The sequence below is a fragment of the Bufo gargarizans genome, chromosome 2, assembly GCF_014858855.1.
Source record: "Bufo gargarizans isolate SCDJY-AF-19 chromosome 2, ASM1485885v1, whole genome shotgun sequence".
Lineage (NCBI taxonomy): Eukaryota > Metazoa > Chordata > Amphibia > Anura > Bufonidae > Bufo > Bufo gargarizans.
The window spans coordinates 629,565,087-630,141,802 of record NC_058081.1 but is presented as its reverse complement, the minus strand read 5'-3'; the positions used below and the strand labels follow the sequence as shown (position 1 = coordinate 630,141,802).

At 43.8% G+C, this 576,716-nt stretch overlaps 9 protein-coding genes across 13 annotated transcripts in view; 4 read left to right on the top strand and 5 right to left on the bottom strand.

Moving 5' to 3' along the window:
• LOC122928889 (intelectin-1-like) overlaps nucleotides 1-29,981 on the bottom strand; it is a 33,585-nt gene extending 3,604 nt beyond the window's left edge. Inside the window, exons 1-6 of the mRNA XM_044282185.1 lie at nucleotides 29,879-29,981; nucleotides 19,705-19,863; nucleotides 19,105-19,352; nucleotides 18,396-18,554; nucleotides 18,085-18,205; nucleotides 16,801-16,904 (exon numbers count right to left, since the gene is read on the bottom strand). Coding sequence (XP_044138120.1) covers nucleotides 16,801-16,904; nucleotides 18,085-18,205; nucleotides 18,396-18,554; nucleotides 19,105-19,352; nucleotides 19,705-19,863; nucleotides 29,879-29,981 — 894 coding nt within the window. The remainder of the gene's footprint in view (nucleotides 1-16,800; nucleotides 16,905-18,084; nucleotides 18,206-18,395; nucleotides 18,555-19,104; nucleotides 19,353-19,704; nucleotides 19,864-29,878) is intronic.
• RNF207 (ring finger protein 207) overlaps nucleotides 1-95,970 on the top strand; it is a 183,890-nt gene extending 87,920 nt beyond the window's left edge. Inside the window, 13 exon segments of the mRNA XM_044282148.1 lie at nucleotides 35,376-35,412; nucleotides 35,415-35,500; nucleotides 42,127-42,173; nucleotides 45,202-45,274; nucleotides 57,649-57,717; nucleotides 57,837-57,905; nucleotides 58,144-58,265; nucleotides 84,777-84,960; nucleotides 88,362-88,547; nucleotides 88,660-88,711; nucleotides 93,576-93,693; nucleotides 94,567-94,647; nucleotides 95,619-95,970. Coding sequence (XP_044138083.1) covers nucleotides 35,376-35,412; nucleotides 35,415-35,500; nucleotides 42,127-42,173; nucleotides 45,202-45,274; nucleotides 57,649-57,717; nucleotides 57,837-57,905; nucleotides 58,144-58,265; nucleotides 84,777-84,960; nucleotides 88,362-88,547; nucleotides 88,660-88,711; nucleotides 93,576-93,693; nucleotides 94,567-94,647; nucleotides 95,619-95,748 — 1,254 coding nt within the window. The 3' untranslated portion in view covers nucleotides 95,749-95,970.
• Nucleotides 95,971-104,770: 8,800 nt separating this feature from the next.
• Nucleotides 104,771-113,962, bottom strand: ICMT (isoprenylcysteine carboxyl methyltransferase). The gene is made up of 5 exons (XM_044282146.1): nucleotides 113,734-113,962; nucleotides 112,420-112,508; nucleotides 108,815-108,984; nucleotides 107,600-107,817; nucleotides 104,771-106,382 (listed from the first exon to the last, which is right to left on the bottom strand). Exons 1-5 carry the CDS (start codon nucleotides 113,944-113,946, stop codon nucleotides 106,200-106,202), a joined length of 873 nt encoding a protein of 290 aa, XP_044138081.1. The 5' UTR covers nucleotides 113,947-113,962; the 3' UTR covers nucleotides 104,771-106,199.
• A 33,560-nt stretch (nucleotides 113,963-147,522) lies between these two features.
• LOC122928866 (transcription factor HES-1-A-like) lies at nucleotides 147,523-152,636 on the top strand. The gene is made up of 4 exons (XM_044282147.1): nucleotides 147,523-147,570; nucleotides 149,030-149,125; nucleotides 151,397-151,481; nucleotides 152,017-152,636. The coding sequence occupies exons 2-4, from the start codon at nucleotides 149,030-149,032 to the stop codon at nucleotides 152,478-152,480; spliced, it is 645 nt and encodes a 214-aa protein (XP_044138082.1). The 5' UTR covers nucleotides 147,523-147,570; the 3' UTR covers nucleotides 152,481-152,636.
• Nucleotides 152,637-179,447: 26,811 nt separating this feature from the next.
• Nucleotides 179,448-180,884, top strand: HES3 (hes family bHLH transcription factor 3). The gene is made up of 4 exons (XM_044277601.1): nucleotides 179,448-179,492; nucleotides 179,590-179,685; nucleotides 179,807-179,888; nucleotides 180,472-180,884. The coding sequence occupies exons 1-4, from the start codon at nucleotides 179,448-179,450 to the stop codon at nucleotides 180,882-180,884; spliced, it is 636 nt and encodes a 211-aa protein (XP_044133536.1).
• Nucleotides 180,885-222,850: 41,966 nt separating this feature from the next.
• GPR153 (G protein-coupled receptor 153) lies at nucleotides 222,851-296,313 on the bottom strand. The gene is made up of 6 exons (XM_044282145.1): nucleotides 295,952-296,313; nucleotides 256,888-257,393; nucleotides 250,544-250,973; nucleotides 232,139-232,328; nucleotides 231,214-231,398; nucleotides 222,851-225,332 (listed from the first exon to the last, which is right to left on the bottom strand). The coding sequence occupies exons 2-6, from the start codon at nucleotides 257,262-257,264 to the stop codon at nucleotides 224,556-224,558; spliced, it is 1,959 nt and encodes a 652-aa protein (XP_044138080.1). The 5' UTR covers nucleotides 257,265-257,393; nucleotides 295,952-296,313; the 3' UTR covers nucleotides 222,851-224,555.
• Nucleotides 296,314-331,420: 35,107 nt separating this feature from the next.
• Nucleotides 331,421-563,145, bottom strand: ACOT7 (acyl-CoA thioesterase 7). Of its 5 annotated transcripts, none has more exons than XM_044282138.1 (10): nucleotides 563,033-563,145; nucleotides 525,863-525,975; nucleotides 521,209-521,326; nucleotides 513,510-513,666; nucleotides 470,744-470,835; nucleotides 454,003-454,117; nucleotides 431,936-432,022; nucleotides 385,650-385,766; nucleotides 368,024-368,208; nucleotides 331,421-332,524 (listed from the first exon to the last, which is right to left on the bottom strand). In XM_044282138.1, the coding sequence occupies exons 2-10, from the start codon at nucleotides 525,913-525,915 to the stop codon at nucleotides 332,420-332,422; spliced, it is 1,029 nt and encodes a 342-aa protein (XP_044138073.1). In that variant the 5' UTR covers nucleotides 525,916-525,975; nucleotides 563,033-563,145; the 3' UTR covers nucleotides 331,421-332,419. The 5 variants fall into 5 exon arrangements, with proteins under 5 accessions (XP_044138073.1, XP_044138074.1, XP_044138077.1 ...); XM_044282139.1 differs by lacking the exon at nucleotides 563,033-563,145 and adding an exon at nucleotides 556,649-556,667; XM_044282142.1 differs by lacking the exon at nucleotides 431,936-432,022.
• On the bottom strand, nucleotides 450,760-451,446 carry LOC122928863 (39S ribosomal protein L21, mitochondrial-like). The gene is given in 2 exon segments (XM_044282144.1): nucleotides 450,760-450,933; nucleotides 450,935-451,446. Coding segments are annotated over 2 exon segments (606 nt in total). The 5' UTR covers nucleotides 451,406-451,446; the 3' UTR covers nucleotides 450,760-450,798.
• LOC122928862 (speriolin-like protein) lies at nucleotides 555,602-576,129 on the top strand. Its single transcript, XM_044282143.1, has 7 exons — nucleotides 555,602-555,661; nucleotides 571,873-572,121; nucleotides 572,923-572,961; nucleotides 573,614-573,652; nucleotides 574,163-574,207; nucleotides 575,276-575,418; nucleotides 575,646-576,129. Exons 2-7 carry the CDS (start codon nucleotides 571,890-571,892, stop codon nucleotides 575,976-575,978), a joined length of 831 nt encoding a protein of 276 aa, XP_044138078.1. The 5' UTR covers nucleotides 555,602-555,661; nucleotides 571,873-571,889; the 3' UTR covers nucleotides 575,979-576,129.
• Nucleotides 576,130-576,716: the final 587 nt, after the last annotated feature.

Below are 576,716 nucleotides of genomic sequence, written 5' to 3'. Positions count from 1 at the left end.
TTTGTTTCAATACTGTACTGAGCGAGCACTCCGTACAGTATTAGAATGTATTGGCTCAGATGAGCCGAAGTTATTACTTCGCGAAGTCTCGCTAGACTTCGCATAATAACTTCAGAAGTTAATTTATACTGTAAAAAAACATTTCCCGAACTCGGGTTCGGTTCCAAGGTACTACTCGCTCCGTACAGTATTGAAACAAAGTTTTATGCGATTCGACTTCGGATGTTTCATCTGAAGTCGATTCGCTCATCCCTAGTTATCACCATATTCTGACCCCTACAACTTTTTTGTAGTTACGGTATGTGTACGGGGCTGTGTAAGAGCTCATTTTCTACGGGGCTATCTGTACTTTTCAGTGATACAAATTTGAAGATTGTACGACTTTTTGATCACTTTTTATAAAAAAAAAAAATGATTGGGGAGTTGAAATGACAGAAATCGGCAAATTGGCTGTTTTTATATTTTTCTCCGTTATGCCATTTGCCGTATGCCATTAATATTATTATATTTTAATTGTATGGGCATTTTTGCATGTGGCAATGCCCATGATGTTTATTTTTCATATTGGGCAAGTATTTTTATTTTAAGGAAAATGGGGCGATTTGAAATTTAATAATTTTTTTTATATTTATAAAAACTTTTTTTAACTTTTCTTTTTGCTTTTTAAAAAAGTAAAAAGAAAAGTTAAAAAAAGTTTTTATAAATATAAAAAAATATAAAATAACTGGATATAGGATAACTGTCGTATTAATTTTTTGGGAGTATTGGATTGTGGTGATTAATATCACCTTGGTGGCCCTATTTCAACTTTTCACTGTGTATTCAATTACCCCTTAATTCCACATTTTTGTTCCCTGTACTGCCTATTTTTACCTGTGCTTAAAATTGGGTTGCTAGGCATGGTCCGTCTATCTGTTGATAGACGGAGCAAGCAGTGTGCAGGCTCACATTACTGACAGCCAGGGACTGTAAGTAAATGATTAAAGCCAGGTCCTCCCCAGCAGCTGATAACAGTGCCTGGGCTGTGTGCACTTCTCCCTGTCCCTTCGCTTGGCAGATGCTCCCTCACTCAGCAGAGCTGGAGAATGCAGCGCAGACCAGGGAAGGGAGATCTGCCATCTGCTCAGTGTATAAATAAAAACAACATGTGGTAAGTGGACCCCTTTGTGCTGCAGGAGATTAACCCTTTAGGGGGGAGGGCTCTGGGTATTGACACTTTTGGGGGGCTATTGTTACTGGCTAGTGCATGTGAGGAGTTCAATGCATTGTGGGTAGTGAGGGTAGGCGGGATTAGCCTCAGGGTGAGGGCAGTGGCGGCCATCTTAACTGAATAGTGAAAATGCAGTTTTATGCAGACTGGTTGCTAAGGGCTGAATCTTATTAAATATGGGGTCAGTCAGTCTAATAGTAACTGATTCTGGAATATCATGTTATTAGTAACTACATATATGAAAATTGAAATTAGGGTCTAAATGTGACAGTTATCCTTTAAGTCACTCTGAGTGACTATAACTGGCAATCATTTGTGTTCATTGATGGCTATATAGCCATCATTGAACACTTTTCCATATTTTTCGCTTTATAAGACGCACCTGATGATAAGACGCACCTAGGTTTTTGAGGAGGAAAATAAGAAAAAAATAATTTTGAACCAAAAGGTGTGCTTTTGGTGAGTTTTGAACTAATGGTGGTCTGTGGATGACACTATGATAGGTGATCTGTGGATGAGACTTATGGGGGGATCTGTGGCTGATGCATTGTTATGGGGGATCTAGGTATCACACACTGATATGGGGAGATCTGTGGATGACACTATTATGGGGGGATCTGTGGATGACACTGTTATGGGGGATCTGTGGATGACACTGTTATGGGGGGATCTGTGGATGACACACATATAGCATCTTATGCTGGTCCCCTCATGGCCCTATATGTCACAGTATTACGTTATTAATGTGTCCCCTCATGTCCCTGTGTGAATAGTGACCCCATTACACCGGGACCCGCTCACAGCAGTCTTTACATGTAAAGTCTATTTATTTAATGCTCAAGCAGTGGCTCTAGTTTGTTAAACTAGCGTAATCGTCTGTAGTAGTCCTCACTATCAAAGCGGCACTCATTCAGTCACGCTCCTGCTCCGCCAGCTTCATTAATGAAGTGGGAGGAGCATGACTGAGTTAGTGACGTTACGCTGACGGCCAGCCCACCGCTTTGATAGTGAGTACTACTACAGACGATTACGCTAGTTTAAGAAACCAGAGCCACTGCTTGAGTATTAAATAAATAGACTTTACATGTAAAGACTGCTGTGAGCGGGAACGGTGTAATGGAGTACAGTAACTGCACCAGGCCCCGCCGCCAGTGCAACAGCAGTTTATGGCCTCCTGCTTGAGGCTTCCGTCTATTAGATCAATGTAACAAGTTCCCCAATCTCAGCCGGGGAACACTGTTACCGAAGCGGAAGCGCGCGGCTTCCGCTTCCGGACTGCTCAGATGCTGTGGTCATATTTGAACACTGCATCTGAAAGGGAAATTGTATGCGATCAGCCTTATAGCTGATCGCGTACATGTGTTGCGGGTCTCTGCTATTTAAAATAGCAGAAACCGGGCAGCTATGGCGCCCACTGCACATGCGAGCGGGAGCCATATTTAGAGACCGGTGAAGGTCCTTAAGGGGTTAAAGGATCAATAAACAAAGAAAATGCACAAAATAGTTTATTCACCACTTCCTTCCTTTGTCTCCACCATGTCTTTAATCCTATTTTGTCTCATATTACACTAAAAACTGTGAAATACAGTGCTGCCCATAATTATTCATACCCCTGGCAAATTTTTACTTAAAGTTACTTTTATTCAACCAGCAAGTAATTTTTTGACGGGAAATGACCTAGGTGTCTCCCAAAAGATAATAAGACAATGTACAAGAGGCATTATTGTGGAAAAAAAAAACAATTTCTCAGCTTTTATTTACATTTGAGCAAAAAATACAAGATGTTCCGCCCTCTGGAAAATCTCAGAGGACGTGGTCGGAAACCAAAAGTGACACCTGTGCTGGCCAGGAGGATAGTTAGAGAGGTTAAAAAGAATCCAAGGATCACCACCAAGGCCATCCTGGTGAATCTGGGATCTGCTCGTCGCAATGTCTCAAGGAAGACAATCCAATGGACACTGCACACTGCTGGGTTCCACTTCTCCAGATAAGGCACACTAAAGCTCGCTTGGCCTTTGCAAAAGCTCATCTGGACAAAGAAGAAGACTTCTGGTCTTCTGTGTTATGGTCAGATGAAACAAAAATTGAATTGTTTGGTCACAATGATGTTTCCTTCATTTGGCGTAAAAAAGGAGAAGCCTTCAACCCAAAGAACACCATCCCCACTGTCAAACATGGTGGTGGGAACCTAATGCTTTGGGGGTATTTTTCAGCCAATTGTCTACAAATGCTTGCAGTCTAGGGAATAAGATCAATGAACTTGAGGCTATAATGGCATCTGAGAATATAGATGTAGTGGCTGTTACTGAGACGTGGTTCAAGGGGAGTAATGACTGGGATACATCAATACCAGGGTCCTCTCTATACAGGAAAGACAGAGTAGGCAAGAAGGGGGAGAGGTGGCCCTGTATGTGAAATATAGTATAAAATCTAATTTGATACAAGTTAGCGAGAACAATTTGGAGTCAGTTTGGGTTACCTTGCAGCTTGATAATCATAAGGTAACTCGTGTAGGTGTGATATATAGACCACCTAGCCAAGTCAAAGAATTAGATGATCTACTAGTTGAGGAAATAGCTAAAATGACATTGAAGGGGGAAGTTATCATTATGGGAGACTTCAATCTTCCTGATGTAAACTGGAAAACCAAAATAGCTAGTTCTGCCAGGAGTACAGATATTCTAAATTCCCTACTGGGATTATCTCTACAGCAAGTAGTGGAGGAGCCAACACGGAAGGAGGCCATTTTAGATTTAGTATTCACAAATGGGAATTTGGTATCTGATATTACTGTAGGGGAAAGCTTGGGATCTAGTGATCACCAGTTAGTGTGGTTTACTATAGGTACAGTGACTGAGTCACACCACACAAAAACAAAAGTTTTAGATTTTAGAAAAACAGACTTTTCTAAAATTAGATTAGTGGTCCACGAGTGCCTATCAGACTGGAACAGTTTCATTGGAGTCCAGGAGAAATGGGACTACTTAAAAGTGGCACTATTGAAGGCAACAGAAAATTGCATTAGGCTTGTCAGTAAAAGCAAAAAAAGGAAGAGACCACTGTGGTACTCAGCAGAAGTGGCCAAAATTATTAAAAACAAAAAGATAGCATTTAGGAATTATAAAAACAAACAAAATGAGGATGACAGACAAATTTCTAAGATTAGGCAGAGAGAGGCCAAACAAGTTATAAGAGCTTCTAAAGCACAGGCAGAAGAGAAATTAGCTCAGTCAGGGAAAAAAGGCGATAAGGCATTCTTCAGATACATAAATGAAAAAAGGAAACTAAAACAAGGAATTACCAAATTAAAAACTAAAGGAAGGTATATGGAAGAAGATAAAGAATTAGCTGACTGCCTCAATGAATACTTCTGTTCAGTTTTTACAAAGGAAAATGAAGGAGAAGGACCTCAGTTAGGAAAGAAGACTAATGAATCTTTTGACGCATGTGTCTTTACAGAGGAAGAGGTTCTAAGTCAACTGTCTAAAATTAATACAAATAAGTCACAGGGGCCTGATGGGATACACCCAAAGCTATTAAAAGAGCTCAGTGGTGAACTAGCAAAACCATTAACAGATTTATTTAACCAATCACTGGCAACAGGAGTCGTCCCAGAAGATTGGAAATTAGCAAATGTTGTGCCCATTCACAAGAAAGGTAGTAAGGAGGAATCGGGCAACTATAGGCCAGTAAGCCTGACATCAATAGTGGAGAAATTAATGGAAACCATACTTAAGGAGAGGATTGTGGACCATCTAAAATCCCATGGATTGAAAGATGAAAAACAGCATGGGTTTACTTCAGGGAGATCATGTCAAACTAATCTTATTGATTTTTTTGATTGGGTGACTAAAAAAGTAGATGGAGGAGGTGCAGTAGACATCTCTTATCTAGACTTTAGTAAGGCTTTTGATACTGTCCCACATAGAAGGCTTATCAATAAAGTGCAGTTATTGGGCCTGGACTCCCATATTGTTGAATGGATTAGGCAGTGGCTGAGGGACAGACAACAGACGGTTGTAGTCAATGGAGTATATTCAGACCAAGGTCTTGTTACCAGTGGGGTACCTCAGGGATCTGTTCTGGGACCCATATTGTTTAATATCTTTATCAGCGAAATTGCAGAAGGCCTCAATGGTATGGTGTGTCTTTTTGCTGATGATACAAAGATTTGTAACAGGGTTGATGTTCCTGGAGGGATACACCAAATGGAAAAGGACTTAGGAAAACTAGAGGAATGGTCAAAAATCTGGCAACTAAAATTTAATGTTGTCATTAATGAGGCTACAAGTGATTACCTGTATCAAGTGGCGATCTGTGGATAAGGTTCCAAGTGGTTAATTCTGCTTTAGATGGCGATCCTTACAGAGATGTTCTTCCTGTTGTTGGATCCGGATAGGTTCAGGCTCAACCTCGAGTGTGGGTGGCGCTCCGGCCGGTAGCTAATCCACTCACACGAGGGAACCCCAGTTGAAGTCCGGGAACTTCGGCGTGTGACGTCACCGCACTGTGTATGGAAGCCTACAGGGGACACAATTAATCCGACGCGTTTCTGAGCCAAAACGGGCTCCTTCGTCAGGGATAGTAAGGTGTGTCTCTCCTGCAGATAAATAGGCTACCGTTCCCATGACAACCACTGGTTTGTTTGGATCAGGAATATTTAACCCTATCTGTACTGTTTTGTATTTAGATTTAATTTAATCAAATGCAAACAGTTCAATCTCTTGATTAAGGCCATATGGGGCCAGGCTGTTTAATTTAAAGATCCATTTGCTTTCTTTTCTGGACATCTCCTTTATGTAATTGCCACCTCTCTTGTTAATGGGTACTTTTTCAATCCCTCCAAAGGTGGATCCATTAAATTTGCTTGCATGATACTGTGTATAATGGCGGGATAGCGGATGACCCTCAAATTTTTTGTGTATGTTTCTCACATGTTCTCCAATTCTTATTTTGAGTAGTCTCTTTGTCCTACCCACATATATTTTCTGGCACGGGCATTTTATATAATATATTAAACCTGCCGTATTGCAAGTCATGTAATGGTTGAGTTTGAAGGTAGACTCTTTTGTCTTAATTTCTGTAATTGGGCCTTTAATGGATTTATTACTCAGTCTGCAGTTTGCGCATAATTTACACGGAAAAAATCCCTTTTTCAGGCTGCATTTATTTGTAGGTAGTTTTTTTGTTGTTGTAGTGGCAGAGGGTGCCACCATATTCAGGAGGTTGGGTGTCTTCTTGAATATAAATTTTGGGAGCCCTGTCATCATTTCTCCAATTTGTTTGTCTTGTCTTAATATTTCCCAATGCCTTTTTATGATTTTTTTGAAGGTAGATGCACCTTCGCTATAGTTGCTGATAATAGGGATGTCGATTATATGTGGGTTATTTTCATTTGTTGTTTTCTCAACCGGTTTGTTCTGCAGAAGTGCGCATTGATCCAAATTATTGATTTGCTCTGTGATAGGTGTCAATTTTCTTATATCATACCCCTTGTCTATAAATTTTTTATTAAATTTCATTACTTCGACTTTGTAATCCTCCACGTCAGTGCAATTTCTCCTAGCACGTATGTATTGACTGCGTGGGATATTGTTGAGCCAGGTGGGTAGGTGGCAACTATTCAAGGGTATGAAGCTGTTCGTGTCAGTTGGTTTATGATAAGTTTTTGTTAAAATTGAGCCATTTGAGATGGATATGGTCAGGTCCAGAAAGTTAATCTCGGTCCTGCTCCAGGTAGGACTAAAATTCAGATAAAAGTCATTTTTATTTAGATTCGTTAAAAATTGTTCTAATAAAAGTTCATCTCCCTTCCATATAAAAATCACGTCGTCTATAAAACGTTTCCATAGGACCAGATTCGCACCGATCCCGCCCGAGGTCTGGTAGGTTAGCTCCTCCCACTGACCCATATACAGGTTTGCGAAACTCGGTGCGAATCTGGTCCCCATCGCGGTCCCCCACGTCTGCAGATAAAAGTCGGATCCATACTTAAAATAGTTATGCTTCAAAATAAAAGTGATGCAGTCACCGATAAAACTAATTTGGTTCTCTGGCATCAACCCACCTTTCTTCAGAAAGTGTTCTGTTGCTTTTCTTCCTTTTTCGTATTCGATGACTGTATAAAGTGAGGTAACGATATGTGACTGTACACTAGACAATATCTCCACCTATGAAAACAGCTCAGAGGAGAATAACCCTCAGGAACAAGTACTAATTATCCCAACCAAACCCCTCCCCCTACAAAGGGTGCATACACGAAGACAAATTGATAATGACAATGAGATTGACACCCATAAAAATGGCTGCATTATAATGGAAAATAGATTTGAAATCCTACCCATTGATGACGATACAAACATTGAAGCAACCAATGAGACCCTGCAGGCCCAAATTATAACCAGGGACATACAAACACATGAAAAACCACCTGATTCACACATAGAGGAGGAACAAAGGGAAAAGATCACATGCAATAGGAGAAGAAGTAACGCACATACCACCACTAATGAAGCCACTACCAAAAAGGATGACAATAAGAAGACAATAAAGAAAACTGTGAATAAGGATTTTTTTCACGCGAAGGCACCGGCAAAAAGAAAAAAACCCAAAGAGGACGAAGGGGGAAAGGATTGACAAGAAAAACACAATTACAGGACCTAAAAGGGCAAAATATCTGCAACCTAAGTTCATACACACTAAATAAGGATGAAATTAAATTACTGGACAAAGGTCTGAAATTTGCCCCATCATCAAAATTCTGCCCGTTCAATGCCTTCATTGGCATAAGAAAATTTACTCGTGAACTAGCTCTCAAAAAATACTTTTTAAAAAACACATTCTTGAAAAAAGATGTAACCCCAAAAGAGAATACTCACCTGAAAAATAATATTAAAAATAAAAATAAAAATACAAATAAACATAACAAGGAAAAATCACCACCTAAAACTAGAGTGGACAATGGGGATACCAAACAGAACAAACATAAAAAACAAACAGCTACTAATAATGACAAAGACGATAGCAATGAATATGCAGACCACACTAACCAGGAACCAATATACACCAACCGTTTTATTCACACGACACTAAAACAAAAGTCCAACTTTAACCCTATCGGTGAATATTCTGATGCCATACGTACCTTCCAAACCCTAGTGACCCGGGACTTGCGTAAAATCAATCCACACAGAAGGAGAGGCCCAGGGAATCTATCTAAGGGCGAACTAAAGGCCATAGAAACACTACAATCCAACAATGGAATAATCATTAAACCTGCTGACAAGGGGGGTAGCATAGTAATACTGGAACAAGAAGACTATCATCGAGAATGTGTACGCCTATTATCTGATATAAAAACATATAAGAAACTCCAAATGAATCCGACAGACTCCTATAAGACAAAACTGAATATTCTAGTGAAAAATGCCAGACTAAATGGCATTCTAACAGCAGAGGAAGCCACGTACATCAATAACCAGAACCCTAGGATCCCAATATTTTATTACCTGCCAAAGATCCATAAGAGTAACATCAACCCACCTGGAAGGCCCATAATCTCAGGAATCGATGGACTAACATCTAATTTATCGAAATATGTAGACGTTTTACTACAACCCTATGTACAAAAATTACCGGCTTACCTTAAAGACACTAAACACATCTTACAGATCTTGAAGGACATTGAATGGAAAGATGATTACATTTTAGGAACCCTGGACGTTACCTCACTTTATACAGTCATCGAATACGAAAAAGGAAGAAAAGCAACAGAACACTTTCTGAAGAAAGGTGGGTTGATGCCAGAGAACCAAATTAGTTTTATCGGTGACTGCATCACTTTTATTTTGAAGCATAACTATTTTAAGTATGGATCCGACTTTTATCTGCAGACGTGGGGGACCGCGATGGGGACCAGATTCGCACCGAGTTTCGCAAACCTGTATATGGGTCAGTGGGAGGAGCTAACCTACCAGACCTCGGGCGGGATCGGTGCGAATCTGGTCCTATGGAAACGTTTTATAGACGACGTGATTTTTATATGGAAGGGAGATGAACTTTTATTAGAACAATTTTTAACGAATCTAAATAAAAATGACTTTTATCTGAATTTTAGTCCTACCTGGAGCAGGACCGAGATTAACTTTCTGGACCTGACCATATCCATCTCAAATGGCTCAATTTTAACAAAAACTTATCATAAACCAACTGACACGAACAGCTTCATACCCTTGAATAGTTGCCACCTACCCACCTGGCTCAACAATATCCCACGCAGTCAATACATACGTGCTAGGAGAAATTGCACTGACGTGGAGGATTACAAAGTCGAAGTAATGAAATTTAATAAAAAATTTATAGACAAGGGGTATGATATAAGAAAATTGACACCTATCACAGAGCAAATCAATAATTTGGATCAATGCGCACTTCTGCAGAACAAACCGGTTGAGAAAACAACAAATGAAAATAACCCACATATAATCGACATCCCTATTATCAGCAACTATAGCGAAGGTGCATCTACCTTCAAAAAAATCATAAAAAGGCATTGGGAAATATTAAGACAAGACAAACAAATTGGAGAAATGATGACAGGGCTCCCAAAATTTATATTCAAGAAGATGCCCAACCTCCTGAATATGGTGGCACCCTCTGCCACTACAACAACAAAAAAACTACCTACAAATAAATGCAGCCTGAAAAAGGGATTTTTTCCGTGTAAATTATGCGCAAACTGCAGACTGAGTAATAAATCCATTAAAGGCCCAATTACAGAAATTAAGACAAAAGAGTCTACCTTCAAACTCAACCATTACATGACTTGCAATACGGCAGGTTTAATATATTATATAAAATGCCCGTGCCAGAAAATATATGTGGGTAGGACAAAGAGACTACTCAAAATAAGAATTGGAGAACATGTGAGAAACATACACAAAAAATTTGAGGGTCATCCGCTATCCCGCCATTATACACAGTATCATGCAAGCAAATTTAATGGATCCACCTTTGGAGGGATTGAAAAAGTACCCATTAACAAGAGAGGTGGCAATTACATAAAGGAGATGTCCAGAAAAGAAAGCAAATGGATCTTTAAATTAAACAGCCTGGCCCCATATGGCCTTAATCAAGAGATTGAACTGTTTGCATTTGATTAAATTAAATCTAAATACAAAACAGTACAGATAGGGTTAAATATTCCTGATCCAAACAAACCAGTGGTTGTCATGGGAACGGTAGCCTATTTATCTGCAGGAGAGACACACCTTACTATCCCTGACGAAGGAGCCCGTTTTGGCTCAGAAACGCGTCGGATTAATTGTGTCCCCTGTAGGCTTCCATACACAGTGCGGTGACGTCACACGCCGAAGTTCCCGGACTTCAACTGGGGTTCCCTCGTGTGAGTGGATTAGCTACCGGCCGGAGCGCCACCCACACTCGAGGTTGAGCCTGAACCTATCCGGATCCAACAACAGGAAGAACATCTCTGTAAGGATCGCCATCTAAAGCAGAATTAACCACTTGGAACCTTATCCACAGATCGCCACTTGATACAGGTAATCACTTGTAGCCTCATTAATGACAACGCTTACTTGTTACATAGATTACCATCTGAAGCAGGTCAGCGACGCTTCTCTGACATACAAACCAAATCACCCCCAACCCATATAGGCATCCAGATCTGCGCTAGTCCCTACTCTGACTTCATATCCTGAAATCAGACCTTGATGATATTTTGAACCTAACAGTCACAGCAGCAGACTGTGGCAGGGACTTTAGCTGCGATCATCTGACGGATACCGAGTCCTGGTAGTGTTTGGGAGCGCGGGTGGGCTATTATATATATAAAATTTAATGTTGATAAGTGCAAGATAATGCACCTGGGACGTAAAAACCCAAGTCCTAACCTCAGTATCTGGGGAAAGGGATTTAGGGATCATTATTTCAGAAGACTTAAAGGTAGGCAGACAATGTCACAGAGCAGCAGGAAATGCTAGCAGAATGCTTGGGTGTAAAGCAAGAGGAATTACCAGTAGAAAGAGGGAGGTGCTCATGCCTCTCTACAGAGCACTAGTGAGACCTCATTTGGAGTATTGTGCTCAGTACTGGAGACCATATCTCCAGAAGGATATTGATACTTTGGAGAGAGTTCAGAGAAGAGCTACTAAACTGGTACATGGATTGCAGGATAAAACTTACCAGGAAAGATTAAAGGAACTTAACATGTATAGCTTGGAAGAAAGACGAGACAGAGGGGATATGATAGAAACTTTTAAATACATAAAGGGAATCAACAAGGTAAAAGAGGATATTTAAAAGAAGAAAAACTGCTAGAAGAGGACATAGTTTTAAATTAGAGGGGCAAAGGTTTAAAAGTAATATAAGGAAGTATTACTTTACTGAGAGAGTAGTGGATGCATGGAATAGCCTTCCTGCAGAAGTGGCAGCTGCAAATACAGTTAAGGAGTTTAAGCATGCATGGGATAGGCATAAGGCCATCCTTCATATAAGATAGGGCCAGGGGCTATCCATAGTATTTAGTATATTGGGCAGACTAGATGGGCCAAATGGTTCTTATCTGCCGACACATTCTATGTTTCTATGTAATGGACCAGGGAACCTAATCACAGTAAACGGCACCATGAAAAAAGAGCGATACATGAGGATTCTCAACGACATCAGACAGTCTGCAGAGAAACTTGACCTTGGGCACCAGTGGACATTTCTGCATGACAATGACCCAAAACATACAGCAAAAGTGGTGAAGAAATGGTTAGCAGACAACAACATTAATGTTTTGGAGTGGCCCAGCCAGAGTCCAGACTTGAATCCAATTGAGAATCTGTGGAGAGAGCTAAAGATCAGGGTGATGGCAAGAAGACCCTCCAACCTGAAAGATTTGGAGCTCATTGCTAAAGATGAATGGGCAAAAATACCTGTGGAGACATGCAAAAAGCTGGTCTGCAATTATAGGAAGCGTTTGATTGCTGTAATAGCCAATAAAGACTTTTCTATTGATTATTGAGAAGGGTATGAATAATTTGGGACTGGACACTTTTTGCTTAAATGTAAATAAAAGTTGAGAAATGTTTTTTTTCCACAATAATGCCTCTTGTACATCGTCTTATTATCTTTTGGGAGACACCTATGTCATTTCCCTTACTTGCTGGTTGAATAATAGTAACTTTAAGTCAAAATTTGCCAGGGGTATGAATAATTATGGGCAGCACTTTATATAAAGAAATCTTCACTCTGTGTTCCAGCAGGTTATCTATGCCCTCCTCCTCCTCACAGTCCTGATAAGCTATAAGACAAGTGGTTGCCTCCTCGTTGTGTCCTGTCCTGTAGGACAAAAAGATTGTTAATCCGCGCCTTCTTGGCTAAGTGCCACGCTCTTATTCAGTCTCCAGTAGAAGATGGAGCAGATTGGAAGCAGATTAACCCCTGTTCTGTCACCTCTTCTGAGGTGTCTATTATAGTGAAAATGTGAATTCCTCATGAACTAAGAATTCTGGAGCATCTTTTCTCATACCTGTGCATTGTGCTGTTCCTCTGTTGTTCCTTCTTAAAGGGGTTGTCTCACTTCCGCAAATAGCATTTATTATGCAGAGGAAGTTAATACAAATCACTTACTAATGTACTGTTATTGTCCATATTGCTTCCTTTGCAGGCTGGATTCATATGTGGATTCACATATTACGCTGCTCGTTTCCATGGTTACGACCACCTTGCAATCCATCATTGGTGGTTGTGATTGAACACTAGAGGAAAAAGAACTAGCCTATGCGAGCTCCCATGGTCCCGGACACTCAATAGGCCAGCTCTCTTTCCTATAGTGTGCAAGCACAACCACCACTGATTGATTACGGGATAGTCATAACTATGGAACCGAGCAGTGTATTGTGATGGAAAAATTTATCAAACCAGCAAAGGAAGCAATATGGATAATCACAATACATTAGTATTAACTCGTTCTACATAATAAATGCTATATGCTGAACTGAGACAACCCCCTTTAATATGAATGAATAAATTAAAAACTGAGTGTTACCATTCGTTTGTCAAATGTTTTTGTCCCTACACGGCCTAGATCACTGCAGAAAATGCACCAAAATGATACGCAACTGACAATACTAGCTAATTCCTCAAGCCGATGTTAAAAGCTGAGAACTTTGCCAATATCTTCCAGTCAGGAACATATCGGAGCCCCTCATGCACCACTGGGGATTGGCATTGTCTGTGGACCGCATGCGGAGGAATTGCTCCGCCGGTTATAGACACGCTACAGTGTCTGGGTTTGGAGCATTTCCACCCGTTTAGGCCACTTTTTTCAGTGAACTTTTGTCTTTATGTGTATGGAATGTGCCACTTCATTTTGCTGGTAACGTTCTTTTGCACCTGGCAGCTTCTGTGTCACATGGTCTGTTGTGGGTGCGGCCTCTGTGTCACATGGTCTGTTGTAGGTGCGGCTCACAGCTTTATCCTACCTCACAGCGCATTGGTGACACCACTATGGAGGCCTGTGAGAGTCTGGCTGTGAGTTGGTTTCTAGCCCTGTTCAGACCCTGTTCACACACCACGGGCAGTTTAGTGGTAGGACCCCATGCTTGCTGAGACACCGTGATGTGGTGAATGAGGGGCTCCGATATGTTCCTGACTGGAAGATATTGGCAAAGTTCTCAGCTTTTAACATCGGCTTAAGGCAGTGGTGGGCAAACTTTTTTGTCAACTGAGCCAAATATCGCCAAAGCCACGATTGAAATTTCTTTCAAGAGCCACATTTTTTAAACCTAAAATATTGCGTCAACAGTACCAGTGAGGACTATTAGGGCTCATGCACGCGACCGTGTGCCCGCCGTTGCCATGTTGCAGGCCGCATACGGCGGGTCCGCAATACACGGGCACTGGCCGTGTGCAGCCCGCATCATGGACCCATTCACTTCAGCATGCGCTACTTTTTTTTTTTTTACATACTTTTATATGTACTTTCTTTTATTTGGATATTGATTATTATTTAATTTTATCTTTATCATTTTTTACTTTTATTAAACTTGTCTGCAGACATTACTTTTGCTGTTTAAACACATGCCAAGTAAATGCTGATGCCAAATAATTGAGTCACCTGTAGAAGGAGGTAGAAGGAGGTACACTGACTCTGAAAGGAGGTAGAAGGAGGTACACTGACTCTGACTTGTAGCCTGCAGCGGTGTTCTGTCTCTGGCAGATTTCACTGCCCGGGAAGTTTTCAATACCCCTCGTCACGTCCTCCTCCTTCTGACGTCTACTCTGGAAGGAGGTGCGTACTGCCGGCCCTACTGTGATGCGCGTGCGCTAATACTAGTTATCTTGCCTGTGGGACGCATTTGCGTTCCACAAAGCAAGAGAGGGTGTGTTTACACGCCCTCTCTTGCTTTGTGGAACGCAAATGCGTCCCACAGGCAAGATTCGATTCCTCTGTAGTGCAGGATGGGTCGCCGTGGGAGCCCGCACCAAAGAGCCCCATTGAAGGGTCTAAAGAGCCGCTTGTGGCGGAAGAATTGCTCCCCAGTTATAGACACGCTACAGTATTTGGGTTTGGAGTATTTCCACCCATTTAGGCCACTTTTTCAGTACGTTTTTTTCCCTACACGGCCTAGCACTGATTGGAAATTATCAGACTGTGTAGTGAAAGAGTCTCAAATGTAAAAACCCAGGTGTCAATTTATTTATACATTTCTAGGTAGAATAACAAAGGAACATCGCAATGGAGCTTTCTAAGAGAGGATTCCCCAGAATTGTGTTAAATTAGATCCTGTCTTGGTGACCACCACTTTAGTATGCGTGCAGTCAGGTCCATAAATATTGGCACATCGACACAATTAGAACATTTTTGGCTCTATATACCACCACATTGGATTTGAAATAAAACAAACAAGATGTGCTTTAACTGCAGACCAAATCAGGTGAACGGTGTAGGAATTACAGCAGTTTGCATATTTGCCTCCCACTTGTTAAGGGACCAAAAGTAATGGGACGGAATAATGATCATAAATCAAACTTTCACTTTTTAATACTTGGTTGCAAATCCTTTGCAGTCAATTATAGCCTTAAGTCTGGAATGCATAGACATCACCAGACGCTGGTGATGCTCTGCTAGGCCTCTACTGCAACTGTCTTCAGTTCCTGCTTGTTCTTGGGGCATTTTCCCTTCAGTTTTGTCTTCAGCAAGTGAAATGCATGCTCAATCGGATTCAGGTCAGGTGATTGACTTGGCCATTGCATAACATTCCACTTCTTTCCCTTAAAAAACTCTTTGGTTGCTTTTGCAGTATGCTTTGGGTCATTGTCCATCTGCACTGTGAAGTGTCGTCCAATGAGTTCTGAAGCATTTGGCTGAATATGAGCAGATAATATTGCCCGAAACACTTCAGAATTCATCCTGCTGCTTTTGTCAGTACTGACATCATCGACATCATAAATAAATACAAAAGAACCAGTTCCATTGGCAGCCATACATGCCCATGCCATGACACTACCACCACCATGCTTCACTGATGAGGTGGTATGCTTAGGATCATGAGCAGTTCCTTTCCTTCTCCATACTCTTCTCTTCTCATCACTCTGGTGCGTTGATCTTGGACTCATCTGTCCATAGGATGTTGTTCCAGAATTGTTAAGGTTTTTTTAGATGTTGTTTGGCAAACTCTAATCTGGCCTTCCTGTTTTTGAGGCTCACCAATGGTTTACATCTTGTGGTGAACCCTCTGTATTCACTGATGAAGTCTTTTCTTGATTGTTGACTTTGACAAACATACACCTACCTCCTGGAGAGTGTTCTTGATCTGGCCATGTTAAGGGGTTGACAGCAACAGATTCCAAATGCAAATAGCACACTTGAAATGAACTCTGGACCTTTTATCTGCTCATTGTAATTGGGATAATGAGGGAATAACACACACCTGGCCATAAAACAGCTGAGAAGCCAATTGTCCCATTACTTTTGGTCCCTTAACAAGTGGGAGGCACATATGCAAACTGTTGTAATTCCTACACTGTTCACCTGATTTGGATGTAAATACCCTCACATTAAAGCTGACAGTCTGCAGTTAAAGCAGTTAAAGCAGTTAAAGCAAATGGTGTATAGAGCCAAACATGTTAGAATTGTGTCAATGTCCCAATATTTATGTACCTGACTGTAGTTTACGTGTTTAGGTGGTCACAGGCAGTTCTATCAGCCTTACAAAATACCCTCTCTTATCCTCATGGCCAGGCTTTATGTTCCTCATCTCAGGCAACTTGACATAGGAGCAGGCTGCACAGAAAACCATATATCTTGGGGCTATACACAATGTAGACAACAAGGTAGGGTTGTAATTTATGCATTATCTGTGTATTAGGAGAGACGCCTGGGCGAAAGAGATTTATGAGGAGTTTGTATGCCTTTGATGCCCATAGCAGCCAATCAGAGGGCAGCTTTCATTCCTTATAGCACTCTTGAAAATTGAAAGCTGCCCTGTGATTGGTTGCTAAGGGTAACAATGACAGTCTCCCAAATATGCTCCATTTGTGGTTTACATTTATAGTTATCACTAGAGAATAATACATACATGTTCCGGGTTACAGCCGGTCACCTTCATTCCTGGGCACAAAGCCAGCGCTGCCTTCTCATTGTTAAATACCCGAAACTGGATAAAACCCGTAATAAATTCAGCTGTGAAAACGGCAGAAGAGAAAGGAAAGGAGTCTCATGAAATGATCTTGTCTGTCCACACATTAAACATTTGGGGTCATTCATCAAACTGGTGTAAAGTAGAACTGGCTTAGTTGCCCATAGCCCATTCCAATAGAGCTGTCAAAAATGATAGGTGGAATCTGATTGGTTGCTATGGGAAACTAAGCCAGTTCTACTTTACACCAGTTTGATAAATAACCCCAATTGTGCTTTGAAGTGTCAAACATACAGGAAGATTGGCACAGACCACATGGCATGACCTAGATGGGGTAGCTCCGGCCATCTCTGGGATGTCATGTATTCCAGTATTCTGGTGGTACATGAAATACCTGCTGATAGCTATTTCTCCCATATCCACTCTAAACATACATGCATCTTGAACTTCTACATGCCAGATCCATCTCTCCCCCACATCTGCTGTCAGGGAAAAATCAGGAGGACATTATATGGGAGCTGCTGTAAGAGGTGTGGGAGAACCCAGAGCCATGGTAATCATCTTATCTCTGGAGTAGCTTCTAAAGGTGCCCATACACCCAAAGGTGCCCATACACCCAACAATGGTTTGGCCGAAAGTTCTCTCTCCTGACTCACTCATAAACATACACGTATGTATTTTCATTGAGGAGAAATGGGAAAGCCACAGCCAGACACTTCTAGGGTTGGCTTATTGCCTGGAAGAAATAAAGGATCAGGTGAAAAAATGCAGATTGCCCCATCCTGTTTACTGACATCATCTGTCGGGGGAGCGTCAGCACCCCATATCAGATTGTCAGACGGTCCTGCTGAAGATGGCAAGTTTGGCCAGCAATACACTGATGTATTTAGGGGTTGTCCAGATAGAGCGACCTCTTACCTCACCCTTACATGCATTTGAAATGTATTAGTTGGCCTATTAGATCTGGGACTGCATAACTTTACATCTTACTACTCCCCCTGCTGGTTCAGTTTCTTCCCAGAAGCAGTTCTTGTGGTAGATTTTTTGGAATATATTTTTTATACCAGACATTGTGCAGTAGTCTTCATGCACAAGAACTGCACAACATAATATTATTACTTGGGTGAGACAGTCTGCATAACGTTGGTGGCTTACAAGGGGATTGTGAATGGAGTATATTAGATAGCATTAACATTACCTTATGTAGGTGACCGTTTTCCTTACCTCTACCAAATGGTGAGTAGTAGTTAGCTGCTGTTACAGCACTTCCAAAGTCATATACAACAGGAACGTCAGGACCATTATTAGTTAGGCAGCTGCCAGCATTGAACATCACTGGGTATTTCTGATTAGAGAAATTAGGTATGGACAAGTTTGGAATCAGTTATGATAAGCTATAGCAAAGCATCCCCCCCCCCCCCCATGTGTTATCTGCTAGAGTATGTAGAGATAATCATGAAGGGTAATCATATTTGACATCTACAGCAAAGATATGTCCTGTGTTCCATCAGTAATGAGGATGGTGTCCATATTACCTTGTATAGCTGAAAGAGGTTTCCACCTTCTCCAGGAAGGAAGCCAGTCTCAGTGTGGTATCTCAGAAGAGCTGAATCTTTCCATCGAGACAATGGAGTGTCATTGGGGATGTGCCAAATGCTCAGGTCCTCAGCCCTTATGTCATAATATCCTGCATTCTTAATAAGATCACATAAACTAACACACAGTAGGGTTAGACACTTAAATTGGTCCAGATGCCTGACCGACAGGACATCTGAGGTCAGCTAAGCAAATCACGTCTAGTCTATGGGTGTCAGTAACATTCAGTCAATCAGTCTGCACCCAAGGAACAAAAGTTGGTGCTTTTTCCAACTTACTGGACATAAAATAAGCTTGGGTGAACCTGTGAGTAGATCAGACATGTATCCCTTACACTGCAAGTGACATCGACATGCTGGGTGGTGTGACCGCCAATCTCAGCTTGGTGGCCCATAGTAGTGCAAGTCTCCCCATTGTGAATTATAGAATAAAAATGCATACTTAAGCAGTTTTGTAGGCATCACCGGCCCATCTTGCCAGCTCCTGGAACGATGCAAGATGGGTCAAGTTGTGATTAGCCAATTTATGTTTAGATATTGGGTCAAATTGTACATATGAAAAACTCAGGGAAGAAGAAACTAATCTTCCCAAGAGACATGCTTCCCAACTGTAGGCTATAGACTGTATAGAATGTAGATTTTTCTTTACCTTGTAATCATCACTGGTTGCACCTCCAGGAGAACCAAAAGTGGCATAGTTTGCCCAGTTGCCATCTCCTTGTGGGCTTTCAGGCCGATTTCCCTGTTGGCTTGACCAGCGATCCCCCACAGTACACCTTCCATACACATCATTCTCATGGACACTAGCAACTAAGGTCCAGCCTCCACCGTGGGTTGTCATATCACAGAAGGTCTGGTAGGATTCACCAACAGTAGTCGTCAAGGTATAAATCCCATCTGTCATAACAAAGGCATCTTAGATACATTACATTAATAATGAATTAAGAAACACTGGTAATATCAGTCACACATATGTATCTGGAGGTTCTCCGCACAGGAGATGATGTGAGTAATGATCTTGAGGTAACTTCCTGTAGGTTAATTCAACAACTATTGGAAATGACTGATAGCAGCAAACATTACATTATACTCATCTGGATTTGATTTAATGGCTCCTTAAATAGGTCCGTGATATCTGCTACAAGTAATTCTAGCAGGCACCTTGCACTGGTTAGGAAGTGATACCTGAGAATCTGTAACACTATATATGACCATGATACAGTGGTTGTAATCACATCTAAGGAGTCACCTGTTGCATTTGGTTCAAAGACCTTGATCTCCTTGCAGCTTCTGTAACCGTGGATATAAGGCACCATGATGGGGTCGGGTATAGGGGGTTCAGTGTCATCAGTCCAGCAAGCCAGTAGGTTCAGGATGTTCTCCTTCTTCTTGGAAATCAGACAGTTTTCTAATCACATAATAATTATCTTTATTTACATAGCCCCAACATATTCTCAAGAACTTTATAATCATATAAATACAGACAAAATTAGACAATATAGAGTAACCAACTAATTAAGGGGGATGTCCAGCAGTATTACAAAAATAATAAAAATGGAAACCATACTTACACTGCTGCCATTCTGACACTTATGGGACCCTGCTGTTCTGCACTTCCTGGCCCGGTTTGACACCCTAGAAATGCCTGAATGTCAAGCTTGACCCAGGAAGTAGATAGCAGCAGGGACCGGTAAGCAATGAAACAACGGTAGCTGGGACTGGTGAGGGTACGAATGGCTTCTTTCTATTTTGAACCCACTGTGGACCATATATAACAGATATAATACCGCTCGGCCACCACTTAGTAATTCAAACTAGAGACATGAGGACCTTGATCCAGACAGCATTTATACATATATAGTATATACAGTATAGCAGGATAATACACATAAAGCTGCATGAGCATATTTGCCAATAGTCCCGAATTTGCAGGGACTGTCCCTAATTTTCACTAATAGTCCCTGCAAGGCCAGGCTGTCCTGGGCTGAATATGAGTGTGGCTTGTGTAAGCCCCACCCATAATTGTGTGGTCCCGTATGGTTTGGGATCATTCCTGGGGGTAGGGTCTACTTGTCCTTAATTTACCAACTGCAATGTTGTTAAGCAGGGATGCCCAACGTGCGACCCTCCAGCTGTTGTAAAACTCAAATAAAGTGGCCATGGGAGGAAATGCTCAAAACCCCCAAACACTGTAGCGTGTTTATAACCGGGGGAGCAATTCCTCCGCATGTGATCCATTGATAACTGCAATCCCCAGCAAAAATGCATACAATGGAGGATGTCGTCAGCGGACCACATACACCACAATGGCATCCTACACAAGATGGGGTAATGTGTGGATGCAAATATAAAAATACATAAATCACTGCGAAAGGTGCACCACAATGATATGCAACTGGCAACACTGGCGAACCCCTCAAGCTCATGTTAAGAACTGAGACTTTAGCCAATGTATTCCAGGCAGGAACACATCGGAGCCCTTTGGCACCACCGTCAAGGTATCTCAGCGTGGCATGGGTTCCTACCACTAATCTACCTACGGAGTGTGAACAACGGTCTGAGAGGTGCTAAGATACAACTTACAGCCAAACTCCCACATACCTCCATAGTGAGATCACTCATGTAAGTTGTATCTTAGCACCTCTCAGACCGTTGTTCACACGCCGTAGGTAGCTTAGTGGTAGGAACCCATGCCACGCTGAGATACCTTGACGGTGGTGCAGAGGGGCTCCGATGTGTTCCTGACTGGAATACATTGGCTAAAGTCTCAGTTCTTAATATCAGCTTGAGGGGTTAGCCAGTGTTGTCAGTTGCATATCATTGTGATGCACCTTTCGCAGTATTTATATAAAACTACAACTCCCAGCATGTCTTCCTACAGCTATTACAGCATGCTGGGAGTTGGAGTTTTGCCGAAGCTGGAGGGCCACAGGTTTAGCATCCCTGTTGTTAAGTATGCACCAGCCATTGGCCTGACAGTATGTAGGTCTTTAGTGTGCAAGGAATTTGGGGGGATAATTTTAAAAGATGTTTTCAGGTTCTGAGGAAAAGTGTAGAAGGGGTAAGAGGAGAGGAGTGTGATTAGGGAACGTGATAGACCACGCCTAAAATTGTGGATTTTGGAATCTGATGGTTCAAGGTGGCGTTATCCCAAAAATTTGAGACAACACGAGAAAAGTCTTGGAAATGGAAGTGGGATGTTACATTGTCAGGGTAGAAGACAGTAATGAGGAAGGAAATATAGGAGGGTGCAGCACAATGGAGAAGGTTGCGGGTGAGAGTGATAAGTTTACATTGAGTTGATGGACAGCCAATGCATTCCCTGGAACCACTTAGAGGCATTGGTATTGCGGTATGACAGAAAGATGAAATAACTGTTATTAGAGTATTGTGTAGGCTACATGCACATTGCTCCACCTAGTTTTGCACTCCGTCCTGCCACAGACAAGAACAAGTGTAAGAGAGACAGGATACCTTCTAAGGCCAGGGGACTATTTCATACAGAGGCATAGCCTGGAGCTCCTGAGGCCCAATGCAAAATCTTTAGAAGGGTCTCCCACCTGTCTTGTGCCATTAATTTATAACCTGTCTTCTGTCTCACCCTCCCCCAGACAGTAGGGCCCAGATGTAACTCTTACCATTGCACTGTCTATAGCTACAGTATATGCCCGACTTCATAGACAGATAAAAAATAGGTACAACCCTACCCATCAGGGTTGCCAAACAGAATTTTCTACACTTATCACAAAATCACAGGCAGCTAACATTTCTACTGACAAATTGGAAAACTATAATGAATAATAAAGATGATAAGCAATATATGTCTATAGCTCAATAACACCTCATCGCCAGCATTTACTGTGAGCTGTAAAATGATGATAATTACAACCAACCAATAATCTAGTCAAGTACCACCTGCCTCAAAAAAGCACAGACTTTTACAGACTGTCTGGAACTTTCTGGACGGTTAGCAACCCTGCTGCCCACATGAACCACCAGTATGCCCCCAGAGTCCCCCTAGATGAGTGTATACAACAGTAACATACAGACGTGGACAAAATTGTTGGTACCCTTTGGTCAATGAAAGAAAAAGTCACAATGGTCACAGAAATAACTTTAATCTGACAAAAGTAATAATAAATTAAAATTCTATAAATGTTAACCAATGAAAGTCAGACATTGTTTTTCAACCATGCTTCAACAGAATTATGTAAAAAAATAAACTCATGAAACAGGCATGGACAAAAATGATGGTACCCCTAACTTAATATTTTGTTGCGCAACCTTTTGAGGCAATCACTGCAATCAAACGCTTCCTGTAACTGTCAATGAGACATCTGCACCTCTCAGCAGGTATTTTGGCCCACTCCTCATGAGCAAACTGCTCCAGTTGTGTCCGGTTTGAAGGGTGCCTTTTCCAGACTGCATGTTTCAGCTCCTTCCAAAGATGCTCAATAGGATTGAGGTCAGGGCTCATAGAAGGCCACTTTAGAATAGTCCAATTTTTTCCTCTTAGCCATTCTTGGGTGTTTTTAGCGGTGTGTTTTGGGTCATTGTCCTGTTGCAAGACCCATGACCTGCGACTGAGACCAAGCTTTCTGACACTGGCTAGTACATTTCTCTCTAGAATTCCTTGATAGTCTTGAGATTTCATTGTACCCTGCACAGATTCAAGACACCCTGTGCCAGACGCAGCAAAGCAGCCCCAGAACATAACAGAGCCTCCTCCATGTTTCACAGTAGGGACAGTGTTCTTTTCTTGATATGCTTCATTTTTTCGTCTGTGAACATACAGCTGATGTGCCTTGGCAAAAACTTCGATTTTTGTCTCATCTGTCCACAGGACATTCTCCCAGAAGCTTTGTGGCTTGTCAACATGTAGTTTGGCATATTCCAGTCTTGCTTTTTTATGATTCGTTTTCAACAATGGTGTCCTCCTTGGTCGTCTCCCATGTAGTCCACTTTGGCTCAAACAACGACGGATGGTGCGATCTGACACTGATGTTCCTTGAGCATGAAGTTCACCTTGAATCTCTTTAGAAGTCTTTCTAGGCTCTTTTGTTACCATTCGGATTATCCGTCTCTTAGATTTGTCATCAATTTTCCTCCTGCGGCCACGTCCAGGGAGGTTGGCTACAGTCCCATGGATCTTAAACTTATGAATAATATGTGCAACTGTACTCACAGGAACATCTAGTTGCTTGGAGATGGTCTTATAGCCTTTACCTTTAACATGCTTGTCTATAATTTTCTTTCTGATCTCTTGAGACAGCTCTTTCCTTTGCTTCCTCTGGTCCATGTCGAGTGTGGTACACACCATATCACCAAACAACACAGTGATTACCTGGAGCCATATATATAGGCCCAATGGCTGATTACAAGGTTGTAGACACCTGTGATGCTAATTAGTGGACACACCTTGAATTAACATGTCCCTTTGGTCACATTATGTTCTGTGTTTTCTAGGGGTACCATCATTTTTGTCCATGCCTGTTTCATGAGTTTATTTTTTTACATAATTCTGTTGAAGCATGGTTGAAAAACAATGTCTGACTTTCATTGGTTAACATTTATAGAATTTTAATTTATTATTACTTTTGTCAGATTAAAGTTATTTCTGTGACCATTGTGACTTTTTCTTTCATTGACCAAAGGGTACCAACAATTTTGTCCACGTCTGTATAGGAAACATAGAACAATTCTGGCAAAAAAAAGACTGCATGGTTAATCTGGTCTGCCCTTGGCCAAAAAGTTTCCATAAGTGCCAGCCAGAGTCCCCCTAAGTGTAAAGAGTAACTAAACCTCCCCACTCAGCTAATCCTGGCATAGTTCATGGTTACAGGGTATGTGGTATGCCAGGAGTTAGGCAGGAGCAGTAATAAGCCCTCCTGCCCGTACTCCGTACACCGCTGAGCAGTCAGCGGTGTACAGAAATGTAAATTTTAAGCGCACAGTAAATGGTGCGTTTTAGGGAGGGAAAGTGGATAAAAAAAATAAAAAAAAAGCATTAGAAAAGTATATTAGAAAAAGTGCTACTATGGCATTAGGGAAATCTTATTAACATTTTATTCAAAGGTTTAGTTACTCTTTAAGCCACCCTTTCCTCAAGTTCCAGCTACAGCACTGGAAAAAAGTCAGTAACAGGACGCCGGCTACAGTAATCCTAGAACTTCTCACACCCTTCCATACTGTGTGACAAGATGTTGCTTGAAGCTCAAAGATGCTTTGGGAGAAAGTAGTCAACATGATTCCACCTCATTTTTATGGACCAGTCATGATCTGATTTCTACCTAACCAAATTAGGCCAGGGATATTTGGCAACTTGTGGCTGTTCGACATTAAAGGGGTTGTCCAGGATCTTTCTATTGATGGCCTATATAATATCTGTTCTGCTGGGATCTGACACCCCTGCTAATCAACTGTTTTGGGGTAGCTGTGGAGCCGTAAGTTTCCCCCAGAACTAAACAGCTAAAGTGAATGGGAACAGTACTGTCTACTACACAATGGATGGGGCAGAGGTACTCTGAAACAACTGATTGATGGGGCTGCGGGGTATTGGACACGTGGCAATCAGATATTAATGGCCTACCCTGAGGAGAGGTCATCCTGGATATCATGCTGCCAGTCCCACCTAATGAAAGCGAATGTGGTCCTGCAGAAATCCAACAGGGTTGCCCTCTGCTATATGTTGGGTTGCTGTTATGGCACCTTCCAGGTCGCAATGAAATCACATTCACTATCATTAATTGTGAGGTTGTAGCACAACATTCTTATGTCGCACAACTGCAAATCGTCATGTAACCCTAGTCTACATCCACCAAGAGGGTCTCCTTTTTACAGCGTTCTGTCCCCCTCTTATGTCATCTGTCCCACTTTTGTGCTTACTAAGGCCAATTAATGCAAGATAGATTTATAGTTATATAGTTCCTAGAAGCAATCACAACAATCATTCACTGTGATGCTACTCACCACATGATGTGCATGTTGAAATGTCAGTTTGCCCAGCCACCAGGGGGAGCAACAGCAGAAAGTGCAGGAACATTTTGATGTGAGCTATGAAGAAGCATTTTGTTGTTAACATAGGAATGAAACCAAATGGCAATCTTTACAGTAATGCACTACCATAAAGATGATCATATTAATATGTTTGTTTATTTTAACCCTTTAAACAGTTATTCTAATATTTTGAAGGGGTTGTCCAGGAATTAAAAAAATGAAACTACTTAAATATTATTTTAAAATAAATATATTCACAAATACCTTTCATTATTTAGAATGGTTTGTTTTGTCTAGGGAGCAATCATTAGGAGAAATAAAATGGCCGCCGTCCTATTAGTACACAGAAAACCTGTCCTAATTACACAGGAGGAGGGGTTACTTTACCACAGTGAGCCATAGTGCTGCCTCATCCCTTTCTCTGCTTTGCTTGTCAGGAATCATGATCCTGAATACAGGTAAATCTCTGTGGGAATGGAGATGATGAGGAGACATGAGAGGAGGGTGAGGTGTAGCTAATGAGCAGCAGCACTTGTATACAGTCTCCATTACCACAGCCTGTCCTGTCCGTCCTCTCTGTACTTCATGTCTCCTCATGAGCTAAATTCCACAGAGATTCAGCTAAAGTTCTTATCATCTGTATTCAGGATCATAATCCCTGAAGTAGAGAGGAGGAGGAGGCAGCTCTTCACCTCAGTGTTGTAAAGTAACTTGTCCTCCTGTGTGATCAGGACAGGTTTTGTGTGAACTAATGGGACAGCGGCCATTTTGTTTCCCCAGATGATTGCTCCCCAGACAAAACGAACCATTATAACTAATGTAAGGTATTTGAGAATAAATATATATTAAAGTAATAGTTTTCATTTTCTTAATTCCCGGAGAACCCCTTTAAAGTGATCATATTGCTAGGATATGTCATCATTTTATTATTGGTGGGGGCATTGCCGTACCCCTTTATCCATCATGTCCTAGTGATATGCCATCATTTTTATCAGATGGTAATAACCTATAATAAACCATAATGTAATGAAAAGTTATGCAACTAATGTATTTAAATTTCTTACCAAGATATTTACTTGCTGTCAGTGAATAGAAGCTCTCTTGTTTACTTTCCAATTCTAAAATCCTATCCTGCTGTAATCCTGCCTGCATAGCTGTGAGTTTGTTACAATGGGTCCCTCCAGGTAAGAGCTATCAACCTGCCATAGGAAAAATATGTGTGCCTTTTGTGTGTTGCTGAAAGTATTGCCTACATGAATACACTGTAACAAACTCTCAGCTGTGAACAAATAGCACTCCAAATAGTACGACTCACTAACAGCAAGCAGTTTATCCCCTTTAAGTTGCTACTACACACTACTACTATACCAGGGGCAAAGATTTATTTTGATGTTCTAGTCCATAGTCTAAATTCCCTGGCCAAAGCAGAGTGGTTTGTTGGAGGCCCCCCTGACACCCATGTTCACCCTGATCCCCCTATGATATGGCTGTGACTTACCTTGTGGAGTACACGTGCTATATATCCGTTACAGAGTCCTCGTATGTGGAGTTGGGGGTGACAAAATTCTTGATTGGGGTCCCCTGATCTGTCAGCAACCAGGGGATAAGTCATCCAGCGTCCTACACGCTCCCTATCCACTCTCCTCACAACTCGACTCCTCTGCTCGGCTGTCAGTCAATGTTTAATTGAATAGTCCTAATTCCGTGTGTGTCTCTCATAATGACCTGCAGTGTAGGAAAAGTGTCACCTTCTGCTAAGTGACCTCCACTTCAATCTCATGAAGCGAGAGTGCTGAGACGGATTGCATCTTTACTAGTCCAGGGATCATACGAAGATGGCGGATTTATGACCGTCACTATGGACTGGTATTGGTAATGTTTCATGAGTGCATATCTCTCCATGAATGGGGCCCACCATATCTCTACACCTAAGGACATATATGATTTGTACGGCTAGGGGGGGATGTGCTCCTTCCGGTAGATGACTGAGACCCCCCACTTATCACTTTATTTTCCTCACATCTTCCCCTGTTACTTGCAGCCAATGGCTCCTGAACATAATCTCATGGCTAGACAGGTTGATGCCTACCACAAGATAAGCAAGCACTGAAATACTCTGTACTGCTGAGGAAATCTGCTTCTTGTACTTTCAGTGTGCATCCTCCAACTTACACACCTGACTATCCTGATGATTACCATTCTCTTCCTCCTTTGTCGCAAATATATATGTCCTCACTAATATGAATGGGCAGGTCACTGTCCTCTCCAAAATCAGCATGTTCTTCACCTGAAATAACTGGTGCTGTTGTAGATCTTGTTCTTTCCTCTATCTTATCTCCTGTTTGTCTTTATTTCCTTAATTATTTATTAATACTGCCCGATCACTAATCTCGAGTGGACAGGTCACTTTCTCCTGCAAAATCAGCATTCTCCTGACTTAAAATAATCTGTACAGCTGTGGACTTTGACTTCTAAATCTGTGAACTCCCATTTCTCTTGATTTCCATCATGATTTCATAACACTGAACCCATCATGAACATAATCCAAAGAGTGGAAGGGTCACTACCTCTTACAAAATCAGCCCCCTTCTCCTCTGCTGCTGCTGGGAATAGTCATGATCATATTGGAAACACACAGACTATATTAAGAAACTGCAATGGATAATATCAGGTGTCTGACCCGATGAGTACGAAGTAATATATGCACTTATTGCATTCTTCTTCTTCTAGGATGGCGATATGATGTATTTCTGCAACACCTGTAATCAACCTCTGTGTGTCAAGTGCAAAGATGAGACCCATAAAGCTAAAATGTTCTCCTGCCATGAGATTGTGCCCCTAAGTAAACAAGCTAAGGATATTCACAAGAAATGTGGTAAGTCACTTACATGTCATACAAGCACTTAAAATTACATTAAAGGCCTTGGCTGCTTTCTTCCAGAAACAGCGCCACACCTGTTTATGGGTTATGTCTGGTACTGCAGTGAACCTCAGTAGAAGTGACTGGGAGTGCGATGTGGCGGCACACACAGCTTGCGGATAGGTGTGCTGGTGTTGGAAGAAAGCAGCCATCCTGGAAAGCCCCTTTTAATGTTCATGTTACATGATATGAACAGCTGCCTAAGTAGCAAACAAGTTATCAGATGTCATGGTAAGGGGGTCAAGAGAGAAGCAAACCCCAGGGCTCCCAATCATTTTGATATGCAGCCCCGTCTCTTCTATGTATACGACCACTGGTAAGGGGGGATAGGATAGTGTAGGAACCCCATAAAACATCTGTCCATTCAGTGGCTAACCTTCATTGGTCATGCTCACGCTTTCTGAAGGACTTTAGTCAGGCTGAGCACAATTTTGGTTCCTGCATTGATAAATGATAATAGTTCTCTTCCATCGAGTGGTCTTGTGCAGAGTGCTCAGTGGCCCAAAATCATTAGACGGAGCCGTTCATTTCTGATATCTGTTACTGATTATATATAGTTTCTAATTATATCATTCTAATTATCCAAACATTCACACAGCCTTACACGAGGAACCCTACATCATGTTTTCTACAGAGAACAAATCTATGCTTTGCATCAACTGCTTCCGTGATATGCAAGTGTAAGTGATCATTCTATCTATCTATCTATCTATCTAAAAGCAAGTATAATGGCATGGAGGTTTACTAACATCATGTTTGTGAGATTGATCTGAGGAAATTCAGTGATTTTTTGATGTGGACTACAATGGCTTTGAATTAATCATGCATTCAGTTTAGGGTAACTTACATGGAAGCTTATATCTACCAGTGTATCTACTATTCAGGAGCCCGTAAGGGGTTGTTCACTTGGAGCAACCCTTTTGGTCCAGACCTACATTATGCTGCTGAATCAGTTGCAAAAGTGGATGGCATTCAGGAATAAAATCCCAAAACTTTATGACTAGGTGAGGATCCACACATTTTTTTGCTTATCTTTATATGCCCCTGAACATAAAAAAGAAGGCTCACCTGTCCGCGGTCCCATCGCTGCTCCGTTCCCAGCCACTTGCAGTCTCTGCAGGTCCTGGAAGCAGTTGGGTCCTATGACCACTGTGGGCAATCACAGGCCTCAGTAGTCACTGAGGCTTGGATGCTATGTCAAAGAAATGATGTATCATTCAAGTCTCTGTGACTGCTGAAGCCTCTAATTGGCTGCAGTGGTCACTGGACCCTGCCACTTCCTGGTCCTGCAGGGATTAGAGGGATGGGAATGATTTCTTGCAGTACTCCTCCCGCCCTCAAGTCACAATGTGGTTTAGGCTTCCTGATATAACGAAATACTACTAGGCAACACATTTACGTCGTATCCCTGCATGGTCTTACCTCCTGGCATTCTCTAGGTGGATGGAAATTGAGAAGCTATGGTTGGCCCCTATTCACCCTAATGCCCTTTTGTGGTCACCATTACCGGCCAATTGTGCTACCCAATTGTTGGGTCCTATGTCACTAACATACAATGTCTGGAAAAGTTGCAAGCAGAAATTCCCGTTGGTATCTGATAAATCCTCCATTACCTTGTTTTTATTTAATCCTGTGTTCCCGTTAGGGTTACAATACACATCTTTTAAGCCGTGGTTTTCCAACAAATTATTCAGATTTGCTGATATAGTGGAATATAGGACCCTTGAGGTTATACCGTTTGAATTGCTTCAGGAAAAATACAATCTACCTGAGTCCTCTAGATGGCAGCATATACAAATTCAACACCTGCTTAGAACCCTATTTCATGATACGAAGGTATCTACTCCGACAATGTTTGAACGACTTTGTAAACTCTCGACCTCCACCAGGGGTCTTATATCAGGCATATAGGTTCTTCTCTCAACTCCGGAATCCCCACGGGTTATGCGTATATGTCTAAATGGGAGAGATACTTGGAGAAGGAAATACCACCGAGTGATTGGCAGCTTATATGGCGTAGAGCAGCATTGTCGTCCACTTGTGTGACTTCTTCAATAAAAAGACAATTATACAAAACAAAAAGAGGGATGGGAATGGAGCAGCAGCGGGACAGTGGACAGGTGAGTCTTCCTTTTTTTGTGTTCAGGGGCACAGGTCTAGACCAAAGGAATTGTTGGCTCCATAACTAGACAACCCCTTTAATAGATGGGGTTTTCTGTTCAGAATCCTCTTCACTTGTCCAGAATAAAGTGCAGTCACAAAGAGTGTCTCTGTTTGAATGGACACAAGTGTGATGCTTTTTATCTCTTGGGGTGGCTCTGCTGAGAAATTAATCACTTTGTGCCAGGTTCTCCCATATCTTACAGCTGACTGCTGAGAGTTCCAGCAAGGGCACAACTTGTGATCAGCTAATTGTCAAAAGACCCTTCTAGCAAGTAGTGAAAGGCATTGTGTACACCTTTGGGGCAATGTTTTTAATTATTGCATTGTACTAATTTTGAGCTAAAAATCATGTTTTAAATTGGTCTTTATTACAAATATGGAGTTCTTTTTTCTGTACATAGATAAGATGCTCTAGTAGCAGCCTCTGGAGTTTCTCTTTTCCGTCAGTTGGGGAGCTGACGGGCTCCTTATCTCTGCTCTCTGACATTATAAACACTCATTATAGCAAAGTTCTGATTTTACTGATAAGAATGTGGCTTAAATAAGTGTTTATGACCTCTTAGTAAATTAGAGATAAGGGTTATTAAATGACCATCACAAAGTGAAAGTAAATAGTATGATTCACACAGCTAGACAAACAATTAACCCTTTGTGACAGAATGGCTCAATATTTTTTAATAAAGACCAAGTGAAAAAATGATTTTTAGCCCAAAATTAATTAAAATGCAATCATTAAAAAAATTGCTTCTGAAGGTGTACATATCCTTTAAATAAGCAAAGACAGGCGCTAGTCTAAGAGCCATGCAACTTTTTTGTCCAAAAAAAAGAGGAAAAGACAGTGAATAAATGCCAGGCTCTCCAGTCATGGGAGCCCATACTATATTTTGTTATGAGGCCCATCTATTTATTGTTCCTGTCTCCATAGGTTGTGGTTCCGACCATAATAAATTTCATAGTGTGTTTATGGGTTTTCAACAGGGAAAGTCGAGCTCACTGCATTGACATTGAAACAGCTTACATACAAGGATGCGAGAAGCTGGATGACGCTGTTATGGTAAGTGAAAGCTGTAACGTCTCTTAGCAGACATGTGGATTTTCTAAACTGCAGTATCTTTGGTGCTGTCCAGACTGTGGTGCGGAATCTAAGGAACCTGTCTGTTCTTCACCCTTAACTACTGCAAAAAGATATGGGCTTGTCACGTTAGATCCTCAGGTAGCGGTCCCCAGAATAGTCATAGATTGGGTCATTGCCAAAAGATTGGTCAAGATGAAACAGGCCAGAAGACAAGATGTGAGCAAAGTCAGCAATAGAGCCAATGGTCAGAGCCAGGAGTAGAACAACAGATACCAAATGAACAATACCAGGGGCGAGGCACAGGCAATATTCAGGAACAAGGCAGAAGACAACACCATGTCAGTCAGCCCTATAAGGAACAAGAGCCAGTAAAGAGAAGGAACCACAATTACCAGGCAAGGAATACATCCCCGCAATGTGCCCTGTTCTCTGTTGCGTCCTTGCTGATTTGGGTCAAGAATGAAGACATCCCTGGAGCAGGAGCATCTGAGAAGGAGGAAGTGTACAGTGTACAGGAGGAGGAAGGAAGAAGGGTACAGTTGCCTAGTAAGGTAGAACTGGGAAAGGTAAGTTACTATGCTTTAGAGGGTGTGGATGCAGCAGCTGCTTCTAGGTTTTCCTATTGGTCCTCAGGGCTACAAAATAATGACAGTATTATAAGTTTCGTGTGCTAGAACTTTGGCTGGTTTCACATGGCTTTTTAGCATCTGTTTTATTGGTGCAAAACCAAGAAATCATCCCCCACCAATATTACATGGGGGACCTGAGAGTTGCATTCTTAAGTCAAATCTTAAAATGCAGTTCATATTACAGCTGTGTAAAATCATGTCATACAATGGCATGTACAGTGTCTTAAAAAAGTGTTCATACCCCTTGAACTTTTCCACATTTTTTCACATTACACCCACAACCTTTTTTTTTACTTTTTATTTATAAACTTCATGCATATAAAGAGAAAATCTCACATTTCACATACATCCACAAATATAAATGTATTTTATTGAGATTTTATGTCATAGACTAACACAAAGTAGCAAGTGGGTGTAATCTGAAAAAATATGGAAAACTTTAAGGGGTATGAATTCTTTTTTAAGGCCTTGTGTGTGTATGTATGTATGTATGTATGTGTGTGTATATATATATATATATATATATATATATATAAACTGCAAGAAAATTTAGACTAGCACATCCATGGTCACAGGTGCACATCCAGACAGCAAACAAAAATGTATGGCAGCACACCATTACACATACAAACAATAGAACTAGGGATTATAGATTATTCTGGATTACAGTGGTACTATATTTACTATACATGAAAAATGTAAAGTCTTTGTGCACATTTTTGATCAAACGTGTGTCGGGCCCATCTACCGGCATCAAGGTGGCTTCTGCAGATGGATACCTGACACTAACAGAACTGCCTCTCCCGGGCCTAACCTAATGCTACAATGTTCAGGTTGGTGTAGGAACAAGATATATTTATCTGCGGAAGCCACCTTGATGCCAGTAGATGGGCCCGACACATGTTTGATGAAAAATGTGTGCTAAGAGCTTCCATTTTTTTATGTATAGTAGGTATAGTACCACTTTAATCCAGAATAATCTCTAATCCTTAGTTCTATTGTTTGCATGTGTAATGGTGTGCTGGCATATGTTTTTGTTTGATATATATACATATATATATATATATATATATATATACATACATACATATATATACATACATACAATACAGACCAAAAGTTTGGACACACCTTCTTATTCAATTAGCTTTCTTTTTTCATGACTATGAAAATTGTACATTCACACTGAAGGCATCAAAACTATGAATTAACACATGTGGAATTATATACATAACAAAAAAGTGTGAAACAACTGAAAATATGTCATATTCTAGGTTCTTCAAAGTAGCCACCTTTTGCTTTGATTACTGCTTTGCACACTCTTGGCATTCTCTTGATGAGCTTCAAGAGGTAGTCACCTGAAATGGTCTTCCAACAGTCTTGAAGGAGTTCCCAGAGATGCTTAGCACTTGTTGGCCCTTTTGCCTTTACTCTGCGGTCCAGCTCACCCCAAACCATCTCGATTGGGTTCAGGTCCGGTGACTGTGGAGGCCAGGTCATCTGGCGCAGCACCCCATCACTCTCCTTCATGGTCAAATAGCCCTTACACAGCCTGAAGGTGTGTTTGGGGTCATTGTCCTGTTGAAAAATAAATGATGGTCCAACTAAACGCAAACCGGATGGAATAGCATGCCGCTACAAGATGCTGTGGTAGCCATGCTGGTTCAGTATGCCTTCAATTTTGAATAAATCCCCAACAGTGTCACCAGCAAAGCACCCCCACACCATCACACCTCCTCCTCCATGCTTCACAGTGGGAACCAGGCATGTAGAGTCCATCCGTTCACCTTTCTGCGTCGCACAAAGACACGGTGGTTGGAACCAAAGATCTCAAATTTGGACTCATCAGACCAAAGCACAGATTTCCACTGGTCTAATGTCCATTCCTTGTGTTCTTTAGCCCAAACAAGTCTCTTCTGCTTGTTGCCTGTCCTTAGCAGTGGTTTCCTAGTAGATATTCTACCATGAAGGCCTGATTCACACAGTCTCCTCTTAACAGTTGTTCTAGAGATGTGTCTGCTGCTAGAACTCTGTGTCGCATTGACCTGGTCTCTAATCTGAGCCGCTGTTAACCTGCGATTTCTGAGGCTGGTGACTCGGATGAACTTATCCTCCGCAGCAGAGGTGACGCTTGGTCTTCCTTTCCTGGGGCGGTCCGCATGTGAGCCAGTTTCTTTGTAGCGCTTGATGGTTTTTGTGACTACACTTGGGGACACTTTCAAAGTTTTCCCAATTTTTCGGACTGACTGACCTTCATTTCTTAAAGTAATGATGGCCATTCGTTTTTCTTTACTTAGCTGCATTTTTCTTGCCATAATACAAATTCTAACAGTCTATTCAGTAGGACTATCAGCTGTGTATCCACCTGACTTCTCCACAACGCAACTGATGGTCCCAACCCCATTTATAAGGCAAGAAATCCGACTTATTAAACCTGACAGGGCACACCTGTGAAGTGAAAACCATTTCAGGTGACTACCTCTTGAAGCTCATCAAGAGAATGCCAAGAGTGTGCAAAGCAGTAATCAAAGCAAAAGGTGGCTACTTTGTTTCACACTTTTTTGCTATGTATATAATTTCACATGTGTTAATTCATAGTTTTGATGCCTTCAGTGTGAATCTACAATTTTCATAGTCATGAAAATAAAGAAAACTCTTTGAATGAGAAGGTGTGTTCAAACTTTTGGTCTGTACTGTATATATACACAGGGTCCCCACCTACCATGTGCCATTTATAATACTGTTGTCTTCTTAAGTAGGTCTGGGTAATGCTGATACCTCTGCTCAATCAGGTTTGACAGTGTAAGTGTATGTAGGGATACCACCTATTGACAAGGGGAATGATAGCAACACATCATCTATTTATTAATACATTTCCAGGAGGAATAAAAGAGGAAGGGGGCATTGCAAAGTTCTTGTTATTTTTGACAAGTATTTATTAAAACGGGTTGACTGATCCTCTATAAAGGCCTATAAGGTGACACAGACCCACACGGTGACAGAACACAACCCACCATGCAATGTCGGTATTTCACCTGTGCAGTAGAGGTCTCAAGTATTGATCTATTATCTAGTGTCATTCATCCATTGTATACATGCCCAGTCTATATATTTACAGTCTTAGATCTTTAATACAGACTGTAAAGGAGCTGCAGACATCAACCAGAGAGGCAATTTCCTACTGAAGGCCATGATTGAAGAGGTCCGGAACAGCGCAGATGAAGAGGAGACGTCAATCAATAGTCTTTTCAGCAGCATGCAGGTATACCGGGAATGAACACAGCAGGGATCTCCAACAGGAGTAGTAGTACTTGAGCACTAGAGCAACGCATTGCCCTCTAGGGCCCTATCGCGTCCCAGGTTTAGTTGAAAATGCTGAGTGGTGTAGTGCGGCCTATATGTCTCTTTATGTGTCACAGTTTTCCTACCTGGATACAGCGGGACACTAGGCTTTGGCTCCGTAGCATTGAAAAGGGGAATAATTGAGGGATGAAGGAAAAATAACTTGAGTCCAGACTTTGAGATGAAATTCAACGGCAGCTTTCTTTGAATAAACGTTCAACCAAACGATTTTCAAGCTTTGTCTTGGCTCCAGCAGGCTTTAGCATAAACTGTCAGGCAAACTCAATAACTCTGCTTTCTCTCTTTCTCTGCTGTACTGACAAGATTGCTTACATACTTGGTTTTCTTCCTCTGTGCTGCACTAAACTCTGCTTAAGTCTGGTTTCTGTACGTTAGGTCTGTTCTGGTATCCTTGAATGGGGTGCCATTAAATGTTATTCCCCTCCTGACACTCAGTAAAACTTATCTTCAGCCAAAGAACTATTCCTCTTGCTGATTGGTGACCAAAGAACGATTTCTAAAAATCTGCTTCCATGGTTAGCAGAGCTTAGGCTGCTCTGGCTGCCACACCTTACTCCTGTCCAGACTAGCTTAGAACTTGCAGTAGAACTAACTGGAAACTGTTGCCCTTCCCTGCTGGAAGGAAGCAGGACTGGCCCACTTATGCCCAGAGGGGGCAGAATGGAATGGTAAGTTCCATTCTCTCTAAGTATAGCTCTGCCATTTACACTCCCACCTGCTGGTGAACCAGGCATTTAACATGATAAACAGTTGCATAATAATCATATCAATGCACAATGTTAAAGTACCTGGAAATAAATAGAAAAAAAAACTAAATGTAGCAGCACAACGGAAAACAGGGGTAAATACTGTTCCTAAGGGTCCATTCACACGTCCGTTGTTTCTTTCCAGATCTGTTCCGTTTTTTGCAGAACAGATCCGGACCAGTTGCGTACCCATTCATTTTCAATGGGTCCTGAAAAAAATGTGTGCTGTCCGTTTTCGTTGTTCCGTTCCGCATGTCCAAAAAAATATAAAACTTGTCCTATTATTATCCGCAAAATCGGATCCTGGTACAATGCAAAGTCAATGGATCCGCAGAAAACTGATGAATTATGGAAACATTTTCAGGAACAACGGATCCACAAAAAACGGACCGAAATTCGAGATATAGAAAAATACTGACGTGTAAATGGACCCTTATTGTGGTGGTGCCTGCCGTGTCAGAATTCAGTCTTGTACTCCCTCAACTTTAGATGCAATTGTAAAAAAACACAGCACTCCCCAGTCTTGATTTCCTCAAAGATTTATTCACCAACACTTTGAGACGATTCGACCTGTGTGGTCTTTATCAAGACCACAGAGGTCGAAACGTCGCAAAGTGTTGGTGAATAAACCTTTGAGGAAATCAAGACTGGAGAGTGCTGTGGTTTTTTACAATTGCATGGAAATAAATAGAAGCATGACATTGGTGTTAGCAATAAAAGACAGTAGCGGAGTGAAAGAATAGTAATACCACTCCGGGGTGTTACATATCCCCTTACTTAAAACCAACCCACCCTCGGCTTGTGCTTAGGATATGCTCCAGGGTTCCCTTAATAAGTTAAGTGCTGCTTTAGACTACTTTCCTGTCACTGTATAGCAATGGCCATAGGTCTCTGCCTGTTTGAGTAGGGTGTCCGTTTCCTGTTTCTCTCTCTGTAACACCAGAGAACCAAAAGACTGCACCAAGCGATAATTTACTCCACGACCTGGCCAGATTCGCATATGGAGTGTAGGGGTGTCATGTACTGTAATCCCTCCACGATGCAATGAAAAGCCCACAACTAGGAGGGTGGCTTTATCCTGTAATCCCTTCCAGCACCAAGGTCTAATCATGCTTTACACTTTGATGACTAAACTGGTAGCTTTTCACACATTTTTCTAAGACAGTCCACAGTGACACCTAGAAACATATTTTTGGCAGCAGGGTTACCCTTTAATATAGTGGTACTGCTTGTGACTTTACCACTTGGTCCTCCCTGTGTAGCAGCAGCACATGAACCCAAGATACAGGACATACTGGCTCCTTCCCCTCCCAAATCTCTGGAGAGAAAAAAGTTAAGGGCATATGCAAATATGGACTTTTGCAGGATATTCTAATTTTTCGAGTTTCACCTGTAGGCTTTCTGAACTAACACAAGGCAAAGTGGGACCATTAGTATTAGGCATCCTCAGAGGCAGTCCATATCAGTAAAGAAGCAAGAAAGCTAACTATCTAGCTAACAGTGCAAAGTCCAGAGTCCATTCAAAGTGCAAAATAGGTCACATTGCTGTACCCATAAAAAGAGTTCATACAATGGGCTAAAGTGCTTGAGCATTGCAGAACAGTAAAAACGTTAGTGCAAAAAAAGTCCAAAGATATGGAAGGCTCCCGAAACCATGGATGGTAAGCTTTAAAAAACACAGGCAGGGCTCCCACTATTGATCACATGAGGTAGAACAATATTATAAATTACAGCAATTTTTGTGAGAACCTTTAAGGCAGGTGGGGTTCTCACTTATCCTGAGAAGGGAGAAAAAGGGTATTTAGCACTGATGGGCGCAACTTGAAGGCACTTTTTGCAGATGGGCGGAGACCTAACGAACCATGACCCTCTGAGTGAGGACCAAACGGCCACAAAAACTGAAAATGGACAAAAAGTTCTCACCTTTCAAGCTAAGTCCAAGATGTGGCTCCGGTAGTCCATGATTTTTTCCTTACTTTAGTTGACAGAAGGGCTGCTCCTTAGAGGAAGAACTTGAAATCCTCTTCACTGCTGGAGCTGCTGAAGCTCAACAGGGGTTGCTCCTGCCCTTTGTAGGCAAGTGGTGCTGCAGTGGTGGAGCTCCACTGCCCTCTAGTAAAGGAATATGGTTGTGACCGGCTGGTAATGCTGGTGATAGCTGCGGCCACTTCTTGTTTTAAAGGTGCTGGAACCTCCTGCCGGGGCAGGGGAACTCAGCATCTCCGGCTTCAGGGGCTGCTGCTATTAAGGCTCTGCTGGTTTTGTTGGGAACCGAGGACTCCGTGCTGATGCTGACGGCATCTTCCAGGGCAGCTGATAGTTGACCACCGTGGAGTTGTACGAGAACGTGGTGGTTACTTGGTATTCCAGCTTGAAGATAGGTTGAGGCAGTAGGCCAGCAGCAGTAGCTCCGGCTGGGGGTGAGGCTTTTCTTGAAAACGGAGGACTCCCTCCGCGGTCTCTTGTAGGCAGCGTACTCGTGCTTGGGCTGCTGGATCCTCCGGCCAGCGTTCGTATACTGGAATGGGGACTAGGGGCTTGTCCAGCAGGGTCACACCAGTGGCGAACCGTCCCATTGTGGAACCCATGGAGGTATACTCTACGCGGTCCCCTGCATACAAACTATGGCGGGCCTGGGGAATATAGGGAAGCTTTACAGATTGGCTTCCCACAAACAGCTCCTCTCCGCTCTCGTCGTCCTCCAGCAAGCTGCTCTCTCTCTCTCCACTGAAAACCAGATGACTGTGCCCAGGCGTCACTCCAATTTCGGATCCCCCGGCCACGGGTGGTCCAGGACTTGTATCCCCCACTCTTCCACACGGCTTTCTTGTAATCCCACGTTGTCCGAGGGTGGGCCATGACTTCTGATGGGATCATCGGGTTGAACCTTGCTGAGGGTAGGACAATTCTGGGCGGCAGAGTGGACACTCCTGCCACCTCTGCCGCATCAGCCGGCATAGCGGACACCTCGGCTTCTTCTTCCAATGCCCGCTTCACTTGGGAAATGTGGATCTCAGCAAGGGTAGCCTGTACCTCAGGCTTGTCTCCCCACACCATCTCTACCCAGTTTGGTCGGAGCGCCATCTTGCTTCCTCCTTGCTGACTTAAACTGGCTGGTCCAGGGGGCGAATCCTTGTGGGCAGAGTCACTGTTTCCCGTGTTGGGCTGGGTGGATTTCTGTTTTCCCACTCTGGCTGGGCAAAAATAAAATACGCCATCACTGGTAAAGATTGTGGATTAACCCCTCTGTGGCTGGCGTGCACTCTGCAGCTTAGGCTGCTCTGGCTGACATAGGCGTGCCACACCTTACTCCTGTCCAGACTAGCTTAGAACTCGCACTAGAACTAACTGGAAACTGCTGCCCCTCCCTGCTGGTAGGAAGCAGGACTGGCCCACTTCTGCCCAGAGGGGGGAGAATGGAATGGTGAGTTTTCTCTATAGCTCTGCCATTGACACTGCCACCTGACGGTGAACCAAGCATATAACAAGTGATAATCAGTTGCATAATAATCATATCAATGCACAATGGTGAAGGACCTGCAAATAAATACAAGCATGACATTGGTGTTAGCAGTAAAAGACAGGAGCGGAGTGAAAGAATAGTAATACCACTCTTGGGTGTTATACTAGTCACACATATTAAAAAGTGTTTGCACACAACAGTGGTACTAACCAATACATCCGTAGAATTGCTACTGACACTGCATGATTGCATCAGGAGCAAGGGAAGTGATTTACCTAGCAGTCCTACATCTGTATGTAACCAAACCAACTTTTTTTATTTGGTGTTTCCTGAATTGAATTATATTACTTAATTTTGTGTACAAAATCACACATATCCGCCAGCAAAGAAGAAAGAGATTCATTTAGCCCATCACCATAAAGTGACCTAAATAATATTTATCTGTTTATCTAATATCTATTTATAATATTTATCGTCTGTCTCCTATCTATCTATCTATCTATCTAAAATAAAGCGATTGGGGCGGCACTGCAGTGTATCAGTATCAACGGAGTGCCAGCGGCTGTGAAGGCGATCCCCCTTCAGATAAATAGTATAAGAAATTCCACGGCACCTCCAAAGCATAAAATCAGAATAGACTTTTATTCACCATTCTGGTGAATAAAAGTCTTTTCTGATTTTACGCCTTGGAGGTGCCGTGAAATTTAATTTCTTATACTATCTATCTATCTATCAGGGCCGGCGTTAGGGGAGGGGGGGGGGCAAACTGGGCAATTGCCCAGGGCCCCAATCCTCTAAGGGGCCCCCTCCTCCAGATTGCAGAAGGTTGAACAGTGGGGACTTTTCCAGCTTAGGAGTCCCTGCTATATGGAGTCAGTGTTATGAACATGAAAAGTTATTCCCAAGCATTATTCTTAGGGACACCCTGTGTATATAAATCTAATTTAGACTCTATTTTAGGGGATTTGAACTCACAACCATCTACATTAAAGGCAAGAACCTTAACCAGTGGGCTATATAGCTCAATGCTAATTGCCATTGCTGTATAATACAAGAAAAACTTCTATGCGGTTTTTAACACAAGAGAAACTTCTATGAGGTTTTTCAGCAATGCTTTAGCATTCAGATTTTATAGCCTAGTGGTTAAGGTTCTTTCCTTTAATGTATGAAGGTTGTTGGTTCAAATCCCCACAGACGCTTTTTAAAAATAGAGGCTAAATAACACTTAAATACACAGGGTGTCCCCAACAGTGAAACATTTGATTTTATTGAGAGCAAAATGTAAAATATGATCAAATAACACCCGTATTAACCCACACAAACCTTTTTAACTTGTGTAACCAGTATTTTTTGTTGCAAAAGGTGGCAACCCAGCTCGGGACCTCTATAGGTCCGCTCACTGCAGCAAGCTAAGCCTCATCAGGACTCACTTCGTAAACATTTTTTTTTTCTTTTCATCGTGATATTCTGACCCTCATAACTTTTTATAGTTATGGCCACGGATATGTGTGGGGGCTGATTTTTTGCAGTACGATCTGTCGTTTTTGACAATACCATTTTGGGTTGTGTATAACTTAATCGCTTTTTATTAAATATTCTTGGGAGATAAAGTGATGAAAAAAATGTAAATCGTCCTTTTTAAAAAAAAATTCTGTTACGCCATTCACCAACTTTTTTAAATATATTTTAATAGTATGGGCGTTTTTGCATGCGGCGATGCCCATAATGCTATTTTTTCTAGTTTTTATTTATTTTGGGGAATGGGTGTTATTTTAATTTTAATGTTTTGTTAAGTCCCCGAAGTAGACCACAACTTACAATCATCAGATGTAAATTGCTCCATTATTTTTTATAGAAATCACTATATCACAGTTTAGTCCTGCCACCTAGAGGCCTGAACTGGGATATACTAACAATGAACCTGAAAGCCTAGTACAGGCTGCGGCTCATTTTTAGAACAGGGTGCTTTGCCTGATCTCCGCTGGGGGAAAGCGCGCCTGAAGAGGAATCCCTCTCTTCCGGTTTTTAACACTCTCAGATGCTGTGAGTAAGGGCAACTCATTGCTGTGAGGGGAGGGGGCATGTGGCGTATTCTGGGGCCATGAGGGTGAAGAACTGTGTGAGGCGCTTTATGGGGTGCAAATCTGTGAGGGAGGGACGGAATCGACAGAATGTAACTTTGTTGTTAGTACATTATTACAAGATTTTGCCCAGGGCCACATTTTGTCTAAAACCGGCCTGAACATGACAGAACCTGTTGACTTCTCTTGACATTTCTAGTGTCTTTCAGTCTTTTGACCCTTTGAATCTTCACAGGAAAAGCTGGCAGAACGCAAGAAGATCCTTCTGAAAGCTGTTCAGTGGTGAGAACTGTCTGATGGTGTCTGCTGAAGTTAGGAGAGATATTATATTTCCAGAGCTCACCACATAACTCCACATTGGTCCGCACAAGCCTTTACGGTATTCTCTATCACATTGTACAGGTGAAACTCGAAAAAATTAGAATATGGTGCAGAAGTTCATTTATTTCAGTAATGCAACCTAATATATGAGATAGACTCATTACATGGAAAGCGAGATATTTCAAGCCTTTATTTGGTATAATTTGGATGATTATGGCTTACAGCTTATGAAACCCCAAAGTCACAATTTTAAGGTACCCTTTGCTCAGGGGGTATGGATTAATTAGCTGACTAGTGTGACACTTTGAGCCTAGAATATTGAACCTTTTCACAATATTCTAATTTTAAACTGCATTAATGCAATTCCTTTTAATTTGCATTAGTGAAATAAATGGACTTTTGCACGATATTCTAATTTTTCGAGTTTCACCTGTACATACATGGCATTTTCTGGGCAGGGTCCATCTATAAGAATAAATGAGAAGACAAGCTGTTGTATTAGTCCCGCTTCACTTTGTGTAGGGGGATTTCACAGCAGCTTGCAACAATATTTTTCTGACAAAATGACAGACATTAAAGGGGTTCTGCACTTTCAATTTACTGATGATCTATCCTCTGGATAGATCATCAGCTTCTGATCGGCGGGGGTCCGACACCCGGGACCCCCGCCGATCAGCTGTTTGAGAAGGCAGCGGCGCTCCAGCAGCGCCGCGGCCTTCTCACTGTTTACCGCCGGGCCGCCCGCCCACTGACGTCACGACTTGTATCAACTAGCGTGGGCGCGGCTAAGCTCTGTTCACTTGAATGGAGCTTAGCCGCGCCCACTCTAGTTGATACAAGTCGTGACGTCAGTGGGCGGGCGGCCCGGCGGTAAACAGTGAGAAGGCCGCGGTGCTGCTGGAGCGCCGCTGCCTTCTCAAACAGCTGATCAGCGGGGGTCCCGGGTGTCGGACCCCCGCCGATCATCAGTTAATTGAAAGTGCAGAACCCCTTTAAGACAATGGACCTAATTTGTAGGTCAGTAGGTTGCACTAAGATCTGTCAAACAACCAATCCACCACTGATACAAATGTGAACAGAGCCACTAGAGGTCGGCCACACCAGCGGACATTGGTGAGATTAGCACACTATTTAATGTGTATAGTACAGGGAGAAAGAGCTGGAATGTCGGATTTCAACATTTCCAATCCTTTGTTGTCACTGGTGATAAGTCAGTGCCAGAGGTCTTTTCTACTGAGAACACATGCATGCTTGGCTGATCTGAGCGTACAGCTGTATGGGAAGTCGGGAGGAATAGCTGTAGGCCGAATGTGCCGTCTCCTGACTGGTATTTTAGGTGTCTACAGCTTTAGGCCTCTTTCACACGACCATATGTATTTTGCTGTATTTTGCAGCGGATCCGTTGTTTCGTTGTTTGTTTCTGTTTCCGTCCTGTATTTCCGCAAAAACATCTCTGTATGGTTTCCGTATGCGATCGCAAACGGAAATAGAAAATTTGTAATCATTACTTGTAATGTACTGTAATGTGTTTAAACAGTAAACACATGGGCAAAGTGGGCATGGATCTGCAAAATACGGATGTGTTCCATATGCATTCCGTATTTTTTGCGGACCCATTGACTTGAATTTAGTGACGGAATGTTATTTGCGGACAATAATAGGACAAGTTCTATATTTTAGCAGAACAGATATACGGAAACGTAATGCAAACGTACATTCCGTTTTGTTTTTGTGGAGCCATTAAAATAAATGGTTCCGCATACCAACTGCAAACCGCAAAAACAGAACGGAAACAGAAAAAAAATATGTTCGTGTGAAAGAGGCCTTAGGGCTCATTCACACGATCGTGGTTTGGTTCTGCATCAGAGCCGCGTTTTTTGCGGCTTGGGTGCAGACCCATTCACTTCAATGGGGTCGCAAAAGATGCGGACAGCACTCCATCCGTTGCTCCAGGCCCCTTTCACACTGGCGAGTTTTCGGCACTGAATCCGGACCCATTCATTTCTATGGGGCTGTGCACATGAGCAATGTTTTTTACACATTACTTGTGCGTTGCATGAAAATCACAGCATGTTCTATATTGTGCATTTTTCACGCAACGCAGGCCCCATAGAAGTGAATGGGACTGTAGAAAAAAATAAATTAAATTAAACTCACCTCATCCACTTGTTTGCGCGGCCCGGCTCGTCTTCTTTCTTCTTCTTTGATGACCTGGGAGGAAAAGGACCTTTGGTGACGTCACTGCGCTCATCACATGGTCAGTCACATGGTCTATCACATGGTCTATCACCATGGTGATGGACCATGTGATGAGCGCAGTGACATCACCAAAGGTCCTTTTCCTCCCAGGTCATCAAAGAAGAAGAAAGAAGACGAACCGGGCAGTGCGAACAAGTGGATGAGGTGAGTTTAATTTTTTTCATTTATTTTTTTAACCCCTCCATCCCTAATTTACTTAGCACTCTGTATTAAGAATGCTATTACAGTATTTTCCCTTATAACCATGTTATAAGGGAAGATATAAAAATCTATAGAATACCTAACCCAAACCCGAGCTTCTGTGAAGAAGTCGGGATTTGGGTCTGGGAACCACATTCAGTTTTTTCTCATGCGCGTGCAAAATGCATTGCACTCGCTCGAAAAATAACCTGAATAACGCAACGCAATTGCATACAAAACTCACCCCACTCGCAGGCAAAATCACACGATTTTCCCGCGACGCATCCGCATCCTATCCGGCCCGCACACGCGACGCCCTTGTGAAAGAGGCCTAAGGCAAAATGGACAAGAATAGTAATTTCTATAAAGGGTCATCCGTTCCGTTCTGCAAATTGCGGAAGGCACATGGACGGCATCCGTGTTTTGCGGATCCGCAATTTGCTGGCCGCAAAACACGGCACGGTCGTGTGAACAAGCCCTTCTACTGTAGTGATTCCAGTAGGAAGATCTGTTGTGTGTTAATCTCTCATCTCCTTTTTCCTGTTTGAAGCCAATATGAAGAGAAGGAGAAGGCCTTTAAAGATCAACTCTCTCACCTCGCCTCCCTTCTACCTACCTTACAAGTAAGAGACCACTTATGATATCTGTTTCGCTGGGTTCATATAATGTTTGTGCCAGAGGCGTACATAGGAATCACTGGGCCCCATAGCAAAAATCTGAATTGGGCCCCTTAACCCCGCCCACTACCCACCATGGCCCTTCCCACTTCCTGACTTTGCTCCTCCCATGCCACACCCCCATTAAATAAATTTATACATGACCTACAGAAACTGTTAGGGGTTTCCTGGGGGTGACCTGTCACATGGGATATCTGCTGCAGCCTGCAGGTCTCCTTATTTGGGGTGCCATGTTAGGCTACTTTCACACTTGCGTTCGGGTCTCCGCTTGTGAGTTCCGTTTGAAGGCTCTCACAAGCGGCACCGAACGGATCCGTCCAGCCCTAATGCATTCTGAGTGGATGCGGATCCGCTCAGAATGCATCAGTATGGCTCCGTCTGTCCTCCGCTCAGCAGGCGGACACTTGAACGCTGCTTGCAGCGTTCGGGTGTCCGCCTGGCCGTGCGGAGGCAAACGGATCCGTCCAGACTTACAATGTAAGTCAATGGGGACGGATCCGTTTGAAGTTGACACAGTGTGGCTCAATTTTCAAACGGATCCGTCCCCCATTGACTTTCAATGTAAAGTCAAAACGGATCCGTTTGCACTATCATGAACAAAAAAAATAAATTTTTTTTTTTTTTTGTTCATGTTAATGCAAACGGATCCGTTCTGAACGGATCTAAGCGTTTGCATTATAGGTGCGGATCCATCTGTGCAGACACCAGACGGATCCGCTCTGAACGCAAGTGTGAAAGTAGCCTTAAAGGGAATCTGTCACTAGCAATTTACCCCCAATTTTTTTTTCATGAATCCATGTTTAACAGAGTACCTGTTTTCCATCTGTCTTGTTCTTTTGATTGTGAGTCTTGTCATGTCTTCAAAAAATCGATTCTTATGATATGTAAATGAAGCTGTAAGGAGCCCAGAGGGGCGTTATTCTTTCTCCACGGTGCCCAGGAACGCCCCTCTGAAGTGCCGTGCCCGGCTAAGTTTGAAAACGAATAACGCCTCCAAGTTCATCTAAATCGCCTCCCAGAGGCGCGGCTAAGTGCTCAACACCCCCCTCCTCAGTGCCGCGCTCTGCGGCAAACACCCCAATCCTCCTCTCGCCGGCATCCCAAATCCCACGCAGGCGCAGTGCCGTCAGTCATCTTATCATAGCGCAGGCAATCGCCGGCACTGCGCCTGCGCGAGATTTGGGATGCCAGCGAGAGGAGGATCGGATTTGGGAGGCGATTTAGATGAACTTGGAGGCGTTATTAGTTTTCAAATTTAGCCGGGCACGGCACTTCAGAGGGGCATTCCTGGGCACAGTGGAGAAAGAATAACGCCCCTCTGGGCTCCTTACAGCGTCATTTACATATCATAAGAATCGATTTTTTGAAGAAATGACAAGACTCACAATCAAAAGAACAAGACAGATGGAAAAAAGGTACTCATGGATCCATGTTTAATAAAGTACCTTTTTTCCATCTGTGTTCTTCTTTTCCATGTCAGTCTTGTCCTTTCTTCTAAAAATCGATTCTTGCTGTAAGGACTGGAGCCCAGAGGGGCGTTTTTCTTTCTCCACGGTGCCCAGGAACGGTGCCCCTCTGATTAGTGCCGTGCCCGCCTAAATATGAAAACTACTAACGCCTCCATCATTTAGCTGAATCGCCTCCCAGAGGCGCGGCTAAGTCCTCAACACCCGCCCCCCTCCTCAGCGCCGCGCTCTGCAAACACCCGATCCTCCTCTCGTCGGCGTCCCAAATCCCGCGCAGGCGCAGTGCCGGCGATTGCCTGCGCCTGCGCTCTGATAATACGGCTGAGGGCAACAGCTTCAACATCGTCACTGGGCTCGGCGCATGCCCAGTGACGATGTTGAAGCTGTTGCCCTCAGCCGTATTATCAGAGCGCAGGCGCAGGCAATCGCCGTCACTGCGCCTGTGCGGGATTTGGGACGCCGACGAGAGGAGGATCGGGTGTTTCAGAGCGCAGCGCTGAGGAGGGGGGCGGGTGTTGAGGACTTAGCCGCGCCTCTGGGAGGCGATTCAGCTAAACATGGGGGGGGGGCCCTGGGGAGAAAAGCAGCCGCATAGCCGGCTGCAGGTCATCAGTGGGCGGGGCCTTATCTGCGCTACGGGCCCCCCAGTGCCGCGGGCCCCATAGCAGTGGCGTGGTCTGCCTCTATGGGCGGTACGCCACTGGTTTGTGCCTTACGTTTAACGTATACATTGGGAAAAATGGATGTAAAAGCGTGGTACACTACACTTTTCCATCATGCAGAGTCCAGAAAAAAAAAAATATATATATAATATATATATATATGTAGTAACATATACTTTTTTTTTTAACCTGTTTAGGACATAGGGCGTTATGCCCTGATGTCCTGGTTCTTAACCCCTTTAGGACACAGCCTTATTTCACCTTAAGGACCAGGCCATTTTTTGCAAATCTGACCAGTGTCACTTTAAGTGGTAATAACTTTAAAACGCTTCGACGTATCCAGGCCATTCTGAGATTGTTTTTTCGTCGCAAGAATACATTTAAAATATAGATACAATTTCAAAATTTTACTTTTTTGGTAGATTTTCCATTTTAATGATTTTTTTTTTTCCAGTAACAAAGCAAGGGATGACAGCCAAACAAAACTCAATATTTATGGCTCTGATTCTGTAGTTTACAAAAACACCCCATATGTGGTCGTAAACCACTGTACGGGCACACAAGGAAAGGAATGCCGTACGGTTTTTGGAAGGCAGATTTTGCTGGACAGTTTTTTTTACACCATGTCCCATTTGAAGCCCCCCTGATGCACCCCTAGAGTAGACTCTAAAAAGTGACCCCATTTTAGAAACTACGGGATAGAGTGGGAGTTTTGTTGGTACTATTTTAGGGTACATATGATTTTTGGTTGCTCTATATTACACTTTTTGTGAGGCAAGGTAACAAGAAATAGCTGTTTTTGCACCGTTTTTATTTTTTGTTAAAATTGAAAGTGCAGAACCCCTTTAATGTCTGTAATTTTGTCAGAAAAATATTGTTGCAAGCTGCTGTGAAATCCCCCTACAACATTCATCTGACAGGTTAGATCATGTGGTATTTTTATAGACCAGGTTGTCACAGTCGCGGCGATACCTAATATGTATACTTTTTTATTTATTTATGTAAGTTTTACACAAAAAAAAAATCATGTTTTAGTGTTTCCATAGTCTAAGAGCCATAGTTTTTTCAGTTTTTGGGCGATTATCTTGGGTAGGGTATGATTTTTGCTGGATGAGATGACGGTTTGATTTGCACTATTTTGAGGTGCGTGTGACTTTTTGATCGCTTGCTATTACACTTTTTGTGATGTAAGGTGACAAAAAATGGCTTTTTTTAAACCGTTTTCTTTTTTTTTTTTTTACGGTATTCACCTGAGGGGTCAGGTCATGTGATATCTTTATAGGGCAAGTTATTACGGATGCGGCGATAATTAATATGTATACTTTTTTTATTTATGTAAGTTTTGCACAATGATATCATTTTTGAAACCAAAAAAATCATGTTTTAGTGTTTCCATAGTCTGAGAGCCATAGTTTTTTCAGTTTTTTGGGCGATTATCTTGGGTAGAGTATGATTTTTGTGGGATGAGATGACGGTTTGATTAGCATTATTTTGGGGTGCATATGACTTTTTGATCGCTTGCTATTACACTTTTTGTGATGTAAGGTGACAAAAAATGGTTTATTTAGCACAGTTTTTATTTTTTATTTTTTACAGTGTTCATCTGAGGGGTTAGGTCATGTGATATTTTTATAGAGCCGGTGGATACGGATGCGGCGATACCTAATATGTATACTTTTTTTTTATTTATGTAGGTTTTACACAATAACAGCTTTTTTAAAACAAAAAAAATTATGTTTTAGTGTCTCCATATTCTGAGCCATAGTTTTTTTATTTTTTGTGATTATCTCAGGTAGGGGCTTATGTTTTGCGGCATGAGGTGACGGTTAGATTGGTACTATTTTAGTGGGCATACACCTTTTTGATCTCTTGCTGTTTTACTTTTTATGATGTAAGGTGACAAAGAAATTGTTTATTTAGAACATTTTTTTTATTTATTTTTACGGTGTTCATCTGAGGGGTTAGGTAATGTAAATATGTTTATAGATACGGACGTGGCGATACCTAATATGTCTACTCTCCCCCCCCCCCCCCCTATTTTTTACCAATTTTATTTGGAGGAAATTACATTTTTGTTTATTTTTACTTGAAACTTGTAACTTTTGGCGGATAAAACTTTTTTTTTTGTCCCACTTTGGGACTTCAACTTTTGGGGGTCTAATCCTTTACAGTGCATTCCAATACTTCTGTATTGGAATGCATTGGCTGTATGAGTAATACAGTGTGTATTACTCATACAGCTTTCGGCCTGTAAGATCCAAGGGGCTGGATCTCACAGTCTCGTCACCGGAAGGCAGCGCGATGCCTTCCTTAGGCATCGCGCTGCCTTCCATGCCATCGGGTCCCCCATACAGCCCTGTACGTCATACCTGTACGTCATATGTACAGTACCTGTACGTCATATGTCCTTAAGTACCGAGACAACATGCCGTACCGGTACTTCATGTGTTCTGAAGAGGTTAAAGGGAACCTGGATTTTGGGTATAGAGCTGAGGACATGGGTTGCTAGACGGCTGCTAGCACATCCACAATACCCAGTCCCCATAGCTCTGTGTGCTTTTATTGTGTAAAAAAAAAACGATTTGATACATATGCAAATTAACCTGAGATGAGTACTGTCCCTTACTCATCTCAGGTTAATTTGCAGATATATCAAATCGTTTTTTTACACAATAAAAGCACAGAGAGCTATGGGGACTGGGTATTGTGGATGTGCTAGCGGCCATCTAGCAACCCATATCCTCAGCTCTATACACAAAATCCTGGTGACAGGTTCCCTTTAAGGACACAGGGCGTACCTGTACGTCCTATGTATTTCTGATCACCGTCGCACGACGGGCGGTGATCGGAACTGGGTGCCTGCTTAAATCATTGAGCAGGAACCCGGGGACAATGCGGGGGGGGGGGGGGGCCGTGACCCCCCCCCCCCATCCCCGTGTCGGTGATCGACGCAAACCGCAGGTCAATTCTGACCTGCGGTTTGCGGCTTTTACATGTTGCGGCGGGTGGCGGTGCCATCGGGTCCCCGTAGGGCTGTAGGGGGGACCCGATGGCATGGAAGGCAGTGCGAGGCCTTCCTTAGGCATCGGCGCTGCCTTTCTGTGACGAGCCAGCCTGTGAGATCCAGCTCCCTGGATCTCACAGGCTGGAAGCTGTGAGTAATACACACTGTATTACTCATACAGCTAATGCATTCCAATACAGAAGTATTAGAATGCATTGTAAAGGGGATTAGACCCCCAAAAGTTGAAGTCCCAAAGTGGGACAACAAATAAAGTGAAAAAAAAAGTTGAAAAATAAAGTTTTCCCCCCAAATAATTAAAAGTTTCAAGTAAAAAAATAAAAATATGTAATTTCCCCCAAATAAAGTTAAAAAAAATGTTAAAAATAGGGAAAATAAAATAATTTGACATATTAGGTATTGCCGCGTCCGTATCGACCAGCTCTATAAACATATCACATGACCTAACCCCTCAGATGAACACTGTAAATAAAAACTGCTGAATAAAAAATTTTGTCACCTTACATCATAAAAAGTACAACAGTAAGCGATCAAAAAGGCGTATGCCCACCAAAATAGTACCAATCTAACCGTCACCTTATCCCGCAAAAAATGCGCCCCTACCTAAGACAATTGCCCAAACAATAAAAAAACTATGGCTCAGAATATGAAGACACTCAAACATCATTTTTATTTGTTTTAAAAAAGCTGTTATTGTGTAAAACTTAAGTAAATTTAAAAAAGTATACATATTAGGTATCGCCGTGTGTTCAGTGGTACCTGTGGTCTGCTGGTGTTTGGTTCTCAGCTGAGTTCATGTTGCTGCAATAGCTACTGGAAAGTTAAGTGTTTCCTTTCCCTTTTGCATTTTGTTTTGGTTTATCTGTGTGTTGTTTTTCCCCTGCCTTTTGTTGTAGGCAGGTAGTCTCAGTCCTGTCACCATCGCCAGGGTCTTATAGGGTGAGTTAGGACTCTAGGTACTTCTGCGTATGAACTCCCCTACCTTTGGGGTCTGTTCATACTGATAGCCAGTCAGGACTGTGACTAGGGATTTGACTAGAAGGGGTCCTTCTTTCTTCCCTAGCTTGCAGGCCTTGTTCCTTGTTTCCTCTCCTTCTTCGTCCTGTGTGGTTTCTCCCTCCCACACACGGGTGTGACATTATAAACCTCCAAACCGTCATTTTTTTGTTAATTCGAGTGCAGCCATGGACTCGATTGCTGCACTGGCAGAACAGCTACAGGGTCTGTCTTTGGAAGTAGCTGATTTCCACACGACCGTCTCTCAGATCCAGAGACCACAGGCTGTTGGTCCTGGTGGTGGTGGTTACCTGACCTGTCTGGAGCCTAAAGTTGCTCTCCCGGACAGATTCTCTGGGGAACGTGATCATTTCATTTTATTTAGAGAGGTGTGTAAACTATATTTTAGGCTACGTCCACAGTCGGTGTGGTGGTTTCTTTGCTTAAGGGGGATGCGCAGTCATGGGCTTTTTCTCTGCTGACCGGATCGCAGTCCCTCCGGTCAGTGGACGAATTTTTCAAAGCCTTGGGTCTGATCTATGATTACCCTTATCGGACCTCCCTGGCCGAAACCAAGATGTGTGGCCTTTGTCAGGGAGATCGTTCTGTGGAAATGTATTGCTCGGAGTTTAGGAAGTGGGCTACGTATACTGAGTGGAACGATCCGGCTCTCCGTAGCCAGTTTTGCCAGGGGTTATCTGAGCAGCTGAAGGACACTTTGGCCTTTCATGAAACTCCTGTGTCTCTGGAGACACTCCTGTGTCTCTTGCTATATGCATGGATAGATGCCTGAGAGAGATCTAGGGGCCCCTATTCTCGGGATGTTCTATCACATGATGTAGTTTCCTCCTCTGACACTTTGGGTGAAGATACTCCTGGGTTTATGTTTGGTGACGAACCCATGCAATTAGGGGGAGCTACTCCTGGATCTGCTTTTAAGCGTATTAGTCGTAGGAAGGGAGTGTGTTTTTTCTGCGGACAAAAGGGACATTTTATCGATGTACAGTATGTCCATGCATTCAGCGTCAAAAAGAAAAAAAAAGAGGGACGTCTAATTCCCATCTGTCTCTTGGAGGGGTGAGTCAGAGAGCATGCATTTGTCTTTGACTGGTAGTACCCGATTTCTCTTGACTGCTGAGGTGGCGCTAGAGTCAAAGACTATGGGGATTGAGGTGTTTATTAACAGCGTGGCAGGGGTGAACCTGATTGATGCTCAGTTTGTTTGTATGCACGGTTTGTCACCAAGTGCATTAGAGAAAAACATTTCCATTTTTGCTAATTATTCTGCACCTTTAGCTCAGAAGTGTTTGTCTCAAGTTGTGCATGATATCAGATTAAGAGTGGGTGACTTTCATCAGGAATTTATCTTGTGCTTTATGTTGGAGGGTCTCCATGCTCCGGTAGTTCTGGGTTTACCGTGGTTAAGCAAGCACAATCCAACCATTGATTGGCAAACTAAACGGATTCTGGATTGCGCAGACAATTGTCTGAATACATCTTTTGTTATTTATAACTACTAAGACGTTGCCTTCTTTTATATCTGATTTTGCTGATGTATTTTCTGAGAGTGGATGTCAGGATTTGCCTCCGCATCGGGAATATGATTGTCCTATCAACCTTATTCCTGGGGCTAAGTTACCCAAGTCTAGGCTGTATAACCTTTCTGGACCTGAAAGACTGGCCATGAGAGAATAATTTGCTGAGAGTTTGGCTAAGGGACACATAAGATCTTCCAAGTCTCCAGTGGCAGCAGGGTTCTTTATTGTAAAAAAAAAAAAAAAAAAAGACAGAGGTCTTCAGCTATGTCTGGATTTCAATGAACTCAATCGGATTACTATCCGGGATCCTTACCCCCTTCCTTTGATTTCTGATTTGTTTAACCAGAATGTTGGTGCCAAGGTGTTCTCTAAGTTGGACTTAAGGGGGGCATATAATCAGGTCAGGATCAAGGAAGGGGATGAATGGAAGACGGTTTTTAATACTCAAGTGGGTCACTTTGAGAACCTGGTCATGCCTTTCGGGTTGACCAATGCTTTTGCGGTTTTCCAGCATTTTGTGAATAACATTTTTCATCACCTTGTGGGGAGGTTTGTAGTAGTATATTTAGATGACATACTAATTTATTCTCCAGACGTGGAGACACATCAGGATTACGTTTGACAGGTGTTGTAGATCCTTAGGGATAATAAGTTGTACACAAAATTAGAGAAATGTGGTTTTGCTGTACACGAGGTGCAATTTTTGGGCTACCTGCTGTCATCTTCAGGTTTTCGAATGGATCCAGAGAAAGTCTTATGTGGTTTTCACCAACTATTACCAAAAATGTATTCAGAACTATTCGACAGTGGTAAAACCCCTAACTGACATGACTAAGAAAGGGACGGATGTCTCAGTGTGGTCTGATTCGGCGTTGCAAGCCTTTTTTGCGGTTACGGAGTGCTTTGCTTCTTCCCCTATATTGGTGCAGCCGGATGTTTTTCAACCTTTCATTGTAAAAGTGGATGTGTCCAAAGTGGGGGTAGGAGCAATTTTATCGCAGGGCTCGTCGCCAGGTAAATGGCATCCATGTGCCTTTTTCTCTAAAAACCTCTTTGCCGCAGAGAGAAATTACGATGTGGGTAACAGAGAGCTACTGGCCATTAAGTTGGCTTTTGAGGAATGGCGTAATTGGTTGGAAGAGGCGATTCATCCAAACACTGTGTTCACTGATCACGGATTGTCACGGATGGTGTAACAGAAAACAAGAAGTTACAAATAAGGATCCGACTGGCTTGATCCGAAACTAAGGAACAAAAGGGTGACCCCTATTTAAGTCCTGAAACTCTCCCTGTCTTCTCAGCCCATGCAAAGATCTCTATGATAGAAAATTGCATGCCCTCGTGTCTCGACTGTATGACACCTGAATACCCTATAATAGTGAGGGGACACGACCACCGGCTCCCTACACTTAATACGGAGGGAGTCAGGGTCACCTAGGATCAAGCACACAGGAAAACACAAATCAATGAACAGACTTATCTGTAGAAGGATCAGTTGTAGCATCCAGCATGTGCACACTCCAGGAAGTTGTATAAACCGCAAAGTGATGCAGTATGGGAAGGGATTTAAAGGGATGCAATCAGTGCTACTACATGACAGCTGAGAGAGGCTAACAAGATGACAAAACGAAAGCAAAACAAAAGAACCTCAAGCAGGAGGTTCTGAAGAACGTCTGTCAGAGCTTCTCAGATGTCTGGTGGTGACACAGATCTGCCTAATTCGTCAGGAAAGTTATTCTGGTGGTAGTTGATCATTTTAGTAAAATGGTGAATTTCATTGCATTATCTGGCCTACCTAGTGCCAAAACACTTGCACAAGTGTTTGTTGACAACATTGTCAAACTTCATGGCATTCCTTCTGACGTGGTCTCGGATCGGGGGACTCAGTTTGTGTCCAGATTCTGGAAGGCGCTCTGTACTCGGCTGGGGGTACAACTGACTTTTTCTTCGGCTTTTCATCCTCAGTCGAACGGACAGACGGAGCGCACTAATCATAGTCTAGAGAATTCCTTAAGATGTTTTGTCTCTGAGAACCAGGAGGAGCGGTCCTCGTTTTTGTCTCTGTCAAAGTTTGCCCTAAATAATCGTAGACAGGAGTCCACTGGGAAGTTGCGTTTTTTGGGGCATATGGGTTTCACCCGCAGTTTGGCACATTTTCTGATTCAGATACTTCTGGTATCCCTGAGGAAGAACATTTTTCATTGTCATTATCATCCATGTGGCGGAGAATTCAAAATAACTTGATGAATATGGGCAGCAAGTATAAACGTGTGGCTGACAGGAAAAGTATGAATGGTCTGGACCTAGGAGTGGGTGATTTTGTGTGGCTGTCGACAAAAAATATTAAGTTGAAGGTACCTTTTTGGAAGTTGGGTACAAGATTTATTGGTCCATATAAGATCAGTGCCATTATTAATCCTGTAGCTTTTAATTTAGAACTTCCTCGTGCTCTGAAAATACAAAATGTTTTTCATAAATATTTTTTGAAGAGATATGTGCAACCCTTGGAGCCGTCTTCCTTGCCACCCGCTCCTGTCATGGTGGACATTAGTTTGTAATTCCAGATTGCCAAGATTATTGATTCTCGAGACCTTCGTAGATCTCTTCAGTATCTTCTTCACTGGAAGAGTTATGAACCAGAGGAAAGGATGTGGGTACTGGCATCTGACATGAATGCCAGTCGTTTGGTGAAAGCTTTTCACAGGTCTCACCCAGATAAGGTCGGTTCTGGGTGCTCGGAGGTCACCCGTAAAAGGGGGGGGGGGGTACTGTCACGGACGTACCGAGACATACTGATGTCCCAGCGATAGTGGGTGACAGAAGATCTGTGAGACTGGCAACATGTGCTTTGATCTGACAGGTTTCCTTATGGATCAATTCTCCCACAATGCTATAGCTTCATTGGTATCTGTGGTCTGCTGGTGTTTGGTTCTCAGCTGAGTTCCTTTTGCTGCCATAGCTACTGGAAAGTTAAGTGTTTCCTTTCCCTTTTGCATTTTGTTTTGGTTTATCTATGTGTTGTTTTTCCCCTGCCCTTTGTTGTAGGCCTGAGAGAGACTCCTGGTCATCCTTCCTTTCTTGAGGAACAGGTAGTCTGAGTCCTGTCACGATCGGCAGGGTCTTATAGGGTGAGTTAGGACTCTAGGTACTCCTCATCTACCTTTGGGGTCTGTTCATACTGATATCCAGTCAGGACTGTGACTAGGGATTTGACTAGGAGGTGTCCTTCTTTCTGTTCATACGGAAGGCAGAACTGATGCGTGAAAAAAAAAAACGATCATGTACACAGACCCATTGAATGAATGGTTCAGGATTCTGTGCGAGTGCTATGCGTTCACGTCACTCATTTCACCCGCGTGGAAAATCCGCTCGTGTGAAAGGGGCCCATTTATTTCAATGGGTCTGTGTACATGAGCGTTTTTTTTCACGCATCAGTTCTGCCTTGCGTTAAATACGCAGCATGTTCTAAATTCTGCGTTTTTCACACAGTCCCTGGCCCCATAGAAGTGAATTGGGCTTCAGTGAAAAACACATTGCATCCGGATGCAGTCCAGGTGCAATGCGTTTTTCACTGATGGTCACTAAGAGATGTTGTTTGTAAACCTTCAGGTTTTTTTCCAAGGGCGTGAAAAACGTATCAAAACAGATTGAACTCGCTCGGAAAAAACTGAATGCAATCGCAGACAAAACTGACTGAACGCATCCGGAGCCAATCCATATCGTCTGTGTGAAAGAGCCCTAAAGGTTTAACAAAGTTTCTAAAATGATGTAAATTATGGTTGGTTTTTTATTATGTAAGCCCCTCAAAGTCACTTGAAAATTGGTCCTTAAAAAAATTGATTTTGGAAGTTTTCTTGAAATTTAGAAAAATTGCTTCTAAAATTGGTGAAACATCCTAAAAAATTAAAATGACATTTACAAAATGATGCCAACATAGACATATAGAGAATGTTAATTAATAATTATTTCATGAGGTATCACTATCTGTCTTAAAAGCAGAGAAATTCAGATTTTGAGAATTGCTAAATCTGTTACATGTTCATTAATTATTTTTTTTTATAAATAAAAACAAAACATATTGAAGAGAATTTACTACAAATAATTGTCTTCTTGCAAATCGAGTTATTGCAATATCAAGGTAACGTTGACAGAAAACAAGGGATTTGAAGTCATGTCCCCAATGTCATATTTCAAAAAATTATAAATAAAGTGTGCTATGTTTTTACTAAAAGCACTGATTTTTTTCAGGATTTATTTGAATAGATAAGAGTCTTATATTATGGTATGTGAATTTTGGGGGAAATCGGTTAACATCTAAGTTGTTTTATGTACGTTAAGCCACATTAAGCTCCCCAAAAAACAAGCTTAATGTCACTCATTTGCCTTGTGGGTAGCCAAAATCCATGAAACTTCCAGGAAAGATTTGGGAAGCTGAGATTTTAGGTTGTGCAAAGTTTCAAGGCAATTGATTGAGGTTTAGGCACATTATGGTACATTAAGCTACATTAAGCCATTTTCACATTAAATATTTTAGGATGTCCCGATAAGATTTATTTTTGTTTCAGGGGTCCAGGGAGGGGACTCTGTTTTTCCAGGCAGGGGTACTTCTTTAAACATTTCTTTTTGTCTGTGTTAGGTCCATCTGGTCACATGTTCTGCGTTCCTCAGCTCAGCTAACAAGGCCGACTTCTTGGACCTTGGCTATGTAAGTTATAGCATGAGTACACATGTATACAGTATATACATAAACTGAAGAGGGAATCAGACTGTCATATCACGTCACTGTACTTGCCTCTAGAACTAATCCCATATACATCTTCACAGCAACTAATGGAACGTCTGCAGAAAATTGTGAAACTTCCACATCGTTTGCGGCCATCACAGAGCAGCAAGGTGGGTTAACTTGTCCAGACTGTATAGTGCATTCCATTGAATCAGCTGAGAGAAGCATTGCATCTGTACAGGATTTCAGCCTCTGGATGTAAATGAAAAGCATGTTCCCATTCACTGACAGCAAGCAGTGATCTTTTAAATAGTTGGAAACTGTAAAATAAAGTATATTAGAGAGCTGCAGAACTTTACATTATACAATGTTGGAAATTGCAGTAAACGCCCCGGGTTTGAATTGCAGATCAATACAGACTATGCAGCTGAGTTTGCTCGTTGTCTGGAGCCCCTGCTAATGTTCAACCTTCGGCGTGCCGGCAGTGTGAACGGCACGTGCTGTGCACCAGGACATGGAAACGGATGCATGTAAGTGTTTATCTGGTTGAAAATAAAACAATTCTCGTGAGTCACAGATATATGTGGACAATTTCAAGATCTTCAGTACTGAAGGTATTACTAATGAATTTGTGTTTGTCAGAGAAGATATTTTACTGCACGCAAAAGACTTCCTGTGCAAAGAAGAACATTGCAGTCAACCTCTTTCAAGGCACATGCGCAAGATTTTGTCCTGGCTTGTAATGACGTTTCCTGTCCTCGGGAACGCCAATCAAGCCAGAATGGGCAGGATTTGAGCATAAAGGCCCTGATTTATAAAGTTCGGCGTTTGCTGCGTAGGTCTTGATAGAACCTGCACTGCAGGAGGAGGCATATAATTTATGATGAGGCGCAGACCACATCCTAAATGACATGCCTTCTCCGGCAGTCTGTGCACCAAACAGATTGTCACAGTTAATTAGTGAGGATGAAAATAAGTTCCTAAGTTCTCAGCAACTTTCTATGCCCTAGGAAAAGTGCATTCAAATATTAGACCCGTACTGGGGAGACCCATAGCATTGGGGAGTGATAACCTGACACAGAATCCAAGTCTCTATGTAGATAAAATATTATCCCCCTTTGTGAAAACATGACCGTAATTTTTACAAGATACAAGAGATTACAGTCACCAAGGATTCTTTACTTGCTAGCTTAGGGTACTTTCACACTAGCGTTATTCTTTTCCGGCACTGAGTTCCGTCAAAAGGGCTCAATGCCGCAAAAGAACTGATTAGGTAATCCTAATGCATTCTGAATGGATAGAAATCCGTTCAGTTTGCATCAGTATGCCTTCCGTTCAGTCACTGTCAGGTGTTTTGGCCGGACATAATACCGCACCATGCTGCAGTATTATGTCCGTCCAAAATGCCTGATCAGTCGCCGGAATGCCGGATCCGGCATTAATTCCCATTGACTTGTATTAGTGCCGGATCCGGCATTGCAAAACAACTGAAGGACGGATCCTTCAGTAAAACTGTGAAAAAGACTGCAAGACGGATCTGTCCATCCGCATGACAAGCGGAGAGACGGATCCGTTCTTGCAATGCATTTGTAGACGGATCCGCACCCGGATCCGTCTACAAATGCTGTCAGTTGTCACACTGATCGGCGGATCCGGCAGGCAGCTCCGACGACGGAACTGCCTGCCGGATCACAGTAACGCTAGTGTGAAAATAGCCTAAGACATTAAGGGGGGTTATTTATTATGACTGGTGTTTTAGACGCCGGTCTTAGTAAGTCCCTGCACTGGCGGTGGATCTGCCAAAGTTATGGCCAATGCCACTTAGACCTGGTGTGAGCGTGGAAAAGTTGCACATTGCAGCACAAATAAACTTTGCGCCAGAAATACGTCTAATTTAGGCATATTTCTGCCGACCCCCTGTAGGGGTGGATTGGCCATAGACCACACAGGGATATTTCCCAGTGGGCCGATGCCTAGGAGGGCCACCCAAGCCCTGCTCACGGCCGCCAGCCAGGTTTATAATGATCTGATTCTCTCTTGGACACCTGGCCAGCAGCCACCATCCTGAACTCAACTGTATCAACGTGTTTTGTGTTGCTCTGTGCTATTTGGTTCAGCTGCGGCAGTATACTGCTCAGCACTATGGTATTGCTGGCCCTGCCTAATTATGTTGCCCCACCTTCTGTCAATTTGGACCCGCCTGCAACATGGGGGCACTTTTACCTTTATTTTCAGGGCCACTTTTAGTTCCCAGTCCACCCCTGACCCCCTGAATATCTATACAGTAACATCCAATGCAAATTGGGGATTAAGGAGATGAGATATTTTTTGAATACAAGGGGGATTCACTTTCATGAACACAATGAATTTGTTGTGACTTTATTGCAGTTTGTGTTAACTCTTTTGGGGTCTTTATATACACAATGTACTTTTTGGAGGGAAGGGGATGAGGCACTATTCACAGATTTTGCTAGCATTCTTAACACTAATGAGATTGGGTAATAACAGGTAAGGATAAGGTGGGATTTAAAAAAGAGAAATTAACTTCTTGGACCTTAAAGGGTTTGTGCCACTGATATAAATATATGCCTCCCAAGTGTCCCTCTTTTGGAGGGACAGTCCCTCTTTTTGACCCAAGTCCCTCTGTCTCACTTCGATCCTTAAATGTCCCTCTTTTTGACCTGGGGAATAAATGCATAAATGTGCATCAATAAATTTACTAAATTGCTCCTTACTAAAGTGTCTCTATGGTTTCTACCTGTATATTAGACCATAAATTCATTATTTTGTGCAAGTTGGACCTTAGAATATTTTTTAATCTGATGATTTATGTGCTAATATTTAAATGGATATTGAAGCGCAAAAAAAATTGTCCCAGGGGCTCCACATGCTGTAAAAAAATAAAGGAACTTACACTCACCTAACCGATCCCCTGGTACCGCAGTTGTCACAGAGTCAGTAATTATGCTTTGGGCGGAGTTAGAGGCGTGGCCTACTATGAAAAAAACTGCCTCGATATGTGCCACACATATTGTCCCTCTTTGCAATTTTCAAAAGTTGGGAGGTATGTAAATGTATCCCACCCAACAGGTATTGCTGTTATATTCTAAGCCGTGTACCGGGGTGGGCTCCCCAGGATACAGTGAAGTCACGAATGAGGAAAGCAACCCCAACACCAGCTTTTGCCAAAACAGAATTTTACTTAAATGTGGCAATAAACACAACCACAAATGCGGAGAACATACAATCAATTTACATACACCCAACCTGAAGGCCGAGACCATTGTGCTGCACAGCACGGCGCCCTCCAATGGATGCAGGAGGAAATAGCCACACCTTACCTGTTATTACCCTAAAAAGAACAAGAACCACTGTATGGGGGTGTGTTACGGGCTAGCCTGCGGTGCAGCACAACAGCTTACAATCTTACACAGATGTACAGTATTCCCCCTCCCATACCTGGTCCTGTAGCACGTGCCTGAGTATTCCTCCTGAGCTAGAAAACGCCAGCCTGGCTTGAGTTTGTGAGAATTTTGATCATCTCCCCAATGTGAAATCTCGCTTTAAGTTATGAAGTCATTGAAATGAACAGGAGTAACACTTGTGGCCTGACGCAAACAGAAATCCTAACTAACTAACTACAGGCCTGGTCTCAGTCTCTAGGCGCCAACACTGTGGTGAGGTGCGTGCACGATCTTACTGACCCGAGTCTGCTTTGCATCCGTTGGTGACGATGAACAGAACAAACGTCTCATTAACAAGCATACGGTACCACAGTGTATGTTGCTTTGTTCCTCTGCTGTCATCAGCATTCCTGGCCGCAATCTTCCTTCCTCTGAAGAGGATCAGGGTCTTGGACACGATCAGCTTCACTTAGCTGCAGCTCTGGTATCTGAGGGATGCTCTCACACCTGTATGCCGTCAGATTCTCTGCTCACACAGTTCCTTAGTTTCACCTCCCTCTAAGATGGCTGCTCTGTGTGAAACTCCACCTCTCATATATATGGAGATATATGTGCAGTCTGTAGCTGTGTTTAGGAAACAGCGGCATCTTGTGGCCAAACAGCAGAATGTCAGTCCAGAACATTTTATTTAATCTACACAAACAGTGTTCAGACAAGGAGAGCTGTTTCCCCATCTCACATGATCACTTTCTCCATATACTACCATTTATCAAAACTGCCTTTTTTTATTTATTATTAGCCTACCATTGTACCCTGTGGCAAATCAGTTTTGATTTTCAGTTGCTGTTACGTCCTGCATCGAAGCCTTATAATGTACATAGGAAGCCTCATTGGTAAGAACGAGACGCCAAGAACGAGAACGTCAAGACGCATATCACTGCCATAAAGCATAATGGGACAGCAGTGACATGACAAACCAGGAAGTAAGATTCAAACATGGAAAACTGCAAATGAGGTAAATAAAAAAAGCAATCCAAGGAGAAATAGGAGCTAGAGTAATTGGTGAAAATGGCACAACCCCTTTCAAATCTCACTGGATTTTTGTGGCCATGTCCACACCAACAGATCCAGAAAACCTACCTCCACAAACAGCATCCTCCACCGGAATAGCTATAATCCATTCCATTTGGTCAATGCTTGCGATCCAAAAGAAATTGTAGTAAGGTGGAACATGTTACGAGATAATATGATGTTTTAGACACAGAGGCTACCCTAAGGCCCCTTTTATAAAAAGCGTATTGGAGGCCGGTCTGTTCAAAAAATGGGGGAGAAAACTACAAATATCGGTGTCAGCTGGGGATGTTTTGATGGGGTGGATGAGAGAATGTAAGGCAGTCCCCTGCGAAAAGTGGAGAGAATCACACTTCCACCTCATACATTCAGCAATCTATGCATTTAATGTTCCAAGACGGTCAAGTGTGAAGGGTTATCTGACAGCTTGCCCGAAATGTGGATTTGAAGGGGCAGATCTGCCGCACTGTGTATGGTTCTGTACGTATGTCCAGACCTTCTGGAAGGCAGTCGCTAAATGGGTCAAAGATACGTGGGGAGACGTGGGGAGACACTCTAGCCCACAATCCTGAGACGCTACTCTTTCATTTATTTGATGAGGCCTCCAGACCCAGACTGATAGTCGACGTTGCCTTATTGATATCCCTTCATGGTCTTTTAAACAATTGGCTAAAGCCAGATACTCCCCAAATTAGTGATTTGATTTCCCAGATGTCTCATTTTATGTACATTGACAAACTTGACACGGAACAACAGAAGGAGAAAAAAACAAAAAGCTTCTTCCGCAAGTGGCAAATCTTCATTGAAAAAAATATCCCACGGGGGGATATCACTGAGCTAATGTCATCTTTTAAATACACAGAGTGGTACTCAAAGGCGTTATTGACAGGGAGCTTAGGGAAGTTAGAAGTAAGAACTCAGGGGTCCTGTGCAGTGACAGTACTCACGTGAATATATACATCTGATTTTGTAGTCGGGAGGGGAGGAGTGGGAGCAGACATCCTTTTGGGAGGGGTGGGAGGGTTAGGGAGGGAAAGGGCTTTATTTTGTTTTGCAATATGTATTGTACTGTTTATGCCAAATGTATTGTACCTGATCGATGTTTTTGGTATATACTTGAAAATTTAATGAATCTTATTTCCACCTTTTTGTAAATGTACAAAAGAAATGATATCTAAGATGATGCATTATGAATAAAAATGTTATACAAAAAAAAAGCGTATAAAAGGGCCATAAAAACTGAGAGACGATCATTTATGGGGTATAGGCTGGTACCCACGGATGGGGAGAGAACTACTGTATAAGATGTACTAGAACATTTCGCAAACACAATAGAGAATTGTTACGCATATTGAAGAAACACTGTCCAGGGACAGACTGGGAACTTAAAGTGGCCCTGGAAAAAAAAATCTAAGCGTGGCCCTATGTTGTAGGAGAGTTCAAATTGACAGAAGGTAGGTCAACATAGCTAGATATGGCCAGCATAAGTAGGTGGGAACAGCAATATTGTAGTGCAGCACAAAATACTGCCCCAACAGAACCAAATACCAAAGTGGAGCAGAAAATACTGCCACCTTCACCACAGTATTCAACTGTATCACTGTCCTGAAGATGGCGATACAGTTGAATTCAGAAGGGCACCTGCAGCTGTCGGGTCAGATGCATCAGTACCTGAAACTCCTACATTAATGCTGAGAGTCCTGTGAGTGTCAACCTATCAGGAAATTTCCCTGTAGGGCAGTGGTGGCAAACCCATGGCATGGGTGCCAGAGGCAGCACTCGGAGCCCTTTCTGTGGGTACCTGCACCCTGGAAAAAGTCTATGGTGTACCAATATGACTTAGACTTTTCCTGCCAATCATCAGCGCAGGCGCACTATGAACAGCACAGGCAGCGCATTGAATGCAGGCAGGCTATTATAGCTAAGTGATAAAGTACATGGGAGATATACTATACTGGACTGTAGTATTCAGGTCAAATTGCCGTGTTGGCACTTTGCGATAAATGAGTTTTGGGTTGCAGTTTGGGCACTCAGTTTGTAAAAGCTTCACCATCACTGCTGTAGGGTCTATAGCCAATCCACCCCTGACACTGCTGTTGCACAGTCATCCTCCAGCTGATTCTCAGAAAGAGACTTGGTTACATACGGGGGTTGTATGGGGCACATATGCATTGTGAATGCAAGTTATGCTCACCCCTTTCTTCACCATCATTCCTTCCTGCCTCTGCTTATTTACAAACTGCAGCGGGGACTTGCCGGTATATGGCATATTACCACTGCAGCCAATCACCTGTCAGTGGTCTAATGCTGAGGACAGTGATTGGCTGCAGTGGTCACATGCCATACCCTGGCACGTCATTGTGCACATCAATGACACTGTACTTGCCTGTTATATTCCTGTCGTCTGTTTACATGGCCACAGAAATGATGTCAGAAAGTCCAGTCCGTCACAGGCATCACCACTGCAGCAATAGAAGCAAAGCGCTCAGACTAGAGTAGTGGAGATGTAACAGCTGAGAATTGCGGAGATTGCGGTGATTTTTTTCCCCACATGCTGCTGACATATTTTATTTTTAACTACTGGACAACCCCTTTAATTCTGGGGTGATTGTGATTCAAGGGCATTATGTTTAAGACATTTTGCGGGCATTTTCTCTAAAAAGGGACAGAGCATATGTCCATAAGAACCTTAGGCTGTCTGTGATTTTTTGTTAAGTTGTCCAGAAAGGTTGGCAAACCTACCTATTTATCCTATTATTGGGGCTGCAATATAACTAAAATGAGTGATCTGTAACTAGGGTTCTTTCATCATTATATATTATGCAGCATTTATTTTGGAGTTGGCTGATGATGATGATATGATTTCTAGAAGAATGGTCACACCTACTAGCATGGTAGTATGGATGGATATGCCTAATTTAGGGGATATGATATGTCTTCACCTAGTATGTGTTATTGGGTCCATATGACTACATAGGGAGACATTTATGAAATCTGGTATGCTAGTTTTCTGATGTTAAAAAGTTTTTGTTCAAAATTGTGCAACTCCTGCACCAAGCCATGCCACTTTCACGTGTGGGATTAAGGCCATGTTTGCAGATCACTTCTCATTTATCATCTGCGACATTCACAAAAGTTGCAAAATTGTTACAACTCCAGGCCAGGCAAGCCCCGGACGTAATTTAAAAGATAAAGGCTTATACCAAATCATACTTGCGCCAAATTCATTACTACCATGCACCATTTCATAAATTAGGTGCACCAGCACAAACCAAAGACTTAAAACTGACAAAAAACACTGCAAATGAAAAATGTCCCCCCTAATCTATATCTCTGTCTGTTGGTCTTGTTTAAAGGGGTTGTCCAGGCTTTTACTATTGATGACCTTTCCTGGCAGCCCACCCCATTAGCTGTATGAAGAGACGGCATGCGCAGTGGGCACGTGCCGTTCCCGTTTCTCTTCCTGTCCACTGCTGCTGTCTATGGCAAAGACCATAGACAGCACAGCAGCAGTGGTCAGGAAGAGAGTAGGGACACGACACATGCACACGCCGATCTGATATTGATGACCTATCCTGAGGATAGATCATCAATAGTAAAAGCCTGGGCAACCCCTTTAATAGTAGTGTGGACAGAGTATACTGTAGCAGCAGGGGCGTAGCTAGAAATGACTGGGCCCCATAGCAACATTTTTTTATGGGCCCCCCTCTCCCGGATCTCCCACCCCCACATTCCTCTCAGACCCCCACCCCTTCCAGAGTGCCCACCCAAACATCCTTCCAGGACCTCCCACCCCAACATCCCCACACCCCTCCTAGACCTCCCACCCTAAATCTTCCACCGGCAGTCCCCAAATATAATGGTCCAGACATCAAGTGTCCTGCTCCCCCCCTTCTGCCTATATAATGGTCCAGACCTCCAGGTTCATGCTTCCCCCTACTCCCCATATAATGGTCCAGAGCTACAGGATCCTGCTTCCCCCTACTCCCCATATATAATGGTCTAGACCCCCAGGATCCTGCTTCCCCCTACTCCAAATATATAATGGTCCAGACCTCCAGGGTCCTGCTCCTCCCTATATAATGGTCCAGACCTCCAGGGTCCTGCTTCCCCCTCCTCCCTAAATATAATGGTCCAGACCTCCAGGGTCCTGCTCCCCCCTATATAATGGTCCAGACTTCCAGGATCCTGCTCCCTCCTTCTCTTTAAATATAATGGTCCAGACCTTGAGGGTCCTGCTCCCCCCTTCTTAAATATAATGGTCCAGACCTCCAGGGTCCTGATCCCCCCGTTCTCCTTAAATATAATGGTCCAGACCTCCAGGATCCTGCTTCCCCCTACTCCCAATATATAATGGTCCAGACCTCCAGGGTCCTGCTCCCCCCTCCTCCCTATATAATGGTCCAGACCGCCAGGGTCCTGCTCCCCCCTAAATAGAATGGTCCAGACCTCCAGTGTCCTGTTCCCCCCTATATAATGGTCCAGACCTCCAGGATCCTGCTCCCCTCTTCTCCTTAAATATAATTGTCCAGACCTCCAGGGTCCTGCTCCCCCTCCTCCCCAGATATAATGGTCCAGACCTTGGGGATCCCACTCCCCCTCCTCCCCAGATATAATGGTCCAGACCTCCAGTGTCCTTTCCCCCCCCTATATAATGGTCCAGACCTCCAGGGTCCTGCTCCCCCCTTACCCTTAAATGTACTGGTCTAGACCTCCAGGGTCCTGCTCCCCCCCTTCTCCTTAAATGTACTGGTCCAGACCACCCGGGTGCTGCTCCCCCCTCCTCCCCAGATATAATGGTCCAGGACTCCAGAGTAAGTTTTACCAGTCCCAGAGTTAGCCAGCCCTCACCTCACAGCCACTTGAACGTCTGCGCGCCCACACTCCAGCAGTGCTGCCAGGCCCAGCAGCACGCAGCTTCGCTGTACGCTCTGCCTCCTCCACTTCCGGCCAGTTGGACTGCCGCCCAGACTGGGAGCGGGACCACTCCATCTCCTCATTGCAGGTATGCCTCTCTGCCTCCGGCTGCGCCCTATCGCACCGCCCACAGCCTGCAGGCCCTGCAGATAGCGCTTTCTCTGTCTGTCCTGGAGGGGCCTGCGACCCCTGTAGCTACACCACATGAATTTAAAAAAAAAAAAATCCTTAGCCATGGCTCGGGCCCCCAGTGGCGTTGGGCCCCATAGCCATTGCTATGGCTGCTATGGTGATCCCTACGCCCATGTGTAGCAGCATGAGTTGGGCCACCTTCAGAACAGCAAGTTCTGCACATTGGACTCGCAGTGTAAGTATGCAGCAGCTCCCATCCTGACCTCCCAGCACTGACGGGAGTCCCATAGCATTATATTGATTTATGATGCTATGTAACCCTTATAGTTCTGCAATGTATTGGATAACATTGACATAATGTTGTCAGTGTTATCCAAAATATTCCAGAACTGTAAGGGTTTCATAGCTTCATAAATCAATATAATGCTATGAGACCCCGTCAGTGCTGGGAGATCAGGACGGGAGCTGCCGTATACTCACACTGCGAGTCCAATGCAAGGAACTTGCTTGTCTGAAAGAAGCCTTATAAATATACTTACCAGAAGGCTAGATAAGCTGTGGACATTATATCAAACAGGCAATGGGAACTTATGAGAATACTACATTAAAGGTTATGTACATCTTTGGGGGCATTTTTTATGATTGCATCCTTTTTATTTTGGGCTAAAAATCTTTTTTTAATTGGTCTTCATTAAAAATCTTTAGCCATTTCTGAGATACAGGGGGTTTAAAATCAGTTAATTTGAAAACTGTCACTTTGTGCTTTCTTTGAATCTCGTCATCTGATGGCTCATGTGTAGCTCTTATCTTTGATCTCCTGGCCTCATAAATACTTATTTTAGCCATATTCTTATCAGTTTATTAAGAAGTTAGCTATAATGAGTCTTTATGCCGTCAGAAGATCAAAAGAGCTACACATGAGCTGTCAGATGAAGGGAATCAAAGAAACCACAAACTGACAGCTTGAAAGTAGACAGATTTTTAACCCCTGTATCTCAGAAACGTCTGAACATTTTTAGCCCAAAATTAGTCAAATAAAATCATAAAAAAATTGCCTCAAAGGTGTCCATAGCCTTTAAGCCTACAGCAGTTGCATGTGTCTCAAAGATCCTTATTAGAGGATTAGATGAGTTGTTTTCACTATAGCAAAGACGCAGTATGATTTAACACCTCCAGTTTTCAAGAGCCATGTCACGTTTGAAGAGGTACCGAGGTACCCCTACTGTGGAAACCCCTAAAATGTGACCCCATTTTGGAAACTACACCCCTCATGTAGTGAGGTGTAGTGAATGCTTTGATCCCACAGGCATTTCATAGAATTTAGAAACACATGGACGTGAAAATAAAAAATTAATTTCTTTCAACTAAAATGTTTGTTTAGCTCCAGGTTTTTTATTTTCACAAGGGTTAATAAGAAAAAAAGCACCCCACAATTTGTTCCCCATTTTTTCCTGAATATGGCAATACCCCATACGTGTTGTATGTATGGGCACACGGCAGGTCTCAGAAGAGAAGGTGCACCATATGGCTTTTGGAGGGCAGATTTCACTGGAATAATTTTTGCAATTTTGAACTAAAACAATACATCAACTGTAATACCAGCTTTGTTGTTTATTGTATTACCTGCTCTATTTGTTGCCTTCAATATGTGGATTGGTGCAATCAAGAAAAGGATTGAAAGTTACACAAACAGTTTGAAAGTTAGAATCTGCAGACATCTATCCGACATTCCGCATGCTGGGACAAGGAATGTTTCAGCCGTCAGTCTTCATTATGCGGTTGTCCACCAAGGTAACACTGCAGGTTTCCATGTTCAGGATTTGGAAAGAGTTAATCCACCTGTCAGGGGTGGAGACCATAAGCGCAAGCTTCTGAACAGGGAAACTTACTGGATCTTTTGCATGGGCTCCCGTGTCCCACAAGGTTTGAATCGTAAGCATGATTTAATTTAGCATTATTGATTCTTTTCATTATATCTGTATTCGTATTTGTTTTGATGAGTTATACATTTTTTAAAGGTGTGTTTCTATATCAATGTGGTATCTCCAACTTTTTAATGTGATGTCAATGGGGGGTGTTCTGTTTGCTGATCCCTATTATCTGTGATTAGTAATTTCAGCTATACAGGTCCTTCTAAAAAAATTAGCATATTGTGATAAAGTTCATTATTTTCTGTAATGTACTGATAAACATTAGACTTTCATATATTTTAGATTCATTACACACCAACTGAAGTAGTTCAAGCCTTTTATTGTTTTAATATTGATGATTTTGGCATACAGCTCATGAAAACCCAAAATTCCTATCTAAAAAAATTAGCATATCATGAAAAGGTTCTCTAAACGAGCTATTAACCTAATCATCTGAATCAACTAAATAACTCTAAACACCTGCAAAAGATTCCTGAGGCTTTTAAAAACTCCCAGCCTGGTTCATTACTCAAAACCGCAATCACGGGTAAGACTGCCGACCTGACTGCTGTCCAGAAGGCCATCATTGACACCCTCAAGCAAGAGGGTAAGACACAGAAAGAAATTTCTGAACGAATAGGCTGTTCCCAGAGTGCTGTATCAAGGCACCTCAGTGGGAAGTCTGTGGGAAGAAAAAAGTGTGGCAGAAAACGCTGCACAACGAGAAGAGGTGACCGGACCCTGAGGAAGATTGTGGAGAAGGACCGATTCCAGACCTTGGGGGACCTGCGGAAGCAGTGGACAGAGCCACCGTGTACAGGCGTGTGCAGGAAATGGGCTACAGGTGCCGCATTCCCCAGGTCAAGCCACTTTTGAACCAGAAACAGCGGCAGAAGTGCCTGACCTGGGCTACAGAGAGCACTGGACTGTTGCTCAGTGGTCCAAAGTACTTTTTTCGGATGAAAGCAAATTTTGCATGTCATTCGGAAATCAAGGTGCCAGAGTCTGGAGGAAGACTGGGGAGAGGGAAATGCCAAAATGCCTGAAGTCCAGTGTCAAGTACCCACAGTCAGTGATGGTCTGGGATGCCATGTCAGCTGCTGGTGTTGGTCCACTGTGTTTTATCAAGGGCAGGGTCAATGCAGCTAGCTATCAGGAGATTTTGGAGCACTTCATGCTTCCATCTGCTGAAAAGCTTTATGGAGATGAAGATTTCATTTTTCAGCACGACCTGGCACCTGCTCACAGTGCCAAAACCACTGGTAAATGGTTTACTGACCATGGTATTACTGTGCTCAATTGGCCTGCCAACTCTCCTGACCTGAACCCCATAGAGAATCTGTGGGATGTTGGGAAGAGAAAGTTGAGAGACGCAAGACCCAACACTCTGGATGAGCTTAAGGCTGCTATCGAAGCATCCTGGGCCTCCATAACACCTCAGCAGTGCCACAGGCTGATTGCCTCCATGCCACGCCGCATTGAAGCAGTCATTTCTGCAAAAGGATTCCCGACCAAGTATTGAGTGCATAACTGAACATAATTATTTGAAGGTTGACTTTTTTTGTATTAAAAACACTTTTCTTTTATTGGTCGGATGAAATATGCTAATTTTTTTAGATAGGAAATTTGGGTTTTCATGAGCTGTATGCCAAAATCATCAATATTAAAACAATAAAAGGCTTGAACTACTTCAGTTGGTGTGTAATGAATCTAAAATATATGAAAGTCTAATGTTTATCAGTACATTACAGAAAATAATGAACTTTATCACAATATACAAATTTTTTGAGAAGGACCTGTATAAGCCCTAGCTTTAGTGCTTGCAACCTGTTATGAGTAAGGATCGATATTAGCAGATCAGAAACGCGTAGACCGGGTTGACATGTTGGATTTCAATACATTTTTGGAATAAAGTACGTCACTTTTTGGAAGTTGGACTCCCTATGTTTTTTTCTTCTACATAATAATTACAGAAAAGCCATAAATGTGGACGTCAGCTGCTGTTTTGGTACACTGCAGGGTTCAGGAAAGAACTCCATTTGGCTTTTGCTGAACAGATTTTGATGGATTCGGTTATGGGCGACATGTTATTGAACAGCCCCTGGGGACCAATACAGACATTTTCTGACAACCATTTTCCTCTGAATGGAGCTGTCAGGACTTTTTTTTGCGGGATAAGTTGCCATAATTGCTTCTATTTTGTGGTACATACCACTGTTTAATCACTTTTTATTTTGCTTTTAGTGAAGCAGGATAAAGAAATGGCAGCAATTCTGCTATTTTTGTTTCTTGTATTGCGACAAATATCGTGTGGGAAATATGACACATTGGGGGACATTTATCAATGCTTTTACATCAAAATTGTGGCATTAAAAAGTCGCACTTTATGGCGCACAACATCTGTGCACCATAATTTCCGACTTTTTGAGGTTTATAAAAGTGTTGAGAAAATGGGTGTGGCTTAGAGAAAGAGGTGTAAAATAACATATCATCGGCGTAGAGTGCTATTTTTTCCTCAATGGCGCCATATTGGAATTTAGTCACTTGTGGGTCGAGACTAAAGACTTTGCTGTGGCCGGGGAATGGGGATTGCTGAAACTGAAAGGGCCGGGGGGACTGACTGTAATAACTAGGGTAGAGGGAAATTAGGTACTACTAACTGGTCTGTGCTGCCGGGGATTGCTGAAAGGGGTTAATAAATACTGTGAATGGGGGACTGCTGAGAGGGGTTAATAACTATTGTGAAAGGCCCTTCACAGTAGTTATTAACCCCTTTCAGCAGTCCCCATTCATAGTATTTATTAACCCCTCGGGGGACTGCTGAAAGGGGTTAATAAATACTGTGTGACAGAGTACACCCCCTGGCCCCTCCAGGACACCCCTGGCTCCTCCACAAGTTCTTCTCTTTCCTCTCCCCGTCCCCCCCATAACAGTCATCCACTGATGCCCATAACAGTGTCATCCCCACAGATGCCCCAAATGTCTCCAAAACTGTTAAATAATAAAGTTATATGTGGTTAAATGTCACCTATTTGTTTGTAATTTTTAAAATCTGTAAATTGGAAAGACAAATGTGACTGTTTTTAAATAAGAATTCCCAGCTAAGACAATTACCCATCAGAGGGAGGATATTTACGGGCGGTATGTATAAATCAATTTTATCACAGAGTACCGCCTATTATAAAACGTAGCCTTTATTGTATTTCGTATAAAAAACAACCCCACAAAAAACACAAAAAGAACAGTGCATATAGAGAAATAGCATTAGATACAATGTGAGCCAGGTGTACCTGAGTCCTCCAAGATACTGGAGGAGACTGTTCTTTAGGTAGGGTTGTGGCATTCAATTTGGGACCTGTCCCTAATGCTGACCCTTTTCTTGATAATCCCTGCCTAAAGAATGGAATGGCCGCCCCGATAGGGGCAATCCCGTATTCAGGAACCTCCTGTATGCCCTGGGATGGCTCTGAAGACAGGTGACACAGGCAGAACCATATAGTATGCCCAATATTGATGTATTGTGGCCTATTCTAGGTACAAAAAAAATAATAAATGCTCAGTACACTTAGTTGTTATAATAGATATTAAATAAATGCTGAGTACACAATGTAGTTCTTCTAGATATAAAAATAATGATGCTCAGTACAGCCACAGCCACCCCTACATCACGCTGTGCCCCCCCCCCAACTAAAATGCCCCCCCCCCAACTGAGTGGCTGCAGCTGGGCACAACAGGGAGATGAGCGATTCCATTGCGCTCATCTCCATAGTTATCTGCCTGTGCTGTGGTAGGGGAGGGAGAGGCGTGTCTCTTCCCCTGATAGGCTGCAGGCATTAGGCCAGCAGCCTATCAGAGGCCGGCGCAGGTGGCGCGATGACGTCATCGCGCCGCCTGAGCCATACAGCGCGGGACACAGGCCGGAAGAGGCCCGCATCGCATCGCTGACATGGAGGTAAGTATAAGTGTTTTTTTTTTTTTTTACAACAGTTTTACAGGCACATTAGGGGGGCTCTTGTTACTGGCACATTGGGGGGGGGCTTATTACTGGCACATGGGGGGGCTTATTACTGGCACATGATGGGGGGCTTATTACTAGCACATGATGAGGGCATATTACTACCACATGATGGGGGGCTTATTACTGGCACATGATGGGGGGTGATTATTACTGGCACATGATGGGGGGCTTATTACTGGCACATGATGGGGGGCTTTTTACTGGCACATGATGGGGGCTTATTACTGGCACATGATGGGGGTTTATTACTGGCACATGATGGGGGGCTTATTACTGGCACATGATGGGGGGCTTATTACTGGCACATGATGGGGGGCTTATTACTGGCACATGATGGGGGGCTTATTACTGGCACATGATGGGGGGCTTATTACTGGCACATGATGGGGGGATTATTACTGGCACATGATGGGGGGATTATTACTGGCACATGATGGGGGCTTATTACTGGCACATGTTGGGGGCTCTTGTTACTGGCACATGATGGGGGCTCTTGTTACTGGCACATGATGGGGGCTCTTGTTACTGGCACATGATGGGGGGCTCTTGTTACTGGAATGTGATGGGGTGCTGGGCTCTTATTGGGGGCACGTTATTGGGGGCACTTATTACTGGCACATTATTGGGGGCACTTATTACTGGCACGTTATTGGGGGCACTTATTACTGGCACGTTATTGGGGGCACTTATCACTGGCACATTATTGGTGGGCACTATGGGGGCATCTATTGAGGCCACAAAGAAGGGGTATTTTATATAGGGGGCACTGTACAGTAGCATTTTATACTGGGACACATTATGGTGGGTACTATGGGGAAGGGGGGAGAGGAGTACTATGGAGTCATCTACGGGGGGCACTAAGAAGGGGAATTTTATACTTGCAAATTATGGGGGACACTGAGGGCATCTACTGGGGCACGATATATGGGGCATTTTATACTAGTACATTATGGGGCACTAGGAGGAAGGGGGAGAGGAGCACTATGGGGGCATTTACTGGGGGCACTATATAGGGGTATTTTATACTGGCACATTATGGGGACATTAGCTCAACTGGAGGCATTACAAGGAGGTATTTTTTGCATTGTCACATTATAAAGCCTCATGCACACGACCGTTGTGTGCATCCTTGGCCGTTGTGCCGTTTTCAGTTTTTTTTCGCGGACCCATTGTCTTTTGGAAAATCGGAAAATGCACCGTTTTGCAGCCGAGACCGTGATCTGTGTATCCTGTCCGTCAAAAAAATAGGACCTGTCCTATTTTTTTGACGGACAACGGTTCACGAACCTATTCAAGTCAATGGGTCCGTGAAAGAACACGGATGCACACAAGATTGGCATCCGTGTCCGTGATCTGTGGCCGTAGGTCACTTTCATACAGACGGATCCGAAGATCCGTCTGCATAAAAGCTTTTTCAGAGCTGAGTTTTCACTTCGTGAAAACTCAGATCCGACAGTATATTCTAACACAGAGGCGTTCCCATGGTGATGGGGACGCTTCTTGTTAGAATATACAACGAACTGTGTACATGACTGCCCCCTGCTGCCTGGCAGCACCCGATCTCTTACAGGGGGCTGTGATCCGTACAATTAACCCCTCAGGTGCTGAAGGGGTTAATTGTGCGTATCATAGCCCCCTGTAAGAGATCCGGGGCTGCCAGGCAGCAGGGGGCAGACCACCCTCCCTCCCGTTTAAATTTCATTGGTGGCCAGTGTGGTCCCCCCTTCCCCGGCCCCCCTCCCTCCCTCTATTGTAATAATAGCATTGGTGGCACAGTGTGCGGCCCCCCCTCCCTCCCTCTATTGCATTAACATTGGTGGCAGTGTGCGCCCCCCCCGGCCCCCCCCTTCCTCCCTCTATTGTTTTAATACATTGGTGGCAGTGTGCGCCCACCCCGCTTCCCCCTTCCTCCCTCTATTGTTTTAATACATTGGTGGCAGTGTGTGCCCCCCCTTCCTCCCTCAATTTTTTTTATACATTGGTGGCAGTGTGCACCCCCCCGCCTCCCCCTTCCTCTCTCTATTTGTTTTAATACATTGGTGGCAGTGTGCGCCACCCCCTTCCTCCCTCTATTGTTTTAATACATTGGTGGCAGTGTGCGGCCTCCCCTCTCCCCCCCGATCATTGGTGGCAGCGGAGTTCCGATCGGAGTCCCAGTTTAATCGCTGGGGCTCCGATCGGTAACCATTGCAACCAGGATGCTACTGCGGTACTGGTTGCCATGGTTACTTAGCAATAGTAGAAGCATCATACTTACCTGCTGGCTGCTGCGATGTCTGTGTCCGGCCGGGAGCTCCTCCTACTGGTAAGTGACAGGTCTGTGCGGCGCATTGCTGTCACTTACCAATAGGAGGAGCTCCCGGCCGGACACATATATATATATATACCCCCTTAACAGTGACCCTCCACAGAACCCGCCCCTTTAACAGTAATTTTCACAGTACCCGCTGCATTAACAGTGACCTCCACAGCGGCCCGCTCCCTTAACAGTGATCTCCACTGTTCACTGCCACTTTAACAGAGACCTCCACAGCATCCGTTCTTTAACAGTGACTTCCACAGAACCCCGCTGTCTTAACAGTGACCTTTACAGCGTCCCGCCCCCTTAACACAGACCTCCAAAGTGCCCTGCCCCCTTAACAGTGACCTTCACAGCTGCTGCCCCTTTAACAGTGACTTCCAAAGTACCCCGCTGCCTTGAGAGCAACCTCTACAGTGACCTGCCCCCTTTACAGTGACCTCCACAGTGTCCTACCCCCTTAACAGTAACCTCCACAGTGCCCGCCCCTTTAACAATGACTTCCACAGTACCCCGCTGCCTTAACAATGACCTTCACAGCGCCCACCTCTTTAACAGTGACTTCCACAGCAGCTGCCCCTTTATTAGTGACCTCCACAGAACCCTGTCTCCTTAAAGGGGTTCTCCGGGAATTAAGAAAATGAAAATACTTAAATATTACTTTGTTATAAATATATTCTCATATACCTTTCATTAGTTATAATGGCTTGTTTTGTCTGGGAAGCAATCATTGGGGGAAACAAAACAAAACAAAAGGGCCGCCATTCCATTAGTTAATACAAAACCTGTCCTAATCACACAGGAGGACAAGTTACTTTACAACACTGAAGTAAATAGCTGCCTCATCCACCTCTCTGCTCTGCTTGTCAGGGATTATAATCCCGAATACAGATTATAAGAACTTTAGCTGAATATCTGGGGAATTTAGTGTTGCTGTGGTAATGGAGACTGCATACAAGTACTGCTGCTCATTAGCCACACCTCACCCAACTCTTATTTCACCTAATGATTGCTCCCTAGACAAAACAAGCCATTCTAAGTAATGAAAAGTATTTGTGAATATATTTATTATAAAATAATATTTAAGTATTTTCATTTTTGTAATTCCTGGAGAACCCCTTTAACAGTGATTTCCACAATAACCCGCCCCCTTAACAGTGACTTCCACAGAGCTCTGTTTCCTTTAAATGCTACCTCCACAACATCCCGCCTCCTTAACACTGACCTCTACAGCACCCTGCCCCAGTGGTGTATCTTGGTTTTGTGCTGCCCTAGGCGAGACTAAACTCGGGCACCCCCCTAATATAAATTTGACCCACCCCTTCCTTGTTAAAAAACAATGTGCAGCTAGAGTTAGTACAGTATTAATCCCTCCCTAATTCTCCCCCCTCTAACCACCCAACGGGTCCCAATCCCCTTACCCCATAAAACAACTAAGTAATTTATTTTTTGTGAATTACTGTAATTTAAGTACTTACAGTTTTTGATGACAGCAGGCTCAGGGATCAGTGCATTGGTGGCCGGGGCCTGGCCTCAGTGTTCACGGTGACCGTGTGCAGGATCCGCTCTGCCCTTGGAGGAGATAAGGCTCACCCTAGCGTTGCCGGCCCGTGACTCCACCTCCGTGTGACGTCACGACGGCAACGTGAGGATGCAAAAGGCAGGGGAGGTCGGGAGGAAGTCAGGAGGGGGAGGAAGTAAGTTTTTCAACTCCTTCACTATGCGGCGCCGGCGTTGCCGCTCGCATAATGAAGGATCGGACAAGGGGCAAAAAATATATTTAGCATATTGTGTAACTATCACTTAGCAAACAAGGCATTTTGCCGCCCCCTTTTCAAGTGCCGCCCTAGGCAAATGCCTTGTTTGCCTTGTGATAGATACACCCCTGCCCTGCCCTTTAACACTGACCTCCGTTGTGGACCGTCCCCTTAACTGTGACCTCCACAACAGACTGCCTCCTTAACTCTGACCTCCACAGCAGCATGCCCCTTAACTGTGACCTCCACAACAGACTGCCTCCTTAACTCTGACCTCCACAGCAGCATGCCCCTTAACTGTGACCTCCGCAGCACTCTGCTCCCTTAACAGTGTCATCCACAGCACCCTGCCCCTTTAAAGCTGACATACAACAGTGGACATGTGAATGGATCCTAAGAGAAATATACAGGTGAAACTCGAAAAATTAGAATATCGTGCAAAAGTCCATTTATTTCAGTAATGCAAATTAAAAGGAATTGCATTAATGCAGCTTAAAGGGAACCTGTTACCAGTTTTATGGTGTCCTAAGTAAGGGCAACATAAATAAGTGACTGATTCGCTTAGCAAAATGCTGGGTCACTGTCTTTAATTGACCCAGTCAATCTGCCAACATCTTGTATTGAAAAGCTCCAGCTGATAATGATGAGTCCTGACTCTCCCCACCCACCGGCTGCTGAATGACAGTTTGTTTCCATAGGAATCAGCAGCAGGTGGGCAGGGGAGTGGCTATAGCTCTGAATTAAATATATGCTGGACTCAATGACATCACGCTGGACTCAAATCAGCTCATTAGCATGCAGCATCTTTGTGTGTATATTATGAGGTAACCATCTGTCACACCAGTAAGTGAATACATCTAAGGTACTTTTTAGTAGTTAATGATTGTATATAATTAGTTAGATTATAATCAAATATCCACAGGTTCCCTTCAAAATTAGAAAACTCAGAAAAACTGTAAGCCATAATCATCCAAAAAATTGTGACTTTGGGGGTTTCATAAGCTGTAAGCCATAATCATCCAAACTATAACAAATAAAGGCTTGAAATATCTCGCTTTGCATGTAATGAGTCTCTTTCATATATTAGTTTCCCTTTTAAGTCGCATTACTGAAATAAATGAACTTTGCACGATATTCTAATTTTTCAAGTTTCACCTGTATAATCAAAATCATATTAACTCACACATAAGCTGTCTTATACTAAGAATTTCCTTCCTTGTCTACAGCAACCAATCAGAGCCCATATTAATGACCTGTAGCAAAATAGAAGCTGAGCTGTCATTGGTTGCCTTATGCAACCTGATGAATATCCAGGCTAACTGCCACAACAGCCAACAGACAATGGTTCCTGTAGTTTGGCAATTAGGTTACTAAGTGTATTTTTGGGCAAATAATTGGAAAGTGCGGGGTGAAAATTTCCACTCAAAACATAATCTATGACCTTCCTCCGAGTCACAGGAGGCGGCCGTGTGCGGATTCCTTTAGCAGCCATACATACACTTAGCTTTATATATTAGATATATAGATATGTGTGTGTGTGTGTGTGTGTGTGTGTGTGTATATATAAAAAGTCTACACACCCCTGTTAAAATATCAGGTTTCTGTGATGTAAAAAAATGAGACAAAGATAAATCATTTCAGAACTTTTTCCACCTTTAATGTGACCCATAAACTGTACAACTCAATTAAAAAACAAACTGAAATATTTTAGGTGGAGGGAAGAAAAAATATAAAAATAAAATAATATGGTTGCATAAGTGTGCACACCCTTAAACTAATGCTTTGTTGAAGCACCTTTTGATTTTATTACTGCACTCAGTCTTTTTGGGTATGAGTCTATCAGCATGGCACATGCTCCCTGGACAAAACGAGCCATTATAACTAATTAAAGGTATTCGGAAATGTATTTATAATAAAGTAATATTTAAGTATTTTCATTTTCTTAATTCCTAGAGAACCCCTTTAAGCACAGGGACTATTATTTGGACAATAATATTAGGAAAGTTTTACTCTCCACGGCTCATTCAAAAAGAAAGACGGACCCTCATGCATGTTTTAGCCAGGGGCCTCTTCCGATTTTCATCTTATTCTGGAGATGATTCATATCTGGACTTTTTAAACATTTTCTCTGCTGTGATTATTCTCTACTTTGTGTTTCTTACATTTGCTTCTTGGCCATTAACTAATCTTGTTCTTGTCACTAAGACTGGAAACAGCTGTATGGATTAATGACCAGCAGGCAGCCTGGTTGTGACAAGGTTAGCTCTGCGTGAAGTGATATTTCCTGGAATAATGGACATAGAATACAAGAGTAACTGCATAGAGAGAAGTCAGTGGCACAGAATTGTAGGGCTCAGCTATTCTAAGCAGTTACTCCAGTGTCACAACTAACAGAATTACTATAGTTGTATTCGTGTCCATAGTAGAGGGCAGTGTTATAATTTAATATTCTTGTACATAGGAGGCAGTATTATAGTAGTTATATTCTGGTACATAGAGGGCAGTATTATCAGGGCCGTCCCCGGGTTCATGTGGGCCCTTGGGTGATAAAGTCTCAGTGGGCCCCCTTACACAGTGACAAAATCTCTGAATACAGATAATATAGTAGATGTCCCCTGCAGTCCTATGTAACAGCACAGATAACACAGTGGTAGCTATGTGAGTACAGAAAATGTAGTAGTGTTACCTGCAGTCCTATATAAAACCACAGATAACACTAGTGCTGATAATGTGGTAGTGTCACCTGCAGTCCTATGTAAAACCACAGGTAACACTAGTGCTGATAATGTGGTAGTGTTATAATTGTAATTTTGTAGTGGCTCACCCACCTCACAACATGTACCAAGTGCACTGCTCACTTTCAACGGCAACACCCAATGCCGGTACAGAAAATATGTAGCAAAAACAACAGACTGGAAGGCCACTCAAAATATCCAGACGTAGTGTGAAATAAAAGGATACCATTTTTTTATTAAAAGAGTAAAAAATGGTTCAGATCAGGACTAACTAGTAACAGAGAGTCATGATCCCATACATATAGATAACCTTATATTAGTAAAAACTCATATTAAGTTAACGTGTGGCAGTGAATAACAAGAGAGGCCAGTCCATAGCGTTAACTTAATATGAGTTTTTACTAATATAAGGTTATCTATATGTATGGGATCATGACTCTCTGTTACTAGTCAGTCCTGATCTGAACCACTTTTTACTCTTTTAATAAAATTTTGTTATCCTTTTATTCCATACTACGTCTGGATATTTTAAGTGCCCTTTCAATGTGGTAGTGTTACCTGCAGTCCTATGCAAAACCACAGATAACACTAGTGCTGATAATGTGGTAGTGTTAGGCTACTTTCACACTAGCGTTCGGGTGTCCGCTTGTGAGTTCAGTTTGAAGGGGCTCACAAGCGGCCCCGAACGCTTCCGTCCAGCACTAATGCATTCTGAGTGGACGCGGATCCGCTCAGAATGCATCAGTCTGGCGGCATTCAGCCTCCGCTCCGCTCAGCAGGCGGACACCTGAACGCTGCTTGCAGCGTTCGGGTGTCCGCCTGGCCGTGCGGAGGCAAGCGGATCCGTCCAGACTTACAATGTAAGTCAATGGGGACGGATCCGTTTGAAGATGACAATATGGCTCAATCTTCAAACGGATCCGTCCCCCATTGACTTTCAATGTAAAGTCTGGACGGATCCGTTCAGGCTACTTTCACACTTAGAATTTTTTTTAACAATATAATGCAGACGGATCCGTTCTGAACTGAGCCACCGTCTGCATTATATGAGCGGATCCGTCTCAGACGGATCCGCTCTGAACGCAAGTGTGAAAGTAGCCTTACCTGCAGTCCTGTGTAAAACCACAGATAACACTAGTGCTGATAATATTGTAGTGTTACCTGCAGTCCTATGCAAAAACACAGATAACATTAGTGCTGATAATGTGGTAGTGTCACCTGCGGTCCTATGTAAAACCACAGATAACACTAGTGCTAATAATGTGGTAGTGTTACCTGCAGTCATATGTAAAACCACAGATAACACTAGTATAGATCATGTGGTAGTATTACCTGCAGTCCTATGTAAAACCAGAGATAACACTAGTGTAGATCATGTGGTAGTGTTACCTACGTCCTTAGTGTGCCTCCCTGTACCTCTCCCACGGGACTCCATGCTGGCAGCACTGCCTCCTCTTCCTTCTTCTTCTTCTTGCCCTGCACAGAATGTCCTGATACAGCTGCGTCAAGACATAGGAACACTGTGGGCATGGTGATGGTGACACACACACAGGGACAGATACACACACACACACACACACGGATGTTCAAATACACACAGGAACAGTCAAATACACACGGATAGATACACACACACACAGGGATGGTCAAATACACATAGGGATGGACAGAGACACACACACGGACAGACACACACACAGGGACAGATACACACACACACAGAGATGTTCAAATACACACAGGAACAGTCAAATACACACACACGGATAGATACACACACACACACACACACACAGGGACGGTCAAATACACATAGGGTTTGGACAATGACACACACATGGACAGACACACACACAGGGACAGACACACACACAGGGACACATTTTTTCATCTGCATGGTTTGTCTTACATATCATCAGAAGTGGACTAAGAACTTAAAGTGGCCCTGGAAAAAAAACCTAAAAGTGGCCCCATGTTGTAGGCAAATCCAAATCCACACCTGATTATTGTGACCCCCGTGAGGTAGCATTTACTTCTTGTACAGAGAATATTCTAAGAGGTAGCAGTCTGGTGATTCCCCTTAAAGGGGTTAAAAGGTGAAGACCAGGGGATGCAATTGTATAAGCCCCCAAGCCAGATCTGTTGAAGTGACACAGTGGATCCACATCTACTTTGTAACAGTAATTGTTACAGGGGCGATATTATAGTGCTCAGGTTTTCTGCAGACAGCTTACTCTGAATAGCCTAGATGGGATATCCATACAAGTCCGTATTTAAAAATGACACTGTCTTATTTTAAAATGTATTACATTTTTTACTTTACACTTTTGCTTTTGGTAGATGACCATTAGCATTTTTTTTATCTACATTGTGCTCACGCATTCCACAGTCAGTGGGTCACATGCCCCCTTTGTGTTTGCATCTGGGTGATTAGCGGCATGCCGGGGTCACTGACAAACTTTCGAGCACATGCTCTGGCCGGCACTATTTATATCAGAATTTCAGGGAACTCTCAGAGCTCAAATCTTTAGCACCGTCTATATACAGGTCCTTCTCAAAAAATTAGCATATTGTGATAAAGTTCATAATTTTCTGTAATGTACTGATAAACATTAGACTTTCATATATTTTAGATTCATTACACACCAACTGAAGTAGTTCAAGCCTTTTATTGTTTTAATATTGATGATTTTGGCATACAGCTCATGAAAACCCAAATTTCCTATCTCAAAAAATTAGCATATCATGAAAAGGTTCTCTAAACGAGCTATTAACCTAATCATCTGAATCAACTAATTAACTCTAAACACCTGCAAAAGATTCCCGAGGCTTTTAAAAACTCCCAGCCTGGTTCATTACTCAAAACCGCAATCATGGGTAAGACTGCCGACCTGACTGCTGTCCAGAAGGCCATCATTGACACCCTCAAGAAAGAGGGTAAGACACAGAAAGAAATTTCTGAACGAATAGGCTGTTCCCAGAGTGCTGTATCAAGGCACCTCAGTGGGAAGTCTGTGGGAAGGAAAAAGTGTGGCAGAAAACGCTGCACAACGAGAAGAGGTGACCGGACCCTGAGGAAGATTGTGGAGAAGAACCGATTCCAGACCTTGGGGGACCTGCGGAAGCAGTGGACTGAGTCTGGAGTAGAAACATCCAGAGCCACCGTGTACAGGCGTGTGCAGGAAATGGGCTACAGGTGCCGCATTCCCTAGGTCAAGCCACTTTTGAACCAGAAACAGCGGCAGAAGCGCCTGACCTGGGCTACAGAGAAGCAGCACTGGACTGTTGCATGTCATTCGGAAATCAAGGTGCCAGAGTCTGGAGGAAGACTGGGGAGAGGGAAATGCCAAAATGCCTGAAGTCCAGTGTCAAGTACCCACAGTCAGAAATGGTCTGGGGTGCCATGTCAGCTGCTGGTGTTGGTCCACTGTGTTTTATCAAGGGCAGGGTCAATGCAGCTAGCTATCAGGAGATTTTGGAGCACTTCATTCTTCCATCTGCTGAAAAGCTTTATGGAGATGAAGATTTCATTTTTCAGCACGACCTGGCACCTGCTCACAGTGCCAAAACCACTGGTAAATGGTTTACTGACCATGGTATTGCTGTGCTCAATTGGCCTGCCAACTCTCCTGACCTGAACCCCATAGAGAATCTGTGGGATATTGGGAAGAGAAAGTTGAGAGACGCAAGACCCAACACTCTGGATGAGCTTAAGGCCGCTATCGAAGCATCCTGGGCCTCCATAACACCTCAGCAGTGCCACAGGGTGATTGCCTCCATGCCACGCCGCATTGAAGCAGTCATTTCTGCAAAAGGATTCCCGACCAAGTATTGAGTGCATAACTGAACAGAATTATTTGAAGGTTGACTTTTTTTGTATTAAAAACACTTTTCTTTTATTGGTCGGATGAAATATGCTAATTTTTTGAGATAGGAAATTTGGGTTTTCATGAGCTGTATGCCAAAATCATCAATATTAAAACAATAAAAGGCTTGAACTACTTCAGTTGGTGTGTAATGAATCTAAAATATATGAAAGTCTAATGTTTATCAGTACATTACAGAAAATTATGAACTTTATCACAATATGCTAATTTTTTGAGAAGGACCTGTATATATATATTTAGGTCTGTGAATGTCACATTAGGCTCAAGCATCTTATGCAAAGCGCAGATGGAAGGTGGAAGCTAAGAGGGGACGCATTGGCTACATGTAGTTGCGCTAGCTCCAAGGCTGGATATACGCAAAGCACAGCCAAAGTCAACCAGTACAGGTAATTGGGGTTTTAATGGGTTAACTCAGACATGTGGAGTGCGATTGTTCCAATGTGCATCAGAGACCTCAGGTAGGAGGGCACTGGTGCTATAAAGGGACCATTTTGGTTACAGAACTCATACAGATTAAGCATCGGGGCCCACAATTTCAAGTTGGCCCCTGACTAGGTGCACATGGAAAATCTTAAATCTCTCTAAGCAATTGTAGCCACAGGTTTTATGTGAGAATCGATATAAATCTTGGGAATTGCTTATGGTACCGATGTGGTCTAGTTGGATAGATTTCACCCCAATGATGATTTCTCAAATCTGGTAGTTTAGCTGAACATTTAGTGTCCTTTATAGTACATCTATGACACCATCCCAATGGATATTTTATGGTTTGTATGGGATAATGATGTCCTACTAATATGCGTTAACATTTTTCTAATTATTATTTCAAACTGTAACTAATATACGGTATATGCATATATAAATCACTTGTACACGTGTAACTATATTGTGTCTTCTTTTTGGATTTCCAGCAGTCAGTGCTCCAAGGCTATAATAATGCCTGGATGTACATCCTCCTGTGACAAAATATCCATCACTGGCACAATTGTTCGTAAACCTACCATGCATCGATATATCAGCACCAAAGTCCTGCTGGCAGAAGGAGAGGACAACCCATTTACTAAACATTGCCGTAGTTTTGAAGACATGTACAGGGTAGGTGATAGACCCATTCTGTTTATAACATACCGATTGCCTTTATACTTCGCTTTGACGCTATATGATTACCATTGCCTACTTACCAATATATTAAACCCTTCTCCATTCCAATCAAATGGCACTTAAAGTGGTTTTCCAGGCTCCTGATATCTGATCGGTGAGGGCCCGACACTCCCTACCTGCAGCTGTTCTCTACAGCCTCTAGCACTGGAACTAGCTCTTGAATGGAGCAGGAAGCAGACAGCTCCATTTAAAAGTGTAGTGGTCCTGCTGGAGTTCAGTTCCCACTGAAATGAATGGGATCTGAGCTGCAGTAACCTGGCACGGCCACTACACTTTGCCGTGCTTCCTGTTCCATTCGCAGTGCTAGTTCCAAGGCTGGAGGCTGCAGGAAAAGCTAATCAACGGGGTGCGGGCTGTCGGACCCACAATGATCAGATATTGATCACCTATACAGAAAAAAAACCTTTAACCCTTAAGGACGAAGCTCAGTTTTTCAAATCCAACGTGTCACTTTACTTTGGAATGCTTTTACTTATCTAAGCAATTCTGAGATTTTTTTCTCATGACACATGAGTGACAAATTTAATTATATAATTTTTTTTATTTATTAAAAATCCCAAATTTTGTACTTTAAGTTAGTGACAAATTTAATTATATATTTTTTTTATTTATTAAAAATCCCAAATTTAGTAAAATTTTTCTAAATTAGTAAATTTCTAAATCTCAATTTCTCTATTTTTAAAACAGATAGTTATAGCTCACAAAATACTTAATATTTACTATATATCCATCTTATGTTGGCATCATTGTTCAGTGGTACTATTTATTTTTATTTTTTTGAGATGTTAAAGTTTAGCAGCAGTTTTACACATTCTCAAGAAAATCTCCAGATCCTTTTTTTTGTGATTAATTTGTGACCAACTCTGAAGTGGCTTTAGGAGGCCTATACATTAAAACCTCCCATAAATCACCCCATTTTAAGAAACACAGCCCTCAAAGTATTCAAAATTGCATTTAGGAAGTTTGTTAACCCTTTTGGTGGTTTACAGGAATTCATGCAAAATGGAAGTGAAATTTCATTTTTTGCAGATTTTCTATTTTAATCAACACAACAGATGATAAAATAGAACTAATACCCTACATTTATTCCCCTGATTCTACAGTTTTTAGAATTTATTCTATATCTGGTCCTAGAGTGCTAATTGACTAAAATGCCGACCTCAGAATTGAAGGAGCACCTTGTGGATTTTGTGGCCCCCATTTATTTAGTAAATTTTACAGACACAATTTCAGGTTAGAGAGGCCTTGAGGTGCTAAGACATAAGACACAGTCCCAAAAAGCCCAATTTTGGAAACTATATCGCTCAAGGAATTAATATAGGGATGCAGTGAGCATTTTGACCTCAAAGGTGTTTCACAGAATGTATCAGAATAGGTGCATGAAAATCAATAATATATAGTTTTAGCTCAAAATTTTTCTTTTTTTACAAGGGTTAACAGGAGAAAAAGCACCCCAAAAATCATTGTGCCATTTCTCCTGAGCACATCAATACCTCATATGTGGTATCACCTGCTGTCCTGTTTAGGTACACAGCAAGGCTCAGAAGAGTAGGAGCACCATTTGGCTTTAAGAAACCCAGATTTTACTAGAATAGGTTTGGGTGCCATGTCAACACCCTTAGGTACCAGTACAATAGAAATCCCAAGAAATAACCCCATTTTTGAAACTACACTCCCAAGGAATCCAGCTAGTGATAGTTGTGACCCCATAGGTATTTCATAGACTTTACATTGAAACGTGAAAATGAAAAGCTAAAATTGTTTCCAATAGTATGTGGCTTTAGCCCCCAAATTTTCCATTGTTGAAAGGGTTAAAAGGAGAAAAAGCACCAAATAACCTGTTAGGCAATTTCGCCTTAGTATGGAAATATCCAAAATGTGGTCATAAATTGCTGTTTGGGGACACAGCAGGGCTCAGATGGGAATGAGCAGCATCAGGATTTTGTAACATGGAATTTGCTGAAATGGTTTTTAAAAGCCATAACATTTTTACGTTTTTTATTGACTAAGCTTTCTGAAGGTTCATTTTTGCGGGACAAGCTGACGCTTTTTGTACCACTTTGGGGCACATGACTTTTTGACTTTTTATCTATTTTTTGGGGGAGGTGAGGTGGACAAAAAAAATGTATTTATGTCAGTGTTTTTTTTTTTTTTTTTATGGGGTTCACCATGTGGTATATCTGATGTGTCAACTATGTTCTGCAAGTTGATACGGTTATGACAGTACTAATATATATTTTTTTAATTAAAAATATATAATATTTTGCTTCGCTATATACTAACTTCCATAACATTTTTATTTTTCTGTCAATGTAGTTGTGTGAGGGCTTGTTTCCTGTGGGACTAGCTGTAGTTTTTATTGGTACCATTTTGGAGTACATATGACTTTTAGTGTTCATCATGCAGTATATATATTATAACATTTTTCTGTGGGTTGAAATATGGTGATAGCAAAGTTATGTAGGTTTTGTCATGTTTTACGACTTTTGCATGATAAAATTACATATTTTCATTGCCATTTATTCACATCCATAACATTTTTATTTTTCCATCAACCTAGCTGTGTGAGGGCTTGTTTTTTTGTGGGATGAGCTGTAGTTTTTATTGGTACTATTTGTGCAGATATGGCTTTTTAATGGCATTGTATTTAATTTTTGGGGAGGTGAAGTGGGTAAAAATTGGAATTACATCAGTGTTTTTTTTTTTATGGGATTCACCATGCAGTATACACAATAACTTTAATCTGAAAGTGACATGATTGTGGTGTTACAAATTTATGTAGTTTTTCATGTTTTACTACTTTTGCATCATACTAACACATAACATTTTTATTTTTAAGTCCATATAGCTGCGTGGGGGCTTGTTTTTGTGGGAAAAACTTTCTTTTTTGTACCATTTTGGGGAACATAAAACTTTTAGATTGCTGTTTATTTCATTTTTTGGATGCAACACCGACCAAAAAAATACATACGGTTATGTGCATGATGCCTAACGCTGGGTTCACACCTGAGCGTACCCGATAAGCGCTGTTTACAAGCGTGCTTATCGGGCGTTTACATACGAGCGAGGTGAAACAAGCAAACGCCCATTGTCGCGCGTTTCCGCTAGTCTATGTGCGGGAACGCGCGACAATACGCCCCAAAGAAGCTCATGTACTTCTTGGGGCGTAGGGCGTTTTACAGCGAGTTCGTACGCGATATAAAGCGCTCAGGTGATAACCATGCCCATAGAGAATCATTGGTTTTTGTCTGTTGAGCATTTTACAGCGCATAGGAACGCGCTGTAAAACGCTCAGGTGTGAACCCAGCGTTAATCAGATGTAATTTTGCCTTTAGACAATCCAGCTGGAGATCCAGAACCTGAAGGACCAGGTCCAGGACCTGCATCGGGACCTCACTAAACACCATTCCCTTATTAAGACTGACACAATGAGTGATATCATACAGAAATCTCTGCAGGTGGATGTTCAGATTGCCTCTGAATACTCATCTGTAGAAATGATGAGGACGGCATTCGAAGAGGTGAGTACATGACTGCGCCGGTTCCACCACATGCTCTATGATAGCCACATGCCCTAATATAGCCCTAAAACACTGTAGGTACTATATGAAATATTTCTGTTCTTTGTTCTAGATATGGGAGGAAACATATCAGAGGGTTGCAAATGAGCAGGAAATTTATGAAGGTAAGATTGTGCCCCTTGTTGGATGAAAAGATACATATATACTCAATCAGCATATCCCAGCCTCAGAGTTTATTCACATGTTACGGGCATGTTGGCGTCTGCATTTTTTTCATGGTCTTGCGTCCTTGATTTTGTTATGATTTTAAAAAATGCAGCAAAAAAATTAGTGTCGCTAGGATATGTTAACTTATGCAGGGCCGTCTTTACCAATGGGCAAAAGGGGCAGCTGCCCCGGGCCCAGTTGCTCCTGGGGGGCCCAAGGCAGCTGCCTCTTGAGCCCTGCTAGCCACTGCCCCGGGTGTCAGGCTGTCAGCTCTACCAGGAGTCCAGGCATCATGATCGTATTGTGTTAAAGTTGTGATTTAGGACCTTAATGACATCATCACCATGTGACCAGTAACCTAGCAATTGCTGGTCACATGGCTATGAGGTCATCACAGGTCCTGTGGAGTGTTGCAAAAGTTAACTGTGGAGCTTTTTTGTGTGAAGATTACATCAGAAAAAGGTGACACTCAGGGGCTGTTATGTTAATATACTGTAAACTACTGTATAGTGGGGGGGGGGGGGGGCGCCTGTATACTGTGGGGGGCTGTATACTGTGTGGGGGCTGTATACTGTGTGGTGGGCTGTATACTGTGTGGGACTGTATACTGTGTGGTGGCTGTATACTGTGTGGTGGCTGTATACTGTGGGGGGCTGTATACTGTGGGGGGCTGTATACTGTGTGGTGGCTGTATACTGTGTGGTGGCTGTATACTGTGGGGGCTGTATACTGTGTGGTAGGCTGTATACTGTGTGGTGAGCCGTATACGGTGTGGTGGGCTGTATACGGTATGGTGGGCTGTATATTGTGGGGGGGGCTGTATACTGTGGGGGGGGGCTGTATACTGTGGGGGGGGGCTGTATACTGTGGGGGGCCTGTATAGTGTGGGGGGCCTGTATACTGTGGGGGGGCCTGTATAGTGTGGGGGGGCCTGTATAGTGGGGGGGGGGCTATACTGCTGTACTGTATACTGTGGGGGTCTGTATAATGTATACTGAGGGTGCGGTATAGTGTGGAGTGCTATACTGCATAGTGTGGGGGGCTGTATCGTGTATTGTTTGGGGTGCTGTATACTGTGAGGTGTTGTATACTGTGGGGTGCTGTATACTGTGGGCTGCTATACTGCTCTACTATATACTGTGGGCTACTATATACTGTGGGGTACTGTATAGTGTGGGGTGCTATACTGCATACTGTGTGGTGCTGTATACTATAGGGTGCTATACTACATACTGTGGGGTGCTGGGGTGCACTGTAACAGTAGGGTGAGCCGAGCCCTGGTCTCCTTCCTGCAGAGCGGTGCCCACTTCCAGCCTGAGCCCAGAACACTGATTCTGAGCCGCTGGAGTCTTCAGAACTAGAAGTATTTACAGTAATTCACTGTACTCTACCAGATGTGTGGATTTTTTGTGTGTGTGTTGTGGTGGAGGGCGTGATTGCCTGCTAAGGTGTGGGAAGGTGGGATCCAGGGGGCCCAAGTAAATTTTTGCCCGGGGTCCAATCAATATTAAAGACGGCCCTGAACTTATGTATATATATATATATATATATATATATATATATATATATATATAGCGCTTAAAGTGTCTTTAAACGAAAACAAAAAAAACTTTATTAGCAAATCCTTTTAAAGCCATAGATGGCTGGCTAACTTACAATGATAATTGTGAACTACAATGGGGGAATAAATCATCAGGTTAAAAAACCGTATCCACGGTATAATTACTACAACCTGGTGATATAACACTAGGTCCCCCAGCACTTGGTAGGGTAGCGGTGTAAAGTCCTAATATTAAGGGCTCATTCAGATGGCCGTATGCTATCCGCAAAAATGCAGATCCGTTTTTTTGCGGATTAGATGCTGACCCATTCACTTCTATGCGGCCCTTTTCTATTCCACAGCTCTGCAAAACAAATGAAACATGTCCTATACTTGTCTGTGAAAATAAGGACATGGCCCCATTGAAGTCTATGGGTCCACAAATTTTTTTTACGGACATGCTGAACTGTCGGCAAAAAAACGGATCTGCATTTTTGCGGACAGCATACGGCCGTCTGAATAAGGTCTAAGTCTGTATTCTCTCCCTTATACAATAGCCTATCGCCCCCCTGAGCTTAGCCTGCAGCCCACCGGGGAAGGACTCTGACCTAGGGAGGTTGCAGTTGCTGACTATATGAAAATACCTCCGTCTGCTACCTGAGACAACTGGCTACATGTGCTGATTCCCTATTTAGCGTCCCTACTCGACGCGTTTCTTAAGCTGGACATGCCAGCCTTTCATCAGGAGTCTGTAACACGGGAACAGGACAAACAAACATACATAGATGCTGCACGCTACTGATAATGAACGTGCAGCGATGCGTAGCCTCCGGCACTATGATGGCCATTGCGTGGCCGCCGCTTGCCACTAGTTAAAAAGAGATATCCACGCCTGCCCATGGGTGTAGCTACATGACAGTCCGTTTAATTGGACAAGGGGGCGTTAAACACACCTCTCCTCCTTTCACTCGATACGGCGCTAGGTCCCGGGGATGGTAGAAAGTAAGTGTAACAGTGAGTATACTGCGGCCATAACTGGTCATTACAAGGAGACATCATAATGAATTAAGTGGCCCGATATCCATAGAGGTAATAGTAGAGAGATGTTCATTTAGCGCAACTGTTGCCACGGGATCGCCATCTGTTGCGCTAATATGTAATATGTTATTCTAATGTGCGATAGTAACTGCATTATAAATATATTCAAGGGTGCCCGCATACAAATGAATCATACAAGTACTGGTTAGTAAAACCACTTTGGCAGCATCTATAACCAGTATAGGGGTACGTAGCATATAGAGCCCTGGCATCGTGATCTCAACAAACCAATGTCAGGTGTAGATTATATCACTGGGAAATAGGTGGCATATTCAGTAGCTGTAGGGGATGGAGGTATGAAGACCAGTCATGGTGTGAGAACCTGCCCACCGGACCAGCGTGGACAATGGTAAGGGGGGACAGTAAGGACTACACTATCATATGAAACACGTATATGATATGAATTCATTAAGACCTTGTGGTTTCACAGTCTGAAGTTTAAACATCCATTCTGCCTCATTTCGTAGAAAGAGGTCATCAGTATCGCCTCCTCTTGTGGATCCCTTGATGTGTTCAATCCCCTGAAAGCTGATACAATTCTCTTCCCCTGCATGGTGTATTGCCACATGTTGTGCCACTGGAGTGTCGTCTCCTTTGGTGATATTGGAGGGGTGTTCCCCTATTCTCCTTCTGAATTCCCTCTTTGTTTTTCCCACATATTGCTTAAGGCAGATGCAGGTCGCCACATATACCACGCCTACAGTTTTACAATTAATGAAAGATCTTATCCTGTAGTTGCGTCCTGTCACTGTGCTGGTCACTGTGTCGCCTTTATGTCCCGCATCTGAACGTGCCACATGGTCTTTGTGGGAGCCAGGTTTCCTTTATAAGGGTTTTGAATGCACCGTTGACCAGTTAAATTGCCTCCTCTCTGGTATGTGAGCGGTTATTCTCCCACCAATTCTCCCACATCCGAATCAGATCTAAAAATTGACCATTAATCCTGCAAAATAGCACATACTTCTCGATGTGCTGTATCAAAAGTGCCAATAATCCTCACTTTCCTGTCCTCAGTCTCCGTCTCCTTAGGATATAGTAGACTTTCCCTTTTGCAACCAGCAGCATGCTGGTACGCTTTTTTTGAGGGAGGACTGGGGGCATCCCCTCTGCGTAAACCTCCTTTGAAGGTCTCCTGCCGCCATTTTAAAGTCTGCCCACTCTGAGCAGTTTCTATGGGCCCTAAGGTATTGTCCTTTCGGGATCCTGTACTTAAATGGTGTAGGGTGTCCACTGTTCCATTGCATAAGGGCGTTTAGTGGCCGTAGATTTTCGATCCATTTTGGTCACCAGCTTTCTAGATTGGTCTATGGTGATCGACAAGTCCAGAAATGTAAGATGAGTATCGCTAATCTCATGTGTGAAGAATAAACCCATCTCATTGACAATCAATGTGGAGACAAAGTGTTCAAAGTGTACCTCTCCACAGGATGAACACATCATCTATGAACCTCATCCACAATAAAATAGACGAGGTCCATCTTTCTATCCTTTCACCAAAGACAATCTCCCTTTCCCACCAGCCCATGTAGAGATTGGCAAAAGTCGCGGCACATGGAGTCCCCATTGCCACTCCCCTGAGCTGGTGGTAGATGGTATGGTCAAAGGAGAAGATGTTTTGTTTAAGGATAAATTGTAGCAGTTCAGCCAAAAGTGATCTGATGGTTTCACACCCTTTTTCCTGAGGGATGGAGCTGTATAGAGCTTCAACATCGAGTTTTGCTAATAGCGTGCCCTCCTCACACTGTATGTCATTGAGGCGTCTCAAAACGTCCATAGAGTCACGTACGTAGGATGGTAGCCTGACTACAAATGGCCGCAAATCCTATGCACGTACGTACTGATTCCTTCTGTTAAGCTCCCAATTCCTTCGCTAGAATATGCCGTCAGATGCAGGTTCTACCTCCAGGACCCGCTCCTATCTCTAGAACGGGGCCCCCAAAGTGCATTATTGCGAACCCTCCATTCATTTCTATGGGAGTTTTGTCTATTTCCAGCAGTCCCATAGAAGTGAAAGGAGAGCACACCACGCATGCACCTTGCAAGTGTTTTTATTGTGCAAAAGTAGTAAAACACAAAAGTGATGTCTTGCCTAAAGAAAATGTCGATAAAAATGCCACAAAACACTGTATTTGAATTCAGACTAAAGGTTTGATCTTTAACCAATGTTCTGCTTGTAATGACAGCTCAACTACATGACCTTCAGCTCCTAAAGCAAGAAAACAGCTACTTAACCACAATTGCCAAGCAGATTGCACCATATGTACGATCCATTGCCAAGGTTAAAGAGCGCTTAGAGCCCAGGTATAAATGCAGCGTCATAAAAGTAATGTCGGACAACTGCCTTTTCCACTGATCTTGATAATAAAGTCTTCACCATAGACGTGGACCTGGCCTCTGTCAATTCCACAGACTTTAAATTGAGTGCGTATCTGTGACCATCGATCCATTCAAAGAGTTACTCTTGACTGGTCCCACAGTGATCCCAGGCTTATCACCTAACCCAGGGATCAGCAACCTGCGGCTCTCCAGCTGTTGTGAAACTACAATTCCCAGCATGCTCCATTCATTTCTATGAGAGTTCTTAGAAGAGCAGAGCAAGTATGCATACTGGGAGTTGTAGTTTCACAACAGCTGGAGAGCCGGAGGTTGCCTACCCCTGACCTAACCTGTGGATAGGCGCTGATTATGGGGAAAACCTCTAAGTCTGTGCTATTAAACTTTGAGCGTTTTCCAGATGATGGTCAATGAGGCATCTGCATGTCCTCTTATTTGCCAAAAGTGGACTTCCCCTTTAAATAGAGCCTGTCAACTCTTTAGTTTTAGTTACTACTTGCATTCTCCATGCACTAGTTCTACAGCATCTATTCTTATGAATATGTGCTGTGCCATTCCTATGTTATTACTGGTAGAACTGGGTATCCCTGCACAGTTCCACACTGTCCAATTAGTGCTGCCAGTATCAGACTGTGCAGGGACACCCCCCAACGGGTAACACCAACTTGTACCTTTATTTATAAACATCTAGCAGGAATGATAGAGGAATGGCACAACACAGTGATAGGAATAGATGCTCCAGAATTGTTACTGCAACAGACATGTCAACTGTTCTGCTCTAGGCAGGTGGCTCGTTTTTCTCTACAATAGATTGATATCCATGTGATTTATGCCACCTAGACTGAAAGAGCCGAAAGAACAGACGGATGATGTATCAGAGAAAATATTTGAGGAGTCTTCATGGCTAGAACTCCACATCAGGTAAAAATTATACATTTATATCTACCCTGTATGTCTCCATCATTTAAAGCAGGGTGGGGCCATTTGGATATTTGTTACATTGTTCGCGGGCCTTACAAAATTCTCAACTTAAAAATTTGACTGCTATATTTAATCAGAAAGCAATGCATTCCACTGACAGCTTCAGTTTGGGGCTCACTAACAGCCCCATGGGAACATTGGAAGGAATTGGGTTACTCTGTCCTCCAGGCATTGTGCTTGGAAAGAAGATCTGGAATAAGTCAGACAGATAACCAAGCAACGTGGTCATTTTACTAGAATGCTAGATATGGCTTTACTCCAACTAGTCAATTAAGTCCATTTCCCATATCACAAGGCGAGACTGGAATGTGATGCTGATGGACTCTCCAGACAGAATGGTGAGGGCTGTAAATGAAGGGCCACACAAAGCTCTATTTCAAATGCTACCATTTAAAATTTGTACTCAACTAAGGTTCTGTTCACGAATTACTATTATATATTATGTACGGGGAAAGGTCCATTGCTTCCTGGGCCTCCACTGGTCTTCTGGTCTCACTTGACACATAGGAAATGACCACTCAGCCAATCAATGGCAAGGAAGTTCACTGCTGCGTCCACTGATTGGCTGATCAGTCATTTCCTGTGTGTCAAGAGGAACCAGGAAGTAGACACCTATCAGGGAAGTGTTGAAACAGGAGCGGTGAGAGTTTGGTGAGGATTGTTTTTTTTATATTTTTTGCCATTCTGACTTTTTTTCTCTATAAAAAACTATTTCATTTTTGACTGGTTCTTGATCAACATAACTCCACTGAAGTTGTGAAGGACAAAAAAAAACAAAAAACCAGAGGCAAGTAACTGAAGTAGGTTTACTACAGCTACAGACATTGAAATAATGCTTCTAGGATATATATATATTTTTTTGCTAGATAACTCCTAAACTTCTTGAATTCGTTTATAATTTTTCCTCCTAGGACCGACGGTCCTGAAGAGCAACAAGAAAAACCACTGGAGCTGAAAATGTGTGAAGACGCGTTGTTAAAAAGTAAAGAATACTACAGGCTAAAGCAGAACACGCCAAACAGCAAAGGGTTAAGCACATGAAGAGTAAAGCATGCAAGAAGTTGACCATGAGATGTATGTATGTATGGATAGTCATTCAAGGGTTAAAAGGGACATCTAGAGCTTACTTATCTGAGCACTAAATGCATTCTGCAATTGTTAAAATCAAGATCTAACACCCCACCCCCACCCAAATTTGGGAACTCTGGGACGCAGACTGCCAGCTGATGCATGTCCACATAGCACCAAGCTTTTTGTATGTAACATAACCAGTATGGACCTGTGTGGATATAGAAATTCAGCTAGTTTCCAGATTATCTAATATTCTGGATTACTGGACAGTCATAGAACAGTATATAAAGTAAAGGTAAAGAACTTCAAGGACAATGTAAGATAATATGGTCTTGAAATAGTTTATCCCTGATCAATCCTCTGGTCAATAGTGTTGAGCGTGAAAATCGCCAATTTGAGAATATTTAGAATATAATGCTATATATTCGTATTCGCGAATAGTGTTGATTGCAAATATTCTAATCTCGAATATCGGCACTTAGCAACATCCCTAGCAACCAGTAGGAAAGTTGCCTACCACTTAGTGTTAGTCGCGAATATTCTAATCGCAAAGTTTTTATCGCGAATATATTACATTGCCGATTTTTATAATCAAGTATGGAGATCACGAATTCTCGAATTTATGGCGAATATTCGGGCAAAAATTCGCAAAACATCACGAATTCGAATATTGCCTATGCCACTCATCACTACTGGTCAATATGATTATGCAGATTTGTTCTGGAACAAATGTAAACTATCAGAATGTCTGGGGTATCAAATGCCGCACCGTCTGCTTTTACATGTGGTTTTTAGTGGTGTTCTTCTGCCCTTTTGCATTTTTAGTCACCTTCCTTGAACTTGTGGTTTTTGCAGTGTTTTATGTGGCAAAATCATCAGCTCCAGATGTTAGCTTAACGTCTATGGGAAATATGAAATGCAGGACACACATTTCTTTTTGCTCCTCGCATTGCCTCTATGGTTTCTTTTAAAAAAACGCAGCATGCTGGAGCTCTTGGCGTTTTCACATCACCATCTCTATAGAGTCAAAATGCCACAAAGGAAACACTAGTGGTAAGACACACTGACCCTGGTTTACCAGTCTGATAGATGGTGGAAGCTTAGGCAGGAGGTCTAGACCTGCATCATTTATCACAGGAGCTCAGGGTGGACGATAAATCTGCAGCCAGGATAGACACTTTCCTCGGACTCTACACCAACTATTGGTTGTCTTACATTGAGACAGATTTATACACCAGAATTGTGGCACAAGGCCGGAGCTTGGCCGCGCGACATTTTGGTGCATCTTAGGCCCCATGCCCCTTGTTGAGCATGTCCGAAAAAGTATACAAACCCTAAGTTATGCCAAATTGCTCCAAGTTTCACTACTTTTCAGACAGATTTTTGGCTCAGGCACATTAGTAAATCGGAGCAACTGTGCGCAAAAAATGCCACCACAATGTGCCAAAAATTGCAGGTGGAAAAAAAACTGCTTGCACTTATTCTGGTGTATTTATTATTATTTTTTTAACAAGGGTGAGGTTCAGGCCCATCTATAGTGCTTTTTTACTGTTGCTCTTACAGAATCCATATGTTTTGTACTGTATGTGGTGTATAGAGTTCTACAAGGATAAGCACGGCAGTGAGCTCAATACTCACAAGACAGCTCCTACCTGTGCCTGCTCTGCTCAAAGTTCTGCATAGCATATCAGTGCAGGAGACCCTACACCAATGTGTTATGCCAGGCTTGAGTGGAGTGGGCACAGGCAGGAGCTATGCATAGCACATCAATACCAGAGACCCTACTCCAATGTGTTATGCCAGGCTTTAGTGGAGTGGAGCAGGCACAGGCAGGAGCTATGCATAGCACATCAATGCCAGAGACCCTACTTTAATCTGCTATGCCATGCTTTAGTGGAGTGGAACGGGCACAGGCCCTGCACTGCACAGCACAACAATGCAGGAGACCGTACATCAATATGCTATTCCAGGCTTTAGTGGAATGGTCACAGGTAGGGAACCCTACACCAATGTGCTATGCCAGGCTTTAGTGGAGTGGGAGCAGAAATGGGACCCCACATCAATGTCCTATGCCCAGCTTTAGTGGACTGGGCGCAGGCAGGAGACCCTACACCAATGTGCTATGCCAGGCTTTAATAGAGTTGGCGCAGGCAGAAGCTCTGCATAGCACATTGCTGCTCCTGCCTGCATAGCACATGGGTGCAGGATACTTAACTTATGGATCTGTTATGTACAAAAGAAAACTAAGCTGAGCACAGATTTACTAACATAGTGATAGTTTATTGCATGGTAGAGATTTGGGGTTCCGCCTGCTCTTACAAGTTAGTTGATATACTTTTCTATGGCCATCTGATAATCCAGAATATTTGCTAGTCCCACATACACCTGTTAATGTTAGATAAAAGGACTTTTCCCTGTAATTATTTATGATGTGACAATGCCTCTATGTGTGATTTGTTCTGCACCTCTGATAGAAATGTAAAGCTTTGGACACACGGATTGTGTAACTTCACTTTGCTCCTATTTTGTACATCATGGTAGAACATAGAAAGGACCTGCTTATTCCCTATTCACAGGACAGGGATATGTATCTGATCAGCTGGGCCTCTGCAGCTCAGGAAAATGGAGGCCCGTGTCCCCCATAAGAATGGAGCAGCAGACAGAAATACAAGCACTTGGCTATCTTTAGCAGCCCCATGCAGCTGAATGGAGCAGCAACGCACATGCGTGTCTGACACTCCATTTAAATGGGGGAACACATGCACCCTTTCTCATGATTGGTGGACACCCCAGCTGTAAAACCCACATTGGCCAGACATTTCGTTGTTGTAAGGTCCATTTATTGGGAATGAATGTTCTTCTAAAAGCTTGTTCAAGATAAGCAGCCTGAGTAAAGGTGCCACCGATCGCCCCTTGAACAAGCACTCATTCACTGGGTGAAGGAATTGTTCTTGTGCACACAGAAATCATCTTGCCCACAGATTTACTAATGTGCCTGTGGCTACAATCTGTCTAAATAGTGGCACAATTTAGTGCAGCTAGAATTTCAACACTTTACTTTCCCGAAAAGGATGTGGCTCTGCAGGAAAGAGGGTTTCGCCTAAGATGTGACATTTAGTGCCAAAAGTGTGCCACAATACGGTCTCAAGGTAAGCCAATAGTTGGTACAGAGTTAGGCCGAATGCACGCGGCCGTGTTCCGCAGCCGTGAGCAGTCCGTGGTAACACGGCTTGGATTCCTGCTGAGAGCAGGAGCGCACGGCGTCATTGGTTGCTATGACGCTGTGCGCTTCGTGCCGCCGATGCACTACAGTAATACACTGGTATGATCTATACGAGTGTATTACTGTAGTGCAGCGGCGGCACGAAGCGCACAGCGTCATAGCAACCAATGACGCTGTGCGCTCCTGCTCTCAGCAGGAATCCAAGCCGTGTTACCACGGACCGCTCGCGGCTGCGGAACAGTGGCCGTGTGCATTCGGCCTTAGGCTACTTTCACATCAGCGGTTTTCATTCAGGTGATGAGATTCGGCACAGGATCTTAAAATCGGGAAAAAAACGCTTCTGTTTCATTTAATACATCCCGATGCATGCATTTCCAGCACAATTGACATATTGATTTTCATGTCAGATCTGGTTTGTTCAGTTTCCCAGACTGGACACAAAACCGCTGAAAGCTGCGGTTTTGTGTCCGGTCAAAATAAAAAACCTGAACAAACTGGAACGAAATGCATCCTGTTCTGGATTGTTATGTATTTTTTTTCATTGACAATAAATAGGGGACAAAACGGAAGCGTTTTGCCACCGTTTTGAAATCCCCTGCCGGATCTCAAAACCGGAATGCAAAAACTATATTTGAAATTAGCCCTTAGACAAAAGTGTCATCCAGCCTGTGCCTTTACACCTCCTAGAGCAGTGATGACTACCCTCGGGCACTCCAGCTATGGTGAAACTACGACTCCCAGCATGCTCCATTCATTTCTAAAACAGCCAAGCAAGTGTGCATCTTCGGAGTTGTAGTTTTACCACAATTGGAGTACCGGAGGTTAGTCATCACAGTTCTATAGTAATAGCTCGTCCCCATACAGGGGGCAGATTTACTATGTAAAACATATGGTTGTGTGCATGAGGTCTTACATCTCATGCACAGGAACGTGCGTGGCCCATGCCTGTATTGCGGTACAGAGCGAAGACACAGAACTGAAGCACTAAGAAGCGCTTCCGTGGGGTTTAGGTCCATGCCTCCGCACTGCAAAAAAATGTAACATGTTATTTTTGCGGTGCAGACTGAATGTTGCGGATTCGCATCCACAAACAGCAGGCACACGGCTGGTGCCCGTGCGTTGCGGAACACCATTTGTGGTCCGCAGCAGGTGGCGTGCACACATTCGGGTGCATGAGCCCTTAGGGTTCATTCACACAACGGATGACATCCATGTGACGTCAGTGTTGCATCCATTTTTATTTATTTTTGCAGATCCATTGTTACAATGCCTGTTTTTGTCTGCAAAGAATAGGACATGTTCTATCTTTTTGCAGGGTTATGGAATGGACATTCAGATGTGGACAGCATAGTGTGCTGTCTGCACTTTTTGCAGACCCATTGAAATTAATAGGTCTGCATCCTATCCGCAAAAGATGTGGATCGGATGCGGACTAAAAATATGTTACACGTGAATCGGGCCCGTAGAGGAAAGCTCAGTTCCTGGTCTATATTGAAGAACCCTCCACCCATATGCTGATTAGGCAAGCTAGGAGTTATACTTCCACAAGAGCCAGCGATCACTGGATTCTGATCGTACCAACCAATTAACCCATTTCCAGGCATCTTTTAACACAATCAAGAAGTGGTTAGTTTCTGTACCCCACAATAGACTCTGAAATACTCTGTGCTAGTGGTGGAGAAGTAAAACATATAAACATGGCTTGGATCGAGTAGAAATGTGTAAAGTGATATAATTTATTTTACGGTCGGTATAATGTTACTATTTACACATGCAGAATGGCTATTAGTACAACATATACATTTATTATATACAGACAAACTAAAATATTTTACCGCTGAGTAATCACGGGCTGAAGATCCAGGGCCCAAGTCCGACAGTAAAAGTGAACTTATTCAGAAAAAACTGAAATCAAAACTATACATGAGCAGCGATTCCAGAGAACTGTGTTAAAAAAAAAAAAATCCTTAAAAAGTATTCGGAGATTTGATTGTCTGCAGAAAAGCACATGGGAGGGGGCCGTACTGCAGGCCGGGCAAGGAACCGACCATTACTCGGTTATTTCTGACTGAATTCCCTCTTAAAGTGAAATCTATGGTAATTCTGAAAATACTTGCGTTACTTATCTTATACAGAACCAAGTTAGGCTACATGCACACGACCGTATGTGTTTTGCGGTCCGCAAAAAAAAACAAAAAACAAAAAAAACACGGATGACGTTCCGTATGGCATCCGTTTTTTTCTTGCTGCGGATCCGTTTTTTTTGCGGATCAATTGTAATAATGCCTATCCTTGTCCGCGAACTAGAAAAAAAAAATAGTACATGCACAATTTTTTTTGCGGAGCAACGGAACGGACGTACTGATGCGGACAGCACACTGTGTTGAAATGAATGGGTCCGCACCCTATCCGCAAAAAAAAAAAAACTGATCGGACACGTAAACAAAATATGGTTGTGTGCATGAGGCCCTACTGGTTTGGTTCTCCATTCACAGCCAAAGTTAAATTGAAAATTGTGCTGATTTCCTGTTACCACAAAGCATGCCGTTCCAGGCGCTCAAGTGGAAGTTACAGCAGTCTGTTTCTGGGGACAACCAGCAGAATTTTTCGAAAAAAACTGCTCTGGATGGGAATGGAGAAGACCATAAAAAAAAAAAACTTTAATTCTGAGCAAAATCAGTTCAGCAAAGGATCTGCAATCAGTCAGTTTTATAATGAGGTATAGATAGACACTATGAAATGTTAAAAATGGACTTACACTTTTAGTAATGTCCAAGGTAGTTAATAAAATCATATAAATGACAGATTGGACTCCAATGTGTATCTTTCATGGCAGAAATTAGAGGCCGAATTAGCAGCTTGTGCTGCAACTGATCCACATTGGAATTAGTCTTGTTAACCATGGTCATTGAATGAGGCTAAGGCCTCGTTCACACTTCAGTGTTTAGTCAGTGATTTCCATCAGTGATTTGTGAGCCAAAACCAGGTACAACTCTAAACACAGAACAGGAGCAGATCTTTACCTTCTACCTCATGTCTGTGGAGGCTCCACTTCTGGTTTTGGCTCACAAATCACTGACCAAACACTGAAGTGTGAACGAGGCCTAAGGCCTCTTGCACATGGCCGTTGTGTGCCCGTGGCCGTAGTGCGCCCACATACGGCGGGTCCGCAATACATGAGCACCGGCTCGTGTGCACTCCACATCACGGATGCGGACCCATTCACGGAGATGCGGAATGGAAGCACGGATCGGAACCACTTCAGAGTGCTTCCGTGGTGTTTTTGTCCGTGCCTCCGCACTGCAAAAAAAAATAGAACTTGTTCTATTTTTTTTTTGCGGTGCGGAACGGATCACGGACCAATTCAAGTTGAATGGGTCTCGATCCGTTCCGGCCACCGCACAGACGTTGCCCGTGCATTAAATGCACGGAACAGACCCACAACGGCCGTGTGCAAGAGGCCTAATCCTCGCGTTTCTACTCTGCCATGCTGCTTACCCTTCCACTGCGCGGTCAGAAACTGCTGTACATGTAAACATGGGTAAGGAAACTCCATTCACACGCATAAGCTGTGGATTTCACATGGCATAACCACCGATATACGTGGTCATAAAGGGGCCCCTTTCACACTAGTGAGTTTTCCGCGTGGGTGCAATGCCTGACATGAACGCACCTGCACTGAATCCTCACCCATTAATTTCAATGGGTCTGTGTACATGAGCGTTTTTTCATGCATCTCTTCTGCGTTGCGTGAAAATCGCAGCATGTTCTATATTCTGCGTTTTTCACGCAGCCCTGGACCCATAGAAGTGAATGGGGCTGCGTGACCACAATTGCAGACAAAACTGACTGAACTTGCTTGCAAAATGGTGCGAGTTTCACTGAACGCATCCGGAGCCAATCCGTCTGGACACGATGGGTCATAGCAGTGCTACAGCATAGCCACCCCTTATACCCGACAGCAACTGTGAAGCTGCTAAACTGATGGGACCACTCATGTGTATTAGGGTTAGGGTGCTGGCATATAGGTACATGTAATCCTATCTGTTCACAGTGCTCCGTGTCCTACCATGCAGTAGGACTTGACATAACTGGACTACAGGACAGCCATGCCAGAATGTCCTTACCACAGCAGTAGAGGAAAGTTACCATAATTGTATTCATGCGCCAGGATGTGACCTGCATCACCCATGCCCATCTCAGGGTACAGCTTATAACCATAGCACATGTTTTGGAAAGTTGCTCTTAATTAATCTACTCATTAGTTTCACAATCTGTCCTCTCATGTATGTGAACGCTGCAATGCCACTGGGGTCATTATATGGGCGCATGTTAGCATCCACATCACAGCCACAATACCCAGAATATTCTTTCCAGTCCGCAAAAAATACAGATGACATCCGTGTTCATTCCATACTTTGCGGAGCAGAACAGCTGGCCCCTAATAGAACAGTACTATCCTTGTCAGACTGTCCGTTATGAGGACAATAATAAGCAATGTCCTATTTTTTTGCGGAACGGACATATGGAAACTGAACGCACACAGAGTAATTTTCCGTTTTTTTTGCAGACCCATTGAAATGAGTGGTTCCGCAAAAAAAATAAAAAATGGAATGGACATGGAAAGAAAATACGTTCGTGTGCATGAGCCCTAATACAAATAACTTGCACCAGAAAAAAGGTAAAATTCTACATCAGACCCTGTGGCTGCTTAGACATGTAATGCAGCGGTCACTCTTTGGTCTCTGTACCCACCCACACGTGGTTATGCCAGGCTATGGTCATTACAGGGGAAAAGAAAAAGACAAAAAACCTGATCATTACCAGTAATGTTAGCAGAATCACCAAAAAGGCAACTTTTGTAGAGGGCCATGTACCAGGAGATGTTACCAGTTCTGATTAATACTGTTCGGCAGTTTGCATGGCGAGGATACATACAAGAGGAACTGAGCTGGATGAGGCAAATCAAATGACAGTTGCACCCACAAGGATGCATTAAAGGGGTGTCCCAAAATTCATCATCACATCCACAGGATAGGTGCCTGACTGATGGTGATTCATCTCTATGGTATTGATGGAGATTAGCATTACACACGGCTTCTGGTCAGCAGTCCAACAGATGAATGATGTGGCCGTGCACATGCAGCTCCTCCATTTTAGTGAGTAGTGGGAGATCCAGACCCTTTCACCTATCCTGTGCACAGGGGATATGTTTGAAGGGCATCTGTCAGCAGATTTGTACCTATGACACCGGCTGACCTGTTACATGTGCGCCTGGCAGCTGAAGGACATCTGTGTTGGTCCCATGTTCATATGTGCCCGCATTGCTGAGAAAAATTATGATTTAATATATGCAAATGAGCCCCTAGGAGCAACGGGGGCGTTACCATTACTCCTAGAGGCTCTGCTCTCTCTGGAACCGACAGGGCCCTGACTTCCTCCTTAGGTCTCATGCTGCACCATGCACTTTAGTGTGCGGCGCAGGTGCAGTACAGAAGAAAACTGTTGGCAAGTATCTTTCCTGTACTGCACCTGTGCCAAATACTGTAGTGCAGCGTGAGACGTTAGGACCAGGCGTGTTTACATTTACACTGCCTGTCACCGTCAGTCAAAGTGCAGAGGGTGCAGTAGTTGCAGAGAGAGCAGAGCCTCTAGGTGTAATGACAACGCCCCTGTTGCTCCTAGAGGCTCATTTGCAGATATTAAAACATTTTCTCATCAATGCGGACACATATGAACATGGGACCAACACAGATGCCTTCAGCTGCCAAGCGCACATGTAACAGGTCAGCCGGTGTCATAGGTACAAATCTGCTGACAGATGCCCTTTAAAAGGGGTTTTCCAGGCTCCTCCTGGTATTCATTAAGTATTTTCAGGATAAGTCATCAATATCCAGTCCGTGCAGGGTTGTGCTGCAGTAACTACACTCCGCTTCTACCTCCAGTGCTGAACGCTGATCGGTATGGGTGCAGAGTCAGACCCTGACTTGGTGGATACCGATGACCTATCCTTAGGATATTTCATCAATGTCAGGCGCCTAGAAAACCCTGTGTGGTCAATAACATTTTTATTGCAGAGGTGTCCTGCTCTTTCCACATCCCTCGGTGGCTACGTCCTGTGCTGCAGCACCCTGCGCACAAATCTGTCAAGCTTTATAGGAAATCAAATTAATCACTGCAATATCTTACACCCAATCAGCAGCAGGTGCTGAGAGCAGAGAACTGCAGACGGGCCCCTATTAGAGTGGCGGGTGCCTGCACAGCCTAGCAGCTGGGGGGGGGGGGGGGAGAGACTGTTTTTGCAAAACTTAGAAGGGGTCCCAGCGCTAAATCAGCATTGCTGTCCCTTCATTCTCAGGATTGGTGGGAGACCCAGAAATTGGGCCCCTACCACAGAGTGATGGTATAGCCTAGGGAATAACCCTTTACCTACCATTTACATTATTATTTCCCTGCACAATGGTATTCCCATTCACTCACGGCAAGTACACCAGCACCATTCACTTGAATGAAGCGGCGTCGATGTTCCCTGCACATTAGATGGCCAGAAGCATAGCTGTGCAGGGAGTAATCAGAAAGGGTGTGTGATCTTTGCGGGGGAAGGGTCTATGATCTAAATCCAATCCAAATGTGTTATTATGCAATAATTGAACACAACCTGTTTTTCTCTTGGAGAAGAGTTACACCAGGTCTACGCTTGCTTCAGGTCTGAGGAATGTATATAGACAGTGCACAGAATTGGCCACTAGAAGTGAAGAGCCATGTGTGCATCGTGTCGGCCACGTCCCCGGACTGAGGCGTGTTCACGTGTGCCTGTAGAGCTGACGTGTAACGTCCATGCATATGAATGATCTAGATAGAAGAAGGTGTTTCATCCATACAGACCAATGTCCTTTAAATATTTATATAAAAATGTTCTGTAAAAAAAAAAAAGTTGTTACCCCTCCCTGTATTATATAGGATTCCAGAAAGGACTATTCAGACCAATAAAGTTCGAACCCCCCAGTCCCAAAAAAAATAAATCTACTCCATGTGGACTGAATCTTCATAGCCCTTAATGAATCCTCACGATTTAAAGAAAAGGACTGTAAGTTCGGCTTCTAATCGTTCTCCGCCTCATGTGCTGGTCTCTAGGATAGAAGCTGCCACGTGAATCCTCAGTGCAGGTAAGTGCATCACCATGTGCTGTACCGCCACCTTATGGCTCCACCTTGACTCCGCCTATAAACGGCAAGCCTGTGGGAACATTCCTCTTATAATCTACGTACTCCTGCCCAAAGAAGTGAATTAGTGAAAATTCCTCCTCCTCGACTCGCTCACGAAAAAACCTCCAGGATGCCAGAGTGTAGCCAAATAGGCAGACTGGATTACACAGCAGAACCTGCAAAATGCAAGAGAATTGTAGATAAAAACTAAAATATATACGTTACTGGTTATATTCTTGTACTTTGGAGGCAGTATTATAGTGGTTATATTCTTGTACATGAAAGGCTATACTAGTTATATTATCATACACAAGTATTTTAGTTTGTGTCCCTAGGGTAGTATTGTGCAACCTGCATTTATCATTGTCTTTACCGTATAACTAAGCAATAATTACTGTAACATTAATGTTCTTAATAGCTGTAAGGGAAATTACAGGTTACAGGAAACCATTGTATTATTAGATGTAAATGCAGAAGTTTCATTCCTAGACATCAATAAAACAATACATAGGTAGAGTGGTCCGGAAACGCTGACACTGAACTAGCTGTAGTAAAGAAAAGGTGCACTCTTGACGGTCACCAGATAATAAGCTCGTCACATGCTGCCTGGCTGCTGGGACTCCCAGAGATCACTTGTAATCTGGGGGGGAACCTGGCAGCAAGTGTGCAATTGCCCTGCAGAGCCTCCATGGGATAAATGAAGCATTACACAGCTCCCATAGAAACGAAGGGGCTGTCTTTGTAATGCAGGGGTTCAACAACCTCCGGCACTTCAGCTGCTGTGAAATTACAACTCCCAGCATACATGCCTGGCTTGGCTGCACGTGTAACTCCTATAGAAGTTAATAGAGCATCCTGGGAGTTGTAGTTTCAGAAAAGCTGGCGTGCCGGAGGTTGCTGAACCCTGGTGTAATGCATGAACACCCTTTCAAGACGCTCCCTGACAATGGTTTAGCCTACAGCAATCTTATGTGTATCAGGGCTCATTCATACAACCATATATTTGAGACTGCATGCCTTCCGCAATCTTGCGAAACAGATATGGACCCATTCATTTCAATGGGGCTGCAAAAGATGTTGACAGCACACCGTGTGTGGTCAGCATCTGTACTTCCGCTCCGTGGCTCTGCAAAAAAGATAGAATATTTCCTATTCTTGTCCACAAATCATTAGGCTGGCCATTCTGTTCCGCAAAATGCACAAGGTCAGTATCCGTGTTTTGCAATTTTCAGACTAAAAAACACATACAGTCATGTCAATGAGCCCTTAGTCAGCATTCCATAGTGACCAAATGTGATATTATACAAATCTTTAATCCAAAACAACCCGTATTTCCCTTAGAGAAGAGGCACAGGCTGGAGTAACACATCAGGGGTTAACAACAAGCTTTTACCTGGGTCCCAATGCTCCAGTAGAACCAGCCTACATAGGACGGGTGCCTGAACCAGGCGTAAACACCACTGGTCACCAGAGTGTGCGTTTCAGATTTCTCATTTTGTACAATGTGATTGAAATTGGATCCGGCTGTGAGCATAGCAGATTTCCTCAGGGCCTCCCCGAAGAGAACCATGAACAGCCCGATGACGCTCAGCCACGTGATCTGCTTCATTTCTGCAAAACAGGATAGAGGAGAGCCGTCAGGATAGAGAAGAGCACCGACAAACCACGGGACTGAGGGCCGATTACTTCTGTGGGGATTTGTCATGTCGTGTTGCATTTAAAGGATATTTAGATTTTTTTTAATGCTCCAGTGTACATGAAATATAAAAATGGAGCATCTTTACAGCTACTCCTAAAGGCTATGGACACCTTTGAGGACATTTGTTTTAGTAGTACTGCATTTTATTTATTTTGGGCTAAACATAATTTTTGGTCTTTAAAATGTTCTAAGTTTGTCGACTCCACGGCCAATCCGGCAGATCTGTTCTGTATCGGTACTTTCCTAACTGCCTATAAACATTCATTTTCGTTAAATTCTTATTAAAATTATTATTTAAGTTAAAAGGGGTATTCCAGTTATGGCAAATTATCCCTCACTAGTAGGACCCTCACCAATATAATAGTTATCCCCCTATCTTGCAGATATGGGATAACTGGAATACCCCTTTATAGGAGTATTTATGATTTGTCATGAGTTCAGAGATAAGGGCTACCAATCTTGTTGTCAGAGCAGCTCCAATAGTCACTGAAGAGAAGCACCAGTCTGCAGATGCACTGAAAGTGAAAGCTGTAGAGGACAAACTGTTGAAATTTTTATTAAACTCTAGCGCAAAGTACAATGCAATCATATAAAAAAAAAGTCCCGTAGCCTTTGATTATAGAGAACATGTCAGCTAGGGAGGCTCATCTCCGTGCAGGCATCAGATGCGACGCTGGTGCCGGGGAGCGAGGAAAGTACAATTTGTATGCGGGGTCGGGGGAGACATTATAGGTCTTGGATAACCCCTTTAAATGAACCAAATAGGACAGCTGACTGGCTATCGCTTAGTGTATGCAGCTCACATGCAGAACTATGATCACAGACTGCACAACAGTGCCAGTAGTTCGCCGACAGACCTAACAACCTATGACTCTGCAGGTCAGTTCCCAACCTAACAAGGACACTAACCTGGATAAATGGTTTGCTCTATAGCGAATTCTACCCAGGAGGAGATGGCGGCCAGTGTATATTCCAGACTGTGGTTCAGCAGGAAGGAGTCCAGAGACAGGCTTCTAGGGTTGTTCATCGCAGTTATTAAATATTCGGAGTAGTGGAAGAATGAGAGCGAGCACATGTACCTGGAAACGAGAGACAGGCAGAGGGCGAGAAATCAGAAAAATGTCAGCTTTAAAACTATTTAAAAAAAAAAAAAAAGTGCCTGGCAAAGGGGCTAATTTATACATTGGTCTTAAAGGGGTCCTATACTGTTAACTATTCCTGGCAGGTCTCTAGGAAAAGTCAAATGTGTGTTCAGTGGCGTCTCACATAGAAATGTGTCCCTTTGGCTTTTAGCACAGGGGTCTCTGGGCATATTACTTGCCTACTGATTGTTAGCGGTGTAGCCAACTTTGGCAAGGAGATCCATAAGCTAAAAGGTAAAGCGAGAAGGCACTCAAGAAAATAAAAATGTTTAGGGCCACTTTTAGTTATTGATGGGGTCCCAGCTCAGACCCTCCATTATTATGATCTGAAATGTCAGGATATTTTCAAACTGTAGGGTCGCTTAAGTGTAAATTAAAAGGGGACATGTCACTAGATTTGGGGCTCTAAAACACTAGCATGTCCTTAAAGTTGTTTTTTTTTGGGATTTAGTCCCTTTTTAATGAGCCCCCATAGCTTCTCATACTTAGGCCAGACACAGACGAGCGAGTACAATGGGAGAAAATTGCTGATCTAAAAGGCATTACAATGATTTATAAGGCTGTGTGTCCCTGCGAGACCTGGAACGTGCTAAATTACACTAACAGCATTATGTCAGTGTAATTCAGTAGATTTCAGGTCTCACAGGGACACACAGCCTTATAAATCATTGTAATGCCATGCAATCCTGTTGGAGTTTCTCACACTTAACTCGCTCATCTGTGTCTGAAGTTAAAGGGGTTGTCTCACTTTAGCAAATGGCACAAAAGTAATACAAGCCACTTACTAATGTATGGCGATTGTCCATACTGCCTCCTTTGCTGGCTGGATTCATTTTTCCATCTCATTATACACTGCTCAGACCCAGGGGTTATGACCACCCTGCAATTCAGCAGTGCACACTATAGGAGGAGGCGCTGGCCGGGACTGTGGGAGTGCGCATAGGTTGCTGCTTTTTCCTGTTTTAGTGTGCAGGCACGTCCACCGCCGCTGGCTCATAGGGTGGTCATAACCCCTGGATACAAGCAACGTATAATGTAATGGCAAAGGAGGCAATACGGACAATCACAATACATTAATATTATTTTTCTCTACATGATAAATGCCATTTGTTGAAGTGACAACGACTAATACCGACCTGCTCCCCACTGCTCCTGTCCAGCAATGTTCTGGCCGTGGTACAGATGGGGTCACGTGTGCTGCTACAGCCAATGACAGGGCTCAGGTTTGACGTGTCCCAAAGCGGAACGCCACTGCTGGGGACACATCACTGCTGAGGCTAGTCATTGGGTGTAACGGCACACGTGAACCCATCTGTAACCCAGCTGAAAGTAAACAAGCTGGGGACCAGAAGATTTGGCGCATGGAGCTAGTGGGCTGGGCCGGAGTAGCTGGGGGATATAATTCTTTTATTAAGTACCACATCCCAGGGGGCTAATTAAAAAGGGACCGAATCCTGGGAAACCCCTTCATACAGCTGGGTTTTATCTTTGTAACCAGCCCTGGACATTTTAGTAAAATAATTCTTCTATTACCCAAGATAATTCCGCCACCGGTGGGTGCATGTGAAGCTAAGAACCGTACACCTTGCCTCATTGCGCATGTAACACGCACTGTACTGTCCTCGGATTCATCTGCACTGCCGGCACCCGAGGCTCTCAGACTTTTTTTTATATCTTCTATGTTAATATACAGTAGACTGAAGTTACAGATCTAGAGCTTGAGGCTGCACTACTGAGAGATTCTAATCACATCACGTTCCCTTCTGACATCTGTCAGCACATTTGGTGACTTCATGTGGATCCAAACCCCCAAATACATCAATGTCTACACATGGCTGCCACTCTCCAGGCCAGGTATTTGAGTCCACATACAGCCTCTATAATGCTGCTGCTGCTGCTCCTGACAGACACTTGAAGCGGAGATGTCATCGGCATCTGTCAGCAGTTCAGGCTTAAGGCCTGTTTCAAGAGATTAGGTCTTTAGACCAGAAGTTATTAGGAAGTTTTTTTCCCCCAAAATATTTGTGGTTTAGGGCTCATTCAGACGGCTGTATGCTATCCGCAAAAATGCGGATCCGTTTTTTTTGCAGATTAGATGCTGACCCATTCACTTCTATGGGGCGCCTTTTCTATTCCACAGTTCTGCAAAACAAATTAAACATGTCCTATACTTGTCCGCGAAAATCAGGACATGGCCCCATTGAAGTCTATAGGTCCAGAAAAATAGGGATAGCATTCAGTATTATTGCAGACAGCATACGGCCGTCTGAATGAGCCCTTACTTTAAAGGGACACTGACAGGCCCGATAAACATATTTAGTTATTCCTATGCCGTCATAGATCTATTAAAGTGTATTCCAATGATATAAGAGTACCCCCTGTCCGCATTTTAAACCATGTAAAAACAACTTTATAATCATCTGTCAATCACCTTCCTTTATGCCCAAGGGGCGTTTTTACTCCTACCTTTGTGCCCAGCCGCGCCTCAACTGTCGCTTCCTAGCACCGCCCAGCTCATTATTATTCACTGCGCTGGGCGGCTCTTACAGTCCCCGATCCTCCCGAGCCGTCGCAGGCGCAGCAGGAGACGCTGGCATTGAATAAGGGACGCAGGCGCACTGCGAGTGAGGGTGCCGGGCAATTTATCCGGCGCACGCGCAGAAGGTACAAGTGAGTTCAATGCAGCAGGAGACCCTGGCATTGAACTGACTTGTACCTTCTGCGCCGGATAACTTGCCCGGCTCCCTCACTCGCAGTGCGCCTGCGGCCCTTATTCAATGCCAGCGTCTCCTGCTGCGCCTGCTCGGGAGGATCGGGGACTGTAAAAGCTGCCCAGCGCAGTGAATAAAAGTGAGCTGGGCGGCGCTAGGAAGCGACTGTTTGAATAGCTTCATGCATTCCCCATGTAATAACAATTCTGGAGCATCTATTCTTATGACTATGTATCATTCCTGTATTATTTGTACTAGAAGTTATAAATGAATTGCTATTAGCCTTCAGTAAGGGTACAGAGGGGGGGTAACCAGTTGGGAAGAGGAGGGGGGGGGGTGTATCTGCACAGACTGACAATAGCAGCTCTGATTGGATAGAGTCAGTCTGTGCAGGGACACCCCCCCAACTGGTTACCTCCCCTCTGTACCCTTACTGCAGACTGCTAGCAATTCATTTATAACTTCTAGTAGGAATAATAAAGTAATGGCACAACATGGAGCCATAACTATTCTGGAGAATCTATTCTTATTACATGGGGAATGCATGAAGCTGTTAAAACAGGCATGTCAGGAGCAGTGACAGGTCTTCTTTAGAGGCCTATACTCGGCATCCTGCTCTCAGCCTGAATGACAAGGTAAGTGATCGATCGTTATTACTTACCACCCAAAGTGCCTCCATGGTGACTGTGTGATGCTCACCAATAAGCCACAACCAAACGCAAAGCCTAAGAAGGCAGCTCGGATGGCGACCTGCGGGCACAGATAACAGTAGTGATGTCAGATGATGTGATCACAAGTGACATGCTCCCGACCCCCACTGCTCTGCTGTCAGCTCATCTTAATTTGATCGCTGGAATCCTCTTAGCTGAAATCTCCTCGGTGCTGACCTGAACACTAAAAAGCCAGCACTTAGAGGGGATGTCCAGATGGCTGTATGTTCTATTACGGCAAACACAGGACATCATAGAGCAGGAGGAGGGGGTGTTAAACCCTCTACAAGTCAGAGCAGAAATACGCTGAAGGCCCTGGAGGATTCACCACCACCATGCAATACATTCTCAGGGCTCATGCAAACGACCACAATTGGTCCGGGAAACGCGGTCCATGGGTCGTCTACATCTCCCGGGTCAACCGCAGATCCCCTGATGAACAGACTGCCTCACAGTAATATCTGATTGTGGGGCTACTGTACTGTACTCATGATGTCAGCACCGTACATCAGAGACCCATGTAATACAGTCAGGGGAGCGGAGGTCGGCCTGGGAGACGCGGCCGACACACGGACAGTGTTTCCCAGGCTGATCACACGTTATTAGCTCTTACTCATTGATTTTAATGGGAGATTCAAATAGCTGAACCCGGAAAGGCGGAGGACCTCGGTGGGCTACCCCTAGACCAGCTGAGCTCCCACAATGCACTGCTCTCTTGGAAGGGAAACAAAATATCAAATTATTAAAAACCAAGATGAAGAGCAAAGGATCATTCAAACCCTGTATGAAGATTTAAAGGATTTGCCCACCGAGGACCATCCTCTGATTCTGGGAAAGAAGGGTTAACCGACAACGTGGCTGCCATTACAGCTTTTATAAGAGGTTGTCACCCAAACTGCCGCCTAGATCTGTAGCGTATATAGCCCCCCCTTACATAGAGAGATAGATTCAGGAGTCTGGTGACTACCAGTAAACATGTTGAAAAGAGGAAGATGATGACTCAGGTGCCCCCATTTTCTTGATTTGCTTTCATCCATCAGAAAAGTATCACTTATCCTGCAAATAAGTGATAGGTTTCAATTGTGGGTCGACTCCTTTCAGCTTTGCAAAAAGTGGAGATGCCCTTTAAGTCCCATAACGGTGGCTGTGATAGAAAGTAATGCTCTGCCTTTAGGAGTAGCTGTCTGCACAGGGGTAGTGACTGAGTCTACAGGCCCAGAGGGCCACCCTCCACGTGCCCTGCCTCCCTCCCGTCCATGCTGTACCTGGTAGAGATGAGCCCGGTAGAGCAGCAGTAGGATCCCGTTCACAAGGGCTACAAACACGAGCAGCGTGATCCTCCCCGGCGGGCCGCCCAGCAAAGTCTCCCCCGGCTCCGTGTACCTGCTGGTGATGAACGGCAGCCAGATGACCGATACCCCGAGCAAGAAACTCAGCAAACTCACTCTGCCCTCCACTATCAGCCCATTGCCGGCCATCTTGGAGGAGGCAGAGAGGAACCCGGCCGCGCACTTCCGGTCCGCTCTCTAGCTTAGAAGACGCGAACGAGGAGGTGATCGGACAGAGGGAGCGACACCTGCTGGTTGGATTTTGGTAGTGCAGCGCTGTGCTATTCTACAGGATATGTTGCGGTGAATGATTTTCCAGCCCAATAAAAACTAATAAAATGCAAAAAAAAAAAAGGACCAGTTTACTGTCATTGAATGGGAACTTAGAGAGGTGTAACTTGAAACTCCCGTACTACTGATGTCTTACTCTGTGTGATCCTTACATGACACAGGACAGTTTCTTTCTAGTCAGTAACAGTAAGCGGAGGTATTGAAAATGTAGGAATAAGCATATTTATAGAAGGTATGAATATGACTTTTGCCTGTGACTGATTTTTGGCAGATTCCAATGTTTTGTGGACGCTGCTTATCTCTGGCGCTGCTTATCTCACGTGAAATAACATCAGGATATTCCATCAGGAATATCCAAAGGAGCTGTAGGAAATGGCGGGAGATTGTCAGTGATAAAGTATCTTAGGAGGAGGTTTACCTGCAGGATGAAAGTCAGAAGTGGAAATATAAAGAAAGGATTTATACTTCTCTTTCCTGCCGGATCCGCTTCTGGTTTTGGCTGAAAATCCTGCTGGAAGATCTACCTAAAAACCTTCTACAGAAACCTCTGTGTGGCCTTATCTTGAAGCTACCTGCACATCTGAGCTTTTGCTGGATCCGGGAGGGTTCAGTAAAAACGCATCCGTTCGAATAATACAACCGTCTGCATCCATTCAGAATCCGGCTGTATTATCTCCAAAATGAACGAGACGGCACTAAAACCATTGTAAGTCAATGGGCGCCAGATCCGTTTTTTTCTTGTATGAAAATACTATGTCTTGATCAGTATCCCATGATGCACACAAAAACTCTGCTTGCAGCGGTTTTATGTCCGCCATCGGAACGCACCAAAGTGGAACGCAATGCATTCTGGTGCACATCTTTCCGGTTTGTTCAGTTTTGTCTCCATTAACAATGTATGGGGACAAAACTAATGCGTTTCGCTCCGGTTTTGAAACCCTCCGCCGGATTTCAATAGCAGAAAGGAAAAACGCAGATGTGAAAGTAACCTTAGGCTCAGTGGCGTAGCTAGAAATTACTGGGTCCCACATCAAATTTTTGAATGGGGCTCCCCTCCCCCAGTAATTTTTTCGCAACCCCTTCCTTTCATGCCGCCCCCATTGCTGTGGCTAGTAAAGATCGCTCTCTCAGACCAGGCCGGCAGCTCTTCCATCCGTTTTATACACTATACTGCCACTTTATAGAATTTCAGTGTGTAATACTGTTGAGGGGGCCCTGACCAAATCCTTTAGTCCTCCTCCTCCTGGATGGGCCCCTTTTGGGGCAGGGCCCCAAAGCTGCAGCCTCCCCTGCTTCCCCTATAGTTACGCCCCTGCTTAGGCTTCTTTCACACAGGCAGGGCTCAGTAAAAACGCTTCCGTTACTGATAATACAACCATCTGCATCCGTTATGAACGGATCCGGTTGTATTATCTTTAACATACCCAAGACGGATCCGTCATGAACTCCATTGTATGAAATTCAATGGGGGACAGATCCGTTTTCTATTGTGTCAGATTGTGTCAGAGAAAACGGACCTGTCCGCATTGACTTGCATTGTGGGTCATGACGAATTCGTTTTGCTCCGCATCCCAGGATGGAAAGCGAACTGCAGCATGTTGTGGTTTGCTGTCCAGTACAAGAACGGAACGGAATGCATTTTGGAGCACTCCGTTCTGTTCAGTTACGTTTTGTCCCCATTGACAATGAATGGGTACAAAATGGAAGCGTTATTTTTCCGGTATTGAGACCCTATGACGGATCTCAATACAGTAAAATATTAACGCTAGTGTGAAAGTAGCCTTAGCTGGAAAATGTTCTTTCTTATGCAATTACACTTAATGATCAATGCAGGGACGGTTTTAGACAAAATGTGTCTCTGGCCAAAATGAAAAGTGAGGCTCTGAATCTTGTAATAATGTACTAACAACAGGAGTGGAGATCGGGGAAAGCCCCCTGTTCTAATAATGAGCGGCATCCTGTACTAGGCTTCCAGGCTCATTATTAGTATATCCCAGTTCAGGCCACTAGATGGCAGCACTGAACTGACTGTGATATAGTGATTTGTATACAGGATAATGGAGCGATTTCCATTAGGGCTCATGCACACAAATGTATTTTCTTTCCGAGTCTGTTCCCTTTTTCAATGGGTCCGCAAAAAAAAACGGAAGTTACTCTGTGAATTCCATTTCCATATGTCCGTATTTCCGTTCCGCAAAAAATAGAACATGTCCTATTATTATCCGCATTACGGACAAGGATAGTACTGTTCTAATAGGGGCCAGCTGTTCCATTCCGCACACGGACGTCATCCGCATTTTTTGCGGACCGCAAAATACATACGGTCATGTGCATGAGGCCTTATCTCTTATAATCTCTTACATATATAAAAATGAATTTCTGTCTGTCTGTCTAGACGTCTGTTTGGACGTTCTTTATGCGCGACCAAACGACTGGACCGATCTTCACCAAATTTGGCACACAGGTACATCAGGTGTCCGGGCAGGTTTTAGACCCAGCTCTCTAGGACTTACCGTTCCTGAGATATTCCCCAAAAATGACCTGTATCAGCCAAAAGAAGCCAGCAAGCCTTTCACTTAAATCTGAACTGCCATTTACACAGTCACATGTCCCTTATCAGCCAATGGAAGCTCACAGGTCCTACTCCAGGTTGCCATAACAACTGATCACAGGTTTTAGCAGTTCGCAGGCCCCTAAATATTCAGTCATATGACGTATGACGGCACAACTACACTGCTACATGCATGGAGGCAGGGGCCACTATTAAACGGACGGCCGCTGTGGAGTTCACTGTTAAAGGGGCGGGCACTGTGGAAGTCACTGTTAAAAGGGCGGGTACTGTCAGGGCCGTCTTTAATATTGATTGTACCCTGGGCAAAAATTTACTTGGGCCCCCTGGATCCCGCCTTCCCACACCTTAGCAGGCAATCACGCCCTCCACCACAACACACACACAAAAAATCCAGTGATCGACTGTAAATACTTCCAGTTCTGAAGACTCCAGCGGCTCAGGATCAGTGCTCTGTGCAGCTGGGCTCAGGCTGGAAGTGGGCACCGCTCTGCAGGAAGGAGACCAGGGCTCGGCTCACCCTAGTGTTACAGTGCACCCCAGCACCCCACAGTATGCAGTATAGCACCCTATAGTATACAGCACCACACAGTATGCAGTATAGCACCCCACACTATACAGTACCCCACAGTATATAGTAGAGCAGTATAGCAGCCCACAGTATACAGCACCCCACAGTATACAACACCTCACAGTATACAACACCACAAACAATACACGATACAGCCCCCCACACTATGCAGTATAGCACTCCACACTATACCACACCCTCAGTATACATTATACAGACCCCCACAGTATACAGTACAGCAGTATAGCCCCCCCACTATACAGGCCCCCCCACAGTATACAGGCCCCCCACACTATACAGGCCCCCCACACTATACAGCCCCCCCCACAGTATACAGCCCCCCCACAGTATACAGCCCCCCCCCACAATATACAGCCCACCATACCGTATACAGCCCACCACACCGTATACAGCTCACCACACAGTATACAGCCTACCACACAGTATACAGCCCCCCACAGTATACAGCCACCACACAGTATACAGTCCCACACAGTATACAGCCCCCCACAGTATACAGCCCCCCACAGTATACAGCCACCACACAGTATACAGCCACCACACAGTATACAGTCCCACACAGTATACAGCCCACCACACAGTATACAGCCCACCACACAGTATACAGTCCCACACAGTATACAGCCCACCACACAGTATACAGCCCCCACACAGTATACAGCCCCCACACAGTATACAGCCCCCCACAGTATACAGGCTCCCCCCCCCACTATACAGTAGTTTACAGTATATTAACATAACAGCCCCTGAGTGTCACCTTTTTCTGATGTAATCTTCACACAAAAAAGCTCCACAGTTAACTTTTGCAACACTCCACAGGACCTGTGATGACCTCATAGCCATGTGACCAGCAATTGCTAGGTTACTGGTCACATGGTGATGATGTCATTAAGGCCCTAAATCACAACTTTAACACAGTACGATCATGATGCCTGGACTCCTGGTAGAGCTGACAGCCTGACACCCGGGGCAGTGGCTAGCAGGGATCAAGAGGCAGCTGCCTTGGGCCCCCCAGGAGCAACTGGGCCCGGGGCAGCTGCCCCTTTTGCCCCTTGGTAAAGACGGCCCTGGGTACTGTGGAGGTCATTGTTAAAGTGGCGGCCACTATCAAGTTCACTGTTAAAGGGGTGGTCAATGCTAAAGGGGGAGGCACTGTGGAGGTCACTGTTAAAGGGGCGGGGACTGTGAGGATCACTGTTAAAGGGCCACCACTATCAAAGGGACGGACAATGTGGAGGTCACTGTTAAAGGGGCAGGCACTGTGGAGGTCACTGTTACTGGGGCGGAAACTGTGGAGGTGACTGTTAAAGGGGCAGGCATGGTGGAGGTCACTGTTAAAGGGACAAGCACTGTGCAGGTCACTGTTAAAGGGGCGGGAATTGTGGAGGTCACTGTTAAAGGGGCGGGCACTGTGAAGGTCACTATTAAAGGGGCGGGCACGGTGGAGGTCACTGTTAAAGGGGTGGTCAATGTTAAAGGGGCAGACACTATGTAGGTCACTGTTAAATGGATAGGCAATGTGGAGGTCACTGTTAAAGGGGTGGGCACTGTAGAGGTCCCTGTTAAAGGGGCGGGCACTTTGGAGGTCACTGTTAAAGGGGCAGGCAGTGCAGAGGTCACTGTTAAAGGGGCGGGCACTGTGGAAGTTTCTGTTAAAAGGGCGGATACTGTGGAGGTCACTGTTAAAGGAGCAGCATCTACGAAGGTTGCTGTTAAAGGGGTGGTCAATGTTAAAAGGGCGGGCACTGTGGAGGTCACTGTTAAAGGGGTGGGCACTGTGGAGGTCACTGTTAAAGGGAAAGACACTGTGGAGGTCACTGTTAAATGGATAGGCAATGTGGAGGTCACTGGTAAAGGGGCGGGCACTGTAGAGGTCACTGTTAAAGGGGCGGGCACTTTGGAGGTCACTGTTAAAGGGGCAGGCAGTGCAGAGGTCACTGTTAAAGGGGCGGGCACTGTGGAAGTTACTGTTAAAAGGGCGGATACTGTGGAGGTCACTGTTAAAGGGGCGGCATCTACGAAGGTCTCTGTTAAAGGGGTGGTCAATTTTAAAAAGGCGGGCACTGTGGAGGTCACTGTGGAAGTTACTGTTAAAGGGGCGGGCACTGTGGAAGTCACTGTTAAAGGGGTGGGCACTGTGGAAGTCATTGTTAAAGGGGCGGGCACTGTTATAGGGGTGGGCATTGATAAGGTCACTGTTAAAGGGGCGAGCACTGTGGAGGTCACTGTTAAAGGGGCGAAAACTGTGGAGGTCACTGATAAAGAGGCGGGCACTGTTAAAGGGCAGGCACTGTGCAGGTCACTGTTAAAGATAAGGTCACTTAAAGGGGCAGGCACTGTGGATGTCATTATTAAAGGGGTGGGCACTGTGGAGATCAATGTTAAAGGGGCGGCCATTGTGGATGTCAATGTTAAAGGGGCGGGCACTGTGGAGGTCACTGTTAAAGGGGTGGGCACTGTGGAAGTCACTGTTAAAGGGGCAGGTACTGTGGAGGTCACTGTTAAAGGGGCGGCCACTATGAAGGTCACTGTTAAAGGGGTAGTAAATTTTCAAGGGGCAGGCAGTGCGGAGGTCACTGTTAAATGGGCGGGCACTGTGGAAGTCACTGTTAAAGAGGCGGGTACTGTGGAGGTCACCGTTAAAAGGGCGGCCACTATGAAGGTCACTGTTAAAGGGGTGGTCAATGTTAAAGGGGCGGGCACTGTCGAGATCACTGTTAAAGGGGCGGGCACTGTGGAAGTTACTGGTATAGGGGCGGGCATTGTGGAAGTTACTAATAAAGGGGTGGGCACTGTGAAGGTCACTGTCAAAGGGGTGGTCAATGTTAAAGGGGCGGGCACTTTGGAGGTCATTGTTAAAGGGGTAGGCACTGTTAAAGGGGTGGGCATTGTGGAGGTCACTGTTAAAGGGGCAGAAACTGTGGAGGTAACTGTTATAGGGGCGGGCACTGTTAAAGGGGCGTGCACTGTGGAGGTCACTGTTAAAGGGGCAGGCACTGTGCAGGTCACTGTTAAAGATGCAGTCACTGTTAAAGGGGCAGGCACTGTGGAGATCAATGTTAAAGGGTGTCCATTGTGGGTCAATGTTAAAGGGGTGGGCACTGTGGAAGTCACAGTTAAAGGGGCGGGCACTGTGAAGGTCACTGTTAAAGGGGAAGCCACTATGAAGGTCACTGTTAAAGGGGTAGTCAATGTTAAAGGGGCGGTAATTGTGGAGGTCACTGTTAAAGGGTAGGGCACTGTTAAAGAGGCAGGCACTGTGGAGATCACTCTTAAAGGGGCGGGCACTGTGGAGGTCACTGTAAAATAAGCGGACACTGTGGAGGTCACTGTTAAAGGGGCGGTCACTGTTAAAGGGGCGGGCACTGTGGAGGTCGCTGTTAAAGGGGCGAGCACTGTCGAGGTCATTGTTAAAGGGGCGGGTACTGTAGAGGTCACTATTATCGGGGAAACTGTTTATATCTTTTTACAACAAACAGAAACATAAAATGAAATAGATGAAATATACCCGTGCAAAGCCAGGTCCTTCTGCTAGTCTCTTATATATATAAAAATGAGTTTCTGTCTGTCTGTTCTTTATGCGCGACCAAACGACTGGACCGATCTTCACCAAATTTGGCACACAGGTACATCAGGTGTCTGGGTAGGTTTCTCAGATCTCTAGGACATACAGTTTCTGAGATATTTCCAAAAAATGACCTGCATTAGCCAATACAAGCCTGCAAGTCTTTCTCTTCAAATCCCAACTCCCATACACACGGTCACTCACATGACCCTTATCAGCCAATAGAAGCTTGCCGGTCCTACTCCAGGTTTCCATAACAACTGATCACAGGTTTTAGTAGTTTGCAGGTCCTTAAATATTCAGTCATATGACGTGTATCAGCCAATATAAGTTCATATTTAATTTACCAGGTTTTCATAACAACACAGCCATAAATAGACTGTACCTGTACTAGACTGCCCTACTGGATGTCAGCATTCGTATAAGGATTAGATACACAGCTCAGCAGACAGTATCATACTGCAGCTCCAATGCAGCATGTCTGGGGGTCTTTTTTAGCATCTAACGCATGTTGCAGATCCTAAGGCCTCTTTTCACACAGATGATACGGATTGGCTCCGGATGCGTTCAGTGAAACTCGCACCATTTTGCAAGCAAGTTCAGTCAGTTTTGTCTGCAATTGTGGTCACGCAGCCCCATTCACTTCTATGGGGCCAGGGCTGCGTGAAAAACACAGAATATAGAACATGCTGCGATTTTCACGCAACGCAGAAGAGATGCATGAAAAAAACGCTCATGTACACAGACCCATTGAAATTAGTGGGTCAGGATTCAGTGCAGGTGCAATGCGTTCATGTCAGGCATTGCACCCACGCGGAAAACTCACTAGTGTGAAAGGGGCCCCTTTATGACCACGTATATCGGTGGTTATGCCATGTGAAATCCACAGCTTATGCATGTGAATGGAGTTTCCTTACCCATGTTTACATGTACAGCAGTTTCTGACAGCGCAGTGGAAGGGTAAGCAGCATGGCAGAGTAGAAACGCGAGGATTAGGCCTCTTACACACGGCCGTTGTGGGTCTGTTCCGTGCATTGGGGACCGCAATTTGTGGTCCCCAATGCACGGGCAACGTCTGTGCGGTGGCCGGAACGGATCGAGACCCATTCAACTTGAATTGGTCCGTGATCAGTCCGCACCGCAAAAAAAAAGTTCTATTTTTTTTGCAGTGCGGAGGCACGGACAAAAAACACCACGGAAGCACTCTGTAGTGCTTCCGTGGGGCTCCGATCCGTGCTTCCATTCCGCATCGCCGTGAATGGCTCCGCATCCGTGATGCGGAGTGCACACGAGCCGGTGCTCATGTATTGCGGACCCGCCGTATGTGGGCCGCACTACGGCCACGGGCACACAACGGCCATGTGCAAGAGGCCTTAGCCTCATTCAATGACCATGGTTAACAAAACAAATTCCAATGTGGATCAGTTGCAGCACAAGCTGCTAATTCGGCCTCTAATTTCTGCCATGAAAGATACACATTGGAGTCCAATCTGTCATTTATATGATTTTATTAACAACCTTGGACATTACTAAAAGTGTAAGTCCGTTTTTAACATTTCATAGTTTCTATCTATACCTCATTATAAAACTGACTTATTGCAGATCCTTTTGCTGAACTGATTTTGCTCAGAATTTAAGTTTTTATGGTCTTCTCTATTCCCATCCAGAGCAGGTTTTTTCGAAAAATTCTGCTGCTTGTCCCCAGAAACAGACTGCTGTAACAGGAAATCAGCACAATTTTCAATTTAACTTTGGCTGTGAATGGAGAACCACACCAGTAAGGCCTCATGCACACAACCGTATTTTGTTTCCGTGTCCGATCCGTTTTCTTTTTGCGGATAGGATGCGGACCCATTCATTTCAATCAGTACGTCCGTTCCGTTGCTCCGCAAAAAAAATAGTGCATGTCCTATTTTTTTTCTAGTTTGCGGACAAGGATAGGCATTATTACAATGGATCCGCAAAAAAAAACGGATCCGCAAAAAAAAAAAAAAAAAACGGATGCCATACGGAACGTCATCCTTCTTCTTTTTTTTTTTTTTCTTTGCGGACCGCAAAACACATACGGTCGTGTGCATGTAGCCTAACTCGGTTCTGTATAAGATAAGTAACGCAAGTATTTTCAGAATTACCATAGATTTCACTTTAAGAGGGAATTCAGTCAGAAATAACCGAGTAATGGTCGGTACCTTGCCCGGCCTGCAGTATGGCCCCCTCCCATGTGCTTTTCTGCAGACAATCAAATCTCCGAATACTTTTTAAGGATTTTTATTTTTTAACACAGTTCTCTGGAATCGCTGCTCATGTATAGTTTTGATTTCATTTTTTTCTGAATAAGTTCACTTTTACTGTCGGACTTGGGCCCTGGATCTTCAGCCCGTGATTACACAGCCCTAAAGCGTGAGAAGAAGTCTGGGATCCAAATCTCTAAAAATGCCCTCCTAAAAGGAATTTGGGCACCTTTGCGCATCTAGGCTGCAAAAAAGTGTGACACATCTGGTATCGCCGTACTCAGGAGAAGTTGGGCAATGTGTTTTGGGGTGTCATTTTACATATACCCTTGCTGGGTGAGAGAAATATCTTGGTCAAATGCCAACTTTGTATAAAAAAATTGGAAAAGTTGTCTTTTGCCAAGATATTTCTCTCACCCAGCATGGGTATATGTAAAATGACACCCCAAAACACATTGCCCAACTTCTCCTGAGTACGGCGATACCAGATGTGTGACACTTTTTTGCAGCCAAGGTGGGCAAAGGGGCACATATTCCAAAGTGCACCTTTCGGATTTCGCAGGCCATTTTTTACACATTTTGATTGCAAGGTACTTCTCACACATTTGGGCCCCTAAATTGCCAGGGCAGTATAACTACCCCACAAGTGACCCCATTTTGGAAAGAAGACACCCCAAGGTATTCCGTGAGGGGCATGGCGAGTTCCTAGAATTTTTTATTTTTTGTTGCAAGTTATTGGAATATGAGACTTTGTAAGAAAAAAATAAAATAAAAAAAAATCATCATTTTCCGCTAACTTGTGACAAAAAATAAAAAGTTCTATGAACTCACTATGCCCATCAGCGAATACCTTAGGGTGTCTACTTTCCGAAATGGGGTCATTTGTGGGTTTTTTTCTACTGTTTTGGCATTGTAGAACCTCAGGAAACATGACAGGTGCTCAGAAAGTCAGAGCTGCTTCAAAAAGCGGAAATTCACATTTTTGTACCATAGTTTGTAAACGCTATAACTTTTACCCAAACCATTTTTTTTTTTTTGCCCAAACATTTTTCTTTTATCAAAGACATGTAGAACAATAAATTTAGCGAAAAATTTATATATGGATGTCGTTTTTTTTGCAAAATTTTACAGCTGAAAGTGAAAAAAGTAATTTTTTTGCAAAAAAACGTTAAATTTCGATTAATAACAAAAAAAGTAAAAATGTCAGCAGCAATGAAATACCACCAAATGAAAGCTCTATTAGTGAGAAGAAAAGGAGGTAAAATTCATTTGGGTGGTAAGTTGCATGACCGAGCAATAAACGGTGAAAGTAGTGTAGTGCAGAAGTGTAAAAAGTGCTCTGGTCATGAAGGGGGTTTCAGCTAGCGGGGCTGAAGTGGTTAAGTGCTGAACATTTATCTGTTATTTTCTGTTTGCTGGATCCCAGGTGACCCTGACTCCCTCCGTGTCTGGTGTAGGGAGCCGGTGGTCGTGTCCCCTCACTATTGTAGGGTGTTCAGGGGTTATATAGTCGAGGTACGGGGATATGCAACCTTCCACCTTTCGGATCTTTGCATAGGCTGAGCAGCCAGGGAAAGTCTCAGGTCTTGGCAGGGGTCTCCCTTTTGGTTCCTTAGCTTTGGATCCACTCAGTCATATATGCATGTTGCTTTGTCTTGTTTCCTGTACACCGTCCGTGACATCAGCAGACAGTATCACATAGGATATGATTAGATACACAGCTCAGCAGACAGTATTACGCAGGATATGATTAGATACATAGTTCAGCGGACAGTATCACACATGACAGGATTAGATACATAGCTCAGCAGGCAGTATCACTCAGGATTGGATATTAGATACACAGCTCAGCAGACAGTAGCACACAGGATAGGATTAGATACACAGCTCAGCAGACAGTAGCACACAGGATAGGATTAGATACACAGCTCAGCAGACAGTAGCACACAGGATAGGATTAGATACACAGCTCAGCAGACAGTATCATAAAATATATGATTAGATACACAGCTCAGCAGACAGTATCACAGAGGATAGGATTAGATACACAGCTCAGCAGACAGTATCACAGAGGATATGATTAGATACACAGCTCAGCAGACAGTATCACAAAATATATGATTAGATACACAACTCAGCAGACAGTATCACAAAAGATATGATTAGATACACAGCTCAGCAGACAGTAGCACACAGGATAGGATTAGATACACAGCTCAGCAGACAGTATCATAAAATATATGATTAGATACACAGCTCAGCAGACAGTATCACAGAGGATAGGATTAGATACACAGCTCAGCAGACAGTATCACAGAGGATAGCATTAGATACACAGCACAACAGACAGTATCACACAGGATAGGATTAGATACATAAGCTCAGCAGACAGTATCACTCAGGATAGGATTAGATACACAGCTCATCAGACAGTATTACACAGGATATGATTAGATACATGGCTCAGCGGACAGTATCACACATGAAAGGATTAGATACATAGATCAGCAGACAGTATCACACATGACAGGATTAGATACATAGATCAGCAGGCAGTATCACTCAAGATTGGATATTAGATACGCAGCTTAGCAGACAGTATCACAAAGGATAGGATTAGATACACAGCTCAGCAGACAGTATTGTCTCTGCAGAGTTTCACAGATTTTTTTTAGGTTCCTCACTTTACTATCATCCTCTCCTTCCTGGTGTCTTAACAACTCATCCTGCTGCCCCCCAATACTGTGCTAGAGCCAAACAGATAGTCCCCCCATTCCCCATAATATTATTCCCCTTGTATGTTATAATGGCCCTCTCTGTATTATGAATATAATGTCCCCCTCTTCCCTCTTTATTAATAATATAATGTCCCTCTCTTTATTATTAACCCCTTAAGGACTCGGCCCAATTTCACCCTAAGGACCAGGCCATTATTTGCAAATCTGACCAGTGTCACTTTAAGTGCTGATAACTTTAAAACGGTTTGACTCTTTTTTTCATCACATATTGTACTTCATGACACTGGTAAAATTAAGTAAAAAAAATCATTTTTATTTATAAAAAAAATACAAAATTTACCCAAATTTTTTTTTAAATAGCAAATTTCCAAGTTTCAATTTCTCTGCTTCTATAATACATAGTAATACCTGCAAAAATAGTTATTACTTTACATTCCCCATATGTTTACTTCATGTTTGGATCATTTTGGGAATGATATTTTATTTTTTGGGGATGTTACAAGGCTTAGAAGTTTAGAAGCAAATCTTGAAATGTTTCAGAAATTTTCAAAAACCCAATTTTTAGGGACCAGTTCAGGTCTGAAGTCACTTTGCAAGGCTTACATAATAAAAACCACCAAAAAATGACCCCATTCTATAAACTACACCCCTCAAGGTATTCAAAACTGATTTTACAAACGTCGTTAACCCTTTAGGTGTTCCACAAGAAATGATGAAAAATAGAGATACAATTTCAAAATTTCACTTTTTTGGCAGATTTGCCATTTTAATATTTTTTTTACTTTTACAAAGCAAGGGTTAACAGCCAAACAAAACTCAATATTTATGGCCCTGATTCTGTCGTTTACAGAAACACCCCATATGTGGTCGTAAACTGCTGTACGAGCACATGGCAGGGCGCAGAAGGAAAGGAATGCCATGCGGTTTTTGGAAGGCAGATTTTGCTGGACTGTTTTTTTTTTGACACTATGTCCCATTTGAAGCCCCCCTGATGCACCCCTAGAGTAGAAACTCCATAAAAGTGGCCCCATTTTAGAAACTACGGGATAGGGTGGCAGTATTGTTGGTACTAGTTTAGGGTACATATGATTTTTGGTTGCTCTATATTACACTTTTTGTGAGGCAAGATAACAAAAAATAGCTGTTTTGGCACCGTTTTTATTTTGTTATTTACAAAATTTATCTGACAGGTTAGATCATGTGATATTTTTATAGACCAGGTTGTCACGGATGCGGCGATACCTAATATGTATTTTGGGGTGCGTGTGACTTTTTGATCGCTTGCTATTACCCTTTTTGTGATGTAAGTTGACAAAAAATTGTTTATTTAGCACAGTTTTTATTTTAAATTTTTTACGGTGTTCATCTTATTTATTTATGTACGTTTTTTCACAATGATTTCATTTTTGAAGCGTTTCAGTGTTTCCATAGTCTGAGAGCCATCATTTTTTCAGTTTTTGGGCGATTACCTTGGGTAGGGTATGATTTTTGCGGGATGAGATGACGGTTTTATTGGCACCATTTTGGGGTGCGTATAAACTTTTGATCGCTAGCTATTACACTTTATGTGATGTAAGGTGACAAAAAAATGGTTTATTTAGCACAGTTTTTATTGAATTTTTTTTACGGTGTTCATCTGAGGGGTTAGGTCAATATGGACGCGGCGATACCTAATATATATACTTTTTATTTATGTAAGTTTTACACAATAATATCATTTTTGAAACAAAAAACAAATATTGTTTTAGTGTCTCCATATTCTGAGAGCCATAGTTTTTTCAGTTTTTGGGCGATTATCTTAGGTAGGGTCTCATTTTTTGTGGGATGAGATGATGGTTTTATTGGCACTATTTGGGGTGCATATGACTTTTTGATCGCTTGCTATTACACTTTTTGTGATGTAAGGTGTTTATTTTTACTTGAAACTTTTATTTTTTTGGGGGGGGGGACTTTATTTTTTAAACTTTTTGAACTTTTGGGGGTCTAATCCTTTACAATGCATTCAAATACTTCTGTATTGGAATGCATTGGCTGTATGAGTAATACTGTGTGTATTACTCATACAGCTTCCGGGGCCTGTGAGATCCAGGGGGCTGGACTTAATTTTTGTCAATATATCTATATCTATTATTTGTACTAGTGTAAGTAGATAGTCGGAATCTAAGTAAACATTTTAACACTTTAATATCCATAGAATTAACCCTTTAGCAGTGAGCCAGCAGGTCACTGCACATGCTTTTCAGGCAGTGTCGTAGCTAGAAATGACTGGGCCCCACAGCATATTTTTGAATGGGGCCCCCCTCCCCCAGTAATTTTTTTGCAACCCCTTCCTTTCATGCCACCCCCATTCCTGTGGCTAGTAAAGATCGCTCTCTCAGACAAGGCCCGGCAGCTGTTCCATCCGTTTTATACACTATACTGTCACTTTATATAATTTTATTGTGTAATACTGTTGAGGGGACCCTGACAAAATCTTTAAGTCCTCCTCCTCCTGGATGGGCCCCTTTTGGGTCATGGCCCCAAAGCAGCATCTTCCCCTGCTTCCCCTATAGCTTACGCACCTGTCTTCAGGGTCTTCAGCTGCTCCCATGGCTAGCCCGATCACTAGATCTCTTATCTATCTAGCTTTCTCAAAGCAGCATCTTCCCCTGCTTCCCCTATAGCTTACGCACCTGTCTTCAGGGTCTTCAGCTGCTCCCATGGCTAGCCCGATCACTAGATCTCTTATCTATCTAGCTTTCTATCTAGTGATTGAGCTCAGACTGACAAAGTATAATCTGCCTGTGGTGCTTGGTCAATGATCACACAACCAAGGTAGTGCACCCCAAGGTGGCACACCCTTTATGCAGCAGGGTATATGATGCAGGGTATATTATGCAGCAGGGTATATGATGACGCAGGGGAACATTATTACTGGGTGGCATCTCCCTTACTGGGATACAGGCTGCCACTCTGCCATGATAATGATCATACAGATGCTGGATATCCTTCTATGGTATGTCAGTCTAAGCTCTTTCTACTAGGACCTTCAGCCATGGAGGTTGTAGGCTGCTGTGCATGGGAGATCTGTCACCCCATACAGTCTCAGACATTCTCAATGGGGGAGAGATCTGGTCATTGAGCTGGTTAGGGGAGCTGCTGGAGACCCTGACAAGCATATGCAGTCACCTGCTGGTTCACTGCTAAAGGGTTAATGCTGTGGTTCAATGTTAAAGTTATTAAAATGTTTACTTTATGAGATGTTGACTCTAAACTTACACTGGTACAAAATGCTAATGTGACTTTACTGTGCGATATTTATTACAAAATGATGAATGTGGCTAGGAAATAGTTAACTTGCAGTTCTTAGTTACAGTTGCTGGGTAGGGGGCTGGACCCATTTTCCACTGGTTAGAGAACCTACTAGTAAGCAAACCAGAGTGAGGACCTGTTTTTGGCGTGTGCTCCTGCCAAGTAGGCCAAAAGTATCCTTCTCCATGAAAACACCATCCCTGTGAGGGAAAGCTGCCAGAAAAGCAACTTTGCTAAGAACCAACCACTGAGGGAAAGAAGCAATGAATTATTGTAGAAGTTGAGGACCTCTAACATCAAGGGCACTGAGCCTCCACCAGACAGGAGACCCCAAAGTCCAGGGTGTGCCCTGAGGTGAAGAAGGCTTGCGCCACTCTTATCACTGCACACACAGCCTGGAAGAGTGCTCAAGCAAGGAATAACCACCGTGAGGATTGCAACCACCCTCATTGCCACTGCCACTACTCCCATCCTCTCTACCTCCCCATGCATTTCCTGCAGGCCGATGCACTGCACATGATGTGTACTGCGGGCAGTGTGTGGGCGGGTGTTATCTTCTTGGGACACCATGTCTCATAGCTGAGTCTACAAAGACTAGGACTGGTTCCATGATGCCCTGGAGATAACAAAAGCTGGTCAATGTTACCTCCTCAAATACCAGATGGGGACAGACCCCCACACCATGGCACATTGTTGGTCCTGTGTGTCTCCACACTAAGTATTATGGCAGCAGGTGCTCTCTAGCCCTCCTGAGAACTGCATATCAATGGCAAACGATAGTGTTCAGTGATGAAAGCAGGATCTGCCTTGGTACTAATGATGGCAACATCAGTGCTTGCAGGAGCACTGGAAAGCACATCATCTGGTATTCATGGAAGGAACATTGACCAGCCTACCTTATGTCCAGAACATCATGGAACTAGTCCTGCTAACTTTTCTGACTCAGGAGATGTGGTGTTCCAACAAAATAATGCCACCCACACACTGCCTGCACTACACAACATGCTCTTCAGGAAATCCATCTGCTTCTCTGGCCAGCTCCATCACCAGATCTCTCCCCCATCAAGTGGCTGGTACTGGATGGGGTAACGGATCTCCCATGCACAGCAGCCAACAACTACCTTGGATTAACTATGAGTCCAAGTTGTATGAGTTTGAATGACTAGAAACATAGGCACATAGAATGTGTCGGCAGATAAGAACCATTTGGCCCATCTAGTCTGCCCAATATACTGAATACTATGAGTAGCCCATGGCCCTATCTTATATAAAGGAAGGCCTTATACCTATCCAATGCATGCTTAAACTCCTTCACTACAGGAGGATATCCAGCATCTGCTTAACCATTGCCATACCAAAGTGGCAGCTTGTAAGGGGAGATGCCACCCAGTATTAAGGTTACCCTGCCTGAGCATATACCCTTTGCAGAACCCAAAATAAATGGCACACCATCTTGGTTGTGTGACCACTGACCATGCACTTCTAGAACTCTATACTTTGTCAATCTCAGTCCAGTCGCATTGGTTTCCAGGTGTTTTTTTTTTTTTTCATTTTCCATTTGTGTATATTTTTCAGATAAACGCATCAATCTATCTACACACGTGGAGTACATTGTTGGTACTCTTCTGTTAAATAAAGAAAAACCCACAATGGTCACTGAAATAACTCGAAATTGACAAAAGTAATAATAAATAAAAATTTACTGAAAATCAACTAATTAAAATCAGATACTTTGAATTGTGGTTCAACAGAATGATTTTAAAAAACAAACTAATGGACATCATGATCCCCACCATATGAGCTGGTTATGAGTATGATGGACCATGTACGATTGTGTCCCTACCTGTTATCATTTAAATACTTCCTCCAGGCCTACTTGGAGCATTTTTATATATTGGATGTATAATTTACTATATATTTGTTTTTGGGGGATTTTTCTGCTTTTCATCAGTTTAGTAAAGGTTACATTTTAATTGAGGGATCTGTTTGAGGTGATTCAATGGCCTGGACAAAAACGTAATATTGTGCTGCACAACCTTTTGAAGCAATCACTGCAATCAAACAATTTCAGTAACTCTCAATGAGACTTCTGCCCCTGTGGCCCACTCTTCATGCGCAAACGGCCCCAGCTGTCTCAGTTTTTAAGGGTGGTTTCTCCAAACTGCATGTTTTAGCTACTTTCACAGATGTTTAATAGGATTTAGATCAGGGCTCATAGAAGGCCACTTCAGAATAGTCCAATGCTTTGCTCGTAGCCATTCTTGGATGTTTTTAGCTGTGTGTTTTGGGTCATTATCCTGTTGGAGGACCCATGACCTGCAACTGGGACCAAGCTTTCTGACACAGCGCAGCACATTTCACTCCATAATGCCTTGATAGTCCTGATATTTCATTGTTCCCTGCACAGATTCAAGAACACCCTGTGCCAGATGCAGCAACGCAGCCCAAAAACATAACCAAGCCTCCTCCATGTTTCATAGTAGGCATAATGTTCTTTTCTTCGTATGCTTCATTTTTGTATCTGTGAACATAGAGCTGATGTGACTTGCCAAAAATCTCCAGTTTTGTCTCATCTATCCAAATTGTGGTGGGCTTGTCAATTAGCATTTTGGCAAATTCCAGTCTCGCTGATTTGCTTTCAACAGTGGTTTCCTCCTCTGTCCTCATCCATTAAATCCACTTTGGCTAAGACATTAAGGGATGGTGTCATCTGACACTGGTGTACCTTGACCTTGTAGTTCACCTCTAATCTCTTTGGAAGTTGTTCTGGGATCCTTGGTTACCATTTGTATTATCTGTCTCTTCAGTTTGTCATCAATTTTCCTCTTGCAGCCATGTTCAGGGAGGTTGGCTACAGTCCTGTATACCTTAAACTTTTGAATAATATGTGCAACTGTAGTAACAGGAACATCAAGCTATTTCAAGACGGTCTTATAGCCTTTACCTTTACCATGCTTACATATAACTTTCTTTCTAATTTCCTGAGACAACTCTCTCCTAAGCTTTCTTTGGTCCGTGTTCAGTGTGGTACTGACACCAAACAGCACAGTGACTACTTTACTTTTCACCCTTTAAATAGGCGGGCTGATTACAAGTTTGAAGACACCAGGCCAGTTTCATTAGTTTATTTTTTTTATTATTCTGTTGAACCACAATTCAAAAGCAATGTCTGATTTTCATTAGCTGATTTTCAGTACATTTTTATTAATTATTACTTTTGTCAGTATTGTTATTTCAGTGACCATTGTGTGTTTTTCGTTCTTTAACGGAAGGGAACCAACTATTTTGTCCACATGTCTATCTATCTATTATATGTGATGACCTCAGGTACATGTAACAAGCTGTGGCGGCGTCCATCCCTCACAGATACTTCTACAGAAGCCTCCATTTTGCAGATGGCTGGTATTTGTTTTGAAGCAAAGTTGAGTAGATCTTAGTGTCTTAAAGAATTCTAGGTTACTCCCACAAGACAATGCCCCTTAAACCCACACTTGTCTTTGATTGAGGAGGGAAGGAAGCTGAGTATAGTGTGGGAAGCATCTGAAGGAAGAAGGATGAAAGAGGTGGTGGTGCTCATGTATGGAGGGGGTGTAAAGTTCTGGACTGACTGACAGGTCAGGAGGCCATGGGAGACCATGGAAGACAAAACTCCAAAAAGAGCCAACAAAAGAAATCACCTCCTAAAAATGCTTTTTAAGTGTAAATTTGTGGAACAAATAATAAATAGTTTACATTGAGGCAGAAGGAAGACAACGACTGCCTTTGAGACAACTTTTACATGTGTTTATGTTAATCTAATTCTCATTAATATCCGGATACAACACATATGATGTCACAGCCGAAGAATTATCTCTATACATGATACTCTGCAGACCGAGCAGCACAATAGAATTTCCTAACTATAGGACCCCTACCAAACATGGGAACAGGGATCAACAAGCTTGCTTGGTATCTATCTATCTATCTATCTAGCTATGTATCTATCTCTATTGATCTATCTCATATCTGTTTATGTCATACAGCCCCCCAAACCACTCAGTAGTTATGCTACCTTAGTGCCTCCTTCACAGTAGCATGCCCTTTTAGTGCCCATACACAGGAGAATACCCCATTAATGCCCACTTCACAGTCGTTATGCCCCCTTCAAAGTAGTTATACCACTTTAGTACCCCCACACAGAAGATTGCCTTGTTAGTCCCCACACAGAAGATTGCCCCATTATTTCCTCCACAGTCTAGTCTATCTTTATCTGTTTATAAATCTGGTATCAATATATCTATCCATCCATCAATCCATCTATATCTATCTGCTTGATATATCCATTCACCATAGAGCATCCGTTCTTTTGCCTATAATCTAATAGCAGGAAGTTTACCCAACATAGAGAAAAGTCATATGATTTTTATGAGACCATTGGTGGGAGAGGAAATGGCATCTCACTGCTTCTGTTTGCCATCAGACTGTCATAGTGGCTACCTCTAGGGGGAGCTCACGGCATAGAGTTATATGGCTCCTTTTGAGGCTAATTCTATCTATATACAGTTAGCTCCCTCTAGTGGGGGTTGCCTGTAGCCGAATATATATCATTTACCAAGTCAATCTCCTGAACAGATTTAATTCTTTGGACCCCAAACTGAAACTTTGAACATTAATTTTAAAAGGGTTGTCTATTTTTTCACCAAATTCTTACATTGAAATACAATAATTATATGAGTAATACTCACCTTACATATTACCCTCCACTCCTTTGCTGACACTCCCCAGGTCCTCTGCGGGTCTCTACACACTGCACACTGTGACATGTGAGCTAATCACTTGTTGAAGCGATGGTGTCTGCTGCAGCCAGTGATTGCCTCAGTGGTGTCTGCTGCAGCCAGTGATTGCCTCAGTGGTGTCTGCTGCAGCCAGTGATTGCCTCAGTGGTATCTGCTGCAGCCAGTGATTGCCTCAGTGGTGTCTGCTGCAGCCAGTGATTGCCTCAGTGGTGTCTGCTGCAGCCACTGATTGCCTCAGTGGTGTCTGCTGCAGCCAGTGATTGCCTCAGTGGTGTCTGCTGCAGCCAGTGATTGCCTCAGTGGTGTCTGCTGCAGCCAGTGATTGCCTCAGTGGTGTCTACTGCAGCCAGTAATGGCCTCAGTGGTGTCTGCTGCAGCCAGTAATGGCCTCAGTGGTTTCTGCTGCAGCCAGTGATTGCCTCTAGCGATTACATGTAGCAGGTGTTTACTCAGCATGTCATTACTGGAGGCTGGCGAGCAGACATCTGCAGGGTCCTGAAAAATGGCGGCACACCTGAAGCAGGTAAAGTGAGTATTACTAAGTTTCTGATGTTATGTTCTTTTATAATGTAAACTTTTGGTAAAAATTTCAAGGGGCTGCACAACCCATTTGATAAGGATAGTTTGGTATGGCGCCATTTTTGAGTTTTTGTGCTGCTTATGTAATCCTCCACTGTAGCTCTTGTTTTCCCTTCATGAAACAGGAAGATTTGGATGAACTTGGCTTTATTTTCTGGACTAATAGTCTTCACTGGTCTGAAGCTATTGTTTCACCGTAATAGGTTCAAAGATGATCACTCTGACTGCTAAATTCAGGTTGGACTGGAGACATTGGGGGCCATTTACAAAGCTCACCATGTCACTTTTTGCCATAACTTTTTAAAGTTTTTTAAGCAGTTTTTAACTTTTTTGCACAGTGGCGGGAGCATGTTGGGGGCCAGGTCAGCATATTTACTTACAGTTATGCCAGTATTAAGTATAAAAGTAGTCGAAAAACTCAGGGAATGAAGTCGTTTTTCACAACAGTCGCACACAGCAGGAGGGTGCGCCTATATTATGACTTGCCAACACCTTGTCTTAAATTAAGCGCATCCTCTGCCAGCGCAAAGGGTAAACAAAAACCAGTCTTTGTCTTGAATAATAGTTTATATTTGCCCATTATAATCTCCTGTAATGGGAACTCACGCCTCCGTGTAGGTCCCTCGATGGCCCATAACGGCCTCAGAATGGTGTCCTAATCCCTGATCGTTCCTCCAAAGGGGTTACATTTTTCACTTGATGCCTTTAAAAGTTCTGAGGAGGTTATCCCAAGTACAATAGGCAGATCTGTCTTATGGCCGATGTCACTTGTGTCCAGGGATAATGGCAGAATAATGGAATGATCTAACGTTCACATGAAAACTATTCTCAATGCAGCTGTGGCAAAACCAGCCGCCAAGCGAAAGGCTTCTGGAGAGAACAATGTGCTGGGGATTTGTGGTGTGAACAAGGATTGAAGCGTGGAAATCGGCCAGACCGCCTCCTTCTCCACGCTCCCCTAAGAGATTCGACACACTCTCCTACAATAGGGGCAGCAGCTCCTGGGAACAGGTCCCTCACAGAATAAATCAGGACTCCCAACAGTCACAGCTGCACGAGAAGTTTCTACAGGGAAGTTTTTGTCTGTCTGTGACCATAGTGATCAAAATGCATCTATATGTAACATATATCCAATAATCCGCCATCCTTGGGACCACTGAGGTGCTAGATTGTCAGACACATTTACATCCACATACTGTAGATATACATATCCTGTATATAAATGGACACATATAGACGCAAATATATAAACACATAAAAATAAATGTGCGTGTATATGCTTTTAGTACATACATACACACTGACATATACATTCACACACAGGTACAAATAAGTACATGTACACAGGGGTGCACCTAGCCTTTCTGCTGCCTGAGACCAAAACTGAGATGGCGCCCCTCCCTCCTCAATGCCAATTTTGTTAACCTAATTCCTTACCTTCAGCCCATGGGCCATCAGCTGCCCCTCTCTTGCCCGTACCTGGTGCTGCCTGAGGCGATCGCCTCATCTGGCCTCATTGGGGGTGCACCCCTGCATGTACATATAAATGCATACAAACTGACACATTCAAATTAAAGGGGTTTTCAAGGTTCAGGATATTGATGGCCTTAAATATCAGGTTGGGGGTTCAGCCGATGATTTGAAGGAGTCGCAGTGCATGAGGTAGCGTAGCGGTGGTGCAGGATATTACAGCTTCTGCCCATTCAAGTAAATGGAACCAAACTGCAACATCCTGCGCCGCCGCTACTACGTAGATGGTGTGCGGGTGGAAAGATCTAAGCGGATTGGAGAGGTGTCCTGAAGATATGCCATCAATATTCTGAACCCAGAAAATCCTTTAAATACGCAAAAATACATACATGCACACACAGGGTCAGGTTTACATGTTGTATATGCACAAATACAAGTATATAGACACACACACAAATACTGTATTTACGTGCATACTACATAGACACAAATATACACACACAAAAATAGATACATATGTACAGTACATACACACAAACATATACTGTACATGCACACCAATATAAAACTGTATAATATATTTTATGGCTGTGCACCGGAATGGGCTGATGCTTTTTCTATATGCATTTTCAACCCTCTCAATGTTGGATAAAAGTCCACCAGCGTGTATATATGTAGTATATAGAGATGTATGCTGGGTCACTGTATTCTGCCCTCATACACTGACATAAAGTCACTCAGCTATCCCCCAGCGTGTATATATGTAGTATATAGAGGTGTATGCTGGGTCACTGTATTCTGCCCTCATACACTGACATAAAGTCACTCAGCTATCCCCCAGCGTGTATATATGTAGTATATAGAGATGTATGCTGGGTCACTGTATTCTGCCCTCATACACTGACATAAAGTCCCCCAGCGTGTATATATGTAGTATATAGAGATGTATGCTGGGTCACTGTATTCTGCCCTCATACACTGACATAAAGTCCCCCAGCGTGTATATACGTAGTATATAGAGATGTATGCTGGGTCACTGTATTCTGCCCTCATACACTGACATAAAGTCACTCAGCTATCCCCCAGCGTGTATATATGTAGTATATAGAGGTGTATGCTGGGTCACTGTATTCTGCCCTCATACACTGACATAAAGTCACCCAGCTATCCCCCAGCGTGTATATATGTAGTATATAGAGATGTATGCTGGGTCACTGTATTCTGCCCTCATACACTGACATAAAGTCCCCCAGCGTGTATATATGTAGTATATAGAGATGTATGCTGGGTCACTGTATTCTGCCCTCATACACTGACATAAAGTCCCCCAGCGTGTATATACGTAGTATATAGAGATGTATGCTGGGTCACTGTATTCTGCCCTCATACACTGACATAAAGTCCCCCAGCGTGTATATATGTAGTATATAGAGATGTATGCTGGGTCACTGTATTCTGCCCTCATACACTGACATAAAGCCCCCCAGCGTGTATATATGTAGTATATAGAGATGTATGCTGGGTCCCAGTATTCTGCCCTCATACACTGACATAAAGTCCCCCAGCGTGTATATATGTAGTATATAGAGATGTATGCTGGGTCACTGTATTCTGCCCTCATACACTGACATAAAGTCCCCCAGCGTGTATATATGTAGTATATAGAGATGTATGCTGGGTCACTGTATTCTGCCCTCATACACTGACATAAAGTCCCCCAGCGTGTATATATGTAGTATATAGAGATGTATGCTGGGTCACTGTATTCTGCCCTCATACACTGACATAAAGTCCCCCAGCGTGTATATATGTAGTATATAGAGATGTATGCTGGGTCACTGTATTCTGCCCTCATACACTGACATAAAGTCCCCCAGTGTGTATATATTTCCTACACTCCCATTGTTGTATACAGGACTCCCCGGTCTATATAAAGTGTATGTTGGGTCCCAGTATTCTGCCCTCATACACCGACATAATGTCACTCCACCAGTGTCTGCACATTTTCTGCACTGAGGCTCAGTCTGTATAATAGACCATGGCCGCTTAGTTGTGATGAAGCTATTCGGCAGTAATTATAGGCAGGAGGACAATGTACCATGAAGCTTCGGGCTAAAGATGGGTGGCTGCGGGAATTAGAGGCAGAAAATTGGGATTTTGTGAGTACTTGGATCATGGAGGGAAGAAAACATTAACCAAGAAAGGAGGGCTGAATGGCCGGGCTGGGGGGAGTCTACTGCCTCTTTCTTGAGCCCACCCAAACCATGACCTCGCACATTAGCTGCAATTTTACGGAGGATTTTAAGATAATCCACATTTCTTAAAATGTACATTTTAAGGTCATGGCCCAGATTAGAAAAAGTGCATTATTTCAGCCCTAATAGAAACTTCTAAGCACCGCTGGGCAGGACTGTCTTATTAAAGGGGCGGGAGCCCTAGGCCCACCATGAAAGGGCCACCATCAGAGAACCTTATTTCCTCCTATAAAACACCTTTAAAACATTAGTAGATACAGGTCCCGAGTAGCTATAGGTGGTGCAGGGATAGCAGTCACCATTATTATAAATGGCAGGTGGGAGGTTTGGCACAGATTGTGCGTTGCGGCCACTGCCATGGAGCTTCAATGTTCCTCCTCTTTTCACCAAGCTTTCCTGAGCAGCAGTTTTGAAGTAATTATGAGTTGTATAGGACTCTGGGAAAGTTGGGTGTCAACCCGGTTGTGTTATATATATATGTCTGTTTCTGGGAAAGCTGGACAGCCATAGATGTAGCTACAGATTCCTGGAGAGAACGGAACCACAGGGACAAAACTATACAGCTATTGCACCCAACCCTGTAGCATGAGGAGGTCCAAAGTGCCCCCTGGCCAATATGAGAAGACCTGTAAATGACACATGATATTTGGGTGCCTTGTAACATATACTGGAGCCCAGGACCTTCAAGGTGCCAACCCAGATTTACCAGAATTGTGTTTGAAACAATTCAGGAGAGGTTAAGGACCCTCGGAGAGCTGGATGACAATCCTGCAGGAGTTCTGTTGATGGCCCTATAGATGGTCACCCAGCTTTCCCAGGCACTGATATAACTAAGAAATAGCTGAATTGGAGTTTTAATAACTTGGCAAATAAAGACAAAGATGTGACACGTTAAATGGATCACCAAGCGTGTACTGGTGGGGTGGGGCAGGACAGGGACTGGAATCCTCCATTCTAGTGATGGGTGGAGTCATAACTTTTAATGGCGGATAAAATGCATTGGTCCATTTCACCCAGAATCACTAGATTGGCAATTTTTATCGATTTTGGTGCTGACATTTTAGATCCATTTAAAAGTCTAAGGCGGTCATTTATTATCTGATTTACACCAGTTGTTGGCGTATTTATTTGCAACCCAAGACTGGCGTTTAATTGGCTGGCCTTAATAAATGTCCCCTAAATGGCTATACAAGATGATTGGGTTTCATGTTAGTCTTTCCACAATAGGAAATAATTTAGGCATCTGGCCAGCAGAGGGCACTACCGAATATATGACTTATGCTGCACTCGAACAATAGGGGAATGCATCCAAAGAATTCACGGGACTTTGTGGGTCTTTTCTGTTTACTTGCTCCCTAGCTAGCCAAAGGACATGTTAACTGTGTGAATAAAGTTGTCTGACAATCCCTCTCATCCTCTGGTAAGTCATCAGGATAGTCAGACAGGGCGAAGGATCAGATCAGTGCTGCCATGGGTATGCAAAACTTCTAAAGAATGGAGCAGAGTCCCTCCAACACCAAGGGGGAAATTTATCAACCCCTTTATACCAGAAAACTGGCATCAAAAAGTTGTAGCATCTTTTGGGGGGCTTTCAGTCCCGCTTACCACTTAAAAAAAAGAAAGAAAAGTAAAATGGCAGTCTTACATAAATGTCCCCCTAAGTTGTTTGCTGCTGTTTTAGAGTAGATATCAAATGTTAACCACTTGCCGACCACCCGTTGACTATATACGTCCAGTCAGTCAGCAGATATCTCTTCATGAACGTCTATGCAGAGACCTCAGTTGCATGCTAATAGTGCAGCTGCCGGAGCCCGCTGTCAGTGACAGCCATGCTCCCCATAGAGAAGGAAGGGATGGTTTTTATCATCCCTGCCTTCACCATCAATCTGTATACACCGATCAACGAGCACTGTGCATAGAGGTCAGGAAGCGGCTGCTCCTGTCCCAGAATGGGGAGGTCAGGTCAGACAGCAAAGGGTCAAATCCAGAAATCAGACGGGTCATTACACGGGCTGACAAACCTAGAACAGCACACCTTTGCAGGACACTGGCCCTTTAAGAGCTGGAAGAAGCGCGTGGGAACCCTATAGGCAGTGATGGTAAAAAGCCCCATGCAAGGAGGAGCAGCCAGGCTGCTGTAGCGGTTGAGTCTGTGGGGAAGAGGTTGAGGAAGGCCGGTGGGTCAGGGATTGGGGAAGCATGGGACCAGAACAACACCCCTGTCCATCAGGGAGAGCAGAGTGGTTGCAGACACAGGCCAATGTCATTGGTCTCTAACATGGCTCTATCTCTCATTCCTAGTCCTCAGCATGCCTCCCCCTCATTCCTGATCCGCATTACTTGCCTCTCCTATGGCTCTATCTCTCATTCCTAGTCCTGAGCATGCCTCCCCCTTATTCCTGATCCGCATTACTTGCCCCTCTTATGGCTCTATCTCTCATTCCTAGTCCTCAGCATGACTTCCCACTAATTTCTGGTCCCAGCAGAAAGTCTCCTCTCACTCCTGGTCCCCAGAATGGCTCCACTTCTCATAACTAGTCCTCAATATTGTTCCCCCTCACATTCCTGGTCCCCATAACGTCACCCCCACCCCCATTACACACACCAGTATGGCCCAACCTTTCAACCTGGTCCCTAGTATGTTTTGAGGTCTGATATGGGGGTCTGGTCTCAGGATCTGATATGGGGGTTTTATCTAAAAGTTTTTTTTATGAACATTGATTTTTATTAAGTATTATAATAACATATTCATGAAAATGAAATATTTGACAGATGCATTACATGGACATGCATAGAAATGTAACAACGGATTCATAACGCAATTAGAAAAAAAAAAAGGGTAGGGTGAAAGGGGGAAGGGAGGGGGTGGTATATAAGGTATTCCGCAATGAATTATACAGAAAAGGTCAATATATACAGCAAGTTATATGGAAGAATCTAATGCCTTATAAAAGAGTCAATAGAAATGTTACAAAAAGTGCTCTGAAGCCAAGTTTCCCATCTATGAAGAAAGGGATGTTTCTTGTTATTTGACGAGGCCCACATACCCTCAAACCAACAATTGTCATCTATCTCTTTAGTAAGTCTGTTTTTCCAACATGAAGCAATTTTATTACGAGTTGCAAAAATACTATGGATGATAATGGATCTATGATTAGTAGGGAAGATGTTGATGCCTATAGACAATGAAGCTAATTCTGGGGATGGAGTTATAGTATAGTTGCAAATCTTTGACAGAATTTTGAAGATGTTTCCAAATTTGATTAACAGGTTGACAATTCCACCATAAAGGAATATAAGACCCTATACTAGACTGGCATCTCCAGCATATGGGTGACATATCAGGGAAAATTTAGTTTAATGATGCGGTATGGCAGACCTTGCAGGGGAATTATGCGTGAGGTCACGGTGTGAGCAATAGGTGGGCCGAGGTACATACAGTTCTGGTTACTCACGGTTATGTCGTCCCTGGGCAGGCTCGCATAAGTGAAGAGGAGAACTGCACAAGGATTCTCTGGGGCACACTCTGGTGTAAGGGACACTGGCCAGATGGTGGTTTGAGGTGCCCTTGGTGGTATGTATTAATGTGCCAGTGGCAAGGTCGCCAGTACCAAGGTCGCCAGTACCTTTTTGTATGGAGGTACAACTATTTACTGTAGTGTTAATTGAGGAACTTGAGTCTGAGGCACGCAGGGTGAAACTCAAAAGGGAACTTTACTGAAGATGACTTTTGATAACAGTACATCCAAAGTAGTAAAACAGTCTCTTGCTACAAAGATACACCACAAAGGGAAATTGTGGCCTTACTGATAGTGGACTTCAGGAATGGTCCTGGTGATCCTGGTTCAGGCTGGTGAAGTTGCCAAAGGCTGGTAAATCCTTCACGGTGGAGTCCAAAGGTCCTCAGGCACTAATAAGATGTGTCCAATAACCCTTTGGGGGGGTCTCCTTTCGGTAATGTATTGTGATTGATTAAAGCACTTCAGCTCTGGGCTGAGGTATGGCCGAGGGATAAAGACAACAGACTGCATACACTGCTAGGCTGTGCTCAGCTGCCACTCTAGTCTCAACAGGAAGTTGTCTGGAAACTAGACTGAAACTAGACTCTCCTGGCTAGGCCTGAGCTGAACTATATATATGGGAGGTATTATCTCCCCCTAGTGGTAAGCTCAATGTAAATGAATGCTAATACACCCGTTAGCAGGGATTATGCATAAGGACACAATGCAGTATACAAACAGGCTATATAAGGCATTAAAAGTACAATACAACAACTTTGCAGTACCCACGAGGGTAGTGGGACGCTGCAATGATACAGGGGTTTTATACCATCTATAAAGTATTTTTCTTGCGTTTTCCAGATGTCCAGCTCACCTTGACAATTTGGAAGTCCCTGTAAAAGCTTCATGCCTTTGGGTTTCAGATAAAGTTTTATTTAAATCTGAGTGCCACATGTCAATAATATGGGAGAGGGGATCTGAAGAAGATGTTTTCAGGATTTGGTATCCTTTAGTGATGCCTCTATCAGCAATTAATGTTGCTGATAACCAGTCGTACATATTTGATGTGTTAATATTTTAAATATACACTTTTGGAGATTGTAGTAAATGTCTCAATTGCAAATATTTGTAAGTCTCTATTGGGGATGGAGAATTTATGTTTTAAATATGCAAAATCAACAAAGCTGTTATTGAGCCATATTTGCAAAATATTAGAGACACCTAATTCCACCCGATTGTGGATAGAGAAATTCGGAGTTGCCAGCTCACAGATTGTTAGTGGTGAAGAAAAAAGAGAAGCAGGGATAATCTTCTCTGATCTAGTAAGAGGATTCCATATATTGTCCATAGCTTGGATACAAATTAAGGGGATTGATAGTTTGACGCCAAATACACTCTGAGCAGTGAGGTGGTGGAAGATAGAGAATTTACCCAAGAACGTTATCTCTACGATTACCCATTTTTTCGTTGTGTCGTTCGATTGAAGACTTCAGTATTGGTCTAGGATTGTAGCCTTGTAATAGTGAATTAGGGATGGAAGATTAAGTCCACCTTTCGTCAAATGTTTGTATAAAATAGAGGCTTTAACCCTATATATATATAGGGTATATATATATATATTGGGTATATATATTGTCGGGTATATAAAGCAAATGCTTTATATAAATATAAAAAAAATAATTATCGGGTCAAAAGAAAAATTATGCAAACTATATTGACCCGTTAGATGGACATAAACATCTCAAAGAGTTCAATCAAGAACCTGATTATTTTGTGCAATCAGTAAGACAGGGTACAAGCGTCTATGCAAAAATATAAATGGTTTATTATACAATAGGTTAAAATACAAACGAAAATGAATCAACATAAATTTCAATAATATACAATGATATGCAGTACCCAGAATTCACCACTATATACCACCAAAACACTACTCAACCAACACAAGAATATTATGCAATACAGCTTTAAATTTTGTGAGAAATATACAATCAATGGATTATGCGGAAAACTCAATCAAGAAGATGACAGATACGAGCCCTGAAAGGGTTAGATAAAAAGACAGATGAGTACACTGATGCACTAGGCTCTGAGTAGAGAGCCATTACTGCAGAAAGGAAGAAACCAGAGAATCCAAATTTCTTCAAGGTTTCCTCAACATAACCCCAATGAATTCTGTCCAACGAGTTCTCGCATCCAAAGAAAGAAGCAGGGAGGCGTCCGACTATTTTAGGCATGCGCGGAAGAGGAGACAGGCAGGCATCGGGGACTAGCGCATGCGCGATTCAGTTACAGGATCGCGCTTGAGTCTGCGAGATAGACGGGATCGCGCTGCGAATGAGGACGACTGCGCAAGCGCAGCCTGTACAAGCGCGGTCCCGGCGACTGAGCCGGGTGTCAATTAGAGTGCATAGAGGCGGGGTTAGGGCAGGGGAGTTACAGCCTGAAGTGAGAGAAGGGCTACCCCCTTGACTTCTATCGTGACTTGTGGAGCAGGAAAAAATTACTTTATAAGGCGATTTTTTTTCAAGGATAAACATGCCTAAAAAGCGGGACAAGGCTGTATAATAAAACACTGAAGATGATCTATAAGGTACTTTTGATAGTTTATAAAGTGAAATGCAGGTGAAAGGTTCGCTTTAACGTAGATTTTAGGTCGGAGTTAAGTAACGATATTGGTCTAAAATTGGATGGGGTGTCTATGGGCTTGCCTGGTTTAGGAAGGGTGATAACCAGGGCTCTCTAAGCATATCTTGTGGAATATCGCCTTGGGTTGCAAATAAATGAATATTGTAACAAGGTAGGGGTCTTATTGGTCTTGAGCATATGAATGGTTTTGTTTATTTTTTTGCTTTGTTGGGGGGGATAAAGAGGGGAGGGAAATTCCGTTTAGGAATTTTAATGAGGGATGAAGTGGGTTGAATGGAATCTTTGGAGTTGTCTAGATTGTAGATCTTCAGCGTATTATTTAGCAAATTCTTCAGATATCAATTTAGATTAAGGATTTTTGCTTTATTTTTGTCGTACAGAAAAGGGATTTTAATTTTGGCATCCTTTTTTTTAAAATCCTATTAGCTAACATTTTAGAGGCTTTGTTACTCTGCCAATACTGGTCCCCTCTTTTTCTTAAATGTAATTCATATTTATTGTGTAAGTGAAGGTATAGTAGGTGTCTTGCTGATTTTAGTTTGTTTCCTATTGAGGGGTTGAGGCATTTTTTATATTGTCTATCTAAATCTTGAATGGAAGTGAGTAAGGAATTTATGGCCTCTTGTCTAATTTTATTTTGGGTTGCTGCATGCTTTAGAAAATGTTCTCTAATAAATGCTTTATGAGCATTCCAAAGAGAGGAATCTAGAACTGATCAGACCAAGTAATATTCATTATATCAGATGTAATAACCCTTTGAAGTAGCCATACGTTTTTTTTCTCCCAGGCTGTGAGCTGTGAGCTGCGATTGGCCAGCGCTGCAGCCTAGGAGAAGGAGACGCCCACAGGACAAGGGCAGACACCGCCTCCTATAACTTAGAGAGTGAACATACCGCAGGGCATAACGGGAGAACAGAGCGGCGCCCGAGGATAATAGTAAGTGCAGTGAGACCCCCGGGCGCCGCTCTACATGTCAGCATACTTAGTTCACATTGTTTTTCCAGGTGAAAGGTCCTCTTTAAAAAAGAACCGAAAAACAGCAAGCAGTGGTCTAACAGGGACCCGGGGTCCAAACATTACTTCGTAGGACAATAATTTGAGGAGGTGATTAGATAGATCAATTGGATCAGGGATAGACGGACTTAAGTTCACGGGTGGTGTCATAGTGTGAATACTTTAGAGTAGAAAAAATGTAAGTTCCAGGGAGTATGTCTTGTATGGATTCATGGTGGAGAGGATCCTACTCTTGTCCATTCCTGGGAGAGCGATGCTGGTTTCTTCCTTGGAGGTGAATCTGAAGGGGTCTTTTCTTTTAGTTTGTCTCCTTCTTGTTGTAAAGTTAGGTTCCACTTATGAATTGCATCAGCGGTTTCAGAAGGAGAGTTCATTATATAAGTAGAGTTGTGATATTGAATAATGAGCTTAACAGGATAACCCCATTTGTAGGGTATGTTGTTTTGTCTGAGAATTTTTGTATATTGGGTGTATTCTCTTCTTTTTGCAAGAGTGACTGGGGATAAATCTGTGTAAAGAGCTACACTTTGAAATCTCTCTGGAATGTCTTTTTTATGTTGAGCCGCTTTCATTACTTCTTCTTTTAGGTGAAAGAAATGTATTCTCGCTAGTACGTCTCTAGGAATTGAGGCTGGAAGAAACTTAGGCTTATGCACGCTATGTATTCTGTCGATTATTAGCTCAGAGTTAGGAGTATCTGGTAAGTTTGCTACAATTAGGTCAGAAACTAATTCCTTGAGTTGGTTATCATGGATCAATTCTGGAATATTTCTGAATCTTATATTGTTTCGCCTGGAGCGATCCTCGATATCAGAGATTTTTAGTTTAATTACAGCTAGCTCATCCTCTATCACATTATATCAGATGTAATAACCCTTTGAAGTAGCCATACGTTTTTTTTTGTGTATTATGAGCAGCCACAAATTCCATTTTATCTTCCAGGTGAGCAGTGCGCTCCCCAATAGATATCAAATCTGAGTGAATGGTAGCTATAGTCTCTCTGAAGTCCCTTTGGATGGATTCTTTCAAATCTTCAAACATGTTTTGCAGTGTAGAAATAGAGATATTTTCATTACTGAGCTCTTTATGTGACCCAGCTTTAGTTAAGGCAGATAAAGTACTTTCTGAACTCACCAGCTCCTTGCTGTGCCTTTTATTTTGCAGGCTTTCAGGTGACTGCTTTGCAGGAGAGGTGGTGGAGCTTGCAGGCGAGCGAGGAGAATCCTCTGAGAGGTGGGAAGCTTCGCCATCTTGTGACTGCCCTGACACAGGAGGAAAGAAGGTGGTCATTTTCTTGGGGCTAGCGATCTTCTTCCTGCCCCTAGTCATCATCAGGTAGGACCTGGGGTATTCAGGAGGGCAGAGGAGGATATTTTTACTTATAAATTTACCCCCTGGAGGCACGCTGGGAGCCGCTTCTATTCACAAGACAGGAGCTGCGCTCTCACACGTCCGGCGATCCCGGCATCCAGCCACGCCCCCTGATATTTTTTGTACTGGTGCACATCATAAAGGAGTATTTTTTATACTGCCACACATTATTAGGGGGTACTTTTGTACTGGCACACATTATTAGGGAGTATTTTTGTACTGGCACACATTATAATGGAGTACTTTTGTACTGGCACACATTATTAGGGAGTATTTTTGTACTGGCACACATTATAATGGAGTACTTTTGTACTGGCACACATTATTAGGGGGAGATTTTCTACTGGCACACATAATAAGTAGAAGTATTACTACTGGGGGACTATGGGGACATGATTACTAGTATGGGCACAATAGGGGTATTATTACTATTACTGTTAACACTATGCACTCAGGCAGATAATAATTACTATTGGTGAGACTTTGGGAGCACTGTTACTGACGGGGGCACCCTGGCACAGTATCAGCTTAGCACAATTATTTTTGAGGGACATTATGCTTACATTAGTAGTGTCAGGGACCCTATTTGCTGGGTGCAGTTACTGTATTTTTTAAGTGCACTGCGTGGCAATAATTATTGAAGTGGGCACTATCTGTGTGGTGCTATTATTTTCAGGAGGATTATCTGTTTCTGCAGTATAGTATTGGGGAGCACAGGGGGACAGTATTGGGGTGTTGAGAAGGTGGAAGAATGATGGAAAAGTAGGAATCAAAGATGTCTGTCAAACTCTGCAGAGACGAGAGATGGCTGAAAGAAATCATCATGGCGGTCTGGTCTGAATAGAGAACATCTACATCAGAGGAGACATCACTGGATGTAATAGGTATGTAGTGCTGTATTACCCTGTATGTTTGTAGTGCTGTATGTAATGTTTTCCAAGTTTCTCTGTTTCCAAGTAGGGCTATAGGGAAGTGGTTAGGTTGACAATTTGGCATGGGGGGGGGGGGGGGGGTTGCTGTTTAAATTTTTACCTCTGGCAGCAGAAGATCTAGGTGCACCCGAGCCCCTGCACCAGGGCCCATGAGCCTGCTTTACAGGCTTCCTTCTGCAGCACTTGTGTGAGCTGTTTAGTACATCTTAGGCTGCACTCTTTGACGTTCTCCCTGATGTCCCCTGCCAGAATCCGGCTCCTGATTAATCCAGTTCATTGATGCAAGGCAGCCCATACCTGTGTCCTGACATTTTTTACAGAGTATGGAAGTCCAACATGTGGTCTTTCCCATGGAAAAAGTTGCTAAAAAGTGGTCTTTGGTTGGATAGGGAGTGGTTGGTTTATAGAGCACCAGTTTCCATAGAGCATTAGGTAGGAAAACTGGTCACAGAAAAATGTGTCTGAAAAGGGAGGGGGTCTTCTGAAATGGATGGTCTTCTAGGGAGGTTTCACTGTATTATATTAGCAAAATTTCTTAGGTCACAAGATATTGTAGCACAGACCTTAATGTTTAGGCACTGAGTCAGCCAGGCATCTATAGAATTACATAGTCCCAGTTCTTACTACTGCCTCCTTTCCCTCGGTGGCTCTCTAAACTGATTTGAATGCTAGAGATCCACTTTAATGGTTTAAGAATTTTGTCCACCAGATTTGATCTCATATAAAAAATTGTAATGATATAAATTGAGGGTCACAAAATATATTAGTTTGGCTGACAGCTGTCTCTCCTGACCTCCCCATACACACGCACAGTCGGGTTGGGGAGAGGGAAAAAGAGGTCGAAAGATACATCTGGTGGCTGCTTTTCTTCCCAAGAACAAAAAAAATTGGGTATGTTGAAATCCAAATGCTCGATCCTTATCTCACTCTATATCCACCTTCAGGTAGATGGTTGGCTGGTTCCACCGAAATGAGTGGATTTGACCAACATGCCTCAAACATGTATGGTCACCTTTGCACAAACTGTACATGAGGTTTAGGGCATTTTGCCTTGTGCATTATATATGTATTCACTTTACTAGTTCATTATTGGATGTACAGGACAATTATACTGTATTGTAGTCCAGGAGCTCAGTCCTCATTGTACAGTAATGCGAGTTTCTGCATGATTGGAACAGAGACTTTTCTTTTGCAAAAAGTGTCATTGAAATGCAAAGAGAGCCTAGGACTATAGATAAAGTGGAGGGAACCGGAACTGCTTAGAAACAGTAGGACTAATCCATTAGTGGAGTGGATATAACATAGGTGATGCTGGCACTCGACAAGGTAGGATATATGCTGCTGCACTATGTAGTACCAAAATATGACCTGGTGAGCAGGAGGGTGGATATGATGCTGTCCTTCTTTGTAGATGTCCAAGCCTCTTACGGAGAAGAAAAGAAGAGCCAGAATTAACAATTCTTTGGAACAACTGAAAACCTTACTAGAAAAGCATTACAGCTATAATGTAAGTAATGGAGTGACCGTTATAGGGTATCTATGCATTATTAAACATTGTGTGGAGATAAGCAGCTCCAGTTCTGGTCATTAATCTGCATTGTGTTATAGTAGTATGTTCTGTATCTGGATCATTGTGTTATGATGCAATGTAATAATGTACGATCGCAGCCCTACATCCTGTATAACAGGGATTAGCAACCTCCGACACTCCAGCGGTTCAGAAACGACAGTACCCAGAATTCTCCTTTAAATTCTATGGTGGTTACAAGAACAGCCAAGTAAATGTGCATGCTGGAAGTGGTAGTTTCACAGCAGCTGGAGTGCCAGAGGTTGCTGATCCCTGGTGTATAAGATAACCTAGGGATGATAGACCTTCATTGTGCTAGGATAATGTTCTAGATCTGTTTGCACAGCCAAAACTGTAATATAAGATATTCTAACTCTGAATTATTGACCCACTGTATAGTGTTACATAAAATGTTCTATTCTGGATAATTGCATGATATTACAGTGGTATAACTTTGGATATCAGCCTGGCATTCTGAACCTATGTAATAGGGATCAGTGAACCTATAATAACACGTTCTAGCTCTTGATGAATTGAGAACTTACCTATACTGTGTTATAATGTATTGTTCTAGCTCTGGATCATTTATAATACAGTAGAAAAAAAAATGTGGGGGGTTCAGCCAGCACAACCCTGTATGCAGGTGCACATTGCTATGGCGAAATACAGATAAAAACGTAAAAACACAAATGCAATCGCACTCTGCAACCAGCACTCTGTCCTGCCTCTATGCTGGATGTTGAATGAGGCATTAGTGTACATTTTGGCCAAAGCGTAATAAGCCACTCACCACGTCAAGGTTGCCTCCATGAGTGGTCCCTAACACTAGTTCCTACCTGTTATGGGCCATGACAGCCACACAAAGTCCAGGGAGCGCAGGCACAGCATGCACGCCAAGGACATCCTGCTTTTAACCCCGTCCGGTGCCATCACAGCTTTAATCGGATCCAGGGATGCAAGTACCAACATGCATGCTGAACCTACTATATACTTCTCCTGGAACCAAATGGCTACTGGTAGGCGCTATGAAAGCAGACTCAGTTTTATACTGACTTTAAAACCAGCCTCCAGGGCAGACTAACTGGTCAGGTGTGCATGACTGCATGGAGATCGCCACGCCGCCAATATATACTACAAAGAAAAAAAATGCGGGGGGTTCAATCAGCACAACCCTGTATGCAGGTGCACATTGCTATGGCGAAATACAGATACAAACGCAAAAACACAAATGCAATCGCACTCTGCAACCAGCACTCTGCCCTGCCTCTATGCTGGATGTTGAATGATGTTGGCCAAAATGTACACTAATGCCTCATTCAACATCCAGCATAGAGGCAGAGCAGAGTGCTGGTTGCAGAGTGCGATTGCATTTGTGTTTTTGCGTTTGTATCTGTATTTCGCCATAGCAATCTGCACCTGCATACAGGGTTGTGCTGACTGAACCCCCCACATTTTTTTCTTTGTAGTATATATTGGAGACGTGGCGATCTCCATGCAGTCATGCACACCTGACCAGTTAGTCAGCCCTGGAGGCTGGTTTTTAAGTCAGTATAAAACTGAGTCTGCTTTTATAGCGCCTACCAGTAGCCATTTGGCTCCAGGAGAAGTATATAGTGGGCTCAGCATGCATGTTGGTACTTGCATCCCTGGATAAGATGAAAGCTGTAATGGCACCGGACGGGCTTAAAAGCAGAGTGTGCTTGGCGTGCATGCTGTGCCTGCGCTCCCTGGACTTTGTGTGGCTGCCATGGCCCATAACAGGTAGGAACTAGTGTTAGGGACCACTCATCGAGGCGACCTTGACGTGGTGAGTGGCTTATTACGCTTTGGCCAAAATGTACACCTCATTCAACATCCAGCATAGAGGCAGGGCAGAGTGCTGGTTGCAGAGTGCGATTGCATTTATAATACAGTACCTACATTGACCTACATTGTGGTAATATAATCTATAGAATGGGGATCACTGTGCTATCTCATAGCTCATGCTGTCTTCTTTTGTATGGGAGTTCTGAGAACAGATGAAGAAGTGCGAATGTTGGAAGTTGTTGTTTCACAACAGCTAAAAAATGCTGAGGTTGCTGAACCTTGCTCTAGTTCTTCCTTTTTCAAACTTGCAATAAATCTGGAAAATTCAGCTGTATGATAATAATGTTTGATACTATAGCTCTGGATTATTCACCAGCAATTGACAAGGTTTGTGTTTCTGTCCAGGTGAGGAAGAGGAAGTTGGAGAAAGCAGATATCTTGGAGCTGACTGTGAAACACATCGAGAACCTGCTCAGTATGAGACAAGAAGGTAAGTTACCGTAATATTCTGCAAGAACGAGGAAGTGAGGAGAGATCTGGAGATAGAGGCTGTTGGAAAGAGAGTGAAATTGCATATAAACCTGAGATTTTTATCTATAGTCCTATTGCCAGTCTTGTGTCGGTGACTACTTTCCATTTTCATTCCATGAAGCCAGCTATTGAGGAAACTTTTGATGTATCTAAAACTATTTTTCTCATCTGATATAAGCAGTGTCCGATGTGTCTGGTGACCACTTATCCCAAAATGGGAGAAGGAAGCTGTCCAGGTTTGTCATGTCTGTGGCCAACTTAATATTTAGGATGGAAATAGACTTCTTCAAAGAAACTATTCAACATATTAGATTTTTATTTGAATTCTATCATCTGGGTACATTGGGATGAATTAGGAAGATGAAATCTAATACTCAAGGCAGCATTGATGATATGTCATGACTTGTTATCAGGGCAGCAGTATCTGTTGTCTTGCAAGTGACCTGCCTTTACTAGTCAGTCCAATGATGTGCTAATTAACTTACTCATTGCAGAAATGGCTCCAGTGGATCAAGAAGGGATCATTGAGTATAAAGAAGGATTCAAAGGCTGTCTGAACAAACTCAGTTTCTATCTAATGAGAACAAAGACTTCACAAGAGAAACTTGGACTGATGCTTGTAGATCACCTCAATGTCCTTGATGCTCAGGCTTATGATGGCCACATTCAAAATGTCCAAGTCCCAACTAGTCTTACATTACCAAAGAAGTCAATAGCATTACACCCAAGTCATTATGGGGTGGAAAATAGCATGAGCTACTTGGAATCTAGAAACATTGAAAGGGAAGAATTATCAGGAAACAGAACCTTAAATGAAGAAGCATTGATAAAAGGACAACAGATCTTAACCCAAGGTATACATGGAACAAGTTCTACTTCTTCTTCTTCGTGTCCAAACAACCTGTACCCACCAAACTCATGTCAGCAACCAACAAATGCATGCTGGAGACCCTGGTGATATGACAGCCTAAATACAGTATATTGCTTATGTGACTTCACATTGTCCATGGGGTGGTTTCCTAATGAAGTTCATGAAAGGTGGATAGGTTGTAAATTTATGAATGTATATAATATTGTGTGTAAATAAACATAATAATAATCATAATGAACTAATAAATTGCAATAAATGTCATTATACTTTTTGTCTTCCTCTACATTAGCATGACGACGTAGTTTGGTTGTCCTGGACAACAGGGCAAGCCTTAGGTTGTACCCCTAATAGTTTGTCATATAGTGGCCAAATAATACAATCCTACAGAATCCAAATAATGCATAGTAACATGGTTTGTAAGGCTGAAAAAAGACATCCATCCAGTTCAGGCTACTTTCACATCTGCATTTTAGTTTGATCCAGCAAGGATCCGCAAAAATGCTTCCGTTAGAATAATACAACTGGCTGCATCCGTTTTGACTGGATCCGGTTGTGTTATCTTTAAAATGGCCAATTCAGCACTAAAACCATTGTAAGTCAATGGGCGCCGGATTAGTTTTCTTTTGTGTCTGACATTGTGTTTCATGCCGGATCTGTCTTGTCTGCATCCCATGCAGCATTTTTCTGTCAGGTATGGCAAGACAACCAAATGGAACAGAATACATTCTGGTGCATTTTTTTCCGTTCAGTTCAGTTTTATCCCCATTGGCAATGAATGTGGACAAAACTGAAGCATTTTCCTCTGTTATTGAGATCCTATGATGTATCTCTACTGGAAAGGAAAAACACTGATGTGAAAGTAGCCTCAGCCTGTTATCCTGCAGAGTTGATCCAGAGGAAGGCAAAAAAACTCATGGGCTAGAAGCCCATTTTCCTAATTTTGGAAGACTCCAATCAGGAAATTAGAATAACTCCCTGGATCAACAACCTCTTCAGAAATCTAATAACTATAACCTGCAGGAATACATCCAGACCCCTCTTGAACTCTTTTAGTGACTTCACCATCACAACCTCCTCAGGCCTCTGGTAGGGCCTATCTTCCATGAGAGCAAAAGGATCAGGCATGTTGAACCCCAACTGCTTGATCTTTATTTCTACCAACACTTCCTGTTAGTGGAGCATTGGAAGGCCTCCACACACATTTGATGGTTGACCAGTTTCATCAGAATGGGCTGCTTTGGCCAACATTCATCTAATATTTCCCCATAAAAATAAGGAGATGCTAAAAAGGAGCAACCATTGACCCTTCATGCTTATGCAGAAACCTAAGATCTTCTCTGGAACATGTTGCAACTGGACAGTCCCTTCTCCAGTGAGGATCTCTTGAAGATCACTTCGGATTTGACAGCTGATCTGATGGGACAATTTCATCAAATAGCACAAATAAATAACAATCTGCCAAATCGCTCATTTTCTGCACAGGAATGGTCTATTTGTTATGGAATATATTAATATAATGGACACTTGCTTGTCACTTTTTTGTCGGTTGTCCGGGAGACAACCCCCAGTATGCATTCTATGATTGAAGCTATTTGCAGCAAAAACATGTGTAAAGGTGGCACTCTTTGTGTTGATACATGGAGAGCATTGTTAAATGAGAAGAAAGGTAAACTTACTGATGACAAAATAGTAAGTGCAGTGGAGGTGTGGCTTGACTGCAGCAAAGAATTTGAACGGACGGGGGGAGAACAGACATATAATGAAAAGACAGGAAGATATTACTGTATGCCTGGTAACTTACCCGGGCCCAGGCAGCCACCACCTTATAATAATAGTGTCATCAAGAAGAAGGGGGGGTGGACCTGTGCCGCATGTGGGCAACAAAATCCTCCCTCCCGTGTTATGTGCCTCGCATGTGGTGCTCCACGCCCACATAGCCACATTCCTGTAGCACCCCGGCACCTCCTCCCCACAGCTCTGCATGAGACACCGTCATTTTCCAGCCGACGTCCACAACTGGACTGTTAACCCCCGGTAACCCAGATCCCTCCGCCCTGCCTGTAAGCCCACAAATTCAAGCATTCTATCCCATGATGAATCCTGATGACACATTCAGTCTGCCACCGCAGGTTGTTCAAGTGATGGTCGGAAAGAAGAAGGAGGATGGGGAAGAGGATTATGGGGATTAGAACCCAGCAGAACCCCCCGTACATATAACTTTCCCCTCTCCTGCAGATATGAGCACTCCTAAATGGCAGTCAGACTTGACCGAGGAGGAGCGGTGGATACAGTATGAGTTACAGGAGATAAAATAACAGATAAAGAATGTGGCAGGAGAACAGTCTGAATTTTTGAGATATGCAAATAAGACCATTTTATCCAAAGAAATATCCAGGGGACCACCTAGATATGTGTCATTCACACCAAATCAGCTGTATTCAATTGTCAGTCAGTTGCCGGGCCCCGAGACCCACCCTATGCCGTTTTACCATAAATTATATCAAATATAGAAGACATATGGGTGCACGTGGTCATAAATTATATCAAATATAGAAGACATATGGGTGCACGTGGTCAGATCTACAAAGTATAGTAGAGAACAAAACTGGAGAATACTCAGGCCTCATTCTGGAGAAACTCAAGAAGCCAGAAGGCAGATATGATGACCGTACCTCGGGAGCGGGGTATGACTTCATGACATGAATAGAAAAATGAGGGAAGGACAAGTTATCTGACCAGTCATCTATGCTGCAAGGCATGACTCAGGACAGGACTGAATCAGTGGAAAAATTTGGGCAGGGAGTGAAACAAAATTATAGGGACATGGGGTTCAGCGTGAACGAACCCATACACATGAGGCTTCTATCACGTTCCTTTGTTGAGGGCAGGGCCGTCTTTACCAAGGGGCAAAAGGGGCAGCTGCACCGGGCCCAGTTGCTCCTGGGGGACCCAAGGCAGCTGCCTCTTGAGCCCTGCTAGCTACTGCCCCGGGTGTCAAGCTGTCAGCTACACAGGGGGTGCTGCCATGCCATGCCTGCCGACACTGAGTCCAGGCATCATGATCGTACTGTGTTAAAGTTGTGATCTAGGACCTTAATGACATCATCACCATGTGACCAGTAACCTAGCAATTACTGGTCACATGGCTATGAGGTCATCACAGGTCCTATCAGGAGTGTTGCAGAAGTTAACTGTGGAGCTTTTTTGTGTGAAGATTACATCAGAAAAAGGTGACAGGGGCTGTTATGTTAATATACTGTAAACTACTGTATAGTGGGGTGCTGTATACTGTGTGGGGGCCTGTATACTGTGGGGGGATGTATACTGTGTGGGGGCCTGTATACTGTGGGTGGCTGTATACTGTGTGGTGGGCTGTATACTGTGTAGGGGGCTGTAGACTATGTGTGGGCCTGTATACTGTGTGGGGGCCTGTATGCTGTGTGGGGGGGGCTGTATAGTGTGGGGGGCCTGTATAGTGTGGGGGCTGTATACTGTGTGGGGGCCTGTATACTGTGTGTGGGGGCTGTATACTGTGGGGGGCCTGTATAGTGTGGGGGGGCCTGTATAGTGTGCGGGGGGGGGGGGGCCTGTATAGTGTGGGGGGCTATACTGCTGTACTGTACACTGTGGGGGTCTGTATACTGTATACTGTGGGTTCGGTATAGTGTGGAGTGCTATACTGCTGTACTGTATAGTGTGGGGGGCTGTATCGTGTATAGTTTGGGGTGCTGTATACAGTGAGGTGTTGTATACTATGGGGTGCTGTATACTGTGGGCTGCTATACTGCTCTACTATATACTGTGGGGTACTGTATAGTGTGGGGTTCTAAACTGCATACTGTGTGGTGCTGTATACTATAGGGTGCTATACTCCATACTGTGGGGTGCACTGTAACACTAGGGTGAGCCGAGCCCTGGTCTCCTTCCTGCAGAGCGGTGCCCACTTCCAGCCCAGAGCACTGATCCTGAGCCGCTGGAGTCTTCAGAACTGGAAGTATTTACAGTCATTCACTGTACTCTACCAGATGTGTGGATTTTTTGTGTGTGTGTTGTGGTGGAGGGCGTGATTGCCTGCTAAGGTGTGGGAAGGCGGGATCCAGGGGGCCCAAGTAAATTTTTGCCCAGGGTCCAATCAATATTAAAGACGGCCCTGGTTGAGGGTCTGAGACTGGACATTAACAAAGCACCAACCACATGTCGCCCCGAGTGGAAGGCTTTACCCATAGACATACTTGAACAAGTTGCCAAAGGACTTGAAGGGAACAACAATAGAACCAGGGTGGCTGTGATTGCCGCCATGTCAGGGGAGGAGAGTGGGGACCGCCCCCCCCCCACACACACACGTACTTACTATGGGTGTGGAAAACCAGGACATATAAAAAGGAACTGTGGTAGTCGACACCTCTGGCCCTCCTATCAGCAATATCGTCAGCAACAGCAGCAGAAAGCATGCCACCGCCCCATCCACCAACCAATAGGACACTGGCAAGCCAGTGTCAGGAGGGGATAACACCTACATGGCGGTTCACACCCCTCCCGCTGGTCCCACCACTCAAGTGACACTCGATGTAGTGGGAGAAAGATTGTCATTTCTTGTAGACACTGGTTCAGCCCGCAGTGTCCTCTGTGAAACTGCCGCCCTCCCATCCCGGCTGACGAACATTCAACTACCGTGTTCGGGGTTAGAGGGGGTTGTGCAACACAACCCGATCACAAAATCCCTTTGCAACACCTCACCACAGCTGCGCTTACCCAGCGGCATCATGACCCAGTTAGTTGTTAGCCCAACTTGTCCCTTTAATCTTCTGGGGGCGGATTTCCTCCAGAAAATAAGGGCCAACATACAATTTCAGCAAGATGGAACAGTACTCCTTGGGACAACCCTGTGCCCCGAGTAAAGTTGCCTGCTAATGGCCCTCAGAACAATCAGTGACGACATTGTAATTCCACCAAACAAAGATATGTTGAACACCATATTACCACATATCCCAGAATGCCTTTGGGCTAAGGGGCCCCAAGACATAGGACGCCTGAATGTCCCTCCCGTCTCGTTGCTCCTAAAAGACCCTAACGTGCTGCCTTACAAGGCCCAATACCCGCTGTCAATGCAACAGCAGAATGCAATTACGCAGCAGCATGGGCGTAGGGATCACCATAGCAGCCATAGCAATGGCTATGGGGCCCTACGCCACTGGGGGCCCGGGCTGCCTGCTGAGGATTATTATAATTTTTTTAATTCATGTGGTATAGCTACAGGGGTCGCAGGCCTGTAGGTTGTGGACAGTGCGATAGGGGGAGGCTGGAAGCAGAGAGGCGTACCTGCAGTGAGGAGAGGGAGTAGTCCCTCTCCCAGTCTGGGCGGCAGTCCTACTGGGCGGAAGTGGAAGAGGTACAGCAAAGCTGCGTGCTGCTGGCTGCTGGGCCTGGCAGCACTGCTGGAGTGTGGGCGCGCAGAAGTTCAAGTGGCTGTGAGGTGAGAGCTGGCTGACTCTGGGACCGGTAAAATTTACTCTGGAGTCCTGGACCATTATATCTAGGGAGGAGGGGGGAGCAGGACCCTGGAGGTCTGAACCAGTACATTTAAGGAGAAGGGGGGAGCAGGACCTGGAGGTATGGTCTGGACCATTTTATAGGGGGGAACACGACACTGGACCATTATATCTTGGGAGGAGGGGGAGCAGGACCCTGGAGGTCTGGACCATTATATTTAGGGGGAAGCAGGACCCTGGAGGTCTAGACCAATTTATTGAGGGGGGAGCCGCAGGGTCTCCAAGGTCTAAACCATTAAATTGTGGGGGGGAGCAGGACACTTGATGTCTGGACCATTATATCTGGGGACTGGTGGTGGGAGATTTAGGATGGGTGTGGGGGTGGGAGGTCTTGGAGAAGTATGGGGGTGCTGGGGTGGGAGGTACTGGAGGGGTGTTTGGGTGGGAGCTCTGGAAGGGGTGGGAGGTCTGAGAGGTATGTGGGGGTGGGAGATCCGGGAGGGGGGCCCATACATTTTTTTGCTATGGGGCCCAGTCATTTGTAGCTACGCCCCTGGAGCCCACCTTTGAAGATACTATGGCCGCCGAGACAGGATTTTCTGACACCAACCTGTGGTTAGAATTGATGGAATGCAATGCTGACACACACAATAAGACAAACTGTTACATATGCGGGGGGGGGGGGGGGGGGGCACACCCACACCTAGGCACAGTGCTGTTGTAGAAATATTAATATTAGAAATCTGCTCGAATCAGGCTTTGTGTAAGGAAAGGCAAATCCCTCAACCGCAGTCAAACAAAGGTGTTACCATCTTGAGTTCTCCTGAGCAAGTGCCCCTCCACAGTCTACTCACCTTTTATTTAGTCACAGTAACAATAGAAAGGGGCTGGCCAGTCACCCGACCACTTACTTCATGCAACAAAGATACAGGAAGTGATGACACAGGAAGATGAGATAGTTCAGGTACTTGTCAAAGGACAGGGGAGGGCATCAACGTGGCTGGACAGTGCAATGCACATACCCCATCCCTGCATAAGGAACGATGGGTCATGTCTATTGTCTGATCAGCCAGGTGCCCGCGCATCCCCCATCACTGTCAGCATGGATCCCATTCAATACTGCTCAAAGTGACCAGTATCTAGTGAAGATCATTCTACTGGTTCTTATAGGTTTGAGATTATCTGCGAGACATTGCTACGGCTATTGTCAGTATACGGTACGAGTATACCGACAAGGCAGATATGCATGTCTTAAAAGCAGATATGTATCCAGAAAGGGATAGCGAAGCCTCAGCAGAGGTATAATATGTATCTCTCGTTATGCAGACTTTACTTCTCTAATGTGTATAGACATTTAAAGGGAAGAAGCCGAGTGCATTGCACTTAGTGCTCACAAACCGGCAAACGCCCCTCTTCACACAGAGAACACGTCTCCAGGACCATGAGAAGGTTTTCATACTGACGGTTTTACCACTGGTCCCGATTCTACCCAAGTACCCTCTGCTAGAGCGTTCTTCAGTTAAATCTGACACAGGGAGACAGATGACAATCTAAAAAATACACACACATCCTAAGATAAAATGTCCGCATAATAAAATTTCTGCAACAGTGCCCTTGCATCTGCCTCCTGAGACTGAAAGCTGCTTCCTTAGCCTATACACCAACACTAGCGTGAATGACTCTGCCTGTCAAAAGTGGAAGAGAAAATACCCCCTGGTAGTAAAAAACCCCAAACCAGGTGAAGGCATAACCATATACCCCGGTAACTACACCTGTTACTTTAACCCTGGCAGTCAGAGATTCTTGGGCAACTTCACAGAGGGGTACTGCTCATCCTACAGCAACCTGTCCACTGAAACACAGAATCAGAGGGTATCTTTGGGGGACATCTATTGGATCTGTGGAGATGGAAAAATAAGAACTAGGTTAGAAGGCAATTGGTCCGGTGAATGCGCCCTAGCGAAAGCCATAATGCCCCTTCACATACTAGAAGATGACCCCACAGTTAGAGGGTATACTTAAAAAAACTATTTAGGGAGGTCAAAAAGGAAGTCCTCCCCACAGGGGAGCTTTGACCCACATGTGTATAAAGATGCAATAGGAGTCCCAAGGGGGGTCCCCAACGAGTTTAGGGCCAGAGATCAGGTGGCAATAAACAAGCTTACTAACCTCTCAGAGGAATTAAAATGTAACTCAGGGATAACAGACCCATGGGATGAGTACTTTGGATGGTTCAAAAATTGGAAATCCTTCCTCACCCAGATAGGTATGGTGATAGTCTTGATGCTAGTATTAATGTCAGTAGTGTTATGTTGCATTGTACCCTGTGTCCAAAAAATATGTGAAAACATTGTGACTTTAACCACTGAACAGCCCATCATACGGCTATATGGTGAAGAAGAAATGGAAACCAAAGAATTCAATACAAGTTCCCCGACCAATTACGGTCGTACTGAGATAGGGAAAGATGAATCCCAGGGTACTATCATAAGTCCGATTAATCTGGAGTCTACCCAAAAGGGGTAGGTTGTCCCCACTGTGGGTGAAGAGGTTTGTGAATGGTATTCCCAGGGGTTCACTAGGCAGGGAAAGTTCTACAATCAAGAATCCAAGGGGGGACTGTTATGGAATATAATGTCCGAGAGACAACCCCCAGTGTGCATTCTATGATTTAAACTATTTGCAGCAAAATCTGGAAACTGTCAGGAATTCCCTTCAATGGTGGGTGCTCGAAGAAGACATGCGTCATTCAATTCCAATGGAGAGGTCTATGGCACACCAAAGATTCAGAGCACACGTTACCCATGGAAGGTCGCAGATCCCTTGATAAAGGTCGTCGAAACATTGGGACTACTTTCATGGCCTGCTACATTTGTATATACTCTGGATTAAACTAAACACAAAATGATGTAAAACTGCACGATACGTATTAAAGCATCACTTGAAAAGAATCTTTGGTGTGCCATAGATCTCTCCATTGGAATCCCTCAGATATAGACGTAGAGGCAGTGGTGCTTCAGCTGTTGACCAGGGGGTGAATGTCTAGGCAGAGAAGGCCTTGCACGATCCTGACACACTAATTGATCATCTTTTCACACCATTACTGACCATTACTAATTCAGATTTTTTTTTCCGGTGAATTTCCCTGGTCTCACAAGCAGAACCGTATACACCATATGTTGCACAATGCCAGTCGGCTCCATATCTAATTGACTGTTGTAGGAGCTGACACCGGTTAATCAGGACTCTGTGTTACAGAGAGGACACTCGGGTAAAATAATAGGACAGACCCCACAGGCGCTGAGTATTGCAGAGCATGGATTAAGGCATGGTTTTTATTCACTCTGATTGTAACTGGTGGCGATTGCTGCAAGGAAATGAGTTTGGCCATCATACCCATCATCATAGGAATGAAGGGACACGATGCAAAATCACTGCATGTAGACACTGAATTCAACTGCAACAAACCCTCTGCTGTGAGAAGCAGCCTCTACTGCAGCAGCTGAAATATTTCATTCTAATCAGTGTGGGACTGGGGTGCCTAGAGCCCACCAGTAGAATTAGCTCTGGGGGCTCACCATACAGTTACATGGCAATACTGGAATATAATATTGGGGGTGGGCATTGGGCAATGAAAAAAAGTTTTTTTTTTTTGTCATTGCATCAAAGGACCTTGACTTTTTTATTTTATTTAATGGCTTGTTTTTTTGCAGGTTTTGCACTATTTGGGGTTACATGTAAATCATTGATTGTTATATATTTTTTTACATTGTGGGGGGGGGGGGCAACTGAGTAAAAAAATTGTATATAATTTTTATTGTTGAATCTCTTTATTATTGCAAAGAAGGACAAAGCAAGTAAACATAGCGTTATAGGCAATGTAAACAAAAAAAGCCCCTATAGTACACATAGAAGCTTCAGTGAGAATACTAATACGCGTTACAACATAATCCTCTAGTCAAGGTACAACTTGAAGAAGGAGGAGGGCCGTCTCGAGTACCATGTAGTGCAAAAATAATAATAATAATAAAAAATAGTGTATCGTTTTAAATTATTTTAATGCCATGCACCATGAGGAATTTATAGCAAAAATACTACATTATCTATATTATCCTGTGACATCTGAGGGGTTAAATGGCCCGGTCATTAGAGTGAGATGTCGTCAGGTCCTGTGCCCACACCATCATCATGCTTTGCAGGAACGACAAATGTCACAAGCTGGGAAGGGGTTAAGAAGGGAATGCAACATTGCTGTAAAGAAAACCACACTCTCAGCAGGTACTGAACATCAGCATCTATCACGGCATGCTGAGAGTTGTAATTCCCAACAGAAGGAAGGAAAGGGGAAAACAGTCACATGAGTGGTCTTGGCTGCCTGGCTGCCTTCTCCTCACCTTCCTGCACTCTCAGCCCTGCAGTGATCCTTTGTCGCTGAGCTGCCATCATTCAGAATGTACAATGCATTCAGAAAGTCTCCAACCGATCAGAGAGTGACGATAGGCCATCAATTATGAAATTCTGGACAACCCTTTTAAGCATTTGCCTGTAAACAAGAATGCTTTCATTCACTGGCAGTAAGCAGAGAAATTGAAATGATGAGGAATAAAAACACTAAATACATTAAGAAGTTGCACAACTCCTTATTATACAATGATTAATAGGCTTATCCTATGATTAATGTAAATAATAAAAAATTAAAACCAGACATCATATAGTACATGACAATATCTTTCTATCAAAACTAGAACCAGCCCTGTACCTCACATGGATCCAGAGATCTCCCCATTCATTGCTTTGCTAGATATATATCAAACGGGCAGCTCAGGGGAGTGTCTTTTCTGCTGCAGCTTAGGGGAGTGTCTTTTCTGCTGCAGCTAAGGGGGCGTGTCCATGCTCTCTCTATCACAGCTCATGGGAGTGTCTTTTCTGCTGCAACTAAGGGGGCGTGTTCATGCTCTCCCTATCACAGCTCAGGGGAGTGTCTTTTCTGCTGCAGCTAAGGGGGCGTGTTCATGCTCTCCCTATCACAGCTCAGGGGAGTGTCTTTTCTGCTGCAGCTAAGGGGGCGTGTTCATGCTCTCCCTATCACAGCTCAGGGGAGTGTCTTTTCTGCTGCAGCCAAGGGGGCGTGTTCATGCTCTCCCTATCACAGCTCAGGGGAGTGTCTTTTCTGCTGCAGCTCTCTCCATACCACAGCTCAGGAGGCAGTTAAAGGATGCAACTAGGGCTGAAACGATGACTCGATTAAATCGAGTAACTCGACACAAAAAAATCCACAACGCAAATTTTTGGCATCGAGTATTCGTTTATGCCATGTGACCATGGAGCGTAAGTGAAGCGCTTGCTATTACTCACTGCTCCGTGGTCTCCCGCCGGCTGCACTTTCCTGACGTACACGTCAGGACATAATGCGCGCTTAAATGCACTATGACTTGATGCTGTGTGACGTCAGGAGGACAGTGCAGCACATGAAGAAGAGGCTGGAAGAGCTGAGGAGTGTCGGCAGCGCCCCTACAGGAAAGGTAAGTATTTTAAATTCACTGGCGCTGGGGACAGATAGCTAGGAGGGGAAGTAACTGATGGCACTAGGGGAGCTGATGGCATGGGGGGCTGATGGCACTGGGGGAACTGATGGCACTGGGGGAAGCTAATGGCGCAGGGGGAACTGATGGCACTAGGGAGTAGCTGATGGCACTGGGAGGAGGTTGATGGCACTGGGGGGAGCTTATGGCACTGGGGGGCTGACAGCAAAGTGAATTGATGGCATGGGGGAACTAATGACACTGGGGAGAACCGATTGCACTGGGGGTATCTAATGGCACTGGGAGTAGCTGATAGCAATGGGGGGAGCTGAGTTTTATAAAGGAAAACATTCTTTTAATTAGTTGTTTTCTTATTATAGTACTCGATTAATCACTGGATTAATCAATAGAATACTTGATTACTAAAATAATCAATAGCTGCAGCCCTAGATGGAACTGAGCATGTGTCATGGAACCATGAACCAGACGTACAACAAGAGATAAGTGGAAATAAGAAGGCTTTATTGAAAATCAAGCTGTAAGGCAAAAGTCCAAACGGATGGCTAAACCGAAGCAGGGTCTTGCGAAGCCAGAGGTCAGGAACCAGAAGGGTAGTCAGACGAAGCCTGGATCAGGAACCAGCAGGGTAGTCAGACGAAGCCTGGATCAGGAACCAGCAGGGTAGTCAGACGAAGCCAGGATCAGGAACCAGAAGCAGCAGCAGTCTTAGAAGCATGTGAACACAGGAGGACCAAGCAAGGAACTGAAGCCACAGACCTCCTATATATATGAGCAGGCATCCAGCTCCTCCCAGTGGGAAGGAGAAGCCGCAGGGTGGGAGGCTACAAGAAACCCAGAAACCAAGATGGCCGCCAGCACATGTCAAACGAAGGAGAACAGCAAGAAGGTAAGACCATGACAGCATTTGCGTCCACCTCAGAAAGAAAGAGAGAGAAATAAGAAAAAGAACGAACAGCAGGTGGCGCTATACAGATACAGTTAATCAAATGACTTAGTGGCTATACTAAATTTTTTATTACAGTTACAGAAGTGTTCAGATCCAGGTGCTGGTTTGAAAACTGTAGACTATTTTTGTGGGACAACCCCTTTAAGCTTTTTTTACATTGAACTGGAAAATCCTTTTTGATTTTTGTGTTGCCGTGTTATTCCCTTGGGTGTTGACATGATTGAGGGGAACACCTATGGTTCCCCGTGCTGGTCATGTCACCCATGTGGGGTACTTATTGCCCACTGATGATGGGTGGGGGTCCCCACTGTAGGAAGAAAGTATTGTGAGTTTTTTAGGGGGTTTTTACAAGACAAAATTGTCCTTCATGAGGCTATTCTTACATAGAGTTACATAGAGTTACACCTCATTCTGCCCCAGGAGATGGCAGGACTGAGAAGTTCCCCACGCTAAAACAGATTGGATGACATAACTACACTGGGCAATGTGACATCACTAGTGCCAGCCCATGCCCAGTCAGATCGCACGTCTGTTATCAGCTCACCTGAAGAGGCTTGTAAACCATTCTGGCACTTGTAGTCCCACCACAGCCAAAGAGCAGCAGGTTCCCTAAGTCAATGTAATTGCTTTTCTTGTGACTGCTGCTGTTGAGTCCAGTGTGCACCATCTTCTCCTTGAAGTGCAATAAATGTGACTTTGAGAACAAATTCCCTTTGTGAGGTGTTATTCAGGCTGCAGTGTATGGGCTTGTTGTATCAGCATAACAAGGAGCCTGCTGATCAGTCACAGGGCCCCATATGAAAGGCCTGGAGGAACCGAGCAGTTTATGACAAGGAAGAACATCATTAGGTAACAAATTGCCCTAAACAAGACCCCTAGTTATCCTGACAATGGGAGGTCACTGGACGCCCCACACAATGGAGCTGCTGCCGCACAAAGCAACACATCATCTCTGGAAATGATTGTGCTCGGGCTTCAATGAGGGGAATCTGGATTCACTTCATTCAAAGAGTTGGAACTGGAGCGTGCTGTGCCCATCAGCCTGTTCATAAAGAGACAGAGCCGCAGCCACAGCAATTACAGGGCAGGACTGGCTCATCAAAGCTGGTGCAATGGAAATGGCCAGATACCGCACCATATATCTGGCTGTCTGATTATCTGTCCGTCCGCTTGCCCGCCTGCCCATCCATTTCTCCATCCACCTTTCTCTATCTCTCTGTCTGCCTGCCTGCCTATCTATCTATCTAATAATAGAAGAATGAGGCAGCACTCCAGATATGGTGAAAAGGTGGTGTACCCGCTTTATTCACCCAAAACGCAATGTTTCAGCCTTTTTCAAGCAATGAGATGTGTACGAGAGTACAACTTCATGACTTCATTAATAAATTAATATGCAATTCATGATTGCAATATACCCCAAATCCATAAACATTGCATAAAAAAAAGGATTAGTGCATCCATATCACAGAGTAAGTACATTATATAAAGACATGTGTAAAAAGTTTATTTCATACCATATCAATCCATGTTTGCCCTCTGTACAGTGCATGTGTGCAATAAACCACGTGCAGATCATAAAGTCAATCTAGATCAGGTGTTCAGCCGTTTAATCATGTATAAACACTTACAAGGTTCATCTAAATATGGGCATCTGCTTCTGAACAATCATGAAACTTGGCGCCCATATTGATGTGCTACGCAGGCGTTGTATTGCCCAATCTCAGCATGGTGCTGTGGATCTACCTAAAAAGTACCAAGTCGCCACACTGACTTAATGTACACCTTCGGGGGCAATATTTCTTATGATTGCACTTTACTTAAAAATATTGAGCCGTTCTGTCACAAAGGGTTAACAGTTTTTCTAGCTCTGACTGGTACTTTCACTTTGTGCCGGTCATCTAATAACCCTTCTCTCTAAACTACTGAGAGGTCATAGACACTTATTTAAGCCACATTCTTATCAGTAAGGTAAGGACTGAGCTATGATGAGTTATTATAATGTCAGAGAGCAGAGATAAGGAGCCGTCCACTCCCCAACTGACGGAAAAGGCAGAAAATCCACAACCTGCTACTACAGCATCTCAGCTCTGTACACAAAAAAAGTTCTATATTTGTAATGAAGACCAATTTAAAAAAGGATTTTTAGCTCAAAATAAGTGCAAGGCAATAATTAAAAAAATTGCCCCCAAAGGTGTACATAGTCTTTAAATATATCAGGGGTCTCACTGTAGATTGTATGGCTTCTTCCCACATAGAATGGTTCTCACACATGTGGTGTGGCCCATGTTATTCCCTTGGGTGTTGACATGATTGAGTGGAACACCTATGGTTCCCCGTGCTGGTCATGTCACCCATGTGGGGTACTTGTTGCCCACTGATGATGGGTGGGGGTCCCCACTGTAGGAAGAAAGTATTGTGAGTTTTTTAGGGAGTTTGTACAAGACAAAATAGTCCTTCATGAAGGACTATTTTGTCTAATACCTTTGAGGGAACCTCTGATATAGGCCCCTAACTGAGCCTCCACCCCAGATCTGAACTCAGACTAAACTGCATGTTTAAGCAAGAATAAATATATAGAACAGTTCAGTGAATACATTTTACATTTCTATGTTTTTTTTCATTTTATGTTTATTTTCCTCTCTGTTCACTACATCAGGGACCTTCAACCTCCAGCATTCAGCTGTTCTGAAACTACAACTCCCAGAATCCTCCTTTTACTTCTATAGAAGTTACTAGAACAGCTGACTAAGTGAGCATGCTGGGCGTTGTAGTTTCACAGCAGCTGGAGTGCTGAAGGTTGCTGATCCCTGCATGACATTGAATCGGTTATTTAGTTCAGGCTACTTTCACACTAGCGGCCAGGACCTCTGGCAGGCTGTTTCGGCGGGTGAACAGCCTGTCGGATCCGTGCTGCCGCTAGTGCCCCCGGACTACCGCTCCGGCCCCATTGACTGTAATGGGGGCAGGCCGGAGTTCCGGCGGCAGCACGGCAGCGCATGACGAGAGGCGGACGGAATAAAACTACATGTCGTAGTTTTATTCCGGCCGCCTCTCGGCATGCACTGCCGTGCTGCCGCTGGAACTCCGGCCCGCCCCCATTACAGTCAATGGGGCCGGAGCGGTAGTCCTGGGGCAAGCGTGCTCTAGCTGCAGCACGGATCCGTTGAAATGCCATTGAAATCACTGAGCTGTCCATGTGATGTGTGGATGTGTTAGGCCCCCCAGAGTAAAATATTCCCGAGTTTGGGAAATGTTTTTTTACAGTAGATATCAATCTATGAAGTTATTACGCAAAGTCTCGCAAGACTTCTCGACGTAATAGCTTCGGCTCATCGGAGCCAATACATTCTAATACTGTACGGAGCGCTTGCTCCGTACAGTATTGAAACAAAGTTTTATGCGAATTGACTTTGGATGTTTCATACGAAGTCGATTTGGTCATCCCTACTGATGACCTATCCTCAAGAAAGGTAATCAGTATCTGATCAATGGGGGTCCGACACCCAGGTCCCCCCTGATCAGCTGTTTGAGAAGGCACCAGCTGTCCTGTGAGTGCTGCGGCCTTCTTACAGCTTACCGGGCACAGTGATTAAAGTGAATGCGAATGAGCACAATACCAAGCATGGCCGCTATACAATGTACGGTGTTGTGCTTGGTCAGCTGTAAGAAGGCCGCAGCGCTCACAGGAGCACCGGATTGGATGGGTCATCAGTATCAAAATCTCGGAAAACCCCTTTAGCTTTCTACCCCAGACAATATACAACTGCAACCCCAGAATTGCAAAAAAATCCAACACTGCTGTATTTCTTGCAATGCTGGAGTTGCGGCAAACATGCGAGTGACTCTGCAACCCAATTCCTTTCTATGCTAGCACTGCTACACTGCAATCCCACTGCGATCCTTGGGTGCAAATACTGTCCACAGATGGACATTCGGCTTGGCATTTCCCCTTGTCACATTCAAAGGCTTTGCTAAGAAGTCAGATTTGGACTCCTAGGGAGCCACTTCCAAAAGGTGGCGCTAGTGAGATGGTTCACTTTGCTTGAGAGGTTCATGTCAAGGTACTTTTGAAAGGTGTCTAAAACATATAAAAGATATTGCGCACAGCAAGTGCTTCAGTTTATGGTGCATTTTAGGTCAGAATAATCCAAACACATAAAATTGCCCAAATATAACAGTTTTATTTTAGCATTTGTGCAACCTCCACAGGGCCCCTTTACATATATTCAGCAATCCAATTCACTTCCCCTCCAGCATGAAGCAGAAAATGCCAGAGAGTAACTGAAACCAGAGCCTATCCCATACGTTAGGCACATCACTTATGTTGGAACATGTCAAAATACAGATAGATGGCCATAAAACACTGCATGTTATGTGTTTCTGTCTAGCGCTATTAGTGTATAGATGCTGGACCTGTGTACAGACAAAAGACATGTATCAGTTGTGTCCAGCTCTCGGCCTAAATCAACTGTCTGGGCGCCACTGATACACTGGAAGCAGGCATTATATTAGAAGATATAAAAGAGTTCCCCTCTATTGCACCCCCTTCCTTTATGGGGTAGAGAGACACTGCGTCACCACTGTTCTGGCAGACATTGCACCACCGCTTATATTCCCCCCACCTTATGGACATTACTGATCAAATCCTTCTGATCACAGCTGATATCTTATGATGTAACAAGCTGAAAGGGTGACAATAACTAATGTAAATAAATAAATAAATAAATATGTTCACATTGGGGGACATTTACTAAGCATATTGCACCAGAATTATGGCGTAAAATGCGCCAAATATAATGGCATTTTGATTTGTACCAAATATAACAACAGTTTTCTCCATAATTTTCACCATAAAGAATGCATCAAATTGGTGCATATTACGCCTCTTTTATCATCCTCTTGAGGGCAGAAATGGCTCAAATTGTGGCGGACAATGAAGCCAGCTATGTGGTGGTGTTTTGTGTAAAAAGTCGCATTTATGGCAGAAAGAGGCGACTTTTTGTCAAAAAGTCGCATTTATAAAAAAGAAAAACAACTTGTCGTAGGAACAAGTGATAGGTAAGTATTAAAACAAGATGGATTTATTTAATATAAATGAGCAAAACAACAGGGTTTTTGTCAGTAATTCGACATTCAACAAAACCAAAACAATAACAAAAACATCCCAAGTCTGAGACAAAAGTAGCAATTTACCACAGGAAATGTCGCAAATATGCTTCAAATGTCACAAGTGCGATCTAGCAAGCTGAAATGGCGCATTTCTGTTAAAAAAGTTGTATTTTCGCGCTATTGGCATTAAAATGTCTCAAATCAAAAGAAATAAGGTTATATTTAAAAAAGTCACATTTTTAAAGTGCCGCATATTGCACCATTATTGATAAATGTCCCCCCATTGAGTTTTGTGTGCTAAAAAAAAACTGATACGGAATGCACTTTATTTATTCCGACAGTTTTTGTTAAATTTTTTATGTTGTTTTGATGCCTTTTTTTATGACTTCCAAGCATTTTCAGTAACTCCAAACCAAAATCCAAGCTGAAGAAACTGCACATAAAAATATCCTAATCCTTCCCAAAAGAATTCTCATCCAACTTTCCTATGAACTTGAAAATAAAATCTTATGGGTACATGCACACGTTCAGGATTTCGCCCTGAAATCCACAGGCGTTCGCGTGCAAATCCGTGCGGTCAATCCGCATCAATTGGTGCGGATTTGCATGCGGATTTTACTAAGTGAATGGAGAAAATCCAGTCAGGAAAAATAAAATAAATTGACATGCTGCGGATTTTTAAATTTCAATTTAAGAATCTGCACGGAAAAAAACGGCATCGTGTGCATTGAGAATTTCAAATTTTCATAGAATACAATGTACATGACCTACGGTGCGTATTTTCCGCACGCAAATCCGCACGCAATCCTGATCGTGTGCATTTAGCCTAAGGGTACATACTTCGTAGTTGTGGTCATGCTGCGGTTAGGGAACGCAGGTATAATCATGCGTTTAGGGTGCTCTTTTTGCCTGCAATCGTTTATGGACTGTTTGAACTGTTGTGAATTTTCATGGTTCTTTAGCATTAAAAAGGTTTTCCAAGACTGATGACCCAGCAGCCACTTGGAAACTGTCATGTCTGTCTCAGAAAATTATTTCCCTGTTGACTTCTACTGGAAAATGAGATGCTGCAGTTGGAAAGTAACTGCATCATGACTGCGACATGACCGCACCCTGTGGTCGTGCCTAATGGAAAGATATAGGGAGGACTTATACCTCATTCACACGTCAGTGTTTGGTCAGTGATTTCCATAAGTGATTGGCCTCATGCACACGGCCGTTGTGTGTTTTACGGTCCGCAAACCATGGATCCGCAAAACACTGATGGCATCCGTGTGCGTTCCGCAATTTTGTGGAACGGCATGGACAGCCTTTAATATAAATGCCTATTCTTGTCCACAAAGCGCGGACAAGAATAGGACATGTTATATTTTTTTTGCGGACCACAGAACTGAGCAACAGATGCGGACAGCATATTTTGCGCCCCATTGAACTGAATGGGTCGGCATCCAAGCCGCCAAAACTGCGGCTCGGATGCGGACCAAAACAACGGCCATGTGCATGAGGCCATTGTGAGCCAAAACCGGGTGCGACTCTAAATACGGAATAGGTGCAGATCTTTCCCTTATGGCTTCATGCACACGACCGTATGTATTTTAAGGTCTGCAAAAAAAAGGGAAAATTCCATATTTTGCAGAACGGAACAGCTGGCCCCTAATAGAACAGTACTATCCTTGTTCATTTCAATGGGTCCGCAAATCCGGAGATGCGGAACAGAAGAATGGAACGGAACACTACGGAGTGCTTTCTGGGGTTCCATTCCGTGCTTCCGCACCGCAAAAAGATAGAACTTGCTCTATCTTTTTGCGGAACGTAAGGATCGCGGACCCATTCAAGTGAATGGAATGGGTCTGCGATCCCCATGCGCCTGCCTCACGGACGGTGCCCGTGCATTGCGGACCGCAATTTGTGGTACACAGCACAGGCACAGGCTTTACATGTTCGTGTGAATGAGCCCATAGGCCTCTTGCACACGGCCGTTGTGGGTCCGTTTTATGCATTGGGGACAATTTGCGGTCCCCAATGCACGGCCAACGTCCGTGATCTTTCCACGGGCACACAACAGCCGTGTGCAAGCGGCCTAAGGCATTATTGTTTTATAAGACACATTTGCCATAGAGGAGCCTATGGTTAGCTTGATTACAACATCATTGGGATATCTAATAGTGACCTAACTGATTTTTTCTCAGAAAAAAATTAATACTTTTGTTTACTGTATAATGTATTTGTTTATTTATATTTGTTTATAATGTATTTATTTATTTATTTTTACATGTGATGCTGTTACATGGAAATTCTTCTTATGTGATCCATAGGGAACATTCACCTGTTAAATATGGGCTCTGTGGTGGTTTGGCATGAATTAATTAACATGTTCTAATTAGACTCTAATTAGCTCCATAGCTTTAATGCCCCCATTACACTGAATACACATTCATGCCTCTCAACCAGTTTTGCTCTCTCTCTATCATTTCTCTATATTCCTCACATTTCCCTCCAAAATACAGTTAATCCCCCCTCTTGTTGCTTATTGGGTTAGTTATGCATGGCAGATGCTTAGCAATTCAGAGTAGCCAAGTGTCAGATGTCATGTGTATAGGGACAAAAGTGTGGGCTCCCCAAGTGCCACAAGCCCCATTGTCCTGAGTGCACACAATGCCCAGTAATCCTATCAGTAGCCCAGCTCCCTCTCAGGACCTATTCAGACTGGCCGTCCTGTTTCTATGCATTTGTCTCCATTTACCATTCACTCCAGTACAGTTTTCCTACAAAGTCTTTGTTCTTCTTCCAAGTCACAAAACTTTAAACAACTTTTACAAGTCTATAGAAATTCTCCGGGGATGAGGAAGGATCCAGGAAGGTGCAGGGTGCAGACGCGTGTCTATGCTCCTGTACCTGTGGGTGCTGGTCTGCTGGCTGGGTCTTGTGGTGCTCCAGACAAGTGAGGTCAGTCTGTTATAAAGCAGCAGCTGTCGATTCTGGTAGGAGTTTTAGTACTTCAGATAGGAGTAGTCTTGCTGCTGGGAGTTATAATGCTTCAGGTAGGACATTCTGCTGAGACTTGTAGTTCTACAGACAGGAATGGACATGCTACTGACAGTTATACTGCCTTGGACAGGGCAAATTGTTCTGCCGATACATGGGATGCCCCAGGCAGGATAGGTTATACTACCCTAATCAAGACAGGTTATTATGCTGAGACTTGTAGTGTTCCAGAAGTAAATGTCATTCTGCCAAGAAGTTGTGCCCCTGGTAGGACAGGTTCTGGTACCTAGACAGGACTGGTTATTCTTCTAAGACCTTTGGACATTCTGTTTTGCTGAGACTTGTGGTGCTCCACAGGATACCTTGTAGAACCTGTGCTAACCCAGGGAGAAATCCATTTACTGTGCCTGCAGTGCCCTAAGCAGGAGAGGTAATACTGCTGGGACTTCAAGTACCCCTAACAAAACAGGGGGTTCTGCTGATCGTTGTGGTGCCCAAGAAGGAAGAAAATCCTGGTAGGTAGAGAGGAGGCTCTGCTACTACAAATACTGCTGGGACTTATGGTGCAACAAATAGAATGGAGCCATCTACTGAGATGTGAGGAGACCTAAAGTGGTGCCTGCTGTAATTTGTGCTTCCCCAGAAGTTTGCACTTCTAGGACTTGTGGTGCCCCGGAGAGAAGAGTGCAGTAGAAAGTGATTACAGCAAGAGCCTTGAGCCTTTCAAAAGGCTGGGGGTGTTCCTGCAATTTCCACAGTCTGGTGTCATCCTGCCAGGGGGCACACAGCAGGTAGGGCAGGGGCTGAGATCAGGATCCACAATAAAAGGGAAAGTAGTAATTATTTTGGATTGAAGCCTGGGGCAGAAAGGGGGAAAGCTCTTTATAGGGCTAGAGATATATTTATTTATTTATTTATTTATACCTATCTATTTATATATCATCTGTATCTAGTTATCTGTCTGGATCTCTCTCTCTCTCTCCATATATATATATATGTATCTATCATCTATATCAGTCTTGGGCCTCTTGCACACGACCAGCATATGGCAGGTCCACAATACATGGGACACCGGCCGTGTGCATTCCGCGTCACGGATGCGGACCCAGTCACTTGAATAAGTCCGCAAATCCGGAGATGCGGTACAGAATGGAAGCACTACAGAGTGCTTCTGTGGTGTTCCGTGCTTCCGTTCCACAAAAAGATAGAACTTGTCCTATTTTTTTGCGGAACGGAAGGATCGCGGATCCCATTTAAGTGAATAGGGTCGCGATCCGCATGCGGCTGGCCCACGGTTGGTGCCCGTGCATTGCGACGTTCGTGTGCAAGAGGCCTTATATGGATATTGTTTTTTGTCTCAGAAAATGTCTCAGCTATGCAACATATGCATAAAGATGTCCCAGACTGTGTTAGGGTAGCTTCAGAAGGGTGTAATATGGCAGCATTCTTCTATTGTATATTATTCATCTAGGGCCATCCTGCATTCTAGATCCCCTTAGGGTTCTATGGGATTCGATGGAGATCTAAGTTCAGTTCAGTAATGCAGATGGTGACCTTAATGTGGACCCTAAAATGGGGCTCTGGAATGAGAATATAAGAACATATATTTAGGATGTTGTGCATTCCTCACACTTCTGTGTAATGTCAGACTTTTTGTTTATCTCAGATTTCTATTATGTATAGGCTGTAAATATAAAAGTCCTATTTTCAAAGAGGGAGCAAGGACCCCCGCTGAAACTTTCTATGAACGAACCCTTAATAGGACAGGGCTATGCATACAGTCTATATACAGCAGAATATAGGGAGGACATATGCCAGCAATGCTCAGTTTATGGGGCAATATTCTGCATGGGGCATTGGATCCTGCCATAATGTCCAGTCTTGTTTTGTTCCTTTTAACTGCAAATGACCGGTGGCAGACTGGTGATATTCCCCCTGCAGGCACAGCCAGACCATCATTAAATGACAAATTACTTCTACAGCTCTGCTAATTTGTTAATTTGAGGCTCTTGTGTTGCACACCGCACTGTTCTAATGCATAGAGGTGCTGGCTTATTGTACTGCTGAATTACACCTATTAACTGCTGGCCACAAAGGCCTCGAGTAGGACATATGCAGGAGGCTAACTCTGCTATGGCGGGGAAATGTGGAAGTAAACCTTCTATGGTCCTAAATTCAGGACTGTTCCATCAGGACAAACAATGAGGCAGATTTACTCATGTCTTCTAAATTTAAAGGAGCTTTCTGTGGAAATGTTAAACAAGGGTTAAAAATATAAAAATAAGGGCAGGTTCTGTAACAGTTTATTGTTCCGTTCTTCTGATCTGTCAGAACAGTCAGGTGTGCGCCACCAATGAGGCCAGGTGAGGCGATCGCCTCAGGCAGCACCAGGTTGGGGGCAAGAAGGGGGCAGCGGAAGGGCCAAGGGCAATGAGCGCTTTCATTGTGGCAAAGGGGTTAGGTTAAGATATTGGCATAGGGGGGGGTGCCGTTTCAGTTTTCACCTCAGGCAGCAGAAAGGCTAGGTGCACCCCTGAGAACGTTGGTAGGATTACAACCACCGGCACCCCCAATTATCCCATTTCCCTGATCTAATGGAGTGGCAGGATGAGCATGCGCCTTGCTTCTCCGTTCATTCTCTAGGAGAACACCAGAAATAGCCGAGCGTGGTACTTGTCTATCCCCAGCAGTCCCATAGAGAATGAATGGAGCGGCAGGGGGCATGCCCTACCTGCTGCGCTAATAAATCAGGGGAAGAGGACCCCGTTCTTGGGATCATTGGAGGACACAGCAGTCAGACCCCACTGATCAATTAGTTATTCCCTATCCTATGGCACAACCCCTTCCTTTGTGTATAGGCACCTATCAAAAGTAAAATAAATGGGCCTAAACACAGCGGACAAAGCTTGTTCCTGACATGTTTGTTAAGCACTTTGAACAATTCTGGCATTTTTGGCCAGGAAAACCTCCTGTAATATTTCTAGAGTACACTGTTATTTTTAGTATATTTTGCTGTCCATAGTGACAAGACGTCACATAATTGCAGGGTCCAACTCATACTACTGTGCATCACCATTGCAGGTCCTCAAGACACAAATTATCTTGGTTGTTAAATGGGTATGCCGATAATAACAAATTATAACCAATCCACTGGACAGGTGATAACTACTAGATTGGGGGGGTCCAACCCTTCTGCTCGGCTTCTGCTGACAGCCCCATGCTTGACCGCCACTCCATTAAAATAGTGGAGATGGGACCCTCATTCTGGCAACTGGTGGGGGTCTCAGCAGCTGGAGACCTACCAAACATTCACCTAACCAATAGATAGTTGGTAAATGCTTTAGGCTGGAGCACCCCTTCACTCTTTGTTTATGAAGGGGTTTTGGAGCTGAGAGTTAGGGCTAATGCACACGACCGTATGTATCCAGTAATAGAACAGTGCAATTCTTTTCCGTCATGCGGACAATAATAGGACATGTTCTATTTTTTTGTGGAACGGAAATACGGACATACGGAAACGGAATGCACACGGAGTAACTTCAGTTTTTTTTGCAGACCCATTGTAATGAATGTTTCCGCATATGGTCCGCAAAAAAACTGGAATGGACACGGAAAGAAAATACGTTTGTGTGCAAGAGGCCTTAGTGAAAATGGAAAATGGAATAAACATCATGGTGACTGTGAATGGTGAATATAACATGGGTTTTATATTTTTTTCCCCTAAATGGACTAAAAAACTGAAGCAAAAACATAAAAAATTACATAAAACAGCCTTTTCACATCGATTACAAGAATATCCCCATCTCCTAGTGAATGCCCCTCAGGAATTGTGAAATTGTGAGAGTACAGAGAAGAGAAGAGAATTCCTGCCCCTCTTCCAGGCTCCGTCCTATTCTCCCTGATTCTCCACACTCTCCTAGAAGAAGAATACAGCTGAGCGGACACTGACAGCAGATGGACTGCCCTGCAAACATCCAACATGTCAGCCCTGTATAGGGAAAAACTGACACATACTGTATTACATAAATTATTCATGATAGATAGATTGATAGGATAGACAGGCAGATTAGATAGATAGATAGATAGATAGATAGATAGATAGATATGAGATAGATAGATAGATAGATGGAGAGATAGATAGATAGATAGATATGAGATAGATTGATAGATAGATTGATAGATAGATGATAGATAGATAGATAGATAGATAGATATGAGATAGATAGATAGATAGATAGATAGATAGATAGAGGATGAGACTTATTTCCTGCTGCGGTGCCCCAAATACTCAGCAGTGAGGGAGACTCATTTGAGGAGACTGTCTGATCTCTGCCCAGACTTCACCTCCATGGAGGATAAAGAGAGACTCTCCATACTGCTGGGAAAGAGGAGAATACAGTGGACACAGCAGCACAATATATTACCGCCTGCTATAGACTGAGAGGAGCCTGATATACCATGGACTCCTTTATCCCCACCCTGGACGTGTCCCCACTCCCCAACCCTACCCAATTATTTCCCACTTGCTTTGGCAATGCTAAAATGTGTTTAGTCCTGCTAATTAGATTTGATTTGATTAGATAGATAGATAGGAGATAGATAGATAGATAGATAGATAGATGAGATAGATAGATAGATAGATAGATAGATAGATAGATAGATAGATAGATAGATATGAGATAGATAGATAGATATGAGATCGATAGATAGATAGATAGATATGAGATAGATAGATATGAGATAGATAGATAGATAGATAGATATGAGATAGATAGATAGATAGATAGATAGATATGAGATAGATAGATAGATAGATATAAGATCGATAGATAGATAGATAGATAGATAGATATGAGATAGATAGATAGATAGATAGATATGAGATAGATAGACATGAGATAGATAGATAGATAGATAGATAGATAGATATGAGATAGATAGATAGATAGATATGAGATAGATAGATATGAGATAGATAGATATGAGATAGATAGATAGATAGATATGAGATAGATAGATAGATATGAGATAGATAGACATGAGATAGATAGATAGATAGATAGATAGATAGATAGATATGAGATAGATAGATAGATAGATATGAGATAGATAGATATGAGATAGATAGATATGAGATAGATAGATAGATAGATATGAGATAGATAGATAGATAGATAGATATGAGATAGATAGATATGAGATAGATAGATATGAGATAGATAGATAGATAGATAGATAGATAGATAGATATGAGATAGATAGATAGATAGATATGAGATAGATAGATAGATAGATAGATAGATAGATAGATATGAGATAGATAGATAGATAGATAGATAGATAGATAGATAGATAGAGGATGAGGCTCATTTCCTGCTGTGGTGTCCCAAATACTCAGCAGTAAGGGAGACTCACTTCAGGAGACTGTCTGATCTCTGCCCAGACTTCACCTCCATGGAGGATAAAGAGAGACTCTCCATACTGCTGGGAAAGAGGAGAACACAGCGGCCACAGCAGCACAATATATTACAGCCTGCCATAGACTGAGAGGAGCCTGATATACCATGGACTCCTTTATCCCCACCCCCCAACCCTACCCAATTATTTCCCACCTGCTTTAGCAATGCTAACATGTGTTTAGTCCTGCCAATAAAGCTGATTTGATTAGATAGATAGATAGATAGATAGATAGATAGATATGAGCTAAATAGGTACATAGATAAATAGATAGATAGATAGATAGATATGAGATAAATAGATAGATATGAGATAGATAGATAGATAGATATGAGCTAAATAGGTACATAGATAAATAGATAGATAGATAGATAGATAGATATGAGATAAATAGATAGATATGAGATAGATAGATAGATAGATATGAGATAGATAGATATGAGATAAATAGATAGATATGAGATAGATAGATAGATAGATATGAGATAGATAGGTACATAGATAAATAGATAGATAGATAGATAGATAGATAGATCCTTACAGTGTGCACACAGCTCCTCTGCTCTGTACAGACTTCAGACCAGTGACTTGGTGGAGGGGCAGCTGTTGGAGGAACCTGTGGAGGGTGAGGGGGTAATAACTGCACCGTATGTTTCTTATGTCTCAATCAGAAGCGGAACATAAGATCATCTTTTACTTCCGTTCTACAGGGAGCAGAAAATTGCTATTATTATCCAGCACCCTGAGCATGGAGAGGAGCTGTAGATCAGGATGGAGCGTGAAACCAGTGGAGAAAGGGATGAATGACCATATCCCTAGTGCACTGTGGGGGTCTCCTGCTGGAGAACATGCCCTGTGGGGGCTGCCACACTGATGTTCATATGAACAGGGGGTCTCATGCTCTATGTCTGAATATTTTGTAGAATATTATCTATTGATCAATCTGTCTCATCTCCTATCGATCTATCTATCTCATATCTATCTATCATATTTATCTATATCTATCACACATATCTATCTATCTATCTATCTATCTATCTATCTATTATCTATCTATCTATCCCTTACCTATCTATCTATCTCTCTATCTATCCCATATTTATCTATATCTAACTATCACATATATCTATCTATCCAATATCTATCTATCTCATATCTATCTGTCTATCTATCTATCTATCTCATATCTATCTATCCCATATCTATCTATCTCATATATATCTGTCTGTCTATATATCTATCTATCTATCTATCTATCCTTATATATGTCTGTTGAGAACAGCAGAGCGGAATCTCCTTTGTAAATCAGGCTCTATGAAACTAATGTTCCTTCAATTATTGAGCTGTGAAAGGGTTCATGGTTGATTGGACATTGGAGTGAGTCTTTTGTCTTTTGATGGCCAGAGGCCATGGGTCAAGTGTCCTATTCAGATGTAAATGACTGGAGTGTATAAATGGGGATTCCTTCAGAGGCACCATCACACTTACATCTTGTCTTCCAAGATAACAGTCAACAATCTCCACCATGGTGACCCATCCCGAGTCCAGGGAGCACAGCAGCCTCAGGAAGGTCAGTACCATCCCAGTATATGGTAGCCTCCCCTCCAGCTGGTATGACTGGTATTATAGTACATGTGACCACCGCTAATGTCTCTGTTATCTTCCAGGTCTCCAAACCATTGATGGAGAAAAAGAGAAGAGCCAGGATCAATGTGTCCCTGGAACAGCTCAAAACCCTTTTGGAAAAGAATTACTCCCAGAATGTAAGTCATCAGTTTTCTGTTATTTGAGAAATGCTCCAATATAGATGATATATAGATGGTATATATTGTATATGGCAGGCAGAACTGTTTGTGTTAAATATCATGTTTTTATCCATTGCAGATTAGAAAACGCAAGTTAGAAAAAGCAGACATTCTAGAACTTACTGTGAAATACCTGAAAACCCTGCAGAACTCTATACAAGGTAAATGGGGCCCTATCTTAATGTGGGGTGCTTTAAGTTCTATCTAATATCTGTCTATCTAATATCTATCTATCTATCTTTCTATCTATTCTATATCTATCTATCTCATATCTATCCGATATATTATCTATCTATCCTATTTTCTGTCTATGTATCATATCTATCTAATCTATTATCAATCTATCTAATCTATCTATCTATCTATCTATTCTATATCTATCTATCTATCTCATATCTATCCGATATATTATCTATCTATCCTATTTTCTGTCTATGTATCATATCTATCTAATCTATTATCAATCTATCTAATCTATCTATCTATCTATCTATTCTATATCTATCTATCTATCTCATATCTATCCGATATATTATCTATCTATCCTATTTTCTGTCTATGTATCATATCTATCTAATCTATTATCAATCTATCTAATCTATCTATTTATCTATCTATCTATCTCCTATCTATCTATCTATCTATCTATCTATCTATCTATCTATCTATCACCTAATCTTTGGATCTAGCTACAACCGCCCCTACTTTTAAACATTGAAGTTGACCAGTGATGTCCTTATCCAGCAGGTTCTCCAGTCTTCAGTTCAGAATATCAAGCTGGATTCAGAAACTGTCTGAGCAGTGTGAGCCAGTTCCTGCTAAAGTCTGAGGAGTGTGGTGGACACATGGGACAACTCTCCCTGGTGAAGGACCAGCCCCTGGTCTTGCAGATGACTTGTTTCAGCACCAAGGACAGCAACCACATTTCCAACTCTGCCTCTCCTACTAGATTCATCTCCCACCAGAAGACCCCTGCAAATGTGGCATACACAAGGTTATGGAGTCATCAGCCCAAAAAAGTCAAGTCCCCATGTCTTGAGCCATCACCTCTCCCAGGCAGCACTGAGCAGCCAGCACTGTCCATAACCCATAGTCCTGTTATTCTGAACCCCAGTGGCAGCAGATGTCCAGTGCAGAATGTGTGGAGACCCTGGTGATCCCTCCAGACCCATAGAGCCCACTCCTCTGGAGGCAAATCCTTCTGTTCTTTATAAGAATATTTGTAATCTGGTGTATGCCAGCCATAGCTCAGTGAGATTGGATATTCTATGTATATTATATGAATAGCTCTATTTTTAAACTGCTAATTGTATATATGGTGTCAAATAAATGCTGAAATGTATAAATCAAAAAGGTTTGGTCATGTATTTTAAAATAACGTAAGGATTTGGGTGTGTGTGTCATTGTTATGGCGAAATTATAAAGCGACTGGGTTAGAGAACCCCATTTCCCTATTGTCACTATGTCCATTTAAGTAGTAGATTGGCATAGCCAACCCTGGTCAAATGGACCTGAATTTGGACAGTGATCACCGGTAATCAAAAGTATTCTATGGGGGAACATGGGGAAGTATCTTCCTTCAGAGCTATTACATGGTACGGTATTATACAGCCCCATTACAATCAATGGACTATTTGTGGGGTGCAGGGATACTCCTCAGACAATTATTGTAGCTGATCTGTTTACAAATAAGAGACCTCCACTTTAACTCAAAATGCCCTAAAATTGTATTTTCCAAAAATGGACAATCCCTTGAAGGTCCACTGGTTTATGTGTTGTCTGGTACAAAGACACTATGATGTTTTGCAGGTCCCTTACCTGGTAGCATGCATGCAACATGGTTTGTATTATTGTGCACTATAGCTAGTATGTGTACATTATGTTATACATGCACTTACATACTCACAGATGCCATACCAGCAGAAGGTCTGTTTTATTCCTTCAGTGCAAAATGAAAGGTAATATTACCATTCCTTACCAGCAGCTAACAAATGTTCTTGAAATAGCGCCCCTAGTGGTCATATCAATGATAAGCTTTAATATTATGTCAATAGCACTAGTAAAAAAAAAACAACTTATAACAATGGCCTGTTATCAAAAGTAATGGCAATGAAAAGAAAAGTAAAGAGTCTTCCAACTTGTGCATTGTTAAGATTCATCTGGTCCTGAACCCTGTGAGTGCCTCCTGAGCTTTGTGAGTGCCTCCTGAGCCCTGTGAGTGTCTCCTGAACCCTGTGAGTGCCTCCTGAACACTGTGAGTGCCTCCTGAACCCTGTGAGTGCCTCCTGAATCCTGTGAGTGCTTTCTGAATCCTCTGAGTGTCCCCTGAACCCTGTGAGTGCCTCTTGTGAGTGTTTCCTGTGAGTGCCACCTGAATCCTCTGAGTGCCTCCTGAGCTCTGTGAGTGCCTCCTGAACCCTGCCAGGGTCTCCGGAGCGATGTGAGTGCCTTCTGAATCCTCTGAGTGCCTCCTGAGCCCTGTGAGTGCCTCCTGAACCCTGCCAGGGTCTCCGGAGCGATGTGAGTGCCTTCTGAATCCTCTGAGTGCCTCCTGAGCCCTGTGAGTGCCTCCTGTACCCTGCAAGTGCCTCCTGAGCCCTGTGAGTGCCTCCTGAACCCTGCCAGGGTCTCCGGAGCGATGTGAGTGCCTCCTGAATCCCGTGAGTGCCTCCTGAACCCTGTGAGTTCCTCCTGAAACCTCTGAGTGCCTCCTGAATCCTGTGAGTGCCTCTTAAACCCTGTGAGTGCCTCCTGAATCCTGTGAGTGCCTCCTGAATCCTGTGAGTGCCTTCTTAACCCTGTGAGTTCCTCCTGAAACCTCTGAGTGCCTCCTGAATCCTGTGAGTGCCTCTTAAACCCTGGGAGTCCCTCCTGAATCCTGTGAGTGCCTCCTGAATCCTGTGAGTGCCTCCCGAATCCTGTGAGTGTCTCCTGAACCCTGTGAGTGCCTCCTGAACCCTGTGAGTGCCTCCTGAACACTGTGAGTGCCTCCTGAATCCTGTGAGTGCCTCCTGAATCCTGTGAGTGCCTCCTGAACCCTGTGAGTGCCTCCTGAATCCTGTGAGTGCCTCCTGAATCCTGTGAGTGCCTCCTGAATCCTGTGAGTGTCTCCTGAATCCTGTGAGTGCCTCCTGAACCCTGTGAGTGCCTCCTGAATCCTGTGAGTGCCTCCTGAACCCTGTGAGTGCCTCCTGAATCCTGTGAGTGCCTCCTGAACCCTGTGAGTGCCTCCTGAACCCTGTGAGTGTCTCATGAACCCTGTGAGTGCCTCCTGAATCCTGTGAGTGCCTCCTGAACCCTGTGAGTGCCTCCTGAACCCTGTGAGTGCCTCCTGAATTTACTGTATTGTTTTGAGATGGGCGGCGCTCAATTACTCATCACAAGAGAGGAAAATCCTGATTGTTTAAGGCCTCTTTCACACGACCGTTTTTTTTTTCCGTTTTGCGGGCCGTTTTTTGCGGTCCGTATACGGTCCGTATACGGAACCATTCATTTCAATGGTTCCGCAAAAAAAACGGAATGTACTCCGTGTGCATTCCGTTTCCGTATTTCCGTTTTTCCGTTCCGTTTAAAGATAGAACATGTCCTATATTTGGCCGCAAATCACGTTCCGTGGCTCCATTAAAGTCTATGGGTCCGCAAAAAAAACGGAATGCATACGGAAATGCATCCGTATGTCTTCCGTATCCGTTCCGTTTTTTGCGGAACCATCTATTGAAAATGTTATGCCCAGCCCAATTTTTAATATGAAATTACTGTATACTGTATTTGCCATACGGAAAAACGGAACGGAACAACGGAAGCAAAAAACGGAACAACGGATCCGTGAAAAACGGACCGCAAAACACTGAAATGGACATACTGTCGTGTGAAAGAGGCCTAAGGCTGAGTTCACACGAGCGTGACAGATTTGGTCCGGATGCGTTCAGGGTGCGTTCAGTTAAACTCGCACCATTTTGCAAGCAAGTTCAGTCAGTTTTGTCTGCGGTTGCGTTTAGTTGTTCAGTTTTTTCCGCGCGGGTGCAATGCGTTTTGATGCGTTTTTCACGCGCGTGATAAAAAACTGAAGGTTTACAAACAACATCTCCTAGCAACCATCAGTGAAAAACGCATTGCATCCGCACTTGCTTGCAGATGCAATGCGTTATTAACGCAGCCCCATTCACTTCTATGGAGCCAGGGCTGCGTTAAAAACGCAGAATATAGAACATGCTGCGATTTTAAAGCATTGCAGAAGTGATGCGTGAAAAAAAATGCTCATGTGCACAGCCCCATTGAAATGAATGGGTCAGGATTCAGTGCAGGTGCAATGCGTTCACCTACTGCATTGCACCCACGCGGAAATCTCGCCCGTGTGAACTCAGCCTATGGGGCCAGGGCTGCGTGAAAAACGCAGAATATAGAACATGCTGCTAGATAGAGAGATATGGGATAGATAGATAGATGGATAGATAGATAGATAGATATGAGATAGATAATAGATTTTCTGGGACTCCCTGACGTACCCTCCTCTCTTGTCCTCTCTCAGTGCCATAAATAATGGGCAGGTCTCTCCTCGTCTCAGTTTCTGGCTTCAGTCCATTCTGACATTAACTAGTGGAAAATTTGTGACATGTCCCATTAGTGCGGAGGTTGTGGTCGCAGGGAGGGCGCCGCCTGCGGCCTCTGCATGGGGCTGCTCCGGTTTCACGGTCTCTCCAGGAGCACAGCTTCTGCCAGTAATCAGCTTGTCTCAGCAAATTTACAATTCTCCACGGTCCTGCACATAGCCTGCAGCATGTCCCAGAGCCCCAGGACAGAGAGGGCCATCTAAACATTATTCTGCTTCACCTACCGATCCTGGTGGTCGGGAGCAGTACACTTAGATGCTATGGGGGGTCCGCAGACACCTCTCATACTCACCGCCAAATGCCTGCCCTGGGGGGTTATACAGGGACATGCCTCAAAGACCACAAGGAGTAATAACTGGAGTAATGCAAAAAAAATAAAAAATACCGAATAATGGAAAAGATAATAGAAAATAATGAATGTAATAGGATACCAGTATAACAAGGACAGCAATAACAATAGTAGTATCCTCACCCTTACCCTACTAGTACTACCATCACTACTACTATAATAATGATAATAATAGACGTATCTTACCCTTTACCTCATTAGTACTACATCTCTACATCACTACTACTTTTACTGATGATAATAATAATGATGATAATAATAATAGCATACTAACCCTCACCCCAACACTACTACATTACTAATAATAATAATGATAATAGAAGTATCCTAACCTTCACCTCACTAGTACTGCCTTCACTACTACAAATAATATTGAAAATAATAGTAGCATCCTAACCCTCACCCTACTAGCACTAACATCACTACTACAATTACTAATGATAATAGAAGTATAGTGACCCTCATTCTATTAGTACTATCATTACCACTACTACTACCACCGGCAGCACTACTACTAAATAATAATGCTATCCTAACCCTCACCCTACTAGTACTACCATCACTATTTCTGGTGTTTATAATGGCAATAATACTATTATCCTACACCTAATCTTTCTGCTACAAATAACAGTGCTAATAGTACTAATCCTACTGCTACTAATAATAATAGTGGTAGTATTTTAGCCTTAACTCTAGCACTGTTTCTAGTAATAATAGGAGTAGTAACTGTGATAATGACAAGACAATACTACTATTACTAACCATACTAGTGGTTTACTAACCCTACCTTTACTGGGAAAGGTTGTAATAGTTCTGCCTATAATAGTGCTACTACTAGTACTAGTAATAATGTAACAGTATCCCTTATAATACTAGCAGCGTATTAATCATACCAAGTAGTATATTAACCTAATAATAATAATAATAATCTAACCATACTTCTATTCATAAAGATAATACTTCTGTTGTTGGTAATAGGTGGCACACTGCGGGTATACTAATCCTACCTCTACTAACCAGGTAATAATACTGCTACTAGTAGAATAACGTTAATACTACTAGAACTACTAGTAGGAATATAGCGAGAATATTAATAGGAAAGTTGGTCATTTAGAAAGTTAATGTTTATTTTTAAAACCATTTAAAATGTGAAACTATTTTTTCAACAAATTAAATACAAAATATCAAGTCTCTAAATGTATCAAAACAGATGAAGTAACAGCTGCTCCCCCCTGCCCCTCTCCATCCATTACCCACAGGGGTCTTCTTTATGGAACTCCCAGGATTACTGTGGACTGAAAACTTTCATTTATCAGGAAAAAAAGCCTGAAAATCCTGCCTGGAGCGAGAATATGGGAGTCCCCCCACGGCTCTAATAACTGGCACTACCTCGGCTCTGCTATGCACTAACCTGCAGCATCCATGATATCAATGTGAAGGGGGCGATCAAATATGGAAGAAATCTATAAGGTAAAGGGATCTAAAGGGCACGCGTCCATTTTCAGCAATGTAATCTCAGATCAAACAGACAGCAGAGGATTTCTATAGAGTTGACTATAGAGTTGTTTAAGGGCCCTGGGTTTGGTTTGGGGACAATGGCTGAGCCCTAAGCTGTGCATTTGATGTGAGGAGCTGAAGAGGGGGACTGGGGGCTTATTAACATCACATTGTGTTACTCAACCTCTCCATGGACATAATAAAAGGGAAAGTAGTTTTATCTGCTACATTGTTAGTAGAGGCTTTCTCTTTGTGGTGCAGCTCTGGAAGAAGAGGTCTGAATGGGGACAAAGGCTCCAGCTTCATTGTCATACATGAGGCCGGGGCCATTGTCTGCTGCAGGAGGTAAACATCTGTCCTGCCACTGGAGCACTTCACCAGGGTTAGCATGACAAAGGCCAGGAGCACTCCACAGAGGTACAGGGTATACACAGCAGAGCTGCCTACAGAGGGCGTGGGAGTGGGGAGAAGGTCCTGGGAGGGGATTATCTATCTATCTATCTATTCAAATCTATCTATCTATCTATCTATATCTATTCAAATCTATCTATCCATCCATCCATCTATCTCTAATATCTATCAAACTTTATATATATGTTATCTATCTATATATCTATTCATATCTATCTATTTATCAATCTATCCATTCATCTATCATGTATTTATCAATAATGTATCTATCTATCTTTATTTATTATATATACACATATATATATCAATCTATCTATTATATAAATATCAAACTATATGTATATTATCTATCTATTCATATCTATCTATCTATTTATTTATCTATCCATCCATCTATCATGTATTTTTCAATAATGTATCTATCTATATTTATGTATTATCTATATATATATATTAGAGATAGATAGATATATAGATATGAATAGATAGAGTGATATATATGTATATATATATATACATATATATCAATCTATCTATTCATATCTATCTATCTATCTATCTATCTATCTATCTATCTATCTATCTATCTATATCTATCTATCCTATGCTCGCTCATCCATTCCCATTACACTGACTCTCTCATCAGTGGTGAAGTCTTCTTTTGACTTTGTCTCAAACGTATACTTTCTGGAAGAATTCGTGTATTTTTGACAAGTATGAATCACTCTTGTGTATCTGTGGAGAAAATGAAGTTTTTATGGCAAATCCCTGGGATTTTCGGGCACCTTAGGGCGAGGAGAATTGCTGCTACGCCCCCCGCTATTCACTATGAGAAGGGGCTTCGGGAGATGTCATCTTCCCACCATGACAAAGAGCTTGCAATCTATGCACAGTTAAGGCTGAGTCCCATACAGCTGCAGATCTATATGAAGGTTCTGGCTCTCATCCAGTCACAGGAGGGGACAACCAGGACTATGGGGGGAATCAACCAAAACTAGCGATTGTTAACCCAAGATCAGTCTCATGGACAGAAAGTCCGAAAAGTGGGAGGAAGCTGAGCCCCATTAACATAACAGTGGAGTCACTAGGTGCAGGGCAGTGAGTTACACACAATGGGGTCTTTGTGGACCCTTAACTAACAAGGCTTTTGTAAAGACATTTTTCCTAGACAAAAAAGTTAAAGGGCAAATACATTGAGAAATCCGTATTTTCTTGAGGAGACAATACTAGAGAATAATAACTGAAGTGTCTCCTCAGCAACAAACAGGACAACTTCATCAGGTGGAACCAGCTTACTGAAAACTGGTGAAGAGCAACCCCCCCCCCCCCCCCCCCCCCCCAATAAATAAATAATATTTAGGTCACAAAAATATATTTTCTATTAATTTATAAAATTCTATTCGGTGGGGAAGCCAAGTGAGAAGATCACCCTCCAGTCTCTGTAACTCAGCTTTCCCTGAGCCCTGCATGGCAGATCTGGCTGCCTATTCTGTGGTATTAGATTGGGCTTTTTATTACTAGTTAGCTAAGCATTCATGATCCTGGGGAAGGTGCAGAATTACCTCTGTGGGGGTAGTAGAGGCAGTTATAATGATGGTTCCTCAGCATGAAGTTCTGCAGTGGTTACAGTGTGCCCACATACTGCCAGATACCAGTGCAGATTGTCAGCCATGCTGTATGGGTCAGTGCTGCAGGGATATCTAGAGATTAGGCATGGGGCACCTGATGTGTACATGGGGGATAACTCTTGTGCAGTGGTTACAGTGTGCCCACATACTGCCAGATACCAGTGCAGATTGTCAGCCATGCTGTATGGGTCAGTGCTGCAGGGATATCTAGAGATTAGGCATGGGGCACCTGATGTGTACATGGGGGATAACTCTTGTGCAGTGGTTACAGTGTGCCCACATACTGCCAGATACCAGTACAGCCATGCTGTATGGGTCAGTGCTGCAGGGATATCTAGAGATTAGGCATGGGGCACCTGATGTGTACATGGGGGATAACTCTTGTGCAGTGGTTACAGTGTGCCCACATACTGCCAGATACCAGTGCAGATTGTCAGCCATGCTGTATGGGTCAGTGCTGCAGGGATATCTAGAGATTAGGCATGGGGCACCTGATGTGTACATGGGGGATAACTCTTGTGCAGTGGTTACAGTGTGCCCACATACTGCCAGATACCAGTACAGCCATGCTGTATGGGTCAGTGCTGCAGGGATATCTAGAGATTAGGCATGGGGCACCTGATGTGTACATGGGGGATAACTCTTGTGCAGTGGTTACAGTGTGCCCACATACTGCCAGATACCAGTACAGCCATGCTGTATGGGTCAGTGCTGCAGGGATATCTAGAGATTAGGCATGGGGCACCTGATGTGTACGATGGGGGATAACTATTGTGCAGTGGTTACAGTGTGCCCGCATACTGCCAGATACCAGTGCAGATTGTATGGGTCAGTGCTGCAGGGATATCTAGAGATTAGGCAATGGGGCACCTGATGTGTAAGATGGGGGATAACTCTTGTGAGAGATGTAATGGAAACAATCCATGATGGCATGAGATAGACAGATGGATGTGAGAGACATACATAGATTATATGAGATATATTAGATATGGTCTTTATAGATAGAGAGATGTGAGATATATAGATATATTATATGAGGTAGATAATTAATAGATGTAATATAGAAATAAATAAATAAATGATTGGTCAGTTTGATGTCATCCCTTCCACTTTTTTTCTCCAGGATTTGCATCACATTCCCATCACCCCTAAGATAGATACATGTGAGTAAATTACACAGACAGCTAGATAAATAGATAGATGGATATAAGATGATACATGGAAAGATATATGAGGTTAAAGATACATAAATACTGTAATTAGATAAGGACAAAGAGACAGACAGCTAATTTGATAGATAAATACACAGATAGGCAGATAGAAGGATGATAGATAATAGAAAGAACGATAAGATAATTGGTAATTCCCCCCGGTTTTATGTATTTAATCCTTGCAGCCCATATAGACTAAGGGGGTCATTTCTGAACAGATACATGACACTTTTGTGGTGCATGTCTGGCGCAGATTCTGTCGTACACCATATCGCAGCAGAATCTGCGACTTATTCCCCACTCACGCCAGGTCTAAAAAAGTGGGCAGGGAAGGGGGCCAGGAGGCTCGTCTCATTCCTCATTTTCTACGCCTGGTTTAGCCATAAAAATGGTCTAAATATAAGTCAGCTAGGAAGCTGTCTTACATTGTGACCGGCGCTGGATACGCCAAAGTTATGTAGAGGCCGGTGCAGGGGCTTATTAAGACCGGCGTCTAAAATGCTGGTCTTAATAAACGTACCCCTTAATACATCCCACAGCTAGGCCGCTTCCCATACAAGCAGAAAATTCTGCAAATGAAAATCAGTTCCATTCACCTTAATGGGGATTGCAGAAGTCCATGCGGTTTTTCCCCCATTGGAATGAATAGAACTGATTTTCAGTCGCAGAATTTTCTGCCACAAAATCTGCCACGTGTGAAGGCAGCCAGTTTCAGAATTTTCTGCAACTGAAAATAATTTTAATTCATTCCAATGGGGAAGCAACCACATGGATTTCTGCAAGCCCCAATCAGGTGAATTGAGCTGATTATCAATCACGGAAAATTCTGCAACAAAATACGCCTAAGCCACCTGCACGCGTTGCGGAACACGTGCAGAAAAACAGCAGGCTTCTACAGTACCAGCAAAGTGTATGGGATTACACAAATCTTATGTACACTTTGCAGATTTTTTCTCGTAGAGACTGACCTGCCGCTTGGATTTCAAATTAAATAGCATGTCAATTATATTTGCGGGTTTAGCTGCGGATTTCACCGAGTTCACCGCATCAAATCCGCACCAAAAGCTGCAACTATTCATTGCGTAGTTTAATGCAGATATGCGGCAGATACGCACATAAATCTGCATGGAATCTCATCTTATGCGTGTTCACCGGCACCTGTGTGCAGCTGCCTAAGGCAATGGCTACACGGCGACACTGGTCGCGTGAGATCTGTCGTGGCCAGGATCGCTGAGCAGCAGTGATCCCATAAAAATGAATGGGATCCCTGCAGCATACGCAAGAAATCCCGCTGTGTATAGAGAATCTCTGGGACTTCTGTCCTCATAGTTTACTACAGTGTATCAATTCAGGTAAAATGTATCAACTTCTTTACTTGTTTACACACTGGTAACAAATTCTCAGCATTAGGTCTTTCTGGTTTTACAGCCTCCGGATGTAGGAATTCACTGAGAGCAAGCAGAGATCTTGAAAAGGGTATGGAATTGATACTCAAATCCTATGTTTGCTAAACCAATAAACCTCATTTGCATGTGGTAACTGGCTATGGGCTCATGCACACGACCGTGCCGTTTTTTGCAGTCCGCAAAAAAACGGATACCACCCGTGTGCCTTCCGCAATTTGCGGAACAGAACAGGAGGCCCATTATAGAAATGTCTATTCTTGTCTGCAAAACGGACAAGAATAGGACATGTCTCATAATTTTTGCGGGGTCACGGAATGGAGCTGTCCGCATCTTTTGCGGACCCATTGAAATGAATGGTTCCGTATACGGACCGTACACGGAATCAAAATACGGTCTGTATATGGAACGCAAAATACTGTCGTGTGCATGAGCCCTATGGATGAGGCGCATGGGGGAGAATTACAAAGTGAATTCAGTTAATAATCGGTGTACAGCGCCATGTGACGCACACGATGTGAGGTGACGAAGTGACACAAAGCCCTGGGATTTCAGGAATCGTTGTCTAATCATTTCAAACAACCTCATTTATAATCCATTTCACGCCCTGTTGTGAAGGATCCCGGGATGAATATAGAGCAAGGACAAAATTACAGCCCAACATACCCATCTGTATATGGAAACCTAGATTCAGTAAGGGCAGGATGACCCCTTTTAGGGCACATGGACATCATAGCGGGGGTTCCGTCTTCAGCCGTCCATTTATGTTGTCTTCTATTACGCTGAATGTCGCCATATAGTACTACATTTCCCATGTGTAGCCAGCTGCAGCTGATCTCTGGGGTTTTCAGAACCTGGACCTGCAACTTCCTTTTGAAAAGGTGTTGTGATGTTGAGACTCCTTTATGTTCTCTTTCACGCAGGTACGTTTTCTGTCTGAATGTGATGCAGGTTGTGAACAGTGATGAGCGGCAGGGGCAATATTTGAATTTGCGATATTTCGCGAATATTTGGGCAAATATTCGTCATATATTCAAGAATTCATGATCTCCAGTCATTATTTTCTTGATTGCGAAATCGGCAATCGGAAGATTTGTGATAAAAATTCGCGATAAACACTACTCCTAAAGTCAAAGACATTGCAGCCTTCTCATTGGCCCACAAGCAAGAATCAATAAGGGATCATGGGTTCAGTAAAAAAACAAAAAAAAAAAGTTGAATATTCGCGAATATGAATATATGGCACTATAGTCTAGATATTCGCTAATTCTCGAAGTGCCAATATTCGCAATAAAACTTCTCGATTAGAATATTTGTGATCAACACTAGTTGTGAACGGATAGCATCCCGCCGGAATCCTGATTAATTTTAATGGGAATGTGTACACGAGCGTTGTTTACCACTGATCATGTTCAGGAAAAATCGCAGCACAGTCTGTATTACGGGTTTTTCACTCAGGCCTGGTCCCATAGAAATGAATGGAGCTTGTTGAAAAACCAAAGGCCCACGCATGCAATATATTTTTCACTGATGGTTGCTAGGACATGTACAGTAGAGTGTTAGGCCTATTGCACACGACCGCATTGCTTTTTCAGTGTTTTGCGGTCCATTTTCACGGATCCGTTGTTCAGTTTTTTGTTTCCATTGTATTTCCGTTTCGTTTTTCCGTATGCCATATACCGTATGCAGTAATTACATAGAAAAAATTGGGCTGGGCATAAAATATTCAATAGATGGTTCCGCAAAAACAGAACGGATACGGAAGACATACAGAGTATATTCCGTATGTGTTCCGTGTGGACCCATTGTCTTGAATGGAGCCACGGAACGTGATTTATGGGCAATAATAGGACATGTTCTATCTTTCGACGGAACAGAAAAACGGAAATACGAAAATGGAATGCATATGGAGTACATTCCATTTTTTTTGAGGACCCATTGAAATAAATAGTTCCGTATACGGACCATATACGGAACGCAAAAAACTGAACGTAAATGGAAAAAAGGTTGGGTTGCGACCGTGCTAATTCGCCACAGAGTTCTTGACCGCATCATGACTGCAACCAACCAGATCACGGCCGCTCCTTGTGACCGTACCTTTAGGCCCCTTTCACACGAGCGTGACGGGTTAGGTCTGGATGCGTTCAGGGTGCGTTCAGTGAAACTCGAACTATTTTGCAAGCAAGTTCAGTCAGTTTTGTCTGCGATTGTGTTCAGTTGTTCGGTTATTTCCGCGCGGGTCCAATGCGTTTTAATGCTTTTTTCACGCGCGTGATAAAAAACTGAAGGTTTACAAACAACATCTCTTAGCAACATCAGTGAAAAACGCATCGCACCCGCACTTGTGTTATTTTTACACAGCCCCATTCACTTCTATGGGGCCAGGACTGCGTCAAAAACGCAGAATATAGAACATGCTACGATTTTCACGCAACGCAGAACTGATGCTTGAAAAACAACACTCTGAAATAAATGGGTCGGTATTCAGTGTGGGTGCTATGCATTCACGTCACGCATTGCATCTGCGCAGAAAACTCGCTTGTGTCAAAGGGGCCTTATTCTTCAGTTTTCCTTCATGCATGTGAAAAATGCATCAAAAACTGATTGTATCCGCATGGAAAAAACTGAAACACTGAACGCAATCACAGACAAAACTGATTAAAGGGGTTATCCAACAACTATAATGACCCCCCAAATATCCGGACCCCTCAGATGCCCGCACGGCCTCCACTGCATCTCCCTGTTGTGCAGATCAAAACTTCGGCGACGGGCGGGATGGGATCTTGGGATTGGTCAGCCAATAGCAGGCCGCGACGTGGGAGAGTCTCCGCAGCATTGCGGCCTGCTATTGAGTGCCACCCGCCTTTGCACAGATCAAAACATCTGGTAATGGGGGGGCACCCAATAGCAGGCCGTGACAAGGGTCCTGGCATTAGGGGGGTCGTTATAGGGGGTTGGATAACCCTTTTGAACTTGCTTGCAATATCATACATTTTTCCCTGAACAGATCCTGACTCATTCTGTGTCGAAATAAGTCTTAGGCCCCTTTCACACGGGCGAGTATTCCTCGCGGATGCAATGCGTGAGTTGAACGTATTGCACCTGCACTGAATCCCGACCCATTCATTTCTATGGGGCAGTTCACATGAGCGGTGATTTTCACACATCACTTATGCATTGCGTGAAAATCGCTGCATGCTCTATTTTGTGCGTTTTTCACGTAACGCAGGCCCCATAGAAATGAATGGGGTTGCGTGAAAATCGCAAGCATCCGCAAGCAAGTGCGGATGAGGTGCGATTTTCACGCACGCTTGCTAGGAGACGATCGGGATGGAGACCCGATCATTATTATTTTCCCTTATAACATGGTTCTAAGGGAAACAAATAGCATTCTGAATACAGAATGCATAGTAAAATAGCGCTGGAGGGGTTAAAAAAAAATAAAAAAAAATTTAACTCACCTTGATCGCGCAGCCCGGCATCTCTTCTGTCTTCTTCTGTGCTGTGTGCAGTAACAGGACCTGTGGTGACGTCACTCCGGTCATCACATGATCCATCACCATGGTAAAAGATCATGTGATGGATCATGTGATGACCGAAGTGACGTCCCCACAGGTCCTGTTACTGCACACAGCTGAGATGAAGACAGAAGGAGATGCCGGCTTTGCGATCAAGTGGATTAAGGAGTTAATTATATTTTTTTAACCCCTCCAGCACTATTTTACTATGCATTTTGTATTCAGAATGCTATTATTTTCCCTTATAACCATGTTATAAGGGAAAATAATACAATCTACAGAACACTGATCCCAAGCCCGAACTTCTGTGAAGAAGTTAGAAGTTCGGGTTTGGGTACCAAACATGCGCGATTTTTCTCACGCGAGTGCAAAACGCATTACAATGTTTTGCACTCGCGCAGAAAAATCGCACATGTTCCCGCAACGCACCCGCACATTTTCCCTCAATACCCGTGTGAAAGAGGCCTTAGGCTATATTCATACAATCGCATTTTTAATCTTCATCAAATATGCACGCGGACCCATTCATTTGTATGGGTCCGTAAAACACGCGGACAGCACACTGATGTCATCCGTGTTCTGTGCATTTGTGCCCCAATGCCTTAAATTATAGAACATACAGTGGCGGAAATAATTATTTGACCCCTCACTGATTTTGTAAGTTTGTCCAATGACAAAGAAATGAAAAGTCTCAGAACAGTATCATTTCAATGGTAGGTTTATTGTAACAGTGGCAGATAGCACATCAAAAGGAAAATCGAAAAAATAACTTTAAATAAAAGATAGCAACTGATTTGCATTTCATTGAGTGAAATAAGTATTTGAACCCCTACCAACCATTAAGAGTTCTGGCTCCCACAGAGTGGTTAGACACTTCTACTCAATTAGTCACCCTCATTAAGGACACCTGTCTTAACTAGTCACCTGTATAAAAGACACCTGTCCACAGAATCAATCAATCAAGCAGACTCCAAACTCTCCAACATGGGAAAGACCAAAGAGCTGTCCAAGGATGTCAGAGACAAAATTGTAGACCTGCACAAGGCTGGAATGGGCTACAAAACCATTAGCAAGAAGCTGGGAGAGAAGGTGACAACTGTTGGTGCGATTGTTCGAAAATGGAAGGAGCACAAAATGACCATCAATCGACCTCGCTCTGGGGCTCCACGCAAGATCTCACCTCGTGGGGTGTCAATGGTTCTGAGAAAGGTGAAAAAGCATCCTAGAACTACACGGGAGGAGTTAGTTAATGACCTCAAATTAGCAGGGACCACAGTCACCAAGAAAACCATTGGAAACACATTACACCGCAATGGATTAAAATCCTGCAGGGCTCGCAAGGTCCCCCTGCTCAGGAAGGCACATGTGCAGGCCCGTCTGAAGTTTGCCAATGAACACCTGAATGATTCAGAGAGTGACTGGGAGAAGGTGCTGTGGTCTGATGAGACCAAAATAGAGCTCTTTGGCATTAACTCAACTCGCTGTGTTTGGAGGAAGAAAAATGCTGCCTATGACCCCCAAAACACCGTCCCCACCGTCAAGCATGGGGGTGGAAACATTTTGCTTTGGGGGTGTTTTTCTGCTAAGGGCACAGGACAACTTATTCGCATAAACTGGTAAATGGACGGAGCCATGTATCGTGAAATCCTGAGCGACAACCTCCTTCCCTCTGCCAGGAAACTGAAAATGGGTCGTGGATGGGTGTTCCAGCACGACAATGACCCAAAACATACAGCAAAGGCAACAAAGGAGTGGCTCAAGAAGAAGCACATTAAGGTCATGGAGTGGCCTAGTCAGTCTCCGGACCTTAATCCAATCGAAAACCTATGGAGGGAGCTCAAGCTCAGAGTTGCACAGAGACAGCCTCGAAACCTTAGGGATTTAGAGATGATCTGCAAAGAGGAGTGGACCAACATTCCTCCTAAAATGTGCGCAAACTTGGTCATCAATTACAAGAAACGTTTGACCTCTGTGCTTGCAAACAAGGGTTTTTCCACCAAGTATTAAGTCTTTTTTTTGTTAGAGGGTTCAAATACTTATTTCACTCAATGAAATGCAAATCAGTTGCTATCTTTTATTTAAAGTTATTTTTTCGATTTTCCTTTTGATGTGCTATCTGCCACTGTTACAATAAACCTACCATTGAAATGATACTGTTCTGAGACTTTTCATTTCTTTGTCATTGGACAAACTTACAAAATCAGTGAGGGGTCAAATAATTATTTCCTCCACTGTATCCTATTCTTATTCATTTTGCAGACAAGTTTAAACATTTTTTTACAAAGGTCCCCGGGAAATGTGCTGCCTGCTAAATGTTTACAGTTGTATTAATGTAGCCTTGGTCAGATAATATTGCTTGATTTATGAGAACCATGTGTACGCCACACATGGAAAGTCCCTTCTGTATTATTGGGTCTCCTTAATAGACAACCCTGTCACTATACTTCTTCAGGGTAGGATGTCCTTTTTGATTATGAACACTGATACAACATATGGTGATTGCAGTTTGCAGCAGAGAACATGATGTAGCAGCGCCCTCTGCTGACAGACCTGCAAAAAGATGTACAGCACATTTAAAAGCTATGGCCATTTTTTTAATTGATCTTTATTTAATACTAGCAGAGGACCTGGCTTCGCACTGGTATATTTCATCTATTTTATTTTATGTTTGTCGTGTGTCGCAAAAATATATTGACAGTTTCCCCCATAACAGTAACCTCTACAGTACCCGCCCCTTTAACAATGACCTCCACAGTGCCCGTCCCTTTAACAATGACCTTCACAGTGCCCGCCCCTTTAACAGTGACCTCCACAGTGACCACCACTTTAGCATTGACCACCCCTTAAAGGCCTCATGCACACGACCGTTATGTGCATCTGTGGCCATTGTGCCGTTTTCCGTTTTTTTTCGCGGACCCATTGACTTTCAATGAGTCCGTGGAAAAATCGGAAAATGCACCGTTTTGCAGCCAAGACCGTGATCCGTGTATCCTGTCCGTCAAAAAAATAGGACAACGGTTTAGGGACCCATTCAAGTCAATGGGTCCGTGAAATAACACGGATGCACACAAGATTGGCATCCGTGTCCGTGATCCGTGGCCGTAGGTTACTTTCATACAGATGGATCCGAAGATCCGTCTGCATAAAAGCTTTTTCAGAGCTGAGTTTTCACTTCGTGAAAACTCAGATCCGACAGTATATTCTAACACAGAGGCGTTCCCATGGTGATGGGGATGCTTCTAGTTAGAATAAACAACGGACTGTGTACATGACTGCCCCCTGCTGCCTGGCAGCACCTGATCTCTTACAGGGGGCTGTGATCCGTACAATTAACCCCTCAGGTGCTGCACCTGAAGGGGTTAATTGTGCGTATCATAGCCCCCTGTAAGAGATCCAGGGCTGCCAGGCAGCAGGGGGCAGACCCCCCTCCCTCCCCAGTTTAAATTTCATTGGTGGCCAGTGCGGCCCCCCTCCCTCCCTCTATTGTAATAATAACATTGGTGGCACAGTGTGCGCCCCCCTGCCCCCCCCCTTTCTCCCTCTATTGTATTAATACGTTGGTGGCAGTGTGCGGCCTCCCCCGGCCCCCCCTCCCTCCCTCTATTGCAATGCGCCGCACAGACCTGTCACTTACCAGTAGGAGGAGCTCCTGGCCGGACACAGACATCGCAGCAGTCAGCAGGTAAGTATGATGCTTCTACTATTGCTAAGTAACCATGGCAACCAGGACTGCGGTAGCGTCCTGGTTGCCATGGTTACCGATCGGAGTCCCAGCGATTAAACTGGGACTCCGATCGGAACTCCGCTGCCACCAATGATCGGGGGGGGGGGGGGGCACACACTGCCACCAATGTTATTAATGCAATAGAGGGAGGGAGGGGGGGCCGGGGGAGGCCTCACACTGCCACCAATGTTATTAATGCAATAGAGGGAGGGAGGGGGGGGCCGGGGGAGGCCTCACACTGGCCACTAATGATATTCAAACTGGGGAGGGGGGTCTGCCCCCTGCTGCCTGGCAGCCTCTGATCTCTTACAGGGGGCTATGATACGCACAATTAACCCCTTCAGGTGCGGCACCTGAGGGGTTAATTGTGCTGATCACGGCCCCCTGTAAGAGATCGGGTGCTGCCAAGCAGCAGGGGGCAGTCATGTACACAGTTTGTAATATATTCTAACTAGAAGCGTCCCCATCACCATGGGAACGCCTCTGTGTTAGAATTTACTGTCGGATATGAGTTTTCACGATGTAACTCATATCCGGCAGTATATTCTAACATAGAGGCGTTCCCATGCTGATGGGTCTAAAACCTTCCAGGACACCTGATGTACCTGTGTGCCAAATTTGGTGAAGATCGGTCCAGTCGTTTGGTCGTGCATAAAGAACGTCCAGACAGACGTCTAGATAGACATAAACTAATTTTTATATATAGAAGAGATATGGAACCCTTTTTTCTGTACAGGTGTCACGGACGGTGTACAGGAAACAAGGCAAAACAACATGCATAAATGAGTCGCTGGATCCAAAAGCTAAGGAACCAAGAGGGAGACCCCTGCACAAGACCTGGCACTTTCCCTGGCTGCTCAGCCTATGCATAGATCCGAATGGTGGAGGTATGCATATCCACGTACCTTGACTATATAACCCCTGAGCACCCTGCAATAGTGAGGGGTCACGACCACCGGCTCCCTACACCAGACACGGAGGGAGTCAGGGTCACCTGGGATCCAGCAAACAGAAAATAACAGATAACAGTATAACACTTAACTTTGTAGAGGAGAGGAGAACCAGATGGGCATGCACACATACTCCAGGAAGAAATATAAGCCGCCCAGAAAAGCCTTCTGGGGAAGAATTTAAAGGGAAGCAATTAGTCCAACACATAACAGCTGAGAGAGGCTAATGAGAGGAGGAGCTGAATACCACAACACAGAAACTCAAGGAGGAGGTTCTGAAAGGCCTCTGTCAGAGCTTCTCAGCTGTCTGGTTGTGACAGTACCCCTCCCTCTGCGAGTGGACTCCGGACACTCAGAACCCACCTTCTCAGGATGGGACCTATGGAAAGCCCTGATGAGACGAGAGGCTTTAATGTCCGTCACTGAGACCCACATCCTCTCCTCAGGACCATACCCCTCCCAGTGAACAAGGTACTGAAGAGAACCGCGGACAAGACGAGAATCCACAATCCTAGAGACCTGAAATTCAAGATTCCCATCAACCATAATCGGAGGAGGAGGCAAAGGCGAGGGTACAATGGGTTGAACATAAGGTTTCAATAAGGACTTATGAAAAACATTATGGATCTTCCAAGTCTGAGGAAGATCAAGACGGTATGCAACAGGATTGATGACAGACAGGATTTTGTAAGGCCCAATAAACCTAGGACCCAACTTCCAGGAGGGAACCTTCAATTTGATATTCTTGGTAGACAACCACACCAGATCACCAACATTCAGGTCCGGACCAAGCACACGTCTCTTATCAGCCACACGCTTATATCTCTCACTCATGCTCTTTAGATTATCTTGAATCTTTTGCCAAATAGATGACAAAGACGAGGAGAATCTGTCCTCATCAGGTAAACCAGAAGACCCCTCTCCCGAGAAAGTCCCAAACTGTGGATGAAACCCATATGCACCAAAAAATGGTGACTTATCAGAGGACTCCTGACGACGGTTATTTAAAGCAAACTCAGCAAGGGACAAAAAGAACACCACTCCTCTTGATTCTCCGCCACAAAACAACGCAGATATGTCTCCAGATTCTGATTGACGCGCTCTGTCTGGCCATTCGACTGCGGGTGGAAAGCAGAAGAGAATGACAACCGAACCCCCAAGCGAGAACAGAAAGCCTTCCAGAATCTGGAAACAAACTGCGTGCCCCTATCAGAGACTATGTCTGAAGGAATACCGTGCAATTTGACAATGTGATCAACAAATGCCTGCGCCAGCGTCTTAGCATTGGGCAAACCAGGAAAAGGGATGAAATGCACCATTTTGCTAAAACGGTCCACCACCACCAGAATCACAGTCTTCCCCGAGGAACGAGGCAGGTCCGTGATAAAGTCCATGGACAGATGTGTCCAAGGACGGGAAGGAATGGGTAAGGGAAGGAGAGGACCTGATGGCCGTGAATGAGGGACTTTGGCACGAGCGCAAGTCTCGCAGGCTGCCACAAAACCCTCAACCGACTTACGAAGCGCAGGCCACCAGAATCTCCGAGCGATGAGATCCAGTGTGGCTCTTACCCCCGGGTGCCCAGCAAGGACCGTATCGTGGTGTTCTTTAAAAATCTTGTGTCTTAAAGCGAGAGGCACAAACAAGCTCCCAGGAGGACAAAGATCAGGAGCCTCTGACTGGGCTGCCTGCACCTCTGCCTCCAATTCAGGAAAAAGAGCAGAGACCACCACACCTTCAGCCAAAATGGGACCCGGGTCTTCAAAATTCCCGCCTCCCGGAAAACAACGTGACAGGGCATCTGCCTTCACATTCTTAACTCCAGGGCGGAACGTGACAACAAAATTAAACCTAGAAAAGAACAACGACCATCTGGCCTGTCTCGGGTTCAGACGCTTGGCTGACTCCAAGTAGGCCAGATTTTTATGGTCAGTAAATACGGTAATAGGGTGTCTGGCTCCCTCTAGCCAATGGCGCCATTCCTCAAAAGCCAACTTGATGGCCAACAATTCCCTATCTCCCACATCGTAATTTCTCTCTGCGGAGGAGAGTTTTCTTGAGAAAAAGGCACACGGTCGCCAATTGGCAGGAGAGGAACCCTGAGACAAGACCGCCCCCACACCCACCTCAGAAGTATCAACCTCAACTATGAAGGGTAACGAAACATCAGGTTGCACCAAGATGGGAGCGGAAGCAAAACTCTCCTTGATATCAGAAAAAGCCTTACGCGCCTCTACTGACCAAGAAGAAAAATCTACCCCCTTTCTGGTCATATCAGTGAGTGGTTTAACAATAGAAGAATAATTCAAAATGAACTTCCTGTAATAGTTGGCAAAGCCCAAAAAACGCATCAGCGCCTTTTGATTCTCAGGAAGCTCCCACTCAAGCACAGCGCGGACCTTCTCGGGGTCCATGCGAAAACCAGAAGCGGAGAGAAGAAACCCCAGAAATTGAATTTCTGGAACCGCAAACACACATTTTTCCAGTTTCGCATATAATTTATTCTCCCGCAGGATGAGCAAGACCTGACGTAAATGTTCCTTATGAGTTTTGAAATCGGGAGAAAAAATCAAAATGTCATCCAAATACACCAATACAAATTTTCCCATCAAATGATAAAAAATGCTGTTCACGAAATGCTGGAAAACGGCTGGGGCATTCATCAAACCAAAAGGCATAACCAAGTTTTCAAAATGGCCCTCAGGGGTATTGAAGGCCGTCTTCCATTCGTCCCCTTCTCTGACCCTGACCAGGTTGTATGCCCCTCTTAAATCTAATTTGGAAAAGACTTTAGCCCCAACAACCTGGTTAAATAGGTCCGGGATCAGAGGAAGCGGATAAGGGTCACGAATTGTGATATTGTTCAGCTCCCTGAAATCCAGACAAGGTCTTAAAGAACCATCTTTTTTCTTAACAAATAAAAAACCAGCGGCAACAGGTGACTTCGAGGGTCGTATGTGTCCCTTTCTCAGACTCTCAGAGATATAAGCACGCATAGCGATCCTCTCAGGTTGGGAAAGATTGTATAAACGAGATTTAGGCAGCTTGGCGTCTGGGATGAGATTAATAGGGCAATCGTACTCCCTGTGCGGGGGCAAATCCTGAACTCCACTCTCAGAGAAGACATCCGAAAATTCAGAGAGAAAAGATGGTATAGTCTTAGTAGCAACCTCAGAAACAGATGTCATGAGGCAATTCTCTCTGCAAAAGTCACTCCAACCATTTATTTGCTTCGCTTGCCAATCAATGGTGGGATTATGTTTAGTGAGCCAGGGTAGCCCCAACACTAGAGGAGTAGGCAAACCGCTAAGGACGAAACATGACACATCCTCAACATGAGCATCACTCACAATTAAACGGATATTGTGAACTATGCCCTTTAATGATTTCTGAGAAAGTGGAGCGGAATCGATAGCAAAAACAGGAATATCCTTTCTCAAAGCGAACACCTGGAAACCATGAGTTATCGCAAAGTGATTATCAATGAGATTGACCGCTGCTCCACTATCCACAAAAATCTCACAAAAAATGTTCTTGCTCTCTAGCGCCACCCTAGCCGGCAGGACAAAACGGGAACTACAAGCAAACGGAAAATCTTCAATCTCCGCCTCAATCCTGCCAATAGTAACAGACGGAACATTTTTCAAAGATTTTTTCCTCTTTGTTTCTTTATTATACCCAGAGAACTGCCTGAATCTCCTAGAGGGACAAATATTTGCCAAATGATTAATACCTCCACAACAAAAACAAACCCTCCCATGCGGGCTGAATCTTCTATTGTCAGAAGCAATCAACCCCAGCTGCATGGGCTCCTGCTCAGAAGGGGCTGACAGCGACTGAGACCCCTGCGCAGAGAATGGGACCGCTGCACAGTCCTGGGACCGAGTATGACAGGAAGGAGAGATCTCTCCTCTCTCTCTAAGACGCCTGTCAATACGAACGGCCTGAGACATAGCAGAGTCCAAAGAAATAGGCCTTTCATGAAAGGCAAATGCATCTTTCAATCCCTCTGAAAGACCATGGCAAAATTGACTTCGGAGTGCAGCATCATTCCAACCAGTATCAGCTGCCCATCTCCGAAATTCTGAGCAGTATATTTCTGCGGATTGTTTACCCTGGCATAGGAGACGTAGTCTAGACTCCGCCAGAGCAATACGATCCGGATCATCATATATCTGACCCAGGGCTAAAAAGAATTCATCCACTGAACGGAGGGGCCGTGCCCCCTCCGGCAGCGAAAAGGCCCAGGACTGAGCGTTACCCCTGAGCAGCGATATAATGATCCCCACCCTCCGTTCCTCATCACCAGAAGAATGGGGAAGAAGGCGAAAATGGAGTTTGCAAGCCTCTCTAAAACGCACAAAATTCTCACTACCCCCGGAGAACGTATCCGGGAGCGAGATCTTAGGCTCAGAACAAACTCCATGAACGCCAGCTGAACCGGTCACTTGAAGCTGAGAAAAAGTCCTGCGGAGATCAGCTACCTCCAATGAAAGACCCTGAAGGCGTTCAGCCAAAAGTGAAACCGGATCCATGCTTGAGACGGTTATGGCGGCTTATAATGTCACGGACGGTGTACAGGAAACAAGGCAAAACAACATGCATAAATGTAGTAAAAGAATGAGGGGCACTCCGTCTTTTACTATATCATTCTTTTACTATATTATTCTTTTCCTGTGCGGTCTGGGTGGACTGAGAGGTGTGCACCCTGTCCATTCAGTATTAGGGTGAGCCGCTGATTTTTACATTTTTAACATGCATAAATGAGTCGCTGGATCCAAAAGCTAAGGAACCAAGAGGGAGACCCCTGCACAAGACCTGGCACTTTCCCTGGCTGCTCAGCCTATGCATAGATCCGAATGGTGGAGGTATGCATATCCACGTACCTTGACTATATAACCCCTGAGCACCCTGCAATAGTGAGGGGACACGACCACCGGCTCCCTACACCAGACACGGAGGGAGTCAGGGTCACCTGGGATCCAGCAAAGAGAAAATAACAGATAACAGTATAACACTTAACTTTGTAGAGGAGAGGAGAACCAGATGGGCATGCACACATACTCCAGGAAGAAATATAAGCCGCCCAGAAAAGCCTTCTGGGGAAGAATTTAAAGGGAAGCAATTAGTCCAACACATAACAGCTGAGAGAGGCTAATGAGAGGAGGAGCTGAATACCACAACACAGAAACTCAAGGAGGAGGTTCTGAAAGGCCTCTGTCAGAGCTTCTCAGCTGTCTGGTTGTGACAACAGGGCTGAGATGCTCTAGTAGAAAAATCTGACTTTTCTCTCTGCTCCATCTGCTGGCTCACCTGATGGCCCCTTATCTCTGCTCTCTGACATTATACACACTCATTACAGCTCCGTTCTTATCTTACTGGCAAGAATGTGGCTTAAATAAGTGTTTATCACCTCTGAGTAATTTAGAAATAAGGTTTATTAGATTACCAGTAAAAAGTGAAATTCACACAGCTAGATAAACAGTTAACCTTTTGTGATAGAACAGCACATTATTTTTAATAAAGACTAGAGATAAGAAAATTGTAAATGACGAAGTGGAATTCGATCCGAATTTAAGGAAAATTCAATTCGCGCGGAAAGCCGAATTTCCTCGCAATTCGTGGTAACGAATCAAATTTTTTCCTAAAATGGCTGCTGCACATGTGAGGACATGGAGAAAGGAACTCTGGGAAGGCGGGATCACTCATAATGCCATGCATGCAGCCAATCAGCAGCCAGCCAGCCCTGTGATGTCACAGCCCTATAAATAGCTGCAGCCATCTTAGATTCTGCCATTTACCGGTGTACTTAGTGCAGGGAGAGACGTCAGCAGGCGCTAGGGACAGTGAAAAAACGATATTTGTGCTAAAAAAACGATTTACAAGTGCAGGGCCCTATAAACATATTTAGTTATTCCTATGCAGTCATAGATCTAATAAAGTGTATTCCAATGTTATAACAGTACCCCCTGTCTGCATTGTAAACCATGTAAAAACAACTTTATATTCATCTGTCAATCACATTTCTTTATGCCCAAGGGGCGGTTTTTCACAACTCTTTATGCCCAAGGGGCGTTTTTTCTCATACCTTTTGTGCCCAGCCGCGCCTTAACTGTCGATTCCTAGCGCCGCCCAGCTCATTATTATTCACTGCGCTGGACGGCTCTTACATTCCCCGATCCTGTAACCCGAGAGAAGAGTTTCTTGGCCGGCGCAGGCGCATTAACCATCTGAATTTCTGATGACATCAGCACTCTGAAGCACTGAATATGAGTGCCTTGGAGGAGAGATCGGACGCAGGTGCATTCAATTACAGGCTTGGGAGGGTGCCGGCGCATGCGCAGATGGTCCGATTGAGGCCGATGCCCATAAGTATCTATCGGGCATGTGCGGGAACTGACAGGATCGGGGAATGTAAGAGCCGCCCAGCGCAGTGAATAATAATGAACTGGGCGGCACTAGGAATCGACAGTTGAGGCGCGGCTGGGCACAAAGGTAGGAGAAAAAACGTGAAATGTGATTGACAGATGAATATAAAATTGTTTTTACATGGTTTACAATGCGGACAGGGGGTACTCTTATATCATTGGAATACACTTTAATAGACCTATGACTGCATAGGAATAACTAAATATGTTTATAGGGCCTGTCAGTGTCCCTTTAGGTGTAGGGAAAGGAAAGGGAGAAATTATTCCACAGTATTTATGTAGAACAGGGTTCAGTAGGGGAGGCTACAGCCTGGGTAATAGGAACAATCCTATTACACCTTGCTGCACTGACTGGGGATCCAAATTGCCATTATACAGCTCTGTAATTCCAGCAAACCGTTCTTATTAGGGTGCAAGTGCTGTTTGATACAGGCACTAACAGGGTTTATTACAAGGAAATATTTCTACATCTTTTTTGCTCCTGTGCGGTGCAGTCATTTCTTGTAAAGCCTTTTGTGACGTGTATTAGCGCCAAAAATAAAATAAAAATAAAATTTGCAGCTTCCAAAAGCAGAAGTGGGTACAAAACACAGAACACATGCAAAATTCCATTCACGTGTCATCTCTGTTTTGGATCCACTCCTGTTTTTTTTGGGCATTAGCGATAGTGATGGATTACTGACCAAATGCTGACCGAGTGAAGCCGGATGCTCCACAGACAGGATCCGTTTTTTGGGGGTTATTGTTCTGACAGATCAGAGGAAAGGCAAAATAATCAGTGACGTCAACACAAACTTACTGCTGACACCCTCTCCACTCTGTCGGGGGCTCTACTTGTATAAGCGTTTTATAGAACAGGTTCTGTAGACATCTATGTGGAATCAGCTGACGAGGAGTGCGCTTCTTCTTGATGCTAACGTCGACCTGTAAGGCTGAGTTCACACTTGGGTTATTTGGTCAGTTTTTGCCCCGTGACTGCCCAAATCTGTGAAGTGTGCAGTGATTCTAAGAGCGACGCCTGTCATCTGCATGACAGTATTATTTCACTACCACAGCAGACTCCCTATGAGTGTTACTGCAAGGCACAGTGTTCTACACCACTATAAAGGCTTTCTGCAGCCAGGAAATAGACGTTTTTTAAGGTAATTCGCCGGAAATATATTCAGACTTTCCGAAAGAAAATTGCCGAACTGGCGAATAGAATTTTAGAAAAATTCGCTCTTCTCTAATAAAGACTAATTGAAAAAATGATTTCAGTCCAAAATGAGTACAATGCAATCATAAACAAAATTGCTTCCAAAGGTGTACATAACAGATTTACCCATCACAGACTTTTTTAGGCCATGTTCACACAAAGGATATTCCATGCAATTTTCTGCACCAAAATCTGCACTGAATCTGCTTATAATCCTCCTCCAATTGTTTTGAATACGGAGTATTTTTATTCTGCATGTGGATTGATAATCCATGCTGTGGAATGCAAATCAACATGTTCTTTCTTGGTGCAGTTTCCATATGGAAATTGGCATTGAAATCAATGGGAGGCCTTATAACCACAACACAATTCTATGTCAGAATCTGCACCGTTTCAGATAGCAAGCTGTATAAATAAAAGCAGGGAGGAAAATGTGTGGAATTTTGCCTGACAGCATAATATTACATTGCCTCAAGTACCTAGTTAATGTGAAATGATGTAATAGTATGGGGCTGGGATGGTGCAGGCTCAGGAGCTGTGCCTGCGCCTTCATTTGTGGGTGCCAGCTCTATTAGGCTACTTTCATATCTGGGTTTTCCTTTCCGGGTTTGACATCCGGAAGAGGGTCTCAAAACCGAAGGACAACGCATTCGTTTGAACACTACAACCAGCTGCATCCATTCAGATCGGATCCGGATATATTATATTGAAAATAAGCATGCCAGATCCGGCATCAAATCCCATTGCAAGTCAGTCGGTCCTGGGTCCTTTTTTTGTGTCTGATAAAATGGATCTGGCACCATTGACTTAGATGGTTTTTCAGCAATTTGCAGTGATTGTGTTTCTTGAGAAAAAGGCACACGGTCGCCAATTGGCAGGAGAGGAACCCTGAGACAAGACCGCCCCCACACCCACCTCAGAAGTATCAACCTCAACTATGAAGGGTAACGAAACATCAGGTTGCACCAAGATGGGAGCGGAAGCAAAACTCTCCTTGATATCAGAAAAAGCCTTACGCGCCTCTACTGACCAAGAAGAAAAATCTACCCCCTTTCTGGTCATATCAGTGAGTGGTTTAACAATAGAAGAATAATTCAAAATGAACTTCCTGTAATAGTTGGCAAAGCCCAAAAAACGCATCAGCGCCTTTTGATTCTCAGGAAGCTCCCACTCAAGCACAGCGCGGACCTTCTCGGGGTCCATGCGAAAACCAGAAGCGGAGAGAAGAAACCCCAGAAATTGAATTTCTGGAACCGCAAACACACATTTTTCCAGTTTCGCATATAATTTATTCTCCCGCAGGATGAGCAAGACCTGACGTAAATGTTCCTTATGAGTTTTGAAATCGGGAGAAAAAATCAAAATGTCATCCAAATACACCAATACAAATTTTCCCATCAAATGATAAAAAATGCTGTTCACGAAATGCTGGAAAACGGCTGGGGCATTCATCAAACCAAAAGGCATAACCAAGTTTTCAAAATGGCCCTCAGGGGTATTGAAGGCCGTCTTCCATTCGTCCCCTTCTCTGACCCTGACCAGGTTGTATGCCCCTCTTAAATCTAATTTGGAAAAGACTTTAGCCCCAACAACCTGGTTAAATAGGTCCGGGATCAGAGGAAGCGGATAAGGGTCACGAATTGTGATATTGTTCAGCTCCCTGAAATCCAGACAAGGTCTTAAAGAACCATCTTTTTTCTTAACAAATAAAAAACCAGCGGCAACAGGTGACTTCGAGGGTCGTATGTGTCCCTTTCTCAGACTCTCAGAGATATAAGCACGCATAGCGATCCTCTCAGGTTGGGAAAGATTGTATAAACGAGATTTAGGCAGCTTGGCGTCTGGGATGAGATTAATAGGGCAATCGTACTCCCTGTGCGGGGGCAAATCCTGAACTCCACTCTCAGAGAAGACATCCGAAAATTCAGAGAGAAAAGATGGTATAGTCTTAGTAGCAACCTCAGAAACAGATGTCATGAGGCAATTCTCTCTGCAAAAGTCACTCCAACCATTTATTTGCTTCGCTTGCCAATCAATGGTGGGATTATGTTTAGTGAGCCAGGGTAGCCCCAACACTAGAGGAGTAGGCAAACCGCTAAGGACGAAACATGACACATCCTCAACATGAGCATCACTCACAATTAAACGGATATTGTGAACTATGCCCTTTAATGATTTCTGAGAAAGTGGAGCGGAATCGATAGCAAAAACAGGAATATCCTTTCTCAAAGCGAACACCTGGAAACCATGAGTTATCGCAAAGTGATTATCAATGAGATTGACCGCTGCTCCACTATCCACAAAAATCTCACAAAAAATGTTCTTGCTCTCTAGCGCCACCCTAGCCGGCAGGACAAAACGGGAACTACAAGCAAACGGAAAATCTTCAATCTCCGCCTCAATCCTGCCAATAGTAACAGACGGAACATTTTTCAAAGATTTTTTCCTCTTTGTTTCTTTATTATACCCAGAGAACTGCCTGAATCTCCTAGAGGGACAAATATTTGCCAAATGATTAATACCTCCACAACAAAAACAAACCCTCCCATGCGGGCTGAATCTTCTATTGTCAGAAGCAATCAACCCCAGCTGCATGGGCTCCTGCTCAGAAGGGGCTGACAGCGACTGAGACCCCTGCGCAGAGAATGGGACCGCTGCACAGTCCTGGGACCGAGTATGACAGGAAGGAGAGATCTCTCCTCTCTCTCTAAGACGCCTGTCAATACGAACGGCCTGAGACATAGCAGAGTCCAAAGAAATAGGCCTTTCATGAAAGGCAAATGCATCTTTCAATCCCTCTGAAAGACCATGGCAAAATTGACTTCGGAGTGCAGCATCATTCCAACCAGTATCAGCTGCCCATCTCCGAAATTCTGAGCAGTATATTTCTGCGGATTGTTTACCCTGGCATAGGAGACGTAGTCTAGACTCCGCCAGAGCAATACGATCCGGATCATCATATATCTGACCCAGGGCTAAAAAGAATTCATCCACTGAACGGAGGGGCCGTGCCCCCTCCGGCAGCGAAAAGGCCCAGGACTGAGCGTTACCCCTGAGCAGCGATATAATGATCCCCACCCTCCGTTCCTCATCACCAGAAGAATGGGGAAGAAGGCGAAAATGGAGTTTGCAAGCCTCTCTAAAACGCACAAAATTCTCACTACCCCCGGAGAACGTATCCGGGAGCGAGATCTTAGGCTCAGAACAAACTCCATGAACGCCAGCTGAACCGGTCACTTGAAGCTGAGAAAAAGTCCTGCGGAGATCAGCTACCTCCAATGAAAGACCCTGAAGGCGTTCAGCCAAAAGTGAAACCGGATCCATGCTTGAGACGGTTATGGCGGCTTATAATGTCACGGACGGTGTACAGGAAACAAGGCAAAACAACATGCATAAATGTAGTAAAAGAATGAGGGGCACTCCGTCTTTTACTATATCATTCTTTTACTATATTATTCTTTTCCTGTGCGGTCTGGGTGGACTGAGAGGTGTGCACCCTGTCCATTCAGTATTAGGGTGAGCCGCTGATTTTTACATTTTTAACATGCATAAATGAGTCGCTGGATCCAAAAGCTAAGGAACCAAGAGGGAGACCCCTGCACAAGACCTGGCACTTTCCCTGGCTGCTCAGCCTATGCATAGATCCGAATGGTGGAGGTATGCATATCCACGTACCTTGACTATATAACCCCTGAGCACCCTGCAATAGTGAGGGGACACGACCACCGGCTCCCTACACCAGACACGGAGGGAGTCAGGGTCACCTGGGATCCAGCAAAGAGAAAATAACAGATAACAGTATAACACTTAACTTTGTAGAGGAGAGGAGAACCAGATGGGCATGCACACATACTCCAGGAAGAAATATAAGCCGCCCAGAAAAGCCTTCTGGGGAAGAATTTAAAGGGAAGCAATTAGTCCAACACATAACAGCTGAGAGAGGCTAATGAGAGGAGGAGCTGAATACCACAACACAGAAACTCAAGGAGGAGGTTCTGAAAGGCCTCTGTCAGAGCTTCTCAGCTGTCTGGTTGTGACAACAGGGCTGAGATGCTCTAGTAGAAAAATCTGACTTTTCTCTCTGCTCCATCTGCTGGCTCACCTGATGGCCCCTTATCCTGGCTCTCTGACATTATACACACTCATTACAGCTCTGTTCTTATCTTACTGGTAAGAATGTGGCTTAAATAAGTGTTTATCACCTCTGAGTAATTTAGAAATAAGGTTTATTAGATGACCAGTAAAAAGTGAAATTCACACAGCTAGATAAACAGTTAACCTTTTGTGATAGAACAGCACATTATTTTTAATAAAGACTAGAGATAAGCAAATTGTAAATGACGAAGTGGAATTCGATCCGAATTTAAGGAAAATTAAATTCGCGCGGAAAGCCGAATTTCCTCGCAATTCGTGGTAACGAATCAAATTTTTTCCTAAAATGGCTGCTGCACATGTGAGGACATGGAGAAAGGAACTCTGGGAAGGCGGGATCACTCATAATGCCATGCATGCAGCCAATCAGCAGCCAGCCAGCCCTGTGATGTCACAGCCCTATAAATAGCTGCAGCCATCTTAGATTCTGCCATTTACCGGTGTACTTAGTGCAGGGAGAGACGTCAGCAGGCGCTAGGGACAGTGAAAAAACGATATTTGTGCTAAAAAAACGATTTACAAGTGCAGGGCCCTATAAACATATTTAGTTATTCCTATGCAGTCATAGATCTAATAAAGTGTATTCCAATGTTATAACAGTACCCCCTGTCTGCATTGTAAACCATGTAAAAACAACTTTATATTCATCTGTCAATCACATTTCTTTATGCCCAAGGGGCGGTTTTTCACAACTCTTTATGCCCAAGGGGCGTTTTTTCTCATACCTTTTGTGCCCAGCCGCGCCTTAACTGTCGATTCCTAGCGCCGCCCAGCTCATTATTATTCACTGCGCTGGACGGCTCTTACATTCCCCGATCCTGTAACCCGAGAGAAGAGTTTCTTGGCCGGCGCAGGCGCATTAACCATCTGAATTTCTGATGACATCAGCACTCTGAAGCACTGAATATGAGTGCCTTGGAGGAGAGATCGGACGCAGGTGCATTCAATTACAGGCTTGGGAGGGTGCCGGCGCATGCGCAGATGGTCCGATTGAGGCCGATGCCCATAAGTATCTATCGGGCATGTGCGGGAACTGACAGGATCGGGGAATGTAAGAGCCGCCCAGCGCAGTGAATAATAATGAACTGGGCGGCACTAGGAATCGACAGTTGAGGCGCGGCTGGGCACAAAGGTAGGAGAAAAAACGTGAAATGTGATTGACAGATGAATATAAAATTGTTTTTACATGGTTTACAATGCGGACAGGGGGTACTCTTATATCATTGGAATACACTTTAATAGACCTATGACTGCATAGGAATAACTAAATATGTTTATAGGGCCTGTCAGTGTCCCTTTAGGTGTAGGGAAAGGAAAGGGAGAAATTATTCCACAGTATTTATGTAGAACAGGGTTCAGTAGGGGAGGCTACAGCCTGGGTAATAGGAACAATCCTATTACACCTTGCTGCACTGACTGGGGATCCAAATTGCCATTATACAGCTCTGTAATTCCAGCAAACCGTTCTTATTAGGGTGCAAGTGCTGTTTGATACAGGCACTAACAGGGTTTATTACAAGGAAATATTTCTACATCTTTTTTGCTCCTGTGCGGTGCAGTCATTTCTTGTAAAGCCTTTTGTGACGTGTATTAGCGCCAAAAATAAAATAAAAATAAAATTTGCAGCTTCCAAAAGCAGAAGTGGGTACAAAACACAGAACACATGCAAAATTCCATTCACGTGTCATCTCTGTTTTGGATCCACTCCTGTTTTTTTTGGGCATTAGCGATAGTGATGGATTACTGACCAAATGCTGACCGAGTGAAGCCGGATGCTCCACAGACAGGATCCGTTTTTTGGGGGTTATTGTTCTGACAGATCAGAGGAAAGGCAAAATAATCAGTGACGTCAACACAAACTTACTGCTGACACCCTCTCCACTCTGTCGGGGGCTCTACTTGTATAAGCGTTTTATAGAACAGGTTCTGTAGACATCTATGTGGAATCAGCTGACGAGGAGTGCGCTTCTTCTTGATGCTAACGTCGACCTGTAAGGCTGAGTTCACACTTGGGTTATTTGGTCAGTTTTTGCCCCGTGACTGCCCAAATCTGTGAAGTGTGCAGTGATTCTAAGAGCGACGCCTGTCATCTGCATGACAGTATTATTTCACTACCACAGCAGACTCCCTATGAGTGTTACTGCAAGGCACAGTGTTCTACACCACTATAAAGGCTTTCTGCAGCCAGGAAATAGACGTTTTTTAAGGTAATTCGCCGCAAATATATTCAGACTTTCCTAAAGAAAATTGCCGAACTGGCGAATAGAATTTTAGAAAAATTCGCTCTTCTCTAATAAAGACTAATTGAAAAAATGATTTCAGTCCAAAATGAGTACAATGCAATCATAAACAAAATTGCTTCCAAAGGTGTACATAACAGATTTACCCATCACAGACTTTTTTAGGCCATGTTCACACAAAGGATATTCCATGCAATTTTCTGCACCAAAATCTGCACTGAATCTGCTTATAATCCTCCTCCAGTTGTTTTGAATAGGGAGTATTTTTATTCTGCATGTGGATTGATAATCCATGCTGTGGAATGCAAAGCAACATGTTCTTTCTTGGTGCAGTTTCCATATGGAAATTGGCATTGAAATCAATGGGAGGCCTTATAACCACAACACAATTCTATGTCAGAATCTGCACCGTTTCAGATAGCAAGCTGTATAAATAAAAGCAGGGAGGAAAATGTGTGGAATTTTGCCTGACAGCATAATATTACATTGCCTCAAGTACCTAGTTAATGTGAAATGATGTAATAGTATGGGGCTGGGATGGTGCAGGCTCAGGAGCTGTGCCTGCGCCTTCATTTGTGGGTGCCAGCTCTATTAGGCTACTTTCATATCTGGGTTTTCCTTTCCGGGTTTGACATCCGGAAGAGGGTCTCAAAACCGAAGGAAAACGCATTCGTTTGAACACTACAACCAGCTGCATCCATTCAGATCGGATCCGGATATATTATATTGAAAATAAGCATGCCAGATCCGGCATCAAATCCCATTGCAAGTCAGTCGGTCCTGGGTCCTTTTTTTGTGTCTGATAAAATGGATCTGGCACCATTGACTTAGATGGTTTTTCAGCAATTTGCAGTGATTTTGTGTCCGGCATGGGAACGCAACAAAATGGAACGGAATGCATTCCGGTTCGTTCAGTTTTGTCCCCATTGACAATGAATGGTGACCATACTGAAGCGTTTTCCTCCAGTTTTGAGATCCTATGACGGATCTCTATACCGGAAAGGAAAATGCAGATGTGAAAGTAGCCTTCTACAGCTGACACCCTGCTATCACTACTGGGGTTGGAGATAATTCCCATCCTGGCAGTTAAACTCCTCAGATGCCACAGTCAATAGCGGATGTGGTATCTGAGTGGTTAGACAGATCAATTGTGTTCTCAGGGTGTCAAGCAATTGTCATGGCATCTTGGGGGGCTTCTGAAGGCACTATATCTGCCATTTTTATACCCTGCCTCTGGCAGCATGTAATAGAGTGCCAGTAAAAATCCCTATATACTGTGATGGAGACGTATTGCATAATACAAGTGATCAAATCAGGACACGGGTTCAAGTCCCCTATGGGGTAAAAAATAAAAAGTGCTACTTTATGATCAAAGTCATAAAAAACTCCATATAAAGGCTGAAGTCACTTGGAAACATGTCTTCGAAAATGCATAATATTAACGTTTAATCTTGATATTACATAAGATCCACACACATGCGCCATACAAAGTGATCAGTTCATAGTCATGCATGAAATATCAGAGACAGCATGTATGTCCTTTATCAAGAAAATCCCTACATTAACATAACAGGGGCTCTGTGCTGAACAATGGAGTTATAGAGTTACATTCAATCACACTACACATGCAGCAGAGCAAAGTTTGTCATCTGGCTCACCATGTGCTTTCTGCAAGGTCCATGGTTTATTCTGGTGCACAGGAAAAGACAGCATAGTAACAAATTCAGCTCTGCTACATCTGGCTAATGGCAATGTTTTTGCAAAAATAGCTATTGGACAATATATAGTCAGCAAAGATTGTGAAGTGTCATATAAAATTGCACTTGATCCATGAGCCGCAAACAGGCTTCTTTATAGCACAGGTTAGAAATATGAGGACACTGTCATATGTCTTGGTCTTCATGAACGGGGGGTAGGGGGTTAATTTACTAACACTCCCTAAAGGTTCTTCTCTGCAGTCTAACCAAAGAGTCATCTATATGTCTGGTGCATAACTTAGAATTATATAACCACTCCAACGTGATGGGGACTTGATGGTGTATACAACCTGCAATATACATGATGTTCCATCTGATATGAACTTAAAGGCAATGTCCACATGTGAGCATCAGTTTATATATAAATGTAATTTACATTAAAAAGTTTAGTTAGATTCTGTGTTACATTGCAGAGATGCACTCACTATTCTGCTGGTGGAGTCACTGTGGACGTACATTACATTATTTATCTTGTATTGATCCTGATTTGTTATACTCCAGAGCTGCACTCACTGTTCTACCAGTGGAATCCCCAAAGTTTCATCCGACACTCTGTCTCGATGGCATGGTGCACGTGTCAGGGAGAGGCGTCCCACAGGATATCTTTGAGAAAAGAACCAGCACTCACCTGGTAGTAAATCTTATTTCTTTTATTCTCACATGGATACAATATAAAATAGTGATAATATAGTAATATACAATATACTATATTGTATCCATGTGACAATAAAAGAAATACAATTTACTACCAAGTGAGTGACGGTCCTTTCCTCAAGGTGTTCTACCAGTGGAGTCACTTTATGCTCACATTACATTACTTATTGTGTACTGATCCTGAGTTACATCTCATAATATGCTCCAGAGCTGTACTCATTACATTACTAATTTTATACTCATTCTGAATTGCAACTTGTATTATGCTCGAGGGCTGCACTCACTATTCTGCTGTTGGAGTCAGTGTGTACATACAGTACTTATCTTATATTGATCCTGAGTTACAGCCTGTACTACAGTACAGACACGCGGGTGCTCATGCTGCGACTGGGATGTACCGTGCAGCCTTACAAGCCACAGCAGAATCCAATTAAGTAATTAGAACCAAATAGTTTTTTCACTCTTCATTGTTAATGGTGTCACAGTTTTGTGGCTATTATCATATGACACCAAGTAAACCTTTTGGTTCTAATAAGTTAATTTGATCCTATTACGGTTAGCACGGCCACGCCGTCTGGCTTTACCCTAATGCACCAAAACTGCCCTCACTATTTTACAGCTGGAGTCGCTGTGTACAGACTTTACTTTTCCTATACTCATCTCAAGACACAGGCTGTATTATACTCCAGAGCTGCACTCACTATTTTACAGCTGGAATCGCTGTGTAGATACATTACTTTTCCTATACTCATCTCAAGACACAGGCTGTATTATACTCCAGAGCTGCACTCACTATTTAACAGCTGGAGTCGCTGTGTACAGACATTACTTCTCCTATAATGATCTCAAGTCACAGGCTGTATTATACTCCAGAGCTGCACTCACTATTCTTTTGGATGTCCTTAGGAACAGTCAACACGTTTTGTCATTAACAGCATGTATGCACGGGATCTCAGCATGTTTAGTGTGCCAGGGTTTTTAACATGCTCATGTGGTTTCACTTTTAACATGTGGCCCAGTGATATGAAGCATGGGTGACATTTCACAGCTGCAGCCAGTCATTGGCCTCAGCGGCGGTGTGACCCTTGTCAAACCAGATGTTGACACAGGGAGAACTAGAAGCTAAGGTGGAGGTGATGGAACAACCTATTTCTTAAATATTTTTAAAGAAATAAATGTGGAGTACCCCTTTAATGGTGAGATGACACTTTTATGGACGCAGCAGCCATTCCACAGATTTTCCTACAAATACATTTACAAGAAAAATCCATGTAAAATGTTATTGCAGATTTCTACCTCTTTGACAAATATAAATAAATAACCCGCAACAATGCACAGGGCACATGATGTCAGCGTCACTAATGTAGATCCCCTTTAGCATTTAACGTGTTGGCATCTCAGAATCCATTTATGAGATTATAATTTGCAATTAAAAGCAAAAAAGTTGAACATTTTAAATGAAGTATTTTATCTATAATAAGTACAATAATTAAGAAAATCTGATAATCCAGCTCCTGCCAGAAGGAACTGTACTTAATATACAATGTGCCTTGTGAAAGTATTCACTCCCCCTCCTCTTTGATGTTTTTCTCATTTTGTTGCATTACAGCCTGGAATAAAATGGATTTTAATTTAGATTCCATGTAACAGACCTGACAAAATAGTCTAACTAGTTACCATATAATGAAAAAAAACACATAGTTTAAAAAATAATAAAAACAGAAAAGTTGTGAATGTATATGTATTCATATCCTCTCCTATGAAACTCCTAAATAAGGTATAGTCCAAGCCATTAACTTCCAAAGTCATAGAATTAGTTACATAAGGTCCCCCTGTGCGCAGTCTACAGTACACTACTAAGCAAGCATCATGAAGACCAAGGGGCTCTCCAATGGGCCAGACAAAGTTATGAAGTACACATCAGGGTTGGGTTACAAAAAAACAACCAAACTTGGAACATCCCACTGGGCACCGTTAAATCCATGATAACAAAATGGAAAGAATATGGCAGAATCACCCTTTAATCCAACAGTGGTGACTGTGCTTTGTGCTTGCACACAAATACCCTTAATAATATTCTGAATTTAATACACTTGTATTAACTTCATCTATTAGATAAATGCTATTTGCTGAAGTGAGACAACCCCTTTAATCCCTTAGGGACACAGCCTTATTTCACCTTAAGGACCAGGCCATTTTCTGCAAATCTGACCAGTGTCACTTTAAGTGCTGATAACTTTAAAACACTTTGACTTATCCAGGCCATTCTGAGATTGTTTTTTTCGTCACATATTGTACTTCATGACACTGGTAAAATGAAGTAATAATAAAATACCAAATTTACCAAAAATTTAGAAAAATTTGCAAATTTAAAAGTTTCAGTTTCTCTGCTTCTGTAATACATAGTAATACCCCCCAAAATTGTGATGACTTAACATTCCCCATATGTCTACTTCATGTTTGAATTATTTTGGGAATGATATTTTATTTTTTGGGGATGTTACAAGGCTTAGAAGTTTAGAAGCAAATCTTGAAATTCTTCAGAAATTTACAAAAACCCAATTTTTAGGGACCACTACAACTCTGAAGTCACTTTGCGAGGCTTACATAATAGAAACCGCCCAAAAATGACCTCATTCTATAAACTATACCCCTCAAGGTATTCAAAACTGATTTTACAAACTTTGTTAACCCTTTAGGTGTTGCACAAGAGTTATTGGCAAATGGGGATGAAATTTGAGAATTATTATTTTTTTTGCCTAATTTTCCATTTTAACCCATTTTCTTCACTAACAAAGCAAGGGTTAACAGCCAAACAAGACTGTATCTTTATTGGCCTGACTCTGCCGTTTACAGAAACACCCCATATGTGGCCGTAAACTACTGTACGGCCACACAGCGGGGCGTAGAGTGAAAGGTGCGCCGTATGGTTTTTGGAACCTAGATTTTGCTGGACAGTTTTTTTGACACCATGTCCCATTTGAAGCCCCCTGATGCACCCCTAGAGTAGAAACTCCATAAAAGTGACCCCTGCAGAACTGTCATGTAGTATTGAGCTAGCACTGTATCCCCTGCGTGGGATTTACCTTTGATTCATTAATCTTTTCTTTTTGATGATGTAACATGCCTTTCTTGTTAAACTTCAATAAAACGAGTTTTAAAAAAAAATAAAGTGACCCCATCTAAGAAACTTTACCCCTCAAGGTATTCAAAACTGATTTTATAAACTTTGTTAACCCTTTAGGTGTTGCACAAGATTTAATGGAAAATAGAGATACAATTTCAAAATTTCACTTTTTGGGCAGATTTTCCATTTTAATATTTTTTTTTCCAGTTACAAAGCAAGGGTTAACAGCCAAACAAAACTTATTATTTATGGCCCTGATTCTGTAGTTTACAGAAACACCCCATATGTGGACGTAAACTGCTGTACGGGCACACTGCAGGGTGCAGAAGGAAAGGAATGCCATGCGGTTTTTGGAAGGCAGATTTTGCTGGACTGGTTTTTTGACACCATGTCCCATTTGAAGCCCCCCTGATGCACCCCTAGAGTAGAAACTCCAAAAAAGTGACCCCATTTTAGAAAGTACGGAATAGGGTGGCAGTATTGTTGGTACTAGTTTAGGGTACATATGATTTTTGGTTGCTCTATATTACACTTTTTGTGCGGCAAGGTAACAAGAAATAGCTTTTTTGGCACGTTTTTTTTGTTATTTACAACATTCATCTGACAGGTTAGATCATGTGGTAATTTTATAGAGCAGGTTGTCACGGACGCGGCGATACCTAATATGTATACCATTTTTTTTATTTATGTAAGTTTTATACAATAACTTCATTTTTAAAACCCAAAACATTTTTTGTGTTTCCATAGTCTAAGAGCCATAGTTTTTTCAGTTTTTGGGCGATTATCTTGAGTAGGGTCTCATTTTTTGCGGGATGAGATGACGGTTTGATTGGTACTATTTTGGCGTACATGCAACTTTTTTGATCACTTTTATTACCTTTTTTGGGAAGTAAGGTGGGCAAAATTTCAATTTTCTCATAGTTTTTATTTTTTTATTTTTATGGCGTTCACCGTGCGGGGAAAGTAACATGACCGTTTTATAGATCAGGTCGTTATGGACGTGGCGATACCTAATATGTGTAGTGTATTTTTTTTATATTTTTTTATTCAGTGATAAATGTTTTTATTTATCTTAACTTTTTTCACTTTTTTATAATTTTTTTGACCCAGACCCACTTGGTTCTTGAAGATCCAGTGGGTCTGATGTCTGTAAAATACAGTACAGAACCCTATAGGGTTCTGTACTGTATTTTACTTACACTGAACAGATCTATGCTTTTAGCATAGATCTGTTCAGCACCATGGACAGCAGGACGCCTGAGCAGGCGTCCTGTTGCCATGGGAACCTTCCCCGTCTGCCACAACTTCGCAGACGGGGAAGGGTGACGACAGGGCTTCGGGGGGCTCTCTCCCTCTCCATCGGGGGTCTGCAAATGTACAGCAGCCGCCCGATGGGAGAGGGAGGGAGCTCCCTGACCGATGACAGTTAACCTTTTCCATACAGCGGTCTGTACGGACCGCGGTATGGAAAGGGTTAAACGGCTGACATCTGCACAGATGTCAGCCGTTTATACCAGGGTGTCAGCAATGTGCTGGCACCCTGGTATAACCCACTAGAAGCCAACAAATTTTCAAGGGGAGGCGGGCGGGGGATCGCGATCCCGCCTGCCGCACTGCCTGCCGCACCGCCCGCCTCCCGCAACGCCCCCACCGCCTGCGACACCCCCTCTGCACCACCCAACAGCAAATCGTGCAGGGGTGCAGAGAGGGGTGCAAAATATTGATTTTAGGCACTCTAAAGTTTCTGATCCCCGCGGTCAGGGACGGGGGGGGGGGGGGATCAGAAACAGCAAAAAGCGCAGCAAACCGCAGGTCTGAATTGACCTGCGGTTTGCTGCGATCGCCGACACGGGGGGGGGGGTCACATGACCCCCCCCTGGCGTTGTGACAGGATGCCGGCTGAATGATTTCAGCCGGCATCCTTTTCAGATTAACCCCCGGCACGGAATGCCTATTTAAAGTTAGGACGTACCGGTACGTCCTGTGTCCTTAAGGACACAGGAAATAGGGCGTACCGGTACGTCCTGTGTCCTTAAGGGGTTATTTATTTATTTACTTGGGGGGGAGGGAGATATCCTATACCTATTTTAGTGCTGCCCCTGAACCATGCAGCCCTGTGCAGGATCCCAGTTTAGCCTGGTTTGTCATACTGGCTTGTTTTGTAAAACTATTTGAAAACAATCACCAGTGAGAGAAAATATTTTCTGAATAAGGGAAACTTTTTCCATCTGTCAGAAATATATTAGATATTCCTCTGTAGTGATATTCGCTATTACTGTAGTGTGTAACAGGTATCATTAGAGAAGCGGTTGCCATATTTTACACTACACATAGGATATCGACAGGATAGGGACAGTGGAAAGTAGGAACTATATTGATGTTTGTGTGTGTGGGGATCTGGACACTGTTAAAGGGAACCTGTCATCAACTTTATGTTGACCTCACTGACGGCAGCATACATTAGTAACAGAAATGCTGATGTCAGCGGTGTGTCACTCATGAGCTAAAGGTCAGTGGTTGCTGAGAACCAGCATCATAATCATTGCAGCCGCGGCCTGGAAAAGAGTCAAATCTACCTGAGAAGAGTCCTGGTTATTCCTAATCTCCTGCTCTCCCCGTCCATCTGCTGATGATTGTCAGTTCTCTCCTAGAGAGAAAGGGAGAAAACTAGGTAGAAGACATCGGTCATCAGCAGGTGGGCAGGAGAGCAGGAATCCATGAATAACCAGGACTCTTCTCAGGCGGCCGGGACTCTTTTCCAGGCCCAGTCTGCAAGGATTGTGATGTTGGTTCTCGGCAACCACTTATTTCTAACTTATAAATGACAGACCGCTGAAATCAACTCACCTGTCTCTACTATATGCTGCCGTTAGTATGGGCAGCACAAAGGTGATGACAGGTTCCCTTTAATGGTCTGGATCATGATGCTGATAAACAGCTCATAGGAGCAATTAGATGAACAAGTGCTCATCTTCACAATTCTTTTCTCGAAAAAAAAAAACACCCAAAATGAAACAATCAGAGAGCGGGTAAAATCTCGGATTGGTGGGTGAAAGGGAATTAATAAAATGCACACATGTTACTCACCTCCGTGGTCATGTGCAAGTAAAACAAGGAGAATCTTATTTCTTTCCACCTGTAGTCTGTTAGCACTCCCCCACTGTCCCCCTTCTCCAGGCAGGCTGAGATCACAGCTACAGATGTGAGTCTGTTCTAGTTTGAAAGCTGACAATCGAAGCTTTTAAACAGGACCAAGATCATAGTGCTAGCTGAGACACACAGAGAAACGCAGCTATTAGAAATTGGGTCGGGAGTAAAAGCTGCAGGTATATGCATCTTTCAATGCCTTTATGACGACTGTAGCGCTGCCACTGCACAGACGCTCTGCTAAGCACAAATTCGCTCCCTAATGAGTTAATCATGGCGAAACGCATTGGATGGTGCTTTTAGTCAATAGGGAAGAGAGGGAAATTTAGACCAGGCCTGAGGTTTCAGCGGCTGGGGGTCTCTCTTTTCAGGGCGAGTGCTCCGACTACAGCCTGGTAGCCTTTCCCCACTATTTGGTAGGGGTCAGTAAGCTGATTGACTTAAGCCTAGTTTGGGAAGTACTCCAGCAAAGAGAACCCTGCTAGGTGATCCCCCCGCAAACCAACGAGAGGAGAATAGGGATAACTGCAAATACGTACCCTCTTTTTCCCTCGAACAAAGGAAGTGTGTACAAAAGAATTTAACTCACACTGTCTCACTTATTTTAATAGGAAAAAAAATAAAAGTTACGTATTATTTCTCATTAAGGTACACTCAGTTTAGTATAGTTCGACATTATGCTCTACTTTGATTTAAAGGGGCTACATATATTGATCCTCTGGTACTGGCAGAAGCAGAAGTGTCTGTTTAAGCCTCATTCACACATCCGTGTCCGTGCTCAAATCCGTGAGCAGGTGGTCAGTGATGAATCCGTGAAGCTGTCCGTGAAGGATCTGTGTTGGGTCCGTGTGTCCGTTTTTTGCTGTCCGTGTTGCATCTGTGTTTCACTGACACTGAACAGCTGAAAAATAATTTTCAAAGCATCTTTTCCTAATGATCCGTGAAACACAGATGCAACACGGATGGCATCCGTGTTGCATCCGTGGCTTTCACGGACCCATAGACTATAATGGACGTGATGGATCCATGAACACGGACAAAATAGAGCATGTATCCGTGCTAAAAACACTGACCCTCGGACCGTGCTAAAACACTGATGTCTGAATGTACACAGAGAACAGGTACAGCACGCGTCTGTGAAACACGTGTGAATGAGGCTTTACTTTGTAGTCCAAAGAAAATATCCCTGGCAACTTGAGCCAATCACTGGCTTCTTAGGAGTGTGGATACATTTAAACCAATGTTTCTATTGTACCAATGCATCTCAGACATAAAGAGAAGCAACACTGCAAATAATCTCAAATATGAATGTCATACCACATCTCCTTATGCAGATCTGTGTCTCCATGGCTACAGACTACAAACACATTCTGTGTAGTCGGATATTCAGACATATGTTACTCCCATTCCTCTGCCCCTTCTTCTTATTTACCAATAGACAGAGTCATAGCTATAAGGGCTGTAGAGATGTTGGCTGCATGCAGGCTCTATAGCCTGGAGGGGCCAAAAGCTCCTCTGCCACACAAGAAGACGCCAGTATTATAAATGGCGCATGGCAGGTGGATGCCCGGTAAAAGATTTTGCATTAGAGCCCAAGAGCTTCAAGTTATTCCTTCACCTACAGACAATACAAGAGGAGGCAGGTGAAAGAGGATAACATATGGCAGCAACGTCACATTACACAGAGTTTGTTTGCTGTCTGTAACCATGGAGACACATAGGTCTGTACAGGAGCTGTACACAAAAAATGCAGGAGATTTTTAATCAAGGCTTTTGCAACGTTGCTTATTAATTATTTTTTTATTTAGATGCTTTAAGAGAAATTAAAATGTTGATTGCAAAAGTGCTCACACCCTTTAAAAAGAGAAAACGATCAACTTTTTTTTTTTCTGAACCTTCAGGAAGAGATTTTCCAGGTTACAGAAGAACACGAATCATTGTTACGTTCAATCAATGTTCCTGTAAATCAGCTGTATAATTTTTTTCTTTTTATAATTTTTATGCCTTTTTTTTCTACAACATCGCACATGCAGATCATAATTCACACCTGGTGGATTTCTCTCATAAGTCAGTAATTTTTTTTGCAAATTATATTTTAGAAACTAGGAAAATTGACAGGTTTCGGCTTTGCTGACCCACTTATAAAAAAAAACTGTTTAAACAATGGCAAATTTTCGGATTACAAAATCAATATAAAGCTAATTATTTTCTCCCCTTTTAAAAAGATACAGTACAAAGAATACTATACATAAGAGGTACAATATTTAAATTATTTTAAAATTTCTTTCAAATGAAAGGTTTTTCATCAAATCATTAGCATAACCCACACAAACCAAAGTTCATTCAGTAAATACAAAATCGTAAAATGTATATCAAAAGTCACTTACAGACCGCGGACAGAGGAAGTACTTAAGCATGCATAATATATTTATTAAAGATGAAGTGTAAGGAGATAATGCATTTTAAGCCACATTTTCATGTACAACGAATTGGATGCATTATTGTTTTTGCATTATTTTTTCTTACAAAATATATGTATTTAGCAGTTTGTTTTCCATGTTTTAATTTTCTGTTTTTGCTCAGGGGAACCCAAACTAATTATGATCTGTGAATCAGTATTCCTGAATTTTATTTCTTTTTTGTCCCTAAGAAAAGCAGAAAAAGCTAAAAAGTTGTTTCCGTTGAGCTTATTAAAATACAAGTTCTCTTCTTTGGTGCTGTTTCCAGTTCCGGGTATTAAAATACAAGAAAAGGAGAAATTGTAAACCCTGAAACAAAGTACCTGTCCTTGACCAAAAAGTCTAAAAACTGCAAAAAATGTAAATCCCTAAGACGTAGATCCAATGGAATCTGAATGGAACGTTATGTAACCAGATGATGCGGAAGGTAAACTTAAAAAGCTGTTTGTACTCCCCTTATCTTCTACTTTGTTGGGTTGGTCCTGTCCAGTCCAGGTATTGCTTAGCCCCGTCTGGCAATTGTTTGAATCACCAGAGATATTTTTGGAGGCTACCTCCTCCAGCTTCTGAGATTCAGCCTTCTGAACATGTCTTTGACTATTACGGGTTCTTCGGTGACCTTCGGTATAGAACCTTTTATGGTCATCATGATGAGGTCTATGATGACTAGGTACATTTAGAGTACAGCTTTTTCCATGAGGGGAGAATCTCTGTAATACCTGCGGCTCTCTTTCAAAGTCTGTCAGGGTAAAATGAGTAAGTGTTGGATGTTGTAGAGCATCAGGAATAAGAGCAATAGAAGAAGACCTTATAGGACCTTTCCTTGGACTTGGCAGAGGAGTGTCATCGATAAAACTGACCACTTCTTCTCTGCTAAAGCACTTAAAGTCATTTTTGTAGAGTTCTTCCAGGGTAAAGTGTTTAAGTGAAATGAGGCTCTCAGAGGCTTTTCGGCACTTTCGATAGGGCAAGCTGGCGTCTTCATGGTACATTATTAGGCTACTGCGTCTTTCACGTCTCGGCAGTGTAAAGAATGAAATAGCAGCAATGTCTTCTGAGGATCCCCAGCCGTGAAGGAACGCCGGTATCTGACCCGTTGTAAAAATATCTGTTTCATCATGGGAATAGCGTCTCGTTGGAGGGACCTAGGGTAAATATTGCAGGAGAGATTAACATAGGCCTCCATGTCACTTCATTGGGACAAGTACACTTTCAATTAATGTAAAAGAACAAGCAGTCTTCATAAAACATCATGGCTTGGTGTGAATCATAATGAATACTTTTGTATTTGTAGAAAGGATGCTGACTAACATTAGCATAGTCCAGTATGAAATAATGCTATAAGGTTGTGGTCAAATGGCCCTTTGGTTATTGGGATATTTTATATAGATGGGAATGGGACATAAAGTTAGACAGACCCTGTGGGCATCCACAGAATCACAAAGTATTTCAGGAGATGTTAGTAAGGTTAGAGACCAAAAGCTACCTAGTCATAGCAGGTTGTTTACAAAAAAAAGGGGGGGAACCTACCCTGAGTAAAGGTATTTGTATACACATATATATTAATGGCAAGAATGGCTTAGACCTATCTTGACCCAGGTATAAAGTGTGTATTAAAACTTCACTTTTAATTCAACATAATGATAAAATGGTTTGGGCAGAAAGGCTGCCCAAACCCCTGAAGGAGACAGTGATTCCGTAAAACATGTTGGGGGGCAGTTGATTGTTTTAAACAATTGTTGTCCACTCCAATGTTGCTTATTAGCTTAGAAGTCCTTGTGTAGGACATTTCATCAATATAGCAAAGCTTTTTGAGCGAGGAGCGCCTAGCAGCGGGTGCGCAGTGTGTGAATGCGTCTTGACAGCTACTGACGTAGTGTCAGACAAGTGTGCTGTGCTGTGCACGTTTGTGTGTCGGAGCACAGTCACCTATTCCATTTAATCACTTTTTGCAGGCAACTACAGGTTGTTTGCTTACATTAGTCAATCCACACATTGCCCCCCCTATGTTCAAGCTCTGCAGATATAGTTGTGGTGAAAAGGAGATGCACATCTCCCTCACCTTGGCAGCATCTAAGTCGTCAACTCTTTTGGGTGGAAACAAAGTGTTTTAATTGTTTGTTATGTCTCACAGCCGTTTTATCATTATGTTGAATTAAAAGTGAAGTTTTAATACACACTTTATACCTGGGTTAAGATAGGTCTAGGCCATTCCTGGCATTAATATATATGTGTAGTCATAGCAGGAGCTGTAGTCACCCCCAGCTCCTGGTGCCTGTGTGGGCCAAAGTCCCTTCTGTTGCATAAGAAGACACCAGCATTATTAATAGCCCAGGGTATGTGGGAGGTCCTGTTGCAGAGTTAGACCCATATTCTAAGCACCTGATCCAAATTCAAAGTAGGTGACAGATCTCTGTATACATTAGTGTTGTCCTCTCCTTTGGCTACAAAATACCATGAAAGGCATTAAGACGAAGGAAAGGGTTATAGAGTTATACATTCTAAAAACTGTTCCCCTGAAAATCTACATCAATAAGCCAATAATTTTTTTCTATAAATATCTAGCAATATTTTGGCAAATTTGGTAATTCCAGCAGGATCAACCAACCATCTAATGTGTTTCCTTTTGACTCTCTCCCAATGGCACATTGGCCATTCTGAACTTCAACTTCTCGATCCTTTTGTTCTCTGCATATCAGTCGCTGACGGACTCCTCTGGCAGCAGCTTTCTCCCCTTCTTCCTACTGAGAACACATTTGCTCAGCATGTGTAGGAGGGGATTAGGACCACAGTTCTGTAAACAGGACTAAGTGTATACTGGGTTATCTGTGGTGGCAGTGCTTCACTATCGGCGATTCCTCTTTTTTAGTATCGTATGAATTTAAGTTTTTGAGTGAAGGCGAAGAAATTGCTACCACAAAGAAAGTATACCGGTGACTAATTACACAGAGGAAATGAGGGAGTGTGTTACTTTTGTATCACCCCAATCCTTGAAAGGTGCAGAGTGGATTGAGTAAATGGTACATTTTGTGTTTTTGGGAGGAGGACCTATCTCTGGAAGATCCTGCAGCACTCATTGATGGACTAGAGATAAGGACCTATGACAACATTTTTTTTAAATCTGAGGGGTAGACTAGCTCAACATGAAAGGAGCTTTCCAGGAGTTTAATCCCAATGACCTATCAGATCACATCAGACCAAGTGAATAGGAGCACCACTGCAGTAACCAGGTACGGCCTCTACACAGTGTACAGAGCTGGGATGTTCTGGTGGTGGCTGGATCTGGGCACAGCAGCTCCTGAAAAAGCTGATCGGCCAGGGTAAGGTTGCTTTCACACAGTCAGTGTTTGATTAGCGATTTCCATCAGTGATTGTGAGTCAAGAACACAGAACAGGTGCAAATCTTTCCATTATACCTTCTGTTTGTGTAGGCTTGACTCCTGGTTTTGACTCACAATCACTGATGAAAATTTCTGATCAATCACTGACCATTAATTGATATGAAACTCCTGGAATAATCCATTAAGAAAAGATTTTGCTCTAATATACTGAATATGTTAATATTTGTCCCTGAATATGTTAAATTTTGTTTTAAATTTTTAAACACATTTATAGTGAAATTTTTAGCAGGCCTTACGCCCACTGACTGTGCACATCTATGGTAAACAAAATACATTATTCTGTTAAAGGCGTTTTCCAAGATTTTCCAGGGACCCTTGCTCATAGGAGTGCTGGTGCCTTCTCAAACAGCTGATCATTGGGGTTCCCAGGTTTCGGATCCCTACCGATCAGATACTGATGACCTATCCTGAAGATATCCTAAAAATATCACAAAACCCTTTTAATGTAATTCTAACCAGCAGAAGTTTATTTTATGTAAGCAGGTACATTTTTTCCCCTTTTATGCATTTGTTTAGAGCTTTAGCTAAATCGTAAATACACATTTTAGTTAAGTAACTCAAGCCAGATGTAAAATGATAAGACAGTGGCACATCAATGCATGCAGAGTAAAATAAAAAAGTTGCACATGTTGAATTAATAAATTGAAGCTTAAGAGCCCTGAAGGTAAAGAAAATTCTGGTTAATGTTTCCACCATCAGCAAGATTTTACAAGCCTCTGGATACATTTTTTTTGCAGTAGATGGGGATGAGATACGCAAAAAAGATGGATGGGTATGGGTTTGTTTGCACTTGAAGCTACTCCATGTAATAAAAAAGATCAAGGGTAAGAAGTAGACTAGAAATAGATCAGAAATTTAGAAAGCAGGAGTTACTGAAGATTGACAGATGGTGTCCAAAAAAAAAAAAAGAAGTAGCACAAGACATAAGGCAGCAAAAGTGCAAGCAAATAGTCCATAAAAATGTCATTCCCTTGATAAAACAAAGCATAAATAAAAATATAATTTTTTTTAACCAAATCAGCAACATAATTGTAGAAATAACTAGAATTCTGAAAACATAAAAATATTACGTGCAAATTCTTAAATCCCTCTGTGCTGCCATTCTTCATTTTGCCCAGCATAATAATCAAGTATACTAAAAATAACAACAAGAACACAATGGTGAGACATTCAAGATTAAGAATTCAAGACCGAATGCAACATGAAAATTCAAGCAGAATCCAACAAGGTCAAATAAAAAAATAATCATGTGAAATCTTCTATTGGGATTACCGTAGATGATAGAATCATGGTTTAGTCTTTGGATTTATGTTTTCACTATGCATTCAAATCCTTAAAGGAACACCACAGGAAAACGGATACTCTATGTTATGCCTAGTGTATGGTCAGAGAGGAGAAGCCTGGCACCGGACCTTCAGGTCTTGCGCTAGGCATAACACAGAGTATCAGTATTTCCTGGAGTGTTCCTTTAAATATTTGTTGGGCAAGATTTAAGGGCAAGCCACAAAGGTCAAGGTGTACGACATCAGATACTCATGATGGTCGTGTGGTGCTAACAAGGTGTACGACATCAGCTACTCATGATGGTCGTGTGGTGCTAACAAGGTGTACAACATCAGCTACTCATGATAGTCGTGTGGTGCTAACAAGGTGTATGACATCAGCTACTCATGATGGTCGTGTGGTGCTAACAAGGTGTACGACATCAGCTACTCATGATGGTCGTGTGGTGCGAACAAGGTGTACGACATCAGCTACTCATGATGGTCGTGTGGTGCTAACAAGGTGTACAACATCAGCTACTCATGATGGTCGTGTGGTGCTAACAAGGTGTATGACATCAGCTACTCATGATGGTCGTCTGGTGCTAACAAGGTGTACGACATCAGCTACTCATGATGGTCGTGTGGTGCGAACAAGGTGTACGACATCAGCTACTCATGATGGTCGTGTGGTGCTAACAAGCTGTATGACATCAGCTACTCATGATGGTCGTGTGGTGCTAACAAGGTGTACGACATCAGCTACTCATGATGGTCGTGTGGTGCTAACAAGGTGTATGACATCAGCTACTCATGATGGTCGTGTGGTGCTAACAAGGTGTACGACATCAGCTACTCATGATGGTCGTGTGGTGCTAACAAGGCTTATTCTACTTCTTCCCACTTCAATCTCAGGACATAGTTCCCTCTCCCACCGAGGAGTATTTCTGTTTTGAAGGGCCATAGGGGAGGGAGGTTTGATGTTTAAGACATTGTGTTGCTACTAAGGAGCCAACCGGCCTCATTATAGGGAGTCTGTCAGCAGGAACATGACTATGTAACACAGCCTACTACGAAGAAGGGTTTACTGACCTGAATAAAACACAGGCTTTTCTTTTAGTATATCTGTAGCTCCATTACCAAGAATTTAAACTAATAATTAATATGCAAATTGGCGACCTTGGCGCATGCGCACTACAGCTACAAGTGTCTGCACGGTCTAGAACACGGGCACTGCACAAGCAACGATGTTATTTCAAATGGCGCGAGAATACAGTGTCAAGCAAGATGACCTACTTAATGCCTGGTCATGTCAACCAATGGTCTGAGGGAGTGGCTGGGCAGAGAAAGGAGAGCAGCTTGGATGCGCTGAGAGCATAGAGAACTCCCCCAGTGCACTTAACTAATCTGCTTACTGATTGAAAGTTGAAATTATAGGCAATGAAGCCAAAGATTTACTAGAAAAAGGCAGTGGACAGTGTTACACAGGCATGTTCCTGCTGTCAGACTCCACACATGCTCATTAGATAATATGATGATGTATTTTATAGCCCCCTCACACCCAGCCATTGGTTACAAAAGTCGATTCACTGATATAGAAGTAGGATATCCCATAAAGCACGGTAATATTTTACTTGTCCCACTAGGTGGCTATCGTGCAAGTTAACTTTTTCCCTTAAGGTATTTCCCTAAAAAACTCCCTACCCGCTGGATCTCGGCAAGGAGAACCTATAACTTCTGAAAGCCTGTATAATATTTTTATAATGAAATGTATTATCTTCATGTGTAAATTTTATAACCAACTTAATTGACACAGCTATTTGTGCTCAAGAGAGAAGAAATCTGATCATCGTGTAATGAAACGTTCTACAACTTCCATGAGTTCACATTTGTGTCACAGATTCCATTCAGCTGAAAAACAGCACAGCATACAGTGCAATTTCTTCCAGGAAAAATTGTAGACACTGTGAGCAAACCCAATGGACCTCAAATCATTGTTGGTGTCTGCTGTGTGATGGATCTGTTACAGTGGTGCAGCTTCTCTTATACATGAAAACTACAATGCAAATGTGAGGATAGCCTTAGAAGCATGTTCACTGAAAGGAAGCAGAGAACTTGAAAATAGTGTCAAATTGAAACTCAAAGCATGTTACTAAGTTCCAGAACTTTTCATCATTAAAGCTCCTTTAAAGGGTACCTCAGGATGGGCAATGGCAATAAGATATATTATGACCTCTCCCCAGATCATCTTGGAAGAAAATCTTTAAAACTGAGAGTCTCAAATATGTCTGGATATTATTTGCGTTCCCACAATTCACTGTTAATTAGCCTGTATAACTTTATTACTAAGATGATCACCATACCTGGAGATAGTGCATTTTATCTTCTTGAGTCTCCTTCATAGGATACATCTGAGGGATTCCCCTTTCTAAAGCTGAAAAGTCATACTTGGTAATACGTTCCATGGCCATGATGTCACCCCCATAATTGTAGTCATAGGGTCTTTCATATATGAGATCAGAGTGAATGCCCCCATCAGGACTGTGGTCTGTATAAGATAGAAGATGTCATGTTACTTCCCAGCACCATTCATGAAAAAAGTGACTTCTTAGCACCACCCATGAGCACAATTCATAAATAACAACCATGCGTACCACTCCTGACTTCCCAGCAGCATAAATGAGCATAATCCATGAGTACCACCCAAAAGTACCACTCATAACTTCCCAGCACCAACCATTAGCACAGTCCATAAGCACCACCCATGAGCACCACTTCTGACTTCACAGTACCACCCATGAACACAATCCATGAGCACTAGTCCTGACTTCCAAGCACCACACATGGGCACAACCCATGAGCACCAACCAAGAGTACCACTCTTGACTTCCCAGCACCATCCAGGAGCACCACCCAAAACAACCGCTCATAACTTACCACCACCACCAATGAGCACAATCCATAAGCACCACCTATGAGCACCACACCTGACTTCACAGCACCACCTATGAGCACAATCAATAAGCACCACCCATTGGCACCACTCCTGTCTTCCCAGCACCCCCATGAGCATCACCCAAGAGTACCACTCCTAACTTCTCAGCACCACCCAAGAGAGAAATCCATGATCACCGCCCATGAGCACCCCTCCTGATCTCCCAGCACTACCCAAGGTGTAAATACCCCAGAAGGAATTATATCAACATGAATGCAGGTTACTAGACATGTCTCCAGGGCTTTGGAGATATCATTTTATATTTTTATATCTTACACTAGTCATTTTCTCACCTTCGTTTTCATCATCATTGGACATGATTGCTATACATTTGTCCCAGACAGATTTGACATCTGCCCGGTAGCGGTCACAGGCCCAGAGGAACATCGGCAGCAGAAGAGCTTGGACTACAGAACACCAGAGGACACCCAGGACCATCCAGTCATCTGACTTGTCAAACTTCAAACTGGCAAAACTTACAACCTGTGTATTAAAGAAAAGAAATCAATTGGATAAACACAGGATTAGCCAATACTCTGAGCTCATGCCGGTTCAATGGTTTTACTGGACATTTGTTAGCACTTAGATACTTTCCACTCAGTCCGCACTTCTTAACACCATGTTGAATTTCATTTCCCATGCTCCCTCTAGTGGTGGCTACAGGCGGACCATTTTTTTGTTTAACTTTATGACGATGCGGTGGGTATGATATCAAACACTGCTGGACAACCCCTTTAAGATTATACAATAAGTTCACTGCCAGTTCTATGTAAATCCATAGGCCAGGGGTCAGCAACCTCTGACGCTCCATCTGTTGTAAAACTACAAATCCCAGCATGCACATATGTTTTTGGAACTTTCATAAAAGTGAATGGAACATGCTGAGAGTTGTAGTTTTATGGCAGAATACAGGAGGTTGCTGACTCATGTAATAACAAACAAAGCAGTGTCAGTGAATAATTCAGCTCTGCTACCTCTGATAAATGCAGGGCCACATCTTCTAATCCTATTTACAGTTTGTTTTGTTGGAACCTGCGGCAAGTGTTTGATCCTGATGCAATACTAATCTCCACCAGTAGAGGGAAGCATTGGCTTTTTAGTAGCCACAACCTTCCATTTCTCAATCCCTAGCACAGGAGATACAGCCCATTGCTAATTCACTTTTAATGCTACAGAAAATTATTAGTAACATAGGTAAAAGATGAATATGACATACAATGATCCGTGTGGAGAGCTGAAGACAGACGTCCATTAAAGCCTTTCCCTGGAATCTTGTACCATATTCATTTCAGAAATAACCATGCACCTTTCATGTTATAATTAAAGGGTTAAGGACCCCAGGTGAGAGTATACAGATACTCCTGTTACAATCACCTCAGCTGCTCAAAATGATGGCGACCACAGCCTAAGGCCTCATGCACACGACCGTTGTGTGCATCCGTGGCCGTTGTGCCGTTTTCCGTTTTTTTTCACAGACCCATTGACTTTCAATGGCCGTGAAAAAAATATGACCTGTCCTATTTTTTTCACGGCCAACGGTTCACGGACCCATTCAAGTCAATGGGTCCGTGAAAAAACACGGATGCACACAAGATTGTCATCCGCGTCCGTGATCCGTGTCCGTGATCCATGTCCGTTTTTTCCTATCATTTCAATGGCAAACTTGACTTAGATTTTTTTTTCATTTTTCATGTCCGTGGATCCTCCAAAAATCAAGGAAGACCCACGGACGAAAAAACGGTCACGGATCACGGACCTACGGACCACGTTTTTGCGGACCTTAAAAAAAACCGGTCGTGTGCATGAGGCCTTAAAGTAAAGCAACATACTGAAATTACTCCTGGAATCAGGTTGGCCACAAGCGCATTTGCGGAACTCAGAATGGACCCTACGGAGTGCCTCGCCCAAATGACTACCACTTTATTAACATTACTGTCCACTATTAAGTTTGTAGGTTCAAAATTCTGTCAGTGTATCTGTATACGGCTGCAGCGGTGACATTGTGTGGATAACACATGACCACTGCAGCCAATAACAGTGGTCATGTGTCATACACTGCAGAGGCCAGTAATTGGCTGCACTTTTATACAGGATGTCTCTGTTGTAGCTACAACAATATGTCATTGGCTGTGGCCTTGGGAGAGGACAGAGCGGTGACGCTGGATCGGAAGAGACTGGAAAGGTAATTGTAAGTGATTTTAGTATTTTATCAGCTGCCCGGCAGTTTTGACTAATAAAAAATAAGATGAACAACAACCCCTTTAAGGTGAATTAAGTTGGTTGTAATACTGATTTGAGCCAATAGATGGCATTGTTCCTTGGCGCCTGTGGATGATACATTCTGTAACTCACGTCATAGATGTAAGCTTTTATTCTAAGATCAGCTCCAGGTGAATGCACTCCCCATCTTCTTCAGATCTAGATCAGGCTTCATTTTTTTTATTATTTCTGACAAATGGTAGAAATCTTTAGATTATAAGTACAGAAAATCCTGACTGTAGAGTTTTGAATGAACTTTCTGCCCTGACATTTTCTCATCTTTGCAGCGCTATTAATTCTATCTATAGGTTCAGAGATCTGACACAGAGCGGGGGAGGCTTTTTTAAACAATACCGAAGGGAGTGCTGAACTTTCATAGAAAGGTGAAATGAATTGTGGGAAATAAAGAATTGTGAAAATATAAACATTTTTCTAAAAACACTTGTAGAATGTAATATCTCACTTAAAGAGAACCTATCATCAACTTTATTTTGACGTCACTGAGGGCAACATAAATTAGTGACAGAAATGCTGATGTCAGCGGTGTGTCACTCGTCAGCTAAAGGTTCGTGGTTGCTGAGAACCAGCATCATAATCATTGCAGCCCAGACCTAGAAAAGAGTCAAATCTACCTGAGAAGAGTCCTGGTTATTCCTAATCTCCTGCTCTCCCCGTCCATCTGCTGATGATTGTCAGTTCTCTCCTAGAGAGAAGGGAGAAAACCAGGTAGAAGACATCGGTCATCAGCAGGTGGGCAGGAGAGCAGGAATCCATGAATAACCAGGACTCTTCTCAGGTGGCCGGGACTCTTTTCCAGGCCCAGTCTGCAAGGATTGTGATGTTGGTTCTCGGCAACCACTTACTTTTAACTTATAAATGACAGACCGCTGAAATCAACTCACCTGTCTCTTCTATATGCTGCCTTTAGTATGGGCAGCACAAAGTTGATGACAGGTTCCCTTTAAGCAAATGGCATTTATCATGTAGATAAAGTGAATACAAGGCACTTACTTATGTACTGTGATTGTCCATATTGCTTCCTTTGCTGGCTGGATTAATTTTTTCCATGACATTATACACTGCTCGTTTCCAGGGGTTATGACCACCCTGTAATCCAGCAGTAGTGGCCGTGCTTGCACACGATAGGGAAAAGTGCCGGCCTCTGTGAATGTGGCCTAAAACCTCAGATATAATGGCTATTGTCAAGAATCTAACCATCAATAGTTTTTAAGAACTATCATCAGGGGAAGGGCAAGCTCTTTTGGTGCCCAAAACCAACAAACTAAAATGTGCCCCCCATACTGCCAGCCACAGACCCCAGAAACATTCCAAGAGCCGAGGCCCCTAAAAGATACAGCCACATCATCCTCATAGTAAACCATGGTGGTCATCCAAATCAGTGACACACAACATCAATATGACAGTGACATCTATAGACCTCCATAACAGTGACAGGCATAGACCAGACCTCCATAACAGTGACAGCCGTAGACCTCCATAACAGTGACAGCCATAGACCTCCATAACAATGACAGGCATAGACCAGACCTCCATAACAGTGACAACCGTAGACCTCCATAACAGTGACATCCATAGACCTCCATAACAGTGACAGGCATAGACCTTCATAAGAGTGACAGCCATAGACCTCCATAACAGTGACAGCCATAGACCTCCATAACAGTGACAGCCATAGACCTCCATAACAGTGACAGCTATAAACCTCCATAACAATGAAGGCCATAGACCTCCATAACAGTGACAGCCATAGACCTCCATAACAGTGACAACCATAGACCTCCATAACAGTGACAACCATAGACCTCCATAACAGTGACAGCCATAGACCTCCATAACAATGAAGGCCATAGACCTCCATAACAGTGACAGCCATAGACCTCCATAACAGTGACAGCCATAGACCTCCATAACAGTGACAGCCATAGACTTCTATAACAGTGACAGCCATAGACCTCCATAACAGTGACAGTCGTAGACCTCCATAACAGTGACAGCCATAGACCTTCATAAGAGTGACAGCCATAGACCTCCATAACAGTGACAGCCATAGACCTCCATAACAGTGACAGCCATAGACCTCCATAACAATGAAGGCCATAGACCTCCATAACAGTGACAGCCATAGACCTCCATAACAGTGACAGCCATAGACCTGCATAACGGTGACAGGCATAGAGCTCCATAACAGTGACAGCCATAGACCTCCATAACAGTGACAGCCATAGACCTCCATAAGAGTGACAGCCATAGACCTCCATAACAGTGACAGCCATAGACCTCCATAACAGTGACAGGCATAGACCAGACCTCCATAACAGTGACAGCCATAGACCTCCATAACAGTGACAGCCATAGACCTCCATAACAGTGACAGCCATAGACTTCCATAACAGTGACAGCCATAGACCTCCATAACAGTGACAGCCATAGACCTGCATAACGGTGACAGGCATAGACCTCCATAACAGTGACAGCCATAGACCTCCATAAGAGTGACAGCTATAGACCTCCATAACAGTGACAGGCATAGACCAGACCTCCATAACAGTGACAGCAGTAGACCTCCATAACAGTGACAGCCATAGACCTCCATAACAGTGACAGCCATAGACCTCCATAAGAGTGACAGCCATAGACCTCCATAACAGTGACAGCCATAGACCTGCATAACGGTGACAGGCATAGACCTCCATAACAGTGACAGGCATAGACCTCCATAACAGTGACAGGCATAGACCTCCATAACAGTGACAGCTATAGACCTCCATAACAGTGACAGGCATAGACCAGACCTCCATAACAGTGACAGCAGTAGACCTCCATAACAGTGACAGCCATAGACCTCCATAACAGTGACAGCCATAGACCTCCATAAGAGTGACAGCCATAGACCTCCATAACAGTGACAGCCATAGACTTCCATAACAGTGACAGCCATAGACCTCCATAACAGTGACAGCCATAGACCTGCATAACGGTGACAGGCATAGACCTCCATAAGAGTGACAGCCATAGACCTCCATAAGAGTGACAGCCATAGACCTCCATAAGAGTGACAGCCATAGACTTCCATAACAATGAAGGCCATAGACCTCCATAACAGTGACAGCCATAGACCTCTATAACAGTGACAGCCATAGACCTCCATAACAGTGACAGCTATAGACCTCTATAACAGTGACAGCCGTAGACCTCCATAACAGTGACAGGCATAGACCTCCATAACAATGACAGGCATAGACCTCCATAGACCTTCAAAGGGAGGGAAGAGGGAGGGATGAGAGAGTGACAGCCATAGACCTCCATAAGAGTGACAGCCATAGACCTCCATAAGAGTGACAGCCATAGACTTCCATAACAATGAAGGCCATAGACCTCCATAACAGTGACAGCCATAGACCTCTATAACAGTGACAGCCATAGACCTCCATAACAGTGACAGCCATAGACCTCTATAACAGTGACAGTCGTAGACCTCCATAACAGTGACAGCCGTAGACCTCTATAACAGTGACAGCCGTAGACCTCCATAACAGTGACAGTCGTAGACCTCCATAACAGTGACAGCCGTAGACCTCCATAACAGTGACAGGCATAGACCTCCATAACAGTGACAGGCATAGACCTCCATAACAGTGACAGCCGTAGACCTCCATAACAGTGACAGCCGTAGACCTCCATAACAGTGACAGGCATAGACCTCCATAACAATGACAAGCATAGACCTCCATAACAGTGACAGCCGTAGACCTCCATAACAGTGACAGCCGTATACCTCCATAACAGTGACAGCCGCAGACCTCCATAACAGTGACAGCCACAGATCTCTTGGCAAGCGCCTGACTGTATAGGGAGGGTGCTCAGGGACTGATGGTCCCCCCCCCCCTTTCCCTTTAGGGGCGTTCAGGGAGCTAGCCCCATCTCAGGAATGGTTAAGTAGGTTGCAGATTAGGGTCATTAAGGGTTAATTCACTGAGAAAGGATGGGGGCGGTGCAGGAAATCCTGAAGGTCACATATACCTCCTCTCTGTTCTGGTCACTTCCTCTTGCAAGTGGAAGCCCTCCCTCCCTCCTTTGCGGTTTTTCTTGGGAGGCGGGTCGAGGTGCACGGTTCTGAGCAGTTATGGATACTTGGTTATTCTGTTTTTTTGTTTTTATATTCTTCAGGGCCCCCGCTGGGAGTCCAGCGGTTTTGGATATCGCTGTGATGATTACGGCTTTTGAGAGCTGCGAATTCTGGTCAAGTTTATGAAGTCACAGCTGGCGGCATTTGAGTGCAGCGCAGATATGGTGGTAGCAGATGGCGTAACTGCCCGCTGGGAGTCCAGCAGTTGGCAGACCGCTCTGATGATTACGGTTTAACTTGCCCACTGGGAGTCCAGCCTTTGGCATACCGCTCCGATATTATGGTTTATTAAGGTTTGCCACCTTAATAAAGAAGCTGTGGCGGATAACCACCCAGCAATAAAATGATACAGTTGTCGGTGTCTTTTGTTATGGGTCAAGGTTGGGTAATGGGGCCAAGGGAGAGTTAAAGGTGGTACCCCCTCCCCTGTTTCCCTGGATACCAGCAGTCATAACGGTGACAGCCACAGATCCCAATAACAGTGACAGCCATAGACCTCCATAAAACAGGCAACCAAAGGCCTCCATAACAGTGACAGCCACAGATCCCAATAACAGTGACAGCCATAGATCTCCATAAAACAGGCAACCAAAGGCCTCCATAACAGTGACAGTCACAGATCTTCATAACAGTGACAGCCATAGACCTCCATAAAACAGGCAACCAAAGGCCTCCATAACAGTGACAATCACAGATCTTTATAACAGTGACTGCCATAGACCTCAAAAATGGTGACAGCCACAGACCTCGAAAACATTGTCCGCCATAATACCTCATAAAGATAACAGCCTTGTGTCTCATATCTCTCCCATAATAGTGACATCCGCAGCACTCTCTTCTCAGTCTATCCTAATTGACAGGCTGTCAATCAACCAGTAGGACCGCCTACTGGAATCATAAGCCCAGAGCGAATTGCGATCTAGATAAAATATATGAGCAGCATGTGGAGCAGCATGTTTAAGTTTCCTTTAAACGATGTCAGAAGAAGGAAAAAAAGCGAAAGTGCCCCACAGCACCGCCCTTTATATTCCGTTTGTCTACTATTGGCCTGCACATGATATATATGACAGGAATTGAATTTGGTTAATATTATCACTAACATCTCATCTGCAAATTGGTGGCTCAGATGCCAAGACACGGATGACTGACGGGGGACCTGATCCACTAACGCAGCTGATTTAATCAGAGAGTTTAGTGGAAGATTAGCAACCCTGAGCCACAGTCACAAACCATAAGAAACCTCTCATAATATTGACAGGTTAATCTGGACTTTAAATGGGATTCCCTAAAATCCGATAAAACCCATTGTGCTGTAATCCCCTGTTGAGTGATGCTGGAGTCTACATAGTTTACTTGGAAGAAAACGACTGGAAGTACTGAAACTTAGGTGAGACGAGGGAACAGAAAGGTCAGAAGCTGTCATTAAAAAATAGGTCTATAGGGTTGGAAGCTTGTGGTCCTGTTAAATTCTGGAAGGGAGCATCGGTGATTGTTCTGTTGACCAAGGGTGGTTACCATAATAAAGGGGCTACCATGCTCTTCGGACGGCTGCAGACTCTCTTATGTTTTTACCCAATATTGCACTGAAGGAGCAAAAGAACCCCCATTGTTGTGCTGATTGTCATGGTCCCTGGAGGGTTGTAATAGCACAGCTCAAAGAGGACCTTGCCATTTTCCGTTTTTTGTGGTTTCATTTTTACTACCTGCCTCCCTAAAGCCATAACGTTTTTATTTTTCCGCTCACATGGCTGTATGAGGGCTTGTTTTTTTGCGGGACAGGTTGTACTTTCTAATGGCACTATTTAATACTCCGGGTGTGCCCTATATAATATAGAATAATAAATAATAAAACAGAATGCAATGATTTGCAAATCTCATAGACCTATATTTTATCCACAGTAGATCACAGAACACATATCAGATATAAAATTTGAGACATTTTACAATTTCTTTAAAAAATTTACTTAGAACTTGAGGGCAGCAACACATCTCAAAAAAGTTGGGACAGGGACGACAAAAGGCTGGAAAAGTAAGTGGTACTAATGAAGAGCAATTTACAGCAAGTCATATAACTGGGTAGAAAAAGAGCGTGTTAGAGAGGCACAGTCTTCCAGAAGCAAAGATGGACAGAAGTTCACCAATCTGTGAAAAACTGCATCTAAAATTAAGAAACAATTTCAGAAAAATGTTCCTCAACCTAAAATTGCAAAGACTCTGAATATCCCACCATCTACAGTGCATGATATCATCACAAGATTCTACGTGAATCTAGAGAATCTACGAGCCCTCAGACGGCACTGTATTAAAAACAGGCATGATCCTGTACTGGAAATCACTGCATAGACTCAAGAATATTTCCAGAAATCACTTTCTGTCCACAAATGCGAGTTAAAGCTGTATCATGAAATGAAGGAGCCATATGTCAACACAATCCAGAAACTACACTGTCTTCTCTGTGCTAAATCTCATTTCAAATAGACAAAATGGAAAACTGTTCTGTGGTCAAATGAATCAAAATGTAAAATTATTTTTTCAAACCATGGATGCCATGTTCTGCAGACTCAAGAAGAGAGGTACCCTCCAGCTTGTTATCAGTACACAGTTCAGAAACCTGCATCTCTGATGGTATAGGGTTGCATTAGTGCCTATGGTGTGGGCAGCTTACACATCTGGAAAGACACTATAAATGCTGAACAGTATATAGAGGTTTTAGAACTGCATATGCTCCCATCCAGATGTCTCTTTTAGGGAAGGCCTTGCATATTTTAGCAAGACAATGCTTTGCAGAAGAGTCTGGGTGCCGAACTGGTCTTCCGGCAGTCCAGACCTTTTACCAATAGAAAATATTTGGCGCCTAATGCAACAAAAAATCTTAGCAAAGAAGACCCAGGACTGTTCAGTAGCTAAAATCCTACATCAGACAAGAATGGGAGAACATTCCTCTCCCAAAACTCCAGTAATTGATCTCTTCACTTTCCAGACATTTACAAACAGTTAATAAAAGAAGATGGGGTGCTACACAATGGTAGACCTGTCCTTGTCCCAACTTTTTTGAAATGCGTTGCTGCCATCAAGTTCTAAATGAGTAATTTTTTTTTCATGAAATTGTTAAATTTCTCACTTTCTCATCTCATACGTGTTCTATGATCTACTGTGAATAAAATATGAGATTTGCAAATCATTGCATTCTGTCTACACGTATTTACATTCTACACAGTGTGGCAACATTTTTGGAATTGGGGTTGTACACTTCACAAGTAATGGGGACTAATTACTGCCCATTAGTTCACTATTATCATTGTATGTAAATCCATTCTCCCAATGTGAATAAATACTCATGTGAATGCAATGTGAATAAATACTCTTATAAATACAATAAAACTGTAACACCTCTGCATACCAGACCCAGTTAAGACTTATATGTTAATTAAAGGTTATGAACACCTTTGGGGATTTTTTTATGATTGCATTTTACTTATTTTGGGCTAAACATCATTTTTCAACTGGTCTTTATCAAAAGATTTGAGCAGCATTTGCCCTATAGGGTTAAGTTTCAGCTTTGCTGCAGAGTATCTTAATTTCCATTTTACACTGAGTCATGCTATGTCCGGGGTTTTGTATAGCCCTTATCTCTGAATTCCTGGCAGCTCATAAACACTCATCAAAGCTAAGTTTATATCAAACTGATAAGAATATGGCTTAAATCAGTGCTTATGAGATGTCAGGAGTTCAGATATAAGTGCTATACATGGCCATTAGAACCGCAATATGACAAAACTCAGTGTAAAACTGAAACTAAGATACTCTGCAGCTAGGCAAAAAAATAAATAAAAATGTAATACAAAAACTGCTGAAAATTTATAAAATGCTTTAAAGTTATTTACGTTTTAGTGTGAGTGATTAAAGGGAATGTCTATTTTGAGAAACCCCTTGACCGAGCGCAGGTCCCACCACAATAAGCTGATTCCCGATTCTACGGTCCCTCTGCAGCAGTAACTTACTTGGCAAACATTAATATTTACGTGCAATAAATAACAGAACGATGCACAATAATGGGATCCCCCTCCATGATGTCTGCAGACCCTAACAGGAAAGGGGCTGTTGTGGGCTAACCCCTTTAATGGCCATTTTGCTTGGAAATGGAATAACATCTGCACAGTACATGAGACTGACTAGAAATATCACATGCACAGCAGATGTTCAGGGTCAGCTCCATACACAACTTCTCTGCCTGTGGAAATGTTTATGGATAAAACTAAATAAATTATGAAAAAATATACAAGATGATTGCAATCAATGCTCCATGCAGGGGTGACCTGGCGTGCAATGTGGCCTACATATGCTTGACCATACAGCTGTAATCTGATATTTCCTGGTTCACAAGTAAACATACAAATCTAGCAAAGACTACAAAACCAAGATCACTCGCCACGTAGATTGCACTTGATAAGACTGCACAAAAAAAAAAAATCTATCATGTTGTGCATACAGCTCCTATATAAATGCATGTGTCTCCATGGTTACAGACTACAAATAAACTTTTTGTAGTCTGATCCTACAGTCCCCTACTCCAGTCCCTCCTTCCCTCATTCTTGCTAACCAACAGACAGTAGAAGTAGGGACAGATGTCCTGAACTAACCTGGTGCATAATTAGGGGGTATTTCTGGTCATCTGCCTCTGATACTTGGCCAGATTACCAAAGTGAACCTTTTCTCTGGCTAGGCTACAGCTCTGGGAGTAACATATAACTGCAAGATTAGATTTTGTTTCTGTTTTGTAACCATGAAGACACACAGGTCTGCATAGGAGCTGTATACACAAAACATGGCAGCATATGTAGCTGAAAACTACTTACAAAACTGCTCACTTTTTATTTTACATGCAATAGGGCAATAAAATAGGTTAAAAAAGTATACACTGAGACATCTAGGTCTTAGGGCTCATGCATATGAAATTTGTGTACCGCAAAACACGAATCCGCATCAAATTTTTTTTTTTTATAATTTCTCAGTCGCCGGGTGCCAAACAGTTCTTTAAGAGAATTACATGATGACAGCGGGAGCAGGCATTTACATAAATAATGAAAATAGGTTAATTACATTCCTAGTTGGCAACTGTAAAAAGTGCTGTACTTGGCAAAGAACCCGTATAATGAAGTTAAAAAATAAAAATAAGAGCAGCTCCAAATGTTGTGCCTAAAACAATAAATCTGGGACTGTATGACTAGAGCTGGCCGTAGACATCAGATTTATTTTCTGCACATACCATTGCTTTTGACAGGGATGGGAAGGAAATTAAAACACATGGTAAATCTCCCTCTAAGCGATCTTAAGAATTTCTGATACTCACAAGAACTCCCTTTATAGGCACACAATGTTGAGGTCATCTTATGTGTAGTAAGTAGTACATGTCTTATTATACTGAGCAGTTTCCTTGAGGATGCATGCTACCCTTTTGGCTCTCAGTGACATTTCTTTATTGGCAAGAGAAGCTGCACACCTACTGAAAGACGACACATGCCCTTCAGACTAGCTCATGTTTATGGCCTGTAAGCCCCCATTTTCTAAGTCCTAGAACTGACAAAAGGGCAAAATATTTTTCATAACTACCACCTATTTTACTGTCTGTCTATTGCCTGATCCTTCGGTGCTTGGCACTGGGGTTAGCAGCTGACCACGCCAGGACTATTCTATGAAGTACCGACTCCTGTGCCATGATGCAGCCTGCAGCCTGGCTGCGGGGTGTGTATCTGTGCCTATTAACTGAACCTCACCCTGCAGCACTGCAAGGGTTAATTTCCCTTTTTGCTCTGTGTCCAACTGTTTGACTAATGAGCTCATTAGCCCTTCTATATATGATGGGCTGTTTGGTCCACCACTTGCCTGGGCAATCCTTTAGATTCATTTTGGTTTCAGTTGCATGCTAGGCCATGCAAAAGAGATATAATCTATTTGTCTGTGCACTGACTTCTGCCTGTTTTCTTGATCCTGACCCTCTGCTTCCTGACCTGACACATGCCTGTTCACCATCTTGAGGGCACTCTTTTTGTTCCCCTACCTTACCTGTGTGGTTGTTTGGTGTGGGTTTATGTTCAGGGTGTAGTGTCTCATCTTGTTGTTGTTACATCTCTGGTCAGTTGGTGTTTTATGTCCGGCTTGTATGCAAGACGTTACCCTGGGTGTTGTGCCTCTGGTGAGGGGGCTTCTGTGTTCCTCGGAGGGGGAACAGCGTTGACCACCAGCCTGCGGAAGTGGGCTCCATGGTTTCCCGGAGGGGTGAACCATATGTCTAGCCAGTGAGCGTCTTTCTTCCTGTTACTGCGGAGGGTAGTGCTATGTTTCCCAGAGCTTGTTATCCAGGTGGTATTCCTGTCTCTGGGTTCTTACCTGCCGACTCTCTCGGTTTCTTACTGTCTTTTCTGTTTTGTGTTTTAATGGGTATTCCTACAGTTGTGGTGATGTTCTATTGCAGTGTTGTTGTTTTCCCTGTTGCTACTGGTTACTAGGCCTGTGGGAGAGTCTGGTTCATCCGTGTCATGGATGAACCGGTTCTCTCCTAGCCCTGACATTATTTACAGGGATCTCTAGGGTTAGTAGGGCCCGAGGTTCAGGAGTATGAGACCCCCCCCTACCATCGAGGCTGGCTCATACAGTTAAGATGTCAGGCATAGGATGATGGTGGCGTTAGGAGGTGTCCTGCTCCCATTATCCTGGTATCCAGGCCTAGTGGCATGTCCCACCAATCATCATTGTATGGTGGGGGGTTTCCCCCACTCCCCACCGTGACATTATATATGTGACATGTAACAACAAGACGAGACACCACACAATGAACATAAACCCACACTAAACAACCACACAGGTAAGGTAGGGGAACAAGAAGGATAGAATGGGAAAACAATCTATGTTCAACAAGGTGGCCCTCAAGCTGGACAGATGGAAAGGTCCAGGATGGCAGCATAACTCCAGCTCCACCAGAAGCTGAAGTCAACTCTGAACTCAGGCTCCAAACACCAGTACTATAACCCTAAGTTCAAACGCGCTGTAAAACGCGCAACACATGAAAATGAATGCTTCCCTATGGGAATGGTTCTCACCTGGGCGTTTTACAGCGCTTACGATCGCGCTGTAAAACGCCCGACGCATAATCAAGTTCTTGAGCTTCTTTGAGGTGTTTTGACGCGCGTTTGTGGCCATAGGACACTGCAGTCAATCACACAAACGCGCGTCAAACGCGCGTTTACTATTGCAAAAAACGCGCGACAAAAACGCGCGTTAAACGCGCATATCAAATACGCTCAGGTCTGAACCCAGTGTAAGAGCCAAGAGGCCACACCCAGGTCCACCTTGCTCACACCTTACCCTGGTTTCACACCTAAGCCTTTCTCAAACGTGCGTTTTTATGCGCGTTTTTGTCGCGCATTTTTATGCGCGTTTTTTGTAATAGTAAACGCGCGTTTGACGCGCGTTTGGGTGATTGACAGCAGTGTTGTCCAAAGAGTCTATGGCCCAAACGCGCGTCAAACGCCCCAAAAAAAGCTCCTGAACTTGTTTATGCGTCGGGCGTTTTACAGCGCGTTCAAACGCGCTGTAAAACGCGAAAATGTGAACCAGCCCCATAGGGAAGCATTGGTTTTCATGTGTTGCGCGTTTTACAGCGCGTAGGAACGCGCTGTAAAACGCTCAAGTGTTGCACACCAGAAATGCACACCAGAAATGGGAAGCGAACCAGACTAAGGCTGGCTTCACACGGGCGTGACGGATTTGATCCGGATGCGTTCAGGGTGCGTTCAGTGAAAATGCTGCGATTTTGGCACTAAAACAAGTCAGTCTGCGATTGCGTTTAGTTGTTCCGTTTTTTCCGCGCGGGTGCAATGCGTTTTGATGCGTTTTTCACGCGCGTGATAAAAAACTGAAGGTTTACAAACAACGTCTCTTAGCAACCATCAGTGAAAAACGCATCGCACCCGCACTTGATAGTGGATGCAATGCGTTTTTCACTGAAGCCCCATTCACTTCTATTGGGCCAGGGCTGCGTGAAAAACGCAGAATATAGAACATGCTGCGATTTTCACGCAACGCAGAACTGATGCGTGAAAAACAACGCTCATGTACACAGACCCATTGAAATGAATGGGTCAGGATTCAGTGCGGGTGCTATGCGTTCACGTCACGCGGAAAAAACTGAACAGCTAAACGCAATCGCAGACAAAGCTGACTGAACTTGCTTGCAAAATAGTGCGAGTTTCACTGAACGCACCCGGAACGCATCCGGACATAATCCGTCACGCTCGTGTGAAAGGGGCCTTAAAGGGAAAGTGTCAAAACACGCTACAAACTACACGTTGCCACCAGCAACAAGCATGCACGACAAAAGGGTCACAGTCCACTACCACCAGACCATGACACAGCAGTGACACATACTTTGTCTTCATGGATCTCTGTCTGTTTCCTGACTATGTGTATTGTCTGATCCTTTGGTGCTTGGCACACCAGGACTATTTCATGAAGTACCCACCTGGTTTCTCCCCTGCAGCAAAGGCAAGAGCCCTGTATAGGGGTAAAATTGTAAAAAACAGGGGACCACCAGGCAAAGTGGATCTCTCTATCTACCCACCTGATTTCTCCCCTGCAGCAAAGGCAAGATCCCTGTATAGGGGTAAAATGGTAAAAAACAGGGGACCACCAGGCAAAGTGGATCTCTCTATCTACCCACCTAGTTTCTCCCCTGCAGCAAAGGCAAGATCCCTGTATAGGGGTAAAATTGTAAAAACCAGGGGACCACCAGGCAAAGTGAATCTATCTACCTATCTATCTACAGTGCATTTGGAAAGTCTTCAGATCCTTTCACTTTTTCCAAATTTTGCTATGGTACAGCCTTGTGCTGAAATAAATAAAAAATAAAAATAAAAAAGTTTTCCCCATCAATCTGCATTCAATGCCCCATAATGAGAAAGTAAAAACAGAATTTTAGAAATGTTTGCAATTTTGCATAGGCATAAGTATTGAGACCTTTTGCTATGACTTTAAAATTTAGCTCTGATGGCCTCCCACTTCTATGGACAATCTTTTAGATGTTTCTGCACCTTGATCAGAGTTCAGCTGTGGTAAATTCAGTTGATTGGAAATTATCTAGAATGACACAGCCCAATGCATATCAGAGCAAAAATCGAGCCATGAGGAAGAAAGAACTGCCTGTAGAGCCCAGAGACAGGATTGTATGGAGGTACAGATCTGGAGAAGGGTACAAAAAAGCACCTAAAGGACTCTCAGGGTGTGAGAAACAAAATTTTCTGGTTTCACAACACCAAGATTGAACTTTCTGGCCTCAATTCTAACTGTTACATCTGGAGGAAACCAGGCACTGCTCATCACCTGCCAATATCCTCCCTATAGTGAAGCATGGTGGTGACAGCATCTTGCTGTGGGGGTGTTTTTAATGAAGCTGGGTAAGGAAGACTACTCAGGGTTGAGGAAAAGATGAATGTAGCAAAGTACAGAGATATTCATAATGAAAACCTGATCCAGAGTGCATATGACGTCAGACTGGGCCGGAGGTTCACCTTCCAACAAGACAATGACCTAGGCACACAGCCAAGGCGACACAGGAGTGACTAATAACTCTCTGATTGTCCTTTAGTGGCCCAGATAGAGCCCTGACTTATTGAATGTCTCTGGCGAGACCTGAAAATGACTATCCACTGACGGTCACCATTCAACATGACAGAGCTTGAGATCTGCAGAAAAGCATGGCAGAAATTTCCCCAAATTCAGATGTGCAAATCTTGCGGCATCATACGCAAGAAGACTGGAGTCTGTAATCAGTGCCAAAGGGGCTTCAACTAAGTGCTGAGTAAGGCTAGTTTCACACTAGCGGAAAGGAACTCCGGCAGGCTGTTCCGGCAGATGAACAGCCTGTCGGATCCGTGGTGCTGCTAGTGCACGCGTGCCCCTGGAAGTCAGCTCTGGCCCCATTGACATGTCATAGTTCTATTACGGCCGCCTCTCAGGATGTTTGCCCCATTATAGTCAATGGTGCCGGAGCAGTAGTCCAGGGGCACGCGTGCACTAGCGGCAGAATGAATTGGACAGGCTGTTCACCCGCCGGAACAGCCTGCTGGAGTTCCTTGATACTAGTGTGAAAGTACCCTAAAGGATATGAATACTTATGTCAATACAAAAGTTGAGTTTTTCCTTTTCAATAAATCAGCAAAAATTATGAACATTCTGCTTTCACTTTCTCATTATGGAGTACTGAGTGCAGGTTAATGGGGAAAAACTGTGAAAGGGTCTGAAGACATGTACTGTATCTATCTATTTCATTATCTACTGTATCTATTATCATTTTTTCTGTCCATCTATCTATCTATCTCCCTGAAAAAATGAGTAAAAAGTGAATGCATTAAACATGTCACCCATTTCATAGGAAGTTGGATGGGATTCAATAATATATATTCATTGTTCTTTTCCTGTGGGTGGAAGTTTGTACAATCTTTGCCAGAAAAGCTTTTATGTCTAACTCCAAGTGAAAGTAATGTTGATTTTAATGCGGTTGCTCATTTTAGCATGTGGTGAACTATTATACAAATCATATGTCGTCTTTGTTTAAGCCAGCGGACACTGGGCTGCCATGGGAAAGGCTGGGACACCTTAGCGGGAAGACTTTGAGAGTCCACAGCATTTCATTTCCAGCCAAAGACAAAGATACTGACTGTATAGGCCATTATAGGACCCATAGGAGGAGATGGGTTACTCAGAGTTTCTAATAAGAGGGACCAGGACCCCTGGGTGACAACCTCCCGGGTCCTATAATGGGCTATACAGTCTGCGTCTTCAACTTCTTAGCACAAGTGGGAATACACTTTTGTAATGTTTTACACTGTGTTATAATATCTGCCTAGGCTGTAAGCTAAATCATTGTTTAAACCTGAGATGCTGCTTCCAGAAAGAAGGTGGAACTTAAACCCTTGGGCTTGGCCTTCCCTCTGTTAACTCAGTTAATCCAGTCTGAGCCTGAGTCTGAGAAACTGCTAAAGGCGCTACTCCCAGTTCTGTAGGTCAGCACCAGCTCGATGGATGGGCAAAAGACTTCAGTGAACCCCTAAGATTGTAAGCAGCAGAAGAACCCATGAGACTTTGGGGCAGCTGAAAGAGGGAGTGCAGGATTCAGTCTGTGAAGGTAAAGCATGCCCTTACATACAAGTTGGCAGCTCACATTGCTGCTTTTAAACTCTGCGCCACACAATTAGGAATTGTAGACGCTGATGAAGAAATAGGATTTAAGTGCACCCCTTGGCTGGATTATTATGTAGAATTTGCTATCTAAGGTATTGTATCTCAAAGGAACTCTGGAGGTAACTCTTCAGCTTGAGCTTCTTGTAACAGTTTTACTACGATTTGTGCCTCCATCCTGTGTGGAAGTATTAAGTAGCTTTTCACTTCAGTGAAGACTCTTGTTACCTTGTTTCACTGCACTTAGGCCTCTCTGGCTTCCTGTCTTTTACCTGCACCACAACACCAAGAACACCCCACCTTCCATCAGCCAGGAGACTCCAACCAGGATGTGGAGGAAACAACTACGACTCCTATGTGCAGCCCCAACTCTGTCTGCCCTGGAAATGAGGACCATGAAAACCCAGCAACTGTGAGGATCGTCAAAACTACTACTGTTTATACCACTACCACTCCTATCCTCTCCACACATTCCCCTCTGCATATAGAATCTGCATCTTGGACTCCTTCTCTTAATAAAAAGTGACATGTTTATTTAGCGATGAGGCTGAAGTCCAAGATGGAGATTGTATATGCAATTAAAGAATACACATTTAGGGTTCTTACTGTACTTTAAAATAAGGTAGATATACTCTCTCATATCAGCTAATGGGAATGACTGACAGCCCTTGTTGGTCTTATAAATGGCTCGTGGAGTCTCCATATTGGGAATCCGTTTGTATCTACATAAATACATGGTTGCCAACATAATTCAGGTCTTTCAAACTCTGTCTCTGAGACTGCCCTGAAAACACCCAGGAATTGCCCTCAAACCACCCACTTTGTGAAAAATTTGCTAAAAACCTGCCCCCTCTCCATCCGCTTTCCAGCCATTTCCCAGGACTGTTGTACACTTCTTACTTATGATAGCAATAAACCAAATGAGGTTTTCACACATCAACTGACCTCATTGGTGCCACTTCCTATGCCAACCTACAAATTCAATATAAACATCAAACACTTTAGATAGACATTGCCAACTGGTAAAACATATACTGTACAAGAGTAAGGCTGTACTTACCAATATAGGGAACCCCATTAGGAAGTCGTATATAAATACAATCCCAGATATCAAGTAAGTTATCTGCAGTGAAGTCTTAATGGGCTCTGATCCATCAATTGATGACCGTCGTTTCCCATGAGCGTCCTCGACCACAATAGTGGGCACGTTGAATTTGTTTTTGTCAACGTTTTGTCCAGTTTGTATAGAAAAGGTCTGAAAAAGGGAGATTCCAATGCAGACGACCCCCACCACCACGCTGCCGCTGATCAGTAAGAGAAAACACAGCCCAAAGCCAAGGCCAATCTCTGTAACAATAAAGCGGCAGTCTCCGGCATAAAACCTCTGAGTGGGATTGTGCCATCCAACGGCGGGTAAGGTGGAGAGAATGAACGATACCATCCATATTCCCATCACTGTGTGCACTGCTTGCTTCTTTGTATTGCTTAACCTAAGGATAATAAAGGCAAAAATGACTATTAAACAGTATATATGTTTCTTAACTGCAATGATAGTATTAAAGCGAATGTCACTAGCGACCTCCCTATCAAACTGTTTGCATAGACACAGAGCTGTGGTTCACCTGAATAAAACGCTGTATTTCTTTAGTTAATCCAAGGCTCAGTTCCCCAAGTAATGATATTTTTTCTTAATATGCAAATTAGGCTTTGGGTGCAATGAGGGCGTCACCATTGTTCTTGATGCACCAAAGCTTCACTCCTTTCTGTGACCAGCCACTCCCTCTCCGGTTTAATTGACAGGGCCAGGCAGTGGAAAAACAGCCAGGGAGGGGCTGGCCACAGAAATGAGTGGAGCTTTGGTGCAACAAGGACAATAGTCACGCCCTCATTGCACCAAAGGCCTGATTTGCATATTAAGAAAAATTATTATACCCTTAAAACAACAAAAGAAAAACAGCATTACAATTTAGTAAAGCCCAGCTATGTGTGTATGCAGACACTGGTGAGATTCCCTTTGTATGTTCACCCATCAACATAATTTTGCATTTCACATGCAGATTTGTGTTTGCTGTCTGCATGCTAGCCTTATGGATGTGCACCTGTTATGTGCTAGTCTAAATTTTCTTGTACATGTAGATTTAAAGCAGTTGATCGGGATCTGACTCCTAGCAACCCCAATTTAATCGTCCACCTACTTCCCTATGAAACTCATACACCATACATAGGTGTTCAGAACTTCTTCTAATGGGTTCCTTTGGTGTTTTTGGGAAAAACAATATTTGGATGAAATATACATCCATATAAATGCCCTTTCCTAATAACATTCCACTATCAGATTATTGCACCCCAATTATGAACCATCAGACAGTATCTACAGCTCACAGCATAAGGGTTCATTCACATGATGCAGTCAAAGACTGCAATTTGAAAGCAGCCTTAGGGCTCTTTCACGCTTGCGTATTATGGGTCTGTATTAAAGGGATTGTCCCATCTGGACATATATGGCATATGCGATACATTTCCAATAGGTTCGATACGTGTGGGTCCCACCCCTGGGACCTGCTATGACATACCCCTGTGGATATGCTATCAATGTCTAGAAGGGAATATCCCTTGAATTCCATTTTAATTGAAAGAATTCTCGATAAATTTGAAGATTCATACACCCATTTCTATTTTTACATGTGAGATTTTTTTAAATGCATAGCATGGTACAACAGATCCATATTGTCACTGTTTTTAGCTCATAGAAGTCAATGGAGTGAATCTCAAAATGCACCTTCTGTGTTTTTTTTTAGGATATTTCTGCAAAATTACAAAAACAGCATAAAGGTAAATCTCTTAGCAAAAAACGAACACATAGAGATGAAAATGAGACAAATCAGATAAGGTACAATACGGAACAATAAAATACAATACGGAACCAAAAGCAGAACGATTTGTAAGAAAAAAAATCTGTATTGCACATCTGTATTTTATTTGTATTTTCTTAGGCAGGAGTGAAAATGAGTCTGTGGGGTATATCTAGACCCACTGAGATACTTATAGAGTACATCTTGGCAAGATGTAATGAAAAAGGTCCCACTCCTCATGTAATTCTCTATCTACCTGCAGGGGGCGATTTACTCCATTTCTCCAGCTTGCTTTATATTTTACCTTCCCTGATAAAATCCTATACACTTCTATACACGCCTGATATATTTTCCCTCTACTTTCAAGGAGAAAATATATTCAGGCATCGAGCCATGAATTTATTGTAGATCTAAAGGTCAGAGAAAAAATACAAGCTTTCCAGGTCACTGGCACTCATACATAAAGATGGAAATCCACTACAAATGGGAATTTGTGATAGTAACTATTAATAAAATAACCGGAACATCCATTAATATACTATTTGTTGTAACCCACAAAACATTAACAATTCCCCTGGAACAATCAATAGAGAAATCTTATATGTGCGGCGAGTCTCATATTCCTAATCTAGATTTTCCAAATTACCCGAACATAAAGCAGGAACATAATATTGTCCTTCTAATAACAAATATAAACTCAGACACCGATGACATGTAATTACTCATTGTGCCACAGCACAAGGTCCAGATTAATGAATATTTATCACTGGCCGTCACATTTTAATTTAGGGGGTAATTTAATGATTCTCACATTATGGACCAAAAATCAATATTAAATGGAAGAATCATCAAAATGGAACAATCTGTTCTTACGTATAATGTATTTATGCCATCTTATTATGAACAATGCTGTTTATAAACCTAGAGTCTTCTTTTCTCTAGAGCCCCGCTGCAATTGGCAGAGGAGTAGACTCATAGAGTTTGAGTCACTGCACAGAGGGGGGGGGGGGGGGGGGTGACCTCAGAGCAGGAGCAGCCTCACAGAGCAGGAGTGGCTGATAGAGGAGGAGTAGCCTCATAGAGCGGGGGTAGCCTAATATTGGAATATTGGAGGAGAAGCCTCATAGAGGAGAAGTGGCCTCACAGAGCAGGAGTATCCTCATAGAGAAGGATTAGCCTCATAGAAGAGGAGTGGCCTCAAAGAGCAGGAGTAACCTCATAGAGGAGGAGTGGCCTCATAGAGGAAGAGTGGCCTCACAGAGCAGGAGTAGCCTCACAGAGCAGGAGTGGCTGATAGAGGAGGAGTAGCCTCACAGAGCGGGGGTAGCCTAATATTGGAGGAGAAGCCTCATAGAGGAGAAGTGGCCTCACAGAGCAGGAGAAGCCTCATAGAGAAAGATTAGCCTCATAGAAGAGGAGTGGCCTCATAGAGGAGGAGTGGCCTCACTGAGCAGGAGTAGCCTCACAGAGCAGGGGTAGCGTCATAGAGGAGAAGTGGCCTCACAGAGCAGGAGTAGCCTCATAGAGAAGGATTAGCCTAATAGAAGAAGAGTGGCCTCAAAGAGCAGGAGTAACCTCATAGAGGAGGAGTGGCCTCATAGAGGAAGAGTGGCCTCACAGAGCAGGAGTAGCCTCACAGAGCAGGAGTAGCCTCATAGAGGAGGAGTGTTCTCATAGTGGAGTAGTGGCCTCACAGAGCAAGAATAGCCTCATAGAGGAGAAGTGGCTTCACAGAGCAGGAGTAGCCTCATAGAGAAGGATTAGCCTTATAGCAGAGGAGTGGCCTCACAGAGCAGGAGTAACCTCATAGAGGAGGAGTGGCCTCATAGAGGAGGAGTGGCCTCACAGAGCAGGAGTAGCCTCATAGAGAAGGATTAGCCTTATAGCAGAGGAGTGGCCTCACAGAGCAGGAGTAACCTCATAGAGGAGGAGTGGTCTCATAGTGGAGTAGTGGCCTCACAGAGCAGGAATAGCCTCATAGAGGAGAAGTGGCCTCACAGAGCAGGAGTAGCCTCATAGAGGAGAAGTGGCCTCACAGAGCAGTTAGCCTCACAGAGCAGGAGTAGCCTCACAGAGCAGGAGTAGCCTCACAGAGCAGAACTAGCCTCATAGAGGAGGAGTGGCATCACAGAGCAGAAGTAGCCTCATAAAGGAAAAGTGGCCTCCCAGTTCAGGAGTAGCCTCACAGAGCAGGACTAGCCTCATAGTGGAGGAGTGGCCTCACAGAGCAGAAGTAGCCTCATAAAGGAAAAGTGGCCTCCCAGTTCAGGAGTAGCCTCACAGAGCAGAACTAGCCTCATAGAGGAGGAGTGGCATCACAGAGCAGAAGTAGCCTCATAAAGGAAAAGTGGCCTTCCAGTTCAGGAGTAGCCTCACAGAGCAGGACTAGCCTCATAGAGGAGGAGTGGCATCACAGAGCAGAAGTAGCCTCATAAAGGAAAAGTGGCCTCCCAGTTCAGGAGTAGCCTCACAGAGCAGGACTAGCCTCATAGTGGAGGAGTGGCCTCACAGAGCAGAAGTAGCCTCATAAAGGAAAAGTGGCCTCCCAGTTCAGGAGTAGCCTCACAGAGCAGAACTAGCCTCATAGAGGAGGAGTGGCATCACAGAGCAGAAGTAGCCTCATAAAGGAAAAGTGGCCTCCCAGTTCAGGAGTAGCCTCACAGAGCAGGACTAGCCTCATAGAGGAGGAGTGGCATCACAGAGCAGAAGTAGCCTCATAAAGGAAAAGTGGCCTCCCAGTTCAGGAGTAGCCTCACAGAGCAGAACTAGCCTCATAGTGGAGGAGTGGCCTCACAGAGCAGAAGTAGCCTCATAAAGGAAAAGTGGCCTCCCAGTTCAGGAGTAGCCTCACAGAGCAGAACTAGCCTCATAGAGGAGGAGTGGCATCACAGAGCAGAAGTAGCCTCATAAAGGAAAAGTGGCCTCCCAGTTCAGGAGTAGCCTCACAGAGCAGGACTAGCCTCATAGTGGAGGAGTGGCCTCACAGAGCAGGAGATGCCGCACAGAGGGGGAGTGGCCTCAGAATAGATACAGAAAAATCAGACATCTCATGGGCTGGTGCATACCACCAACCCCTTCTCCCTCTATCTTAGCAATATAGAAAGGCCAGTGTTCCCCCCTCCCCACTATACTTCAGGTATTACATGAAGATCCTGGGCCTAACTGAAAAATCATTAACAAGGACCCTTAAGTATTAGGCATCTTTTATAGTACCAGTTATTTGATGTGAGGCAGAGAGACATTTTGGCCCCATCAATATCTTAGCCCAGGTATGACTGCAAACAACTCCCTGCCCCTCACAAAGGTGTGGTAATGAGTGTAAAGATGAGTCCAAGAGCTACCCTCTTTTCTACATAGGCCTCCCAGCAATGACAGATATACAAGCCTGATATTTTTTACAGACTTTCCAATTTTTTATTTCCAACACAGACAAAGACTTTCTAAATACTTTGGTGAATCCTGAATGTTGCCAGCCTCCTGACACTAAACACTACCTTCCGTGTGATTTTGGCTACAGTATATGACTTTGGATCTTTTGCATGACAGGTGAAGACCATCCTTCCATTTTCTATGGGAAATGGTAAGGGTTATGGTATTGCTCCTCCTTGCACATTCATCATCTGCCGAAAACAAGGTCCTATATCTAAGTGAGACAAAGCGCCAAACCAGTAAAGTGATCGGTGCATATAACGTGCAAAAAGTCAAAGTGAATGTGGCAACTGTGAAATGACATCAATTAATGTCTATTGAAAATGGCAAATATCTGAAAAATATATATATAAACATACACAAAAATTAGTGAATTATGACAAAGCCACAGAAACGGCGATACGGGTGGGGCTTTGGTCCTTCCACGACAACCGATATGTGAGACTCTTTTTTTCACTAAAATTATCCTGTTGAATATTTTGTGCTTTATTCATGAGTCACAAATTTTTGGGTATGTTTATAGATTTTTCTTTTCAGATATTTGCCATTTTCAATAGACAATAATTGATGTTGATTTTCAAGTTGCCACATTTACTTTTACTATTTGCACTTTATATGTAGTAGTCACTTTACTGCTTTGGCACTTTAGGACCTTATTAGGGGTACATGATGTGGAAGTAGGGAGGTAAAAGCACATATATATTTTATACAACTCTTAAGAAATATTGGTTTTTAATGGTTTTTTACTTTTTTGTGATCATGTTTTGGATATTAATAACATTTGTGATTTAATCGTGTGATTTTTGGTATGTCGCCATTTCTTTTTTCAAGTGCTCCTTGTAATTCAGTGCACGCATTTGTGGACCTGGGCAGCACCCTAGTTTTTGAATGTGATGCTCACTTTCTTTGACATATTATATTGAGCTGTGATTCCAATATGTAGTTTTCTAATATGTATGGTCAAGGTTACTGACACATTTCCAGGAACATGTGGCTTTAGGCTAGAGGTCCTTACATCTAATGTTCAACAATACTACTTGATAGAAAAAGTCTTGGAGATATCCAAATATTTCTTCATTAGAACATGACATTTAGGTATTTTCCTGGGATTCTAGAGACCTACCTGTAGTTTACCGGCCAGCGTACCATCCACATACGATGATAGGATAAAGAGGTGACAGAGAAGCAAGTGACAAGGCTTAAGGTGTAGAACGTAGAGACAAAGACTTTGCAGACCCCTTCGTTCCACTCATAGTCTGAGTGCTGTTTTCTTAGCTGGATCACTGAGTACATGGTGATGGGTATGGCCATATTAAGAATATGAGTTCCGGCCAATGTGCAGATTAGAAATTCCAAAGGCTTCCATTTCTTCTGTTTGGCACTTATACTGAGAATCCCCCAGGCATTAGCTAAAAGTGATATCCCTGAACATATAAGCCAGGCTACCGCGTTGTTGTGCAGTCTCTGCTCATCATTCATGGTGGAGGGTGAAGGCACCATTAGGAGAAGACAGTAGTGGATCAGAAATGGAGAACAGCAATAACGTTAAATGCATCTTCTGGTACAGGTTGTTAGGCTACTGGTAATATGACCTGGAGAGTAACAATATGTCCATTGTGTCTGGGCAACCTGTAAGATATAAATATGTAGAGAGACTATTAACATAATATAGGTGGAGCAGGCATCATTGCTATATCATAGTGTATGGTTTCATTTTGATCAATGGACATTAGGGTCTTAACAACATTGATGACAATAACTAGATTACATTTATGCTTAATGCACAACCCTACATTTTGGATTTGTGTTGTAAGTATTCATAATATTCGTCTCATAGAAGCTATGGGCTTACACTATAGGTCGGGGAATGTGCCCTCTTCCAGCACATAGACTTTAAGTAAATAAATTATTTGACAGGTCTTTATTGGGATTTAAACCCCTAAACTTGTGTATGACAGACAAAAGAGTTACCATTTCACTACAGACCTGCCATGTTGGAAGAGATGAATTTTCTTTGCTTAAAAATCTATCATCTTCAAAAGGCATAATATTAAATAAATACTATATTACTGAAATTAAGGAAAAAAATATTCACTATTTACTAACCAACATAATTAATGTGTTCACTATATTGTACAGCTTATTATGATTACAGGGATGCCAAATACTGTTATATGTGTGATATTTCATACTAAGTATGTTTCAATAACTTTGCAGAAAGTTGTAACTTTTACCATAAAAGAAAAAAGCTGGAAAGGAAAAATTCTATATTTCTGTCATAACTTTTACTATAAAGATTTAAATTTTACTGTCTCGGTGGGATTTGACCCCCAAATGTATTGTATATATTTTTTTTTATAAATAGTTACACTATAGCTTTTTAAGCACAGAAAATGTAATCTTTACAGCAGAGTAGTCCTGTAGACTAGTGGTAAGACGAGACAGAGGGGATATGATAGAAACTTTTAAATACATAAAGGGAATTAACAAGGTAAAAAAGGAAAGAATATTTAAAAGAAGGAAAACTGCTACAAGAGGACATAGTTTTAAATTGTTCTTATCTGCCGACACATTCTATGTTTCTATGGTAAGTCTACTGCCTGCTCTACAGAAGGTCTGGGGTCAAACATAATATAGACCCGTGAAAGAATAATTTTTTCTAAAAGTTATGGAATAAAAATGTAATTTTTACTTTACTTTACTTTTTTCTTTTATGTTTTACAAAGTTAGTATTACTTAAAAAAGAGGAACAAAACCCATAACAATAAATGTGTTTTTGTATATTTACTAGGAAATATCACAACACAGTATTTGGTATCTCAGTAATAATAATAACCAGTACAATATAGTGAACTCATTATTTATTGTAAGCTGCGTGAATAAAAATGCTGCAATTTTTTCTCCTTCGTGCAACCCATAATAAAAGTTGACAGAAATTAAAATCTTACAGATGTGTATGGCAAAAAAGTAGCATAAAAGCCCTAACTTTTTTTGCATCAGGCAATTTTCCATACAGATACAGATGTGTATGGCAAAATTGCCTGATGCAAAAAAAAGTCAAGGCTGTTATGATACTACAATATTGCTTCCTATGTACAAGAATATAACTACTATAATACTGTCCTTATGTACAAAAATATAGCTGCTATAATACTGCTATTTATTACTACCATAATACTGCCCTTATGTGCAAGACTGTAACTACTATAATACTACCTCTATATAAAACAATATTACTACTATAATACTGTCCCCAATGTATTAGCATATAATTATTATGATACTGCTCTGTATGTACATGTATATTACTGCTATAATACTGCTCCCTATGTAAAAGAATATAACGATTATAATACTGTCTCCTATGTACAAAAATATAACTACTATAATACTGCTCCTATGTACAAGACTATAACTGCTATCATACTGCCTTCTATTCATAAGAATATAACTACTATAATACTGTCTCCTGTGTACACAAATATAACTACTATAATACTGCCCCTATGTCAAGAATATAACAGCTACTGTATAACACTGATCCTATGTACAAGAATATAACTACTATAATACTGCTCACTGTGAGGAAGAATATAACTGGTATAACATTTCACCCTCCTGTTGGAAAATATATATCTACTCTGATATGCTTCCATGCCCTAGAATCAAGAAGGTGGATCTGTACAGGTAGAAGGATGTTTTTGGCTGCAGTGTCAAACCCAGAAAGGAACACAGTGCTGTAAAACACGTCCATCAGTAGCCATTCATTCAGCTCCATCCTATCTGCACCTAACAGCTGCTGTCCTCAGGGATGAAGTTCTCTCTCAGGACACCGAGTTTCACTTGTAGGAAAGTGCTATCACTTATCATCAAGTGCTCTAGACATTTCCTTCAGCTCTCACTCTGATCTGTAACTATGCATCTGTAATGGCCACTTACTTCAGAGACAAGATTGGCAGTATCTGGCAGGAAATAATCTCCCAGTCCCCAAATAATTTCAATCCTCCTCCCTCCAAGTCCTCTACATGCTCTCTCTCCTGTTTTGACCCTATAACAGAGGAAGATGTCTCCAGGGTTGACCTATGAGGAGCAACCATCACAGTTACAGTACACTGAGGAGAACGTCCACCAGTTCTATAACAATAACAGAATTACTTTAACTTTCCAATTCCATATCCGTCTTCATCTGGTCGGTAGCATATACCAGGGATCCAGAGAGACCCAAAGGCATCTATGTTACCTAGGAGGTCACTGATATTATCATTGACACATGGTGCTGTAGGTTAGGACCATGTTACAGATTTTGCATTGAGACCAAGTTATACCTATACATTCTTGGGGCAAAATATTTTTGGGCATACCCATGTTAACATAACCATTTGGCGCATGCCCTAAGACTAAGACTTAAATATTGGGGTGCAGGCTCATTTGGGTCATTAGCTCAGATTTTATATTGGCCTCCACCAGTTCCAAATACTAGATTATAAACATCTCTTGGAAACACCATTTAAACAAGATGTTTAAAAGACTACTCCTGGTATGGAGATTTGTGTGATGCCAGAATGTGATTATTAAGATGTAAAGGTCACTTAACAGAAGTATCACTGTGCTCGGTTTATTTTTGTCTGTTGCATTCTGAAGCCCACACTTTGGTGAATCATCGCTTTATTACATTCTGTATGCGGGGAAAAAGGTGTTCAGACTGATGTTCAGGGCTTTAGGCTTCAAGATGAAATATCTCATGTAAAAAGACATTCTAATAATAATAAAATGTATTAATATTAGCGCCACCATATTCCTGCAGCGCGTTACAAATTCATAGGGTTATGTACAAAACAAAGGTAACTGGCTAATATGCAACTGAAACACTAGGAGTCAGGGCCCTGCTCGCAAGAGCTTACAATCTATGAGGAATTGAGGGTGACACATAAGGTAGTTGATTGTGATAAGTAGGATTTGAGCCATTATTGAACTGACAGGAGTGGTTCCGGCCGATCTGCTTCGGGTTTGGGACTACTAGAGGATCGAGTTTAGGCCAGAGGAGTTGGTTTGGGAAAGGTTTAGTCTGGAAAAAGTCATTTTAGGTATCTTGATAAGCCTGCCTGAAAATATGCTGTTTTTAAGGCACGTTTGAAGGTGAAGTTGTGAATCGAACTAGTATTCCAGGGCAGAGTATTCCAGAGAGTAGGTGCAGCTCGAGAAACAAAATGAAGACGGGAGTAAGAGGTACGAATTATGGAGGTTATTAATCTTAGGTCGCTAACAGAACGAAGAGCATGAGTAGGGTGGTAGACGGAAATAAGGGAGGAGATGTATGGAGGAGCAGCACTGTGCAGAGCTTTGTGGGTGAGGGTGAGAAGTTTTAACTGTATTCTGTGGTGAATGGGCAACCAGTGAAGTGACTGGCACAGACTAGTAGCATCAGTGTAGCGGGTAGACAGATAGATGAGCCTGGCTGCAGCATTTAGGACAGACTGAAAGGGGGAGAGTTTAGTGAGAGGGAGACAGATTAGTAATGCATTGCAGTAGTCAATACGAGAATGAATCAAGGCAACAACAAGAGTTTTTGCCGTTTCCACCGTAAAAAAAGGGCAGATTCTGGTAATATTCTTGAGGTGCACGCGACAAGAGCATGTAAGTGATTGAATATGGGGAACAAAGGAAAGATCACAGTCAAATGTGGCCCCAAGACAGCAGGCATGTTGCACAGGAGTTTTGATAGTGCTGCAGACCGAAATTGAAATATCAAGGTTAGGTGGGTTAGTAGATGGGGGAAAGACAAGAAGTTCAGTTTTTGAGAGGTTCAATTTTAGATACAGAGAGGACATGATGTTAGAGACAGCTGCCAGACAGTCACTGGTGTTTGAGTAAAGCAGGGGTGATGTCAGGGGATGATGTGTATAGTTGGGTGTCGTCAGCATAGAGATGGTATCTTAAGCCAAATCTACTGATAGTCTGTCCGATAGAGGCTGTGTAGAGGGAGAAGAGTAGAGGACCTAGTACTGAGCCCACATTAAGAGGAAGAGGAGAAGAAGAAGAGCCAGCGAATGATACACTAAAGGAGCAGCCAGAGAGATAGGAAGAGAATCAAGAGAGAGCAGTGTCCTTAAGGCCAATTGAGTGGAGCATGGTGAGGAGGAGTTTATGGTCTCTACGGTATCAAACGCTGCAGAGAGATCCAGGAAAAATCACTTTAGAAAGGGTAGTTTCTGTAGAGTAAAGAGGGCAAAAGGCAGATTGTAAGGGGTCAAGAAGAGAGCTGGCAGAGAGATAGCTTTTAAGCGAGAGTAGACAAGACGTTCAAGGAGTTTAGAGATGAAGGGGAGGTTAGAAAAAGGTCTGTAGTTAGCAGCACAGGTCAGGTCAAGAGATGGTTTCTTTAGTAGTTGGGTTATAATAGAGTGTTTGAAAGAGGAGGGAAAATACCAGAAGAGAGACAGAGGTTAAAAAATGTAGTTAGGTGAGTGATGACAGCCGTGGAGAGAGGGACTGGAGGAGGTGTGATGCAATAGGATCACTGCTACAGGTTGTGGGTCGAGAAGACGAGAGAAGCCTCTGATGTCTTCCATTACTGCATTCACCAAGGTCACCACTGACTTTGGTTTTTCAAATGTTCCTCAGCTGTTTATAAATTGTGACTGAGTGCTATTATCCCTCTCAGAAATTAGAGGGGCCAAGAAAGTCATGTCACTAGTTAAGGTTCCATTACACCTACATTAGCTTTGGCAGAACAAAACAGCTATTTCTACCAGAGTCCTGACTTCTTCATACACATGTGGGCTCAGTTTGGGGACAGGGGAGCAAGCTACTGACAGACAGCTCTGGTGGTGGCTTACCTCCCCAGAGAACAAAATGATTGGCTGGGGAAATTCAAAATGTCCCAATCATCTTTCCTCCAACATTATTTGTCGGGGATGGTTGGAAGCACCCCATACACATAAGGTAGTCAGCCAGGGGCCGACGGGGAAACTAAAGTGGCCTACATTAATGGGTAACTTTAGACCGCTTAACTGTAGAACATAGTGGGCAATATGATGCTGGATCACACGAAGAACACTGTCCTGCCCTCCTCTCTCTATTTCATATGACTAGCTCAGATACCTGTCTTATTTCAGTGGCTCCTCAGACCTTGAAAGGAGAAAGCCTTCCATGATAGGATGTTTGGTTTTCAAATGATTTTACTGTTCCTTCCTGGTTTTATAGTTCCTTATGGTAGGAAGCTTACATACTGTAGCAGATATATAGCCTATGTGGTGAATGGAGACGGAGGCCACAGCTCAAGTTGTCTCCATCCTTTGACACAGTCATAGTAAATATGAATAAGAGGGGACTGTCTAAGGTGTCATAAACTACACTTCTTTTCCACAAGGGAGGGTAAACAGTCCCAAAACCTACTATTGGTGCCATGAAGAGGGACATTTTAATTTATTCAGTGGGGCTTTCTCCTTGATGTAGGACCCTAATGGCCAGTACATACACAAGTAAGGCTACCATCCTGTTATTGATTATAGAATTGATTTATTTGTATACATGGGATTTTACAAATTGGACTCTAATTTGTCTTGGAGTCAGGGATGTCTAAGGACCTAGAAATGGAAAAGATCCATAGCACTCTCTGTGCCATATTAAAGGTTGCAATGGAAAATATAAGCCACAAACTATTCAAATTTAACAGCATCCCATACATGGAAAAATTACAGTATCCACATCACTGTACTGAGCGGCCAAAACGGGCAATTATGATAAAAATGCAAGTCTATAAAATCCATCTGCAGACGTCTCCTTACGTCAGGCATGTGAAGCAAAACGTTTCCAATTAGATCGTTCATGGAAAATGTGATTCAGTGGTTTCCAGTTGGGCCAAAGGCAGGAAACTTAATTTCGCTAGAATGCAAAAGTATGCAGCTGAAATGATACGTTGTCTTTTAGAGAAAAAACTCTCACCACAAGGAGTTAATGCAAAATATACAAAAGGCTGCACATTGCATAAGCCAGAAGTGATGTCTGATGAGGACGGGCCCTGCTCATTTTTGTGTTACTGTTCTCTGTGGGAAAGCAAGAAAAGTTTTTATTCAGTGACTTGGGGTAGGAGGCGGATTTGCAGAGAGATAGAGCAGTGTGCAGCGAGGCATACATGATTGATTTTCTGAGCAAGCAGATCTGTTCTGAAAGAAAGGCAGGTCACCCACATCGCTCGGAATTTTTTTTTTTCTTCTATAATGGCATGATCGCTTACACTTTAAATGGATCCTGACACACAATTTCAATATTATAACCCCATTTAAAAAAAATCGGAATATGCTCAAAATTCTCAGTAGATAAATTTCTTCAGTATGTTTATAGAGATCAGATGTTAATCTTTAACGACCAAGAACTACATCTGCATGGAGTCTGTATGTTTTCCCCGTGTTTTCATGGGCTTCCTCCCACACTCTAAAGACACACTGATAGGAAACTTAGATTGTGAGCTCCATTGGGATCAGTGTGATGTCTGTAAAGCGCTGCGGAATAGGTTAGTGCTATATTACATAAAAATCCCCTACATAGACCTAGATTTAAAGGGGTTTTCTAGGAGTACAGTATTGATGACCTACCTAAGGATAGGTCATCAATATCAGATCAGTGGGCGGCAGCTGTTTGAGCACTGCGGACTCCTTGCAGCTTACCAAGCACAGCACCATACATTGTACCGGGGCTGTTCTTGTATTGCAGCCCAAGCCCATTCACTTGAATGGGACAGAGCTGCACATAGGCCATGTGACTGATAAACGTGATATCATTGGCCTAGGAAGCTGATTTGAGGGGGTGCCCGGAGTTGGAGTTAGATCCCCATTGAGGACAGGACAGGTCATCAATATTGTACTACTGAAAAACTCCTTTAAAAGATAACATGTGTCATGGGATGCGGAGCAAGGCGGATCAGTCCTGACACACAATATAAGGCCTCTTTCACACTACAGTTTTTTGCGTTCCGTATACGGTCCGTTTTTTGCGTTTCAATGGTTCCGCAAAAAAACGGAATGTGTTCCGTATGCATTCCGTTTCCGTATTTCCGTTCCGTTGAAAAGATAGAACATGTCCTATATTTGGCCGCAAATCACAGTCCGTGGCTCCATTCAAGTCAATGGGTCCGCAAAAAAAAGGGAACACATACGGAAATGCATCCGTATGTCTTCCGTATCCGTTCCGTTTTTTGCGGAACCATCTATTGAAAATGTTCTGCCCAGCCCAATTTTTTAAATGAAATTACTGTATACTGTATTTGCCATACGGAAAAACGGAACGGAACAACGGAACGGAAACGGAACCACAACGGAAGCAAAAAACGGAACAACGGATCCGTGAAAAACGGAACGCAAAACACTGGAATGGACATACTGTAGTGTGAAAGAGGCCTAAGTCGAAGGTGCCGGATCAGTTTTCTCTGAGTTTTTGCTGATCCCTGCCGGATCCAGCAAAAATGCAGATGTGAAAGTAGCCTTAGTTTTTCTACAAAAGATAACCGGCGCCAGTATCTGGCAGTCACTTATCTTTGTATCGCTGTAAAAATAACATGCCTTATGGGTCTTGAAAAGGTATGTTGACCTAACTGACATCATTTCTACAGCAGTATAAACCACGACCAATAGGGAACTAACTAAGAAATCCTAATTATGGGGGCGTGGTCAGGGAGGAAGCGTCTAGCCTAAGCTCCTGCAACCTAAAGTCTATCCTACAACATGCTGGCACCAGCAAAGACTGCAGGATCATCTAACCTGCTCCTTTGGACGAACATCGCCACCAGAAGCATTTTGACCCGTTTTGGGGGCTTCTCTGTGCCCGGCAGCCGAAGTTAACATCTGCGGCCTACATCTGCGGCCTAGATCGCGAGCCGGATCCTTGCGCCCAGCTACCGATAGAGTCCAGCCAGCGTGCCACGTCGGGACTTCTCTTCGGAGACCAGCTACATCGAGGTGCACTCCCGAGAGGAGGTAACCATTAGAGCCGCTAACTACGGGATTGCCCTCTTCCACCCCACCGGCCTAGGCATCGGACTACCCCAAGAGTCACACCGGACTCTGTTAGCAAGACCCTTTGCCAGCACAATACCACCGGCTGCTCATAATAGCCTCAGGGCAGGGCTGGGTACCCTCTGTCACCTCACCTGAAGGCAGAGTATCCTCCAGCAATCCCGATTAGTTCCTGGCCTTACCGGACTGTTAACGCCGCACACTTGCCTGAAGCTGGGTCACAACACAGACCATGTATACCAGTAAGTCGCGACATGGCAGTGGTTGGAGCAAAACACGTTTCCATGTATACTCCCTAAGTGCACCACAATAAAGGAAATCCGAGTGAAACTGACAGGGGCACATGAAGTACTGACTCGCCTTTATATTTGGCTTACCTGTAACCCTCTCAGGATGTTAGATTTGCAGCGCAGCCATGTTCAAACCTGTCCATTTTGCATCATGCGGTCTGTATAAAGCTGGATCATCACTCCTCTTTGTCCCCCCCACAACCTCACAACTTCAGGCCTCAACATCAGGTCTCCTATAATTTTTCACTCACAGACGCTTCTTAAAGGGCCATTGTCCCATTTTTTTAATGTAAACCGTGACACAGGAACACAACCTTCTCACGGTCAAACCAGTCCTCTACAGAGTCCCTTATAATTTTCCCCTTCACGGGCTGACAACTTTCCCCAGAAGAGGCCGCATTCTCGCCCCCCACTGATTCTAAGTTCTACCGGCCCGTGAAGGTCTCGATATGCCCTAATCCTTACTCACGTTTATGCTCAAGATACAGGTGGCATAATGTTCCACCATGGTTTCAGACCCGGAGCACTCATGGTAAAAGTAGGCAGATACCGAGGCACCTGCCAAGAATCCCAACATCTTACGAAACTCCCTCATCTGTCTCAATCAGATTTGGACAAATTCATTATGAAGAAATCTCAAGCTACTTCAGGTATACATGTCTCCACCCTTAACGGTGCAGTATCCAAACCATTGATACGTTCGCAAGACAAAGACAGTGACAATGAAGATACCATGGAATCTTTGGCTGAACTCCCGTTATCCAGATCCTTCATCTCCCGGGCCCTCTCAGACGCACTAAACCCAGTATTGGAGGAATTGTCTGAGATCAAAAGAGAAATGAGACAGATTGGCAGCAGAGTGGAATCTCTAGAAACCACCCAGACAGCCATTACTAACTATACTAAGCAAGCATCCGATGCTTTCTCAAAGTACCAACAGCACATCAATCATCTTTATGACTACATAGATGATGAAGATAACAGAGGCAGAAGAAATCCTAATTATATGCCCTCTTTAAAGGGATTTTCTGGGAGTAAGATATTGATGAGGTTTTGACACCCAGCACCCCCACTGATCAGCATTTTATAGAGGCTGTGGAATTTTTGTAAGCACTGTCGCACAAGCACAGCACCTTCCTGTGTATAGTGGCAGTACTTGGTATTGCAGCTCAGCCCCATACACTTAAATGGGACTAAGCTGCACCTAGGCCTTGTGACTGATGAACGTGACATCCCTGGCCTAGGAAGAGGCTGGAGTGCTTACTGTAGTGCTGTGGCCTCTTCAAAAAGCTGATCAGCAGGGGTGCTGGGAGTCTGACCCCCAACGATAAGATATTGATGACCCATCCTAAGGATAGGACATGAATATCTTACTCCCAGAAAACCCCTTAATTGTAGTAGTTCATAGAACCACAGCATTATAAAACTGAGTTTCCATAAATGTTTTGAAATGTCATAGAGACATATCAAAAGTTTTGAATGGCAGGAGACCCAGAGCTGAGACCTCCAACGTTCCCTAGAACTAGGAGAGAGAAGCGCTCATATATAACACGCGCTATGTGACTGTTTCTCTATCCTCATTCTAGCGATCGGTGGGGGTCTCAAGACTCAGACTCCTAGCGATCAAAACTTTTCATATGCTGACTAATCAAAACTTTTTTTTTGCATTGTTCGCCCCCGAACACATGCGGGCTGCCATCTTTTCTCACAAGTCTGGCGAGGCATAGGTAAGCCCTTACCTGTGCCTTTGCGCGAGCTGGTCGGAAATCAAATGCGGTCAGTGGGAGCAGGCAGTTCCGGGAACAGCACAATGAAGGCCCCCAGCGGCTGTTCCCGGAACTGCCTGCTCCCTCTGACCGCATTTGATTTCAGACCGTCTCGCGCAAAGGCACAGGTAAGGGCTTACCTATGCCTCGCCAGACTTGTGAGAAAAGATGGCAGCCCGCATGTGTTCGGGGGCGAACAATGCGAACTGGCCATGACTGCTAGTGACCCTCCTACATGACTGCTCCTACATGTAATGTAATGTACATAGGGACTTCCAATCACTAATCCATTTACAGGACATGACAATCAGTCTCTCATGGCTGATAACAGAGAATAACAGCAAAGTTGTGTCCCTGTCATTCCTGGACCACCCCTTATCATTTGCAGCAGCAGTGACAAATACAGTGATCCCACAAGATACAATCGCCACGGATACATTTTCAACATATAATGGTCTTTTCTGACCCATCGTAAGTTGAAACTAGACTCAATATACAATGTCTCCGGCTCAGATCCAACCAATCAAGGCCACTTCTCCGATATAATAGCTGTATTAGTTTTTAGTTAGCAGCTATTCCTGACTGTTATATGTAAGGACTTGTTTTATCTGTCTTAGTTATCTGCTTATTTTTCTTAAATCTTCATTTTCTCTTATCTTGGATGACATTTTGGGGCTTAGGAACCGATTACTCAACTTACAATGGTTTCAACATACAATGGTCGTCCGGAAACCAATTATTACTGTAACTTGAGGGACCACTGTACAGGGTAAAAAAATGACTAACAAATAATTAAAATTATGTAACTTCATCAACTCATTAATTAAAATGATTGTAATTATTAAAACAGATTTCCACAAATAATATCACATTGTATGGCATCGGCTCCTAAGAATGAGGAAAAGGAAAGTTTTTATCTGGAGGATTTCTGGAGCTGCTTGTCTTATCAGACGTAAGATATAAATGATTCAGTACCTTCGTCTCTAATAATAGCGGCACGTAAAGTGGATTTAACGCTATCCGGGCCGCTTAATATAATATGATTCTGATTAAGAATTTATACAGCCCACATGCTGCTCCAAATGAGAAAAAGATTGAATGTCTATCTCTCTATATGAGAAGGGGATTCTGAATAATGTATTTTAACACGCTCAATACATCACCTTGAGAAATAATGGATTTATTATGCTTTTTGTCAGTGGGTAGGAAGACGTGTTTCCTCAAGAAAAAAAAAGTGCTGAAAAGTTCACCTAAAAGTTTTTTACCTTTATAGATGTATTCTGCAGAGACTGTACCACATACGGTCTACCGCCAGTGGGGCATAGAATCGAATTTCTCCATCTAAACCGATTCATAGACTTGGACCTCTGCAGATTTTAAAGGGTTTCTACCACCAAATATACTGTTATGTACAGTCGTGGCCAAAAGTTTTGAGAATTACATAAATATTGGAAATTGGAAAAGTTGCTGCATAAGTTTGTATAATAGCAATTTGCATATACTCCAGAATGTTATGAAGAGTGATCAGATGAATTGCATAGTCCTTCTTTGCCATGAAAATTTCAGTAATCGTCTTGTTAACTCAGGTGAGAATGTTGACGAGCACAAGGCTGGAGATCATTATGTCAGGCTGATTGGGTTAAAATGGCAGATTTGACCTGTTAAAAAGAGGGTGATGCTTGAAATCATTGTTCTTCCATTGTTAACCATGGTGACCTGCAAAGAAACGTGTGCAGCCATCATTGCGTTGCATAAAAATGGCTTCACAATCAACAATTTATAGGATCATTAAGAACTTCAAGGAAAGAGGTTCAATTCTTGTTAAGAAGGCTTCAGGGCGTCCAAGAAAGTCCAGCAAGCGCCAGGATCGTCTCCTAAAGAGGATTCAGCTGCGGGATCGGAGTGCTACTAGTGCAGAGCTTGCTCAGGAATGGCAGCAGGCAGGTGTGAGCGCATCTGCATTCACAGTGAGGTGAATGATGGCCTGGTGTCAAGAAGGGCAGCAAAGAAGCCACTTCTCTCTAAAAAAAACACATCAGGGACATATTGATCTTCTTCAGAAAATATGGTGAATGGACTGCTGAGGACTGGGGCAAAGTCATATTCTCCGATGAAGCCTCTTTCCGATTTCATCAGGAAAAAGACTTGTCCGGAGAAGAAAAGGTGAGCGCTACCATCAGTCCTGTGTCATGCCAACAGTAAAGCATCCTGAGACCATTCATAGGTGGGGTTGCTTCTCATCCAAGGGAGTGGGCTCACTCACAATTTTGCCCAAAAACACAGCCATGAATAAAGAATGGTACCAAAACACCCTCCAACAGCAACTTCTTCCAACAATCCAACAACAGTTTGGTGAAGAACAATGCATTTTCCAGCACGATGGAGCACCGTGCCATAAGGCAAAAGTGATAACTAAGTGGCTCGGGGACCAAAATGTTGACATTTTGGGTCCATGGCCTGGAAACTCCCCAGATCTTAATCCCATTAAGAACTTGCGGTCAATCCTCAAGAGGCGGGTGGAGAAACAAAAACCCACTAATTCTGACAAACTCCAAGAAGTGATTATGAAAGAATGGGTTGCTATCAGTCAGGAATTGGCCCAGAAGTTGATAGAGAGCATGTCCAGTTGAATTGCAGAGGTCCTGAAAAAGAAGGGCCAACACTGCAAATACTGACTCTTTGCATAAATGTCATGTAATTGTCGATAAAAGCCTCTGAAACGTATGAAGTGCGTGTAATTATATTTCACTACATCACAAACAACTGAAACAAAGATCTAAAAGCAGTTTAGCAGCAAACTTTGTGAAAACTAATATTTGTGTCATTCTCAAAACTTTTGGCCACGACTGTAGCTGACTGACACTAGCGATGCGCTAATGTCAGCACTACATAACATTAGTCACTGCAGCCGTTTTTGTAAAAAAAAAGCACTTTTATAATATGCTAATGAGCCTCTAGGTGCTATGTAGGTGTAAAATCAGCACCTAGAGGCTCTGTCTACACACCCTTTATCCCGCCCAGGTCCACTGTTCTGCCCCCCCAGCTCCTCTTGATTGATGCCAAGGTTCACCGCATCATTGACGAAATCCCGCGCCTGCGCCGTTCACTTCTCTCTTCGGCGCAGGCGCAGTGAGTGAATGATGCGCTCCTGGTGCCGGATTCCTCACTGAGCTGACTACGTCACATTGAGGAAGCCGGCATCAGGAGAGCGGCCTTTACTCACTGCGCCTGCGCCGAAGACAGAAGTGGAGATAAGAGGTCCATAGTCAGTCCCATTCCTGGTCTGGATTAACCATCTGCTGAAGAAATAATGGGGTCTTCAATTCTAGGTTAAAAAAAAGTGGATGAAGGTGGACAAAAACATAAGACTCTTCTGTCCTGGGTGGCAACACTAGGCACCATAATGGGCGCTCTGTTTCATCTGTGCTATGGAGCCTTTATCGCCTTTGTTAATGGAAGTCAGACAAGATGTCTTTTAGCTGATAAACCGATCTCTAAGGTCAATTTTACACATGCATACAATGTAGAAGTGGGGCTCCAAAACTAAAAGAGTCTTCCCCTAAGGAAGGGTCCACTAAATGAGAACTTCCACATACCCAATGCAATAGACAGCCAAAATCAGAGCCTGATCTCACACTCAGCCTGTCCCTCCACCTGGACCACCTGTAATAAATAACCTGAGATGAAATCAGTGAGGAACCAAATGGAGGGAACTATGGAAAGAATAAAGCTGGAAATGGCTGCTGTGACTCCGCATTGCTAAGGCTACTTTTTACACTGGCGTTTCTGGGTCCGCTTGTGAGATCCGTTTCAGGGCTCTTACAAGCGGCCCAAAACGGATCAGTTCAGCCCCAATGCATTCTGACTGGATAAGGATCTGTTCGGAATGCATCAATTTGGCTGCGTTTGGTCTCCGTTGTGTTTTTTAGAAGGTCCCTAAAATGCAGCTTGCACGGATCCGTCCTGACTTACAATGTTAGTCAATGGGGACGGATCCGTTTTTCACTGACACAATATGGTGCAATTGAAAACGGATCCATCCCTCATTGACTTTCAATGTAAGTCAAGACGGATCTCTTTTGACTTAGGCCTCTTTCACACGGGCGTCATGTTTTTTGCCCGGATAAGAGGCGGGTGCGTTGCGGGAAAATGCGCGATTTTTCCGCGCGAGTGCAAAACATTGTCATGCGTTTTGCACTTGCGTGAGAAAAATCGCGCATGTTTGGTACCCAGACCCGAACTTCTTCACAGAAGTTCGGGCTTGGGATTGATGTTCTGAAGATTGTATTATTTTCCCTTATAACATGGTTATAAGGGAAAATAATAGCATTCTGACTACAGAATGCTTTGTATAATAGTGCTGGAAGGGTTAAAAATAATAAAAAAGTTAACTCACCTTCTCCTCTTGTTCGCGCAGATTCCACTCTGTTCTTTAGCTGTGGACTGAATGACCTGAGGTGACGTCAGATCACATGCTCCAATCACATGGTCCATCACCATGGTGATGGAGCATGTGATCTGACGTCATCAAAGGTCCTTTAGCCCACAGATAAAGAACAGACCGGCATCTGCGCTAACAAGAGGAGAAGGTGAGTTAACTTTTTTATTATTTTTAACCCCTCCAGCACTATTATACAAAGCATTCTGTATTCAGAATGCTATTATTTTCCCTTATAACCATGTTATAAGGGAAAATAATACAGTGAATAGACTGTCACCTAGAACCCATGCGTGAAAATCACACCGCATCCGCACTTGCTTGCGGATGCATGCGATTTTCACGCAACCCCATTCATTTCTATAGGGCCTGCGTTACGTGAAAAACGCACAAAGAGGAGCATGCTGCGATTTTCACGCAACGCACAAGTGATGCGTGAAAATCACCGCTCGTGTGCACAGCCCCATAGAAATGAATGGGTCAGGATTCAGTGCGGGTGCAATGCGTTCACCGCACGCATCGCACCCGCACGGAAAACTCGCCCGTGTGAAAGGGGCCTTAGGCCCCTTTCACACGGGCGAGATTTCCGTGCGGGTGCGATGCGTGAGTTGAACGCATTGCACCCGCACTGAATCCTGACCCATTCATTTCTATGGGGCTGTGCACATGAGCGGTGATTTTCACGCAACACTTATGCGTTGCGTGAAAATCGCAGCATGTTCTATATACTGCGTTTTTCACGTAACGCAGGTCCCATAGAAATGAATGGGGTTGCGTGAAAATCGCAAGCATCCGCAAGCAAGTGCGGATGCGGTGCGATTTCCACGCATGGGTTCTAGGTGACAGTCTATTCACTGTATTATTTTCCCTTATAACATGGTTATAAGGGAAAATAATAGCATTCTGACTACAGAATGCTTAGTATAATAGTGCTGGAAGGGTTAAAAATAATAAAAAAGTTAACTCACCTTATCCCCATGATCGCCTAGTTCCCGGTCGGTCTCTTCTTTAGCTGTGACTAAAGGACCTGTGGTGATGTCAGATCACATGCTCCATCACCATGGTGATGGACCATGTGATTGGAGCATGTGATCTGACATCACCAAAGGTCATTCAGCCCAAGCCCACAGCTAAAGAACAGACCGACCGGGAACTACACGATCATGGGGATAAGGTGAGTTAACGTTTTTATTATTTTTTTAACCCTTCCAGCGCTATTATACTAAGCATTCTGTATTCAGAATGCTATTATTTTCCCTTATAACCATGTTATAAGGGAAAATAATAGAATCTACAGAACATCAATCCCAAGCCCGAACTTCTTTGAAGAAGTTCGGGTTTGGGTACCAAACATGCGCGATTTTTCTCACGCGAGTGCAAAACGCATGACAATGTTTTGCACTCGCGCGGAAAAATCGCGGGTGTTTCCGCAACGCACCCGCACATTTTTCCGCAACGCCCGTGTGAAACCAGCCTTAGACTTTTTTTGGAATGTATAATGCAAACGGATCTGTTTTGAACGGATAAAAGCGTTTGCATTATCGGTGCGGATCCGATACAAGACGGATCCGCACCGAACGCCAGTGTGAAAGTAGCCTAAGCTGAGATGAGGGATCTATTACTTTGTAACCAGGTATATTTTCCTCCTGTCGGCTATGATTTTTGTTAAACTAAAACTTTATAGCTAAAAAAAAGTTGAACAGATTTTTGAACTACATAAAAGGGATTGTCTGGTTTAGAAAACCTATCTTCATATTACCTTTTAGGGAATTCTAGCTTAAAGAGGACCTTTAATGGGTACGGACATTTATACCCATCATATCACTAGCGGGTTGTATAGGGCATAATGAAGTCATGTTACAGCGCTTACATGCCGTCTCCTCCTCCCTGTACCAATGGTATGAATTTACATACCAGGCGGAAAACCAGTACGGGGGCACAGCAGGCGAACGGAGCGGCGCATAGAGAAACTAAGAAGCGCTGTAACATGACTTTACTATGCCCTACACAACCCGCTTGTGATATGATAATATACAGACCCGTGAAAGGTCCTCTTTAAAGGGGTTGTCTCACTGCAAAAGGCATTTATCATGTATAGCAAGTTAATACAAGGCACTTACTAATGTATTGTGATTGTCCATATTGCTGGTTTGATACATTTTTCATCATATTATACACTGCTCTTATCCAGGGACTATCACCACCCTGCGATCCATCAGCGGTGACCGTGCTTGCACACTATGGGAAAAAGCACTAGTCTGTGCGGTTGGTGGGAAAGTGGGAATGTGCATAGGCACACATGCACAACAGCTACTGCCCCGGCCTCCTCTTATCTGCGCTGCAGTGGTGGCCGTAACCCCTGGATATGAGCAGTGTATAATGTGATGGAAAAATGAATCCAGCCAGCAAAAGAGGGAATATGGACAATCCCAATACATTAGTAAGTGGCTTGTATTAATTTTTTCTACATGATAAATTCCCTTAAGGAGGAACAGCTACAAGAAGCTTCTCAAACTGTATAGGACCCAGCATGGTCATGTAAACACATACATCAATTCATTTCAATAGGCAATGTGTTATACTTCATCTCCCCTGTGGAGGCGCTGCAGGGAAACGCAACACTTGCTGCCAGGCTCCCCACAGATTACATTTGATTCCAGCAGTGGAAAATAATGTGACCAGCTTATTAAATTTGAAGCTGTATCATGGAAAAACTGGGCTTTTTGCAACCAATCAGAGCTTAGCTTTTATTTTTGGAAATATAAACGCTACCTTGTGACTGGTTTGCATGGGTGATGTGGTCAATATTGTCCTGTATGCTGAATGAAAATATACAGTATTCCACAGAAGCACTTGATTTAGAGGGAAACTTTAGACACTTGTAACTTCAGGATATCTTCAGCTAGAGCATCACAAGAACCACAACATGTCCGCCTCAGCCTCCTTTAATTATACATTAGCTCATTCAGGACGGATGAGGTCAAAAACACAAACCCACAAAGTAGTCACCAGGAAGATAAGCATGTCCATTAATCACCATGCATAAACGGCATCCAGATTGAGCACTTGACAATATTGCCACTTACACAAATGCAGTAATTAACAGAAGAAGAAAAAATAATGGCGATTGGGACAAGTTCCCGAGTCTGTACAGCACATCCTGTTATGGATTAATACGTCTGGCTCCAGCCGCCATTAAGCTGGCTGCGAAATACACTCACACTATTTCTTTTCTCTCTTTTAACCAAAATGACACATAATATCGGTAAATTAGAGGAGAAGGCAGTGTGACAACTTCATGACAATTTACTGCCACCAAGTGTAAACTGATGCATCCAGGAACAACAGTAAATAAGGCTACAGAAACCGAAGGCTAATGGTGAATGGCGGCCGTTAAAGGGGTGATGCTGCACACTCCTGCCTTAATACTAGGGTGCGCCCAGAGGGAAGAAAGGGTGCACCCTCCAGTAATTAAGGGGATGCCGGTGGAAGATTGCCACTGTGAACTGTAAGTACTACTATCATCATAAAAGCCACTACCACTCCCATCCTCTTCCTGCGGGTCACTGAACAAGTGTACCTAAAAGAATTGATGGTGTTTTGAAGGCAAAGGGTGGTCACACCAAATATTGAGTTGATTTCTCTTTTCTTTATTCACTCTGCATTTTGTTCACTGATAAAAATAAACTATTAAGGCTTCTTTCACACGGGCATCGCGGGTGAGGGCCAGATGCGTTCAGGGTGCATTGCGGGAAACCCGCGCAAGTAGGAATGCAATTTCAGTCAGTTTTGTCTGCGATTGCGTTCCGTTGCTGTTTTTTCCGCACGAGTGCAATGCATTTTGGAAGCGCATGATAAAAAACTGAATGTGGTACCCAGACCCGAACCCGGACTTCTTCACTGAAGTTTGGGCTTGGGTTAGGTGTTCTGTGGATTTTATCATTTTCCCGTCTAACATGGTTCTTCTTGAAGGATCTGCAAAAGGACCTTAGTTGGCGTCAAAAGGTCCTTCTATTTTCATTCAGCAGGACCTGCGCTGACGTCACCGCGCTCACCACGCGATGACGTCAGCAAAGGTCCTTTTGCAGGTCCTTCAAGAAGAACAAAGAAGAGGGTCCCGGCTGCGCGATCAAGTGGAGGAGGTAAGTAATGTTTTTATAATTTTTTTTACCCTCAATTGACATTTGACTTTGCATTCTGTATTAAAGAATGCTATTATTTTCCTTTATAACCACGTTAGAAGGGATTTTCATGCAATGCACAAGTGATGTGTGAAAAACATTGCTCATGTACACAGCCCCATTGAAATAAAGACGTCCAGATTCAGTGCGGATGCAATGCGTTCACTTCACGCATTGCACCCGCACGGAATACTCACCCGTGTGAATGGGGCCTAACACTTCTATTTGTGAAAGTATTGTTACTGTGCGGCATGCTTAGATTATTATGAACACCAGCTAATATCCACAGTCACCGTCATGTGCAGCATGGGCAGCAGCTAGACCGTCCAGGAGGGACTCAGTAAAGTCCTGGTAGGTTGTCACAGGTATTTGGAGCCATGCTGACTGCAGTGCATCCTACAGCTGCTGGAGGGTGTGTGGGGAGGATCTATAGAGCGAACACAACCATCGAGGTGGTCCCACAGATGCTCAATTGGGTATAAGTCTGAGCATTTAGGGGTCCAGGGTAGTACTTGGAAGCCTCAGTCATGCTCTTCCAACTAATGTTGGACATTTCTAGCTGTGTGACATGTTGCATTGTCTTACTGAAAGATCCCATCCGTGTAAGGGTAGGCAATCACCATGTATGGGTGTATGTGATCCTCCAGGAAGGATTCATACACAAATTAGTTGAGAGTGCCTTTCACATGGACTGGTGGGCCCATGGAATGCCATGAAAACATTCTCCAGACCATAACGTTGCCACCACCAGCTTGTGTTCTTCCAGCAATGGTTGCAGGGTGTTTGTTCTCTGATGTTTCTCGCCTTACATGCCAACGTCCATCCATTAGATGTAGCAGAAAACGTGACTCATTGTAGAAGGTAACCCTTTGCCAATCAGTGGAGTTCTAATTCTGATACTGCTGTGAAAATTGATGCCTTTTCTACTGATGAAACTTCATTAGCAGAGGTGCAGTGACCACCCGTCTGCTTCGGAGCCCCATATGCAGTAGAGTTCTCTAAACTGCTAGCCCCCTGGTTCATTTTGGCAGTGAGCTGCTCCTCTGTAGCGTGTTGGTCCGTCCTCATGCACCTCTGTAGACAACCTTCACCTCTCACATGAATGGCACATGGTGCTCCACAGTTTCCACGCGGCTTATTCACAATGGTGTCATTTGACCACTCAGCATACACTTTCACCACAGCAGCACCTGCACTGTTCATACACCGCACAGTTTCAGAAATACTGTCACCTTTAGCCTGAAAGCCATTAATCATCCCTTTTTAAATCTCAGATAAATCACTTCTTTTACCCATGACAGCAATGAGGGATATGTGTTGTAGGGATATGCTCTGGTAGGCAGGGTAAGCGGACGCAGTACAGAGGCAAGAACACGGTATTAAAGCAAAAGTTCAGTGTTTATTCACACAAAAAAGCAATAATTCACACCACATAAAGTCCACATCAGAAACGTGTCACCTGGCGGATTGTTTTGTCCATGACAATCCACAGTCGTCCACAGCAGGCTTGAGGGCCCCTGATTTTCAGCGTGCGGCTAATAACTGGTTGGAACCCGACACCACAGTGCTTCACAGCTCCACTATGAAAATGCAGGGTGATCCACACACAGCTGTGACTGCTGGCTGGGTTTTTATTCCAAGCCCAAAACCTGGCCTGGAACGTGGGGAACAGCCACCCACCCTCCTCTTTGGCTGCTCCCAATAAGAACTAGCCCGGATCGGCATTACAGCACAACTAAGTTGAAACACTGTGTCAGCCAGCGTAGCTGCTGCTGACACACTAAACTACCGGTTTCTATCTCACCAAGGCCAGGAACCTCGGTGACACGTACCTTCCGTCAATGACGGACACCTGCGCCTTCCTACAGTGTGCACGCAGCCTATCAAACATCTTACATACCAACCAAGCCAGCTCACCACACCTGACATCCTCCATGAGCTACATCCTGCCGATATCAAAAGTAGGAAGTGGTCATAATAATGTGACTGGAACAAGTGTGTGTGTGTATATATATATTTATTTCACTTGTTCTATTTATAGATCATTTCACACTTGATGCTATGAATAGACCGGGCAGTGTCTGAGCACAATAACTCCCTGAGAAATCCTCCTTGACTCCAGTGGTTGCTATGTGCTCATCTATTCCTCATCGTAGCTACAGGAGTAAACACTAAAACAGAATGTGGATCATGAGGATCATTGCAAAAAAATTAATGGCGAGCAAATATCATCCCCACCAACTGATATTAGCACAGCTCAAATTAAGAATGTGAATAAGAAAATCCTAAAGTCTTATGTGCGTTTCAAATGCCTGAGAGCTAAATAATGGCCTTCACTGATTAATAGTAAGTTTTGTGTCTCCAGATCATATGACAGAGGGGGCGATGGAGGTGTGAGTAGCTGGTCTCTATAGTTGCCGCAGAGGTTACGTTGCCTAGCAACAGCAAAATGGAGAAGTATCTTCTACTAGATTAGCAAAGAAACATTTAAAGGGTTTCTGTCACCTGAAAAATGGGTATTAAGCTGGCTGACACTAGCGATGTGCTAATGTCAGCTGAACATAACTATATTAGTGCCATCTCACTGCCTAAAGCCTTTATTGAGAAAAAGGAACTTTTATAATAGGCTAATTATCCTCTAAGAGTGGAGGGGGGGGGGGGGGGGGGGCGTTGCAGCTGCTCCTAGAGGCTCTGTTTGCCCACCTCTTTTTACGCCCTTCTTCTCTTGATTGACAGGGCCAGGGCAGCACTGCTCTCCTCCCGGCCGTGTCTACTAAGAAAAACTCGCGCCTGCGTTGTCCCGTTCAGTATTCGGCGCAGGCGCAGTGAGGGAAGGACGTTCTCCGGCAGCCGGCTTCCTCACTGTGACGTATTCAGCGCCAAATACTGAACGGGACGGCGCAGGCGCGAGATTCTCTTAGTAGACACGGCCGGCGGGTGGAGAGCAGCGCTGCCCTGGCCCTGTCAATCAAGAGAAGAAGGGCGTGAAAAGAGGTGGGCAAACTGAAGATTCTCTCCCAGCCGGGCCGCTCAATGTCCTGAACGCGCACACCACCGCGCATGCGCCATGATGACTTCTTCCTGGCCAGTATAGTACAGACCCGCGAATGCGCACGCCGGCTCTGTACTATACAGGCCAGGAATAAGTCACCATGGCGCGTGCGCGTTCAGGACATTGCGCGGCCCGGCGGGGAGAAAATCTTCAGTCTTCTGCGCAAGCGCGGCCTGGCCGGAAGAAGAATCCAGGAAGTGAACGTCGCGTTCAAGGAAGGTAAGTATAAAAAGGGAAGTTGAGAATACCCATTTAATACCCATTTTTCAGGTGACAGAAACCCTTTAAGGCTGAAATTTTGTTTAAGCTATTTTGCCTCTGGTGGTACAATTCTATAAGTATATATAGTGTGACACAGTGAGAGGTTTGGTCTGGGAAAACAGGTATTTTCCTCCCAGCATGTGCTGCTGGGCTGATTTACAGCCAGGTGAGGTCAAATACCGGACCGGATTTTAAGTGCCTGCCGGGTTTTGGCAGCACCTGGCTGTCCTTAAATAGGCAGCTGGGTTTAGAAGCCATGACTCTGTGTTGGGATCTGGGAGCCTTGTGTCTGGATGAAGGCTTGCTACCTGTTTGGCGTGAAAACAGGTTGGTGCTGCTATCAGCAAGGACTCTTTGAGGCACAATTGCCGAATGGTGTGAATTACCACCAACAACGCAAGGTGACTTTTGGTTTGAATAGGACTGCTTGTTTTGTCACTTGCCTAAAATGTGAATAAAACACTGAACTGTCTGATCCAAAGAACTTGTTGTTGCCTCTATATTGCGTCCGCTAATCCTGTCTACCAGAGCGAAACCCCACAATAGATATAGAGATAAAATTGTGCCACCAAAAAAGATAGCAAAAACAGAATGTCAAATATATAATAAAAAATATCTGTATGTATCACACCTGCTTACTACTCTCCTAGATAGCCCAATAGTCTCTGAAATTAGGGAGAGCCAAGAGCTAGCATCTACCACCAGGGGAAGCTTGCTACAATAGTGTTTATATGGCTTTCATTGAAGCTGTATATACTTACTACATTTGTATATGTTGAGCTCCCTCTTGTGGTGGCCACAAGAAGCCAGAATGCTATGTATGAATTCTATAGAGTCGATACAGAATTTATCAGGGGTCTTAGTATTTGTTACATTTGGCAATTTGCTGACACCATTCTTTCCGATGCACTATGCTGGCACCGTAATGGGAGACACTCTTATGGTGCTTTCTGGTAGCACTGCCTGTGAAGTCTGCAATTGTCAGTGGAGTTCACATAGAAAACATATTTTCCCTTTTGACTTCATGAAAATAATTTTTAAAACTAAGCCACAGCTATGATTTTCTTCATTTGAAAATCTGGAATGTGTGATAATCTGTCACTTTCTTCCAACACAGATCGGTATAATAATTTCCCAGGGGACGATTTCTTATGATTGGAGTTATATCATTTTATAACTACACTTAAAATTCCTTTAATCAGGCACCTGAAAATCCAGAAATATCGATAATCTACCATTCGTTTTCAGGGTAGAACTGAAATATAATGAAAAAAAATTATAACAAGAAAACAACCAAAACAGAAATAACATTCAAATCTATGGGGGCTGGAATAGAGAAATTTTCTGTACAATGTCAAATATGTCCTATGTCCCAAATATGTGAAAATGGGGATTAAAGAAGTATTCTCATGGCATGTTCCTAAGACCTGCTCCTGGTTTTTGACCAGTGGCGCCAGACCTCAGGGACTGCCATCAATCCTGAATCTGAAAGGTCTGCACCTCTGGCTGAAGTGAATGGAGCATTACCCTGATCAGCCGAATGGATGGGAGTAGCACTAAACCAGAGTTACAGGCCTTTCATCCTCAGGATGGTTGAGGGTCCCCAATGTTGACTCAGAGCTTCATGAAGTGTTTACATATTCTACTGAAAACCCATCTTTTAATGGTAATAGCTCACACTGTTGGATGGATCTTTGAGAAAACAAGAACAATGTTATTGTCATTTTAGTTTTTATACTGCGGGTCATTATCATTTATAATCTTCAGGCTGACACAAGGCAGCCATTTGTTTTTCTTGAGAAAGCTAATTGTAATGTGGTCTTCTTGAAGACATTACTGATGGCAAAGAATGCATTAGCAGCTCCAATCCCACAGGAGGAAAACCTCAAGATTTGGTCGGTAATTAAATCCCAGAACTAGTTTATATTTTTAAAGGAAATCTTTCACATTAAACTTGGTGTCTGAGTTGCAGGCAGTATAATATAGAGCCGGATAAGCTGAGCAGATTGATATATTTGTTTTTAAGGGAAAAGAACTTGTATTTTATTAATTTAAGGCTTCTTTCACATCACTGTTCTGATATGCCAGAAGAACTGAAAAAAATTAATAAAAATCTGATCCTTTATTTTGAGCATCCGTTATACTCATTTTGCATCCAGATCAGAAGAACGAAAAGCAAAACAGAGATGTGAACAAAGCCAAAATTCCTATGACTGTGTATACAGAGATATCACTGATCTATCTATCTATATATCTATCTATCTATCTATCTATCTATCTATCTATCTATCTATCTATTCATATCTATCTATCTATCTATCTATCTATCTATCTATCTATCTATCTATCTATCTATCTATCCCTCTATCTATCTATCTATCTATCTATCTATCTATCTATTCATCTATCTATCTATCTATCTATCTATCTATCTATCTATCTATCTATCTATCTATCTATCCCTCTATCTATCTAGTCTTCAGACTGTTAAAGGGAATGTCACTGAACATTTTTCTTCCAGTTAAAACCACATAGTGAAACATATCCTTTTTTAATCTGTTTTTACTTTTTGATTGTAGATATTTTATTTTACTTTCTGCACATGATTATGGAGGCAGCCATCTTGCCTGGGCCACACACAAAATAGACAGAGGGTACCTCAATGACTCCTATGAGGGAGTTTTCGAGACATGCGTGTGACCTGTGCAGAGGTCAGGAGGGAGTGGAGAAACTGAGATATCACCTGTTGTGAACGGTAGATTCTGTGTTATCGAAGTTCACAACGCGGACTTCGATCAGAATTTCAGGAAAAATTTGATTTGCCTCGAAGGCGAATTTACTCGTGCTTTGTGGTAACGAATCAATTTTCCCTGCTCGAAGATCATGCCGGGCAATGTGACGACGCCATCATGCGCCATGCCAGATTTTGCTCTGGATTTTCAAGCAAGGTGGCCGCTGTAGCCTGTTCGCACTCAAATGGATGAGGTAAGTATGATAAAAAAATAAATTTTGTTGATGGACCCTTGAAAGGCCTTAATGTTCATCTCAGATGCAGTGATCAGTGATGAACACAACATCTGAGGGGTTCGACGACGTGGGCAGCGCAATCGCCGCTCCCTGTCATTGTACCTACTATTTACAAAAAAATTTGCTTTGTTACGCAGTAATTCGTCACAAAGCGAATTTTTTCATAAAATTCAGCGATGCAGCCGAATCTTATTTTTGAGAACTTCACTCATCTCAATTATCTATGTATATATACATAGGTGATGCCTGTCACTCTAATCCTGCCTGCAATCATGAGCAGGTAACTGCAGTAAAGTGCTCTGTACAGACTAAGAAAAGGCGCTTATTATTAGGATTAGTGGCCAGTGTGAAAACTGCAGGATTTTATTATTTCTTTTCAAAATATATTGACATGGAAAATGAAAAATAACATCACCAAAAATTCTTTAAAAATACGTTTAACATGAAAGCTTGATTAACCGATCATTTTCTGATGACACATTCCCTTTAATATGTCCATGGAGAAGGACAGGGGCGTAGCTATAGGGGGTGCAGAGGTAGCAGTCGCTACCGGGCCCAGGAGCCTGAGGGGGCCCAAAAACCCTTGTGTCACATAAGACACTGGCATTTTTTAAAGTGCATGCTGGTCAATTTACACCTCTGGCTGGAGGGAAGGGGTTAGGTCAAGAATTTAGATTGAGGGGGTGCCCTTTCAATGTTTGCTTCTGGCAGCAGGAAGGCTATGTGCTTCCCTGCCCCTTGCCAACAAGGGAAGTGGGGCCTAAGCTGAACTCTTGCACCAGGGCCCATGAGCCTTTAGCTACGTCCCTGGAGAAGGATATCATATTGTGCTATAACTTGAAGGATCTCTCTTGGGGTTTAGCAGGAAGAGCTTTGTTTAGCATCCTGGAAGAAGAGGTTGTTTGAGATTGAAATAAGGTTGCGCTTGTCCGTTGACTGTATCTGGTATTGCAGCTCAGCCTGATTCACTTGCATGTTGCAGTACCAAACATACGGTAGCCATAGATACACCTATCAGACATGTTTCTACGGAAGTATGGAGGAACATTTATCATGGGGAGAATTTTTAAGTCAGTTTTCCTTTTGAGTCTGCTTTGCTGTAATTTGAGGCAAATTTATCAAGCGTTGCACGGTGTTTGATAAATTTTGCGCATCATAACACTTTTGTTGATAATGTTAGGCGTTAAAGGGGTATTCCCGTCTTAGATATTGGTAGCATATGGCCTGGACATGCCACTAATATCAGATAGGTTCGACGGACCTGCTCCTATCTCCTGTCCACCCTTACCAATCTCTGCTCTGAGGGACATATCAAGGTGTGTGTATATGGTCAAGGAAGCTTGCTTTAATTTCTTTACACAGCGCACTTGGTTGTTTCCATAACCCCAGCCACCTCTGGCTGCGGCAAACCATGGGTCTGTTTTTGGCCATAAATTGCTGAGATGGGAATACCCATTTAAGTGGCATTACTGTCTTCAGCTCATCTAAAAATTCTTTCATTTTCACAGTGTCAGATTCTATCTGCTACAAGGAGAAAATGACCAGACAGACTTGACCAGACAGCCCATCACAGTAATTCTAGAGTCGTGACTCACTATCTCTATAGTGATTGTACTTAGATCATTTATCCCCGGAGCAGGCAAAGCCGGCTGTATTAGAAGTTGTACTAGATCAACAGCATACAGACCCCTGACAGGCACCTTCTTTTCTGAGCTCATCTGTAACCGTACTGCCATTAAAAGGGGGGATATGGACATTCCTCTCTATAGTGAATATCCAGCTTTTAACCCAGTGTCATTACAGAAGTCCGGGAATCTGTATTGTAATGTGTCTTTATAGCCTTCAGAGCTCCATATCAACAGCTTCCCATACCATAGTCAAGAAGCTAAATAATAACGTTTTAGCTGCTTGCAGCCACCACTAGGTGGAGCTAAGAGATTTATGCCCTACTGTTTTACTATTGATTTCATTGTTTAACTATAACTCCTTAGAGCCCTCTTGTGGTGGCAGGATTTTATCATTTCAAGAGGTTAGTGATGAGAGCAAGTCTGTCGGCAGTTTTGACCAAGCTAAACTAATTCTAGGGGCTGAGGAGAGCAGTACAAACATACATTTTGTGGAGCTTTTATTGTCAGGAGTAGTCTGAATATAAAGGTTTTTCTTTTGCCAAATTCTCCTCTCGCAAGAGCCCAAGGCGAGGCTTCACTATGAAGTGCTCTCTGCACTGAGCTGCTTCACAGCGACTCGCCTCTGCTCTGAGTTACAGCTGTACTGGTCTCCTAGTTGAGTACTGGTCTCCTAGTTGAATGTTACAGCTGTCACACAGAGTAGTGGGGTGGGGCTGTGATGCAGCATAATACAGAGAGCACTTCACACAGAAGCCCCACCTCCTGGGCACTTGAGAGAAGAATCTGGCAGAATAGAACATCATATGCTCACTACTCCTGATGAGAAAAGCTCTACAAAAGGTATGTTTATACAGCTCTCCTTACCTAGTGCTGTCAGCAGCTTATAACTGTTGAGACCCTCTCCAATAAATAGGATGGGGGACTATTTAGGGACAGGATGACTTTGATGTGGAGGATGTGTATTAAGTGTTGGCTGATCTATTACATTACTCCTCTATATACCCGCACTCGGCTGTTTCCATGCCTCCCATAATAGAAGGGACAGACGACTAATGTCCTAGCAATTGGTGGGGTCCCAGTGGTCAGTTGATGATCAATCTAACTCTTTACCTGTTGCATGCATAGGTGGTGAATGTTGATGGCTTGTTTCCCCTTGAACTCTTTGGTTATGTAGGGGATTTTAATCAAGTAATCAAATGGTGTTCATGAGTTGACATTCCCTTTAAGACACCAGGCGGTGCCACGAAATTTACCATTTGTCTGCCTTCTATAAACAGCACCACACCAGTCCACAGCTTGTATCTGCTTCATCTGAGCTGCAATTCCACAACCTGTAGAGAGGGGTGTGCCACTGTTTTATCTAGAAATCAGCCATGTTTTTCTAACTTTATACATCCCCTTTAAATATCACAAATCGAAAGCTGTATTCATACTGTTCCTGAGTATTTTAGCTTATAGCTACATAGTTTTCCTTGCTCGTGATTATGACACAAACACCTCTATAAAGATCAGCCCGAGTTATTAAAGAGGATCTTCCACCAGTTTTTACTTTATAAAAGCGATACCTTACACTGTAGCCTATAGGAACAGGGAGGAGGAGACATCAGCTTTTCTAAGTGGGCGTCTCTTCTATCTGGCTGTGGCACTGTCCAATCACAGTGAAGTGCGTCACAGCCATTCAGAAAAAACAGCTCTCCTTCTCCCTGGCTGTGACGCTCTTCTCTGTGATTGGACAGCGCCACAGCCAGATAGAAGAGACGCCCACTGAGAAAAGCTGATGTCTCCTCCTCTCTGTTCCGAAGCTATTAATTAGCATAAAGTTCCTCTCAGCCTCATATGGAAACAGCTCATAAAAACTCAAGGCTCGTTGATTGGCGGTACCTTTACACAGGCAGATTATCTCTAACGAGTTTTCGTACGAATGCTCATTAGCGATAATCTGGTTGAACATCATCAATGTAAAGGGCCCTTCAGAGTCTTCTGAGATGTGATAAACTTGATTGAAGAGAAGACACTTACTATTTGTTTGTTGATTGCAAGTGACTGTGAAACATGTTCGCTTGGCTGAGACATCAATCCATGGGCTGATGTGTGGGTCAACAATTGGCATTGAATTCATTATAATCATGGATGCAAAATAATCATGTATAATGACCTATGTGGTCATTGCTGCACAAGGGTATGAGCCATGACCACCCTCCTGAGGTAGACACCACATAGACAGTGCTGACTATGGATGCTGACCATGCCACAGTGAGGGGATCCTTCTTCTGCTTCCTGTCATAAATCACCCACAATTTCCTGAAGCCACCACTGGGGGGAGCTCATAGAAAAGAGATTTGCACAGTTTTCAATGAGTTCAATGGTAACTGTATAAATTCCTGTGCACTAAACGTCCCCCACTGTTGCTGCAGGCTGAGTGACTAAAGGGTAGGAGAGGATTTTGGGGAGATTTATCAATGTATTCCTGCCAGTTACCTGTTGTAAGAAGAGAATGGGGGAGATGAAGTAAAGGGCTCATGCCACTAATATAAATGTAACTTGCACAGTTATATCACTTCTCCAAATATCACCATTTATCAAAACTGCCTTATTTTAACGTTATTAAAGGGGTTGGCCACTTTCTGGTTATTATTGACCAATGCATTCGTAAGGTGATTATATGGCAATTACTAATATAGCCTTTGTTGAAAATCTGTTCCATTTTCTATATTTCATAAGGTCTGCTCCCTTGTTGGTCAAGTCTTTTGTGCGGTCCACACAGAGGCCCTGTCCATAAAATGGCTGCCGATGGAGGGTCATGTGACCAGGCAAATCACCTTCATGTGTTCAAAAACACTGCAGTGTGTTACAATAGAGAATACACCACATGGAGGCGATTTGCCTGATCACATGACCCTCCATCAGCGGCCATCTTATACGTCTGTGGGGACAGCACAGAAGATTTACCTAACAAGAGGGCATGGCTCATGAAACAAAGCAAACGGCACAGAGTATCAACAATGGCTATATTAGCCATTGTAATATAGTCATTTACATACACATTGGTCACAAGTAGCCAGAAAGTGGACAACCGCTTTAACCTACCATTGTACCGTGTGGCAAATCTGTTTTGATATTCCGTTTCTGTTGGTTACGTCCTGCAATGGAGCTTGTAATGTAGGACGTAGGACGTGTCATTGGTGAGAACAAGGGGTGTGGCTAGTGTCACATGATCTGTTGATGTCAGGACACACCTCACTGCCCTAAGAAATGGGATAGCAGTCATATGACAAGCCAAGGTGTAGGGTTTATGCATGGGGAATAAGAGAAAACTGCAAATGTGGTAAATAAAAAAAAAAAAATCCAAGGAGAAATGGGAGCTAAAGGAATTGATGAAAATAAACTTTAGGCCTCTTGCACCCGACTGTATGGCTTTTTCAGTATTTTGCGGTCCGCAAAAAACAGGTCTGCAAAAAATACGGATGACGTCTGTGTGCATTCCATTTCTTGCGGAACGGAACAGCTGGCCCCTGATAGAACAGTACTATGCTTGTCCGTTATGCGGAAAATAATGGGACATGTTCTATCTTTAGAATGAACGGAAATACGGAAACGGAAGGCATACAGAGTACCTGGCAATGCCAGACCCTTCTAGTGGTGGCTTATCTCCAAAGGATCGAATGAAAATATTCATTTCACCTGATCCTTGTCTCCCCGAATATATCAGCTGCTGGGGGAGAGTCGGGAGCTCTCAGCGTGTCGGTCGTACCCATTATTCTTGGTAGGTTCAGCCGACAAAACACTAATGTGTTTTCACTTTGAATGTAAACCACAAATATTTCCATTTACTGACAGCTAGAAAAGAGCATCAAATGGTGAAGGATACAAAACAACTATGTAATGCCGCAATTCACACCCAGTAGTGGCCCGTAGCTCAGTCATGCCATGGTTTAGGCTACGGCTACACAACCACATTTGCCATGGATTTTAGTGCGACACCATAGGCTGTCATTACAAAAAGTGTAGATGTCGTTCAACACATGTCGTTGTGAAGCCCTGGCCTTACAGAGACATAGGCTGCCGCCACACTACCTTTTATCCTCTTCCATGAAAATCCTGGGGTTTTAGCCAACATTTTTTGGGATGTTTTTTTTTTTTTGCCACACCACTTTTTTTTAAGACCGGCGTTTCACATTTCAGTAAAAGTCCCACTGATGGAAGATCCAACCAATTTATTAAGAGACTCGCACCTATTTACACTGTTCATGCACCAGAAATGAAATCTACTCCATCCAGGAGATGGAGTAGATTTCTGGTATAATTTTCACCAGTTTTCTGCCGCACGTGTACCCGCACAGTATTTGTTGGGCATTAAATAGTTTCCGAATTACCAACATGTAATCTCTCGCTGCTTTTTTTTTTAGCTTAAAAAAAGGGCTTTAAAAATGCAGCATTTAAAAAAAATAAAAATAATTGTGGGAAACCGCCTATTCCCATAAGGCCCTTTTATGCGGGCTAATTGACAGGCAATTATTGGGAAGGAAATATGCCTTCCGCGTTAACTGCCAATTGTTGAGCAGCAATCATCCCTCTCTGTATGGGAAAGAATGATCGTTACTGTGGTCATTTGTTCCCATACAGATTCATTGTTCGACAGCACTGGGCAATGGGCTGACAGCAAATAATGATTTTTTTGTGCTCCATAAAAGATGAGATCATCTGATGGATGAGCGTTTCTGATCGGCAGCACCTAGGACGACTATCATACGCACTCTCTACCCGAAAACTGTCCCAATCCTCGGACCATGTAAAATGGTCATTATTCGCATTTAAAAGGTTTTTCTGAGAATTCTTTTTAACTGATGACCTATCCTCAGGATAGGTTATCAGTATCTGATTGGTGGGGGTCCGACCCCACCAATTAGCTGTCTGCGAAGGCATCGGTGCTTACAGTAGTGCCGTGGCCTTCTTGAAGCTTTTCCTAGGCCAGTATAGACACGTTCATCAGTAAGTGGTCTAGGCGCAGCTCAGCCCTATTTGGCAGCTCATCTATAAGGAATACTCAGCAGTGGGCGACAGAATCTATATTATGCATATTATACTCCATATATTATATACATAAAACCAAGACCCTGCCTATCAGTGTACAGGTACATGCCCAGCCAGCCGCACGAGTGTCTACAGCAGGGGTCAGCAACCTCCGGCACTCCAGGTGTTGTGAAACTACATCTCCCATCATGCACACTTGCTTGGCTGCTCTCTAAACTCCCACACAAGTGGAAAGAGCATGCTGAGAGTGGTAGTTTCACAACAGCTGGAGTGCCGAAGGTTGCTGATCCCTGGTCTGCAGCAAATGTATCTAGTTAATGCATGAAGCCTACATGTCAGATAAAATCTGATAGGTTTCGGAGAGCAGACATGAGAAAGTCCTGGCGCATCGCACCATCTGTTCTGGTTTATGTTTACTACATAAATATCCTGGTAATATGTATCCAATTAACGCATGGCATACAGACAGCAAACTGCAGAACATACATGGCAGCAGCTGATCTGAGAGTTGTAATCCCAGTTATTCCAGTGCGGCAACCCCAGGCTTGGGCTACTGATGATGAACTTGGCCACGACCGTCGCACGACCAAAGATCGCTGTGTAGCAGTGCAGCTATTGAAATGAATGGGGTTGAAGTGTAGTTAGCAAGCTGCTGCGATGTTAAGCGCTAAAAAATCCAACATTACTGGATGTTTTACGATTCTAAGGTCGTGGCAACCCCATTCAGTGCAGTACAACAGATCGTCATGTTGCCCCAGCCTTAGGGCTCATGCTCACAACTGTTGTTGCGGATCCGTGAAACATGGATGCCGGCCGTGTGTGTATTCCACATTTTGCGGAATGACCGGCCCCTAATAGAACAGTCCTATCCTTACAATAATAGGAAATGTTGAATTTTTTTTGCAGAATGGCCATGCGGACGTACTGACACGGAATGCACACTGGGTCATTTCCGTGAAAGTGAAGTGAACCATGCACATGTCCGTTGTGTGTTTTGCGGTCCGCAAATCGCGGATCCGCAAAACACGGATGGCGTCCATGTGCATTCCGCAATTTGCGGAACGGCACGGCATGGACAGTATTTAATATAACTGCCTATTCTTGTCCGCATGGTGATGGATCATGTGACGGACCATGTGATGAGCGCAGTGACGTCACTACAGGTCCTTTTCCTCCTGCACAGCAAAGAGGAAGAAAGAAGAGAAGCCGGGCTGCATGAACAAGTGAATTAAGGTGAGTTAGATTATTTTTTTTAACCCCTTCAGCCCTATTTGACTAAGCATGTTATAAGGGAAAATAATAAAATCTACAAAACACCTAACCCAAACCCGAACTTCTGTGAAGAAGTTTGGGTCTGGGTATCAAACGTGCCGATTTTTCTCACGCGCGTGCAAAACGCATTAAAATGTTTTGCACTCGCGCGGAAAAATTGCGCATTTTCCCGCGGCCCACCCGCATCTTATACGGCCCAAATCCATCATGCCCGTGTGAAAGAGTCCTTATTCACACAGTCAGTTTTTGGTCAATTGGGTACATTTACTAACGGACTTGCGAATATTTTAGGCGTAAAATAGTTTCAAGTCCCCTTTTTTAACAATGTTTGGTTGCACGGCCTGTTTTACACAGTGTCCGCCACTTAGGAGTGACGAGGGCGGGGGCCGTGCTGAGGCCGGGACTCCAGCCCTGGCGAATTTACCATTATTCAGGTGTAAATGATGGCGAAAAACTACGCCTTCACATGCTACAGGTGTTGTTGCAAAATTTTCCATGACTGAAAATCAGTTAAGTTTATTTCAATTGGGCGGCAAGCACGTGGAGTTCTGCAAGCCTCATTCAAGTGATTTTCTGTTGCGGGAAATTCTGCAACAAAATCAGCAGTGTGTGACGGCACCCTAAATGTGCCCCAGTGATTTCCATCAGTGACTGTGAGCCAAAACCAGGTGCAGGTCTAAACCCAAAACCGGTGCAGATCTTTCCATTACAACGTATGTCTGTCGAGGCTCCAATCCTGGTTTTGGCTCACAATCACTGATGGTAATCACTGACCAAACACTGACGTGTGATTGAGGCTTTAGGCCTCTTTCACACGGGCATCATGTTTTTTTTCCGGATAAAATGCGGGTGCGTTGAGGGAAAATGCGCAATTTTTCTGCGCGAATGCAAAACATTGTAATGTGTTTTGCACGCGCGTGAGAAAAATCGGCATGTTTGGTACCCAAACCAGGACTTCTTCACAGAAGTTCGGGTTTGGGTTAGGTGTTGTGTAGATTGTATTATTTTCCCTTATAACATGGTTATAAGGAAAAATATTAGCATTCTTAATACAGAATTCATAGTAAAATAGCGCTGGAGGGGTTAAAAAAAATAAAAAATAATTGAACTCACCTTAATGCACTTGATTGCGCAGCTTGCATCTCTTCTGTCTTCTTCTTTGCTGTACACGGGAATAGGACCTTTGATGATGTCACTGTGCTCATCACATGGTCCAATCACATGGTTCACCACCATGGTGAGGGACCATGTGATTGGATCATGTGATGTGACGTCACCACAGGTCCTTAGCTGGCAGCTCAACATTACAGAAGAAGACAGAGATCCGCAACTACGCGATCAAGTGGACTCGGTGAGTTCATATATTTTTTTTTAACCCCTTCATCACTATTTTACTTTGCATTCTGTATTCAGAATGCTATTATTTTCCCTTATAACCATGTTATAAGGGAAAAAAATACAGATCGGGTCCCCAGCCTCATCGTCACCTAGCAACTGTGCGTAAAAATCGCACCACATCCGCACTTGCTTGCGGATGCTTGCAATTTTCACGCACCCCCATTCACTTCTATGGGGCCTGCGTTGCGTGAAAAACGCAGAATATAGCGCTTGCTGTGATTTTTACGCACAAGTGATGCGTGAAAATCACAGCTCATGTGCACAGCCCCATAGAAATGAATGGGTCAGGATTCAGTGCGGGTGCAATGCGTTCAACTCACGCATTGCACCCGCGCGGAATACCCGCCCGTGTGAAAGGGGCCTTAGAGTGTGGTCATCTGTAGCATATCCATACTGTGATACCAGAGCAATGGCCCAGTATGAGCTATGTAATTGGTGCAATTCCAGTCACTATTTTATTGCCTCTATACCTCCCATCATGCCCCAGGATGCACCAACATTTTTACAAACACAAATGATCTGCCAGTAATAACTATTTTTTGTAACAGATACAAATACAAAATTTGCCTTTATATCAGATCAGTCAGGTAGGTTGATGTTTTATCTAAATTACCTGCACGGGCAGAGTGGCAGCCGACACCCGGGCATCATGCTTCTGAAGAATGTATTTAATACTTTTTTTTTCTGATGCCTGCTAATGCAGAACATTTGCCTTTCTGGCACCTTCTGGATTAAAGTTGACATCCTAAACCACCGCTGTTATGTTCCATTGCTAATTTTGGATGTGGAAGCTACAGTCGGCTCATTCTCTGTATATGACCTGTAGTGACAGAAGCCTCTATATATAGAAATGAAAGGAATTTGAGGTCAAAAAGATCTTCTTTGGGTCAGTAGAACTTCTGGTCATTTCCTGGGAGTCTTGTCCATTTACAGTCCCTGAAGCCTATTTTTGGAAATCACAATTGATGTGAACAGGCGCCGGGAGAAAAAATCTCAGATGCGCTGCCTCAACCACCGTAAATAATGTCCCACCGAATACACCGAACAGACAACCCCTAAAACAGTCCTTTCATCTACAACTTAATAGTCTGCCCGATAATATATCGTTATTGCATATACTCTGTAATGTATCTAAGCCCACTATACAGGATACTCGTTTAGAAAAACACAGCACTACAATACCCATCATGTTCTGCTGAGAAAATATACCTATTCTGAAATACTGTTAGGGGAGACCCACGCAGTACCACTACATTCTCCATCTTGAGCTGATGTATCCAAGCCCATCATGTGCTATTCTCTCTCAGGGAACCACACAGAACCACTACATTCTCCATTATATGCTGAGCTGATACATCTAAGCCCATCGTGTGTATCTCAGAGAACCACACAGAACTACTCTCCTCAACATGTGCTGCCCAGCTGATGTATGCTGCCCATTATATGCTGCTGAGATAGTGTATCTAAGTGTGTCATGTGTACCTTGTTTGATATTTTTATGGTGAACAACACTGCACCACATTCTCCATCATGTTCTGCTGAGCTGATGTGTCAATGTCTATCTTGGGTGATACTTTCTCGAAGAGCAACACACGACTACATTCCCATCATTCTGAGCTGATGTATCTATCTTGTTTGATGCTGTCCTGGAGAGAAACCTACAGCATTACATTCTTCTCCATGTCCTGCTGACCTGATGTATCTAAGTCTACCTTGTGTGATACTTTCTTGGAAAACAACACAGCGATACATCCTCCATTATGTTCTGCTGAGCATCTAAGCCCATCATGTGTGATACCTCTTCAGATAACCACACAGCACTGCACTCCTCGACATGTGCTGCCTAGCTGATGTATCCAAACCCATCATATGCAGTTGAGTTGATATCTAAGCCAATCATGTGTGATACTCTATTATGATTTCATTACAATCTTCAGGGTGTTGTGGAACCAATGTATCTAATTCCAAGTGTGATACTTCCTCCAGTAACCACATAGTACCATATCCCCATCATACAATCTGCCAATATATAAGAATCTCCAGGGACTGCAAACATAAGGCAATCATGCATGGATTCCAGTAAATCTTGTCCTTGGAAATAAAGGGCAATTGGCCGCCATACGTACTGAGTTGTACCTATATGTAGGAATAGCACAGCAGAGGGAGATACAGCACAAACATTGAATATTTAACCTTGGTCACAGTGTTGGGGTTCCCCTGCTCAGAGTATATCAATGTAGAAGAGCGTGGGCTTGGCATCCCCTGCAAGCATGCACTGCGTGGGGGTATTCCGTGCAAACCCCATATTGTGTCTTCTTCATTAACTCATTGCTGCCCGCTTACAAGCTTGCAGCCTACACGTGTGCCGTGATGCATTACAAAAAAATAAAAATAACTATCTACGCATAGGGGGTGGGGTGGCATCGCATGTGTCTTTCAGCCCCTCTTATCAGATGTGACATGATGTAATTCTAATGCAATGTATCTTATCCTAATAATATAGCCAGGCATGAGCCATCCACCCACCTCCCCGTCTTACATAACACATGACAAAGGCAGGGATCCAATGTCTGCTGTCTAAGGTGAAGTTTCTTTGTTTAAACACTTTCCAGAATTTCTGTCAAAATGAGGAAGATCTCTCTAAAGGAATGGGGGTTCTTGCACCTTTTACCTGACAATGAGGGAAACGCTGTACCTTAAAGGTTTTCAGCTGGTGATTTCCAAGGACTGGGGGGCATACGTTTCCCAATCTTTGTTGAACCTGCAGTAGACTGCATACAAAGATTGGGGTCATTGAGCCCTTTATTTGCTATTTTCTCTTCTTTATTCATGCAGTCATGGTTCTGACACCCTCTTCGCCTGTCACCTCTGAGTCTAAGGCCATTTGTAAAAGTTGGGGATTACTGCCCATTTCCACCATTGCTGAACCTGATGTCTACAGATAAGCTTAAGCGATCCCATGTTCTCTTTTGCTTTTGTGTAGCCCCAGGCTGTTTCCAGAGATAGGGGGTGCATGTACCCCTTTACCTTTGTGTAGCCTGAGGCTGTTTCCAGAGATAATGGGTTTCTGTCCCCCTTTACCTTTGTGTAGCCTGAGGCTGTTCCCAGTCATAAGGGGTTCCTGTCCCCCCTTTTCCTTTGTGCAGTTTGTAGCTTTTTCTAAATAGTGGGGGGTTCTGTACCTCTGTGCACCCTGAGGCTATTTCTACATACAGGGGTTCCTGTCCCCCTTTACCTCTGTGCACCCTGAGGCTATTTCTACATACAGGGGTTCCTGTACCCCTTTACCTCTGTACCTCTGTGCAGCCTGAGGCTGTTCCTACATACAGGGGTTCCTGTCCCTCTTTACCTCTGTGCACCCTGAGGCTATTTCTACATACAGGGGTTTCTGTCCCTCTTTACCTCTGTGCAGCCTGAGGCTGTTCCTACATACAGGGAGGGGTTCCTGTACCCCTTTACCTTTGTGCAGCCTGAGGCTGTTTCCAAATATAGGAGGTTTCTGCAACCCTTTACCTTCCTGAAGCACTACAAATTCTGGACCCCCTACATTTCTTCCACCCAAGGTCTTCTGCAGATAGTTTCCATGAATTAGAGGTGGGGTCATTACACCCTCTACCCTTATTTATTGTCCTTTGTTCCATATCAGGATGAGGAGGGGGCTCCTTCTACCCTGTACCCTTATCCTTCATGCTCCTTGTAGCCCTTTACTTTTGCTCAGCCTGACCCTGTTTTTAAGGACCGGGAGCCCCACTTTACCTTTCTCCGCCCGGGGGGGTCTTCAGTAGATTTGGAAGGGAAGCATGCAGCCCTGCGATGTCAAAGCTCCTTCTTACCTGCTGGATGGTGATTCCCACGATCTTGAGGAACATTTCTTAAAATAGCAGAGCCCCGAGTCCGCAGGCAGGAAGCAGAAGGACCAAAATACCAGCTCCCAGGGGGTCGGCGGCGGATCCGATCGCAGGCTCTCCACTCGCGAAGTGAATTTGCAGGCTGCCCGGGCTCAGCAGTGTCACCCCACGATGCCTTCCCGAGCCCCCGTGGGTGCGCATTGTGCCACAGACAGGCGAGGTCTGGAGAGAGCCCTCTGTGGAGCTGTGCAGGAGCAGCCCCTCAGCCCACCCGAGACAATGGGCTCCCTCTCCCTCTCTGCTGTCATTGCTCCCCACCCAGCCCTCACTTCATCATTTGGGTTGGATGTGTGTCTGAGAGGATGGCAGTAGACGGCGCATGTTCACACTGCTCCCTCCAGCAGCCACTTCTTCTCCACCGGAGATGGAAAATTGCAATCTGACAACTTTTTTTTTTTTTTTACCTCCAGATGTGTAGATTTCTAGCCAGGACGTCCTTGCATCCTCCCACACTCCTTCTGCTTGGGGCACATCTTCTGGGCATGCCACAGTCCCCAGATTTAGATATAGGGGACAGGCAAAGAAAGGGTTACACGGGATAGCATGCGCTGGGGCACTGCTGTCAATCATATCTTCTCTCCTCAAAGTTGTGCTCCTGATCCTCTAGTGGTCCAGGGTTGCCAACTGGCCAGAAATTCCTGTCTGTCAAAATAAGGGACTTATTTTTATTTTGTTTGATTGCAATTCTCAGCATTTTAGAGCTCACAGTAAATGCGGGTAATGAATAGCTGACCTATAGACATATATTACTCATCATCTTTATAGTTCTTTATCATTTTCCAATTTTTCAGTAAAAGTGTTGGCTGGCCGTGATTTGGGGATAAATTGTCCAAAGAAATAAAACTTTTGGTTGATAAGCATTTTGAGGGGCATTATAGGTGTTGGATAACCCCTTTAATGCTTGATGTGTCTGTAGCCAGATACAAAAGGATAACACAGAGTGTGAAAGGGTTAAAACAGCAGACACAGCAGGTGAACTTGGTGCAAGCAATACAGACCACACACAGACACAAGTACTTCGGGACCTCTACCAAACTGACCCTGCATCTTGGCGTGTGGATTTGAAGACCACTACAGGGTCATTACTTATCAACAGTGATGGTCAGTTCGCAGTGTTAGCCAGCGAACACATGAGGGCTGCCATCTTGGCGCACAAGTCCGGCGATGCACAGGTGACCGCATTTGTTTCAGGGCTCACCTGTGCATCGCCGGACTTGTGAGTCAAGATGGCAGCCCTCATGTGTTCGCTGGCTAACACTGCGAACTGGCCATCACTGTTGATAAGTAATGACCCTGTAGTGCTCTTCAAATCCACACACCAAGATGCAGGGTCAGTTTGGTAGACATCATGGTAGAGGTCCCGAAGTACTTGTGTCTGTGTGTGGTCTGTATTGCTTGCACCAAGTTCACCTGCTGTGTCTGCTGTTTTAACCCTTTCACACTCTGTGTTATCCTTTTGTATTTGGCTACAGACACATCAAGCATTAAAGGGGTTATCCAACACCTATAATGCCCCTCAAAATGCCCGGGCACCACATATAGTTTATACTTAACCTGCTCCCCGACACCCGCGTCGCTCCTGATCCCTGCGCGGTCGCTGCTGCATCTTCCCGTTGCACAGATCAAGCTATCCAGGAACAGGGGGCGGGTGCACGTGACGCTAGGGAGGCTCGTTCCCAACGCGGCCTGCCATTGGCTAATCCTCCTCCCTATCATCGGATGTTTTGATCCACATGACAGGGAGATGCAGCGGTGGCCGTGCAGACATTGGGAGTGAGATTATTCTGGATTACAGTGGTACTATATTCACTATACAAGAAAAATGAAACTCTACATGAATATTGTAGGCTAAAATTAGGTCCAGAAGAGTCAGTTCTGTTAGTGTTAGGTATCCATCTGCAGAAGCCACCTTGATGTCGGGGTGCGGGGTAAATATAACCTGTATGAGGTGCCTGGGCATTATAGGAGTATTGTATGGACTATAAAGGATTGAATGAAACTGGCAGGAATGGTTTGCAGTGGTGGCTGCAGAAGAGCTTAGGGGACACAGTTGTCAATCACATTTTCTTTTCTTCAGGCTGTGACCAGGATCTTTTATAGTCTTATAATTTACAATGTCTTTGTGTAGCTCTAGTTCTGTTCCTCAAGGTCCACAGGTAACTCAGAGCTGCCATACTCTTCAATAGAGCACCATGTTCTCCTTAAAGATTTCTGCTGCCCTAACCCCTTGTGCCCTGGTGTGCGTGACAAAAGGTTCTTTGTCTCAATTTGTAGACTAATAATCCTTGTTGCTCTTAAACTTCAAACCTTTAAATCTAATAACTCTCAAATCTATCCATGGAAATACCAGAGCCCTTTGTACGTGGAGCCAAAGCAAGAATTCGGGGCTGCTATCAATAATTCTCCTCCTCCTTAAAGTTGTGACCTGCATATAGTCTTCACATTAGATAGTGTATTACAAGGAGTGCAGAATTGTTAGGCAAATTTGTATTTTGACCACATCATCCTCTTTATGCATGTTGTCTTACTCCAAGCTGTATAGGCTCGAAAGCCTACTACCAATTAAGCATATTAGGTGATGTGCATCTCTGTAATGAGAAGGGGTGTGGTCTAATGACATCAACACCCTATATCAGGTGTGCATAATTATTAGGCAACATCCTTTCCTTTGGCAAAATGAGTCAAAAGAAGGACTTGACAGGCTCAGAAAAGTCAAAAATAGTGAGATATCTTGCAGAGGGATGCAGCACTCTTAAAATTGCAAAGCTTCTGAAGGGTGATCATCGAACAATCAAGCGTTTCATTCAAAATAGTCAACAGGGTCGCAAGAAGCGTGTGGAAAAACCAAGGCGCAAAATAACTGCCCATGAACTGAGAAAAGTCAAGCGTGCAGCTGCCAAGATGCCACTTGCCACCAGTTTGGCCATATTTCAGAGCTGCAACATCACTGGAGTGCCCAAAAGCACAAGGTGTGCAATACTCAGAGACATGGCCAAGGTAAGAAAGGCTGAAAGACGACCACCACTGAACAAGACACACAAGCTGAAACGTCAAGACTGGGCCAAGAAATATCTCAAGACTGATTTTTCAAAGGTTTTATGGACTGATGAAATGAGAGTGAGTCTTGATGGGCCAGATGGATGGGCCCGTGGCTGGATTGGTAAAGGGCAGAGAGCTCCAGTCCGACTCAGACGCCAGCAAGGTGGAGGTGGAGTACTGGTTTGGGCTGGTATCATCAAAGATGAGCTTGTGGGGCCTTTTCGGGTTGAGGATGGAGTCAAGCTCAACTCCCAGTCCTACTGCCAGTTTCTGGAAGACACCTTCTTCAAGCAGTGGTACAGGAAGAAGTCTGCATCCTTCAAGAAAAACATGATTTTCATGCAGCACAATGCTCCATCACACGCGTCCAAGTACTCCACAGCGTGGCTGGCAAGAAAGGGTATAAAAGAAGAAAATCTAATGACATGGCCTCCTTGTTCACCTGATCTGAACCCTATTGAGAACCTGTGGTCCATCATCAAATGTGAGATTTACAAGGAGGGAAAACAGTACACCTCTCTGAACAGTGTCTGGGAGGCTGTGGTTGCTGCTGCACGCAATGTTGATGGTGAACAGATCAAAACACTGACAGAATCCATGGATGGCAGGCTTTTGAGTGTCCTTGCAAAGAAAGGTGGCTATATTGGTCACTGATTTGTTTTTGTTTTGTTTTTGAATGTCAGAAATGTATATTTGTGAATGTTGAGATGTTATATTGGTTTCACTGGTAAAAATAAATAATTGAAATGGGTATATATTTGTTTTTTGTTAAGTTGCCTAATAATTATGCACAGTAATAGTCACCTGCACACACAGATATCCCCCTAAAATAGCTAAAACTAAAAACAAACTAAAAACTACTTCCAAAAATATTCAGCTTTGATATTAATGAGTTTTTTGGGTTCATTGAGAACATGGTTGTTGTTCAATAATAAAATTAATCCTCAAAAATACAACTTGCCTAATAATTCTGCACTCCCTGTACACTTCTTTGGGACAGGGTCAATGTTGAGGTCTACTCCTGCTCTCCCAGGTCCTCAGAAGGCCACAGTCTTTAGCTCAGACTCACCCCACTCTGTCTTTCTGTACACAGCCCATTTCTTGTATCTGTCTTTGGTCTATCTATTTCAGCAATTTCTCCCTGCCTTAAGCTAAGCACCATATTCACCTTCAAAGCCCCTGCTACTTTAACCCTCTCATCCTACATTTCTGCCAGCATCTCCTTTCCATTTACAAAATCTACTGTTCTTTTATTCTGTTTTGAACCTGAGATGAAATGATCCAATTCCCCTTGGGTGGATTAATGTAATGTAAATCATTTTAGTCTCAGTTTTCCTGGATCTAAATATAGGCCATCCCGGATTCCTATCAATGTAGTGCCTTCCTGATTTAACATTTGTCCTACCTTGTCGATAAATGAAATGTTGATCTCCTTGGAGCAATACTGTTATTGTTGTGTATGGGCTTTTGCATATTGCCAGAGGGTGGAACAAGGTTGCCAACCATCCAGCAATTCGCGTAGAGTCTGTATAAATAGAGGACTTTTTTTTTAAGTATCCATGAAAAAATATGTGTCAGATTTTTTGAGGCTGGTGGCACTTGAGAAGGTCGCTATGACTGTAATTACCCTCATTTTATAGCTCACACTAAATGCTGGTAGTGTGTTTACTGCAGTAGACTGAGCTTTAGACAGGTGTTACTTATTATAGTTATAATTTATTATGGTTTTCCAGTTTGGACAAAATGTTGGATGTCTGAGATTTTTTGGATAAACTGTGCAGTAAAAAGGAAAATTCCACATTTATTACAAATTCCATGAAATTGTCTATGCAGTTAAAGGGGTTTTCTGAGATTTTTATACAGATGACCTATGCTCTGGCTAGTGCAAGAAAATTCACAGGCGCACATCCATAAAGCTTACATACAAACAGCAAATAAAATATGGCAGCACACAGCTATACATGCAAACAATAGAACTAGGGATTAGAGATTATTCTGGATTACAGTGGTACTATATTCACTATACATAAAAAAAATGTAAGGTCTTTGTGCAAATTTTTGATCAAACGTATGTCAGGCCCATCTACTGGCGTCAAGGTGGCTTCTGCAGATGGATACCTAACACTAACAGAACTGCTCTCCTGGGCCTAATTTTAGCCTACAATATTCATGCGTGAAGAGTTTCTATTTTTCTTGTATAGTGAATATAGTACCACTGTAATCCAGAATAATCTCTAATCCCTATTCTATTGTTTGCATGTATAACAGTGTGCTGCCATATTTAGTTTGCTATTCTCTGGATAGGTCATAAGTATCTGTTCGGTGGGAGTTCAACATCCGGGACCCCCAGCTGTTTGAGAAGGCACTGGTGTTCCTGTGAGCGCCGCAGCCTTCTCTCTGCTTTTCCTAAACCAAATGACGACACGTTCATGTGTCATGTGACCTAAGGGCAGCTCATCCCTATCCAAACAGCCCGATCTTCTCTCATCAAAACAGCTGATCAGCGGGTCCTGGACCCCCACCGATCAGATACTGATGACCTATCCAGAGGAAAGTTCATCAGTATAAAAATCTCAAAAAAAAACTTAACTGCATGGAAAATGCCACTTATATTCAATTTCTCCTGATTTCAAAGCAGAAGGAGAAGCTAGATTCCTCATCTCCCTCATAGATGTCTCCATTAACTTACATCAAGACCAGATGTTGATTTTTCGTTGGCCAACCTTAGGTTGGACGGTGCCTTGTGCGGCACCTTCTATTGACTTCCCCTTCTGATGTATTATGTAGCAATATAATGATACAGTGCACAGGTAAGCATACCGAACAGTAGTGAAATAACACATGCAGAACAATTGCCTAGATAACACTGCCAAATAGTCATGAGCAATTCAATTTGTATGAACTGATTTGTGCCTTTGTGAGTTCTTCATCTGGGTGGGACTGTTCCGCTGCAGACGTAGCTCCACCACTGCTTGATTGACAGGGCCGGACATCTCGACCTGGCCCTGACAATCACATGCCTGCGCACTTCCAGGTAGCGTCGCATGAACAGTCGCTGCTCCTGAAGCAAAAGCAGAGCCTCTGCGCCATTACTGAGAATAGTGGCACAGGCGAGAGATTGTCAGGGCTGGGCGAGATGTCAACAACATGAACAACTCTGATGATGAACTAAATCGATTTGTACAAATTGAGTCATTTATCTCTACTGCCAAATCAATACACAATAGAAAACTGTTGAATCCAGAAGATCTGCCTTTCCATAGGTTTAGTTTGGGAATCAATTGTGGGATTGGGGACCATTAAGGCTAGTGGTGCCTCTTTTAGATGTGACAAATGATGTGCCCTGTGCAAATGCTCAGAACACCTCTAAAACTGATCAAGAGAGCTACATCCCATGTCTGGGACCTGGATCCCACCCAACCCCCTATCACTACTACATAGGAGAGCTCTCCACATATGCTGCAATCTATTGGAGACAGTCAAACCAGCAACTCCCTTGGACTTGTAAGTTTGGTCACCTTTCCATGCCTTCTCAGCTGGAGAAGATTGACAAACGCCCATCAGGATACCCCTCCTTAAAAAACATCCCTTTCACAAACAAATATTAGGACCTTAGGGTGATTTTGTGACCAAGAAATTAGACCCATTAGTGGTAATATGGCTGTCAATGACTTGCTGTTCTAAAATCTGGATACAGGAATCAAGCTGAGCTTACAATGACACACAGTGACTGCACATAAGGATCCGGGAGCATGGGTCATTTATCATTGTTGGCTGCAGATGCTTTTTAAACCCTGATTTAGTATGGTCTCAATCATGTAGGAGAGAGGCAATGCATCAGTGTACTTCTAAGCACATTTCACATTTAACATCAGATTTGCAGGGGTCCATATTTCAGCACCCCTGGAGATGAGTTGTTTGAAGGGGCCGTGGTGCTAGTGCAAGTGCTGCATCCGCTTAAATTTTTTTCCTGCACACCATCTACATTGTAGTAGTGTTGCACTGTAACTACCCCTTCCTATCCCTTTCCCTTCATTGGGACAGCTGCAATTATCCTGCGCCACCACTACAGTAGGGATGACGTGCAGGTGAAGATTGAGCACCACAGCCCCTTCAAACAGCTCATAAGTGGCAGACCAGAAGTCAGACCCCTGCCTAAGGATAGGTCATCAATATCTGTAGCCTGGACAACCCCTTTAACAACTGCAAACCAGTCTATCAACTGGCACTAGGGCTTAGATGCAAAGGTGGGGCCTGAGAACCTCATGCTCCATTGACTTGGACCTATGGACCATGTCGAAAGGTGAGCTTCTAATTTACAATTATTTATGTCTAGCTGAGAATGGGGCTGAGTGTCAATACTACACACGGCCTAAGGAGAAGAATGATGCCGGTTCTAGAAGGAAGCAGCCATTTTTTTTTAAAACTTTAATCTAATTTCACAGATGGTTTCTTGGTGATAAGAAGAGGAACAAAGCTATTGGAAAGCCTTTAGTCATAATTCTTAAGATAAATTCACTTACACATGAAGGATCTTCAGATGCTTTCATCAGGTTATCATGGTTTTTAACGTGATACATGCCACTTTTCTTATGATTGGTGTCATTCTGTTCAAAGTCCATCTACATGTAAATGTAGCCTGCAGCATTCAGGATTAAATCATGACTCTTTAGACCTACAACCTATGGGCGATAAAGCGGGGGAATCCAGGATCGGAGATCTAATGAGCCTGACAATAGAGAATGATGGGAAAATTTCAACTCTTCAAGCATTACAGGACGATAAGTCTATTTTAAGCTTCCTCTGCAGAAACTTGATGCCTGGATAACATGGTTTGAAATGCACAGATTTTTTTTTTTATGAGATATGAGAGCGAGAATTTGGTGTGATTGGCACAAAAGCTGTTTTATGTTTTACATAGTTCAGATACATTTGTCAAGAAGTAGGACACAACGCTCTCCACTGAATGAGCTTGATAGAGCTATGTTGCTTTATACTGATAGACACTATAAACTAACAGTTAAAGGGATTGTCTTTGTTGAACAACCTCTATTTGTTAGAAGTCCCCCTGATAAAGAGCTGGTCACATGATGTCCTGCCCACTATATACAAGAATATAACTATATATAACTATAATACTGCCCTCTATGTACAGTATAAGAATATAAGTTATGATAATGCTGTATGCTATGCATAAAAATATGTTTACTATATGGGTACCTGTGAGGCTTTCAAAACAGAAATTTTGTGCCAGTTTCCAAAATCCACACAAAATCTGCATGTGAATATGCGTTGCAAAGGGGAATTCTGCACTAAAAATATGCAGAAAGAATTGACATGATTGAAAAAAAGCAAAGTGTACCTGAGATTTCTCTAATGTCATTCACTTTGCACATACTGTATTACGCTGTGGCTTTTCCACATGATAATCCTCTGCAATATGTGTAACAATAATTATATAACTACTATGTATTATGTACAAGAATATAAGTACTATAATACTTCCCCCTATGTACAATAATATAACTACTATAATACTGCTTACTATGTACAAACATATCTACTTTAATACTGCCTTTATGTACAATATATACAAGAATATCTACTATAATACTGCTTCCTACATACAAAAATATAACTTATATAATACTGCCTTCTATGTACAAGAATATCTACTATAATACTGCCACTATGTATAAAAATAAAACTACTATAATACTGCCCCTATGTATAAGAATATAAATACTATAATACTGCCTCCTATGTACAAGAATATAACTACTATAATACTGCTCCTGTGTACAAGAATATCTAGTATAATACTGCTCCAATGTACAAGAATATCTAGTATAATACTGCTCCAATGTACAAGAATATCTAGTATAATACTGCTCCCTCTCCACAAGAATATTTTTACTATATCTCAACCGCTATGTAAAACTATCACTACTAAATTACTACCTCCTATGTTTGAAATAATACTGCCCCTATATATGAGAAAAACTATACTGCTCCATATAGACAAAGAGAATATTCACCAAACTGTATCTTTGACTACTGATACTAGCTAAAACCTGTAAATGTACTATGTCTGTTGCTTTGTGCACATCTTCTTCTCCCTCCTTGTACAGACTGTTTTTGGAAAGGATTCTGGAGCACAGGAAGATATGAGTCAGAAATCACACTGTTCTCTGTAGGGATTGCAGTTTCCAGGCGCACTAATCAGCTAAATCCATCCAATCAACAATTCTGTGCCATAAATATAGGTGAGCATCCTCACACAACTTAGTGTTTGTGCAGACTCTCGGAATACATTTTTCCCCTTACAGACAACAGGAAGCAACTGTACCAATGTAGTACACAGGGCACTTGGTATTTATTGCCTGTGCCACATTTTAAAGGGGTTTTTATGTAAGCTTAAGGGTTTTTTCTGGCCTATTTACATATGGCCTCTAGCATGTATGACCTAATAAAAAAAAACTCAACTTGCTCCTCGCCACTCTGATTCTGCTCCCTTCTTATCCCCAGCTTGTTTAGTCCTGCTCCACTTATGGACATGGTGACCCGCAAGTGCTGCTTAGGGATACATCACTGCTGAAGCCAGTCATTGACTGCAGCTGTCCAGGTGACGATGCCCATATGTTTTTTTGATTTTTTTTTTCATGAGTAGTGAGAATTAGAACATTTATTCTGCTAGATTCTGCTCCTGCAAGTGCACTGAAAGAGGAGCTTTCTACCCTCTCTGAAGTTCCCTTTCTTGCCTTCATTGAGTGGCTTCAAAGACCCTCCTCTCTGCGTGACAGCTGTAGCATTCAACCAGGAGACCACTACATCGATCACTCAGACCAGGGGGGGCTGTGAAGTTCCTGAATGCAGAGAGCACTTCGCCTCCAGTGCACTTGCAGGAGCAGAATCTAGCTGAATAAAAGTTCATATTCACACTGATCCTGATGATAAAAGCCCTACAAAAGATATGTTTGTGTTGCTCTCCCCAGCCCCTACCTAGTGATATCATCAGTTTAGCATTCAAGACTGCTGACAGAATCCCTTTAAGTTCAGCCCATAATTATAAATATTTTTTGTATTTGCATTTAGAAAAAAAAAATTTTATCCTCAAAAAAACTAGGAATAATATTAGTATGGCGTCGCCATCTGCTATTTTTGTTTTAGCAGGCTTTCTGTGTCCACCTCAGTAAATGTGGACACACATGCTCAGTGTTGCCTCGTTCTCTGCTCTTTCAAACCTGTGAGAGCAGCCTGGTGTGGGGAGCCGGCTGCCCATAAGCTCTAGCACAGGGGTCAGCAACCTTCGGCACTCCAGCTGTTGTGAAACTACAATTCCCAGCTTGCTCTGTTCATTTCTATGAGCGTTCTGATAAGAGCAGAGCAATTATGCATGCTGGGAGTTGTAGTTTCACAATAGCTGGAGTGTCAGAGGTTGCCTGCTCCTGCTCTAGCAGTTTATGTCGGTCTCTAATCAGTTGCTCAGTATTTTTACTTTGAAGCCGGGAAGAAGCTACAGTTTAGAAGCATCCGGCCCACCAACCAGGGACCCTTGACATTGTGACTCCCTGCTCTGGCTTGTAGATTGGGAAGTGGGGACCCACCCACAATGAGATCCATATGCCCCGTAGTCGTCTCCCCCCCCATTTTATACGTGTCTTGGTGACTGCAGACTTTTGACTCTCTGTCTGCAGATGAGTGTAGAATCTCTATTCTCTGCTGCCCACGTTGTCCTTCATGCTCTCATTTTCCCTCTGCGGCTGTGTACGCCTCTGCCATCGCCAGGTCTCATAATGGTTAAAGTGTTATTTTACGTAAGATAAGAAAGTGCTCATTAAATATTTAGCAATGGAAAAGACTGAGCCCAGTTTCAGTGATGCAGGCAATGCGTCTTCTTGAGAATAGAAGATAATTAGATTGTAAGCTCTGTGACACAGATTATCTTTATTTGCTCTGTTACATGATTCAGACTGAAGGGTTAGCTGGCAGCATTAAATGTGGAAGCAGATGGTGTGACACAGTGATTAGGCTGTCAGGCTTTGTAATGAGTAGGTTTACAAAGGACTGTTGAATTGTGCAAAAAATGTTAACCCCCATTACTCCACGTAGGGTACTTTCACACTAGCGTTTTTTCTTTTCCGGCACTGAGTTCCGTCATAGGGGCTCAATACCGAGCAAGAACTGATCTGATGCATTGTGAATGGAGAGAAATCCGTTCAGGATGCATCAGGATGTCCTCAGTTCAGTCACTGAACGGTGTTTTGGATGGAGGAAATACTGCAGCATGCTGCGGTATTATCTCTGTCCAAAATTCTGGATCAGTTGCCGGAATGCCGGATCCGGTATTAATTTACATTGAAATATATAAGTGCCGGATCAAATGCCGGATCCGTCCTTCCTGTCTGTGCATGCGCAGACCAGGAGAAAATGTGAAAAAAGTATATAACAGATCAGTTTCCCCTGGATAATATCCGGAGAGACGGATCCGTTCTTGCAACGCATCTACAAATTGCCGAATCACTCTGCCGCAAGTGTGAAAGTAGCCTTAAAGAGCTTGGGATATAAGCATTTCATAGGGCAGGGGCATTGCTAAAGGGGGGTGCAGGATGACCAATGCCTCTCTGCCATATATAAGTGACCACCCCACCTTCCATGTGCACTTTTATAATATGAGTGTATGTATGTATATGTATGTCTTGGACCCCTCAGGCACCAGGGCCTTGGTTCAACTACTTCTTCTGCAACCCCCATAACTATACTATTGCCTATGGGAAGAATGGAAATTGGGTGGCAGAAACAACCAAGATTGTAAACCTGACTTCTATTTTTTAGTCTCCCTAGTCTCTGACCTATATAAATCACTTTATAAAAATCTGAACCTTTGCCTGTCTTGGAGATGATATTTGCAGTTCACAGGCCAGTGATGCATTACAATGTGAATTCATGAGGTGCGCGGTGTATCAGGCAGAGACATGAGCAAATTACCACATCACTTGCGCTGCATCAATATTTTAGGCGGTAATGAGACGTTAGCTATGGCCCTTGTGAGCATGCAGCAAACCATATACGACCATCTGCCCGCTACATAAAACTGCACTTCTCTTACGACTCACCAGAAGAAAGTCACATAAAACCTTCTATTATCGCTTCATGCCTGTCTTGTTCTGGAGTCGTTCCTTTGAAGTTAACCTATCTGACTATGCTTCTATATGAATTAAAGATGTTGTCAAGGATTAGAATTTTTTTTTTTCTTCCAGAAACAGCACCACTATTAATATACAGAGGATATATTTCCAGTTTGCCCAGCCCCTTACCTCTTTTACTGGCAGTGGTTCTTGCCTTCAATGTCCATCTCTGGACTCTGTGACTTGATATCTGTTCACGTTCCTTCCCTTATAGTGCAGAAGGTTAATATGTCTCCTAGGCCCTTTCTCCATTTTAAGCCTCATGCCCACAAACATAAGGGCTCCGTGCCCATGCTGCGGACCGGCAAATAGTGGTCCGCAATGCACGGCACTGGTCATGTGCACTGCTGGTGTGGATGCAGACCCATTGACTTGAATGGGTCCGCGATCCGCAAAATACGACAAAAGATATGACATGTCTACCGTGGGCTTCTGATCCATGCCTCCACTCTGCAAAAGATAGGAGATTACCAATCTTTGGCTGTATCTGGAGGATTACGGACTCGTTCAAGTCAATGGGTCCCCATCTGCAGCACGGAATGCACACGGCCAGTGCCCGTATATTGCAGACTGGCCATTTAGGGTCCACAATACAGGCACTGAGCCCTTATGTTCCTGGGCATTTGCCCTTGAACTTATATAGGCAAGGTTGTAACTATATGGTGTTCCTGAGGCCTTAGGGAGCACAAAGGTCCCTCTATCACATAAGAAGGCAATGGTATTATTACAAATGGTAGGTGGTAAGTCCTTGATACATATTTTGCATTGGTGCCCAGCTTTTAGTTACTTCTCTGCAGATATATTTCCTAAATGACTACTACTTTTGACAGGCAGAAGCTCCCTTTGGTCTATAAGGCAGAATATTCAGAATACTCTCCCTCAGTTGTGGGGCTCAGCATAATAGGTGTTGAATGGGCAATGATTCTTTCATCAGCAATCAACCCCAACTCTGCCAACCCCTCAAACTGGCGGCCAACTCAGTTACTGTTTGGTTAGAGTTGAAACTTAATATCTTAATGAACAAGGCCAGCATTGAAAAACAACAATCTGGCATAGAAATTATTGGGTACCAAGGGTCCCCGAAAGGTGACAACAAGCCCCCTGGAACGCCTGCTGTGTTTGGTATTCCACCTCCTCAAAGACACCTTCCTCCTCTGACTCCTCTTCTTCAGACTCCTCTCTCTGCGTTGCCGCAGGTCCATCAATCGTCGACGACAAGGCTGCTTCTGGTGGTGATGGTGACCACAACTCTTCCTCTTCATGCTCATCTACGGCCTGATTGAGCACTCTTCACAGGGCACACTCCAGAAAAAAAACCGCATATGGAATGAGGTCGATGATGTGGCCTTGGGTTTGACTGACCAGGTTTGTCACCTCCGCAAAAGGATGCATGAACCTACAGCCATTGTGCATGAGTGTTCAGTAACGCAGCCAAAAAATACCCAGCTCCGCAGAGGCTGTCCTCTTTTTTTTTTTATAAAAAAAAAACTGTTCTTAACAGTTTAATCTCTGTTTTGTCCCCTATCAGGGGTCAGTGTATGGAATAGATTTTAGGAACCGGGAGATGGAAAAAGATGCTTGGTCGGTCCTCTTACTTCCAATTTGGGGCCCTGCGCGTGCGCCGTGCAATGTACTATGCAATCCCAATATGAGTGGTATGTTAAGTAGTACTATTCCTATCAGTTTAATCCCTATTACGTCCCCTATCAGGGGACGTGTATGGAATAGATTTTAGGAAACGGGAGATGGAAAAAGATGCTTGGTCGGTCCTCCTACTTCCAATTTGGGGCACTGCGCGTGCAATGTACTGTGCCACTAGATATGAGTGGTGTGTTAAGTAGTACTATTCCTATCAGTTTAATCCCTGTTACGTCCCCTATCAGGGGACGTGTATGGAATAGATTTTAGACAACCGCAAAGAGTTGTCAATAGTTGACACACTCATGACATAAATTTTATTCCTCTATGCGTCAATCTTGGTGTAGTGATGAGTGTGCTCGTGCGCACGTTTGGGAGATTGCAGGCGATGGCGGTTTTTCAAAGCCTATGGTCGTGCTGAGGTAGTTCGGTGACAGTTAAGTGACCCAGAAAACAATGATTCTGCAGTGTGGGCCCATTGTTGGCCTAGTAGGCTTTAATGATCACCTTAGATGATCACAAAGAAAATTAATGTTTTTTCTATGCAAAATTATCCAGCCAATCGCTTTTGGTCTGTTCACAATGAAGCAACGACCTTATCACCTGGGGTGTACCAACATTGCCATTGCCAACACACTCATAGAGGTGGTCGCTTCATTGTGATACGCAAGCCCCTTCACCACAACAAGGTAACGATCACGAAAGTGAATTGACATATGTATGTGCCTTTTTTTTTTTTTTTGCAGCCACAGTGCAGCACCAGAGGCCAGAAAAATTAGGCATGTACACATGCCTGAAAAATTAGGTATTGTTGCTGTAGCAGCGGCCAGTAAAATTTTTCCAGGCAAAAAGTGCCCTAAAACATTGTGGCTTGAACCCTAGTTGGTGGCGGATAAGTCACGCAAGTCATCCGGCATGCAGAGATAAAATACAGCAGCGTGTGGACCATTTTTAGCCCAAGGCAGCTCATCTCAGTCATCAGGCCTTTTTTAGTCGAATGTATCGCCCACTGTCAGTCCCTTCGGGATCCATGCCTCATTCACCTTAATAAAGGTGAGGTAATCTAGACTTTTTGACCTAGGACGACTTCTCTTCTCAGTGACAATACCTCCTGCTGCACTGAAGGTCCTTTCTGACAGGACACTTGAAGCGTGGCACGCCAGAAGTTCTATCGCAAATTGGGATAGCTCAGGCCACAGGTCAAGCCTGCAAACCCAGTAGTCAAGGGGTTCATCGCTCCTCAGAGTGTCGATATCTGCAGTTAAGGCGAGGTAGTCTGCTACCTGTCGGTCGAGTCGTTCTCTGAGGGTGGACCCCGAAGGGCTGTGGCGATGCGTAGGACTTAAAAAGCTTTGCAACAACATGTCTGTAAAGCGTCCTGTCCTTGCCAACGTGGTCGTGGTAAGAGGAGGATTACTTTCACCTTTTCCCCTGTTATATTCCCGTTGTGCTGTGACATCACCCTTATACGCTGTGTAAAGCATACTTTTTAATTTATTTTGGAACTGCTGCATCCTTTCCGACTTCCGGTAATTTAGTAACATTTCAGGCACTTTCTGCTTATACCGGGGGTCTAGTAGCGTGGCCATCCAGTACAGGTCGTTCTCCTTCAGCCTTTTTATACGAGGGTCCCTCAACAGGCACGACAGCATGAAAGACCCCATTTGCACAAGGTTGGATGCTGAGCTACTCATGTCCCGTTCCTCGTCCTCACTGATCTTACCGAAGGTCTGTTCTTCCCCCCAGCCACGTACAACACCATGGGTACCAGATAGGTGACAACGAGCACCCTGGGATGCCTGCTGTGGTCGGTCTTCCTCCTCCTCAAAGCCACATTCCTCCTCTGACTCCTCTTCCTCAGACTCCTCTTCCAGCGTTGCCGCAGGTCCAGCAAGCGATGCTGATATGCTGTTTCTGGTGGTGATGGTGACCACAACTCTTCCTCTTTACGCTCATCTACGGCATGATCCAGCACTCTTCGCAGGGCACGCTCCAGGAAGAAAACAAATGGGATGATGTCGCTGATGGTGCCTTCAGTGCGACTGACTAGGTTTGTCACCTCCTCAAAAGAATGCATGAGCCTACAAGCATTGCGCATGAGCGTCCAGTAACGTGGCAAACAAATTCCCAGCTCCGCAGAGGCTGTCCTAGCACCCCGGTCATACAAATACTCGTTGACTGCTTTTTCTTGTTGGAGCAGGCGGTCGAACATTAGGAGTGTTGAATTCCAACGTGTCGGGCTGTTGCAAATTAAGCGCCTCACTGGCATGTTGTTTCGCCGCTGAATATCTGAAAAGTGCGCCATGGCCGTGTAGGAACGCCTGAAATGGCCATACACCTTCCTGGCCTGCTTGAGGACGTCCTGTAAGCCTGGGTACTTATGCACAAAGCGTTGTACGATCAGATTACACACATGTGCCATGCACGGCACGTGTCAACTTGCCCAAATTCAATGTCGCCAACAAATTGCTTCCGTTATCATACACCACTTTGCCGATCTCTAGTTGGTGCGGAGTCAGCCACTGATCCACATGTGCATTCAGGGCGGACAGGAGTGCTGGAATAGCCCCTGGGGAGCTGGGGGTGTGCAGTTGATGTGGAGCAAGACGCAGCAGTAGAAGAGGACTCAGCCGAGGAGGTTAGCGAAGAGGATGGAGTAGGAGGAGTAGAGGTGGCAGCAGGCCTGCCTGCAAGTCGTGGCGGTGTCACCAACTCCTCTGCAGAGCCACGCATTCCATGCTTGGCAGCTGTCAGCAGGTTTACCTAATGCGCAGTGTACGTGATATACCTGCCCTGACCGTGCTTTGCAGACCAGGTATCAGTGGTCAGATGGACCCTTGCCCCAACACTGTGTGCCAGACATGCCATGACTTCCTTTTGCACAATAGGGTACAGGTTTGGGGATTGCCTTTTGTGAAAAGAAATTTAGACCGGGTACCTTCCACTGCGGTGTCCCAATAGCTACACATTTTTTGAAGGCCTCAGACTCCACCAGCTTGTATGGTAAAAGCTGGCGGGCTAAGAGTTCCGACAAGCCAGCTGTCAGACGTCGGGCAAGGGGGTGACTCTGTGACATTGGCTTCTTACGCTCAAACATGTCCTTGACAGACACCTGACTATTGGCAGATGAGCAGGAACTGCTCAAGGCGGAGAGGCAGAGTGGCGGGTGGTTGAGAGGGGGCAAGGAGGACAGCAGTGGTTGGCGTGGCTGAAGAAGCTGGACCAGGAGGAGGATGGTGGCTTTGAGTTTGTGTGCTGCTTGTACTTGTCATCATGTGTTGATCCCATAGGTGTTTGTGATGTGAGATCATGTGCCTTCGCAAAGCAGTTGTACCTAGGTGGGTGTTGGACTTCCCACGACTCAGTTTCTTTTGGCACAGGTTGCAAATGGCATCGCTGTTATCCGAGGCAGACACACAAAAAAAATGCCACACTGCTGAGCTTTGCAATGACGGCATTCTGGTAGTGGCAACAGCATGCGTTGATTGGCGTGCTGTCTGGCTGACCCCGGGTGCCGATACATGCTGTCTGACTGTGCCACTAGCTCCTTGTGATGACCTCCCCCTGCTTCCAACTCGTCTCCTCCTTCTCTCTGTCTCCCCATCTGAACTTTCCCCCTGTTCTTCTTCTCTTCGAGCGGGCACCCACGTGACATCCACGGACACATCGTCATCATCAACCGCTTCACTTGTATCTGACAACTCAGCAAAGGAAGCAGCAGCGGGTACAACATCATCATCATCACACCGTACGTCCATCTGTGTAATGCTGCCAGACTGAGACATATCCCTGTTATCTACATCCTCTGGCAATAATGGTTGCGCATCACTCATTTCTTCCAACTGATGTGTAAATAACTCCTCTGACAGATCAAGTGAAGCAGCTGTGGTGCTAGTGTTGGTGGTGGCGGCAGGCGGGCAAGTGGTAACTGGAGAGGTGCCCGAAGCTGAGCTGGAGAAAGATGGTGCGTCAAGGTTCCGAGAGGAAGCTGTAGAAGATTAAGTGTCCTGTGTTAGCCAGTCAACTATGTCCTCAGAACTTTTCGAGTTCAGGATACGTGGCCTCTGAACAATGGACATTATTCTAGGGCCAAAGGGAATCACAGCACCACCACCACGACGGCCCCTGCGGGGTGGCCTGCCTCTGCCTGTCATTTTTTTTAGATTAGTTTAGTTGTACTATGCGTGCAAGCTACTGTGACACCAGATATGAGTGGCACTGTGCACTGGCAGTAGTTGGCAGAGTAGACGCTGTAGGCCTGACACACATGCTTGCAGAAAACTAACTGCTATTATATTACAGTCAAAATTTTTATTTATTTTTTAAAATGCAAGCTACTGTGTGTGACACCAAATATGAGTGGCACTGGCAGAAGTTGGCAGAGTAGACGCTGTAGGCCTAACACACACACTCTTGCAGAAAACTAACTGCTATTATATTACAGTCAAAATATATTTTTTTTAAATGCAAGCTACTGTGTGTGACGCCAGCTATATGAGTGGCACTGGCAGAAGTTGGCAGAGTAGACGCTGTAGACCTAACACACACGCTTGCAGAAAACCAACGGCTATTAGATTAGTCAAAATTTTATTTTATTTTTTAATGCAAGCTACTGTGTGTGACACCAGATATATGAGTGGCACTGGCAGAAGTTGGCAGAGCAGACGCTGTAGGCCTAACACACACGCTTTCAGAAAATTAACTGCTATTATATTACAGTCAATTTTTTTTTAAATGCAAGCTGCTGTGACACCAGATATGAGTGGTGGCACTGGGCAAGTGGGCACAGTATACACTGTGAGCCTGACACACACGCTGGCAGGCAACTGCAATTAGATTACAGAGATGTACTAGCCCTAAAAAGGGCTTTTTGGGGTGCTGTCAGGACGCTGTCCTTATAGCAGCGATCAGATGAGTCTTTCAGGACTGGAGTGGACACTGAATACACTTGCTATCGATTTCCCTATTAAATCAGCATCAGCTACACTGTCCCTGCTCTCACTAAGACTGCAGCTTCCGAATCAATCTAAAATGGATGCTGTTCAGGAGGTGGGAGGGTCTGGGAGGGAGGGTCTGCTGCTGATTGGCTGGAATGTGTCTGCTGACTGTGAGGTACAGGGTCAAAGTTTGCTCAATGATGACAAATAGGGGGCGGACCGAACATCGCATATGTTCACCCACCGCGGTGAATGCGAACAAGCGATGTTCGCCGTGAACTGTTCGCTGGCGAATAGTTCGGGACATCTCTAGCTGACACCCATAAGTCCTCTCTAGTCTGATCCTGAATAGGTTAATGGTTGTTTTGGTCCATGGAACGCAGTATAATTCCCAATAATATTAATAGCGATGATTCCTTGTTGCCACGGTAATTTGATTAGAATTCCTGGAATATATAAATATCAAGATAGAAATGACGGAATATACATTCTACAGTATAGTTGCTATGCGCCTTACGGGAACTCGATTTACAAAAGTTTCCCTTCTTAGTAAAAATTGGAAGTTTTTTAAATCAAATAACTATTTTACAGGAAACATGAGAGACCTTAGCGACTTGTCTCTACCGGTCTATTTAGAAGCATAGAGCAAACTTATGAAATCGAGACACTCCGAGCATGATACAATGGAGGAAAAGTGGTAATAAGAAAAAGTGGAGCAGTTGGCCATACCAACCAATCAGATTGAGATTTTTTCAGTTTCTAAAGGATCTCTGAGAAATGATATCTGGAGTCTAATTGGCTGCTTTGGGCAATTGCTCCACTGGTGCCCATAAATCTCTCTAAATGAGTTACGTGTAGTGCAGGGCCTGATGGGCATGCCAAAGGGATTCTAAAATTAGTGTTGTGTCATGGTCTATCCAGGGGCGCAGCTAAAGGCTCATGGGCCCTGATGCAAGAGTTTAGCTTTGGGCCCTGCTTCCCTCAGTACTTTGTGGCCAGGGGCAGGGAAGCACATAACCTTCATGCTGCATGAGGCAAAAATTGAAACTGCACCCCACCCCCCATGCTAAATTCTTGAACTTATCCCTTCCCTCCAGCCAAAGGTGTAACTTGACCAGCATGCACTTTCTATAATACTAGTGTCTTCTTATGTAACACAAGGATCTTTGGGCCTCCTCAGGCTCCTGGCCCCAGTAGTGACTTCTACCTCTACACCTCTAGGTCTATCCAAGCAAAATACCAAGTATAAGTTTTGTCCAGTGTTCATTGAATCTGCACAGGGCAACATCCAGAGGTGGAACTTGAAGCTCCTAAGCCCCATTGCAAAATATAACCACCCCCCCCCCCTTCCACATATCATTTGCTTTTGGGTCCCCTCAGGCACCAGGGACACAGATGGGACTCCTATACTACATATTAAAAACATACTGATATAATATATGTACAGTCATGGCCAAAGTTTTGAGAATGACACATATATTAGTTTTCACAAAGTTTGCTGCTAAACTGCTTTTAGATCTTTGTTTCAGTTGTTTCTGTGATGTAGTGAAATATAATTACACACTTCATACGCTTCAAAGGCTTTTATCGACAATTACATGACATTTATGCAAAGAGTCAGTATTTGCAGTGTTGGCCCTTCTTTTTCAGGACCTCTGCAATTCGACTGGACATGCTCTCAATCAACTTCTGGGCCAATTCCTGATAGTAACCCATTCTTTCATAATCACTTCTTGGAGTTTGTCAGAATTAGTGGGTTTTTGTTTGTCCACCCGCCTCTTGAGGATTGACCACAAGTTCTCAATGGGATTAAGATCTGGGGAGTTTCCAGGCCATGGACCCAAAATGTCAACGTTTTGGTCCCCGAGCCACTTAGTTATCACTTTCGCCTTATGGCACGGTGCTCCATCGTGCTGGAAAATGCATTGTTCTTCACCAAACTGTTGTTGGATTGTTGGAAGAAGTTGCTGTTGGAGGGTGTTTTGGTACCATTCTTTATTCATGGCTGTGTTTTTAGGCAAAATTGTGAGTGAGCCCACTCCCTTGGATGAGAAGCAACCCCACACATGAATGGTCTCAGGATGCTTTACTGTTGGCATGACACAGGACTGATGGTAGCGCTCACCTTTTCTTCTCCAGACAAGCCTTTTTCCTGATGCCCCAAACAATCGGAAAGAGGCTTCATCGGAGAATATGACTTTGCCCCAGTCCTCAGCAGTCCATTCACCATATTTTCTGCAGAAAATCAATCTGTCCTTGATGTTTTTTTTTGGAGAGAAGTGGCTTCTTTGCTGCCCTTCTTGACACCAGGCCACAGTGGCGTACCAAGGGGGGGTGGGCGGGCCGCCCCGGGTGCCACTCACAAGGGGGGTGCCAGGCCGCCTGTCTTTAAAAAAAAAAAATTATATTTTTTATTCTTCAGGGCCGCACCGCCGATCGCCACAGGCGGCGCGGCCCTGGATGTAATTGCGGCCGCTGTGTGCTGTGGGGCAGGGGAGGGAGAGGCGTGTCCCTCCCCTGTTCTTCTGATAGGCCGCAGGCACTAATGCCTGCAGCCTATCAGAGGCCGGCTCAGGCAGCGCGATGATGTCATTATCATCGCGACGCCTGAGACCGGCAGCACACAGCAGGGACACAGGCCGGAAAAGGCTTGCATCGCTGCTGAGCTGATGGAGGTAAGTATTCGTTTTTTTGTTTTTTTTTCCTCTTTGCGGGGGGGGGGGGGGGGGGGGGGGCTGGCACTATGGGGGGGAGATCTGGCACTATGGGGGGGGGGGAGCTGGCACTATGGGGGAACTAGCACTATGGAGGGGCACTATGGGGGGTCACTATAGGGGGAGATCTGGCACTATAGGGGGGAGATCTGGCACGATAGGGGGGAGATCTGGCACGATAGGGGGGAGATCTGGCACGATAGGGGGGAGATCTGGCACGATAGGGGGGAGATCTGGCACTATAGGGGGGAGATCTGGCACTATAGGGGGAGATCTGGCACTATAGGGGGGAGATCTGGCACTATGGGGGGAGATCTGGCACTATGGGGGAACTAGCACTATGGGGGAACTAGCACTATGGGGGGGGGGCACTATAGGGAGAGCTGGCACTATAGGGGGAGCTGACACTATAGAGGGAGCTGGCTCTATAGGGGGGGCTGGCACTATAGGGGGGGGAGCTGGCACTATGGGGGGGAGCTGGCACTATAGGGGGGGGAGCTGGCACTATGGGGGCATTTCTTACTGGCACATTATGGGGGGGCACCATGGGGGTATCTGTGGGCTTTTTTTATTTTATTATTGGCACATTCTGGGGGGCACTATAGGGGAGAGCAGCACTATGGGGCATCTGGTGTTACTATAGGGGCATTATTTGGGGGCACTATGGGGAAGTGGGGGCTCTAAAGTGGTCTTTTGTATTGGAACATTATGGGGGGCACTGGCATTTGGTGGCACTAAGGGGGCATTTTTTTACAGACACATTGTGGGGGAGGAGCACTATAGGGGCATCTGCTGGGGGCACTAAGGGGCATTTTTTTTACTGGCATATTATGGGGGACACTATGGGGAAGGGGGAGAGGAGCAGTATGAGGGCATTTACTGGGGCACTATATAGGGGTATTTTATACTGGCATACATTATGGGGACATTAGCTCAACTGCGGGCACTAAGCGGGGGTATTTCATGTACTGTCATATTATAGGGAAAATTAGTACTACTAGGGGGGATTATGGGGAGCTATACTACTACTGGGGGCTATGAGGAACATGATTACTAGGGCACTATAGTAGTATTTCCAGGGGGACTGTTTCTGCAGTATAGTATTGGGGGTGGCAGGAAACTAATGTCTGTTTCTCAATCTCTGCAGAGACGGGAGATGGCAGAAAAATCATCATGGCGGTCTGGTTTGAATGGAGAAGATGAGGAAAGAGAACGTCTACATCAAAGGTGACATCACTGGATGTAAGAGGTATGTGGCGCTATGTAGGAGAGGAGATGCCCCTTATGAACCACTGATCACCCCTGATCACCCCATATAGACTCCCTGATCACCCCCCTGTCATTGATCACCCCCCTGTAAGGCTCCATTCAGAGGTCCGTATGATTTTTACGGATCCACTGATACATGGATCGGATCCGCAAAACACATGCGGATGTCTGAATGGAGCCTTACAGGGGGGTGATCAATGACAGAGGGGTGATCTCCCATATAGACTCCCTGATCACCTCCGTCATTGATCACCCCCCTGTAAGGCTCCATTCAGACGTCCGTATGATTTTTACGGATCCACTGATACATGGATCGGATCCGCAAAACACATGCGGATGTCTGAATGTTTTGTAATAAATATTATTGAAAACATTGAAAAAAGTTTGTGCATGTTTTCTTAACTTTCTTGGGGGGGGGGGTGCCAAACAAAGGGTTCGCCCCGGGTGCCAAATGCTCTAGGTACGCCCCTGCCAGGCCATCTTCCAAAAGTTTTTGCTTCACTGTGCGTGCAGATGCGCTCACACCTGCCTGCTGCCATTCCTGAGCAAGCTCTGCACTGCTGGCACTCCAATCCCGCAGCTGAATACTCTTTAGGAGACGATCCTGGCGCTTGCTGGACTTTCTTGGACACCCTGAAGCCTTCTTAACAAGAATTGAACCTCTTTCCTTGAAGTTCTTGATGATCCTATAAATTGTTGATTGAGGTACAATCTTAGTAGACACAATATCCTTGCCTGTGAAGCCATTTTTATGCAACGCAATGATGGCTGCATGCGTTTCTTTGCAGGTCACCATGGTTAACAATGGAAGAATAATGATTTCAAGCATCACCCTCCTTTTAACAGGTCAAGTCTGCCATTTTAACCCAATCAACCTGACATAATGATCTCAAGCCTTGTGCTCGTCAACATTCTCACCTGAGTTAACAAGACGATTACTGAAATGATCTCAGCGGGTCCTTTAATGACAGCAATGAAATGCAGTGGAAAGGTTTTTTTGGGGATTAAGTTAATTTTCATGGCAAAGAAGGACTATGCAATTCATCTGATCACTCTTCATAACATTCTGGAGTATATGCAAATTGCTATTATAAAAACTTAAGCAGCAACTTTTCCAATTTCCAATATTTATATAATTCTCAAAGCTTTTGGCCACGACTGTACTATAGATGCAGATCATATGGCTGCCATAAGCCACTTGCAGAACTGGACTTCAGTGGTCCCATCCTTTACTTTTAGGTTACAAGTCCTTATGTTAACAAGCAAGGGTTGAGCAATTGGTCTAAGGGCCGTAGAATAGACTTGGTGGAGAAAAAAAACACCAGACCATTCCATTGCGGAGGCCAAAGCTTACATACTGGGGGCTAACTTTGATCTTAGGGTACAATACTGTGAAGGACATTAATTAGATTGTTTCATATACTGTTTTCAGATCTGGCAGGCTGTTCCATTCGGGAAAGATCCGGCCGAAATCGGACAAATATGCTTAGAATCGGCCAAATAACGCTGTGCACATCGGTTTTAGTCCCTCCTCCCGGCATTCCATGGAATGCTCTAATGGCAGTGTGAAACAGGCCTTAAACTAAAATACATTGGAACAAGATGCACCTAATTTATTATGAGGCACATATTGTTTGGCACATCTTTGGCTGTCCGTGCACCAGATATTGAAACCTATGCCAGTTATGAGCCACCTAGATTTGCCAATTTCTGGTGCAAATAAATCTGTCAATCCCCAGGAGGCCACACCTTTCCTGTTAAACTCCACTCACTTTCATTGCCATGTTTGATAAGTTACTGTAACTGTCAGAGCCTCTACCAGAAGATATGGCTGGTGGCAGTTGAAGATTTAAACTGAGCGCGTGTGACCACCTCAGTGAAGTGTATGGGAAAAATAGGGAATAGAACAGCAGGTGGCACTATACAGATACATTTTATTGAATAAATCAGTGGCTACATATAATGTTTAATTGCATGAAATCACAAAAGTATTGAGATCCAGGTGCTGGTTTGAAAAATGTAGCATATTTTTTGTGGCACAACCCCTTTAAGAATCACAACTTTTAATGCAATTGTCATGTGTCAAAATTTGTGACAACTGTATTAATAAATCCCCTCCCCCAAGTATGAGCCTGAAATAGAACATTTAGGTTGTGTGAACCATATTGGGCTGCAGGGCTCACAATCGACATAAAGCTATTCAGAATATGTTGGCCCTACATATAAGTTTAGGGCTCCATAGTTATGAGTTGTGCTAAAACTGCAACATTATTGTGAATGACTTATGCAAATATAGCATTTCTGGAAGGTTTTGTGGGCGTTCCTGGGTGGATAGGGGTTGTGGTTTAATATGTCCTACAAATGGGGATTCAAGTGTTGGGAGATATGAGAGAAATAGTCATGGGGATCAGACATGATAGCAAAAATCCCATCCCCAACCATGGTAGCATTCTTGAAATTGAGTCACAACTCCCCCCCCCCCCCCATTGGTAAGCACTGACGTGGTGTGAGAGACGTGGTTCTGCCCAGAGTTGACTTGATTCTCCGGTGACTAAATCTCAATAATTTTACGTTGTTGCTTACTGTCCCTTGTATCACCTTCTGCTTACTTACAGAATGAGAAAAGATCAATCATAAGCAAGTTGTCAAAATTGTCAGTTCATATTAATGGCAGATGAGGCAGGTATGTCGTAACAGACATATGCTCCATCCTTGAGGGAAACCAGCCAGACTCCTTTTGTTTTGTCTTCCTTCCTTCTCGCCTAAGTCTGTTTTCTACGTATCCCACACATTTTGTAAATTTCCAGGTCACTGATCTCGCTGCTGAAACTATTCCTTCCACATCAAAGCAATGGCGAGGATTCAGGTAAGCGGCAGAGGCAGCTCTTTGTAAGCATTATTTTGCCTTAATTGATTTCTATTCCCCCAAAACTCAGTTTGGATAAAACTTCAAAGAAAAGGCTTGTTTTCAGTCGGAGATAATTTAACTTTGTGCTTTTTCCTAGGCTATTGATACCATTCCTGCTTTTGTCTGGAGACACTACTAGGACAAGCATCTGGAGATCGCAACCCACTTGAATCAAAGTCAATTTGTATACTGCCTGAGGAACAGGCCACTTTCACCTTCTTTACAATTATAGGGGGAGATTTATCAAAACGGTTATAAAGGTAAACTTGCAACCAATCAGATTCCTCCTTACAGTTTTCACAGCTCCTTTGGAAAATGAAACGTGGCATCTGATTAGTTGCTATGGGCAGTTAAGCCAGTTTTTCTTTGCACCAGTTTTGATATAATCTCCCCCATAGAGTTTACCCAGGCTCTGGGCAAAAACCAAAACTGAGTTCAGTCTTGGTGCTGGGTCCAGGAAGATACAGCAGCCATTTAAAAGTTATTGAGCTATCATTTAGTCACAGGGTCACCCAGGTTTCATAGGGATGCACAGCCCCTGCTCCCTCCTCCCCTTTTATTTCTATGCAGCTCTTATTTGGAGCTATATTGAAATTACTGCCTTATTTATTAAAAAAAAGAAAGGAATGGTCTAAAATTGCTGATTTTCCATTCAAAAATTTTCACATTCTTATTGGAAAGAAAACAGGGGAACAACGGGGACTTGACAGTGGCATTACCTCAGTCCACAAAGCAGTACAGTAGATATGCTTTATTGGCAAACAACGCATTTCGGGACACTTTTTCATTGCAGCAAGGTTATCCCTGGGACCAACATGCAGAGAAATGACAATTGCACAAACTATTGTGTGCAACTATTTGCTGTGGTTTACGACAATTCTCAACAGTCACTTGGGGCCCCTCTGACACTTACTGGTCCCTGCACTCTAACTAATTTTAAAGCAACTTTTTAGATGCTTTACTTTTAACTATGACAACTCTTGGTTGTTTTTTTAAGACCAGAATTTAGTACTACACTGTTCTGCAGCATATAGAGGCACTGCAAAAATGTCTAAAACATCGAATAAATGTGATGCATAGCATGTGGCACCATAACAGCTGAGAACATCCAGGCACATTTACCTAAATAGGTGTGTGTGGTCCTTTAAGTCAGCATTATGGTCTGTTAATTACAAGCATGTAATCATGATATTTCTCTCTTTGCTTGTAACAAACAGGAGCTGTCCAGTCAGTGTGATGGGAATGTAGATCACTGAAATCATTCTAAGCTTGACTAGTTATCAAGGCTACAAGAAGCGAATGAAAAATGCAGAGAAGTGACATGAGTGTAAGCATGTGTAAAACTAGGTTAAGGATCAAATGAGGTCTCAGGTATTAGACAAGATAAAGGGAGCTGGAAAGTGAGGGAATCAGTTGTTGTACAAAGATAAATCCTGTTATTTTGGTTTCATAATATCTCCAGAGTCCGGGGATAATTCCTTTTGTTGTTCCATTCTTCCATTGTCTTCTTTCTCTCTATATAAAGAGATCCCCAAAAGGAGAAGCCATGGAGGGGCTGAGAGTGAGAAAGATAGAGCAGGAAGTAGACAATTCTATGAAACCAAGGGTACCTTGTGACTAATGCAAACCATATATATTAGATATATCTGTCAGCCAAACTGCCAAGGCAAGCAGCATGCATCCCGAACAGGGCTAGGGCCACTTCCAGCCAGCTCCTTGAAAACAAAAGGATAAAGCATGCCCAATCCTTATTTCCACTTACAGTACTGTGCAAAAGGTTGTTAGGTGTGGGGAAAAATGCTGCAGAAGAATGCTTTCAAAAAATAGAAATGTTAATATTTTTATCAATTATCAAAATGCAAAGTAAATGAACAAATGAGAAATCTAAATCCAAATCAGTATTTGATGTGACTATCCTTTGCCTTCAAAACAGCATCAGGTCTACTAGGTACACGTGCACACAGCCTTTGAAGGAACTCGGCATGGAGGTTGTTCCAGACATCTTGGAAAACTAACCACAGATCCTCTGTGGATGTAGGCTTGCACAAATCCTTCTGTCTCTTCATTTAAACCCAGACAGAATCAATGATATTGAAATCAGGATTCTGTGGAGGCCATATCATCACTTACAAGACTCCTTGTTCTTCTTTAGACTGAAGATAATTCTTAATGGCATTGGGTGTATGCTTGGGTTACTGTCCTGCTGCAGAATAAATTTGGAGACAATCAGACAACTCCCAGATGATATTACATGATGGATAAGTATCTGCCTTTGTTTATCAGCATTTAGGACACAATCCTGACCAAATGCAAATACAGTGGAGGAGTTTAAGCATGCATGGGATAGGCATAAGGCCATCCTTCATAAAGGATAGGGCCAGGGGCTATTCATAGTATTCAGTATATTGGGCAGACTAGATGGGCCAAACGGTTCTCATCTGCCGACACATTCTATGTTTCTACGTTCTATGTTTCTAAATCCATTTGCTGAAATGGAGAGACAAAAGGATTTGAGCAAGCCTACTTCCACAAAAGACGTGTGATTCGTTTTCCAAGATGTTTGGAACAACTTCCCTGTCGAGTTCCTTAAAAAAAAAGTGTGCAAGTGTACCTATAAGAACTGATACTGTTTTGAAGGCAAAGGATGGTCACACTAAATATTGATTAGATTTAACATTTCTCTTGTTCATTCACTTTGCATTTCTTTAATTGATAAAAATAAACTAGTATCACTTCTATTTTTTATAGCATTCTTAGTTTGCAGCATTTTATTTTCAAACTGCCTAAAAATAAATGTGTTCCCAGATAGATTGTTCATTCTTTGTCCTTGAACATGTATGGCCAGTTTGATCAATTGTGAGGCTATTTTCACATGGTCAATATTTGGCATCTTTAACAAAACCAGGAGTGGAACCTACAGAGAAATAGTATAGTGTAATAAAAGTATGGAAAGATGTGCCCCCTTCTGTGGTTTGGCCCAGCTCCTGGTTTTAGCTTACAAATACTGATGAAAAATACTGACCTTTTGAAAATGGACAAAAATTTGTAAAGCTGGCCATACAGATTAGTCTTTTGTCGGTCGCATGAGAATGATGGGTTCGGTCGACACTCTTATGTGTGTGGGGAGCTCGTGATCCTCCCCTGACAGATGTCAAGATCAGAGGCGTAACTATAGTGGAAACAGGGCAAGCAGCTAATATGGGGCCTGAACTCAGAAGAGCCCCACCCAGGAGGACGACTAAAAGATTTTATTGTTATGGCCGCCTCATCAGTATTATACAATTACATCAAGATTCAGCATATACGTAGGAAACGTAGGAGAGGCTGCCAGGCCTGGTCCGGTCTGAGAGAGCAATCTTGACTAGCCATATGTTAAAAAATTTGCTGTGGGCCCCAATAATTTCTAGTTACACCACTGGTCAGGATAGACAAGGATGAGGTGAAATAAATATTTTTGCCCAATCTTTTTGTTCTCCCGGGAGATAGGCTACTGCCAGAAGTGTCCAGCTTTCTCCGTTCTCCCAATAGAATACTTTTACAGGTTCAGCCGCACCATCAGGATTGTTGACACCGTTTCAGAAGCCAAAATCAGGAATGGATCATAAAAGAAAAGAACCTATAAAGGACAGATGTTTCTCCTTTTTTATTCACTCCTGGTTTTGGCTTCAAAAACTGCATCAGATAACCTGCCTATGCGGCCGTCTGTGTAGTAATCGTTCACCAGATCATCACTCATTCACTTATCAATTTACTTTTTTCTAATATGCATGGGCACCTTAAAGCTAGGGCTACACGCCAATCACCATGTAGCTCCAGCCTTATTTAGCTGCTTCGTGGAACTGGTTACAAAAGGAAATAGAGGATCAGGAGCGTAACTGGCAGTAACAGGAAGAAAACACAGCACAACATGACTACTAGTGATTTTAGATGTGATTTGATAGGTTTAAATAATTTAGCCTTTGCATCTTTCTCTTGTGGCATGTACTGCATGAAAGTGTCACCTTGTGCCAGGACGCTCCATGTTACACAGCACGAAGGGTTCACAGGCAATGTAAACTGAAGTTGAAAATCTCGCCTTTGCCTGGAGAGAAGGTGCCCCAGCAGTTTTTACTTGGCTATGCTAGATGGCAGATCCATAGGCAGTATAGGTTTCTGGGTGGCGGATGGCTTCTGCAGCTTGGGACCCAAAAGTGCAGCCTTTATGAAAACTTTATGGATCTTGGGATCATCCAGGAAAAGGTGAACCTAACTTTGGGGGGAGTGGCATTTTCAACTTTTTACTGGAGAATTTATTTAAAGGGGTTGGCTGGGAGAAGGTGGGGGAATGATTGTGGGGTAATATTTGGAAATGCCTCAGCATGAGATAAACAAAAATAAAAAGGAAATCATACTTCCCCCTCCCCCCTCACCTGCCTCTCCTGTTCAGATGCTTATTGGTTCCCTATTGCTCTCTGCTTCCTAGTCCCATCTTGACACGCCAATCACTGACTGCAGCACCCACCTCCGGCAGTGATTGGCTGATCAGACTTCTCCAGGCATTTCCTTCATAAAACGGGACCAGGACGGGATCAGGACCAGAGGGGATCAATGAGGGCGAGTACGGTTTCTTTTATTTATTTTTTAACCCACTCTGAGGCCTTTCTGAATAATTTTTACATCCAGGAAAAATCCATTCAATAATCCATATATAGTCATGAGGGATTATGGTCTGTAAACAGTAAAGGGGCTTCAGCCAGGTGCAGCATGGCAACCTCTTCTCATTCACACAATACATGCTGGTGCTGGTCTATTAAGAGTGTTGGGAAGAACATAATATAAAAGTTTGATTTCCTCTTGCACAGATCAGCCCCATCTATCACAGGACCGATTTGAGTAACTGTATAATAGGGAATTGTTCACAACAATGGGGGAAATTGATCAAGACTTGGCATTTCGGTATACCAGCCTTGATTTACTTTGCACTGCAGCAAGAACTATTTTATTAAGAACTGCAAACCCTTTAATAAATGAACCGAATTGCTGGGCATCAGTGCGCCATAAAGCCAAATCTATGATAAGAAGAAGGGAAAACAAACAGCAGCACTCTATAGGTTTGGCCAGGTGCAAATTCCGCAATGGTTCCCGGACCAGTAAACTAAAAATGATGAAAAGAGGGCAGCACTCCGGTCTTGTGAAAATAAGGTGATGTTTATTATACCCAAAAGCAATTCGGCATTTCAGCTCTCTCAATGGAGCCTTTGTCAAGCAAATCTATGATGGCTATGAGATTTTATAGATTTGAGCTATAATTTAATGTCTGTCATAAATTATGATAAGTTGCTGGGTGGAAATGACGCTCCCGATAAGCCCAGAAAAGTGATGAGCATGGCACAAAAATTTGAAACTTTTTTTTTTTCCACCAGAAAAAGAATATGGTAGCGGCCCCCTGAATATAACACCCCTACAGAGTGTCTTGCTGCTAGGACCCCCAAGTGATTAAGTCTATTCTGCAGGGCAAGCTGGCTGCAAGTGTTCAATTCCCCCTGCAGCGCTAACATAGAGGAAATGAAGCATTACATGATGCCTGTTCTAATCACTGGGCTCTCTGAGGAATGCACAGATGTGATGGGTCCTCCAGAGAGATACTCCTTGTAGCTGCTCTCTGCTTTGGCTGATTGATCGGGGCTCTGAATAGGGGAGTCACTTTTGTTAACTCAGAATTCTCTAAAAGGGTATTTGAAAATGGATTTTTCTAAAATCAGAGATGTTAAAGTGGTTGTCCAGGATTATACTAGTGAATAGGATATGCCAACAATATCTGATCAGCTGGGGGTCCGACACTCTGGACCTCCATTGATCAGCTGTTCTGTGGACTATACTAATGAAAAAAACTGCCGGTTGGTGGGAGTGTGGGGTGTCAGACCCCCATTGATAAGATATTGATAGCCTATCCTAAAGGCTAAAACGCTTGTTCCTGATAATTGACTTGTATAATTGAGCAGCGAAACATCAGATGAAAGAGCATTTGCTCTTTGATCAGGTGACGGGCATCTCTTATCACGATGACAAATGCCCGATTATCTGCAGTATATCCCTAGATGTGCTGCTGATAACAAATAGAATTGCATAAGGGCGGACCGACTTGTTCCTCCAAAATTCACCGGTTGCATCGTCCTGTGTAATCCGGCAGGAGCAAACAAGTGCTGATGAATGTGTTTTTGCCATTGGCGCTCACACTGCCCGTACATCGGGCAGTGTAATATAGCATTAAAGGGGTTGTCTGGTTTCCTATATTGATGACCTATCCTTAGGGATAGATCATCAATATCAGAACGGCAGGGGTCGGACTCCCGACTAGAAGAGACTACAACACTCCAGTGAGCGCTGCCTTCTCTTCACTGTTTACCCGCTCGCCGTTGACATTGCAATGGTGAGCAGGTTAATTACAACGCCTCCGTCCCATTCAATTGAATAGGAAGGAGCAGTTGTAGGTACACTCTATCCCATTCAAGTGAATGGGACAGAGGAGCTGTAATTACACCTGCTCAACACTGCAATGTCACAGCGAAGAGTTAAACCATGAAGAGAACGCAGCGCTCGCAGCTGATCAGGGAGTCGAATCCCCGTCGATCTGATAATGACCTATCCTGAGGATAGGTCATCAATCTATGAAACTGGACAACCCCTTTAAGGATAGGCCTTCAGTAGTAAAATTCAGGAATACCCCTTTAATGTAAATTTTACACACTGGACTAGAATTTTTTTTATATATAAACATTGAAGACATAATAGGAACATCCATTGGCACCCCTATTGGACACAAAACAATAAAAAGTGACACTTTATGATTACAATATCCAATTCTTATATCCTTCATCATGTGTTCTCAAATCATGACTCTGGAGCAGAAAACATTTCCATACATATTTTATTATAAATACGTAGCGCAGACCTTTATGATGGCTCCATCTCCTGCAGCAGACAGCCCCAGAGGGGATAACACACCATCCTATCGCTGAGTCATTGGGTCTCATCACTTTTATACTTTATTTAGGAAAATAATTTCACCTCTGATCACAGAAAGCACTTACAATACAGCGGCAGAAAAGTAAAGCAACGTCTTCAGAAAAATATAATCTGAGCTGCAGATCATTCCCCGGTCCTGACTAAACCAAGGCCCCACTTTCTACAAATGTTAAAGTCTCCTTTTTAAGCTCAATCAGTGTATAATGAGACGTTCAGTCATTTTCCAAAATACTGTTTGGTTTTTCACCAATTTTAAGATATCTGGTTGCTGTCGGTTAAAAAGGAAATTCTTATTAATATCTAGAGCCTGAACATCTAGAAAGACCCAATACTTTGCACAGCTGAGGGATTGCTACAATTGTATCTAGTCTCCATAGGTCTCTATTTGCTAAATACATCAGCAGCAGAAATCTCTTTCAAGCCCAATTATTACAGCGTTTCAATGTTGGTAAAATGTGCATTGCCACAATATATTACTTAGATGTGATACAATTGTAGCAAACACTCAGCCATGTGTTTTTTTTTACCTGTAAAATGTAAGCAAGAATGTTTCTATTCACTGAAAGCATGCAGAGAAACGCACAACTTTTTATTATATATGATCAAAGGGGTTGTCCAAGATTTGAATATTAATGACCGTCAATATTTGATCAACACCCCTGTTTCAGAGTAGCTCGGCACCAGAACCACACAGCTCCGTCCATTATGCAGTTCAGTTCACATTCAATTCAATGGATGCAGCGCTGAGGTTACCAGCTACCCTGAAACTGCTGATCCTGAGGACAGGCCACCAATATTAACATTTTGGAATACCCCTTTAAGCTTAGTTTGAATACAATTGGAAGCTGATCATTATTATAATTATGGGCTCCCTCTAGGATACATCTATACCTGGATAGGACATATAGATACAATATTGCATTGCATGCATCAGAAAGGCCCAATAGATTCCCCTGATTCCATACATGTAGTCATGGCTGTAGTTGCATATGGTGTAATCTGGAAAGGTTGAATGGGTACACAGATCTAATCCCTATGCAGAAATGGCTGTACAGGCATGGATCTATCTGTTCAAGGGGAGCCAATAGTTCACTGGGCGCTGCAAAACTTAAGAACATTTTTAAGACTTGCACAAACAGAACCTGTAAGAACTTTGGCGTTGGTGTCCTAAGCCCTACGTTTCCATCCTTCAGCATTGGCCAAGTCCCCACGGATACAACCACTGACCTAATAATGCAGAGAACATATTGTTCTATATGAACTACTACCACCTAACTGCCAGATGTGAAAGCCATTCACAAGACAAGCGGTTCTGAGGCAACCAATCACAAATCAAAAAGTTCTAAATTTTACCATATACAATACTTTAGTCCAATGTTAGCGTTAGGCCTCATTCAGACGGCCGTATTCTGTTGCAAAAATGCAGGATCCGTTTTTTTTGCGGACAGTTCAGCATGTCCACAAAAAAACGGATGCTATTCCGTATTTTTGCTGACCCATAGACTTCAATGGGGCCACATCCTGATTTTCACTGACACCTATAAGACATGTTTTATTTGTTTTGCGGAGCCATAGAATGACAGAAAAGGGCCCAATAGAAGTGAATGGGTCTGCATTTAATCTGCAAAAAAACGGATCTGTATTTTTACGGACAGCATATGCCCATCTGAATGAGCCCTTAGAATCACATCACACGTAGGAAGCTATGGAGATGATCATCAGAATTTATGTGATTTTCCTCATATGGAATGACTGGGACTGCCGGAATGGCCACCAGTATGGCATGGTCCGGCAATAGGGAGATGTCATGGATGTTGTGAGCTAATCAGCATAATACTGAGGTGATGAGATGAGATTAATGCTAAAATTGAACCATGAACTAACATGAACCAATGATGTCATAGCTAAAATTTTAATATGGATGTCACCAAATAAAAGACATTTGGTTTCCAAGGGGAGACCACACTGATTCTTTATCAAGCTAGTTTTCATTCATGTACCCTATGATTTATAGACCTCTTCTATGATTTTTTAGGACAAGTCTGTTGAACCCTAATTGGAGGAATCAACACGGTCAGTGCATGGTCTATGGACACTTCATATGCCCAACATGTAAAGACTAGGGAAGCCTAATAATACAGGGAATGGACATATAGCATAAACTCATGGGTAATCAAGCAAACTGAAAAATGAACTTCTGGAAGGTGCACAGGACAAAAGGCAAAGAGTTGATGTCCCCTTAAAGGTGTCCTGTCTTCATGATTATGGCCTTTTACCAATGTATTCTTTCCAATAAATCGACGGGCATATATGTACCATCTAACCCAGTCCATAAGTGGATTGTTGAATGGTGGAGGGGTGCTACAATGTTAATACTGTCTGAGCCGAAATAATCTGTTAAATATAAATCAGTCTTTGATGGGGAAATGTTTGTTCCCGATCATTGCCCACTTGTTGAGCTGCATCCACATGCTACAATCATCTCTATATGGGGATGAGCGATTGCTGCTGTGTTTGCTCATTCCCCATACAGATTCATTATAAACAGAGTAATGTGCTGCCGGAAAATTGCGATTTTAGGTGCTGCATGAAAGATGCGATCACGCAACAAGCAAGTGCTTGTTTTTTCGCTGGGTGATCAATGGCACCTTTACATGGGCAATTATTGGGAACAAGAGTTTCCAAAGTAATCTGCGATGGATGCCAAACTTTTTATTTTGTTCTAAAACATCAGGATTTTCCACATAAGCCATATGGCTTTGGAATACTTTGCTATAAATGTATTTTTTTTAGGCTGCCATTTAAGGGGTTGCACAGAGCTCTATCTGAGGAGAAATCCATACACGTTCTGGCTCATGTTCATCACAGCACCCAATGACTGTCCTCAGTGGTGAGATGTCCCCAGGCACATCACTGCGTGGCCATGTGCCTCTTGAGGACACATCACCGCTGTAGCCAGTCATTGGCTACTGCGACGCACATAAGCCTGTATATGTGGAAGCTGACAGATGGGGACTACAAGTCCAGTGAAGACAGTCCGAGAACCAGGATGACGCATCAGGGAGCAAGTGAGTAATGGTTTCTCCACAGGTACCGCTGGAAAAAAAATAAAAATAAAAATACGGTACAACCTCTTTGAGGTGCAGGATTTTGCCACTCTGGACAGAAGAGTCTGGTGTTTGTTTCCTTTTTCATCCCACTTTCTATGACCCTTGGTCCATACCCCCTTGTTTGCTTAAAATGCAGCACCTCTAGGTTCTTGTCACCTAAATGGCAAAGAAGATAAGACCACAAAGGGTGGCCCCTTTCTCTAAGGATAGCAGATGCATTTCCTGCCTTTGTGGTATGTATTCCCTTGTTATGGGCACATTATCTGGTGTTATTATATGAAAAAGCAAGGGGCAAATGTCATTGAGACTGGACGAATAGCTGGATTTGTAATAGACCTACAGTATACAGCTGTGCATTACTACCTATTGATAATCCTAAATCGCATTACTGCTCATTACATAGACACTGCATTCCCACCTATAGATGTGTGTAATCTGAGTGCAGAAACAACAGTAGAGCCTAAAATAAGTTAATATTATCATTTACATCACATAACACTATACTCGGTGATCAGTTTGGCCAGTGTTCCCTTTTATCAAGGCTTTATTTTCCTGATCCCTGTGGCAGATCCTTCGATGATGCCATTATTGTTGGGTCAGGGACTGTGAGTTCGTCTGTCTCTTGGCTTTGGTTTGCAGATAGCGGCCTTTTCCTTCCTCAAATCGCTTCTTTTCTTCTTCAGTCTCAATCTATATTAAGATTTTAAAAAAATGTATCTGATAAACATACTATGTGCATTAAAGTATAAAGACAAACGAGTAAGCAACGTACAAAAACATGTCAACAATTTTACAATTTCCAAGCATGGGAGTAACTTTGTATATACATTACTTCTTGTGTACTGATCCAGAGTTACATCCTGTATTACACTGCAGAGCTGCCCTCGTGATTCTGTTGGTGGAGCCAATATGTACATACACAACATTAATTATCCTGTACTGATCCTGAGTTACATCCTGTATCATACTCCAGAGCTGCATTCACTATTCTGCTGGTGAAAGCACTGTGTATATACACTACTTATGGTCCCATTACACAGGACGATGATCTAGCAGAGTGTCAGGAAGGAAGCGTTCCTTCCTTACATGCACCAATCTCCTCCAGAGCTCTTCCCCAAACTGTCTCATTGTTTCCCGGCAGCAGATCATGTTGCTACAGCACAATCTGCTACTGGAAAACGATTATCTTTTGTGCAGCACAAACAATAAAAATTACCCGATAAATGAGTGTTTTGCTTATGTTGCACTCATCCTTAGTTACATCCTGTATTATACTCCAGAGCTGCATTCACTATTCTGCTGATGGAGTCACTGTGTACATACATTACATTATTTATCTAGCACTCATCCTGAGTCACAGGCTGTATTATTCTCCAGAGCTGCATTATTCTGCTGGTAGAGTCTTTGGGGCAGATATACTAGGACTGGTGTTACATAGGCCAGTTTAAGTATAAAGTGCGTTGACGTAAAGTGCGCCAAATTTATTAAGAGGCACAGGCTTCTTAACCACTTCAGCCCCGCTAGGTGAAACCCCCTTCATGACCAGGCCACTTTTTACACTTCGGCACTACACTCCTTTCACCGTTTATCGCTCGGTCATGCAACTTACCACCCAAATGAATTTTACCTCCTTTTCTTCTCACTAATAGAGCTTTCATTTGGTGGTATTTTATTGCTGCTGACATTTTTACTTTTTTTGTTATTAATCAAAATGTAACGATTTTTTTGCAAAAAAATGACATTTTTCACTTTCAGCTGTGAAATTTTGCAAAAAAAACGACATCCATATATAAATTTTTCGCTAAATTTATAGTTCTACATGTCTTTGATAAAAAAAAAAATGTTTGGGCAAAAAAAAAAATGGTTTGGGTAAAAGTTATAGCGTTTACAAACTATGGTACAAAAATGTGAATTTCCGCTTTTTGAAACGGCTCTGATTTTCTGAGCACCTGTCATGTTTCCTGAGGTTCTACAATGCCCAAACAGTAGAAAAACCCCACAAATGACCCCATTTCAGAAAGTAGACACCCTAAGGTATTCGCTGATGGGCATAGCGAGTTCATAGAACTTTTTATTTTTTGTCACAAGTTAGCGGAAAATGATGATGATTTTTATTTTTATTTTTTTTCTTACAAAGTCTCATATTCCACTAACTTGCGACAAAAAATAAAAAATTCTAGGAACTCACTATGCCCCTCACGGAATACTTTGGGGTGTCTTCTTTCCAAAATGGGGTCACTTGTGGCGTAGTTATACTGCCCTGGCAATTTAGGGGCCCAAATGTGTGAGAAGAACTTTGCAATCAAAATGTGTAAAAAATGACCGGTGAAATCCGAAAGGTGCACTTTGGAATATGTGCCCCTTTGCCCACCTTGGCAGCAAAAAAGTGTCACACATGTGGTATCGCCGTACTCAGGAGAAGTTGGGGAATGTGTTTTGGGGTGTCATTTTACATATACCCATGCTGGGTGAGAGAAATATCTTGGCAAAAGACAACTTTTCCCATTTTTTTTATACAAAGTTGGCATTTGACCAAGATATTTTTCTCACCCAGCATGGGTATATGTAAAATGACACCCCAAAACACATTCCCCAACTTCTCCTGAGTACGGCGATACCAGATGTGTCACACTTTATTGCAGCCTAGGTGGGCAAAGGGGCACATATTCCAAAGTGCACCTTTCGGGTTTCGCCGGTCATTTTTTACACATTTTGATTGCAAGGTACTTCTCACACATTTGGGCCCCTAAATTGCCAGGGCAGTATAACTACCCCACAAGTGACCCCATTTTGGAAAGAAGACACCCCAAGGTATTCCGTGAGGGGCACTGCGAGTTCCTAGATTTTTTTTTTTTTTGTCACAAGTTAGCGGAAAATGATGATTTTTTTTTCTCTCTTTTTTCCTTACAAAGTCTCATATTCCACTAACTTGCGACAAAAAATAAAAAATTCTAGGAACTCGCCATGCCCCTCACGGAATACCTTGGGGTGTCTTCTTTCCAAAATGGGGTCACTTGTGGCGTAGTTATACTGCCCTGGCAATTTAGGGGCCCATATGTGTGAGAAGTACTTTGCAATCAAAATGTGTAAAAAATGGCCTGCAAAATCCGAAAGGTGCACTTTGGAATATGTGCCCCTTTGCCCACCTTGGCATCAAAAAAGTGTGACACATCTGGTATCGCCGTACTCAGGAGAAGTTGGGGAATGTGTTTTGGGGTGCCATTTTACATATACCCATGCTGGGTGAGAGAAATATGTTGGCAAAAGACAACTTTTCCCATTTTTTTATACAAAGTTGGCATTTGACCAAGATATTTATCTCACCCAGCATGGGTATATGTAAAATGACACCCCAAAACACATTCCCCAACTTCTTCTTAGCACGGCGATACCAGATGTGTCACACTTTTTTGCAGCCTAGATGCGCAAAGGTGCCCAAATTCCTTTTAGGAGGGCATTTTTAGACATTTGGATCCCAGACTTCTTCTCACGCTTTAGGGCCCCTAAAAAGCCAGGGCAGTATAAATACCCCACATGTGACCCCACTTTGGAAAGAAGACACCCCAAGGTATCCAATGAGGGGCCTGGCAAGTTCATAGAAATTTTTTTTTTTTCGCATAAGTTAGCGGAAATTGATTTTTTTTTGTTTTTTCTCACAAAGTCTCACTTTCCGCTAACTTAGGACAAAAATTTAAATCTTTCATGGACTCAATATGCCCCTCAGCAAATACCTTGGGGTGTCTTCTTTCCAAAATGGGGTCAGTTGTGGGGTGTTTGTACTGCCCTGGCATTTGAGGGTCTCCGCAATCATTACATGTATGGCCAGCATTAGGAGTTTCTGCTATTCTCCTTATATTGAGCATACAGGTAATGAGATTTTTTTTTCCGTTCAGCCTCTGGGCTGAAAGAAAAAAATGAACGGCACAGATTTCTTCATTCGCATCGATCAATGTGGATGAAAAAATCTCTGCCAAAAAAAAAAAAAATGGAGGGGAAAGGCGTCTGCCAGGACATAGGAGCTCCGCCCAACATCCATACCCACTTAGCTCGTATGCCCTGGCAAACCAGATTTCTCCATTCGCATCAATCGATGTGGATGAATAAATCATTGCCGGGATTTTTTTTATATATATATATATATATATATATATATATACACAAAGTGCTTGCCAAAGCATAGGAACGCCGCCTCCTCCTCCTCAGCTCGTATGCCTCGGCAAACATATCTGTCACTGCAGAGGAGAAAATCCCGTCTTGCAGCGCCGCATACACCGACTCAGAATGCACATCGGTGCTGCAGCTAGTAGATCGGTTGGTCCACCTGGAAGGTAAAAAAAGAAAAAAAAAAAAAAAAAAAAAAAAAACAGGCCACAACGCAATAATTTTATTAACTTTGGAACAGAACATGTAACTTTAACTTTTGGAACTAAACATTAACCTGTTTGCTTACTGGTGTTTTTTTTTTTTTTTTTTTTTTTTTTACCTTTATAGAACAAACCTCTCCTTCCCCATGGGTCAATGTGCAAAGCGCAAATCGCCCAAAGATGTGGCGAAGTGCGTTATGCACTTTGTCCCATGTGAAAGGAGACGTTTGCAGCAGCTGTGAGTGAATGGGCCCTAATAGCCCTGTGTGCCTATCCTGATGAGATGATCCCTATGCTAGGTGTACCTGTGTGTGGTACTTTCGGAAACACTCCCCTAAGCATAGGGCAGGGTGGTCGGGACAGTCAGGACAGAAATAGCGGGTGTCACGCCTTATTCCACTCCTGCTACAGACACGACATTTTTTTCGGGGTGGCGGTCGGTTTGAGGTACCAGCAATGACACTGGGGAAGTGTCACTCGTGTAGACGGCTAACTACACTGGTGGATGGGGCCACGGAACCTCCTGGATACAGGAGGTTCGCGATGATCTCTTCCTGAAATTTGAGGAAGGATCCAGTTCTCCCAGCCTTACTGTAGAGAACAAAACTATTGTACAGAGCCAATTGAATTAAATATACAGACACCTTCTTATACCAGCGTCTGGTGCGTCGGGAAACTAAATACGGAGCCAACATCTGGTCATTGAAGTCGACCCCTCCCATGTGGAGGTTATAGTCGTGGACTGAGAGGGGCTTTTCAATGACACGGGTTGCTCGCTCAATTTGTATTGTAGTGTCTGCGTGAATGGAGGAGAGCATGTAAACGTCACGCTTGTCTCTCCATTTCACCGCGAGCAGTTCTTCGTTACACAGTGCGGCCCTCTGCCCCCTTGCAAGACGGGTGCTAACGAGCCGTTGGGGGAAGCCCGCGCGACTAGTTCGCGCGGTACCACAGGCGCCAATCCGTTCTAGAAACAAATGCCTAAAGAGGGCCACACTTGTGTAGAAATTGTCCACATAAAGATGGTACCCCTTGCCGAATAAGGGTGACACCAAGTCCCAAACTGTCTTCCCACTGCTCCCCAGGTAGTCAGGGCAACCGACCGGCTCCAGGGTCGGATCTTTTCCCTCATAGACCCGAAATTTGTGGGTATAGCCTGTGGCCCTTTCACAGAGCTTATACAATTTGACCCCATACCGGGCGCGCTTGCTTGGGATGTATTGTTTGAAGCCAAGGCGCCCGGTAAAATGTATCAGGGACTCGTCTATGCAGATGTTTTGCTCAGGGGTATACAAATCTGCAAATTTCAGGTTGAAATGGTCTATGAGGGGCCGAATTTTGTGGAGCCGGTCAAAAGCAGGGTGGCCCCTGGGACGGGAGGCGGTGTTGTCACTAAAGTGCAGGAAACGCAGGATGACCTCAAATCGTGTCCTGGACATAGCAGCAGAGAACATGGGCATGTGATGAATCGGGTTCGTGGACCAATATGACCGCAATTCATGCTTTTTTGTCAGGCCCATGTTGAGGAGGAGGCCCAGAAAAGTTTTAAGTTCGGAAACTTGGACTGGTTTCCACCGGAAAGGCTGGGCATAAAAGCTTCCTGGGTTAGCGGTGATAAATTGTGTGGCATACCGGTTTGTCTCTGCCACGACTAAGTCTAAAATCTCCGCAGTCAAGAACAGCTCAAAAAATCCCAGGGCCGAACCGATCTGAGCTGTCTCAACCCGAACTCCAGACTGGGCGGTGAAAGGGAAAACTACGGGTGCGGCTGAAGTTGGGGACTGCCAATCAGGGTTTGCCAGCACCTCTGGGATTCTAGGGGCTCTACGGGCACGTCTTTGCGGTGGCTGCGACGGGGTCACTACTGCACGTGCCACCGTACCAGCTTCAACTGCCCTTCTGGTGCTCGCTACTTCACCATGTTGTACGGCAGTGCTGGTACTAGGTCCAGGAAGGGCTGGGCTGCTGGTGTATGCCTCACCACGTAATCCGACAGCACCAGCCCCACTCTGCTGCTCTTGAAGCGGATCCTGCGCAACCTGCGGTCTAGCGACACGGGGCCGGGTACGCCTGGTGCTATCAGGGACCTCAGCCTCCTCGTCCGAACTTTGGGTCAGAGAGCCACTGCTTTCTACAGGTTCGTATTCTGACCCGCTGGATTAATCAGATGAGGGTTCCCACTCCTCATCCGACTGGGTCAGAAGCCTGTAGGCCTCTTCAGAAGAATACCCCCTGTTAGACATGTGGGCAACTAAATTTCGGGGTATTCCCTGAGACTACCCAAGAAAAAAAAAGCAAGCCTGTCTTACAAATGGGAGGCTAGCGAAGTACTGGAGGCTGCTGCGGTTGATAAAAAATATCAAAACTGATTTTTTTTATCGCCGCAGTGCGTGTAAAGTGAATGTGCAGCGATCAAAAAAAAAATTTTTTTTTGTCACTGCGGTGGGGCGGGCGTGGGTGTACGCACGTGTGGGATGCGCATGCGCGGGCCGGCTGTGACGTAATCTCGCGTCTCGCGAGATGACGCGCCGATGCGTCCAGGAGGAACAAATCAACCACCTCCCGGACGCATCGGTGCGTACAGCGGTCGGGAGGTTAAACTTAGTATCCCTGAGGGCAGTCCATGCACTTGGATATCAGATCTAAGCCAGTTAAGAGTTCATCTAGATTTAAACTATCATTTATTCCAGTTTCCGTAGTAATTTATTGTAAATGTGATGGACCATTGGAGGTCATTTTTCCCCACTTAAGCCTGCCCACTTTTTAGACATAAACTGTGAAAAGTAAACTCTGGGTCAGCTGTATGTGAACACTCTGGGCGGCTCTGTTAGCTGTGGCCCAGCTTTCCTAGAATATAGAAGTAATCACGGAATACTTCATTGAAGCATTAGGAGATGTGAGAGAATGCTATAAAACACCATATAAGACCACTGTTACCACTGGAGAGCAGCTCCACATATAAAAAATAGGGTGATAATGAGGTACATGTTGGGCTTGAGCTGCTTCTGTTCAAAAATAGAAAATGGAAAATTGTGGGAAGATCAAGGAATGTGAGAAAGGAAAAACTATAATAATCCCAAACATGAGCTCTATGCAATAATCACTCCATTAAAGCTGAGGTTTATCTGTACTCTGTCTCCGAGGAGAGCTGCTCGCCCTCATACCTTAAGGCAAAAATGCTACATCTGCCTGAGGAGTTGGGCCAAATATTTTCCTGGCAGACTATGACTGATTTCAGGTCTGGAAAACAATGGAAAACACTTCTCAAATTTATAACCAGCAGCAATGGTACAGCTTAAGGTAGAAATAAAACAAACATTTTTTTGTCCATGAGTTTGAAGGCATAAGGGATAAAGCTGGGCAGTTGTGCCCCGATTCCCATCAGAAGTTGATATTTGTCACAACTGGCATGCTATCTATTAACAGGGAATACATTAAATGATATTAGCAGTGATGAGACTGATCTATTTCGTGGGAAATTGCAGAGGCTCTGCTTCCGCAAGTGGAGCAACAACTGTACATGCACTGCTAAACTTTGAGATAGAGGCGCATGAACAGTTGCTGCATCAGAAGTGGAAGCAAAGTCTTTGGGGCACATTTATTGAGACCGGCGTTTTAGACGCCGGTCTTAATAAACCCATAAGCTGGCAGTGATTCTGCCGAAGTTATGAAGAGGCACCGGCCTCCTCATAACTTCCTCTGCCAGTTCTAAATGTAGGACAGCTAGCTGGCGGTCTTACATTTAGACCTTTTTCTACGCCTAAAACAGGTGTAAAAAATGGTAAATGAGATGGGCCTACCGGCCCGTTCCCTTCCCCTCCCCTCCCACACCACAATTTTAGACCTGTTGTGAGCGGGGAGAGGTCGCAGATATTTTTCAGCTTAATAAATGACCCCCTAGTGCGAAATGAGATGAACCTGTCAAACATGCGGTAGGGGCAGCTTCTTTAGCTTCGGTGACTCCGTCAATGGTGCAGAACTCTGCTTGATGAGACAAATCGATTTTTACAAAGTGATTTGCTCATCTCTAAATTTGGTTAATGATAGATGTCATCTTGATCACTGGTGGAACCAGAACTTGAAGCTCAGAAGCCGTAAGGGAAATGTAAATGAGCTACTGTAATACTGAGACACTTTGGGAATTTCCAGTCTATATACTGAGTAGCTAGTAATTTTCCACTGCTGTCAAAAGGAACTATGGAGACCTGAGTCTTCAGACACAGTAAACTTTTAACCCTCTGGTTTGGCTCTGTCATACTGTTGTTTATGTCTGGAAACTGTTTAGTCCTTCCCATTGACTTATATTGAGGCACAATACAAGTCTATGGCAGCCGTGAACTGCAATATTATTTCTGTTAGGCTGTGCTATTCCAGCTTCACTACTCTCACCATAAGGTTTTAGATCAGTTAGAAACTGTATAAAAGTAGAACAGTCAGAGCCCCTAGAGGTATGCAGATAGGGAATAGTGTCAAGTAGGAAAGACTGTCAGACTGCACAAGTCAGCAGAAGAAGACCCTGAGACAGGTAAACTCTGCCATGATGACTGAGCCACAGATCCTGGGCTGGCAGCGGAGAGACAGAGAGAGAGAGAGAGAGAGAGAGAGAGAGAAAAATAATTCAATGTAGTGTTGGGGACACCTCAAACCCTGCCACTACAGGTTGATCATGCTGACAGATGCTTTTTCAGCATGCCTTATCATTTTGTTCTAATAAAAATAAGACTGAGCATGCTTGAGTAAGGGTGATCGGGATATATAGCTGTCGGCTAAACAAGTGTTTGGATGACAGTTATCTTATGTGTATGGCCAGCTTAAAGGGGTATCAGATGTTAATAAGTGTCCCAAATGGGAAAGATGGTAGCAGCAGCAGTAAAATAATGTATACATAACAGTTATCTTCCCACTGTTCCAGACCTCACTTCAATCTGAGTTTACTTGGCTGCAGTGGTGATGTTACCATAAGCTCCATATGACTTCTGCTGCAGAGATGAGGACTGGAGTAGCAGTGCTGGAATGGTGGGGGACTGACTGGTGAGTATAAGTAGAGCCGGACTGGGGGGCGGGAGCCTTTAGGGGAGGCGACCATGATTGGGGGGGGGGGGCTAGTGAGACCCCCGGGCGGAGATTGGGGGATTTGATAAAGGGGGTGGCCGAGGGGTTAAAAAGTGAGGAGCAGCAGTCGTTAGGGGCCATTTTGGCAAGTTAGCGCCAGAACCTGACTTACCGGCGGCTAGCATGGAGGTTTTGCTGCAGGAATTGCGGAGAGTGGGGTGAGGGTTGGCTTCACGACCGAGTGCAGGAGCTGCTGCGAGGGGAAGCGGAGGAGACAGCTACACCTCCACTGGTGGCAACCCAGCCGCGGCGGTCCAGGCCACCGGCGCGCCTCAGCCCGGAGCTGGCATCCCCTCGGGCTCAGCGCCGAAAACGGAGCCCCACCAGGGACTCTTCACGTCGGGGGGCAGATGTTCCAGTGCCTCCCTGCACCCCCGGGCGTGGGAGGAATCCGAGGAGTCGGCGGAGCCCACCCGCAGGCTGTGCCAGGTCTGCTCCGCGGTCAACTCGGCGGTTGGAGTCCGGACCAGGAAAGGCGGCCCCAGCCCAAGGATCGGGGGTTGGGTGCCCTCGGCGATGCCAGGAAGGAGGACTGGACGGGGCTGCTGCAAGAGAAGAGGCCGGGTGCAGCAGGCCCTCGGCGGGAGCATCCAGGAGTGAAGGAGGGGTAGGCTCTGCCTCCTCTGAAGATGGACACGTGCGCTCTGGGATCCACGTCCCTGACTATGGCTCAGTCAGGGGAAATCTGTCGGAAGAGGATTCAAGGAGGCCGGGGCGTCAGGGTGCAGGATCTGCGGCTGGTGGGGTCACAGCACCCATGCAGCCAGGTGAGGCACCTTGGGGCTCATTAGTACAGTTTGGGGTTAACTTAGCGGGCGGGGAAGGAGGGTCCCAGTCAGATTTAGGCAGGGGTATGGGACAGTTGTTGGGGGATTGGCAGGATTGGTTGCGGGCCTGGGAAGAGGGGGAGGGTCCCCGTTACCGGCGTGGGGTCTTAGAGGAGTTGGGGGCGTTGGGACAGTGGTTCCGGATGCGCGGTTCAGTTCTGTATCGGTGCTAACGCAAGCCGGGGGAGCTGGGGAGGAGGAGGTGGCGAGGTTGGATGACAGGGCTAAGGGTGAGGTTTACGTTTGTTTTGAGAGTCCGTTGGGCGCCCACTTGAAACACGAGGTGAGGGAAAAAATATGGAAAGGGGAGTATGTGGATAATTTTTCCCTGCTTCTATTAGAAAAATTTAACTTAGATAGGGCGAAGCGGGACGAGGGAAAGAAGGAGGAGGAAGAGAGACGGAGACACAGGTTAATTCCGCGTACGTTTGCAAACTGGTTGCCGGCGTTCACAATTTTGGCGAGTGTCATTGGGGAAAAGGAGCTGGAGTGCTGCTCTGCTCTTTTTTGTTACCTAGATGCAATAGGGGAGGCATATAGGGTGTATGGGTGGATGGCCTGGCTGCATTGTGACGAGCAGTTCAGGCAGCGGAAGGCAATGCGCCCGGGAATAAAATGGGACCACAAGGACATCGCTTTGTGGTTGAAAGTGACGGCGCCGGTCAGGGCAGGGCATTCCTTTCGGGGGAAATACAGTGGTGGGGCAGTCAGGATTTGCAGTGGCATCCACAAAGGGGCTGTGCTTCCTTTTTAATGAAGGGAGCTGCAAGTTTGGGGCAAAGTGCAAGTTTAAGCATGAATGCTCCACTTGCGGAGGGTCACACAGAGCCTCCCGTTGTTTTAAGGGGGCTAAGCAAAGAGGGGCTGAGAGGTTTGGAAAAGGGGGAGACGCCAGTGCGGCTGGAAAGGTTGTGGTCTTACCTTGATAGGTACCCAGATAGGCAGGCGGCAGGGTTGTTGGGAGATGGGTTTGCATCGGGTTTTCGGATACCGTTTGTTCCGTCTGGCGCTCGTTTAGTTAAAGAGAATTTGCATTCAGCGTTGGAGCACCCGGGGGTCGTAACGGAGAAGTTGGAAAAGGAAGTCAGGCTCTGTAGGATGGCCGGCCCGTTTTTGGCGCCGCCGCTAGCGGACTTCCGCCTGTTGCCGCTGGGGGTGGTTCCGAAGAAGGAGCCCAACAAATTCTGGCTAATTCACCATTTGTCCTTCCCTAGGGGAACGCCGGTCAATGATGGTATAGACCCAGCTCTATGTTCTGTGGTTTATACGTCATTTGATGCGGCATTGACGTGGGTGAAGCGGTTCGGAAAGGGGGCACTTACGGCAAAGACGGATATTGAAGCAGCATTCCGTCTATTGCCAGTACATCCAGATAGCTTGCATTTGCTTGGGTGTAATTGGAAAGTTTTTTTTTTGTAGACCGTTGCCGATGGGCTGCTCCCTGTCTTGCGCCTATTTTGAGACCTTCAGTTAATTTTTGGAATGGGCGGTGAGGGATCTGGCGGGTAGTAACTCCGTCATCCACTACTTGGATGACTTCCTGTGCGCGGGTCCGTCGAATTTGCGGGTTTGTTCGGTTTTGTTAAACGCGTTATGCGGGTTGTTTGGGCAGTTTGGGGTTCCATTGGCGGGGGAAAAGACGGTGGGGCCTACTACCGTATTGAGTTTCTTGGGAATTGTGATTGATTCTGAAAATATGGAGTGTAGGCTGCCATCCGATACATTGGAGGATCTAAAGCAGGAGGTGGCCAGGGCAGGGCGGTTGGAAAAAATAAAGCTTAGGGAGCTTCAGTCGCACATGGGTAAGCTGAATTTCGCATGCAGGATCATGCAAATGGGCAAGAGTTTTTGCAGAAGGTTGGTGGGGGCAACAGAGGGGGGGGGGGGGGTCCGGGCTCCGCACCAATTCATCAGGTTAGGGCGGGAGTTGAAGGCTGATCTGGCGGTTTGGGGATTGTTTTTAGAGAAGTATAACGGACGGTCTTTATTTATGGGGGAGGTGGTGAAGTGGTGAATGCAGTGGATTTCGATATGTTTTCAGACATGGCGGGGGGTTGCGGGTACGGGGTGTACTGTGGGGGGCAATGGTGCGCAGGAGTTTGGCCTGATAGTTGGGTTCAAAAGGGGTTGGGTAAGAAATTTGGCCCTGTTGGAATTGTTCCCGATCGTTGCGGCGGTTGTGTTGTGGGGGAAGTTATTTCAGAACAGAAAAGTCCGGTTCCATTGTGATAACTTGGGTGTAGTGCAGGCGATCAACGGTTTGTCGGCCTCATCGCCATTGGTGGTTCGGTTGCTGCAGAAGTTAGTGCTGGAGTGTTTGGTACTTAATGCGTGGGTGGTGGGTGTGCATGTGTCTGGGGTTGAGAACGGTGTCGCTGATGCTCTCTCTTGTTCACAGTGGGAGCGGTTTCGTCAGCTGGCTCCGGGCGCGGCGGAGTTGGGGCTAGAATGTCCAGCCTCGCTGTGGAACGTTCTGGAGTAGCAGTAGCAGGCCTTATCCAGTCATCTTTGGTGCCGGGTACGTGGGAACGATACTCTAGGGCTTGGGAGTGTTGGGAGCAATGGAAAGCAAGGTTGGGCCTGGGCGACGAGGATTTAGAGATACCTATGTTGTTGTTTATAGGGCACTGTAGGGATGAGGGTTGATCTGTTGCTAGGATGAATGGCTGCTTGGCGGGGCTGGTTTTCGGTTTTTCGTCTTAGGAATTTAAGGGATGTAACAAAATCGTTTTTGGTAGCGCGGGCTATGAAGGGTTGGCAGCGGGAAAAGGCAGGGGCCGACTCCCACCATCCGGTGTCGTTCACTCTGTTGGTTAAGCTGGGGGAGCAGCTGGGTACGATTTGTAGGTCGGATGGGGAAGCGAGGTTGTTCAGACTGGCTTTCTCGCTGGCATTTTTCGGGGCATTGCGGTTGGGCGAACTGGTTAGCCAGACGGTGGACAGAAGGGGGGGCCTGTTTAGGGATGATGTGAACATGTTGCCAGATAGGGTGGAGTTCGTGATTAGGCGGTCAAAGACTGACATGGAAGGAAAGGGGCGACGAGTCGTTTTATTTGAAATTCCGGATTGTGTAATGTGCCCTTTACGTTATATGCGGGAGTTCACCAGGGGTAGGGTGGGTGACGGGTTAACCCTGTTACTGGTTCACGAAGATGGTTCCTTCCTTTCAAGGTTTCAGTTTGCGGCAGTTTTTAGGCAGTGTTTGGCCGAGTTGGGTGTAGGGGAGTCAGGTTTTTCCAGCCATTCATTTAGAATTGGGGGCAGCGACGGAGGCAGCTAGATGGGGGTTAGGTGATGATGTAATTAAGAGGATAGGTAGGTGGGAATCGGTACGATTTCAGACATACGTCAGGCCAGAGGGGGTGGTTTGGTAAAGGGGGTGGAGTTAGGGATTTTTGTTTTGCTATTGTGGCATAGTTGCTTCTTGTTTTCTTTTTCCTTTTATCGTTGCAGGTTCCGACCCAGCGTTGATCTGGGTGTTGGGTCACTCATATGTGTGGTGGGGAGCTTCCAGAGCTGCGGTTAGGCCAGACGGTTTGCAACTTGGATTCACTCGTGAAGTAGCTGTGGTCAGATGGATCGGTAGGTGGGGGATGATGTTGGGCGGGGTTCTTCCGGAGTTCAACAGATTTGTTAGGCAGGACCGGGCACCTGATGTCTTGGTTCTGCACGTGGGGGGAAATTATTTAGGGGCTCGGCCTTTTAGGGAATTGGTTAGGGATGTCAAATTTGATTTGCTGCGGTTATGGGCGATGTACCAGGGAAGATAACTGTGTGGTCCGACATCGTGCCGCGGTCGGTATGGCGTGGGGCCCACTCAGTCGAGGGCTTAAACAAGGCTCGGGTAAAAGTTAATAGGGCTATAGGAAAGTTTATGGTGAGGAATGGTGGGTTAGTGGTGAGGCATCTGGATTTGGAGAAGGGTACTGGGAGGGTTCTGGCGGAGTGATGGGGTGCACCTTAACGCCCTGGGCTTGGATATGTGGAGTTTGGCAATACAGGAGGGCATGGAGATCACGGTGCGGGTGTGGAGGGACGCACAGGCTTGAAGGAGATCAAGCCGTGCGTTTGTGGCGGTGGGAGGTCCTTGGAGTCTGTGTGATTCTATGGTAAGGAGGATGGGAGGTCCCTACAGGTAGGGCTGGACTCCCAGGATTGTTGGGTGGCTGTGGTGGAACTGTCAGGGTGAGCCATCAGGGGTGCCTCCGAGCTAGCGGTCAACGGCTGGGGGCAAGTGGGCTCACCTCGGCACGGTGGTTTTTGGGTTTCAGGGCTTCAAGGACCTCCCCCTCGGGAAGAAGGCATACATATTGTTATGTGTTTGGTGTGGCATTTTTTGGGGTTCTTATTATTGTTATATTATTATTATTATATGTATGTTAGTAATAAATAGGCTGCTGTGGCCAAAATTAATCCAAAAGGCTGTATCTGTCATTATTGGGCAATGGGTTTGGGGGAGGCATTTTAAGGGAGGTGGGGTTGGTGGGGACTGAGGGGTCAGGCGGTATTAACCAGTACCTCCGTCATGTTCTCTATTACTTTAGACCACCCCCTCCCTTTGAGACACTTTTATAACAACTGGGAAAATGCTCTCAGTGAACGCATAGTCATGGGGTTATCAGCTGCTGTTTATAACTTAAATAAAAAAGTGTATTACACTATAGAATATATAATATATATATTAGGTTTAATCAAGTCTACAGTGTAGGGTTTGCATCGGGTATCAAATTATACTTTTGTACCCGGTTCGATTCGATACTGGGATTTGCCTTTTACCAATTGTGATGAATACCACCCCTCGTGTCCGCTGACGTCAACCACGTCGAGCTCACGAGACCTGGTATGATCACGGGGTTTACCAAAAACGTGAAGTTACGCCCTCCAGAGGAGCACGTAAGGTCAGGCTGGTATAGTTTACACACACACCTCCTGTCCACGCGGGCACAGAGAGGCAACAAGCTGGAAGGGCCTTTTCACTGCCGCAGTGAAAACAGCCCACACTCAGCCCGGGTAACTGCCACCAGGTTCTCGTTTGATATAAGCCCGGTCCGCTAACGGGATTATATAGGGTCATAAACCAACCCGCGGTAGCTTATAACTAGGCCAAAACACGGATGTGGGGATTCGTGATCGAGATACAAGATAGCACAAGATTAAATTATAGATTTAATCGCTGTAAGAGCACACTAGATATGACACAATATACACAGACAATATATACAGTGGTCTGAGGCTACAGATACAGATTATATGGGTACAATAGGATTAAGCAGTGTGAAAGTAAGTTACCAAGTATGATGAAAGTTCCTTGGGATGTCCTGAGCCGGAGGCCACACGAGGGGCTGTGATCTCCTGCTATTTCCTGGGTCCCTCTAAACACATGTGTAGGATGTGACCCCTCTTCAGAGAAAAGACGCCGCCTACTTGCTGGCACCAGGCTTTTAACCTGTAGCTGGTCCATCCCCTCCCTGCCTCAGGGAGGGGTCAACTCCCCCTCTTCTGGGGTGACCGCAAATGACCCACAAAACCCTTTAGGGGTCATAGCTCCAGACCAGAGGGTCACAGGGAGATGGTTCTGGGACTAATGGACCTGCCTGGGTTCCGGCTACAAGTAGAGCCCAAACCTGGTACCGGTAGGTGGTTTCTATGGGGAGATATGGGTATCTCCCTACCCCGACTGGGTACGAGTAAACCAAGACCATGGGACCGTACCTCGTGGCCACCGTGACACAAATATGTATCCGGTTTGCGCCTGCGATGGCCAGGTGATTCATAATTCCTTATGAGAGGTAGGTGCCAATATGTCTAGGAAATCTCATTGATCCAGGCAAAAGCACATACCCACAGCAGGGGGTTTTCCTGCAGATTCAGGTGGCTCCCAACTGCTGCACAGAGGTGTGAACTTCTCCTTGAAGCTTGGACCCCCTGAGGGGTGTCTTCCTGGCCAACTGACACTCAGTTGGCTGGGGGGGGGGGGGGGTGGGGGTGGAAACTTATTTTGCATGTACTCTGAGTCATGCCAAGAGGTGCATCAAATTGCAATCAGGGCTGGGGGGCTTTGAAGCAGGGAAATCCCTACCTCTGCGGTCTGTCAGCAAATGGGGGGTGTGAGGACATGGCTGACAGTAAATATTAATCCATATTCCTCACACCAATACTAGGCTGCGCTACTGAGCAGACTAGTATCAGAGCACATGGCGCGCGCTGCATGTTCTCCTCAGCAGCACAGTGGAAAAGCAGGCAGTCCCTCCATCCCCATTGTGCGGCACCTGAGGGGTTAACTGCCACGGATCGCAGCTCCCTGTCATAGAGGTCAGGTGCCGGGTATGCAATTATGCAGCCAGCACCCACCCCCTGTATTTGTATTACAAGGTTAGTTATCTTCATCGGTGGCACAGTGTGCCCATCTCACTCCCCAACCCCAGTATTAAACACATTGGTGGTGCAGTGTGCCCCCCCCAACCTCAGTATTATAATCATTGGTCGCGCAGTGCACCCCTCCCCCAACCCCTCCAGTATTAAAGTCATTGGTGGCAGTAGCCACAGGGTCCCCTCCTCATTGGTGGTGCAGTGGCAGCTTCAGATCGGAGCCCCAGCTGTGTGATCACGGGCTCCAATCGGTTACCATGGCAGCTAGGATGCTACTGAAGCTCTGGCAAGGTCCCTGCTGCCATGTGCACAAAGCACAGGGCATCAGGGACAGTGTGAAGTCATAGAGCTCTATTAGGGTTAACAGGACAAGGGTTCTAGCCCCTAAGGGGCTAAAAGTTATTAAATAAAAAGTAAAAAATAAATAAAAAATTATAATAATATATTAGGTTTAAATCACTCCCTTTCTCAATATGACATATAAATATATATAAACAATAAATAAACATATTACATATCGCCACATCCGAAAAGGCCAAGCTATTAAAATATTAAAAAATATCTCCTATGCGGTGAACGCCGTAACAGAAAAAAATAAAAAAATAAAAATAAATGCGCGATTCGCTATTTTTTGCTCACCTCTCCCCCACCCCCCCAAAAAATAAAAACAAATAGGTTAGGACTGTTCTATTATGGGCCAGACGTTCCATAAAATGCAGAATGTCCGCGGCTTTTTGGGCGTTTTTTCCCCGAAATTTAATCAAAATTTGGGTATCGTGACAACCCTACTACAGTGTACAGAGGACTTAACTGTTTACACTCCTGTGTCCTGCTGAACTGCTTATACCGCGCCGCTCTGTCTCCTCATCCAGCTTAAATCCTTCACGTTCTTCATTAAACGTCTGAAGACACCTAGAGGTGAGAGCTGCTATTTTTATCATTTGTCACACATAGGCAGCAGCATAGATCTCACGATATGTTCACAGCTCCTTCGTTCCTTCATCTCAGCACAATCACTGTACAATTTTAATATTTTCCAAAAACAAACCATGTACACGACCCCTGCCCCTTAAAAAAAAAGGGTGCGACTTCACAATACAGCTACCCCGTCAGCCAACAAGGGCTCTTGGCTGTTTATAACAGCCTGTGCCTGCTTTGTCTTAAATGGCAGCCTCTAAGTGTCTATTTAAAGGAACAGTAGACTTCAAAGTGGAGGATAAAAGTTTGCTTTTTCATACCACTCAGGGGTGGGGCTTATAAAAGGGGGTAGGATTCAGTATTAAAAGAGTATAGGTTAGAGAGGGCTCACCTACTAGTCAAAAATGATATGGGTGCTCCTACAAGAGGATTCACCCACTCCTCTAAAATTTATGACAAGAAATATAAAAATAGTAGGGCACACCAACACCTGGATTTCACACGGAGAGTTTAGATATAATAATATGTATTTATTAAACACACAAAAAAAACAATCTATTCCGACATATTATAATGCATAGATAAAATCTATAAAAGACAGTGGGTATGTGAATATAAAATTATAAAATATAATATATTGTAAAACAGAAATAAAAATTCCTTATATTGACCTGTGGGTCAGAGTCTTTTGAGACAAAAGGACTTCACATGCTCGGCAATAAATTGTTGCTGCAAAGTCAGTAGAATAAATTCACTATTGGTATTAGAATAGATAGGTCGCAGTAGTTGTACTCACTGTTTCGACATTGACGATTTAATTGTAACACTGGTGGCGTCCCACGAGTGATACTATTCTTAATGCGTTACGGTGTAATAGGAATTTCCACCGAGTCTATGTGGATATCAGGTCCGGGATCTTCAGTGATGTAAGAAGCTGTGCTGTCGTAGAAGCCGCTCAGTGGTATCTTAATGCTGCGCTGTTTGTTTGTATCACGCAAGCTGTAGAATCACCAAATGCGCTTCCCATAAGTTACTGACAGGTATCCAGCTTTCCTTTGTCAAAGTATATTCTCACCGATCCCTTGGCTGTTGGTTCCTTTTCTTTAAGCGCTTTATTCTTCTAATTCTGTGTCTTATTTCATGGGATTTACCCATGTAAATCCCATGAAATAAGACACAGAATTAGAAGAATAAAGCGCTTAAAGAAAAGGAACCAACAGCCAAGGGATCGGTGAGAATATACTTTGACAAAGGAAAGCTGGATACCTGTCAGTAACTTATGGGAAGCGCATTTGGTGATTCTACAGCTTGCGTGATACAAACAAACAGCGCAGCATTAAGATACCACTGAGCGGCTTCTACGACAGCACAGCTTCTTACATCACTGAAGATCCCGGACCTGATATCCACATAGACTCGGTGGAAATTCCTATTACACCGTAACGCATTAAGAATAGTATCACTCGTGGGACGCCACCAGTGTTACAATTAAATCGTCAATGTCGAAACAGTGAGTACAACTACTGCGACCTATCTATTCTAATACCAATAGTGAATTTATTCTACTGACTTTGCAGCAACAATTTATTGCCGAGCATGTGAAGTCCTTTTGTCTCAAAAGACTCTGACCCACAGGTCAATATAAGGAATTTTTATTTCTGTTTTACAATATATTATATTTTATAATTTTATATTCACATACCCACTGTCTTTTATAGATTTTATCTATGCATTATAATATGTCGGAATAGATTGTTTTTTTTGTGTGTTTAATAAATACATATTATTATATCTAAACTCTCCGTGTGAAATCCAGGTGTTGGTGTGCCCTACTATTTTTAGGATTCAGTATTAATTGCCTCTTGGTCGGGTGCAGGCAAGCGCTATGTGGCGACATCATCACACCTGCTGCACCAAGCATGGGGTAGGTCAGTACTGAATATGGAGGAACTAAGAGGGTATCACTGTGTGGGCACTGTGAGGGATATGGGGGCACTTATAGTGGCATCAAACTGTGTGGGGGCATAAGGATCACTCTGCTGTGTCGGGGACATTTATGGGAACATTCTACTGTGAGAGGGCACTAAGGGGCATCATACTGTGTGGGGGAGAGCACCATACTATGTCAAGGGCACTAAAGGGTATTACTCTCTAAGAGGATGTAAGGGGGCATAACTACTGTCTGGGGGCACTAAGGACATTCTTACATTGCTCGGACAGTGAGGGGGAATCACCACTTTGAGGGGCACACTAAGGGGGCATCCTAACTGTGTGTGGGGCACTATGTGGGTATTCAACTGTGTATGGGGCACTATTATTGCGTGGGGACACAAAGGCGACTTGGCATGTATGGATAGGGATTGGGTGGGGTTAGAAGAGGCATGACTTCTTGCTGCTGGTTTTCTCCCTCTGTATTTCTTGTGATGTAAGTAGCTGGATGCTGTGACTCATGGTGAATAATACTGCTGTACAGTACTTATGAGGAGCATGATCGCGCAGGAAGTCATACAAGGATGGAACTTGGGACTCTCACTTTCAGATCATGACATGTATTAAAACAGCAGAACTTGATGGATTAGTGTGATGGCAAAGCAGAGCCGAGTGAGTGAACGCTGCATTGTCCCAGCATCTTTATACTGCTGTCAAACAAGACAGCTACACAAAGCGCTAACCTTGAAGCAGGGCTGAGTGGGATTACAATGGCAAGTGAACTTGGAAGATCTTATGATGAAGTGTGTAACAAGAACAGCAGATGTGTTTGGGAGTTAGCTGGTGAAATCAATCAGCTGGAAAAATGTCAAGAAGAAGATTTTATTTTTATTTTTTATTTTTTTCCGAAGGAGCATTTATTCCTAAACCAAGATGACCTTAACTTCTTGAGCTGTATGAAGCTGTGACAGTGTTTACCATAGGCTGTGGTCCTGGCTTTTCTAACAGCTCTTCATACACAGTAGATTATCGTTGGCCGAAATGAAGATTTCAATATAATAGGTATGGGGGCCTCTCCCCCAACCTAATCATCTTGAATTGCTGGACCCCTTTGGTCTGGCAGGATATAAACCAACACTAGAGATGTCTAGAAGCAGTTTCCTCATGTCATGCCACTGAAAAAATGCTCAAAAGACCATTGGGCTGACAGCTACTGGAGATGTACAGGAATCTTAAGCCCCAGTGATCAACTGAGCATGCTAGAGTTCTCCACTATGGGTCCCTATCTATAATGTCCATGGGTCCCACTTAAGGTCATATGAAAATGGGTTGTCCCAATTGCTTAATGACTAGACATACCATAAACTCAGATCGTGTAAGCCCAAAGTGTGGGACCCCCATGGATCCCAATAATGGGTCATGGTGACCTGGGCATGCACACACAGTTAAGGGAATAGGATATTTAAAAACAGTCCAGTAAATGCCCATTTCCTCCAAAGGGTGCTCTCCATTTTGGCTAATCGTAGAGAGGGTGCTGATTGGTCTCTTGCTGCAAAAATGAACCATGTCTGACCTTATGGAACAAATTTTACAGTTACTTTCAGTAGTCCAAGGACAAAGTCTAATAAACTAGGGCTCCTGTGCAATAACAGTATAGTAGTCTTGCATTTTTCAGTTATTAAAATGTCAGTGTGCAACGGCACCATACAAAAACCATTTAATTTAGGGCTCTCTCAGAAATAGAGAGTTCTTAATGTACAATCTAATATACAGAATATCTACTATTATTTTCTAAGCCCCTTCCCAGTTTGTCCATATGGTATGTCTGCCCCCTGAGTAAAACCTAAAAACCCATTGTAATATCACCAGTGAAAGCTCTAAATGTAGTGACCGACTCAGCTCAGCTACATCTGAAACTTTGCAGTGGTGAATTATATTTGGAGTAAGTGCAGAATATGTTAACCCATTACAAACGTATGATAAATTCAAATGTCCTTATATCTGACTGCTTGCTATGCAAGTTACTGATATATAAATGTTTCTGGATAACGATGTATACAAATCTCAGTCGGGACAGAGACGGAAAAATCCTGAATTTCAAATTGATGCCCATATAACCTTCCCTGTCAGCTTTGTAGGCTATTCTATTGTCCTATAAAGATATTCAGGGTCCCGTATTATACAATTTACATGTTGTCTTAAAAGCGGAGTCCACTCTGTGCTGTGGGATAAATTGGCCTGACCAGGCTGCTCGCGTCTCTCTGCTTGGAAATATCAGCATGTACAAATTGCTCATTTACATTCCTGCCCCTGATAAATCCCTTGAAGATCTGCTCGGAGCTGGAGGACTCATTTTATAATCTGTCAAATCTTGACAGGGTAACAAGGTTTCTGCTACAAAACAGAAGTAGCAATTTGTGAGTTTGTGCAATTATACCATGTATGGGTTTGCTGGCGAGCACTTCATGTGGTGCAGTTGGGTGGTTCTCGATGATGGGAGACCCCTTCATTTCTTCTTTCAATAACTACCATCCACAGAAAATAAACGTATATGAATTGTATAAGACTTTACTTTATATACTTCAAGATTGTATTGTATATTATGAGACTTTACTTATTATACTTCAAGAAGGGTTTTCTGTGATTTAGTGATGGCATATACTTAAGACTTTGGAGATGTAGGGGACCGCATGAGCACATCTCTTTACTGTTCATGAGCTAGTTCTGTTAATTTAGATGGTCCTTTTCAGTGGGGCTCAAGGAGTCAGAACCCTTCATTGATGGCCTATACTGAGGACAGGTCATATCTATTACAGCCCTGAATAGCCCTTTAAAGGTATTCTTCGGGGGATGAGGGGTCTCTACCTTCCTAGCCCATCTTGACGTGATGTGGGTAACCTCTTGGGCCAGAGATTTAGCAAGTGGGCATTTCCCATGTATATTGAAACTTAACTAAGTAAGTAGAGACCAGCAGGGGCTGGGAAAGTGTTGGAACTGGGTGGCAGAGGATCAGTGAGGCAACTATAGCTTCTTTTATTTATTTTTTTATCTACTCTGAGCCCTTTCCCAATAATGTTTTGCCCCTGGAGAACATCATTTAAAAGGGTTCTCCGGCATTGTAATATTTATGGCCTTTCCTTAGGATAGGCCATCAAAATTTGATCTATTGGGGTCCGACCTCTGTTACCCCCCACTGATAAGGACAATGAAAGGGACCTTCTAAAGTTCCAGATCTAGCCATTTGTTTGGACAAGCTCAAACACTGAAGGGGATGCGGCACTCATAGTGACCCCCTATACTGTGCTGATCACCAGAGGGGGTCCTAACAATTTCCCCCTTGGGCAAACCTTTTAAGACTGGATAAAACATTTATCTTCTTCTCTAGTGTCCATCTAGTCAGTACAGACAGCAAAATAATGTACAAAGGACAAAATATTCTGGGCTTTCAGCAAATATTCCATAGTCCTGTGGGAATGACCAAGGGGAGGAGAGTTGCTAGCTGTGATTGGGACTGCGAGGCTTGGAATTACTACAAATTATAAGCACATGGCGGGTTTTATTATGAATTACAATGATATCGAGAACATTATTCTTCTAATGGATGAAAAACAGAAAGGTGATCAGTCCTCTTTAACTGGTGGCCTTTGCTAGCAATAGGTGGTCTATATACCCTTGTGTGTGGCTGTCATCAGCCCATTGACAATATCACTGTTCCTGAAACAACTCATAGAAAGCATCGTCTTCTATCTAGTACAGATATTGCAAATTAAGATAATAATGGTGTAATCATACTGTTCAACTAATATTTCTAACAAAATATGAAGAGGTGGAAAAAAAAAAGTCCTGACAAACTAAATTCTTGTCAACGAACATAGACACAGGACAAAAGCGCCAGTCTAGCTGCAGCCTAACAAATGCCAGTACCTTAGCTCCGAGGCACCCTAAAGTAATTTCTAGGTCACAAATCATCGCTGGAATAATCTGGCCTAATCTTTGCCTCGTCCTCCTCCTCATCGCCTCAGGACACAAACATCTTTCATGCAGAAACCAGAGCAACAACAGCAGCAGCACACAGCTCTCCGAAACCTGACTCTACAGTGGCAGCAAGATACCAGGTGAAGAATCTAAGAGGAACAAGGGTATTTACCAGGGTTATCCTATCTGAATTATCCCTTTCTATGTGACCTATTGGAGCATTTGGAAATCATAGAAGCAAGTTACCAGCTCAGGACAGTCTTCAATTAGACAGAGTTGAGAAGACTGGAGGACTTGATGTCCACTGGTTGTCCACTAACTTCAAATATGAACATGAGAAAAGGTTCCCTTATCAATAAGTGTGGTAGGATCACTGCATCACAATTACTCTACAGTTGGTGTTATACCGCCAATTTGATAGCGCTCTTATGAAGCTGTACAACTAACGACTTCTCCTAGAAGAGTGTTTTTTACGCTTGTACAATCAATACTTAGTAAAAAGAACAATAAGCTGATCAGTCTGCTGGTTAGCAATAAGATGTCATCTGTGGGGAAAAAAAAAAAAAACTGGCATTAACTGTTCCATTTTTCTGCAGCACCACCACAGGGGAAATGAAGCATTACACAGTCCCCATTCAAAACCATGGGCTGTCTGTGTAGTAGAGGGCAGGACAGGTCCTCCAAAGTGAGAGACGCCCTTTCTAATCGCTCTCCACTCTGATGAAGAGATGAGGATCCTGAACAGAGGACACCCCAGCATGCTCTATTAGGGGACATTAAATGGGTTTTCTAAATTAGACAACCCGTTAAACATCACCATAAACATGCCGAGCAGATTGAGTTTTCTGGAAAGATGTATTATATCAATTTAAATCCCTGCACTTTCTTGACTTAGGAGTCCAGTGGGCAGTCCTACTCACAGCTTCCCATGTATGACTGTACATACAGATATAGTGTTCAACCCCTAGACTCCTAAATTACAAGCTTTACTGAATATTGTCCTTTTGAATTATATACATATTAGTCTTCTCAGCATCTCCTGTTCTATAATATGATGCCCACAGACCAGACATCACATTCATTGTGATAGGTTCCCTTTGCCAAGTATAGATGGGTTTTTTTTTCGGAATGAGAAAAATAACCCTCTGGCATGTCAGTATATCTGCCGTACATGTTAGGAGTTTAAATAGGCTGGCGACTGAGCATGAGCTATAGTTGGTGGGGGGGGGACTGTGCTACACATTTGCAGGCTGTGTCTGTGATGGTAGATTTCTCCAATCATGGAAACGTAACCCCTCAGGTGCCTCAGTCAATAGCAATTGTGGCATATGAGAAGGCAGTCAGAGGCTCTAACCACCAATGGCCCCCCATGGCAAAATTGCTGGATGCAGACCTGCTATTATAATCTTCCTATTAAGCCCTGCCTACGGCACATCACAATCATCATAGACTGCAGTACTAATGGTATAAGCGATCCAGCGATCGCATATTCAAATGTTTTTAAAAACATACCTAAAAAGCAAAAGTATAAAAAAATTTAATTACAGCCCATTTCCAAATGTTAAAAATTAACTGCAGTAATAGAAAAAAATAAAAATGCCCAAATGGAAGTTTTTGGGTCACTTTGTCCACTGAATAAAATGTAATAAAAAGTGATAAAGTTATGAACTCCAATAAGAACTACAGCTCACCCAGCAAAAAATGCCCATACACAACCTTGTAGATGTAAATATAGAAATTTATAGTTGTCAGAATATGGTGACACAAAGCTATTTTTTTTGTAAATTTTTTTTAAAAGTAGTAATACACAAAAACAATATAAATTTAGTATCACTGTAGTCATACTGGCAGAAAAGAAACAAGCTACTATTAGCATGCAGTGAACACACTGCATGAAACAAAAGGGGAAATGCCTATGATGCCTAGGGGTTAAGAATTGGAGATTTTGACATCAAATATGCCTGACACCTTCCCTTCACATCAGGAAGACTCAGGAGACTTCAATACACCTTAAAGGGGTTGTCTCATCTCCGACATTGGTGCCATATTGTTAGGATATGCTACCAATGTCAGATAGGTGGGACCCGCTATTATCTCCAGAATGGGACCCTCAAATTTAAAATGAAAACAGCAGCGCATGCGTGACTGCCTTCCATTCATTTTTATGGGCGTTCCAAAAATATCCAAGTGCTTGCTCAGAGCGGTGGCCGCGCTTGTGCAGTGCTCTCTCCATTCATTTCTATAGGAATCCCCAAAATAGCCAAGTGCACTCGTTTGGCTATTTGTGGGACATCCATAGAAATGTATGGAAAATTCAGCCCGCACTACCCCTAGCAGGTGTAGATTGCTATGGCGAAATAGAGATATAAATGTAAAAACACAAAATGCAATCGCACACTGCAACCAGCACTCTGCCCTGCCTTTATGCTGGATGTTGAATAAGGCATTGGTGTACATTTTGGCCAAAGCGTAATAAGCCACTCACCACGTCAAGGTCGCCTTCATGAGTGGTCCCTAACACTAGTTCCTACCTTTTATGGGCCATGACAGCCACATAAAGTCCAGGGAGCGTAGGTACAGCATGCACGCCAAGCACACTCTGCTTTTAACCCCGTCCGGTGCCATTACAGCTTTCATCGGATCCAGGGATGCAAGAACTCACATGCATGCTGAACCCACTATATACTTCTCCTGGAGCCTAATGGCCTGATAGGTTCTATATAAGCAGACAGAGTTTTTTCCATATTTTTCTCTTTGTAGTATGTATTGGAGGCGTGGCGATCTCCAAGCAGTCAAGCACACCTGTCCAGTTAATCTGCCCCCTGGAGGCTGGTTTTAAAGTCAGTATAAAACTGAGTCTGCTTATATAGCACCTACCAGGCCATTAGGCTCCAGGAGAAGTATATAGTGGGTTCAGCATGCATGTGAGTTCTTGCATCTCTGGATCCGATGAAAGCTGTAATGGCACCGGACGGGGTTAAAAGCAGAGTGTGCTTGGCGTGCATGCTGTACCTACGCTCCCTGGACTTTATGTGGCTGTCATGGCCCATAAAAGGTAGGAACTAGTGTTAGGGACCACTCATGAAGGCGACCTTGACGTGGTGAGTGGCTTATTACGCTTTGGCCAAAATGTACACCAATGCCTTATTCAACATCCAGCATAAAGGCAGGGCAGAGTGCTGGTTGCAGTGTGCGATTGCATTTTGTGTTTTTACATTTATATCCATAGAAATGAACAGACAGCATGCCACGCAAGTGCGGTGTGCTCCCCTTCATTTTGGGGGCCCCATTCTCTAGATAGGAGCAGACTGCAGAGGTGGGACCTGCACTTATCCGATACTGGTGGCATATTCTTGTGATATGCCACCAATGTCTGAGGTGACACAACCCCTTTAAATCCAGCTGAAATCAGAGGGTTCCAATGATTTATCTATTGTGTATGGGCATTGGTAGGGTGCCAGGAACAAGCCGTTCTCAATAAATGCACAGCTTGCTAAGGGTTAAAAAAGGAGGGAAAAAAAGCTAAAAACAAGTCTCAATCAATATCTCCTTGTTCTCAAATGGGTCCTCAAATGTTTCTTATTTATAGCAATTGTTCCATATCCCTAACAGACAATGTTTAATATTTATGAATATCCTCATTTCTGAGATATTATGCAATAATGTCATGCACTTGCATCATTTTTCACAGAGGTCTTAGATCCATGTTCGTCTGCTATAATTAGAGATGAGAACCAGAAAATGACCAGTTTTAGATTAGAATAATTTCCAAAAATAGCGCAAGCTAATGAGATATTTTTAATGTGTGGAGCCTATCAGGTAATTGAAGCAAGGAATTCTGGGAGAAAGAAAAAAACTTTCAAACAGATGAAAATTGTTTCAGTTTAACTTATTAATCAAGTAAATGAAGCTCATCTTTGGAGATAACATTGCGCTCCAATCAAGCCTTGGCATGACAGATGAATGTTAAAAATGTATGTATATATACAGGCTTGGATTTTTGTGTCCGCTCAAATCAGCAGTACATTTACACTGCAGGATAATCGCTAACAGGCATTCTTATGCATGCTAGTTGGCGATTCCCTTTAGAATTCTCAGCCCGTGTAAAGGGCCCTTAAGACTTTATTGATGATATAGGGGTTGGGCCACGAGAATGCTTTATTCTTGAGGGCCTAAGGCATCGTCAGGATAGGTCACCAATATATAATCGGTAGGGTTTCGACTCCCAGCACTCAGCAGTTTGAAGAGACCATAGCGTGCCTGTGAATGCTACAGCTTCTTCCTAGGCCAGTGACTTCTTGTTCATTGGTCACTTGGCCTAAGTGTAGCTCAGTCCCATTCCAATACCAATCTCAGCCGCTATACAACGTACGGTGCTGTGCTTGGTAAGCTATAAGGAAGCCTCAACACTCCTCAGAGTGCTTTGTCTCTTCAAACAGCTGATAGGTGTGGGTAATAGAAACTGGATCCCTACCAATCAGATATTGAGGAACTATCCTAAGGATAGGCCATGAATATCAAAATCTCAGACAACCTCTTTATAGTAAAGCTTACCTGCTATTTATTCAGTACTTGCTTGTTGACTGCTTTTTAGGTAAGTTCCATTAGGGATCCGTGGCCACAGTTTAGCTACAGTGCCTAAAGGGGGCCTGAGGTAGTCTGAAGTCAATACATGGAGAGATGATGTCCATTAAAGAAGGGGCAGAATGATTATAAAGTACAGAATAACTAAACTGCCAGTACAAATAGGATTATTCCATTTATGCTCGGTAACATGCTTTAGTCGCAGAAGTCTGGAGGGAGTTGCTTTAAATCACACCAGACCATTCCTGATGGATTCATGGAAGATCAATTACCATGAGCAAAAGTCAAGCCTTTTGATCAAAATCGCATTACTTTTCAGCATCTTGAAATGTGGGAAAATCAAAGCTAGAGTCTCTTGGAAGGTGATCTACAAAAGGCCATAAATGGAAGGTCTAGTTTGGTACAAACTGTTTCGACCTCATAATAATAGAGGGAGCTCTACCTGGGTTAAGGAGGAGGAGGATGGGGCATAATCCTATGATCTCCCACCATGGCCCCACAGCCTTAAGGTGCCTACCCTATAGTACTAGTATTCTTTCACTTCTCCTCCCCACAGCAACATGGGACAGGAAAGCCTTGAGCTGGCTGGTGTCCATCACTTAAGGTACTATTACACTAGCAGATGTCCTACACATGATGAAAAATTATCAAAGATGTAGCGACACATTAGTGACAACTTTCGCATTATTATACGCATCAATAATCGTTCGTACCTGCGATCGTTCCTCTTTCGATTTTAAATTGTTCATGGGTATTACATGTAAGGATAGTGGACAGATGCTTGCTCAACAGGTTGGTCTTCAGGTGGATTAAAAGGTGTGACAATGGATGACGTAGTGAAGGGTGCACATCACCTGATAACCACCTACTGTACCAACCATTGTATGCCCCATTCCCCATCCAGTAACGTATTTCCGGTTCAAGGAAACCAATAGAAAAAACATGTAAATTTCAAAGAACTATTGCCACTCCCCCAAGTCCTGAAGTGGATTAATAGCAACTGGATGGCAACATATCATACGAACAGATCTATTAACGAAAAACGATAATATTATAGCATGCTAAAAGATCATGATGGGCGAGAAACGATCGATTTATTGCTCATCTTTCAATCATTTATACTTATTACATCACACGATTCCCGTCCATTTTTGCTTGCATGCATGAGAATTAGCACGATATTCACCCCGTGTAATAGAACCTTTACAGTGGAGATGGAATATCTATTTGATAATGTCTTATATGTGGATAGAGAGCTTTACGCAGCTTCACAAGGAGGATAAGGCCAACCTGATCCTGTGGTCTCCAATGATGCATCCCACAGCCACAGGTACCTACACCTTGACAGTAGTGTTTCATCCAAACTCTTTATCACCCCAGAACATGAAGTCATAGGGACATGCACTCAACATCTGAAACCACACGAGGAAGATATATAAAAATTGTGAACACTTAAAACTTATTTGACACTGTGAAAACTATAAAAAAAAACTATGTTAAAACAATGAGTTAAAATGTAGGTACATATAGTGATAACAATTGTTCAGGCCAATAAGGTGCAGTCCACATGAGAAAAAGTCCTGCAACCTAAAAAGTGGGAGCAATAGCATGCAGGCGTATGTCTCAAAGAATTTACACAGATGGCTCCCCTTTATAGGTGGTTGCTATTGGGATGATGATGTCCCTTTAAGATGTCACAGATGTTGTGATTGTATCAATGCATTCTCCGGGGCGAGTAGTACAACCCGGATGAATGTGAAATTGTTTTCACCAGTTGATATATAGCTGTACTGTTGTCACTTTTGGTCCTCTATGTGACACTGTCTCTTTAAATCACGGTAATGTGTTCATACATATGGTATATATTAACCATATGCTGGTAATTTTACTTTGATATATACTGGCTGTAAAAATCCATAGAACAGTCTATATGACCTTATTTTAAACCGCTAGCAGCATATGTGTCCATTTAACTACAGCACTGTGTCCATAGTCATTGAACGTTAAGCATATGCAAAGTCCTTTTATAAAAATGGGTGATATTATCATATGATGCCGCTACAGCGTGGTGTCCCACGCAGCAGCCGGTATCTGGTTTTCTATTACCTCCTTCCTGAAGACCGCTCCGACCGAGGTAGCTCACCTCCCGGCTGCGCTAAATGTAGTTCTCCAAAGGCAGTAACTGGCATCCCACGTGGTTAAGGTTCGGCATCCCATGTGTTCAATGCACCGATCTCCGGTGGTGCGGTCTTGACCTCAGTAAGGGGAGGAGGTAAAGATGGTGATTAAATCATTCAATAGAGCGATTCTCCTGCTCCTTAGTAGGGTGCTACTTTAACGTATATCCATGGATATCAGAAGCGGGTCTTTGGGTGCATAGGTATACAACTTCCAACCATACGTGTTTCGGAGGGTTGACTCACTTCTTCTTCAGTGGGTAGCTCACTTTTGATATCATATATACCTCATCTCACCGCTGAAGAATGGTCCAAGGCGTTGAATGCTCCAATGGGATTTTCGCCTTCCCTCAATAATAGACTGGTACAGCTCTTTATATTCCATGGGAGTTACTTAACCCTAACCAGACTGTATAAAATGGGCAGGATTGACCACACCAGATGCCACAGATGCGCTCAAGTCAACGCAGATTTTTGGCACGTACTGTGGGATTGCAGATTTATTCAGTCCTTTTGGAAGGCGGTTGTGGACACTTTGTCCTGGCACTTTCTGCCCTGCTGTCCAATGATATGTCTTCTAGGTGTGGTGGAGAACGATAAATCGTACATTATATGTATGCACCTTTTTGAGGGAAACTTTGTTTCTTGCCAGGAAAGCTATTGCGCTTCGGTGGATGGCAGATAGGCCACCCACGCTAGGTCAATGGCAAGCACTAGTCAACCAAGTATTGCCCTTAGAAAAAATAATGTATGGCCATATGAAATGCCCCCAAACATTTGAGAAGATTTGGGGTTCTTGGTATTCTTCCCCATTAACCGTGACTCTGTCACACATGCATACTGCCTAGTGAACGCAACAGTGTATTTCCCGAGTCATGGTATCGCTTAATACTGCATTCGTTTTTTCAGTCTTGATTCTTGGGATATGATAATTTCTCTGATATCTTATCTATGAATGCCGCTTATGGGAAAGTAAGATCTTAACAGATCTGATAGCCATCTCTCCTCGAATATTGTTCACACTTGTCTACATGTACACTGTGATGATATACTTTGTGACTATGTATTATTTCTTCTTGTTCTATTTCAATAAAACGAGTTAAAAAAATAAAAATAATGATGTTACCATACTTTGGATAATAATGGGTGTATTAGTTGTCTTTGTTCTTTATTTCCTGGATGGAGCTCTATGGTAATGATTTAATTAATTTTAGCACTTTCTTGGGTGAGGAAGCATTTCTCCTCTTATATCTACTTAAATCCTTTACATCTAAAGCATATTCTTATGAGGTGTGCAGATACTTGTGAAGTACGTGTAACAGAAGTCAGCCTTTCAGGGCTCTTATCAGGTTAATTAGACATTTCTTAAATGGATTAAAGCATGCATTTTACAGTATGTGTTATAGATTTGATGAATGGATAATTAAGTCCTATTTAGAGGTGCCAACCGGTCTCCCTTCTACGGACATTGAAGCATTAGCCAATGTCTAATCATGCTTCCAAATGCAAAATCACAGTAAATAAGAAAACATCCCCTCACATATTTAACTTAAAGGGAAATTCCTGTGAAATATCTTAATTTACTTAATAGGGATAGTATCTTATTTCTGTTCATAGGAGCAGTTTTATAGTAGTTACCAGTATATTCTTGTACGTAGGCAGCATTATTATACTAATTATATTCGTATACATAGGGAACAGTATTTTAGTAGTCATAACCTTTTACATCAAGGACAGTATTATAGCAGCTATATTATTGTACATAGGAGGCAGTATTACAGTAGTTATATTCTTGTACACAGGAGGCAGTATTATATTAGTTATATTCTTGTACATAGTAGGCAGTATTATGGTAGTTATAGTCTTGTATGTAGGAGGCAGTATTATAGTACTTAAATTCTTGTACATAGCAAGCAGTATTCTAGTAGTTATACTCTTGTCCATAGTAGCAGTATTATAGCAGGTATATTCTTGTACATTGGGACAGTATTATAGTAGTTATGTTCTAAAACATGGGAAGTAGTATTATATATTCATGTACATAGGGGCCAGTATTTTAGTCTACTAGTATCATAGTAGTACAGATATTTCTTGACATGGTTCAATTGTTAGATTACTCTTCTAAAGTGAAAACCATATTAAAGAACTAATGTCCACTATTTTGTCACTGATCATATATTGCATTGGTGGAGAGTGTGATCACTTATTGCATTTATTTCATGTGTCCTTGCTATACAGGCCTGAGGGACTCTCGGTAATGTGGAATGAATTTTAATGAAGCTTGCAGCGGTGTATTTATAGCCTGTTTGCATTGTAAGCTCTTCTGTTTCATATAAGTCCATGTATAATCCCAGCAAGTATCTGCCCTTGTTTATGAAATGCAAACGACATCAACTGACATCTCTCGAGTTGGAAAAAAGATTTAGCAATTCCTTAAAGGGCGCTTCCCTCACAAAACAAAAACAGTAAGCCTCTTTGAAACAAGCGTGTCCTGTGTAGAAATCACGCCCAGTTTGTGAGCATGATTTCCTGTTAAGGACACTGCTCGTTTCACAGGAGCATACGGCATTATAATGCTGTGTGTCTCTGATTGACCTTACTTCTACAGAATTATACTGACATAATGCTGTCAGTATAATTCTGTAGAAGTAAAGTCATGCAGAGAGACACAGCATTATAAATCATGATAATGATCTGCAGTTCTGCGAAACGAGCATTGTCCATAACGGGAAATCATGCTGTGTGTGCGTGCACAGGACGCGCATGTCTGAAAGAGGCCTAAACCGGTAAATGTAAGTTCTTTAGCTAATGTTCACTGTCACTTTCTATTTAGCTGTCTCATAGCTTTACCTGGAAAAGGTGGGTGACAACCAGTATGGCTGGCCTTTCATTTCCCATGTGGGTGAATTCCAGACATGAACTTATTTGCTTTTGAAGGACTACTTCAGAGAGATAACTTTCCCATGTAAGTGTTGCCACTTAAAATATAGGCCATGCACCAAACACCCCCAGCGTAATGCCCTTGAACACATAACAGTGACTCAATTGGCCCCCATAATTAGTGACAGGAACAGTGACTCCATAACTAGTGACAACCATAGTGCATTTAAACTAATGATATCCAAAGTGCCCAGGGGCGGACTGGGAACTTAAAGTGGCCCTGGAAAAAATACTAAAAGTGGCCCCGTTTTGTAGTTGGGTCCAAATTGATGGAATGCAGGGCCAGCAATAACATACTGTGGCACATTATACAACCCTAATAAAGCCAAATACCACAGTCCATCACAAAATACATGCCCAAAAACTTCCACTGGCCGGCCATAAGGAGGGCTCAGGCGGCCCCCTGGGCATCAGCCCACCGGGAAATTTCCCTGTAAGCTCTACAGCCAACCCACACCTGGTTGTACACAATGTATATTCCTGACCCTGATGTTGACACAAATTAATTCACAGTTAATTGTCCAATATAAGTGAGATGGTCTTCTGCTGGACCTTTGGTGCCCATTATTGTGTCAGGATCGGCTCAGTAATCAATCATATGGTACTTTGGAGGGAGAGTCCAACCCAGGCCAATGCATATCAGAAATTGCAAAGGGTGGTCCCTTGGGGGTAGTGCTAGGGCACCCCCCAAAAAAACTACTCGTTAATTGACAAGAATGGAAAAGAAAGGGGTAGTGACGTGTTAAAACCTAACTTTTATTAGGATAGTTATAAATCCCAACTGGGAAGAAGACCCCTACCTGACAAAGAAACGCAACACAAAAATACAGGGGACCTGGGGTAACAGGTCGCCCGGTGGTCAAATGAGTGTACACGTCCCCAGGTGGAACGGGAGGCGGACTATATGACCAGTAGGCATAAACGAATAATGAAGACCGTGGCAAGTGCCGTGGTCTAAAACGTGCCAATAAGGCAAAGTAAGGGTAGGTCTTACCGGTGGTGGGCAAGAGGACCGGCAAGTCCAATGTCCTGGAGGAGGTGTTCTGGCGTGTGGATACGTCCTCCAGTTAGCGGTCACTTTGTGCAAGAGGGCCACAGGGAAGAAACTGTCCCTGGCAAATCCCTACTTGGCCTAATCAGCCCTCAAGTGCCTGCTAACACGGGGTCCGATCCCCGCAAGGGGTGGCCCCGTCCGGAACCTGACCCTGAAAACAATGACCCTATATGTCCCTCTGAGGACAGGGAAAGAGCCCTGTGGGGCTATTTTGGCCTGGGTAGTATGGAGAGATAAAGTATACTAGTGTATACCCCCACATCATTGGTCTACCCAGGCCAAAATAGCCCCACAGGGCTCTTTCCCTGTCCTCACAGGGACATATAGGGTCATTGTTTTCAGGGTCAGGTTCCGGACAGGGCCACCCCTTGCGGGGATCGGACCCCATGTTAGCAGGCACTTGAGGGCTGATTAGGCCAAGTAGGGCTTTACCAGGGACAGTTTCTTCCCTGTGGCCCTCTTGCACAAAGTGACCGCTAACTGGAGGACGTATCCACACGCCAGAACACCTCCTCCAGGACATTGGACTTGCCGATCCTCTTGCCCACCACCGGTAAGACCTACCCTTACTTTGCCTTATTGGCACGTTTTAGACCACGGCACTTGCCACGGTCTTCATTATTCGTTTATGCCTACTGGTCATATAGTCCGCCTCCCGTTCCACCTGGGGACGTGTACGCTCATTTGACCACCGGGCGACCTGTTACCCCAGGTCCCCTGTATTTTTGTGTTGTGTTTGTTTGTCAATGCATATCAGAGAAGGTGGCGGAATCCTGAAGCCAAGGTCCAGGATGGATGGATGGTAGATCAAGATAGATATGAGATATATAGATAGATGAGGGTCTTGAAGCTCTTCCTGTGCCACAGGTTGGGAATGGAGAAGCAAAATTTGCCATTGTTGTATAGCACCCCAATAACACTAACATCCCCTCAAAACTGAAAACAGTCACAGAGCCTCCATAATAGTGACAGTCACAGTGGTCCCACAACAATGACAGCTAACATGTCTCCCAAATAGTGCCAGAGCCAATGTCTCATAAATAAGTGCTATGTACAGTACCCCTTTAATGTGCCAGCCACAGTGCCCCTCAGTGGTCATGACACCACTGGTAGTATACTGACATCAGCAGGGACCAGGGTTTGTTAATTCGATAAGCCTACTCTTCAGGGAGTCTACGAAAACTTTCCTGGCTTTTAAAAGAGCATGGGGATATATAGATTTGCTAATCAGAAATCTAGGAAACCTGGGTCATAATTCGTGGAACACATATTGGCCCAGAGTTACTAACCCTCTGTAATTTATAAAGAGAGTAAACAGACAAACTGCGCCAAATTTATTTGTGGTTGAATCTGGTGCATTTTTAAACTATTTAGTCTAGTTCTTAATGTCTATTTGTTGCTTTAGCTTATGGCAAAAATCTGTACACATGCCCCCAAAATGTATCCACATGTTCTGAAAATCTGTCCACCAAAAGCGTTAGATCAACTCTAAATAGATCCAATCTGAGCCACTTTTTTACGCCAGCAACGTGGATTTCAGCTTCATAAATGCATCTATAAAATAGGCAAAAACTGATCAGACCCACATTCTTGTTTAAAACTGTGAAACTTGAGACTGTTGGGTCATTCTTCTTGGTGCAGCTGAATAATAAAGTGTCTAAAATGAGAGGTGCCAAAAGTTTGCAAACAATGTCTCGAAAGTGACAAGCTTAGTACAGTAAGGCCTCATGCACACGACTGTTGTGTGTTTTGCTGTCCGCAAATCGCAGATCAGCAAAACACGGATGGCGTCCATGTGCGTTCCGCATGCCATCGGATGCGGACCAAACGAACGGCCGTGTGCATGAGGCCTAAGTGTGGGTCTAGATATCTGAAATGGCTGAAATAATTTTTGATAACTCAGCATAGAGGATAACTGGCACAAAACAGATAGTACTCACCACAAGCTGTGGAACAGGGAGAGGTTTGGCATCTTTGCTGAGAGAGACATAAGTGAAGAAGGCGCTGACTGCTCTGTATTGCTCCTGGGTGTCACCAACTAATGTGTCTGCATCCACAAACACCTCAATCTCCATGGACTTGTTACTAGTGAACGTCATACGGCCAGACACTGTAATGATGCAACCTGAATGGCGGAGAAGATGTGTTAGTAACATACAACATCTAAGGTTCACGTTATATCAATTATATTCCTCCCATTTGCTGAGGATGTAAAATAACCCGAGGATGTGTAAACTTGTGACACCATTTCTTTATTCCACAGCATCTAAAATAAAATTAAAGCAACTTTGCAAACAGCCTCCCTTAAAGGACATCTGTCAGCAGGTTTGTACCTATGACACTGGCTGACCTGTTACATGTGCGCCTGGCAGCTAAAGGCATCTGTGTTGGTCCCATGTTCATACGTGTGTCACGGCTGAGGATGGGGAAAACCCTCAGCCGTGCGATGCCGGAAGATGTTAAGCGCTGCTTGGCCAGGACGACTGGAATTAGGGAGCAGGACGACGAATTAGGGAGCAGGTCACCTCCTATCGCGTCCCTAATCTGACCCTGACTCCTAACCATATGAGCCAACCCTGAAGGTAGGAGGGCTCATGCTCAGGAACCTCGGATCCCTACTCACCCTCCGCAGATCCCTGAGCTAGGAGCTGAGTAGACAGCCCGTTCCTCCTGGACACAGAGAAACAGGAGTCTAAAGTGGCCAAGCTGCAAGGGGATAGGAACATGAACAACCCATGGATATGGCAGGAGGATGAAAAGCACTTCCACACCTACCTGCCACAGACACACTGACTGGATCCCGTGCAATACAAGCTAGTGTCCACACCCAAACACCAATGGACACAGCACACACACAAACACACAGGAACCCAGATCCATAGGTGCATAACATAACAAAGGAAAACATCAAGTGGACATCAACATAACCTAAGAATCACAATTTGTTTATGACCACAAGGGTGGCCCCCACTGGCATATGGAAATACCAGGAGGGTGTCTCCAGCAAAGAATGGCTGAAGCACCCCTCAGCTTCTGATCTCCAACAAGGCTTTATAGCCCAAAGTGGCCACACCCACGCGGACACACCCAGTGCTCACAGCCTAGGAAGGGAATTAACCCTTCACACACCAGACAAGGGAAGACAGCAACTTAAAGGGGAAGTGAACACACAAACAACCCCGTGCACACCAAACATGGGAAGTGCACACCAATCACACAAGTTGCCAGAGACAACCGCCTGCTATGACAGCGAGCAGCCTAGCAACCAGCTCCAGCTGCTCTACTGCCACATACCAAATGTTGCCAGCGGCAACCACAAGTGAGGCAAAAAACTAGCGGCCCTCACCTGTGATTGAACGAGCAACCAAAACCGCAGGCAACAGCAAGTGGTTCAGGAGTCACGACCATGGCCATGGCCGTGACAATGTGCCCACATTGCTAAGAGAAATGAAGTTTTAATATCTGCAAATGAGCCTCTAGGACCAACAGGGGAGTTGCCATTACACCTAGAGGCTCTGCTCTCTCTGCAACTGCCACGCCCTCTGCACTTTTGGAGATTAACAGGGCCAGGTGTGATCACATTTACATTGCCTGGCCCTGTCAAAGTACAGAGGGGATGGTAGTTGCAGAGAGAGCTGAGCCTCTAGGTGAAATGGCAACGCCCCCTGTGTTCATAGAGGCTCATTTGCATATTTTAAAACTTCATTTTTATGTGCATCCTGATTAGAATAAAAGTTTATTAAAAACAAGAAAAAAAAACAACTTTGCTTCTCATCAATGTGGGCACATGAACATGGGACCAACACAGACGTCTTCAGCTTTCAAGCGCATATCCAACAGGTCAGACGGTTTCCCAGGTACAAATCTGCTGATTGATGCCCTTCAAAAGTCTACTACCATTTTGTGCCCACAGCTCCTATGCAGACCTGTGTGTCTCCATGGAAAGATAACTCCATACCCTTTGTCCATTTTTCTTGCTTATCTACAGATAGTAGATGAAAGAGGATAAACACAAGGCTGCAGGCCCAGACTACATAGTGTCATTTTAGGAACTTTATGCAGAAAATAGGATATTTTAGACATCTTGTTTCATTTTTATATTTGATGCATTGAAGCAAAATAAAATATCCTTGTAAGAACCCTTTGCAATTATTTCTTGGCAATGGTTCTACTCTTGATAATCTTCTCCTGGGGTCAAGAAGTGACAACTAGTATAATAAGCACCATCTTGCAATAGTGATCGGAATATAGGAAATGGAAATAAAAATCCAATAATCCAGAACATTTGATAATTTGACACTTTCTTTTCCTAACAGTGCTGGATTATCGGAGACGTAAAATGCTTTCATCAGTAAACTTCAGAACATCTAAACATTGGACATGTGGCTCTGATAACAGCAAAATGAGTCAAGCTGGAAATGTTTGCCAAAACTCCAGCCTTCTCCAGGGCATTTTTATAGATTTAGACCGTGCTCCTTGCATGGTATGGCTGTGACAATCTGTGCTGCTCGCTTTCTCTCACCACGTTCCTTCGATCTCCTGATACAACAGAAGCAAAAAGACGCCCAGTTTCCGGTTTGCTGGCAGACATTACTTTAGTTGCATTTATGTATTAAAATTTAAGCATTCGTTGAAGATTCGCTACATGGGAGAAGAAAACTTATGAAAACAACATGTAGGTGCTGGCTTCCATAATTAAAAACACGGGGGATTCAATTAGAAAGGGAAGACATGAAATGTAATATTAATATTTAAAAGGCAGTAAAAGAATTGCAGAACTTTACACACGGGTAGATGTGCAGCAGGACAGATGGCCCACAAGATGGGAGATATAACTCTGAGATGAGCGGTAAAGCTTAGGGAGTATGGGCTCCCGATGAGGGGTTCAGACCACGGGACACAGACAGGTGGTGGTGAAAAGTAGCATTTGAAGTTGCATTTTCTGGGGCCTGGATTTTGAAAATCCATCTACAAAACAGAATTTGGAAGCTGCACATTTTTTTTTGAACTTTTTTTTTCCCACACGTTTCTTTATTTATTTTTTTATGCGTGTTTTTAACCAATGGGTGTTTATTTCGGTACAAAACTGCATTTTCAGCTCATGGTGAACAGAAAATGCACAAAAATATGCAGACATGAATGGAGCGGTATCTTGACACTTCCCAATAATTTCAATGGGAGATTCAGAGCAGATTTTGCCCTAAGATAGTGCCGATTCCCATTGAAATGAAAGGGAGAATGTTTTGAGGAGTTTTTGGAGGGGATGTTGAGGCAGAAACATGCCAAAATCAGCACCAAAAAAAGTGAGCTAGCCTTTAGGGTTAGGGTTGTCAGTGGTAGACATAGGGTTCTTATGAGGATCGTTTGGAGGCAGAGCCCATGGATATGTGTTATTTGGTGTAATTTCTAAATGCTTATGCCATGCGGCTGCTGCGATGGATCCAGACCCATTCAACTTGAATGGGTCTGTGATCTGTCTGCACCGCAAAAAAATAGAACAAGTTTTATTTTTTTGGGGTGCGGCACCCCACGGAATTACTAGGGACCCTTTCCGCATCGCACCTTCCGTGATGCGGTGCGCACATGCCGCAATACGGGCCATGACCGGCAACAGCCGTGTGCATAAGGCCTTAATCAACCTACACGCAAGAGGGATGAAAATGCTCTAAACCCACTTAGAAGATAAAGTATCCTTGTACAGTTATTATCGAATGATATGGGTTACTGTTGACCCTGTTATGGTGACAATACTATCCAGGTGGAACTGTTGGACTGTGAAGTGACTGGAAAACACCAATAATGTGATACTTATGTGATATACTACTTGATGTATACATGAGAGGTCGGTGTGACACTAATGTATGCACCACATGTGTAAGATGTATAGTGCAAGTGGTGACGTCACAGGATAAGGCCTATGTGAATCATATACTCTGTAATGTAATGTATGTAGACCACACTGTAGTTTATGAGTAATACACTGCATATACTGAGAAACTGCACTGTATAATGTTGGCATATAAAGCATGACATACGCCACAAAGCTGGACTGAGTCAGAGGTCAGTCAGTGTAATGGTTACACCTAGGACACTTCCACATGTTCTGGTAGTTAATAAGTAGAAATGCTGAGAGGACCTTGTGGTCATATACCTGCAGCAGCGGTCTGAACCACATGTAGTACACAGCGAACACCACAGCTGCTGGAATAGAGAGGCCCAGCCACAGAGCGTGGTAGTTAGCTAGCAAGTGGGGGTAAGTAATATTCAATTGGTGGAATACCCTAGAAACCTAGAAGGGGTTGGAGCAGGGACATCTGCAGCAAATGGAAATGATGAACAGGGGCAGCCGACCACAGCACTTCCTAGTCTTCAGTAGGTATAAAACAGTGTGAGAAATACTGCTTTGCAAATTCATGTGAAATGCACGTGGATTTGTTTCTCTTAAAAATGTCCACACACCAATGCGATCAGACATTTTCACCCTTTGGAAGTAAACAGATTACAGTCCTCGGGCCCCAGTTTCCCAAGCAACAGGGCCCTTAGATGATGGGGACCACAAGAGTATTTGTCCAATTTCCCCACTCTACAAACTTATTACAGTCATGGTTGGTACTCTTTTATTAACTGACTCTAGCTGTTAGTGACGGTCATTCGTCTACTATGTTTTCTTTTTTGAGGAACTAGCATGACTGAGAACAGCTTCTGTCCTTTCTGGTGACATAAGAACTTTGAAGTGGCAGGAATCCTTATAATCACGGGACATATGTTTTTCCTGGCTGCGGGAGCTCCAATGTTTCCATTACATGCAAGGTCTATTTCATGTCTATCTGTTCCCCCTGGGCTCATAAACATCAGTGAATCACAACCAGGTGCTCCAGGTTTACAGTATCTCTGCAGAAGAAATGTATTCTGTAAAAAGTTCAAATGTGCCACATGGAATCAACAGTGACTTTTCCAGCGCTCTGTCCCTTTAAGCTAATTTTTGGATTCTCATACAATACTTTTTTGTTAAATATGTAAGAGAGGATTAGAATAATTTGTTGGAAACTTCCATTAAACGCAGCTGCAGGATATTTTGAGAAGACTTAATTAGTGATGTTTCCGTCCTTTTAAACATTTGCTTAGAGCATTTTTATGCAATATTTTATATATTCAAAAGCTACTACTGCTCTGGCCCCCAGACACAATGGATTCAAAATGGGGCAATTTACAGAAATAATTCAAACCTTAATTTAAAGCAGCAGAAATGTAGGCCGATCATTCAGCTTTCCTTGTCCCTCATTCCATGACAGGAAGAAAATAATAATAATGTAAATGACCATTGCCAAGAAATGATTAGTATTTGAAAGAGAATCTGCTCCTTATTAAAAATATTATTCCAACCCCAATTTGTCCTTGTAATGTACCCGTCCTCCAAAAAGGTTTCTATAGTGAGACTTTATGCAGGCCACTTTGGTTAGTAGTCTATGGGCTTCAACAGGTAGTCACCAGAGCCTGATGTGAAGCAGGATAGATCTGGCTGCTGCTAAAGGCTATGGACACCTTTGGTTTTAATCACTGCATTCCACTCATTCTGGACTAAAATCATTTTATTCAATTGTTTTTATTACCAAATGTTCACCAGGTTTTCCCCTACAGCTTTCAGTTTTGGTGCATCTGTAGACTATTGCCTTCTACTTCACACTGAATCCATCATAGAGTTGAAGCTCTAAACTCCCGACAGCTCATAACCACTGATTTAAGCTAAATTAGCTATGATAACTGTGCATGAGCGGCTAAGGAAGTACAGGTTGAGCAGATCTCGGACTGGTTTACTGAGAAAGAGAATCAAAAGTCTGCAGATGCACTAAACATGAAGGCTGTACAGGAAAAACTATGAAATTGTTTTAAACTAAAAAAACTATTGAAATAAATGATTTTTGGCCCAAATGAGTAGAATGCAATGATGAAATATTGCCCCCAAAAGTGTCCATAGCCTTTAAAAGTAGCAAAGTCTATCCTGCTTCATAGCAGGCTCTGGTGAAAACCTGTTGAAGTCCTTAGACTCTACTAACCAGAGTTGACTGCAAGTCTTTTTAGTGAAAGGTAATGCAATTATATAACTAAAAAAATTGTCCCCAATGGTGTCCATAACCTTTAATCCCCAGGTTATCTCCAGAGAGTAGTTGTTAACTAACAGAACGAAACGTATAATGTAAAGGATCAACAAGTTTATCAAGTACAATAGGGCAAAATAGAAGCAAATCCAATGAGCAGTCCAGGAGTCAGGTAACCAGCAATGAGTCAAGGGTAAATCCAGAAGAAGTGGTCAGGAGAAAGCCAAGATTAAAATCACAGAATATTTACAGGATAAGACAGCACACGCATTTTTGGGGTTGACTTTAGTAGTCACACAATACCTTTTTCCCCCAGAAGTTATTTTCTCTATAGAGGAGACTGAAAATGTGCCATACCCAGCGTATGTGGAGATTTAAAAAAAAAATCCAAAATAATGTTTTGATCCTAACAAAAAACACTAACATATTGCCTCATTTAGAAAAAAATATGCAGTATGAAACCTCCAAAGAATTATGGGAAAGTTGGGTTATACAGCCAGGCCTGATTACTTAATTAGCAATTACTCCACAGTGGGGCAACAAGATCAGTGGTCAAGGCAACTGCTTGTTTGTCAGTGGTGACATGCATGTACGTGGCCTGTCACACTTCCAGTCCAGTGGGGACCTGAAGCAGCAGAGACAGGAGCCATGGTGCTGGAACTGAGATCCATTGGAAAGGTAACTTCTTTTTAGCAGCCCAACCATCCCAAATGGCCTGAAAAAGTTTTTCTTTCTGACAACCCCTCTAACATGTCAACCAACTTTCCCCAGAATTTCCGGGTCCCATAGGGCTAAAGTGTCTATGTCCTGCGGTGGCAGTAACATCAGAATGGGCAATGTGTGCACAAGATGGCAGGGTAGCCGTGGCCCTAAGGGTGGCATCTCTTCACCAGAATATCAGAATTTACGGACATGCACCATGATATTAATTCAGTTCAAGGGCATAGGATGGGAACTGTATGCAGTGCGGCCAGCCAAATAGACAGGCATGAATTGAAACACAAATGGTTAAATGCATCCGGTGCAATCTTATGTGAATCACGACGTGAAGCAAACCCTGCAATAGGAGACAAATAATGGAGATGCTAAATATGACCTTGACCTGCGGCAAACGACATATGTTAAAAATAGCTATACACATGTTATTTGAGAAACTATCAGGTCAGCTTTCATTGCTGCGACCAGACCGGATTTGTTCATTCTCTTTCTTCCTGCATTGAATGGCCATTGTGTAAGAAATATATCCACTCAGCTCTTGTACATGATCTGCTTTCTCAGATCCGCACCCATTCCACTAGAGGAAATACAGGAGAATAGGAGCCATTTTGGCTTTAGTCTGTGAGGTATAATGTAAAGACATAAGCCGCTACTATTCAGTGCAGACTTATTTCTAGCTATCCCCTATCCACAGAATAGGATATAATTATTAGATCGTGGGGGTCCTACTGCTGGGTCTCCCAATGATCACAAGAATCCAGGTTGGGTCTCACTGCCACTCCATTCATCTCTATGGGACCGCAGGAGATAGCCAAGTACAGCTCTTCATTCTTCTATATTTCAAGTTGGCAACCCCAGCGGATTGTCCTTTCTTAGGGGGCATGACCTATCTGCTGCAGCTGGTGGCAGTTGAAGGATGGAAATGAGCATATGCTTCCATCTCAGTGAGCTGGACAAAGGTGGCGCTAGACAAATAGATTTCAGTGAATAACTCAGCGAAAAAGTATTCAAATCCAGGTGCTGGTTTAAAAATTGTAGAATATTTTTGTGGGGACAACCCCTTTAGGTGTGCAATGTAACCTGCACCATGTTTCTTATGCCTTGTGATATGCCTTATGACATGCACTATTGTGAGTTAAAATGCCCTGTATATTAAGTTCATGGTTGAAATGTGTAGTTGCTGTGTGCTGATGTCACAAGAAGGCTGTAACTGCATATGGACTCTGGGAGTCATCTACCTAGGGCAGGATATTGATCGGTATTGCATTTTGTTATATTGTGAATTGCACTGTTTACAGTGGTAATATCGTGTGTTAATGTGCTTTGCACTGTACAAAATCACAGGTCAGCATACAAAGCATGTCGCTGGCATTCCCCATCTAGTGAGCTTTCTACCAAAGCCCGCATAGGGAGAGGCTGGCAGAGTCTTGCTATCAGTGTATGCCAGAAGCAGAACAGAGAGAGATGGAAGAGGCTGCTGCTAGAAACAGAGCCAGCAAAGCTCCTGCATGTTAGACAGCTAGCAAGTGGAGGTAACTGCCACTAGCCAAAAGGTTGCGTCACCTCAAAGCTAGTGCCAGGACTACCGACTTGCACTTCCTAGCTCTTTTACCCTATGGGCTCATACACACACACACTTATTTTTTTCCCCGTTTCAGTTCCGTTTTTTTACAGGTCCGCATACAGAACCATTCACTTTAACAAGCCTGCAAAAAACGGAAATGACTCCGTGTGCATTCCGTTTCTGTATGTCCGCATGTCTGTTCCGCATAAAAATTGTGTTTTGCAGACAAGGACAGTCATTGATACATTGGATCTACAAAAAAAAAAAAAAAGATGCAATACGGATGTCGCACAGATGCCATCCGTTTTTTTTTTTTGCGGATCCCTGTTTTGCAGACCGCAAAATACATATGGTGTTGTGCGCATGGGCCCTAAAGCAGTAAGAGACCTGTGGAAAAATCTGGTCTGCAATATATAGACCAGCCAGCCTGCTAATAAATGCTGCAGTTGTGTATCAGAAGGAGCAAGAGATATTGCAGCTTATAAAATAAAAGGACAATGCAGAGTGTGTGCAGTGAGTTGCAAGGAAGGAGATACCACAACCTCACAACAGCAGTTTGTATGGTGGTGTCCTGCAAGGATTGCGTGCTTGGCCTGTAAAGCAACTAGAGTCATCTTCAATGCTGCCAAGCCGGAGGAGCCATTACACCCAACTTTCCAGCCGCAGTGATGATGCTCTAAAAAGTTGGGCGTAATGCACAACAAAGGAAAGTAAGTTTGACTCTTGTGAGACTGTTGTAGCTGCTAAGCTTGATGCCTCAAGTGTGAACAGTAAAGCTATTGCTCTTTCCAGTTTCCTTAGACCACATGTATATGGGCCAAAAAGACCCTGGACCTGGAAAGGTCTGATACTCCTTACACACAGAGCCCCTCCTATCCACAATCACACCATTATTACTTAACAAGTGGCATATACATGGTCATGCTGTCTGTCCTTTAGCTATGAGGCAGCACCTACGGACCATCCTATCTGTATTTCTCTTATGGGTCCGCTGCTCCATTCATGCCTCTGCATACATTTACCGTATGCCTCTGAAATATTACCACGTACATACTATATACTGCGAGACATTATCTGCCTGTAATTGCTCTGCATTTCCCAACAAAAGATAAGGCTGAACAGATGTCAATAATTAAAACAAATTAATTAGTGCCGGTCAGACAAGCCTGAGTCTTGAATTTTCCTTCTCATTACTTGAAAACCTGCGTCTCATTATATTAACTGTACTTTGTCTAATGAGCACCTTCACAGAGAATGGAAAATTGCCAAATGTCAAGAATCCTCAGGAAAAGTAGTTATCATAGTGACTAAAGTTGAATAAGACAAAACAATGAACGTATTGCTGGGGATTAAGGCTAAGAGGTTTGAGGAGTTTATCTGGTTATTAAGACAATGGGTTAAAAACAAAAAAAATTCCGCTCTTGACAACGAGTCACAATTTCCTAGAGTTCTAAGACAGTCAGTGGTGCTCATTTAGTCTTGACAGTACATTGATGCTTTTACATATCTTGACCTTTATGGTAGGACCTCTTTTTATTTTTTATTCTGTCTCTGAGAGTGGGAATGCACCTACAATGTGAATTTCAGACCCCTCCATGATTTCTAAGTGGGAGAACTTGCAAAACCGCAGGGTGTTCAAATGCTTCTGTTCCTCACTGTATATATATATATATATATATATATATATATATATATATATATATATATACACACACAGTACAGACCAAAAGTTTGGACACACCTTCTCATTCAAAGAGTTTTCTTTATTTTCATGACTATGAAAATTGTAGATTCACACTGAAGGCATCAAAACTATTAATTAACACATGTGGAATTATATACATAACAAAAAAGTGTGAAACAACTGAAAATATGATATATTCTAGGTTCTTCAAAGTAGCAACCTTTTGCTTTGATTACTGCTTTGCACACTCTTGGCATTCTCTTGATGAGCTTCAAGAGGTAGTCACCTGAAATGGTTTTCACTTCACAGGTGTGCCCTGTCAGGTTTAATAAGTGGGATTTCTTGCCTTATAAATGGGGTTGGGACCATCAGTTGCGTTGTGGAGAAATCAGGTGGATATAGAGCTGATAGTCCTACTGAATAGACTGTTAGAATTTGTATTATGGCAAGAAAAAAGCAGCTAAGTAAAGAAAAACGAGTGGCCATCATTACTTTAAGAAATGAAGGTCAGTCAGTTTGAAAAATTGGGAAAACTTTGAAAGTGTCCCCAAGTGCAGTCACAAAAACCATCAAGCGCTACAAAGAAACTGGCTCACATGCGGACTGCCCCAGGAAAGGAAGACCAAGAGTCACTTCTGCTGCGGAGGATAAGTTCATCAGAGTCACCAGCCTCAGAAATCGCAGGTTAACAGCAGCTCAGATTAGAGACCAGGTCAATGCCACACAGAGTTCTAGCAGCAGACACATCTCTAGAACAAGTGTTAAGAGGAGACTGTGTGAATCAGGTCTTCATGGTAGAATATCTGCTAGGAAACCACTGCTAAGGACAGGCAACAAGCAGAAGAGACTTGTTTGGGCTAAAGAACACAAGGAATGGACATTAGACCAGTGGAAATCTGTGCTTTGGTCCGATGAGTCCAAATTTGAGATCTTTGATTCCAACCACCGTGTTTTTGTGCGACGCAGAAAAGGTGAACGGGTGGACTCTACATGCCTGGTTCCCACCGTGAAGCATGGAGGAGGAGGTGTGATGGTGTGGGGGTGCTTTGCTGGTGACACTGTTGGGGAGTTATTCAAAATTGAAGGCATACTGAACCAGCATGGCTACCACAGCATCTTGCAGCAGCATGCTATTCCTTCCGGTTTGCGTTTAGTTGGACCATCATTTATTTTTCAACAGGACAATGGCCCCAAACACACCTCCAGGCTGTGTAAGGGCTATTTGACCATGAAGGAGAGTGATGGGGTGCTGCGCCAGATGACCTGGCCTCCACAGTCACCGGACCTGAACCCAATCGAGATGGTGTGGGGTGAGCTGGACCGCAGAGTGAAGGCAAAAGGGCCAACAAGTGCTAAGCATCTCTGGGAACTCCTTCAAGACTGTTGGAAGACCATTTCAGATGACTACCTCTTGAAGCTCATCAAGAGAATGCCAAGAGTGTGCAAAGCAGTAATCAAAGCAAAAGGTGGCTACTTTGAAGAACCTAGAATATGACATATTTTCAGTTGTTTCACACTTTTGTGTTATGTATATAATTCCACATGTGTTAATTCATAGTTTTAATGCCTTCAGTGTGAATCTACAATTTTCATAGTCATGAAAATAAAGAAAACTCTTTGAATGAGAAGGTGTGTCCAAACTTTTGGTCTGTACTGTGTGTATATATATATATACACACACACACACACACACATACATATACATACACACATATCTGCAGCATTGCAAACATTATCTAAAATCCTCTGTACAAGTACCCAATTGTTGGCAATCATAACTGGTTTTGAAAGAGAAAATACACTGGCACCCATACAGAACACCATGCAAAAAGGACTACAAGGGTATACTATATGTAGATATAAGGGTCTGCGTAGGTGCTCTATAAACAATTTTAACTCAAACAAATTAGAAAATTAACTCAATTCTTTTTCTTAGATATATCGAGTCAGGGAAACGTACAGTACAGACCAAAAGTTTGGACACACCATCTCATTCAAAGAGTTTTCTTTATTTTCATGACTATGAAAATTGTAGATTCACACTGAAGGCATCAAAACTATGAATTAACACATGTGGAATTATATACATAACAAAAAAGTGTGAAACAACTGAAAATATGTCATTCTAGGTTCTTCAAAGTAGCCACCTTTTGCTTTGATTACTGCTTTGCACACTCTTGGCATTCTCTTGATGAGCTTTAAGAGGTGGTCACCTGAAATGGTCTTCCAACAGTCTTGAAGGAGTTCCCAGAGATGCTTAGCACTTGTTGGCCCTTTTGCCTTCACTCTGCGGTCCAGCTCACCCCAAACCATCTCAATTGGGTTCAGGTCCAGTGACTGTGGAGGCCAGGTCATCTGGCGCAGCACCCCATCACTCTCCTTCATGGTCAAATAGCCCTTACACAGCCTGGAAGTGTGTTTGGGGTCATTGTCCTGTTGAAAAATAAATGATGGTCCAACTAAACGCAAACCGGATGGAATAGCATGCTGCTGCAAGATGCTGTGGTAGCCATGCTGGTTCAGTATGCCTTCAATTTTGAATAAATCCCCAACAGTGTCACCAGCAAAGCACCCCCACACCGTCACACCTCCTCCTCCATGCTTCACGGTGGGAACCAGGCATATAGAGTCCATCCGTTCACCTTTTCTGCGTCGCACAAAGACACGGTGGTTGGAAGCAAAGATCTCAAATTTGGACTCATCAGACCAAAGCACAGATTTCCACTGGTCTAATGTCCATTCCTTGTGTTCTTTAGCCCAAAAAAGTCTCTTCTTCTTGTTGCCTGTCCTTAGCAGTGGTTTCCTAGCAGATATTCTACCATGAAGGCCTGATTCACACAGTCTCCTCTTAACACTTGTTCTAGAGATGTCTCTGCTGCTAGAACTCTGTGTGACATTGACCTGGTGTCTAATCTGAGCTGCTGTTAACCTGCGATTTCTGAGGCTGGTGACTCGGATGAACTTATCCTCCGCAGCAGAGGTGACTCTTGGTCTTCCGTTCCTGGGGCGGTCCGCATGTGAGCCAGTTTCTTTGTAGCGCTTGATGGTTTTTGTGACTGCACTTGGGGACACTTTCAAAGTTTTCCCAATTTTTCGGACTGACTGACCTTCATTTCTTAAAGTAATGATGGCCACTCGTTTTTCTTTACTTAGCTGCTTTTTTCTTGCCATAATACAAATTCTAACAGTCTATTCAGTAGGACTATCAGCTGTGTATCCACCTGACTTCTCCACAACGCAACTGATGGTCCCAACCCCATTTATAAGGCAAGAAATCCCACTTATTAAACCTGACAGGGCACACCTGTGAAGTGAAAACCATTTCAGGTGACTACCTCTTGAAGCTCATCAAGAGAATGCCAAGAGTGTGCAAAGCAGTAATCAAAGCAAAAGGTGGCTACTTTGAAGAACCTAGAATATGACATAATTTCAGTTGTTTCACACTTTTTTGTTATGTATATAATTCCACATGTGTTAATTCATAGTTTTGATGCCTTCAGTGTGAATCTACAATTTTCATAGTCATGAAAATAAAGAAAACTCTTTGAATGAGAAGGTGTGTCCAAACTTTTGGTCTGTACTGTACATGTCAATTAATTAGGGGGCATTCACACGACCAAATTGCGGATCTACAAAACATGGATACCGGCCGTTTGTGTTCAACATTTTGTGGATCAGCACGCCCTGTCCTTTGTTAGAAATGCCTATTCTTGCCTGCAAAACAAACAAGAATATGACATGTTCCATTTTTTTTTTTTGTGGGGCCGCAGAAGGGAAATACAGATGCGGAAAGAACACAGTGTGCTGCCCACATCTTTTGTGGCCCTATTAAAATTAATGAGTTGTCATCGATCTGCAAAAATTCGGATCGGATGCGTTCTGAAAATATGGTCATGTGAATGCCACCTAAGGACTTATGCACATGCTTGTATCCGTTTGGCAGTCCGGAAAACACAGATAATGTCTGTATAGTGTCTGTTTTTTTTGCGGACCCACTGATTTGAATGGGTCCGCGGTTCGAATTTTGCAGCCAAGAATAAATAAAGGTGTTCTATCTTTTTGCAGAATGGACACACAGATGCGGAGAGCACATGAATGACATCTGCGTGCGGTCCATTTTTTGTGGACCTATAGAAATGAATATGTCCGTGTAATCCGCAAAAAAAATGTTGATTGGACACGGAAACAAAGTTCGGTTGTGTGCATGAGCCATGACATTGATTTCAATGAGCACCATTTAATACTTAACTTCCCCTGTGGTGACGCTGCAAGGTACTTGAGCACTTGTCTAAAGCTCTCCCTGGATTACAGTTGATCACTGGGGTCCCAGAACCACATATCCTGTTCTTATTTTCAGGGGACTCTTCTGACTAAAGTGACTTGTGGCCTGTAACATGATTATCTACGATACTAACGCATTTCAAGTCTACATCACATTCAGATGTCTTCAGTTAAAAATCTGTCTTTATTGTATGTGGATTATGCTTTTAATCTGTTACAGTCAGTTGCACACATACAGTAAAACAGATTGACAGTCCCCAGTTGCTCTCTCTGCTGGTTCGCATCCAATCTAGGTGCGCGCTGGCAGCCAGAAGATGACATTCTGGACGGAAACATAGCTGGAATCACTTCAGATGCTTCCTAGCATATGCCTCATCTCTTCCTGTAACCTTTTAATTACAGAAGGAAAATCATTTTCTCTCTTAATTGTGATTTCTAAATTAATCCCTGTTTTACAGAAATTACAGGCTTCTTTAAAAATACAATTACATTAATGATAGAAAATGTTCTGCTGCTCAGTGGGAAGCAATTTAGCAATATTTGCCTGAGGACCCATCAACATACATTACCCGGGAACATTTATCTTTCAGTCATTTCTGTTAAAGAAGACAGAACTGTAATCTGGCGGTGAAATGTAGTGTAATCCCTGGCATCCAGAATAGCGGAATTATTGCGTGTTAATATAACGGCCAGCGTCAGACTGGAGTCCCTTGGGCCCACCAGAGGAAAGGATTCTGAGGGCCCATTCTGTGTGTATAGGACCTTAAGGGCCCTGTTTAATTAGGGGTCCATTATTGTCAGAGATTAGGCCCACCGGAGGATTCTCTGGTACTCTGGTGGGCCTGTCTGACCCTGATAGCAGCTGTACTGTAGTATACATTGTTTTAGCTGGTTAAAATGGTTATGCCATGACTGATGTAAAACATCAAAATCAGACATCATACGGTATATGACAATAACTTAAAAAGAAGGAGAAGTCCAGCTCAGTTCGGGTGCAAATAAGTGGCTCTTTTATTCCAGCGGTTTTAACATTTCCATGCAACAAGGTGTAAACAGTGACGCGTTTCAGACCTCTATAACATAAGGGTCCTCCCTCATGACAAACACAAAATGTAATGGGAGCCCCCTCTGATAAATACCTGTCCTTAGGTAAATGAAAATACCGTTACAATAAAGCTAGAACCAGCCCTGTACCTCACATGGATCCAGAGATCTCCACATTTACTGCTCCAATTACTCTGCTACATTATCTTCAGCCTGGCAGCTCAGGGGTGTGTCCTTTCTGCTGCAGCTCTCTCCCTGTAACTGCCTCAGCTTCTAACAGAACATATGGCTGGTGGCAGTTGAAGATTTAAACTTTGACCACCTCAGCGAGATGGACGCATAAAATTCGAACTTCAGAGATTCAAAACAAACAAACAGCATTGTTTCTAGGAAGAGATACAATATGGCGGCATTCAGACTGCCTACAGTGCCATAAAACAGAACTGTACTCAGCATGGACTCTAAAGCTGGCCATACACTCAAGATAATGACTGGCCGCACTGCTGCCGATCAGTCAGCCATACGATCCCACAAGTAACTGGCTGAACAGGGAGTTAGTTTTTTTTATAAAATCTGACTCCCTGGTATTTGAGCACAATGGCAAGTGATTGGCTAAATTCAGTGGATCATGCCATCAACATGCAGTTTTGGTTCATGGACGCCTGTTTTCCAGCATGGTGGATTATATTTTTGGCACTAGTTTTTCAAACGACAGTCGGATGGAATGGCAAAATCTGCCATGCCGGACAACTTTAATCTGTTGTGTATGGCCACTTTTACAGTATAACCATACCGATCCAATGGTAGGATAGCTAGTAAAACCAACAGTAAGTCTGGTCATTTACACATAAGACCGGCTTCCATTCAACCAGCAATACAAAAATTTCCAAAAGAAGGAAGCTGGTCCGTTGATGGATTTATTAATTAGTTTCATGTAAAAATTGTATATATTGAGATGCAGACATTCACACTTATCATTTGGGGGGGATTTTCCAGGAATGGAATATTGATTGCCTATAATTAGGATATCAGTACCAGATCAGTGGGATCCGACTCCTGGTACTCCCGCTAATCAGCTGATCGAAGCGCCCACTTACGTTGACTCTTCTATTGAAGTGAACTGAGCTGCAAATCCAGGTGAAGCCACTATGAAAAGTACAGCGCTGTGTCTGCTAAACAATGAAGGGGTGCAGTGCTCACTAAGGGGGTTGCTTCAATCAGCGCATTGGCAGGAGTCAGACCCCCACTGATCTGATGTTGATGGCTTCTATAGTGGATACCACCTAGTGCCAAGAAGTGTTGTCCACAGAAAAACAATCTAATTGTGTCTGCTATTTCCTACTGCAATGTAGAAAGAGCAATGATCTGACTGGTAACTAATGTCATCATAAAAGGGCCAATCAATATTAGCATCATCCTGATAGGGATTTTCCAATCTCAGACACTAATGGCTGAGATCAGAATACCCGTTTTATGAGACGGTTGTGGTGGCCAGAATTATGAAAAGTTACTCAGCTGTTTTAGGAACTCTGGCCATCTTGCCCGATGCATAATATGGGTGTTCTGATCTTACCCATGTATGGCTGAGATTCAGAGGTGAACCCGGACATATCCCCATTTTCACCCAGGCAGTCCCTCTGACATGAGCATTGGAACATTTCATGCTCTGATGCTCTTCCTTGCTCTGCGCAGGTTTTTTTTGTTTATATTATTCCACTGCTTAGCAGTGGCTTCCCCCTAGCAGTGACCTCACTGACACTGATGGGCAGGCTTTAGCGCTGCCCTTGCCCATTAGTGCCCATAACATCACCGGGCTCACTGCTGGGCGGAAGCCTCTGCCTAGCTTTACCCATGGAGAGCCCGTCACGTCACCGGTTCTCCAAAAAAAGCCTTTGCTCTGCGCGATTCAGCACAGTGCAAAGGAGAGTATCAGAGCATGAAATGCTCATATCAGAGGGGCTGTCTAGGTGAAAACAGGGAGCTGAACCTGGACAACCCCTTTAACTTAGTAAAAAATATTGCATAAAATCAATTTTTGCAGTTTTTTTCTGTGGAGCTTCACGGGCCCCTGGAACTATACTTATAGAATATCTACATGAGTGGGCCAAGACCTCAATACGGAGGTTATCACTGGTTACTGGAGCCATCACCAACACAACTGTAAGAAAAAGTTGACAAACCTTTTTGAATCTTGCGATGAAAGTTAATGGCGTCCACTGAGGCTGTAACGATATTTGTTTTACAGTGTCGAGCGGCTACAATCCCGGCCACTTCATCCATTAATTTCATTGTAACACCTAAAAGCAAAGGAAAACCAAAGCATAAAAATAATGGTAAATAAAATCTAAATTACGGGGGGCACAAGGGGGTGGAGCATGACACAGGTTCAAAGAGCACCAATGAAACAGTCATCTGAGTACATGCTCCACCCCCTTAGGCCCTACCCTAGTCATAACACCTAGTCATAACACCTGTACAGTATTAGTAAAACATGGTTGCATATCTAATACAATGCCTTGTGAAGCTTCAAATGTATTCAGAGCAGTTGGCAGTTCCCCACCATAGTTGGCAGAGGCTCACTCACATTCAGAGCGGGAAAAAAAAATAAAAAAAGATTCCACCTAAAAGTAGGAGCATCCCCACAATGGGAAAAAGTTACTAAAGCAGCTGAAAATGATGCATCATAGGTGCCTAATGAATGCTCAAAATGATAATAGGAATTAAAGGGCTTGTGCAGCCAGTCATTGTGATTAGTGTTGAGCAAAGTGAGCGTCGGATCATAGATCCTAAGTCGCTTTGGTCAAAATTTCGTTTGAATGCTGTATGGAGATCCTTCTCTGTACAGCATTCAAATGTATGGGCTCCGGAGAGGCAAATTCGTTATTACCGAAGTCTCACAGACTTGACTTTTAATTTGAATTTTAAACTTTAAAACCATTCTAAAACATGGATCAGAAGTTGGCTTTGGTACCGAGGTACCAGTCGGTACCAAAGCCGACTTCAGATCCATGTTTTAAAATGTAAAAATCGATGACCGAAGTTACTTTGGGAATAACTCACTTTGCCTTGCCAGAGCCCATAAATTTTAATGCTGCACGGAGACCCGAAGTTTGGAGCGAATCGACTTTGGATCTAGGATCCAAAGCAGGATTCGCTCAACGCCAAAATTGAGGATAGGTCATCAATATCTGATTAGTGCGGGAGTCGGACAACCACAGGTCTGATATTGATGACCTATCCTGAGGATAAGGCTACTTTCACACTTGCGGCAGAGTGATCCGGCAAGCAGTTCCGTCAAAACGTATGCCAACTGATGGCATTAGTAAGACTGATCAGGATCCTGATCAGTCTTAAAAATGCATTGAAATGCCGGATCAGTCTTTCCAGTGTGATCCGGCAAAACGGATCCGGAATTAAATTTTTTCACCTTTTTTTCGGTCTGCGCAGGACGGATCTGGCATTCTGGTATTTTCCTTTGGAAAAAAATGCCGGCATTCAGGCAAGTCTTCAGTGTTTTTTTTTCGCCGGAGATAAAACCGTAGCATGCTACGGTTTTCTCTTTTGCCTGATCAGTCAAAATGACTGAACGGAAGACATCCTGATGCATCCTGAACGGATTACTCTCCATTCAGAATGCATGGGGATATAACTGATCAGTTCTTTTTCAGCATTGAGCCCTTTTGACGGAAACCAGTGCCGGAAAAGAAAAACGCTAGTGTGAAAGTGCCCTAAGTCATCAATATTTTTGGCTGTACAACCCCTTCAAAGAGAAACTGCAGTAGGCAAAATAAAGGGGTTGAGCCACCATTAAATTTATTTTTAACATAATTCAGCATGAAATACAGGGCTCAGTGGTTAGCACTGGTGTCTTGCAGCGCTGGGGTCCTAGGTTCGAATCTGACCAAGGACAACATCTGCATGGAGTTTGTATGTTCTCATGTTTGGGTGAGTTTCCTCCAGGTTCTCCGGTTTCCCCCCACGCTCCAGAGCACAGGTTCTACTTCAGCCTCTGAGCACCATTGTTGCAGCTGAAGCAGAGCCTGTGTGTTTGCTCTGTTAATTGGAGCTGCGGCACAGGCAGGGGAGAGCAGAACGTCCAGCCCTGTCAATACTGCGGCAGATGGACGCTTTTTCACCTTAGGGGACAGCCCCCCCACCAGTCCTGCTGACGAGACAAATCTATTTGTTAGAATTGATTCATTCATCCCTTATTGAAAAGGGGAGAATTTACCTTGAAAGTATGGTTTGCACCTGAATGTCACCTATCATAAGGGTTGTCCAGGATTAGAAAGACCGCACCACAGCAGTGCGAGGTATAGCAACAAAGGGCAACTGAAGGGGGACACAGCTGCAGCAATGCTGCTTTCATTATGGATCAGTCCCTGTAAATATCACATACATCCTTCAAGTAGGAAAATTACATAATTAAATAGACTGGCCACTTTCTGGCTACTGAGAGACGGCGGCTAATAGAGGTCCCGACCACAAGATGGCCGCTGATGGAGGTCCCGTCCACAAGATGGCCGCTGATGGAAGTCCCGTCCACAAGATGGCCGCTGATGGAGGTCCCGTCCACAAGATGGCTGCTGATGGAGGGTCATGTGACCAGACACATCCTAAGCCTCCTCCATTCAAATACACTACTCCCCACAGTGCAGGTGCAGAGAGCGGGGGCAGTGTATTTCAATGGAGGAGACATCACATATAGACGATTTGCCTGGTCATATGAGCCTCCATCAGCAGCCATTTTATGAACAAGACCTCCGTAAGGGTAGCATAATATACTTGGCAAACAAGGGGGCATAGCTTATGAAACATATTATATATACACATATATAATATAATGCTATACTATATACTTTTATATGGTCAGCTTACAAACACATTGGTCAACAGTAACCAGAAAGTGTCCAATCCCTTTTAATTGCGACTAGGACACTAAAAGTTAAAATTAAAACATGGCAATTAAAAGTTAATTGGCAGCCAGTAAATGTCAGTAATTCAGTGAGAGCTGTAGCTGAGCTGATCTGACTGAGAAGGATAATATGTGCAGATTGTGTGCGACAGTCTGCGGATCCATTTCACACCTCGGCTAATCACAGGTAGTGTGCAGATATAGTTATTTCAAAACCACCTTCACAAATCACATCCCAGTGATAATACTGCTTAACCCCCTCCTAGACGAGCCTTCTCCCGAGTTATAAATCACAGCGGCTCCACCATATTACCATAGGAGATGGAGAGACACCATGTTTATTTAATGAAGTCCACATCATTTATATGGATCTGGGTATGACGCAAGGAAGGCCTCAGGAAACACAACTACACAAATAATCTGAATTACTTGGACTGCTTCCAGAATAGTAAAACCTAAAATAAATCTTTTTTTTTTTTTTTACATCTTAAAGGAATTGTCCCACAAAAAATATTCTACAGTTTTAAAACCAGCACTTGGATCTGAATACTTTTGTAATTGCATGTAATTAAAAATTTAGCACAGCTACTGAGTTTTATGAGATACATAAAAAGCATCAGTATAGTGTCACTTAATTTCTTATTTATTTGACCTGCTCACTGAGAAGGTCGCACATGCTCTGTTTCATCCTTCAACTGCCTCCTGAGCTGTGATAGGGAGAGCTGAGACACGCCCCCTAAGCTGTGATAAGGAGAGCTGAGACACGCCCCCTGAGCTGTGATAGGGAGAGCTGAGACACGCCCCCTGAGCTGCAGCAGAAAAGACACTCCCCTTGAGCTGCCAGCTTGATATAAATGCAGAGCAATGAATGGGGAGATCTCTGGATCCATGTGAGGTACAGGGCTGGTTCTAGCTTTGTTAGAAAGAGATTGTCATGTACTATATGATGTCTGATTATCATTTTTTACATTATTCATGGGATAATCCCTTTAAATTTAAAATTGAATAATCCAGAAAGTAAATTGATCTGATGTGCCAAATGCCAAAAAACTTTGGATCATCAGATCATTAATGAAAATATAAAACACTAGCACTAATTTGGCACGAGTATATTTCATCTATTTAATTTAATGTTTGTGTGTATTGTTAAAAGATATCGACAGTATCAACTATAACAGTGATATCTACAGTACCCTGCCCCTTTAACAGTGACCTCCACATCGGCCTCCCTTTTATTAGTGACTTCCACAGTACCCCATCTCAATAGTGATTTCCACAATAACTCGACCCCTTAACAGTGACCTCCACAGAGCTCTGTTCCCTTAAAATACGACCTCCACAACAACCCGCGCTTTAACAGTGACCTCTACAGCACCCCATCCCCCTTAAGTGACCTCTACAGCACCTCGCCCCCCTTAACCCCTTAAGGACCAGGCTCATTTTCACCTTAAGGACCAGGCCATTTTTTGCAAATCTGACCAGTGTCACTTTAAGTGCTCATAACTTTAAAACGCTTTGACTTACCCAGGCCATTCTGAGATTGTTTTTTCGTCACATATTGTACTTCATGACACTGCTAAAATTGGGTCCAAAAAGTAAATTTTTTTGCATAAAAAAATACAATTTTTACCAAAAATTTTGAAAAATTAGCAAATTTCTAAGTTTCAGTTTCTCTACTTCTGTAATACATAGTAATACCCCCCAAAATTGTGATGACTTTACATTCCCCATATGTCTACTTCATGTTTGTAGCATTTTGGGAATGATATTTTATTTTTTAGGGATGTTACAAGGCTTAGAAGTTTAGAAGCAAATTTTGAAATTTTTCAGAAATCTTCAAAATCCCACTTTTTATAGACCAGTTCAGGTTTGAAGTCATATTGTGAGGCTTAGATAATAGAAACCTCCCAAAAATGACCCCATTCTAGAAACTACACCCCTCAAGGTATTCAAAACTGTTTTTTCAAACTTTATTAACCCTTTATTTTCCAATATAATCAATTTTTTTCCAGGAGTAAAACAAGGGTTAACTGCCAAACAACACTCAAAATGGGTTGCCCTGATTCTGTAGTTTGCAAAAACACCCCATATGTGGTCGTAAACTACTGTTTGGCCGAACGGTAGCACATAGAAGGAGGGGAACACCATATGGGTTTTGGAAGGCAGATTTTGGAGGACTGGTTTTGTTTATACCATGTCCCATTTGAAGCCCCCTGTTGCACCCCTAGAATAGAAATTTCAAAAAAGTGACTCCATCTAAGAAAGTACACCCCTCAAGGTATTCAAAACTGTGTTTACAAACTTTGTTAACCCTTTAGGTGTTCCACAAGAGTTAATGGCAGATGGAGAAACAATTGTGAAATTTCAATTTTTTGGAAAATTTTCCAATATAATCTATTTTTTCCAGGAGTAAAACAAGGGTTAACTGTCAAACAACACTCAAAATGGGTTGCCCTGATTCTGTAGTTTGCAGAAACACCCCATATGTGGTCGTAAACTACTATTTTACTAAACGGCAGGACATAGAAGAAGGGGAACGCCATATGGTTTTTGGAAGGCAGATGTGGGGGGGGGGGGCAAGTGGCAGGGGGGGGGGTCTAGGTTAGGGTTAGATGGATAGATGGAAGTTTGGAATAAAAGTACATTTTTTTTTTTCCTAACTTACTTTTCCCTTCTTTCCCTGCCTAATGGTGCCTCTCCCTCACTGACCATAACCTACCTGGGTGGCGATGGGTGCAGGAGGGTGATGGATGCCGATTAGGGGGACACAGGAGCTGGTGCTGGACGATGCTGCACGGTCAGGGTGCTGGACAGGAAGAGGAGGGGAGAGAGGAGCGCAGGAAGTTTGAATCTCGCGCCTCTCTCCCCTGCACCAATCAGCACCCTGGACAGCAGTGTTCAGCACCAGGGCCAGCACCGCCTCCTCAAATCCTCGGACTGCGATTGGTGGGGTGTAATCACGCCACCGATTGCAGTCTTTTTCCGGTTCATCGGGTCACAGGACACCCGAATGGACCGGAAACGCAGAAAACCGCAGGTCTGAATTGACCTGCGGTTTTCTGCGATCGCCGATACGGGGGGGGGGGTCAAATGACCCCCCCTTGCGTTGTTACGGGATGCCGGCTGAATGATTTCAGCCGGCGCCCCGTTCCGGTTAACCCCCGCGGCGCCGGAATTCCGATTTTAAGTCAGGACGTACCGGTACGTCCTGTGTCCTTAAGGACTCGGGAAATAGGGCATACCGGTATGTCCTTAAGGGGTTAAGTGACCTCTACAGCACCCCGCTCCTTAACACTGACCTCCATAGCGGACCGTGCCCTTAGCTGTGACCTCCACAGTTCCCTTTCCCCTTAACAGAGACCTCCACAGCGCCCGCCCCCTTACCAGTGACCTCCACAGTGCCCGCCCCCTTAACAGTGACCTCCACAGCGCCCGCCCCTTTAACAGTGACCTCCACAGTGCCCGCCCATTTATTAGTGACCTCCACAGTACCCCATCTCCTTAACAAGGATTTCCACAACACCCCGTCCCCTTAACAGTGGCCTCTACAGCAATCTGCCCCTTAACACTGACCTCCATAGCGGACCGTCCCCTTAACTGTGACCTCCACAGCAGCCTGCCCCTAGGGTAGCCAGAGGTCTGGTTTTAGGGCGGACAGTCCGGCTTTCAGACTCCCTGTCCTCCATCCAGTGCAGGGCCTGGACAGACACAGGGATGTCCTTTTGAACAGCTCATTCTCAGACAGCAGCACTGTGCTGTGTGAGCGTGAGCTGCAGGGAGAAAGTCACCCTCCCTCCCACCCGTGCAGCTGACAGAAGTTGATTTCTACCTTTTTTTAATCCATGTCAGTTGTGGAGTGGGAGGGGACGTGGCTTAGCGGGACCTGGGGGCAGGGTTTTTAAGTCCATCTTTTGAGGGTGGCCTAAATGGCCACCCTACCTGCCCCCTGAACTGTGGACCTCCACACCACCCCACTCCCTTAACAGTGTCATCCACAGCGCCCTGTCCCTTTAAAGCTGACCTACAGCAGTGAAGAAAAATGGCTGGGTTGTTATGGAAACCTGGAGTAAAACTGTGTGTATGTGGAGACTAAGGGCCTGTGAGCTTCTATTGGCTGATATGGGTTATGTGACCAAGCTTCTATTGGCTAATGCATATTGGATTTAAGCTATGGCTACACTGGTCACAGCCAGGATCGCACTGATAAAGATGGGAGTCATTTTAGCAACCTAAGGAACTGTCTCTTCCAGCCTCCCCTTTTCCTGGTCTTGTCATCTTACTGAATTCACATTTCAGGGTTTTCCATTTATGCGAATTTTACATAAGACACAAGAAAAAATGAATTAGATGCCCATGGCAATTGATGAGATTCCAGCTAACATATTTATGAAAATTACACAACCTGCAGTTATTAAAAGGGTCCCCAGACGATAAACCTGAAGAGACCCTCAGAGATTAGCTGTAATCTTTAGGAAAAACCTGGCAGTAAGTGTTCAATTTCCCTGCAGCACCACCAGAGTATAAAAGAAGAATTACACGCTACCCATTAAAATCAGTGGTATGTCTGTATAATGCAGGACAGGACAGGTCCTCCAGGGAGAGAGATGCTCTTTGTAACTGCTCTCAACTTTGGACTAGAGATGAGGATCCACTTTTTTTAAAGGGTTTCCCTGGAGTACAATATTGATGACCTATTGTTAAGGATATTAATATCAGATAAGTGTGTGCCTGACTCCCAACACCCTCATCCATTACCTGTTTGAAGAGATGAGCGCTGCGGCCTCAAAAAAAGCTCAGCGCCGTACATTGGATAGAGCCTGTGCTTGGTATTGCAGGTCAGGCCTATTCACTTGAATGGCACTAAGCTGTGCCTAGGCCATCTTACCGATAAACGTGACATCACCAGCCTAGGGAGAGGCCGCGGCACTCACCACACAGCCTCTTCAAACAGTTGCTCAACTGAGTTGCCGGTAATTGGACCTCTATCTATTTGACATTGATGACTTATCCTATAGGTCATCAACATTGTACTCCTGAGAAATCCCTTTAACTCCATGTATATATGAATGAGTTTTCTAAGCTGGACAACCCTTTTAAAATGCAATTTGATTGTTCCCTATGGGAACAATCTCCCTAAACCATATATAGTCCCTAATTACTATACATAGGAAAACTTGTTGTGGGGTCCAGAATATTGGCCTATTTAAATGGGTTACAGCAGACACCCCCTCCCCCCTCCACAATGTGCTATGCCATTTAGCTGTCAAATATATATTTTATGTCATTTCTGATGCTGCTGTAAAATATATTGTAAAGGGAAACATATGCAGGGAATTTAATAAAATATTTAACCAGCGATGAAATGTAATTTGCAAAATGTCAGAATCCAGATTTGGTCCATGTTTATAACAGCAATAAATATATAATTTCTAAGCAGAGTGACTCGGTAAATGGCCTGGCAGATATTTCATAAGAATGGGAAAGCCACAGCGGTTGTAAACTTTTTCCATTCAGTCTCCACAGACACTTCTCCCTAAAATTTGTCTTTAAGATTCTATCCATGTAATAGCTGCCAGGTGACAACCACTAATGGCAGCCAGTACTGTGCCTATAAGGGCTTCCACTTCTGCTGTCCATTACAACCTCCACACCAATTGCCTTCTACTATTCCATTCATGAACCAGGAAGATTAGGATGTAAATTTAGCTGCATATGTACACTATATGACAGATAGAGGGGAGATCAAAAGGATAAAAAATTGTCTATTTTGTTATTCCAGAAACAGTGCTTCTCTTAAAAACCAAATCTAAATCTTCAACCACTGGAAAACTTTGGTTTTATGATTTAGAAAATGCATTTTCAATACATTATTTGAGAATTCTGAGTTAATCGAGGGGAAGAAGTTCCACATTGTGGGCACCTAGTATTCAGAGAAGAGAGTGGCTACAAAGAGTGTCTCTAGTTGTGGAGGACTTGACACAGCTGTGCATTACCTTGACTAGCCATTGGGATCGGTGTCATTCTCAATGTCTCCTGTGGTGGTGCTGCAGGGAAACTGAACACTTGTGGGCAAGTGCCCCCACAGATTGCAGCTGATTGCTAAGGGTCACAGGAAGGGGATACCACATAATAAGCCTATTGTCAAGAGACCCTTTACACAAACATAGATGGTCCAAACAATAGATCATCTTTAGATGGTAAGAGGAATGCATTGGGATCAATAAGAAATGCTATACCTCTAATTGCAATCCATAGGTGTTTCCTTAAATAGTTTCATGCCACAGCGACCCCATTATAATACTCTCCAATGTTTGCCATGCTTAGTTCCCCAATCTAAATGGAATCTATGAGGTCCTCCTAAGAATAAGTCTTTAAAAAGTCTTAGGGCACGAAAAGTCTTGTTCCCACGAACACTGGTTCCAGATAGATGGTATGTGTATATGGGTCATCATGGATCACCTGACAAGCTATCAAAATGCTCACTTGTCAGGTGATCGCATCTTTCCTGCTGATTGATTGTTGTCTAAACACGGGATGTGCTACTGACAATATGCAGAGTGAATGGGGAATGAATGATCATAATAAGTAATGATTGTTCATCTTTTACTTTGTATCAGGCTGTGTGCATACTGTTGATCAGCTTTTGTTTATTCCTTGGTTTTGGCCAGTGTAGGGCTACTTTCCACATATCTGTTTTGGCACTCCGGTTTTGAGATCCGTTCAGGATGCCTTTCGTTCCATCAGCATTTGGTTTTGTGTCCGATCATCGAAATGGAAAAAAACTGTATCCGTCACTAAAACCAAAACCGTTCCGTCTTGATTACACATCAGGATGCATCTGTTCCGTTAGGATGCGGTTGTGTGAAATCTAAACCAAACAAACCGGATCGGTCACTAAAAGCAATGTAAGTCAATCATGACAGATCAGTTTTTTTAGGATCCTAAAAACTGATCCATCACCCATTGACTTTCAATGTATTTAGTGACAGATCCGGTTTGTTTTGTTTCGATTTCACACAACCGCATTCTAACGGAACGGATGCATCCTGATGTGTAATCAAAACGGAACGGTTTTGGTCAGATTTTGAGATCCTATGCTTGATCTCAAAACCTGACACCAAAACGCATATGTGAAAGTAGCCTATGAGAAGAACTTGGTGATGTCAATGTTCTAACCTCAAACCAAACAAATCAAGAACCACTTGAGATGCCAAATATTGACCTGGTAAACTTTAAATTGGTGGCATATAAATATCAGCTACTGTATCCAAAAACACTGAATTGCAAGCAGCTGCATTCCCTTCTTGCTTTAGTTCTGTGAGGGGTGTGCTCTCCAGAATGGTATGTTGCATTCTCCGCTATTGAGCTTCTGAATGATCATGATCAGTGAATCTTATTAGTTCCAGAAATGTCCCAGATGTATGCTGCACCGGATATACCAACAGCTGTGGATCGTTTTAGGATTAGGTTGAGCCAACTGTGTCAGGAGTGCATAATAAAGGGAAAAAAGGCTGTAATGTCATAGAACTGATAGCATCTGAAAAGTCAGTAGAGCATGGGAAGCAGATCCAAGTTTTTCAGGAACTGGTGGGCAGTGGTGGCCTGGGAACATAAAGTAGCCCCGTCTCTCTGCACCATTTGTGTTCTGCAGTAGTATTAATCTCTCACTGTCCTGAGGACAGCGATACAATCAAATTCAGGAGGGCACTTGAGGCCGCCAGGCAGGTATATAAATACCCAAGGATCCCAACGTTAATTAACAATGAGAGCATCAGATAATTACGTACCCAGCCAGTGGCAGTGAAAAGAGCTTGGGGTCCCCTGAAAATCGATCCAGCGGGAAATTTCCCTGTAGAAACTATGTCCAGTCTGCCCCTGCCTGTGAGTCCTACAAACCCACCTTAATTACGCAGAACACACCTGCAGAAAAATGTTTGTAAGATACTTACCGTTCTAAAAAGGTGTATGGATTAGCCTCCTGGGAACCTGGTCACGTGATGCTCTTCTTCTGAAAATCCAGGACATCACTTCCACTGTGGATGGGGCCAGAACCAATCCGTCTCCTTGTGCATGATTCAGGAGTATGTCTATGCAGGAATAGTTTTGGCCCCATTCACAGCCGAAATACGTTCTATTAGTAGCCCTGGGCAAAAGCCTGGTAAAGGACATGATGTCGGCAGAAGCTGCATTTCCAGAAGAGGAGCAAGAGGTGGATCCACACAGCTTTCTCTGACAGGAGTGCTCAGTAAATATGGTGGGCTTTTGTGATCTGCTAGGTTCCAGAAAACCCAACTTCTATCCATTGGCTGTGTCTTGTATTACAACAAGCCCATTTACTGAGCACAGTCTATGGAAAAGAATGGTGCTGCTTTGGCAAAAAAACAAACAAAAAAACCTAGACCCTAATGCAATTTAAACTACAGGCATCATGTTGTAGAGCAGGAAAAGCTGAACAGATGTTAAAATTTCAGGTTTCTGTGATGTAAAAAAAATGAGACAAAGATAAATAATTTCAGAACTTTTTCCACCTTTAATGTGACCTGTAAACTGTACAACTCAATTGAAAAACAAACTGAAATCTTTTAGGTAGAGGGAAGAAAAAATAAAATATGGTTGCATAAGTGTGCACACCCTTAACCCCTTAAGGACTCAGGGCATACCGGTACGTCTTAAGTTTAAATTTACATTGCGGCGCGGCGGGGGTTAATTGTGACAGGATGCCCGCTGAAATCATTCAGTACTGGCGATCGCCGCAAACCGCAGTTCAATTCAGACCTGCGGTTTGCAGCTTTTACCTTATCCGGCGGGCAGCGGTGCCATCGGGTCCCCATGCGGCTGTAGGGGGGACCTGATGGCATGGAAGGCAGAGCGATGTCTAAGGAAGGCATCGCGCTGCCTTCCGGTGAAAAGCCTGTGAGATCCAGCCCCCTGGATCTCACAGGCCCCGGAAGCTGTATGAGTAATACTCACTGTATTACTCATACAGACAATGCATTCCAATACAGAAGTATTGGAATGCATTGTAAAGGATCAGACCCCCAAAAGTTCAAGTCCCAAAGTGGGACAAAAAATAAAGTGAAAAAAAAGTTGAAAAAATAAAGTTTCCCCCCTCAAAAAAATTTAAAGTTTCAAGTATCAAAAAGTCATATGCACCCCAAAATAGTGCCATTCAAACAGTCATCTCATCCCGCAAAAAATGAGACCCTACCTAAGATAATCGCCAAAAAACTGAAAAACTATGGCTCTCAGAAAATGGAGACACTAAAACATGATTTTTTTGTCGTTTCAAAAATGATATTATTGTGTAAAACTTACATAAATAAGTATACATATTAGGTATCGCCGCGTCCGTATCAACCGGCTCTATAAAAATATCAAATGACCTAACCCCTCAGATGAACACCGTAAAAAATTTAAAATAAAAACTGTGCTAAATAAACCATTTTATGTCACCTTAAATCACAAAAAGTGTAATAGCAAGCGATCAAAAAGTCACACGCACCTCAAAATGGTTCCAATAAAACAGTCATCTCATCCCGCAAAAATCATACCCTACCCAAGGTAAATCACCCAAAAACTGAAAAAATTATGGCTCTCAGACTATGGAAACACTAAAACATGATTTTTTTTGCTTCAAAAAATAAATCATTGTGTAAAACTTACATAAATAAAAAAAGTATACATATTAGGTATCGCCGCATCCGTGACAACCTGGTCTATAAAATATCACATGATCTAACCTGTCAGATGAATGTTGTAAATAACAAAAAAATAAAACGGTGCCAAAATAGCTATTTCTTGTTACCTTGCCTCACAAAAAGTGTAATATAGAGCTACCAAAAATCATATGTACCCTAAACTAGTACCAACAATACTGCCACCCTATCCTGTAGTTTCTAAAATGGGGCCACTTTTTGGGAGTTTCTACTCTAGGGGTGCATCAGGAGGGCTTCAAATGGGACATGGTGTCAAAAAAAAACAGTCCAGCAAAATCTGCCTTCCAAAAACCGTATTAATATTAAAATGGAAAATCTGCCCAAAAAGTGAAATTTTGAAATTGTATCTCTATTTTCCATTAATTCTTGTGGAACACCTAAAGGGTTAAAAAAAGTTTGTAAAATCAGTTTTGAATACCTTGAGGGGGGTAGTTTATAGAATGGGGTCATTTTTGGGTGGTTTCTATTATGTAAGCCTCGCAAAGTGACTTCAGACCTGAACTGGTCCCTAAAAATTGGGTTTTTGAAAATTTCTGAAAAATTTCAAGATTTGCTTCTAAACTTCCAAGCCTTGTAACATCCTCAGAAAAATAAAATATCATTCCCAAAATGATCCAAACATGAAGTAGACATATGTGGAATGTAAAGTAATAACTATTTTTTGAGGTATTACTATGTATTATAGAAGTCGAGAAATTGAAACTTGGAAATTTGCTATTTTTTTTACAAATGTCTGGTAAATTTGTTTTTGTTTTTATAAATAAAAATGACTTTTTTTTTTACATCATTTTACCAGTGTCATGAAGTACAATATGTGACGAAAAAAACAATCTCAGAATGGCCTGGATAAGTGAAAGCGTTTTAAAGTTATCAGCACTTAAAGTGACATTGGTCAGATTTGCAAAAAATGGCCAAGTCCTTAAGGTGAAGTAGGGCTGAGTCCTTAAGGGGTTAAACTAATACCTTGTTGAAGCACCTTTTGATTTTATTACAGCACTCAGTCTTTTTGGGTATGAGTCTATCAGCATGGCACATTTTGACTCTTCTTTGCAATAACACTCCAAATCTGTCAGATTGCAAGTGCATCTCCTGTGCACAGCCCTCTTCAGTCCACCCCACAGATTTTAAAATCAGATTCAGGTATGGGCTCTGGTTGGGCCATTCCAAAACTTTAATCTTCTTCTGGTGAAGCCATTCCTTGGTTGATTTGGATGTATGCTTTGGGTCGTTGTTATGCTGAAAGATGAAGTTCCTCTTCATGTTCAGCTTTCTAGTAGAAGCCTGAAGGTTTTGTGCCAATATTGACTGGTATTTGGAACTGTTTATAATTCCCTCTAGATTAACTAAGGCCCCAGTTCCAGCAGAAGAAAAACAGCCCCTTGGCATGATGCTGCCATCAAGATGCTTCACTGTGCGTATGGTGTTCTTTTGGTGATGTGCAGTGTTGTTTTTGCGCCTAACATATCTTTTGGAATTATGGCCAAAAGTCAATCTTGGCTTCATCAGACCATAACACCGTTTCCCACATGCTTTTGGGAGACTTCAGATGTGTTTTTGCAAAATGTAGCCTGGCTTGGATGTTTTTCTTCGTAAGAAAAGGCTTTCGTCTTGTCACTCTACCCCATAGCCCAGACATATGAAGAATACGGGAGATTGTTGTCACGTGCACCACACAGCCAGTACTTCCCAGATATTCCTGCAGCCCCTTTAATGTTGCTGTAGGCCTCTTGGTAGCCTCCCAGACCAGTTTTCTTCTCGTCTTTTCATCTATTTTGGAGGGACGTCCAGTTCTTGGTAATGTCACTGTTGTGCCATATTTTCTCCACTTGATGATGACGGTCTTCACTGTGTTCCATGGTACATCTAATGCCTTGGAAATTCTTTTGTACCCTTCTCCTGACTGATACCTTTTAACAATGAGACCCCTCTGATGCTTTGGAAGCTCTCTGTGGACCATGGCTTTTGTGGGATGCGACTAAGAACATTTCAGGAAAGACCAACTAGAGCAGCTGAACTTTTTTTTTAGTTAATCAGAAGCACTTTAAATGATGACAGGTTTATGCTGACTCCTGCTTAATTCTGAACACAGCTACATCCCCAGTTATAGGAGGGTGTGCACACTTATGCAACCACATTATTTTAGTTTAGTTTTTTCTTCCCTTTTAGTTTGTTTTTCAATTGAGTTGTACAGTTTATAGGTCACATTAAGGCCTATTGCACACGACCATATGGCTTTTTCAGTGTTTTGCGATCCGTTTTTCACTGATCCGCTGTTCAGTTTTTTGTTTCCGTTGTGTTTCCGTTTCTGTTCCGTCTTTCCGTATGGCATATACAGTATACAGTAATTACATAGATAAAATAGGGCTGGGCATAACATTTTCAATAGATGGTTCAGCAAAAAAACGGATCGGAAACGGAAGACATACGGATGCATTTCCGTATGTGTTCTGTTTTTTTGCGGACCCATTGACTTGAATGGAGCCACGGAGCGTGATTTGCGGGCAATAATAGGACATGTTCTATCTTCAAACGGAACGGAAAAACGGAAATACGGAAACGGAATGCATACGGAGTACATTCCATTTCTTTTGCGGAACCATTGAAATGAATGGTTCCGTATACGGAACGCAAAAAACGGCCAGTAAACGGGGAAAAAAACCGGTCGTGTGCAATAGGCCTAAAGGTGGAAAAAGTTCTGAAATTATTTATCTTTGTCTCATTTTTTTACAGCACAGAAACCTGACATTTTAACAGGGATGTGTAGACTTTTTATATCCACTGTATATAGTTTTATAGGAAAAGGTTCAGTATAACTTGCAATTTATACATTTAAATTTCTGCTCACTCTGGGCTTTAAAGTCGAGAAGCTGGTTCTATCAGTGATTGACAGCCTTAACTCTGACTGTACATACATAAAGAGCTGTCAATCACTGAAAGGACCGCCTCCTTGATGTCAATATTCAGAATAACCAGGAATTTCAATGTATAAAATACAACTTATACAGATTTTTTCCCCATAAAACTATACATCAATCTGCCCAGCTCCTCCTGCTCTATAACATGCTGCCTGCAGCTCAAACATCATAATCAACATGACAGGTCTCCTTTAAAAGGTAATAGCAATACCCATCTATAGTAACACTCCTGATAATGAGAATATCTCTTTACAGTGGGTGGAACGCCTTTATTTTCTAATACAGTACAAGGCTATTTCTGGCAGTCTCAGTCTCAAAGTCAGTGGAACAGTGGTCAAGTATGTGCAGTAACGCCTTATTCACACAGGGGTCTCAGGGACTCCTGTGCTCATGTGGATAGGTGATGAATTTGTGGGGCAACCCCTTTAAATCTATGAAGTCTATGAAAGGGATTTTACAATCCACAAACCCAGAGCTTTGACACATCTATGAAGACACGTGCATGATGGACATTCACTGTAAGGACCGCTATGCACAGTCAATAGCCATCTCTCTCTCGACTCTTTTCCATATCCCCCATAAACAAAATCCTCAGGCGAAAATATTAATTTCACCCGATCCTTCTCTCCCCCAACATCATCTGTCGGGGGAGAGTCAGGTGCACTAAACACACATTGGACTGCCAACCAAACCCCCCATACTCTGTGTGTTTGGCTGAAAACACAAAAAATGTATATGACGGGCATGGGTGCACCTAGCCTTTCTGCTGCCTGTGGAGAAAACTTTTTCAATTACTTAACCTAACCCCTTTGCCACAATGAAAGCGCTCATTGCCCATGGCCAGGGGCGTAGCTATTGGGGGTAGCAGTCGCTACCGGGCCCAGGAACCTGAGGGGGCCCAAAGACCCTTGTGCCGCATAAGAAGACACCGATATTATAGAAAGTGTTGGTGGTCAAGTTACATCTCTGGCTGGAGGGAAGGGGTTAGCTAAAACATTTGACATGGGGGAGGGGGGCTTGGTTGCTGTTTAAATTTTTGCCTCAGGCAGTATGAAGGCTATGTGCTGCCACCTTTTCTTCAAGCCAAACCCGAACAGAAGGGAGGGCCCCCTTCCAGGCCCCACCCATGCCCCACCTCCAGCCACACCCATGCCCCACCTCCAGCCGCGCCCATGTCCCGGCTCCACCCCAGGTCGCTGTCGCACCGCGATCGTTACGCCCCTGAAGAGGCTCATTAGCATATTATAAGTCTTTATTTTAAGAGAACGGCGGCAGCGGCAGGCAGGGAGTTATAAAACACACTGTTTGCTAATGTCAGTCAGCTACATAACATAACGTTTTTTCTGATGATTGACAGATTCAGAAACCTGTTTAAACAGTGTTACATTACACACTTGAAATGTTTTATATACCTTTTTAGAAGTGACTATCTAGGACAGGGCTGTCTTGGTCACACAGGTTGAAAAACCACTGCTGCACTGTCTGCAGGCAGGGCACAGTGGGCACTGAGCTGGGCACTACTTGGGCAGGCTGCTGGACTGGAGAAGAAGGATTTCTCCCACGGAGCTCCCTGCCTCTCTCTCTCTGATGTCACTTCCTGTGGACCTGACTTCCTTATCAGAGAGAAGGAGGGAGGGACTGGGAGGCAGGCAGGGGAGGAGCGAGGAGGAGCTAGGGAGACCGGAGACTGAACAGTGAACACAGCGCTCTGACTCTGAGGCTGCGCTGGCATCACTGTAGACTGTAGAGGAGGGAGGGACTTGGGGAGCGCTGCACTCAGCTGATCACTGGCCGCCGCAGTGACAGCTTATCCGATCGGATCATCGGAGTCTCGGACCGGCGGACGTCCACAGTCCACACTAGTGCTCATCGCCCGCCGCGGCTGAGGCGGCTCACCCTGACGCTTGCGCTGCTCACCGCCAGCTGTCAGTCAGGTGAGACGAGAGTGCAGTTTGAATGAATCCTGTGCCGGGGTCTAAGAAAGGCTTGTACCCGGGCACAGGATTACAAACCCGGACTGTCCGGGTCAATCCTGTACGGGTGGCAACCCTACAGCCTGGCCACAAAGCACTCAGAGCCCATGAGTCTTTAGCTACGCCCCTGCCCCTTCTGCTACCCCCCTCTTGCCCCTTCCTAGTGCTGCCCTAGACAAGTGGACCCGTTGTCTAAACACATATCTAATAGTTACCAGATCCAAAAAGAAATCTATGGTTACTATGGTTATCTGCAATTCCTTAGGCACAAATAAAGATTGGAGCAGAACAAGGTGTCATCCGGGAAAATAAATCCTGAGGACCTGTGCCATCCGCTGTGAAGGACAAGCCCGGCAACATCATTATTTCAGCTTTTTTTCTTCTTTTTAAAAACGCTTATTTTAAATTGTAATTTGTGACATGTCCAGGATATACACCGTAATCTTATATATAAAGAAAGTTCTGAGAGCGCCCGCAGTCCCTCATCATTTAAGATGTCTCTCAAGAAGTCCAGTTTCCCTGAAGCCAGCAATATTGGATGATGACAATCTTCCTGCCATCAAAGGCGGTGGAATCTGCTACTAATGACCAGTACGTGTGACGCGCTTTACCATTCGCTTGCTCAGCTATTCTCTCAACAACCATATAAATAAATGGAAAGAGAGAGAGACACAGAGATATTCACATGCAAACAAGACCCAAAGCATGCAGGTTACTCAATTTCTGAGGAATTTTTGGAAACAATAGGTACCCATTGAGGCCTCATGCACACGACTATGTTTTCGGTCCACACCTGATCCGCACACATTAATTCCAATGGGGCGGCAAAAATTGCAGACAACACACCATGTGCTGTCCACACAGTTTGTTGCCCTACAAAAAATATAGAACATCTCCTATTCTTGCGGTGGAAAAAAATAGCGGCATGCACATGCAAAACACATACGGTCGTGCGTGTGCATGGGGCCTAAGGCTTCTTTCACACTAACGTTAGGCTTGTCCAGCAGAGGAACAGCCTGCTGGATCCGTACTAACGCCAGCACACGGGGCCGGGCAGAATATACGGCCACAGCACGGCAAACGTGCCGAGAAGTGGCTGGATAAATACTGCAGCCTAACGCTAGTGTGAAAAAAGCCTAAGGGTCCATTCACACGTCCGTTGTTTCTTTCCTGATCTGTTCCGTTTTTTGCGGAACAGATCTGGACCAGATCTGGACCCATTCATTTTCAATGGGTCCTGAAAAAAAAAATCAGACATTGTGCTGTCCGATTTTTTTCAGGACCCATTGAAAATGAATGGGTCCAGATCTGTTCCGCAAAAAACGGAACAGATCAGGAAAGAAACAACGGACGTGTGAATGGACCCTAAGCGATATAAAGCCATGAAAGGACCACAACCATACTGTGTCATATACTTACTATTCTATATGGTAGCCCCCTGAAGATATACAGCATGTGTTTTTAATATAATCACTGCTGCAGTCAACTTGTGACCATAACGTTCCAACTAACTGATTTTTGTTTGCTTTTTTTTTAGTACTGTACAAAAGCTAAAAGAATGGACCTTGTATTTAGTAACTCTTTACTGCAGCAGCTCAGGGTGTATTAAAGGGCCAGTAAAGCTAAAGTAAAAAGCTGCCCAGCGCTGCAGCCACAGCTAAAATACTTATATGTCGAGGAAAATGTTGGGAAAACAGTGCTTCGTAGAGGTCCAGAAGCCCCTTAATTTTGATGATTGGGGGATGGGGAGGTCTCAGAGCTCTGCGCCACTAAAGACTATGAACAGTTAGAAGATAGAAACATGTACACTTTTCATTTTAAGGGGTTGTGTCTCCATTTAATGTTATTTCAATATAATTCAGCATGAAAAACTAGGTCATTTTGTAATTTACTTTCTGTAACAAAAAATGCGCCAGTTGTGAGATATTCTCTTTACTTCATTATAATTGCACCCCCTGGTGTTTAATCTGTATAGTTATGTGCATGTCCACCTACTGAGGTGGTCACTCATGCTCAGTTCCATCCTTCCACTGCCACCAGCTGCAGCAGAAAGGACTTCCCCTCTAAAAAAGGGAACACCCCCTGAGCTGCCAGCCTGAAGGTAAATCTAGCAGAACAATTGGAGCAATGACTGAGGAGATCTCTGGATCCATGCGAGGTACAGGGCTAGTTCTAGTTTTCTACACCATATCCTCTTTAAAAAGGTTTTCTGGTGTCTGAAAAAAAAAATGCAAAAACAATTTGGTGAACTTATCATTGTAGGTGCATTTAAAGTTAGTTTTAAGTTGCTGCACTAACTTGTGACAAATGTATGAATTTGGTGCATCATTTTTACAGATTTGTTGCGCCGATTTTTGTAAAATTATGCCTAGGGGTTACCTGGCTTGGAGTTGTGACTGACTGTGACTTTTTAAAAAGTTGCTCTTCAGAAATGTCACTTAAAAGGGATCTAATGGCAAACTTCTCATTCCACTTCTGAAAGTGGAGTGGGAAGGCGCAGGCGTAAAAACCAACGCTCATGTACACAGACCCACTGAAATGAATGGGTCCGGATTCTGTGCGGGCGCAATGCGTTCGCATCACGCTCTGCACCCGCGCGGAATACTCGCTCATGTGAAAGGAGCCTAACTGGTGTAGCAGATTTGATAAATGAGTATATGTCTTGCACCGATTACTGCCATTTCTCATGCCGCCGCTTTTCCCAATCCTCTGTTTGCACTTGTGCATGCCAACATATATTTTTCATCCTGAAGACATGTCTTGTGGCCATGGCTGTCAACTGTGGCCACCATGGTGTAGTCACTATGTATGGCGCATCACCATGGTGGGCCGTGATGGCTTGCTGTGGTCATATGCCATATCACCAGTATTGATAGCACATTATCACACAACTGAACAGAGGGCTGAAAAAAGTTAATTTGGACTTTATTTTCTTTCAGAAACCAGAAAAGCTTATGAAAGCAGGAAGGATGAGGTAGGACCCCCCCCCCCCCCCCCCCCCCCCCACTGATAATCATAATGGGCCACAGTGTCCTATCATTCTGCTGACTGGTGTGAGTCTCTTGGGTTAAACCCCCACTGACCACTCATTGGTGGCCTATCCTACAGACAGACTATAAGTAGAAAATCCCAGAAACCCCCTGTAAGCAATGACCCATGATCACTGCAGTTTTGACATTCTATACACAATTAAAATGCTATATTAAAAGAACAGAACACAAACGAAAAGGAAAAGGCTACACTCAGCACGTTTGTTGGGGAGAAAACCCTGGCAATATAAAATGTAACAATATATAATTATATATGGTCCATATGACTCCTGACAAGAATGGAGGCACATGGGAGTACAGTATGGGCTCATAAGTTCCTACAGGTGATGTATTATCGATTTATCATACAGCGCATTAAATCCGAAGTATTACAAGAGAAAGGAGAGTTGGCTACACATGCTCTCTCTAGTCACTTCTATGGGCGCCCCGAATATACTGTAGCGGAAAAAGCGCACTTGCTTATTTTAGAACTCCCAAAGAAGTGAATGGAGAGGGATGTGCATGGACAGCCATCTCTCCATTCAAAGCAGCTAGGAGACAGGACCTGTTCTCCAAATAGGGCCAAGTCCCTGTGCTGAGAAGGTAATACCCCTTTAGAGACATCAAGCCTACATTATCTATGGATGAATAAACGGATAGATAGATGGATGGATGAATTAACCAATGGATGGACAGACCGAGATAGATTTGAGATAGGTACAGTAGCGCTTGGAAGTTTAGGAACCCTTCAGGACTTTCTATATTTCTGTATAAGTTTCACCTAAAACTACTACAGATTCAGACCTAAAAGTAGATAACCAATTCAAACAAAGGAGTAAAAAATATTAGCCTCGGCCATTTATTTATTGAGGAAAATGATCCAATATCTCATGTCTGTGAGTGGTAAAGCTATGTGAACCTTTCCTTTCAGTATCTGGTGTGCTCCCCCCATGTGCAGCAATAACTGCAGCTAAACATCTCTGGTAATTGTCGATTAGTCCTGCACATCAGCTAGGAGGAATTTACCCCATTCCCCCATACAAAACAGCTTCAGCTCTGCTATGTTGGTGGTCAAACACCATTGTAGAAATGAGATAGATAGATTATAGATGGATGGAAAGATAGACGGAAATGAGACAGAGACTGATATAAATAGATGGGTGTAGACAGCAGACAGATATAAAGCATAATGCCCTCAATGCCTTGCACACAATAGGGACAATTTACCAAGGACCGGTGTTTTACGCTGGTGTTTGATGTCTCCTCCTTGTCATAAATTAGGCACATCCACCATTCATTCGTGCGCCTAAACTGAAATCTACGCCAGCACATAGCAGGCATCGATTTATGCCATCATTTACACCAGAAAACTGGTGTAAATGATAAATGTGCCGGGGGCGATGGCCCCACCGACACTCCACCCCTTTCACATCCCTTTTACAGAGATAGATTAGGCGCAATGGTGTTTACTGTAGAAAACTGGCGTGGGGGGATGATAAATTCCCACCAATGTTTAAAAACTTTACAAACTAGAATTTATAACATTCAATTTCTGGCAAAAGCTGAAACGTAGCTGAACTGAGTAAAACAAGCTGCTCGGTCGCAGCTAGTGGAGCTCAGAAGTATTCCATTAGAGCAGATGTAAGTCATGTGCTTTCAGTTATGTGACATTGATTTCTTTTTAGTTTCGAAAGGTCAAACTTTGTCCAGCAATGGAAAATATGAATATTCCGATGACTAAGACACAATATTGCTTCAATTTTGCTTTATCAATCCCAGTAGTAAAGATAATCCCATAATGCGATAATTATTAGAAGAAACCAGATATTCGACATGGTAGGGGGTGGGGGATCAAGGGGGCTTGCTGATTTCATATCAGACAAGAATTAATATTATCCCACTGAAGCAGAATGATGGTAAAAGAACAGACAATGGAGAAAACATATTAAACACACCTTAGACCTTATGAATAACAGCAGAGACACTTATATGAACCATGTAAGGCAGCACTCAGGGTCACTATGGTTATATATTACAAAGTAATGTACTGCCATATGCTGCCTCTAGGGGAGAATACCTCTGTAATGCAGCAATAGTTATCCTCCATATGATTCCCCACAAAAGTGGAGGCACATGAAAGAACAGTATAGGCTTCTTTAGGTGCTGTATGGCCATGTGCATTAACGCCAAAGTTTTAAACAAGATACATATGTACACCTGTAGTACCACCTTCCCCCACTGGTAGCAGCACATCAATTCATTTAAAGGGGTTCTGCAGTTTGTTAAAAAACGGATGATCTATCCTCTGGATAGATCATCAGCATCTGATCGGCGAGGCGCCGACATCCGAGACCCCTGCCGATCAGCTGTTTGAGAAGGCAGCGGCTCTCCAGGAGCGCCACAGCCTTCTCAGGCCCAGTGACGTCACGACTAGTTGGGCGGGGCTAAACTCCATTCAAGGGAACGGAGGTTATCCCCCTCCCCCCCCCCAGCCATTGATACTAATCGTGACGTCAATGGGCCAGCAGTAAACAGTGAGAAGGCAGAGGCGCTCCTGGAGAACCCCTTTAAATACAGCAATGGAATAGGGGCCAAAGTGTGGTCTATAATAACATTAAAATTCATTTTCGCGCTACAGTGTGTAATGGTAGATTATACATTTTGCTCCCCAAGAAGAGCCTTACATAAACTTGTTTATTTATAAAAAAAACTGCCATAAACCCCTTAAAAAATGGCACTAACTGGTTTGTGCATTATATATGGTTTGTGGGACTACAGGGGTACGACTGCATGGCCAGGTTTCCAGATGTGGTTTTGGAAGCCAAAATCAGGAGTGACTAAGGAGAGAAAACATAAAGGGCAGATGCAACTTCTTTTTTTAATTCATTCCTGGTTTTGGCTTTCAAAACTGCATTAGGAAACCTGAAGCCGTACCCTAATGCATGCAATTTACTGGGGGAGAAGCATCTACAACCTCTAGGCATTTCCTGGTGACTGATGCTAGGATAAAGGGGTCAATCAAGAAATGACTAGATCAGGTCAGAAAACTAAGGATTAGTAAACACTATAGTAATCTAGCCACACAGTCAATACTCAATGGCTTCCCTTTAGTCTCTCTTTATGACACCATTAAAGGGAGTCCGTCATGTAAATTTCACTAATATAACTACAAGCATCGGCCATCAGAGCGTTGTAAAAGCTTTATAACTATACCTTTAGGTCATCTGCATTTTTATTCCATGTCCAGGAAAAGCCTTTTTATTCCTATGAAAAAACGCTCCCATGTGCCCAGTGGGCTTTCCTTTTCAAAGTGCCCGCACCTGCCGCCCTTTCCGCTGTCTGCACTTCCCCAACTTCCCAAGGCTTCTTCCCCTGCATCGCTGTGATGTCAGGGGAGAGGGGAAGAGTGGGTGCAGTCACTTTGAAAAGGAAAGCCCACCCAATGCGCACTTGGGACCGTTTCTTCATAGGAATACATTTTTTTTTTCCTGGAGATGGAATAAACACGTAGATCACATAAAGGTATAGTTATAAAGCTTTTACAACTGATGGGCAATGCTTGTAGTTCTATTCCTGAAAATTACGTGACCTCCCTTTAAGCCATTTACACTGATGCTAAAAAAAAAAAAACATCTTGTCACATCATAACAAATTAAAGTCCAAAACATGATGCTGACTATCAGTGATGGTCAGTTTGCCGTGTTCACCAGCGAACACATGCGGGCTGCCATCTTGACTCACCCGTACTGCGATGCACAGGTAAGAGCCCTTACCTGTGCCGGGAGCCGGTCTGAAATCAAATGCGGTCAACGGGAGCAGGCAGTTCTGAGAACAGCCCGATGAAGGCCCCCGGCGGCTGTTGTCGGAAATGCCTGCTCCCGGTGACCACATTTGATTCCAGACCGGCTCCCGGGACAGGCACAGGTATGGGCTTACCTGTACATCGCCAGACGGGTGAGTCAAGATGGCAGCCCGCATGTGTTCGCTGGCGAACTGACCATCACTGCTGACTATAAACATTACCCCAAGTAATCACTTATGTAAGTAATTGATTCAAGTATCAAAAGATCTTCATGCCTACATAATTTCCCAAAACAAAATCTATCCTTGTCGATTAGTGATGTACTGTAACATTAACTCATTTTCAATTATCCCTCCAGGAGAGGCAAGAAAAACTACAAAAAAAATGGAAACAATATATAAATATATATAATAAACAAAACCCATTGGGATTTCTACAATTGAATAATGTCCTATTAGAAAGTGGATTAGATATAAGGTATTATGAACATGTTCTATATATAAACCTGCAAATGTATTCCGTTCTGAAAAGTGGCCTTTCTTTAAATGACTGTCTGGAGCTGTGTAATTAAAGCAGAGTAACTGCTTGATAATGAAGGGTTACTATGGAAACTGATTTTATTTTCACCATAAAGAGCACAGACTTTGGTTGTAGGTGCTCATGTGAAAATAAAATGTTGTCATTACATCAAAACCTGCCCATAGATAGATAGATAGATAGATAGATATAATATACAGACGTGGACAAAATTGTTGGTACCCTTTGGTCAATGAAAGAAAAAGTCACAATGGTCACAGAAATAACTTTAATCTGACAAAAGTAATAATAAATTAAAATTCTATAAATGTTAACCAATGAAAGTCAGACATTGTTTTTCAACCATGCTTCAACAGAATTATGTAAAAAAATAAACTCATGAAACAGGCATGGACAAAAATGATGGTACCCCTAACTTAATATTTTGTTGCGCAACCTTTTGAGGCAATCACTGCAATCAAACGCTTCCTGTAACTGTCAATGAGACATCTGCACCTCTCAGCAGGTATTTTGGCCCACTCCTCATGAGCAAACTGCTCCAGTTGTGTCCGGTTTGAAGGGTGCCTTTTCCAGACTGCATGTTTCAGCTCCTTCCAAAGATGCTCAATAGGATTGAGGTCAGGGCTCATAGAAGGCCACTTTAGAATAGTCCAATTTTTTCCTCTTAGCCATTCTTGGGTGTTTTTAGCGGTGTGTTTTGGGTCATTGTCCTGTTGCAAGACCCATGACCTGCGACTGAGACCAAGCTTTCTGACACTGGCTAGTACATTTCTCTCTAGAATTCCTTGATAGTCTTGAGATTTCATTGTACCCTGCACAGATTCAAGACACCCTGTGCCAGACGCAGCAAAGCAGCCCCAGAACATAACAGAGCCTCCTCCATGTTTCACAGTAGGGACAGTGTTCTTTTCTTGATATGCTTCATTTTTTCGTCTGTGAACATACAGCTGATGTGCCTTGGCAAAAACTTCGATTTTTGTCTCATCTGTCCACAGGACATTCTCCCAGAAGCTTTGTGGCTTGTCAACATGTAGTTTGGCATATTCCAGTCTTGCTTTTTTATGATTCGTTTTCAACAATGGTGTCCTCCTTGGTCGTCTCCCATGTAGTCCACTTTGGCTCAAACAACGACGGATGGTGCGATCTGACACTGATGTTCCTTGAGCATGAAGTTCACCTTGAATCTCTTTAGAAGTCTTTCTAGGCTCTTTTGTTACCATTCGGATTATCCGTCTCTTAGATTTGTCATCAATTTTCCTCCTGCGGCCACGTCCAGGGAGGTTGGCTACAGTCCCATGGATCTTAAACTTATGAATAATATGTGCAACTGTACTCACAGGAACATCTAGTTGCTTGGAGATGGTCTTATAGCCTTTACCTTTAACATGCTTGTCTATAATTTTCTTTCTGATCTCTTGAGACAGCTCTTTCCTTTGCTTCCTCTGGTCCATGTCGAGTGTGGTACACACCATATCACCAAACAACACAGTGATTACCTGGAGCCATATATATAGGCCCAATGGCTGATTACAAGGTTGTAGACACCTGTGATGCTAATTAGTGGACACACCTTGAATTAACATGTCCCTTTGGTCACATTATGTTCTGTGTTTTCTAGGGGTACCATCATTTTTGTCCATGCCTGTTTCATGAGTTTATTTTTTTACATAATTCTGTTGAAGCATGGTTGAAAAACAATGTCTGACTTTCATTGGTTAACATTTATAGAATTTTAATTTATTATTACTTTTGTCAGATTAAAGTTATTTCTGTGACCATTGTGACTTTTTCTTTCATTGACCAAAGGGTACCAACAATTTTGTCCACGTCTGTATATACACACACAGTCTTCAGATCCTTTAACTTTTTTCACATTTTGTTAAGTTATGGCCTTGTGCTAAAATAAAAAGAAAGATGCCATCATTCAGCACTGTACACTTGGACATAGGCTTGCTCAAAGCCTTCTGTCTCTTCATGTAATCCCAGACAGACTCGATTATGTTGAGATCAAGGTTCTGCTGGGGCCATATCCCTTCCAGGATGCATTGTTTTTCTTTATGCTAAGGACAGTTCTCAATGACATTGGTTGTATGTTTCAGGTTGTTATCCTTCGTCAGAATGAAATTGAAGCCAATACATCTGCCTGTATTTCTCAGCACTGAGTACACCATTAATCTTGACCAAATGCCCAACTTGTAAGGAACCTCTACCATGCTTTACTGTTGCCTGCAGACAATTATTGTACTCTCCCAGTGTTGGACTGGGGTTCCTTGGTCGCACTAGAGGAAAATATTCTTGGGGCCCCAACCCATATCATTAATAATGTCTAATAGGCTTTGAATCAAAGACAAACACCCAAGCGGCATGTGATTATCTTCAAAGGTAGCTCAGAGCCTGGGCCCACCGCAGGATCATCTGGTGCTCTAGTGGGCCAGTCCAACCCTGTAATCTCCAACCCTTCAGCACATAAGTTGCCTTCTCTTACAGCCAAATACTTCAAACTTTGACTCATCAGTCCAGAGAATCTGCAGACATTTTTCTGCACCCCAGCTCCTATATTTTTGTGCATAGTTGAGTCGCTTGGCCTTGTTTCCACATTGCTTTTTGGCTGCAATTCTTCCATGAAGGTAATTTCTGGCCAGACTTCTTTAAACAGTAGATGAGAGTACCTGAGTCTCACTGATTTCTCCCAGTTCTGAGCTGATGGCGCTGCTGGACATCTTCCTATTTTGAACTGTTTTGAAGGGAGGTAAGCATGATGTGTCTTTCATCTGCTGCAATTTTCCTTGACCAAACACTGAGTCTTCTACGTGATGAGGGTTAATGATATTTTGAAAGCAGTCGTACTTTGCTGCATTTTTTCCACAACTGCCTAAAAAAATGCTACCACAGTACTGCGTATGTGTACGTTACAAAAATAAAAGCGGCACAGCAAAAAAATGGTGTGCCAGCAGCTATGGAAACAATCCTATAAGTTACGTACAAATAGAAATTCCACGACACTCCCACAGGTTGTATTTTTTTTAAAAAGTGTCCTTTAATCACCAGTGTGACGTTTCAGTCCTTTCACTGGGACTTTTCACTGCTTGAGAAAGTCCCAGTGAGAGGACTGAAACGTTGTGCTGATGATTAAAGAACACTTTTTTTTTTTAAACTACAACCTGTGGGAGTGCCGTGGAATTTCTATTTGTGTAAATATATATATATATATATATATATATATATATATATATACACAGGTCCTTCTCAAAAAATTAGCATATTGTGATAAAGTTCATTATTTTCTGTAATGTACTGATAAACATTAGACTTTCATATATTTTAGATTCATTACACACCAACTGAAGTAGTTCAAGCCTTTTATTGTTTTAATATTGATGATTTTGGCATACAGCTCATGAAAACCCAAAATTCCTATCTCAAAAAATTAGCATATCATGAAAAGGTTCTCTAAACGAGCTATTAACCTAATCATCTGAATCAACTAATTAACTCTAAATACCTGCAAAAGATTCCTGAGGCTTTTAAAAACTCCCAGCCTGGTTCATTACGCAAAACCGCAATCATGGGTAAGACTGCCGACCTGACTGCTGTCCAGAAGGCCATCATTGACACCCTCAAGCAAGAGGGTAAGACACAGAAAGAAATTTCTGAACGAATAGGCTGTTCCCAGAGTGCTGTATCAAGGCACCTCAGTGGGAAGTCTGTGGGAAGGAAAAAGTGTGGCAGAAAACGCTGCACAACGAGAAGAGGTGACCGGACCCTGAGAAAGATTGTGGAGAAGGACCGATTCCAGACCTTGGGGGACCTGCGGAAGCAGTGGACTGAGTCTGGAGTAGAAACATCCAGAGCCACCGTGTACAGGCGTGTGCAGGAAATGGGCTACAGGTGCCGCATTCCCCAGAAACAGAGGCAGAAGCGCCTGACCTGGGCTACAGAGAAGCAGCACTGGGCTGTTGCTCAGTGGTGCAAAGTACTTTTTTCGGATGAAAGCAAATTTTGCATGTCATTCGGAAATCAAGGTGCCAGAGTCTGGAGGAAGACTGGGGAGAGGGAAATGCCAAAATGCCTGAAGTCCAGTGTCAAGTACCCACAGTCAGTGATGGTCTGGGGTGCCATGTCAGCTGCTGGTGTTGGTCCACTGTGTTTTATCAAGGGCAGGGTCAATGCAGCTAGCTATCAGGAGATTTTGGAGCACTTCATGCTTCCATCTGCTGAAAAGCTTTATGGAGATGAAGATTTCATTTTTCAGCACGACCTGGCACCTGCTCACAGTGCCAAAACCACTGGTAAATGGTTTACTGACCATGGTATTACTGTGCTCAATTGGCCTGCCAACTCTCCTGACCTGAACCCCATAGAGAATCTGTGGGATATTGGGAAGAGAAAGTTGAGAGACGCAAGACCCAACACTCTGGATGAGCTTAAGGCCGCTATGGAAGCATCCTGGGCCTCCATAACACCTCAGCAGTGCCACAGGCTGATTGCCTCCATGCCACGCCGCATTGAAGCAGTCATTTCTGCAAAAGGATTCCCGACCAAGTACTGAGTGCAGAACTGAACATAATTATTTGAAGGTTGACTTTTTTTGTATTAAAAACACTTTTCTTTTATTGGTCGGATGAAATATGCTAATTTTTTTAGATAGGAAATTTGGGTTTTCATGAGCTGTATGCCAAAATTATCAATATTAAAACAATAAAAAGCTTGAACTACTTCAGTTGGTGTGTAATGAATCTAAAATATATGAAAGTCTAATGTTTATCAGTACATTACAGAAAATAATGAACTTTATCACAATATGCTAATTTTTTAGAAGGACCTGTATATATATATATATATATATATATATATACACACACACACACACACACACATACAGTGCCTTGCAAAATTATTCACCCCCCCCCCCCTTGACTTTTTTCGTATTTTGGTGCCTCACAACCTGGAATTAACATGGATTGTTTGAGGATTCGCATAATTTATTTAAAGACCTTTGAAGATTTATTTATTTATTTATTTATTGTGAAGCAAACAACAAATAGGACAAAATAACAGAAAAAGTCAATGTGCATAACTATTCACCCCCCTAAAGTTAATACTCTGTAGAGCCACCTTTTGCAGCAATCACAGCTCCAAGTCGCTTTGAGCTTGCCACATCTTACCACTGTGATTTTTGCCCATTCCTCCTTGCAAAACTGCTCAAGCTCCTTCAAGTTGGATGGTTTGCGCTTGTGAACAGCAAAGTCTGACCACAGATTTTCTATTGGATTGAGATCTGGGCTTTGACTCGGCCATTCCAACACATTTACACGCTTCCCCATAAACCACTCAAGTGTTGCTTTAGCAGTGTGTTTGGGGTCATTGTCCTGCTGGAAGGTGAACCTCCGTCCTAGCCTGAGATCACTAATTAGAACAAAGAGAGACCAGAGGATGGCCTAATGGTGGGGGTGGAAAATAGTATCCACCCAACAAAACCATAGGCTACCTATGTGAATGACTTTGTACCAGCTCCTTAGTATACCAAGCAAATAAACAAAAAATGAAGCTCACAGTACGGTTATAAAAATATAATTTTTATTGTAACATGATTAAAACATATATAAAATATATATATCGAGGGTATACAAGATGAGTCTCAGTAACTTTGGTTGCATGGCTAAGGGATTTAGGAACCACATGCATGTGCTAAAGTACATAAACTGGAGAAGGTTCACAGTAATAACCAAGTATAAAGAGTCACCTACATCGAATGCCAGTATGACCAAAAAACAGAGACTTACCTAATGATGGCATGCTCTACCAACTAGGATGGCGCTACCCCAACGCGCGTTTTGGCGTGCGTTCGTCCGGCCGAAGGCCGTCTCTATTTGGTGAGTAGCCTAAAATAAATCATTAGCCTCAAATCACGCACACAGTGGTACAGGTTTTGCTCAAGAATATTCCTATATTTAGCACCATTCACCTTTCCCTCAACTCTGACCAGTTTCCCAGTCCCGGCTGCTGATGCTGCCACCACCATGTCTCACTGAGGGGATGGTGTTCTTTGGGTGACGTGATGTGTTGGGTTTGCGCCAGACATAGAGTTTTCTTTGATGACTTAAAAGTTAAATTTTAGTCTCATCAGACCAGAGCACCTTCCTCCATACATTTTGGGAGTCTCCCACATGCCTTTTTCGCAAACTGACGTGCCTTTTTGTTTTTAGCTGAAAGTAATGGCTTTCTTCTGGCCACTCTGCCATAAAGCCCAACTCTATGGAGCGTACGGCTTATTGTCGTACTATGTACAGATACTCCAGTCTCTGCTGTGGAACTCTGCAGCTCCTCCAGGGTTACCTTAGGTCTCTGTGCTGCCTCTCTGATTAATGCCCTCCTTGCCCGGTCCGTGAGTTTTGGTGGGCGGCTGTCTCTTGGCAGGTTTGCTGTTGAGCCATGTTCTTTCCATTAGGTTATGATAGATTTGATGGTGCTCCTGGGGATCATCGAAGATTTGGATATTTTTTTATAACCTAACCCTGACTTATACTTCTCAACAACATTGTCCCTTACTTGTTTGGAGAGTTCCTTAGTCGTCATGGCAGTGTTTGGTTAGTGATGCCTCTTGCTTAGGTGTTGCAGCCTCTGGGGCCTTTTAAAAAGGTGTGTATATGTAATGACAGATCATGTGTCACTTAGATTGCAAACAGGTGACATCATTTCACTAATTATGTGACTTCTGAAGGTAATTGGTTGCACCAGAGCTTTTTATGGGCTTCCTAACAAAGGGGGTGAATACATACGCACATGCCAATTTTCTGTTTTCTATTTCTAAACAATAGTTATATTTATATATTTTTCTTATTTCACTTCACCAACTTAGACTATTGTGTTCTGATCCATCACATAAAATTCAGATTAACAAAACGTTGAACCTAAGGCTGAAATGTACCAAAATACGAAAAAGGGGGGTGAATACTTTAGCAAGGCACTGTACATACACTTTTTTCAAACCAATGCATTTATTTCAGGTTTTGAGGCAGAGGTAGAAAATTGTCCACAATGGTACACAAGTATAAGTGCCAACTACAGGCCCAGGTACAAAACCTAGAAGAATAAAAAACCCAAAATGAGTAAAGAATAAAACATTCATTTTGATCACACAGGGAAGGAGACTACTGATGAGGCTAGTTTCACACTAGCGGCAAGAAACTCCGGCAGGCTGTTTCGGCGGGTGAACAGCCTGTCGGATCCGTGCTGCCGCTAGTGCACGCGTGCGCCCGGACTACCGCTCTGGCCCCATTGACATGTCGACATGTCGTAGTTTTATTCCGGCCGCCTTTTGGCATGTTTGCAGTCCTGCCACCGGAACTCCGGCCCGCCCCTGTTATAGTCAATGGGGCCGGAGTGGTAGTTCGGGGGCACGCGTGCGCTAGCGGCAACATGGATCCGACAGGCTGTTCACCCACCGGAACAGCCTGCTGGAGTTCCTTGCCACTAGTGTGAAAGTACCCTAATTTACTTCTACGATCATTTTCTTGAACCACTGGCTTATTAATAGACCGGCTGCTACATTTTTATTGTTTTAAAGGGTTTCTGTCATGGGAAAAATCGTTATGTAGCTGACTGACATTAGCGATGTGCTAATGTCAGCAGTACATAACAGTATGTTTGGTAACTCCCTGCCTGCCACCGTTTTAAAAAAAACAGACTTTTATAATATGCTAATGAAGCCTCTAGGTGCTATGAGGGCGTTGCTTCAGCACCTAGAGGCTTGGTCTACTCGCCTTTTGGCACGCCCAAGTCCACTTGATTGGCGTCCTTCTCCGCATTGTCCTCATAATCCCGCGCCTACGCCATCCCATTTTGTATTCCGCGCAGGCGGAGTTAGTGAAGGACGCTCGGCAGCTGCCAGGCAGGCCAGCCTGGGAGGCCTGTGACGTAATCGGCGCAGACGCAGTGAGGAAGCTGGCAGCAGCCGAGTGTTCTTCATTCACTGCGCCTGCGCGGAATACTATACGAGACAGCGCAGGATTATGAGGGCAATGCAGAGAAAAAGGACGTCAATCAAGTGGACGTGGGTGTGTAGACAGAGCATCTAGGTGCTGCAGCAACGCCCTCATAGCACCTAGAGGCTCATTAGCATATTCTAAAAGTCATTTTTTTAAGAGAACGGCGGCAGGCAGGGAGTTATAAATCATACTGTTATGTACTGCTGACATTAGCACATCGCTGTCCGTCAGCTACATAACAATTTTTCCCATGACACAAACCCTTTAAAGAACATAGCGACAGCTCCCCTTAGATCAAGAAGTTGCCCTAAAAAAAAGGTACAAAGCTGTGCGGGGTGGCATCAGCACCGGGCTAATCTTGGGCTAGGTCCCAATGGGCATGGCTATGTAGCTAAACACGCACTAAGAAATTGGGGTAGAGACTAAATGAGGGGTACTTATTACTTCTCTGACTTCAGCTTTCTGTGACTTTTTACATGCCATTGCACCTAAATTTAGGCCCAAGCAGTGTTTTGAAGCTTCCTCAACACTTTCCCTCAGGAGTCGTGCTGGGCCAGTCACCCAGCATATCCGGTATATCTTCCCTTAGGCCAGTTTACTGGTGTAAAAGACGACTCAGGTCTACAACAGCTCAGAGCTGGAGTAGATTTCACTTTAGTTGCACGGACTGCAGGAGGATGTGCCTCATATGACAAGGTGCGCACCTCTTCATAAATTAGGCACATTCTCCAACAGTTATACATACATTGGCGTAAAATGCTGGTCTATGATAGATTCCCCCCCTCATCTCGCTGTTGCTGTATGATAAGTCCCCACTACATCTCTGTTGCTCAAATAGCCATACTAGTTCGAACCCACTGTTGAACCCCTACCACCCAATGGTTGGCTAATAACAGGGGGCGTGATATCCTAAGGATCCATGTGAGCCCTCTATTCAGTAGTCCCTTGAGGACTCACAGGGTAGGCAAGGCACAGACAGTTTTCCTTTATAGTCTCCACCTTGACAATAAAAAAAAAATAATAATAATAATAATAATCTGATGATTACTTTATAGCAACCAACTGCTCACAGTGCCACATGTCAAGATTATACATCTCACAATGCAAATCACTAAAGCAAGCTCTGACACCAAGTCAACAATGCTATGCGATATAAACTCTGAAGCCAGAATTGTGAATGCAGCTCTGGAGTATAATACAGACTGTAACTCAGAATCAGTACAAGATAAGTGATGTATTGTCATCCTTCTTATTGCCACATTTGAATTTGCAATTTACTATGTGTCTGCTCCCATGATTTAGTGATGCATCCAGAGCTACAACAGCGGAGCAATATATCACGAACATCGAACTGTCCTTTTACTTTGATAAGTGTCGCTCCTCTGAACGGCACCTTATCGTAATACAATCTTCACCATATCTAGTCCTGCAGGTTTTTTTGCTTTTCCAATTTACAGCTGCTTCACACAGACATTGATGGGACAAGCTCCTGAAGATTTGCTTAGAGCAGCAGGATTCCTTAGACGTATAGAGAATAGCAGGTCGCTACACATTCAACTTTCTCCATTCTTTTTACAGATAATATGCAGAGAAGGCGTCGGGGTTGGTCCCAGTTGATATGTGCCTGCACTGCTGAGAAAAATTATGTTTTAATATATGCAAATGAGCCTCTAAGGCTTCTCTGCAACTGCCGTGTCCTTTGCACTTTGAGTCACAGGGCTAGGCAGGAGTGAACACATTTACACTGCCTGGCCTTGTCAAAGTGCAGAGGGCACGGCAGTTGCAGAGAGAACCGAGCCTCTCGGTGTAACGGCAATGCCCTCGTTGCTCCTTGATTGTGGTCCCTGCCCCCACAAACAGACCTGCTCGATCCCCTGAAGATGCAGGTTTGACAGAGAGACATGTCGGGAGGCAGAGTGTCTGTGTATGCGTTTTAGCTTCAGTATAGGGGTGCAGTTACTAATGTATCAAGTACACAAGGAAGGCAATACAGTTTAGAAATTATGTACACAAAACACAGCCAGCAGGAGCGCGCGCACAGCTGGCTAAGCATTCCCTACTGCCCTGTCTACGCGCCATTGCATGGGTATAGCAGTGGCTAGCACCTTCAATATACTGCATGCATACAAGTCACACTGCACCAACCACTGATAATTTAAAACCATCCTACAACTAATTTCCTTGTTATTTTCTTTAAAAAAAATGTGGAAAATAAAAGTTTTGTTTTAATTGAAGACTAGCACATATAAAAATAAAAGGGGTTAAATAGTCAGATGACCAAGTTAAATATACTTCATTTTAAAACATATATTAAAACTTCATTTTTCTCCGCAATGCAGGCACATCATATGAACATGGGACCAACACAGATGTCTTCAGCTGCCAAGCGCACATGTAAAAGGTCAGACAGTGTCATAGGTACAAATCTGATGTCCAAGTCCTTTCACTTGAATGAGATTGAGCTACACATAGGCCATGTGACTGATGCACATGATGTCACCGGCCTGGGTACAGGCTGCAGTGCTCACAAGAGTGCTGTGGTCTCTTCAAACAGCTGATCGGCAGGGGTGCCCGAAATCAGATCTCCACCAAACAGATATTGATGACCTATCCATGGGCGTAGGGATCACCATAGCAGCCATAGCAATGGCTATGGGGCCCTACACCACTGGGGGCCCGGGCTGCCGACTGAGGATTATATATTTTTTTTAATTCATGTGGCGTAGCTACAGGGGTCGCAGGCCCCTCCAGGACAGACAGAGAAAGCACTATCTGCAGGGCCTGCAGGCTGTGGGCGGTGCGATAGGGCGCGGCCGGAGGCAGAGAGGCATACCTGCAATGAGGAGATGGAGTGGTCCCGCTCCCAGTCTGGGCGGCAGTCAAACTGTCCGGAAGTGAAGGATGCGGAGCGTACAGCGAAATTGCGTGCTGCTGGGCCTGGCAGAGCTGCTGGAGTGTGGGCGCGCAGACGTTCAAGTGGCTGTGAGGTGAGGGCTGGCTGACTCTGGGACTGGTAAAACTTACTCTGGAGTCCTGGACCATTATATCTGGGGAGGAGGGGGGAGCAGCACCCTGGAGGTCTGGAGCAGTACATTTAAGGAGAAGGGGGGAGCAGGACCCTGGAGGTCTGGACCAGTACATTTAAGGAGAAGGGGAGAGCAGGAGCCTGGAGGTCTGGTCTGGACCATTATATAGGGGGGAACAGGACACTGGAGGTCTGGACCATTATATCTGGGGAGGAGGGGGAGCAGGACCCTGGAGGTCTGGACCATTATATTTAAGGAGAAGGGGGGATCAGGACCCTGGAGGTCTGGACCATTATATTTAAGAAGGGGGGAGCAGGACCCTGGAGGTCTGGACCATTATATTTAAGGAGAAGGGGGGGAGCAGGATCCTGGAGGTCTGGACCATTATATAGGGGGGAACAGGACACTGGAGGTCTGGACCATTCTATTTAGGGGGAGCAGGACCCTGGAGGTCTTGACCATTATATTTGGCGAGGAGGGGGAAGCAGGACCCTGGAGGTCTGGACCATTATATAGGGAGGAGGGGGGAGCAGGACCCTGGAGGTCTGGACCAATTATATATTGGGAGTAGGGGGAAGCAGGATCCTGGAGGTCTGGACCATTATATTTAAGGAGAAGGGGGATCAGGACCCTGGAGGTCTGGACCATTATATTTAAGAAGGGGGGAACAGGACCCTGGAGGTCTGGACCATTATATTTAAGGAGAAGGGGGAGCAGGATCCTGGAGGTCTGGACCATTATATAGGGGGGAACAGGACACTGGAGGTCTGGACCATTCTATTTAGGGGGAGCAGGACCCTGGAGGTCTGGACCATTATATATGGGGAGTAGGGGGAAGCAGGATCCTGGAGGTCAGGAACATTATATATGGGGAGTAGGGGGAAGCATGAACCTGGAGGTCTGGACCATTATATAGGCAGGAGGGGGGAGCAGGACACTTGATGTCTGGACCATTATATCTGGGGACTGGCGGTGGGAGATTTAGGGTGGGGGTGGGAGGTCTAGGAGGGGTGTGGGGATGTTAGGGTGGGAGGTCATGGAAGGGTGTTTGGGTGGGAGCTCTGGAAGGGGTGGGGGTCTGAGAGGTATGTAGGGGTGGGAGATCCAGGATGGGGGGGCCCATAAAAAAATGTTGCTATGGGGCCCAATCATTTCTAGCTACGCCCCTGGACCTATCCTAAAGATAGGTCATCAATATTCAACTCCTGGAACACCCTTTTAAGGTAAATCTCTAGGTTTAATTACTATGACTCCAATATTCAAGCTTGAGTCTTGGCTGTCCATGACCCGGTCACCAGTTCACCAGGTGTTCTTCCTTAGATCTCTTTTGGTAGGTGCCAACATCTGCATACCATGAACCTCTTCACAAGACCTGCTGTTTTGGAGAAGCTCTGAACCAGTCATCTAACCATCAGTTGTTCAGATTCCTACACTTGTCCGTTCTTACTTCAAACACATAAACTTCAGGAACTCACAGCTCACTTGCTGCCTAATATATCCCACCCATTGAGAGGTTCCACTGTCACGAGATTATTAGTGTGGGACATTCAGTTAAAAGAGGACCTGGCACCACTCCTGGCATTTTGTACCGAACTTTGTGGCTGTTCTGCTTTCACTGCTGTGGATAGGGTTCCCAACCCCGTAGTCATCAAGAATATAAATCACAGCAAAGGTTTCTTTCAGGAATATTTATTTCCAAATAGATATGCGGCAGAAGTTTTTAATTATTGTGCAAACGTTTTCGGCCGTATCTGGCCTTCGTCAGGCACTGTGCCGCTGGAGGTAAACAGGGGAAGATGCTGTAATACATGGGGAGCCTATGGCCGCCGAATTGTGTATGTGGTAGCACTTGCTACCACATACACAATTCGGCGGCCATAGGCTCCCCATGTATTACAGCATCTTCCCCTGTTTACCTCCAGCGGCACAGTGCCTGACGAAGGCCAGATACGGCCGAAAACGTTTGCACAATAATTAAAAACTTCTGCCGCATATCTATTTGGAAATAAATATTCCTGAAAGAAACCTTTGCTGTGATTTATATTCTTGACCACTCCTGGCATGTCACATGCCCCACAAAATAGCAATTCTGGAGCATTTACTCATAGCAATTCATTACCCTGTTCATCTGTTATTGCTCCTAAGAATTAATAAATAATTGCCAGCTGGGTATTACTAGTGACAAACGTGTCACTACAATTTCAGACTGTCCAATCAGTGCTGTTCTCAGCATTAATGTAGGAGCACCAGGCAGTTATGCACCTGGCCAGCGGCCGCAGGTGCCCTCCTCACTTCAACTGTATTACCATCCTCAGGACAATGCTAATTTCATACTGTGGTAGGGGTGGCAGTATTTTGTGCTGCACTGTGGTACTTCGTTCCGATGGGGTGGTATTTTTTTCTGCACTGCAGTATTTCTGGCCCCGGCTACTTCTGATGTCCCTGCCTGCTTGTGTTGGCTCTGCCTTCTGTCAATTCGGACCCACCTACAACATGGGGCCACTTTTAGGTTATTTTTTTCCAGGGCCACTTTAAGTTCCCAGTCCGCCCCGGGAAATGAAACAATTTATACATAAGTTTCTAGGAGGAATAGAGGAATGTAGGGTCTATGGTCAGTCCACCCACAGCTGAACTACTTTCAGAGCATCACATGTGGCACTCTTTTGATCCAAAGACAGCTGCAGATTAAGAGCAAGTGGAGTGAACTGGAGAAAACAGTGATGAAATATTAAGTGAATAAGTAAGATCCGACCACACTTGGAGACAGAAACCTTTTAACACTTATCCTTCAAAAAGCCACCTCTCATGGGAAAGCACTTTTCCTTGTAAGTAGAGAGATTTGCAAATACAGGACTTAGAAATTATCCAGATCTTGATGGCAGAGAACTTTCACCTGGTAGACTTCTGCTGCAGATCATACTTTATAAAATGATCTATATAGGATAAAGAATTTGCTACTTCTTAATTTCGAATTCTCCTTATGGAGATCCAGCTAGTAAGAAATCTGTAGGGCAGTGATGGGGAACCTTTTAGAGACAGTGCCCAAACCCCACCAACACGGCAATTTAACCTGAATATCAATATAGTATATCTTCCATGTAGTTTATCATTTAGCTATAACACCCTGCCTACATTCAGTGTGCTGGCTGTGCCATTCATAGTGTGCTCTGTACTGCTGAATGGCACGCCATAGACTTTTTCCAGGGTGCAGGTGCCCACAGAGAGGGCTCCGAGTGCCACCTTTGTCACCTGTGCCATAGGTTCACCACCACTGCTCTAGGGCAATGCTAAAAAAGTGGGTGTCTCTATTTTGGCTGATTACCCAACCTCTACAGACTTAAAGGGGTATTACGGTTGTTTAAAGTTATCCCCTATCCACTGGGGATAACAGTCAGATTGGTGGGGGTCCTAGCGTTAGGACCCCCACCCATCACAAGAACGGGCCCCTGTTCTTCTGATCCTGTGGATAGAGGCTAACTTAAAACAACCGAAATACCCCTTTGAACTAAATATAAAGAATGGTCAACTATAGGTGGTACTAGAGAGAGTCTTTTTTTCATTCTGAAGAGCTATATTGAATATATTTTGCTATTCATTACCAATCCCAATGTGCTCCTCTCTCACTTTGTTTTAAGAGTTATTACATTCAATTATATTTAGTGAACAGTCACCAAATTTCCTAAATTGATCCTTATATATGAGCTTTCAGACTACTGATTCCAATGATGAAAAACTGAATTATGAATGCAGCTCTGGAGCATAATATAAAATAACTAATGCAGAATTATTATTATTTATTCATTTGAAAGCACCACTAAATCCATTGCAATGTGCATCAAGAGGGGTCAAAAACAGAGCCCGGAAACTATAGGCCGGTAAGTTTAACATCTGTCATAGTTAAACTTGTTGAGGGTTTTCTAAGAGATGCTATCTTGGAGTACCTTAATGAAAATAAGGCTACTTTCACACCAGCGTTTTTGCTAGATCAGTCATGGATCAGCAAAAACGCTTTCGTTCTGATAATACAACAGCCTGCATCCGTTATGAACGGATCCGGTTGTATTATCTTTAAAATAGCCAAGCCGGATCCGTCATGAACTCCAATGAAAGCCAATGGGGGACGGATGCATTTTCTATTGTGTCAGCTTGCAGCGTTATTCTTCTTCTCCCAGGCTGTGAGCTGCCCAATCGCAGCAGAGCGCGTCACAGCCAGGGAGAAGGTGAGCTTTTTTTCCTCACTGGCTGTGACGCGCTCCGCTGCATGGCTGTGTGGTGGCAGCATGCTTATTGCAGGTGGTAGGCTTTCCTGAAGAGGTGGGTTTTCAGGTTACTCTTGATGGTTTGGATGTTGGGGGGAGAGTCTGATGTGTTGGGGTAGTGAGTTCAGAGTAGGGGAGAGGCAGTGAGAAATTTTGTAGGTGATTGAGTGAAGAACAGATGAGCGGAGAAGAAAGAAGGAGGTCCAGTGAGGATAGGAGATTACGTGTGGGGATGTATTGAGAGAGCAGGTCAGAGATATAAGGAGGGGACAGATTGTGGATGGACTTATATGTATTTGTTTGTATTTTAAACTGAATTTGCTGGGCAATGGTGAACCAGTGAAGGGATGAAAGGAAAGGCAGAGGAGAAAGGAGAGGAGAGGTGGATTAACCAGGCAGCAGAGTTGAGAATAGATTTGAGGAACACTAGATTGAACGCTAGAGGAGAATGTTGTATTAGACAATGTGGGAGATGACGAGGTCATGCACTAGCATTTTAGTTGACTCAGGGGTGAGGAAGGAGCGAATCAGAAATGTTCTTGAGTTGAAAGTGGAAGGTGGAGGTGAGGGTTTGGAGTTTAAAGGACTGGGCAGAATTAAATGTTATCCCCAGGCAGCGGACCCGTGAGTCTGGAGAAAGCGTTGTGCTATTAACTGTAACAGATAGGTCTGGTAGGGGGCTGAGTGAAATGGGGGAAAGGGGTTGTCCGGGTTCAGAGCTGAACCCGGACATACCTCCATTTTCACCCCGGCAGCCCCCCTGACATGGGAACAGTTCATGCTCCGATGCTCTCCTTTGCCCTGCGCTAAATTGCGTTTTTAGGAGTTCCGGTGACGTCACCGATAGGCGGGGCTGCCAGGAACCCCGGTGATGTCACCGGCACTGATAGGCGGGATTTAGCTCTGCCCTAGCCAGTAAAACGGCTAGGGCAGAGCTCAAGCCCGCCCCTCAGATCCGGTGAGGTCACTGAACACACTGCCGGGCGGAAGTTACCGCCCGGCAGTGTGTTATTGAAAACAAAAGCGCCCGTGCCCTGCGCGATTTAGCGCAGGGCAAGGGAGCGCATCAGAGCATAAGATGCTCCGATGCTAGCCTCAGGGGGGCTGTCTGGGTGAAAATAAGGGTATGTCCGGGTTCAGCTCTGAACCCGGACAACCCCTTTAAGTTTTAAGAAGCAGGAGGAGAAGAATGAAGATATAACTGACAGACAAGCTGGGATTCCGGATAGCAGAAAAGTGACATCTGGGCCAGAGAGGTAGATTTGAGTATCATCAGAATAGAGGTGGTACTGAAAACCATGGCACTTTTTGAGCTGTCCCAGGCCGAATGTATAAATGGAGAAAAGTAGGGGACGCAGGAGAGAGCCTTGAGGGACACCAACAGAGAGGGGGTGAGATGAAGAGGTGGTGTATGAATGGGAAACGCTGAAGGTTCAGTTGGTGAGGTATGAGAAGATCCAGGAGAGGGCCAGGTCTTTGATGCCGATGGAAGAGAGAGTGGACGACAGTATCAAAGGCAGAAGACAGGTCAAGGAGGAGTAAAGAGTAAAAAGTTTACCTTTGGAAGCTAGCTGATCGTTGGCTAGTTTGGTTAGGGCAGTTTCAGTGGAGTAGGGGATATTTATCATTGAACAGTGGTTTACACTGGTCTATGATCTCCCCTGCTCTACCAGAGGATGTACCTTGTCCTAAATTAGGCACATCCTCCGGAAGTCTGTGCGCCTAGACAGAAATCTATAGCAGCTCAGAGCTGCCCTTGATGTCTGTCTTCAAGTATGCCAGAAAACTGGTATAAATGAAAATAAATATGCTGGGCCAGCTTTCTCCACCCCTTCCTCATCACGCCCCTTCTTTTTGGAAATTGTTGAGGGCGGAGTAGATATGCCACTTGCAACATCATTTTGTCACAATGGCATTTAAAAAGTCGCAAACATGGGGTATGCAACTTTTTTATGCAAGAAAAAAATGGAATGAGGGAATGATAAATTGCCTCCAAGGTTTCTGAAAGAAACAATGTAATGATCTTCAGGAGAGACATTTTTCTGGACCTGCTGTTTGTAATCTCATCGAAGGACAATACAATTAGTCACTCCCCAACCCAAGATGGATGATCCCAGGCATGAAGAGATAACTTTAGCCACAGAATATGATTCTTCCAGTAACATAAATGTTGGGCTTCTTAATTCCCATGGGGTTAGGACCTAGAATACTTTTTGGCAAAATCTAACCTGGGAAATGCATCTGAACTCAGAGAGTAGAAGTCTAGTAGGTTGTTCTGAGTGTTCACAAGGCTGGATTTTGCATAAGGCAGAAGAGTTTCATGCATATACAGTAGGTGGCCCAAAAGGCCCAATAAACATTAGTGTATCATTGTTCAATCTCACCGAGAACAGTAAGTTCGGAGGACTGTCTAATATTTCTGAGGGGGGCTCCCAACTCTCCCCTGATAGACGAGAAGAATCGGGCTAATTGAATATTTGTGCCCAATCCTTTTGTTCTTCTAGGAGATAAGCCTCTGCCAGAAGTGTATGGCAGTGGATGACTCCAATCTCCATTGCATATATATACACGTTTGGCTGAATCGAGAGAGTCAGGAGAGATAGCTGTTGGGTGAATGATGTTTTAGCCGACTACTATTGAATGTATATGGTCAGGACCAGACGGTTTTTACATTGGGAGTTGGTGCAGTAGCCTCTATTCCATCCTTATATACATGCAATGTAATGCTAATAGAAGAATTGTCAGATGGACTGTAATTGGCCATCTCTGGTAAAATGTTTGAGTATTAATGGAGAGTTGGCCCTGGCCCAGGCCATGTTCACAAAGCTTGGGCTTCAAGAAAAAAAAACTGAATAATATAATACCCAGAATATTGACAGAAGGGCAAATGGAATCAAAAAGCTTTTTATTAATGATAAGAAAAAGTGTCCACAGATAAAGACTCAGATCCAGAAGGTGCATGTGCCTATCGAGTCATAGGAACCAATATGCCTATAGTGCCTCCTTACAACACATCACATGCATTACAGCATATTTACTAACATTTATGCCTGGAAACAAGCTCCACTCAGGGAGTGGAGTAGTTCTTCACCCCAGGCACATGGACTGCCGGAGATGTGCCTAATTTATGATGAGGTGCAACGTATGGAGGAATCAAAGACCAACCTCAAATCCCCAATATTCCTTCCAAGAAGCAATTCTCCACAATATAGCTTCCAATAGTACATGGGGTATTATTTTTTTGGGCTTCCACATCCTACAGTATGAAAACAGTCATATGAAGGCACTGTAGGGCCTCATAGAAATCTATGGCAACATGTACAACATTGATTAAAAATGCAGTCATATGCATTAGGCATTCTTCTAGCCGATAGGAACCTTTCTGGAGACCATAAGAACCCTCAGATGTAATTCTGGTACTGGTTGTCCATGATCTCTATAGACCTCGAATTATCTTGGACAGTAGCTCACGGTGAGGTCAGTTGACAACAACCAGTAAAGAACCTACAAAAGGGAAGTCTTCCCTTTAAAACTAAGACAACACAACAGAGAAGAAAGTACAAAGCAATATCCATTCAACCAGCTCAGAATCAAGGCTGATAGCAGAGATGAATATGCTAAATATGCTAATGAGCGGTTAATTAGCACACCTGCACATTAGCACTTGGCGCAGCAATCCCAGCTCATTCCCTTGTAAATATCTCAGAATAAGCTGGGTGTTAAAGTCTATTCTTATGCCAAAAGACTAAGATGGTGTGAAAGTCACATCAGCTGCAGGACAGATTTCTAGATATTTAGACAGTATTATGACTAGTATTATGACTACAGACTTTCTTGGCATCTACTTCTTATATTCCTTATCCGGTTAAAGAGAAGTTGTGCATATAAACCCAGCTGACTTGGTAGATATACGCTTGATCGATGGCCCCATTGCCGAGATATCTACAATTTTATTTTATGCACATTAGTCCCTTTGGTGCAACAAGGGTGTCGCTATTGCACCTAAGGTTACATGGCAACGTGTCACGTAATAGGATCTCAATAGCGGAGGAAAACGCTTCAGTTTTGTCCCCATTCATTTTAATAGGGGACAAAACAAAAAAAAGGGAATGCACCAGAATGCATTCCGTTCCGTTAGGTTGCATCCCCATCGCGGACAGAATAACGCTGCATGATGGATCCAGCAAAAATGCTGGTGTGAAACAACTGTTTTAGAGCTTGTGCTGCTACACAGTTAAAATTTATATAGTTTAATTTGTAGAACCATTCATATATTCTATATTTGGTCATATGCTCCCATCTAGTGGTCGTTTTTGGTATTGCATTTGTTTTTCTGTTATATCTGTGATCTATGTCATTCATTTCATTGCTCCACCCCTTCTTCTGTGTACATCACTTCCTGTATCTTCATTCTGCTCCAGGGATTCAACAGGTACACATGTATTCTCATGCAAGCTTGCAAAAGAATCATCTTTTGACCGCACATTATCGGAATCTATCTGTTCTGCTGGACTCTGTTATCTGGCTTACAGAATAAAGCATCTTACTCGGATAAACTCGGTGTTGGTGAGTTCAAGCCATCTGATAAGGATTGTCCGCAGTGATTATATCTGCTCATACAGGCCAGGCATAGAGGTCTCACTAGGGATAAATCGCTATTACAACAATCTGAGTCAGAATAGAGCTGTTATTTCGCTGGAAACACACAGCCAAGTTTTAGGTGAGTCGCGCGAAACCTTACGTTAAAGTTTTTTTTCGACTGACGCATCACAGTATGTTGCGTGCTGCATTGCGACGCCATTGACAATCATTATGTGCAATGTCATGAGACTTTCATGTCGTTGTGCGGCTCTAACCTAAAGCTCTGCTCACTTTACCTGCTGGCTGCGCCGCCCCCCCTTCCCACTTTGCATCTGTGCGTTCGCCTCTGGGATCGGTGCATGCTCAGTACAAGGCTGAAGCTTGCTGAGTGGTAGGAATCTGTACTGCACATGTGCCAACAACATCACTCTGTAACCGGAAGAAAAGAATGTCAGCATTGCAAAATGTGGGAATTTATGCGTTGTCCTACACTTGGGGTCAATCCTTGGTGGCAGGAAGAATACAGTACCACGGACAGCACAACACATCAGCACAGGAGGTGATATCTACATCAGTGGGGAAAGTGTTCACGTCGTCGGGTGCAGAATGACATAGTCAGTGCAGGCGCAGTACAGATATTTTCTACCTACCAAGCTTCAGACCTGTACTGTGCATGCGCAGATCCCAGAGATGAACGTGCTTGTACGAGAGTTCCGGAAAAGGTGATTATGACTACACTGCCTAGCCATGTCACTCAAAGCAGGGGGCACGTGGCGCTTTAGGTACACCAATGGGCTAATTTGCATAAAATAGAACCGCAAATATCTGGACAATAGGGCCACCAATCAATATGGAGCAACCACATGGTCACCACATATGGCTGGAAAGTCAGCCACAAGCAGACACTAAAACATCTGCTGTTCTGCATGCATCCTTACAGTGTAGAGATTGGTGTCAGAAAAGTTTTAATTAGAGATGAGTGAATCTGAGAAAATTTGGTATAGCAGCATTGCCGTATTTGTCTGTTGCCACTTAAAGAGACAGTGTGCCAATTAATCTGATGTCCCTAAGTAAGGCTGTGACCAGACAAAGTCTGTAACCACTAAGCCTGTTGAGGACTGTTGTAACCAACTGTGTCCACCCGATTCCTTCTGACATCCTGGAGGGGGGAGCCACACATACCACTCAGGGTCAAAAAGATCCTTCCTGTAAGGTCTGACCCCCTTACCAGTGACCCCACCAGCAGAATAGTGAATGCAGTTCTGGGGTATTATACAGAATGTAATTTAGGATCAGTACAGGATAAATAATGTATGTACACAGTGACTCTACCAGCAGAATGGTGAGTGCAGCTCTGGAGTATAAGACAGGATGTAACTCAGGATCAGTACAGGATAAGTAATGTAATGTATGTACACAGTGACATCACCAGCAGAATAGTGAGTACAGCTCTGGAGTATAATACAGGATGCAACTCAGGATCAGTACAGGATAAGTAATGTAATGTATGTACACAGTGACATCACCAGCAGAATGGTGAGTACAGCTCTGGAGTATAATACAGGATGTAACTCAGGATCAGTACCTGATAAGTAATGTATTCTGTTTACAAAATGATTTCTTTATGTAGATAATATGTAAACTGTACAATAATGTCAAAATGTCCCTTTACAACATGTGTTATATATCACTACAATATGTGCAGTAAGAAATCCAAGAACTTACCTCCATGGACGTAGCCATGCAGAGTACAATCTGAGGGTCCCACCAAATGAATAAGACTGGACTGACTATATCCAACGGTGTATTGTTCTAAAGAAGACAGAGGAACAAAGGGCATTACAGTCAAAGTACGGCTATACAGAGTATGTGCTGACTATACTGGATTAGCAATACTGAATAAACGACCAGTGCCATTCATGAAGTAGTGACCAATGTCCACTGCTGGCAAGACATCATATGAGATGACTGCGAGGCAACTACTGGGGAAATGGGAACAGCTGCTGCTATGGGACCTAGTAGCTGTGGAGGCCAAGTAAGACATTAGGAAAAGTGATGGAGGCAGAGAATGGGAGAAACTGTGGAATATAAAAGGACTCATAAGAGGCCGAGAAAAGAAAGAATGAAGGCCATATCATGATAATAACTCATTTGCTTATTGTGGACTGGGACCAGTTCCAAGTTTTGCTAGGGGCCTCTACTGTTACATAGTTTTGTACATGGAGTCCCTTTATTTGGCCTCTATTAGCGCTATGGTCATGCCCATTATTGAGGGTCTGTAAGCTCTTACACTTGTATTCCTCCTGAAATCACATAGCTTGAACATTTAAAGTATTCTTTATTGTGCTATTCCTGTGTTATTCCTCCTGGAAACAAATTAAATGAATTATGAATGTATTATCAACGTTGGCACGAGGGAACGAGACGTATATATTGAATATCAGAGATAGGCACAGCATGTGAACAGTGACTGAAGGACTGGAAGTAGGTCCCAGGCAACCCATTAGCCCCATGTAATCTCAAAGCTAAGGCCGCTTTCACACAGTCAGTGTTTGATCAGAGATTGTGAGCCAAAAGCAGTTGCGGGTCAAAAATACAGAACAGGAGCAAATCCTTTCCATTATAGCTCATCTCTGCGTAGACTCCACTCCTGGTTTTGGCTTACAGTCACTGATGGAAACCACTGATCTAACACTGAAGTGTGAAGGTTGCCTAAGCAATAGAGCAGGGACAGCCAACCTGAGGCTGTTGCAAAACTATAACTCCCAGCATGCCCAGACTGCCTACAGCTATCAGCCTACAGCAGGGCATGGTAGGAGTTGTAGTTTGACAACAACTGGAATGCTGCAGGTTGGCCATGCTTGTAATAGAGCCAGTGTTCCTGTGGGTACAGGCGGTACATGTTCCAGCCCACTATGCTCTCAGTGCAGCCATATTACACACTAATGTCCTACCAAGCATATCCTGCTAAATGAGGCTGAGCTAATACAATGGTTTGCTTTAATAAGACACGCTGTACCTCCCGACAACCCTGGGTGATAGCTGCAGTGAATGCGTAGATTACCGTAATTCACTCGGAGGAGCGGTGTGTGAGGCCTGGATTTCATTCTCCATTGTAAACCTCGGGGGCTAATGTCATCAGAGTGCAGCGTTTGATGCTGCGTCCCGCTACATGAGTAGGCATCACCTGAATCAATTACAGTGCAGGCACCGTGAAGAATGGCCAGGGACGAATTAGGGAATACGCGAGGAAAGCATCATGAATGCTATCATCCCAGAACACCGATGGCGCTCGTCTATTGTGCTAAGGATTGATCTCCGCAAAACACAGGAGATGATGGTCACATTTACAGTCGGCAATTTGTAATACAAAGATTTCAGTGCACATAATGAGTGAGGAGAGGTTTCATTTGGATAATCTGATATCAATGCAGCAGAGAGCATTTGGAGGAAAACCCTTTCTCTCCGCGCCCACTAGTTTAACCCTTTACAGACTTCATAAAGAGCTGCTATGCTCACACAGGATTGCTTACACTGGCTATATACAGACAGTATTAGACTAGGATCCTTAAAGGGAGTCTGTCATCACAGTTTCACCTTTTTAACCCTTCCCATAGCTTTCTAGCAGCATTACAGTTGATAAAAACGTTACCTTTATAAGCAATCGTGGACTTATAAAACTGTCAAAACTGTCTTTCTTTCTGCCCGCCCATCTTCTTACTTCTTCTCTCGCCGAGAGCCCGAGCCTGCGCGCTGAGTCCGTCGGCCGGCATCCTGGTACGGCATCACAGTAATTAATGCGCATGCGCCGGCTAACGGCGAGTTAGCCGACGCATACGCATTAATTACTGTGATGTCGTACCAGGAATGGACATCGCAGTGCGCATGCGCCGGCCGACGAACTCAGCACGCAGGCGCAGGATCTCGGCGAGAGAAGTAGTAACAAGATGGGCGGGCAGAAAGAAAGACTTGGCGGGGGGAAGCGACGATAAGGCAGAGCTGCCTGGGCACCTACGAGGTTGACGCCGCCCCTAGGCACTTGCAAGCCCTCATTTGCATATCCTACTAAGAGGATTTTTGCCAGCTTTATAAGTCAACGATTGCTTATAAAGGTAACTTTTTTATCAACTGTAACGCTGCTAGAAAGCTATGGGAAAGGGTTAAAAAGGTGAAACTGTGATGACAGACTCCCTTTAAACCCACCAGAAGACTATACCAAAGCCCCTCTACATCTGTACAGAACATGTACACCTCCACTTTCACTTGCATGGCCGCTATCATTGTACACAAAGGACGTATCATTGTTGAGGTCCTGAACAATCCCAGAAAAAGTAGACCCAAGTATGCAAGTGACTGGCACGGATGTCATCTCTGACTTTTGTGTGAAGGAGTGAGTCCATCAGAGGATCTGGTACTCTGTTAGGCCAATCCGACCCCGACCATAGCAAACCTTCAGCTGTTATAAGTCTTAGGTCTCGTAGGGGTTTCCAGTCTTTGAATGGAAACATGACTACTCCCATTCACTACAAGCACAAAGCAATCTTGAAATTGGTGAAAAATTGAACAAGCATGTGGTTGGAATGAGGACTAGGTTTGCTCTTTCTAGTGATCAGTGGCAGTTACGTCAGAGGAACAGCCTGTCGGAGTTCACCATATCCAATGTAGTCAGAAAATGCTGGGAACCACCGGATCCCCATTGACTACAATGGGATCAGACAGGGAATCGTCCACTTTCCGGCATAATGATGGGCTTTCAGCCGGAAATGGTGAGCTCCAGAAAGCTGCTCCTATGCTGGATATGGTGAACCTTGGAAGGCTGTTTCTATGCTGGATTTCATAATGTAGCCTTAGATCAGAAGGGGTCCAGCCACTGTAGCCCCCACTGATCACTAGAATTAGAGATTAGAGAAACTAGTCCTCATCCATCCCAACCACATGATCGCGGTGAGGTCTGGTACTTCCAGGCCTCCATCAATGCATTGTGCCAGAATAGCACAACAATACACAGTTAGCATCTCCGATTACCTGTGGGTTCCCGTCACATGTATGTCTTGTACGTGTATTACCGCATGGAGCACCTTTATTTCTTAAATTCTTGTGTATGAATAGATCTTGTATTAAAAGCTGTAGTTGTTACAGATAAACCAGCATAAAGCTAGTGTCTAGTAAAATTCAGCCGGCTGGACAAATTATGGCACAAAAATACAAATCCCAAGCAGAAGTAGTCAACAATAACACTGGGGGAATAATGAAGGTCGGCAAATAAGTGGACTCATGGTTTACAATGTAAGTGTCCGCTTTGTTGTGGACAGTAGGATACATTCATTACACTTTTTGTTCTGTATTTGCAACAACAAACAAGCAGCAGAATATCCACATAGTAATCACTTACCTTTATTCTGTCTGTCTGAAGCAATAACAGAAAAACAGAAAAAACATAAGCATTACAGGAGCCAAGCTTCAATTGTCTTCCTAATATAGCAAAATGTCTTTAAAGGGATTGTCCAGTTTAGAAAACACATTTACATACAGCCAGTTAAGCACTTTTCAGTTAAAGGGGTTGTCCCAAACCAGCACCTGAATACCTCTGTATTGCATGTAATAAATTTTAGTACAGACACCAAGTAATTCAATAAAATGTATTTGTATAGCACCATCTGCTGGAGATTCCTTTCCTCATTTTTCTGTCCACCTCAGTAACATTGCTCAGGTGGTCACACATGCTCAGTTCTATCCTTCAACTGCCACCAGCCATATCAACCAAAAAGAGAGTCCCTAATAAATATAACTGGTCATATCATACCAAAGAGAGCAATATCGCTAAACAAAAAGGCACTAGACCCAAGATACCATGATAAAACTACCATCATTATTAAAAGTTCATATTAAAAATATATCATAAAGCCATATAAGATACTGTAAGGAGGGTGCAGAAAATAACAAAAACTAATCAATCAATAATAGTAAAGGCAAGTGCCAAAGGTAACACACTGCAGGGCACGACTAGAATTCCCTACATAGCAAAAGTGGCTCACCCATCACTCCCTCCAGCCATATCTACCATTAGAAACTGTGACAGTTACAGGGAGAGAACTGCAGCAGAGAGGGCATGCCCTGTAATAAAGGACATGCCCTTTGAGCTGCAGCAGAAAGGGCAAGTTACCTGAGGAAGGACACAGGAGGGAAAGTTCTAATGAGTATTGATCGTCAAAAGCGGAAAACCCTTATGGCATTAGGGTCCGTTCGCACGTGCGCACTTCTGTTCTGTATTTTGTGGAACGGAATTGCGAACCCATTCATTTCTATGGGGCCCGCAGGATGTGCTGCCTGGATCCGGAAATGCGGACTGAAAAAAATAGAACATGTCCTATTCTTCTCCGCAATTGCAGACAAGAATAGGCATTTTCTATTAAGTGTGGAACGCACATTGCCGGTGTCCGTGTTTTGCAGATCCACAAAACACACACGGATGTGTGAATGGACCCTTATTGAGATCTAACAGGTTCCAGATTTTTTCTATTTATTTTACTCACTATATAGCGCTGACCTATTCCGCAGCACTTTACAGACCTTATCATCACTCGCTGTCCCCTATTAGTATGTCTTTGGAGTGTGGGGTAAACCCGAGTACCCAGAAGAAACCAATCAGCTGTTTTCAGCACCCGCCTTTGCCAGATACTAAACCGTGTACAGAGCCAGGTGCAGAAGGCTCCATCTGCTGTGTAGTGACCGTGCCAGCATACTGCAACTCTGCTCCTGTACAAATGAATGAGAGCTAAGCGGATATTAAAAAGCTGGAATACCTCTTTAAGTGTGAAAAAAAAAACCTCAGGTACAACAAACCGGAGTAATAAGCCACAAGCTTAGCAGGAATGGCAATTTCAATCTCTATCTTGTAGTCTTCCCGTTGTATAAATTGCCAATAGTTTTTGTATTACCTGCTAATGTCAATACCCAGAGGAACTGAGAAAGCAATAAACGCTGGTGCCAGCAGCATATGAGATCTGGTTACCACAGAGATCTCAAACTTCACTCTCAAGGTACAAAGTAATAAAATGCTCTATTTGGAACATCAGATCGGTTTCATGTGGCTTCTGTGTACCGGAGTCCTCATAGAAAATAAACACCACATGGATCGCCAACAACGCTCGTCCCCTCCGTGATTGTGGTTATATTTAAGGTCTCCATTTACAAGACAAGATTCGTTTTTCTCATTTTATTTTTTTCCACAAACCATACACGTTTTATGGCGACTCTCAGCAAGTCTTGCCTTATGGAGAAGTGTCATGGACTCATCGCACATCCATAAATTAATAGTTAATCAAAGCAAATTGTTAAAGACGACCTATAAACTGGATAATGTTCTCGGATTAAAAATATAAATATCTAAATAAACAAAAAAAAAAACTTATCTAGGATTTGTGCACAACTGTCCCAGCTCACTGCAGGAGTCGGGTCCGAACTTCTGAGCAAGGAGCTCCCGTCATGTCCAGTGCCTTCCCAGAAAATTCCCAGCTCCCTATAGTGTAAAGCCTCGTGGTCTCGGCTCAGACTGCATTAAAAACACAAAAGGAACTGTTGATGGATCTCAATTAAATGAGTTGGATCGAATTAGGTTCCAAAAATAAAACTTTTCAATCCATTTTATTTGGCTAGTTTTTTACTGAACCACAGCAAATCAAAATTATTGGCCTTTTGGGACTTGAATACTAACTATCTGGAGCTTAGAACACCCACAATTGAGAACACCCGGTTTCAGTGAAAATCTAAATTACTACAGAATTGTAAGGATTCTTGCCATGGATAGTGTTGGAGTGCCATACTGGTGGCCCATGCCTGCCGGAACACTCACTCTCACTCCTCCTGGTCGGTGGGCCCAGCCGGAGTAGCATTGCTCTAGCCACTCCACACAAGGTGAGGTCTGCTTCCTGCTTGTACACTGCTTCTCAGCTGGTAGGGCATTTGTGTGTCCTCTGGCCCTTAAAGGGTAACAGTCATATATATTTTTTTTACCTAGTTTATTAGAGCTAGGCATGTATACCTGAGTTAGTCTGCCAATGATTGTCAAAAGATCTGTAATTACCTTATAATGACAGCTTTCATTAATGTCCTCTGTCCCTTTCCACTGCTCCCTTAAAAGACAGGTGCTATGGCTTGTCTGTCTCTGGCTAAGAAGACAGGTAGACGGAGGGGCGGTCCTTCATACTGCATGCCTGCATTAGGCTTCAGAGTGAGGAGGCGTGTCTCTCAGTAATGCAATCTGATTGGCTGGCAGGGAGCTGCTGGCTACAGCAAGTGTGTATGGGAAGTGAGGTGAAGCAGTTTTGGCCTCAGAGAACTGGCAGAAGAGCCATCTTGAGAAGGTCCTCATACTGTAAATGTTTAAACAGCCGTAAATAAGGGAAAAACTCAAGGAAAACAGTAGTATGTGAAGAAACGAAAGATTGCTTTATGCATAATGCTGCTGCAGCAGTAACCTATGCTAAAAAAAAAAATTTTTTATGAAAAGATGACAGTTACCCTTTAACCGCCTCCGGACTGCCTAACGCAGGATCGCGGTCCAGAGGCGGTCGATTCATCCCTCCTAGACGCATCCGTGCATCATCTCCCGAGATTACGCACACAGCAGGCCCGCGCATGCGCATTGCGGGCCGGCAAAAGTTAAAGGAGTATTTCTTCACAAGCCTGCCAGCCAATGATCATCGCTGGCAGGCTGGTGATTTTCAAAAAAACAAAATCAGAAGCCATTTAACACTTTATATTTATAAATATAAGGTGTTAAATGGCTGCTGTGCTCCTCTGCTGGTCCTTTTCGTCAGTTGGTCCCAGCAGAGGAGCATAGATCACTGTAAGTACACAAGACACCACACACTTAGCCCCAGATCACCCCAATTAACCCCTTGATCACCCCTGTCAATCACTAGTGAAAGGGAAAAAAGTGATCAGTGTAAACTGTCACTTTTTTTTTTCACTAGTATTGACTGTTAGGTTTTAGGATAGTTTAGGCCCCTTTGTTAGGTAGTTAGCATCGGTTAGTGCCCAGCCCACCGCACCGCAGTCACTGATTCGCCGATTAGTGTATCGCTAATCAGCATTGGCACTTTTATAGTATCTGTAAGTGATCAGAATGGATCACAGTCAGATCTATAATAGTATTAGTGTCACCTTAGCTCGCACTCCACCCAAAACGCAGTGTTTGCCCGATCAGGCCTCAACGGTCACCCACACGTGCGTTCACCCACGCCCGCCCCGCCGCAGTGACTTTTTTTTTTATCATTGCACAATCACTTTACAAGCGCTGCGGCGAAAAATAAAAATCTGTTTTGATATTTTTTATCAATAGCAGCGGCTTCCGGTACTTCGCTAGCCTCCCATTTGTAAGACAGGCTTGCTTTTTTTCTTGGGTAGTCTCTGGGAATACCCCCTAAATTTAGTTGACCAAATGGCAAGTAAGGGGTATTCTTCTGAAGAGGCCTACAGGCTTCTGACCCAGTCGGATGAGGAATGGGAACCCTCATCTGACGAATGCAGTGGGTCAGAATACGAACCTGTAGAAAGCAGTGGCAGTCTGACCCAAAGTTCGGACGATGAGGTTGAGGTCCCCGATACCACTAGGCCTACCCGGCCCCGTGTTGCTAGACTACAGGTTGCGCAGGATCCGCTTCAACGGCAGCAGAGTGGGGCTGGCGCTGTCGGATTACGTGGTGAGGCATACACCAGCAGCGCAGCCCATCCTGGACCTAGTACCAGCACTGCCGTACAACATGGTGAAGTGGCGAGCACCAGAAGGGCAGTTGAAGCTGGTACGGTCTCACGTGCAGTAGTTCCCCCATCGCAGCCTCCGCACAACCAGGCCCATAGAGCCCCTAGAGTCCCTGAGGTGCTGGCAAACCCTGATTGGCAGCCCCCAACTTCAGCCGCACCAGTAGTTCCCCCTTTCACCGCCCAGTCTGGAGTTCGGGTTGAGACAGTTCAGATCGTATTGGCACTGGGTTTTTTTTAGCTGTTTTTTTTTTTTATAATTGTATGTTTATTATGGTATATAAAACATAAAACGGGAATACACTGTTACAATGTCATAGTGCACAGAAGTTCCAAGGAGGAGCAACACACTAAACATATCACATACATATTGGATGAGCATATGTAACACTTGATAATATTCAGTGACGGAGCATTAAAAATCAGACAAAAATAAAGCGTTGAATTAATCCAACTGAGATTATGTCCATCTCTAACTAGTCTAAGAGGTAGAAAAAGGAGAAAACAAAAACTGCTGTGCAACATATCTTAAAAACAGATAATCAACAGATAGGACAAGTGACATGAACAAAGACAGAGAGGGAAGGGAGGCGGGGGGGAGTGGGAGGAACCAAACCCTTCACCCAGATTCCTCAAGGTTGCCTAGTATCCCAATAAGTGTCCCATATAGCGTTGAAGAGTGCCATTTTGTCCTGATACATAGCAGTGGAATACTCCATTGTGCGGACCTCCATTACCCTAGCATACAAGTCAGAAACCCGTGGTGGGTTGGGGCTTTTCCACGATCGGAAAACTAGACAATGAGCTGCTGTTAGAATCAGTAGCAGCAGTTTGAGTGCGGGTTTTTTGACTTGCTTGGGGACCACATTAAGCAGGAAGGACACGGGTTCCGGTCGGATTTCAGTTCCAAAAATGTTGGTCAGGAGAGCGCCAACCTCCGACCAGTAAGGGCCTATCTTGGGACAGTCCCAAAAATCACCTGGAACCACTGGGTTCATTCTATGGAGGAGGTCAGGAGTGTGATACCAGTACATTAAGATCTTATATTGGTTCTCCTGATGGAGTACCGACATAGATGATTTCGCTGCCCTCCTCCATATAAGGTGCCAGAGCGAGTCCGGTAAGACCCTCCCCAAGTACTCCTGCCACTTCACCATGTAGGAATGCCTTTGGGCCCGGTCAGGGAAGGGAGTCAGCAATATAGAGTAGATCTCAGAAATTAAACCTTTCGCATGAACCCCTTCCCTGCATATGCGCTCAAAGGAGGTCGGAAGGGAAACCGTAACCCCCGAAAAGATGGACTGGGCAAAGTGCCTAATCTGGATATAGAAAAAGTTGGAGGAAGGTGGGAGATCATACTTGGCCTGCAAGGTAGTGAACGGTAGGAGGACCCTAGTGAAGGGGTCCACAATATCAACGTATCGAAACACCCCCCGTTGAAACCACGGTCTCGTTGTGGACGTGACAAGACTAGCAGGAAGCGTGGTGTGATATAGGAAGGAGGTCATGGCGGAATGAGCGGACTCTAGAGGGAATTTACTACTGCACTGCCGCCAGATACGTCTAGTACACGCCATGGGCCCAAGGAGATCCTTGTCTGGCCGAGTCCTGTCAGGCCCAGCCCAAAGCATGGAGTTCGGGTGTACAGGAGCTAGCCAGAGTCTTTCTTTTGAGCTGTTCTTGACTGCGGAGCTCTTGGACTTAGTCGTGGCAGAAACAAATCGGTATGCCACTCAATTTATAGCCGCCAACCCGGGAAGCTTTTATGCCCAGTCTTTCCGGTGGAAACCCGTCCAAGTTTCCGAATTTAAAACTTTTCTGGGCCTTCTCCTCAACATGGGCCTGACAAAAAAGCATGAATTGCGTCCACAAACCCAATTCATCACATGCCCATGTTCTCTGCTGCCATGTCCAGGACACGATTTGAGACCATCCTGCTTTTCCTGCACTTTAGAGACAACAGCACCTCTCGTCCCAGAGGCCACCCAGCTTTTGACCGGCTCCACAAAATTCGGCCCCTCATAGACCACCTTAACACCAAATTTGCAGATTTGTATACCCCTGAGCAAAACATCTGCATAGACGAGTCCCTTATACCTTTTACCGGGCGCCTTGGCTTCAAACAATACATCCCAAGCAAGCGCGCCCGGTATGGGGTCAAATTGTATAAGCTCTGTGAAAGGGCCACAGGCTATACGCACAAATTTCGTGTCTATGAGGGTAAAGATCAGACCCTGGAGCCGGTCGGTTGCCCTGACTACCTGGGGAGCAGTGGGAAGACAGTCTGGGACTTGGTGTCACCCTTATTTGGCAAGGGGTACCATCTTTATGTGGACAATTTTTACACAAGTGTGCCCCTCTTCAGGCATTAGTTTTTAGAACAGATTGGCTGCTGTGGCACCAACGGCTCGTTACCACCCGTCTTGCAAGGGGGGAGAGGGCTGCCTTGTGGAACGAATAACTGCTCGCGGTGAAATGGAGACACAAGCGTGACGTTTACATGCTCTCCTCCATTCACGCAGACACGACAATACAAATTGAACGAGCAACCAGTGTCATTGAAAAGCCCCTCTCGGTCCACAACTAGAATTTGCTCATGGGAGGGGTGGACTTCAATGACCAGATGTTGGCTCCTTATTTAGTGCCCCACCGCACCAGACGCTGGTATAAGAAGGTGTCTGTATATTTAATTCAATTGGCTCTGTATAATAGTTTTGTTCTCTACAGTAAGGCAGGGAGAACACGATCCTTCCTCAAATTTCAGGAAGAGATCATCGAGAACCCCCTGTATCCAGGAGGTTCCGTGGCCCCATCCCCCAGTGTAGTGAGCTGTCTACACGAGCGACATTTCCCCAATGTCGTTGCTGGTACCTCAACCCAAGCGCCACCCCGAAAAAGATGTTGTGTCTGTAGCAGGAGTGGAATAAGGCGTGACACCTGCTATTTCTGTCCTGACTGCCCTGACCACCCTGCCCTATGCTTAGGGGAGTGTTTCCGGAAGTACCACACACAGGTACACTATTAGTATAGGGATTGCGTCACACAGGACAGGCACACAGGGCTCCTAGGGACCTTTCACTCACAGCTGCTGCAAACCTCTCCTTTCACCTGGGACAAAGTGCATAATATACTTCGCCACATCTCTGGGCGATTTGCGCTTTGCACATTGTCCCATGGGGAAGGAGAGGTTTGTCCTATAAAAGGTTAAAAAAAAGCAAAACAAAAAAAAAATCACCGGTAAGCAAAAAAGTTAATGTTCTGTTCCAAAAGTTCAATAAAGTTTATAAAAGTTAATGTTCTGTTCAAATGTTATTATAAAGTTCATGTTAATAAATTTATTGCGTTGAGGCCTGTTTTTTTTACCTTCTAGGTGGACCAACCGATGAACCAGCTGCAGCACTGATTCGCATTCTGACAGAAGCATTGCGCTGCTGTCAGATTACACAAAAGTTGGTGTATGCGGCGCCAAGACGAGATTTCTCCTCTGCAGTAAAAAAGATACGTTTGCCGAGGCTTATGAGCTGAGGGGCGGTGTTCATATGTTTCGGCAAACACTTTGTATATAAAAAAAATAAATAAAAAAAAATCCCGGCAATGATTTATTCAGCCACATCGATTGATGTGAATGGAGAAATCGGGTTTGCCAGGGCATACGAGCTAAGTGCGTTTGGATGTTGGGCGGAGCTCCTATGTCCTGGCAGACGCCTTTCCCCTCCTTTTTTGGGGGGGGGGCAGAAATTTTTTCATCCACATTGATCGATGCGAATGAAGAAATCTGTGCCGTTCATTTTTTCTTTCAGCCCAGAGGCTGAACGAAAAAAAAAAAAAAATCTCATTACCCGTATGCTCAATATAAGGAGAATAGCAGAAACTCCTAATACATGTAATGATTGCAGAGACCCTCAAATGCCAAGGCAGTACAAACACCCCACAAATGACCCCATTTTGGAAAGAAGACACCCTAAGCCACGGGTGTCAAACACAAGGCCCGCGGGCCGAATCCGGCCCGCCAGACCTCGTCATGTGGCCCGCGTAGCCGCCGCCGGCCTTCACCTTTTATTCTCGCTTTTTTTTTTGACACAAGAAAGCCGCCTCTTCAGCGCATGCTCGGCAGCCTACAAGCCAGAGAACGTCTGCCCTCTAGCGGCGCCGGTCGTTCTACACAGGAAACCTCCACTTTCAGGGGTGTGGAATTCCTATCGCCCGACGCCCGGGACATGCAGTTCCGGGCGCCGGGCAAGTAGTTTAAACAGTTGTTTAGCCCTGTGCGGGCAAGTAGCAGGGACATGTGTGTTGGGCAGTAATAGGAGCGGTCATATGCAAGCCGCGAGCTGACCGCTCCTACATCTATGTCAGCCTGCCCCTGCATCGTGCATATGAGTACCGTACATATCACTTCCCGCAGGCAGCCCTCGCTCCTCCCGACTCCTGTATCGAAGTCTCCGCCCACCTGCCAGCACAGGAGCGCACAGTAAGTCAGCACACCGTCTCCAGAGACTGAGTAATTGCAGGCCAAGATGGGAGAAGAGGAGTGAGAGACCCCACGGCCCCCTGCAGATGAGCGTTCCTCCCAGAGCCTGTCCACATCGCAGCTCCCGACCTGACCTGCAAGCGCTGACTGGGGTCACATAGCATTATACTGATTTATGATGCTATGTATCCTTTACAGTTCTGGAATGCGTTGGATAACACTGACAGCATTATGTCAGTGTTATCCAACACATTCCAGAACTGTAAGGGTTACATAGCATCATAAATAATACCTAATCGGTCATAAAGTAGTAACTTTGCCGTTACTGTGGTACTCAGAAATATCAATGAACACCTTAAATTAATGAGTACAAAAAGATCCCATATGGTTTTAAAATATATATTATCTTTATTAGAAAAAATATGAACATGATTACATCACTTATAACAATTTATTGTAAAAGTAGTATCAAGCCTTTAAAGTGAAGCTAACTAATAGCTATAGAGCCTTTTTATAAAGTATGACTATTCTCATGGAAAGGAATCATCAAGGTCTAAACACTGCACAATGGTGGACTCTGTAAAGATATATATCTGGGGTGCACTAGGAACATTATACTAGGAGCCAACTCCCATATTACCATATTAAAGAGACTATCACCTAAGCAGTAAGCATTATGCTGATTTGTGGAGCTGAAGTCTAAAGCTACTAACCGTTTGATGAAATGTGGAACCAGTCTAGAGGGGTCAGGTAAAGGCTCTGGATCTCCCCGACGTACGTTTCGCCGTTCTGCGTCCTCAGGAGGAGTGATATTTTAAAACCATATGGGATCTTTTTGTACTCATTAATTTAAGGTGTTCATAGCATCATAAATCAGTATAATGGTATGATGCCCCAAGTCAGCGCTTGCAGGTCAGGCCGGGAACTGCGATGTGGACAGGCTCCGGGAGGAACGCTCATCTGCAGGGGTGTCAGAAATAAAGGTTGTGCTGTCTGTTTTCTGAGGCTCTGGCCCTGCCTGCAATCTGCACTGCACGTGGCACTTGATAAACTATAATGTCTCCCTGTTGCCCCCATACAGTATAACGTCACCTTGGGGCTGCCCTAGTGCCCCATACAGTATAACGTCACCAAGCGGCTGCCCCCGCACAGTATAACGTCACCCTGTGGCCCCCGCCCCCATACAGTATAACGTCACCCTGTGGCCCCCGCCCCCATACAGCATAACATCTCCTTGTGGCCCTGCCCCCATACAGCATAACATCTCCTTGTGGCCCCCGCCCCATACAGCATAATGTCTCCTTGTGGCCCCCGCCCCATACAGCATAATGTCTCCTTGTGGCCCCCGCCCCATACAGCATAATGTCTCCTTTGAGGGAGACCAACCGGCCCTTTGAGGGTGACCAAACTGCTGATGCGGCCCCCGATGAATTTGAGTTTGACACCCCTGCCCTAAGCTATTCGGTGAGGGGCATAGTGCGTTCATAGAAGTTTTTATTTTTTGTCACAAGTTAGCGGAAAATTGTTATATTTTTTTTTTTGTTTTTTTCTAACAAAGTCTCATATTCCACTAACATGACAAAAAATAAAATTTTCCATGAACTCACTATGATCTTGGGGTGTCTTCTATCCAAAATGGGGTCACATGTGGGGTATTTATACTGCCCTGGCATTTTAGGGGCCCTAAAGCGTGAGAAGAAGTCTGGAATCCAAATGTCTAAAAAATGCCCTCCTAAAAGGAATTTGGGCCCCTTTGCGCACCTAGGCTGCAAAAAAGTGTCACACGTGGTATCGCCGTACTCAGGAGAAGTTGGTCAATGTGTTTTGGGGTGTCTTTACATATACCCATGCTGGGTGAGAGAAATATCTTGGCAAAAGATAACTTTCCATTTCTTTTATACAAAGTTGGCATTTGACCAAGATATTTTTCTCACCCAGCATGGGTATATGTAAAATGACACCCCAAAACACATTGCACTACTTCTTCTGAGTACGGCGATACCACATGTGTGACACTTTTTTGCAGCCTAGGTGGGCAAAGGGGCCCAAATTCTAAAGAGCACCTTTAGGATTTCACAGGGCATTTTTTTTTTACACATTTGGATTTCAAACTACTTCTCACGCATTAGGGCCCCTAAAATGCCAGGGCAGTATAAATACCCCACAAGTGACCCCATTTTGGAAAGAAGACACCCCAAGGTATTTCGTGATGGGCATAGTGAGTTCATGGAAGTTTTTATTTTTTGTCACAAGTTAGTGGAATATGAGACTTTGTAAGAAAAAAAAAAATAATTTTCCACTAACTTGTGACAAAAAATAAAAACTTCTATGAACTCACTATGCACATCAGCGAATACCTTAGGATGTCTTTCCGAAATGGGGTTATTTGTGGGGTGTTTCTACTGTCTGGGCATTGTAGAACCTCAGGAAACATGACAGGTGCTCAGAAAGTCAGAGCTGCTTCGAAATTCTCATTTTTTGTACCATAGTTTTTAAACACTATAAATTTTGCGCAAACCAATAAATATACACTTATTGCATTTTTTTTTATCAAAGACACGTAGAACAATAAATTTAGAAAGAAAATTTTGATTAATAACAAAGTAAAAATGTCAGCAGCAATGAAATACCACCAAATAAAAGCTCTATTAGTGAGAAGAAAAGGAGGTAAAATTAATTTGGGTGGTAAGTTGTATGACCGAGCAATAAACGGTGAAAGTAGTGTAGTGCAGAATTGTAAAAAGTGGTCTGGTCATTAAGGGGGTTTAAGCTAGGGGAGCTGAGGTGGTTAAAACACCCTTCTACTGGGAAAGGAGCCTCTGGGTATTTAAAGAGTCACTGTACTTTCACACAATTTAATTTCATTTAATAAAGATGGTGTAACTAGTAAATCACTTAATTTAAAAAAATATATGCATCCATCTGAAAAAAAAGCTGTAAAGTCATGGCCACCAGGGGTCTCACTTCCAGGTAATTTGCAGTCTACTTCCTGTTATCAGGTAAGATCCAGTATCGGAAGACGGCAGAGAGGAAGTGGGGGCGTGTCAGAGCTAGCTGAGATTCAGAGCCTTCTGAGGATTATAGGAGCTTTCTGTGAGTCTGTAAGGCCTTATTCACACGTCAGTGTTTTGGTTAGTGATTGTAAGCCAAAGCCAGCAGTGGAGGCTACACAAAAGATATAAGGGAAAGATTTGCACCGGTTCTGTGTTTAGACCAGCAACTGGTTTTGGCTCACAATCACTGAACTGAACACTGGCTATGTGGCTGATTTCACAAAAGGGATATGCCCCCTGCAACAAAGAGAAATGTATCTAGCTGTGCAGTAGAAACAGGGAATAATATGGCTGAAAGACATGAAAGCATAAAAAAGACCTGTTCCTTCCTAGTTATAATTGTATCAAGGACAGCCATTATGCAAACTTTTTTGAAAGCTCAGGTACGCCTAAAGGCATCTTCCCCAGTGGGAGAGTGCCTGAGCAATAGATTCTAGTAGTCTAGTTTCCTGCAAAGGTGCGATATTTGTCTTGTTCGCCCTCAGTGTACAGACTTCAATGTTCTGACCCAACTTCTGCCTGATCTCTGTACTGACCCTGACTGGCCTTCCCTGACCCTTGGACTAACTTTGGATTGCATGTACAGTGAATCCACATCCGCGTGATGGCAACTTAAACCAATTGGGGGGATCGATAAAATAAGCCCCACCTCTGCAGACTCTTACTGTTACTAAGGAGTCACGGCTACAAACGGGCTCAGCTCAGTGCAATTTTTCTGCTCCTTTCATAGATACTTTAGAATTCCCTTTATCGGCACAAATGTACCTCATAGCTCATGTCCTAAAAAAGGAAGTAAAGACTACATGTACATTACCTATACTTATTTGTGAAGGGCTCTCTTTACTCCTTAAAGGGGTTGTCCAGGTTCAGAGCTGAACCTGGACAGCCCTCCATTTTCACCCAGGCAGCCCCCCTGACATGAGCATCGGAGCAGTTCATGCTCCGATGCTCTCCTTTGCCCTGCGCTAAATTGTACAGGGCAAAGGCATTTTTCTGAGTTCCGGTGACGTACCGGGGCTCTCTATGGGGCTGACAGGAACCCCGGTGACGTCACCGGCACTGATGGGCGGGATTTGGCTCTGCCCTAGCCAGTAAAACGGCTAGGGCAGAGCTAAAGCCCGCCCCGCAGAGCCGGTGACGTCACCGAACACACTGCCGGGGCGGAAGTTACCGCCCGGCAGTGTGTTATTGAAAACACAAGAGCCCGTGCCCTGCGCGATCTAGCGCAGGGCACTGGAGCGCATCGGAGCATGAGATGCTCCGATGCTAGGATCAGGGGGGCTGCCGGGGTGAAAATAAGGGTATGTCCGGGTTCAGCTCTGAACCCGGACAACCCCTTTAACGTCCGCCCACCATCACGGAGCGCTTTTTGCATGGACTACAGGATACTGCAATCCTGCTGCTGCCTCTATTTGACCAGGCAATCTCATGAGCAACGGTTGTTTTCCCATGTAACTTGGGCTTCTATGGACGCATGAGTTACAGTGGAAAACAAAATTACAAACTGCAAATGTTCCTCAAGCCTCTTTTGTGGCTTTGTGGGGAAGATATCTGCCAAAAATCTAGACACAAATAAAAACAACATATAAAATAAATTAAGCAAAAAATAACTTGTGCCAACCTAAATCGTCGCTGTTCAGGTAAGACTGTATATATTAAATAACAAAACAAGCATCACAAATTAGGGAAGACACTGAAGGCATCAAAACTATGAATTAACACATGTGGAATTATATACATAACAAAAAAGTGGGAAACTGAAAATATGTCATATTCTAGGTTCTTCAAAGTAGCCACCTTTTGCTTTGATTACTGCTTTGCACACTCTTGGCATTCTCTTGATGAGCTTCAAGAGGTAGTCACCTGAAATGGTTTTCACTTCACAGGTGTGCCCTGTCAGGTTTAATAAGTGGGATTTCTTGCCTTATAAATGGGGTTGGGACCATCAGTTGCGTTGTGGAGAAGTCAGGTCTTCTCTAAAAACATGACGCCCGTGTGAAAGAGGCCTAAGGGTACTTTCACACCAGCATTTTTATTTTCCGGCATAGAGTTCCATCCTAGGGGCGCAATACCATAAAAGAACAGATCAGTTTTATCCCAATGCATTCTGAATTCAGGATGCATCAGGATGTCTTTAGTTCAGTCTTTTTGACTGTTCAGGACGGAGATAATACCGCAGCATGCTGCGGTTTTATCTCCGGCTAAAAAACTGAACACTTGCCTGAATGCCAGATCCGGCATTTTTTTCCATAGGAATGTAATAGTGCCGGATATGGCATTCAAAATACCGCAATGCCGGATCCGTCCTTCCAGTCTGCGCATGCGCAGATCGGCAAAAACGTGCAGAAAATATATAACAGATCTGTTTCTCCGGATGACAAATGGAGAGACGGATCCATTCTTGCAATGCATTTGTAAGACTGATCCGCATCCGGATAAGTCTACAAATGCTTTCCGTTTGTATGCAGAGCTCCAGAGTCCCGGTCTTCTCGTCTATGTGCTGGATGCCTGTCACACTGTGCACTCTAGCGCCTCTGTTATTGTGCCTGTCAGCCCTGCCGCTCTCTGCTCATACACCCCCCATGTACTGTAGTGTATGAGTGGATTCCTATGGATGAGGGGGGTTATAATTTTATTTTGTTCTGTAATTGGCATGTGTTTATATTAAACATGACTATAACCCCCCTCATCCAGAGGAATCCACCCATGTACTGCAGTATATGAGTGGATTCCTCTGGATGAGGGGGGTTATAGTCATATTTAATATAAACACATGCCAATTACAGAACAGTCCCTGGATAGTGTTTATATTTAATCTGACTATAACTCCACTCATCCTTGAGAATACACCAATGTACAGTACCTACAGTACATCAGTGTATTCTTTAGGATGATCGGTGTTATAAGTGTCATCCACAGATCCCCCATGAGTGTCATCCACACATCCCACCATAACAGTGTCATCCACAGATCCCCCATAAGTGTGTCATCCACAGATCCCCTATAATAGTGTCATCCACAGACCACCAATAGTTCAAAACCCACCAAAAGCACACCTTTTGGTTAAAATTTTATATTTCTTATTTTCCTTCTCAAAAACCTAGGTGCGTCTCATCAGGTGAGTCTTATAAAGCGAGAAATACGGTATAGACACAACTTTTCCATTTTTACTTCATTTTTGTTAAATAATGACACTGACAATTTCCCATGTTGTTGGTTTATCTCAGGTTCTTTTTTTTTTTTTTTTTTTCATAGTGGTCTTTAATAACTGAAACTGTGGTAGAAAACAATAATACATAAAGTCACGATAATGCCGGGGCAATTTCAATGGTATTGATCCTCAGAATGGTCTGTGGTTTGATAGTTATTTTCATCTTCTGGTGCCGGTGTCGTCTCCAGAACTTCATGTTAATCTTTGGATACGACTCTGTTTTTTCAAATCACTGTTGCTTCAACTCGAACCAAATCCTTCCCAAGGAGAGGCTTTCCTACCAATGTAAAATTATGACTGCCAACCATCAAAACTTTTTCCAGCCGAATCCCCTCTCCACACTGCGCGTCCACAGAGTAGTTAATTAGAACAAGGTCCTTGTTCGTTACTTTCCATTGTTTACTTGCAAAGTGGATGACAGCAAAGAGCCGCCCAAACTGTCCCGTGGCGATGAGGCCGTTTACTTTAGTAACGAGCTCTCTGTGCTCCTCTGCTTCTTCAACGAGATCTGGAAGTTTGATCTTGGGCCAAGGTGGTTCAGATAGAGACGTCTTTGGGACATAGCTCGGCTGCAGAGCTGAACTCTGTGAACTCTGACACCGGAGGGGCGGCTGGAGCAGCAAGGCTGCAGCAGGAGCCCGCACACATGTCCCGGACGCCGCACTCCTCAGCAGCCGCCCGCAGCAGGTGAGAGCCATCACATGTCTCCTTCCCTTCACCACCAATTCCCTCAGGTTCTAGTTTTAAGACAGTGTTTTTAAACTAATGCCCTGATAAATAAAACCATAGAATTCAAAGACAATCTATTTAGTTTTTCTAATTACTGTACATATCAAAATTACAGCTACCTTCATAAATGATTATTTTAAAGGATGTTGATGCAAACTGGAAAACCCCTTCAAAGAGTTAAAGAGATATAAGGAGGAGATTTTTATAGGGCTTGAGGACAGTGGTTTTGTTTATGGCTGGATTTATTAACATTGTGAGCCATTAATAAATGGAGAGAGCTAGTGATGCCTCTATACGACAGCGCAATCTGTCAGGGTGCAGACCGCTTACCCCTTGTGAAATGTTGCTAAGCAACATCTGTGCGACTACCCAAATCCTTAGTCAGTGCTGAAAGTTTAAAGCTAAGTGATATTAACAGGGAATGAAAAGTTGCTTTAGAGGAAAAGCAAGATCATTCATTCAAAAGTGTTATCATCTTCAAGCCATTCCTCCGACTTAAAATAATTTTTTGCTTCTCCTTTGATGCCTCCTGCCTGGCATCCTTGTATTTTTTATTTTTTTTCTGATATTGTGCGGCTTCAATTGAATGGCAGAAGAGAGCCTATAGATTTGGACCAAATATAACCAAGAAGGGCTGGAGCTACAAAATAAAGGTCACACTTGTCTCGAAAGCTAGGAAACTACTTAGATCAATTCGTTTCTCGTCACTTTTTATACAACAGTCAAGGCTGCAGACATAACAACCTTGACAAGTCCCTTGTAGCAGAACAGACACTTATCTCTTGACTTACAGACGTCAGTCAGAAACTAGGAAGGTTAAGAAAATAAATCTAGAGAACACGTTCAGTGCAACTGGATATTAGAACGGACTTTATTCTGCAAGGGAAGCTCAGTTCTCCTAATTACTGTGTTAATTATTATTACTTATAGCTGCCAAGGTGCCTCAATACCTTTCTGCTAGGAATAATGGAATCCAATGCATGCTTTCGGTTATAAGATGTCGTCTTACTGACACCAATGCATTCTGTAGGCATCAATGAGAAGATGCTGTCCCATCTGGACTAGGGTATAAAGAGGTCAGAAAGGGTGCACCTTGTATGACCCAGAAGCTGTATGTATTACATGATATAACACTCAATTGAACAAGTGCCGTTAAACGCTACATTTCATCTCCGGTTACCGCATGAAGCCACCCCTAGTGGGGGTTAGAGAAGAATGACCGACTCACTGTGATATCTTCATTCTCCAGATGGGACTTTTCCTCACATTTTGAAAGATTTAGAGAATTTTCATCAACAGATGCCTAGTTTTCCTCCAACAATATACATGAATAGATTTAGATGGTCTTAGATGATTATTAGAAGTCTACCATCAGCAGCTATTTTAAAGTGGTTTCTTGACAGCCATTTAAATTGGCTGCCTGAGAAAACATTTCTTCAAAGACCAGCAATGTTTCTCCTAGGTATGGCTCCTAGGTCAGTGGACAAATACTGGAACAGCTGTTACAGAATTATGGTGTCAACTGTAGAATGACCCGTCCTCAATTTTCATAAAGAACTGTGGAACGTTCGAAAAACTATTAACTAAAAAGTGGACAACCCCTTTAAGTGGACAATCTATACAGTATGGTCTGTGTGCTCTAAACATGTGACTGCCTATATGTGACATTCTAACCGGGACTTACTAAAGTGACTTTCAATGTGTTACTATCATAGGATGCTAACTTCTTAACAAGTCAGTTTGCCAAACTTCTGCCCAGGTGACTTTGAAGCAGTGGTAATGCTATCTCCAGAGCAGGGAGACTCAAGTGGCGGACTGCCATGTCCTGATTTCAATTGTATCTGTGTTTTTGGGAGGGGACATCACACTGTGTATGTGTGTGTGGGCGCTTAGACGGCATCACTCTGTGTGGTCGCTACTTAATGGACATAATAGTCTGCGGACCACTTAAAGGACAATGCTCTGTATGTGGGGCACTAAAGTTCATTATTCTGTGTGGGGAGGCACTAAGAGAGCATCATGCTGTGTCAGGGATACTAAAGCAGCATTATACCGTGTGGGGGTACCAAGGGATCAACGTGCTGTGTGTGGGGCACTTAAAGGCATCACACTGTGTGGTAGCACTATGGAGCATCATACTGTAAGGGGAGACATTATCGGGCATTATACTGTGTGCGGATCACTAAAGGGGCACACTTCTGTGTGCAGGGCACTAAAGAGGCATCATATTGTGTGTGTGTGGGGGGGGCACTAATGGGGACCCAGGTATGTGGACCTTTACAAAAAGTACTTGAGTTTCCCTGCTCTTATGCCCATTTTGTAAACCCGTGGTACATGTACCTCAGGAAGTACATGCCTCATCCTCATTCGGTGCTTTCATTAGGCTGCACAGTGTTTCATCATTGTCCTGAGGGTACAGCAATTTGAGGTAATATATTTGAATAGAGAGGGCTTGGCTTAGGAACATTAAGAAACATGGTTCTAGAGCAACTTGTGGCTCTTCAGTGATGTAGGTCATATGTGAATTTATAGAAAATTAAAAAGAAAAATCAAACAAATATCTTACTTGGGTTAACGACTGGCACAATGTATTCTCCGTTCCTCTGTTTGGTTTGAAAACGCTCTAATTTCTGACTTTCATATCTCTTCCTTCCTTCATCTTCTTGCTCTGGCTTTTCATACTAAAAAAATAATTCAATTTACGATTTGATAAAGATATAAATACTGTGCAGTTTACAAATAATACAATCCGTGTGGGATCGGACATGGAAGACAATTTCAGTGACAAAAAAGAAGACAGTGGCTACAAGGGTGATGGCCCCTTTCTCCCTGAAAAATGCACTGACAAAAATGGATCTTAACCAAAAGGACAAAGTACTGCATTGTATTCATCAATGAAAGGGCCTACCAACTAGTTATAGTTGGATCTTTAAAGGGGTTGTCTTATAAAGACGCCCCCTGTCCATACGTTCGGTTAGAGTATCTGGATATTATTGGAGGGCCACCTGAGAGGACCCCTATGAGTAACAGCATGGAGAAACGAAGCAAGAATGGCTCAAATTCGGGGGCTGGCTATCACTCTATCTTCTAATACTAAGTAGACAATCACATAAATCAGGAAGACAACCCAAATTATGACTGTGGATCCTACAGGCAAATGGATATTCTAGAGAATCACTATTCATTTGGTTGATGTGTGGAAATTTAAAACTGAAAGGGCATCTATTCTACTGATATGTAGATGTCCCAGGGGTCAGTCGCCCACTGATCGCACATTGCATCAATGTACATTCTAGAGGCTAGAGGTCCTAGGTTCACTGTTCCTGCAGCTCAGACTGAGATGTAAGGAAGTTTATTAGTATAGTGACTAAAAATGCACTCGCCATATCCACTAGCATTTCAGCAAGACTTCTTCCCGATAAATTTAAGACCAGAAGATTCTTCTACTGAGTGACTCACAGCAGTAGTACTGTCACATTTCTCTCAAGAAATCATTTGCGCGCCTGGTATTTTTACTAATAGACTATAAATAACACATTGTCAACCTTGTGACTTTATCTATTGAAGAAAACACAATTTTACGCAGAAAACAAGGTGGGAAAACTTCAAAGAAAAACTAAAGTTAACATCGCAGCTGTGCTATATCTGTCTGACAGACACCAGCCTTCCAGGGAAATATCAGAGGAGAACATCACAGGTTGAGGAGAATAACATTGATTTCAATAATGATAAGGCTTCTTTCTGTCCTGTCTAAGTAGAGTACCACTTATACAAAAAATAAAATCTTTCGGAAGTAAACTACTACGAAAGTAAACTCCCATATGATGGGAGACCCTTTTAATGTTTCAAATTAACTTTGATGCTCTGACAAAAAAAACAGGGGTGGACAATGACTGCAGAGGGCCCCGGGGAAAGCGTGTGTGTGGGTCCCCTCATACACCACTCATAGGCAGAACACATGTCCCACCCTTGTACTCAGCTGCTGGAAACATACCACACATATACCACTGGAAAAATGGCATACACTCATGCCCTGTACACAAGGCACACATTTACTGAACCTATGGCTATCATACATTACTCACACCACATTGCATTATACACCAATAGCTTACCAAATTTCTTTAAGTGGTAGAATTTCTGCAGGCAAGAATGAGGCATCTCCCACAGAAAGAAAGCAACATCCCAGATATTAGTAACTATGTCCCAGATACCCATAAGCTTTGCCCCTTTTCCAACACAGTAACCTCTCCCAGTAACTGAAAGTTCCTGCTGAAAGATCTATTGGGCCTACCAGACAGACAAAACGCTCCTCCTCTTTGGGTCACTATGTAGCAGCCCCTGAAAACAGCAATGACTGCAGTCATAAAGTCGAGTCACATTATTATGACCACCAGCTAATATCCAGAGAAACTGCCGTGTGCAGCACAGACAGCAGCTAGACGGGCCGGGAGAGACTCAATAAGCTCCTGGTATGTTGTCACTGGTATCTGCTGACTACAGTGCATCCCACAGCTGCTGGAGGGTGTGTAAGGGAGGATCCATAGAGCGAACACAACAATCAAGGTGGTCCCACAGTTCAATTGGTTTTAAGTCTCGGCAATTAGGAGGCCAGGGTAGTACTTGGAAGTCTAAGTCATGCTCTTTCAACCAATGTCAGACATTTCTTGCAGTGTAACATGACGCATTGTCTTGGTGGAATATCCCATCTGCCCCAGGGAAGACAATTAGCATGTATGGGTGAACATGATCTGCAAAGGATGGATTCATACCCAAATCAGTTGAGAGTGCCTTCCACATCGATAAGTGAGCCCAAAGAATGCCACAAAAATATTCCAGAGATCTTAACGCTGCCACCACCAGATTGTGTTCTTCCAGCAATGGTTGCAGGGTGTTTGCTCTTTGATGTTTCTTACCCGAAGCACCAACATCCATCCGTTCGATGAAGCAGAAAACATGACTTATCGTAGAAGACAACCTTTTACCAATTAGTGCTGATCCAATTCCAATAGTGCCACAAAACGGAAGCCTTTTCTGCTAATGCAACTTTGTTAGTAGAGTGCAGGGACCATTCTTCTGCTTTGGAGCCCCATACACAGTAGGGTTCACTGAACTGTAGTTTTAGACATGTCTGGTGTCTCATTGTTCATTATGACAGTGAGCTGCTTCACTGCAGTCTGTTGGTCCACCCTCACACACCTTCATAGATGACGTTCTTCTCTTATTAGTGGCACGTGGTACCTTATATACCAACCAAGCAAGCTCACCACACGTGACACCCTTCATGAGCTTCACGCTGCTGACATCGAAAGTTAGAAGTGGTCATAAAAATGTGAGTTAACTGTATAAGCTACTGTGACATTATCAACCCAAGCCTCATGTATAAAGTACCCAAATCAATAGTGTTCTTCTGCAAAATTTAGCAAGGCTGTCTGTCATATTCTGTCCTATATACAGCATGAAAGAAGCCCCAAGTAGGGATTAGGGGGGAGGGAGGGGAGGGTTTTCTAAATGAAAGAAAAGATGAATTGAATAAATTATAATTATATATAATTAGTTGGGACACTAAGAATTGAGAGATTGTAAAAATGTCTGTAAAAAATGTTTTGTAGTGTTTTTCTAATAAATTTTTGTTGAAGAAAAAAAAAAAAAAAAAAAATAAAAAAAAATAAAAAAAAAAAAAAAAAAATGAAAGAAGCCCCAACGAATGAGAGTAAAAAGACGAATTGCTTAAAGGGTAGCCCCACCAAAGTGTAAACTTGTCCACTTTGGTCGAACATTTTTTCTTAGTAGCTAGCATCACAGAGTTTGTGGCAGTTTGTATTTTGGGAAATTTGGTGACGGAAGGAGCAGGTCTTACAATGACCCATGTTGTGGTTTCAAATGTTGATTGATGTCTTGCAGCACAATAGTAGCTTGAGTTACCGTACCTATACACACAGAAAATAATTGGATTTCTCACTGGATTGAGAACTAATTGCAAGTGATAAAATGAAATAAACGTAACAGGACGAATACTTCACTGTTGAATCAGTGACAAATAAATGGAATAGACCAAGTCCCCTTCCCTTGACAGATTTTCCACAAAGGTTCTCAATGGCTTAACTAAGATCACCTCGTATATGTCTCCGGACACTATGGTGCTGTGAGGACATGAAACCTATATTTAGCTCTAGTGGAAAGTACAATTTAGATGTGCAGATACATCACAGGATGTAAACGTGGTGATAATTGAGTCACACGTGAAATGATTTGCTCTTATATACAAACCCCCTGTGTTTACAGCAGTGGAAAAATTTAATCCGATTTTCCACCAAAGCGTATTTTTCTGCTTAGCTATCAAGTGAATGCTGTGATGGAAAAATGGAATTTAGTCAGCCAAAAAAACAAATTATCAGACTGGGAACTAGAGAGCAGATGTGGATTTTAGATTTCTGCTAGAAGAATTTGGTTTCTCACTCATGTTCGCTATCCAGATTCATTCCTGTCCTAACAGTCAACAATAAAATCTCCTTTGGACAGAAGAGATTTCATTTCGGTTAAACACGGAATATGGGCAGCTTTCCAGGTGTTGCATAACAAATTGTTAACGTTTTGAAATTCTGAAATAATCAAATGTTTTTGGTTGCTTGAAAATGTAAAGGGGTAGTACGGAGCCATAAAAAATGCTTTAAACCATGACTGCTCTCTGAGCGCAATACTGTACCTCTCAACTTCTTCTGACTCCTCTTCATACCCCATGCTCCTGAAGATCCCCATTATTTACAATGTCTCTGGCTAAAAACTTCAATAGTATTTTCCCCATGTATAATGTACTGGTGTCTACAGATATAGATATATATTGTATTTTTCAGACTAAGAGGCACTTTACTATAAGACACACCTATAATTTGGAGTAAAATAAAAATATATATATTTTTCATCAGACCTCAGATAAGACCCCCAATCCTCATTACACCCCAAACCAGACCCCCCCCATTCTTCATCCCCCGCCCCCCCCCCCCCCCCCCCCATCTCGGATCAGACCTTCATCAGACCCCCAAGCTCCATCAGCCTCCGATCAGGCCCCATTAGCTGCAGATTAGACCCCCATTAGCCTCACATCGGACCCCCATCAGACGGGAAAAATAAAAAATAAATAAACTTACCTTGCTTTTTTTACAGCACAAATCAGTTTGACAAACCAGGGTGCAGTACAGGGCAGCATGGTTCAGGGGCATCAGTGAAATATGTGGATCGGATAGATTTTTTACAGCTTTGTGGTCATTTCCTTCTCCATAAAAGCACATATTAGGCTGACACAGCATTTTATATATAACCAACAGGATATATATATTTTTTTTAAAGGAGCAAAACTCAAAACATGATTAAACCATTGGCATGAAATAACACAACGTGGTAAACCATGTCCCCAAAACCACACACCCTTTCACCTCCTGTAAACCTGGCCAGTGTTTTTCATTTGGAAAGGTGGCAACACTACAAGGGCATGATGGGAATAAAGGTCGAAATCACTGAAATCCTGCAGCAGTGCTACAACAGAATAAGCATACTGCAAATTTGAAAATCTCCTTTAGCTAACAATTCTGCACTGATTGTTTCCACTACGTGTGAGTGGGGTTTAAAAACCACATCCAGATGCCTTTTACAGTAAATTATGTGAATTTTTATTGTGTGTTGATTACTTTGGGGGATCCTGTGGGGGATCCTGGAACACAATAAATGGAGCCTACTCCCTGCCATAATGCTACTGCAGTGACCCAACAGTTCACTGCCAAAGAGTTAATGCTATGTGTCACTGTCAAATGGTTAATGATATAAAACATTATAATTAAATGCTAAAGTTGTTAAATTTTTTACAGAGATGCTCACTATGCACTTTCAGTGGTACAATAGGCTAATATGACTTTACTATGAAATAAGTATTCCAAAAAGCTGCATATGGGTAGGAAATAATTAACTGGCAGTCCTTAGTAATAGTTGCCAAGTGGTGGGCTGGCCCCGCTTTCCTATGGCTATAAAGTACCTGGCAAGTAGACCAAGAGAGGACATGTATGCTGCTGCTGGTGTGTAAGCCAGGCAGCTGAAGCAAGAGAAAATAATTCTTCTCCAAGGAGCTACCATCTCCGGTGTATGAAAAGCTGCCATAAAAGCAACTTTGCTAAGAACTAATCTCTGAAAGGAAGAAGCACTTCGAATAACTTTGATAGTTGATTTTTAAAGTGGAAAACCACTTTAAAACTAAACTCGGCTTTAGTTCCGACTAGCAAAACGGAACCAAAGCAGAGTTTGGTTTCTAGTTTTAAAGTGTTTTTTTTTTTCACTTTAAAATGAACTACCCATGTTATTTAACGAAGTCACACATGACTTCGTGAATAACTTACTTCGGCTCATCAGAGCCTATACGTTCTAATACTGTATAGAGACGAATCTCCGTACAGTATTTTTCCTAAGTTTTGAATGAAGAGACTTCTGATTCGGCATCCGAAGCTTGCTTTGCTCAACTATAATAGTAGCCTTCTTCTTTACACAACCTTTGGGGAAGGACTACTCTTTGAAACACTTGGGAACTGTGCCTACTGCTTGTGTTTGCACCCATCATCTATTCAGTAAAAGAAAGACTATATTTCACTATAACCAAGCGAGCCTGGTCATTGGTCTCCACATCCGATAGGGTCCACTGTTCTACTGCTGCCCACCCAACATCAAGGGCACTGTAGTCACCACCAGGCAGGAGACCCCAAAAGTCCAAGGAGTCCACCGAGGGGAAGAAGGGTTGTGCCCCTCCAAGAACTGCACAGCCTGGCCAAGTACTAGAGCAGGGTTATCCACTGTGAGGGTTACAACCTCCCTCATAGCTACCGCCACCACTCCTATCCTCTCCAGCCCCTACATAAACTCCTTCCTATGCATTCTCACATAGTAGTGCCATACGTTTGTGATTTGTGGTTTGTGATTTGTATTTATGGAAGAAATGTAAGGAAGGAGGTCAAGTGTGGTTGGGATGGGATTGTGCAGGCCCTAAATAGTGGAGTCCCCAGTAACTAAGGACAATACATATAACATTTCATAGACACAGTGGCAGAAGAGCTGCTAAATGCCGTAGTTTATTGGTATCCAGTGTATCCCAAAGCCAGCCAAAAGGAAAAGTCACATTAACTGGGGAAAAAAACAGAATACTTATATGATGACTTCCTTCTCATCTTTTCAGTTGCAGATCCATAAGTTGTTGAGCTCCTCTTCTACCATCCAAAATGGCCACACTGCTTGTCAGGCATTTTGGTGCATGCAGTCCATTTGGTAGCCCAAGACATTTTCTGCTGCCCAATCCAAGAACAGGGCTGGACAACTAGGAAGTGTCTTGAGTGACTGATGTACAGTGTGCACCAGATACACTGAGAAGAGATGTAGCCATCTTGGATGACAGAAGAGTAGCTCAAGAATTAGGAGCACTGCAACTAAAAGATGAAACAGGAACCAGGTAAATGTTCTGAGTATTCCTGAGTTAACCCCTTAGGGACGCATGACGTACTGGTACAGCATGTTTCCAGAGTCCTTAAGGACCCATTACGTACCGGTACGTCATGGTTTTAATTCACGATTTCGGCGCCGCGGGGGTTAATCGGATCGGGATGCCGGCTGAAATCATTCAGCCGGCATCCTGTAACAACTCAGGAAGGGGGGGTCATTTGGCGTATCGGCGATCGCAGAAAACCGCAGGTCAATTCAGACCTGAGGTTTTCTGCGTTTCCGGTCCATTCGGGTCTCTGGTGACCCGATGAACCGGAAAAAGACTGCGAACGGTGGCGTGATTATACACCACCAATCGCAGTACGAAGATTTGGAGAGGTGGTGCTGGCCCTGGTGCTGAACGCCGCTGTCCAGGGTGCTGATTGGTGCAGGGGAGAGAAGCGCGAGATTCAAACTTCCTGCGCTCTTCTCTCCCCTCCTCTTCCTGTTCTGCACAAGCACCCTGCAGCACCAGCTCCTGAGTCCCCCCTAATCGCCATCCATCACCCTCCTGCACCCATCGCCATCCAGGTAGGTTAGGGTCAGTGAGGGAGAGGCACCGTTAGGCAGGGAAAGAAGGGAAAAGTTAGTTAGGAAAAAAATAAAATAAAAGAACTTGTATCATAAACTTTGTTTGTTCCATCTTTCACACCCCAGACCCCCCCCCTGCCACTTGCCCCGCACCAACAGCCCCCCCACCCGCCCCAGGCTCATTTTTGGCTAGACCCAGTGGCTGGACGCCGGTCAGTGCAGCCGAGATGAGGACATTTTGGGGCCTCGTGCTGCATATGGGTCTAGTGCAAAAACCCAGTGTCAGGCAATACTGGAGTGGGGACATCCTATACCAGACCCCACTGTACAGTATGGTTATGACACGTCCCCGGTTTGAGGCCATCCGGAAATGTCTGCATTATTCCGATAATGCAGCATGTCCCCCCCCCCCCCCCCCCCCCCCGAGGTGATCCTGCCTATGACAGTCTGTATAAGATACGGTCGGTCATCGATCACTTTGGGTCAAATTTGAACAGGCCTACGTACCTGGAAGGGAGGTCGCGGTTGATGAGTCTCTCGTTGCGTTCAAGGGGAGACTCAGTTTCCGCCAATACATTTCCACAAAGCGGGCGAGGTATGGCGTGAAGCTATACAAAATTTGTGAGAGAACCTCAGGGTACACTTACAAATTTAGTGTGTACGAGAGGCGAGATTCCCGTATTCAACCCCCAGAATGTCCCCTCACTCTGGGTGTTAGCGGGAAACTCGTGTGGGACCTTATGTACCCACTGCTGGATAAAGGATACCACTTGTACGTGGATAACTTTTATACCAGCATTCCCTTGTTCAGGTCCCTTGCCGCCAGATCCACGTTCGCTTGTGGGACCGTGCGGAAAAATCAACGCGGCCTCCCTGCCCACCCCCTCCAGACACCTATCCCCAGGGGTGAGACCCGTGCACTTACCAGTGGAAACCTGTTGCTGGTCAGGTATAAGTACAAGAGGGATGTCCTTATGCTGTCCACAATTCACGGCAACAGCACCACCCCAGTCTCTGTGCGAGGTACCGCGGCAAAGGTCCTCAAGCCCGATTGTATCGTCGACTACAAACGGTATATGGGAGGAGTTGATCTCTTTGATCAAGTCCTCAAGCCATATAACGCCATGCGCAAAACCCAGGCATGGTACAAAAAAGTTGCGGTCTACTTGGTGCAGGTTGCCATGTACAACTCTTTTGTACTATCCCGAAGCGCTGGCAGCACAGGGACATTTCTCCAATTCTATGAGGCATTCCTTAAGGCCCTGATCTTTTCGGACCGGGAAAGAGCAGGCCGGAGTACCTCGGGAACTGGAGGCGCCCGGATTGTCCCTGGCCAACACTTTCCAGGTGTGGTCCCCCATACTGGAAAGAAGGGACGAACCCAAAAAAGTGCAGAGTGTGTCGCAGGAGGGGGATATGGAAGAACACCACCACTCAGTGTGACACTTGCCCCGATCATCCGGGTCTCTGCGTTATCGATTTCTTCAGGGAGTATCACACTTCCATGGAGTACTACATTTTTATAATCCCCAACAGTCCACTAGAGAACATAAAAAACTATAGTTCTCAGACTTTGGAGACACAGAAACAATTTTTTCCCCCCAAAAAAATATTAGTTTTAGAGCAGGCATCCTCAAACTGCGGCCCTCCAGATGTTGTAAAACTATAACTCCCAGCATGCCCAGACAACCTACAGCCATCAGCAGGGCATGGTGGGAATTGTAGTTTTACAACATCTGGAGGGCCTGCTTAGTGTCTGCAAAGTCTGAGAGCCATACATATTGGGCATCGTCGCGTGTGTAAAAGTCGTCGCTATAAAAATAACATTTGACCAAACCCCTCGGATGAACAGCGTTAAAAGTATAAAATAAAAACTGTGCCAAAACACCCATTTTTGGGCTAAATTTCCATTTGAATCCTTTTTTCCGGTTATAAAGCAAGGGTTAACAGCCAAACAAAACAAAAAATATTTATTGCCCTGATTCTGTAGTTTGCAGAAACACCCCATATGTGGTCGTAAATGGCTATATAGCCGCACGGCAGGGCATAGAACGATGGGAACTCCATACGGTTTCTGGACGGCAGATTTTGATGGACCTTTTTTTTTTTTTTTTTTTTTTCACCATGTCCCAGTAGAACCCCCCCCCCCCCCCCGATGGAGCCTAGACTAGAAACTCCAAAAAAGTGACCCCATCTAAGAAACTACACCCCTCAAGGTATTCAAAAGTTACTTTACAAACTATGTTAACCCTTTAGGTGTTCCACAAAACTAAATTGCGAATGTAGAAACAATTTTAGAATTTAAATGTAATATAGAGCAACCAAAAATCATATCTACCCCTAAAATAGTCCCAAAACAACAACCACCTTATCCCGTTGTTTCCTAGATGGGGTCACTTTTATGGAGTTTCTACTCTAGGGGTGCATCAGGGGGCTTGAAAGGGTACATGGTGTAAATAAACCAGTCCAGCAAAATCTGCCTTCCAAAAACAATATGACGCTCCCCTTCTTCTATGTCCTGCCGTTTAGCCAAATAGTAGTTTACGACCACATATGGGGTGTTTCTGCAAACTAAAGAATCAGGGCAACCCATTTTGAGTTTTGTTTGGCTGTTAACCCATTTTTTCCAGTAATAAAGTAAGGGTTAAAATAGAAAATCTTCCAAAATAGAAATTTCTAAATTGTTTCTCCATCTGCCATTAACTCTTGTGGAACACCTAAAGGGTTAACAAAGTTTGTAAACCCAGTTTTGAATACCTTGAGGGGTGTACCTTCTTAGATTGAGTCACTTTTTTGAAATTTCTATTCTAGGGGTGCAACAGGGGGCTTCAAATGGGACATGGTATAAACAAAACCAGTCCTGCAAACTCTGCCTTGCAAAACCCATATGGTGTTCCCCTCCTTCTATTCCTCCCGTTTGGCCAAACAGTAGTTTACAACCACATATGGGGTGTTTCTGCAAACTACAGAATCAGGGCAACCCATTTTGAGTTTTGTCTGGCAGTTAACCCAGGTTTTTTTTTCCAGGAAAAAATAGATTATATTGGAAACATTTTCAAAAAAACAAAATTCATAAAATGTATGTCCATTTGCCATGAAGTCTTGTGGAAGACCTAAAGGGTTAACAAAGTTTGTAAAAACTGTTTTGAAAACCTTGAGGGGTGTAGTTTCTAGAATGGGGTCATTTTTGGGTGGTTTCTATTATGTAAGCCTCACAAAGTGACTTCAAACCTGAACTGGTCCATAAAAAGTGGGATTTTGAAGATTTCTGAAAAATTGCAAAATTTGCTTCTAAACTTCTAAGGCTTGTAACATCCCCAAAAAATAAAATATCATTCCCAAAATGCTACACACATGAAGTAGACATATGGGGAATGTAAAGTCATCAATTGTTGGGGGTATTACAGAAGTAGAGAAACTGAAACTTTGAAATTTGCAAATTTTTCCACATTTTTGGTAAATATGGTATTTTTTTTATGCAAAAAAATTAACTTTTTTGACCCAATTTTAGCAGTGTCATGAAGTACAATATGTGACGAAAAAACTATCTCAGAACGGCCTGGGTAAGTCAAAGCGTTTTAAAGTTATTAGCACTTAAAGGGACACTGGTCAGATTTGCAAAAAATGGCCAAGTCCTTAAGGTGAAATAGGGCTGAGTCCTTAAGGGGTTAAAGGGCTTCTCAGGGAATTAAGAAAATGAAAATACCTAATGGGGTTGACTCACCTCATTAAGCCATAGTTATTGTGTAAATGAAGGCATTTTCAATCATTTGCTAATATACTGCTATTTTCTATATTGCCTCTCTTCCCCATTTTCTTTCATCATACCTTCTTTTAGACTCTGCTCGTCTTTAGGGGTTACAGCCACCGCTGTAACGCACTTGCGGTGGCCACGCTTATGCACTAGGAGAGAAATATCCGGCCTTCCTGGTGGCCAGGAATCGCAGGAGCGAGCGTAGATAGAGGCCAGTGTATGCACATTTACCCCCCTCCCTGGTCACCTCTGTATATATTCCCATGTTAGCGCCAGTCGCTGGCCACCTTGCATGTATTCTTGTAATAGCTCCCACACCCGGCCACCTTGTTCTTCCTATAGAACAGTTTCAGGGCATGAGCTGCAGCCCAGCAGCTGTTCTGTACAGTTATGCCACGAGGATAAAGTATAACAGGTTCGGGACTTGCACAAATAGCCCTGGACCTGTATTATACAGATCGCGAGTGCCTGCTGTCATCTTGTGAAAGAGGACTGTAGAAAAGCTTCAGGTGTGACCTAAAAGTTTCCTACATCGGCTGGCAGAGAGAATAGTGTGCAGTGAGCTACAAAGGGATGCATGTGTGAGCACCGACACAAGCCCAGCCCCAGCTCAGAAACAGGCCACAGAGCAGCTGAGATGCCGGAAAGGCAGGAGGTGAGACAACCCCTTGAAATATTACTTTATTACAAATATATATTGGCAAATACCTTTCATTAGTTAGAATGGCTTGTTTTGTCTAGGGAGCAATCATTAGGAGAAATAAAATGGCTTCTGTCCTTTTAGTACACACACACAACCTTTCCTAATCACATAGGACAAGTCGCTTCTCAACTCTGAGCCAAAGAGATGCCGCATCCTCCTCTCTGCTCGTCAAGGATGATGATCCTGAATACTGCTAAGAACTTCAGCTGAATCTCTGTGGGAATGGAGTTCATGAGGAGACATTAAAGAGGACCTAAAGCAGTAATAAAAAGTAGTTGTAGAGCAGCACAAAATGGACCTTCTGACCTATTCGTAATGCATCAGCCGTGATGGAACCGCCAATCCAACACTGTCCCATATATACGAGTAGATAAGAGAAGATTTCACAGCAGCATATCCAGTGTGACTTTTATCGGGGCCCAAGAGTACACACACAAATACGACGTTTCGGCTACTTGAGAAAGGCTACTGCGTAGCCAAATGTCGTATTTGTGTGTGCACTCTTGGTCCCCAATAAAAGTCACACTGGATATGCTGCTGTGAAATCTTCTCTTATCTACTATTAAAGAGCACCTGCCACCACTCCTGACATGCTTGTTTTACTTACTGAAGGCTAATAGCAATTTATTCATAACTTCTAGTAAAAATAATAAAGGAATGGCACAACATAGAACTATAAGAATAGATTTAAGGCTCATTCACATTGTGGATTTTGAGAGCGGACTCTCACTGCCATCAAGGTGAATCAGCATTGCAGTTTAAATGGACGAGGACTAATTCTGCATGGATTTCCAAACTGCGTCAAGAAGGAACATGTCCCTTCTTGGAGTGGTTTCTGCATGAAAACTGCCCAGAAACATTGGCAAGTGTCCAAACCTAAATTAGCCCCGATGGTCCATAGATCTGCAGCATTCAGTCTCGGATTTGTAATGTGGATGGGTCAAGATCTCTGGGATTATGTCCAACTGGCCCTTCATACTCCAACACTATCAGTGACTGCAGAGATCATGTCCCACTCTGCGGAGAGCCTATTAGTGTAAAATGGAATGAAAGCAAGGCAAGGGTTAGCGCAAGACAGTTCTCCATTTTTTGGGTTGATTCGGTTTTTATATTGTGGGAACAACAGGAATACCCTGAGAAAACTCACGCAAATATTGGGAGAATGTACAATGTTCATGGAGATGTTGCTCTTGGATGGATTAAAACCCAGGACTCCAGTGCTGCAAAGCACCGGTAGTAACCATTGAGCCACCATGCTGCCCTAATCTATATCGGGGCACTATATGGCTGTATCACTGTTTTCAGGGGTACTCTTCAGATGGACCACTGCAGCTGTATATGTAGGAAGTGTCTTGCTGAACCACTGTCATATTTGTTATACCAACCATCGTCATGAGTTTTGCTTCCCAAACCTTCAAATGCAGAGACACTGAGCTACACAACTTTCAAAACAAAGATTACATTGAGCCCTCTAGTCTGAAATATCTCCTTTAACCCAGAAATTCAATCCTGTTCATTCTACTCTGCTCAGTTACGCAATTAATTTGCCCATTTTCCGGCTGAAATACAGAATTAAACCTCAGTGCCGACTTGCTCGGGTTCCCTGCTGCCTTTTCATAGTCACTGAAATGCTTATCTGCATGCAAAATCCAAAGGGTTCTCTTAATTATGCTGTAGAAAACTCCAATGGGTAAATCTACTAAAATAATTTCTGCTCGAATAATATTCTTACATTGTTTAATTATCGACAACGTTTTTGAATGTGTATGGAAGATGACGCCCAAGAGTCCTACTGACCAATGCCATATGGTGAGGTCCCATTAAAACCACTGACAATTGGGCTCTGTTGCGTAGGTCTTCCTAGGTCCACTCTTGACCTCTTCTTCAGACCTGGTTTGACTTCTCCCTCACCCAACCCCAAGTACACTGTATGACCAATTTTTTTAAGACCTTCACCTGAATCCCCTTATACTAGTGTCAACTGATTCTGCGCTTTGGTATCTGCATTTGTTAATAGCATATTATTGAATACATTTCTATCTGACTATTCTATACATGTGTGACCATCTCCTGACAACCAAGCCTATATGACAATGCATCTTAAAGGGAGTCTGTCACCAAAATTGGACGTTACACACTGTTTACATGGCGCTTTAGCACAACTACCCATGACTCGAATGGTACCTTTGTTCTTTTGTTGTGACTTTCACCAGCTGAAAAAACGCTGTTTGAACCATATGTAAATGAGGGCTCACAGGTTCCCGCAGGCGGGGTTTGTGGAGTAGGTGCCCAGGCCGCTCTGCCTTTTTTCACATTAGTAATGTGAAAAAAAAAGGCAGAGCGGCCCAAGCACCTACACCACGAACCCCGCCTGCGGGAACCTGTGAGCCCTCTTTTGCATATGGATTAAACAGCGTTTTTTCAGCTGGTGAAAGTCACAACAAAAGGTACCACTGGAATCATGGGTAGTTGTGCTAGAGAGCCATGTAAGCAGTTTGTAAAGTACAAGTTTGGTGATAGTCTCCCTTTAAAGTGTAAATGCTATTCTATTTTTATTTGTGTAATGTGTAGGGGCAGTAATACTGACCATTTTTGTAATATATTTTAATTACTGAAATCGTATATTTCTATTAGAAAAATGGCTGTAAAGTGGCCCATTTTGAGCCTTAGCAACGCTCCTCTGTCTTCTGTTTACATAACATAGTCAGTTTTAGCAAAACTCCACTGTTCTGTAAACAGAGGAGCATTGCTAAGGCTCAAATCGGGCCACTTTACAGCCATTTTTCTAATTGAAATGTACGATTTCAGTAATTAAAGTATATTACAAAAATAGTTAGGCATCACTGCCCCTACACATTACACAAATAAAAATAGAATGGACGTTACACTTTAACTTCCACTACCAAGGACAACCTCTTGTTTCATAGGTGTATTTTTTTCTCAAGTCATTTAGCTAATGTTTTATAAGGGCAAAATAATCTTACACAGAGGGGTTGTCCTACGAAAAACATTCTACTTTGCATGTAATTAATAATGTGTTATATCTGAGTGATTCAATTAAATCTATCTATATAGTGCTACCTGCTGTTTGCTCCTTTTAATTTCTCTGTCCTGCTCACTGAGACGGAAGCACATACTCTGTTCCATCCTTCAATTGCCACCAGCTGCAGTAGAAAGGACACACCCCTGAGAAAGGACACGCCAGTAGACCAGTTGGAGTAATGAATAGGCAGATCTCTTGATCCATGTGAGGCACAGGGCTGGTTCTCAGGTGTGCACCTAGTCTTTCGGCTGCCTGAGGCGAAAACTGAAAGGGCGCCCCCACTACACATTGTCAATTTCTTAACCTAACCCCTTCCCTTCAGCCCATGGCCCTTCGGCTGCCCCCTCTTGCCCCTACCTGGTTCTGCCTGAGGCAATCGCCTCACCTGGCCTCATTGTTGGTGCACCCCTGCTGGTTCTAACTTTGTTAGAAAGAAGTAGTCATAGATTATGTTGATTTTCATTTTTTACATTATTAATGGGATGGGCCCTTTAAGTTCTGAGGTCAACAGAGAAAAAGTCTACAAGAATCTATTAGGACATGAACGGACACATGATTCATATTTTCATATGCAAGACCAAGCTGTACGGAAAATTGAATGCAGCTGAACGTCTGTGGCGTTCTAGCTACATGGCCCTCATGCAACAAAGCAACCTTGATGTGACGAGCTTCTTTATTAGCAATCAAATAAAAGCTACTATTAATGATATGAGGTCATCATTGCCACATAATGTATACACAATCAATAACAAAGCTGCAGTAATGACTGCTATAGGGATTCAAATCCGTATTGGCTTATACATCTTGTGTATCCTCCGGGGGCGCTGTTTTGCATAGGACAAAATCATAATTTATGTAGGAAAGAGAGAAATCTCCCCATAAAATAGCAGGATATTTTTCAATTGAAAAGTCTTCATGAAACAAGTGTCCTCCTGGCGTCTACAAACCACACTTGCCCATCTAACTCCATCATTTCCTAGGTTGAGGACTTGTGTTGGTTCTTTAATTACTATCATTTAAATTATTAAATAAAATAAAACAACAACAACAACAACAACAACAACTAGCTAGCCTGGTGGATATAGAACACTTTTGATAGGACCAAATATTTGCTGGTACAAGTAGTGAAGGAGTTAAGAAGACTACTCAATAAGCAATTTGTGGGTTACATAATTGTCCTCCATTTTATCTCTGGAGACTCCTTAGAGTCTGAAATATTTACTGTGTTAGGAGCAATGGATCTGCCAATTACAGATCCGTTTTAGCAGCTGCTACACAAAGGATTTCTTCCAAGGCCGTTCTGCAATTTCCTGTACCCACAGCATGGTCCAAATACTGAATTACCTTTGTGTATGATAAAGCCACAGTGGTCTAAAGATGATGCAGCATTTATGAAGAAACAAATACCGACATATCAGTAAGATATAGAACGATGTCACCAGCTGTCTTAAAACTATGGACGGGATATAATGTAAACCCTGATGCAGCGATACATCTCCATCCTGCTTATTCCTCTACTGTTTTTCTTGTGCGTCAGTTCAAGCGCTCTCTTCGTGAATCAAAAAGCTAAGGATAAACAAAACTGTAGTTCTCACCAACAAAGGAGAAGGTTTGAAGCTGTTCTGTCATACGCAAAGGCATTTAGAAACGTGTCTGAGGTTATAAACTGTCTGAGCATGATGAGGGTTCTTGTCCCACAACAGCAGTTTGGAGACCACTGAGCTACAAGATGAAGACATCAAAAAGGAGAAGACATCAAACATTACCTGGATTGGAGGTACTTGAATGACTTTGTCCACATTTGTTAGGGAAAGTGGGACATACCACAGGGTTGCCCTGTTGGTCAGTCTGTTTGCCCCTACAAAAAATAGATACATACAGATAAAAAATGTTTACAGCATCATCAATAATCCGTATATAAAATTCTAGAAAATGTATACATGTATATATTTTGGAATATTTCTCCCCTATTGTTAACTATAAAACTATTACAAGTCACTAATAAGGTCCATGACCATATGAATGTTCAAGGCCACAGAATGAGTACATTTTACAGTGCAGTTAGACCCCTTCAAAGTCTTTTCTCATTTTGTTATGTTGCAGCCCTGTGCTAAAATAAAAAAAGTAAAAATAAAGTCACCCCCCATCAATCTGCACTCAATAACCTATAATGAGAAAGTGAAAACAGAATTTTAGAAATGTAAAAATAAATCACATGAAGATAAGAATTCTGTGCCTTTACTATAAAGGAAAGAGACCAGACACCTAAGCTGAGTTCACATCAACATTCAGCGTTTCCGTTCTGAATGGAAAGGACGAAATCGGCACATAACGGAGCCGAACTGAGCCTACAGTCCCTATAGAATATAATAGGGTCCATAAGGTTTCTGTTCAGAGGAAGAATTTTCAAGTGGAGACAAGTTGTGCATGTAGGAGTTTTGTCTCCACTTCAAAAATCTTCCTCTGAGAGGAAACCTAACGGACCCCCTTATAGTCTATGGGGTCCGTAGGCTCCATTCAGCTCAGTCATGTGCCAAATCCGTCCTTTATATTCTCCTGCTCCTATAACGGAGCAGGAGAACGGAAAGGCTGAACGCTAATGTGCACTCAGCCTTGGAAAAGCCAGAATCATCAAGGCCGTGGAATATAACATCTGTAAGGTACTACTCGTTTATGGAAAGAGACTTCACTGCTGTGGAAAGGGTTCATTGCCTTCAGCACTCGCCACACTTTGAGAGAGGATGCAAATCTAAACCCTGCACCTCTAAGCCCAGGAATTGCAGAAAGAGTCAACAAAAACAGATTAACATGCCTGTGGTTTTTTCAAGAAACGATGTGTCCTTAGGAGAGTCAGGAAGCACTACTATTACAATTAATGTTGCCGCCTATACACAGCTATAGGAGACCATACTATGACAGACTTTGGAACTATGCTTATTACTGCTATATTTACTACTACTCCCATCATCGATTTAGTAAAGAAAGATTTTTTTTTTTAAACCAACAGGCCTGATTATTGACTTCATCATATATCCACCAGCCTAGCACCCTGCCAATCACCTAACATCAAGGGCACACCAACTACCATCAGGCAGTAGCTCCAGAAAGTCAAGTAGTGCCCCAAGTGAAGAAAGAGCACCAAAGTGAGGACTGCCAGTGTGAGTACTTCAGGGACACAACCACCACTCCGACCCTTTCTGCCCTTCACCTCCCCTGCAGATTGATGCATATATGCAATAAGTTCAGAAAGTCTTCAGACCCTTTCACTTTCTTTACTTATGTTACGTTATGTTGCGGCAATGTGCTAAAATAAAAATCTAAGTATTTCCCCCCAACAATCTGCACTTAATACCCCATAATGAGAAAGTGAAAACAGAATTTTAGAAATGTTTGCTTATTTAAAAAAAAAAAAAAAAAAAATATTTAGACTCTTTGCTATGCCACTAGATATTTAGCTCTGGAGGCCTCCAATTTCTCTAGATCATCTTTGAGATGTTTCTACACCTTGACTGGAGTCCACCTGTGGTAAATTCAGGTGATTGGGCATGATTTAGAAAGACACGCCCCTTTCTATATAAGGTCTCACAGCTGACAATGTATATCAGAGCAAAAATCAAAGCACAAGGAGGAAAAAACTTTCTGTAGAGCTCAGAGACAGAAATGTGTGGATGCATACACCTGGGGAAGGGTACAAAACATTCTGCTGCACTAAAACTTCCCAAGAGCACAGTGGCCTCCATAATTCTTAAATGAACAAAGTATGGAACAACCACATCTTTTTGTAGAGCTGGTTGCCCAAACAAACTAAGTAGTCGGGGGAGAAGGACCTTAGTAAGGTTGAACTCAAAAGATCCTGTGTGCAGATGGGAGAAACTTCCTGAAGGTCAACCATCAATGTAGCACTCCACCAAACTGGACTTTATGGCAGAGTGGGCAGAAAAAGTTATATTCTCAGTAACTGGCACATGAAAGCCCAACTGGAGTTTGCAAAAAAAAAAAAAACACACCCAACAGACTTTCAGACTGTAAGAAGAAAGATTATCTGGTCGGAAGAAACCAAGATTTAACTTTTTGGCCTCAATTCTAAGTGTCATGTATGGAGGAAACCAGGCACTGTTCATTACCTGCCCAATACCATCCCTACAGCGAAGCATGGGGTGGCAGCATCATGCTGTGGGGGTGTTTTTTTCGGCATTTGGGACAGTGAGCCTGGTCAGGATTGAGGGAAAGCTGAATGGAGCAAACCGTAAAGAAATTCTCAATGAAAACCTGATCCAGAGTTCTCTGGTCCTCAGACTGAGCTGAAAGTTCACCTTCCAACATGACAATGACCCTAAGCTACATGTGAATCCCCTGTTTCTGGTCTTGTGATACTAGATTAGGGTGCTTTCTCATAATTTTTTTCTTCTCCAGCAGGGAATCTTTTTTTTTGAGAAACTGGATCCGTCTTTCTGTTTGTATGCAACCTGATATCAATTGTTTTCATTTTAAAAATGTAAAAATGTAAGGAAGGCAAATAAAAAAAAAAAAAAGTGGAATATGGATTGTATAACCTGTAATTGGTTGAATTGGCCAATAGGTGTGTGTTGCAAAGGTATTTTACATACTTAAAGTATCGATTGGTTTTGTCCCCTTCGTTCTCCTTGTAGGTGCGGGTCCCAGAGGTGGGACCCGCACCTATCAGACAATGGGGGCATACCCTAGCGATATGCCCCCATTGTCTAAGATGGGATAACCCTTTAAATCACACTTAGTAAATATTTTTATCACTTAGCCCAGGGATGGGGAAACTGCAGCTCTCCAGCTGTTGTAAAACTACAACTCCCAGTATGTCCAGTCTGCCTACAGCAGGGCATGATGGGATTTGTAGTTTTACAACAGCTGGAGAGACCATCCCTGACTTAGCCTGTTTAAGCCTATTTATTTGCAATTCGTCTAATTCACGTGTCAGTGGGACGCATTTAAAAACAACATAAAAACTATTGCATGTAATCCATTCAACTTATTTTCCTATTATTTTCAATTGATTTTGTTTTGCAGGATTGCAAGACATCTGTTTTTTTTGTTTTTTTTGCTGGATGGTTTCCCATCTAGTAAAATAAAAAATAAAAAAGGACTAGAACGCACACTAGACAAAACCTCTCTTTTTTTTTTTCTTTATCTCTTTCTACAGAGGCTTAGAAAAACATTTTTCTAAGTGAAAACAGGTATAGATATGAAAAAAAGTGTTGTGAAAGGTTTTACATAGCATCTCTGTGCCGGCTTACCAAATATGCTGAATTATTGTATTTCAGATTATACATACAGTATATCTAACTTCATTAACAAATGTATCCTTATCATACAGCATACATGCAGAAAAAGTCAGGCATCCTCTTTCAGCTCCACTCTAGAAAACCAACTGCTACCCTGAGCCTCTTGGGTGCCGTTATACAGCTACAGCAATTCTAGTACCTGGGCACTGTACCCAGGGTGTTAGATGGCACATTCATTAAATCTGCACTGCTCACTAAAGTTTTAATTAAAATTCAATTATAAATTTAGATTAAGCAGGAATGTCCCTTGACAGTATAATAAAAAGAGCTCATTAACCCATCTATTAATCTAAGAATGAAATTGTATCATTAGCGTCCTTTCTTGGCATGGTTTGTGTGATAGGAATACTGGTCAGGGATTGGAAGAATGCTACACTTAATGTGACTGCAACTGGTATTAATCACTGGACCCATTTCAATTGTCTTTATAGGAAGACATGCCCCTGGTAACCATGGCTACTAGAACGAAACCTCCCACTGTTTACACTGATGACTGCACAATACCATACATGCCAACAGTTCTGCTTAGGGGGACAGTCCTGTGAACGAAACCACAAAGGGGTGGCACTTATACAAATGTGGGCTTTTGGGGGCATTCCCAATGTTCTAGTTTGGGGATTCAAATGTTGGCAAGTATGCAATACAAATAAGGTGTCTATATTGGGGTTTTACGGTATTTAGTCATTGATGGCCCATCCTCAGGATATTGTCACAGATGTAGTAGGGGAGAACATCAAAAGACAATCAAGAAGGAAGGGGAAAGACACTAGGCCTCACCGCTAGGGAAGGAAAAGGGTCACCAACTATAAAACCCTGCTCCTGGCCCTAACTCCTATCCGTATGGGCACCTCTCGATGGTAGAGATACCCATACACGGGAACCTAGAAAACCCTGGTGACCCTCAGATGCCCTAAAGATAATAACAGGGCAGAGACCACCTGTTCCTTCCTGGTGAAGGAACAAGTGTCTCACTGAGGCCTAGTGGTCTGGGTCTCAGATAGGTATTATCATGTTCTTCTCTTTGTGGTCTGGTTCTCAGATAGGTATCATCATGTTCTTCTCTTTGTGGTCTGGGTCTCAGATAGGTATCATCATGGTCTTCCCATTGGAGGCTACCAATGCCCAGAACAAGTGGAGGCAAAGTAACGCACAGAAGCCTTTTAACTAATTATTGGAAGAGTGTCACTTCTGGCCGAGCTCTATGCAGGAGATTAATTGAATGTTATTTTCCAACACTGTGCTTAGTTAGGAGTGAGGAAATATGGTTAGAAGAAGCTGAAAAAAATCTAATATACTTTAAATATGAGGCCATGCTTAGTGAATTATGGTCTCCTAAAGCTTCTTGTAGTCATCACACATGGAGGAAACAGCGGGAAAGATCATTGACTGTCATGGAAACAGTGCCAAATTTAAACTTTTTTTTTTTTCAATTTTCTCTTAAAAATGTCACTTACAAGTGATTTTCTTAGATGCTGGAGAACTCCTATAGTGGATTTTTGCTGACCGTGGATTATAAAACCATGGCTGCTTTCCTCCAGAAACCGCACCATACCAGTCCATAAATTATGTTGTGCGTTGCAGCTCAGCTCTATTGATGGGAATTGTGCTAATTTGCAATAGCACACACAAGCTGGCAACAGATGTGGGGCTGATTTTGGAAGTTGTTATAATCCTGTACAACCCCTTGAAATGCAAGATTCCATATGGTTAGATTATTGGAGCAGTGTACAGGGATTTTTGACGGTGTACCAAAGTGAGTCATCTGGATGGATTTATCCCTTTTGTGGTGGGTGCTCTGTTTGTAAAGCTTATAAGGGCTAGAAAAGTAAAGCTTATATTACACCTGCAGATTATGCAGGGGATTGTCAGCAATTGCCCGCTCGTCAGCGGAGGAGACCACAGCTTTTGCATGCAGCGATATCCTCCACAGTATGGGGACAATCGGTCGCTAAGGCCATCACATTACACAGCATGATCTGCCACTGACAAACAAGGATTTTTAAGCCTGCTAAAAGATTTCAATTACCCGATGAACAAGCGTTTGGTAATCAGGCTACTTTCACATCTGCACTTTGTATTTCAGTTTTGAGATCCGGCAGAGGGTCTCAAAGCTGGAGAAAAACGCTTCTGTTTTGCCCCCATACATTGTCAATGGGGACAAAACAGATCAGGATGCATTCCAGTCCGGTCTGCGAAGTGGAACAAACCGGATCCAGCACTAAAAACAACGGTGCCAGATCAGTTTCTTTCTGATCCAATAAATAAATAAATAATCCATCACCCAATGACTTATGTTGTTTTTAGTGACAGATCCTGTTTGTTCAGTTTCGATTTAAATACAACCGCATCGGAATGGAAAGGATGCATCCTGATATATTACATCGAACGGAAGCGTTTTGCTCTGGTTCTGAGATCTTCTTTAGGATCTCAAAACCGGAATACAAAGCACGGATGTGAAAGTAGCCTTACACTGCCAGATCGTCACTAACAAGCGTTCATATGGACGCTTGTTAGCGATAATCTTAGTGATTATCTGCAGGTGTAATATAAGCGTAATAGCTCTGTTATATATCAATTGTTGATTTTTCCTGCAGTGACTTATCTACTCTGTGAAAAGAGTGACTATTATTCTGGACCATTTACAAGTCAATTATTTTATTACCATGTTAATGTTTTCTGTATTAAATGCTATATTTTAATTGACGACTGTTATTCAGTGATTGTATTAGTATGTAAGAAAATATGCAAAACTATAATATATAGTAACAATATAAACTGAGCCAAGAACAAGGCTGTGTGAGGAGGTGAAGGTGGGGGTGCTGCCAGAGGCAATGCTTGTTTCAGATTTTCCTACTTGATAAAGAGCTGCTGTCAGGATTTCCATGTATTAAATTAAGGCGTAAAACTTCTATCTAGAAGCACAATTATTAATAGAAATAAGAGAGCAAAACAGCAGCATTCTGACCTAAGGCCTGGTACACAAATGATGAAAAAGCAGTTTGTGCCTCCTGCACTTTTAAAGCAGCAAAAATAGAAAGTAGAGAGAGACAGAAAGAGGAAGAGAGAGAGAGAGAGAGAGAGAGAGAGAGAGAGGGAGAGAGAGAGAAAACTAAATTATTAAAATATAAAAATGTGCTTCATCTTCAAACAGCTGATCAGTAACAGAAAGAACAGACATTCATAGAAGATCTAAAACCATCAAGGCCGTGCTGGATTCAGACATTAAAGGGGGTTTCTGAGATTTTAATATCCTCAGGATAAGGCCTCATGCACACGACCGTTGCGTTTTTTGCGGTCCGCAAATTGCAGATCCTCAAAACACAGAAGCCGCCCGTGTGCCTTCCGCAATTTTCAGAACGGAACAGGCAGCCCATTGTAAAAATTCCTGTTCTTGTCCACAAAACGGACAAGAATAGGACATGTTATATTTTTTTTGCGGGGCCACGGAACGGAGCAACTCCGTGTGCTGTCCGCATCTTTTGCGGCCCCATTGAAGTGAATTGGTCCGCACCAGAGCCGCACAAACTGCGGCTCGGATGCAGACCAGAACAACGGTCATGTGCATTAGGCCTAAGTCATCAGTATCTGATTGGTGGGGGTTCAACACCAATCAGTGGCAGCGCTCCTGTGAGCATTGGGGCCTTTCCCTAGGAATCGTTCTCCCCAGTGACATCGCTCATGTGGCCTAGGAGCAGCTCAGTCCCATTCAAGTGAATGGGGCTGAGCTGCGATACCAAGCACAGCCACTATATTATGTACGCCGCTGCCTTCCAATAGGAATCTCAGAAAACCCTTTTAAAGGTACCGCACATTTATGGCAATAAGACTTAATGCTGTTTAAAGCGTATAATGATTGGGTGTCCACCACAATTCGAAATGGACTGGTCATCTGGATCTAAGATCTGCACCCCGCGTCTGGGAACTGCACGCCAGGTTCTTTGCGTTCCGTATACAGACTGTATACTGAACCATTCATTGCAATGGATCCTCAAAAAAATAACGGAAGGTACTCCGTATGCCTTCCATTTCCGTATTTCCGTTCCTCATAACAGACAAGGATAGTACTTTTCTATCAGGGGCCAGATGTTCCGTTCCGGAAAAAACTGAATGCACATGGACGTCATACGTATTTTTTGCAGACCGCAAGATACTGAAAAAGCCATACGGTCATGTGCAAGAGGCCTTCGACTCAAGGAAGATGACTACCAAAAATGCTATTGCTATTAGGAGAGGCCAACTTTGTAACACACCTTCGAACGGTGTCTATTGCTGCTGCATGAACTACTACTTCCATTATCTATTCAGTAAAGAGAGAGACTTTACTGCAACCAAGCAGGCCTGGTCATTGACTCCATCAGCATTCTGCCGCCCCGTTCTTCTATCCTCCTTGCACACCATTGCCTCACACATTTAACATCATGGGCACCCCAGCCACCATCAGGCAGGAGTCCTAATACCAGGGTGTACCCCGAGGAAAGAGTGCACCCTCCTTTCACTGTATGGAGCAAGAAGCAGAGGGGTTAGCCACCGTGCCTCCCCTGCGGCCCGAAGCAGGTCACAGATAGATGGATAGGCGTCAGATAAATAGCAGTAGTCTGGAAATACTTTGTCGTCAAAAAACAGAAGCCTAAATCTTACAATCAAAAGGGAAATAGTTCAGTTGAAGATAAAAATAAAAAGTGTTATTTCAGTATCCCCACCATCGGATGTTACCATAGCGATCAGATTCTTTGGTAAGACATCTATCCTGACCTCTCCGAGACAGTCATCTGCATTTAAGCATCCAATTTAGAAGAACGTCTGACTGAGTCATATAACGGCTTCTCCCGCTTGTTTTAGGCATCTGCCGCAGTGGCCACCCACAGTCCCCTGACAGGAGCGGGGATGAGCTATTAGCCACATTTATACATTTCAAGCATGGAGCAAGGCAATATGGACTCTGTATGTAGAAAATTGCATGTAGGAATTCAGAATTTTATGACCCATTTATAAGGGAACTCCGCTGTTCTGGTTCCCTTGCTTTCTTCTCGGGTCTTCCGACCCCATTGTGTAAGGGACGACATGCCCCCAAGGCTAGTCATTGGCTGCAGTGCCGCAAGTGACCCCCGTCCTTCTGGAAATTTGGAGGAAGAGGACCAGAAGGCTGCAGCGGAGAGCAGGTGAGTATGACAGGTACGACAGGCTGCAAATGTATGTTAATAGTCCCCAAAGCTGAACAAGCCCTTTAAGTGAAGATCATTATATAAAGACTAGATTTGCAGCTTTCTAATTACAACTTCTCTCTGTTTTCAAGATCTCTGCATGTTGTTGGTGAATGGAAACGCTAACAACAACTAGTTAACATTAGGTCTTGTACTCTCCAGTTGAAAACGTTGATGGGGCACTGACTGGCTTGGTTTATGGGGTCACATTATGGTGGCTTTATTCAGCTGATCCCGTTTACGGCACTGATCATTATTTATGGGGGCACTTTTGCTGGTTCCGTTCATAGGAAAACAGCTGCATTCACTTTCTAACTATTCTTCAGAGCTGCCACCCATGTTTTAATTCCATTTCACTCAACAATATTTTATATGGTTTTTTTTTATGTTGGCTACTATCATAAATACACATGATTACGCCCCTATCTGGGGGCAGGGTCATTTCAGCAGCGCTTACATTGCATGTAATATATACAGTATCAACCACAATAGAAGATAAAAACCCAGCAAGACATCAGCGTGGGAAATAACCAGGGCTATGATTCGGCTCGGTGTGTGGATCCTCCTGTTTTACGGCTCTATCACTGCCAAATCCAAGGCATTTAAATGCAATTACACATTATGTGAAAAGTACAAGAAACTAATATGGAAAATATTTCTGCTGCACTTTGACTAAGAGCGGATCTGACAATGTGCTTTTGGGAATAAGAATTACCATTGGACCTTAATAAAACCATCCTGACAGGCCGGTTGCCGTGGCAACCATGAGCCATGTCTCGTTCCTTCGGCCTAAGTGAACAAAGCACAGTTTATGATGAGGCTTAATTTTATTGTGTTCTCCAAACATTAGCAGGAGGCAAGGGGGAGAGAAAAGGTGCGGCTTAGGCCAAAATATTTATTTTAGTCCAAAATAGTAATTTTAAGTGGGATCTACTGACCAGAAGATTCAACTAATTCCTCCAGGAGAAGATTAGATATGTATAAATACAAACTTTAGACTTACCAACATCTTTGTATTTATTTTGTCGGGGTGTAAATTGGCTATGTTTTTGTATATATATGTTCACTTGCGTGCATTTGTGTATGTTACAAAAGTACGTACTCTGCTTTTGAGGGGCACCCTATTCAAAATTTTCCATGGCGGCCTTGACCACCAGTTACCCCTCTGCAGAGAAATGTAATATTGCACCATGGAACAACTCCTTAAAGGGAACTAGTCATTACTTTTTGACATGACTAGTTGAAGTTACCATCTATCAGGTCTCATTTCAAGACATGGGGGGGAAATTTATCACCTCCCTTGAGCCAGATAAGTGGCTTTAAAAAGTCGCGAGTTGTGCGTTTCCTTTTTAAATACGACTTTAAAAAAAAAAGTCGCAAGTCCCTCTTTTTAGACCGCACTCATCACTTTTCCAAAAGACGGCGTGACCAACCGCTAAGAGAGATTTATCGTCATTAAGCCAGAAATCTACTGCAGCTCAGTTATAGATGCATGGACTGACGGATAAATGTGGTGCATCCTCCGGAAGTGCAGAGGTTATCAAGACCGGCGCGGAGGAAAGGACACTCCCCTTGGATTCACACTTTCTCTAATCTCTATACCCGTTCTTTTCCTTTGTAATCGCTTTAGTTTTCACGCCAGTATGCAAATTACTTTTGACACGTGATTGCCTTTTGCTATCCTTCGCCTCATTTTGTTTCATCTCCCGTCATTTGCCCTGAAATTCCGCGCATGCGCCTTGTGTTCAGTAAAATCTCAGAATGTATTCCTGATATCAGCATCACACCTGAGAACTAACTGCGCATGCTTTCGAACGAAGACCAGCAAGTAGCAAGATTTGAACGGGGTGGGGCGTTTCAAGGGCAGGGTTTTCATGCACGCCTCACACGAAGAATGACTTCTTCAAAAGACATAGTAAGATATGACTCTTCCTATAATTTGCATACAGAAATGGAGAAATGTTAAAATAAAATTTGGTATAAACAGACAAGCAAAATATGAAGAACACAAGTTGTTAAGCAGCATTGGAACACAATATATATTAAAAATTAATTAGTAAAAACATGAAAAATGTTAATGATGAGTTCCCTTTAAAAGGTTTATTTACTCTGTGTAGACAACCTACTGCATATGGCCACCATTACATCTTCCAGAAGGTGGTTAGTCAGCTTTCCACAGCCCTGGTTTCTTTCTCACTAAAAATCTATTTCGATTGGGGTTTAATTCCCTGGATAACAGATATTTTTTCTTAATCTCATTAAGTGCAAATCCCCAATTCAACAGCTGCCTTGCGTTTGCCATCTGTCCTCAGCTCCAAACCTCAGAAGAAAAACAGTCTCCCACTGCCCAAGAGAGTTCACTCCGTGGTAAGAAGATGTTACATGTAGGTTACTCATAGTTTTGTGACTAAACTATTTCATAAAGAAATTAATGAAAATTAATGAAAATAAAGTGATTTTTACTGTAATATTTTAAAGCATTTATCTGAAGAAAAAAAAAAGATTATATGTTATAATATACAAATTGCGGAGCTCTCGCAAGAAGGAACTAATATTTCATATAATGCTGTAAAAAAATCTAAAAAGATAAAAATATAAATATTTTTTTTAATCTTTTTATATTATTTTAACAGCATTATATGAAATATTATTAGTTCCTTCTTGCGAGAGCTCCGCAATTAGGTGTATATTCAGGGACCGTGACTGTGAACCATTTTGGTATGATAGTTTTGTATATTTTATTTGAAAATTTGTGTATGATTGAATAAATTGCATATTACTATTTTTGCTGTGAGCCAGCCGTTTGTAAATTAGTTTTATTACAGCTAAGTGGTTATAGCAGGCTGAGCACCAGCGTATATTCTGGTGAGCCCCCTACACCCATTTATTGTGTATAACTTGAATATATATACATACATACACACACACAGTGGATCAAAAAAGTCTACACACCCCTGTTAAAATGTCAGGTTTCTGTGATGTAAAAAAATGAGACAAAGATAAATCATTTCAGAGCTTTTTCCACCTTTAATGTGACCTATAAACTGTACAGCTCAATTGAAAAACAAACTGAAATCTAGGTGGAGGGAAGAATTCAAAATCATGTTAAATAGGAGTCAGCATACACCTGCCATCATTTAAAGTGCCTCTGATTAACCCCAAATAAAGTTCAGCTGCTCTAGTTGACCTTTCCTGACATTTTCTTAGTCGCATCCCACAGCAAAAGCCATGGTCCACAGAGAGCTTCCAAAGCATCAGAGGGATCTCATTGTTAAAAGGTATCAGTCAGGAGAAGGGTACAAAAGAATTTCCAAGGCATTAGATATACCATGGAACACAGTGAAGACCGTCATCATCAAGTGGAGAAAATATGGCACAACAGTGACATTACCAAGAACTGGACGTCCCTCCAAACTTTATGAAAAGACGAGAAAACTGGTCTGGGAGGCTACCAAGAGGCCTACAGCAACATTAAAGGAGCTGCAGGAATATCTGGCAAGTACTGGCTGTGTGGTACATGGGCTATGGGGTAGAGTGGCAAGACGAAAAGTATTTTCTTACGAAGAAAAATATCCAAGCCAGGCTACAGTTTGGAAAAACACATCTGAAGTCTCCAAAAAGCATGTGGGAAAAGGTGTTATGGTCTGATGAAACCAAGGTTGAACTTTTTGGCCATAATTCCAAAAGATATGTTTGGCGCAAAAACAACACTGCACATCACCAAAAGAACATCATACCCACAGTGAAGCATGGTGGTGGCAGCAGTCATGCCAAGGGGACTGTTTTTCTTCAGCTAGAACTGGGCCCTTAGTTAAGCTAGAGGGAATTATGAACAGTTCCAAATACCAGTCAATATTGGCACAAAACCTTCAGGCTTCTGCTAGAAAGCTGAACATGAAGAGGAACTTCATCTTTCAGCATGACAACGACCCAAAGCATACGTCCAAATCAACAGAGGAATGGCTTCACCAGAAGATTAAAGTTCTGGAATGGCCCAGCCAGAGCCCAGACCTGAATCCGATTGAAAATCTGTGGGGTGATCTGAAGAGGGCTGTGCACAGGAGATGCCCTCACAATCTGACAGATTTGGAGTGTTTTTGCAAAGAAGAGTGGGCAAATCTTGCCAAGTCAAAATGTGCCATGCTGATAGACTCATACCCAAAAAGACTGAGTGCTGTATAAAATCAAAAGGTGCTTCAACAAAGTATTAGTTTAAGGGTGTGCACACTTATGCAACCATATTATTTTATTTTTATATTTTTTTCTTCCCTCTACCTAAAAGATTTCAGTTTGTTTTTCAATTGAGTTGTACAGTTTATAGGTCACATTAAAGGTGGAAAAAGTTCTGAAATGATTTATTTTTGTCTCATTTTTTTTACATCACAGAAACCTGACATTTTAACAGGGGTGTGTAGACTTTTTATATCCACTGTATATATATATACACACACACACCTTAGCGTGCCCTGTGTTGGTTTGTAATCAAAATACTGCCGCCATGTAGTTGGATGACCACAACACACTTAGGTATTTACTGTATTTTTCATGCTATAAGAGGCAATCTTGCTAAAAAGTGCCCGTCTCTTATAGTCCACAGTCAGGACAGTCCAGAGCCGAGTTCCGCAACTAATTCCAGCGCTCTGCTGGATCAATGAGAGACATGTGTATGACCAGTGCAGGCAGGAGGGTGTGCAATCTTAAAGATGAGCACAGCCATCTCCATGCTGAAAAGTCTTAATGTACAATGAAAGGAGATAAAAACTCCAATCACTGGAAGCTAAAGGACCTTTGATGAGGTCATGAGTGGGAGGGACCAGAATCAAGATGAGAATAATGTGGTGTAAGTGTAGAGAGTTGTGATCAGTTACGAAAGATAATAGTGTTTGTGTTGTGTGAGAGAGATGTATATGTAGCAGAGCTATGTTTGTTAGGTGTGTACAGTAGGGCTGTGTTTGTCAGTTATGTGTGCAGCAGTGCTGTGTATTAAAGTTAATGACCTTGGGCCCTCCACTTCATTTACCCACATGGGAAAGTTTAATAAAAGTATATTTTTTTTTCAAATTTTCTGTTGTCTAAACCTGGGGTGCGTCTTTTAGTCAGGTGTGTCTTATAGTCCTGAAAATATTTGGCCCAATAGAGGGGAATTGTTTATCTTTTAGAAAACTATGAAAACATTCCAATATACTGGTATCCATAAAACATGGTATCCATAAAACATGGAACAAACATAATAGGGGAGATATACTAAGACTGGCAATACAAAAGCTAGTCTTCTATAAAGTCTGTCGGTGTAGAATGCACAAACCTACATTTTACACATTTTCACGCAGTTCATACACCAGACTTTCAAATCTGCTCCAGCTCAATAATGACTACCCTTTTCCGAATGCTGCCACTGCGGTGATAAGCTGACGGCACACCTGGCAAACAGCTGATCTTACCAGGGAAGCCATAGTAATTCAGGTCATGTCAGGTGCCTGTCCATGTAATGCAAGGATAGCTCAAGTCTGCCACAATCTCAAGTCTCAGAGTAGCTCTCCAATTGTAGCTTATAGCGGGTGGACAGGGGTTTATGAGTCAAGTCTGTTTAAGGGGTTTTCTGAGATTATAAAAAAATTGGACAAAGACAGGATTAAAAAACAACCTATGTGATAAAATAACAAATTAAGCAATATTTGCTTGTTTAGTCACATACCCTGCTACTCCAGCGCCTCCTTTGTTTACTTGGCTGTAGCAATGACATATCCATCTACCTACATGACCACTGCAGCCAATCACTGGCCTCAGCAGTCCAGTGATGAGTAGATGGGTACGTCATAGTTGCTGCCAAGTAAACAAAGACTGTTAGGGCCCATCGAGGGATCTATCTGGTGAGTGCGGTTTTATTTTTTGTTATTTTATCACATTATTTGTCTTTGCCAACTTTTTGTATGATCTCAGACATCCACTTTAAACTGTTACTATGGATTTCCAGAACAAATCTTGCAGAGCCGTCGGGTGATGTATGAACAAAGTGACTTCTGGTAGGCCGCTTCATACACTTATGAGTTACCAGTTCTGTGAATTATGGAGGCCGGTTTCCTAGACAGATAAGCATTAGCCAGCCACAGGACATTGTGTCAGCGGGACGGGGGATTGGGGGTTAATTATAGTTGAAGAAAAAAGCCCAAACTGTCTGCTTGCTAGCTATCACAAAGGGACTAAATGGGGCTGCCTCCAGGTGACGTAGAGATGCTAATGGAATTCATGCATTGGACCCATTAAAGTTTGTGTATCACCGAAATTCGACAGATGATGCCATCACACATGTTCTACATAGTGTTCTACACCACTTGGACCAGTGGAAATAATGTGTGCATGCTCCTTGTAAACTACAGGTCTTCCTTTAACACCATTGTTCCTTGTATGCTCACCCAAAAACTATGAGACCTGGGACTACCTTCTGTAGTCTGCATGTGGGTTTATGACTTATGATTTAAGGCTTCCTAATTGGTCGACCTCAGGTGGTGAAAATAGGGGATAAGGTCTAAACGTCAATCATTCTGAGCACAGGGGCCACCCAAGGCTGTTGTACGCACTCCGCTGTTCTATTCTTTGCACACCAGCAATTGTGTAGGAACTAGCGGCTGCAACAGAGGGATGACGTTTGCAGATGATACTGTGGTGGCGGGCCTGATTCAGGATGACAGTGAAGGCCCATACTTGCAGGAAGTGGAGGAGTTGGTTGATTGGTGCCAGGCTAATAATCTCCCTTTAAATGTGAATAAGGGCTTGTTCACACGAACGTAAGGGCTCCGTGCCCATGCTGTGGACCGCAAATTGCAGTCCACAATGCATGGGCACTGAAAGTGGGCTAGCCGCATGCGGATCGCGGACCCATTCACTTGAATGGGGTCCACGATCTGTCCATTCCACAAAAAGATAGAGCAAGTTCTATCTTTTTGCAGTGCGGAGGCACAGAACGGAACAGCAGGAAGCACTCCTTAGTGCTTCCATGGGGTTCCATATCTCCGAATTTGCACTTGAATGGGTCCGCATCCATGATGCAGAATGCACACGGCCGGTGCCCCGTGTATTGCGGACACACCGTATGCGGCCCGCAATATGGAAACAGAGGAGCAATGGCCGTGTGAACAAGCCCTAAGAAAAAAGAAATAGAGGTTGCTTTTAGCAGATCCCGCACTAGATATTATTCCTCAGTAAAGCATAAGGGTTTTAGGTGGAAAGTTTAAGCAGTTTTAAATATTTCGGAGTCTATCTAGCTGAAGACCTCACATGGGCAACCAACTTAAATAAGGCGATTATGAAGCCATGACAGTGACAAAGTTTCCTGCACCGAGAGGCCAAGTTCAAGGTCTCCAAACGATACTGAAAGCATTTTATACAGGCGTGATTGAGAGTGTTTTGACCAGTAACATAACAACTTGGTTCAGAAATGCTACTATGAAGGATCGCAAAGCACTGGCCAGAGTAATATGATCTGTGAAGCGTGTCATTCAATGTCCTCTCCTGGCCCTGAACGACATTTATGATGGCCAGGTAAGAGCAGAAAGGATAATTAAAGTTCCTACTCACCTGGACCATAACCTACTTAGCTGAGGTCAGGCAAAAGATGCCGCAGTCCAAAAGGAAAAACAGAGGTTTCAGAAAAGTTTCTTTCCGCTAGCAGCAACAATGCTTGGCGATGTATCAGGAACTAGATTGGCGAACATTAGAGATTAACCCTTTCAGGCCCGGAGGGTGTTTTTTTTGTTTTGTTTTTTGCGTTTTTGTTTTGCGCTTCCTGCCTTCCCAGAGCCATAACTTTTTTATTCATCTGTTCACATAGCCATATGAGGTCTTGTTTTTGGAGGAACAAATTGTACTTACTAACGCCACCATTTAATATTGCATATAATGTAGTGGGAAGCGGGGAAAAAAAAATTCAAAATTGGGTGAAAATGTAAGAAAAAAAAAAAAAGCAATTCCACCAGTTTTAGAGTTTTTTTTTTATTTACGACGGTCGGTGTACGATAAAACTGACTGGTTACTTTTATTCTACAGGTCAGTACGAATCCAGTGATACCTTCTATGTATAGTTTTTCTTGCGTTTTGATAAAAAAAATTAAAAGTGGGGGGGGGGAAAAAAAATCTGTTTTATTTTTTTGTCGCCATATTGACCCCTATAACTTTTTTAGTGATTATGTGTACGGAGCTGTATGGGGGCTCAGTTTTTGCGGAGTGTTCTGAACTTTTCATTGATACCATTCTGGGATGTGTATGACTTTTTGATCTCTCTTTAATTTATTTATTTTTGTAGAAAATGAAGCGACCAAAAACATTTTTTTCATTTCGCTGTTTGCCGTATGGGGAATATATTTTTATACTATGGGTGTTTTCGCACATCGCGACACCCATGATGTGTATTATTATTTTTTTTTTAGTTCTTTTATTTTTATTTTGGGAAAAGGGGGATTTTAATTTTTATGTTTTTATTTCTACACACTTTTTTATAGTTCCCATAGGGAACTATAACATGCAATCACTAGATTGCTATTATCATAGACTCCATTGCACTAGCATTGGAATCTATGATGAATTTACTAGTTTCCTAGAGAGCCCTATTACAGGCAAGGGCTCCATAGCAAATACTATGCAGCAGCCTCCTGTCCTTCACAAAGACAGGGGCTGCTGCATACACACTCCGGCTTCTCCGATCGCCACACGGGGGAGCCGGAGTACTACCGGAAGCACGCACTTCCGGTGTTTCACGCGTTCAGATGCCGTGGTCAGGATTGACCAAGACATCTGAGGGGTTAAACGTCTGCGATCTGCATTACTGCCGATTGTGGCAATGAGCTGCAGGTGTCTGCTATAAGAAGCAGGCAGCCATCCACGGCTATGGCGCCCGCATCCCTCAGGAGTGTGCGCCATCTTTAAAGACCACACCAGCGCCGTACATGTACGGCGCTGGGCGTTAAGGGGTTCTCGATTGATTAGATAAAAGAATATAAGAGCTCGGGAGAGTTACACTCACAGGACACAGACTCTGCTGTGTTCTCAAGCAAATTCTCAAGTTTATTATCAAAACATACCGTCTTATAGGTTAGCAGGACAAAGGCGGCACACCGCCAAGGGGGTGGAAAACAAAACTAGTCATTTGATTAGTTATTTCAAATAAGGCAATCCTCCCTGACCATACTATCGGCACTGTAGTAGTTGAACTGCCCGGCCCGGCCTTAAAACTACAGGGCATACACAACTTGACCAAAGGTTACTACAGTTCAGACCATTTCCATCACACTGCCATTGGTTCTTGTTCATTGTGTACGTGATAAATAGTAAACTTGATATACTGGGTACATCTCCAGCTGCCCACTGCTGGAAACAGGGCTGCATATGATCTATAGACCCAAGAGATACTTCAAAAGCAGCCTTGTCATTATTCATATTTTATAATAAATAACTTATATTCTTATCAGGGAACAAAGAGGCTTCTCTGGGTCAAAAGTCCCGGATGTTTCGGCCTTGGGGAACCTTAGAATCAAATATTGGTTCCAATTGTACATATTTCATAAGCAAGTTTGATGACCCTAGATTCATAAAATTATGAAGGGAAATCTGCTGGAGACATCTATCAAAAGTTATGGCACAATCTAAAATTGTCATAGCACTGGCGACTTTTGTGAATACCATTATCCAGCCTGTCGTCACATGACTCATGGGAGGGCCAAGGGCTGGGCCTGGACCCCTTAAAGAGGACAGGGTCAGAATACATCTAATGTAGGACTGATCAGATGTCAGCTGAGCTCCCAGCGTGGATCCGATCAAATTTTGCTTTTCTATACTGTTCGCATATATGCATGTCCTTTTGTCATCTATTTGTAACTTGCAGCAATGTACGTATTTTATATATTAAGTCTTAAAATGCAATAAGTTGTCCTTGTGGATCTCTGTCCATACCATCTGATTACCACTTTGCTGTGTTACCATTGAGGGCCAGTGTGCTAGAGGTTTGTCTGTCGTTTGCTAGAATGCAGTATGTTCCTGTGAGTGTTGTGTGTCTGTACCAGGGCATTCCATCGGTCGTAACGGACGGATGGTGGCAGCGTGTGGATGTGCTTAACCCCTTACAGTCACATCCACGGTCACAGGTGTAGTGAGTGCCAGAGTGCCCCCTCATGGCCTGTCGGGTTGCGTGCTGTGTGCCTGCGGTGATTTTCGTGACACACTGGGAGGAATGGTATTTGATTGGTCACACAGGAGAGAGAGAGCTGGTTCAATATACAGATTTTCAGTTATCTTGTTTTCTGCCAGAAGGTGTCAACATGTGTAATGGCAAAGAGAGGATGATGTATTGTGACAAAGGCAAGACACAAATGCAATAAACAAAGCTGACAAAAACAAATGTTCTATGGAAAATACATCTTTACCACGTTCTGTACAAAATACACTAAGTGGAAGTGAAATGAGGCCTTTATCATTCCTTCCCCCTGTTTTGGTAATCTGCAAATATATCGAGCATATTATAAGGCTTCATTCACATTTTCTATTGCTCTGTTAGGGGTCTCCATCACAAATTCTGTTGAAAAAGGAGGACAAAAATTGCACAGAATGCTGCACTATTTCGGTCTAGTACAACACTGTGCACCCGGATGAAAACCCGGTGGACCACATTATGGTCAATGGTGTCCGTTGGGAGACATTGGTTCCTGTCGTATGACGGATATGGAGAGGCATTTGTTTTCTCAATTTTCTGTTCTTGCATGCCCCATAATATAATAATGCTGGATCTTTTTTATAAGGCTACTTTCACACCTGCGTTAGGTGCGGATCCGTCTGGTATCTGCACAGACGGATCCGCACCTATAAATGCAAACGCTTGTATCCGTTCAGTACGGATCCGTCTGCATAACTTAGTAAAAGAAAAAATATCTAAGTCTAAGTGTAAGTCAAACGGATCCGTCCTGACTTACACTGAAAGTCAATGGGGGACGGATCCGTTTACAATTGCACCATATTTGTGTCAATGTAAACAGATCCGTCCCCATTGACTTACATTGTAAGTCAGGACGCATCTGTTTGGCTCCGCACTGCAAGCAGCGTTTTGGTGTCCGCCTCCAGAGCGGAATGGAGACGGAACGGGGCCAAACTGATGCATTCTGAACGGATCCGCATCCATTCAGAATGCATTGGGGCTAAACTGATCCGTTTGGGGCCGCTTGTGAGAGCCTTGAAACGCATCTCACAGGCGGACCCCTAAACAGCAGTGTGAAAGTAGCCTAAGGCTACTTTGACACTAGCGTTAATATTTTCCGGTATTGAGAGAAGTCATAGGGTCTCAATACCAGAAAAAAAAACGCTTCTGTTTCGTCCCCATTCATTGTCAACGGGAACAAAACGTAGATGAACAGAACGGAGTGCTCCAAAATGCATTCTGCTCCGTTCTCATACTGGAGAGCAGTTTGCTTTTCGTCCTGGGATGTGTCATGGCCCACAATGCAAGTCAATGGGGACGGGTTTTCTCTGACACAAAAGAAAATGGATCCGTCCCCCATTGACTTTCAATGGAGTTCATGACGGATCAGTCTTGGCTATGTTACAGATAATACAACCGGATCCGTACATAATGGATGCAGATGGTTGTATTTTCAGTAACGGAAGTGTTTTTGGATCCAGCAAAAATGCTAGTGTGAAAGTAGCCCAACTCTGTTGTGCTGTTCCTCTGTTATTCCTACTTCAATGTATAAAACAAATTGACATCTGGGTGTTACCAATTAGGGGTGTGTCCCTAGACTCTAAAATAGTGTCAGACAGTTTAGGGACACGTCCCTTTGACAAGGTGAGTGTTATTGCCCAGTTGCTAATTTAGCCATAAATTTGTAGAACAAATAATAGAGGAACAGCACAATGCAGAGATATAAGAACAGATTTTCATAGGGAAATACAAACATTTACTACAATTGACATGTCAGAAATGGTGACAGGAAACAGCGGCTTGGAATTAGCATACATGGAACTGACAATTTGAAGGGAAGTTCCACTATAAGGCCCCTTTCACACGGGTGAGATTTCCGCGCGGGTGCAATGCGTGACGTAAACGCATTGCACCCGCACTGAATCCGGACCCATTCATTTCTATGGGGCTGTGCAGATGAACGGTGATTTTCACGCATCACTTGTGCGTTGCATGAAAATCGCAGCATGCTCCTCTTTGTGTGTTTTCCACGCAAAGCAGGCCCCATAGAAGTGAATGGGGCTGCGTGAAAATCGCAAGCATCCGCAAGCATATGCGGATGCGGTGCAATTTTCACGCACGGTTGCTAGGAGACGATCGGGATGGTGACCCGATCATTATTATTTTCCCTTATAACATGGTTATAAGGGAAAATAATAGCATAGTACAATAGGGCTGGAGGGGTTAAAAAAATATATATATATTTTTTTTTAGCTCCCCTTAATCCACTTGTTTGCTCAGCCTGGCTTCTCTTCTGTCTTCATCTTTGCTGTGCACAGGAAAAGGACCTGTGGTGATGTCACTATGCTCATCACATGGTCCGTCACATGATCTATCACCATGGTAAAAGATCATGTGATAGACCATGTGATGAGCGCCGTAACATCATCAAAGGTCCTATTCCTCAAAGAAGAAGACAGAAGATAAGCCGGGCTGCGCGAACAAGTGGATTAAGGTGAGAATTGTTTATTTTTATTTTTTAAACCCCTCCAGCCCCATTGTACTATGCATTCTGTACTCAGAATGCTATTATTTTCCCTTATAACCATGTTATATGGGAAAATAATACAATCTACACAGCATCTAACCCAAACCCGAACTTCTGTGAAGAAGTTCGGATTTGGGTACCAAACATGCCAATTTTTCTCACGTGCGTGCAAAACGCATTACAATGTTTTTCACTCGCGCAGAAAAATCGTGCATTTTCCCGTGATGCACCCGCATCTTATCCGGGCCAAAAACATGACGCCCGTGTGAAAGAGGCCTAAAGCTTTAACATGCAAACTACTAAAGACTACTAAAGAATATGTTCTACAAGTGTTTAGGTAGTTGGGTAGAAACAGGTTACTTTCTAAACAGTATGAAAATGGATACTCACTCAGGCCCCAATTTCCTGGGAATCCCCTAGATTGAAAACCGTGCTAAATAACTAAATAAGCACTTGTATGTTCCTCTCTGCCCTTAAAGGGATTCGGTCACCAGTTTTTGACCCCCACATTCAAAAATATGGTTATGTGTATTAAGCTCTTGTGATTCCTAATGTGGTCTTATAAGCTAAATCTGTAGGCTCATTTAGTGTAAAAAACGTTTTATCTAACCTGTCATTCATCTCAGTAAGGTGCCCAGGGGGATGCTCATGTCTTCCAGATGCCGCCCGCACCCGCCGCCGTTCGTGCCCAGCTCCTCCTTTGCCGTCATCAGCGCCGCCTCAGAATCCTTTGCTACTCCTCCGGCTCTCCCTCACTCCCCCCCTCCTTCTTCTCTAACATCCCGCGCGTGCGCACAGGCTGGCGACAGTGTTCAGGTCATCGGGAGGTTGAGCGAAGTGCCGGCGCATGCGCACTTCGCTCAATGAAGCCGAACGGAGAAGTCCGCACGGGCGCATCAGGCACAGGCCTGTGCGCACGCGCGGGGTGTTAGAGAAGAAGGGGGGGGGGGTGAGGGAGAGCCGGAGGAGTAGCAAAGGATTCTGAGGCGGCGCTGATGACAGCAAAGGAGGAGCTGGGCACGAACGGCGGCGGGTGCGGGTGGCATCTGGAAGACATGAGCATCCTCCTGGGCACCTTAGTGAGATGAATGACAGGTTAGATAAAACGTTTTTTACACTAAATGAGCCTACAGATTTAGCTTATAAGACCACATTAGGAATCACAAGAGCTCCATGCACATAACCATATTTTTGAATGTGGGGGTCAAAAACTGGTGACAGAATCCCTTTAATGTCTCCTCATGAACTCCATTCCCACAGAGATTCAGCTGAAGATCTGATCAGCTGTATTCAGAATCATAATCCCTGACAAGTACAGCAGAGAGGATGAGGCGGCTCTTTACCTCAGTGTTGTGAAGTAACTCCTGCTGTGTGAGGACAGGCTTTGTGTGCACTAATAGGACAGCGGCCATTTTGTTTCTCCTAATCATTGCTTCCCAGACAAAACAAGCCATTAATGAAAGGAATTTGGGTATATATTTATAATAAAGTAATATTTATGTATTTTTATTCCCGGAGAACCCCTTTAATGACCTCACCCTTCATGTCATGATGATGCATCGGTGACATCAAAGATGACAATGTGCTATATCTCAAGTTAGAATCTAAATGCAAGCTGTCTATGGATCCAGCTCACAAAATTGCCACCCCATATCCGCTCTCAATGGGCTTTAAAGCTCTACATTAATAATAATTACATAATTATCGCTGCAGTGAGACTGGACGGAAGTCATCACAGTATAACTGCATTTTTAAATGTAGGTTTTTGAGTATGAACCATAAAGATACAAAAAGACTGGGGTAAAGGCTGTCGGTACATACAGCACCCGCCCAGATATCTAGCACTATGGTCTGAGCCCCATAAGAAATGAGAGATAATAAAAGCTAAAATCAAATTCACCATGTAAGGAACAAGTAATTAAAAAAAGACAAACTGTGTATCGATTTCACATTCTAAGTCTAAGACACCAACTTCAAAATCACTCAACCCTGAAGTCTGTTACCAAGGAAACGGCACCTTCAAATAGTCACACATCTGGTGGGAGATGGTGCAGAAATGTAGGAGGGAGAGAAACCATGAACCTATACAATGTTGCAAAACATAATACACAGGAACGAGCACCATAAGGTTATAGAATACAAAAACTGAAAACATACAAGCTCTTCTGATAAAAATTACACATTTTTAAAACCAAAAACATACTTGTAAGAGAAGATATGATTTTTTTTGTTTAAGAATACATTTTAGTCATTTTTTACCAACAATCATATTTGGCCTATATTAAAAATTTAAGGGTTAACCGTATGTCTAGCTGTGTGCATGTACTTTGTGCCGATCATTTAATAACCCTCATTTCTAAACTACTGAGAGATCATAAGAATGTGGCTTAAATAAGTGTTTATCAGTAAGATATGAACTGCTAGATGGGCCAACTAGATGGGCCAAATGGCTCTTATCTGCCGACACATTCTATGTTTCTATGAACTATAATGAGGGTTTATAATGTCAGAGAGCAGAGATAAGGAGCCCGTCAGCTCCTGGTCTGACGGAAAAGAGAAAATCCACAGGATGCTACTACAGCATCTCAGCTCTGTACAAAAGAAAGTGTTCCATATTTTTAATAAAGACCAATTAAAAAAATGATTTGTAGCTCAAAATAAGTACAATGCAATAATAAAGGCTACGTACACCTTTGGGTGGCCATGTACACCTTTAAAGGCCAAAAGCCTGAGGCTGTACCGCTGAGAGATTTTGTTGACAGTCTGGACCCTTTAGATTTCTATCAGGTGCAGTGCCAACATGTAAATGCTATTATTCAAACCAGACAGGATGTATATATTGATGTATTGATTTTTACTATTTGTTTCGGTCCCTCCGGATCACAAATAGAATTCTGAATAACTGGTGCACAATGTGTTGTTCTATATGTATTTTCAGCCATAGCGACGTGCACCTATGCATTGGGATGTGCTGACCTCCCCCCCCCCTCCTTTTTGTTTGTAGTTTATATAGGGGTTGTGGCTGACTCCTATTTGGTCGTGCACTCCTGTAGCCCCTCTTCTGCCTCACAGGCTGATTTTAATTAGCATGAGTACATAGTTTGCTCAGCATGCATGCTGGTATTTGTAGTCTCTGCATTCAATGGAGGCCATTTTGGCACCACACAGATATAAACCAAGGGGGGCCCAGCATGCATGTGGGACCTACACTTCCTGAATTTCATGGTCGCTGTCATGGCACATAACAGGTGAGTTTAGTGTTAGGACCCGTCTTACAGAGATCGCCTTGGCATGCAGCAGATGGGCTCAAATGATTTTGTACAAAATGTATTTGCTAAGAATCTCTAATTTATTAGCCTAGCATGAGCAATATAATATACCTTTGTGCTTTATTTGGTTTGTAGAATAACATTTTTAATAGATGGTTCCGCAAAATTGGAACGGATACGGAAGACATACAGATGCATTTCTGTATCTGTTACGTTTTTTTTTTTTGCGGACCCATTGACTTGAATGGAGCCACGGAACGTGATTTGCGGGCAATCATAGGACATGTTCTATCTTTCAACTGAACGGAAAAACGGAAATACGGAAACAGAATGCATACGGAGTACATTCTTTTTTTTTTGCGGAACCATTGAAATGAATGGTTCCGTATACGAAACGCAAAAAACGGACAGTAAACGGAAAAAAAAAAAATAACTGTTGTGTGCAGGAGTCCTTACTTTAACTTTCGCCAGAAAGTGGTAGAAGGTATAGTTTCTGGTGCATGGCAGGGCAGAGATGCACTAGATTTGTTAAGAAGCATCCGCCACACCAGTGCAAGGAGATTAAGACTGGCGGATGGATGCGCCAGTCTTGATATATCTCGCCTACTGTATGTTCGTTTTCAGCGGCCATTTTTTTTTCATGTGCATGTAGCCCAACCTTAAAAACCTGAGAATTTAAAGAGGTTCTCATGGAATGTTTTAAAATGGCCACCAGCAACCTGTTCTAGAATGTGAGCAGGACTGGTTGTCTCCACTTACAGAGCTGCCTAGGGGAGTGAGGTGGAGGGCCTCACTAAATACTAACCTCTAACACTTGCATTTACTACATATTGGTGAGTGATCCTGTCAGTCTGCTCAGTCATGATGGCATAATGTAGGCAGGTTGATAAAAAAAAAAGGCTGCACAACATTTTACATACAAACAATAGAGCTGAGAAATGGGCATCATTCTAAATTTAAGTGGTATTATACTTACTATAAATGGAAAAATAGAAGCTCTTTGCACACATTTTTGATCAAACGTGTGTCGGGCCCATCTGCCAGGTGTCAAGGTGACTTCCACAGGTGGGTACCTAACACTAATATACCGCCTCTTTTGGACTTACCTAAGCCTACAATTTTCAGGGCAGTGTAGGAACCAGCTACAAAAATGTGAGCAAAGAGCTTCTATTTTTCCATTTATAGTAGGTATAATACCACTTAAATTTAGAGTGATCCCAATTTCTCAGCTCTATTGTTTGTATGTAAAATGTTGTGCAGTCATTATTTTTTTTTTTTGATCAACCATGTTTGCTTGATGGATATGCACCTGTGACTATGAATATGAATGTGCTAGTCTAAATTTTCTTGTAGTATAATGTAGGCAGGATCACATCATTACCATCTATTGTAGAGCAGTGCAGTGTAGTGAGGCCTGGACCCCTCACCCCCTTAGGTAGCTCTGCAAATGATAGCAACCGGTCCAAGTCACAAGCAACAATTTGAAATCATTATGCAGAACCCCTTTAAAAAGAAAAATACAGCTATTCTAGAGGGCAAATTCTCTCAACATGAGACAATTTGGAGGTATGTTTTTTGGCTGGCATGGCAGATCCTTAGCCTGGGTGCTCTCTCTTCACTTAATCCGAACTCTTGAAATATTGTTTCCATTGTTTTGCATGTTTCCCACTTCTTTTGTAAGCAAACATTGCATTGTAGCTATTGGAAGTTTTTTACCATCTGTTCCCTCCTCTGTTCCCTCACCCCTTGCTGCAATGTGAATGAGATGCAACCTGTAAAGTAACCTGTAAAAAACGGATCCTGTACATCAGTTATGCACATTTTTTTTTTGTTGTTTCTTACTGTTCTGACTGATCAGAAAATTAAACTGAGATGTGAACTCTCCCTTACCCAGATTTGTAACTACTCACTTTTACATTGTATATTAATATTTCCCTATGTTTTCTGTCAATTTGGAAAAGAAAACAAAGCTGTTTAGAAAACCTAAAATAAAAATGTCTCTCATATCTATCCATCCAATATCTATCCATTCATTCATCATAGAATATTTCCACAGTTACACCTTCTTTGCACTTTATGAGTTACTAGCAGAAGGACCCGGCTTTGCTCGGGTATATTTAATCTATTTAATTTAATGTTTGTGTGTGTCGTTAAAAGATATCAACACTATCCACTATAACAGTGACATCTACAGCACCCCGCCCCAAAAACAGTGACCTCCACAGCCCCCCACCCCTTAACACTGCCCCCCCCCCCACAGTGCCACGTCCTTTAAAATTGGACCTCCACAGCAGCCCACCCCCTTTACTTTGACCTTTAGAGCAGCCTTCCCCTTTAACAGCGACTTTCACAGCATACCACCCCCTTGACAGTGACCTCCACAGGGGCCCACCGCCTTAACAATTGCCTTTACTGGATCGGGGGCATGTCTTTTTGAACAGCTCACTCTAAGGCCGAATGCACACGGCCGTTGTTCACGGCCGTGAGCGGTCCGTGGAACCGCGGCCTGGATTCCTCCTGAGAGCAGGAGCGCACGGCGTCATTGGCTGCTGTGACGCCGTGCGCTCCCTGCTGCCGCCGCAATACAGTAATACACTGGTATAGATCATACCAGTGTGTTACTGTATTGCGGCGGCAGCAGGGAGCGCACGGCGTCATAGCAACCAATGACGCTGTGCGCTCCTGCTCTCAGCAGGAATCCAGCCCGTGGTTCCACGGACCGCTCACGGCCGTGTGCATTCGGCCTTAGACAGCAGCACTGTGCTGTCTGAGTGTGAGCTGCAGGGAGAAAAAGTCACCATCCCTCCCACCTCTGCAGCTGACAGAAGTTGATTTTTATCTTCATTTATTTAATCCCCGTCGGCTCAGGAGTGGGAGGGGGCGTGACCTAACAAGATCAGGGGCGTGGCTTAGCGGGACCTGAGGTCGGGTTTTTAAGTCTTTTGAGGGTGGACACATTGTGGCAGTGTCTGGGCTCCTTCCTGCCAGAGTGACGCCCCTCTGGGCACCTTACAGACTCATTTGCATACCAAATAAACTGGATTTTCAGAGGATAAAAACATCTATTGCTATTAGGCCATGGCTTTACTTCAATAGGGATTATCCTGGTGACAGATTTCCTTTAAAGCTGTCCTACAGCAGTGAAGAAAAATGGCTGGGTTGCTATGGAAATCTGGAGTAAAACTGTCTATGTGGAGGCTAACGGCCTGTGAACTTCTATTGGCTGATAAGGGTCATGTGACCAGGCTTCTATTGGCTGAACCCTTTTTTGGGAATATCTCAGGAACAGTACGTCCTAGAGAGCTGAGACCTGGTCTAACACCTCCCCCGAACCCTGATGTACCTGTGTGCCAAATTTCGTGATTGTAAATGCGACGGTGCGGATTCCTTTAGCGGACATACATACACACACACACACACACACACACACACACTCAGCTTTGTATATTAGATAAAGGAGATAACACTACATTTTTAATTAAGCAACATTTTTCCTGCCATTCAGAGAATTAAAAAAAATGGACGAATCAGCTTTTCCGACAACCCTCTCTCTTCCTGGAGATTCCAAGCATTTTGATACGAACTATAAATTATTCACACTTGCAGTGGTAATCAAGACTGGTCTATCACTACCTCCAACTATGCTGAGTTCATGAAAACCGCTCATCCAGGACAACACCATCCCCGGGTGTCAAGGACAAGAACAGAGAGCTCTCAGAATAGCGCTGGGCAGGTGCAGTAATAAAAATAACTGGACAATAAAGATATGGCTGTGGGAATGCTTGGGGCCTGATAATATGTCCTAGTAGTTTTGTGTACACATTATATATATATATATATATATATATATATATATATAACCATTGGGCATCCTGAGATATCACAGGCTGTGTGTGACTCCAATCCCTGCATCCTCTTGTTAACCCTCTAACTTCATAACTTAATACAGGGCTGGATTATAGAAAATAGAGCCCTAAAAAGGGGTTGGCTCCTCTGGGACATTGATGTCATATCGTTAGCATGTATGTGGCAGCCCCGGTCCTCCTGTGTGACATTAGGCTGCTGCACATGAGTTTCTATGGAGCCTCTGCCTGTGGTTGGGCTCCATAGAAACATAGTAAATTTCTCATTTACTCCAATACGAATGCATTGGAGTCTATGAGACAAGACATCTGCTCGTTATAGTTCCCCTGCAAACTATTAGAAACGTGTAAAAAAATAAAAATACATTTTAGACAAATTACTCCTCTTTCCCCAAAATGTTAACAAAAATATGTAAACAATAAAAAAAAAAATACACATCATGGGCCGCAAGTGAAAACACCTATAAAAATATTTTTCCCATAAAATTTTTATAAAAAGTGATCAAAAAGCCATTCACACCCCAAAATGATATAATTTAAAAGTCTAGATCATCCCACAAAAAATGATCCCCTCAAATAGCTCTACAAAAAAAGTTAGAGGGGTCAGATTATTGCGATTAGGGATGAGCGAATTTTATATTTTTAAGTTCGTGTTGTGGCATTTACTGAATTGCGTTATGGATTCCGTTACCACGGACCATAACGGAATTCTATGACGGAATGCATAATTGTTCATTCCGTCATAATAAAAGTCTATGGCCTGTATAACGGATCTGTCCAGTTTACGTTATGCAGGAGGGGGAGGCATTCCGTTATGCATTCTGTCATGGAATTGCGTTATGGTCCGTGGTAACGGAATTCATAATGCAATTCAGTAAACACCACAACAAGATCACGCACACAAACGTAAAAATATGAAATCCGTGTTTTTCCAAAGTTTTTATTATTTATTAGTTTTAAACGCAAGAAAAACGATACACATGTGGTATCGCTGTAATCGTACTGACCCGGGAATAAAAGTAACAGGTCAGTTTTACCGCACTGGAAATGGTGTAAAATAAAAACCCATAAAAATGTGTTGTTTTTTTTTTCCACCCACCCCCCACCACAATTTTATGCAGCTGTATATGGTGCCATTAGAAAGTGAATCTTGCCCTGCAAAAAACAAGCCCTCACATGGCTATGTGAATGAAAAAATAAAAAAGTTAAAGATAGATAAATATAACTTGTACAACCCCTTTAAAAGCTTTGGGAGTAAAAAACAAAAATGAAAAACAATTGAAAACTACTAGGTCATTAAAGGGTTAATAATATTGGGATGTTTAAAGAGGACCTTTCCCTGGTCCTGACATTACAATATTATTACCTGATAGTGTAGGGCTTTATTAGTAGGGGGACGCAACAGAGCAGCGCATCAGAAAAGAAAAAGAAAGCGCCCTGACATCTACTAATAAAGCCCTACACTGCCGGGTAATAATATTGTAACGTCAGGACCAGTGAAAGGTCCTCTTTAAGACCGCTTCTGGGGTTCCTGTCCTTGGAGGTCCCCAAGTAAACATACCAGCATGTAGGGTAGGTGCCCCGAAACATAACTATACCATTCTTGTGAAAATCCATTCCTGGGTTGGACCATTCTGCTTAGTGCACCTGGCTTCCCCTGTCTCATTGCGACCAGCTCTGAAATCTCAGAGACTGTCAAGCATGAGGAGAAGACATGGGTGGCACTACTGGTGGAGCTATGTTTGGTGCACTGAATAGAGCGGCCCTGCCCAAGGTGCACCAGAAAACTTACTTGCATAAAAAGAAGCATTTCTCAGGATTACACGATCAGATTTTCACAAGAATGTTACGGCTGTTTCAGGGCGCCAACCCTACATGGCAGTATGCTTACTCTTAAAATACAGTCCTCAAACTGAGGTTTCAAAGAGCGGAGAGATCATTCGGAGTTTACGTGCACCCCCTGCTGATCAATTTTCCAGTCTGTGCTGTATGGATATCATGACAGGAATTCCTCCATAGAGAGATATACTTCATCTATCTCTATTCCATCTCACAGGGCAGCAGAGATAACGAGTGAGCTAAAGGAAAATCAAAGTGTTCTTCTCCTCCAGGTAGAAGTGACCGACCTTGCCATATGGCTTTCAATTTCCATTCTTTTCTACCCACGTCCTGAGGAAACGGAAGAAAGTAAAATAGAAAAGGAGCTAAATTGAGCAGAGCTTTAAATAAAACACTTCTCATCTATGAGAACCTTCACGAGTTTAGCATGAGTCTATCTGCACCCCCGTCTTGTCTTGTCCGAGAGTCGGACATTAAAGTAAACTTTGCGGCAGCTCGACATGTGGAAAATTCTCTCCTGAAAGGGGTCAAGAGGACATTGAGAAATAAAAGTTAAGTCAAGATGAGAGAAAGCACTGCAAATCCCAAAAAAAAGAATATGTATGAAAATGTGAAAAAAATTAGGGGTTGGAGGGGGGTGAAATGAGGGTTATTTGCCTCTATAACTTTTTTGAAAACGTTCTAAAAATGAAAAAGAATTATATGTATTAAGGCATTTGCCTGGATTTGTGGGAGGGGCTGAGGTCCGCCTCCAGCCTATTTAGGGCACCCCCCTTACCTGGCTCCTGCACCGTCTGAGGTCTGAGCTTTGGAGAGGAAGTCGCTTGTTGGAGTTCTGAGGAATTTACCTACGAGCCGCTGATTTTCTGAGAGCTTTTGCGTCGCCGTCTGGGTCTGGTTTGGAGCATTGCTGTTCTTTCCCAGCTTCACTCGGTTTCACTGTGGGTCGCGTTTGCCCGTCAAACTGAGTTATTCGTACGGGTCAGCAGGGCCTCACGGTTGCCCCAGTACCGGTTCAGCTCTTCTCATCATGACGCACCACTGTCACGGTTTCAATACAAGTCACTAAAGCATTTCTGTCTCACCTGGGCATGCATTCTCTGTCACATCTGCACCACCTCCGGTCTCACACTCTGTCGGCATGCGGCATGGTCTCCCCTTTTTCTGTTGATTCACACACGCTGCACCCAGGTCACGGCTTCTCACAGCGGTCACCGCCAGCTCATTTCTCAGGCATTTCTCACATCTCCCCAGCAGATTCCGGTCAGCCCCGGTCGGTCCCAGCCCCATTCCCCGGTGGGTTCACCCCCCCATCCTCCATCATTTTAGGCCCCCCCTTTCCTCCCCCGTTCATGTCCACTTCACCAGGCTGGCGCTCTTACATACAGATAGTATGGCCCCATGCTGATGGCAGAATCCTGCATAGAAGACAAATCACCAAGGTAAACAATAGCCAAACTTTCCTTTGCTTGTTGCGGCCTCCTCTCCACTCGTTGTCTCACTCACGTGGGAAGACTCTCACCTCCTGACCCGCAGCCTCCTGCCTGTTGCCGCTCCGCTTGCGCGCGGCCAATGGCGCCCGGCCGCGTCCTGGGGCTGGTTCTGCGCATGCGCGGCCGGGGTTCTGCGCATGCGCTGCGATTTTCTCGGCGCATGCGCGGTATCCCGGCGCCCGCGGGCGGACTCCGGGCGCATGGGTTCGCCGCCAGGGGGTAGTCACCGATGTCGCTCCATGCGGCCACCATCAGTCAGGCCCCCCCTTCCTCCCCCGTTCATGTCATCATCAGGCTGGCGCTCCCCGCCGCCTCCTGCGCACACCACACCCGCACACACTCATCCCCCCCCCCCCGGTCATTTACGGGCGGCTCATTTCACCTTCACAGGTGGCGCCCGCGTCCTGGTGCCTGGTCTGCGCATGCGCGGCCGGGATTCGGCGCATGCGCGGCGATTCCGTCACCGCGTGCGCGGTGTCCCGGCGGCCGTGCGAGCCGCATCTGGTGCGGGGGGCACGCCGGCGGACGACGAGAGAACCTCCCAGCACGCCCCATCATCATACTCCCCAGCAGCCCCCCCCTGTTCTCCATCATGGGCACTACCATCATCATGCAGCAGCAATTTGCATATTCACAATCATCCTTCTTACCGGTGTTCACCAGGGATTCAGCATGTCCCACGGATTGCAATGGATTTCAGTGCCAAATGTGAATCTCAACAGTTGAACCGGCAGTATGATGCATGTTTCATTCCCCTTTTGATAATCAGATCATCAGGGGACGGGAAAAAAAAAAAAATTAAAAAAAAATTAAAAAAGACTCACGTCGCTGCTTCACACACAAATGGACAGGTGGAATGGCTGGGGCACGGTCCCTATGCGCCATCCAATTGCAGACACGCACTTTCACCTGGGCATGGCCACACGGCACGCACCGGCCCCCCCTTTCATACCAGGCGCAAGCTGTCATTTCACGGACAACCGCCATGATCCTCCCGGTCATGCACATGTACCACATGCTTTACACTTTTTTTCACACTTTGTCATGTCTACCCCCCCCCCCTTTGTGTTTTAGGCAGTTAACCCATACTGTTTACACTACCGTGTAGCCGGAGTATTTTTCTTGGTACCAGGTACGTTCACCTGCTCATTTTACCAAAATCTTCCTCTCATTTCGGACGGTCCCGTTAGGGTCAGCGTGCTGGCTTTAGGGGCACCATTATCCCACTAGGTACCCCCCTTCTTTGGCTTCGCCAGCAGTTAGTGGTCCCGCAAGGCCGACACCCCGCCTCAAACGTACGGAGGCACCTGCCCAACGCGCCATCTCGTTAGTAAGCCGCCTCGCATGTTGCATAGAGAGGGCCTCACCTGTCACTCCCTTCCCCTAGTCCTGTCTTACAGTCACCGAGAGGCCAACGATCCTGCCGCTACCACGAGTGGCCTCATTATCCCCTCGCGCCAAATCATAGGTAGAGCCTCTCAAAGCCGCTTGGCAACTAGCAGGGCCTCATCTGTCACCATGCAAATGTAATTTTTTCGCCGGTTCGGCCTAGCTAGCCAGCACGTTCCTGCGTGGCCTCAAATTAATCAACTTTTTTATTGTAGTATGTCACTGGATGGGTTAGAAAACTTCTCCCTACCTGGTACCCCGGCTAGATCAGTCACTGCTACTCCGGGAGACGATCTAGCCAGTCCTGCGTCCATCCGGTCCTGGACGGTTCCACGCATCACGGCGGAGTTAAGGAAACGTCACGTTCCCTTCCCTGCCCTGCCACGGCGAGAAAGGCGGAGCTGTTCCGGCTGCTGCGCGCATCATCCAATCCTGGGAATGCGGGGGAAGGACCCAGCCAGTCCGGCACCGGGGACATCCACGCCATGCTGGCCTCTCTGATGACATCCATGTCAACAGTCAATGCCAGGCTGGAAAGGCTAGAGGCGGTCACCACGACCCTCTCCTTGACGGGTCCACCACCTGCAGCATCACCAGCACCGGCCGGTTTACCGGTGATCACTCCATCCACTAGCATGGAGGACCGGGAAGTCAACCCGGCGCATATGATTCCTGAGCACTTGAAACGGGATATCCTGGAAGGTAAGGATGTAAACCTGGCCTCCCTTCTGATTGCCTCCCAGGACGTGGTCGAAAACACGACGTACGCCTATGACGAGGTGTCAGTTGTAGTCAAGTCCAGGGATGCCCAGCGCAATAGGAAATTGACCATTCCCGAATTCGTTTTGGCCTTCGGAATCTACAGAGAGGTCATCTGTGCGGTCCACCCCGACAGAAGGGAGGAACTCGACCTCTACTTGCACAAACTGGTGGACTTGGGCAACAAATACGGAGGATCAGCATTTTATGACTATCACAGGTCTTTTTCGGCGAAAGTGGCGGGGGCTTTCTCCCAGTACGGAGTCCGCTCCAACTGGGCAAGAATTGACACGGTCATATTTTGCCGCCACTTCGCAGGCCTTAGGACCCCAGCCTGTGCGCACTGCTCCTCCACGGCCCACACCACCAATTTCTGCCCGAACACGTCGGTCAGACAGGGCCCCTCCCAGTCAGCTGGGCCCTCCGGGGTCCCGGAGAGACTGGCCCGGGACAAACTGGGCCGGCCGATCAAATTCCTAGGCAAATCTATGATTTGCAACAATTTCAATGAGGGGTCCTGTAATTATAACGGATGTAAATTGTTACATATATGCACCAAATGCTTCCGGGCACATGCCAAATCCATGTGTCCGAATAAAATGTTCACCAAACCGTATCTATCAACCATCAACGTGCCAGTTTTTACCACGCCTATGTCGCAGCACCCCTCCAGGCATCTCTCAGATTTTCTCATCTCAGGGTTGACAGAAGGATTTCACACGGGCATCCTGTACATGCCAACAGGCACCCTGGAGTGTCCCAATCTTTTATCCGCTCTGCACAACCCCACCGCCATTGACGCCCTCATAGCCCAGGAGGTAACAGAGGGTTTTGTGCTAGGTCCTTTCAAAACTCCCCCGTTCGCCACATGGCGCACCAACCCCATTGGCATCGTCACTGGGAAATCTTCCCAGAAACAGAGGCTCATCATCGACCTATCGGCGCCTCACGGGACGGGCAACCCCAGTCTCAACTCCCTCATTCCCTCGGAGGAATTCTCTCTACAGTACACCACCATTGACCACGCCATCACGGCCATCAGACAAGCGGGGGTGGGGGCATGGCTCAGCAAAACAGACATCGCCAACGCCTTCAAACTACTGCCGATTCACCCTACCCTGTGGCACCTGCACGGCATCAAGTGGTCAGGGAAGTACTATTTTTTCTCCCGATTGACCTTCGGGTCCAAAAGCAGCCCGGCCATCTTCGACGTGTTTGCGGAGGCGTTATGCTGGTTGCTATTGAACATAGCGAGATGCCCGCTGGTTTTGCATTACCTTGATGACTTCCTATTGGTGGAAGAAAACACTTCCCCTCCTTCCAGCCTCAGAGCCACCATCAAGCTGTTCAAGGAACTGGGGGTCCCCCTCTCCACCAAGAAGACAGAGGGGCCGGACACGATCATCACCTTCCTGGGTATCCAGTTGGATTCAGCTTTGATGCAAGCCAGCTTACCGTCCGGGAAGATCCAGGACATTCTCACCCACATAGACGGCTATCTTCAACTCGGCACCTGCAACCGCAGAGAACTACAGTCCCTGCTGGGCTCCCTGAACTTTGCCATGCGCATCATACCCCAGGGTCGCTCGTTTATTTCACGGCTGCTGCACCTCTTCCCCTTGTTCCGACACGACTCACACAGATTGTCCCTGGATGCCCACGCTGCGGCGGATCTAGGTATGTGGAGGAGATTTCTGTCCACCTGGAATGGCAGGAGCTTGTTTCTCCCTCAGCTGTCGGACTCTTCCCCCTCCATCTGGTCAGATGCGGCATCTACCACAGGCTTTGCGGCCATATTCGGGGACGACTGGCTGTGGGGCGGCTGGCCTCCTGAGGTCCAGGGTTTGGAAGGATTCTCCACTACCTCAGCACTTTTTGAGATCTATCCCATCGTAGCAGCTGCCGTGGCATGGGGTCATTTATGGGCAAATCTGGCGGTCCGCTGCTACTCGGACAACCAAGCAACCTGCCAGATCATAAACAAGGGTCGTTCTAAATCCCTCACAATCATGAGGTTCATGCGAAGACTCACTTGGCTGGCCGCCTGCAATAATTTTTTCTTGCATTGTTTCCATGTCCCGGGGGTGTGCAATTCGGCTGCTGACAATTTGTCTCGCTTCAAATTCCAGGCATTTCATCAGGATCTCCCGTCAGCATCACCCACTGCCTCCAGCACCCCGTCATTTCAGCAACTCATTCTGGACTAGAGGCCATCATGCGGCATAGCCAGTCTTTGGCCCACCTTTCACTATCAGTCAATACACATAGGACATACAACAGAGCGTTCACGCTTTTCAACAGATTCCTGGTAGAACACAACATCACGCACCCTTTCATCATGTCGTCTGTTTTGGGATTTGCTTCCTTTTGCCACCTCAAACTCAAAATGTCATACAACACCATCAAACTATATCTCACTGGCATCCAACATCACATGCTAATCTTGCACCCTAACTACACCAGCTTCATGGCCTCCCACCAAATCAAAACAATACTCAGAGGCATTCAGAAGACGGAACCCGCGCGTCCAGCCCAAAGGCTGCCCATCGACAGTCATGTCTTCAAGGCGTTATCCGACCTGCTGGACGCCACGCCTTTTGATTCAAATACCAACGCTGTCATCAAAACCGCAATTTACTTAGCCTTCTACGGGTTCCTGAGGCCCGGGGAATTCACTACCACCTCCACGTCCCAAACCTCACCTTGTCTCCTCGTCTCCCACTTATCCAAACACCTGGATCACTACATCCTGACCCTACCTCAGTCCAAGAGTAGTCAGCATTCACCCGTCAACATCTCATATTACCCCACGCACAACAAATGGTGCCCGGTGAGGGTACTGGACACCTACAGTCAGCTTCACAGGTTCCTACCCTCTCAACCGCTACTCCAAGTGCATGGATCGGTGCTCACCACGACCACCTTCATGATCCATGTCAGGTCTTTTCTCACCCAACTGGGCCTAAACGCTGGCAGCTATTCGGGACACTCCTTTCGCATTGGAGCGGCATCCACGGCCTCCAGTGCCAACATCCCTACCCATGTTATCAAGAAATTGGGACGCTGGAAGTCGTCCGCCTATGCGCGGTACATTCCCAATCCAGCGCATGAGTTAAGAGTGGCTTTCCAAAGCTTGTCGGGTTGAGCTGTGTACATGTTTTATTGGTTACAAATAAACTGGTTATTTCCATTTTTGCCCTCTTCTTTCTTAGGCCTACCTCATCCTCGGTTTCGGCACACCACAACCGACTGCATTTCTTTCCCTGCATTCCAGGGCTCTTCTCTGTACTACCGTAAGCACCTAACACAAGTATTAAGGCATTTGCCTGGATTTGTGGGAGGGGCTGAGGTCCGCCTCCAGCCTATTTAGGGCACCCCCCTTACCTGGCTCCTGCACCGTCTGAGGTCTGAGCTTTGTCCCTTCCACCACTCCACTCATTTACAACTCATTTCTCTTATGTCTTTTCCTTGGGTGGGCCCTCTTCTTTCTTAGGCCTACCTCATCCTCGGTTTCGGCACACCACAACCGACTGCATTTCTTTCCCTGCATTCCAGGGCTCTTCTCTGTACTACCGTAAGCACCTAACACAAATATATATTATACACACACACACACACACACACACACACACTGTATATGATGCTATCCTAATCATCTGCTAAGAGAATCAGGTCAGAAAAGTCCATATATTGTAAGGTTTTTCATTACACATTGTGGTAGAGGGGGCTATTGAGTATGCCTTCTGGCCTGCTCTTAAAGGGCAATTACCTTTGTGGCTGCTCTCTAAAAGACACTGCCACCCCTACAGGTTGTGTCTGGTATTGCAGCTCAATCTGATTCATTTCAACGCAGGCGAGTTGCAGTACCAGACACAATCCTTAAACGGGTGTGACCTCTTTTTGTAAAAGAAAGCAGCCAAGTTTCAGTAATCCTTATATTCTAGAAATAAGCGAATGGATTTGTTTGAATTGATTCATTTATCAAAAAGAGTTCTTCACCTGTCCCCGCTGCTGATGAAGCTATCCCCTGCTGCTTGATTGACAGGGGCGGACATCTTGCCTGGCCCCAACAATTTCATGCCTGCATCACTGCTCTGAGTCGTGGTGCAAGCGCAGAGGCCCTTCTATGGATACTGGAGCAGCAACTGTTCATACACCGCTACTCGGAAGTGTGGCAGCGCATGCAGAGTCACTGATCTGGTATCGGCAGCAGATTGCAATTGCGCCGCTACTCAGAGTAGCAGGGGCTCTTTATCTGTCTTTCTAATATCCACTAACTACCCATGTACCTTATTATCTGCCTACCTACCTAATTATCTACCTACCTACTGCTTCTCCCAGGTTCTGTCAAAAACAGGAGTTTTTTCCAGGGGAATTTCTATTTTATAATTCTATGAATTTTCTAATTGATCGTCTTTTCTTACTATTGGAAACAACTGCTGGACTATCAGACTTACTGGAATTTTGCAGATGGCATATTAGCAGACTATATTGAAAATACTTTCATATTTAGTTAGCATTTTATGCTTTACATAGATGATAGAAGCCATAAATGCTGAACGCGATTGTGCAGAGCAGAAAAAAATAGACAAATGTGAGAATAGAGAAGTAATCTGGAGAGAGAAAAAGTGGGGCAAGAGCTGGAAGGAATAGGAAAGGAAATGTGTCATGCGAGATAAAAATATAACACTGAATAAGAAAGAGGCATTGAACAGGCCGCTAATCCCACACAATCCCCGCAGTTCGAGTGCAGGGCAGCGGTGTGTAGGGTGATGATGGAGGTTGACGGAGAGGGCACATCTAAAACTGCAGAAACGGAACAAAATTCTGACAAAACGGAAACGATGTATCAAATGTCAAAGATGAGAATATTAAATATACTTAATTTATCACAGTTATCAAGATCTCTGCTTGCCGACACTGAAGAGAAACCACGCCGCAGTTATGTCTGTACAGGTGCTAGGATATTATAGGAAGATTGGTTGGAAAAGATATACTTAAAGAAATATTCCCATTTAAACAGCAGTGGTCACGTGCTCCCCGTCAACAGGACGTTGAGTTCAGCACAGCCGGGAGATGAAGAGCTAGCGGTGGAGTGATCAAGACCAGGTAAGTATGAGCAGCACCATGGGTCTGCCGTCCTGGAGGTCGGTTATAGCCTTGGATAACACATTTAACTCCTTCTACAGTTCCCAAACTGAGGGCGGCAGATAAAGAAAAGGATGTCCTGTCCATATCAAAGTGTGGAAGGTGCTTGAGCATATATGCCTCTGTACCTTACTGGTGTCATCCTGCACAGGCTTGCGGGTTCTAGACCTTCTCAAGGTGTCCGTTTGCCTTCTTTCAGAAGTGGGAGGACCTTTTATCTGTTTAGCCCTAGTCTAATTAGGGTCTTACCTTATAGGGTGGCCCCCACTGATGTCATACTAGGCGGAGACTGGAGCCGTTCTCTTCTCCCTGGCTATGAGCGGTGCGCTCTGATTGGATGCGCTCACAGCCAGGGAGAAGAGAACCACTCCAGTCTCCGCCTAGAATAACCAAGTCGGCTAATTAGAATATAAGGCGCCAAAATCAACGGGGGACAACAGTGCAATTACATCAGTGGGGGGGCTGCCCTATAAGTTATAATTAGACTAGGGTTAAACAGATGAAAGGTCCTCTTTAAGTGATAGAGCTGTTAGGCATCTTGCACACGGCCAGTCAACTTAAATGGCTCCGTGACCGCAAAAAAGAATGGCGAATTAGTGATGCGGGCAGCACACGTCCGGTGCCTGAAGTCTTGCTGCTAGTCCTTGTCTGCAGAACTTCTATCACATATGAGGAGAGCTGAAGGCCAGACACACTAGACTAATCTAACAAAAAAGGGGGAGGACTGGGTCCAGCGCCCTGACAACCTGAATGATAAACAAAAGGTTGAACAAATAGTTGCCTATACACTTGCCATGGGACTTAACATAGAAAAAAGCAAGCATTTAATCAGAAATCACAACATTGCATCAAATAGTAGTAGGTTAAAAGGGGTTTTTAGGAGATTTTGTTTTTTTAATTGATGACCTATCTGGAGATTGATCAGCTACTGAAGACCTGTGCGTGTCCAACACCAGCTGTTTGAGAAGGTATCGGTGCTTGAGGTAGTGCTGTGGCCTTCTCGCAGCTTACCCCATGCCGTGTGATGTCACGTTCATTGGTTACATGGCCTAGGCGCAGCTCCGCCCCAATACCAAGCACAGCTGCTATACAATATACGGCGCTCTGCTTGGTGAACTGAGAGAAGGCTGCGACGCTACTGTGAGCACTGATGACTACTCAAACAACTGATCTGCAGGGATCCCAGGTGGGTCTCAGATACCAATGACCTATCCTATCCAAAGGATGGGTGATCAGTTAAAAAACCCTTTAAAGAGGACCTTTCACCGATTATGACACTGTGAACTAAGAATACAGACCTGGAGAGCGGCGCCCGGGGATCTCACTGCACTTACTAGTATCCCTGGGCGCCGCTCCGTTCTCCCGCTATGCCCCCCGATATCTCCGGTCACTAAGTTATAGTAGGGGGAGATTTCAGTCACTAAGTTATGGTAGGCGGAGTCTGCCCTTGTTCTTGTCTAGCGCTGGCCAATCGCAGCGCAGAGCTCACAGCCTGGCAGGTTATTTTCTCCCAGGCTGTGAGCTCTGCAATGCGATTGGCCAGAGCTACAGAAGAACAAGGGCAGACTCCGCCTACTATAACTTAGTGAGCGGAGATACCGGAGGGCATAGCAGGAGAACGGAGCGGCGCCCGGGGATAATAGTAAGTGCAGTGAGATCCCCGGGCGCCGCTCTCCATGTCTGTATATAGTTAGTTCACATTGTCATATATGGTGAAAGGTCCTCTTTAAGTACTGTAGCAATAACTAGTTGCAGTGTCCCACTAGGATACTGCATTTGTGGCATGTCTGTGTAATGCCTTCACTTTCTCATCTGTTCTTATAAGGAGACTTTATATTTAATACGAGCCTTTGATACACCTATACCCAGAGACATGGTTTCTTTTATATGATCTTTATCTGCGTATATATCAATTCCATATGGACTGAGTTATTTTACTATTGGATCAAATTGCTGCTACTTCTATCATTTTACCACTGACTATATTTGCTGCCATTTTATTGGATTTTTTATTATTGCTGACATGAGATTTTATTATTGAATTAAATTGCTGATATATACCCCAGAAGGTGGTTGTGCCTTCTTTTTGCCCTTCACTAAAACCCTGGCATATGCTCTACATGGACGGCAGAGAGGGGGGTTTCCCTGTTCGGAACCTCGATCTATAGGTCAGAGTGAAGAGCCAATATTTGACTAAAGTGTGCTTTTCTGTGTTATACTAAGGCCATAAAATAGCACAATTTCCTGCGCACATCTATCCTGCCCACATGACATTTTCTCCCTTACCTCATACACACACATACATACACTTATACAAACTTGGCTGCCTGCTGCCACCACTAGGGGGAGGCTGTACACCTCATCTGAAAAGGGCTATATATAGTTTGGCCCCCTAGTGGTGGCAACAGGTATTCAATAGGTTTATCTGGAGATAAAGAAACCTTTCAAATCATTTATACCGCTGGTTCACTTTAAAAGTATTTAAAAGGTATAAAAGAAAAGCTAGTGAAATGCAAACACTGCATTTCAGTCAAAGAAGCAAATTAACATCTCTAATGTTTGGTGGTTGTTTTCCGACATCTTCTCAGAATTTGAAGAAGAATTCAGATGTGCTTCCAACTGTGGTATAATAAAGTAAAGCTGTCTGGAAACATCTCCAGTGATATAACATACAGTAAACTTAGAAGATGCATTTTAGCACACAGTATGTCATTACTAAGAGAATGGACTCTTCTATAGAGTGTGAAGTACGGTACAAACACAGTACAAACTCTGCCGCTCTCCCACAGTGATCCCCCACAGTCACTTGTCACACAGCATACGCTTAGTGTATATCTGCTGCTGCATGGACATGTGCTGCTGATGAAATGTGCGATGGTAGACAGCCACCATTGTGTACATAACAGCACGACTGCACATCTCTAATGGAATGTGGGATTAAAAATGTAAAAACTAAAACTTCACATTTTTAAAAGCACCTGGATCAAGATGGCAGGCAAGACAACACTAAGAAACACAGACTCATATACAATGACATCCTATGTGTTTCCAATCAGTAGATCTGTAAATCCAAAACTAGTATAACTATAATAGTAACAATATGCACAAAAAAATAACTTCTAATACTGCACCTATGTACAAAAATATAACTACTATAATACTGCTTCCATGTACAATAATATAACTAATATAATATTAAGTCCTTTATACAAGAATACACCTACTATAATACTGCCTTCTGTGTACAAGAATATAAGTACAATAATACTGATATATATATATATATATACACACACACACACACACACACACACTGTATATACACAAACACACAATTATTATAGCACTGTCTCCTAAGTACAGAAATAAAACTACTATAATACTGCCCCTATGTACAATAAAACTATTACAATACTGCTCCTACTGTATGTACAAGAATATAACTATAATACTACAGCTTTGTACAAAAATATAGCTACTATAATACTGTCTCTATATGCAAGATTATAACTACTATAATACTGTCGCCAATGTAGCACAACCATATCTTACCTGTCAATATGTTTTCAGCCATAACGTTAACTTGAACCTCCACAGAGTGCTTTGAAGTGTAGGAGATCTCTGCACTGACATGACCCACCTCTCCAATACACATGGGGGAGAGGAAGTCTGTGCGCTCCACACGAGCCAAAGTGCCAACACATTTCTCCTAGAATGAAACAGTTGAAGTGTCAGATACAAAAGACACCATGTATACCAGACAACAAAATAATGGGACTTGCATTTTATCTGTAAAGGATTTTCAGATTTCAGCCTTTGGATGTAAAGAAGAATGTTCTTATTCACAGACAGCAGCAGTGGGAAGCGGTAAAAAAATACAAATAGGGTGGAATTGAAAAAAAAAGCAATTCCTTCACGATTTTATGGATTTTGTTCCCACTGCGATTTGTTTGCGGCAAAACTGACCCATGCCCTTCATTTTCTAGATCAGTACGATTACAACGATACCCCATATGTATAGGTTTTCTATGTCTAAATAGCGTCAAAATAAAATTTAAACTTTGAAAAAATATATATTTTTATACCATATTCTAACCCAAAAACTTTTTTATAGTTATCTCTACTGAGCTGCATAGGAGCTCATTTTCGCGGGACAATCTGTACTTTTTTATTGATATCATTTTGGAGTGTGTGTGACTTTTTGATCACATTTTATAATATTTTAAGAGAAGCAACGAAAAAATGTCAAATTGGCCATTTTGACCCTTTTTTCCCCATTATGCCATTCGCCACATTGGAAAAATATTTTTTATTTGAATAGTATGGGCATTTTTGGTCGCAGTGATACCCACGATGTTTGGATTTTTGATTATTTAGGTATTATACGGAAATGTAAACATATTTTTAAAACATTTTATATATATATATATATATATATATATATATATGAGCCTATAAAATTAGTTTTTTTATTTTTCATTTTGAACACTCGGGTTTAAAATTAGTTTATTAAAATCAATTGCTCATTTCTTATGTTGGCCTGTCATTTGGTGGCCAAAATAAGAACTGCAGCATGAATGCTGTGGGTCTCGTCAGAGACTCAGATGATTCAAAGCAACTACCGACATCCCCATTGGCCGCAGAGTTTTTGACACTTTAGATGCCGTAATCTCACTTGATCACAGCATCTAAAGCATTTAATTACCACAATCAGCATTATTGCCGCTCACGATAATTAGCCTGCAGGTCTCTGCTGTTTGAAATAGCAGAGACCTGCCGGCCGTGAAGCCCGCTGCACGTGCGAGCGGGCGCCATGTTTACAAATCGCTCCAGCACAGTACATGTACTGCTCTGGTAGCCAAAGGCCTCTTTCACACGGGCGTCATTTTTTTTGCCCGGATAAGAGCCGGGTGCGTTGCGGGAAAATGCGCGATTTTTTCTGCGCAAGTGCAAAACATTGTCATGCGTTGCACTCGCGTGAGAAAAATCGCGCATGTTTGGTACCCAAACCCGAACTTCTTCATAGAAGTTCGGGCTTGGGATTGATGTTCTGAAGATTGTATTATTTTCCCTTATAACATGGTTATAAGCGAAAATAATAGCATTCTGAATACAGAATGCATAGTAAACCAGCGCTAGAGGGGTTAAAAAAAATAAAAAATTATTTAACTCACCTTAGTCCACTTGCTCGCGAAGCCCGGCATCTCCTTCTGTCTCCGCTGCTGATGAACAGGACCTGGGGTGAGCTGCTCCATTAAATACAGGTTAAGGACCTTCGATGACATCACTCCGGTCATCACATGGTACGTCACATGATCTTTTACCATGGTGATTCACCATGGTAAAAGATCATGTGATGACCGGAGTGACGTCATCGAAGGTCCTTAAGCTCTATTTAATGGAGTAGCTCAGCCCAGGTCCTGTTCATCAGCAGCGGAGACACAAGGAGATGCCGGCTTCGCGAGCAAGTGGACTAAGGTGAGTTAAATTTTTTTTTTTTTTAACCCCTCTAGCGCTGGTTTACTATGCATTCTGTATTCAGAATGCTATTATTTTCCCTTATAACCATGTTATAAAGGAAAATAATAATGATCGGGTCTCCATCCCGATGGTCTCCTAGCAACCATGCGTGCAAATCGCACGGCATCCGTACTTGCTTGCGGATGCCATCCGATTTTCACACACCCCATTCACTTCTATGGGGCCTGCGTCACGTCAAAATCGGAAAATATAGAGCATGCTGCGATTTCAACTGAACGCACAAGTGATGCGTTAAAAACATCGCTCATGTGCACAGCCCCATAGAAATGAATGGGTCAGGATTTAGTGCGGGTGCCATACGTTCGCCGCACGGATCGCACCCGCACGGAAAACTCGCCCGTGTGAAAAGGGCCAAAGGGTTAAGAATAGTAAAAAAAAAACAAAAAAAACACAAAAACGTACATATAACTTCTTAGGTATTTTATGAAGAGGATCTGCAGCAGCTGAGGTGTGTATTATGAGGTTCTGCAGCAGCTGAGGTGTGTATTATGAGGTTCTGCAGCAGTTGAGGTATGCATTATGAGGTTTTGCAGCAGCTGGGGTGTGCATTATGAGGTTCTGCAGCAGCTGAGGTGTGCATTATGAGGTTCTGCAGCAGCTGAGGTGTGCATTATGAGGTTCTTCAGCAGCTGAGGTGTGTATTATGAGGTTCTGCAGCAGCTGAGGTGTGTATTATGAGGTTTTGCAGCAGCTGAGGTGTGTATTATGAGGTTTTGCAGCAGCTGAGGTGTGTATTATGAGGTTCTGCAGCAGCCGAGGTGTGTATTATGATGTTCTTCAGCAGCTGAGGTATGAATTATGATGTTCTTCAGCAGATTAGGTGTGTATTATTAGCAGCTGAGGTTTGTACCATTATGTTCTGTAGCAGCTAAGGTGTGTATTATGATGTTCCGTAGCAGCTGAAGTGTGTATTACGAGGTTCTGCAGCAGCTAAGGTGAGTATTATGAGGTTCTGCAGCACCTGAGGTGTGTATTATGAGTTTGTGCAGCAGCTGAGGTGTGTATTACTCTTTGCGATACTGTCGGTCCTACAGCAGTAGCTCCTATGGAGGCCTGTAGGTAGCAGGGCTCAATAGGAACATAGTGCAATCCCATAGGCTGCAATGGCAATTCACTGGAGTCTATGGAACAAGTGGTCTAACAATCTATTCAAATCATCCCCATTATTAAAATTAAAATAAACAATAAAAAAAAAATTGCATCACCACATCCCAAAACGCCCATACTGTTAAAATATAAACGTATTTATTGCGTATGGTGAATTGATGCAAAAACTAAAAAAAATATTATATTATATATATTAATTATATATAACATGTTTTTCCGAATTACAAGACAAACTCCCCCCCCCCCCCCCCAAAAGTGGGCGGGAAAAAAAAGGACAGTAAGTCTTATGCTACTTTCACACTCGCGTTTGGTGCGGATCAGTCATGGATCTGCACAGACGGATCCGCACCGATAATACAATCATCTGCATCCGTTCAGAACAGATCAGTTTGTATTATCTTTAAGGCTGCTTTCACACTAGCGTTCGCTGGTCCGCTCGTGAGCTCCGTTTGAAGGAGCTCACGAGCGGACCCGAACGCAGCCGTCCAGCCCTGATGCAGTCTGAATGGAGGCGGATCCGCTCAGACTGCATCAGTCTGGCGGCGTTCAGCCTCCGCTCCGCTCGCCTCCGCACGGACAGGCGGACAGCTGAACGCTGCTTGCAGCGTTCGGGTGTCCGCCTGGCCGTGCGGAGGCGTGCGGATCCGTGCGGATCCGTCCAGAATTTCAATGTAAGTCAATGGGGACGGATCCGTTTGAAGATGCCACAATGTGGCTCAATCTTCAAGCGGATCCGTCCCCCATTGACTTTACATTGAAAGTCTGGACGGATCCGTACTAGGCTATTTTCACACTTAGCTGTTCTATGCTAAAAATAATGCAGACGGATCCGTTCTGAACGGAGCCTCCGTCTGCATTATTATGAGCGGATCCGTTCAGAACGGATCCGCCCGAACGCTAGTGTGAAAGTAGCCTAACATTGCCAAAACGGATCCATCTTGAACACTATTGAAAGTCAATGGGGGGGGGGGGGGGGGCGGATCCATTGTGTCAGTGAAAACTGATCCGTCCCCATTGACTTACATGGTGTGTCAGGTTTGGTGTCCGCCTCGAGGGCGGAATGGAGGCGGAACGGAGGCAAACTGATGCATTCTGAGCGGATCCTTTTCAATTCAGAATGCATTGGGGCAAAACTGATCTGTTTTGGACCGCTTGTGAGATCCCTAAATGGATCTCACAAACGGAAACCAAAACGCCAGTGTGAAAGTAGCCTAATAGTCCGAATGCTAATGACTGCTTCCATTATGGAAGCAGTCATTAGTATGCAGGAGTTGCAGAGAGCAGAAGCGCTGTGCTGGCTGTACTCACCTTCCTTAGGCTCGATGGGGGCCCGATCTGAGGCTAATGATCAAAAAGTCACACACTCCAAAATAGTACCAATAAAAACTAAAAAAAGATTAGCTCCATAGATGTAACTATAAAAAAAGTTATGGGGTCTAGATATGGTGATCCAAAGTTTATATATTTTTTGTATTAAAAGAAGAAAGAAAAACTATATAATTAAATATCGTTAAATATCACTGTAATCACACTGACCCGTGAAATGAAGGTAACAGGTCAGCTTTACCGCATAGGGAACGCCATACAAATAAAAACCCATAAAACTATAGCGAAATAGCGTTTGTTTTTTCCAATTTCACCAAATTTTTTATTTTTCCAGCTTCCTACTACTTTGTATACAATATTAAATGGTGCTATTATAAAGTACAACTTGTTCCCCCATAAAACAAGCCCTCATACGGCTATGTGAACGGAAAAATAAAAAGGTTATGGCTCTGGGAAGAGCAAGGAGTGAAAAACGGAAATGCAAAAATGGAAAAATCACCTCGGGCTGAAAGGGTTAATTTTGCATTTGCTGGGGTGTGTGTTATAGAGCTATGTGGAATTATGATGTTCTGCAATCATATGAGGTTCTGCATATTGATGTTCTGGAGGGATCTGCAGCTGTTACAAAAATCTGCAGTATCTGCAAAATACGGATACTGAGTTTTTGCGGACTCACTGACTTCAATGAGTCCATGGTCCGCATTTTGCGGCCAAGCATAGGACATGCCGAACGGACATATGGAAGTGCACAGCACATGGATTATCCGTACGTTTTTCGCATCCATATGTCAGTTCCGCAAAAAGATAGAATATGCTCGCAAAATGTGGACCATAGACCCACACGGACTGCATCCGTATTTGGTGGATCCGCGGGTTGTGGACCGCAAAACGGACACGGTCGTGTACATATGGCCTATTCCTAGTGCATCTACTACCCTGTTTCTAATGCTTGTGATCTGCTTGTCTGGATGGAACATTTTCCAAAGAAATCAGTCTTGAGCACCATCTAGTGGACAGTACTTGTAACTGATAAGAATTCTTCATTGACCGCAGTACACTGAAATCTCACTAGAAAATTCCCATGCTGGAATCATATATAAAACAACAATTACTATCAAATACATTTGACCCCGAAAAGACTCTTTGGTTCCATGACAATCAACCCCTAAAATGGAGGTGTGGGGGAGGGGTTTTAAAATGAACATGTAAAAATGCATGCTGTCTATTATAAAATAATGATTTTCAATATTAGGTCAGATATAATTAATTTGGTCACTTACGGAGGATTATCTTGTGCTTAAATGCACTTCCTTACTTTTTAAAGGAAAACTCCACTTTTACACAAGTCCATGGTCTAAATCTACCAGAATGTTTGCAGAGACTTTATTGTATCTTTTTTAATTCCATTTTGTTTCTCCATTGATGCAGTCTTCTGGTTTCCGGTTACCTCAGAGCAATACATTGTGGGCGCTCAGATGAAATTACACAGTTAAAGGGCTTGTGTCACTTCATCAAATATCATTTATTACGTAGAGGAAGTTAATACAAGGCACGTACTAATGTATTGTAATTGTCCATATTGATTCTTCTGCTGGCCGGATTCATTTTTCCATCGTGTTATACACTGCTCATTTCCATGGTTACGACCACCAAGAGCAAGTTTTCCGCGCAGGTGCAATGCATGACGTGAACGCATAGCACCCGCACTGACTAATTCATTTCAATGGGTCTGTGTACATGAGCGTTTTTTTCCCGCATCAGTTCTGCTTTGCGTGAAAACCGCAGCATGTTCTATATTCTGCATTTTTCATGCAGCCCTGGCCCCATAGAAGTAAATGGGGCTTCAGTGAAAAACACATTGCATCCGCAAGCAAGTGCGTTTTTCACTGATGGTTGCTAGGAGATGTTGTTTGTAAACCTTCCGCTTTTTACCACACGCATGAAAAACGCATCAAAACGCATTGCATCCGTGCGGAAAAAAAATTAACAACTGAACGCAATTGCAGACAAAACTGACTGAGAAGCTGACACTTTTTCCTATAGAGTGCAAGCACGACCACCACTGATAGATTGCAGGGTGGTCGTAACCATGAAAACGAGCAGTGTATAATGTGATGGAAAAATGTATCAAACCAGCAAAGGAAGAAAAAAGGAAAGCAATACATTAGTAAGTGCCTTGTATTAACTTTCTCTACATGATAAATGCCACTTGCTGAAGTGAGAGAACCCCTTTAAGGCTCAGCTAATAGGTCACATCTGTCTGTAGATAAACATTCCCAAAAAGGACCTAGCTGAATATTGGCTTTCACTTTATGTGTGAATGGAGAAGAAAATGTCATATAGCGGGAAATCTCTGCAATGCCTGTCTGTAATGGTGCATTGTAACAAACCCCTCAGCTGTATGATAAGGCTGGGGCTACATAGCGATCTTGCGGAACGCACACGCCCTGCCCCATGATAGAAAAGCCTATTCTTCCTCGCAATTGAGGACAATAGGATCTGCTCTATATTTTTTGTGGGGCCGCGGAACGGATGTGGACAGCACACTATCCACCTCTTCTGCGGCCCCCCATTGAAATGAATAGGTCCACATCCTTTGCGTGTAATGGATGTGGACACAAATATGTTGTGTGAACGCACCCTTAGGGTTCATGCACACATCATTAGCACATGCATTGAGACCCCATAGGTCCAAATAACCGATTCCTTTATCACCTCTAGTGCACTTCATATCTATACAGACACAGATACTAACTGGTGACTGGCTCATACAGCTCTATGTGTACTACACTATTTACTTCAAGATGGCCAGTCTGCGGCACAAAACAAGCACTGCTACCTCTTGTGTCACCCCTATTTCCTCATAGATTGTAAGGATCCTCACTCCTATTATTTAAAATGTTTGGTAGATTGTATGTAATGTCTGATTTTGTATGTAAAGTGCTATATAAAGGTCATCAGTCATGGCAAGCAGTGGAAGCAGTTCCCCACTGACGAGCTGAGGGACCAGATGGTCTCATTGAACTTCATAGGAAAGGAAAGGATCCAAGGTCAGCCATGGTATAAAATGCCTATGCCACAATGCATTTTTCCTAATGATAGCCAGAGTATATTGGATGTAATACTGGGGGCTTTTACTTCTTCTTCTGGGGTTTCTATCTTTAAAGGTCTACCTAGTAACCAGGGTCAGAAGCAAGCTTTCCACCCTGTAAAACTATGCCTGGTCCGTGGACCATTCGTCATGCTTGCAGGGTGTATCCACATTACAAACACTTACCCCAGACTGGCTGTTACAATGGCGGGTGCTTATGATGGCTCCAGCTTCCTCAATCATCTTCAGAATGGTTCCTCCATGCACGTTTCCTGCAATATTTGCGTCATCCGGACGCATAATCCTGTCAAAAGAAAAGGAAAAAAATCTACAGCTCAGAAGGCAATATGCAAGTCTACGGACATGATTCTACGGGAAGAGCTCACAAGATTGTATCCAAGTTAGCATGGAGAGGATGTAGTTATAGGTTACATGATCTCTTATAGACAGGCAGAGGCTTGCCTACACATGGAAGACGTGGCATCAGTGGCATGGTGGGTCTTGAGTAATTCAATCCTCAGAAGGATGTTCCATGCAAGGCAAAAGTAGAATTTAACTTTTTTTTTTCCTGGTTACATCTCAAAGAGCATTTCCTACCAAACAATTGGCATATGTCTAGGAAATATAATCAAAGTATGATTGCTGAGGGTCTGATCTTCGAGCACACCAGGAACATAGAAGCAGTGGCCCCTTAAATAGGTTGCACATCCACAGGATATGCCATCAATGACTGAAAGGAACGGGTCTTAGATGAGGGACTGTCACCTATCTCAAGAATGTGGCCTCAAACTGCTCTGCCAGGAATGAAGAGGAGGGCGCACGCACTGCTCGCTTCATTCACCGCTATGGCCTTCTTAACATAGCCGAATAAGTGCTCTAGGCCGTTTTTAGAAGTCCCATTGCAGTGACTGGAGATTGCAGTGCGTGCGCCCTCCTCTTTATTCCTGACCGTGCGCGTCAGTGGGTCCCGTTCTTCAGCCAGGAACGAGTCTTTGAGGAGGGACCCACACCTATTGGACATTTATGGCATATCCCCCGTCTATGCTATAAATGGCCAGAGGGTACAATCCCTTTAAAGGGAAACGGCCCCCAGAAGATTCACTAACAATCCAGGCACAATAGGGCTATATCAGGTGGATATAAGGAAACCTCTCACTTATCGATCCGGTACTTCATTCTGGAGAAAAAGTATTTAACCACTCATTTGCCTATGGTTAGAAAGTGCACCGAGGGCTGGTCCAAACCACTCGGTGCACCCTTGCTCTTCCTACTCCCTCCTGACAGGCCCTGTCAATCAAGAAGGAAAGGGGCCCATCGAAAATGTCCATTGTGTAATGCTTGGTGTCCCCTCTGGTGGCGCTGCAGCGGAATTGAGCACTTTCTCAGCTGATCGTTGGGAGTTCCAAGAGCAGGAAATCCTATGATCAGCCTCTTAATGAAAAGAAATTGTAAAAAAGCAGACAGCCCCTTGTTTTCCCAACTATTATAGAACTACTGCTCCCAGCATCCTCAAACCAAAATGTTCAACTGTGGTTTTATCATGCAATTATATGTAATATAAAAAAGTGAAATCAGTAAGGCAAGAAACCCCATGAAGATCTGCACACTACCTTGTAAGGACATCTTCCATCTAGACAGGAAGCTAGAGCGGTGGTGGGGCTGCATGCAGGCAGCCAGGGCCGGGGGTGAATGATGTCCCCTGCTCACTGTGAATATGTATGTAGCCGTGATGTCAGAGGGACGTCACAGCCTCTGGTCAACCACATGTGCAGGGATATGAATGGTGCTGGGCGCAACCTGCAAACCAAGGCTACAGAGCAGCCAATCACATCGCCCCAGAGTTGCCATAGCAACTCAGTAGCCAAATTATCGGAGCTGCGGATGGAGACGGCTTCCTGTATTTTTTTGTGACACAAGTGTATGAACAGAAATAGCATTAGCATGATTTTGCACTTGTTAATCATATTAGAAAACACGTTCTTTATTAATATACATTATCCTTTATACAATAAAGAAAAAAATACTTAAACGGCGGTCATCCAGGATTAGCAAAATGGTTAACAGCAAACTGAAGACGTGAAGGAAAGGCGTCTAAAGGACTGCGAGCTCTTCAACCTTAGGGTATGTTCACACAGTTCTTATGTACCAAATATAAACGGATGTGGATTCTGCTTCAGGATTCCTTGTGGGGGGGTTTTTATGCGTTTTTTGATCCTGCCCTTTTTAGTTGAAAGTTTGGATCTGGATTCGATGCGGAATCCACAGGTCACTTATTCTTTCCATGTCACAGGCTTTAAAAGTGCAAGCAGAGAGCAGTTTTCCCATTGAAATCAATAGAGATAATTTTCAAGCGTTTCTTGGAGTAGTTTTATCGCTGTGGAACCCACATAGAAATCCACATTAAAATACTCCATGTGAACATACCCTTAACACCCTCAAGAGGTTATGGACTTCCCACAGGGAATCCGCAGGTCACAACCCCTGTTTGTTACCACCAGCCGCCACGCGTTTGTTCATATGCTTATATGTCGCTGTCACTTTAAGATCACTAAAGTGGCCTTTTGCATTAAATAAGTTGCATATACAATCCTAGGAGACCCCAGAATGTTATCCACAACTTTTCAGGGCAATTGGCGCACTTTTCAATACAGGTTGAATTTATTCATGCACGAATCGAATCGCCCGACCAATTTCTCCAAATCGAATTTCCAGAAATATGCTCATCGCTAGTTCTAAACCACGTTACGCATTGGCACAAAGCAGGAGGTAGAGATCGCAGTGACAATGCCAGCCCTGCATTATTATCAGCGCAGTGTGCACAGGTCCTGCGTGTAAGAGGGTTGGAAAAAAAAACTGCACCCCCCCCCCCCCCCCTTTACGTGAATATACGTATCCTGTACAGTTTGGTCATGTTACTATGGGCGCCAGTTTACCCAGTTATGGTGGCAATACCATCCAAATGGAATTGGATTTTGATAATGATTACTAGGTGACATACTCCCTCAATTCTCGCACTAAAGTGTGTCAGGTAAGATATGCCACCAATATGTGCCGCATGCCACTGGAGACACCAAGTAATATGTGCACTTACAGTGGGTTGAATGGCTTGTATATGAAGGCAATGTATAAGCTGTATACTGATGATGACATCACAGGTACTTTGTGAAACTGAGATATGCCCATATGTATAGCTAAGCCATACTGCTAATGTGACCCTGCCTCGGGTCTTTGTAAGTAAAAGAGGGAGAGGAGGGAACGTAGCTGCAGACAGGGGCGGATTGGCCATAGACCCTACAGGGAAATTTTCTCGGTGGGCCAATGCCCCAGGGGGCTACCCGGGCCTTTCTCTCTGCCGCTGACTGGGTACAATAATGAGCTCTCAACAGTACTTAAAGGGGTTGTCTGGGTTCAGATCTGAACCCGGACATACCCATATTTTCACCCAGGCAGCCCCCCTGGATGTTACCATCCGATGTGCCCCCTTGCCCTGCGCTAGATCACGCGACATCACCGGCTCTGATGGGCCGGCTTTTGCGCTGCAATAACCGTTTCAAACAGGCTAGGGCAGCGCCTGCCCATCAGTGCGATTGAAGTCACTGGGCTCTCTGCTGGGCGGAAGCCTCCGCCTGGCAGTCCTAAGGAGAGCACGGTACGTCGCGGGATCTCCTAAAAATGCCTTTGCCCTGCGCGATTCAGGGGGCTGCCTGGGTGAAAATATGGGTATGTCCAGGTTCACCTCTGAACCCTGACAACCCCTTTAATGCTGTGAGAATCAGGTACTCCTGTACCAGGCCAGCAACCCTCCTGAATTCATCCGCTATGGCCCCCACCTCACCTCCTGAGCCCCCTCTTTGCTCCATAGAAAACTGGAGGAGGACAGAAGACAGTAGCTATTGATGGCCACCACAAAGGACCAAGTTTTGGGGAAGTATACTGGGCTACACTGTGTTATTTTCTTCTTCTGGGATGGCATTTTGCACCATGGTATTGTTGACCCTGCCTATTTTTGTTGCCTCTCCTTCTGTTAATTTGGACCTGCCTACAAAATGGGGCCACTTTCAGTTTTTTTTTTCCAGGGCCACTAACTTCCCAGTCCGCCCCTGCCTGCAGATTCTCATTTGTGTTAGTGGAACAGAACGAGGCGAGCTGGAGCAGCAAGGTAGTCATCAGCACATCTCCTACATCACTCCAATAAGAGCCTGTCCAAAAAGCAAGGATGTGGAGAGAAAATGTACGCTTCCAGGAACCAGAAGAGGAAAGGAAAAAGAGGGATATGATGAAGGCTACACATCTCAGGCGGCACTGCATCTGATCTACATGGAGTGCGCACAGTAGCCACAGAAACATAGAAACCAAGAAGCTGCTTTAATTTTGTCTTCAAATTTTCAAGATTGCAGTTGTCTGTCAGTGAACTGAAACATGTTTGCTTACATCCCACAGCTAAAAACCCTGAAAGTCCTAATAATCCAGTATAGGCAATCCACTTTGCAGCCATGCAGCTATCAGGGCATGCTGAGAGTTGTAGTTACAGCTGGAGAGGCACAGGTTAGAAGACCACACAAATACACACACATACAACAGTCATTGCAGGGACTTTACCTTCTTGCTTTAGCATCAAGGTGCAGTAAGTGAGCTCTTACCCTGCTGATGCCCAGAAGTCTTAACACCCGCATCATACTGAGCGCTCTTGGGTTTACAGACATCTGACTACAGTACACACAGAACTTCATATGTAAAACGGAATATTTGTACAAACACAGGGCTCCATCGCCTTTTGTTTCGCATTTCTCACACCGGGAGCAGTAACTGCGGAGGAGGAATGTCAATGCAGAGATTTTACCTGGAGTGGAATAGAAGTCCTTCCAGAAAGCGTCTAACACCTGGGAGCCTCATCCCCAAAAGTAAGACGGTCCTGGGGTCAAGCAGTCTGGCAGTTTAGGAGAATCCTATGAGCTGAATGAGATGAAACACGTTTTGCAGTCCAGAAATATCACCTTTGCACTTATTCAGGCAGGATATTAAGCAAAGCCTATGAGTAATATTTAACTTATTATAACATTGCACAACACCTCTACACTACGATGTATGTTTAAGAATCCTCCGGGTATATTATAATGTATGGAAAGTTCAAGAATCCTCAGGGCGTATTACAATGTATGGAAAGTCTAAGCAATCTAGAGTCACCTAGGACTATTTGTATATTATAATGGTTAGGACATCTGAGCAACCTATGGTCTCCTTAGCTTACTCTACAAGATATGGGAGGTCTAAGCAACCTATGATCTCCCTAGCCTACTATACAATATGTGGGCAGTCTAAGCAACCTATGATCTCCCTAGCTTACTCTACAATCTATGGGAGGTCTCAGCAACCTATGGTCTCCTTAGCCTACTAAACAGTATATGGTATGTCTAAGCAACCTATGGTCTCCTTAGCCTACTCTACAATATATCGGAGGTTTAAGCAACCTATGATCTCCCTAGCTTATTCTACAATATATGGAAGGTCTAAACAACCTATGGTCTCATTAGCCTACTGTACAATATATGGGATGTCTAAGCAACCTATGGTTTCCTTAGCCTACTGTACAATATAAGGGACATCTAAGCAACCTACAGTCAGCTCAGTCTACACTACAATGTGTGGGATGTCTAAGCAACCTATGGTCTCCTTAGCCTACTCTACAATACAAGGGACGTCTAGGCAACCTACAGCTAGCTAAGTCTACACTACCTATGATAATCTCAATGTACGGAAAATCTAAGAAACCTATTGTCATGTCAGTTTGCACTACAAGGCATAGAGATTCTAAAGGTGGCCATACACCTAATGATGAGCAAATTGATTCATAAGAATAAAGTCTTTCTATCAAGCAAGATGCCACACCTGCTACAAGGTCTCCCCAAATTTCTGCCTGAACTGGGGAATCTCTAGAGACCCTCCAGAGGCGGTGGCAGATGGATTAGTCCAGCTGGCAAAACCAGACGTGGGAGCCAGAGAAAAATCCTGCCAGTGGGGGGTGAGCTCTGCTTGCTGTGAGGAGGGGTAGGTGCCGGTTGTCTTGTTTGTCCCATGAGATTTACCACTCAATCACAATCTTCATCCCTGCCTGAGGGTGAGTATAGTGCCCCTCAGCTGGTAGCACAAAAAGGAGGAAGAAAGCATGTGAAGCATTATAGGAAGTTGATGAAAATAGCTGGATGTAATGAGAATGGAGAGCTTAGCTCTGAAGTGTGGAAGAAAGTAATGAGACAGTGTCGTGGAAAGTTGAGTGATGAAGGTTTGCTCGGTGCAGCGCAAGCGTGGCAACAGACAGCAAATCGTCTGGCTGCCAATGGGGGATCAGAGAGATGGGATGAAAATTTTAAAGCTTATGTTTATACGACAGGAAATCCAGAGCCACCACCCTATAATGGCACTGGAGAAATAGCACCGGACCCAGCACACCCAGTGAGACCCCTGGAATTTCAGTGGGGGGGGGGGGTCTCCGGGACGAATATGTGTACATTGTGGGCAGCAAAATTTATACTCCCGTGATACTTGTCTTGCTTGTGGTGCCCCCTGCCCCCATTGTGTCACAGCCTCAGTCTGAACAACCCTTGTTGCTCAGATCCTCCTCTGATAACTTTTTAAGAGGCAAAACAGGCTACTGAGGATTCAACAACAGGAGGGGCAGGGAAAGTTCTAAAACCAATCATCCCCTTATATCCGGTGTTAAATTCCGATGGCACCTATTACGTGGCGGGAGGGCCAACCATGCAACCCCCAGCATACTCATTTAGATGGTAGGTGGTGTCCCTGAAACCAGAGGACAGAAGAAGTCCAAGGAAGCAGATGAAGCAGGTGGGAAGATGGAGGCCCTCCAAAACTCTGCGGTAAGCTCCCCTTTCATTTTGCAGCCGCAGGGCGCAGAGGAGGCGTGGCAAGCCGAGGAAGCCACAGGGATATGAGCAGCAGAGAGAGAGAAAGAGACAGGCTGGTGACCAGACAGGGGTAGATCTTTTAGCCAGACAAGCCCAGACTCCCTCCCCCCCTCGCCCCCCGAGATAAAATCGATAAATCAGAAAGGGAGATATGGAGATATGTGACTTTTAGTCCTACACAAGCCACTGATTTGGTAAACTCCCACCCTGACCCCGAACAGCACCCTATGCCCTTTTATAGGACATTAGAACAGATCAGGAAAACACACTCTGCCACATGGAGGGACTTAGCAGGACTTACCCAGATTAAGGCAGTAGATTCTTTCTGGTCAACAATGGAAAAAGACCTACCACCTTGAAATCATGGGGAGGAGGGGTTTCTAAAAACCTACCAATCTGGCGAACAGTTCTGTGACCTGTTAGAACAATGGACTAGGACCAGGCTGGCAGAACAGGCAATTAAAATTCAAAACATGAAACAAGATTAGGGAGAGTCAGTGGAGAAATTTGCTAATCGAATGGAACAAATGTTCAAAGATAAGACCTCACGGGCAGGGCCCTTTCTCCTTTTGTACCAGTGTGCAACTCGTTTGGTTTATGATTAGTGCAATTGTCTGTATTATATATATGTATACCTCTTCTCATATGTACAGCGCTATGGAATGAATGGCGCGTTAATAACAAATAAATAATAATAATAATAAAAAGATCAGGGTTTCACCAAACAAGACACAGTACAGACTAGAAGGCTGTCTAGTGCTTTTGCTGATGGATTAAAACCTCACATCCAAAAGCCACTGAAAACTGCTCGACTAGAGTACAGTTCTGTTCCTATTGAGACATTGACTCTGGTAGCAAAACGTATAGAAGCAGCCCCCAGAACTAGGGAGAGGGAGGAATATCACCATGCCCCATAAGACAGGGGCAAGCCAGATCCACACGTCGGAGAGGCCAACCCCACTATGGCCCTTCTCCCTCCCCACTGCGGCCCTACACCTACTGTGAAGCTGCAGGTAGGAGGGGATATGCACACATTTCTCGTGGATACTGGTGCAGCCAGAAGTGTAATCTGAAGTGATGAGATCCCCGACCGTGCTTTGTTGGGCAAAAATTACTGTACAGTGTAACATAGTACATAGTATAGTAACATCGTACATAAGGCCGAAAAAAGACATCTATCTATCCAGTTTGGTCTATCATCCTGCAAGTTGATCCAGAGGAAGGCAAAAAACAAACAAACTGAGGTAGAAGCCAATTTTCCCCACTTTAGGGAAATACAAAATTCCTTCCCGACTCCAATCAGAATAACTCCCTGGATCAATGACCCCTCTCTAGTAGCTATAGCCTGTAATATTATTACACTCCAGAAATACATCCAGGCCCCTCTTTAATTCCGTTATTGTACTCACCATCACCACCTCCTCAGGCAGAGAGTTCCATAGTCTCACTGCTCTTACCGTAAAGAATCCTTTTCTATGTTTGTCTACAAACCTTCTTTCCTCCAGACGGAGAGGATGTCCCCTCATCACAGTCCTGGGGATAAATAGATGCTGGGAGAGATCTCTGTACTGACCCCTGATATATTTGTCATAGACAGTCGCGCTAAGTCCTCTCCCTTAACAAAACCTCTTGATGTCTCTTTTGGCCCACAGCCTTCCACTGTAGTACTCGTGGTTTCCTCCACATGTCCACTTAACCTTCTGCAAAGATACTACAAAAGCTGCAAGCTACTATACAGTTTCAACCTGATGGCACTGTTGCCCTCTGTACTCCTCTCCAGCCAGAGGAAATAGTGATGCTGGCCGCCCTTTGGTCATTAGAAGACTGTCCACCCACTACTGAGCCACTTCCAGCTGCAGTGCCATCTGTCATACCTGAGACATTGTGGTCAAAAGGGCCACAGGATGTAGGCAGGTTGCGGGTACAACCTGTAATGGTGCACCGCAAGTCAGGAGCAGTGCTCCCTAGGAAGCCGCAGTATCCCTTATACATAGCCCAGATGGATGCGGTCACCGAACAGGTGCGGGCGTTCTTGAAAGTTGGTGCTATGATACCCATCACATTCCCTGTGCAACACCCCCCTCTTCCCAGTAAGGAAGAAGGGGAAAAAAGGGACAACCTGATACCTATAGGATGGTACATGATCTTCGGGTGGTTAACGAAGCTACCATCCTAGAAACCCCCATTGTACCAAATCCCCACACCCTGCTTTCCAACATACCCTCTGATGCATCAGTCTTTACAGTCATTGATTTAGGGTACTTTCACACTTGCAGCAGAGGATTCCGGCAGGCAGTTTGGACGCAAACGGATGCATTTGTGAGGCGAATCCATCTCACAAATGCATTGCAATACCGGATCCGTCTCTCCGGTTTCAGCCACAAAAACTGATCCAGTATAATTTTTTTTTTGCATTTTTAAAAGGTCTGCCCATGCACAGAGCGGAAAGCCAGATCCGTTTTGCTAGAACACTTAATGCTGGATCCGGCATTAATACACTTCAATGTAAATTAATGCCGGATCCGGCATTCCGGCAAGTGATCAGTATTTTTGGCCGGAGAGAAAACTGCAGCATGCTGCGATATTTTATCCGTCCAAAAAACTTAAGAGGAACTGAACTGATGCATCCTGAATGGAATGCACTCCATTCAGAATGCATTAGGATCAAACTGATCAGTTTACCAAAACCTCTTTACCCATTTTAAAGGATCCAGATTGACCACATACAGATGCCCCCTTCACAGGGATTTCAATACGCCCTTGTGGTCATAGACATATTCCCTGCATGGCCTGAAGAGAACTCCGTGAAAAACCAGACAGCCAAGACAACGGTGAAGAAGTTGTTAAACAAAATTGTCTGTAGATTTGGGGTACCTGAAGTGATAAAGAGTGATCAATGACCCACCTTAACAGCAGACGTGGCTCAGGAATATAGACCGCATTAGGGACCCATCTTGCTTTCCATACCCACATACAGACCACAAAAGAGCGGAAAAGTGGAAAGAATGAATGGCACATTGAAACTAAATGTTGAAAATAGCACAAGAGACTGTATTGCCATGGCCAGAGGCTCATCCTATTGCCCTATTTAGTGTCAGTCATACCCCTAGGGGAAGGAAAAGCTGACCCCTTTTGAGATTTTGCTTGGTAGTGCCCCCAAGTTAGGACAGTATTTTCCTCAAGAACTTGCTTTGCAATATGATGGTTTGTCTGCCTGAATGACCTACATTTTCTTCACTTCCAGATTGCATCCAGATTCCTGGAAGTCATACTCTTCAACCAGGAGATTAGGTCCTAGTAAAGAAGCACGTCAGAAAGACTATTGAACCCAGATTTGACAGGCCCTTCCAGGTTCTGTTGACCACTCCCACCTCAGTGAACTCGAGGGCAAGAAAACATGGATTCATGCATCTCACTACAAGAAGGTTCCAGGCTTGAAGCCAGATATCTGTCAAAAATGATATCCTTTCTCTTGCTGATATTGGGTTGGGGGGATTGAATGAGGGGATGCAATCATTGTACACCTTGTGGGTAAATACTAGAGCTCCAATACAGGTGTTTGAGTTTGACTATTGTGAAGTGGCAGACTGTACATTAATGCATCAAGGAAATGTGTATGTGCGAAAGGGAGTTCAGTATTACATTTGCGTAACCAGAGAGGGAAATGAATGGTGTTCCTCATGGGGAGATGTGATACCAAATACAGGAACAGACTGGGGATACCGACCAGCGGAGGGGGTGCCCCGAAAAGATGACAAGGGGACACCTTTGGTGGATAGACAGAACTTTCTGACAAAGAAAGATAATAGAAAGAAAGGTGTGATCTGACAAAGGTAAAGCCAAGAGAGTGTCACCCTCTGATTCTGGCCCTAGAGAACCCACAGAAAGTAGACTTGGGAAAATATGTGTTTGGGAGCTATCAAACATCAAGCAGTCTCCCTAACACCCCCCTTGTACAGTTCCAATTAGGAGACCCGGAAGCCAGGGTAGAGAGGCCTGATGCCTCATCAGGGAATCCTCTTCTCCCAGGGGAGAATCGAGCCAGGGCCCTGTATACAATGGAGGAGACTTTGGCTATGGAAACAGGATTCTCTGACAGCAATTTTTGGTTGGAATGGATGAAAAACACCACATTTCAGGTAAATAGATCTAGGTGTATCACCTGTTCCACAGCTAGGCCACACTTAGGAACTGTACCCCTCCACCTAAATCCTAGCCAACATTCATGTTTTACAAGCATATATGTGAATCAGACTGTCAATGAGACTGAATGTGAAGCTTGGGAAGGGAAATTCCCAAATTTAAGGAAAGCACCTGCGCATGGAGGAGGGATAACTATATACAAAGGGAATTATACCCGTTTTGAAATAGAAGAGATAGAAGGGAAGAATATGGGTAAGTTTCCAGTAGGATATTGTGAAACCATGGTGAATACCACCGGGGAGACCTACCAAAGTCATTTGATGAATCAGACTCAAGCGCTAGGAGATGTGATATGGTTATGTGCAGATATGAAGTAAAGTTAGAAATTGTATGGCATGGACAATGTGCTTTAGCCTTAGTGTTGATGCCTTTTCATGTATGTAACCTCCTTGACTGGGGAAAAAAAAACTATAGAAAAATGAAGAAATCCTGAATTAGAATATGATTACACCTCCCAGTCATCTAAAATGGGGGCAGTTGTAAGGAGAAAGAAGTGGGAAACCAGCACAGGAGGTAGCCTCGATTCCCATGTATACATAGATGCCATCAAAGCTAGAGACCAAGTAGCAGCAGGGTTTGAACCCCTCATCCCTATAATGTCCATAAACAAAATCGTGGACTGGATCAAATTACATCTATCATATCATCAGAGGTTTGTGAACTATACCAGGGATGCATTGAAAGGAGTTGTGGAACAATTGGGACCCACTAGTGTTATGGCATTTCAGAATAGAATGGCCATGGATATGCTACTTGCTGAAAAAGGAGGTGAATGTAAAATGATTGGGGTAACTGGTTGTACCATAATTCCTGACAATTTAGGACCAAATGGTCAGGTCATAAATGCCCTCAAGGGGCTTACCTCCCTTTCAGAAGAGCTAAAAAGAAATTCCAGGATAGACAATCCATGGGGGGAGTGGTTTGACAACTGATCTAGAAACTGGAAACGGACCCAGACTACAAATTAGTACAATAATTGTTGTATTGCTGAGGTTTGCATTAATTGTCTGTTGTGTCAACCCCTGCATTAGGAAGCTTCTGACTAAAGCTGTAGCTGATGCTACCCCGGAAATGATTATGGGAGAGTTTTATGACAAAATTGAACATGAAAAGCAAAGTCCACTACACTCAGTTGGTCTCCCCCTTTTATAACACCATTTGGAAGGATGATTAAAGATAGGGACATACATCTGACTTCCCTATGTCTAAATCCAGTGTCATGTGAGGCTATTCTTTAGAAATAGGTTGTCATGGAAGCTGGTGAAGAGGAGAAACGAGACAGAGGACAGATATGTTAGGTATTGTTAGGGAAAAAATGAGATCCAAGGGTCGGATTGTTGGAGATGTGGATATCATTCTTCAGAACTCAAGATTGCTCCCATTTCCTTCAGCTCTCGGACAATGCCTTATTTATTCAAGTTGGAAATAAAGCACAAAGGGTTTGCCTATCTGAATGGACCATCCTCCGTGATGTGTCATATATGACGTATGCAGTACTGATGTTAATGTGAATCCATTAAAATTTGGTGCTGGTACCTAGATGTTTACATAGCTCACATACCAAAAGGTTGCAAAATAGTGCACAATGAGCAGAAGCTAAGTGTTATCTCTTTCTTTGCTTATGTATTCTAGCCAATGGAACAATTCCACGAGCCTCAGATGGGTGCCCCCTCTGATGTACATATATACTGCTAAACTTCCTGTAATAAACGAGAACTACTTTGACCCTGCCTGGTATCAGTGTTGCTTCTTCCATGCATGTAAAATCCTAGGATTAAGCTACTAATTTGGAGCAGCAGAGCAAACCTCTTTGGCTCTGATTGAGACACAGCTTTAACACAGGGCTGGATATCTCAGCCAGCCCTGACAATCTTGTATCTGCACCACAGCTCTGAGTAGCCGTGCAAGCGCAGAAGCTCTGCTTCTGCTACCGGTGCTGTAACTGTTTGTGCGCTGCCACCCAGAAGTGCAGAGGGGCAGATGCTGCTCCAGTAGCGAAAGCAAAGCCTCTATGCTTACAAGGTATGGAATGTATGGAGCTGACCACAGACACAAGATATTTATCGGCAGATCAAGCTTACTTCGCAGAACCCGCTATTACTTACAGTATGTCAGGGGTGGCCAACCTGTGGCTCTTGAGCCGCATGTGGCTCTTTGCTTCTTCAAGTACGGCTGTAGCTGTGGAGCCGGGAAGCAGTCAGGCCGGCTCACTCTCCACCCCATGCTCAGATCTCTTTTCCTGATCGGGCACTGTTGCTACTTTGCAGCTCCAGCTCACTCTCCACTACGTCCTCATGCACACAGTGTGAGAACGTAGTATGTGGAGACACGGACTATGATCTGAAGTTGTGCTCATTAGGTCACAGTGGAGAGCGTGTCAGACCCAGAGTAGAGGGTGCCCGAGGGTGTCCTGATCTGAGCATGGGGGGGGGGGGGGTCCAGATCAGAGCATGGGAAGGGGCAGATCAGAGCATGGGAAGGGGCAGATCAGAGCATGGGAAGGGGCAGATCAGAGCATGGGAAGGGGCAGATCAGAGCATGGGAAGGGGCAGATCAGAGCATGGGAAGGGGCAGATCAGAGCATGGGAAGGGGCAGATCAGAGCATGGGAAGGGGCAGATCAGAGCATGGGAAGGGGCAGATCAGAGCATGGGAAGGGGCAGATCAGAGCATGGGAAGGGGCAGATCAGAGCATGGGAAGGGGCAGATCAGAGCATGGGAAGGGGCAGATCAGAGCATGGGAAGGGGCAGATCAGAGCATGGGAAGGGGCAGATCTGAGCATGGGAAGGGGAAGATCTGAGCATGGGGGGGGGCAGATCTGAGCATGGGGGGGCAGATCTAAGAAGGTGGGAGATCTGAGCATTGGGGGGGGATCTAAACACAGAGTCTGACACTGGGAGTCTGATTTGTGTTGTCTGATCTGAGTATTGGGGGTCGGATTTAGAGGTCTGATGAAGTTTGAGGATCTTATTTTAGGTCAGATGAGGATTGAGGATCTGATTTAGGAGTCTGATCTGAGGTCTGATGAAAAATATATAATTTTTTCTTTTTTCTCTGCTAATGAGAAATATTTTTTTTTATCAGACCTCAGATCAGATGAAAAAAAAAAAAATTTCTCTTATATTTCTTTGTTAAAACCTAGGTGCATCTTGTAGGATGAAAAATACGGTGACTTGTGTGTAAATGTATAGCTTGTGGCTCCTGGTAGTCATACTTTTTGGGGGGGGCTCTTTGTCTCTGTAAGGTTGGCCACCCCTGCAGTATGTGATCAGTAGGACCTAAAAGAATAGTCAAGACGGGATTTATAATTTATCAAAAATATCTGGGATACAATGCAAGAGCTGACAGATCTGTGATGATGTCAGTGCAGGAGGGGGCAGAGCTCAGTAGTGGAGAGAAGAAGTGGAAAGGACCTGTGATGATGTCACCATCATGTGATCAGTGCAGGAGGGGACAGAGCTCAGCAGTGAATTGTCCTCTGATATCCTATAATAACTACCTGGACATCCTAGGAGTTGTAGTTCTTTCCTCTTATAACTCCTCCCTGTAATGTCCTCTGACACTGGTACACAGATTATGTTTTCCATTCTGTGTGTTGTATCGTCCGTCACTCACTGTCCCAGGTATGGTGTCCTCCTTTTGGTGGTTATAAGAGGGGTCACCCTAACACAAGCTATGACAACCTTATTGCTGCTGAACTACTGCCACTTATGTCTCCAACACATCAGGAGACGATCAGCCCCACCCTCATATTGTGTAAGCATGGTTATTGCAGAAGGACATATCCTGTGTGTATCATGGCTTGCAACATATTGCATAATTATTTAGAAAAATTAGATGTTGAAAATAATGCACTGAATTTTTCCATTAATCAGAATCTATTATATACACGGTGGCTGGGTGGTTAGCACTGGTGTCTTTCAGTGCTGGGGTCCTGGGTTCCAAGGACAACATCTGCATGAAGTTTGTATGTTCTCCCCATGTTTGCGTGTGTTTCCGCTAGGTTCTCCGGTTTCCTCCCACACTCCAAAGACTCACTGATAGGGAACTTAGATTGTGAGCCCCATTAGGGACAGCGAGCAATGATAATGTCTGTAAAGCTCTGCGGAATATGCCTTCGCTATATAACTCAGTAAAATAAGTACAAAAATATTTGCCAATAGTACTCAAATAGGCTGCGGCCTCTTCCTAGGGCAGTGATGTCACGTTCATCATTCACTTGGCCTATGAGCAACTCAGTCCGTTTAAAGGGGTTGTCAGGGCTTATTAATATTGATGACCTATCCTCAGGATGGGTCATCAATATCAGATTGGAGGGGGTCCGACACCCGGCACCCCCGCTGATCAGCTGTACGAAGACGGCGCACGCAGTGCGCACGTGCCGTCTCCCTCCTCTATTACTGTCCGTATGTCTATGGGACAGTAGCAGCAGGCAGAAAGAGAGAAGGGAGACTGCACGGTACAGCTGATCAGCAGGGGTGACAGGTGTCGGACCCCCGTCAATCTGATATTGATGGCCTATCCCGAGGATGTCATCAATATTAAAAAGCCCCGACAACCCCTTTAGGCCTCATGCACACAACTGTTTTGGTCCTCATCTGAGCCGCAGTATTTGCGGCTTGGATGCGGACGCATTCACTACAATAAGCCCACACTCTGTGTGCTTTCCGTATCCATTGCTCCGTTCCGTGGTCTCGGCAAAAAGAATACGCAATTATACGCAATTATATTCATGGCTGTTCGCGCTGTCTTGCAAATTGTGGAACGCACAAGGACGCCATCCGTGTTTTGCGGATCCGCAATTTGCAGACCGCAAAACACACAACGGTCGTGTGCATGAGGCCTTAGGGGAATAATGCAGTGCGCTGCAGCCTCTTTAAACAGCTGATCGGCGTGAGCGCCAGGAGTCAGACCCCTAATGATAAGATATTGATAACTTAACCTGAGGTTGGGTCATCAATACTGTACTCCTGGAAAATCCCTTTAACCACTTCCCTACTGCCAAAGCACTATATATGTTGGTGGTAGGGTCTTCAAAGGTGGCGTTGCTCCGGAGCGGGCACCATGGCTGCCTGGTTTCTGCTGTTTTAAACGGCAGACACTCAGAGGCAATGTTTGCGATTGATGATAAAGCCGATTGCAGACATTTAACCCTTTAGATGCCGTGATCAATTGTTACAACGTCTGAAGTGTCTTTCCTGATGCATGAATGTCTTTCCCACAAAGATCAGGAAAACTGTTCCTTCTGTGTAATAGTCATGGTCTCTATGAAGAATCCAAGTCTGTTAGGGCGCTTTCACACGCGGCATATTTTGTGGTAGAAAATTCTGTGACTGAAAATCCGTTCCATTCATTTGAATGGGGCAGCAAGCGAATGGATTTCTGCACCATAGGTCATGTACATTGTATTCTATGACAATTTGAAATTCTCATGCACACGATGCAGATTTTTTCTGGGCGGATTTTGACCTATGGTGCGGATTTTAAAATCTGTAGCAGGTCAATTTATTTTATTTTTCCTGACTGGATTTTCTCCATTCACTTCAATTGGGAGAGTAAAATCGGAATGTGGATAATCTGTACCAAATCTGCATGCAAAACCACACATAAATCCGCACCAATTGATTGTCCGCACATAAATTCTGAACGTGTGCATTTACTCTTAGGCCCCTTTCACACGGGCGAGTATTCCGCGCGGGTGCGATGCGTGAGTCGAACGCATTGCACCCGCACTGAATCCTGACCCATTCATTTCTATGGGGCTGTTCACATGAGCGGTGATTTTCACGCATCACTTATGCGTTGTGTGAAAGTCGCAGCATGTTCTATATTCTGCGTTTTTCACGTAACGCAGGCCCCATAGAAATGAATAGGGTTGCGTGAAAATCGCAAGCATCCGCAAGCAAGTGCGGATGCGGTGCGATTTTCACGCATGGGTTCTAGGTGACAGTCTATTCACTGTATTATTTTCCCTTCTAACATGGTTATAAGGGAAAATAATAGCATTCTGAATACAGAATGCTTAGTATAATAGTGCTGGAAGGGTTAAAAAAAATAAAAAAGTTAACTCACCTTATCCTCTTGATCGCGTAGTTCCCGGTCTCTTCTTTAGCTGTGGGCTAAATGACCTGTGGTGACGTCAGATCACATGCTCCAATCACATGGTCCATCACCATGGTGATGGAGCATGTTATCTGACATCACCACAGGTCCTTTAGCCCACAGCTAAAGAAGAGACCGACCGGTACCTACGCGATCAAGAGGAGAAGGCGAGTTAACCTTTTTATTTTTTTTTTAACCCAGCACTATTATACTATGTATTCTGTATTCAGAATTCTATTATTTTCCCTTATAACCATGTTATAAGGGAAAATAATACAATCTTCAGAACATCAATCCCAAGCCTGAACTTCTGTGAAGAAGTTCGGGTTTGGGTACCAAACATGCGCAACATGCGCATGAAACCGGTCCTTGGTGCAAAAAAGGTTGGGGACCACTGACGTAGGGAACACCGTAAAATGAAACCCATAAAACTGTGGTGGAATTGCGTGGGTTTTATTTTTTCCAATTTCACCCCATTTGGATTTTTTTTTCCAGCTACCTACTACATTGTATGCTATATAAAATGGTGCCATTAAAAAGTACATCTTATCTTGCAAAAAATAAGCTTTCATGAAAAACAACAAAAAGTTATGACTTTGGAAAAGTCAGGGAGTGAAAAAAATTGAAAATCACTCAGTAAAGAAGTGCTTTTGTAAATCAGAGCATGTGCTGTAAATACATTGCTTATATTAAAAATAGCTAAGCCAGCCTCACATCTGCAACTAACTCTTTCAGGACAAAAGCCCTTAGAGAAAAGCAGGTGAGAACAACATTTCTAGTTGCAAGGCCTTAGTGGGAACCTCTAGGCAGGTACAACTTATACTGGAGACCATATCTCCAGAAGGATATTGATACTTTGGAGAGAGTTCAGAGAAGAGCTACTAAACTAGTACATGGATTGCAGGATAAAACTTACCAGGAAAGATTAAAGGACCTTAACATGTATAGCTTGGAAGAAAGACGAGACAGAGGGGATATGATTGAAACTTTTAAATACATAAAGGGAATCAACAAGGTAAAAGAGGAGAGAATATTTAAAAGAAGAAAAACTGCTACAAGAGGACATAGTTTAAAATTAGAGGGGCAAAGGTTTAAAAGTAATATCAGGAAGTATTACTTTACTGAGAGAGTAGTGGATGCATGAAATAGCCTTCCTGCAGAAGTGGTAGCTGCAAATACAGTGAAGGCGTTTAAGCATGCATGGGATAGGCATAAGGCCATCCTTCATATAAGATGGGGCCAGGGGCTATCCATAGTACTTAGTATATTGGGCAGACTAGATGGGCCAAATGGTTCTTATCTGCCGACACATTCTATGTTTCTATATTAGAGAGACCAGTTAATATACAACACAATGACAATATATGCAAATCATGTCTAACATGTTCCATCATTGTATAGGTTTAGGAAAGCAAATTTAAATATCTTTCCCAGAAACCCAGAGGGCTATTGCCTGGTCTACAATTTTGTGCACATGTACGTGGCATAGGAGGGGCATCATCTGGCATATATGTGTACATGGCGTACCATGGGCTCTCCATAATGAGCAAGAGTACCACCTAGACAATGCATATACTGTATTTTTAGCTTTATAAGACGCACCCAATGATAAGACACACCCCAGATTTTAGAGGAGGAAAATAAGAAAATAAAATTTTTCATCAGACCTCATATCAGATCCTCAGATCAGACCCCCATAAATATCAGGACATCACATCAGACCTCCATGTCAGACCCCCAACAGACCTTAGAACAGCCCTTTTCTTTCAGACCCCCATCAGACTAAAATAAAAAACTTCCTTACCTATTGTGCGCCGCGGCTCCACTATGGATCCAGTGCCGCGCTCCCCTGTCTTCTCCGGCCCACGCTGCACTGTCACCTGACTGTGTGCAGCGTTAGGTCATAGTGTGCGCACTACGTCCTGATGCTGTATGGGGTCAGGACAGTGGAGCGTGGACCTTAGCAAAAAGACCAGAGAGGGTGAGTATCGGAAGCGCTTGCAGCGATTCTTCCCCGCTCCTGGCACCTAATGCATACTAGTGAGCACTTCCATAATGGAAGCGCTAACTAGTATTCGCTTTATAAGACGCACAGCCATTTTCCCCCTACTACGATTTTAGAAGAAGAACAGATTTTATATGACTAAGGGCTCTTGCACACGACCGTATTATTTGTTTGTGTCTGTTCCGTTTTTTATGTGGCCCGTATGCAGAACCATTCACACTTCAATGGGTCCGCAAAAAATGGAAATGACTCCATGTGCATTCCATTTCCATATGTCCGCATGGCCGTTCTGCAAAAAAATAGAACATAGAACATGTCCTATTCTTGTCCGTTTTGTGATAAGCGCGATACATAGCATGTACCTGAACTGCTGAGCTGTGTCAGTGGGCCAGATGGGATAAAAACGTAGCGTGTACTATATGTTAATTCTAAAGCATGCCACTCATTTAGAGCTTCTAACCCATCAGACGCTTCAAAAGAGCTCAAGTAATCAACTGAAGCACCCTTTTAGGTGAATCTCTTGTTTTTTTTTATATAAAACTTTTATTCCTCCTGTAAATGTATTAATAAATTAACAATGGGTCATTTCGATAACTGCGCCCTGTTGACAAGTTTCAGACTGAGAACTGGCGATTTGATTTCTTATTCCCCAGGCATTTATATGAATAGAGCGACACAGTCTTTGAAATTACATTACTATCAGCTCATTAACTGCTCTATAGGGACTGTGGGGAAGAATCTACTTTGCAGCTCCCTTGACAATCACCAATATGAGGATATGTATTTTATTAATTGTAATGGCCGCTGAGGTTCACAGCGTCATCTCCCTATAGTCAGAGGTGGAGAACAGGTTTACCACGCTCATTTCAATTATCCCACAGTCTATAGTTTTTCACCCGTTCTCTTTCTACATTCTGGTGTAAAATGTGTAGCTGGGAAGTAAAGATTTTATCGTATGCGAATTCATCATCCCAGTGACTGTACTACATCTCTAAGCAAGTGGCCCTCTGCTGGTGGGAAGTGGTACTCAATGATGTACAGTATATTATAAGACAGTGACAGGCCTCATGGCTGTTAGGAGAGAAGAATGGCAGGATTATCCATCTCTTTCCCATCAGTGGTCAGGACTGAGGCAGCAACAGGTGCCACAATCCACGGAGCAGAAAGCTGTCCTCAAAGTGAGAGGGGTGTGCCTTGTGTTGTACAGAAGCCTGGAGTGGTTCTGTGTGTGGCCTGAGGTTTGGGGGGTCCCGCGACGCCTAGGGATAGCGGTCGCATGGTCCGTGTCGGGCCGACGACTAGACCAGAAGTCCCCAAAAGACACCGATGTGGTAACAGCCCCGATGTGGTAACAGCCAGGAGGCTGATAGACATTAGGCTGGGGAAAGCCGCATAGGTTCACGGGTGTGTGTGTGTGAACGGTGACTCAGGGATATTCCGTGTTTAGGTAGTGTCTAACCGGGCAGGCTTTCATTTTGATTTGTATCGTTTGTTTGTGCTTGTGTCTAGAGTTGAGCGAACACCTGGATGTTCGGGTTCGAGAAGTTCGGCCGAACATCCCGGAAATGTTCGGGTTCGGGATCCGAACCCGATCCGAACTTCGTCCCGAACCCGAACCCCATTGAAGTCAATGGGGACCCGAACTTTTCGGCACTAAAACGGCTGTAAAACAGCCCAGGAAAGGGCTAGAGGGCTGCAAAAGGCAGCAACATGTAGGTAAATCCCCTGCAAACAAATGTGGATAGGGAAATTAATTAAAATAAAAATTAAATAAATAAAAATTAACCAAAATCAATTGGAGAGAGGTTCCATAGCAGAGAATCTGGCTTCCCGTCACCCACCACTGGAACAGTCCATTCTCAGATATTTAGGCCCCGGCACCCAGGCAGAGGAGAGAGGTCCCGTAACAGAGAATCTGTCTTCATGTCAGCAGAGAATTAGTCTGCATGTCATAGCAGAGAATGAGGCTTCACGTCAGCCACCACTGCAACAGTCCATTGGCATATATTTAGGCCTAGCACACAGGCAGAGGAGAGAGGTCCCGTAACAGAGAATCTGGCTTCATGTCAGCAGAGAATCAGTCTGCATGTCATAGCAGAGAATGAGGCTTCACGTCAGCCACCACTGCAACAGTCCATTGGCATATATTTAGGCCCAGCACACACACAGGCAGAGGAGAGAGGTCCCGTAACAGAGAATCTGTCTTCATGTCAGCAGAGAATTAGTCTGCATGTCATAGCAGAGAATGAGGCTTCACGTCACCCACCACTGCAACAGTCCATTGGCATATATTTAGGCCTAGCACACAGGCAGAGCAGAGAGGTCCCGTAACAGACAATCTGGCTTCATGACAGCAGAGAATCAGTCTGCATGTCATAGCAGAGAATGAGGCTTCACGTCACCCACCACTGCAACAGTCCATTGGCATATATTTAGGCCTAGCACACAGGCAGAGGAGAGAGGTCCCGTAACAGAGAATCTGTCTTCATGTCAGCAGAGAATCAGTCTGCATGTCATAGCAGAGAATGAGGCTTCACGTCAGCCACCACTGCAACAGTCCATTGGCATATATTTAGGCCCAGCACCCAGGCAGAGGAGGGAGGTCCCGTAACAGAGAATCTGTCTTCATGTCAGCAGAGAATTAGTCTGCATGTCATAGCAGAGAATGAGGCTTCACGTCAGCCACCACTGCAACAGTCCATTGGCATATATTTAGGCCCAGCACACACACAGGCAGAGGAGAGAGGTCCCGTAACAGAGAATCTGGCTTCATGTCAGCAGAGAATCAGTCTGCATGTCATAGCAGAGAATGAGGCTTCACGTCAGCCACCACTGCAACAGTCCATTGGCATATATTTAGGCCCAGCACACACACAGGCAGAGGAGAGAGGTCCCGTAACAGAGAATCTGGCTTCATGTCAGCAGAGAATCAGTCTGCATGTCATAGCAGAGAATGAGGCTTCACGTCAGCCACCACTGCAACAGTCCATTGGCATATATTTAGGCCCAGCACACACACAGGCAGAGGAGAGAGGTCCCGTAACAGAGAATCTGGCTTCATGTCAGCAGAGAATCAGTCTGCATGTCATAGCAGAGAATGAGGCTTCACGTCAGCCACCACTGCAACAGTCCATTGGCATATATTTAGGCCCAGCACACACACAGGCAGAGGAGAGAGGTCCCGTAACAGAGAATCTGTCTTCATGTCAGCAGAGAATTAGTCTGCATGTCATAGCAGAGAATGAGGCTTCACGTCACCCACCACTGCAACAGTCCATTGGCATATATTTAGGCCTAGCACACAGGCAGAGCAGAGAGGTCCCGTAACAGACAATCTGGCTTCATGACAGCAGAGAATCAGTCTGCATGTCATAGCAGAGAATGAGGCTTCACGTCACCCACCACTGCAACAGTCCATTGGCATATATTTAGGCCTAGCACACAGGCAGAGCAGAGAGGTCCCGTAACAGACAATCTGGCTTCATGTCAGCAGAGAATCAGTCTGCATGTCATAGCAGAGAATGAGGCTTCACGTCACCCACCACTGCAACAGTCCATTGGCATATATTTAGGCCTAGCACACAGGCAGAGCAGAGAGGTCCCGTAACAGACGATCTGGCTTCATGTCAGCAGAGAATCAGTCTGCATGTCATAGCAGAGAATCAGGCTTCACGTCAGCCACCACTGCAACAGTCCATTGTCATAAATTTAGGCCCAGCACCCAGGCAGAGGAGAGAGGTCCCGTAACAGACAATCTGGCTTCATGTCAGCAGAGAATTAGTCTGCATGTCATAGCAGAGAATCAGGCTTCATGTCAGCCACCACTGCAACAGTCCATTGGCATATATTTAGGCCTAGCACACAGGCAGAGGAGAGGTTCATTCAACTTTGGGTAGCATCGCAATATAATGGTAAAATGAAAATAAAAATAGGATTGAATGAGGAAGTGCCCTGGAGTCCAATAATATATGGTTATGGGGAGGTAGTTAATGTCTAATCTGGACAAGGGACGGACAGGTCCTGTGGGATCCATGCCTGGTTCATTTTTATGAACGTCAGCTTGTCCACATTGGCTGTAGACAGGCGGCTGCGTTTGTCTGTAATGACGCCCCCTGCCGTGCTGAATACACGTTCAGACAAAACGCTGGCTGCCGGGCAGGCCAGCACCTCCAAGGCATAAAAGGCTAGCTCTGGCCACGTGGACAATTTAGAGACCCAGAAGTTGAATGGGGCCGAACCATCAGTCAGTACGTGGAGGGGTGTGCACACGTACTGTTCCACCATGTTAGTGAAATGTTGCCTCCTGCTAACACGTTGCGTATCAGGTGGTGGTGCAGTTAGCTGTGGCGTGTTGACAAAAGTTTTCCACATCTCTGCCATGCTAACCCTGCCCTCAGAGGAGCTGGCCGTGACACAGCTGCCTTGGCGACCTCTTGCTCCTCCTCTGCCTTGGCCTTGGGCTTCCACTTGTTCCCCTGTGACATTTGGGAATGCTCTCAGTAGCGCGTCTACCAACGTGCGCTTGTACTCGCGCATCTTCCTATCACGCTCCAGTGCAGGAAGTAAGGTGGGCACATTGTCTTTGTAGCGTGGATCCAGCAGGGTGGCAACCCAGTAGTCCGCACAGGTTAAAATGTGGGCAACTCTGCTGTCGTTGCGCAGGCACTGCAGCATGTAGTCGCTCATGTGTGCCAGGCTGCCCAGGGGTAAGGACAAGCTGTCCTCTGTGGGAGGCGTATCGTCATCGTCCTGCCTTTCCCCCCAGCCACGCACCAGTGATGGACCCGAGCTGCGTTGGGTGCCACCCCGCTGTGACCATGCTTCATCCTCATCCTCCTCCACCTCCTCCTCATCCTCGTCCTCCTCGTCCTCCAGTAGTGGGCCCTGGCTGGCCACATTTGTACCTGGCCTCTGCTGTTGCAAAAAACCTCCCTCTGAGTCACTTCGAAGAGACTGGCCTGAAAGTGCTAAAAATGACCCCTCTTCCTCATCCTCCTCCTCCTCCTCCTGGGCCACCTCCTGTTCCATCATCGCCCTAAGTGTTTTCTCAAGGAGACATAGAAGTGGTATTGTAACGCTGATAACGGTGTCATCGCCACTGGCCATGTTGGTGGAGTACTCGAAACAGCGCAACAGGGCACACAGGTCTCGCATGGAGGCCCAGTCATTGGTGGTGAAGTGGTGCTGTTCTGTAGTGCGACTGACCCGTGCGTGCTGCAGCTGAAACTCCACTATGGCCTGCTGCTGCTCGCACAGTCTGTCCAGCATGTGCAAGGTGGAGTTCCACCTGGTGGGCACGTCGCATATGAGGCGGTGAGCGGGAAGGCCGAAGTTACGCTGTAGCGCAGACAGGCGAGCAGCGGCAGGATGTGAACGCCGGAAGCGCGAACAGACGGCCCGCACTTTATGCAGCAGCTCTGACATGTCGGGGTAGTTGTGAATGAACTTCTGCACCACCAAATTCAGCACATGCGCCAAGCAAGGGATGTGCGTCAAATTGGCTAGTCCCAGAGCTGCAACGAGATTTCGCCCATTATCACACACCACCAGGCCGGGCTTGAGGCTCACCGGCAGCAACCACTCGTCGGTCTGTTGTTCAATACCCCGCCACAACTCCTGTGCGGTGTGGGGCCTGTCCCCCAAACATATGAGTTTCAGAATGGCCTGCTGACGTTTACCCCGGGCTGTGCTGAAGTTGGTGGTGAAGGTGTGTGGCTGACTGGATGAGCAGGTGGAAGAAGAGGAGGAGGAAGCCGAGAAGGAGGAGGTGGCAACAGGAGGCAAAGAATGTTGCCCTGCGATCCTTGGCGGCGGCAGGACGTGCGCCAAACAGCTCTCCGCCTGGGGCCCAGCTGCCACTACATTTACCCAGTGTGCAGTTAGGGAGATATAGCGTCCCTGGCCGTGCTTACTGGTCCACGTATCTGTGGTTAGGTGGACCTTGCTACAGATGGCGTTGCGCAGTGCACACTTGATTTTATCGGATACTTGGTTGTGCAGGGAAGGCACGGCTCTCTTGGAGAAGTAGTGCCGGCTGGGAACAACATACTGTGGGACAGCAAGCGACATGAGCTGTTTGAAGCTGTCTGTGTCCACCAGCCTAAATGACAGCATTTCATAGGCCAGTAGTTTAGAAATGCTGGCATTCAGGGCCAGGGATCGAGGGTGGCTAGGTGGGAATTTACGCTTTCTATCAAATGTTTGTGAGATGGAGAGCTGAACGCTGGCGTGTGACATGGTTGAGACGCTTGGTGACGGAGGTGGTGGTGGTGGTGTTGGTGGTACATCCCCTGTTTGCTGGGCGGCAGGTGCCAACGTTCCTCCAGAGGCGGAGGAAGAGGCCGAGGCGGCAGCAGCAGAATAGGCCGAGGCGGCAGCAGCAGAAGAGGTAGCAGGGGGAGCCTGAGTGACTTCCTTGGTTTTAAGGTGTTTACTCCACTGCAGTTCATGCTTTGCATGCAGGTGCCTGGTCATGCAGGTTGTGCTCAGGTTCAGAACGTTAATGCCTCGCTTCAGGCTCTGATGGCACAGCGTGCAAACCACTCGGGTCTTGTCGTCAGCACATTGTTTGAAGAAGTGCCATGCCAGGGAACTCCTTGAAGCTGCCTTTGGGGTGCTCGGTCCCAGATGGCGGCGGTCAGTAGCAGGCGGAGTCTCTTGGCGGCGGGTGTTCTGCTTTTGCCCACTGCTCCCTCTTTTGCTACGCTGTTGGCTCGGTCTCACCACTGCCTCTTCCTCCGAACTGTGAAAGTCAGTGGCACGACCTTCATTCCATGTGGGGTCTAGGACCTCATCGTCCCCTGCATCGTCTTCCACCCAGTCTTGATCCCTGACCTCCTGTTCAGTCTGCACACTGCAGAAAGACGCAGCAGTTGGCACCTGTGTTTCGTCATCATCAGAGACATGCTGAGGTGGTATTCCCATGTCCTCATCATCAGGAAACATAAGTGGTTGTGCGTCAGTGCATTCTATGTCTTTCACCGCTGGGGAAGGGCTAGGTGGATGCCCTTGGGAAACCCTGCCAGCGGAGTCTTCAAACAGCATAAGAGACTGCTGCATAACTTGAGGCTGAGACAGTTTCCCTGGTATGCATGGGGGTGATGTGACAGACTGATGGGGTTGGTTTTCAGGCGCCATCTGTGCGCTTTCTGCAGAAGACTGGGTGGGAGATAATGTGAACGTGCTGGATCCACTGTCGGCCACCCAATTGACTAATGCCTGTACCTGCTCAGGCCTTACCATCCTTAGAACGGCATTGGGCCCCACCATATATCGCTGTAAATTCTGGCGGCTACTGGGACCTGAGGTAGTTGGTACACTAGGACGTGTGGATGTGGCAGAACGGCCACGTCCTCTCCCAGCACCAGAGGGTCCACTAACACCACCACGACCATGTCCACGTCCGCGTCCCTTACTAGATGTTTTTCTCATTGTTATGGTTCACCACAACAACAAATATATTATTTGGCCCAATGTATTGTATTCAAATTCAGCGGGATATAAATTTGAGGCCTAGTATTTAGGCGCTGGGTGACCGGTATGGATTTAGTGACAGAATTAGACTTGGAAATGCACAGAAGCGTGTGTGTGAAGTTATTCTGAATGACCCAATGTGCACCTTGAATATTATATACCCTTTTTGGGATAGATTTCAAATAGCTCTGATATAGCAGGAACCACTAAATTATGAAATTGCTAAATTGGGAATTGTACTTCAACCCAGAACAAAAAATGTGCTTTGACGGGCACTAAATAACTTTCCCAGCTACAACAGTACAGCGGTAACGAGAGATTTAGAGGGATTTAAATTTGAGGCCTAGTATTTAGGCGCTGGGTGACAGGTATGGGTTTAGTGACAGAATTAGACTTGGAAATACACAGTAGCGGGTGTGTGTGAAGTTATTCTGAATGACCCAATGTGCACCTTCAATATTATATACCCTTTTTGGGATAGATTTCAAATAGCTCTGATATAGCAGGAACAACTAAATTATGAAATTGCTAAATTGGGAATTGTACTTCAACCCAGAACAAAAAATGTGCTTTGACGGACACTAAATATCTTGCCCAGCAACAACAGTACAGCGGTGGGTAACGAGAGATTTAGAGGGATTTAAATTTGAGGCCTAGTATTTAGGCGCTGGGTCACCGGTATGGATTTAGTGACAGAATTAGACTTGGAAATGCACAGAAGCGTGTGTGTGAAGTTATTCTGAATGACCCTATGTGCACCTTCAATATTATATACCCTTTTAGGGATAGATTTCAAATAGCTCTGATATAGCAGAAACCACTAAATTATGAAATTGCTAAATTGGGAATTGTACTTCAACCCAGAACAAAAAATGTGCTTTGACGGACACTAAATATCTTGCCCAGCAACAACAGTACAGCGGTGGGTAACGAGAGATTTAGAGGGATTTAAATTTGAGGCCTAGTATTTAGGCGCTGGGTGACAGGTATGGGTTTAGTGACAGAATTAGACTTGGAAATACACAGTAGCGGGTGTGTGTGAAGTTATTCTGAATGACCCAATGTGCACCTTCAATATTATATACCCTTTTTGGGATAGATTTCAAATAGCTCTGATATAGCAGGAACCACTAAATTATGAAATTGCTAAATTGGGAATTGTACTTCAACCCAGAACAAAAAATGTGCTTTGACGGACACTAAATATCTTGCCCAGCAACAACAGTACAGTGGTGGGTAACGAGAGATTTAGAGGGATTTAAATTTGAGGCCTAGTATTTAGGCGCTGGGTCACCGGTATGGATTTAGTGACAGAATTAGACTTGGAAATGCACAGAAGCGTGTGTGTGAAGTTATTCTGAATGACCCTATGTGCACCTTCAATATTATATACCCTTTTAGGGATAGATTTCAAATAGCTCTGATATAGCAGAAACCACTAAATTATGAAATTGCTAAATTGGGAATTGTACTTCAACCCAGAACAAAAAATGTGCTTTGACGGACACTAAATATCTTGCCCAGCAACAACAGTACAGCGGTGGGTAACGAGAGATTTAGAGGGATTTAAATTTGAGGCCTAGTATTTAGGCGCTGGGTCACCGGTATGGATTTAGTGACAGAATTAGACTTGGAAATGCACAGAAGCGTGTGTGTGAAGTTATTCTGAATGACCCTATGTGCACCTTCAATATTATATACCCTTTTAGGGATAGATTTCAAATAGCTCTGATATAGCAGAAACCACTAAATTATGAAATTGCTAAATTGGGAATTGTACTTCAACCCAGAACAAAAAATGTGCTTTGACGGACACTAAATATCTTGCCCAGCAACAACAGTACAGCGGTGGGTAACGAGAGATTTAGAGGGATTTAAATTTGAGGCCTAGTATTTAGGCGCTGGGTGACAGGTATGGGTTTAGTGACAGAATTAGACTTGGAAATACACAGTAGCGGGTGTGTGTGAAGTTATTCTGAATGACCCAATGTGCACCTTCAATATTATATACCCTTTTTGGGATAGATTTCAAATAGCTCTGATATAGCAGGAACCACTAAATTATGAAATTGCTAAATTGGGAATTGTACTTCAACCCAGAACAAAAAATGTGCTTTGACGGACACTAAATATCTTGCCCAGCAACAACAGTACAGCGGTGGGTAACGAGAGATTTAGAGGGATTTAAATTTGAGGCCTAGTATTTAGGCGCTGGGTCACCGGTATGGATTTAGTGACAGAATTAGACTTGGAAATGCACAGAAGCGTGTGTGTGAAGTTATTCTGAATGACCCTATGTGCACCTTCAATATTATATACCCTTTTAGGGATAGATTTCAAATAGCTCTGATATAGCAGAAACCACTAAATTATGAAATTGCTAAATTGGGAATTGTACTTCAACCCAGAACAAAAAATGTGCTTTGACGGACACTAAATATCTTGCCCAGCAACAACAGTACAGCGGTGGGTAACGAGAGATTTAGAGGGATTTAAATTTGAGGCCTAGTATTTAGGCGCTGGGTCACCGGTATGGATTTAGTGACAGAATTAGACTTGGAAATGCACAGAAGCGTGTGTGTGAAGTTATTCTGAATGACCCTATGTGCACCTTCAATATTATATACCCTTTTAGGGATAGATTTCAAATAGCTCTGATATAGCAGAAACCACTAAATTATGAAATTGCTAAATTGGGAATTGTACTTCAACCCAGAACAAAAAATGTGCTTTGACGGACACTAAATATCTTGCCCAGCAACAACAGTACAGTGGTGGGTAACGAGAGATTTAGAGGGATTTAAATTTGAGGCCTAGTATTTAGGCGCTGGGTCACCGGTATGGATTTAGTGACAGAATTAGACTTGGAAATGCACAGAAGCGTGTGTGTGAAGTTATTCTGAATGACCCTATGTGCACCTTCAATATTATATACCCTTTTAGGGATAGATTTCAAATAGCTCTGATATAGCAGAAACCACTAAATTATGAAATTGCTAAATTGGGAATTGTACTTCAACCCAGAACAAAAAATGTGCTTTGACGGACACTAAATATCTTGCCCAGCAACAACAGTACAGCGGTGGGTAACGAGAGATTTAGAGGGATTTAAATTTGAGGCCTAGTATTTAGGCGCTGGGTGACAGGTATGGGTTTAGTGACAGAATTAGACTTGGAAATACACAGTAGCGGGTGTGTGTGAAGTTATTCTGAATGACCCAATGTGCACCTTCAATATTATATACCCTTTTTGGGATAGATTTCAAATAGCTCTGATATAGCAGGAACCACTAAATTATGAAATTGCTAAATTGGGAATTGTATTTCAACCCAGAACAAGAAATGTGCTTGAACGGACACTAAATAACTCGCCCAGCTACAGCACTAGGGACAGATTTAGCTGGATATAAATTTGAGGCCTAGTATTTAGGCGCTGGGTGACCGGTATGGATTTAGTGACAGAATTAGACTGGGATATGGCCAAAAAATGAACAGACTATTGCTGGTTAAATGCACTTGGTGTGACAGCTTCACCCTGATGTAGGCTTTAGCCAAAAAACAACCACACCATTGAGGGTTAAATGCACTTGGTCGCAGCTTGTGCTGGCGCACCACAAGACACAAAATGGCCGCCGATCACCCCAGAAAAATGAGACTGACAAACGGTCTGTGCAGCCTAAAAACAGTGAGCAATTGAGGATCAGCAGCTCAATGATCCACAGCTGCAGATCGATCAGTTAATCAAGTCCTTTGGAGGAGTTAATCTGCCTAATCTCGCCCTACTGTCGCAGCCGCAACCTCTCCCTACGCTAATCAGAGCAGAGTGACGGGCGGCGCTATGTGACTCCAGCTTAAATAGAGGCTGGGTCACATGGTGCTCTGGCCAATCACAGCCATGCCAATAGTAGGCATGGCTGTGATGGCCTCTTGGGGCAAGTAGTATGACGCTTGTTGATTGGCTGCTTTGCAGCCTTTCAAAAAGCGCCAAGAAAGCGTCACAAAAGCGCGAAGAAAGCGACGAACACCGAACCCGAACCCGGACTTTTACGAAAATGTCCGGGTTCGGGTCCGTGTCACGGACACCCCAAAATTCGGTACGAACCCGAACTATACAGTTCGAGTTCGCTCATCCCTACTTGTGTCGCATAAATCATGAGTTGGGACATGAAAACCTGTTGTCTGCGAAGGTATTTGTGAGGATGATCCCTGGAAAGAAAGCTACCCCTCACAATATGTAAACTAACTCCTTATTAAACCAAAAAATATATATATAAAAATATACATCAACAGTTAATATAAGGTTTTTGCTCTTGGCTTATTCATTTCTTAGTTATATTACTTCCCAGAAAAGCCACAGTAACAATCAATATCGCCTCCATTACAGATCCCATAGAGGGTCTCGTCAATTGTAAAACTGTTTAGATATTCAAGGATATGAGCACAAAAGGATGTACCAATTCATACTGAGCAAAGTAACATTTCATGGACCCTGTGATGTCTAAAATCTTAGGGGGTCATTTACAAACAGACACATGCCACAGTTTTATGGGTTTTGCTTTACGGCATTCCCTGTGTGGTAAAACTGACCTGTTACTCTTATGCCCCTTTCACACGGGCGAGAATTCCACTTCACGCATTGCACCCGCACCGAATCCAGACCAATCAACTTCAATGGGGCTGTGCAGATGAGCGGTGATTTTCACGCATCACTTGTGCGTTGCTTGAAAAATTGCAGCATGTCCTATATTCAGCATTTTTCACGTAACGCAGGCCCAATAGAAATGAATGGGGCTGTGTGAAAATCGCAAGTGTGGAGGCGGTGCGGTTTTCACACATGGTTGCTAGGAGATGATAGGGATAAGCAACCCCGGAACCCATTAAAGTCTATTCACTGTATTATTTTCCATTATAACATGGTTATAATGGAAAATAATAGCATTCTTAATACAGAACGCTTAGTAAAGCTTGAGGGGTTAAAAAAAAAATAAAAAAAAACACACATTACTCCCCTCATTCACTTGATCGCGCAGTCGGCATCGTCTTCTTTCTTCTTCTTGAAGGCTCTGCAAAAGGACCTTCGCTGACGTCATCGCACTCACCACGTGGTGAGCATGGCGACGTCAGTTCAGGTCCTGCTGAATGAAGATAGAAGGATCTGTTATCTTCATTTAGCAGGACCTGCCCTGACGTTGCCACGCTCACCACATGGTGAGTGTGATGACGTCAGCGAAGGTCCTTTTGCAGAGCCTTCAAGAAGAAGAAAGAAGACGATGCCGGCTGCGCGATCAAGTGGATGAGGCGAGTAATGTTTTTTTTTTTTTTTTAATCGTCAATTGACATACTAAGCATTCTGTATTAAAGAATGCTATTATTTTCCATTATAACCATGTTATAATGGAATATAATAAAGTAAATGGGGTCCCGGGTCGCTCATCCCTCGTCTCCTTAGTAACCATGCGTGAAAAATCACACAGCATCTGCACTTGCTTGTGGATGCGATAAGTGTCTATGACCTCTCAGTAGTTTAGAGAGAAGGGTTATTAGATGACCGGCACAAAGTGAAAGTACCAGTCACACAGTTAGAAAATAGTTAACCCTTTGTGACAGAAAAGGCTCAATATTTTTTTAATAAAGGCCAATTGAAAAAAAGATCTCACTACACACCACTTTCTGGTACTTGCATATACCACATATTTTTGAGTGCTCCTGTTCTGTCGTCGGAACTGCCTGCCGGATCCGTCAAGACGTACCGTATGCAAACTGATGGCATTTGTAAGACAGATCAGTCTTACAAATGCATTGAAATGCCGGCTCTGTCTTTCCGGTTTCATCCGGAAAAACGGATCCGGCATTTATTTTTTTCACATCCGGAAGGACGGATCTGGCATTCCGGCAAGTGTTCCAGCTTTTTTGCCGGAGATAAAACCGTAGCATGCTGTGGTATTATCTCCGTCCTGAACAGTCAAAAAGACTGAACTGAAGACATCCTGAACGGATTGCTCTCCATTCAGAATGCATGGGGATAAAACTGATCAGTTCTTTTCCGATATTGAGCCCCTAGAACGGAACTCAGCGCCGGAAGAGAAAAACGCAAGTGTGAAAGTACCCTTAGGCTGCTCAGTCATGATGGCATATCGTAGGCAGGGTCGCATCATTACCATCTATTGTAGAGCAGTGCAGTGAGGCCCCGACTACTCACCCCCCACCCCCAGGTGGATCTGCAAGTGGAGACAGCCAGTCCTGCTCATATTCTAGGACAGGTTGCTGGTGGCCATTTTTATTCATTCCCGGAGATCCCTTTTAATTTCAGGACACCACTCTTGAGCCCTCTTTGCACAGCAGGTCTCCCTACAGAGATGCAGTGTCACTCAGCGCACACATAGCCATCTCAGGAACCAGACTGTACGCGCAGCCTACACTCAACCGAGGAAGTCTACTCCCTTAGGCACTCCAATCAAATACCCGGCGATAACCATGTCAGTCACGCAGGGGTGCAGCTAAAAATTCCTCTCACTTGCAGAATCGTTCTGCCCTCAGTCTGCCCTTAAGGACCTCCCAAATGCAACAGGAAGTGACATAATCAAAGGTCTTTCTCCACTCCGTATGCAAAAGTGAATTCATAGTTTTGCCCTCTCCGGAATTCACATAGAAATGAATGGAGCAGCCGCACGCATGCCTGACCGACCACTCCGTTCATTTCAGGGGGGCTGCAAGGGGGACGGGGCCCCCCATTCTTGTGATCAATAGGGGTCCTTGCGGATAGGGGATAACTTAATGTAACCAGAATAACCCTTTAAAGGGGTTTTGCCATCACATACAATGGGGGCATATTGCTAGGATATGCCCCCATTGTCCGACAGGATTTTTACGGTAGTATTGTTAGACTGTCTATAAAACTGCAAACTATAATTGATGTTATGATGAACAGAGACACTTGCGCTGCCGTCAGATATATCTCTGAGGCTGATGTTATCACCTTGTTTGCCGCTGCCTAGTATTGGTGTGTAGTGTACGGGAGAGTAATACCCCGTCACTACAGAAGGGTCACTTGGGTGTTGTCGTTCCCCCTTTAAGGGGAGGTTGGTAAAAACATCTTGTAATGTCATGCTATGTAATTTCCTGTTACTGTGAAACGTGCTTATGCAGGCCGGCTAGGGTGTCATTCCAGCTCTGAGTCACTAGAGGGAGCTAGGGAACCCTAGGTTATATAAGGCCCAGTCAGGAAGTAGTAGCAGGGTGAGGAGAGACAGACAGTGGGAGCAGAGGTCAGAAATGATCCTGTGTCTGAGAGAAGGCCAGGCTATGGGCCTGTGAGAGCAGAGCAGGCCTGAAGCCTGCCGGCTAGGAGAGGGTAGTAAAGGCCCTGTAACCGGGTTCCGGATCCAAGGAAAAGGTTCCCCTCCTGAGTCATCATCCGTTTAGCTGAAGCAGCATAAACAAGCCACCACCCAAGACACAGAATACCACAGAAGCCGATCAGATAAAGCAAGAGGTACTCAAGATAACAGAGGAGGTACTAGATAAGGACAGCTTCAAGGGTACGCCAGATAAAGGGCATTAGACCTTGGAGAGAAAGTCACATATGAGTCAGGACCCAGTCAGGAATAGTGAGCAATCCGCCTGTACTGCATCTCCTGCAATCAACACTCTGTATTATACATTGCTAAGACCGGCCATTCTGTGATGTCAAGAACCACCTGTATTCTTCTAAAACCAACCGTCTTTTATGGAACTGTGCTGTACCAGTGTCCGTGTATTATCCTGACTGATATTCAGTAAAAGTTCCAGTTTTTGTTGGCTATCCTGTGCTTGCTTCATTTTTCCACCATACTTTACACGGCGTGTCACCGTTTAATTGACACTGGCGTCACGAACTGTTAAATACCTGCCTGTTCCAGTATTTGCCCCAATTGAAGACGACAGTGGATCCCAGGTTAGTGAGTCGATCTGCACTACAAAGCCCAGCATACACTACTGACCCCCTGGGACACTGCAGGTGTCCAACCTGCTCTCACCTTTAATAGGTGGCTAATTATATATATATTATACCGGCGCTGGCATACAGAGAGGGTAGGGGAGGGTGAGGATTATTACATGTATATGCACAGGACGCTAATTACAAGATCTCTACCTGTTATCTGATGAATAGTCGTTCCGTGATGTGGTGTGATCCCGTTGTTCCAGGAAGCGCTGTATAGATCTGATGAGACGCTTCTTGCTCTCTCACCTAGCACGCTGCCCCGGCCGGTAGCTAGCGCTAGTCTCATCAGATCTATACAGCGCTTCCTGGAACAACGGGATCACACCACATCACGGAACGACTATTCATCAGATAACAGGTAGAGATCTTGTAATTAGCGTCCTGTGCATATACATGTAATAATCCTCACCCTCCCCTCCCTGTATGCCACCGCCGGTATTATATATAATTGATGTTATCCTCCTAGGGCAGGGTTTGGCAACCTCCAGCACTTCGGCTGCTGTGAAACTACAACTCTCAGTCTGCTCCATTTACTTTAGTTTCAAAAACTGTTGTGCAAGTGTGCATGCTGGGAGTTATAGTGTCAATACAGCCAGAGGCTGCCATTTTATCCTTTGTACTTGTGTTTTAATTAAGTCTACAGAAGATGGCAATGGTAATGTGGCATCTATTAACGCTGGATTCATATAAAACTGTAATGTCGCCATGGAGACCATGTCTGGAAATTAACTATTCATGCAGATATAGTAGAGTATATGTGGAGCTGTATGTACAGGTAGTGCTGCCCTCTAACATTTACCTCTCTGGGAAATGTGAGGGGATGAGAAGAGCCATGTCTAACAGCACTGACTACTATGTGGAGAACTTCCCTGCAAGGTGGTGCCATTATGTGTGTGTTCCTGAACTAAGACGTATCCTGCATCGCCTTAAACTACTTACGACCCTTCTAAGCCTGATCAGGCTGATCTCCCTCCTCTGAGTCACGCAAACACTTCTCCCAATCTCCGTCCTCACCCCTCCCACCCTGCTGTGCACTACGGAGGCCTCGCTGCTCCCAAACTTTCCCAAAAACCAATCCTGCTTCCTGTAACGCAGGAGAAGGACAGGAGGGGGCAGCACTGGGCAATTATTTCTGAAGACTTCTAGAATTCTGCAGCCTCTTCTCCTATAACACTGTGCCGTTCCATTCCTCTGTTATTCCTACAACAAATTTATTAATAAACTGCCAACTGGGTGTTACTCACGCGGTCCAATCAGTGCTGCAAGCGTCAGGGTAAGACCACAGGCTCAGGTTTCCTGATGCAGTTTTGGAAGCCAAAACCTCAAAAAAGTAGACAAGTTGTTTCTGTCCTTTATATTTTCTCTCCTTTTAGGACTTACTCCTGATTATGGCTTCCAAACCTCCACACCGAAACCTGACCGTGTGGTGGTATCCTTAGGCCTCTTTCACACTTCAGTGTTTGGTCAGTGATTTCCATCAGTGATTTGTGAGCCAAAACCAGAAGTGGAGCCTCCACAGACATGAGGTAGAAGGGAAAGATCTGCTCCTGTTCTGTGTTTAGAGTTGCACCTGGTTTTGGCTCACAAATCACTGATGGAAATCACTGACTAAACACTGAAGTGTGAGGCCCCATGCACACGGCCGTGTTTCACAGCCGTGTGCGGGCCGTGGAACCGCGGCCTGGATCCCTCCTGAGAGCAGGAGCGCACGGCGTCACTGGTTGCTATGACGCCGTGCGCTCCCTGCTGCCGGCACAGAACAGTAATACACTGGTATAGATCTTACCAGTGTATTACTGTATTGCGGCAGCAGGGAGCGCACGGGGTCATAGCAACCAGTGACGCCGTGCGCTCCTGCTCTCAGGAGGGATCCAGGCCGCGGTTCCACGGCCCGCACACGGCTGTGTGCATGGGGCCTGAACAAGGCCTTAGACTCCCACCATTTTGACAAGGGAAATGGTTACACCCAGCTGGCAATTTACTCATACGTTTCTAGCAGGGATAACAGAAGAATAAGGCCTCTTTCACACGAGCGTTGCGGATTGGGGCCGGATGCGTTCAGGGTGCGATCAGTGAAACTCGCGCTATTTTGCAAGCAAGTTCAGTCAGTTTTGTCTGCGATTGCGTTTAGTTGTTCAGTTTTTTCCGCGTGGGTGCAATGCGTTTTGATGCGTTTTTCACGCGCGTGATAAAAAACTGAAGGTTTACAAACAACATCTCTTAGCAACCATCAGTGAAAAACGCATCGCACCCGCACTTGCTTGCGGATGCAATGCGTTTTTCACGCAGCCCCATTCACTTCTATGGGGCCAGGGCTGTGTGAAAATCGCAGAATATAGAACATGCTACGATTTTAAAGCATTACAGAAGTGATGCGTGAAAAAAAACGCTCATGTGCACAGCCCCATTGAAATGAATGGTGCCGGATTCAGTGCGGGTGCAATACGTTCACCTACCGCATTGCACCCGCGCGGAAATCTCGCCCGTGTGATCTCAGCCTAACACAGAGTTAGGCCTCATGCACACGACCGTTGCTCGGGTCCGCATCCGAGCCGCCATTTTGGCGGCTCGGATGCGGACCCATTCACTTCAATGGGGCCGCAAAAGATGAGGACAGCACTCCGTGTGCTGTCCGCATCCGTGGCTCCATTCCGGGCCCCGCTAAAAAAATATAACATGTTCTATTCTTGTCCACGCTTTGCGGACAAGAATAGGCATTTATATTGCCGGCGCCCGTTCCATTCCGCAAATTGCGGAAGGCAACACAGGCGGCTTCCATTTTTTGTGGATCCGCGGTTTGTGGACCTCAAAAAACTGAACTGTCGTGTGCATGAGGCCTTATAGGAAAAGATGCCCCAGAATCTTTGATTTATGGAAAAGTTGAGTATTTACTAAAACAGGTATGTCAGGTGAGGCAACAGGTCTTCTTTTATAGTTTTTTTGGGGGGGACTTGGCCCTTACTAATATAGCCTTTGATGCTATTTTGCACCATCTTGTATATTTCATAAGATATGCCCACTTGTTGTCCAGGTCTTTTGTGCTGTCCACAAAATGGCCACTGATGGAGGGTCATGTGACCATCCTCAGCCTCCTCCATTCAAATACACTGCCCCGCTCTCTGCACCTGCACTGTTGGGAGTAGTGCATTTGAAGGGAGGAGGCTGAGGATGTGTCTGGTCACATGACCCTCCATCAGTGGCCATCTTATGGACAGGACCTTCATCAGCGGCCATCTTATGGCTTATGAAATATAGCAAATGGCACACATTATTAACAAAGACTATATTAGGCTACTTTCACACTAGCGTTCGATCGGATCCGTTCTGAACGGATCCGATCATAATAATGCAGACGGAGGCTCCGTTCAGAACGGATCCATCTGCATTATATTGGCATATAAAAGCTAAGTGTGAAAATAGCCTCGGACGGATCCGTCCAGACTTTCAATGTAAAGTCAATGGGGGACGGATCCGCTTGAAGATTGAGCCATATTGTGGCATCTTCAAACGGATCCGTCCCCATTGACTTACATTGTAAGTCTGGACGGATCCGCACGCCTCAGCACGGCCAAGCGGACACCCGAACGCTGCAAGCAGCGTTCAGCTGTCCGCCTGTCCGTGCGGAGGCGAGCGGAGCGGAGGCTGAACGCCGCCAGACTGATGCAGTCTGAGCGGATCCGCATCCATTCAGACTGCATCAGGGCTGGACGGAAGGGTTCGGGTCCGCTCGTGAGCCCCTTCAAACGGAGCTCACGAGCGGACAGCCGAACGCTAGTGTGAAAGTAGCCTTAGCAAGTGCCATATAGCATTGCTGTCAACTGTGCCGAATTTGCCGGGACTGTCCCTGATTTTCAGAGACAGTCCTGGCAAATTTGCGCTGCCCCGGGTCAAAAATGGGAGAGGCTAACTTAACCCCACAAGGGGGTCTTTCCGGGCAGAGTCTTATATGCCTAGATTTTACCAACTCTAAGATGTTGGGAAATAAGTATACATACCCCACCAACTTTTTGGATGGTCAGAGAGGGAAACTTACAGTTTTGATCAATCTCCCCAATGTGTAGATATTAAAATAGTCACATAAAAAACTAAATAATCTGTACTAAAAATTCCGGACTGGACTGGGAACTTAAAGAGACCCTGGAAAAAATCTATAAGTCTATATTGCCTGCAGCAGATCGTGCTGTCTAATTACAATCCGATGCCGGCAAACCTCTACAGCATGGGGACGAGCTATGACATAGCGATTGCTCCTCCCCATGCTATGGAGGAGATCGCTGCATGTAATAGCAGTGGTCTCCTCCGCTAGCGAGAAGGCAATTCCTGGGAAGGGAAGGAACGCTTCACCCCCCTCCCCCCCCCAATCGTCTGCCTGATCGGGGTGTCTAATACACCCTTAAGGGTACGTTTAAATCTCCGGCAGCGGATCCAGCAGGCTGTTCCGCGAGAGAGCTGCCTGCTGGATTTCGCCAGCATTGCTGGATTCTGCAGTTCACCACCGGACCCTAATTGACGATACTGGGGTCCAGGGGTGATCCAGCCACTTTCCGACATAAATGGTGGGTTTTGGCCGAACAAAAACAATTGAATGCAACGGTTTCTGTCCGATGAACAGCCGGCATTTGTGCCGGATAAGATGTGAACGTACCATAAGGTTATGTTTAGGGATGAGCGAGTCGACTTCGGATAAAGCATCCGAAGTCGATTCACATAAAACGTTGTTCTAATACTGTACAGAGCAGGAGCTCCGTATAGTATTAGAATTTATTGGCTCCGATGAGCTGAAGTTATTGCTTCGCGAGGTCTCGCGAGACTTCGCACAATAACTTCATTAATTTGAACTGTAAAAAATAATTTCCCGAACTCTGGTTTGGTTCTAAGTGGTGCCTTGGAACAGAAACAGAGTTCGGGAAATAGTTTTGGCTCATCGGAGCTAATACATTCTAATACTGTTCGGAGCTCCTGCTCTTCCGAAGTCGATTAGCTCATCCCTAGTTAGTCTGCGAAGTCTAAAAATCCAATGCCAATTTCCTAACCTAACCCCTTTGCCACAATAAAAGCGCTCATTGCCCTTGGCCCTTCCGCTGCCCCCCTCTTTCCCCGACCTGGTGCTGCCTGAGGCGATCGCCTTACCTGGCCTCATTGGTGGTGCACACCTGCTGCTGTGTCATGACATCGCATCACCCACGTGGACAGCGAGGTGGGCTCTATTTTTGCCAGCCAGGGATGTGTCAAGACAGCAGTGGTGACGATTAGGGATGAGCGAACTTGTGTTTTCAATTTCGGCGTACAAGGTTCGGGTTATCTAAGAAAATTATGGATTCCGCTACCACAGACCATATCCCCTTCTTCCACAACTTTCATGCTCCGATGCTCTCCCTTGCCCTGCACTGAATCGCGCAGGGCAAGGGAGAACATCGGAGCATAAAACGCTCTGATGCTCATGTCAGAGGGGCTGAGTGGGGGAAGAAGGGGATATGGCCGGGTTCACGTAAAAAAGAAAATAATGCACAACAGATGAAAACATTATATATAGACTAAGTCCTCACTTGGAAGTTATAAAATCTGAGACTCTCAGCCAAGATATTTTGATCAAAACACATCTGTGCCCGCCTACCCACGTCAAGGTGGTCTCAGTCAGGCAAGGTCCTACTCTAAACCTACCTATGCCATTGGGCATCTACATTCAGGAGAGCAGACCCTGCACATATAGTGTGCTGCTCCTAGTTACCTCTGTGTGCATACAATGAGAGGAGGAGCCTGCACAGCTATATGTACCACCTAATCATGGTCGCCTATTAGACACGTGGGGCAAAAGTGCATATGAATGCTACTCCCGGGATAGAAGCGCAATCACACCTGAAGATGCCACTCCCTCAAGTGTATACTACAAACTAAACAAAAATCACAGAGAAAAGATAAACTATGATGAAAACATCCTGCACGATATGATAAAAAAAATTACGGATGTTGCATATTTGTCATATCTTGCACAATGTTTTTATCTTTTGTTTTGTTTAGTTTAAAGGGGTATTCTGGTTATTTGAAGTTATCCCCTATCCACAGGATAGGGGATAACTATTAGATCAGTGGGGCTCTTACCACTTGGATCACAAAAACGCCCTGCAGCGTTTGGATATCTCCAGAATTCCAACAGAAATTAATGGAGCGGCTGCACACATACCCGTCCAGGCCGGTCTTTTTATTTCAAGGGGGTACGGGGCTCGTTCTCATGATCGGTGGGGGTCCCAACGGTAGGACCCCCACTGATCTAATAGTTAGGTCTCTTTCACACGAACCCTGTGTCCCCCGTGGCCGCGCAGCGAACCACAAATTGCGGTCTGCAATGCAAAGGGACTGACCGTGAGTCAGCTGCATGTGGATCGCGACAGCATTCACTTGAATGGGTTCCGTGATCCCTCCGTTCCACAAAAAGATGGAACACGTTCTATCTTTTTGTGCAACAGAAGCACGGAACTGAACCCCACGGAAGCACTCCGTAATGCTTACATTCCGTACCGCATCTCCGGATTTGCGGACCCATTCAAGTGAATGGGTCCGCATCCGTGATGTGGAATGCACACGGCCGGTGCCCCGTGTAGTGCGGACCCGCCGTCAGCAGGCCACAATACAGCCACGGGGGACACACGGTCGTGTGAACGAGGAATTATCCTTATTTTATCCTGTGGATAAGGGAGAACTTTAAATAACAGGAATACTCCTTTGGCAAAGACTGGTTTAAAAAGTTGCTCTATATAGATGTTGCCCAACGTTTTCACTATAATTGTAAATGCCTGTAGCTATAGTAAAAAGCTGGCCAGACCCCTCATTATAGACAACCAGGAAAGACTTCGGGGGAGAATGATCAAACTGGTGTAAAGTAGAACTGGCTGAGTTGCCCATAGCAACCAATCAGATTCCACCTTCCATTTTTCACAGCTCCTTTGGAAAATAAAATGTGGAATCTGATTGGTTGCCATTGGCAACTGAGCCAGTTCTACTTTACACCAGTTTGATGAATCTCCCCTTCATCTCTTCACCTGTAACTCTTTGCACTCACACCCTCATTAGCACAGCGCCACCTAGTGGGTGAGCACACACCTTCAGGCAAGAGCAGTGACCAAGGTCCCTCGGCACTACAGCACAGCAGCAGTTGACATGCCCAGGCCTTGTCTGCTTTCTGCAGAGTCACCGCTGCCTCCCCTCCCTCCATTGCATCACTTCCAATGCCGGCTGCACCCACGTGTACTGCAGACAGTGAATGGCCGGGCTGCCTGCAGCATGCAGAGGGCCCAGTTCTGCTGCAGGGCTCCACCTGACTCTTACCTGCAGATCTGGAGGGCTGAGGCTGCAGGGTCCTTGTGCTGAGACATTGTCCTTCTCAGCTGGTGGAGGGCTTGCTGCTGCTGTAAGGGTCTGACTGTTCCTGGATGATGAGCCCAAGGGGAGGGAATGGAGGAGGAGAAGCCAGGATGACATTGGCTCAGTCCTCCCACCTGCATTCACATTACTCATCACTCTGCTGGGAGGGAAGGAAGTGCCATACCTCTGCTTGCTGCAGAGCCATAGCTGTGGTGTAGTCATTCATAGCTTCCTTACCTTACAATTTGGACACATATTAGAAGAGTGCTGTCCTCTGGATCTGATGAGAAAGTATGGAAATAATAGTAAATATAATCCATCCCTATCTGGGAAAGTTGGGTGACTGACGACCAGTTTAGCTAGATCTTAATGGGCATCTGTCGGCAGATTTGTACCTATGACACTGGCTGACCTGTTACATTTGCACTTGGCAGCTGAAGTCATCTGTGTTGTTCCCATGTTTATATGTGCCCGCATTGCTGAGAAAAATGATGTTTTAGGCCTCTTTCACACTTGCGTTGTCCGGATCCGGCGTGTACTCCACTTGCCGGAATTACATGCCGGATCCGGAAAAACGCAAGTGAACTGAAAGCATTTGAAGACGGATCCGTCTTCAAAATGCGTTCAGTATTACTATGGCAGCCAGGACGCTATTAAAGTCCTGGTTGCCATAGTAGTAGTGGGGACCGGGGGAGCAGTATACTTACCGTCCGTGCGGCTCCCGGGGTGCTCCAGAATTACGTCAGAGCGCCCCATGCGCATGGATGACGTGCCATGCAATCACGTCATCCATGCGCGTGGGGCGCCCTGACGTCACACTGGAGCGCCCCGGGAGCCGCACGGACTGTACGTATACCGCTCCCCACTACACTTTACCATGGCTGCCAGGACTTTAGTGTCCCGGCAGCCATGGTAACCATTCAGAAAAAGCTAAACGTCGGATCCGGCAATGCCCCGAAACGACGTTTAGCTTAAGGCCGGATCCGGATCAATGCCTTTCAATGGGCATTAATTCCAGATCCGGCTTTGCGGCAAGTGTTCAGGATTTTTGGCTGGAGCAAAAAGCGCAGCATGCTGCGGTATTTTCTCCGGCTAAAAAACGTTCCGGTCCTGAACTGAAGACATCCTGATGCATCCTGAACGGATTTCACTCCATTCAGAATGCATTAGGATAAAACTGATCAGGATTCTTCCGGCATAGAGCCCCGACGACGGAACTCTATGCCGGAAGAAAAGAACGCAAGTGTGAAAGAGCCCTTAATATATGCAAATCAGCCTCTAGGAGCAACGGGGGCATTGTCATTACACCTAGAGGCTCAGCTCTTTGCAGCTGCCACACTTTAGCACTTTAATTGACAGGATAGGCTGTGTAAATGTGATCACACCTGGCTCTGTCAATCAAAGTGCAGAGTCTCTAGGAGTAATGGTAACGCCCCCGTTGCTCCTAGAGGCTCATTTGCATATATTATTTAAAACATCATTTTTCTTAGCAATGCGGGCACATATGAACATGGGACCAACACAGATGCCTTCAGCTGCCAAGTGCACATGTAACAGGTCAGCCAGTGTCATAGGTACAAACCTGCTGACAGATGTCCTTTAAAAGGATTGCCCCCCTATTTGGCCATTTAAATGGAGTGGCAGTCATACGTGCGTGCGGACGCTCCATCCAGCTCTGAGTGCTTGTATTTAGCTATCTCCACCAGTCCCATAGAGTTGAATGATCGACGGACATACATGCATTTGGCACTCTATTCAAATGGAGCATCGGCCCCTGTTCTCATGATCAGCAGGGGGCCCTCCAGTCAGACCCCTGCCAATGAGGCACTTATCTCCTATCCTATGGATAGGGGATACCTGGGATAGGTTATCATAATCTGACAACCCCTTTAAGGGTCCCCCCACATACAAATTTGCCCATGCACCTGCAGTTTTTGGCTTTTTTTTTTGCACACAAATTAGGTCATTTATCAAACTGGTGTAAAGTAGAACTGGCTTAGTTGCCCATAGCAACCAATGAGATTCCACTTTTTCATTTTTGACTGCATCTTTGGAAAATGAAAGGTGGGATCTGATTGGTTGCTATGGGCAACTAAGCCAGTTCTACTTTACACCAGTTTGATAAATGACCCCAAAAGTCCTTTGATCTCTTGCATTTTTTTCCCTACAGAGAAGGTGTTTGCAAAACACCTGAAAAACACTAAGGACTATTTCACAGGAGCGGATTCCGTGCGTGTCATCCGCAGCGTGAATGAGACAGAGACAACTTTATCTCACTGTGATTTTGTCACAGAGAGGTGCGGAGCATAATCAATCATGTCAATGCTCCGTGTCTCTGCTGTCCAGAGCGGGGCTTGGCTCTCTATCACGCTGCAGATGACATGCACGGCATCCGCTCGTGTGAAACAGGCCTAACTGCTATGATCAGTGGTAATAAATCAGCCAACTGGCTGTCTCAGAACGGCTCGTACAAGAATTCTGCCACGTTAAATACTGGACTTGTGCTTCAGTCATGGAGGTAAGGTGCTGATGACTGAAACTATTAGGGCTGTTTTACACGAGTGGATGCCGTGCGTGGCATCCGCTCCGTGAAAGAGAGCCAAGACCCGATGCAGACTGCAGAGGCACGGAGCATTTACATGACTGATAATGCTCCGTGCCTTCGTGATCTCTTTACTACGAAATCACAGTGACAACTTTATCTCACCGTAATTTCGTAGTAAAGAGATCACAGAGAGGCACGGAGCATTATCAGTCATGTTAATGCTCCGTGCTTCTGCAGTCCGCATCGGGTCTTGGCTGTCATTCACGGAGCGGGTGTCACGCACGGCATCCACTCGTGTGAAACAGCCCTTAGGCCCGTTTCAAACGAGCGTGACGGATTGGCTGAGGGTGCGTTCAGTGAAACTCGCAGCATCTTGCAAGCAAGTAGAGTCAGTTTTTCTGCGTTATGATGCATTTTTCACGCGCATGATAAAAAACTAAAGTTTTACAAACCACATCTAGCAACCATCAGTGAAAAACGCATTGCATCCGCACCTGCTTCCGAATGCAATGCGTTTTTTAACTGAAGCCCCATGCACTACTATGGAGCCAGGGCTGCGTGAAAAACTCAGAATATCGAACATGCTGCATTTTTCACATGACGCAGAACTGATGCGTGAAAGGCCTCATGCACACGACCGTGCCGTTTTTTTACGGGCCGGCAATATAAATGCCTATTCTTGTCTGCAAATCGGAACGGAGCCACGGATGCGGACAGCACACGGAGTGCTGTCCGCATCTTTTGCAGCTCCTGCTCGGATGCGTACCCAAACAACGGTCGTGTGCATGAGGCCAAAAAAAAAACGCAGACCCATTGAAATGAATGGGTCAGGATTCAGTGGGTGTGCTATGCATTCACGTCACGCATTGCCCCCGCGCGGAAAACTTGCTCGTGTGAAAGGGGCCAAAGGCTTCTTTCACACTTTCGTTTACATTTTCCAGTATTCAGATGGTTATAAGGGAAAATAATAGCATTCTTTATACAGAATGCTTAGTAAAATTTCCATTGAGGGGTTAAAAATAATAAACAAATTTAACTCACCTCATCCACTTGGTCGCATAGCGGATCTCTTCTTATTTCTTTCTTAAGGACCTGGCTAAAGGACCTTTGATGACGCCACTGCGCTCATCACATGGTCCATCACCATGGTGATATAGCATGTGATGGACCATGTGATGAGCGCAGTGACGTCATCAAAGGTCCTTTACCCAGGTCCTGAAGAAAGAAGAGGAGATCCGCTACGCGATCAAGTGGTCGAGGTGAGTTAAATTTGTTTATTATTTTTAACCCCTCAATGGACATTTTACTAAGCATTCTGTATTAAGAATGCTATTATTTTCCCCATCCCGATCGTCTCCTTAGCAATCCGCACTTGCTTGCGGATGCTTGCAATTTTCACGCAGCCTCATTTACTTTTATGGGGCCTGCGTTGCGTGAAAAACGCACAATATAGAGCTTGCTGCGATTTTCACGCAGCGCACAAGTGATGCGTGAAAAACACCGCTCATGTGCACAGCCCCATAGAAATAAATGGGTCCGGATTCAGTGCGGGTGCAATGCGTTCACCTCACGCATTGCACCCGTGCGGAAAACTCGCTCATCTAAAAGAGGCTTCAGAGTTCTGGAATGTATTGGACAACACTGACAGTGTCAGCCAATACATTCCAGAACTCGAAGGGTTATATAGCATCATAAATCAATATAATACTATGCGACCCATCAGTACTGGGAGGTCAGGACGGATGCTCTCGCTGACGCATGCTGTGAGTCCAATGCGTGGATCCTGCTCGGGTGAAAGGGGCCTAAGGCTGGGTTCACAAACTGAAAAGCTGTGGATTTCCCTTGTGGATTTTTTTTGTGGAAAATCATTGCTTTGTACAGCACCAGCAAAGTGGAAGATATTTTGCAAAATCTCACCCTCATGTTGCATACATAAACTGACCTGCTATGGGAGGTAAAACCTGCCAAAATTAAAATGAAATTGAAAAACCTAAAATTATAATTAAAATAACGTTTTAACATTTTTATTTCATCTAGTGTCTACAAAATGCATGCCAATTCCTCCATTTAAATTTTCTTTTCCAACTCCAGTTTGGGTCATAAGTGTCAAGAATAAATGTAAAAATAAATAACCTTTTTCATTTTAAGTTTCCACTTTGTCAATTAATTCTCTTCCTATAGTGGGTTTTTCATGTCAAAATCATAAATCAAATTAAAACACCAAGTAGAAGCTGAAAATGGTAGATTGAGATTTCAATTTCATCTCTTGCAGGCATTTTCCCTGCCAAAAGTCAAATGAAAAAAAGAAAGCCCATTAGAATTTTCATTTTAACATTGTACTAACATTCAGATTCATTTACATGAGCAGCAGTGGGCAGGGTGCAGCATGCAAAATGCTGTTATTTAATTCCTGACTGAACAGACAGTGACTCTGTTTGTCCACTAGAGGGCGCTGTGCTTCTCCACATTTCCAACAGCTAAGGGCTCTTTCACACTTGCGTTGTCCGGGTCCGGCATAGAGTTCCGTCGTCGGGGCTCTATGCCGGAACAATCCTGATCAGGAATATCCTAATGCATTCTGAATGGAGAGAAATCCGTTCATGATGCATCAGGATGTCTTCCGTTCCGGAACGGAACGTTTTTTGGCCGGAGAAAATACCGCAGCATGCAGTACTTTTTGCTCCGGCCAAAAATCCTGAACACTTGCCGCAAGGCCGGATCCAGAATGAATGCCCATTGAAAGGCATTGATCCGAATCCGGCCTTAAGCTAAACGTCGTTTCGGCGCATTGCCGGATACGACGTTTAGCTTTTTCTGAATGGTTACCATGGCTGCCGGGACGCTAAAGTCCTGGCAGCCATGGTAAAGTGTAGCGGGGAGCGGGGGAGCAGCATACTTACAGTCCGTGCGGCTCCCGGGGCGCTCCAGAGTGACGTCAGGGCGCCCCAGGCGCATGGATGACGTGATCGCATGTACACGTCATCCATGCGCCTGGGGCGCTCTGACGTCATTCTGGAGCGCCCCGGGAGACGCACGGACTGTAAGTATGCCGCTCCCCCGCTCCCCGCTCCTACTATGGCAACCAGGACTTTAATTGTGTGTCAGGACGGATCCGTCTCGCTCTGAATCCCAGGACGGACAGAAAAATGCTGCAGGCAGCGTTTTGGTGTCCGTCTCCAGAGAGGAATGGAGACGGAACGGAGGCAAACTGATGCATTTTGAGCGGATCCTTTTCCATTCAGAATGCATTAGGGCAAAACTGATCCATTTTGGACCGCTTGTAAGAGCCCTGAACGGATCTCACAAACAGAAAGCCAGTGTGAAAGTAGCCTAAAATGAAAATTCAAATGGGCTTTCTTTTTCATTTGACTTTTGGCTAGGAAAATGCCTGCAAGAAATTAAATTGAAATCTCAATCTACCATTTTCAGCTTCTACTTGGTGTTTTCATTTGATTTATGATTTTTACATGAAAACCCACTAAAGGAAGAGAATTAATTGACAAAGGGGAAATTTAAAATGAAAAAGGTTATTTATTTTTACATTTATTCTTGACACTGATGACCCACACTGGAGTTGGAAAAGAAAACTCAAATGGAGGAATGTTGCCCTGACATGGGATCGAGCAGTAAAATAGAGGGCACTGCGCATGTGCAAGACTTCGGAAAGAGAAGCCGAATTGCGGGATGGTCACTCAAAGGCAAGAGGGGGCGTGGTTACCTTGACTTCAAGCTGACATGCAAATTAGCGCAGACGGAGGATAAAAGATAGTTTTCTGACCTTATGCAGCATCGGACTGCAGGATGAAAAGTATTATTAGTATCACACTGCGGGCTACCCCGAGGTACTGCTGGCGGGTTTACATGCATTTAGGAGGTGGCAGGTTCCCTTTAATTTTGGCATGCATTTTGCAGACACTAGATGAAATGAAAATGTTAAAAGGTTATTTTAATTCTAATTTTAGGTTTTTCAATTACATTTTAATTTTGGCAGGTTTTACCTCCCATAACCTGCAGTGTAGATTTAAAATCTACAGTGTCAATTTTTGCTGCAGATCTCTCCAGTGGATTTTACCCTTTGTAATGGATAGGGTGAAGTCCGCTAGCTTTTCTGCGGCAAAAAACGTATATAGTTCATATACTTTTTATTGCGATTTTTACAGCCGAAAAGCCCTTGCACTTCACTCTCTCCATTACATAGGGTGCAGAAGCCACTGCAAAAACTGCTACAGACTTTTCCACTACAGTTTGTGGTACATGTGGACATACCTTAAGGGCTCATGCACACAAACGTAAGGGCTCAGTGCCCATATTGTGGACAGTAAACTGCTGGTCCTCAATACAGGCACTGGCCGTGGTGCGGATGTGGACCCATTGATTTAAATGGGTCCGCAATCCACAAGATTCAACTGAAGATAGGACATCTCCTTTCTTTTGCGGTGTGGAGGCACGGATTGGAAGCCCATGGAAGCACTACAAAGTGCTTCCGTGGGATTTGGGGTCCATGCCTCCACACCGCAAAAGATAATACATGTCCTATCTTATTTTGTATTTTGTGGATCGCAGACCCATTTAAGTCAAAGGCTCCGCATCCGCAAATAGAGTGCACAAGGCCGGTGCCCGTGCATTGTGGACCGCTATTTGTGGTCGCAGCATAGGCACGCAGCCCTTACGCTTGTGTGCATGAGCTCTAAGAGTACCTGCACATGGGAGTGGGTTAACAAACCGATTTTTGTTCAGATCTCTGTCCGTTTCCGCACCAAAATCCACATGTGTTATGGTTTTTGTTACAGATTTGCCACAGATCTCACCTTTTGCTTTACAAAGGGTGAAATCCGCCCAAAATTTTGCACAAACAATTGACATGCCGCGGATCTCAAAATCCATATGGCAGGTCAATTTCCACACAGAAAAAAAAGAGTACATGATATTTGCTTGTACAGTATTAGGCCTCTTGCACACGACTGTATGGCTTTTTCAGTATTTTGCGGTCTGCAAAAAACGCAAAAAATACGGACGATGTCCGTGTGCATTCCGTATTTTGTGGAACGGAACAGCTGGCCCCTGATAGAACAGGACTATCCTTGTCCGTTTTGTGGACAATAATAGGACATGTTCTATCTTTGAACGGAAATACGGAAACGGAAGGCATACGGAGTACCTTAATTTTTTTTTTGAGGATCCATTAAAATGAATGGTTCCGTATACGGTTCGTATACGGAATGCAAAAAATGGAACATAAACAAAAAAAAAACGCCTTAGGCCTCCTGCACACGAACGTGTGCTGCCGTTGCTGTATTGCAGATTGCATTTGCGGATCCGCAATACACGGGCGCTGTTGCGTGGGCATTCTGCACGGATGCGGACCCATTCACTTCAATGCGGAATGGAAGCACGGAACGGAACCCTACGGAAGCACTACAGAGTGCTTCCGTGGGGTTTCGTCCTGTACTTCCTTTCCACAAAAAGATAGAACATGTCCTATCTTTTTGCGGAACGGGCGGATCTCGGACCCATTAAAGTGAATGGGTCCGCGATCCGCTGCGGTTGCCCCACGGTCGGGGTTCGTGCTTTGTGTTCGGGTGCAGGAGGCCTTACTCTGCTGTTTTTCCACATGAAAATCCACACAGAAAAAAAGCACATAATCTGCAAGGTGAACACAGTTTTTCAGCCTCTAGAAGGAACTTGCTGGTACTATTCACTGACAGCAAGCAGGAGTTTTGAAAATGATAGTGGATTCAAAGTACGTGAGAAAGCTGTGTAGCTCTTTATTATATAATGATGTAACATAAAACTGGGTGAAAAAACTAGCGACATTTGGCCGTCAGGAAGTTGCAGTAAAAAACAACAATCCAACTTGCCTAGAATTCTTGTGATCGTCTACTTTTTGAAACATTGATGCTCTGATTTTTCCATGGCTGTGGCTATGGAGTTGCATGCTCTCTGTGGTAAAATCGCACCCAAAACATAGCTTCATTGTCTTCTTTTAGGAAGGAAACTAATACTTTATCTGTACCACAAATCACGGCGACTCTGTATCATGGGGTACTAACCCAAGGGTTAAGCTGAGTGTAGACAGACTGGTTGCTAGGGACACATATTCCTAGCAACCAGACGATCAGATCTGAGTCCAGTGTTCAATGCCAGGCTGGCCATCTTTGTGACCTAGTTGATGACCTCACAGAGCTCTCACTGTTCTGCAGTAACCATGTCCTAGGAACATTCCTCAGAATATTGTCTTCCTGTATGTTCTGACCAGCAGAAGGAGAACCCATCAAAATGTCTTCAGCGGCATCTGAAAAAAACATCATGGACAAAACTGTTGATATCCCAAAGGCTGATTTAGACTCGGTTAGTGCAGAGAGTGAGCGTCTACTCATTGAGAACGCCAAACTTCGTAAACTGATGGGTCTCATGCAAGAGAATGTGGAGCTTCGTGACACCTTAAGAGACCATGAGAGGAAGATTCGAAACCTGTCCCCCCCAAGGAAGTCGAAGAAAGAATCAAAGGGTAAGCCTGGGCCTTACTATGGAGGTTTGAGCAATGTGAGAGAGATGTTTAGTTAGTGATGCATTTGCCACAGAGAGTGTTACCTCTATAGGACCTGGTGTCAAGCTGTATCTCTCCCAAGTGGCAATTCTATATACAAAGTAGAACCCACTCCCACTTTATTTTCATGTCTTTATGTATGTAGCACAAAATAACAACTCCAAGCATGGTCTGGAAGTTAGGAGTTGTAGTTTTTTTTTTTTTTTTTGCAACGGCCACTTTTTGGAGTGTTACTGATCATGGACAGCTATGGATGGGCCACCAGCAGCAAGTTTTGGCTAAGTCAAGGAGCTTTTGCAGAGCTTGGGGGGTTGAGGGTGACCATAGCTCATATAAGCTGCCCCATAGGGAGAGCGAATAATGTTGGCTCCTGGGCCAATGACATATCTATAACAGGACCCACATCTACTAATTATTTTCTGTGACAGAAAGAACTATGGGGGAGATTTATCAAACTGGTGTAAAGGAAAACTGGCTTAGTTGCCCATAGCAACCAATTAGATTCCACCTTTCATTATCCAAGGGAGCTGTGAAAAATGAAAGGTGGAATCTGATTGGTTGCTATGGGCAACGAAGCCAGTTTTCCTTTACACCAGTTTTGATAAATCTCCCCCTATGGGCTCCCAGAGGCCCTGCCTGTGACTACTACCCTTTAGCTATGCCTTTGCGTACAGGTTTTAACCCTCCTTCCAGATATACTAATAAATACATAATCTAATCTAAATTCTCAACCTTATCTGTTTTTGTATTTCCATGTTCTAGAAAAAGACATGAGGGTGCTTGAAACGCGTTCCCATCAAAGTAAGTTATATTTTCTCCATATGCGATACATAGAGAGATAGATAGATAGATCCCATATGTATAGCCTGTGTTTTGGAATATTCCATTCAGTATATAAGGGTTTATGGTATTTTGCTGGAGATGATGTTTATGACATCTTCTTGCAGCTGACCTCGCCGGCAATGACCAGGATTGGAGATAACCGTGGCATCTGATGGTAGACAGAGGGAGGTGGTTCTCTCTGTACTCCGATCAGAGCCCCCGTGATGAAGTACAGTGCATTATATTGTCAGTGCTATACTGACAGGCACCAGCAGGCTGCGCTAGAGAGGTGCATCCTGATAGGCTTATACTGCAGGCAGGTCTGGAGGCCTTAGAAGACATCAGCACCAATTCAATTGTGGGGTGCCATTGCCTGACCAAAGGAGTGCCCTCCCTTTAAATCAATAAGATGCCATGGTCACTATTGACTGTGGCATCTAAGGGCTTAAATGGTCCATATCAGCGTTAGAGCAGGAACCCGGCTGTCATGAGAGAGATCTGTATGGGACTTAGACTAGGCCTCCATAAAGGTCTTATTGACCTCTGTAAAAAGGCATATTGACGGTCACTAAAGTGTTAAATATATTATCTGATCCAAATTATCAACCTTATCTGTATCTCCATGTCCTAGACAAAGACCTGAAGCTGCCTGGAACAAATCCAGATCCAAGTAAGTTACATTCTTTTAACATATACAGTATATACCTCATATGCTAGAAACATATGGGGTCATTTAAAGTAGAACTGGCCTAGTTGCCCATAGCAACCAATCAGATTCCACCTTTTATTTTTGACAGTTCCTTTACAAAATGAAAGGTGGAATCCGATTGGTTACTATTGGCAACTAAGCCAGTTCTACTTTACACCAGTTTGATAAATGACCCCAGTAGTCTTTGATGTTAGCTTTAGTACTGTATCTAAGGCTTATGGTACAATTCTTGCAACTTTCCCGATAATTAAGATGCATCTTATGCAATAGTCAAAGCTGTTGGTCTCTAATGCAAAATATATAACAGCATCTCCTCTACCATGTGCCATTTATGATACTAGTGCTCTCTCAAGTGGAAGGGAGCTGGTCCTCACCTGGGCCTACGGGTGGCATTTACCTCTGCTCCCCCTATAACTATGCCCTTGGTTTCTAACATATTTATAAATTAATTTTCATATTTTCATACATTAGATACCAAATGTGAAGCAACAACAGATCCCCGCCTAAACTATCTAGGTAAGTGTGGCCTCCTCCAGCTTGTTATAGGAGTCATAGACATTTATCACCTGTCCACAGGATACAAATCACTGCATTGTGTAATACTTCTGAGCAGCAGTCACAAGTCTGCAGACTTTAGAGCTGACATTTCCCAGGGCTCCTTGCTGGTTTCATTTGCACATAGCTTGTTCTGGTGATTTGTCTTAGGCCTCATGCACACGACAGTATTTTTTCACGGTCCGTAAAACGGGGTTCCGTTGTTCCGTGATCCGTGTCCGTTTTTTCTTCTGTGTGTCTTCCTTGATTTTTGGAGGATCACCAGACCAGAAAAGTGAAAAAAAAAAAATCTAAGTCAAGTTTGCCTTGAAAATTATAGGAAAAAAAATGGACACGGATCACGGACGCGGATGACAATCTTGTGTGCATCCGGTTTTGACCCATTGACTTGAATGGGTCCGCGAACCGTTGTCCGTCAAAAAAATAGGACAGGTCATATTTTTTTGACGGACAGGAAACACGGATCACGGATGAGGATGACAAACGGTGCATTTTCCGAGTTTTCAACAGACCAATTGAAAGTCAATGGGTCCGCAGAAAATCACGGAAAACGGAACAACGGACACGGATGCACACAACGGTCGTGTGCATGAGGCCTTAGTCACACAAGGCACTATATAGCAGTCTTATAGTTGCTAAGCTATTAGTGGCCTGTCAAGCTTGTTGACTGTTTCCAATCAGAAGAATTGTGAATGCAGCTCTTAAGAATATATATAGTGGATAAGGTGTTATCCAGGTAAAGCTAATGATGTCCTATCCTCAGACTAGGTCATCATTATCAAATCAGTGGGGGTCTGAGTCTCGGCACCCCCGCTGATCAACTGCGGCCTCTCCCTGGAGCTCTGGGGAGTGCAGCCAGCTCCTGGCAGATGTACAGTGGTCTCAGAAGAGGCTGTGGCTCTGACAGCTCATCAGCAGGGGTCCCAGGTGTCGGAACCCCGCCATTCTGATATTGATGACTTAAGCCCTTTAAATATTGACAGTTTTAATGTATATCATTTGCTTCATTTTACAATGAAACTTTTGCAGATCCTGAAAAACTGAAGCAGTGTAAGAGGATGGTTGGAGAAATTGCTTTTCAGTTGGACCGCAGGATCCTTTGCGCCATCTTCCATGAACAACAACGTCTTTATGGATACCGGGTTGCTAACATAAAAGAGAAGATCACACAGGTTACACAAGCCTAAACTACTATCTAATTATATACGAAATTACAGCACCTCAGCATGGGAAATGGCGAATCACACAGGTCCTATTGACATTAGTGGGTTGTCCATATAATGCATGCATGTGCTTCATAACGAGAGCTGCTCCCTGAATGCAAAGTTCACTAATATAGTATGTGAAATATTGTTGACTAAACCAGGCAACCCCTGTAAAGTATCTTTCTTGGTTTCAGGTGACCACCTGTCCACTAACTGGCAAGGTTGATGCCCAATTAAGATCTGAGTTGAGCGAACGCTACCATCAAACAATGGATCAGTTGAAGAAGCTGGGCTATGACCCTACCGTTCACCCCTACTATGCAGAATATCTAGTCAACACCTACGGAATCATAAAGGAGAGGCTGATGCCTGGAAATGAAGATATGTTGTCCGTGAACGATCCACAAGTCCTTAGCAAGATAATAGCCGAGTACATGGTCAATGAAAAGGTGGAAGACATCCTGATTATCCTCAACTGTCTGGCATTCCTTGCCACACAGAATGGGAGCACCATGTTCATCTGGTGACATTCATGTTCCATCAACCTTCAGGAATAATAAATAAGTGCATCATACTTAATAACTCTTCAATTTAATCATGGATCAAAGATACAAGCAATAGGCTCCTTTTTTATGGTCACATTTTCTTTGATCGAGAATCTTGTTTACTTTCATACAAAGTGGTCAAAAGTGGAGCTCTTTCTACCCCAGCCGCTGATGGGGGTTTGTACAGGATTAGGGGCTTTTCACATGGAGAAATTTGCAGGCAGAATTTTGGCGCGGACACTGCGTCATATGCGATGGATTTTGAAAGGGTCAAAATCCGCTGTGTGAATAGTCCATTTGAAAAACGTGGCTGTTTTCTTCCTAAAATGGTACCAAACCTGTCCACAAGTTGTGTGTGGTATTGCACCTCAGTTCCTTTCACTTCAATGAAGCTGAGCTGCAATACCAGACACAACCTATGAACAGGTGTGGCTCTGTTTCCTGAAAGAAAGCAACTATGGTTTTCTGATCCTTTGCTTCCTGAACACTCCCAGGACAAAGGGCTGGCATAAGTTATGTTGGACTGTGGTTCTTTGGCTCCACCTAAGGATATGATAGTGAGGGCCCCCCAAGTATACAGAACATGTACATGTCCACTTTTAATTGCATTGTAATCTGTTGCAAGAAAAACATAAGGCAGCTCTCATCTTCCCCTCCACTGTCTGGAGGGGAATAGGTTATTTGTGAATCATTCCATAGACCCTAGTGATAAGTGGCTCC

What these genes read in the sequence shown, in the direction of transcription:
- ICMT (XM_044282146.1), bottom strand. Translation starts at nt 113,946, where the DNA reads ATGGCCGGCAATGGGCTGATAGTGGAGGGCAGAGTGAGTTTGCTGAGT. An exon ending in ACCGGGCTCATCTCTACCAG is followed by an intron (nt 112,509 to 113,733) that starts GTACAGCATGGA and finishes CTGTGCCCGCAG; the next exon opens with GTCGCCATCCGAGCTGCCTT. An exon ending in ACTGGAGCATTGGGACCCAG is followed by an intron (nt 106,383 to 107,599) that starts GTAAAAGCTTGT and finishes TGCATTTTGCAG; the next exon opens with GTTCTGCTGTGTAATCCAGT.
- LOC122928866 (XM_044282147.1), top strand. Translation starts at nt 149,030, where the DNA reads ATGTCCAAGCCTCTTACGGAGAAGAAAAGAAGAGCCAGAATTAACAAT. An exon ending in AAAAGCATTACAGCTATAAT is followed by an intron (nt 149,126 to 151,396) that starts GTAAGTAATGGA and finishes GTTTCTGTCCAG; the next exon opens with GTGAGGAAGAGGAAGTTGGA. An exon ending in GCTCAGTATGAGACAAGAAG is followed by an intron (nt 151,482 to 152,016) that starts GTAAGTTACCGT and finishes TACTCATTGCAG; the next exon opens with AAATGGCTCCAGTGGATCAA.
- HES3 (XM_044277601.1), top strand. Translation starts at nt 179,448, where the DNA reads ATGGTGACCCATCCCGAGTCCAGGGAGCACAGCAGCCTCAGGAAG. An exon ending in AGCACAGCAGCCTCAGGAAG is followed by an intron (nt 179,493 to 179,589) that starts GTCAGTACCATC and finishes GTTATCTTCCAG; the next exon opens with GTCTCCAAACCATTGATGGA. An exon ending in AAAAGAATTACTCCCAGAAT is followed by an intron (nt 179,686 to 179,806) that starts GTAAGTCATCAG and finishes TATCCATTGCAG; the next exon opens with ATTAGAAAACGCAAGTTAGA.
- GPR153 (XM_044282145.1), bottom strand. Translation starts at nt 257,264, where the DNA reads ATGGTGCCTTCACCCTCCACCATGAATGATGAGCAGAGACTGCACAAC. An exon ending in CGCTGGCCGGTAAACTACAG is followed by an intron (nt 250,974 to 256,887) that starts GTAGGTCTCTAG and finishes TATTATCCTTAG; the next exon opens with GTTAAGCAATACAAAGAAGC. An exon ending in ATAAAATGCACTATCTCCAG is followed by an intron (nt 225,333 to 231,213) that starts GTATGGTGATCA and finishes TATTTACCCTAG; the next exon opens with GTCCCTCCAACGAGACGCTA.
- ACOT7 (XM_044282138.1), bottom strand. Translation starts at nt 525,915, where the DNA reads ATGAGGCTCCCAGGTGTTAGACGCTTTCTGGAAGGACTTCTATTCCAC. An exon ending in ATTGTAACAGCCAGTCTGGG is followed by an intron (nt 513,667 to 521,208) that starts GTAAGTGTTTGT and finishes GTTTCATTCTAG; the next exon opens with GAGAAATGTGTTGGCACTTT. An exon ending in TGTGCCAGTCGTTAACCCAA is followed by an intron (nt 432,023 to 454,002) that starts GTAAGATATTTG and finishes TGTCTTCTTTAG; the next exon opens with AACAATACACCGTTGGATAT.
- LOC122928862 (XM_044282143.1), top strand. Translation starts at nt 571,890, where the DNA reads ATGTCTTCAGCGGCATCTGAAAAAAACATCATGGACAAAACTGTTGAT. An exon ending in TGGAACAAATCCAGATCCAA is followed by an intron (nt 573,653 to 574,162) that starts GTAAGTTACATT and finishes TTCATACATTAG; the next exon opens with ATACCAAATGTGAAGCAACA. An exon ending in TAAAAGAGAAGATCACACAG is followed by an intron (nt 575,419 to 575,645) that starts GTTACACAAGCC and finishes TCTTGGTTTCAG; the next exon opens with GTGACCACCTGTCCACTAAC.